Source organism: Leopardus geoffroyi, chromosome C1, assembly GCF_018350155.1.
Source record: "Leopardus geoffroyi isolate Oge1 chromosome C1, O.geoffroyi_Oge1_pat1.0, whole genome shotgun sequence".
In the NCBI taxonomy this organism is placed as follows: Eukaryota; Metazoa; Chordata; class Mammalia; order Carnivora; family Felidae; genus Leopardus; species Leopardus geoffroyi.
In genome coordinates, this window is record NC_059328.1 from 200,792,312 (window position 1) to 201,364,035 (window position 571,724).

Consider the following 571,724-nt stretch of genomic DNA (forward strand, 5'->3'; position numbering starts at 1 on the left):
ACCATGGTCAATATGTCCACTGTGGTTTCCTGGGTGGCCTTCCACCTTTAAGGAAGCATAAATACTTTATTGTTTACTGCAAGAATATCCATTAAACAGGATATCCATCAATTCCTGATGTGCAAATTACAGAGATTTTCCTCTGGTGCACATTAAAATAAATAGCTTTTAATGTGGAAATCCCCATTCATCTACCACCTTAAATCACTGTACATACATAGATGAACATTTGAGAAGTACCACACTGGCCAACAGGGAGACATTTCAACAGTAGGAAAACCCTCCAGCCACCTGCACATCTGTGGATCTGGGTCCTGCTGAACACCGTGTAACTTCTGGAACGCTACCTCAGTCACCCTTGAGCCTGTCATGTACTTCGATGTCCCCTAGACTTGAGCACAGATCTGCCCCCTTGAATGACTTTAGGATGAGGGAAGGTCCTTAAATCCATTTGCCTATCAGTTTCTTTACCCTTTAATTTAAAGGGATTATGGGAAGAATTATCTGTTCCTTATTTCTTGGAACTATAACACACATCCAACTGAAAAGTAAACGGAAAAACTTTTTAATTCCTTCCAAGGAAAATTTCCTGGATAACTCCATGTTTTTTATAATCATAGGTACATTCTCATCCTTACTCATTCATTACCAAAAACAAAGACAATGATGACAATTTATTCTTCATAGATGCAAACATCTCATCAAAAAAAGCAGAAGGGCAAAACACAAATTATGAAGACAGAAATGAAAACAATACAATTTTCAAAGATTTTTGTTCATTTTTGTTTTTATTTGTTTATTTCACTGTTTATATGTTTATCTCGCGAGAGCCTACAGAAGTGAGGGAAATTATCTGCAGGCTAATTTTAAACAACACAAGAGAGAGATTAAGCATTAAATATAAAAAATAAAACTTTTAGCTTACTTGCTAAACTAGAAAGAATCTTCCTGAAACATGTCAGTTAATCTGGTCTACATTGCATTAATAGATGGAGAACGTGTGTCTCCTCTAACAGATACTTCAAACATTGTGTCCACTACTGAAAGAGCTAATCAGAAAGTTTTCAAGTCATGATCCCCTGGACAGACTAATTCAAGTTCCTTTTCACCTGAAGTTAGAAGAGCAAAGTCTGTAAAAGTAAAAATATCGCCGTTGTTCTCAGCAATCTATGGGTAAATCCTACAGGTTCTGAAAGTCTTTTCAATAACATGAACCATGATTTCCTGGCAACCTCCTTGCTTAAGGGGCAAGTAACTTTTGAGGCTGGACTTCTCAGTCTGTGGCTAGAAGCAAGCTGTAATTCAGCACTGCTCCATCTTGGAAATCCTCTTCTGAATGGAAAAAAGTACAGCAATGACCTTCTTCCGTGCAATACTGCCTGCAGACGCAGAGACACGAGTCTGTGCTAAAGGTCACTGGGCAGGTACAACTCTCAGCCAAGACGCCAGAAACAGATTAAAGAGAAGAGAAGGAAGTGGAGGTCAAACATTCCAGTGTACCGATGCTATTCCAGATAAAATATCAAGGGCTTGGGGTCTAGAAATGGATAGTATGCAAAAATGAGGTAACCAGGTATTGCTAATATTTAGAATTTAAGACGCGTGTCCCACAACTGAAGACAGAGCTGAAGGAAGCTCTGCCTGGGATCGATCTATTTGGAACTCCCTTCTGAGCAGCGCTCTTAGATATTCCCATCATCTACCGTATCTAAACCTCTGAATACATAACTCATATTCAAAATGATGCCTCTGACACCTCCAAGGTCCTGGAGGATCTTCCAAATCCAAGAAAGGTCGCATAATGCCTGGCGTTATTTTGGCATTAGCCTATATTATATAATAATTATTTAAAATTCAGTACTCCATATTTGGGTTCAACAATAGCTCTATCAATCTTATTGTTTTCCTAACTAGAACACCCCATTCCCCCAATAGGCTTAGTGACAAGAGTTTATTACACAACCAAAACCCAAATGGGGACAGTGGGCTCTTGAAATCCAATCCCCCATGAGGAAATATCACCCTAACTCCCTGATGCAAGATCACCAGGCTGTTTCAATGCAACCTGAACTTTTCCTACAATGGCATCCTCATGAAGACCAGATATCCAAACCCCTAGTTTTTTATAGGATTTAGAATCATTTTTCACTTAACTGGCCCTCCACGTGCTTACGGTCTCCTGTACGCATTTGTCCCACTTGGGCTGGCTGTTGTGTCCCCGTGGGGGAATCCCAGCTCTGCCTCCCAGCCTCTCCTTTAGGGACTTGGAAATGGAAGGTAGTGCAGTTCTTTCTGGCCATCTGCCAGGTTTGGGACCCCAGGTTTCTTGGGATAAGTTCGACTGGCAATTTTAAAGAACTCTTCTGCTGCATCAAGAGCAATAAGACGGTCCTGCCAAAGATTTAAAAATACAAATGTTGTCAAGATGGGAACGAAGCCACGTCAATGGGAAAACAATCTAAACACGACGATACACCCAGCCTAGAAATAATCATGGGCAAGGAAAACACATCTTACATTTTTCTCAACAAATTTAGAGATATCCCTTCACCCTTTGCTTACATTATTCAAGAAACACTCTACATTCTTAGCGCTCTTTCAAACCCTTTGTTAATCTTAGGTTATGTAAACAATGTTTCTTGAATCTCTTTGACCTACAAGTGATTCAAAAAGCTGACTACGTAGCAGAATTAGCTGGAAAGTACAGATTCTTTTTTTTTTTTTTTTTTAATTTTTTAACGTTTATTCATTTTAGAGAGACAGAGACAGAACCTGAGCAGGGTAGAGGCAGAGAGAGAGACACACACACACAGAATTAGAAGCAGGCTCCAGGCTCTGAACGGTCAGCACAGAGCCCGACGTGGGGACCAAACCCACAAACCGTGAGATCACGACCTGAGCCAAAGTCAGACGCTCAACTGACTGAGCCACCCAGGTGCCCCTAGAAAGTACAGATTCTTGAGCCACAACCGAGCCTTAATACGTCTGAGTGCAATCCAGAAATCTGCACGTGTAAAGCCCTTCCTGTGGTTCTGATGTAGCTAGACCCTGGAAACCCGTTCACGACACGGCAGCCTCATCTGCCAGCTCAAACTGGGTATTGCCGGCAGTGCTGGAATAAAAAATTTAGAAAAACACATAAAATAACAAAATAAAAATAAAAAATAAAATAAAATAAAATGCATAAAAATAAAATTAAAATTAAAAAATACACATAAAAAAATCACACCCACTTGGGGCTCCTGGGCAGCTAAGTTGGTTAAGCGTCCGACTTCAGCCAAAGACATGGTCTCACCCTTCCCGAGTTCGAGCCCCGCGTCGGGTTCTGTGCTGACAGCTCAGAGCCTGGAGCCTGTTTCGGATTCTGTGTCTCCCTCTCTCTCTCTGCCCCTTCCCCACTCACACTCTCTCTCTCTCTCAAAAATAAACATTAATTTTTTTTTTTTTTAATCACATCCACTTGGGATGCCTGGGTGGCTCACTTGATTGAGTGTCCGACTCTTCATTTTGGCTCGGGTCATGATCTCAAGGTTCAGTTTCTAGGATGGAGCCCCAAGTCAGGCTCCGTGCTGACAGCTGAATCCCTGCTTAAGATTCTTTCTCTCTGCCTCTCTCTCTGCCCCTTCCCTGCTCACATTCTCTCTCTCAAAATAAATAAACTTTAATATATATATATATATATATATATATATATATATATATGCACTTACCACAACAAAGAGATATCTCTCCGAGAGCTCCCAACTTGCTGGAAAAATATTGGTTTCCTCAGCCAATCTTAACAATATCTCCCGAGCTTTCCTTGTGTTTTTGGAATCACTGATGGTGCTGAGTTTTGTCACTGACAACAAGGAGTCTGCTTCCTTTTGAAAACCTGTGGGGAAAAAAAACTTATCCCTCGTGTAAAAGCAGTCACAGAACACGGTGGTCCTGCAGGAGATTAAGAAGGCACCCAAATGTGGGTTCCAAACACACAGCGGAAGCCAAGGCACCTCTCCATGTGCTACTTTCCAGGTCAGTATGATCAGCGGGGTCTTTAATTAAAGCTCATTTGAGGTTTCTTCTTGTTTAATTTTCTTCCTTAGCTTTTGCCTCAGAGGTAAGCCTCAGTTTGCTTGCTGCCTTTTTTTTAATTCTTATTTTGTGATTGAAATCCTCCCTCCCAGTCCCTGCTCTGCACTCACCTGCCTTCACAGTTTGGGAGCTACAAAGTGGCCCCCACCTCCAGGCCTCCTCTTCCCCAAGTCCTGATTCCCTTCCCCGGGGCAATAGGGTTGCCTGGTTAAAATTACTCACCCAAAATATGAAAGACTCAGTAATTTATACCCTCCTGGAGTAACTAAAAAGGAGACAATTAACTCCCAATAATATTGGGTCAATTAAGAGGGCTAGAGGTCCAGCCCATCCCACTATATCCCAATAAAGCAATAGGGTAAGCAACTGGGTACACCATGCGCCAAAGTGAGTGTCATGGTGTCTTTCAAGGCAGAAGGATTAGGGACTTCAAAACTGATAAATTCACTTTTATTTTTTAAAGTTGATTTATTTTGGGGGGAGGGGAGGCAGAGAGAGACACATGTTTACAGGATCACGACCCTGGCAGAATTAACAAAATCAATACCCAACATCAGCTCTGATGCCACAGGTGTTTATCTGAACTCTGAAGATTTTCTACCTTTTAGTCCTTCTGTAAGTCTACACTGAGTTTTGCTGTCTCTCCTGCAAACAATATTTCTTCCCACCTGCCTCGTCTTACAAAGCTACTACTAATCGCGCAACCACGCTCATCTAATTCAATGACATAATCTAATCTAATCGTAGTCATAATCTAACGCCAAAAACATACAATGACTTCTTTTTTTTTCTTTTTTTAAATTTTTTTTTCAACGTTTATTTTATTTTTGGGACAGAGAGAGACAGAGCATGAACGGGGGAGGGGCAGAGAGAGGGAGACACAGAATCGGAAACAGGCTCCAGGCTCTGAGCCATCAGCCCAGAGCCCGACGCGGGGCTCGAACTCACGGACCGCGAGATCGTGACCTGGCTGAAGTCGGACGCTTAACCGACTGCGCCACCCAGGCGCCCCCAATGACTTCTAATTCAATGACACAATCTAATCTAATCATGATCCTAATCTAATGCCACAAACATTCAGTGGTAGTGCCCACACGACTGCCCTGTCCTATGATACTCCATTCTGAGGACAGATGGCATAACGCATGGCAAAACTATGTCCTCAGGACATCGGTTGGTGTAACAGAAACATCAGATGTTTATGCTTGAGGATACGAGGTGGATAGGACTGGGAAAATAATTAGTACACAGTAGCTTTAACCAGCCAGTTATCAATATGACTTTTATAAAAACCATGCAGAAGAAAGGGAAGAGGAATGATCACCGCTAGGTATTTGTACCATGTCATAATCACTTCCGGACTCACCTAAATCTTCTAAAATGCGTTTCCACCTATTCCTCACTTCCCTTCGAATCTGTCGCAGGGTGTAGATATCATAGTTGAGTTTTTGCCACTCCTGTAGGAAAATAAAAATTCAGTTTTATTTTTACCCTTTGGCCTACACTGCTATCTAATTCCCAAACATACGCTAGAGACATGTGTGGCTCTCCTCTTCACTAAGCATCAAAACCTTTCTTGTTTTTCTTTAATTTTTTAAGTGTATTTACTTATTTTGAGAGAGAGAGACAGAGAAAGCGATAAGGGGAGGGGCAGAGAGAGAGAATCCCAAGCAGGCTGACAGCATGGAGCCCCACACGGGGCTCGAACTCACAAACCGAGAGATCATGACCTGAACCAAAACCAAGAATCGGACGCTTAACGGACCGAGCCACCCTTTCTAAAAGGAGAAAGGTGCTCCTTCAAAACCGTTCTAAAAGGAGAAAAGGACACGGGTGAGAAGAGAGTCAAGAGGAATCCGTCAGCTACCAATTCTGGGGAATGTGCTGTAGTGGGTGATATGACATACAGTATACATATTTGATCCTAATTAAATTCCTCACATTGCCTGGTCTCTCCGTTGCAGTGATCTTGCCTGTGAAGTGGGGATAACAATAGTGATGATTTCATTCAAGACTTATAAGATTAAAGGTATGTAAAAGCACAATGTCTGCACACAGTGAGCACCCAATAAAATCTCTGTATGACTAGAGCCATTTTGTACATGAACAAACTAAGGCCCGTGAGTTGGTACTTGAATCCAGGTCTGACTCCAAAGTTCATGAGAAACATGACACATGCAAAGAATTTATTTCTTCCTTTATTATCAGAATAAAGTAGACCCGGGAATCCCAGGCTTCTTGATTGCCAGCCAATGTTTTTTTCACCGTATCTCAGCATTGCTCTCTTTCCCTTACATTCCATGACAGGGTGGATCTTTCAAGCATTCAGCAGAATGATTAAAAAGCTCTCATTCTGAAAACTTCCATCTTATGGGCAGTGGGCCAGCATGTTGGTCCCAAAACAGAACTTGAATCTTTCAGGAGTATTAGAATCTTTATTAAGCTAAGTGTTTCTTTTAAATATCATGGAAATTTATTTTTAAGGAGCCTTATCGATACAGAACAGTCATCTTATAGCGTATACCTTTTCCTTTTAGCAAAAACATTAACCACACAGCTATTCTAACCACAGCTTAAAAGAACATCATTCTTAATGTTCAATTTAAGACTCAAGTATGTGATATTCTGACTCGTCTAACTGCACATTTCAATGATGCCACTATTTCCCTACCACGTTCCCTTCAAGGCTGGCCTTGCTCATTGCTAATCAACTTTCTTGACTGGTTAAGATAAATTGATTTAGCTGCCATTCCCAAATATTTATAGATACCACTTTGAAAATGAAAAGCCAGCAAAATAAAGAGTGTTTTGTGATGACTGCATCTTAGATCTTGTAGCTAGGGATATGCCAACAAAAGGGCATAGGATTTCAGCTATCCCCTACTGGAAACAGTAAGGGGTGAATTTGAGTACTTTTTCCTGGCCCCCTTCTATTTTTTTTTTTTTTTTTTTGACTGAAGGAGTGTATGTACATATGTGGGCAAGACTCTGTGGCAACTGGGGTCAGGGATAAAGTCTGTGACCCTAGAAGAAAGCAAGGTTAACTGGGTCATCTCAGAAATATGAAACCCTCACCTCACCTTTAGAATCATGTTAAATCCCATGATATACATAATCCCTACAGAGTAGAGTGTATAAATTGGGGGGGAGGGGGAACTCAAGTATTGTCCTTTTCATTAGATGGGCCTCAATGTACCAAAGTGGCCATTCGGTATATAGCATCTTGGAAAAGAACATGGGTGCTGGAGCCATACTGCCCAGGTTTGGGTCCCAGCTCCATTATTTATTAACAGCCCGACTCTGGGCAAATTCAAAACCACGTCTAATGGCCTTGTATGCATAGAGGGATAATAATGCTACCTACCTCATAGGCTTATTCTGAGGATCCAATGTGTTAAATGCAAGACCTAAAGGTGGCGTTCGGTGCCCGTTCTCCTCCAAATCAAATTAAGAAACAATCCTCCAGGACTCAGGATGACTTCTTTTGTGAGGATCAAGGATACACACATTCTATTGTACGGTATCTCATTTGTGAGGACCTCCAGAAGTAAAATTTCTCTGCTCTTAGCAGCAGGTACAGCTTTACTTTTCCTGAAAACTGTTGCATCATTCTGGACATTGTGAATTTTATAACTCATCAGTCTCCAATGGGTGAAAATACAGAGTCCTTTTGTGGAAAATTGATAGGATTTCATATGCATTTTTGAATGACCGAAATTTCGAGCTACTCTCTGTCTTTATTCATGTTTTGGTTTTTATCCCTCATTTTCTGGTCTGTGCTCCCTCACTGTCTTTTCATGTGAGTTGCTTAGGTCCTTTCTGATGGAAAGAAGACCGTAAATAAATAAACTATTACACAGAGCAGTGTCGCACTGATTCTCAAGGAAACGGACCCTCCTTCAATGGAAAGTGATGAGATTCTCAGTCACACTTGACTGGCGAGACCCTACATGATGGATCCTCAGACCTCAAATTATGAATCAAACCACTAGGTGGCTTCATTAACTTGTGATTCAAGGTCTCAGAGGCGTTTTCTCATCCTAGGCTGATGCCTTAGAACTTGTTTCCTCAACTCGATGTGGCCAGATCTTTGTTTTCAGAGACCCAGCATCACGGGGTCATCCAAGCTTCAGACTTTTTTTTTTTAATATTTTTATTTATTTTTGAGACAGAGACAGAGCATGAGCAGGGGAGGGGCAGAGAGAGAGGGAGACACAGAATCCGAAGCAGGCTCCAGGCTCTGAGCTGTCAGTACAGAGCCCGACGCGGGGCTCGAACTCACAGACTGAGGTCATGACCTGAGCTGAAGTCGGATGCTTAACCAACTGAGCCACCCAGGCGCCCGCAGACTTTTTTTTTTTTTAACTTTTCTCTTCTTGCTGTCCATCTGTCAACTATTTTGCTATTCCTGAATGCCAACACTTAATGTCACACGAATTCATTCTGTTTCAGCGTCTGTTACTCTGATAAGTGTTTGATGGAGAAGCAACACTGACATTGAAATATCTGCTAAGGACGGATCCACACACGATGCATCAACTGACTTGCGCATGGTAGGTGCTTGTGAAGATTAATGGAATGAAACCCTGCATTTCATATATATGTATTATTACTGCCTTCTTTTGACAGAAGAGTCATGGATAATCACATACGAAAGTATCTGGAAGTTCTGTGCAAAATTTAAAGTTCTAAAACCAGTAGAAGCATGGGTAGGGTTTTATCTAAGAATTGGCTTTTGATAAAATAAATGATAAGAGAGGAATTTGAATTTGTCTTTAACATATGAACCCAGGGGCTCCTGGGTGGCTCAGTCTGTTAAGCATCTGACTCTTGATTTCAGCTCAATTCATTATCTCAAAATTCATGAGATTGAGCCCCGCTTGGGGCTCCCTGATGGCAGCTCAGAGCCTGCCTGCTTGGGATTCTCTCTCTCCCTCTCACTCTGTCCCTGTCCCACTCACAATCTCTCTCTCTCAAAATAAACAAACTTGAAAAAAAATATATGACTCCAAAATACAGAATCTAAATCTAAATGCTACAAATGGTGATACACAAAATCTTACTCACAACTAAAAAAACTCACCAACTCCCTGGTACTAGAGATAAGCAAGTCTCATTGTGTCTGTCTACAATTTTAACTCGTCACAATGTGTTTTGAGATAAATAACTCAAAATTAACAAAGATCAATTAAATCATCTTCACAAGTGAGCTGAAATTCAAATCCACTAGACATCAAAAGTTGAAGTCTTATTTTCTAAAATAATCTTTTGTTTGTCTTCTCATAAAATCGGATGTGATATGTTGTGCTCGTCGGTGGTCAGAAACTTTAACAATAAGTAAATTAGCGAAGGCGTAATAAGAGAAATAGCATAGGATGGATTTCATAAGACACTTGGGAGCCAAGTCCAAGTGAAAGACATGTGATTGAAGCGAGTAACTGAAGGTGCTCAAAGCAGATTCTTGATGAGTCTCTCCTCTCTGGTTGTTGGCCCATCAGATTCGAGCCAGATAAGAAGGCTGAGGCAGAACAAAGGTCAGTCTCCTGCAGCCATCAACAGCCAGCACACCTCCAGATTTCACTCCCATGAGCTCGGCCTGACCTTGAGTTCTGACAGAAGCTCTCAGGGTCATTTCCTCATGCACAAAACAAAAACCGTTCATTCTCATCCGTACCACATTACTGTGAGGTTGTGGACGAATGGGACAGTTTAAAAGTATTTCACATTTCTTTCTAAAAAAAGGTGATTTATACATGTAGAGAAATGTACTCTAATAAGAGGTTACATATATTTTAAGTCATCTTAAAGTCGGGCACAATTTCAAAAGTATCAACTTATTTTTTTAATGTTTATTTATTTATTTTGAGAAAGAGAGAGAGAAGCGAGAGCATGTGTGAATGGGAGAGAGGCAGAGAGAGGGGGAGAGGGAAAATCCCAAGCAGGCTCCACGCTGTCAGCACAGAGCCCAATGTAAGGGCTGGATCCCATGAACCATGAGATCATGACCTGAGCTGAGATCAAGTCAGACACTCAACTGACTGAGCCATTCAAGCACTCCAGCTTATATTTAGTTATAAAAAGAACAGAACACGTAGAAGTAAAAACTCAAAGAGGGGCACCTTGGTGGCTCAGTCAGTTAAGCGTCCGACTTTGGCTCAGGTCATGATCTCGCGGTTCGTGAGTTCAAGCCCCGCATCGGGCTCAGCTGGCAGCATGAGAGCCCGGAGCCTGCTTCTGATTCTGTGTCTCCCTCTCTCTCTGCCCCTCCCCTACCCATGCTCTATCTCTCTCTCAAAAATAAATAAGCATTAAAAAAAAGAAAGAAAGAATCAAAAACTCAAAGAGGACATAACGGTCTAAAATGAAAACTAAAAGTTTTCTTTCCCATCCTGTTTCTTGTCTATGCCTCAGTAACCACTTCTTCCTCCTCCTTCCCCTCCCCCTTCCTGTTCTCCTTCCTCTTCCTACTCCTCCTCTTCATCTCCTACTCTGGTAGCTACCTCCATAACTCCCAATATTAGGCTTACATTTTCAATTTCTCATGTATAAACTTTAAACTTTCTTTGTACTGCCTGCTATAGACAATGAGTAATTTAGTTTCTACATCTCTCTCTCTCTCTCTCTCTTTCCTTCCAGATCATTCTCTAACTTGACTTTTTGACCATCTGGTATAGACAAACACAAAATTATAATAGGTATATATATATTTGTTTTACTGAAAATGGGCCCCTAAGCATTTACAGTATTTTGTAATGCTGTATTGCATTAATCCAAATACTGATCAAAAAGAAGTGATAATCTCTGTCCTCTGCACAGAACTACTGGGGAAATGCCTAAAGAGGCATTTTGTCAAACGGCGGCACAGCCAGGAGAGTAACCAAGACGAGATGAGGTGAGGTGCTTGGAAACCAAATCGTGGTGGCCTGGCTGACTGATCTGCAAACTAGGGGGCTTTGGGAGTATGTGATAGCATCCTTCAAGCTTAAGCAGTTGCTGTAAGGTAGAAAGATTCCTTTTCTTTTCTCTATATACACTCAAAATGCAGGACTAAGACTAACAGGTAGAAGCCCCAAGAAGGAAGATCAAAGTAAGAAGAAACTTTCTATTCAGAATGAAGTCTTTGTAAGATAATGAGCCCTTCATCATGGGACCTCTAAGGGATAATTTCTATAAGAAATAGACCACCGGTGACACTTGAACAGCTCAGGGATTAGGAGTGCCAACCTCCTCAGCAGTCAAAAATCCATGTATCACTTTGATTCCCCCAAAACTGACCTACTAATAGCTTCCTACTGACTAGAAGCCTTACTGATAAGATAAACCATCGATTACCACAAACTTCGCATGTTATATGTATTAGGTAGTGCATTCTTATAATAAAGTAAGCCAGAGAAAAGAAAATATTATTAAAATAGAAGAAAATACATTTACAGTACTGCACTGCATTTATTGAAAAAATCCCTTAGATAAGTGGACCTGTGCAATTCAAACTCATGTTGTCCCTGGGCCAACTGTATATAATTTTAAATTTCTAGAAATAGAATTCCTATAGGCTCTTTTGATGTAATATGTTTTCCTATATCAACTGACAAAATCCAAAAGGATTTGAAGGCATTTATAAAAAAACAGAGATAGATAGATAGATAGATAGATAGATAAGTAGATAGATAGAATGTTTATAGAGCACTTACTCCTTTCCAGGCATTACTCTAAGCTCTTTACACGGTTTACTCAGGTAATTCTCATCACATGTGTTACTCTGGGCAATGCATATTATTATACATCTCAAGAATGAGGAAACTGAGGTAACTTGCCCGAGTGCGTACTAGTAAGGGAAACCTGGGACTTCACATCCCGGCTTGTGGCTGTGGGGCCAATGCACTTAGCCACTGTCCACACTACCCTCTAAAACAGGAAGGGAGGGCTGGGTGGCCAGGTGGGAAGGGAGCGAAGGAAGTAGAGGAAGAGAACAAAAGAACAGCTGATAAGAGAAGAAACCAACCTGAAGCCACAGCAGCTGTGCCTGAGGAGGAACCAAGAAAACACAATCGAAGTCTTGGGAGAGAACTTTTCTACAGACAAAGTTTTCCCAGGTCCTAGCCAAGAAGGCTACCAAACCCAAGAACATCTTTTCCAAGGGTTGGCTTCCTGGGACTTAATGCTCTGGTCCTTCTTTGGGGGACTTCAGTTCTGTCTCCTGTCCGGAGAACAAGCGGAAAGGAGCTCAACCCCCTGCCACTTTCCCCCACCCTTTCTTCCCCACACTCCCTCCTGTCCCTCCCCCCCCCCCCCCCCCCCCCCCCGTTCCCATGTCCTCTCTGAGGAGGGAGACAAAGACAAAATCGTCCCCTCCAAGGCACGTGGAGGAGACTGGTGAGGGAGGGGTAGCCCAAGCTGCAAAGGTTTGAGATTCTGAGGACCAAGGAGAAAAGGTCAATATTTTGGCCTGAACGGTGTCTGTCTGCAACAGAGAGCCGTGAAACTCCCCATACTTTTCTGAAACTATGCTTCAGGCTCCAAGACTGAGGAAAACCCTAAGTGTCTCAGACTGACCAGAGGTACTTCCCCTGCTCCTCTCCCTTGCTGCCCCACCTCTCAGCCTGAAAGGAAGCCAGCCACATTATCCCCGCTTCCTTGGAAAAGTCCCTGGAGAGCATGCAGCCCTCTTCTGCCACACTTGCAGGATTACAGGGTTACAAGGATGCCTGATTCAGAATCCCAGCCACGTCCTCCCCAGAGCTCACATGACAGACAGCTGGTTCAACGCACTCATGTGATGGGCTTCCTCCTCCCAGAGTTAACCAGCAGGCAGCTTTAAACAGACACCCAAAAGCTTGGCCTCATGTGCCACATCCAGGAAAAAGGATTTTAGAAGGAACTGGCTCACTCTTCTTAAAAGGACAGCTGAGTCACTGACGCAAGCAGCCCCTGTACCCCGCTGGCTTCCTCAAACTCCATCCCATTCCCCAGGCCCCTCCCTCACTGCCAGATGGCTCGGTCCCGGGGAGCTTCCACTTGCTGTTGTCACTTCCTCATCCCCCACCCACTCACCAGCCCCGGGCAGTCGGCCCCCGTCAGACCCATTACCCACAGAAAGTGCTAAGGTGTTTTCCCCACCTTCTCATCTCACTAGTGACCAGTCAGGGGTGGCTCTTGTCCCCTCCCGTGGCCTTCGCCCTACCTAAAGCATGGATTCCTGATGGCCATCCCCTTGTAACATGCCTCTCCGGAGAAAGGGAAGAAGGAACGCACCTCTGAGAAGTGCCCACTCAGTGCAGGAGGCATGGACTCATCCACCAGCCTCCATCCTGATATTATCAAAGGTCCGGTATCTCCCTGGAGTCTGCAGCAGCAGGTCCGAGATTTGGGGTCTGCTGCCTCTAGAGTGCACCCCCCAGCTGATCTCCCTCCCCCCGCCCCCCTCCCTTTCCTTGGCAGCCTCCTCTTCTCCCTTTGCCTCTTCCTCCCTTGCCATTCTGCACCAAGGCTCTGTCTTGGGCCTTCTTCTCATCTCCATCTGCCCGGATGATTTCCCCAGCGCCTCAGCTCTGTAGGTTACTCCCAGTCTCCTACTTTTTCCTGACCCCAAGCCTCAGCTTCAAGTCTCTCCTGGCCCCTCCTCGGGCTGTCTGTCTACAGAACCCACGAGACTCCCTGCCAGCCTCCCCGAGGCAGCGCCCTCCCTCCGGTGCGCCAAGCCTGGTTCTCTGCTGCCCGCTCCCCTTCAGGCCAGCCCTCCCAATCCAAACCAGTCATCTGCTCCTGCTGATTTGCCCTCTGCCACACGATTCCCACCTCGTCAGCCTTAACTGGCCTGCATAGCTGCAAACTCACTGGTCCCTCTGCTTCCAGAAGCTAATGTCTCCCAACCAGCTGTCTTCAAGCGCTCTGCTCAAAAGCTTTGGTGGTGCCCCACCTCTTATTGAATAAAGCTGCGATCCAGATCAGGCTCGCCATGCTCTGACTATCCAGTCTCCTTTGGCCACATCCTGCCACACGTGTGAGCCCCTGCCACACGGGACCACCAGTCTATTCTTGAGCACACCTTGGACCTGTGTGCCTTTGACCACGTTCACTCACCTGCTCACCAAGCCATCTAAATCCTATTTACTCTTCAAGGTTTGGCTCCAATATCCCCACCTTCAGAAGCCTTTGCCTTTCTAACCAATCGAAAGTAATTGTTTTATCTTTTGAAATTCCTCGGCCCCTTTATGAAAACTGTTGTAGAGATATTTATGGTATAGACATTGGTGTAAAGGTACTTGCGATGTCCCCTTTGCTACTAGATTGTAGGGTCCTTGGGTACAGGAACCTGCATTCATCCCTATCTTACACAATTTTCTGTACACAGCAGTGCCCCATGGGGCTTCTGAATTCAAAGAAAGATGACAAATCACATCCAAACTAAATTCTGCCAGTGACTCAGTGCCTATTTTAATCTAGAAACCGACACTAAATCTTATCAGAAAAAGTCACTTGGGTTCTCATCCATGCCTTTTGTGGACAAGGCTGGATTATATAACCAAGATATGTTGATTTCCCTATTTTAGGGAAATGATAAATTCAAGAAAGGTGGAATTAAACAAAATAATCCAGTCACCTCTTCCATTCTGTGCCTGATCAAGCATTTGATATTTGAAAAGTTGTTTTCACGTATGTCTGTTTACATGATAACAGCTGTTGAGGCTGCCCTGATGTCAGGCTCCCTCCCAGGGACTCTCCGGGTGTTGTTCCGTCATCATCAAGTCCAGGGACAGTTTTATGGGGCCCTTTCTAGCCACATGTTAAGAGAGGCTCTGGGAGTTTAGGTAACTCAGTTGAGATCCCACAGCTCTTAGGAGGAGAACCTAACATTTAAACTCAAGTCTGTCTGACTCTATAACCCATGCTCCTCCTGGTATCCTATGCTGCCACTCAATTAGGCCCAAGTTTAGCCAGCTATATTGTCCTTTCCGGTCACCAGTATGGCAACTGGGGCACAAAGAAAGAAATGGAACATAACATGCAGAGACTTCCATTCCAAACATGGCTTTCGGCATGGCCGCCCAAGTCCAGGATACACAGAGGCCGCCTCCTCTGTCTCAGTCTACCACTTGTTGACACACTCCTCGATGCCCTGCAGCCAGAGGAAAGATCACGCGACCAGATCCCAGGGCAAGGGTCAGGCTCAGGAGACCTGGGCAGGAAGGGAGGCCACGGTCGATTATACAGAGGAGCTTCCTTTAAACACAGCTGGTTCTGGACCGTGTCAAGGCCACCCACCCAGGAGGGGCATCCTATTTCAGGACTATAAAAGCCTATTTTCTCCACCCGCCAGATATGGTGTGTAAGTGAGAAAGATAGGATTGTATTTCACTGTTCCTAGACATCCAGGCCGCTCATTAGCCCTCTGCCTCCACCTCGGCCCAAATGGCACAGGATCAAATGACAGAGCAGAGAAACTCAGCATAATAGAGGATAAACAACAGATGAGATGAACCTTGGAGGATGGGGTAGTAAAGGGTGGTGGCCAAGGAGGGCGCAGGGACCTGGCACTTAGGGCCTTGGGGGCTCCAGGGCCTGGAGGGGCCTCCAACGGCTCCCAACAGTGGCTGGCTTTATCGCTTCAGCCTGGACATCTCAACAGTCTGGAGCACTCACTCCAGGAAAGGTCTATTTGTACCTAGAGTCTACAGAAATGAGCCTTTTCAGCTGGGGAGGTCAGGGTCCCGTGCTATTATCTCTCTCCACCTCAGACCCACCTCTTTAGTGACATAAGAACAAAACTCTTGGTTTGTTACAGATTTGCATCTAGCTCTCCTCCCTACTGACCTTCCAGAGCTATCTACTTGCCCTTCTTCTGAATCCCAGGGAAAGCTGGGCCTCAGTGGGGTTCACAATACCCCCAGTCTAGGACCAGCCTGCTGGGCTGACCACTAGGCCCGGAGGCCACACCCCAGATGCTCTGATACTTAAAAGATAGTAAAGCAAACCTTTTCTAAGGTCTGGCAGTTTGGGCAGCCTGACTCTATATACCACTCAGAGTCTCAAACCCCTAACACCCATCCTGGAGTTACTGCTTGGAGCACCTTGGAAAGGGACATCCTTACCCTGGTTGCTAATGCTGTCCAACTGCAATGCTCATGTGTTTTGACCCAGAACTAAAACTAGAATTTTGACCTAGAACAAGTCACACGTAAATGCCAAGCAATGCCTTTCCAACTCTCCCTGTTTATTTTTATGCCACAGCTCCACTGGAGTTCTGGAATCAGACTGCTTTGCAGCCAGAGGCCCCTGACCTAATTCTTTATCTGGTTTTAACCAGATTAAGCCAAAGGCTAGCTCACAGCTCCTGCTGCCAAAGTCTGCCAGCAAAGCCATGAAACAAACTGGACTTCTGAGCAATGAGATTGCAAGTCAGTTTTGTCTAATTTGGGGGGTTCCAGCCCACTTCCGGCTTCAGAGTTAGGAGAAGGGCCAAACTCTGGATGTGATTTGGCTGATGCTGCAGGTGGGAAGAATCCGAGCATGGAGTTTGCATGTGATATTGTTATTCCTAATCAACTAGCTGGAACCAGCTCAGCGTTCTGCTGCTCTCATCACCGCAGGGGGGGACCATTAGTTGCCGTCACCAAAAGCAAAGAATAATAAGTCTAAATTCCTGTTCATGGAGAGGAAAGGAGGACTTAAATTTCTGGCAAGGCAGAAATAACTAAATCATTCAATGACGTTAAGCAGTGTACCCTTGAGGAAGGCTGCGTCTTCCAGAGTACGGAGGCAAGGTTAGATTTAAGGATGGGTTGTCTGAATCCAGAGTCTAGAAGACACGCGCGATCCAGCTACCTTCAGCATCCAGCCCTGTGCTGTCCAATTCGGCAGCCAGCTGCCCCACATGGCTAGTAAGCACTCTGAGAGCAGCTGGTCCAAATCGAGGGGCTAGTCTGTTCCTATTATTGCTAGCGTGTCTTTCAGTTTAACAAAGTGCTTTCCACCCACAATCTCAGTTAACTGATACCTACACCTACACAAATGTCCTATTACTTCTTAAGTACCTCCAAGACAACAGAAAAGTATATCATTTGACTAAATAAGACCCCAAAACTTTTACACAGCGAGGAAAGAAAATAATAACACAGAGGTAAGCAACATGCTGGGGAAGTGTTTGATACAAATAATAGCTAGGGGTTAACATAAGAAGAAAAATCACACTAGTGAACAAAGACTCATCAAGAGAGAATTCACAGAAGGATCAATTGGGGAATAACACCTGCACTTTAAGAATTCTCAGTACAATAATGAGTTTGGTGTTTCTGCTGTTGTCTAGCTAAATTATCCATTAAACATAAAACGAGAATGTCCAAGGCTGGGAAGGGTGTGAAGAAAGGGGCTCTTTCATTAAATTGAGAGTTACAGGGGCACCTGGGAGGCTCAGGTTGAGCTTCCAACCTCGGCTCAGGTCATGATCTCGCGGTTCATGAGTTCCAGCCCTGCATCGGGCTCTGCGCTGACAGTTCACAGCCTGGAACTTGCTTCGGATTCTGTGTCTCCCTCTCTCTCTCTGCCCCTCCCCTGCTCGCTCTCTGTCTCTCTCTCTCTCTAAAATAAATAAACATTAAAAAAAAAGGTTTTTTTAATTGAAAGTTATAAAATTGGTGTCATTTTATTTTTTTCACAAACAGTGACAACTATTTGGCAATATGTTTCAATATATATATAAATGGGTAAAATATTTAATCTAAGAATTGCAGTTACAAGAGTCTGTCCTGAGGAAATAATCTCAAATACAAAAAATATCAATGCAAATAATGTCCATGAAAGCACTAACTGGAAATGCAAAAAGGTGAAGACAAAAGACCTAAGATACATGAGTCATCGGTGTTAAGGCAGAATATTTATTTATTATAATATATATTTTCTAGACAATTATATACATAATGTATGTATATTGTACATTTGTATATACATGCACATATATGTGTGTTGTATAAATATATGTATGTATATATATACATATAGTGTGTGTGTGTATGTGTGTGTGTATATATATGTATATATACACACACACACACATACATTGTTGTCTCAAAAAAAAGAAGAAAAATGCAATAAAATAGTATACTAATATTTATCTCGGGGTAGAATTATGTATAGGTGATTTTTTTCTCCTATGTTTTCCAAATTTTCCACAATGGTTACATACTTCTTTTATAATCAGAACAGAGACTTTAAAATACCTAAGGAAGACTATTTTTACAGTTTCCTTTGTTAACCCCACCTAATTCTACTTACCTCCCAAAATGAAAAAGTCTAGTTATGGGTACTACTCTCATTTGAATTTATTTAGAGAAGTATTTACTATGTTCTGGATGACAACTGACAGACTCTACACAACTCATATGACTTCAAATGAATGCTGTCAAATTGAAAATCCTGTGGATAAATTTGCAAGCTCCTGTGTGTATGTGCGTGTTGTGATACTTAGCTGAAAACACTTGCTCCTGTGGGGCATTGACTCTGGGTTGCAGGATCTCTGCCAGCTTTCAAGAGGAGGAGGGAGACAGAAAGCAGGGGAACAGAGTGAGGACAAGGGCAGGTGTGTTGACAAAGAAGCCCCAGCAGAGTTGAGATGACCTGGGGGTGGCAGGCAGTCAGAGGAGCCAGGTAGAAACACAAGGAAGAGAAAGGAATGGAAGAGAGAAATCAGGAAGTTATAATTCTTTTTTAAAAAGAAAAAGCAAATCCAAATGTTTCTCATTTTTTTAACCCAAACATTTCTTATTGTAGGGGTAACTTTTTATAATTATTCTTCCTGCATACCTTATCACAAAGGACCCTACTAATAATTGTTCTTTATTTATTTGAAAGCTGTCAGCTTGTTTATTTCTCCCTGGCACTGAAACTTACTAGTCCTTTCCATCTTCACCACCCCCAGAAGGAAGGGTTTTAGTTCTCCCTGGCACTGAAACTTATCAGTCCTTTCCATCTTCAACCCCCCACCACCACCCCCCCACAGAAGGAAGGGTTTAAAGCAGGTGGCCAGTGATCCGTTCACTCATTTGGGTGTGTGTGTGTGTGTGTGTGTGTGTGCGTGTGTGTGTGTTTTGGAGGAGAGGTATGCCCCCCCAAAAAAGAAAAGAAGACTAGGGACCCTGGCAGGTGTCCCTAATTTCTTTATCAACCGAATTTCCTGGTAACTAGAGGTATGATATCTGCTAGGAGGAAGAAACTGTATCTATAGAATGCCCTTAGCAGTATATCTCTGGCCAAAGCATTTCTTAGACTCAAGACACCCAACATCTTTGGGGTATTGCTCCCTGGAGCCATAAGCTACAAAATAATGAAGGGGTATAAAATGGAGCCCTTTTGCAACTTAAATGCTTTCCACTATGTGAGGTAACCCAGTGAACCTCATTTACACACATCTAGTACTGAGTCAGAGGTGCATGTCCTGTGGGGGAAGGGCATCCTAGGGTGACCTTCTCAATGAACCAGAATGCTCTCTGCTTCATCCGAACCTCTGGATTGCCTACGTCTTTGAAAGTATTAGCAAACCTCGATACTGGCTGGGTAAGATCTATGATCCACGTGACTCTGATTTGACAATCTATGATTTGTTCACCCCACCTCTCCCCCATCACTTGACTCGAAAGTTCTAATTTCTCCATATGTTCATTGTATACTCTAGACCTCTAAGTTATTGATATCCTTTTTAAGACCTGGAACTGCAAACTAAACTACTGCCCTAATCACACCAAGCAGGTCTCCAGTATATTAGAGCCCCATGAACACAACCCGAGTCCTACCGACCCTTCCACAAGAGGAAAAAGATGCTTACTCCCTTTGTCACCTGTCAGTGACAACACAGCCCCAGCAACACCTAGGAATTGTTATTCCAGTCCAAGCCTTACACAACTTTTTTCCTTACAATTGCAGCCTCCCATTCACCATTCACTGCCCTCTTCTTATACCTCTCTAACCTTCAGCTTTGTCTCCAGGGCTGGCTCCCCAACTCAAGCGTTTGGGGGCTACTCTGACAAAGCCTCATGCATGATGCGATGCCACAGCCTGAAGGCAAAATAATGGCTCAGGCAGAAGCAGTCCTGTAATTGCCTGGAAACAAACTGGCTAACACTTTTGTTTATAATTATCCCAGTCTTTCCTGGCTATTACAGACACAGGGATGACCCTGTGCCAAGCCAATTAGGAAGCTGCCTCGTGAATCCTCAACTCGGCAGCCATTTCCAGTTGTCAAGACCTTGCCTTCTCAATATCTGCTTGGTTCGTCATCAACATGGCAGGCGTTAGTTAACTCAAGCAAAGCCCCTGACACGACTCCTGTGCAGTGGAAATCCCAGCATGGGAAGGGAAAACGGTGGTGTGCCATTAATCTACTACACATTCAATGTGTTTGGAAATTACAGTGTATTTTTTTAAATTGTGACTGATCTTACAGACAGGTCATTGTATAGTCATTTTCAAAAGGAAAAGAAAATCATCGGTAAATGAAAAATGTCTTGCACCCATAAATGAAAAGGCTAGAAGAGTCTTTCCGTTTCTAAAGAGGATCTCTTGCAAAGTATCACAACGCAGGGCAGGGTCGGGGATGTCACAGGAAGTCTTCCTCAAAGGAGTTGGTTGTGTGCCCTTCATGTATGAAAAATTAAATCCACACAGGGGTGTCTGAGTGGCTCAGTCAGTGAAGCATCTGACTTTGGCTCAGGTCATGATCTCACGGTTCATGAATTCCAGCCCCGTGTTGGAATTCTCTCTCTCCCTCTCTCTCCCTCTCCCCTGCTCTCTCAATCTCTCTCAAAAATAAATAAACTTAAAAAAAAAAGAAAAAGTAAATTCACACAATCACTTGAGCAAAGTCTACCGAGTGCTGAAACCAATGGCAAACTTTGCATGATCTCAGGACGGGGGTAAATGTTTTAGTGTTTACAAGACATGAGGCCTCTGCCACAACTAACTCAACTTGGTCAATGTAGCGCTAAGGCAGCCAAAGACAATATGCAAACAAATGGACATGTTTGTGTTCTGATAAGCCTGGATTTGGCAAAACAAAGCAAAAAAACCTGGATTTGGCCTGTGAGCCACAGTTTGCCTGAAATGTAGAGAAAAATGTGGCACGGAGAATCAAATCGCCCAGTTTTACTCTCTGAAATGTCCAACCCCCTCAGGTCATGATCTCACGGTTCGTGGGTTCAAGCCCCGCGTTGGGCTCTGTGCTGGCAGCATGGAGCCTGCTTGGGATTTTCTCTCTCCCTCTTTCTCTTAATCTATGCCTCCCCGCTCCTAAAAATAAATAAACTTAAAAAAAAGAAAGAAAAGGAAAGGAAAGGAAAGGAAAGGAAAGGAAAGGAAAGAAAAGAAAAGAAAAGAAAAGAAAAGAAAAGAAAAGAAAAGTCCAAAGCCCATTGCAAGCACAGTGCATGTATCTTGCTCAAAGGACATAAATGAAGTCTAGCTCCGTAAGACACAGGAGTAGGGGAATGCAACACTTAATGTTTCTTGGGCTAAAAGCCAAGTCACTGATCCATAGTTCACAGGCCTTTAAATATGGGGACTTTGAGATCCTGTCCTTCATACCTCCCACTGATAGACGAAAAAAAAAAAAACTACAACAACAAAAAAAAAACAGGCCCAGAGAGGTTGTGTGGTCTGCCAAAGGTCACACAGCAAATGAGCAGTTCAGTCAGGAGACAGAGTTGGGCCTGAATCCCAGGAATCCTTTCTGTAGCACCACCCTCCTCTTCCTGCCCTATGAAATAAACATCTGCTTTCCTTTTTCACAACCGTTGCCAAAGCCCGGAGGTGACAGGGTAAAGTGGATGAGCTCTCAAATTTGTTCCGGCAGGGGAGTCTTTTTCCAAATGATAGCTCACATAGAACCCCAGTATAAAACATGTGAGAGTAAAGGTGCCTCTCTCCCTCTGCCTGGTCAGAGCTCATGGGGCACCCTGAAGGGATTGTGAGGATCAAGGAAACCAAGTAAAGACCAAGCAAAGAAGGAAAATCCTTTCCACACTAGGACGGAGGGATGGCAAAAGAGCGAGTGTCAGGAAGGGCAGTTCAAATGTGATTTTATTTATCGCCTGCCACCCTCTCCATACTTCCAGTTTCCAGCACTCTCTCTGCTACTTTTCAGTCCTGCCCGGATGCCCAGGGCCAACCACGGTAGTGCCTCTCTCTCTCAACCTCCCCCTCCATATCCCGCAATTGTTAGTCCTGGGTTCCATTCCTTTGAAAAAGTAATTTGGGCTGACCCTTTAATGATACTAATGACACGTAAATTAATTTTTGCTAAGACATAAAGCAATCAGTCTCTGATAAGAATTAATGTATTATTGCTTCCAGAGACCAGATTTGAGGGGTTTTTTAAAGTTTATTTATTTATTTTGAGAGAGAGAGAAAGCACGAGTGGGGGAGGGTCAGAGAGAGAGGACAGAGCAAGAATCCCAAAGCAGGCTCCACGCTGTCAGAGCAGAGCCTGATGCAGGGCTCGAACCCACGAACCATGAGATCATGACCTGAGCCAAGGTTGGACACTCAACCGACTAAGCCACTCAGGCACCCCCAGATTTGAGTTTTAAAGGGCTTTTGCAGTAGCACAACACAGTATTTTTGATATTATGTGGGGTGACTTTTCCAAAGATGCCTGGGCAGGAGCCGGGGAGGCTGCCTGAGGTAAGGAAATCTTCACCCAGAAAGGTCTTAACTTCATCAGTTTTCTGGTAGATTTCATTGGCGGGTGGGGAAGAGTTCCAACTCTATTTTAAGAAGTTTAGAAACCACAGACAAGACACCAAAGCATTGGCCCATGGTCAAGTTCTCAGCCTTGATGCCAACACAGAAGCTATTCTAAGGGCGTCAAGAACTGCGAGGCATCTGAGATTTGACTCCCTTACAAGGTAACAAGTTCTCCTGCCACAGTTTCATGAGATATGGCAAGAAAAAACCCCAAGAGATTCCTGGTAAGAGACAAAGAACCCAGCAATAGCGGGTCGGCACTTTTTATGGTCGTTTCTCCGAGCTCCAATTCCAAAGCAGGAATGGGAAGGGGGTCAAATAATCCATGCACACACAGTAGGCTGTTTTATAGGAAAGGAACCCTGAACTGAGGGAAACTGAATTATTTTGTTTTAATTTTTTTTAATGTTTTTTTTTTTATCCTTGAGAGAGAGAGACAGAGAGACAGAGCATGAGTGGGGGAGGGGCAGAGAGAGAGGGAGACACAGAATCAGAAGCAGGCTCCAGGCTCCGAGCTGTCAGCACAGAGCCCTACATGGGGTTCGCTCTCACGAACTGCAAGATCACGACCTGAGCACCCCCTGAATCTTTCATAATGAACAGTAAGCCTGCCTGCCCTTTGCTCCAGAGAGACGGCTACCCACATCTCCCAGGTTGTTCACTATGTAAACTTGAAAAGACAGTCCAGCACGAAAGGCAGGCAGTGCCTCCTGTCACAACGCGTGCAGAAATCAAGAGACCGGTGGAGAATTCTCTCCCAACGTTCAAGGCCAGGCCTGCTTAGGACTCCCAAGGAATGCGAGCTTCCCAGATTGGGAATAATAGGTCCATAGGAAAAGAACATATTTGCACAGGGCAAATGAGCATTTTTTTACTTGTTTAGTTTAGAAAATGCTCCCCATTCCTCTTAGAATAAAATTCAAAATCCTCGCCATACCCCAGCAGGCAATCCTGGTCTGGCCCTTTCTGGCTTCCCAGTACCACACCACAGAGCCCCTTCTCTGTGTCCCTCTGCTGCAGCCACACGGGTCTTGCTGTTCCTGGCACACACCACGCTCCTTCCTGCCTCCGAGCCTTAGAGTCTGCCATTCCCTCTGCCTGGAATATTCTCCATGAGGCTCACTCTCTCACCACACTCAGGCCTCCCCTCCCCCACCCAGAGTCACTTTCTGTCTCCTCAGATTGTCTTATCTTTCTTCAAAGTGCTCATCACAACCTACTTTTTCTGTATCTGTTGTCAGTCTCCCCTCAGTACAACCTGAGCTCCCCCTGAGGGCAGACCCTTTGTTCACTACTTGCCCACAGACGCTACATCTGACCAGCAAAAGAAACAACTATTCGCAATCCTATCAATGGCATACCTACCGTTATGGGTTGAATTGCAAATTCCTATATTGGAGTACCTAACCCCCAGTACCTCAGACTGTGACCCTATTTGGAGATCGTGTCTTTAGAGAGGTAATCAAGTTAAAATGAGGTCATTAGGGTGGGCCCTAATCCAGTACAACTGGTGTCCTCGTAAGAAGGGGACATTTGCCGTGATTGGTTAAAAAAACGTCAACTGCTATCCACCCTTGGAGGGAGGAATTCAGTACAAAATCATCGCTCTGAAAACACGTCGGTGTGTGCTCTTTCTAGTTTCTACATACCCAAAGGTGCTTTCTGTTCCCTGAATGTCACTTTAAAACAGGTAAAAAGATAAATACTATGTCATGGATTAAAATGTTAAGGTGAACGGGCACCTAGGTGGCTGAGTCAGTTAAGCGTCCGACTCTTGATTTTGCCTCAGGTCATGATCTCACGGTTCATGAGTTCCAGCCTGCGTGGGACTCTGCACTGACAGCTCAGAGCCTGTTTAGGATTCTCTATCTCCCCTACTCTCTACCCCTCTACCCCGAAATAAATAAGTAAATGTTTAAAAAATTTAAAGATAAAAAATAAAATGAAACGTTAAGGTGAGAACGGAGGCCTCCACGAAATGCTACATGTTTCTGGATGCGCAGCCATCAAAAGCCTGGATCCACCAGGGGCTGAGCCAGTTCCTCTCAAGGACCAGAACCTCACCTAGATCAGCTGACATATTTACATAACAACAGGCCACAGCCGGCAAGCAAAAGGAATAGAGGGATGGATGAGACCCACAGCGGTCTGCTTGTTTCCCTTCCCAGTGGTTTTGCATAGACCTGCTCTAGGCTTCCGGTGGCCGGAAACAGAGTCGGAGGGGATCGGAAGCAGGAGAAACAAGAGAAGAAAACACCTTTCAAAACTAGGGCGGAAGAACAGGTGGAGCGAGTGGTATGAAGGGCAGTTAGTGTTTCAACACCAGCCAAGGATCTGCCAGCTAGACGGGAGATTGTTTCTCAGATGTCCCTGCCTTACCCAACACCAATGGGACAGCAAGGACACCCCGGCACCCCCAGGTAGTTACCCAACATTCTTGTGCAACTCACAGATGTGTTCCATGCTGCCTGCCAGCTCACACCAGGGTTCACCCCTCTAACAAGTCAGCCCCTGGGCCCCACAAAATCCTTGGGACATGAAGCCATCTGGCTCCTCTGGTGCCTTGGCCTCCATCCCTGGGGTCCTCATGCAGGACCTGTCCCTACCCCAGAGATCCTGCATTTCAAGGCACGGAGCAGCACTGCCAACGTGGTGAGGCTGTTCCAACCCCAGTTCCGGAAAGACCACAGACCACAGTGACAATGTGCACGGATGTGTTTGGAAGCCCCGCAAAAAAGCACTGAGTGGAGCTTCCTCATCTTCACAAGTTGTGATGAGTTTGGCTTCCCAAGTTCCTCCTTCAAATCATTCACACTCTCCACTGAAATCCTCTGGCTTTCTCCTAACACCTGCTTCTTACTAACTTCTAACTGAGCTGAGCCTACACAGAGTAAATGGATGTTTAACTGGGTGGGAAGAAGGGAGAAAAAAAAAAGGGAGAAGGAATGGGATACTCAGCAGGGGAGCGCCTGGCCTGGTGGGGAGCTAATCCCAGGGGGCACAGCCAGAGGGTAACATGAAAATCCTAGAGGGGCCTCTGGAAGTAAAGAGGGTCCCAGAGGGCAGGGAAGGTTTGGCATGTGAAGGCTGCCCGTTCTGCTGGTCACAAATACACCCCTGGAGTAATCCCTGTCAAAATAACACCAGCATTCTTCACAGAGCTAGAACAAACAATCCTAAAATTTGTATGGAACCACAAAAGACCCCAAATAGCCAAAGTAATCCAGAAAAACAAAACCAAAGCTGGAGGCATCACAATCCCAGACTTCAAGATGTACTACAAAGCTGTAATCATCAAGCAGTATGGTACTGTCATAGAAACAGACACTCAGATCAGTGAAACAGAAGAGAGAACCCAGAAATGGACCCACGAACATATGGCCAACTAATCTTTGACAAAGCAGGAAAGAATATCCAATGGAAAAAAGACAGTCTCTTCAGCAAGTGGTGCTGGGAAAACTGGACAGCAACACGCAGAAAAATGAATCTGGACCACTTCCTTACACCATACACAAAAATAAACTCAAAATGGATGAAAGTCCTCAATGTAAGACAGGAAGCCATCAAAATCCTAGAGGAAAAAGCAGGCAAAAACCTCTTTGACCTCAGCCGCAGCAATTTCTTACTCAACACGTCTCCGGAGGCAAGGGAAACAAAAGCAAAAACGAACTATTGGGACCACATCAAAATAAAAAGTTTCTGCACCACAAAGGAAATAATCAGCGAAACTAAAAGGCAACTGACAGAATGGGAAAAGATATTTGCAAATGATATATCAGATAAAGGGTTAGTATCCAAAGTCTATAAAGAACTTATCAAACTCAACACCCAAAAAGCAAATAATCCAGTGAAGAAATGGGCAAAAAACGTGAATAGACACTTTTCCAAAGAAGACATCCAGATGGCCAACAGACACATGAAAAAATGCTCAACATCACTCATCATCAGGGAAATACAAATCAAAACCACAATGAGATACCACCTCACACTTGTCAGAATGGCTAAAATTAACAACTGAGGCAACGACAGATGTTGGCGAGGATGTGGAGAAAGAGGATCTCTTTTGCATTGCTGGTGGGAATGCAATCTGGTGCAGCCACTCTGGAAAAGAGTATGGAGGTTCCTCAAAAAATTAAAAATAGGTCTACCCTACGACCCAGCAATTGCACTACTAGGTATTTATCCAAGGGATACAAGTATGCTGTTTACTAGGTATTTATCCAAGGGATACAAGTATGCTGAAGGGGCTCATGCACCCCAATGTTTCTAGCAGCACTATCAACAATAGCCAAAGTATGGAAAGAGCCCAAATGTCCATCAACGGATGAATGGATAAAGAAGATGTGGTATATGTATGCAATAGAGTATTACTTGGCAATCAAAAAGAATGAAATCTTGCGATTTGTAACTACGTGGATGGAACTAGAGGGTATTATGCTAAGCAAAATTAGTAAGAGAAGGACAAATATCATACGACTTCACTCATATGAGAAATTTAAGATACAAAACAGATGAACCTAAGGGAAGGGAAGCAAAAATAATATAAAAACAGGGAAAGGGACAGAATAGAAGAGACTCATAAATATGGAGAACAAACTGAGGGTTACTGGAGGGGTTGTGGGACGGAGGATGGGCTACATGGGTAAGGGACATTAAGGAACCTACTCCTGAAATCATTGTTGCACTAGATGCTAACCAACTTGGATGTAAATTTAAAAATTAAAAAAAAAATTTTAATAAACAAATAAAACTTGATGCTGAGCTATGTCAAATAAATAAATAAAAACAAATTCACCCCTGGACATTTTAGTCCCACTTCCTATGGTCCACTTCATCCTGACACATTACCCATCCCCTCCAGACTTCAGCCTGGAGAAGCAAAGGGTTTAACAGCTTAAGGGTATGTACTTTAGTCATTTCCCATTAGAAAAAACCCTGAAACCTTACTGCCTTTAGACAGGTCACAGCATCCATGATATAAGAAGAGGGCATTTTAGAATTAATTTTTGGAGACTGCCATGGTTGGGTTGAAGGACCCATGGTCAACCCCGCTCGAGCATTCCTTGGTTCAAAGGTCTCTCTCTCCTTACAAGCTGTTGCCATTCCTGCTTCTACCTCCCTGAGAGCACCCGCAGACTGTAAGTAATAGTTGGGAAAGGGGCCAGGGCTAATGGGTAAGAGGTCATAGTCATGGAGCATGGTCTATGTTTAGTAACACCTCAACTGGCAATGGATTTTTATCACCACCACTTTATACTTGGTTTCAAAACTTTCTGGTAAATTCACCAAAGCTGACAAAAAAGAGAAGAGGAAAATCAGCTCAGACAGACTGGAGTGCGTTCAGCTGTACAACTGAACAAAAATATTCTGGTTATGGGGCGCCTGGGTGGCGCAGTCGGTTAAGCGTCCGACTTCAGCCAGGTCACGATCTCGCGGTCCGCGAGTTCGAGCCCCGCGTCGGGCTCTGGGCTGACGGCTCAGAGCCTGGAGCCTGTTTCCGATTCTGTGTCTCCCTCTCTCTCTGCCCCTCCCCCGTTCATGCTCTGTCTCTCTCTGTCCCAAAAATAAAATTAAAAAACGTTGAAAAAAAAATACTTATAAAAAAATATTCTGGTTATGCTTTAAACGACTCCCTCATCACTTGCGCAGTATCTGGGCCTGGCTAATCAGCAAGAGCACCTGATCTTCTGGTTCTTGGTTTGAAAAACTTGATTCCACAGCCAAGAATGGCAACACTGTGGCCCCAAAATACATTTCCCACCTGCTGGCGGCCTCCCTCCTACTGCAAAATATTATTTGCTGAAGAAGGAACGAGGTTAATTTTGACTCAGGTCTATTGAAATTTGCTCCAAGTTAAGTTTTGCAATAATAACAAAGACAACAACAATGTGATGTAAGAGCTTGGGCATGGCTTTACCTCACCTAATTTGTAATTAAACATGACAAGTATTTCAAGAGGGTGTATACCCAGTTTCTCTTCATGAGCCATGCGGCCTGCCTCTTATTGCAAAACCATGCACACAGCTCACTCCTGCACTGTAAGCAGCACGATCCTGTGGAACCAGGTAGCCAGGGCTAGGGCACCCAAATGGAAGAGTGGTTTTATAACAAGAAAAAGATGTTTCCTTCCAGAACACTTCAGGGATTTTAAGTCTGAGAAGCAGCAGATCTGGGCCCCCACCAGAACGCCATCGAGTTCAATCAAAACCAGAAAGCAAGCCAAGCTGTTCTTACAGAAAACTCTTCGGGAGCCTTCCCGAAATCCCCCAGCCGAGCACATTCACATCATGAAGTCCCCGCGTGCCAGGATCCAGGACTCACACAGGCGCTGTGCAATTAAGAGCCATTTTCGGTTATTCCACCATGAATGAAACCAACCAAAGGAAGGGGTGGGGTGGGGGTAGGGGGTTGAGGGGGAAGCGGGAGGTGAAGAAGCCAAAAATAAAGCCCTGTTAATTACCAACTGCACCAGGCAGTTGGAGGGGAAGGAGCTTCAGAGAAACAGCCCAATTTAGCAGAAGAATGTGACAATGTTGAAAAGATAAATACTGATTGCTTCACGCACTGTCTGCCTCAGTCCATTTCAGCAGAGTTCCTCAAAGTTTGCTCCAGCTCCTCGTAAATTAACTCTCATTCTGTCTCCCCACCACCACCACCCTCCCCTTCCCCTTTTTCCAGCACACCCTCAGTACAACACACAAAACAGTTTGGAAAGACCCAGCGAAACAGCCACCATAAAGGGTGCTATGAAATAATTATTGTACATGAGGTGTATATATATATATATATATATATATATATATGAAATAATACATGCATATGATCTAAAACTGTTTTCAGGCAGTACATGTTTCCCTGAAGTTAAAGGAAAGTAGAAGTCCCCCCTCCCTGAACCCACTCCTCCTCCCCAGGGGTCACCATGACTAACAAGCTTACAGGTAATCTTCCAGAAATTTCACTACTATGTATTAGCATTTAGCTTTTATACAAACAGGATGACATTATGCATATCCACTTAGCAATAGATCCTAACTACCTTTCCAAGTCAGTACCTATAAATCCTATCTCATGATTTTTTTAACTAGCACTTTCATTGGATATTTTATTTCCAACTTTTTACTTTTTTTTTCCAAAACAATCCTGCAAAGAACATGTATCTGTTTAACCGCGTGAGAATATCCATAGGATGGATTGCCAACAGAAAAACTGCCGAGCACACTGATTTCATTTAGATTCAATATTTAGGCTACTCCACCTTAAAAAGACTTTCAACCTGGTGAAATGTAGCCAAAATGACAAATGAGGAAGCAGAGGCGCTATTTTGATCACAAGGGATACCATTCTGGGGCAACAGCTTCCCACGGGCTCTCTCGTTTCTCAGCCAAGAGAAAAATGTAGGTCTTTACTGAATGCTGCCGCAGGCTGCTTGGGCAAAGATTCCTCAAAGCTCAACAGTCCCATTGCTTTCTGTGCCCTCAGGCCAGCTTTATGTATTAAATAATAAACCAAGAAAATGAGTTAAGACTTCCATTGCAGAGTGTGACTAACTATGGGCAGCAGGGACGGTATCAGTACTTGGTTGAGAAAACAGTCAAGAGGTCTCCTGGGAGAAAACGAGCTACAGTAGGACTCGCGGAGCCTTGGCGGTGCCTTAAGGTCTATTTGTAATCATCTGTGTGCTTCACTTGGACTACAATGTCTAAAGATCCCTCCTTTCTATTCTTAATCTGCTGACTCTGTGTGGGTATTTGCCTAGCCTCTTCACCAAGTTGAGCCTTTATTTGAAATACTTCTCTTGCTCTCAGCCCCAGATTCATCCACTATTACATTAGTCCAGATTTCTCTTGATTCCACATTCTGCTGCCTGCCGTCCTAAATCCATGCCTGTGTCCAGTGCCTGAGGCTACTGTTCACCTAGGGGTGATGTTCAGAAATATCTATCTACTACCATCAAGGGGCAAGGTGTCTAACCAAATTACATGAATAACTTTATACTGGAGATGAAAGCATCAGGTTATCATTATCACATCTGGAGGACAATGGTAGTGAGCCTAGTATATGAAACATACTTAGAGCAGCACCTGGTACACAGTAAGTGCTTCATAAATGTCACTTGCCATGATTCCTTTTCACCAAGCTACCTTCTGGTCTGGTCACTGATTTCCATTACAGATTTCATTATAGAGGAGAGACTGCACTGACCAATCAAGTTTATGGCCCACTAAACAGTTATATATATTTGGGTTTATACAGCAGTCTCTTGTGAATTTGGTTACCGTGAGTAAAACCCCCTGGGATGGTTAATTAGATGTCAACTTGTCTGGGCCACAGTACCCAGGTATTTGGTCAAACATTATTGTGGATGTTTCTGGGAAGGTATTTTGGGGATGAGATTAATATTTTAATTGGTATCCTCTGAGTAAAAAAGATTACCCTTCATAATATGGATGGACCCTAACCAAACACTTGAAGGCTTTAATAGAACGAAGGGTAATCTTCATGCAAGAAGGCAAACTGCCTTTGGACTTGAACTGCAATTCTTCCCTGATTCTCCAGCCTGCCAGCCTCCCTCATGAGATTTTGGATTCACCAAGCCTTCACAACTGTGAGCCATTTCCTTAAATAAATATCTTTCAATATCTATAGATAGATAATAGATACATGGTAGATAGGTAGGCAGACAGATGATAGATAGATAGATAGATAGATAGATAGATAGATAGATAGATAGACAGATGATAGATACATGGTAGATAGGTAGATAGACAGTAGATAGATAGATAGATAGATAGATAGATAGATAGACAGATGATAGATACATGGTAGATAGGTAGATAGATAGACAGTAGATAGATAGATAGATAGATAGATAGATAGATAGATAGATAGATGATAGATACATGGTAGATAGGTAGATAGATAGACAGATAGTAGATAGATAGATAGATAGATAGACAGATCCTGTCGTTTTTTTTCTCCGAAGAACTCTAACACCCTCTCTGTGTGCGTATAGCTCTATGTGCCCTGAAAAATTCAAGTTGAAAATTTGCAAAGCTGATCACCAGATGTTGGGCAGAAATGACACCACATGCAGTACTGAAAGCCTGTGAGCTTCGCATGAACAACCGACCAGCTTCCCTCACATACACACCCATCACACTCACCTAAGAATAGCCGTGAACCTGGATGTGGGTCTTTTTATGAGGAAAGTAGAAACTCTAACTTAATGGAAGTTATCAATCAACCAGTTAGTTCTCATACTGAGTTGAGAGGTGGGGATATAGAAGGACAGAAAAGAATTTTCCTACATTGTTGACACTAAATTAACATCAAGACTAAAAAACAATTAGCCTTTCAGGTATGTGAAAAAACAGACAAGACTTTAACTCTAAATCAAACCTACTTGATTCATCGTTAGACATGTAATTTTTTAAATGTTCATTTTTAGAGAGACAGACAGACAGATAGAATGAGAGAGGGAAGGATGGGCAGAGAAAGAGGTAGAGAGAAAATCCCAAGCAGGCTCCATGCTGTCAGCACAGAACTGGACGTGGGGCTCACACCCATGAACGACAAGATCATGAGCTGACTGAAATCAAAAGTGGGATGCTTAACCAACTGAGCTACCCAGGCACCTCTAAACACATCATTTTTAACAAAATTAACCAATAAATAAACACAACAGGCAGAATTTGAGCTTCTGTTGAAACAAATCATGTATATCAACTTTGAAAAAATAATCACACATTGGAGTTTCCTTAAGAGGGAAATAAGTTGGACAGGGTCTTATACTTTTTCTCCAAAGTTCTATACCTATCCATTTATTCGAACACCTGTTTATTACTGGTCACATTTATTTTTTAATTTTTTAAAATGTTTATTATTTGTTTTTTGAGAGAAAGAGACAGACCATGAGCAGGGGAGGGGCAGAGAGAGAGGGAGACACAGAATCCTCAACAGGCTCCGGGCTCCGAGCTGTCAGCACAGAGCCCGATGCAGGGCTCGAACTCACAACTATGAGATCATGACCTGAGCCAAAGTCGGACACTTAACCGACTGAGCCACCCAGGCACACCTAATCACATTTAAAATAAAAGATAAAGAATGGGGCACCTGGGTGGCTCAGTCAGTTGAGTGTGTCCAACTCTTTATTTCAGCTCCTAAATCTCTCCCCTCTCTCTGCCCCTCCCCTGCTCATGCTTGTTCTCTGTCTCTCTCAAAATAAATAAAACATTAAATAAATAAATAAATAAATAAATAAATGGCAAAGAAAATCATTTATCTATCTACCCTACACCTTCAGAACCTGATGGTTTTCCTTCTCCACTCCACAGTCAAGGGTAGTGAATGCTGAGTCAGAAACTCATTTCTGTTTGGACACCACCAAGAAAAGTCACTGAACCTCGTTTTAATAAATACCCTGTCCACATCAACAGACTGTGGTAAGAAGGCAGGTAATGCATGAGAGGGCACTGCAACTGTATGACCAGCAGGCACCTCTGATGATCTCATGTGTCCTAGCAAAAAACAAAGTTACTGGAGGCTTAACCTGGTATTAATCCCGGGTGTTTCAAATTTATAAGCGGTCAACTGTAATTTGTAGACATTACAACGTTGAGGCACTTACATGTTTACAGCTTCTTCTCAGACTCAATTGGTTTGTGTGAGTTGTAAAAAAAAATAAAAAACTAATGGAAAAATACAATTGCTATCAATGAAGCATCCTGCACCTGCTTGCCAATAAATATGTGGCCTTCCTTCTGGAAATCTCCACCTCACGAGCACACTAACTCCGGAAACACGGACATGCAGCCACCGGTTACCGGAACAGTGAAGTTCTGGATGTGGAGGAAGCTGGACTGCTTCCTGCCCATCCCCCTACTGCATTTTCCTGGAGATCCCCAAGTCCACGTCCCTCCTCTGTTTCATTGACTCATCAGTGCTCTCAAGGTGCATTATCTACTGGCTTGCATGTATCTCTCCGGGGCCTAGAAGAAAGAGGCCCAGAAGGATGGAGTCTAAGGAACAGCGAAAGAAAGAGGCCTGGCTATTCCAGTGTAGTATAGGGATGCCCAGAAAAATAGAGCAGAATTTAGGCACGACAAGAAAGCTCCCCCACCCTGCCCTAGTCTTCTGTCCTCTCTACTTCCTTTCCACAACCAAGCAGCTCAGAGGGAGGGTCCACCAGACATCAACCTCTTCTGAGTTTACGGCCCTAATGCGGACACTTAGCAGCAATGACCGGCCACAACTGAACCCACTCTATGTGGATGGGGAAACTGATCAATCTGGAGCCATCAGCTGTTCTGTTGATCAATCTGGAGGTTAAGAAAGGTGACCGAAATAACAACTGTTAGCAAGGATATGGAGACATTGGAACCCTTCGGCAATGATTTAAATGAGGATCCAAAATGGTGCAGCCTCTGTGGAAAACAGTATGGTGGTTCCCCTAAAATATTAAATACAGACATTCCATATGATAAAGCAATTGTACTTCGGGGCAAATACCCAAAAGAATTAAAAGCAAGAACTTACATAAATATTTGTACACCTGTGTTCACGGCAGTATTCCTCAGGAAGCAGGTCAAGTGCCCGTCAACGAATAAATGGGTAAACTGTGGTTTGTACACATAGTGGAATATTATTCAGCTTTAAAAAGGAAGGAAATGCTGACACCTGCTACAACGTGAATGAACCTTGAGGACATTATGCTAAGTGAAGTGAGCCAGTCACCAAACGTCCAGTCTTGTACAATTCCACTAGTATGAGCTACCTAGTCAGATTACTAAAGACACAAAGGAGAATGGTAGTTACCAGGAGCTAGTGGGGAGGAGTAATGGAGACTTCTTGTTTAACGGGTATAGAGTTTCGTTTGGGAAGATAAAAATGTCCTGAAGATGCATCAAGGGGAAGGTACTCAGGCCACTGAACTGACACTTAAAAATGGTGAAAATGGTACATTTTCTATTTTATGTTATGTACATTTTACAATTAAAAAAAGAAAGGTGATCCTATGACCCAGCTTGTCTAGGGCAGCCCCAGTTTGTATCTTTGGCCTGGCATACTTCATATTAGCACCTCCTTTTCTTTACTTAAGACTTGTGACCGTCCCAAACTGGGCTGCAACTAGCACGACAATTCTAATGTTAAATCACCATTCAGTGTCTCCCATCCAAGGACTAACCAGGCCCGACCCCGCTTAGCTTCCGAGATCAGACGAGATCGGGCGGGTTCAGGGTGGTATGGCCGTAGACACTATTCAGGGTCTCTAGCTGAAACATGGGATGGGTATAACTCCCACCCCCAAATCTATCTACCTCCAAAGCCCGTGCTTTCTACCAGCTCACACCCTAATCAATATCTAAGGATTTTCCCTGTCTACATCAAGCTTTCTAATATTTATTATTTCAACTCTGCTGGCTTACATAGACCTTTGATGTGCTACCTACTTCATAAAAAAACATTACCTTAATGCTAATCTCCAGAAACGGGCATATATATGTGTGTGTGTATATATATATACGTGTATATATATATATACATATATATATATATATATATATATATGATGTTTTATGTCTATTTGCTTACTTTGAGAGAGAGAGAGAGAGTGCAAGGGGAGAGGGGTAGAGACAGAGGAGAGAGAGAATCCCAAGCAGGCTCTGCACTGTGAGTGCGGAGTCTGGCGCAGGCTCAATCCTATGAACCTCAAGATCATGACCTGAGCCAAAATCAAGAGTTGAACACTCAACCGACTGAGCCACCCAGGTGCCCTTACTTATATATATATATTTTTTTTTAAGTGGGTGGGCAAGAATAGAAAGGAACATCACAGACCAACAGAATGCCTTCTGGTGTGGTCCAGTGGACTTCTGAACATGGAATGGTTCCTTGGGTGTTAAAAAGTCCCAAAGCAACAGCATCTGGAGGATGTTACACGCAGTGGCCCATACAGGTTGACATGAAACACTACGGAATCACTCTGTGACTCCACTGATACAGTGTGTGTGATGTCAACAAACACAAAGACCAGAGCATCTACTTGAGGCAGGAAGTCAGCATCTGTTTGGTAAGTTCCTCTTTGACCAAAAAGATTCCACTGAGGCTATCTTCTAAGCTCACTAGAGAGATGGGAGCAGTGTTTCCCTACTGGCTTCTGGGTCATCCAGATTGAGCTGGGATCCCAATTTCGCCACTCATTTCCTCCAGCACCGTGCACAGATGACTCAAAGTCTCTAATCTTATGTGTCAAAATGCCTCCTTCGTGGGGTTACTGTGAGAATTCAGTATTCGCCTGTAGAGTATGCTGCATGCTGCTTAGCACACAGCTAATACTGCCACCTAGAAACCAGAGGGTAAGACCACTTGATTCTCAGATCCTCATAAGCATTTTTATTCTCTCCCCTGCTAACCCAAATATTCACCAGCACTAGCAAAGTAAGGGAAAGAATGGCTGCATTCAACAATCCAGATGATCTGGGTTCCCAAAGAAAAAGGCCTTTGGGAGAACCCAGAGTTATCTGGAGAATTGCCTCAGTGTTCCCCTATTCTACTCTCCATGCTCGGCATAAAGCTTGCAGTCCTTTCTCCAACAGTAGCCAACATTCACCCACTTCCAGCACAGGTCCTGTCCCACGTGTGGGGACCTGTGCAGACAGTCACGCAGAGCCCAGCTGGACTATCCCGGTCCTCGAGGGCTCTGAAGTTCTGTGGCTGGTACATGATCCTCTCCACCCTCCCTCTCATTGCCTCACATCCTCCAACCAGATACTCCACTCACCTCTGGCTCTGTCTTTCTTTCCCTTCAGTACCAGGAATATGACAGGTTAAGTGTATCATCCAGACACTGCCAACAGCCCCTGGGAAGGTCTGTTGCTAATTTAAACGTTTTATAGGACCTGTTTACAAAGCCTGCCAACACTCTTCAAAGCAGAATCCCAACACACAGGAAGAGCAAACAAACTGTAAACCAGGAACATTTTATGTTTTTGCTTCTGTGGTCTTAAAAAACATAATACCACGTGTGTAGCTGCTCCCCAGGGTCCAGCAAAGTGGGGCTTTTATGGGATCACTCCAGCTACACAAGCATCTAATGTTCACAGGGATCCTGCTGCTGGTGTATAAATACTGCCTTGCTCAGTGACAGGGAGGCAGGCATTGGTCATGAGAACAACATACATTTCTGAGCACGTGATGACTTAAGGGCTTTAAAATAGGCATAGAGTGGCACCTGGGTGGCTCAGTCAGCTAAGCGTCTGAGTTTGGCTCAGATCATGATGTCGTGGCTTGTGAGTTCGAGCCCAGCTTCCGGCTCTGTGCTGAGCCTGCTTCAGATTCGCTGTCTCCACTGCTCCCTGCCCCTCCCCCGCACTCTCTCTCTCTCTCTCTGTCTCTCTCTCTCTCAAAAATGAATAAATGTTAAAAAAATTTTTTTAAATAGGCATAGAATTTCTATCACTGATTACACCAAATACACATTACCAATGTTGCACCAAATAGTGCTTAAAAGTGTTCGGAAGAACGATCTGGTTTTTAGCATTTATTGTCATAAAGAAACAGGTATAAAAAAGTCTTTTTTAGCGGAATAAAAATGTTGACTGCTACTGAACCCTCAGAAGAGACACCAAATAACCTAAGTCAGAGAACACCAAACAAAGTGGAGAAGGGATGGAAGGGAACAAGAGAAACCATCTTGGAGCCATTAAAGCAGAAGCCCGGGATAGGAGCCTTAACTACTGCCATCAGCATGGATTAGCACCTCCCCCGCTCCCCTGAAAGGTCTGCTATGTCACAACCAAGTAAGTCAGGATCCTCAGACTCAACATAGCTCTTGTCCCACGGATCTGAGAATGCTGTTCACTCCTCTGGCATCAAAACAAGTCACAGAGAGAGACTTGGGCCAGACGTGGCTCACCCATATTGACATCTACCTCGAATTGCAGACAGTGTCTATTCCTCTCTCGCGATTTCAATCGTGGTGCTCTTTACAAAGGACCTCTCTGGATTCACAAAGCCAAGACTCAAATCTCAGCTTCACACTTTTCGGCTGTGTGGCCCCGGGCAGGCGGCTTCCAAAAGAAACAGCAACGGGTACCTGCCTCACTGAGTTGCTGTGCAGAGGACACGGTTAGTATATGTAAAGTGGTTGAACAGTGCCTGGCACTGTTTTCATTATTATTAATATCTTGGAGGACAAGACCACAATGATTAAAATTATTTATACAAATAAATAAAAAAGAGGCACTGAAATTTCATAAGCCATCATTAAGCTCCCTAGAACTGGGTGCACTATGTGAAATACGATTAGTTTAACGAGAATGAGCTAACGACACTGAGTTAGTGGCACTACTTATTCGCAAACAGAAAGTATTTTACAGCATCATTCAAAGTCAAGAGCAGTTACGTTTTCCACTGCTTGGAGGTCTGTAGATGGATCATTTCTTCTACCGAAAGTCTGTTTCCAATGAGCTTTTGAAGCTTTTGCAAATGAAAGTGCATTCTATTCGACTGCAATAAATGTTACTTTTACATTTTCTGTCAGTGCAAGTCACTCTAAGTTCACGCTTTTGCTTCGTGATTTACTCTGCATATACTTCTTTTCTGATTTTTTTTTTTTTTTTCATTTTGGGAAAAGGCTGCCAATTTAGCCTTCACTATCTGCAGCATTTCCTCAACTAGGGGAATGGAGATAGTACACACACTGTTTTGAATTTATTTTTCATTTTTCGGAGACTTCCGAATACGGACGTTCTCGGCATGCTACTGCTACTCAAGGGAAAACATAACGTTCAGTTTCGCTGAATACCTTGTTTGAGCTTCTGAATGGTACCATGCAGGCATCTCTAGGGTTTCTTATACCTTAGTAGGTAGAATTTGTTTTCCTTTAGGGGCACCTGGGTGACTCAGTGGGAGAAGCATCTGACTCTTGATTTAGGCTCAGGTCATGATCTCACAGTTCAGGAGTTTGAGTCCCACATTGGGCTCTGCACTAACAGCACAGAGCCTACTTGGGATTCTCTCTCTCTCTCTCTCTCTCTCTCTCTCTCTCTTTCCCTCCCTCTCTGCCCCTCCCCTGCTTGCACATTCTCTCTCTCATTCTCTCTCTCAAAATAAATAAATAAACTTAAGAAAATGTTGTTTTTCTTTCAGAACTAAAATCTTCTGTTTTATTTACATTGTACTAGTTTTATCCTTTGTGAAAAAGAAAATGAGCAACAGTAATAAACAAGGAACTTATTCAAAACTTAAAACACAAGCCCACGGGCTTCCCACTTCTACCTACTTAATCAATGGTGGATTCATTTTTCACTCATACTAGACAACATAACAATAACAATACATAGTAGTCACCCTTGTTGTAAATGTTCCCTAAGCATTTGCAGCCCATACACACATTTTGTTAGCTGACACGTTTTTTATCTAAAAATCTGGACATTTTATACGTAAATCTGGATTTTCAGCTTCCCTTAAGAATCAAAAGCTCTGATCTGCCCCTCCCCCGTTCATGCTCTGTCTCTCTCTGTCCCAAAAATAAATAAACGTTGAAAAAAAAAATTAAAAAAAAAAAAAAGGGGCGCCTGGGTGGCGCAGTCGGTTAAGCGTCCGGCTTCAGCCAGGTCACGATCTCGCGGTCCGTGAGTTCGAGCCCCGCATCAGGCTCTGGGCTGATGGCTCAGAGCCTGGAGCCTGTTTCCGATTCTGTGTCTCCCTCTCTCTCTGCCCCTCCCCCGTTCATGCTCTGTCTCTCTCTGTCCCAAAAATAAATAAACATTGAAAAAAAGAATCAAAAGCTCTGGGACTTCCAGATCCACATTTTCAGCCAGGCCACCAGCTCTCTGGAGCCCAGCAGCTGCGCCCCTTACACACCGTGTGAGGCTCCAATACTCTTCAATTTTGCAGCCCCCACTGCCTTCTCCTACGTTCCTCCAAGTGGGGGCGCCGTGGCCATTCCAGCATCCTCTTTGACCCAGCAGTTCTACTCCCGAAAAATCTACCAAAGGTCACGTGAGTCTATACGGATATCCACAGCAGCACTGCCTCACTACACCCGAATCCACATGAACATTCGTAGGGCCTGCTTGAATAAACGATGGCAAACCCAGGTAAGAGAATACTAGGGACCCCTCCCCCAAAGCAATGACATAAATCTAGAGCATCCTGAAATGGATCTATGTCTAAAACATATTACTGAGTAGAAAAAAGCAAGGTGAGGAACAGTAGGTAATGTGGGGGAAAAGAATACGTATATTAATATATGCTTTTCTTTTTTTTTTTTTTTAATTTTTTTTTTCAACGTTTATTTATTTTTGGGACAGAGAGAGACAGAGCATGAACGGGGGAGGGGCAGAGAGAGAGGGAGACACAGAATCGGAAACAGGCTCCAGGCTCTGAGCCGTCAGCCCAGAGCCCGACACGGGGCTCGAACTCCCGGACCGCGAGATGGTGACCTGGCTGAAGTCGGACGCTTAACTGACTGCGCCACCCAGGCGCCCCTGTATGCTTTTCTATACATTTCAAATTTCTGGAAGAAAATATGAGAAACCTTTTTTAACCATGCGTACATATTACATAGACATATATAATATATAATAATACCTACACATATAATAGGATTACATACAAAATATATACAATATATATAATATAATATATATATAATATATACCTTGTGTATATATACATATATATTTTATACTTAGAAAAAGGAGGGGCGCGTGGGTGGCGCAGTCGGTTAAGCATCCGACTTCAGCCAGGTCACGATCTCGCGGTCCGTGAGTTCGAGCCCCGCGTCGGGCTCTGGGCTGACGGCTCAGAGCCTGGAGCCTGTTTCCGATTCTGTGTCTCCCTCTCTCTCTGCCCCTCCCCCGTTCATGCTCTGTCTCTCTCTGTCCCAAAAATAAATAAACGTTGAAAAAAAAATTTTTTTTTTAAAAAAGAAAAAGGAAAGACCATGAGCAGAGATATGTGTTTATTATATTTTATGTATTTATTATATATATATAATATATACGCCTTGTGTGTGTATATATACATATTTTACACTTAAAAAAGAAAGTACCATGAGCACAGATATGCGTATACTTTATAAATAATATATATACTCTGTGTGTGTATGTATATATATTTCACACTTAAAAAAGGAAGTACCATGAGCACAGATAGGCGTATACTTCATATATATATATATTATATATATATAATATATATATACCTTGTGTACATATATATATTTTGCAGGTAAAAAAAGGAAGCACCGTGAGCAGAGATATTTCAAATCACTTCACGTGTGGTTATCATCAATCTGTGTATTATTTACTTGACTGCCGTCTCAGTTACAGAGTACCTGCAAAGCTGAGCCTGACTCCAGTTCTCAGGCAAGGGGAAGAAAAGGCCTCCCGCGTGGCCCTCCACCCAGGCCCAAGAGCAGAACAGAGATGACTCAACAGGCCACTTGGGAAGCTGTGCTTTTCCACAGTATTTCACAGCTTGAATTGTCTTCTGCACTGGCTTTCCAACAGGAAGGACAAACGGGAGCAGAGAGGCAGGAGCTCCTCCAGGGAGAGCTGCCGGGCTCAGCTCCAAACACCCCTTCCGGCCCCTTCCACACTTACTTGGGGCCTTGGAGAGAAGGGTGTGCCGTATATTAACGGCCCTGTTGCTGTTACCCGAGTTGGGCATGGTGGGGGCATGGAGTCTATTCTCATCAGCAGAAAGAAACCCTAGCTGGTCAGCCCAGTTCAGCGGAGTAAGGGGTTGGCTCTTCTCACCGAGGGAAAGCAAGGTGACGCATTCCTGTCCGTATGCTCCAGGAGGGCGGCCAGGCGGCAGTGCTCGGCCCCAGTGGCTTTAGGATGTGCTTTCGGTGTTACTAGGAGAGAAGCGAATTGTGCCAGGGACAGGGGATGCCAGGGACAGCCAGGAACACAGCCACTCGCAGGATGCTAGGCCCCTGAGTTAAACCCTGTGACAAATGTCCAGCAGAGCTGTCCTCTCGGCACTCCATACCCAAAAAAGGACTCTCATCAACAGCCCCTGTGGACTTTCCAAGCCCGCCCTCCCCCCAGGCGTCAAAAACCAGAGGCAACTTTCAGCCCTGCCCCCACCCTGCGATGCCCCCCTCCACACTCACTTCTAACCCCCAAAAGTATCCAAGCCGCACCAGAATAAAAGGACATATGGAACTTCTAAAAGTTATCACTTCCTGCTAATGCAGGTTTGGGGGTGGGGGTGGGGAATAGTTAGCAATTAATTAGCAAAAATAAAGAAACCTAGATAAGGAACAGATGACTACGTCCCCCCATCCCCCACCACCTGCCCCCAACAACACACATACACCCTCTCTGGTACTTGATTTCAGAGCCAGCGCCTGGGGTTTGCAATGTCCCTACTCTTAGTTCCTATAAGATACAAAGTAAAACATGCAGGTCTATAGTTAATACAGATATCTACTCAGAACTAACTGATGAACGCAGAATTTAGAGAAAACCTAGGTAGTAGTATGTGGAAAATTACACCCACAATACTATATTATATTGTATTTATATATAGTACTATAATAAGAAAATAAAACATGACCCCATTCCTAACTTATTAGAGTTCTCTCCTTTTCAATATTCTAGTGTTCCTGTACCAGTAACTTGGGGGTAAGAGTTCATTAGGAGTGTTTCCAGCACCTGCCATTATCCATTTATCAAAACCCTTAGAACATATGCTACAAAGAGTGAACCCTGATATACCGTGGACTTTAGCTAGTAATAATGTATCAATCCTGGCTGTAACAAATGTAAGTCACTGCCTTAGTGCAAGACGTTAATAATGAGGGAAACTGTGGCCCCTGGAAGGAGTGGCTGAACTTTTCTGCTCTATTTCTCTAAAACCCTAAAACTGCTCTGAAAAAGTAATAATTTTAAAAATTGCTACTAACAAAAAAAAAAAAAAGATGGATTTCATGCCTCATCACAAAAGTTATGATACACTGCCATTTAATCAAGAGGCACAATTTAACAAGCGATAAACAGGAAAAAGAAATAAAACGAATTCAGGCTCCACTGATTCACAATTAGTGATAACACAAAATATCCTTCAACGTCAGTCTGAATCTTCTAACTGTGGCTTGCTACACAACCGGAAAAATTACAGAAGCACCGGTTAAGCCATGCAAGATGATCAACTGTCCTCACCACCTTCGGCAACACTGCTTTGCTGTTTCTGTAACCCTTGCATAACTGAGGTAATAACTGGAAGTCAGTCTTCTCTGTTTATCGAGCCGGTCTACCAGGACCAGCTATAATTAGCAACCACAGGCTGCTAAAATACCTGCCCTCATTCCAAACATCTCCCCTTTCCTTCTTTTCTTTATTCCCAGCTGGCCTCCTCACTCACCGCTATGTGTTATTGGCCATTGTCATCGGCACACAGCAAGATCTCAAAAGGGGCTTGCTTACCTCTGAATCCTTGGCCTGCTGATTTCGAACGACTATCAAATTGTACAGGATTCGGTCGTCGTCTGCCTCTGTGTGGGACGCATCGTGAGGCATGCTCCACAAATTCTTTTCATCATCTCTCACCAGCGTTGCTCCAAATGAAGAATATGGATTGCTATCACTGTGGTGTTTAAGAAAAAAAGGGTATAAGCATTTCATAATGTATGTAATATGTATAATATATGCATCCCATGTATGTAACATATGATAACAATAAAAGGTACACTATATACCCTATAATATAAAACATAATATATAAATACATACATTTCTAATGACGAGGTATGAATTATTGTCTCCGATAATTAAGCATAGCACAATAGAACAATTTTAAAAATCACTTTGAAACTGGCAGAGAACAAAGCCTGGGTGGCTCAGCCGGTTAAGCGTCAGACTCTTTGACTTCAGCTCAGGTCATGATCTCACGGTTCATGAGTTTGAGCCCCAAGTTGGGCTCCTCACTGACAGCACAGAGACTGCTTGGGATTCTTTCTCTCTCTCTCTCTTTCTCTCTCTCTCTCTCTGCCCCTCCGCCACACATGCAATAAATAAACAAATAAAAATAAATAAGTAACTTTGAAAAAGGCAGAGAACAGACCAGACACCTGGGCAGAGGTAATTTTACTATGTTAAACATGAAATTTAGCACTACATATCCCAGCAACAAAAACAAGAAGGAAAATCCAATGGGAGAATAAAATTCTCGTGAGATTAAAAGAAGAAAACAATTCACAGGAAGAGGTGAACCTTTCACTGGCTCTGAATTCAAGGAAGCACCATAAATTTAGAGCACAATGGCACGGAATAGCCACCAAACTCCTTACCAGAAAATGGAGTGATAAAAATGCGCGCATCCAAATACTTCCAGTAAACAATGTGGATGTTGAGTAAGAATTTCAGTAGCCCCCTTCTTGAATGTTTGCTTAATGATTTACCCTTCACAAGGTGGTACCCGTGCTTGGGCTTATGGAGGAGGTGAGCAGCAAAGTGTCATACTCAGGACGTGCTTGTACATGGCCCTGGTCAGCTTCTGTGGGACGCACAGGGCGGGTCATGCCGAGGCTACTTCCTTCATCTAATTATATGTATGAAGCACTGACTTCATGTTAATCACAGGGCTCAGTAAAACTGAGTGAAACAGACATGATGCCGGTCTTTGGACCTCACTTAAGGCGCAGGGAGGGGAACACATTAATGATCAGGTGACTATATAATGAAAAATGGGGTAAGTGCTATAAAGGGGGAGTTCAGGGAGCCTTGAGAGCCAGTGGGAGAAAGCATCAGGTAGACACCATAAAGAAGGGGTGCTTGAGCTTTAAGTTGAAAGAACTATGTTCTAGGCAAAATGAAACAACACATTCAAAGGCCCTGGGGTGGGAGGGAGCAGGGTGTAGGAATTGGAAGAAAGAAAACATTGGTGACAAAGTGATTTGGCCACAGTGTTTTCTAACATTGACTAGAAATGTGGTCTTTATTCCTAAAAGCAAGGTAAGATGTAAAAGGGCTTCAAACAGGATGTGATATGACATGCATAGAATTACATCTTCAAAGCCCTTTCTGGTTAAAGTGTGGAGAATGCTTTAGAAGGCCAAGAGTGGATCTGGGAAATTCATTAACATGCAAGAGAGGTAACTCGGGTGAGACACGACAGGTATGAGGATTAGAACAGTGGTGTAGAGAAAAGCACACCATTCGGGAACGTGGACAAGATAGGAGCTCTCCGGCTTGTTCATCTGGATGGTGAGGGCTGTCATTTTCTGGAGCAGAGCTCTAGAATGTCCCGTGATCGTGGGGTGGCCAACACACCTGCAGATGTGACGTGAGACAATGACAAAGGAGGACCAGAAGAAGACTCCCAGATAAGCAGACAACCCCTGGGAAGGAGGGATAGGAGTAGCTGACAGACGGGCTGGAGGTCAATATTGAGATTTAAACAGAAGCTAGCACTGGGGAAATCTTGTAATAGGAAGCAAAGTACTAGTCAGCAAAATGGGGTTCAGCAGCAGCAGGGGTGTGGGGGTCAGGCTACCAATCAGAGACTCAGACTTAGGAGAGCTGGCCAGGACCCACTTGTAGAAACTGGAGGAAAGGTGGGGATGGGGTTTTCGCACCAAGGCCATCAGGAGGCCAGCTATCTACATCAGACAGAGGGCTGAGACACCAGATCCTCAAATCCCTCAAGCTGCATGGTGGAGTGTAAGGGCTGGGACTGGACGAAGAGGTCAGAGCATTCCAGAAAGGGGCCCCCTGTGGGGAAGCAGACACAGCACAGCCACACTGTTATCAGAGCCTCCCTGCCTCCACATAGGCTGCCCGACATGCAAAGGCTGAAACGCAGAAAGCCCTTCTTCTTAAGAGTGGTGAGCCAATGAAAGAAGACGCAAATGAGGCCTCAGTGCCCTGGCCACCCAAGCTTTAACGAGCGTGTCAGATTCCTTCCTTCCTTCCTTCCTTCCTTCCTTCCTTCCTTCCTTCCTTCAGTTGTTTATTCCATGAACACGGAATGGATGCCTGCTGCATACTGGGCACTAGGCTGGGTGTTTCAGGGGAACTTGAAACCAAAGAGGACATTGCCCCTGCCCTTAGCGTAACTATAATGTAATGAGAAAGTGAAGTTTTAAAAAGTTAAGTATAAACAGAATGTCGTAGGAGCAGAGAAGGAGTGACAACCTGTGCGTAGATAGGAGTTCAAGAAAGGTTTCATGAAGGTGACATCTAACCCAGACCTGATGAAGGCACAGCCTGTCGGCAGGAAGAGAAGCCCAGGGAAAGGAATTCTTGCAGAGGGAACAGCAGGAGCAGCACACAGAGGCTTGAGGGGCCCCCGGGGCTGGGGAATTTCCAGTGTCCCTGAGTGGTTCCACCACGCGGGGCACGCACACAAGGAAACGGAGGGGTGGGAAGAAGAAAAGGTCATTTGGGGTCAGACTGATGGCAGTGCTGGGGCTCGGGCTTTAGTCTCTGAACTGTGAAAAAGTGAAGGGGGTTTTGAGCCTTGTCGGGTCCGGGTTTCAGAAATAACTCTGGAGAAGAAGGAACAAGGACAAGGCTTAGGAGGCTTAGGAGACGGTAGGTGTGGTGTTCACGGCCTGAACTTTGAGGTCCTATGTCAGGGGCCCGGGAGCGGCTGTGGGGGTGGAGTGCAGCAGGGGATGGGCAGGGCTCCCCTGGCAGAGAAAGAAAGAAGCCCACAAACCAGCCACAACAAGAACGGCCGCTCAATTTAAATCTCATTTGCTGGGGTTACAAGGAAGGTTTCTTTGGGGAGGTGGAGTTCTGCTAATAAAAACATATGTCCCCATCATGTGAGATACTGGTTGGGGTGAGCACGTACGACGGTGTGGCTGGGGAAACGGGGCGGGGACGGTCATGAGAGGCCGCGCCGCAGTGCAGTGAGGCAGGCAATGGCAGTGCTAGTGCCCTGTGGCACGCAGCCCGGAGGTGCGAGGAGAGAGTCAAAGCGGATGTGGGCCAGGGATGCCTTTAACTGGGACGGCGCAGAGGAGGGAGGCCAAGGCTGACCTTGAGCTCACAGGGCAGTCAGAGAGGGGTCAGGATCTGGGTTTGGGAACAAGGACGGGGCCGGACATGTAGACTAGGGAGAAATGCACCTGCGTTTCTATCGCCTCGACAGCCTGGGGAGTAAGGAAAGGTCTCACGGGGATAGCTAGACTTAAAAAGCAGGGATAGTGGGGTGATTGGAAAGAGCAGGTGAGAGCCGAGGAAGACAGAAAGCTGGGCCAAGAGGAATACCAAAGGGCAGGCAGACACCGGAGAGGTGCCCGTGACGCGAAGGGTACCGTCGTCACTTGCTTTCTGCCTGACACACCATCTCTGCACCACACAGCGCTTTGCACAAGGGCTTCCACGTCCCATCCTTCCTGTTACACAACCATCGGAGGTCAGAGGAGTAAGTAACACTATCCTGCTTTGCAGACAGGGACCAGCCTTCGGAGTTGCTTGACTTTCGTTGCTTAGGCGGCCAGCTGACAGCGTCCTCCCGGCGTGAGGTCCCCCGTGGGGTGGCTCCAAGCAGTACATGTCACAGACGTGACCTCCAAATGCCGTGACGGGGATACACTCACGAATGGAGCGGCTCAGATAACAGCTACCCATGTGAAGCGCTCCCTGCACAAACCGGCAAGTTCCCCCGGGGTGTCCCCTCCTGGCATCCAGACCCCAGGGGGCACACAGAAGCTGCAGCCATGGCTGCTGATGCCATGGTACACGTCCCTCTCGGGCCACGAAACCCTAGTACTTTCCTGAAGCCACTCTTTTATTTGTCCCCGAATCTGTTTCATTTGTGTAAGTCTTGACTCTTCAATGAGCTGGTGAGTTCCTCTAGGGCAGAGACTGTACCCTGGACCTTCTGACATTCCACATGACCTGGCAGGGTCGGGCACAAAGAAGGTGCTTCAAAAGTACTTGTCAAAAAAGTAAGTAAATAAAAAAAAAACAAATAAAAGTACTTGTTGAAAGCAGCAAAGTGACCTATTAAAGGAAATCTCAGACATAATTCATTGTCGTCACCTTTTTAAAGCTTCCCAAAAGCAGGTTTAGAAATTAGCCAGAATCCACCTGCATAATCGATAACTGACAACATTTGACCATGAATACTCTAGCCACTTTTCTAGCAATCCACAATTTCTTTGCATGTTTTGAGATTATGACAGGTGCCTCCCTGGCAAGCCCCCTGCCTCTAACAACCAACCTCTCTCTCCCTCCCTCTTTGTCTCTCTCTCTTCTCTTTCACCCAACACACACACACTCACATGTGAACATGAGTGGCTCCGGCCAACGCAAAACACAGCCTCTCCTGCTTAATCTGCACACCTAAAGGACGCTCTACAGGACAGCCAACACCAGGCCCGTTTAGAAGGGCTCGTGTCTCCAGACAGGGGCTGCCTCCAGAGTTCTCTCCATGTCTCGCCCTTCCCTAATTGTGAGCAGCATTGCCCTGGCATCCTATGAGTGTCAGACTGCCTGGTCACTGACACCTGGGGGGACATACAACAGGAAAGAGAATCGAGAGCTTCTGCCTCTGGGTGAGCAATAACTCTGACCCGTGGTGTTTTCTTGTGGCTCCCTCCGTCCTCCTGAGTGTGGAATCTGACCTGTGCATCTGGTCAACCAAACGCTGGTCAAGGTGAAGGTGAAGGAGGGTGTGTGTTCATGCAGAAGGTTCTGTCAGACCTCCCCCCACCCCAAACTGGCTCACTGGATCCCGGATTCTGTGCTCTGGCATGCTAGTCCCTGCTCCTTTTATCCTGTACTGCTACTTACCCACGGCATTAATCCACTTTATTTTAAAATTGTAAACCCTTGGAGTGGAGATACAAGAAGAAAGAAATGTCTAAAGCAAACAACTAGAGAGCTTGGGAACCTCTGTGTGCCAGAGACTGTGAAGGGAATTTTACTGTGTAAAGAGAATTCAGTGCAAAGGCCCTGAGGTCTGAGCCCAGGTAGCCCAGGGAGGACAGAAGGCAGGGAGGGAGGGCAGGTTGAGTCAGGAACTTCATTTTCTCTCCCTCCCCCCTATAATGTTTCTAAAAGGTTCTAAAGAAAATGAGAGCAGCTGTTTTGCCCCCGGCCACCATCTGCTGATGATAAATATTTTATTAACCTCGGGTATTTGAGAGGTGGCTCTGAAGTTACATTAGAAGCAGAAGCAGCTTTCACTCCCAAAATGTAGGATGATTCTACCCCTAACCCCACCGGGGAGCACAAGACTGAATCACTCCAGAGTCTCTCCTTTCCACCCATCTACAGCTCACAGGAGACTCAAGACCTAGCAACACTGGACTCCCCCCCTGGGGACTGCAGGTGCAAAGTGCCTGTGGGCATTAAGGCTGCTTACCAAGAGTTTCCAGAACTTTCCATGAGTCTTCACTACCAACCATGTGTAAAAGATTTTGGAAGTCCCCACAGCATACCAGGCTGGCTGCTGATGCCCACAGCTGCAGTGACTTTACTGTTCTCCCCACAGACAGGCTGTGTGTCCGTGTTCTCCGGTTTAAGACTGAAGGCCTGGGTGGCACAGTCACTAAGTGTCCAACTCTTGATCCCAGCTCAAGTCATGAGCTCATGGTTTGTGAGTTTGAGGCCCATGTTGGGCTCTGCATTGATCATACAGAGCCTGCTTGGGATTCTCTCTCTCTCCCTCTCTCTCTCTCCAAATAAACTAAAAAAAAAAAAAAGAAAAAGAAAAAGAAAAAAGATTGAAATCCCCAAAACAGTGAAGACACAAAATCTCCAGTAAACAGCAACCAAAGGTCTCAAAAGGCAGAACCCGAAGGCTGCCTGGTGGCACCCCCTTGACTACTTAAGGACTCCTCAACCGATTTCCCACCAAGAACTGAATTGCCTATGGAGCCCCTGGTTTCCAGAACTTTCCCTTCCTCTCTAAGGAAACCTATACTCTGGATCTTTCTCAAAGCTTACAAGATCCATTATTAAACCTCAGTGTAAACATGGCTCCACAGATCTGGGAGTTCTCCTCAGCACGTCCCACCGAAGTCCATGACTTCCTTCAATGCCAGAGTCACAACCCGCCTCAGCGTGAAGGATGACAAGCAGCGACGCGAGGCCTGTGCTGTGGCCCTGCTGCCTGTCCTGTGCTCCTGGGCTCCCTGCCTTCCATGGCCATTGTGTCTCATGCCTTTGTACGGTGCCGTCAGGCCTGCAGATGGCCCGGACAGAAACCGTGTGAGGCGGGCAGGGAGGCTGAGGAGACGCCAGGGCTCGGGAGAACGAGACCCAGTCCTTGGTCCCTCCTCTGCTCGCACTCATCCTGGTCACCTCACCCAGTTTCAGGGGTTCAAATACCACCTACGTGAGGAAGGCTCCTGAGTCTATACCTGTGTCCGCAGGCTCCTACGCCTCCTGCCTCTTCCCCATTTCTGTGGATGTGTGATAGAGGGCTCGAGCACATCGTGGTCAAAGCCAAGAGCCTGGTCCTCCCACGGGCCTCCCCACCAGCAGGCTCTGCTTGGAAAATGGAACCTGCATGCTTCCAACCGTTCAGGCCAAAATCTTTGACGTCATCCTCGGCTCTCTCGTCCCCTACCTCCAGTCCATCAGAAAGTTCTATTGGCTCTACGTGAAAAAAAATTTCCACCTCTGCCCCTGCGACCCCGAGCCAAGGATAAAAGGAATAGGCACTAACACACCACAGCACGGAGTCTGGGATCGGGTGAGCCAGGGTGGGACGGTACATCTTATATAAGAATCCCTCCAATTATTTTTTCTGCTGGTCTACCTCTTGCTACCATTGCCTCCCACCAATTTCATCCCTAATACAACAGCCAAAGCGATCCCTTTACGACGTAAATCAGACCGCGTCACCCCTCCCTCAAAACCCATTCGGTCTAGAATATAAGGCAAAGTCATCCAGTGTTCTGTGAGGCCCCATATGACACCCCAGGCACTCTGGCCTCTTCGCTGTTCCCTGAACCCCTCAGTCACACTCGCTGATCCTTCTACCTAGAATGCTTTCCCCCAGGTATCCACACACCTCACTCTCTCCCCTTCAAATTTTTATTTACACATCAGCTCCTCGGGGCGCCTGGGTGGCTCGGTTGGTTAAGCATCCAACGTCAGGTCATGATCTTGCGGTTCATGAGTTCGAGCCCTGTATCGGGCTCTGTGTTGACAGCTTGGAGCCTGGAACCTGCTTCGGATTCTGTGTCTCCCTCTCTCTCTCTGCCCCTCCCCTGCTTGCACTCTGTCTCTCTCTCTCAAAAATAAATAAACATTAAGAGTAAATTTTTAATAAGTAAATAAATAAAATAAACACCAGCTCCTCAATGAAGCCTGCCCTGAATAATCTACTTAAAATGGCAAGCGTGCTCCCCTGCCCATGCTCTGCCTTTTCTTTTTCCTGTGCACTTACCTTCCACTTTACCTATTACGTTTGCTGCTTCCTCTCTCACTAGAATAAAAGCCTCATGGGGACAGGATCACTACCTACTTTGCTCAGTGATATACTGCAAATGCTTAGAACACCACCCGGCTTGTGGAAGATGCTCAAAAAATATTTGCTGAATGATGAATTGTTGTTTCCCGAGTTCACAGGGCTCTGAATGGCAGAAATGAGTCTAGAATCCTTGTGTCCAGACTCACAGGCCAATTAACATTTTTTAGTTATTTAAGCTTATAAAAGTAGGCTCACAGTCTTGTGGGAAGAAGCAGACAGTTATGTCAGGTGACACTCAGTGCTCTGAAGCCCTTTATTCACATGGTGGATGAGGGACAGAGAGAGGGCATGGGGGGCACTGTTTTTTTTTTTTTAATTTTTTTTTTCAACGTTTATTTATTTTTGGGACAGAGAGAGACAGAGCATGAACGGGGGAGGGGCAGAGAAAGAGGGAGACACAGAATCGGAAGCAGGCTCCAGGCTCCGAGCCGTCAGCCCAGAGCCTGACGCGGGGCTCGAACTCCCGGACCGCGAGATCGTGACCTGGCTGAAGTCGGACGCTTAACCGACTGCGCCACCCAGGCGGGGGGGCACTGTTTTAAAAAGGGTTGTGAGGGAAGCACTTTATGACAAAATGATTTCGAGCACTGACTTGAATAAAGTGAGGGAGTTACGCATACAGGTAAGTGGAGGAAGAACATTCTAAGTGGGCAGGGCAGGAAGTTCAAAGGCCCTGAGGCAGCAGCGTGCTTGGTATATCTGAGGCCAGTATGGCTGAAAGATGAACAGTTTTACCTTATGTGCTGACTCTAAAATCGAAACCTTGTGTAATAGCCCTAATGTGGAAACCACCCAAAAGTTTGCCAACAGAACAGATGAGCAAAACGGATGCCCTATAAAACAATGAGAATCACAAACCAAGCTATATATAGCAACTTGGATGGCTCTCACACAGTTTGGTCTCACTTAGGTAAAGTTTAAAAGCAGGCAAAAATGAAAATACACTTTTAAGGTGCACACATATGTGGGAGAGCTATAAAGAAAAGCCAGGAAATGACTATCACAAAGGTCTAGATACAATCAGGAGTGGGGGGATACAGGATGAAAGGCAGCTATCTCTTGCCCTGGAAGGTGGTTACAAGAATATTCACTTCATAGGTGTTGTTTATACTGTACATATTTTTATATGTTTTTAATTTCTAATATTATACATATAAACCTGAGTTTTTAAAAGCTAGGAAAAAAATAATAAGAGGCAATACAGTAAACTCTTACCACCTTTCAGGCAGTACAAGGGAATGATAGATACACACTGTCTCACCAAAATTATTCTCTAAAAAAAGCACAGAAGAACAGAGTGCACAGCATACAGTTGGTACAAAACTAGTATTTATTAACCAGACTAAAAAGGATTTCCATCACTAACTGCAAAAAACACACACACACACACACACACACCTATTTTACCCAACATTTAAGCAGAATTTACTTTTTAAACAAAGGTGGAGTGATAAGATCACTTCAAGAGATCTAGAGAATGAAAAGTTCCAGGAAACCTAGATCATGCGATGCCTAAGGGAAAGAAATTTCATCTTCTCAGGAACTTCCAATGTCACTGAGATTGACTTATGCAACTCACGAATGGGGAAGAGGGACACTGGAGGTGGCCTGGGAAGAAAACCTTTAAAAGTCATCCTTAGACCAACCATGAGGGGCTGACTTCTTGGTAAAGCATTTACCTCCTACTCATTGGACGTGAGGCCCTGTTCTGGGAACTGTGCCCTTGACCTCCACCCCTCTTCTCTTTTAAGAAAGTAAATGTACAGGCTTTGCAACAGATCCTTCCAGCCCCTTCCTGCAGCAGGAATCTTTTGTGCCTCTCTAGGCGCTTCCTGTGAATCACCGTCTGGCCCAGGGCTCCAGGCAGTACCTGCCAGTTCTGCAGGAAGTCATGGGTGAGCTGTGTTAGCTCGGAGAAGCCTGCCACACATAATGGGAAGAGAGTCAGGCCATCTGGGCCCCGGGCTGAGAGATCTCACTGACACGAACACTTCAGCCAACATTTTTTAAAGCCCTTCCGAGGGGAGAAGACAATTTATTCAACTCAGAGGTCACGGCAGCCCACGCCGCGAAAGGAAAAACTGCACACATGTGAAGAAAGGATTATTGTCCTTCTTGAGCTGGTGGTGACTGCCTTCCAAATAACTTAAACCCACCACTTTCCTTTCCCACAGGCACCTGCTTTCACCAGCCTGAATCAGAAAATCGGGTCCAGTGGCTCTCGATCCCAGGTTGTAAGGATTCAGGGCAAGTCTCATCCGTCAAACACAGTTTCTAGCACACAGCCCATAAGCCGCTAGCTACACCCCTCCCTGCATACTAGGTGGCCCCTGCTATTTCTACGGCACTAGAATAGAATAGGAGTTGATTCCCAGCTCAGGCAGCTATGTCTCTGGGCTAGCTACAGAAGCTCTTGTGCCTCAGTTTCTTCAACTGTCAGGTGGGGATTATAGACCCAATGACAGTTGAGACTCCTCATTACCATATCTGTACCTTTTCCCACGTACTGAAATTTATCTGTCCTCCGAAATCAAATCACCGATGCTGGCAGCCCCCGAGGGAGGGGCACGTCCCCAGCTGAGGTCCAACAAGGCAATGCTCTGCCTCTTTGTTTCAGCTGTCATCCTGTACACGAGTGGGCTTTTCGTCGTGTATTTAATGCCGCGTCATTTGCATTTTTGTGCTATTTATTGGTGATTCTGCTGTTTAGAACGGCCCCCCAGCATGGTGCGGCAGAACTAAAATATGTGTGTTCGACGAGCCTCACTCAGACATCAGTCACAGTGCCGCTGGCCCTGAGTGCAATGTCAATGAATCAACAATATACTAAAAATAAGGTGTCTTTACGCAGAAGCACACAGAAAACAAGATACGTGTGGACCAGCTGACAAGTCGACTCGCAGGAAAACAACCCTGGATTTTCCCCTCGGAGCAATGAGTACTTTCAGTCACCATCTGCGGGGACCACAGCACATAGCCACAAAGAATAACGAGAATCGGGTGTATCTCACAGGGTTACGGCAAAGATTTAAGTAACAGGCATACAGACAGCACCCGGTACACAGGGAACGCTAAGCACGACCTATGAAAGGTCAGGAGAGCTGAGCGGGGAAGGCTCCCGTCCCCACCTCAGTCCTCACCCCCGCCTGCATACCCAAGCAGGAGCCGCAGAAGGAACGTTCCTCGATGGTCCGGGAAGTTCCATTCTGTTGCCCACACTCACACGCCCTGTTCCAGGCCTTCTCAGAACCGCATGAAACAACCATCAAAGAGCAAACTGAGGTTTTATTTTATTTTTCTCTACTGGGGACTCCAGGCACTGCAGAAAAAGGAAACCCCGACGGCTGTAAATTCTGAGAGATACGTCCGTAAATTCTGCTATCCGGCGCCGAGGCTGTGGACGGGCATGGAGGAGAGCAGGGAGCCAAAGAGATGTGGAAGCTCATTACGTGGTTCACGTAGGTGGCTGGAGGGAGAGCCACAAACGAAAACTCAGCCGTGGTTGTAATTCTTCCCCTTTCTTCCTTAGCTTTTCAACAAGTGGACGGTCATGGTGCTTATCGGTTATCGACAGCCAACAGAAATTAGAGCTTAGAGTAAGTAACATTTAGAGAGTAAGAATTGTACTTCTCTGCAAAACTTCAGTGACCCTCGTGAGATATGCTTTAGTGTCATTCCGTGGCAGGCTCTTCCAGGCCCCCCATGCTCGTCTGTATTGGATGTCATATGGCAGTAAACTCTGGTGCCAGAGGGCCTGGACATCGCTCTGCTTAAAGGCTGTGCTGACTGCAGCTGCGCCTCTAGAATCATATCATTTCAAGGGTCACAACTCACGCTCATGGGGGATTTTTATATGGCAAGAGTATGCTTTCATCGCCGATGGAAGAAAGCCATGCTATAAAAGTGAAATAAAAACCAATGCATTAAGCTCACTGAGCTCAAACATTTTCCCAAAAGTACCCCGTAGTGGGTTGAATAGCATCCCCTAAAAAGATACGTCCAAGTCCCAACCCCCGGTTCCTGTGAACGTGACCTTATGGAAATAGGGGCTTTGCAGGTGTGATTAAGTTAAGGATCTTGAGACATGATTAACCTGGATTTACAATGGACCCTACATCCAATGACTGGTGCCCTGGCAGGAGCAAAGAGATAGGCATTTGCGACAGAGGAGAGAGAACAGGGAAGAAGACAGAGGCAAAGTCTGCAACTGAGCTGCCAGAAGCCAATGACACCAGGAGCCACCAAAAGCTGAACCCTGCAAGAAGCCATTCTCCCTAGAGTCTTTCTGGCTTCCAGAACTGTGAACGAATACATTTCTGTTGGTTTAGGCTACCAAATTCATGGTAGTTTGTTGCGCCAGTCCTAGGAAACTAACGATACGCACCCCATATGTTCCTTTTAATTAGTAACATGAAACCTCGAGCCAAAAAGTCATTCACTGTTTTACAGACAAGTGACCAATGAGCTCGCCATCCCCCAAAAATCCATTTGTCCTCCATGCACGTTGGTTCGTTGTGGTTTTGATCACTATTTACATTAGGGAAAGGAATTAGTGCAGGGAAGAATGGCATGCAGAACCTCCGACCTTCCACGGTGATCGAAAACAGGAGTCTTCTAGGATTCCGTCCTAAAATCGGAGTCTAGGGCAGAAAACCGTGAAACTGAACAAAACCTCTGCTTTTCTTTGGGCCTGGAGCCTGGTGTCAAGGTCAGGCCACGTGTCCTTTCTCCAGACCTACTCTCAAGCTTCCTGGCATTAGAGATGACTGGTCACCTATTCGCTGGTGAAGCAGCCCCGGGCGGCTAAGGAGTTGGGCAATCTGGCTGGGGTGGCAGCACCCACCTTCGAACTGTAATAAGCACAGGTGAGTGACCGAGGGATGAAAAGGAAGTAAAGAGAAACCATCACAACCTGGGGAAACTTTCCAAGGCTTCATCACAAAGCTGGAAACTGACATGGGCCTTAAGAAGAGTAGACTCTTGAGAAGTAGGACAGAAAAACAAAAAGTGAGGCCCCTGGGTGGCTCGGTCGGTTAAGCGTCCGACTTTGGCTCAGGTCGTGATCTCACAGTTCATGATTTCAAGCCCCGCTCTGGGCTCTGTGCTGACAGTTCAGAGCTTGGAGCCTGCTTCAGATTCCATGTCTCCCTCTCTCTCTCTCTCTCTCTCTCTCTCTGCTTGTCCCCCGACCATGCTTAGTCTCTGTCTCTCCAAAATAAATAAACGTTAAAAAAAAATTTATAAAAAGAAAAAAACAAAAAGATGTTTAGCGAACAAATGTGACATGGGCAAAGACACCAGGAGGGAAAGCAGTGTGACTGCACCTGTCACAAGCAGAAACTAGAGAAAGCAAAATCAGAGAATCCGGGGAAAGAGGAAGCACGAAAGAAGGCGCGGATGGCCAGCACAGAACTGTGTCCTGCACACTGAGAATACAACATCACATTTCTTTCTCTTGTAACCTTCAAGAGAGCAGTGTTCATGTAGTCAGGCAGGGGGCAGAAACCAGATTTCACGGTGGATGGGTGCTAAAGAAGACAGGGAGGGGGGCACAGTGAACAACTCTTTCAAGACATTTGTGCCAGCCACAAAGGAAAGCAAAGGATGGCAATTAAAGGGCTTGGCCCTATCAGGATGAATTTTCAGTCAGGGGAGGCCTCAGCATATTTCTAGAACAAGGGGAAAGAAAGAACCAGTGGAACAGAGAGAAATACAGATTGCAAACCAGACAAGGGACAGGCTTTTCCCTTCAGGTACACGGTTCCAGAAAAGGCAAAAAGAATGAGGTCGAAACATAAAAGGCATGATCAGACCGGCAAAGGAGGAGAGACTAAGAGCCGGTTTTCAGGAAAGAACAAGAATCCCTAGTGCATTCTGGAACAGGATTGCAGGTGACCATGCAGACAAAAGACAAGTGTCATTTCCCCAACCACACCTCTTCCAGGCACCGTTACCTAAGGGCATGAAACAAAACTTGAAAACCATTACTTTACCATCAAGGACTTAGCTGAGAGGAGGGCATCTATACAAAACCTTTCTTTATAAATGAAAGGAAAAAAGGAAAAAAGATGATGTAAAGAATGAAGTTCTCCATAAAATTAAAATTAAGGCCATCTGGCCACATGATTTCACCACATCAAGATTTCAAACCAGTCACTCTGGAAAACAATCTGGCAGTCTGTCAAAAAGTTAAATGTAGAATTACTATACGACCCAGCCATTCCACTCCTAAGCATATACCCATGATCATTGAAAACACACATCTGCTCAAAAACTTGTACACAAACGTTCACAGCCCAAAAGCAGAAACAACCTAAATGCCCATCGGTTGATGAATGGATAAGAGATATGTAAATCTTACATCATGGATGAACCCCAAAAACACGATGCTGAGTGAAAGAAGCCAGACGCCAAGGCCACATATGTATGATTCCATTTATACCAAATTTCCAGAATAGCAAATCTATGAAGACAGAAAGCAGATTAGTCGCTGCAGGAGAAGGGGCCGGGCAAGGAAGGGAGAGTGGCAAGTGACTGCTTAATGGGTGTGGTGTTTCTTTCAGTAGTGATGAAAATGTTCTATATTAGAGAGTGGTGATGATTGCACAACTTTGTGAATATACAAAGAAAAAAAAAAAACCACTGAACTTCTCACTTTAAGAATAAATAAACAAACAAAAAGGATTTCAAACCAGACCTCCTGATGACGTGAGTAGGAAAAAACATACAGGTACCCACACACACACCTATCACTGCCCCACACATCAATCACTAAGGGGCTCTTCCCATACCTTGCTACCCTGAAATGATGCCAGAATTGACACTAAACCACAAAAGACCAGTCCACTCATATTCACATGCTCAGAAGAATAACAATGATAATTAACAACAACTAGAATTTATTGAGTGTTTACTATGTGTCAGACATTCTACTAAACACTTACAGGGATTAGCTCATTTCATTGCTCATGGGAACCCTTTGAGGTACACATTGTTCTCATCCCCATTTTATAGATGAGGAAATTAAGGCACAAATAAGTTCCATAATTTGTGCCCAGTCACCCAGTTGGAATTTTCACCCCAAACAATCTGACTCGTGAGGACTATACATACTGTTCTGTCCCCCATTGGCTGCATCCTCCTAGAAATCACTTGCAAAATGTACTGACTTACAGTAAACCAGGGCAGGTCAAGATTTTTAACTCCAATAGCAATCTTGGATGGAAGACTGGAAAGACCCAAGGCACTGAGAAGGAGTGCTGTATTTCTAGTGACAGTGAATATTGACAAGTTGGATGTACAAGCCAAGCATGAAATTCTAGGTTGTTACCCACTTCATTTGGGACCAAGGGAACTTCACCAGATGTCTCCGTGCCCATGTTGACCCAACAATCTAAGTGGGAAACCATCAGCAAGGGCACACAAAAACATTGTGTATTGTGTGTAGAATTGTTTATATATAACAGAACGTGACCTGTATGTTTACATACATGTGCGCTCACTAAGCAGTGAGGGGCAGATGGTAAATCCCAAACCCTAAATCATAGGAGTGAGAGATGAATAAGCAGAAAGCAATCCAAGAAGACTGCTTGGGGGCGGGGGTGGGGGAGGGTGTTGAGAACCAGCATTTAGGAAGCGTGGGAAAGATAAAGGTCACTCCTTGAGGCAATCGTGAGGGGAATAAGAAGGCTGGATTGTTCCTAGAGCGGCCAGGATGCGGCTGGTTAAATCAAGGACTCCGCAGTATTTAATATGCTGGAAAATAAAGAGTGGGCAGGCAGTAAGGGGATACATAAGACCTCACAAGTCAAGGGAAGTGTTTGGACCTGACAGAGTAAGAAAAGGTAAATCATGCTTTGGAAAAGTAACGAAAGCTTTATCTTGTCAACTGCACATTGCATAAAAAAACACTGGCTTCAATATTTGCTTACCAAACCCTTGACTTTCACTTCACGTACTGTTCCCTAATTTCATGTTAAATCTTTCGTTTCTATCCTGTCTACCTCCAAGGCATGCCCTTGTGGAACCTTCGTTTCATCAAAGCGGAGGAACAAAATAATTGCTTAAAATGACAGCCCCGAACAAAACTGTGTCGTACGGCCCTTCAACAAAGCCACGCCAAATGTGCATCCAATTTCCTCACGCTTCCTAACTTCACCTGTAATGAGACCACATCCCAGTGAACAGGATGCCCCTTCAGAAAGTAGGCATTTTTTTAAATGTGAAAAATATCCCCTGTGCTCAGTCACTTAAATTGTCTGTCTTTGGTAATAAACTTGAATGCAAAGTATCCAACTTGTTTTTTTTCCCCCTGGGTGAAACAGAAACTCACAGGCATCCGTTTCACTGAAATACGCCTATCCGTAGGCAGTCGGTCACAGCAAAGGACCCAAATCGAGCCCCTTTGCAAACTTCTCTCCGGTCCCTCCCTTGGCGCGGATTTCCACACGCATCCACCCGGGTCTCCGGCGTCTCCGGGGATCTGTGGCGGCGGGCAGAAGTCTCACCCAGGGGGCAGGGTCTCCAGGAAGGGACCAAGGGGCGCCTCAGGGGACACCGCGAAGCCCAGCCCGCCTCCCCAGCTCGGACCAGCGCGCAGGCACCAGGCTCCGCGCGGCCGGCCGCGCACCCACCTGACCAGGGGCTCCTTCTCGGGCACGGCGGGCCCCTCCAGGCACCTGCACGGGCAGCAGCAGCACACGGTCCTCAGCCAGTCCCGCGGCCCCATGGGGAGCGAGGTGCCCCACGGCGCCGGCACTCTGGGAGACGGCCGCGGCGGCGGCGGCGGCGGCGAGCGAGCGCGGCTGGGGCGCGGCCACCCGGCCGGCGTCCAGGTGCGGGGACAGTCGCGGGGCCGGGCGTCGCGGGCCAGTCCGTGCGCATCACGCCGCGGCCGGGGACGCGGGCGAGGCCGGGACGCCTGCACGGCCCAGGTCTGCGCGGCCGCGCGCTTTCCTGCACTTAGGTTTTGTTTGGGGCGCGTGTTGCGCTGGGGCTTTTTCCCCTCTCTTTTCTTTTAATTCCCCGGGCGCAAATTGGGACGCATGCGTCCCCGACACGCTCTGCTGCTGCCCTCTAAGGAGGAAGCAGGGACTCCAGGCGGAGGGCAGCACCGACGACGGGCAGCCCCGGCTGGGGGGAAGGCGGGGCAGGCCCCCAGTCGCCGAGCACGAGGTTGGCCTGAATCTATTCATACTTTTTATTGGCTTCACTCCCGGAGGAAATAAAAGGTCCTCCTTCCTACTCCCGTGCCTTCAGAGCAGTGCTTAGGGCGGATTTTTACCGCGTCAGCCCCACACAGAGTAGAAGCTACCAGAAGAGCACGCATTGACACATTACAGAAGTGGGTTTCTGGGGGTTTTTTAAGATCTTTTATTTTTAAGTCATCTCCACACCCAACGTGGGGCTCAAACGCCCGAGAGCAAGAGCCCCACGGCCCCCAACTGAGCCAGCCAGGCGCTTCCAGAAGTAGGTTTTTTAAAAGTACTATATCGCGATGATTTTTTAAGTTGTTTTCAGGGTCACTGGTCCTTAAATAACTCCCTTAGAAAAGGAGGGGGGGGGGGAGTGTGTGGGCAACCTCTATCATTAGTTCCCTGCAATTTTCCAGCGCTATTTATACTCTTATTTATGCTTGTAGGAACTTGCAAGTATATGTACTTACACCCCCCCCCCTCCTTTTTTCACCCAAAGGGTGACATACTCCACATATTTCTGCCCTGGCTTGTTCCACTCAGTACGTCATGTAGACTGTTCCACATCAAGCCGTGTGTTTCTTCCTTTATCACTTTTAACAGTTATATATTGTGGAGTCATACTGATGCCCGTATATGATTCAACCGGACCCCCTATTCAGGGACGTTTAAGTTCATTCCAACTTTTTGTCACTAAAATAATGCTGCAGGGCACTGGGTGGCTCAGTCTGTTAAGCTAGGACTCTTGATTTAGGCTTAGGTTACCATCTCAGGGATGGTTCCTGTGATCCAGGCGCGCTCTCTCTCTCTCTCTCTCTGCTCCAAATAAATAAACTTAAAAACAACAACAACACATATATCTATTGAGTAAATGCTTGGCAGCTAAATGCTGGGTCATAGGTAAGATGCCTTTTTACATTTTGATGGATCTTGTGATTGCTCTCCAAGGAGGCAATTCCAATTTGTACTCCGACGGCAACATGTGAAAGCATCTATTCCCGTACGCCCCCACCAGTCAAGCTACCATCTAATTTTTCATCTTTGCCAGTCTGATTTACTCAGCAAATACTTTATAAGCATCTGTTATGTGCCAGACTTGTACCAGGCGCTAGGGATACAGCAGCGAACAAAAGAAACAAAAATCCCTATTCTCTTGGAGCAAACATTCTAGGCAGAGAGTTAGACAAACAAAACAAGTGTGTTCTTTAGTGTGTTAGTAGGTAATGTGGGCTATGGAGGAAAATAAGGCACAAGAAGTGCCAGGAAGGGGTGTGTGTGTGTGTGTGTGTGTGTGTGTGTGTGTGTGTAGTGGGGAGAGGGATGTTGTCCGTAGTTTTATATAGGGTGGTCACAGAAAGCCTCCTAATATGGTGACGTTTAAGCCAAGACTTAAAGATGAGCAAGCCAGCTATGATATCACAGGGAAGAGCATTTCAGGGAGAGTGAGACTATGTGCAAAATCCCAGAGGAGAGAGAATAAACTATAGGATGCATGAGAAAGAGAATTCTAGGGGCCCTGGAGAGGTGTGGGCCAGTAGGAAGAGTAAAAGGAAATGATGGAATCAGGGACCACGTAGGACTGTGCAAGGATGCTGGATTTTGCCGAGCTAAGCTCCGAGTTGGAGGGTTTTGAGTAGAGGGAGTGATATGGTCTGCCTGGGTGGTTAACAGGATCCTTTGGCTGCTATCTTGAGAAGAAACTGGCTGCAAAGGGCTGTTTAGGGAGATACAAATGGAGGCCATTCTAATGATCCAGGTGATGTACCATGGAGATAGCAGGTGAGGTGGTATGGACTCTGGATAGAATTTGTTGTTTCCTGTTATTGTTGTTGTTTTAATTTTTATTTATTTTTGAGAGACAGAGCGCGAGCAGGGAGGACAGAGAAAGAGGGAGACACAGAATCCGAAGCAGGCTCCAGGCTCCGAGCTGTCTGCACAGAGCCCGACGTGGGACTCGAACTCACGAACAGTGAGATCATGACCTGAGCCGAAGCCAGACGCTTAACTGACTGAGCCACCCAGGCACCCCATGGACGGAATTTGAAGGTAGAGCCAACAAGAGTTGCTAAAGGATTGGAAATAGGGTGCGAAAAAAGAAAGAAGTGACTCTAGGTGAGGGCTGACCAGCTACAAAGGTTGAATTGCCATTGATTGAGATAGAGAAGAGTGTAGGGGGAGCAGGTTTGCAGGGGTGAGGAGGAAGAGCAAGAGTTTATTTTCAGAAGTGTCGATTCTCATGGGCAGTGGATTAATTTTTTAAATGTGTTGCTACACATAAGCATGTCCTGTTGTGGCTACATTATAAGGCCTAGGGAGTTTATCAAGTGTGTGTTTGTTGACAGGCTGGCTACCGAAGGATAGGAAGCAGAAAAGGAGGTTCCTATGACTCTGACTTAGCTGGGGAGACTGGATGTGGACCCATCATGAAAAACTAACGTGACAAAAGTAGCAGCTACTGGCAGGCAGCACGGGGCTGTGGTATCCAGCCCGGCACCAGGCCATTTATCACTTGCATCTGTGGCAGGACGGAGGCTGAGTGTTGCCCTGGACAGCAAACTTCCCACTAGCTGGAAATCCCCTTGGGTGAATGCACTAGGTTCTAAAACTGGTTTTTGAATGTACATCAACCCACTTAGATTCAAGCAGAAAGTCGGTAGAGAGGCCTGTCAAAATGTGAACTCAGCCAGCAAAAAGATGAACTCTCGGGTCTGGCAGCTACTATTAACTACGGGGGTTGAATTTATCGAGTGGATGAATTACAGAAGGCTTTCAGCTCTTGGAAGATGTAGGTGCCCTGCCCCTTTACTGGCTTTGATCTTAGACAAGTCATTTTTCTGAACCGCAGTTTTCCAATCTGTGAAATGGAGACGATGAATCTGGCCCTACTGAACTAGATACGCTGTGAGATTCAAATGAAAGGGTTTAAAAACCATAAAGCACCTTAGAAATATCAAAGTTCAACACTATTTGTTGGGGTTATTACGGAGGATGGCGAGATTATACATAATGCTTGGCTAGCTAAAATGTAACACGGAGATCTTGGTGGGGGCATGGGAACAGAAGGGGGGTCCCCCCATTCGGGTGGAGGCAGCGGGAAGCTACCTACATTCCCAATGGCTTGAGGAGTCCTTTTCACCTCTTTCTCAGGACAGAGAGGTAAAGTAACAGCCTCCCCGAGGCCCTTACCCGGAGGAAGGGATGCATCAGGAAGAACATCCACGTGTGAAGGAGCCAAAGCTGCTCGCACTGACCCTCGTGTTGTTAGGGCAGAAAGAGGGAACTTATAACCCTGCTCATGCTTCCGTTTCAGATTGGCACCCACACGTTGCCAGACGTCGACATCCAGAGTGCCGTTTTTGGGAAGCCATGGGTTAATATCTAAGGCAACCCGAAGCATATGCTGTAATTGTTTCTCATTTCTATCTGCCCCATTGACTTCAAGTCACTGCTTTAGGACCTTGATATATCGCCTTTGTTCAGAGCATGAGGCTGCCCCACGTAGAAAGTCTTAATAACGCACGAGAGTAAAGAGAAAAGGAAAACAAAACCCAGGCCTGAAAAGTTCCAGAACTCGGCTGTTCTCGGAAGAGAAGCCGACGACTTACTGCGCAGACTTTCATTTTCGAGCGTCCCTTCGGGTCGGTCTCAAGCGCTCACACGGGGCACCACTTGCCAGGAATGAATGGCAAACACTGTGCTCACGGAGGAAAGATTACTCCACACTTTGCTAGGAGAGACAGGAGAAGGCCTGGGGGTCAAAGTTTGCAGACGAAGACCCCGTTCGCCTCACTCGTATTCTCGTTTATTGTGGTGTCAGGTTAATCATAAATCTTAGTGGGCTTGTGCACAGAGGGCGTATGACATTCCAGGCGTGCAGGAACAAAGGGCACACGACTTAAAGGTGAACAAGCACAAGAGACTAATAAAATCAGAGGTGGGCAGCAAGGGCCTACGTGTCTTACTGTTCTGCTAAACTGAGAATACAATGTAGAGATAACAGAGTTCCCCAAGGACTGCAGAAACACTTGTCAGGGCTGCCTAGGCATTCTGCAGGCAGGGGGGCTATGCAGGCCTGGGCATTCCAAGGTGCCCGCACCCCCGCCCCCCAAGCTTAACTGCAGCCCACCAGAGATCTCCGTATTACATTTTAGCTAGCCAAGCATTGTGCATAATCTCATCATCCTCAGTAATCATCCCAACAGCTATTGTTTTTTAATGCTTATTTAGTTTTGAAAGAGAGAGAGAGAGTACAAGCAAGGGAGGGGCTCGTCGAAGCAGGCTCATTGCTGACTGCAGAGAGCCCCACATGGGGCTTGAACTCACCAACTGCAAGACCATGACCTAAGCTGAAGTCTGACGCTTACCTGACTGAGCCACCCACAACACTATTGATTAAATCCAGTATAGGCCTGTTGGGCAAATGTGGATTCCAAAGTTATTGGGCTTACCTATGACAATACTTCTTTTCATGTTTGTAACTCTGCCTTGCGTGAGCATCTTTTACGTGGTCTGTTTCAGACATGATATTCTAGAAAGCCAAGGAACCACATCTACTTAACGAACGTGATCAGGAGGTTAATGTCCTGTGCCTTACGAAGAATCATGTATACTGTTGGCCTGCTCTAACAATTATTAACCTGTTTCTTTTAAAATTAATTTGAAGTTTTAAAACTTATAAATGAAACGTTCCTCTAAAAAAGTTGAAATATTACAGGGTAAGTTCCTTCTGACCATGACCCACAGTCCTGTTCACTTTCCATCCTGTCCAGGGTAACCTTATTATCAGTATGGTACCAACCTGTTTCTGGACAGACACGCACTTACGTGCCCCTGTGTTGTCTAATAACATCACTGTGTGTGTCATTATTTTTGGTAGTGTTTTGTTTGAATAGAAAAGGCACACATTAATCTGCCAGCTTTTTCCACCTAATAATAGGTCTTAGATGTCTATCCAATTAATGCATATAATAGTACCCCATTCGTTTTAAGTGATGTGACTCTTCTATTTATCAGTTTTTAAAGGATTGTTATATCTGTGTTTTTGTAGTGCTTCTCTTCCCAGAAGTTAAATACCTGTATGATTTCCCTTCTTTTTGGTAAATTGGGCCTTGGTTAGGAATAATGGTGTCACCAGACCCTCGGCTTTCAGACCCATTTCAGACCCGTTTCCTGTTTCAGACCTCATTCGCAGGAGAGTAGCAACCGTTCCTTTTTTTAGAGTGATGCTAGATTGTTCCTACTGCCAAGTTGACACCAACACCACCCACCACAAACAGTAGCATCTGACATTTACCAAGAGCTCTTGGGCACCTGATGTCGGTGACTAGGCAGTCCCCTGGGGCAAATGGTGACTCACAGACCCATCAGCTGCTTGTGTTCAAGGCCGAACTGCTGGCCCATGTTGTCAGATTTCTCTGTGGCAGGAAAAACTCTAGAATCTTCTTTGCAAACAACTAGTATACTTTAAAAATTTATTGACAATTCTTGAGAGTTGGAGGCAAAGGCACATGCAGGGCAGGAAAAATGAGAAAACCAAAATACTTAAGCTACAACAGCACATCATGAGTGCATTCCACAGGAAAGATCTGCTTGTAACAATGTAGGTCAAGCTGATGTCATTCATATAATCGTTCAACAAGTGTTTATTGAGCCAGGTACTGGGCATACAATGATGAACTAGAATGTGGGTTTTATCCATGAAGACAAGAACTTTGTTTTGTTCTTTGCACTATCTACAACAGTGCAGATCCATGGTAGGGACTCAATATAGAAGGATATTCTGTATCACAACATCTAGAACAGTGCAGACACATAGTAGGCACTTAACAAATATGTTGACTAAATACATGAAAACAGAAAAAGAGCTGTTTAGTGAACCCAGAGTTTGCACGAAGTTATGTTTAATTTCTGAAGAGCCTATTCACGAGCTACCCAAATGCAATAGAGACCTGAAGGGCACTGTCTTCCTTTTAGAAAACAGACAAGTTCTGAAACAAGCCAGTATCTCGAGCCAACCTCAGCATTATCAGTTACCCTAAGTGACCCAGGATGGACAGCTAACATGCCTCCCATCTCTGGAGAAGTCACATCAGGGAGTAAAATGAGTGGATGTCACCAAGGTTTAGCAGGGAGCACCCATGGAGTCAGCACCTGTGGAAGAGAAGGGGAAGAAAGAGAGCAGGACCAAACCTCAGCCCTATAGAGACTTCACAGGGAAGTATGAGAGGGTGGTTTACACCCTCATGATGATCATCCTCTGGATGAGGGCCACCGAGGAAGAGAACATGACCTTGGCTGAGGCCACTGTCGTTGGTTGAGGTTGTCCAGGAAGGGGGCTGACAGCTGAGGGCTGTCTGCTGCCAGCATTTCCAGAAGCTGTCTGATAACACCTTTCTTCCGGAGGGAGGACCATAATATCCAATGCCTCGCAACCCCTATACCTAAATCCATCCCTGTGGGTTGTTTTGTAAGCTCAGAATCTCCTCCTTCTGGACATGCCAGGAATTCTTTTATCAGATTACTTGATAAAATATGTAGATTTATTTTTTAATTGTGGTAAAATAATAAAGACTCCCAGGCATCATCACTAAAGCCTACTATGCTTAGAAGGGAACATTCTAGAAATATGGTTCAAGGAACTGTATTCACCAGTGGAGGCAATCCCATCCATATTAAACATATTAGAAATCCAAGCTACGATGTGGATGAACTACAAAAACATTATGGTAGGTGAAAAACAGGCAGACACGAAAGGTCACGTATTGTGTGATTAATTTACATGATATGTCCAAAATAGGTAAATCCAAAGAGGCTGAAGCTCATCTGGTTGTTGCCAGGGCTGAGAGGAAGGGAAATGAGGAACGACTGCTTAATGGATATGGAGTTTCCTTTGGGGAATGTTTTGGAACTGGACAGAGGTGGAGGTTGTGAATATACTAAATGCCACTGAACTGTTTATTTAAAATTGTTAATGGTAAGTCGATTTCACCTGGATTTTTTTATTTTATTAAAAAAAAATTTTTTAGTGTTTATTTTGGGGGGGGGGTAGGGACAGAGAGAGAGGGAGACACAGAATCCAAAGCAGGCTGCAGGCTCTGAGCTGTCAGCACAGAGCCCAATGTGGGGCTCAAACTCACGAACTGTGAGATCATGACCTGAGCCGAAGTCGGACACCTAATTGACTGAGCCACCCAGGTGCCCCTCACCTGAATTTTTTAAAATGGGTTAAAAAGACCTCTTTCCTGGGGCACCGGGGTGGCTCAGGAGGTTAAGTCTCTGACTCTCAATTTCAGTCAGGTCATGATCTTTCAGTGGTTGTGAGATTGAGCCCCGCATCAGGCTCTGAGCTGAGTGTGGAGCCTGCTTGGGATTTTCTCTCCCTCTCCTTCTGCCCCTCTCCCCCGCTTGTGCTGTCTCATTCTCTCTCTCAGAATAAATAAACATAAAAGAAAGAAAACTTAAAAAAAAAAAAAAAAGGCCTCTTCCCTGGATGCGTCCGTTATATTAAAATTAACCCTCTACTGTAGAAGGCTTCACTTTTGAGTAGCTGGATATTATTAAAACGTTGTTACTCTGTCCTCAGGCTAAATTCATTTTCTACAAGGTGAGTCAAACTATTTATATTTAAAAATCTATGTTCCTGTTCAAGTAGTAGACGCTGAATAGGTACAAAATTATGTACAACAATAAGCAACTCCTTTAAACATAGAAGATAACTTCTGTTTGTAAGAGTATTTTTCTTCAAAAGGAGTTTAGAGTTGTGTGATTCACACACCATTAAAGGTATGTTGAAATAAAAATAATGCTCAGAGATTTCAGGGTCTCCAAAATGATTATCTATTTGGAAAGGGACACTCCAAACAAACTTTTATTTAAAAATACCTAATAAAAACCATTCCTCTTTTATTGCTAAAATGTGAAGAATTGCATCTGAATATTTTGCTTTAATGTGTCTGGTATTTGGTGACAGAAAGAATAACAGTGCAAATATATTTGTTTGAAGCTAAAATTTCTGTGAATTAAAGGATATTTATAAACAAATAAGATCCTTTCGGCCCCACCGCCTCTCCACCACAATTAGCCAGCATAGTCTGGAGTTCTCAAAGAGAAATAGAACTTGGAAGCAAAGAGAATAGTCCAAAAACCATGAAATAGTTAAGATACCAGAACCTTCAAAGAAGGAAAGAAAAAGAGTCAGTTTAAAATATGCCTTCGTGGGGCACTTGAGTGGCTCAGTTGGTTGGTTAAGTGTCCGACTTCAGCTCAGGTCATGATCTCACGGTTCGTGAGTTTGAACCCCGCATCGGGCTCTGTGCTGACAGCTTGGAGCCTGGGACCTGCTTCGGGTTCTGTTTCTCCCTCTCTCTCTGTTTCTCCCCTGCTCGCACTCTGTCTCTCTCTCTCTCTCAAAAATAAACAAAGATTAAAAAAATAAATAAAATAAAATATGCCTTTGTATTCTGTGTGTCCAAAAGACTCCCATGTCATACCAAAATTCTCAAGTGTACCGACATTTTACATTCTTGTTTTTAAAGATAAAACATAGGGGTGCCTGGGTGGCTCAGTCGGCTGAGTGTCCAACTTCAGCTCAGGTCATGATCTCACGGTCCGTGAGTTCGAGCCCTTCGTCGGGCTCTGTGCTGACAGCTCAGAGCCTGGAGCCTGCTTTGGAGTCTGTGTCTCCCTCTCTCTCTGCCCCTCCCCGACTCATGCTCTGTCTTTCTCTGTCAAAAATAAATAAGTTGTCTAGAACTTATATATATAGATATATATAGAACTTATATATAAAGATAAAATATAAAAACTCTTCTTTTTTGATGTTTATCAAGACATTCCGTCCTTAGGTTTAAATCAAGCTCTATTTAAATTTGAAAAAAAAAAAATTCCAGTTTTGATTTTAAAAATAATAATAAAAACAAAAAATAAAATAAAATAAAATATGCCTAATAGCAACGTGCCTAGGTGGCCCGGGGGATTGAGCAGTGGTCTTGATCTCAGGGTCCTGATCTCGGCATGTGCGCTGGGCTCTGCACTGGGCATGAAGCCTACTTAAAAAAAAAAAATCATGAGATAAGATAAGATGAGATAAGATAAAATGCCTAAGAGCAAAACTTCCTCTTCTAGACAACTAGGAGTTAAATCACTATCCCCCTTCCCCCCCTCTGATAAAAGAGCCATTTATAAATGTCATTATTTTTCTAAAGCATTCCAAATTTGAGAATAATGTATAAAATGCCTTCTAAATTTCAAAACACATTTAAAAGTTATTATATAATGAAATTTAAATTTTTAATGTTTACCTTTTTCTTCAAGAATGCAATTTTCTCAGGGTGCCTGGGTGGCTCAGTTGGTTAAGCCTCTGACTCTTGGTTTCGGCTCAGATCATGACCTCACAATTTGGGAGTTCAAGTCCCATATCCGGCTCCGTGCTGACAGTGCAGAGCCTGCTTGGGATTTTCTCTGCTTCTCTCTCTGCCCCTCCCCCACTCATTCTCTCTGTCTCTCTCAAAAATAAATAACCTTAAAAAATGTTAATCTCTTTATTTAAAAAAAGAATGCAATTTTCTTTTTTTCCCTCTTCAGTAGTTACTTCAGACTGAAAAACTTTTAAATTTGAGGCCCAGCATTTCGAATTTCATACAAGAATTTGGATTTCTGAGCCAAAAAATAAATACCTGAAGCTTTGTGTAAATGTGATCTAAAACAGTACTTTAAATGGAAATAAACCACATTTGAAGTGTGTGGTGTTTGTAAAACAAAGATCTATTTTATAAATTGTCTCCAAAAAAATCCCTAGATCATCCAAAAATATATACAAATCAACAGAAGAGTTTCCACTTGATCTTTCTAGACAGTGCCTAAATGTGTAATATCAGGCATTCATTGTGTATTAATTTAATTCTATTGTATCTTGATATACTGTGGATGTTTTTCAAGCATACTTGGATTTTGGAAATTTAATTTTTGGATAGCATGAACATAATGTCTATTTGAATTTATCTTCAGTTATTTTAGCAAGTGGTATTCTGCCTTGGGGTAGACTTAATGAATGAATGAGGGATCATAAATAAATAAGGACCATACACCTAAAAATAGTTACAATGGAAATTTTAAATTATACATATTTTGCCACATTAAAGAAAGAAGCAAAAAAGTAAGAACCCATCTATGAGAGAGAGAGGGAGAGAGGCAGGTGTTTCTGATTATTTTCCCCATAGAAACATAGAACTAAGTGTAGACCACTCAAAATATATAATGCTGTGATCAGAACATTTACAAATAGCAATTCCAATAAAAATACTAGTACAGGGGTGCCTCGGTGGCTCAATCGGTTAAGCGTCTGACTTCAGCTCAGGTCATGATCTCACAGTTCGTGGGTTCGAGCCCCATGTCCGGCTCTATGCTGCCAGCTCAGAGCCTGGAACCTGCATAGGATTCTGTGTCTCCCTCTCTCTCTCTGCCCCTCCCCACTCGTGCTCTGTCTCTGTGTCTCTCAAAAATAAACATTTAAAAAAATACTAGTACAATCAAAAAGACATGTTATATTCTTAATAAATAAGTTACCTTTAAAATAAAAGGATGAAGGTAGCTTCATGGGGATTTGAGGATTGAGCTGCTGAGTTAGGGCAGCAAAGGCAAATGGGGAAGACCACGCAGAAAGTAGAATCAGCACTTCCCACGGCCTGGAGGCTGGCATTCGGGCTGGCATGTCTAAAACCTCAAACTTACTATTCCTCTCTTGAGAGTCCTCAAATTCAAGGATGCTGAGTCATGCTCCTAAACTCACTAGGAATTGAAGTACGTGGTGTAGACTTACACAACACTCTCGCAGTGGCTAAACATTTCAATGGACCAGAGCAGCCCATTAATTCCCCTCAGGCAAAGCTGCACAGAAAAATCCAATTGTTAGACTTCTTTTTGGACGTGGATTCAGAGGGAAAGGAGTTGGTTTCATGAATTTGGTTCTGAGAGTCTGATGCATCTTTCTCCAAAACAGGTACTGTACATGCCAAGCAAAGCACACATTTGTAGCCCGTGGGTGGGGCTTGTGTGTCTTATGACCAGTGATAGGTGGGAGCTGTTGGTGGTGGCCACGTGGGCTTTTCTTACATTGCCATGGTGATCACTCTCCCACTTTGGAGAGTTGCATGTTTTTCTGTTCACATTAATATTTCAAATCAAAATTAATTCTTGATGTGAAATGACAGGAAATTTGGAATTTACTCTAAGATACTTAGAAATCAAGTAGGAGAGAGAGATGAACAAATTTGAGAAAATATAGATCATTATTAAAGCTGGGTATTGGCTTTTATTATACTCTTCTCTTTAGCATGTGTTTAAATAGTTCCATTTAAAAAAAATTTTTTTAACGTTTATTTATTATTGAGAAACAGAGAGAGACAGAGCATGAGCATGGGAGGGGCAGAGAGAGGGGGAGACACAGAATCTGAAGCAGGCTCCAGGCTCTGAGCTGTCAGCTCAAACTCACAAACCTCGAGATCATGACCTGAGCCGAAGTCGGACACTCAACTGATTGAGCTACCCAGGCACCCCTAAATTTTTTTTTTTTTTTTTAATCTCTTGATGCCTTGGTGCTAGTCTGTCTCTCTCAGTATGTCGTGTTAGTCACCAGCTCTACAGGTAGACCGTTTTCATTCAAATCCCACTTCTGCCATTTGCTAAGTGAGATCTTGGCCTGTTTGTGCCAATTTTCCCCACTATAAAAATACTGGTAGTGGAGAAATCTACCCCACGTGGTTTTTGTAAGGTTAGGATGGCATCATTCATGGAAGGCGTTTGGCAGAATGTGGCATATAGTAATCACTCAATAAATGATAACTATTGTTCTCTACCATATAGTGATTCTACAGCCCTGTGGGCAATATATTTCTACTCTCCAGTTTGAACTCTCAAGACAACCACAAGGACCATTTCTACAAACACACACACACGCATACACACTTTGCTTGCTCATCAAAATGTTTTCTTCTGTATCTCCCTGAATGCTCCTCAGGTTCATTCCTCTAGGTAAAATGTAAGAATGAATTAGAATCCAATAAAGTTACCCATCCTCCCCAATTCCCCTACTCTCCACCCCAACAATATAGAAGAGAAGGGTTGCTTAGTCCCCTGTCCCTCCCTGCCACAGTCAATCTCACCAACCCCCAATCCAGACTCAATGCCTCACATGTGAATCTTTCCCCAGGAAGAAATAGACTTGTCCTCTCTTTTTGGTTCATCTGAAAACAAGAAGCCAAAGAAATCTAACAAAATAAGCTTTGGTACCCACAGCCTTGACTTCAGAAGATCAAAATTACAAGGTAAGAAATTCTGATTGACAATTACTGTGAATCACCCATAGCAATGACTCCTTTTTTGAAAAGGAGTTTGTGATAACTATTTAAGTTTAAACTATTTAAGTTTGTGATAAGTATTACATTTGAAATAAAAGGTAATTCTGTGGAGTCATACTTAAAACTACAAACTTTAACTGAATTTGTGACTCAATCTATACATATGAAAACAGAAGCTTAATGGTCCAAATAGTCAAGAGAATCAAGGAATATTGTTTTTACTTTGCTTATTTGAGTTCTTCCAAATTTACCAAATGGATATCATTTCCCTATTCGAGCATATGAACTCAGGAATATCAATGTTACTGAAATAAATGGACTATTGTCCATATCTTTCAAACCTACATGTTTACTCAATCAGCTTGTGCTGGAGCTGACTAACTGATAATGTTAACTAACCAGTGTGGGAGGCTGGCCAGGAGCACATAGGTTATGCCCACTGCCCACAGGGCAGAATTCAGGTTAAGAGGCAAATAGCTTTGTACCACCAAAACATATTCTGTTTGGAACCTGGTCTTTCACTACGTTTGCCACATCCATGTACCCCCATGAACCACTGTTTGTCAAGTGCAAACTCTCTCCTGTTTCTCCCAAATAACCTTTATTTACAGCCAACTAATTCTTCCCCTTGTTACCCTATATCCAAGTTATGAATGAGACCATTTTCATTTTGCAATTTTTTTTTTATTTTAGGAAGTTCCAAACTTACCCAAAGGTAGAGAGAAGAGTAGAATTAACCATCTAATGTATAATGTATCTATCTCTGGCCTAAATAATTATCACCATGCTTCCAATCTCGTTTCACCAGCTCCCCTCCCTTCCCCAATTCGTCTTTAAACTGGAGTATTTAAAAGCGAATCCCAAATATAATTTCTTCCCGTTCTAGGTAAGGACGTTTTTTAAAAAAGTAACTGCCCTGCTATTATCACACTGAATGACCAGTAATTCTTTAATAGTATCTACTCATCCCCAATCCATATTCAAATCTCTCCATTGTCTCAGAGCTGTGACAGGAATGAGTAAGCGGTGGAAGCTGGGAATCGAACCTAGGCCGTTGGACTCAGTGGACTCTAACAGCATAACTCGTGGAAGGCGAGAGTCCACCAAGAGCTCTGCAGGGACAGACAGAAAAGGGCAAAATAAGCAGGGGGATAGGATGCACGAGTGTAGTAAGCAGAAAGGTTGTTAGTAACCTCAGCGAAGTGGTCTCAGTCAGAAGGGGTTTTCAAGGTTTCCTTTCAGGGAACTGACAAGCCCTAGGACAGCAAGTTTGGAAGCTACAGATGGAAACAAGGGAGAGAACCTCGCTAGATAGGAAGAGCAAGGAAACCCTGGGGGCGCAGCACTGAAACTGACTAACAGCTTTAGGACTTGCAGGTCCCCAGCATCTGACTCCCACTGGGGACGTAGTGTAGATTTGCCACTGGCTCCATGGGAGAGCAGAAAAGGAAAGGGTGGAACGGCTGGGTGAAAGTAGACACTGGCCAACAGGGGGCTCTGCTTACCACGCAAATCACAAATAGCATTGTCTGCAAGATTCAAAATATCCCTTTGGATAACTGGAGATTTAACTATCCTTTTGGATAACTGTCATAAAACAAGGGCTAGATAATGCCTAGCTTTTAATCTCACACCTTTCTGGGATGCAGTTTCAAACCTTCCTGCCGGTTGATCAAATTTCAACAGGCAGCTGCTTCCGTGAAGTGAACCCCTTGTAAACGAGGGGTGCGGAAGACTTACGAAGAAAAGAACCTAAAGTGCAAGCGGAAGCTTTGCAGCCAGGTCTTGGCTTCCTAAGAAGGGAAGGCACTGTCCGTCCAGACAGGCTGGTGTTCCACAATTAACCACAAGGGGACACTTTTTTGAGCCAAGCCCTGGAATAGTGGTGAAAATTAAAGGGGCAAATGGTAACTAACTGTTTTACAGCCATCCGATGTAGGCATGTGGCAGCTATGAAATACACCATTAGGCCTTGGGGACCATAGTTAATTGCCATCTCAGCCCTAGTAGGACATTATTAGCTACTCATTGTATCTGCTATTGCCGTATTCTTTTTTTTTTTTTTTTTTAAGTAATCTCTGCGCCCAATGTGGGGCTCCAACTCACAACCCTGAGATCGAGAGTTGCACAGTCTACCAACTGATCCAGCCAGATGCCCCATTCCCATGTTCTTTACAGTTCTCCTTACTTCCTACTAGCCAATCTCTCAATCTCTCACTACCCCCCCCCCCTTCCCTGTGATAGCTAATAATGTTTTAAATTTTTTTTTTCAACGTTTATTTATTTTTGGGACAGAGAGAGACAGAGCATGAACGGGGGAGGGGCAGAGAGAGAGGGAGACACAGAATCGGAAACAGGCTCCAGGCTCTGAGCCATCAGCCCAGAGCCTGATGCGGGGCTCGAACTCACGGACCGCGAGATCGTGACCTGGCTGAAGTCGGACGCTTAACCGACTGCGCCACCCAGGCGCCCCACTAATAATGTTTTATATTAAATTTTCCATGCTCAAGTGACCATATGGTCCTCATAGTGACAAATGCCTACTCCCAAGTTAAGAGTTTGCCTTTTCTGTGAGTGAGCGGGGACTGAGATACTACCACTCTAGATGCTTATACAAATCCTGATCCATAACCATCGAATCCCACACAACAGCATCCAACCAGGTGACCCACATCCCAGTAAAATGAACGAGAGTGGGTCCCTGATCATGCAACCATTGATTGTATCACACACCATGCTTCCAGAAGCAACCAGCCTCACAGAGGGCTAGAACAACCAATGCACAGCTGAAGTGCCAGCAACCTTCTGATAGGAGGGAGAACCATCTTTCAGGACGCATGTCCCCAAAGGCGTTGGGAACGTTTCTGGGAACCAATGAGTGGAAGAGGGAGTGGGCCTACTTACTATCACTTCCAAAGATCCACTGTGGGACTTTGTGCTTCCCATCCATTTCTGGGCTCTGCAGCACTGGAAGTCATGGTCCCAAAGGAGGCAACTCTTGCCAGGGGACACAGTAAGGTCCCCCTGAACTACAAACTCGGGCTGATTCCAGGGCACATTAGCGTGCCTGTGCTCAGGCAGTAGCTGGTGAAAAAGGAGCCACCCTCACCAGCAGGAGGAGCAGAGCTACTGATATATAGTAAGGACAGGGTGTTCACATGTGGAACCTAGGTAATTCTCCTGGAACCCCCTTGCTCATGAGTGTCTCCTGGAACCTCCTGGCTCACATGCAGCAAGCCTGGCCTAAAAAAGTTTCTCTTTGATGCAAGCTGAGATGCTTCCTGCCCCACTGCCTTTGTCCCCTCCTTACAAGGTGGGGAAGCAAGGTGTCAGACTTGCTCTACAGCCTGAAGGCTGTTGCTGTCTTCCTGCTCTTTATCCTCCCTGGGCATGTTCCCCAAGTCTCACGCACATCTCATTCTGTGTTGGCATCTGCTTCCCAGAAGACCCGAACTAACACAAGCCATGAAACAAAAGAGCAGTGGGGGGGGGGGAGGGGGGCGGGGGGTGGAGGAGATAATGTCAACAAGGGTCATCTTAATCAACAAAGTCTTTTAACATGATTAATAATTTGAGTTGCTTTTTTTCCCCACTAGATGTCTTTTTCTTCCTGTGCCTTTTTCTTCCGGTGCCTTTAGCACCATGACCTTACCCTTTATGGCACTTAGAACACTTGGCGGGGGCGGGGGGGAGGAGGGGTTAAATTTGTATGTGGCTTGATTAATGTTTCTCTCTTTCTCTCTCTTGCCCTTGTAAGCTCCCTTGAGACAAAGTCCATGTGGTTTTTGTTTTTTTTTTCCAGTACTGCACACCCAATTCCTACTGTAATGCTTAGCACATAGTAGGGGCTCGAAATTATTGAGCGAATTATTACTGAGTGATGAAACTTACTAAGGAATATTTAGTCTATAGCAAAATTTACTAAGTGTAGTAGCAAAAGAATATTATTGACAGGACACTATCACAAAGTGTACAAAGTCCTGGGGAATAGACTTATGATTCTAGAATACTGATAATGGTCAGCTGCCCAATAATAGGTCTAACAAGAAGATCTAATAAGGAGTTGTAGCTAAGTCTCATGCTATGTGGGGTGACCTCCGTTCCTTAAGCAGAAATAAACAAGTGTCAATACCGTGGGGCTTTATGGGATTGTTTGCAGGCATCAGCATGAGGTAATTTGAAAAGCAAGCCCTGCCTCTTCCATCTTCCACACCAACCTGTGTTAGGGCTAGCCTGCCCTCTAGCCTGGCTTGTAATTCTTAGCAACTATGATATTATCATGTCCAGAAGGCCATTTTAAAGTATTATCTATTAGGAAAAGATTTCTGATCTTTCCACATTAATAACATGGACACAAAATGTATGGCTGTGCTCGCTCTCAGGGGCGACCCTGCACTTGAGTAAATGCAAGAGTGAGCACCTCCTTAAATGCTGCACTCTAGGCATCTCATTGGTCTCCCCCTGGTCCTGACCCTTCATGGGAGCCTAAGAAAATGGCAGATTCAGGGGCCCCTTCCCAGAGCTTGGTAAATTACATACAACTGTCGTCAACTTAACGATGGTTTGACTTACGATTTTTCAACTTTATGACAGTGTGAAAGTGATATGCTTTCAGCAGAATCTGTACTTCGAACTTTGAATTTATCCCGGGCTGGTGATATGCAATACCTATTCTCTTCTGATGTTAGGCAGTGGCAGACCGCCATAGCTCCGAGTCAGCCATTTGAGAGGAAACCAACCAATACAACCGTTCTGTACCCACACACCCTTTCTGGTTTTCACTTTCAGCACAGTACTCAATAAACTGCATAAGATAGTCAACACTTTATTGCAAGACAGGCCTCGTGTTAGACGATTTTGCCAAATGTTGGCTAATATAAGTGCTCTGGGCATGTTTAAAGGAGACTAGCCTAAGCTATGATGTTCAGTTAAGCTAGGTGTATTAAATGCATTTGTGACTTAATGATATTATCAACTAACAGTGGGTTTATCAGGATGTAACCCCTTTGTAAGTCAAGGAGGATCTGTACTTTGAACTGAGAATTACTGATAGAGGGAAATATCTACTTGACTTCAAGAGGGAATAAATCAATTGGAAGAGGTTTAATTAAGACAAAAAATGAATGTGCATAATTTATAAGTGGCATTTCCGAAATCAGTTTGCCAGAAAAAATCAAGTGAAGGCAGAATGATGAACCCTAACACATTTGTATCACATTTAATTAAAATGTTTGTGTTGTCAATGGAGTACTACGTGGCAATGAGAAAGAATGAATATGGCCCTTTGTAGCAACGTGGATGGAACTGGAGAGTGTTATGCTAAGTGAAATAAGCCATACTGAGAAAGACAGATACCATATGTTTTCACTTTTATGTGGATCCTGAGAAACTTAATAGAAACCCATGGGGGAGGGGAAGGAAAAAAAAAAGAGGTTACAGTGGGAGAGAGCCAAAGCATAAGAGACTCGTAAAAACTGAGAACAAACTGAGGGTTGATGGGGGGTGGGAGGGAGGGGAGGGTGGGTGATGGGTATTGAGGAGGGCACCTTTTGGGATGAGCACTGGGTGTTGTATGGAAACCAATTTGACAATAAATTTCATATATTGGAAAAAAATAAAAATAAAATAAAATGTTTGTGTTGTATACAAAAGGAGAAACATGAAGAAAAGGGAATACTTTGGATAGGAAATCAAGACACAAATCAAGTACTGCAAAGAAATACTATGTATAACTTTATTTTTCTTTTGAATTAAGAAGGCTTATACAAATTTGACTTCATGAACAAAACAAATCACATGTTGATAATCACCAATAAGGCTTTACTGATCCAAAAATATTTGCCATAAGAAATGAGTCACTGTGTATCTCTCGTTTTAAGAATCACAACACTGTCACAATTTAAATTTATTGCCCACCTTTCCAATTAAATAGCAAAATCTTTTGGGAGATGATGATACCTCCATTTTTAATTTGAAATTATTGCATTTTTCAAATATTTTTTCTTAGAAATAAAAAGTAAATCATAAAGTGTGTTAAGTCCATTCCTCAAAAAATCTTTAATCACAGGCTCAACCGTATTGGTTGGGACTTAAAAATGCTTTAATTTCAGGAATAGTTTTTGTACAGGCATGATTGATAACATTAAAAAGGCAGAAAGCAATTGTTCCATGCAAATTATTAGCTCTTATAAAGTACCAAAGTGTATTCTTGAGATGTTAAGGCATCTGGGGACAAAAGACACCTCTAGTTTCCTTGGCTTAGAGCTTGGATTTATTCTTGATAGATTCCTTCATCCTTTTGACAACAGAAATGTCCCCTGGTCCCTCAGGCCAGTTGTCATGATCTGTTAAGTAAGTAGAAAACCTCGCGTCCAACACAAATCTATGAACCTCATTAATCCTCTTGGTTTCCAATAAACCCTCCTATTTTCCCTGGTTCACCCCTCTTCTCAGCGGGAAAAAGAAATCATTAGGACAAATGGCAAAAGTCCTGAGAAAAACCTGCTTTGGAATCCCAGGTCTTCCCTGGACTAGCTCTCTAGCTCTTCCAAATGTGGAGAAGTTACTCTTCCTGAACCTGTTTCCTCATCAATTATCGGGGGGTGTAACAACATCTGTTTTTTAAAGTCATGAAAATTAGGGGCGCCTAGGTGGCTCAGTCAGTGGAGCATCCAACTCTTGATCTTGGCTCAGGTCATGATCTCACAGTTCGTGGGATAGAGCCCCACGTCGGGCTCTGGCTGACAGCATGGAACTTGTTTGGGATTCTCTCTCTCTCTCTCTCTCTCTCTCTCTCTGTCTCTCTCTCTCTCCACCCCTCCCCCCCAAAATAAACAAATAAACTTAAAAACAAATAAATAAAGTGAAAATTAAATGTGACAGCCTGTATATAACACTTGGCATACTGCAGACATTCAAAAAATCCTACTTCCTTAATAACCAGGATGACTTTAAAACCATGCCCTTACTTTGCACTGGGCACATATAGCTGCCTTTCCAGCATCCAGTCCTTCACCCTGTTTCCAGTAACCTCCACTTCCACTTGGGAATCCATGAGGTTCTGGGGAAGTGGCCCCACCTAGGTTACTGACTGAGCTAAGTCAAACAGTGCACTCCATTCCCCTGGCTGTGGTTATTGGTTGAGGATGGCCATTCCCATAAGCTGGTCCAAAACAGAGGGGGTCTCAGAACTCTGCTAGAAATGCTGTAACCAAGTCATTTCCCTCCTCTCTCTCTCTGTCCAGATGGCTGTGAACAAAGAATCATGGCCTGTTAGGGGTCACAGGCAGCCTTCCTGTAACCAGGAGAGTCAATCTTAAGATAAAGCCAATACTGCATTAGCAAAAACAAAGGGAAAAGAAGAAATTTATTGTCCTTGATGAGATCTATGAGCATATGATTCAAGTCCGGCTTGCTTTTCAGTTATTCAGGCCAATAAATTCCTCTACTAGTTAGGTTTGAGCTGCAGCCAAAAGCATCCTGAACCAGGGCTTTCAATGTGCATTATCTAATATAATGCTCCCAACCGTTTATTCAATGAATGCTATAAGTGACTCCACTTTACAGGAAAGAAAGTGGAGGCCTACAGAAATTAATTTTCCCCAAGGCCACACAGCTAATAAGGGCCTAGCCAAGTCTCCATCCCAGGCCTTGTCACACCAGGGCTGGCAATCTTGGTAGGTTGTTTGTTTTTCTGTTTTTTTAATTTTTATTTATTTTTGAAAGAGAGAAAGCACACAAGCTGGGGAGGGGCAGAGAGAGTGAGAGGAAGACAGAGGATCTGAAGCAGGTTCTACACTGTCACTGTAGATTCTGATGCAGGGCTCAAACTCATGAACCATGACATCATGACCTGACCGATGTCTGACACTTAACTGACTAAGCCACCCGGATGCCCCTAGGCTGACAATCTTAAAGAAAAGACTGGACACAAATGCTCAACATTCCCATTCATTATTTGGGGCAAGTATATTCTCGAAAAATAGATGTGGCTGATTTCTCCCAAAATTTCTTTCCCTTTATAAAGGAAAAATGAAAAATACTCTCAACTCCACTGGTGAGGAAAGTGGAGAGCTTCCCTCCCACCCTGACCACTTTAAATACTTTCAGAACACAGAACTGCAAAATGTAGGCATTTCTGTCTTTCCAACCAAGATCCATCCTTAAAACCGTGGTATCTTATGCACATCACCACATTGATGTTATTAGTAAGGAAATGCAGATAGGGGAGGGGAAAATAATAAGTAAGACTGAAGTCCCATATTAATCATTTATTAATGCAAAGAAGGTCTTATGTCTTGATTAGACTGTCAGTATACAGAAGAGTAAGGTGAATGAACCCAGGTCCCAGATATGAAATTGAAATACACATGCATTACATCGATCACGTTTTTTTAAGTTTATTTATTTTGAGAGAGAGAGAGGGAGGGAGAGAGAGAGAACCAGTGGGGGAGGGGCAGAGAGAGAAGGAGAGAAAGAGAGAATCCCAAGCAGGCTCCACACTGTCAGCATGAAGCCCAATGTGGGACTGGAACCCATGAACCCTGAGATCACGACCTAAGCCGAAGTCAGACACTTAACTGACTGAGCCACTCAGGTGTCCTTACATCGATCACATTGCAGTTGCTCGTAGCCACTTACTCAACACTCTTCAGCAACAGTGCAAATATGTCTGCATTTTATATTTGTGTGCAACATCTATATTTGGTTGAGCCGTATAAAACTACTGCTTTTGTATATTAAGAATGGTTGAATACAGCAAATTCATATGGTTTTGCTCGGTCTATATCCCAAAGCTAATGGAAAATAATACCATACCACCCCCCCCCCAACCCCAGCCTACCAGGTCTGATTCTTCTGTTCAGATACACAAGCCGCTTATTAGAGGAACAGAGAAATTAAATCTTAAAAATATGGCAAATATGGCAACCTCTTGCCCCTTTTCTCTCTCCTCCTTATAAATGTATACTCATATATAGTTTTCATGACTAAAATTCCACCAACCTATGCACACACAGGCAACTTTTTAAATAGATAAAGTTGTGTGCTATAATAAAAATATTTAGATATTTTCTTTGACTGGGATCATTTCCTTTAAAGATCACATCAGGAATATAAATATTTTGTACATTTTTGATGTTCCATAAGAGAAAACCCTAATCCCTTTTGTTTTTTTAAAATTTTTTTTAATGTTTATTTATTTTTGAGAGAGAGAGAGACAGAGCATGAGCAGGGGAGGAGCAGAGAGAGGGAGACACAGAATCCAAGGCAAGCTCCAGGCTCTGAGCTGTCAGCACAGAGCCCAATGCGGGGCTCGAACACACAAACTGCGAGATCATGACCTGAGCCAACCAGGCGCCCCTCCCTAAACCCTTTTGTAAGTGCTTAAGAAATTTTGAAAACTTGAACATGAAAAGGCATAAAGTCAGTGACTGCTCATTTCTTGAGTGCTCACCTGGTACATCAAATATTCGCGTATATAGAGACTGGCCCCCGTCCACCTCCACCAACTGTCCAGTGATAAAGGAAGCTGCTGGAGACAGCAGGAAGCAGACTATCGGGGAGATCTGGAAACAGACGAACACACATACAGAAAAGTGGATACAACCCATTTGGGGCTGTTTCCATACCCAAGGAAACATATCTCGAAACCCATGACTGTAACATGAATTCTACAGTCCGTGTGCACCATACTCTGACAGAACAGACAACCACCTTTTTCTATTTGAGCACCATTGAAAACAAAGTGACTAGTGCAGCAAGATAGGAAAGAATCTAGACAGTGTCAAACAAGCTACACGATGTGAATAAGCTGAAAGTGATCACTGTGCTTAATCTTTCCCAAACAACTCCGTTCCTTCCACACCTTTCATTGCCCGCCATAACCCCACTTTTCTTCCTCTTCTTTTTTTCTTTTAATGTTTATTTATTTTTAGGAGAGAGAGAGAGACAGAGCATGAGCTGGGGAGGGGCAGAGACAGACAGGGAGACACAGAATCCGAAGCAGGCTACAGGCTCCGAGCTGTCAGCGCTGAGCCTGACGCGGGGCTCGAACTCACGGAGCGTGAGATCATGACCTGAGCCGAAGTCGGATGCGCAACCGACTGAGCCACCCAGATGCCCCATAACTCCATTTTTCAATGTCATCATATGCCTTTTATAATTTTGTCCCTGAAATAGCCAATGCGTCTATATAACAATAAATTGGCATTGTAGCTTGCTCAGTCAATGGTCTTGCAGGCTGCAAGGCCAGGAACTCAGACTACAGGAGCTTCCTACAAGGGGGACTTCAAGACCCCACTGCATCCCCTAAAAATTCAGAGGTAGATGATGAGTACAGAAACATCTACTCCCAAAACCAAAAAGAAAGAGGACTTATTTCACTGGACATAAAGGAACTCTCTATGAGGCTATTGGCACAGGAGGAGTTTCTCAAAGGGAGATCCCAAACACCTGCATTAGAATCCTTGGGTCCCTACCTGAGACCTTCTAAATTGTAAGCTCTGGGGTTGGAGACCCAGAATCTGCTACTTTATGAAGCTCTCTAGCAGAAGTGAGACAAGGGGGAGGCTAATGGTGCTTAGGGTGCAGTATTTAAGGAGGCACTCACTCTCAGGGCAGACCCTGCCCTTGTGTGACCCTGAGAGTGAGGCACATCCCAAGTTTTATGTCCATGCCTTGCTTTCCTCACCCCAGTCAGGGCTGTGTACCTAGAGTGTTCTCTTACATAGCTATGCCTCTTTGAGACTGTGAGACCCTGGAGGGCAGGCATAGCCTTCTCTCCATCCTTGTGTCCCCAGAAGCACTGGCCACATGACACAGCCCACTTTCCATATGGCTAGTCTGAACTGAGATGTGCTCTACGTGTAAAATACACTCTAGATTTTGAAGACTTGGTCTGGAGAGAAGAGGCAAAATCTATAGAAGAATGTAAAATGATGTTTTAGATACATTGGGTTGAATAAAATTTTATTAATAATATTTAATTAAATTCTTATATATTACATATTGGTTATAACAATATTAATTTTATATTTTTTTACTCTTTTTTTTTAAGTTTATTTGTTTTGAGAGAGAGAGTACGCATGCATGAGAGTGGCAGAGGGGCAGAGAGAGGGGGAGAGAGAGAATTCCAAGCAGGCTCGACACCTAGCGAGGAGCCCAACACAGGGCTCAATCTCACAAACCGAAGGTCATGACCTGAGCCCAAATCAGGAGTCGGATACTCATCCGATTGAGCCACCCAGGTGCCCCTTTACTTTTCTTAATGTGGCTGGTGGTCAGCTTAAAATTACACATGTCACTATTACGGTATTTCTATTGGACAACACTCGTATAGAGAATTAATCATTGAAAAGTTTCCACGTCCCTGAGAAAGGGGAGAGAGTTCTGACCTATGATCAAAAGAAACCACCAGAGCTTGCATTAACCTGTGTTGTCAATCAACAACATCTCACCCGGTGAGTCAGGAAGACTCCACTCCAGTATGCTCCTTCCTGAATGCCAGCCAAACAAAAACCCTCTCTCCCGGGTAATCATGCCCTCCAGAAGTCTGCAAATCCCTAAAACCACACTTGCCCCAGGAAAACAGAAAGAGCCATAGTCTGCTCTGTTCAGAGAGACTGTGCCCGACTAGTAATAAATGTGGCTTCGTGCTGAATTTTGTTTGAAATATTTACTGATGGCCTCATGTGTTTCGTATCAAATAAGCACTTAATAAACAGAATGAAAGCTCTATATGCATCCCTTGCCTAAAACGAAGGGAAGTTACATCACCCAGCTCCTGCTACAGTGTTTTGCCCAGAGACCAGGCACCACTAAATGATACTGAATTGAATTGAAGCTATCTGTTAGGTAAAAGACAGATAAATATTCATAGCTCATGGTTTACTTTAGGAGCTCAACGTGGAGCTAAACTGAACTAATACAATTTTTATAATCACCAAATTAACTAGGCACTATTGTAATATCTTCCAATAGACTCTTCTAAACTTTGATTTTAACAAAATCCATTTGATGGATGGGTTTGAGGAACCAAGCCATTCACAAGAGTTTTATCAATCAGTAAACACTATTAAAAACCAGCAGCCGAGGGCACCTGGATGGCTCAGTCGGTTAAGCGTCCGATTTTGGTTCAGGTCATGATCTCGCGGTCTGTGAGTTCGAGCCCCGCGTCAGGCTCTGTGCCGACAGATCAGAGCCTGGAGCCTGCTTTGGATTGTGTGTCTCCCTCTCTCTACCCTTCCCCATTGCACTCTCTCTGCCTCTCTCTCTGTCTCTCTCTCTCTCTCAAAAGTAAACATTAAAGACTGGCGGCTTGTCTCCACTTCATCTATGTGGGTAACGCCTCTTTTAGCACAGTTACCTCTTAACTTTCTGCTCTGTTTATTAAAGACCCCGGGGATTTTAAATATGCAAGCTGGGGGTTGAATCCCAGTACCATGAGCCATGTATGACCATAGATAAGTTATCGCACCTCACTGGCCCTTAGTTTCTTAATTTCATAAAATGAGAAGGCTCTGCCAAGTGCTGCATTCCTTCCCCCAGAATGTGGAAGGACACCCTAGGAATTCTAGGCCATTCCTTTTAAAAGTACAGCTAGGTTCTGACCCTCCTGACTCTGCTCCAGCGACTGTCACTTAAAAGCCAGCAACTCATTGAAAGCAGTTCAGTTAATGGCCTAGTGTGAACGTTCTGCCCCAGGGAGGATTCGCTGGGGTGATCAGAGTATCTTGGAAACGCGACCTGACCGAGGGATGCCAGGACAATCAGGTAGAGGCACCCCCTTGTTCTGCATCTCCCGGAAGCTCCCACCCTCCCTCCTTCCCCTTCACATCTAAACTATTTGAAGGTTTCACCTACATTAGTCAAAGTATGGTCAGCAAAACCCTGGGCATACCTAAGACCTTTTCAGGTGCTTTGCAAGGACAAAACTGTTTTTGTTATAACACTAACTTTTCATTTGTCTTTTTCACTGTGTTGACATATGCATTAATGACGCCAAAGCAGTGGTGGGAAAAACTCCTGGAGCCTCAGCTCAGAAATCAGCAAATCATGGGAGGAATACAAAGAGGAACCAGGTCCCTAGGCTAGTAGTGGTCATTATATTCTTCACCAGCAAGTACACATGGGGGGAAAGGCCTGTTTCACTTTAGAATATCTTTGATGAAGCAGCAGAATTTATTCATCATATGAATCTCAACCAGTGGGTACACGCCTTCTTAATATCCTGTGTTATAACGTGGGAATTACTCATTAAGCTTCTCTACTGCAGTGGAAGTAGAAGAGTTGTGATCTGAACTAGTCACTCTCTTCATGAAATACAATTTTTCACTGGGATAAATGACTAACATGCTACGGTAATTCCCGCTGGGGTATTTGGCAGCCTTTTTTTTTTTCCCCCCAAAAATGAACAAAGTGAGAATGTCTCTTCAAAGGAAGACAACGTTGTTTTTTCGTGTTTGTTGTCAACAATAAGATCTGAGCTTTCCAGTGAAAATGAGGATTTTGGAAAACTTGCACGTGTCAACATGAGCTTGACAATTTCCTAACACTTCAAGATTTTTCTGAAGAGATCAGTGGTGATATTAACAAACGTGATCTTTTGTGTAAGGGATTTTTTTGATATAATGGATTGCGTGTCGACATCCAGAAGATCTCCATAACTCAGTGAACCAGTTTTTTACCAAAACTGATGCCAATAACTGATGTTATAAAAATCGTGTGTGGCTGAAAGTCCCAAAGTGCAAGAAAGACTAATGGATTTTAATGTAACAGAGCATAAAAGATTCACTCACATGGTTTGAGATTGGTGGCACATTGCAACCTATCTTTAAGAAACAGACACTTGTCAAACATCAAAGAAGAATAGCCACAATTATCTGAAAAGTCCATTAAAATGCTCCTTCCTGGGGCACCTGGGTGGCTCAGTCGGTTGAGCTTCCGACTTTGGCTCGGGTCACGATCTCATGGTTCTTGAGTTCGAGCCCCATGTCGGGCTCTATGCTGACTGCTCGGAGCCTGGAGCCTGCTTTGGATTCTGTGTCTCCCTCTCTCTGTTTCTGCTCCTCCCCCACTCATGCGCGCGCGCTCTCTCTCTCTCTCTCTCTCAGAAATGGATAAACATTAAAAAAAAATAATAAATAAAATAAAATAAAATAAAATAAAATGCTCCTTCCTTTTCCAACTGTACATGTACATGAAGTTGGATTTTCTTCATAGGCTTTAAACAAAACAACATATTGCCAACATATCAAATGCACGTGCAGATAAGAGCCCAGTTGTATTCTATGAGGCCATACATTAAAGAAATTTGTAAAAGTGTAAAGCAAATACAAAAAATGGTTTTCCTTTGCTTTTTAAAATACAGCAATTTTTCATTAAAAATATCATTCATGTTAACACGTAATGCCTTTATTATTTTAAATGAACTGATCAATATTTCTTAAACTTCTCAATTTTGATTTCTGTGCAGTAAATATAGATAATATAGTTCATATAAGTGCAGGGAAATGTTCTGTCCAATGAAAATTTAATCATATCATCTCCTTTGTTAAAATCCTTAAACCCCTCTTAGTTTTCAGAATAGAAATACGAACACCTTGTTTACAACGGCTAATGAAATGTCTGATTTAACAGTACCTCCCAAAAACTTAATATGCAAAACTATTTTACTTCAGGAATTCTAGAAAAGTTACTTCTCACATAAGAGTGCATGTGTGTGTTTAAGGATGTTCACTGAAGAATTACCACAATGCTGAAAATATAAATGGAATCTAAATGTGCAAGAATGGAGACTAATTAAATATATCATGATCTATCCTTAGCAAGCTGCAGAAAAACACACACAGTAGAATCCTATTTGGTAAAAAAAAAAAAGTCAATAAATACAGGTATTTTTGTGTATGCATAGTAAACTTCTGAAAAAATATACATCAAAACGACAATGAAAGCTAGTTTAGGAATTAGAAAACACTTTCTTTTAAGGGTTTTATGGTTTTACTTTCATATTTAGCGTTTTAATATATCTGAAAATGATTTTGTATGTGATACAAGATAGGAGGCCTAATATATATATATTTTTTTAATGTTTCTTTATTTTGAGAGAGGGAGAGAGAGCACACATGCACACATGCAAGTGCAGCAGGGGCAGAAAGAGAGAATCACAAGTCGGCTGCAGCCTCAGCACAGAGCCCTACGTGGGCTTGATCCTCCTGACCATGGGATCAGGACCTGAGCCAAAATCAAGAGTCAGACCCTTAATGGACAGAGCCACTCAGGCACCCCAGCCTAATTTATTTCTAGTTAAACAGCCAGTTGCTGCAAAACTCCTGCTAAATGGTCAATCCTTTCCTCACGGATGTGCAATGTTACTTTCTCCTTATAAACTCCTCGTGTATACATGGTACTGATGTAAGAGTGCATTCTGTGCCACTAACTTTATTTATTTATTATTTTTTTTAACGTTTATTTATTTTTGAGACAGAGAGAGAGCATGAACGGGGGAGGGGCAGAGAGAGAGGGAGACAGAATCGGAAGCAGGCTCCAGGCTCCGAGCCATCAGCCCAGAGCCTGACGCGGGGCTCGAACTCACGGACCGCGAGATCGTGACCTGAGCTGAAGTCGGACGCTTAACCGACTGAGCCACCCAGGCGCCCCATAAGAGTGCATTCTGCTCCACTAACTTCAATCTGTTCCCGTGCCAATACCAGATATTGTATATAAGTATAGCATTATAGTATGTTTTGACATTGGGAAGGTCAAATCCCCTCCATTATTTTTTTCAAAACATTTTTTGGCTGTTTTTGCATAAATATTTTTCTAGACAAACTTTAGAATCGGTGTGTTGAATTCTGAAACTACATTAAACTTATACATTAATTTAGGGAAGCTTGATTTTATTTACTTTTGTTTTTTTACCATTATTTTTTTAAATTGAAGTACAGGAGCGCCTAGGTGGCTCAGTCAGTTAAGCAACCGACTCTCGGTTTTGGCTCAGGTCATGATCTCACGGTTCTTAAGTTTGAGTCTCGCATCAGGCCCCATGCTGACTGTGCAGAGCCTGCTTGAGATTCTCTTTCTCCCTCTCTCTGCCCGTCCTCCACTAGTACTCGCGTGCTCTCTCTCTCCCTCTCTCAAAATAAATAAACTTAAAAAAAAGTGAAGTAGAGTTGACACACAATGTTACATTAGTTTCAGGCGTATGACCTTGTATTTGGCAATTCTGTCTGCTATGCTACGTTCACTGCAAGTGTAGCTACCGTCGGTCAACATACAAAGGGAAACCTGATTTTAATAAAATTGATTCTCTCCATTGAGGAATAGGACATGTCTCTGTTTATTCATTTTTTTTCTGTTTTTTAGTAATACATTTCTTTTTGTTTAGAGCTAAGTTTACACCAGGTATTTCTGTTTTTCCTATTATTGCAGGAAAGGCATCCTTTTTTTCACTATATTTTAAGACTGTGTTTTTAAGACTATATTTTGAGATATTGCTGGCCTTTAATAAGTCTACTGATTTCTACATACTTAAATATGGCCCTTAGAGAAAGCACGTATGGAACTTCACATAGCCATAATCATCTGACTTTGCTTAGGGTCCTGGGTACCAACAAAGGCCATGTGATAAAATAATATAGCTGAAAAGTACAATGAAACATTAAGACCATGCTGTTCTTAATTCACACTGCGTTCAATCCTGAATAAAGATCAGGATCTTTATTCTGTGGGCGTGCAAAGCAGGGAGCCAGAAGATAACAGGGAAAATGGTCTGGTAGCAATGGGAGCACTCATGTCTATCAGCCAACCAGACCGTGTAAAAAAGACACCGAATGTTACAAATTTCCAAAGTATAAAAGAAAGTAATAGGGGGTTGGCTGGCTGGCTCAGTCGGTGGATCATGCAACTCTTGATCTTAGGGTTGTAAGTTCGAGCCCTATGTTGGGTAAAGAGATCACTTAAAAAAAAAAGTAATTAGAATCAATATTATTAGAAATATACATTACCTCCTCAGGAATTCCAATTCGCTTAGCTGGGATTCTCTCAAAGTACGCGGCAAAAATGTCTTCGCCTAAAGGACCATAGTTGTCAACAGCAGTCGGGGAATAAATGATGCCCTATGTTTAAGAATAAAATGAGACAAAATAAAGCACATAAAACTAAATTTTAATCTCAAAGACATCAAGGCAGTCTATTGCCCAATGCCAAAAAGTAAGTGGGTTAATTTTTACAGAAAAGTCAACATTTCTAATATTAATTTTTCTCAATGTTGTCAAAGAAGTGCAGCTACCATGTTACAAATGGATTATCTGAATACTCACTTTGTGACCTCCTCTCCCTTAATAACCAGACGAGCCCTAGATTTTTTCTGAAAAGACTTGCTTTCTAAAAACATAACTGTGTGAATAGATCAGACAGGCACTTAACTAGGAACAGCGGGACAGGGGAGTCTATCTTCTGCTAAACTTCTCTGTTTTATAACAGAAGCCTAGGCTATGGTTATGTGAGACTTAGAAAATGCAGTATTTTCATGGGTTTCCTCTACAGTGAAATCACAAATAAAATATGTGAATCCAGTATAAATAAACCAAAATTTTAATTTTTTTGGAATTCTTTCATTCAGCTTTCAAGGGTTTATAAAGCCAAGAAAATTACTCAAAAACTGTATAACACACAATAAAGCTATTGGTTATGAATCCATCACTACAGCAGAGGTTACAGGAGTGAGTGAGGGAGGAAACCAAAGGGTTTTGGTGGTATTCATTACTCCAAATGATAATGGGGCACTGTACTGGTTTCCAATGACACAATTTGGAACTTTTATTTAAAGAGGATGAAACCTTCTAGAAGTATTAAGGTTTAGACATTTAACCTAAAAACATCTTCTGGAGATATATGTGACTTTGTAACACTAACATACTATTAAATGTTTTCAAGAAATGCACTTCTGGGGGCCAGTATTCGAAGATACCAACACGAAGAATGAAACTGTAATGAATTTTTTCCTACAAATACTTGAGTGTAATACGGGTAAGGTGATGTCAGCTGTGAAGGACTGAAGAGATATGAAATTTCTGGCTAGGAGCCTGCAATTTGTTAAAGATGAGATTTCTCTACTCACTTCAAGTCAGTTCTTGCTTAGTTCCTACCCAGTAGCATGGATAACAATATCTATAAATATAGGGACAGGTCTGTGGATATTATAACCACAGATGTTATAGTTTCGTATATAGGGATGATTACTATCTTAGAAAAAAAACAAGAGACATCACAGAGAAGTGGATTTAGGCTGAGTTTTGCCGGATGAGTGAGATATTTCACATGATCTCTCTCTTGAAGTACATAGCCGGTATGTAATACCCAGGGAAGCTTAAGCTATATCTTATTTCACACACAAAAAAAATGAAATTGAACATATTGTGATTTGAACATAGAGTGATTCCCCCCCCTATAATTTACAGTATGTTGCTGAGAAATTTTCTCTCGACTTCTAAACAATCTTTAACTTGAATTAGACTTCAGATTTTTCTCTCTCTCCTTGTGACGAATTAATGATATACCAAGAAATAACAAAATAATCTGGCAAAATTTGTTCTTTAAAGCCGTGGTTCTCAATCTTCACTGTGCATTTGAATTTCCTAGGTGGCTTTTAAAAATACCAATGCCTGGATTCCATAGTTTGGAGTCAAGTGTACATATTGCTAGTTTTTCAACATTTCATAGATAATTCTAATATATGTCAAGAATGAGAATCATTGGCTTAATTTAACCTTCTTGACAATCTGGTTGTAGATCAAAGAACGCTTCTTTCTGATTTTATCTATTTAAAAAAAAAATTTTTTTTTTAATGTTTATTTATTTTTGAAGGAGAGAGAGACAGAGCATGAGCTGGGAAGGGGAAGAGAGAGACAGGAGACACAGAATCCAAAGCAGGCTCCAGGCTCTGAGCTGTCAGCACAGAGCCCGACGCGAGGCTCAAACTCACAGCCGTGAGATCCTGATCCGAGCCGAAGTCAGATGCTTAACTGACTGAGCCACCCAGGTGCCCCTGATTTTACGTATTTTTAAAAACCAATCTTTTCTAGTATACATGAGTATTAACAAATACCTCTATCAACAACACAAATGGAATCAGAAGAGAACAAGTTGTCAATAGCTTTCATATGGAACGTTTACCTACAGGGGCAACACAGTTGATCCTTATTCCACTGCTGGCCCATTCCACAGCTAAGGTTTTGGTGAGGTTATAAACACCTTCTCTGGCAGCTCCACTGTGCCTTTAGAAGACAAAACATAAAAATTATAACCAGCTTCTGCTGTTTCTCTTGTTAACTGACGGATGTGCCAATGACCTGTCAGAGCCCCGCAGATATATTCTTGTTGAGTCTGTCTTTTTGATCCTTTTTCTGAACACGGGGAAGGGGGGGGGTCCTTCAATGTTAAAGCCAAAACACAGTTATCTGATGGTCAAACAAATCTTACATTATAGGCACACATAACATCCTCCAAAACACCATGACCGTAAAAGAAATATTTTGAAGATCTTTTTATTACATAGAAAAACTAACAAATTGGTAATTTTAAGGGTTACAAATGTGTGGGTTTTGTTTTTTTCTTTTTTTTTTTTTTTTTTTTTTCGAAAGAGAGAGAGAGAGAGAGAGTGTACTCAAGCAGGGGAAAAGGACAGAGGGAGACAGAGAGAGAATCTCAAGCAGGCTCCAGGCTCAGTGCAGAGCCTGATGCAGGGTTTGATCCCATGACCCTGGGATCATGACCTGAGCCAAATTCAAGAGTTGGACACTCAACCAACTGAGCCACCCAGGCACCCCACAAATGTGGTTATTTTTTAAATCAATTTTAGACGATTAGGGATAAGAAATTCATACATTGAGCTAGAAATAGTATCAATAGGCTTTCTAGACACCCCAAAATTTAAATAAATTTTAATATATTTCCAGAAAGTAAGTGCAAAATACTTAGGCCTGCATCCATATGGGATCTCATGCATAAAGTACAGATATAATGTTGCTTAGAATTTCTAATTACAAGGTCCTCAGAACCAAGCGTGTGAAACCCGGGGGTATATCCACTTCTCACTAAAGACCTACAGAGCCCAACCTTCTTGAAGAAAACCTATCTCTGTTCCAGTGTTGTCCGCAGCAACCCTGGCGGGACCCCATGCAGAAGCCAACTTACTTGGTCAAAATCACCCAAGTGATCCCACAACCACCCAACGGGGCCACCACTTCTGTTGCTACTGAATCCAGCAGTCCAGGGTGGATCTACAGAACACGTTCCCGTGTCCTGTCTACTGCCACCAGTGCGAGGAGGGGCTCAATTGCAACACTCAGCTGGGACAGATAATTGAAATTGAAAACACCAGGAGCAAGAAACAGGGTCAGGAAGAGACATGCTTCTATAGAAGCACAACCGAGTCCTGACTCTTTCCTTTGAGGAGGACTAGAGGTGTTTGTCCCCTTGCACTCAGCCCCCTCATCACCAGGGTCACCACGTGAGGTGACCTCCTCATAGAAAAAGGTTCAGCAGTTACAGTGAGCCCCTGAAGAAACAAGTGGCAGATGTTCAGACACTGGTAGGCGCCCGGAGCACCTGGGTGGCTCAGTCAGCTAAGCATCTGACTTCAGCTCAGGTCATGATCTCATAGGTCGTGAGTTCAAGCCCCATGTTGGGCTCTGTGCTGACGGCTTCAGAGCCAGGAGCCTGCTTTGGATTCTGTGTCTCCCTCTCTCTCTGCCCCTCCCCCGCTCATGCTCTGTCTCTCTCTCTCAAAAATAAATAAACATTTAAACAATTTTTTTTAAAAAGAAAGAAAGAAACTGGTAGGTGCCCAAGAGAGAAAGCCGCTAGAATGAGAGACAGAGGTGGAAAATCAGAGACAGATATTAGTGAATCCCCATCAGGACAGAACAGATGCTGGACAATTCAGCTTTGGAGTGATGACTATGTCACAAGAAGTGCTGTTCCAGTCACTCTTCTGCTAAAGGAAACACCGAGAGGCACTGGCATTTATCTGAACTAGGAGTTGAGTAAAATTATATTTTACCATTTCCATGACAAGCTCACATCCTCTTTCAATGACCAATTTCTGTATCAGGTAATATCTGAAACCTCTTGCAGTCTGTGTGAGAACAGATTACAAGTAATAAACTGCCTTGAAGGCTGTCACGTTGCTTCATTTTCTTCCTGTCATTTATAAATAGGAGGCAGGATGATGTACAACTGTCAGTGAATAGAGCACTAACAAATGTTTCAAATGCTTCTGCAACTTACACACATAAAACCATACAGTATGTGCTCTTTTTCACTTGGCTTCTTTCACTCAGAATAATTATTTTGAGATTCCTCCATGTTGTTGCCTGAGCTAATAGCTCATTTGCTCTTATTTCCAAGTAGTAGTCTGTTACATAGATAGACTACAATTGGTGGATTCATTCACCCGCAGATGGGCATCTGGGCTACAAACTGTCTATCCATGCGAAATGGGAGTTAGTTTTTTTGGCTAATCTTTTGCCCTTGTAATCATGAACAATCACCCAAAAGATCAGCAGGTCAGGCTAAACTCCCCCACATAGATGTAACAGAAAAAATGTAACGTCTTAGGCAACATTAAGAAAAATGTGCCAAGGAGCAACGCAGTTCAAACACACACACAAGATATCCAGATAGCCTTTCAACAAATCAAAAGGTGCTCCATTGAGAAGATCATTTCTTGCCTATCAGAGTTGTCCGGAAGTTGTTAACACACATTTTGGGTGAGGCTCTAGGGAACATGCACACTCATATTTTGCTGGTGGGAGTGCAAACTGGAAAGAAATTTGGAAATACCTAGGAGTTTTGTTTTTCTTTTTAAGTTTTTTAAATGTTTTATTTTTGAGAGAGAGAGAGAGAGAGAATGGGGGAGGGGCAGAGAGAGGGAGACACAGAATCGAAAGCAGGCTCCAGGCTCTGAGCTGTCAGCACAGAGCCCAACTCAGGGCTTGAACCCAGGAACAACAAGATCATGACCTAAGCTGAAGTCGGACACTTAACCGACTGAGCCACCCAGGAGCCCCTGGAAATACCTAAAAGCATTTACCTTTCACCTTCACCCAGCAATCCATCTTCCAGAATGTATGGTAAACATATAACTCCACAAATATGAAACAAATATGTACAGTGTTATTCAGTGCAGAATTATTTATAATAGCGAAATGTAGAAACAATATAAATTTCTATTAACTTTGAGATAATATGTGCATTTGGAAAGAGGAATTTGAAAATAAGTCCATAAGTCCATAGTGGTATACCAAAAAAATTTAATGATAATAATGATAATTGTAATAAATATACAGATAAGGAAGGAATGGCTATTGCAAAGAAGTCTTTTTATGAATTACCAGCTAATAAATATAGAAGCAATTATGAAATCAGAAAAATTAACATTGCCCCACCATTAACGTAATAAGTGATTCAGGTAAGAATCACCAGTGGTTGCAAAAATCATGATGGAAAACAGAATATTCCCGCAATACCAAAATATCACCCTATAGATTACAGATGATGGACTAATAATAAAGGAATTCAGATCACTGTCTTACTTAGTTAAAAGGTTTTTTTCTGGGATGAGAAAGGATAGAGCATTCAACTTTGTACCTTATGCAGTTTTGTATATATATAAAAACTAGCATGCATGTTTTTATAACACTAAGACCTATTTCATAAAACATTCTATGTTGGAAAATAAAATTTTTTTCATAAAAAAATGGAAGGAATCAGAACTTATAAAAGACATGAAGGAAATCAGCAAAACGAATTTTTTTCTAAACCAGACTTTTTACCTGCTAAACGTGTGGTCTTCAAGTAGCTTCCTGGCACATTGTTTTTCTCTTTGTTCTATGTGGATGTCCTTTTAGATTATTATGAAAGAATCTACTGAGCCAGTACAGGAAATTAGTTCATTGATGGACTTTAAAAAAAAAATCAGTTTCCAACATAATATTTTACCAAAATCAGAATAAGAGTGAAATATGTCAAATTCCACTATGGAGTAACAATTCAGCAGTTCTGTCTAAAAATGAGTAGGCATATTCACAGTATTCTAATCTAAATTAGCCTAGATTAGTTTTATTTCCACACGTTAACAAAAAAAGATATCTCCAGAAAATGATGACAAGTTTAGCGACATCTGGATAAGGATTACTGGATAAAATATAGAACATTCCGTTAAATTTGAATTTCAGATAAATAACAACAACAACAACAACAACAAAACTTTAGCATAAAGATGCCCCATGCAATATTTGGGACAGACTTATAATAAAAAATGTAATGGAGCATCTGTTTTTCTTTTCTTGGTAAATCTGGCAAGTCTCATATGGATGGAAATTTTTTGGAAGTACATTTTCAACATTCAAATAAAGGGAATAGCTAAGTATTGAGATTGAAACTTATTAAAGGATTAAGGATCGTGACTTATGACGTTTTCTCCACCCTACTCCCCCCTATTCAGAAGACAAAACCCAAAGATATAGAAAAATATACATGTATGTATGTGTGTGCTTACCCAAATCCCGGGAATCCATTCCTAGTAAGGACAGTGATGTTGACAATAGACCCTCCATGTTCTTTCATCCACGAGCTGTAAACTGCAGGAAAAAGACCAGTGACAAACCTGTGACTCTCATCCCCTGTCCCAGCATGTTGCTTTTTATTTTAAAATTTTTAATTTCCATTTCCTTTTTATAAAAAGCCTGATTGGGCATAATGTAGGGATCACAAAATTCATCCACTTCATGTGTACAACTTCAAGACTTTTAATAAATATACAGAGTCATGGAAGCACCATCACAATCCAATTTTAGAATATTTCCATTACCCCCCAAAAGTTCCTTGGTACCTTTCTGCAGTTCAAGCCATCACCAAGCAAACCCTCATCTACTTTCTGTTTATATAAATTTGCCTTTTCTGAACATTATGTATAAAGTAAAACACACAATATGTGGTCTTTTGTGTCTGGCTTCTCTCACTTAGAATAATGTTTGTGAGCTTCATCCAGGCTGTAACATATGTCAAGAGTTAACTTTTCTTGCCGAATAGTATTCCATTGAATGGATATGCCATATTTCATTTATCCATTCACCAGCTGATGAACGTTTGGATTGTTTCCACTTTGAGGTGATTATGAATACAAACCTTTATGTGGACATATGTTTTTATTTCTCTTGGGTGGAAGTGCTGGGTCATATCATATGGTAACTGTAGGTTTAACTTTTTAAGAAACTGCCAGACTATTTTCCAGTGTCTCCACCATTTTACATTCCTACCAGAAATACATGAGGGTTCCAGTTTCCGCACACTGTTATTGTCTAACTTTCTGATTACAGCCATTCTAATGGGTATGAAAGGATATTTCACTGAGATTTTTTTTTAATGCTTTTATTTATTTCTGAGAGAGAGAGAGAGAGACAGAGACAGAGACAGAGCAAAAGTGGAGGAGGGGCAGAGAGAGAGAGAGAGAGAGGGAGACCCAGAATCTGAAGAAGGCACCAGGCTCTGAGCTGTCAGCACAGAGCACGATGCGGGGCTGGAACCCATAACCACGAGATCATGACCTGAGCCGAAGTAACGCACTTAACCAACGGAGCCGCCCAGGTGCCCTTCACTGAGCTTTTGACTGGCATTTCCCTAATGACTAATGGTGTTGAGAATCTTCTGATGTACTTGTTCATCATTTATATATATTCTTTGGTGAAATACCTATTTAAATCTTTTGCACATTTTTTAATTGGTTTGTTTTCTTAACATTGAATTATAAGAATTCTTTTTACATTCTGGATACAAGTTCTTTATCAGATATGTGATTTGAAATCTCTTCTCCCAGTTTATGGCTTATCTTTTCATTTTCTTAATGTTATCTTTTGAAGCACACACGTGTAATTCTGATTAAGTCCAGCTCATCAGTTTTTTTACCTTATGCATGGTATTTTGGGTGGCGTATCTCAGGACTCATTGCCTAAGCCAAGGTCATAAAGATTTTGTCCTTTGTTTGCTTCTAAAAGTTACAAAATTTTACTTTTTGCTTTTAGGCCCACGGTCCATTTTGCACTTTGGGTTTGCTTTCACTTATGGTGTGAAGTAAGGGTCTTTTTCTTGTATGTGCATATCCGACTGTCCAAGCACCATCTGTTGAAAAGACTATCATTTCCCCAAACAAATGCCTCGGTCCCTTTGGCAAAAATCGTAAATATAACGGTTTGACCACAAATATAAGGATTTATTTCTGGACTGTCAAATCTGTCCCAATGATCTATGCATCTGTCCTTATGCTAGTACCACCCTGTCTTGAAACCAAGAAGTAGAAGTCCTCCAACTTTCCTCTGTTGCAAAACCGTTATTTCTGAAAAATTTCGAAAATTTCTAAAAATTTTGTTATTTCTGGCTATTCTGAGTCCTTTGCACTTCCATGTGTATTTTAGGATCTGTTTGTCAATTTCTGCAAAAATAATAGAGACTGCACTGAACCTACAGATCAACTTGGGAAAAACTACCATCTTAACAATATTGTATTTTCTAATTCACAACCATCAAATGTTTTCCCATTTATTTTCATTTTCTTTCATTTCTGGCAGCAATGTTTTGTAGTTTTTAGATACGAGTCATATCCTTTTCTATTCTATCCTTTAACTTCATTCTTTAAGTATTTTACCTTTTTGAAGCCCCATTTGATATTTAGCCATCAAGTCCATTCATATAAATCAAGACAACGCCAGAGATGTTCCCTCAAGACTAGCTTTAACAGAAACCTAATTTTTAATGATATTTATTTATTTTTTTAAATGTTTATTTATTTTTGAGGGAGAGAGAGAGAGAGAGGCAGAGTACAAGCGGGGAGGGCAGAGAGAGAGAGAGAGAGGGTGGCACAGAATCTGAAGCAGCTCCAAGCTCTGAGTTGTCAGCACAGACCCTGACATGGGGCTTGAACTTAGGAACCCCAAGATCATGATCTGAACTGAAGTTGGACACTTAACCGACTGAGCCACCCAAGTGCCCCAGAAATCTAATTTTTAGAATGTAAAGGCCAGAGAACAATTCAAGACCCTCCTACTAAAAGTTCAGGCAAAAATAAGAGTGCCTTCCAATTATTACTTAATGCTTTCTAGTGAGTTCTGACCAATTCATAGAGTATGACAGAAAAAGCAGGTAAAGCCACTAGAAAAGAAGATATCAAATACAGTATTTTAAAATTCTAAGACAATTCTTTCATATTATTTTCACATTATTAATTTTTTTAGATTTTATTTTTAAGTACTCTCATCACCCAACATGGGGCTCGAACTCATAATCCTGAGATTAAGAGTCACGTGCTCTACTGACTGAGCCAGCTAGGTGCCCCTATTTTCACATTTTTCAAACTGGGATATGTCTTACAGTTGGTAGCTTCTTAAGATACACAAGGCACTGTTTGTACTTTCTTAGTGATATACAAAATGGTGCATTTCTGAATTGACTATATCTTTGACTCAATGAAATACAGTATTTATTTTTAGACAACATGATTGTACGTCTAAAACACCCAAAAGACTAATTAAAAAAAAAACTGTTAAAGCTACAAATTGCTAGATAAAGTTACAAGCTCAGCTTGAAAAAATAATTCTTCTATAAACCAACAATAATCCAGTTGAAAAATAATTGGGAAACAGCCCATTCAAAATAGCAAGAGTCATCAAAAATACCTAAGCATAACTTTAATTTAAAAAAATATATGAGTTCTATATGACAAAAACCACAAATCTTTGCCAAAAAATATAAAATAAGTATCTATTAATAGAAAGACATGCCATTATGATATATTCATTACTTAGGGTAATAATTTCACAGGTAGACACATTTGTCAAAGCTGATTACATTACACTTTAAATGTTAATTTAATATTTTTACCTCAATAAAGTTGTAAAATGTGAAAAAAAAAAAAGGAAGACATGCCATTATGGAAAGACAATATTTAAACATGGTAACTATTTTCAAATTATTGACAAATTTAACACAATTCCAATCAAATTCCCCACCAGGATTTTTGAGGAAAAAACCTGAATATAAAATTCGTCTGAAAGAATAAAAGGTCATGAATAGCCAAGAAAAAGTTTGAAAATGAAAACAAATAAAGCACTGCGTGCCATACTGAATATCTAAAAAACTTATTAAGAAAAAAAAAGAAAGGGGAATAAGTTTATTTAAATGACCCTAACACAGTCTTTCTGCTTCTGTTAGCACTCTGACATCATTTTTGTTTTTCCCCTGACAATTTTCCTGGGTATTACAGGAATATTTCTTCACGCTATTTGAGAGAATCAGACGCCAATCACAAGTGCAGCTTATTTCCCTGTGCTTCAGACCAACTGGCTATAAATCAGAAGTTCCTATGAGCTCTTCCTTGGATTTGACTAATCTGCTCTTGAACTCAGGAAACTAGTTCACTCACTAAATTACCCATTTGTTACAAAGCATATTAAGGGATATGAACCACAGGCAGATGAAGAAATACACAGGGCAACGTCCTGAACAAAGAAGCTTCCGTTCTGTGGAGTTTGAGCCTGGTATGGTGTCACATGTTCTGATTACCAACCCTATCCTTTGATTTTTCAGAGTTGTGACTAATTAAATCTTTGGCCACTGGTCACTGATTTGACCTTCACCCCTCTGCTGCCCAGAAATCAGTGTTGGTTCCCTACCAACCAGCTCGTACCCCATCTTTAGGGAATTTCCCAAAGTCACCTCATTAACATACTCAGTTGTGGTTGAACAGGGCTTGTTATGAATAACAGACACTCATTTCACCCTTAAGGTCCTAAAGCCATTTCAGGTACTGAAGACAAGAAGACCAAGTGTTATATAACAAAAGACTCTCCCATTGTTCTTAATGCTCAGGAAATTCCAAGGGCCAATGGGAGCTATGAACCAGGAACTGGAGACACTCACCACAACACATGACTTTCATGTGTATCCATATATTATAAATACTGCCAAATTACTATCCAGAAAGGGAACAATTTACATCCCTGTGTTGTATGGGAGTGAACCAGGGCAGTAAATGTTGATGATATGGAGTTTCTGCGCCTCTAACAATTCTCTTTCAAGATTTTCTATAATCTTTAAATAAGGACACTTTGACTTTTTTGGGTTACTGATCATACTTGCCTGCTTTGCACATGTAGAAAGTGCCCGTCAAGTTGGTTTCGATCACAGCATGCCATCCCTTTGCACTGATGTGTTCTGTAGGAGACATGAACTGGCCTCCTCCATTGTTGACCAAAAAATTGATCTTACCATAAATATCTAAGGTGGATTTGATCAAACTGTTCACCTGAAGAAAAATGTTAAGAGTAAGCTGGTTAATAACCTAACTTGCTACTTGGACTGATAGCTTGCTCTAGAGAGAAAACTTGCAGTCTGTAACGGGAAATGGTAACTCTGAGTACCATAATACCCACAGATCAGAAAACTAAATTGGTAATTCTGATGACAAGATTTAGCCAAGAGCCTGGATCACTTCTGAATACAAGCCTCCTGAATACAAGCACTTCTGAATTTGTAAGCTGTAAACCCAGAATAATGAATAGTACTAAAATAGGTTAATGTCAACATTAAGAAATGACTTAAAAGGGGTGCCTGGATGGCTCAGTTGGTAGGGCATGTGACTCTTGATCTCAGGGTTGTGACGTCGAGCCCGATGTTGGGTGTAGAAATTAATGATTACTTATAAACAAAACTTTAAAAAATTAAAAAAAATTTTTTTTTAAAGAAATGACTTAAAGGGCAAAGGGCACAAAAGGTAATCTCACTGAGACCACATCCTTTCTTTGCTTCCTGATCTTGTTTCTCTCCATCTCCTTCTCTGGACATAATTCACTCAGTAAATCATGGCAAAAGAATCTCTTTCATAGGCTCTGCTTTTAGTTAACCTCATCTAAGACAGTTACCACAGGAACATCTGTAGCACAGGTTTAGAAGCTACTACTATAAATTAAAATAAATGAATAAATGATATAGACATATTTGTATTACCTCCTCTTCTTTGCGAATGTTGCATTTTATGGGAGTGACCTGAGCCTGGTTGGTGTGGGGCAGGCTGGCTTTCAGTTCTTTTGCAGTCGATTTTAATCTATCAAAGTTACGAGATGCAATGACCACATTACACTCTGAAAAGAAAACAGAGAACAAGTAAATATGCTTTCACTGGTTGTCTAAATTTTTTTTAACTTTTTTTCAATGTTTATTTATTTTTGAGAGAGAGAGACAGAGCATGAGTGGGGAAGGAGCAGAGAGAGAGGGAGACCCAGAATCAGAAGCAGGCTCCAGGCTCTGAGCTGTCAGCACAGAGCCCGACGTGGGGCTCGAACCCACGAACCATGAGATCATGACCTGAGGTGAAGTCAGACACTTAACCGACTGACCCACTCAAGTGCCCCATTGATTGTCTAAATTAAAAAAAATATATATTAATGTTTAGGAAATATTTCACGTGTTCCCATAAAAAAGATTAAAAAAAAAAAGATGGGTCGGGACTTCTGCTTCTGGTTACAACGGAGCATCAATAACCAAGTTTACCCTCCAGACCGAAACAACTGAAGAACTAGACAAAGTATATACAACAATGGTTTTCAGGCACAGGACACGGGTACCATGACGCAGCGATCTCAGAGAGTGGAAACAAACACTGTGAGTCCTATGATCATTCCAGCTTACTGCCTGGAGACAGTGTCCAAGGTACAGCACAGGGAGGAGGAGGAAACCATTCAGAGCCCAGGAAGAGACGAAGATGGGAGTCCAAGAGGCCAAAACTAGGTTACATAGGGCAGAGAGAGAAGATAAGTCACAGAGCAATAACTCCAGAGATCTGCAGAGTTCCCTCAAATATTCAGCTGAGCATTGAACAGCGCATTGAGTGAAAAAAACTATCCAAGGCTGGGGAAAGAACCAGCCCAAAGGAGCAGAAACAACAGACCCTGACATTCACACAGCACTGAGAATAGTGTTCCCACCAGGCAAACCTTTCAGGGGCCAATGGGAAAAATACGCAGAAGAGTATGGCCTCAGTAGTGAAGCAAAATTAGCCCTAGGTTAAAGGCCATTCAGGTCAACACTTAACATACAACAAGCCTCTCCTAAGATATCAAACTGTTTCCAAGCAACTTAAGTGCATCTTAAAACAAAACTCAAGAATATACAAATAACCAGCATTGAACAAGGTAAAATTCAAATGTCTATCATCCAGCAAAAATTTTACCAGTCATGCAAAGAAGCAGATAAATAGAACCCATAATGAGGAGAAAAGTCAATTAATAAAAACAGAACCAGAAATGGCACTGACAACAAAATTAAACAAATTCGTGATAAAGAGAAAAATATTAAAAGCAGTCAGAGAAAAAGAACAGAACAAAAAGACAAGGAAGACAGAAGACTTCTTTTTCAGAAATATTGCAAGCCAGAAGACAGTGGAAATGGCTCGAAAGTACTGGGGAGGGGCAGAGGGTGGGCATTTGGGAACCCAGAAATCTTGACCCAGTGAAAACAGTTTTCAGAAATAATGACAACATGAAGACCTGTTCACACATATAACAGCTGGAAGAGTTCATTAAAGCAGACCTGTATTACTTAAAAGAGTAAAGGAAGTCTTTCAGATGGAAGGACAATGATACAGATGGAAATCTAAATTACCAGAAACGCCAATTATGTGAGTAAATACAAAGACTTTTCTTCTTTCTATTCAAGTCTCTTTACTTTTTTTTTTTTTTTAATGTTTATTTATTTTGATGGGGCAGAGAGAGAGAGTATCCCAAGCAGGCTTTGCACTGTGAGTGCAGGGCCCGATGAAGGGCTTGGATCCCATGAATCGTGAGCTCATGACCTGAGCTGAAATCAAGAGCCAGATGCTTAACTGACTCAGCCACCCAGGTACCCCTATTCAAATCTCTTTAAAAGGTGGAGATTGTTTAAAGTAAAAATGGTAACAATGCACTGTAGGATTTATAACCTATGTAAAAATAAATGTGTGGGAACAACAGTGTGATGGGCAAAAAAGGTGAAATAGCAGTACAGGCAGTCCTTCTTTTGCTCAGCTCTAACACGCACGAATTTCAATTGTGTAAGCTTAGTTGAACAACATAAATCCCTCAGCAACATGGTTCAAACTTCAGTTACCATGACATATTAACGGTGAGTAATTGTATAAAATACAAGCTGTTCCGTCCACAAATCACCATTGAATAACAGATGCACATCATGATCAGTGACTAATCATGTCACTTCTTTCAATGTCTGGCCATGATTGGGCACCATGCATGCTTTCTTCAATTCACACACAGACAGCAAAGAAATACAGTTGTGTTGTGTCCGGGTCTCCCAGTGATAAGCCTATGATTCAAAGAGGGCTGGTCCAAAAAGATGAAAATACAACAAAGAAATAAAATTGGTAACACTGGAAGTGAAATTAGAATTGAATGGAAAGGGAGTTATAAGAGGAATAGTCATTCAGGGGTATACTGACACTGCCATCAGTGTTTTCCTGAAGTACAAATTCTAAGCTATGACATACTGGAATATCTATTCACCTTACTGAGTGAAAATGAACCTTAGTGTCCACTGTCGCCTGATGTCTTAGCTCCTCCTAAAGAGAATGCTTCCCTTTTTTCATAGACAAATATATAAATGTATCAGAAATACTGGCCAAGGCAGCCTCAGAGCACATAGAGCGAGAAGCCTTGCCAACTCTGGACTTCTCAGAGGTACACAGATTTTAATTAAACTATACTGATAATTACAACTATATTGATAACTCTCCTCTTTCTCCCTCACCAAGCCGAGGCTGGTAGTCCCTTCTACATGCTACTATACCCCTGTCCTCACCCTAACACAGTATTTAAGCCCGTGTTACATTGTAATGACCTGTTCTTAAGAGTCTCCCCCACACGCTGGCTGTCACCCCCAGAGGATAGGGACCTGTTGTTACCATAATCGTTACACTAGCACAAAGTCCACATTCAATATACACATGTGGAATAAATGGAGTTTATAAAGGTAAACAGTAAGAAGGGTCTCCACGTGACCACAATTATTTTAGTTGTATGGGATGAGCGAGCTTCTGCATATCAAAAGAAGGCACTTAAAGAAAACTATTTTTCAAGTTCACGTTGTAATTTAGTAATCTCCAATAGAGACAACTTTTGGAAATTCTGATGGGCATTCTGAAAGCTTTACAAAGCAAACACTGAAAAGATTCACCATGGGTTCCTAGTAAAACAAGACTAACTTTAAAACAGAATTAAATTTATCAAAATACAAATACTTCCACAGCATGTTCCCAAAGGTGTCCTTATTCCCCACTTTGGGCAATGTATCTTTGATTCTAACGGTTCCCTTTAGCTTACAAACAATGGTTTCATTACTCAACGTTTCCCCACAATTTCTTAGGAAGGACTCTCTTCTTGCCCTCCCCCGCCCCCGCTCTGGTTTCAAGTTCACCCACGTCTCCAGCTTCTTTGCTTAGCAAGTCCAGGTCTCTGGGCGGTGCCTAGTAGCTCCAGGCACCCCGACCCCAGGTTATGCCAGGGTATCTCTGCGTTGTCTGGCCCAGGGGCTTGCTCACGTACCCAGGTTCAGGAGCTCGGTGGCGATGGCCTTTCCGATACCCGTGGCCCCGCCGGTGACGATTGCCAATCGGTCCTTCAGCAAGCCGGCCGCCAAGCAGCTCTTGCCCCCTCCCGAAACGCCCATCTCCATGGCGCGTCCGAGTCCCAGGAGCACTAAGGTCCCTCAGCCTGGGAGGTAAGCGGGGCCTTTAGTTACTGGTCAGCCCTGGCCCCGCCCCCGTGGCCCCGCCCCCGTGGCCCCGCCCCGTGGCCCCGCCCCGTGGCCCCGCCCCGTGGCCCCACCCGCACGCCGAGGCAGGTCCCCAGCCTCCCAGCGGATGGCTGCTCCCGGGAGGCGGCTTCCTGACTCCGTCTGGGTCCTCCGCCAGACTTTGTCCCAGGCACGTGTAGGTGAGACTGCTTGTTCGTTGCTTTTTCTTTCTTTCTTTTTTTTTTTTATTTCGATGCCATTGTGGGGACCGGAGGAAGGGAAGCAGACAAAAAGCGGGCGTGTGCTCCTCGAAAAATTCAATTCTCAGTGCTGTAGCTCTCGTGGTTAATTAAGATGAAATAAATCTCCAGGGCATCTGGGGAAAGAGAGGCTGCAGCTCGGGGGAGCCCTGCTGCGCCCGCCTGCCTCCGACGTTCATGGATGCTCTGGCTCCAGTGGCTGTGGACCTCTGCTGGGAAGGAAAGAGGCAGGATTAGCCGCGGGGGAAGAAATCTGGCCTCCAGATCCTTTCACCCTTTGGAAGAGACCCCGAGGAGGGGGTGGGGGGAGGGAGTGAAGGGTGCCGTTGCAGTAATCCACAGAACCAAGATACTAAATGATTTTAAAAAATAAACTAGAACCCACCTCCAACTCGTCTCCCTTTCCCCGCCCAACAATGAACAGAAGAGGCAACATTTACCAGGTTTGAGATCTAATCCCTTTCAGCCAGGCAGCATAAATTGATGAGTCTGCGTGCTGCCTGCAAGAACGCATCTGTAGGTGTGTGAGATCCTATCCTCCAGTTCATTCCTTAGGGAAGCGAGCATCCTGAGGATGGGGGAAATTTCTTACCGGCGGTTTGATACCCAGTAACGGTGAGTTATTATTATTCAGATCCTCCTCCATATCGTCTAGCTTCATGCTGTCAACCCACCAGAGTGAGCTTATACCTGGACTGGCCTAGTGAGACGTGGCCTAAGAATTTGGCAAATCTGGGGGATGTGTGTGGTGCTGTGGTCTTCACAATCCAGGCAAGATGCTATTTCTAAGTCTGCAGTCAGAGTACTGTATTTTCCCCTGCAAGGTACTGAGATGTTGTAAAAGCAAACAAATGCCATCATTCTTTTGTTGGGCCCACCCATCAGCTGGTTATTCACAAAGCTAATTAGAAATGGGGTTTGTTGAAAGTGGAATCAGATATCACTTCCTCTCTGGCCCTCCATCCCCCTGCCCTTCTCTGACCTCCTTTAAGAAATACTTGCCCGTCTGTCTTTGCAGATGACAGCTTCCAATCTACACTCATTAAAGAAGGGAAGAAATCTCTTTATCCTCCCATTTGCTAGATAGTGATTTGATTCCAGTGACAAAGTATTTTTCTTAAACAGGAAGAGAAACAGTGAGTCAATTCTGAGGGCTTTCCTATTCCAGAAAATTCCATGCTTTCTTTCTTGGGAGCAAAGAGCACCTTAAATTTCTTTTAAAGATAATTTTATCAAAGATATAATTTAATGTGGTTTGAGACATGGTTTGGACCTGTGGATTCACAGAGCTCTGGCTGCCCAGGTGGGTCAGTGTGTGCCTGGCTGTGCTGCACCTTTGCGCGGCAGTTGGGCTGGGGGCAGGGAATTGAGGGATTCTGCAGTCCTCCAGTGAGAAGGTGACTGCACTAGCTTTAAGCCAGTTTTGCCTCTTGAGGATGACAAGGAGCCATTCCTTGGGTGCAAGGAAGTTGCAGTCTGAACAGTCAGAAAGCTCTATTTTCACAGTCCAAAGAGAATCAGTGATTACGAGAGATGTGGGGTCTCTTTTGAGAGATCCTCTGTTAAAATGAAAGGGCCTGTGCTCTTTGCCGCTGCGTCTCACTTCACTGAGGGTTTGAAAGTCTGATTAACCCCCAAAGGCCTGGAAGTACAGAAACAGCTGCCTCTTGGAGGCTCTTTGCTTCCAGATTTTAATTCTGGCTCCTGCGTGAGCCATCTCCTCTGTGGGCATCTACGCCAGGCTCCACTGACATTCCTTTGGCCGAATCGAATGCTGCCCTGTGCTCTGCATCACTGCCCCCTTTGTCCTAGGGAAAAAGGCATCTCCAGGGCCATGATCCTTGCACACTCCCCCTCTGTCATACCCTATTAGCACTGACTATTGACTCCCTTCATCTTCTGAGATGCTCACGCATCTTTCCACCCCTGCCCCCCCGCCCCTCCCGTCTGCCTGGTGACTTCCTTTTCTCCTGCCTCAAAGCAGCTGCTGGCTCCTACTGACTGAGGCCTGTGAGACTCTCAGCATTCAGAGAATCTCGGTGCTAAAAGAATGTCAGTGAGGCATCTCGTCACTTCCCACCTAGAAGAAAGAGCAGGCCTGAACCAACACCTAAATAAGATTCTTAACCAGCTTTTTCTTAACCAGTATTTTGCCAATATTTATTGAGTATCTGCCACATGCTGGGTACTGTTTAGGTGTGAATCATACGGTACGGGGGACAGTACAGTTAGGTGTCCCGGCCTTTGGAGAGCTTTTTTTTTTTTTTTTTTTTTTACTGTTTATTTATTTATTCATTTGAGAGAGAGAGAGAGAGAGACCAAGAGAGAGTGCGAGTGGGGGAGGGGCAGAGAGAGAGGGAGACAGAGAATCCCAAGCAGGCTCTGAGCTGTCAGCACAGAGCTCGATGCGAGGCTTGAACTCACAAGTTGTGAGATTGTGACCTGAGCCGAAACCGAGAGTTGGATGCTCAACAGACTAAGCCACCCAGGCGCCCCTTGCCTTTGTAGAGTTTTTATTCTAGTAAATGTGTGTGACGGCAGTGGGAATGGAAGGGTAGAAGGGGTATATGTGTCATGGGAGGTAGGACAATAAACAAATAAAAGATTAGACAGTGAAAATCCAGTTTTACAGCTCTTCACGGTAAGATGTGCAAGCTCCTTGTAACCCACTACCATCACTAACAGGAACTCTTTCCTCTGTTGACAGTCAGATGCCTCTGGATGATGAACCAGCCACAGTGTGAAGGCTTTTCAGGACAGGTAGGTTGAGCAATGACAAGAGAAATACTGCTCCCAGGACCATGAAGGAACAGGGTATAATCTAACTCACAGCCAGTTTGCAGCAACTGGCAAGAAGTTGGGAGGTTGGCAGGTCCTGTCGCCTCATTGTTCCGATCGATTGTCATCAGTCTGAGCTAAATTCCCTTCCACCTTTACATTGGTGCGGCTGTCTTCTTGGCAGGGGCCAGTGGTAATTTTCAGTGGTAAAATAGTTAACATTTTTTTTTTCCTAGCCGGCCTATTGCATCTCACGGCGGTAAAACCACAATGCTACTGGCAGAGTATGGAGACTCCAGACAGGTGATAAGTGGCCCTTTGGGTGACAGATACAGGAATCAGAGAAGAATTGAAAGCAGTAAGGCTGGAGCAAGGCACAGTTCACTGCAGTAATAGTAGAAATTAACTTGAAAATGATCATGCTCTACCCTTCCAGCCCCAGTTCAGGTTCCTTGGAAGAGGGAGATGTGTCCATATGGGAAAGGTACAATAAAACAACTCCTGGGGGGTGGGGAATAAAAGAAAACCAACCAACCAACCAAACAAAGCAAACAAATAAAACTCCTGATTGTTCTTAAATCAATGGCACAGGGCACCCTGATTTGGAAACTGTATAAACCAAAGGTGGCAGAATAGCAGACCATTTATGTTCTGTTTTGGTTATTTGTGTGGTAATTTATTTAAATTTGGACTAATCATGACAATAAAATCAGGAACTTTCACACGAAATTCCAGACAACCCATACCAAATGGGCCTGCATTTCTCTGTGAAAGCACTTGGTTGAATAGTGGGCTTGGTGGGTTGAAGAGAGGGAAACGATAACTTCCTATTTCAGACAAGACCTGAACTCTTATGCTTACCATAGCCCCCACCACTCCTTATTGTAGCCAGATGTTGAACCTTGTTGTCATTGCCATTTATTAGCTTTTTTCCAGCCATAATTCATCCATGTGAGTTACTTTCCTTCCTGCAATTAATTGCACATAAGGGCAGAGGCTTCAAAGCTTCCTGGTTTCTCCCCCCACCAAATCCCCAAGTTCTGCAGGGTATCTGGATGGGTTTGGAGAAGGCACTGGATCACGTTTGCTCCCGTGACCATCTGGGAGCAGAGAACTGTGAGCAGACTCCAGGAAATTATGCCTAATAGCGAGAGGTCCTTGAACCAGCAGTGGAACACCACTCTGGAGGTGTGTGTTTTGAGCAGGGCTGGGGGCAATTAGTGACTGAGTGATTGGAGGGGGACTGGCCAGCAGGAAGCCAAGAACTAGAGTCCTTTGTGATGACTCAGCCCTACAAAGGCATTATAGCTCGATAGGGATGCTCATTTTGTGGTGTTGTGAGTCTTTGGGCTTTTACTGAATGCCTAAGAGCTGTTGGTTTTCTTTTAATAAAACTGCTTTGGGGACACATTGGCTAGCTTACTAAAGCAGAGAACACTATCTGTCTTAGTCTGTCCAAGCTGCTATAATAAAAATACCATATAATACCATATACTGGGTGGCTTAAATAACAAATATATTTTTCTTATAATTCTGGATGCTGGAAAATCCAAGATCAAGGTACTGGCAGATCCAGTGTCTGGTAAGAGCCTGATTCCTAGATGGCCATTTTGTTGCTGTGTTTTCACAGGGTAGAAAGAGCAAGAGAGTTCCCTGAGGTCTCTTGTATAAGGACACCAATCTCATTTGTGAAGGCTCTACACTCATAACCTAATCACCCCCCAAAGACCCCCACCTCCTCATACTGTCACTTTGGGGGTTAAGATTTCAACACATGAGTTTTGGAGGGCCACAAACATTCAGTCCATAATAGCATATAGTATATGGACTTCTAGTGGGTTTTTGGTGGGGCTGAGCCAACATCAATGTGACATCCTTTGTACTCGACGGCTGAGTTGTTTTTTTTTTTTTTTTTTTGAGGGGGGTGTAGGGACAGAGGGGGAGAGAGGGAGAGAGGGAGAGAGAGAGAGAGAGAGAGAGAGAGAGAGAGAGAGAATCATAAGCAGGTTCCATGCCCAGCACAGAGCCTGATGTGGGGTTCAATTTCACAACTGAATGAGATCATGACCTGAACCAAAATCAAGAGTTGGACACCTAATGGACTGAGCTAAGCTTTAGAATTTCTGGCCCACCTGGGAAAATAAAAACTGCTTAAACCAGCCATTACCAGGTATGATGTCATTTTATGCTCTAACTTTGAAATGTGTATCCAGATCTGCCTATGCATCAGGGCCGACAAATTAGAACACAGCAAAGAGATTAAGACATAAAATAACTTCTTGGACAATCCTAGTATATTAGGTAGGAGTTTTGTATAGCTGCCTTAAGAGACCAAAATAATCCTGGATTAAAACACGGAAAATACTTTTCTCTCATATTACAACCCAGAGGAAGAGAGTTTATGGCTGTCCCAGTGACTTTGATTCTTTCCATCTCAGTCCACTGTCATCCTTAAGGGGTTGCTTTTGTCTCCATGGCTGAAAATGGCTCATCAAGTTCACATTCCAGCTCTCAAGAAGGTGAAAAGAGGAAGGAGAGGGCCACACAGGGAAGTTGCACACATCACATCTAATCACATCTTTTGGCCAGAGACTAGTCCTACGACCACACCTAGCCTCAAGGGATGCTGGGACATGTTATCTTTAGGAGGGAAGTAATGCGACCAGCTGAAACCTCCATTATTGGAGGAGAAAGTGGATACAGGAGAACCACTTATCAACTGTACCATAACGGGGCTTATTAAGCACAGAGGAACTGTTTAATGTCTCTTTATTAGACTTTTCTTCAGCGTCAGTTTTTGACAAAATCAGGCTAATCTTTAATTGCTACCACTTTATACTGCCCCTCCCAACCCAAATCCTTAATCCAGTCACTTAAAATTTTTTTATTGAACACCTTTCGATGGCCTACTTATACAATACCATTTCCTAGACCCTATAGTCCTGTAGAGGAGATAAACAATGAACAAGTAAAATAACAAGTAAAAGTTACAGATGTTGATAAGTCTTGTACATGAAATAGGCTGTTGTGAGAAAGAATAATGAATAGCAGGATGGGAGCCTAGTTGAAGGTTTGGTGTTGGGAAAGCTTTGGAGAAGGTGACAAGTGAACTGAGACTTGGGAGATAGAATGATGGTGGCCATGTGACAGGACGAGATTGGAGCAGATACCAGGCGAGGCACACAGTATTTAAGGCCTCAGGTGCTCCTGAGGAATACATAGGCAGCCGAAGTGATTGTAGTATAGGAGGTATGTATGAAGGAGGTGGTATATTGCATAGGATGGCACGGTGGGGAGGGGCCTCATCACACAAGTCCTTAGGCCACCAGAAAAAGTTTGGATTTTATTTTATACCAATGAGAAATCACTGGAGGTTTTAAGCAAAAAACAGCATGATTTTATTTGTTTTCAAAAGATATTTCTTACTGCTGAGTGGACAATTGATTGGAAAACAGCAGGAGTAGGAGCCAGAAGACAAGAAGCATTTTTTAGTACCACAGATGAGAAAGGATGGCCCCTTAGACAAGAATGGTAGCAATAGAGATGGGAAAAAGTGATGGATGAATTTAAGAATGCTCTGGAGAATTTCCATCAAGAGTGACTTAAAACCAGTTATTTTATGCATATGAGTCTAAGCATCCTCTTTAAAACCTAGTTTTCCCTTGGGATGACTGAGAATCCAGAGTTAGTGGTTGATTGAGGTTAATATCCTGCTGTACAATATTTGTTAATCATTGGACTGTGCCATAAGTGGAGAATATGCAAGGCCTGCCTTCCAGAGAAAAGAGCAAAGCCCTGTCTCTCCTCTGAATTCTATTGATTATGAAGCCTTGGAAACAGGGGAAATGTGTTTCACTCTCTCTTTTATGGAATCTAGAAGGAAGGAGAAATGTTCAGAACCTGCTTCTCAGATCAAATATTAATGGAATAAAAATGATATTAACCACATAATAAAGTGGACAAAAATGGGGAAGATAACTAAACCTTCCTTTCTTAACAGTTATATCCTATTTCTGAATAGACGTTTTCCTTTCTGCTCTGTCCTATCAGATCAAAAGGACATAGTGTCTACTATGTGTCCAGTCACAGGGTCTTACCATGGGAGGTGAAGAAGCATAAGACAGTTCCTGATTTCTAAAATTTTATAATCTCCCTGGGAAGAAGAATGAAAACTAATGAGGTCATTCATACTCAATACAAGATGATATGTAATGCTACATAATTAAGCACTGAGAGAGCATAGTACCAATAGCAGAGGCTACTGAAATACAGAGTAGGAGAAGGCAAAAGAAAGGGATTAGAAACTAACATTAGGGAAGTATCAATCCATCCTAGGCATTTGACCCTTGAACACTTAGTCCATTGTCCCCACTGTTCTGCAACAACAGGACTGGGGTGGGGAGAGATGGGTGTGCTGGGGTAGTCACAGAAGGGGACACCAGTAATTGAGTCTGTCTTGCCCCAGGCTTGAAAGGGGTGGAGCAAAGTGAAGATGGTGTTAAAAGCAACATAAGTAGATATGTCACTAGTCATGCTGTGGGGAAGGGGAAAAATTGCTACTGAATCCAAAGGTGGGGCATGAATTGGAGAACCTCAAACACCAAGCAGACCCTTTAGATATATTTTAGTCCAGAATGGCAAGATAGTGATGATTACTGGACAACATAAAAATGATGTTTTGTTCTGTTAATCAGCATTTAAAATGGTTGATGAAGAATTCTGGAATGAGAGGCTGAGAAACCAGCTTGGAGGAAGTAGTAGGAGAGCTGTGCTCCAGTGTGAGGTGGGGTGGAGGAGTAGAGATTCAAAGGGAGAGATGAACAAAGAGATTTCCTGGGAATGATTGGCAGGACTTAGAGACGGATTACTATTAGAGACGTGGGAATATATCCCTAATATGCGAAACAGACTCATGAAAGACAACTCTAGGGGTTTAAGTATAGAATCTTGGGTAAATGTTGGCAGGCAGCATGGCCCAATGAATAGAACATGGGCTTTGAAACTAGCAAACCTGGGTTCAAGTCCCAGCCTCATCACCATGTCACCTTGAGCAAATTACTCCTCTAAATGGGGATAATAATAATACCTATTAAAAAAAAATAGTACCTACTTGATTGGTTTGCTGTAACAATTAAACAGTATGATTACACCAAGGAGTTCTGGTTTTTACTGATTTTAAGTCCAAATGTCCTCACTTGTAAAGCAGTATTTGTTTTATAAGATTGTTGTGCCTGAGACAATTGTATAATATCTGGCACATAGTATTGTCCAAAAAATATTAAAATATAATTAAATAGGAAAATGCATATATAAGCAATTAACACAGAACCTAACAAATTATACAGTCAGTAAATGTTATCTTTTATGAATAGGAACAGTGTAAATGCTGTAGGGTTTCCTTCTTCATCCCTTTCTCCTTTCCCTTCTCTGTTTTCCTATCCTCTTGGTAATCAAAGAGGTTAAGTCTGCTAGAAATAAAAATGATGAGTTTGGTTTGAACATGCTCAGCCAGACATGGCAAGATATTTAAGTGGAGAATATCTAGATATATTAATTCTATATAATTAATTCTATATTTGGGCATTCTTGGCATAGAGGTATCGATAGTCAGGAAGGCTGCATATTTCAACAGGAAGAAGAAAATGTGCTGTTGAGAATAGAGGGAAGTCAGTTGAAAATTGAGTCTCAAAAGCACTGGCTATTACAGTTGAAGGAGACAAATAAGGGAGTAGAGGCAGACTGAGGGCATGAGAAGTAGCAAGAGAATGATGGGAGAAAGTCAAAGGAAGGGGGCGCCTCAGTTGGTTAAGCAGCTGACTCTTGATTTCGGCTCAGGTCATGATTCATGAGTTAAAGTTGTGAGCTCAGAGCCTGTTTCAGATCCTCTAGCTCTCTCTCTCTGCCTGTCTCCCACTTGTGCTCACTCTCTCTCTCAAAAATAAATAAACATTAAAAAAAGGAAAGAAAGAAAGTCAAAGGAGGTAAGGGAAGGTTCAAGAATGACTTGTAAATAAGGAGAATCAGATGGTAAAATGATCACTGCGGTCACACTGGTGACTTTCAAAGCTGTATTCCACCTAGAAAAGAGTGGCTCTATCACCAAAGGCAAGAGGAATGAGGTTGAGATAGCAAAAAGTGAAAAAACAAACACAAATCAAACCAAGAAAACAGAAATACAAACTCATCAGCTGTCTACTGCAACCACCACTAACACTTGACTTCTAAATCTTGGTTGGGAAATTCTGGGCTTTGAAGTTATGCAAATGCTTATATTCAAGTTATCATACTTCTTTATATAATGGTGAGCTTGTTGAGATGTGGAAATGAGGTAACGTGTAAAAAACTTACCTTACAGCCTGGCACATAAGGCTTGGTAAATGCTCATTTCCTGGCCTGTTCCTTATCTCTCCAAATGACTTACCTGTGTGTGTGTGTGTGTGTGTGTGTGTTGGAAAGGAGTTTGGGACTAGGGAGAAAAAGATGGTAAAGGGAACAGGACATTGGGAGGAAAACTGGTAATGAGTGACTATAGATTATTTGATGAAGAAGCTTAGTTGTGAAAGGGAGAAACAGGACATCATATAGAATAAGTGGCAAAGTGAAACCAGTTTTTCTAGGCAGGGAATTCTGGGATTGTTTGTAGTTAAAACCGAACCAGTGAAGGGGAGAAGTTGGAAGTATTAGAGAGGGAGAAAATCAAGGATGTGGAAGAGGTAGGATCAAGAGTACGGTTGAGGGGCGCCTGATTGGCTCAGTCAGAAAAGCATGTGACTCTTGGTCTTGGGGTCGTGAGTTTGAGCCCCATATTGGGTACAGAGATTGCTGAAAAAATAAATAAACTTAAAAAAAAAAGTACAGGGGCGCCTGGGTGGCGCAGTCGGTTAAGCGTCCAACTTCAGCCAGGTCACGATCTCGCGGTCCGTGAGTTCGAGCCCTGCGTCGGGCTCTGGGCTGATGGCTCAGAGCCTGGAGCCTGTTTCCGATTCTGTGTCTCCCTCTCTCTCTGCCCTTCCCCCGTTCATGCTCTGTCTCTCTCTGTCCCAAAAATAAATAAACGTTGAAAAAAAAAATTAAAAAAAAAAAAAAAAGTACAGTTAAAGTAGTCAAGAAGAAAATCTGCTCCCAGATCACTCACTCTGGGGGAAACGAGACACTGTTGTGAGGAGACTCATACAGGCCATGGAGAGGCCCAGGAGGAACTGAGTCAGCACCATGTGAGTATGCCATCTTGGAAGCAGATCCTCTAATCCCATCCAAGCCTTCAGATGACTGCTGCCCTGCCATCTTCAGAGACCTTGAGACAGAACCATCCATCTAAGGCACTCTCACATTTCTGACCCACAAAAGCTATTCACGGGAGAGCCACAAAGTTATTAAGAGAATTAAATTGACAGAATACTAAAGGGTTCAGAAACTGTCCAAAAGAAAAAAAGGCCTTTGGATCCCCAAATTCTTTAGGTAGAAAGCAGACTAAGCAGACTAAGAAGCCACCACTCAGCTGAGACACTCCCAGATTCCCGACACACAACTGTGTAGGATATAACACGGTTGTTTTTTTTTAAATCTCTAAATTTGGGGTAATTTGTTACATGACAATCGATAACTAGTATACTTTGCTCTGAGACACATCTGATCAAATGAGATCAGCAAGCAAATAGAATTAAAAAGTTCCCACAAATTTAGGAAAAACCTTGATAACAAGTAATCACCAGAAGTAGTTTTAAACCTGTTTGATCAACAACTGCCTATGTGAATATGCTTTTGGATATTCCCAAAAAGCATGGCCCACCCATCAGTGAAAGCCCCAGTCGGCCAGTCAGGGGCAAATTCACTAACCTCACTGACTTTTAGAAATGAGATACTGACTCTAACGGGCTGGTTTCCAAAAGCATCACTACTGAGGGAAGTTGTTGTTGATCAATTGAACTGCTTTACAACTCGTTCTGATGGCTACTTTTTACCACAGCTACAGAGTCATCTTTTCCTAAGTTGGTGGAACCATTTAGTACTCTCAAGCTCCAAGCGTGCATTTATTTTGCCCTACCACATCCCCCTAGGTGCCACCCTGTCAACAATGAGAGAGAACAAGTTGAACAAGAAAAATGGGGTTTGCAAGTTGGCCTTCTCTCCTCTAGTCTTTGGAATTCTTGTCTCCCTCTAAACATGTTAGTACATCTTAAAAGAAGAGGAAAGGGGTATAGAAGTGAACCAAAATGGTGAAGCACCTTCTTCCCGCTCTGGGGAAGCTTTGGTCCTTAGAAGATACCTTTCCTCAGCCTGAGATGTGCTTGAGGGCTCCACCCCTAGTTTAAAAACTCCCACTGTGTAGAAGGGTCAGGGAAGGCCCTTCGCAGGCTGCCTGGGAAACTACAGAGGAAAATAGAAGCTCTAAGTTGGAAAACACTGGATTATACTAGCCTCCTGTCAACCTTAAAAATAGAATATCTAGTTATATTACCAGCAGAATGAGTTTATGCAGGAATGGCAAAGGAATCGCAACTCAGGACAAGCAAGCTACGATGAACCATAGACAAGTCCCAAGAGACAAAGGGAAGGTCCGCTTTTACTAGGTTTTAGGAGGAAATTGGGGAGGGTTGTTTTGAACAAGTTCATTGAAAAACAAGAGTTCAAGGCTGTGGCAGTTTCTCATTGACTGCAAGCAGTGGTTAGTGAATTGTTGCTGGGGCAGAAAAAGATCCGCCTTCCTTTTCATAAAAGCAGGAGATAAAATTCCAAGTGAAAAATGGCCTTAAGATAATTGTCCAGCTAGGGCGCCAGGGTGGTTCAGTTGGTTAAGTGGCTGACTTCAGCTCAGGTCATGATCTCCCAGTTTGTGGGTTCGAGCCCCACATTGGGCTCCATGCTGACAGTTCAGAGACTGGAACCTGCTTCGGATTCTGTGTCTCTCTGTCTCTCCAAAATAAATGAACATTAAAAAAAAAAAAAAGATAGCTGTCCAGATAATTCTTAATTTTCTCTCTCTGCTGTTTGCACAGGTTGCACAGGTTGAGTGATACCTGCGTGACAGTTCTCCTGTTAGGGCTTCTGGACTCCATTTTATTTTATTTTTATTATTTTTTTTTTTAATTTTTTTTTTTCAACGTTTATTTATTTTTGGGACAGAGAGAGACACAGCATGAACGGGGGAGGGGCAGAGAGAGAGGGAGACACAGAACCGGAAACAGGCTCCAGGCTCTGAGCCATCAGCCCAGAGCCCGACGCGGGGCTCGAACTCACGGACCGCGAGATCGTGACCTGGCTGAAGTCGGACGCTTAACCGACTGCGCCACCCAGGCGCCCCTGGACTCCATTTTAAATGAAGTTTCTTTTATTTATTTTTATACTCTCAAGCTCTGAGATTTGTACGTTAGGGTAAATATAAAGTGTTGTGCTCAGAGGTCACCCACATCCTAGAATTACCTTGGTATTGATGGGGTTTGAAGTGTTGGGGTTCCAAGCTGATGACCGAGAAAGAATTCTTGAGACGTCTTCGGTGTAAAAAGGTAGTTTTATTAAAGCACCAGGATGGGACCCGCGGGCAGAAAGAGCTGCCCCAGGATTGTGAGGAGTGACTGACTATACGCTTCGGAGTTGGGGGACATAAAGGCAAGGGAAGTTACACGTGTGGGCCTTCCAAAGGCAAGGGCATATGCCAAAAGAAGACTCACAGGATTCTGGAGGCCTGGCTGTTGTCAGGCTAAGGTTGTGTTTCCCTCTAGCAAAGCGTTAACATTAAGACAGTTAGGAGTTCTTGAAAGAAATGTTATACTCTGCTTGCACTGAGTCTTTGTCTATGGGCTGCAGGTTATAAGGAAATTTAATTTTATCTACCATTTCCTTCTGCCTTTGTTTCACACATCAGCATGACTTACCGAGCATCAGTTTTACTAGAGGACTTGCACCAGGGAAAACATTTTTATATTAAATACAGACTCTTAGAAAGTAGAATTCAAAATTCACAAACATTTTTATTTTTTATTTATTTTTTTCAAAGTTTATTTCTGACAGAGAGAGAGAGAGAGAGAGCTAGGGAGAGGCAGAGAGAGAGAGAGGGAGACATAGAATCCGAAGCAGGCTCCAGGCTCTGAACTGTCAGCACAGAGCCCAACGCGGGGCTCGAACTCAGGAACCGTGAGATCATGACCTGGGCTGAAGTGGGACGCTTAACCAACTGAGCCACCCAGGCGCCCCCACAAACATTTTTAATAACAAACCTCTAGCCTTAGGGAAAGCTACAGCCTAACCTTCCAGTCCTTTCTGGCTGGATGTCTACTCTCTTCTGCACTGGGGCTACTTTGGTAGGAGAGCACTGTTTGAGCTTCTTGATACCATTAAGGCAAACATAAATACTCCTTAAGGTAACGTCAATATTCTAGTGATTGTGTTCTTTGTCTTCTAAATCTGTTTATTTCAGGAAGCCTTTGTGTCCTGGATCTCTCTGTTCTTAGGTGTGTAATCTAAGATGTCTTTCAGTCTGGCCACTTGCATGTGTAAGATTGTGAAGATAATGAAGCTCTTTCTGTTTAAACAGCCTCCCCTTCCCCAGGCAATGTCAGGCTGTGAGGACTTCCCATAACGTTCCACTTACATCTGTGGGCATCTTCAGTTCTGTCACTTAGCACCTTCTTTGTCCCAATTCCTGGGCAATGTGTTCCAGATACCTGCAAGGTGATTAGGACTAAGTACCTGCAATCCAGTGGAGAGACTGAGAAGAAAATTAACAACTGGAGGACAAAGGAGAACCTGGGCGAGAGGGCAGTAAGCCAGAGCTACTTGCTGGGAAGGTAGTTCAGCCTTTCGGGGGGGAAAAGTCGTTCCATTGGTCTTAAGATGCATCCAAATTTTAGAAACATTAAGATGAGGAAAAAAATGTGTGTTTTGGCATTTGAAGAAATATGATATAGAGTCGGCCTTGTCACATGATAATATCAAAGATGCATAATTTTAATACAGGAGCTTTGCTTCAATTTGAGTAGCGCTTAGAGCCTAGTTAGATTTTTTGGTCTGTTATTTTTGCCCCCCTGGCAGAGCCAGCCCACTAAACATTAGGACCATTTAATACAAATGAGAGGAGAAGCCTTGTTACTGAGCATAAAGAGAAACCAAGGAGTGTGCATGTGGGATTGAAAGAGAGGAAAAACTCAGAGGCCACTGAAAGAAAATGAAGACTTGGAAATTGAGAACAAAAATAACAGAAAACTGTCAACCTGGAGTCATAGAGAGTGGCCAGTGTCCAGGATTCTGGGGTGGCAGGGTTATGAGTAGAATCTAACAATTCTCAATGAGTTGTTTGTGAACCGGGGAATTTGCTAAATAGTTTTTACCAAGTATAAACAGGTATTTATTTGGTAAATAGTTTAGAAATTTTTCATATTGATAGAAGTTGTTGTTGTAGTCAGATATTTTCCCAGTATAATTACCAATAATATTGGATAACAACAAGGCTGTTTGCCTCCTCTACCCAGTTTAAAACTGGGTTTGTTAAAAGTGCATGTGAGGGGGGCACCTGGGTGGCTCAGTTGGTTAAACATCTGACTCTTGATTTAGGCTCAGGTCATGGTCTCACAGTTGGTGAGTTCAAGCCCCACATTAGGCTCTGTGCTGTTGGTTCAGAGCTTCCTTGGGATTCTCTCTCCTCTCTCTGCTCCTCCCCTGCTCTTTCTCTCAAAAATAAATAAATAAACTTAAAAATTTTGGGGGGCACCTGGATTGCTCAGCCGGTTAAGCTTCTGGCTTTGGCTCAGGTCATGATCTTGTGGTCCGTGAATTCGAGCCCCGCATCAGGCTCTGGGCTGACAGCTCAGAGCCTGGAGCCTGCCTTGTATTCTATGTCTTCCTCTCTCTCTCTGCCCCTCCCTGTTCGCACTCTATCTCCCTCTTTCTCTCTCAAAAATAAACGTTAAAAAAATAAAGTGCATATGAGTATTCTGGTTAGTAAAGGAAGAAGAAATAAGATAAATGGAATACCACTATTTTGTAACTCCTGATGAATTGATGGGTCTAGACAGTGATCATCAATGGGTACCAATTTCACAAGAAATGGCCAAATTGCCATTAGGTGCCTTCACATGGTAGTACAAAATGCCCTCTATAACACTGTCTGGCCAAAACAACCAGCCAAAAACATTCTAACATGAATCTGATCAAGCCTATCTAGCTACCAATTTAGAGGAAATACATGGTTCAGAGGAACACCCTACAGGAATGAGATTAGCAAAATCTAGGTCATGGCAATCTGCAGGATAAATGACCCACCTTCTTTAACAAGGAAATGGGAAAGGAAAAAATTGGAGGGTGAGCATATAGACCTGCACTGTCCAATAGAGTAGTCAGTAGCCACAGGCGGCTATTTTTAAATTGGTGAGAATTCAATTAAAAAAAAAAAAAAAGCAATTCCCCAGTTTATGAGTATCATTTCTAGTGCAATGCAGAAATTCTAATGGACAGCATTGCTATAGACAAACAATTATAGGATCTGTGTGCATTGCATAGACCTTATTTGGATCCCAATTCTAGAAAATAGACTTTAAATTGTTAAACAGAGAAATTTTAAGTGACTGGATATTTGATGACATTAAAGAATTGTTTTTATTTTTTAAATATTTAAATATTTATTTATTTGTTTGTTTGTTTGTTTATTTATTTATTTAGAGTGGGGGGAGGGACAGTGAGAGAGGGAGAAAGAATCCTAAGCAGGCTCCACGCTGTCAGCACAGAGTCTAACGCAGGGCTCAATCCCACTAACTGTGAGATCATGACCTGACCAGGAATCAAGAGTTGGATGCTCAATCGACTGAACTACCCAGCTGCCTCAAGAATCGTTTTTAAAAAATGAGGTGTGATGGGGTGCCTCGGTGGCTCAGCTGGTTAAGCGTCTAACTCTTGATTTTGGCTCAGGTCATGATCCCACAGGTTCATGAATCTGGGATGAAGCTCTGGGCTGTCAGTGCAGAGCCTGCTTGGGATTCTTTCTCTCCTGTCTCTCTGCCCTTTCCCCTGTGTGTGCTCTCTCTCTCAAAATAAATAAACTCTACAAAGAAGCTCTTTTTAAGAAATGAGGTGTGATGATGATATTGTGGCTTTTTTTTTTTTTTTTAAGAGAGAGAGAAAGCATGCACGCATGCAAGCTCAGGAGAAGCAGAGACAGAACATTAAGCAGGCTCCAGGCTCAGTGCAGAACCTGACTCGGGGCTTGATCCCATGAGCCTGGGATCATGACCTGAGCTGAAATCAAGAGTCAGACACTCAACCGACTGAGCCACCCAGGCACCCCTGTGGTCATCTTTTTTTTAAAAAAAGAGTCCTTGTATGTAAGAGGTACATACTGAAATAGTTAGATAAAATGGTGTCTGAGATTTGCTTTTAAATAAATTGGCTATGAATATTTTGATTACTGTTGAAACTGGGTGAAAGGGACAATGAAATTTCATTAAAATTGTTCTCACTTTTGTACAGGTTTGCCTCTTTCTAGAATAAAAAGGTTCTCCATTTACATATGTTTGAAACTGTTCATAATGACATATTTTTGAGTTTCTGTTTTTGTTTGTTGTTGTTGTTTTTAAAAGCATATGAGCAGCTAGCTGCCTCAATATGACTAACTGGGAATTTGCTAATTTCCCCCTCTTTAGTAGCAGCACTGAAAACATTTCTCTCCTCTTAATGGTTCAGTGTACCCAAAACACAGGCCAATCAGTGTCTTCTTTAAAAGACGTTATACAGACTTTCCTCTGTCCCTACCTCTCTTTACCTGGAGGACAGAAAGAGGAGAGAGAATGTTAAAAGCGGAAAAGTATACATCCTCTCTACTGGTCTCCCAGAATGTGATAGGACAGATATCAGGAATTTTCTGGGATCTTGGGCCAACAAGAAGCCAGGAGATGGGTGCCCTTCATAGAATAACACCATAGTAGACATGGTTGGTGATGTTGTGCCATCTTTGGGGAGCTTACTGAAAGTTGCTTTCATCCACTTGAGTGTAGTTGTAACGCAGGTCTTGGCAGCCAGAAGCCTGAAGTACTGGTCCCCGCCATCCAAATCGCCATGTTTGGTGGGAGTGACAATAGTTTTTAACTCCCATTTATCTATAGGGCTTCCTCACCCAACTTCCTTTTACTCAGCATCTGGCTAAACTGAGGAGTTTTGCATGACATTACAAGGTTCTGTAAATGACAACATATTATTGCAACACACATACCATTTTATTCACAGGAATCCAATTTTGTGAGAGTATTTCCACAGCCCTCCCAAAATACAGTGTTATGAGACGCAAAGGGAGGAGAAGGCTTCTGCCAAGGTGAGAATCATTTCCCAGACCCCTTTCCATCTCACCCTACTTGCTTCCTGTTGATGGCTTTGCTTTCGTATTTTATGTGGAACTTATTGGTGGAACATCTTTGCATAGCCCCATCCAGGAAGAAGCTCTGTGATGTGTGGGTCGTGAGTTTGCTCAAGCAAGTCAGACACTTCACAAGGAATAGCGAGACGTGAGGACTGGGATGGAAGAGCTGGCACCAGTAGAAGTCCAGGGACAGCTCCCAAGCCCCCACCAGGGCTCTCTGAGGAAGGCCATGGCCGCTGCCCTCGCCCTGGATGGGGAATCCACTATGGGTCGCCGGAAAAAGAAGAGGAAAGAGTCCCGCCCAGAATCTATCATCATCTACCGGTCAGAAAATGAGAAACTGGATGAGGAGCCTGGGGAATCAGAAGGTGGAGACCGACCTAAAGAAGAGGAGGGGGATGATTTCCTAGACTATCCTGCAGATGATGGTAAGTCTCTGGGGCCACTTACTTAAAGCCACAGGAAGGAATGAGGATTCTCCAGAAGACAGACAGGGATTCCCTCAATGACCTATTTCTTCTTGTTGATACAGTTCTTCTCACAATGTTGCAGTCTTCATTCAACAAAGGGACAGTATTTATTAAGCATTTACTATGTTCTCTTCTCAGTGATATGGAGACCTCTGTCCTTTCTGAACTCCTAGTGTAATAGAAGAGACTGACTTATACACAGAAATTAGTAACACAAGGAGATTATGCTAATTATTTAGTACACATAAGATAAAGAAGCTGATAGTTGACTTTTACAAGAATCGGGAAAATGCAAATTATAACAGCAAGAAGTTATGATACCCCTTTACACATAAGTTGGCCAAAAGTTGGGTAAAATATGATAACATCAATCTGAGAAAATGGATATACTCTCATATACCTCAAGGAGAAATGGAATCTGCTTTACCCACTTTGTAGGGAAGTTTATCAGTATTTATTAAATTCCAAATATGCATATCTTATCGTCTAGAAATTCTTAGTATCTACCCCATGAAACTTATGCCCATAGGCATAAGGATGCATGAATAAGAATGTCTGTTGCTGCTAATGAAGCCGTGGACTGTCTGGATTAAGCATCACCACGCAGCAGTAGACAGATGAGGTATATCTATTTGTGTAGATGCTCTACTCTCTAAGACATAGGCCCACAGTGGACAAGGCAAGCAATGTCCCTGTTCTCATGCAGTTTACCTCCTAGTCAAGAGAAGACACACAGTGAACAAGTCAGTAAATAAAAGGTAGTTTCAGAGAGTGATATGAGTTGCAAAGACAATCAACCATGGCGATGGTGGAGGGCATGGGGAGAGAGATTGCATGGCTGTGCAAGGGCCTCTGAGAAGTGACATTTGAGCTGATATTAAGGAGCTAGCTATGAAATGGTCTTGGGCAGAGCTTGTAGAGGAGGGGGAGCGGCAGGGGCAAAGACCCTACGATGGGAGCACCACTGGCCTATTCAGAGAATGGAGCTATTTCTGTGTAGGGAGTATAGGGAACTGTGGGAGGATGGGCAGAGGTGTTTAAGAGGATTATGCTGGGCCTTGCAATCATAGTAAAGAGTTGGGGATTGGTTAAAAGTGTAAGGGGAAGTCAGTGGAGGGCTTTTAAGCAAAGGAGAGACACCATCCCATTTATATTTCTAAACAACCACTCTGGCTTCTCTATAAAGAGTGGATTATAAAGGGTAAGAGTGGAAGCTGATGAGAGACTGTCGTATCACTGCAGCCACAACGGCACTAACATAGAGGCCAGGACAGGTGATAGCGGGAGAGACAGCTAGGGAAGAGAGGCAATGTGGAACTTGTTAACGGATCAGAGGCAGGTAGCGAGAGACGGGGAAGAATCAGCAATGACTCCACAGAGAAGTAGGTGGTGGTGTCATTTACTGAGATGTGGGAGATTGTGAAATCCTTAGGTTCTGGGGGAGCAGTACAACTCTTCTATCTGAATAGTCAGAGTCCCGGCCACTCTCCCAGGACCTACTCTTTAGGCGGGTGCATTCGGTCCCTCTTGCAGTCAGGGAGTGAGAAGTCCTGCCCATACTCTCCCCCACCTCCACTCAGAGACTACTTTCACATATGAAGGACCACAGACCTCCCTGTTTCAGTATCTCCAGCCTCACTCCAGGATGGATGGCCGAAGGATGGCCATTTAATGGTGGTGGTGGTATGTGGGTGTGCGCATGTGGAGGGGGGGCATTTGTGATACGGGTGGTGTATGTGTGGTGTGTGTGTGTGTGTGTGTGTACAGAGCTTGGGTATGAGGGCTGAGATGCCCCCAGGCATGTGAGGAAGCCTTTTCTCATGGAAGCACAGAGACAGGGCTGAGAAGGGAAGGGGAGCAGGGTGTCCGTCAGTCTGTACACACACGGTGCCATCTTCACACACGCTAGTAGACGCTCCCAAGCAGTATTTTCACAGCACTTATACACTAGAAATAAGATCATTCTAAAGCAGTGTCTGTGGCGAAGTCCCTCACACCTCTTCACATCACAGAGACTGTGCCAAGATTGAGGCCCAGAGAAGTGGGGAGACAACACTCTCCTGCTTCGCCATTTTCTCAGGGCCCACCTGTGTGGAGGGAGAGTTCACTGGGGGAGTCATAAGACCAGCACCTTCCTGAGGGAGGTCCACTCAGTCCATCACTGAATCACTGACTCTAGGACTGGGCCAGGTGCTATGACAACAGGAACTCTTGTACCCAGCCCCCAGCTCAGGGGATGACACTGTGATGAAATGCCCACTCTTCTGACCTTGGCTTCACCTCCTTAATGCCCTGCAGGTATGTGGAACATGCCTTTGGACAGCCGCTATGTCACACTAACCGGGACCATTACTCGAGGGAAGAAAAAGGGCCAGATGGTGGACATCCACGTCACATTGACGGAGAAGGAGCTGCAAGAATTGACGAAGCCAAAAGGGTCATCAGGAGAAGTAACACCTGAAGACAGAAAGGCCTGCCAAATGGGAGTTGACCGTGGGCCCCACGTGGTCCTTTGGACGCTGGTCTGCCTGCCTGTAGTCTTTATCCTCTCTTTTGTTGTCTCGTTCTACTATGGCACGATCACCTGGTACAACATCTTCCTCGTGTACAACGAGGAGAGGACCTTCTGGCACAAGATCTCATGTTGCCCCTGCCTCATTCTCTTCTATCCAGTGCTCATCATGGCCATGGCCTCTTCCCTGGGCCTCTATGCTGCTGTGGTCCAGCTCTCATGGTCCTGGGGAGCATGGTGGCAAGCTGCCCGGGACATGGAGAAAGGCTTCTGTGGCTGGCTCTGCAGCAAGCTGGGCCTGGAGGACTGTTCTCCCTACAGCATCGTAGAGTTGCTTGAATCTGACAATATCTCAGGCACTCTCTCCAACAAGGACTCCGCCCAGGAAGTAGAAACTTCCACTGTCTAAACTTCCAAGAACTTATTTCCTTCTGTGGTCCCAATAGCCTAGATATCATCTTCCAATTCCAGAAGATTTGTTCTTTACATTAGCCCCCTACCCGTCTCAGTTCTGGAAAATTCTAGCCCACACTCTTCTGTCCTACCATCTTGATGGTTCCAGGAGAGCAGGGAACAGAAAAGCAATTTATGCCAAAGCAATACAGCCATGGGTAAATTCTTCTCATTCCTTGCTCTAAAATGACCATTTATCTGGGACAGGAAGCTTAGTTGTGTGTAAGTTCAGGAGCTTGAAGATACTGGTGCCTGGAACCCAGGGGAGTATGTGACTAAAGGTGACAGGGTGAAAAGGGAGGCGCCAGGGAGACCAAGTTCACCAAAAAGAAGTAGGATGGAGAGAAACAGGAAGCAGGGCTACCACAGCGTAGTAGGGATAGTGTAGTAAAGATCTGTGTGTATCACTTAGATTTTGATTTAGTGGCATATGATTAAAACCCTAAAATATCCGTAGTTCAAATAAGATGGAAGGTTCTTTATTTCTTGTGCAGAAGTCTGGAGGCAGACCACCAGGGGACCTGATGAAGTCATCCAAATCCTAGGCTTTATTCCCCTACCATTAGTAGGAGGTAGCCCTCTTTGTCCTTGTCTTCAACACCTCTGTGCTGACTCCAGCTCCGGCCATCACACCCACCTTTCTGGCAGGGCAGAGGAAAGGGCAAAGTGCCTATCTTCCCTGTTTAAGGAGACTTCCCAGAAGTGTCACTCAACAGTTCTTGGATCTTATTGGCCAGACCTTAGTCACATGACCTCACAAGCGCAAGAGACTGGGAAATGTCTTTTGGTTGGGCAGCTATATTCTAGGCTAAATTTTTGGGTTCTGCTAATTTAAGCAAAAAAAGAAACATGGCTATTTCGGCAGGCATGAAAGAATCTCTGCCTCATAGTAATTACTTAAATATATCCAGATCCCAACGTGCTAATATAGTTTTATTTATTTATTTATTTATTTAGGCCTGAATGTTACACAGAGAATTTATACATAGATACTAGCTATATATACTATGTATATGCTATAAATAGATATTAGCAGCTCATGTACTTTGCAATTAGTCTGTAATGTCATGTGGTTTCAGGGTTTTTAGGAAGGAAGAGTGAACAGTTGAATGCAATTGGTAGCCTAACTTTTTTCCTGGTAGTGAAGGCAGGACTGGGCAGTGATATTTAATCTAATCTACATATTAACGATTGTGTAGGGAGGGATTGAAAACTTCCCCCAACAGGGATCAGTAGCCCTAAGCACGTAGAAGACAGAGTTAGCTTTCTGTCTTTTGGCAAGACCTCACTTACAGCCTCACTCACTCAGACCTTTCTGGAGTTTAAGGAACAGTGGCTTTCCACTGTGAAGCTTGTGTCTTCCTGGCCACTAGGGGGTGTAAGCCAGATGAATACAGTTTGATAGAATCTGAACCTTTTTTTCCTTTTTTTAAGTTTATTTATTTATTTTGAGAGAGAGAGAGAGAGGGAGAGAGAGAGGGAGTGCATGGGAGGGGCAGAGCCAGAGGGAGAGAGAGAGAATCCCAAGCAGGCTCTGCATTGTCAGCACAGAGCCCAAGCACTGGGGGCTTGGACCCACGAACCTTGAGATAATGACCAGAGCCAAAATCAAGAGTTGGACGCTCAACCAACTGAGCTACCCAGGTGCCCCAAACTTTTTTTTTTTTCCTTTTTAAATTTATTCTTGAGGGTGTCTTTCTAATTTCAAAGAATTGAATCCCAAGAGGTCAAGCAGATTTTGGAGGTTTGGATCCTCACAAGAACAGCTGGTGCCCATTTCTTGTTCATGTCTCAGGAAGAAACTGTGGAAAGACCTGCCGTGAATCAAACCAGATGAGTCAGTAGTGCCCTCTCACGGAAGGCCCGGGGCGTTTGCCTAATGTATGGCGAATGCCACCTTCAGAAGAACCCCTTTTGAAAACAACAACAAAAACTTAGCTTCACACGAAACGAAACAAAACTTTGTCCAGCATTTTTGAAAATAAACTTGGTGCTCTCTGGTGCTTTTGCAGAAATGTAAAAAATTGAAACGAAGACAAAGAAAATAAAAATAAACTCTAATTAACATTTGTTCACATAGCCTTTGAATGTCTCTAAAATGGCTTTGAGTGCTTCAGCCTGCAGAAAACGGATGAGCGTGGTAGCTGTCCTATATATGTATAACCATCTTCATATGGATCCTTATATCTTGAATCTTTCCACTAATTTAAGGGGATTTACCTAAGCCTCCATTAGGAAGTTGCAACCACACTTGTCACATTTTTCTGGGACGAGGGAAACCAATGGCCAAGGCCAAACATAATCATGATTAGGACTAGGGTATAGTGGCCATGGTGGCATGGAGGAGGATGGGGTGAAGGTGAGGTTCAAGGGATTCTTAGATGAAGAGGACATGGCCTTCATCCTAGTTAGGCTCACAACCTAGTGGAAGAAATGGGCTTATAAACTGAAATCATTCAAAAAGGGCTCTAACAAGGTTTGTAAAAGCCTAGACTAGAGACAGGAAAACTTAAACAGATCTAAAGCGATCTCATCTTTGCTGTCAGCAAATACCTAGAGAATAAATACCATACAGGAACATTCTGTTAGCTCATAGTTATTCAATCTTCATGGTGAATATCAGGAAGGAAGACTATGCTTTCCAACTGCTTTGCAGCCATAATACGCTGAGCTGGGTAAACTATAATTGATCCAGCATGATGATATTGCTATTTCTAAACCATCTTGTCTATTGACATTAAGCAACACTTTCATGTCAGTTCAAGTCCAAGGGGGCATAAAACCCTTATTCTGCAGGATTTTCATTTTTTTAAATTTATTTATTCATTTTGAGAGAGAGAGAGAGGGAGAGAGAGAGAATGAGTAGTGGAGGGGCAGAAAGTGAGGGAAAGAATCCCACATAGGCTCTGCACTGTTAGCACAGAGCCTGAGGCAGGGCTCAGACTCAACAAACCATGAGATCATGACCTGAGCCGAAACCAAGAGTTGCATGCTTAACTGACTGAGCCACCCAGGCACCCCTCCAGGATTTTCAATATAACAAGATGCTAACTTTTAAAAAGTGTAGATGACCTAAAAGTTTCCTTGTGCCCTTGATGGCCATCCGTTGCAACAGCTTCGTGGATGACATAATTCCCCCTCCCGCCCCCCCCCCCCCCCACCTTTTAAGATGCAAACAAGCAGAAGTACTAGAACCTCTTATTCCTCCCCGGAAAGGAACCTGTACTGGAGAATGTGTGGGTGTGAGAGAGTGGGGAAGAGGGAGGAAGAGGAAGAGAAAAGAGAAGAACTAGAAACGACATGCAAGACAAAAGCACAGACATTGTTGACACAAAATGAACAAACCTTTTAGAATCTCTAAAAGTAAGAAAGACTTTTATTCAAGCCCAAGTGATGACAGCTGCCCAGGAAACATGCTCTTTGGAGAATGAAGTTTTTACAGGGTTATGTACTGTAAGGCACGAATCACCAGCTTAAACGCAAAGGGATGCAGGGAGTACGAGTATTGATCGATAACTCAAGGACAAGATGGGTTCCGTCATCCACAAAGCAGATGTATGATGTACATGTGGCAGCCCATACATCAGGTTATGTACAGTCATGCTGACTTAGTAAGAAACCTAGAATGGCTTTCTTTGTCTATCAGGCCTTTCGAGAGTTTTTCTCTCATCAACATGAAGGTTACAAATTTCCTTCACCATAGTGAATTTCCAGTAATTCTATCTACTTGTTACATAGAAAAAAATTTTTAAATAATATTTGAGTTTTAAAAGAACCCCTTGGGTTTGAATCAAAAGCTTGAAGTGATGTGACATGGGCTGTGAGCACATGATCAACATTTTTTTAATTAAAAAATGTTTTTATTTTTTTCATTAAAAAACGTTTTTATTAAAACACAAGGACCAGATGTGTGGGCAGAAAAAGCTTGGGATGGTGAGGAGCAATTGGTTATATACTTTTAAGTTGGGGGGTAGGTGGGTGAAGACAAAGAAGATTCTAAAATGGATTTTCATATATTAAAGATGACTTATAGGATCTTAGAGGTCTGACTATTGTCAAGCTACAGTTGCTTTTTGCCTCTATCACAGCATTGACATTAAGGCAGTTGTGAGTTCCTTGAGGAATGTCATCCTCTGCCTGTCTCAAGGATTTGTTAATGGCCTGCAAGTTGTAAAGAAATTTAATTTTACTTACATCTTTTTTGCCTTTGTTCTCCTCATCATGAAGAGCCTCCCCAGTTCTATGAGCACGCTCTGAAAATGTCTGACTCTACTGGCACCAGTGGATAATACTGTCTCCCTCCAGGCCCCTCCTTCCTCATGGTATCCTTATCTTTTCAGCTTCAGTTTCTGCTTATCCCAGGCTCATCTGCAAGAGGGAGAGAATCTGGTTGGATTTGATTCCCCGGTTTGGACATAAGTTTGCAGCTACTGTGCAGATTGCGGGACCCTTCGTGCAATCACCTCTCAGCTAGTTGGTCATTCGGTATAGAAGATCGCTGTTTCTGTGCAAGGCTAAAGCAAGCTGGGCACTTTCTTTTGAAAGGGGCAGTGAGCATGTCAGGCACTGTGACTGATAGCCCCCAGATCTAGAACACCTCCCTAGGTTTGCTTTTGGAATTAAACCTCACCTCTTCCCTTCCAAGCCAGCAACACTTCAGACTATTGGGAAATCCTTAGCGGGTGCTATGTCCTGCTTCCTGGCCTGTGCACGTCCCATTTCCTCTGCAAAGAAAGGAATCAATCCCACTCCTGATTGCCTGGAAATCTTCCTTCAGTAGTTGGTTCCAAAGTCATCGCATCTGTTTACTCTTTCTTTTTTTTTTTTGTTTTTTAATTTTTTTTTTCAACGTTTATTTATTTTTGGGACAGAGAGAGACAGAACATGAACGGGGGAGGGGCAGAGAGAGAGGGAGACACAGAATCGGAAACAGGCTCCAGGCTCTGAGCCATCAGCCCAGAGCCTGACGCGGGGCTCGAACTCACGGACCGCGAGATCGTGACCTGGCTGAAGTCGGACGCTTAACCGACTGCGCCACCCAGGCGCCCCTGTTTACTCTTTCATTAGCCCCTTTTTGAAAAACAAAACAAAACAAAAACAAAAACAGAAACGCCCACAACAGGCTTTTAGAGAAGCTAGGTGATTTTCTGGATTCATACTCCTACCCAAAGAACTCGAACTCCAGAACTCTGACACTAACTGCTGCAGGGATTACTCTCAATAACGGGAAAGGGAAGCGAATCTTTGAGAGCAGCGATTCATCTTTACCTAATTCTAAAGACCTGAGCAGCTCCAGGTCCGCAAGCGCCTCACCAAGGCAGGAGGCAAAGTATCTGCGCATGCTCTGAGCGTCAGCGCACAGTTTCCCCGCCTCTTCCAGGCTCCTTGAGTTGCGGCCCTTTTTACGACGCCCTGCCTCCGATTCCGCCGGACCTTTGCAGCGGTGCGCGGGGTTCCTGCCCGGAAGAGGCGGCTGAGGCACCCGCGCGCGGACAACATGGCGCGGTCCAGGAGTAAGGTAGACAGAGCGTGGCGTTGGGTTTTCCTGGTGCAGGGCATCCGGAGAGGGTGGTTCGGAAGCAGGAATCATGGGATCACCGCGGTGCCAAGGATGGGGGAAAGAAGAGGTGATCGCGGCGGCCCGTGGCCGGATCCCGAGGGTCGGCCCGGAGGCTGCGCTAAGAAAAACTGGGGATTTGGAGTCAGAAGACCTGAATTTGAGCCTCGTCTACTCCCCCCTCACTCCGCCTCCTCGGCCCTCCCATCCTCTGACTTCCGCCTCATCACCTCCTTGTCCCACCTCTTCCCCACCCTCTTTCTTTCTTAGTCCAACCTCTTCTCCTCCATCACTTCTTCCAACTCCTCCATTTCTGAGCCTTAGTTTTTATAAAATCTATACGAGAATGAAAGGTTTGATAAGCACCTGCCCACAGACTTGGAGAAGTTCAGAGAGGGTCTGTGAGTAAAATACGTAACTTAAAACGTAAAGTGCCATGTTATTACCTCTGTAACAATCTTTCACATTTATCGAAAATTTACCCTGTAAGGCACTGATGTAAATGCTTTATTCTTATCCCATGTAATCTCCACAACAAACCCATGAGGTGAGAACTGTTATTCCCAGTTTACAGTTGAGAAAACTGGGGCATAAAGAAAGTGAAATGATTAGCCCAAGGTTATCCAGTCCGTAAGAGGTGGAATTCATACGTGACCCCAGGCTGTCAGGTTTCAGAGCCCTATCTGTTGCTAGGAGCCTGTGACCCTCATTGTCCCACATTAATAATAGACATTATGATGGAATTTTTAAATGACTTTTTTCAATATAGGCAGAGAGTGGTGGTTGTCTCTGAATGATCACTAGAGGGAGATGTGTTCCAGGGAATTGTTTGTTCATCCATCCAACCATCCAAAGGCTAGGCCCTTTACTAGGCATCCCATATACAGATAAACAAGATAGGAATTTCAACAACGATCCCTAGTCCCCTCAAGTCCCCATTGGGAAATGTGGATTAAAGCGATTATGAGCATTCGATGCCACTTACCTTTTTGTCCTCCCTTTCAGTTGCTTAAAATACTGCAGCTCTAGTGGAACAACTGTTTATGGCAGGTGGACTTGCAGCAAAATTCTCACAGTCTGTATTGTTTCCGTGTGTTAATAAAGAGTTACTATGTTGCTCAGTTTCCCTTCCCTGGTTTTCTTATTCCTTGCCAGAAAGGAAGTTGGAAGTGTTACACAGACCATTCTTTTGGTTCCGGAAAGAAGTTGCATATTTTGAACACCCTTGATGCCATTTTTTGGATACTTGATTCCTACTAAAAGATTTTTAGTCCTCTTAGAGTTTTCTGGTTTAAAAATAGCTTTTATGAATGTGTATTAGATAAATGCAGCAACATATTTTGGGACTCTTAAATTTTTTAAAGATTCTTATACTCAGGGCATTGAAACTATGGGGTGTAAATTTTGTTGTTCTCAAGGGAAGTTTGTAGTTTATTACCAACCTTTCTTCAAACGTACTGTCTTTACTCTAGAAATCTCTTCATATTAGTGCATTTATGTTCAGTGCTTTTTAAACTAGGGAAAAACTTAAGTTTCCACGTGTTGCCTGAGATATAACCAAACTTAGAAATCATCTGTAACTTCTCTGATAGGAACTCCTCTAGATTTTTCTGACACTCCTAGGATCAGGAGATCACTGCTTCAGAAAACAGTGGTTTTTTATTGATCACTTCTTGATGTTATTTTTCCTCTTTTCATCGAGTCAAACTAGTCTTCCTGTAACTTCCATATGTTGATCCTATTCTTGCTTATTCTCTCTGGCCAATTCTTTTATAACACAGGTGCCAAATATTTGGGCGGAACTATCATGTTCTCCTAAATCTTCTCATCTGGCTCAGATATCTAGTTTTTTCAAATAGTTCCTCACATCACATTTTCTCTAGATCCTTCTCTAATCTGCTTATTTCATGTTCTGTTGTAATTAGTATTTCTCCTAAGATAGGGTGCTCAGGACAGCTCACAGTTTGTCAAATGTGGTCTGATCAGTACAAAGCACAGGTGAGGCTGTCATTGCCTTAACTCTGGAAAAGGCCTTGGATCTCATCTAGTTCAACAACTGCTTCCTGCCTCTGAATTAACAGTGAGGTTTTATGTGACATTCCCAAGGACTCAGAGCTAATTTGTAATGAAGGTGGGACCTGATGGTCTCCGGTTTGCTAATCTAGTCGTTTTTCACCAGAAGAACTTTGTTTTCCTTCTTTGAATTCAGTACACTGTTGATACAACCTAAAATATTTTGGAGAATGGAATGAGATTGGTGTGGGAGATGTAGTGCTGTAGCCATGTCATATTGGTGACTCATTTGTATAATCCACACTGAAATTGTGAGTTGCTATTTGTTCAGATCTCTTTCAGCTCATATTCAGTTGAATTCTGGATCTCAGACATAGAACTTTACATGTAACCATTTTATTTTAGTTTATTTCCCCTATTTCCTTAGTCCTCTATGTATGTGATTGCTATCTAATGACTAGGTGTCTTTATTTATGTGGTTCCTCTACCTGTAACTCTCCTTATTCACGTGATTAACTCCTAAACATTCTTTAAGACTCACCCAAAAACCACATCCAGAAACCTCTTCTGCCTCCTTACTCCTCCTCTATCCCTTCTACCAGTCTTGGATAGATGATCCTCCTGTGTATTTTAGTGCCCACTGCCCACATCTGTCATGGAATATTGTGTTGGTATTATTTGTTTATGTGTCTATGTCCCCTACCAGAATAGATTTGGTGTCTTAGTCTTCATTCTAGATCCCCAGTTCCCAAACTGATTTAAATTGCTGGGGTGTATCATTTTAGTACATAAAGATTGTAGCAGTCTCCTGTTGCCACAAAAATGCTTCATAACAAGCAAGCTATCCCCAAATCAGTAACTTACAGAATAAGCATCTGTTCTCATGCTTGTGGTTCTACAAATCAGCTGCAGTATGTCTGATGTATTTTGGGCTCAGATGGGCTGGATTTAGCTCTGGCCTATGGGTTTTCAGATTTGCTTCCCATTAGTTTATTCTTGGGCTCAGGCCAAAGGAGCAGCAGCTTCCTGGAGCATGCTCCTATCCTGGCTTTCTATTTTTTTTTTTAAGTAGGCTCCATACCCAGTGTGGAGCCCAATACGGGGCTTGAACTCACAACCCTGAGGTCAAGACTTGAGCTGAGATGAAAAATTGGACGTTTAACCAACTGAGCCAGCCATGTGCCCCCTGGCTTTCTAAATAGGCTCCATGCCCAATGTGGGGCTTGAACTCATGACCCCTAGATTAGAAGTCGTGTGATCTACTGACTGAACTAGCCAGGTGCCCCACTTGCTTTCTATCTTTTAGAAAATATTAGGGCGATTTTAAAGTTTCTCTGTAGTGGGGAGCCTGGGTAGCTCATCAGTTGAGCATCTGATTTCAGCTCAGGTCATGATCTCATGGTCTGTGAGTTCAAGCCTTGCTCTGTGCTAATAGCTCAGAGCCTGGATCCTACTTCAGATTCTGTATCTCCGTCTCTCTCTCTCCCCCTCCTCTGCTCATGCTCTGTCTCTCTCTCTCTCAAAAATAAACATTAAAAAAAAAAAAAGTAAAGTTTCTCTGTAGTAAACATTTACATGTCTTACATACACTAGGCGGAACACCACCCCCCCCCCCCTTTTGCCATGCGTCCCCTAAGTTCCCTAAAGTACAGGTTCTGTGGGTGAAATAAGAAAAGGACATATCTGTTTTCTTTTTTTATGACCATTAACATTTTCTCTCTTTGGAACTTTGTTTCTAGGCAGCTATTGTGCTCTGTATGGATGTGGGGTCTGCCATGAGTAACTCCCTTCCTGGCGAAGAATCTCCATTTGAACTAGCGAAGAAGTTGATGACCATGTTTGTGCAGCGACAGGTAAGTTTCAGCCTGGCCTTGAGCAGGTAACTCATGTTTTAACTGGTTGTTGTCTCCACTTAGTAACACAAGATACCAGCCTGCTTATGATGTCTGGCCCCAGTGTTTGTGGGAATCTGAGGAGGTTTTTTACATATACTTACGTGTAAGTCCAACTACCACTAGAGCCTGACATTTTTTTCTTCCTTTCTTCTGGCCTCTACAGTAGAAATTACAGTTTTCATGAGAAACAAGACAATGTAATAATCTCTGGAGCCAGGTGGCCTGGGTTTGAATCTTTGCTCTGCCGTGTCATTTATTAACCTGGTAATCTTGAACAAATCCTATTCCAGTTACCTTTTGTTGGTAACATACTATCCCAAAACTTCATGTCTTAAATGATTTTTTTTTTTTTTTTTTTTTTAAATCAGTTCTCATGGTTTGGGGATGACTGGGTGGCTCAGCTGGGCCTCTGTGGCCTCTTGTGTAGGTCCACTCAGATGGTGGCTGGGCTGAATTATTTGAGGGCTAAACTGAGCCAGACGTCTCACATGGCTCACTCCCATGGCTAGTAGTCATGTCTTCTGGTGGTTTTGAACTCAGCTGGGGCTATCCATCAGAACTCTTACATGTGGTTGTTCCATGGAGCTTGGGATTCTCACAGTGTGGCAGCTGGGCCCAAGAGGGAAAGTCCGAAGGAGGAAAAATTTTTTTTCTTCAATTTAAATTTCAGTTAACATACAGTGCAATATTAGTCACAGGAGTAGACTTCAGTGATTCATCACTTCCATACAACACCCAGTGCTCATCCCCAGTGCCCTCCTTAGTACCCGTCACCCATGTAGCCCATCCCCCATCTATCACTATCAGCCCTCAGTTTGTTTTCTGTCGTTGACAGTCTCTTGTGATTTGTTTTTCCTCCTTATTTTTTCCCCTTCCCGTATGTTCATCTGTTTTGTTTCTTAAATTCCACGTTTGAGTGAAATGATGTGGTATTCGTCTGTGTCTGATTGACTTATTTCCCTTAGTATAATACATTCTGGCTCTATCCATGTCATTGCAAATGGCAAGGTTTGATTCTTTTTGATGGCTGAGTAAATATTTCATTGTAGATATATATCACATCTTCTTTATCCACTCATCAGTCAATAGACATTTGGGCTCTCTTCGTAGTTTGGCTATTGTTGATGATGCTGCTATAAATGTTGGGGTGCATGTACCCTTTCAAATCTGTATTTTGTATCCTTTGGGTAAAGACCTTATAGTACAATTGCTGGATCATAGGGTAGTTCAGTTTTTAGTTTTTTGAGAAACTCTGTACAGCTCTCCAGTGTGGCCGCACCAGTTTTCATTCCCACCAACATTGCAAGAGGGTTCCTAAGAGTGACCCGTCTATGTGGCTTTTTATGACCTAGCTTTAGAAATCCCAGAAAGTCATTTCTGCTGTTGTTAGTCTAGCAAGTCACTAAGACCCACTCACATTCAGCGGGGCGGGGATGGGAGGTGGGTGGTAAATGACATTCCTCTCTTGATTTCTGTCCCTTCTACCTGGTACGAGTGCTACTTTTGCTAAGTCCACGAAATTCTTCATTCACTGGCAACCGCTATTCCTCCTGGACACCGGTTTGCTCTGGGTGTTGCCCTTTTCACTGTGACACTGACACCCTACCTGTCATCCTAGATTTTAACAAATTCTGATGACCTGGATTCCTTAATGTGTCAAGAAGAGAATGTTCTAACTCCATTCCTGGTTATAGTAATTTGTATTAGTTGTGTTTCAGTAATGCTGCCATGTACCCCAGTGCATAGATTTTTTTTTTTTTTTTAAGAAACTGTGCTTTCAGTTTTTATTTTTGGCTCTGCCTATTCCGTGGCAGTGTGGATCTGGAAGGCTAGGAGACGATACCTGATGCCAGTCTCATGCTGCACTCAGAATTGCCTTCCCTCTCCTGGCTGAAGTTTTGTTGTTGAGCAGGATTACCTGGCTTTAATATGAATCCTTGCCCAGGATGCAAATAGAGTTCTAGCTGGCCTGCCCCATGGTGTGCTGGACATGTTTGAAGCCCAGCAGCTGGAATTTTTTTCTCCAGGTGCAACCGGGGATGTATTTGCAATTCTTAACACACTGGGGAACTTAACAGACCAAACCCGAATGAGGAAAGACACAATTCCATCCTCTGTCTACACAGCACTCTTCCCACTGGTGGAGAGGGCTACGGTTAAGTAGGTGGGAACAAGACTGTGTTTTTGTTAGATCCTGTTTTTTGTTTTTGCATTTTATTATGAAATGTTTCAGGAAGGAGGCAAATACAGAGAATACTGTGATGCAAAGCTATTTTCCCATTGTCTAGCACTATACAGTACTCAAGTTTTAACCATATTTGATTTCTTTTTCTTCTTTTAAATGTTTGAGAGAGAGAGCGAACGCACATGCGGGGGAGGGGCAGAGGGAGAGGGAGAGAATCTCAACCATGCTCAGCACAAAGCCCAAGTGGAATTCAATCCCACAACCATGAGATAATGACCAGAGCTGAAACCAAGAGTCAGATGCTCATCCAACTGAACCACCCAGATGCCCGTCTTTTTCTTTTTTGCTTAAAAAATAATAATAATAATAATTACTGATAAACTTGCGAGTCCCTGTGTATCCCTTCCCGATCCTCTTTTTTCCTTTTTCTTTCTCTCTTTACTTCAGGATTTTCATAGTCCTTACCATGTATATTTAATACTTTAGGACATAAGTATATTCATAAATATTTACTATTGTATGAAGCTTTCAAAACATGTAATGTTATAATATGGTACATATAATTCTGCAACTTATTTTTTCTCAACCATAATTATAAGATTTATTCATACTGAAAAACATGCACAAATTATTCATTTTTTTTTTTTACTGGGGTATAATATTGTATAAATATTCTGCAATGTGTTTTTGCATCCTGTGGATGGATGGTCAGTTTCTACTTTTTCTCTGTTATAAACAGTGCTGAAGTGAACTCTCTTGTCCTTGTCTTCTTGAGTACATGAGCAAGAATTTCTCTATGGTATATATACCTATGAATGAAATTGCTGGGTTAGAGGATATGAACCAGTAATTTTTTTTTTAGTCCTCTGGAAAATACTTCCAAAAAGAGTAAAAGCTTTTCAAATTATCCATAATTAGTTTTCATTGAGAATTAGAGTCTGATTGGGCTGGAAGTTATCAAGAGTAGTTAACCACTCTCCCATTCTCCCACCTGTAATTCTGTTGAAATGAGAGATGGGACCTATAGTCAACGGAAAAGTCTTCTTAGAACCTGTGAATTGTCATTGTCCCATGGGCCATCTAGCCCAGTATTCTGTTGTTGACAGTGGACCCAGGAACATGCCATAGGGAGGTATGGTTGTATTGCTCCTTGAAGGTTAGGTATCTACTGCCTTTCAGGTGGTAGTTTATGATTCTTAACCTTTGCACGTTCTTCTCTAGGTGTTTGCTGAGAGCAAGGATGAAATTGCATTAGTCCTTTTTGGTACAGATGGTACTGAGAATGCCCTTGCTGGTAAGGATCAGTATCAGAACATCACAGTCCACAGACACCTGATGCTACCAGATTTTGACCTGCTGGAGGACATCGAAAGCAAAATCCAACCAGGCTCTCAACAAGCTGACTGTATCCTTTTTCAGCCAGAGAAGACTCTTCAGAAATTTCCTTTAATCTGAGGAATCATAATCCAGTTTGGTGAGGCTCACTAGAAGCCCACCTCTGAGTATATGGGCATTTTTTGGCTCTGAAGACATGGAGATGATGCTGTGTGTTGGGATTTATTCAGGTTGGGTTGGATATCTGCACTCCTGACCCTCTAGCCACTTGCCCCTTCTCTGCACTAGTGATACTGAGTGGTTCGGAGGCACCATAAGGGAAAGATACCAGTGGGTATATTTCTGTATTGTTATGTGCAGAAGGTTTAGTGGTGGTGATGGCTGGAAATGTTTGCATGTAAAGAACATATTTGTAGAAGAAAGTAGCATTAGCATTCCCTATGCTTTCCTGGATGGAGGGTATTTTTGTGTCCAAAATCAGACCGATATCTAAACTGAGATTTCCAATTTCTTCCACATGTACTATGATTTTAAGTGGTTACTCGTACTTTTCTAAACCGTAATGTTCTCCCTGATCACTGGGAGGTGCTGCTGTGCTAAGAGTGACTTACAAATGCCACATTATGGCTCAGGTCATATTTAAGAGTGGACTCTAATCACGAAAAATGGATTCTAGATATTGTAAAATGACATCATAATTTTTGTTTCGATGCATGGGAATGTGTTAGATTACCTTGGGCTTATTTTATTTTTTCCTGATTATATGTTTCAGGATATATACTGTGATATGTGATTACAGCATATGTGATTATGTGTTAGTGAAATAAATGTTGGAAAAAGCACTCTTTGGCAAGTGCTTTTAAATCCTCACAGAGTCAGCCCAGAGTTCATGGTTTCAAGCACTGTGGACTTCACTGGAAAAAAGTTGCATGATCTTGGGATAAAGGGACTGTTTAGTGATATTTTCTGCCCTTAACTAGCTGAGTCCTGGATGCACTCGTTGTGTGCATGGATGTGATTCAACAAGAAACTGTGTAAGTGTCTTCAATTGAAGAGAGGTGGAAATGAGTCATTCTGCAGAAATTGTATGTGTTGCTGTATTCTGTACATGTGTGATTCATTGCTAATCAAGCAGCATGTTTGTGTGGCTAAAGAACCATTTGATAGAATTCAATGGTTCAGTTCAGCCTCTCTTTTTTAAGTTTAAAAAGAGCAAGGGCTATAGTTTGTGGGAATTTCTCTGGGAGAAATACATGTTTGGCTTATTTCAACTTCCTTCCTATTTGACTTGATTACCAGGAACTTTAAAAACTTCTATATGGTATTGTTCATAATCTGACTGAAATTAAATGTGTGAAACTAATATAGCACCATATGTTAACTAACTGGAATTACAATAACTAAAAAAATAAAATTAAAAAAAATAAAATTGTAGTATTAAAAAAAAGAAAAAGAAAATGCCTAGCTCTGACCAGCCACCTGATTCATTATTTAATTATTTTGCCTTTAAAATATGGGTCTTTGAATCTATTTACACCCACCCGTTCCTTGACTGTTAGGAAAAACATTAGTACTAAAATCTCAGGCCTCAATTTGTATTTTCATTTCTCAATCTCTGTACATTTTGTGTAAAATCCTGCCAGTAGCCCTGTGAGTGGAACTGAGCCAGCATGTTTGGAAAGTGAACCCTCAGGAGACCGAAGTTGTAGTTACTGGGAGAGTTCCTTGTTTATACTCTGCCTAAGTGGAGGCTGGGAAGGGATCCTTTTCTTTTAAAAAAAAAAAAAAAATTTTTTTTAACATTTATTTATTTTTGAGAGACAGACACAGAGCACAAGCAGGGGAGGAGCAGAGAGAGAGGGAGACACAGAATCCAAAGCAGGCTCCAGGCTCTGAGCTCTCAGCACAGGGCCCGATGCGGGACTCGAACCCATGAACCGCAAGATCATGACCTAAGCTGAAGTCAGCTGTCCAACCAACTGTGCCACGCAGGCACCCAAGGGATCCTTTCTAATCCCAGTGACCATATATTTAACTGAAGTTAAAGTTGGGAGATCAGGGATTTAATATCCACAATGCTCAAAAATTTTGCCCAAGATGCTAAAAAGTATGAATTGTAACCAGGCTGACTATATGTTTAGTAGAACTTAACTGAGCATCAGTGATATGTGGGGCTCTAGAATGTAATCACATTTCTTAACTGTATTGAGATTCATTTCTTAGCCTGTCTCTAAGTCCAGTGACCAAGTGCATTTGAGTTTGTAAGCGATAATTCGGGAGAATGATTTCTTATTGTGATAACTTTCTCTTTTAGCGGAAAGAAGTTTGGAAAGAGGCATATTGAAGTGTTCACTGACCTCAGCAGCCCATTCAGCCAAGATCAGCTGGATATTATAATCCATAACTTGGAGAAATCTGGCATCTCCCTGCAGTTCTTGTAAGATCATGAGAATAACGTCTGAAGACCAATCCTGTGCTCTCATAACGCAGGGAGTAGGGCCCCTTTCTAAAGCTCTTGGTTCCCACAAGTCTTCTCTTTGCGCTCACAGTTGAAATATGTTAGATGACTGACCTCAGCAAACATTCACTGAGTACCCTTAATTCCAGGAACTCTGAGTTTTAATGGTAAGGGGATGAAAGTCACAGTGACACAGAATTTAGCTCAGTAGTAGATGGTATGTTCATGCTTCTTGGACTCAAAGAATTCAGGAATCTTTGGAGGATATTCAGTTTATTTCTTGCTTGCATAGAAGACTTTATCCAAACAATTACCAGATTGATGGTTTCTTTTCTTCAGCAGTTCCAGAGTACTGTTATGCGAGCAGTAGATGTTTTTAAGGTAGAGAGGAATGCCAACCTGAGAATTATTTTAAACCTGTAGAATGCTTATTTTTTAACTTTTAAATCTAAAGGATACACACACGTACATAAGATGTAATTTGCTTGTGTGTATTTAGGCATGGGGTATGCAGATTCTGAGCAAAAATGTTCACAAAATATCTCATAATTTGTTGCAAGGCAGAGTCCCTCCTTCCCCAGGCATTTACTTTCTTTATCTTCAATCCCTAACAAGAAAGTTCTTTTTCACCACACTAATCCTTCCTGTTGCATTTGAAACCTGTTTTTCTTGTTTTATTTTTGGTGAAAGCAGAGTGATAATATAGGATGTTGACTTACCAGTCTTCTGAGTACACTCATTTTTCAGACTGAGAGCTATACCAGGAAGCCTCCAGCTCAGAATGGTAAGCCTTCGGCTTCTTTGAAATGCCTGCCGTTGGAAATTAAGAACCTCTCTTGCATGTATGTACCTCTTAAGACTGCTGAGGGGCAGCTCCTTTCTGTAGAACTGTAGAGAAATAGTTCAGAATAACCCATCAGTCTGATACTTGTTAAGATAGTACTTCAGAGAAATTAAGTGCTTTTTAAGTGACACTTTTCGTCTTATTGAATTGAGGCTTTCTAAGTACTTCAAAAGCTCTGCCTGGCTTCTGTTCCCTGTTCATAATTTCAGGATGCCTTTACAGGGTTGAAGCATCCTGCACTTCTGTCAATGTCATTGGAAAGGGCTACTTTTTTGTCTGAGCAATACTGCAGAGCGTGTTGAAGAGGGAATGTAGCCTTACCACTACCTGCTTATTTGGCTGTTTTTTTCTTGTATTTGTGCTTGTGCTACAGATCTCTGGCATACAAAGTAGAGTTTCTGGTTTTATTGTTTGGTGTATCCCGTGGATGATTGTTGTAATTGGAGTAAACAGAATACCAGCAGGTCTAAGAACCACTGTGTTCTGAGTAGGCTCATTCCTTGGACCTCATTTTTAGTTTGTTCTGTTGGCTACTGAGAAAGTTTATATCTGGTGGAAAGCAGGGTAGAAAGAACTGTTACTGTAACTTCTTTTTCCAGGATAACTTCCTGACTCTTCATGTTCATGTCACTTTTCCCATCTTCCAGGTCTGTTTTTTTGTTTTGTTTTTTTGGTGCAAAAGGGTGTTTTTATTATAGCACCAGGACAGGACCTGTGGGCAGAAAGAGCTGCATCTCTCTTCTAGGTTGTTAATGGAAGCAGCCACAGCCTGATGTGAACCCTGTGTCCCATGCCCTGCTCTGTAGAAGCTCTTTATCTGATAGGTCATGCAGGATGTGCGTATCTGTCATGCTGGGTATACGTCGACAAAATTAAACAGGAAGCTTTATTTTAGTTATAGCAGATGAAATGGTAAAGAAATCACCTTAAAATAACCAGCCACACAGAGTTGACCAGTAGGTGATGTTGAGGGAACTGAAAAGGTTGCTCTTTGGGTTTCTAGGGGCAGTGCTGTGACACACTGCGGGTGCTCCTGCACCTTGCCCTCTCAGGTGACCGAGTCCTCGCTGCATCGCTCACTGGCTGTGGCTCGGCCGGATTTTGCCATGCAGCTTCAGCTTCTTTTTAGGAAATGGAGGTAGAAATTTTTATCCACCTAATGTGTAGGATTAAACGAGGTTGTTTACATGAAAACATTTATGAAGTATCATGTAGAGAATTATCATAAAATGCGCTTGGTTGGTTGATTTTTCAATTTGTATATTGATTATTGAATATCTCCATGACTGGTAACCCCATCTAGTAGTTTTGGTCTCATTTCAAACAGAATGAAACACGTGAAAGAATTGGTTTTACCTATTTCCAGCAATTCACTGATGTCTGTCTGGGAATTCTAAATGTACAGTAATAAAGATAACATTATTTAAGTATATTATACACATTCTGCCATTTAATCCTTAAAATAACATTGAGGGATTATTAAAGGTGTTTATTTTATTTATTTTATTTTTTATTCTTCTTCTTTTTGGCTGCCTAGAATATCACCTGCCTTTTTCTAGGAAGCAGTCCTTCCTGCACTTTAACCTCCTGGCTCGAATGAGAGCGAGCATCTTCTAGATCTGGTCCCCAGGTTATCACTGATCCCTGGCTTTTTTGAATTGAGAGTCGAGCATTAAACACGTAGTCCATTCCTCTTTGGTAGCAGAACCAGCAGTGTGTGCTTGAAAGAGCTCATGGGTGACGCGGAGGGAGCCAGTGAGAGAGTGGAGCCAGCACAGGGGCACATGGAGATGAAATGGACAGTGAGAGGGTTGGGGTGGTCCTTGAGGCATGTGAGACTGCGTCCAGTCATCCGAAGGTCACGTGCCACCCTGCACTTTGAATTATTTGGCTATGTAAACCAAGAAATTCCACTCTTTTAACCAAACCAGAAAGGCTTTGGTCACTCGAAACTGATAGGATATTGACTAAAGGTGATAAGTGCCATTTGAGAGAGGAGGGATTGAAAGCTCAGGTGAGTGGCATGCCCATTTTCTCATAAGCCAGCGAGTGACAGTCACAGGAGGGGAACCCAGTTTATTATTTGGCTTCAGAGCTTGTCTTATGAACAACTGCCGATCTTTTCCTGATAGTTTGCCATTCCCTGTTGGCAAGGAGGATGGAACTGGGGACAGAGGAGATGGTAACTCCTGCTTGGACCAGCATGGACCCTCCTTTCCTCTAAAAGGAATTACTGAGCAGCAGAAAGAAGGTATTCGGATGGTGAAAAAGGTGATGATGTCTTTAGAAGGTGAAGATGGGCTGGATGAAATTTATTCCTTCAGGTAAGAAGTGAAAACATTGATTCTAACTTTCAGTCATAGCCATATAAATTTCTCTTTTGGTCAGAGGGCTCCCTAATTAGCCACTCTTGAATTAGCAGTTATTCTGTAAGAAATATTCTGATTTTTATGGACGAAATGGTGTACCAATCCCTGATCCTCTTTAAGTTTTTTGAGTAGTTAAGGGTGTATATGCTCTAATTTGTTTTCCTCAATCACAATTTTAAAATATTTCTTGTGAAATATAATTGACAAACAGTACGTATTGATTTTCTAAATATAGACACCCTTGAAATATTGTAGGTAATAGAATTTTAGAAATTGAATGATAGTTTCCCAAGGGGTTGGCAAAGGAATCAGTGAGGAATCCTGTAAAGTGACGTTTCCTGTCATAACGTGTATTCTTACTGTAGCATGTGCAAATATATATTCCTAAGTTGTTTATTTCAAATTTGGACATGGCTTGCTCTAATGCGAGAATATGTCTTAAGTTAACATATTCACCATGGTATCATAAATAAAAATTGTAAGCCAATACAAATTAATGTTAAAAAAGTTTATTTTCCTGTATCATGGCAGGGAGGGAAATTACTGTCTGTGTATGTGATGACACTCACAGTTGGAAGCTACTTTGGTGTTGGCTCTTCTGTGAAGATGTGGACCAGAACTTTGCCATCTGATACAGTAGCCGTTATCCACATGTGGCTATTTAAATTTAAATTCATTAAAATTAAATAAAATTAAAAATTCAGTCAGTCACACTAGCCACCTTCCAAGAGCTTGCTTAATAGCCCATTGGATTGGCACGGTTAGAAATAGAACATTTCTATCATTGCAGAAAGTTGTATGGGAGAGCACTGGGCTAGACTTGTTCTCATCTAGACTTCTACTTGGGGAGATTTAAATCTACTGCAAAAATGTTCCACTTGTTCTCAGATGTTATGTATTAGATGCTAGTCTTTAGAACTTGCCCTGGGACCGAATTCAGACCTCATGGTGATTTTAATGTCACTCAAACTAGTGAGGTCCTATGGACAGGTTAGACCTGGTTCAGACCCATTCATCCCCCAACAAATCCAAAGCCAAGGAGTATCATAAACTTTGCAAACAGGGCAGCAAGTAGAATATCTACTGTTCATTATAGACTATTTCTGAAAGTTGGAGCCTCTTGAAACCTTTTTGTCCATAACTCTGAATGATGTCAGATAATTCTCTTTACCTTTTTGTAGATCTGTTTTTCATCTGTACTAGGAGGATTGATCATAGTCTGGATTATGTGCTTTGAGTGTTTGGTCATTGATTCCTTTCTCAGTGAATACCACAAATTCCACTTATCTCCTCTAATCTTCTCTGCTGTGTTTGATTAGGGACCAGATAAAAATAGAATTGATCTTGACTTCTGTTCAAATGAAGTAGCACTCTACGTTGTGTTGGTTCTTCCCAATTCTCCATCCCCATCTATAAAAAGCCTAGAGTTATCCGCTTTACCTTAAGACTAAATATGGACTAAATTCCTTTATCCCCTGGAGAATATTTAATACTCTCTACTATGTGCATATATATGTGCTTTTTATTTAAGGGTGATTGGAATTAAGTAATAAATTATAGAGTTATGAACAGTGATGTTAAAGGATGGTACCTACCCTTTGATATTCTGGAGCAGGGGTTCTTATCCCCAGGGTGATGGTTTTCAGGGAGTTGGTGAACCCTTTAAATTGTGGGCAAACTCTTATGGGTGTGCTTTTATCATATCCTCAAAATATTCTTGGTCCTGAAAAAAATGTTAACCACTGGCCAAGTTGAAAGAGAAGATTGAGTAGGAGAATAAAGAGATGCTCTTTTTTTTTTACCTGTCAGTAATGTAATTCAACTTCTTCGTAAGCCAAATCAGTTGTATTCTGGCTGTCTCCTCACTTGGGGTTGTCATTTTCCTGCTGTCCCCTGCTGTTCCTCCTTATCGTCAACGACAACTCCGTTCTCATTCTGGAAAACTTGAGTGCATCATCCAGTGCAAGTTAATGTTTTAAAATTGTTGCTTTTGGTGTGTGTGTGTGTATATAATTTTTTTTTTTTTTTTTTTTTTTTTTGGTGAAGTGAGAGTCTGAGACAACTGTGTGTCTTTAAGAAAACTGAGAGGTATTCCGTCCCTTGGCTCTGCACACTGACCATTGGCTCCAATTTGGCTATAAAAATTGTGGCTTACAAAGCGGTGAGTGATACATTCACATTTTTTAAATTTTATTTTTTTAACGTTTGTTTATTTTTGAGAGAGGTAGTGTGAGCGGGGAGGGGCAGAGAGAAGAGGAGACACAGAATCCAAAGCAGGCTCCAGGCTCCGAGCTGTCGGCACAGAGCCCAACGTGGGGTTTGAATGAACGGTGAGATCATGACCTGAGCCAAAGTTGGACACTCAACCGACTGAGCTACCCAGGTGCCCCCATACATGTTTTTTCAAGCAATGTGCCAGGCAGGCAAATATGCTTATTTAAGGAACTGACAATTCGTGTGTGGGTTATTCAGTACCATAATTACTGCTTCTCTAACTGCTCTCCTTGTTCCTCCCATCTCTATTTAGCTTTTATGTAAAAAGGCATATTAGGAGAGGAAGTTTTAAGAATTGTCTATAATCCAGGTTAATTCCCTCCTGTCTCTTTTTCGTTTCTTTCTTTTTTTTTTTTTTTTTTTGAAGGAAAGAAAATGGAACACATCAAGTCATGTCAGCGTAGTATCATAGCAGAACTATAGATATACACTAAAGAAGTCCAGAGTTTTGGACACTCAGTCTCACCCAATCCAGTTATTAATGATCTGGTAGTAACAGCATCCATTACGTATCAAAAAATACTGATTTGTCGGGGCACCAGGCTGGCTCAGTCAGTGGAGCATGCAACTCTTGATCTTGGGGTTGTGAGTTCAAGCCCCATGTTAGGTGGACATTACTTAAAATCTTAAAAAACATAGTGACTTGTTACTCAGAAATTGCCTTTTGTTATATATGCATGTTTGTACATAAGAGCACGCTTTTAGAAATAAGGTGCATTTGGTAGTTATTTGATGGGATTCCAGTTTCAGTATGAGTCTGTGTTCCATGTTTTCCTGTGACTCTGCTTGCCTTTTTTTCTTAAATGTACAAACTAAATACATAAAAAGATTTAAGTATAGAAAATATACAAAAACATATGTTTATATATTCAGATGTTTTTGTATATTCTGAGACTTAATCCCAAAACACATGCTACACCTGTGAAAACCTTGGATGCACTTCTTTGTTTCAGCTGCCGTCAAGGCCTAGAATAGAATGCAGTCTCGTCCCGTTCTTTTTTCGAGTTTCCTTTTCAGATTTCCTTACGGATTTCTGGCTCCTGATGGATGGCTCTCCCTTTCTTCTTTATTGGAAAACTGTAGTAACAAATTGTATGGTCCTATTTTATTAGCCTGCAGGTTTTGTATAAAAAGTATTTATGTACATACAAATACTAATAGGTATCTGGCAGTTACCTTGGGGGGAAAATGAAACGTAGAGAGAGTTATGAAATAAACTTAAAATTTCCACAATAGGCAAGAGCAAATCAGCTAGAGTAACTGTTCTGAATTTTTTTCCTGGAGAGAGTAGATTTGATTTTCATTTTTTATTGATTAAAATCATGGCTTTCTTTGTTTTCCCTTTATTTTTCTTTTTGGAAATAAGATTATGCAGGAGAAAGTTAAAAAGTCTTGGACAGTTGTGGATGCAAGAACCCTAAAAAAAGAAGATATACAAAAAGAAACAGTTTATTGCTTACAGGACGACGACGAAACGGAGGTTCCAAAAGAGGACACTATTCAAGGTACACCAGCAAGAGTTTTCACTTGTGTCTAAAAGAGGTTTTCGAAGGCCAATGTGAGGCCGATGAGGATCTCTATTGTTATTTTTTGTAGATATTTTTCTGAGTACTAGATACACAACTATCGGCGGGATCGGTGAGATGCTAGGTCCTAACTAAATGTAGCTCATCTGTCGGGACCTAGGCAGGACCGTTCCCAGGAGGGCACCCGGGCACTCCATCTGAGTTTGAAACGCCCTCAAGGGACAGGAGTTAATACTTGGTTTTATTTATTTATTTATTTTTTTTTTTTTTTTAGTTTTTTTAAAGGTTTATTTATTTTTGAGAGAGAGAGAGTGAGTGCACGTGCGAGCTGAGCTGGTGGGACAGATGATCTGAAGTGGGCTCTGCACGGACAGCAGAGAGTCTGACGTGGGGCTTGAACTCACAAACCGTGAGATCATGACCTACGCCGAAGTCGGACGCTTAACTGACTGAGCCACCCAGACACCCCTACTTGGTTTTATTTTAAAGTTGGAAACATACTAGCTAGGAGAATACTTCTATTAATGTGACTGAAGCAAGTTGTTTTGTTTATTTTACTTTTTATTCCTATGGTGATTAGTCCTCTGAGTGCCAGTTTCAGGCATCCTGGATCTTGCCAGCTTTCTCCTTTAAGGGGATCTGGAACATTTGTGTTCATTATATGGCTTTATGTTTGCTGGATGTTTAAAGTTGTACTTCATACATTATATCCATTTGATCTGTATGGCGTGTCTAGACAGCAGCTCTATCCAGAGGGCTTAGGAACTAGCTGAGAGTGTCTGAGTTTTCAAGAGCTAAAACGGCAAGATACCAAATGATGGGTTAAGGTAGAAACTAGAATTTTTAGATAAATTAATTGCCAGGCTTTGTGATGCCCAGTATAGTTTTAATTTGCAAAGCACTAATATGCTTGTGTATATTTATATGTGTGGTGGGGGAGAGTGGTTAAGGTGATGGAGATTGCGATTCCTTTCTTCTGGTTACTTATGGGTAGAAAATGTAATTATAGGATCCTGCAGTCCCTACTAATTCAGTTTTGTAGTGTGGTTAAGAACTCGAGTTTTGGAGTCAGACCCGAGTTAGAATTATGGCCCCCTCACTTGCTAATCTTATGATCCTCATATAATGACTGAAAAGGAAGCATGGTTAAGTGGAGGACTTCTCAGTGATAACAAGTAATAGGGTTGATGTGTTGGTCATACACAGTTTAGTACTTGGCAGTGATAGCTAATAGCCTGAATTTTCTCTTTTAATCACCACAACAGCCTAATGAAGCAGGCATCCCACTCTTGTTAATGCCATTTTACAGATGAAAGAATTGAGGCTGAAAGACATTCATTAACATATTCAAAGTCATGCAGCTAGCCACTAGCAGAATCTGAACCCAGGACTGTCCTACTTCAGAGTCTGTTTCTATGTACTCTTCTGAATTAGGAAGGGCTTTTTGAATGACAGGCGGACTAGTTGATGCTTCATTTTGAAATCAACCTGGGGCCGTTTATAGTTTTGAGGCACAGAGTGTCACTGAGGCTGTGTGTTAGGAAGATTAATATGACAGAGACAAGCACCGGTTCTTTTGGATGCAGCAAAAACACCAGCTCTGTTTAGGCAAAAAGGAAATGTATTGGCAGAGCAATGGAGAGGGAAGGGTTAAGCATTGTTTGAGTGCAGAGAGCACAGTGAAGCTTTTGTCTCGTACCTTTGTGTGGTTACCACGTACTTCCTTTTCTTGCCCTCCCCTTTCTACCCCTAATGTGTAGACAGAGGTACTAGCATACATATGCGTGCAAAGGAACATGGTTACATGATGCAGTCTATTCTATATGTCTTGCCATGTACAAAACTTATATACTGATTTGCTCTTTCAGTAAATGAACCAGAAAATACAAGGCAGTTTTAATTAGACTTTTCAAGTTAAAAAATTCAAGTAAGAAAATGTCTGATGACAGAAAAGGGTTATGAAAAACATTTGGCTTAGGCACCACTCTTAATCATGTACCATACATTCCCTTGATAATTTTTTGTTGGGATTTTTGTTTTCATCACCAGCTTTTTTTAAAGACATATACGAAAACACAAGTGTGTTTCTTTTTCATTAAATGCATGGCATCAGCAGATTGACAGGAACAGATAAATACAGGATCATAGAATCTACCCCAAACACACAAATTTGTTTCTTGGAGTAAAGATACATGTGCTTTTCTTTCCATTTACCCAAGGCCAGAATCCTTTCATTTTGATGATCCTTCTGTCTCCCAAACATAGGAGACTGTATATTGAAAGGGCATGACCTTCCCTAGAACAGAGGCCCTGGAACAGCATAGGAGTTATTTTTAAGAAACCGAGAGCCTATATTTGTATGAATAACTGAAGTAATTAAAAAGAAAAATATAATCCCAGAAATGAAGTAAATTTAAATACAGAGAAATAGCCAACTTATCAATTGAATGTTCCTAAATAGAAGAATTTTGGCTTCTTCTATTAGGTATTTGTATGTCTCCAGCATGCATTTTTGAGAACATTTTATTCTGAAAATTTCCTTTGGGCATTTTTCTCTTCAGGTCTCTAGGTTTCCGAATAAATGTGTTCTTGTTATTATGTTTACAAATCCTACTTGTACTTTAGTCAACCATAGTTTATCTTTGGAGGATAACTAGTACATTACATTTGCTACATTCTTCTGGGCTGGATAATCATTAAGGTAACTAGATTGCAGAAGATGCTGCTTAAAGAATGTAATTAGATTTTAATCGTCTCTGTATCATATATGGTGTTTGTGTATCTGCTGCTGCTTTCCCCCACTGGTCACAAGGGGCAGTGATTTGATTCCTGGGAACAGTATAGGGAGGCTTGATCTGGAGCATGCTTGTATTGCTAATGTGTGCGTCAGGCTAATTTCAGCTTGTAGAAAATGAGGCCCCATATGCTTAACAGATGCTCTTCTCTTGTTCTCCAGGGTTCCGCTATGGAAGTGATATAGTTCCTTTCTCTAAAGTGGATGAAGAACAAATGAAATATAAATCAGAGGGGAAGTGCTTCTCTGTTTTGGGATTTTGTAGATCTTCTCAGGTATAGTACTTATCCTACTCACTGTAAACAAAGTAGATGAACGTTTTTCTTACTATTGTTTGAGATGGTTTGCTTTTGGTTGGTCCTTTTATTTACAATGTGTATTCATTTCACTTTTAGGTTTTTGCAATGTAATCTGGGGATTAGTGTTAACTATCTGCAATTTTTGAGTAGAGGAACCAAGATGTAGAAAAGTTGAGAAATCTTGGGATGAATCAGAGTAGGTTCCATTAAAAGTCACTTCTTAGCTTTGCTGTGGATCACAGCTCACAGTAGCTTTAAAGAATCATCATAGTTCTTTGCTCTTGTGTTGCTTTCTCTAAACTGACTTATAATAGAGTATTTTAGAGCAGTGAAGGTCTACTCGGGTTTTGGATGACCCCAGGCCTCTTAATGTATCATTACTTTATGCCAGTCGCCCTTGTCAACATCCAGCAAAGAGGTGTAGGATCTGAAATCCGTCCTTCAGTCATATGTCTTTAGACCACGGTGCAGAGATACTCAGAACACACAGGGGGAAATGCAGTAATCCACGGAGGGCCATGTGATAGCATATACTGTCCTAGAAAGGGTTTTTAAAGGTTCCTGGATTTCTTAGCTTAAATGTTCTTAAGGTCGGCAACCAGAGAAAATGAAGAAGTGTGTCTTACAGTGTGCCTTTTAGGCTCTCTGGGGATAAAACGATGCTTGTTGGTTCTAGAAAAACTCAAGTGAGGGGCACCTGGATGGCTCAGTCAGCTGAGCGTCCGACTTTGGCTCAGGTCATATCTCACAGCTCGTGAGTTCGAGCCCCGCGTCGGGCTCTGTGCAGACAGCTCAGAGCCTGGAACCTGCTTCAGATTCTGTATCTCCCTCTCTCTCTCTCTGCCCCTCCCCCACTCGTGCCATGTCTCTGTCTCTCAAAAATAAACATTAAAAATTAAAAAAACAAAACAGAAAACCAAAAAATTCAAGTGAGAATTGTAATGGAAATAAATATTACCCAGTGTACTGGATTTGAGCTTTTTCATGTTGCCCTGGGATAGAGTCTCTGAGTACTCTGAGTCCCTGAGTGTTAGAATAATTCAGCGAGGGTGGGGAGATGTTTTTCATGATATACCCGAACTGTTGGATACGTTTTTAAACTTCATAAGTTGAAAATTGGGAGTACTTACTGAAAGTTGATAAGATTTTCATGGTGAAAATAAATACCTTTTGGAAGTTGAGAGTTTCTAACGAACAATTCTCTAACAAATTACACTAAATATGCATTTCTTAAAAATAAAAGCATTCACTTTGGGGGCTCTACAAGCTTAAAATTTATGGTTGTTAATGGCAGTGCCCGGAAGTCTTTCCATGAAGTGGAACCTTCCTTCAGATCTGTGTGTAAAAACTGGCTTGTTGGGAAGTGGGTCTGCCTGATTCTAGGTAGCTAGAAAAGACCTATCCAGAACACCAACCCAATATTCATGACCCAAGAAATTGAAGTCACCTGGGCCAGGGTGGGACTGGGAGGCCTATTTAGTTAAATGACAAAGCGAAAAAGAGTGGGCTAAACAAAAAGTACCCTTTTCCATTTTAAAAGACTTACTTACTACCTTAAAATTTTAAGTCATGGCATGTCCTCTAAATCAAACTTGTGTTGTTTTTAAGCCCTAAATTATTTCTATCTTAAGTACAGTCTCAAATGGTACATTGAAGATAATCATAATAGCCACCATTTATTTGAGTGGTTATAATATTCCATTTAATATACTATGTATTTTATGTAAATTCCCATTTAATTCTATGTACAACCCTCCTAGATAGGTGTCAGGATAATATATTTTATACATTTGAAAATTGAGTATGTAATTGGCCCAAGGTCACAGCTGGAAGGTGGTAGAAACTGGTTTTGAATGAGGTCTCTCTGACTTCAGAGCCTATGTCATTAGTCAGTCGTAATCTGACCACCACCAGATGGACAAGCTGATTTTTTGAATATTTTTCATCCCTGCTTTCATCTATTATTTTAACAAATGCATACACACCCTCTTAAGAGCAAGATGTTTTGGGGCACCTGAGTAGCTCAGTTGGTTAAGCATCTGACCTCAGCTAAGGTCATGATCTCACAGTTCATGAGTTCGAGCCCCACATCGGGCTCTGTGCTGACAGCTCGGAGCCTGCTTCAGATTCTGTGTCTCCCTCTCTCTCTGCCCCTCCCTTGTTCATGCTCTGTGTCTGTCTCTCAAAAATAAATAATAAACATTAAAACATTAAAAAAAAAAAAAAAGAACAAGGTGTTTTCCATAGCAACTAAGTATGTACCTTTTAACAGACTAATAATTATTTTTAATAAGATCACGTATTTTTCCGTATTCCCTTAACATAAGGGAAACTAATGTTTCTGGATTGAATTGAGGTGAACATTTTAATTATATAAAATAGGTTTTTGGCCTTGGCATTTTTTGGTGTTCTTTTTTTTTCTTTGCAATTGTGAAGTTGCAAATTAACTCTTCTCTCTTTTTTTTAAAAAGTTTATTTATTTATTTTGAGAGAGTAGGGGAGAGGCAGAGAGTGAGGGAGAGAGAGAGAATCCCAAGCAGGCTCCTTGCTATCATTGCAGAGCCTGATGCAGGGCTCAATCTCACAACCTGGAGATCGTGACCTGAGCCAAAATCAAGAGTTGGGTACTTAACTGACTGAGCCACCCAGGTGCCCTGCAAATTACTGTTCTCTTAAATTTTCAGTTTATCTTCCCCCACATTGTCAGTGTTCTGGGTATCTATATAATGGGTAAGAATTTTTTTTTATTTAAAAAAGAAAAAATTTTTTTTTTAACGTTTATTTATTTTTGAGACAGAGAGAGACAGAGCATGAATGGGGGAGGGGCAGAGAGAGGGAGACACAGAATCTGAAACAGGCTCCAAGCTCTGAGCTGTCAGCACAGAGCCCAACGCGGGGCCCGAACTCACGGACCGCCGAGATCGTGATCTGAGCCGAAGTCGTTCGCTCAACCGACTGAGCCACCCAGGCGCCCCTTTAATGGGTAAGAATTTAATGAGAACTTCCCCCACATGTCTGGTTGTCCTTTGAGAAGTCATTTAAGTGCCTTAGGAAAAGATATCATTAACTGTTCTTTAATCAAGAAGCATTACAGATTTTTTTTTTTTAAGTTTATTTATTTACTTTGAGAGAAAGAGAGTGAGCAAGCAGGGAAGGGGCAGAGAGGGACAGAAGGAGAGACTCCTAAGCAGGCTCCATGTTGTCAGCACAGAGCCCTACGTGGGGCTTGAACTCATGAACCATGAGATCATGAACTGAGCCAAAAACGAGAGTTGGATGCTTAACCAACTAAGCCACCCAGGCGCCCCTATTACAGATTCTAATAAGAGGGCAAATCTATATGAACGTAGCAAACTTTTTAGTTTTAAGATAGGATTATTCCTTTATTTCTTTAAATAATGGTTTTCAAATGGAGACTAGAAGCGGAGATGGAGGGTGTTTGAATTCTGTGGGCAAAACCCTCACACCTTTGAGACTCCATCTTCTCGAGCTGCTGTTATTGTAAAAGCGTTCAGGTTCTTGGCTTCAGAGGCAGGAGGGCAGAAGAACATTTGAGAAGCACTGCCTTGTATGGCACAGGGCACGTTCTTACAGATAAGCTCCAGGCTCGAGATTACATAGAGGAGAGAGAAACTGATCTTGGTCAGTAGATACAAGTGGTTGGTTATGATAGTAGGCACTCTTCAGTATTTGTTTCCTAATCAGGTATTGGTACAGCTGCTTTGACCCATCTGATACTCTGCCAGAGAAGTAATTGAACTTAAAGGGGGACAAAAGGACATGCAGTACTTATTTTTGGTTTCACTAGTTTCCCTTCCCAGTGCGGCTCCTGCCTCTCTAACTAGTTCTTCACTCTGGTCTCTTTGCAGTTTATCAGGTGCCTCATCATTGTTCTTGGGATGAAGTCTAAACCACTTAACTCTGCAAATAAGAGACTTCTTTGATCTTTCCTAATCTTGCTAATGTAATCTTTCACCTCTCTTCTTGCACCGGGGCACTGCCCTACAGAGGCAGTTCCTCAAATATGTTACATTTTTATGTCATTCCAGACTTATTCACACTAGTATCCCTGCCCAAGATGCTTGCGCTAGATTTTTCTCTGAGTTCCTGCGCATCCTTTAAGTCCTGACCTCAGTGTCACCATTTGCAGAAGCCTGCTCTGACCCTTCATGACCAAGTTAGATGCTCCATTCATGTGCCTTTGTGGCCCTGAGTTATAATACTGTATTCTTGTGCTTGTGTAGTGCTGGAGCATAGCACTGCATTGCAGTTAATTTCACATTTGTCTGAGCTCCTTCAGACAAGACTACATCCTGATCAGTACTGTGTTCACAGTGCTCAGAACAGTGTTTGACATATGCTTAGAATTCACATATTGATTGTGTTGAATTGGACCTCAAGCAATAAGTTTGTTCTAGCCCCTGTGAATGTTTTTTACTAAGAGCACTTAGAATAGAATTTCTTAATAACTGTGGCATTATGGCTATATGTGTTACTTACTTTGGATCAAAACCAGTTGTTTTCCTTACTTAATTCTTGTAGGTCCACAGAAGATATTTTGTGGGAAATCAAGTCCTAAAGGTCTTTGCAGCAAAAGATGATGAGGTAAGTTGACAGTAAGCCTTTGAGGTAGTGCCACAGAATTGAATTGTCATTTTAAGTGAGTTGTGTGGGGCTATTTGTGGTTTAAAATGACGTTAATTCTTGCAACAGCAGTGGGAAAGTTCACTGACCTTTAACTCTGAAAATGGAGACATGATAAATGAATTTGTCATAGCATGAGCACAAGGCCTGAGAACATAGTCCTTCAGTTGGAGACCAGGTGAGTATTAGGAACGAAAACATTTGAACAAATGCATTTAGGTATGGGAGTCTCACGGTCAGATGTTCAGGAGGCTTGGGGTCAGGTTGCCATTTTCATTGTCCTATACACTGGACACTTAGCGCTGGCTTTAGCATTCTGGAGCTGAGCTTCCGGGATTCACTGGACCACCTCCCTCTCTGAGAAATTCATCTGTGCACCCTTTGCTCTTTCTTTGTGCTCTTTTCCCACCTCTCCAAGAGATTCTGTTTTCAAGCTGGTCTGCGCCCAGCTAACAACTCATGACTCTTGCATCCTACTGTCACCTCTGCCCTCTCTGTAAATGGTTTCTACTCAGCCTCCAGGTTGGAACGTGTCATTTGGAGGTGTGATCTTGACTGGAATATTGCAGTCTAGTGTCCATTTAAGGCTACTTAAACAGGTATTGGAGTTCCAGAAGTATTTGCATTTGATGTTAGTCATCTGGATGTAGAAGGCTTGTTTGGGGTATGGGGAGGGCAGTGGTATAAGTACTTGATCTAGCCTCTTGGGCCCTTTTCTGCGTCCTCCTCGCTTCTGAGGGTTACCTGGCTGTTGACCTGGTGAGTAGGCATGCCATTCTCAGACACTGAATGGGTTTGTTGTTAGAGCACAGTAGGCATATGTCAATTCTGGTTTACTTGAGAATCCAAGTTTATGGGTTTTTCCTGAATCAGATCCTCTTGGGAATTATGTGTGTCTAGCATATATTGTTGTCATAGCTTAACAACATTTTTAACTTCTGAATTTTAACTCCAACTGAGCATCCCTTCACACAGACAAAATTCTGATCACTTCATGTGATTGCCGGTATGCAGTGAAGACTGTTGACAACAGCTTTGTGGTACGGCCTACGTGATTATCTTGACTTGCTAGCTGAGGGGAGCCTTGTGTCATGTATAATTCCAGTCATGTATAATTCCAGTCCAACCTCACACAGACCCCGTATCCTTGGGTTACTTTGAGTCACTCAAAGGAAAAAAAAATCCTCTTCTAATGGCAAAGGGCCACTCTGTGGTGTAAGTTCTTGATGTCCCAGTCAAAGAAGAGTATTAACTAGTTGGAGCTTCTGAGATGAGCAGAGGAGGAAGGGACATACAATTATGTCATGATGACTTCCAATAAAAGGTTGTATGGAAAAAACTTCCATAGGTGGGTAGGGAAGTAGGAGGGATGACAGACATGAGAGCCTTCTTCCATGCATTAGAGGGTTGTTATGTGGAATGGAAAATAAACTAGGTTTCCTGCCAACAAGTGGTGGTTTTGTTCAAAATGAAGAATTACTTTGTCAACAAGGATTACTACCTCCAAGTGGATTGGTTTCTTGTGAGATGGTTGGATCTCCATTCCTGAATGTTTCCCAGCAGAGTCTTTTTTTCCACCAGCCAGATTTTGGGGAGGGAGTTTTGTCAGCATGTGGGTTGTTAAACTAGATGAATGCTGTTGTTTTCCAACTCAAATATTCTGTGATTCCGTGAATAATTCCTTTTAAAAATATGTTTTCTCTGGTCATGAACATATAATTATTTTTGTGTATGGAGAATCTACACTTGTACGTGATTTGTACTGTGTGTGGAGGAGAAAGGGAAGAGGAAGAGAAGGAAATGGAGCTTTAGTTGAGTTTCCCACAGGTGTAGCATTGTGTTTACAATGTCACAGTCATCCCTGACCCCATCCTTCCTTCAATATCCCAGTTGGTTCTTTCAAAGACACCCAGATAGAAATTTGCAAACAAATTAGAAGTAATCTCTTCCTCAGACTCCCATTGTGTTTACCGGTGTATTGGGACTTATTAGACTATACAAGTTCTGTATTTGGTACGTATGTCACTTCCTGTTAGTAAAGAATGTATTAGCTCAGTGAGATCAGGGACTCTTCCTTGTTTTTTTACAGGACCTAAGACATTGTGTAGCAAAGAGTAGGCACTAAGTAAATATTCCTTGAATTGAACTAAAAAGGTAATGAATCTGTCACGAAACCTATAGAGGATTTTGATGAAAAGGTATTGAGGTTACAGGTTTTTAGTGGAGGAAATGAGAATCTACATAGCTAACTTTCGTAAAGGTTAACTTTAACATTGAGAAAAGTACAGACAATGTGTTTGGGAGTTATGGAGAGGGAGAGTGAAGCAAATCTAAAATGGAGAGGGTGTCACGTTACTGGGCCGTGAAAATCGGTTAGGAGCTCAGGAGACAGATGTGGAGAGGGCATTCTAGCTAGGAGGAAACTATAAGAAAGCCACAGAGGACGGAAAGTGCAAGGCTAGTCCAGGAGTAATGGACAGACCCCTGAGGCTAGAGGAGTGGGACCTTTGGAGATTCTTAGGGAAGGGACTGACATGATCAGCTCTGAACTGGAGAGGCAGCAATGGAAAAGAAGATAGATTTGAGAGACAGTGCAGAAGTAGAATTGGCTGAGTTTGCTGAACATGTGAAGGTGAGAGATGAGTCAGGTGGTATTACTAAAAACTTTGAGGCTTCTTGTTTGGTTGATTGGGAGATGGAGCTCGTGAAGTAGGGAGCACTGGAGGAGAATGGGGGAAAGATAGTAGTTCATTGTTGGTCATGAACAGTTTGCAATACCTGTGGTCTAACCGTATGAGCTATCTACCGGCTAGTAGGCAATAGAATCCTGGATTTTAAAGTCTGGATTCAGTTTTAAAGCTGAATATACAGATTCTGATTCATCAACTCATGGGACTGGATAAAATAATCCCCAAGTAGAGTTTCAGAGTGAGAGAAAGAGAGAAAAGCCAAGAACAGAATTTCACGATTAGTGGAAGAACTGAAGAGTTAGGGGAGGGATGGCCCACAGAGAAGAGTACTGTTTCTGAAGCCAAAGAAGGAGAAAGTAGAGAAAAGGGGATGGTTAAGTGCTCCTGAAAGGTCAAATAGAATGGGAACAAAGGATTGACAATTAGAAGGTCATGGGTGACTTTGGAGAATAATTTCAGTAAGGAAGGTGAGGTTAGTAGCTGGATTAGACGGAAGAATAATTGTGTTGTAAGCAGCGAAAACACCAAGACTATTATTTCATGACATTTAGAGGTGAAGGGAATGATCTAGATAGTAATTTATGGAGAGAGGGGGAGAAAAAGAAATATTTTGTTTAGGAAGACTGAGAGGGGAGTTTATTTGGAGGATAAGGGTATGAATTCAGAGAAGAGGGAAGATGAACATAAGATACAATAAGAGAGGATCCACATAATGAAGTGAAGTTTCAGAAGAGGTTACAATATGTCTGACCAAATCAGATGTGTACAGTGTGGCCTTGAAGTGGGTACAGGGGCGCTTAAAAAAATCTGGGGGCACCTGGGTGGCTCAGTCAAGTTAAGCGTCGGACTCTTGATTTCGTCTCAGGTCGTGATCCCAGGGTTGTGCTGGGCATGGAGCCTACTTGAGCCTGCTTGAAACTGGCTCGCGCTCTCTCTCTTTGTCTCTCTCTCTCCCCGCTCCTTCCCTCTCCCTCCCCCTTCCCCCTTCCTCCCTCTCTCCCCTCCCCCTCCCTCTTCCTTTCCCCCTTTCCCCACTCTCTTGCTCTCTCTCGAAAAAAAAAATATTAAATTAAAAAATCTGAAATAGGAATAAAGTGGATAACAGTCTTTTTTTTTTAGACCTAGTATAGTTCTTTATTTTTCTTTACTGCATATTCCTGTGGACATCATAGCGTAGTTCAGTCAAGAAATGGTATTCCATTATATACATCTGAATTTATCTGACCAAACTATGAAAAAAAATTAAGGATAAATCAATACATGATCAATATATATTGAAGAGACTCAAAAGCAATGTGAGCCAGGCACAAATGGTGTTCTAGGACCACTGTTTTAAATATGTTCATTCTGGTAACAACTGAGAAGAGTTAACAGAACCTTTTTAATTTCTGGCATGAAGAAGATGCAGAAAAAAGAGGTTAATGTTTTCTATCATATTATCAGTTCCAAATTATAATAATAGTAATTCCTACTCAGGCTTTAGAAACACTAGAAATACTCTGTATGTTTTCTGTTCAGTCTATATGTTTGATCTAGTTATCAGCTATAGGGTCCCAGAGTGAATTTTTATAAGCACAAAACTTAATCAAAACTCAAATTCTAAATAAAAACGTTACAGCGTTAGAGCTCAGAAGTTTGCTGAATTGGATAATGTGTAACTGCCAACAAATAATTTCATTTTTAGTAACATTGCTAATAAAGGTGTGCTATCTGCCAGCTAATAATATAGGTTGTAAGCATGGTGGAAACAATGTATAATTTAAAGACAAAAGGACTTTCTTTCTTTTTTTTTTTTTTAATTTTTTTAATGTGTATTTATCTTTGACAGAGAGAGACAGAGCATGAGCAGGAGAGGGGCAGAGAGAGAGGGAGAGACAGAATCCGAAGCAGGCTCCAGGCTCTGAGCTGTCAGGACAGAGCCCGACACGGGGCTCAAACTTATGGACCACGAGATCATGACCTGAGCTGAAGTCGGACGCTTAACTGACTGAGCCACCCAGGCACCCCTCTTTTTTTTTTTTATGTTTATTTATTTTTTTGAGACAGAGAGAGATGGAACATGAATGGGGGAGGGGCAGAGAGAGAGAGAAGGAGACACAGAATCCAAAGCAGGCTCCAGGCTCTGAGCTCTTAGTACAGAGCCCGACGCGGGGCTCAAAGTTACAAACCGCAAGATCATGACCTGAGCCAAAGTTGGACGCTCAACCTACTGAGCCACCCAGACGCCCCAGGAATTTCTTTTTCTTAAGTGGATAGCAATCTTCCAAGTACAGTTGAACTTTGGACACTGGAGAGGAGTGGAGAGTTAGGGTGCTGGTACCCCATGCAGTCAAAAATCCCATGTAACTTTTGACTCCCTGAAAACTTAACTACTAATAGCCTACTGTCTACCGAAAGTCTTACCAATAACAGCAGTTAATATGTATTTTATATGCTATGTGTATTATATGGTGTATTACAGTGAAGTGAGCTAGGGAAAAGAAAATGTTATTAGGAAAATCATAAGGAAAAGAAAATGCATTTACAGTACTATGCTATAAAAATCTGTGCAGGGACGCCTGGGTGGCTCAGTCAGTTGAACGTTCGACTTCATCTCAGGTCATGATCTCACAGTTCGTGGGTTCAAACCCCAAGTAGAGCTCTGTGCTAACAGCTCAGAACCTGGAACCTGCTTCTGATTCTGTGTCTCCCTCTCTCTCTGCCCCTCCTCTGCTTGTGCTATGTCTCTCTCTCTCTCTGTCTCAAAAATAAACATTAAAAAAAAAGTCAGCATATAAGTGGACTCGTGCATTCCTGCCCACATGTTCAAGGGTCAGCTGGATTGAGTTCCGCTGGGAAAGTACACACATGTTGGCTTGGTTAACGCAGTGTCTTTCTCCCTAGGCAGCAGCAGTGGCACTTTCCTCCCTGATTCATGCTTTGGATGAATTAGACATGGTGGCTGTGGTTCGATATGCTTATGCCGGAAGAACTAATCCTCAAGTTGGCATGGCTTTTCCTTATATCAAGGATGCCTATGAGGTACAACCCACAGGTCTTTCAAGTTAATTATTTTCCCTCAGTTCCTTTATTCCAAACAGTGCTTCTCAGCTATTACTGTGCATGGGAATTACTTGGTGATCTGATAGTGTAGGTCTGGGGAGGTGGTTGAGACTGTGCGTTTCTCACAAATTCCCAAGTAATGCTGATGCTGTTGGTGTGTGAACCACACCTTCAGTTGCAGTGAAAAAAACATAAATTGTAGAAGTAGGTAAGGAACTTAGGATTAAATCAAATCGATGAAAGTTAACAGTAAACCTTCTGTTTGCCCAATCCAGTGACCTCTCGGTTCTTACCCTTCTTGATTTTTCAGAACCTAATGGGGAGAGAGAGTACCCTCATTTTTACAAATGAAGACTATGAATAAAGGTCGAGGATATGATTTTGTTGTGATCCTTGAAAAACTCAGTTCAGACTCTTAGAGAACAAACAGGCTTGACAGAGGGAGATGGGGAAGGGAGGGTCTGTACTAAGGAGGGCACTTGTTGTGATGTGGTTGTTGTATGATAAGTGATGGATTGCTGAATTCTACTCCCAAAACCAGTATTGCCCTGTATGTTAACCAACTAGAATTTAAATAAAATTTGGAAGAGAAAAATTCCATTTATTTAGGGTTCTTCTGTTCAAAATATAGGCCCAGATTCTTTACCACATACTATTTCTCAGAGAACTTTTCTGTGGTAGAAAAGAGAAACTGGAAAAGAGAAGGCAGAAGTCATGAGTTCACGCTCAACCTTCTAGACACCACACCCTTCTGATTTGTTGTATTGGTCATGCATTTTGCAGATACTCTTTGATAGTCTTTCTTTTAAGTATTTCTCTTATGTTCGATATTCTTTGTGCTGTTAACTTACAGTTGTGTACAACTGATAACAAATCAAAACACTTTACTTACCATGTACCAGACTTGAGTTGTCTGACTTTTGAAATACTTCAGCTGTGCCACCTTCATGGTGTTTGAGACCAGTTTTATATTTTTTCCATTAATTTGGTTGTTTCTGCTTTTACTTCATTTGTTTCTCATTAGTGTTTAATGTACGTGCAGCTGCCTTTTATGGAAGACTTGCGACAATATATGTTTTCATCCTTGAAAAATAGTAAGAAATGCACTCCCACAGGTGAGTTTATTTCCATTTGCTCATTAATTGCCTCTAAACACAGACTGTTCTTGGGAAATCACCTGTCTGCAGTCATGGTTGGGACTAGGGAATTTCACAGAGTGGAATTGCTTGGATTCCAGTCACGCTCATACACAGTGATGATGAAAGTGGGGCATGATGAAAGTAGGTATAGGTTTGCCCTGGACTCTCCAAACACTGTCTGGTTTCCCATTTCTGACTTAGAGTTTGTATCTAGGGAGCAACTTGTGGGAAATGGATGTTCATTCTCTGGTTGTGAACCAGTTTGCCCTCTGCTGAAGTGAACTGATGTATAGTGTCAAAGCTGTGACTTCAGTGTCCCACGTGAAATACGATGTAACTGTCTTTGAACTGAAAAGTAACGGTGCTGGAGATTAACTTTTCTCTTTGCCTTTTCTTTGTAGTTTACAGTAACTGTTCCAGTCTCCTTGTTCCTTGTTTCTAGGAGTTAACTTTGGGCTTGATGAGAAAAGGACTTTATTAAGCACCTGGCTACAAATGTCAGGGTGCCACACAGAATGATGCTCACAGATACTGTCTTTGAGAGAGCTCACAGTTTAAGGCAGTTGCGTAAGATATCATAGTGGGCCAAATGTGATGAATATACCAAAAAGAACACACAAAAAATGAGTAGATGTTTTAGTTTGAAAGTTTAAATCTGTGTGTCATTGTAGGATTAGGGGGTTGTGAGATGAGTCTCAGAAGTGGGTTCTTTCTGTTTTTTTGGTTAGATCTGTTAGGATCTGTGTGCAGTAGAAAAGCCACGAACCAAAGGGGGCCTAGCACTGTGTCTTTACCTTCTAGAAATGAGTCCCTGTGCATCATGGCGGAGCCAGGCATGGACTTGAATGTATAGAAGCCTGCACTGTGTTTACAGTATCATTTCTCTACATCTTGATAATTTCAAATGTTAAATGCATAGACATTTAAAAAAGAGAGCTTTGTTGAAAAATTATCATATAGACATATATACCATTTACTCAGGATCTAAAATATTCAGTATCTTTCTGCCTTGCTTTATTTCCTTTGTGTTTGTGTATTATTATTTGCATTTTCTCCATTGCAAAATGGATCATTAAACCTGTTTGGCACGTGTCCCAAGTAGATGCTTATGTAGAGGTATGCAATTCCAATTATGTAGAGGTCTTGATAGTAGCTTGAAGTAGCAAGTAACAGCCACTGAACGTTCCCACACACAGGTGCAACCTCCTCCCTATTGCCAGTGGACCCTGCAGTAGTCAGCTTAAGGTGGTGCCAGGTGGTAAGGTCTGAAAGCTCCCCCTGGAAAGTCTGAAACTGGGATAGAAACGTATCGTGATAAGTATCTATAAGCTCTTTCTTTTTGTAGTAAAAGGGATACTTGAGAAGGTGAAGAATAGAAGCCTAGTAGGCTTTTTAGGAGCTGCTTATTCTCTTCCACCTTTTGCCGACTGGCTGTGAATGGTCCAAAAATAGCACTTCAGCTTTTAACAGCTGAGCTGCTGTGTGAATCAGCAGAATGGAAGTTACACACGGTAGTTTAGGTAGAAGCGTCTTGGAGAGTGTTGCCTTTCATCCGCGTTGCTCTGGACTGTGCCATTTTTGTTGAGTCGGTAGATTTTTATTTAAGAGCAGTTGCTTTCTGTTAGGTATTGGGAGGAAGGTAATGAAGAAGTTGTCATGTTTCTGCTCTCAAGGGTCTTACAGTTTGGATAGAGTGGGGTAAGACGTGTGCACAGGTGTGCATACAGGCCATATGGTTTGGGAGAGGAGAGAGCTCATTCTGACTTGTGGAGATTGAGGAGTCTACTCCCTCTGGTCTACCAGTGTCTTCCCTTTGGGTTTTTCTGTCTTCCTATCAAGTCAGTCTGATACAAGTTGTAGGAAATCCTGGTAAAGCTTATGCCTTCTCACCAAAGGTATTTTCTTTTCCGTGTTTTTCTCCTTCAGATAATTACTAATTTTTTGAACATACTAACTCATTGAATACTGAATATTTTGAGTCACCATATGGAAGATGGGTTTTGTATGGCTGTGGTGCTTCCTTTGGAACAAACTTTTGCTTTCGATATGGTATTACACTGTGAAAGTTGACCACATGGTATAGCTAGATAGGACCTAAGAGACCAGCTACTCTAAATAGCTCTTTTTACAAAAGAGAAAACCAAGACTCAGTTTAGTTAAATGACTTGCATGACTAGAGACTATTTTGGCCAGGCCTGGACTGTGTAACTTGCCAGTATTTCTGTATCTGTGAATGGAAAGCATTTTGTTTTAGTGTAGAACAGTGGACGTAATCATTTTTCCTTGGCACTGCTCTGTTTATCCTTGTTTTAGAGGCTCAGTTGAGTGCTGTTGATGCTTTGATTGACTCCATGAGCTTGGTAAAGAAAGATGAAAAGGAAGACACCATTGAAGACTTGTTTCCAACCACCAAAATCCCAAACCCTCAACATCAGAGGTTGTATCAGGTAAGAGAGGGAAGATGAACCAGTCTTTTTTTTTTTTTTTTTTTTTTTTTAATGAGTGAAAAATTTTTTAAATGAGTGGGTGAAAAGAGTGTAATTGGCCACAAGCATTTTTGTCCTCTGAGGGCTTCAGTTGCTTTATTTAATGAAAGAGTAATACCTTCCTCTTCTACTGAAAAACATAAAAATACTTTGAGCTGTTGGAGAGAAAGAAGTAAAGTTAAGATACTTGAAAAATTCTTTTTTCTGTAGGAAGGCTAGTTTGTTGGGTTTTTTTTTTTTTTTTTTCCAATGTATGAAATTTATTGTCAAATTGGTTTCCATACAACACCCAGTGCTCATCCCAAAAGGTGCCCTCCTCAGTGCCCATCACCCACCCTCCCCTCCCTCCCACCCCCCATCAACCCTCAGTTTGTTCTCAGTTTTTAACAGTCTCTTATGCTTTGGCTGTCTCCCACTCTAACCTCTTTTTTTTTCCCTTCCCCTCCCCCATGGGTTTCTGTTAAGTTTCTCAGGATCCACATAAGAGTGAAACCATATGGTATCTGTCTTTCTCTGTATGGCTTATTTCACTTAGCATCACACTCTCCAGTTCCATCCATGTTGCTACAAAGGGCCATATTTCGTTCTTTCTCATTGCCACGTAGTACTCCATTGTGTATATAAACCACAATTTCTTTATCCATTCATCAGTTGATGGACATTTAGGCTCTTTCCATAATTTGGCTATTGTTGAGAGTGCTGCTATGAACATTGGGGTACAAGTGCCCCTATGCATCAGTACTCCTGTATCCCTTGGGTAAATTCCTAGCAGTGCTATTGCTGGGTCATAGGGTAAATCTATTTTTAATTTTCTGAGGAACCTCCACACTGCTTTCCAGAGTGGCTGCACCAGTTTGCATTCCCACCAACAGTGCAAGAGGGTTCCCGTTTCTCCACATCCTCTCCAGCATCTATAGTCTTGTTGGGTTTTCTTAAGCCTAGTTTTTTCATAAAGAGCAGATTCTTCTTCATGCCTTTTCTAGGCTTTTCTCCTCTATTTTATGTGAATGAGACTTTTCTTTGTTTTTTATATGCAAATAGTAGGAGAGTTTTTTGTGACCTTATAATAACATTAGAGAAGTGTTCCAGTACCACATTTATCAAAAATTTCATAATTAAAGGTAGCATAGAGGTCGCATAAGGAGGGTTAGTGTTAAATTATTAAAGAGTGACTAAAACACAAAAAAACGTAAAATAGGTATTTCTGCATCTTGGACCAAAGTAATTGGAAGGTGGCGACTGGATTAAGGGCAGCTGGGAAGGCTGATAGGCAGACTGACTTGTGCTGAGATAGGGAATGGATGGACTGAAGGAATGTTCCAGTCCCGGATGAAGTTGCTGGCAGTAGGACAGAGCCCTGTCTGAACCCCACAGAGCTGACAAACATCACAAGCAGCTTTTTCAGGCGAGGTCTTCCTCACTGAGGAGTGGAGGACCTGCTCTTGCAGGGGCAGCGGCAGGGGCAGGGGCAGGGGCAGGTAGACATGTGGGGAGGTGAGGGAGAGACAACTCCTTGTCCCTTTTGACTCCTTTCTCAAAGTGACTGACTCAAGTCCATATCGGGTCCTTATGTAATTTTGAGAGATCTTCTACTCAAAAGGAACTGCCTGTTTTTTTAATGCTTGTGATTCCTTAAGTAGTGAAAACAAATCTTTTCTTCAAAATTAGAATATAAAGCTTAAAAACTTACCTGGCAGGAGAGATACCTGATCGCGAAGGTGGTTTCCCCAGGATGAGGTTTATCTATTGCACTTTGGATGTGCTGACCCCTGTGATTTCCCCAAATGTGGGAAACTCAACTGCATAACTTGTGGTAGTGGGGGACTGTGTTAGCACTTTGCCCTGGTTTAAAAAAAAAAAAAAATGAGAGAGTATAAAGCTTAACATGTAAAGCGCTGACTCGGTGAATACTCTAGTTTTCTAAGTGCAGTCAAGTACATGTTACTTGTGTAAACTTCTTTCGTGTTTTTGACAAGTGGACTTCAAGACCTGAAGCCCTCTGTCATTTGCAGGGAAGGGAGGAGCAGACCAGTTGGTGTGGAAAGCTTGCAAAAACATTTGATCACCGTGGTGGGAAATAGAAACTTCTAATACTTGGCAGATTTATCTAGGGTGTATTCCATCTGCCTTCAGTAAATGTTTATTGGGTTGATGAACAGATAACAAGCCATAAGCACAGGTATTGTTACCTTTCAAAGTTGCAAACACTGGCAGCTTTGATTTTCACAGTTTACCAACCTTGCTTTCTTTTGTGGGGGAGAGTTTCTAATATGGTTTGTCTGTATAAAGAAATACTATTGCTATGGCGTTTATAAATTGAATTTACTTTTTTTTAACACGTATTTATTAAGTACTAACGTTGTGCCGTGAGCTAAAGATACAATAAGCTCACTGCTTAAAGCACCCCCCCCTCCCCGCCCAGAGGAGTAGAGACATAAAACCAATAGGTACAACAGTGGTGGGCACAAAACCATATGGGGAAAAGAGAGATTCTTGCACGTGGGTGACTTAAGGAACGCTTCACTGAGGAAATGTGAAGACACACCAGGCAAAAGAAGTAGCTTGTGCAGAAGCACGGAAACAGGAAGAAGGGTGCTGGATTTGGGAGTCTCCAGATCATTCCATTTGGCTGGAGAAGAGGCTGTGTGGGGACACGATGGAAAAGAGGGCAGGGCAGCTCAATAGCAGGCAGGTCGTGAAGAGCCAGTCGCTTGCATGTTGCCCTGTAGGCAGTGGGAAATCACCACAGGATTTTGTCTGCAGGTGGGTGACAGATTTTTAGAAAATAGCTCTCTGGTGGTGACATGGAGGTGCAGCAGAGACCAGTTGGGAAACCTGCAGTGGCCCCCATGAAGGCCTGAGTTCAAGCAGTGACAGGAAAGCGGAGAGGGAAAATGTAAAGGCAGAGGAGACAGGACTGGAGGGGCTGGGTGTGGTTGAGGAATGGGAATTAAAGATAACAGGATCCTAGCTTGGGTGCCTGAGGGACGGCATCACTGTTAATTGTGATGGGGAATATAGAATGAACAGACTGAAAAGGTAGTTCATGTGTTTTTGCAGGTGTTAAATTTGAGCTGTCGGTTGGCTATCCCAGTACACACACCCAGTGGGAAGTTGGAAATAGGGATGCAGAGCCCCAGGAGAGAAGTCAGGACTAAGTATATGGATTTGGGAGTCCTCCCCATTTGGGTAATAGAAGTGAAGAAGATCACCTAGGGAAAGCGTTGCGTGAGAAGAAAAGAAAACAAAGTCCTGCACACCAACGTGTGAGTGAATAATTAGAAACAGCCAGAAGAAGAAGGGTTGTTAAAAGACAAAGGAACCGTTCTTATTCTCCCCTTCTCCAAAAAAAAAAGAGAGAGAGGTAGAAAGAGCTAGGAGAAGCTGGTGCCTTGGAAGGCACAGGGAGTGATCCGTGTCTGGAAAGAAAAAGCAAGTTTGATGCTGCTCACTGGTGAGTGATGGTGAGCGAGCATGGCGAAGGGCCTTTAGTGTCTGCATGAAGTCTCTGCTGACATTGAGGGCCCAGTGGCGGTGGAATAGTGGGGTGGGAGCAGGAGAAAGCTCTACTGATGGAGGGAAGGAGAGAGGATACAGGAAGCTAAGTAGGATGGGGGACCCAGGAAGACTTCCTTAACCTCCTTTATAAATGAAACATTCATAGCTGAGAGTGACTCAGCTGGGAGTAGGGGGCAGAAGGAAGGAGAGGTTACCCATCAGTTTGTTGATGAGGTTAATTTAATTCTAGTTTTACAAAGAAATGCTGAAGGGGTGCCTAGGTAGCTCAGTCAGTTGAGCATCTGACCTTGATTTTAGCTCCGGTCATGATCTCACAGTTTGTGAGCTCGAGCCCTGCGTCAGGTTCTACCTCTGCGCTGGCAGTATGGAGCCTGCTTGGCATTTTCAGTCTCTCTCCCTTTCTTTCTGCCCCTCTCCTGCTTGTACATGCTCTCTCTGTCTCTCTCTCTCAAAATAAATAAATAAGCATTTTTTAAAAAAAGAAATGCTGAAAGATACACTTCTTGTGTAGAGTTACAACTGGCTTTTAAACCATTGATGCAGGGTTGTTAAAATCAACATGCTCGTAACATCAACATGCTCGTAACTTACGAGCTAATCATGTGGCCTGCAGGGTTTTTTTCTAGTCTTTTCCAAATTACAAAAATCACATCAAGGAGTAACAGTTGCTTAAAAGACAAATTAATAGGTTTAAGAGTGTAATGTCAACTTCTCTGCTATTAAAAAATATTGCATTACTTTCTCATTACCTCAGTTTTTTTAATGAATTGAGATTTTTTTGAGTGAATGAATTTGATAAGTATCGCACTTAGTTTTATCTAAAGTACGACCTTTGAAAAAGTAGGAGTAGTTGATGCTTTAGCACATCTGTAGATTATTACCGACTTGCGGGTGATGACACTGTTTGAAAGAACTGTCTAGAGTTCCTACTGGAGTGATTTTCTGTGGGGAGGTTGTGTAGGGTATTTGTCCATTTGTTCTAGTTGTTGTCTCAGAGATGTTGAGTATCAGCGAGTCTTCCAGAGTATGTGAAAGGTCGTCTGCTGTGTTGCGTGTTGGGTTACAGCTTACGTCCTGAGGGCTTTCTAAGCTTTGCAGATAATTTAATGACCTGAGGGAGAGTACTGTGAACTAAGAACTGTGCACAAGAAGGTTGGGGGTAGATTCACAGGGTTTGGAGTCACTTCAGTTTCCCCTTTTGCTTCACATTAAATGAGCTAATGTTGCTGGTGCTCAGGGGAAAGTGGAGTGATTAGGAAAGAGGAAAACAGACTCTGAGACGGATTAATATACTGTGGAGAAGGACGAGTGTGGTCACTGTGTTGAGAGGAGATGACGGAGCAGCACATCAGAGTTCTAGAAGCCGTCAACTCAGGTGATATTTACTATCTAAGTTTCAGCTTTTTGTTTTTGTTTGTTTGGTCTTTTTAGAATGGAGACTTCCAGCCTAACGTTTCCTACAGGGGAGGAAAACAGTTCATGAGGTGCTATAAACCCTATACCTTGTGATATGAAACAGTCTTTTGAACTGTAAGAACTTTTCAGCTCCCTGGATTTTTTTCTTTAAAATTACCAGTGTGCAAATCGTTTAAAGGTGGGAATAGTAGGACTCGTGTTCTCCAGCCTAACTTTGGGATGATTCTCTAGCAAAAGGAAAGGAGAGGTCTGTGATAGTTGCATTTTGCTCACCTTCCTGTACCCCTTTTCGGAGTATTCACTTTTCTGGGCAGACACCAGCACCGCTACAGGGGGCTGAGCAGACTGAAAGTGGTACGAGTGACCGAACGGAGGAGGCTTGCTGTCCGGATTTCCACTCATGTGCGCCGCGCAGAACCTGGCCTGGACCCTGGCCCCGCTCTTGGTGCTGCTTCCCGACACTTGTGTTAACAGGTGGAGTCTCGGGAAGGAGTACTTTAGTCCTTCGGCCAATACCTGTTAGGTGCTTATTTAGTGTGTCAGGCACGGCTTTTAGTACCTGGAATTCAGCACTAAACAAGGCAAACAAGATCTCTTCTTTTAAGAGGGAAGGTTAAATAGTAAGTAAACTACAAAATTGATCATTTTAGATACTGACAAATGCTATGAAAACTGTAAAACAGGGGTAATGATAGAAAATAGCTGGGTGGCAGGCTGGGCGTGGAGGGGTTCCTTCACAGTGTCCAGGTAGGCCTCTCTGAGGAGATCATAGTTGGGCAAAGAACAGAAGGATTAAAAAAAGGCTCAACTCTGTTGAGATCTAGGGGAAGGCCGGTGAGGCAGAGAGAGCGATAAACTCAGGACCCAAAGGCTAGCATGAGCCTGGCACCTGAGGGAAACAGGCAGGGCCCAGTGTAGCTGGGTTGTGACGAGCGAGGAGGAAGGTGGCAGATGAGGGAGGCGTGCAGGAGCCGTGGTGTGCGTGACTTCTTAGGGTCACAGTAAGGGCTTGTTTCAAGATGGCCTTGGCTATACAGAATACTGAAAGTAGATTTGGGGAGACCAGTTAGAAGGTGACTGGTGGCCCACGCGAGGGGGGATGGCCCCCGGACAAGAGTGCTGGGAGAGGAGATGGACAGAAGTGGGTAGACCGGTGAGAGGAGCCCAAACTGAGCACTCTGGGGAGGTTTGGGACAGACCAGCATTCTCATCTCTCTCGCAGATTTCTTCCTGGGACTCACCGAGCATAGTGGCTCTGTTTTAGCCCCGTTTCATCTACCACACGTCATTTTCTAAGATTATGCAAGGGGGAAAGCAGTCTTCTGAAGGGAGGTAAAAGGATTTGAGGCCCTTGGAATTAATGTGTTTTAGAGAACCCCACATATTGTCCAGGTGGTGGAAGCAGCAGCCTCAGTTTATAAGATGAGCCTCTCTTCTAGGAGGCCTCCCGCTGATGGTGCCGCTCGGCTGAGATCCGGTTGTAGACACTGCTGGTGTCCTGCAAACCAAGGTGGTTCCGAGGCCACCCTCTTTGTTCTCTTTTACATGTGGTAGGAATCCTGTAGCCCTCCCAAACCAAAGATCGAGGGTCTCTGACCAGAAAAGTATAAAGAAATTGTACATGGTGTCTGCATCTGTGTTTTAAAACCCTTCTACTTTTTCCACAGTGTCTGGCGCACAGAGCTTTACATCCCCAAGAGCCTCTGCCCCCAATTCAGCAGCATATTTTGAATATGCTGGATCCCCCTGCTGAGGTGACAGCTAAATGTCAGATTCCTCTCTCTAAAATAAAGACCGTTTTCCCTCTGACTGAAGCCACCAAGAAAAAGGATCAAGTGCCTGCTCAGAACATTTTCCCAGACAAGTAAGTACTCAGTGCAGTTGCACTGGACTTTGGAGTACTTAAGACTGGTGGTAGTCTTAGAGGAGCTCTGGAATTGAGCGTTGCATATGGGTTTGTGGAACCATAAAGGTGGAAGGAAGAAACCTTTTGATGTTTGACCCTTGCATTGAAAACACTGGTTTCTCCTCTGTCTCCATTGTAGATAGATTTTATCCCTACTGTTCACCTGGAATTTAGAGCTACCTCCTGGGTTGTTGATGTTTTGATCGGCCTCACATTCTTGGTGGTTTATGTTTAATGGGAAGGCTAAACAGTTTTTGAACATCCAAGACTAACTTTTACTGTTTTTCTTTCTTTCTTTTTTTTTTTTTTTTTTAGGGATCTAACATTATTTTTTTTTTAATGAAATTTATTGTCAAATTGGTTTCCATATAACACCCAGTGCTCATCCCAAAAGGTGCCCTCCTCAATACCCATCACCCACCCTCCCCTCCCTCCCACCCCCCATCAACCCTCAGTTTATTCTCAGTTTTTAAGAGTCTCTTATGGTTTGGCTCCCTCCCTCTCTTTTTTTTTCCCCCTTCCCCTCCCCCATGGTCTTCTGTTAAGTTTCTCAGAATCCACATAAGAGTGAAAACATATGCTATCTGTCTTTCTCTGTATGACTTATTTCACTTAGCATCACACTCTCCAGTTCCATCCGCATTGCTACAAAAGGCCAGATTTCATTCTTTCTCATTGCCAAGTAGTATTCCATTGTGTATGTAAACCACAACTTCTCTATCCATTCATCAGTTGATAGACATTTAGGCTCTTTCCATCATTTGGCTATTGTTGAAAGTGCTGCTGTAAACATTGGGGTACAAGTGCCCCTCTGCATCAGCACTCCTGTATCCCTTGGGTAAATTCCTAGCAGTGCTATTGCTGGGTCATAGGGTAGATCTATTTAAAAATTTTTGAGGAACCTCCACACTATTTTCCAGAGTGGCACTTCTACTGTTTTTGAAGTAGAGTGCTGGGGATGAGAGGGCAGGGTGAAGGTCATAAGTTTTTTCAGTCAGAGGTTGGTATCAGAGAATAGCAGTGAGATTTTTGGAGGAAAAGTGGGAGGGAGGATGAAAACCTGGCTCTTCTTTAGCTTGTCTATCAGGGATGTACTTGGTTACACCAATAGGAAGGGATTTATAGTTTAAGGACTGCAGAATGCTTTTCCTATGATCAAGCTTTCAGGTAGCTAGTATGTTTTCTCCCTCATCAGATTCTGTTCAGAATCCGTATCAGTTTCCATTCAAAGCAAAACAAAAACCGTAAGAAGTTGTTCTTGATTATCTGGAATCATTTGGGTGGATAACATTGATTTTACCAGGTGTGGCTTTGGTTATTGGTGACTTTTCTCCCCAAATCAAAATGATCTATCCATTTCTTTACATTGCCTTCTAAGATTCAGTTTTAGACCTTAATTTTTTTTCCTTTAATTTCCTTCCCACAGCTGTATATTGACAAAGTAAAGCATATTGTTTGTAAATACCCCATTGGAGAAGTATGGAATAATTTTCAGAAACTTTCACAGGGTTCTATAAATTGTTAATTTAGTGAATTATCTTCCAAGTTGAATGGAAAGCTTTGCGTGTACTGTGACCTTTTAGAGGTTAATACCCCAAGCTTTGCCAGAACTGGAAGAAAAAAAAAAAAAAAAAAAAAAAAGAATCATGGGATTGGTATAGTGTACCATATGCATTCCTAACACATGCTGGAGAGTTTTATGGTTTTTGTAGTCTGTCATGCCGCCTTCTGCATAGAAAGACTCACTAAAAAACCACTTTCCCTATGCTTTCCTCATCCACCTGTATCCCTCTGGGTTAGGATTGAAGAACAGCTCAATACAATTCTGAGTCCTTTTCTTCCCTTGACAGCCTTGCCGTAGCTTCACGGCAGTCATGTGGCTGTTCTCTCTCTGTATTAAAGCTCCAGTTCATGATCTTGATTACCTTCTGGTGTTGTGGGAAAGAAATGGGCCATTCTCCCCTCCTCCCGTTGATTAAAATGTAAATTAGCTGGTTAAAAAACACACCACATAGGCCCAAAAGACTGTTGTTCTGTGATTTTGATCCCCGCGGTGATTACACCTTCATCCCTGCTCCTCATGCTCACTCTTTCAGGAAGCCCGAGTGTACGGGCTTCTTGTTCTTTGCTCCCACAGTGGTTTGCGACATAGCCAAGTAACCAGCCCGGGAATTATCTCGGTCACACACACCTACTCACACTCCTATTCTCTATCCTTTCTTCTCGGAAGTCTTACGGGTTTTTAAGAGCTGCAGAAATGACGCATTGAACAAATATTTATTGAGGCCCGTAGGTGGGAACTCTTGTATTCAAGAGGAATGACTCCCTTCTGCAGAGATCTTAAAACCCCTCAATTTTAATGACAAGGCTTCAATCAGCTTTAGAGGTGGTCTCCCAAAGGGGGAAAAATTGCTAACAACTGGCTATGTTTTTGTGTATTTTCAGTATCTCCATGTCCCAGGTACATATTTCCGTCATAGAGGTGAGAGGCAAATATCTGTTCAGGAAGTGTCAGAGGCCAAAACAAGAGTCTTGAACTAGAAATCATCAGTTTTTATCCCAGCTATGTCACTCTTGATCTGATTTTGGTTAAGTAATCTCACCTTTAGGAGAATTTCTCCATCTAAAAACAGCCTCATCTCAAGAGATATTATAACAGTGAAATCACAGATATTGAAGCAGTTTGAAGGCAGTAGTCAGAACCCAAAGCAATAACAGTATCATTATCCATTAAAATATGGACTGTTTGAGAAGATCTAGTATTCACGCTGGACCTGTTGAATCCCGAATATCAGGAGTGATTTCTTCATTTGAAGAAGATAAGAGCACCTTGTGATATTGCAGTCCAAAAATGTATTCATGCCCTTATCGTCTACAGCATTGTTTCCCTTAATGTTGCTGCATACCCCTGAAATGAAAATGTCATCTCTTGGACAGGGAACTTAAACGTGAGAATTAGGACATTGGAGGTCTAATCCTGTTTGTGCAACTAAACTCATATGTGCCCCTGATGGCCTTTTTGTCTCTATGCTCAATAGTCTAAACTTTTCTATTCAAGTCTGCTAAGACTCCTCCCCACTTACCTCCGCGACCAGCCGCACCTGGTTACTGGTTTAGACTCTAGAGTCAGACATGTGAGTTGGTCCCCTCACTCTGCAGTGTGACCTTAGGCCCAACTTGCTTATCCGCCCTCAGCTCCAGTTTCCTGGTGGGTGACCAGGGATACTAGGAATAGCTCTCATGGAGTTGTCACGCGGGTTCATTGAGTAAGACATGCCGTTGGCAGTTGTGTGTCTAGAACCCGACGCAGTGCCTAACACATAGTAAGCGTACAGTGTTGGTGCGGAACCGATTTACAAACTGCTCATCACGTCCTGGGCACATCTGTGGCAACTACGGCGGTGATGAAGATGGTGATAATGGTGTCGTGGGGAAGATCGAGGCCCGGTAGGTGGGGATGCCTCAGTTTTCTGGCCCATCTCCCATATACCTGTTTTGCATCTGCCTTCACTTCCTCTTTCCTGTCTCAGTGGAATGGGGTACATCATCCTGCCTGAAGTCAGACTTTTGCCTGTGTCCTAAGATGCCGTCTTCTGTCTCATCTGGTACCTTCATCCACTAATAATTTCTTCATTCTGTATTTTTATCTTCTCCGTCCATACCAGCTCCTTTGTCCTCACATGTTAACATCGTATTTCTTTTCTCTAAAACAAAATACAGTCATCCCCTCAGCTTTCTCCCTCAGACTGCTCCCTGTTTCCATCTTCTTTCCTTCCGTGAGCTAGGCTTATTGGAACAATAGTCCACACTGCTGCTTTTCCCAGCTACCACCACTTCCCTGAAACCTTCGGGAAGGTTTAACTTCCACATCTCAAGATTTTCCTTTCTAAGCCTTTGCAGCTTCATCTCAGATTCCTCTGGGGTCTGCTTTCTTCCCCCCACCAACCTTAAATGTTGTTCTGTTCTGAAGGACTCCTCAGAAAGAGCTGACATGTATCGGACACGGGTACGTGCCGAGTGCTCCACATGCGTTACCCGTGTCGGCTGTCTTGACCGTCCTGTGGAGTAGATTCTTCTGTTAACCTCCTCTTAAAGCCGAGGACACCGAGGCTTAGAGAAGATAAGACACTTGCCCAAGACCACAGCGGGTTAGGTGTTGGAGAAAGGATTTCCATGCACACAGCCTGACTCCAGAGCTTGCCTTCTCAATCATTATGCCTTATCGCCTTAGCAGTGCGTGTCCTAAGACCTTTTATTATTTTATGTACATGTCTTCAAGAACTACTAAATATTTGCCCACTCTAATAGGTTTCCATCCTGTTTTCTGGACCTCTGAGGTGTCTATAGATCCCTCAAGTTCAGTGTGTCCAGAAATGACTTCATCATCTTCCATCTCCTCCCGTGCTGCCTTCAAAGCCCTGTTCATGCTGTTCTTCTCTGTTTCGGTGACTGACACCTAATTTCCAGGGAGTCAAACCTTTCTTTTACTTTCCATGTCTGATTGGTTTACCAAGTTATGTTAAATTTACCTCAAATCTCCTCCTTTCGCCTCAGGTTAGTATAGTGGCTGATGGCATTGATTTTGCAGTCAGGTAGCGATGGATCAAAATCGAAGTATTTCCTTTCAGTGGTGGTTAAAATTGGCAAGCTGCTCAGTGTTGAGTGGCAGTAACAAATACCCACCTTTCAGGAGGCTGTATAGGAGAAGGACTGGGAGTACAGAATTAATTGTGGACCCCCTTAACTAATGTGTGCTTCTAGACAAGGTCAGGCCCTTTTGAACCTTGGTTTGTTCATTTGTAAAAGGTCAATAATAATAGATAATTCATAGTATCATTGTGAAATTTAACTGAGGCTTTTTTTTTTAATTAAGAAAAATTTTTTTTAAGTTTATTTTGAGAGAGAGAGGGAGAGAGCATGTGTGCACACGCACAAGTTGGGGAGGGGCAGAGAGAAGGAGAGACCGAATTCCAAGCAGGCTCCATGCCATCAGCACAGAGCCTAATATGGGGCTCAAAATCATAAACTGTGAGATCGTGACCTGAGCTGAGATCAAGAGTCAGACAATTAACCGACTGTGCCACCCAGGCGCCCCTGAGGTATTTTAAATATGCTTAGCATAGTGACTGGCAAGTGGCAAAAGTTAAAACAAAACAAAAAAAAGTTAGCTCTTGTTAGCATCTCAAATTGCCACTGCTCTTCTGTAGGCCTCAGTTTAGCCTGCTTTCTGAGATGACCCCTTGACTGATTTCCCTCATTCAAGTCTTACCTGTTTCTAATCCATTCTGCATTTGCTATCTGAGTGATTTTCAAAAAAACAAATCTGATCACATTCCTTCTTTGCTTAAAATTCTTTAATGCAGTGTTCCTTAATCTTTGTGTGTGTGTGTGTATGTGTGTGTGATGGACCCACTTGTTAATCTGGTAAAAACTATGAACCCTCTCTTCAGGAAAATGCCCTAACAAACTAAATTTTGCATGTAATTTCAGGTAGTTCACAAATTCTTGTCACTATCCTTGGACCCCTGAGTAAAAACTTGCTTTAGTGGCTTTCCATTAGCATCAGCTTAAGATCAAACTCTGTTACACAAGTGAGAAAAGCTAGATAAGCAGGCAGAAAAGAAACAACTATCCATAATCCAGCTCTCTAGAGAACCCCTTTCTTTCCTCACAATGTCTGTGTCTATGATTTAGGTACAGTAGTCCCACTTTACCCACAGGGGGACGTTTCAAGACCCCCCAGCAGGTGCCTGAAACCATGAATAGTACTGAACACTATACATACTGTGTTTCTTTTCCTGTACACACATATATCTGTAAGAGATTAACAACAATAACTAATAATCAGCTAGAACAGTTATAGCAGTATACTGTAATAAAAGTTCTGTGAATGTGGTCTTTCTCCTTCTCTTTCTCAGAATGTCTTGTTACACCGTACTCACCTTTCTAGTGATGATGTGAGGTGATAAAATGCCTATGTGATGAGATGAAGTGAGGTGAAGGATGTAGCTATAGTGACATAGTATTAGGCTACTGTTGACCTTCTCACCATAAGCCATCTGCTTTCAGACCACAGTTGATGGCGGGTAACTGAAACTGTAAAGCAAAACCATGGATAAGGGGGGACTACTGTATTTCCCCGCCTCCTATCTCACTACTTCCCAACCTGCCCCTTCTGCCTCAGCCCAGGACAGCAGCTGGCTATTCTCTTGAGGATATGCTGCTTGCCACAGTAGTTTGTTAATTGCCTGTTTACATATTTATCTTTTTTATTTGGCTGAATTTCCTAAAGTGTTGATTACATATTAATTTTTGTACATTTACGATAGAGCTTAGCGGCCAGCACATAGTATTAGGTAAATGTCTGACCAAAAAAAATGAGTTAAAAAAATGTATACAGATTTACCAAAGACAGTAAGAAAATGAGAAAGTACAATAAATTATCCATGGTTCCGATATCCACATGCAGTAGCTGTTGACATTTGTATGTCTGCTGGAGTCTTGCGTAGATAATTTCTGTCCTCCAGAGCTCGGCTTCTTCATAGGTAATTTTGGGATGAGAGTCTTTGCCCTTTCCCACCACCGAGAGACATGATTAGTTTAATATTTGTAAAATTCCTAATCATGCTATTAAATGGTTCAATCTTGAGAATATTAACCGTATTCAAATTTTTACTACTTTCTGCTTATTGCCTTTACCTGCCTAGTCCTGGAGGATTGATATATATGTCTCTTTGTCCTTCCTTCCCTAGAACCTTATTTTGGAGGGTTTAAGAAATTCTTCATGCAATTCAACCTTGCATTCTCACAGAACTTAGCATAGCACTTTGGATATCTCATACTTCTTTTCACCACAGTCTAAGTTAGTTTGTGTTTTTGGAAGACAGTAGATGAGTAGTTGATATGCTCATGGTACTTTTCATTATAGTGTTTTTCTAAGGAGCAAACAGAAGACCAGAGACAGGAGTCACTTACTAGACTTTAAACTCTATGTATAAAAAAATTAATATACCTTCAAAATCAATTCCTTCAAGAAGGTGTAAGAGTCCAGGGTTAGTCAGTGGGAAAAGTGAGACTGGGATCCAGGAGCACCATGTTTTCTGTCCCTTGGGAAGAACTGGCAAAGGTGAACTGAATGGCTGTGACTTTTTCTTTAACAGACTCAAATTCTGATGCAATTTCATGCTCCCTTGGGCTTGTGCATTTTTCCTCCATTTTTGCCATCAAGGTTTTGTGTTTATTTCTTATTCTACGTGGTGGAAAGAACTCTGGATGACTCACCCCTTTTAATGTTTCCTCGTCCCCATCCTTTTGTCTTCTTTTCTTTACTTCTCAAAGGGAAAAAGGCAAGTGGCCAATGGGAAAGATGTCAAGTAATAAAAAGTTTCAGTTCTTGTTTGTGAGGCTGTAACGATTGCTTCGGTCCTTTTATCCCACTGGAAGAGGAGACTCATTATTGAAATATCATTGAATAAGCCAGCTCATACCTCATTTTTCTTTGTTTTTAGAATAACCTCTTCTTCAAGACTCATTCTCTGAAGTTAGGGCTTTTGAACGAAAACACCTCACGCTTAGAAATACTAGATCTTAGTTACTAACGTCCCTCCTCCTTTAGCCATTTCTTCACAGCTACTTTTGGCCCAGATTGATTATTTGTCTGGGAGAAAAGTCTTCATATCTCTATATGTTCATCAGCTTATGGGAGGTTATGGGCAGAGTCTTTGAATTTGATTTCTTCTCCTTTGCAATTAATTTGTCCTCCTCTTGACTTTAAGGCAGGCTGTTGAAGCCAGCCGGTTACTTGAGACAAGATGTTTGATATAAATCCTTGGAATCCTCTTTCCCTTACCACACAGATGCTGGTAGACTGTTAGCATATTGCCCAAAACAGAATTAGGTTTATAAAAGAACAAATTAAAAGGCTTTTTTTGAAAGTGGTTTTTTATAGTTTAAGACTTCTCTAAGAATAAGGTCTTACATATTTAATTAGGGATTGTCTAGTAAGTTTTGACAGCTGTGAGTAGAAGCTTACAAAGCTCTCACATCCATGATGGAGAAGATGGGATAGTAGACCCAAAGGTCGTCTGTGTCCGTGGAAAGCTAATAGCTATCGATTCCGGGACAGAAACTAGCAAATACTTTCTGAAGGGCAAACGGATCTCTTCGTGAAACGCTGCATTGCCTCTCCCTGTGCTTGCGGTTCATCCTTGGCGGGGGCCGCGTGACGCGGCTGTGGATTATGACTTCTCTGGCTCCGTGAGGCACAGCCAAGGCTGCTCTGCTCCCGCCAGGCCGGCAGGAGTCCTGGGGCCGCAAGAAGGAGGCAGGTTCTTCTTTAAAGAGGGAGTAAGTGCGGCTGTTCATTTTTGACATGTGAAAAAGAAATGTATACTTTACACGTCAGCCAAGTCTGGGTTTCCTGTTGTTTATTCTGTTTTGGGGCGGGGGGACAAAACCCATTTATTTCTTTTCCAGCCATGAAGAGGGACCCGCCTCTAAAAAACTGAAGACTCAGGAAGGGGAAGCATGCTTTAGCGTCTCCAGCCTGGCTGAAGGCAGTGTCACCAGAGTAAGCAGAACTTTTCCAGGGCCTTTTGGGAAGGTTGGGACTTGGGACAGATCGCATCAGTGTTTGTTAGTCCTTTAGTAAATCACTTTCTCTGGTCCTTTCGGTATATGAACCATACACGCCCTTCCCACACTGCTTCCTTTATTGTCAGGGAGTTTCCTGTAGAATTCTCTATATGCCATGTAGTACTTAGAGCACCGTATAATATGTAGCACATGGAACAGCTTAAGTGGTAGCCCTTTTTGTGGAGCTATTTTGGTTGGCTTTATTTTGCAGCTTTCTGTTTAGTTAAAATGATAGGATAAGTGGAGGTTGATGGTATGGGTCTTAGGCTCCAAATACATAAAATTTAAGAGCGTAACTCCTCTATTTCTTTTCTAATGTACAACTTCAGAACAGGTCTTATAAGCTTAAGACTTCCCGAACCAAGTATCCTTTGACACTGAGACCTTTTTTTAATGGAAGATTTTGGAACTTGGATACATTATGTTGTGGCATTATTTTTCATCAGTGATTCTTTTTTTTTAAATTTTTTTAATGTTTATTTTTGAGAGCGAGAGGAGAGACAGACAGACAGAGCATGAGTGGGGAACGGGCAGAGAGAGAGGGAGACACGGAACCCGAAGCAGGCTCCAGGCTCTGAATTGTCAGCACAGGGCCCCATGCGGGGCTGGAACTCACGAACCACAAGATCATGACCTGAGCCGAAGTCAGATGCTTAACCGACTGAGCCACCCAGGCACCCCTATAATCAGTGATTCTTAAAAGTTGTCCCTCACTAGTCAAATACACTAGGCAGGATAGATAGCATTAGGGCATGCCTTTTTCCAACCTCAAAAAGAAATGCTCTCAGGAAAACTAAACATCTGAAAATTACTTGGATTTTATTTCAGTGTTTTATAGTAAAGGGAAAAAATCATGACCTTATTTGTTCTGAGAGCTTTTCTGACTGCTAGCCCAGAGCAAACTGGAAACTTCAGTACATTTTGTACCAAAGTTTACCAACCATAATAGAACCCTGTTGTCTTCTCCCCTGTGAACTGAGGGAAACATCGGGCCTATTAAGGTTGGCAGTGGAAGGTTAAAGACCCACATGTGATCGGGAAGTGCCATCTAGTGTGGCAGAGCGTTTCATCTTTGAGACTTCCCCACATAGCACTGTAGTAAATCTTTACACAACATCTGCTTTTACTTTGGGGGCACACGTTCAGCTTGGGCATGTTTGTATGTTCTACCAAAACTTCAGTGCCAAGGAGTCAGCAAACCGAGCAACCGGCTGCTGTTTCTCATGTCATCTGCAGCGGGGCACATCTATTCTGAACTGACCCCGCACTGCAGAATCCTCCCCTTCCTAATTGGCTGGGTGTCTGGACGTACCAGCACTGTGTCACATAAAGCTTCTAGCTGAGTTGGCTGGTGACTTGGGTTGTAATACTGCCGACCTCTCTGGAAAGAAGTCATCTTGGTTCAAGAGAGGTGAGTACAAGTATAGACAGCGGCTCTTTGGCCACAGGAATCTGCTTGCTTTTCACAGAAGCCTGGAACTAGAAATGAATAGAAAGGGCCTTGTCTTTGTCTTTGGGTTTATTTTATAAAAGCACACTTACCACATTAAGCCATCTTGTGTTGCCTGGGGTGCTGCCAGAAACAGAAGCGATCTTCAGGTTTATTGTCTGTGCCTGTATTCTAGGTCGGAAGTGTGAATCCTGCTGAGAACTTCCGTGTTCTAGTGAGGCAGAAGAAAGCCAGCTTTGAGGAAGGTGAGTGATATGCCACTGGTTATGCATTTAAGAGAGATAATCAGGGTAATGGCTTTATACTCTGGATTGGGAAGTGTAGTCCTTTGTTGGTATCCTTTCTATGTAGCAACTTTCTTTCCTGGTGGACCTTTGTGACTCTCCGTTACTGGGGAGCTCACCGAAGCAACATTCTGAGCACTGAAGCAACACAGGTCTGCCCCAGCAGGAAAAGAACTAACTTGTAGATCTTTCTGTTAAGAAAACTGTTGGCCAGAGCCTTAGAGCTTATGGTTCCACTTCACTGAAGTTCTTTGGGGTCTTGTGAATGAGCTTGGAATAAAACAGTTTTGTCATATCTTCCTATTTTCAGTGACCCATAGTTCTTATTCGAAGCCTAAGGGTTTGAGCTTCTTTATAGAAGTCCCAGGTTACCTTGCTGCTACCCCTAGATTTGATCTTTCTGAAATCGCCTACATCCTCACAGTCTTCTTTTGATGAATTGTAACCTAGAATTCCATTTAGGCTGGGACTAATATTAAAAGTTTCCTGGAATGGACAGAGGGTCCGGGACCAACATTCATTCACTTGGTGGTGGTCAAGTTCTTGTTCATTAACTCTTTAAGGAGTAGCAGCTGGCAGTTGTAACCCTGCTGGTTTGTGTCTGCAACAGCATTGTATTCATTGTTGCCTTTCAGAGGCAGACCTGTCTGTGAGCTGCCTTTCTGCGTGTTTACGCTAATGTGTGCACAGAACCTCTTTTCCTACTTCTTGGCCTTTTAGGGGCAAAATGACTCCTAAATGTTAGAAAACTTTATACAGTCTAGTTTAATCGTCTGCAGTGCCTAGCATAGGTGTAGGTTACTTCTTAAGGGTCTGAGGATCCTAGCAAGCTGCCTGGATGTGCTGTGCTCCTGCCCAAAAGCATTCGTAACCAGCTGAGCCCCAGAGCGTGCAGCCTACTAGACCACATATTGTTGGCAGGAACGTCAGAAGGCCAGCTCAAGAGAATTTCCAGAGGAAGAGGAGCTTCGTGGTCATGATAATCTATGTATGTCTTGTGTTTTGAGATGGGGAAAGAGCTTTTTGCCCTGTTAAGAACTGCTATATAGGAGAAAATTCGCTTTTGAGTTTAATACAAAGCAGAACTACATCTAAATAGAAGAAGGAAATTAAAGTTAAAGTGGCAGCTTTGTGGAAGGCTTGGTGGAAACTTCTACTTTTGGGATTTCTCTCCTTCATACAGGGGACGATCAAAGGAAGCATTCACAACATCTTACCAGTGCTGTGTTCTGCTTGGCTGCTTGGCTGTTGTGACTGTGTTTGGAAGAATGCAGTGACAAGTCAGCCATCGCCTATCATGATTATGTTTTTGCAGAAAGATGGAGGCCTTCTTAGCTTTTGATTATAAGTTGTCAGTTACCTTGGCCAAAGTCAAAGGACCTCCCTTTAGAAGTGACTGGTCTTTCTGGCTGGTATAGGCGTGGTCTCTTCAGGGACTAAATCTGGCATCATCACAATCGTAAAGGCAGCCACTAGTGTCTGCTGTGTTCAAGTCATTGTGCTAGCATATTCTATATATAATAGCATATGCTGAGCTATTATATTATTTGTCTCATTTACCCCCATAGCAATCTTGCAGTCATGTGAGCAAACGGAGAAGATGGTAGAGCTTTAACGGCTGGTGCCAGAATTTTCTAAGAAAAATAATTTTTTTAATTGGGAAAAATACCTTGATAACTGCTTAGGGTAGAGGCTGAGTCTCTGTCCCCAGGCTTTGGTGGTTGGCCAGTCAGGCTTCAGAGGAGAGGGAAGCTACTAACATCATAGAAGTAGAAAAACTGGAGCTAGTTCAGGACAGGAGGGGATGATCCGAAAGCGGAAGAGAGGAAGTGGAATGGGTATATAAGGACACAGCATTCTACGTTGTGTTCCCAGCTCACGACTGCACATACTCGGTGTCAGTAAAACTCAGGAATCCTTGGTTTGAGTGTTCTATTTGGGGAAGCTGGTGAAGAGGCAGAAGTTTGGTCTGGAATTACTTCAGGTAGAGCAGAGAAAGGACCTCAGGGCATTAGAGACCAGAGCCTGAAGAGGTCAGGAGAGAGTAAATTGCTAAGAATTTGCTCGCGTATCAGGAAAACCATGTTTCGCAGGCCATGGGATTGGGGATTCGAAGCAGTCTTGTGAAAATAACAAGGGCAAGTGACCTCTAGATGACATACAAGTTACAATAGGTATCATTCTCCCCACTTTACAGATTGAAAACTATAAAACTAGAAGAGATGAACTTCCCTCCAGAGCAGTCAGGGATTCGAATCCCTATCGTTTTCAAATACTGGATTTGTCTACTTAGCTGACTTTGTCCTGATTGCTAATGCCCTCCTTTCCTACGCATTTTTGTTGTTGTTCAGACATAATAAGGTCATGTATTTTAAACCTTTGCTCCTTTTATGTTGAATGTGACTGAGTCCTGGTGAGCTGCTGGTGTGATGGTGGGGTCCCTCTGTTCCTCTGGCTAGGACTCGGTCAGTGAGAGCTCTGCAGTGACCTCACAAAGGCAGACTTTCTGCAGGGTTCTGGGAAAATGGGACTGCACACTTGTCAGCACCGGTTCTGTTTTGTGGTCCTAACCTGGCTTCCCTTTTGTCCTTCTGTCCTTGCTTCACTCTCCAGACATTTTGTTTGTTCATTACTTTTCCTACCTTTGTTCTACATGATCTACCTTTGTTCCACATCTCTACTAAGCCCCTTTGTGAGTGAAGACTCACTTCCCTTGAAGCCGAAAGTCATCCTCCAGACTTGAAGCTACCTTTCTGGTATTGACCTCCTCCGTCCCTCCCAAGGATCTGTGCCAAGGGTCAGGGAGAGAGAAGCTCTTCTCTTTCCTCCAGTAGATTTACTTTTTAAATTCAGTTGCCAAAAGCGTGATCAGTAGTAAATGGTAAGGTTGTTTCACCCTTAGAACTTGACCTGTTCATCTATTAAACTAAAATGTGGGTATTTCTTTCCATCTAGCCTAATAGTGTGGTCAGCGTGAGTATTGTGACCCTGTCACTTTGACACCAACAGTCTGCAGTAGGCATCTACACATTTTCATATCTTCTGGCTTTCCGTGTGAGGGATATTTCTTGTTCTAAGCTTATTGGCATAGAGATGACACTGAACCCCCGGAATGTGTTCTTTCCGGCTGCTGATACTTCTGTAAGCTGTCTTTGATTCTCAGGTGCCCTTCTTTTTCTGGTTCCTTTCCTTCTCCACCCCACCCCACCCCACCATTCTGTCACTACAGTTTTACAATAGAAAATTTCTTGACCACCATTGTATACATGATAATCGTTTCTCAAAGGTGAAAGTAGTTTCCCCTCACACAGTTCCTAAGTGCATCAGTGCTGTCATCCGTGGTGTCTTTTATCTGTTAATTGTGGGTTAGTGGAAGAACCTGAGAGCACAGAGTCCTCAGAGACTCCTCGAATCCGGGTTATCCACTTAGGTGAACACCCACCTCCACCAACTCTTGGAGGAGCACCATGGATTTCGAACTCCCTGACCCTTCCCTGCTTTTACTTAGGAAGAGTGCTAAAGTGGCCAAAAGATAGACCGCAGATTAGAGGAGGAAAAACCTCATTACTTAGGCCTCCAAATAATTTCTTCGTGCTTGAGATATGTCTAAATTTAGACGTTCCTACTGAATATGAGATACTATGTCAAGTAGCTTGAATGTACCTGGTGTATCAAAAACAGGTTCTCTGAGGACCTTATGAGTCAGAAAAGATGGATCTGTGGAGACAGATAAAAGGATGGAATGTAACTGTGTTCCGTGGACCCTGTTTTTGCCCCTTCGATCATAGGTTTTATGTTCGGCTTCTGAGGAGTGACAGGGTGGTGTAGCTCTGATCCACCCAGTGGAGTTCACAGGCCATGGTTGTTGTAAAAAACAAACCTGTCAAGAGGAGCCATTCTGAGCAGAAATGGTGGACATTTAACATTGCATCTATGTACAGTAGATGTGCACATACCCATTTGATTAGGTGATTGACTAGAATCACTGTATTCTCTGGCGGTGGAGGCCTTTCGTTTTTCTCCTGTTTCCTCTCACTTTGAACCACTTTTCATCCTCAAGCATTCTTGCCTTTGTTCTTACTTCATTCTCCTTTAGCAAATAGTATCCTTTCAGTTTGAAAGGGTGTTTCTTAAAATTTGTCAACACTCGTTAGAATGTGGTAACAATTGGTGGCAAAATTACGGCATTCATAAAAGCCAAAGAGACAGTTGTTTTCAGTTCCAGTTTTGTATGGGATAGCACCACCCGTGTGCACAGCAGGTTACTTACGTGTGTCATCTATCATGAAGCAAGCCCTGAATTCTGGATTCCCAGGAGTTGAGATCTGGGAGAAGTTTCCTGGGTGTGTGTGTGTGTGTGTGTGTGTGTGTGTTGTAATGGGTCTGATTTATGTAATCTTGGGTATGGATTATGTAACTTATAGCTCTTTCCAGATAAACATAGGAAGATAAAAATATAGCCTTTTTTTGTTGTTTTACACAGAGCTGGTAAATTTAAGGAAAATAACTTCTGTTGGATACTCTGAATGTCTTGAAAGAAGGATACTAAATACAAACAGTAACTAAAATTGTAAACATCTTCAACCCTATAAAAGTTTTCTTTTTTTTTTTTTTAACAATGTGACATACTTTCTTAGTCCTTTCCCAGAACAACAGTGACGCATCTACTCAGGAGAGAAAACACGTGATTGTGGGTTCTGGAGGGGTCCGTACTTTATATTTTTTATTCAATAAGACACTTGTTCCTCACTGGGTTCCCTTGTGACTTGTTTAGTTTTAAATTGTTAAACCCCAGAACTAGACTGTCTGGGGTTATTTTATGTCCCATTTATCGATAAGAAGAAGTCTTACTTGAAAACAAATATCCATATATTTGGAAGTGGAAAGGGGATTCGCCATAAGGGTATGTTGATATTTGACATGGTAATTATATAATATCAGTGACCTGGGAGTGTCTCCTGTATCTTCCTGTGGGCCAACTGAGGCCCAGAGTAGTTGACTTTCCACAGATGATTGCAAATGTGTGGAAGACCCTGGATCTTGTGGCTTAAACTTCCTCATTGGCTGCATACATTTCATTAGACGGCAAAGCTCTGCCCCGGAGTTTACATTTAATATAGAATTCATCAGCGAAATAATTAAAACCAAAATCTTGAAGACTAAAAGAAAAAAGAAAAAAATACATGGCACACAAAGCAAAGACCGTCGTGGACACATAACCACTTGGAAAGTGTTTTGGCTTTTCATGAACTCTCCCTAAAAGGCTTCTAGCCATTCTTCCTCAGCTTTCTAAATTCTTCCAAGTTCTTGTCCATCTGTGGATCAGACGATGTCTAATGACAGGGTATGGTTCTTGTAAAATGTAGCCTGGCTCTCCATTAAGAAAGAGAGCAGTGGGTAGCATAAAAAGAACAGGCTGTTTGCTGGGGGTGTGTTCTCGGTGAGCACTGGGACTTCTTCCTGAGGGCGTTAAAGGGGGTCTACGTGTGCTATACGACAGCGTCCCTACTCTCAGCATTTTGTTCTGTCCTGTGAGGCAGAAGGTGCATGCCTTAAGCCTGCTGAGCATTTTTTCTCCTTTTTATGTCAAACAAGGAAAGGGTATTTTTCCCTCTGGCTGGAAATGTGGAACCCACATAGACGCTTTGCCCTCGTCAGAACAAGCAGATGAGGGGCGCCTGGGTGGCTCAGTCGGTTAAGCGTCCGACTTCGGCTCAGGTCATGATCTCACGGTTGGTGAGTTCAAGCCCCGCGTCGGGCCCTGTGCTGACAGCTCGGAGCCTGGAGCCTGTTTCAGATTCTGTGTCTCCCTCTCTCTGACCCTCCCCCGTTCATGCTCTGTCTCTCTCTGTCTCAAAAATAAATAAACGTTAGGGGCGCCTGGGTGGCGCAGTCGGTTAAGCGTCCGACTTCAGCCAGGTCACGATCTCGCGGTCCGTGAGTTCGAGCCCTGCGTCAGGCTCTGGGCTGATGGCTCAGAGCCTGGAGCCTGTTTCCGATTCTGTGTCTCCCTCTCTCTCTGCCCCTCCCCCGTTCATGCTCTGTCTCTGTCTGTCCCAAAACTAAATAAACGTTGAAAAAAAAAAAAAATTAAAAATAAATAAATAAATAAATAAATAAATAAATAAATAAATAAATAAATAAATAAATAAAAAACGTTAAAAAGAACAAGCAGACGAGCAGAGTCTGGTCTGAGGCCTGCATTTAACGCAGGAAGCTGCTGCATTTGACCCCGGGGGCTGTCCTCACGGTAGCCTGGCTCTGCTGGAAGGACTCAGAATTAGTGAGGAATTAGTGACGGGTGCTTCGGAGAAAGCTTGCCGTCGGAGTCCACCCTTGCAGTGAATGCTAATGGGAATGATTTGTGAGGCAGAGAGCAGTTGAAGGATTTACTCAAGGCACCTCAGTTCTTTCTCTCAACCTCCTATAAATCCTGCGCTTCTCGCTTGCATGGTGGATGATCGTCACGTGGGGCATTGCACTTGCCTCTCCTTGAATTGGGCCGTCCTCAAGATTGCTTCCTAAGCCCAGCTGGTTGAAGAAGAAAACTGATTTCAGATTGTGCTGATGTGCAAACTGCTTTAATCAATGACTTAAAGTGACTGCTCGTGGCAAACAACAGAAGCTCTTAACCAATTAAGATGTTTAGGGAAGGATGTTAGGCTTTTGTTAAAATAGTCACTAATCAGCTGAAATGTGTTAAGAGGAGCCTAGAAACAGCTTGGAGTCCCACTTAAACGCAATAAAAGTGTTTTGGCCCTCCCCTTTCAAATTGCAAGCCCGAGGCAAAAAATATGCTGATGCAGAAAGAAGTGGCAAGTATAATTTGATACAGTTAGTCCTGTCTGTTATGCACGTCTACATAAAACTTTTAAAAATGGCGTGCTTGTTGTTTTTTAGGCTAGAGAAGGGGGGGAATTTGGTTCAGATGTGGAGCACAGTTTCAGTGGGGCTTGAGAATATCATCAGCATAGGTGCCTTTGGACAAAGGAGAAAAGTGAACTTCTTTTTTTTTTTTTTTTTTTTGCAGTCTCTTATGACATGACGGAGAAAAATCTTTAGTTAATAGTTCTGATTAAAGGCCCGTTTGTAGCCTGAACTGTGCCTCCCCAAATTTATATGCTAAAGCCCTAACCTTTAACGTGCTGGGATTTGGGTACAGGGCCTTTGGGAGGCCACTAGTTTCAGATGAAGTCATGAGGGTGGAGCCCTCATCATGGGATTGGTGCCCTTAGAAGAAGAGACACCAGTTTGTGCTTTTTCTTCTCTCTTCTCTTCCTGTCTTTTCTCTCTGCCATCTGAGAGTACAGTGAGAAGGTGAATGTCTGCAAGCCAGGAAGAGAGCCCTCACCAGAAGCTGACCATGTTAGCATCAGCCCCAAGAACCGTGAGAAAATAAATTTCTGATGTTAAAGCCGCCTAGCCCTTGGTATTTTGTTATGGCAGCCTGCACTGACTAATACAGGCCCATTTTCATTTCCTTTGTCAGATAAAACTGCTGAAATCTGGTACTTCATCTCTTTGTGTCTTTCGGAGGTAATGAGAAGTGCTGAAACACTCAGGATAGCCCCTGTGGGCCATTAGAGTCAGGAGCCCTTTCTCACAGGAGAACCATCTTTTTGATAGCTCCCTTGCGTTTGGAATCTAGCAGTGTTTCCTTGGGGGCACTGAGGATAAAATCTGCTCTCTGAGCTTTAGCAGTTACTCTATTGTGGAAACTTAGTGTCAGCATCCCCTCTGTCTGTGGTAGATCTCCACAGATCTCCTAGCTAAATTGTACTTACTTTTGGTCGCTATTTTAATAGTGTATTGAAGTGTAATTTCTTACCATAAGATGTACTAATTCTGAGTGCAACTCAGTGATCTTTTTGTAAATTTCGAGTTGTATGATCATCACCACAAACCAGTTAGAAAGTTTTCCCTCCTCCCAGAAAGGTCCCCCTGACTATTTGTAGTCAATTCTTTTCTCCTACCACCACCCCAAGTAACCACGTTCTGTTTCTAAAGATTTACCTTTTCTGGAAATTTCACATAAATAGAATCACTCAATATGCAGTCTTTTGCATGTGGCTTCTTTTAGTTAGCATAACAGGGTGTTTTTTTTGTCTTTTTTTTTTTTATGTTTATTTTTGAGAGAGAGTGAGAGTGAGCACGTACAAGTGGGAGAGGGGCAGAGAGAGAGGGAGACACGGAATCCAAAGCAGGTTCTAGGCTCTGAGCTGTCAGTACAGAGCCGGAGGTGGGGCTCAAACCCACAAGCCATGAGATCATGACCTGAGCCCAAGTCGGACACTTAACCAGCTGAGCCACCCAGGCACCCCAGCATAACGTTTTTGAAGTTTTTCATGTAGTAGCATATATCAGCAATTGATTTCTTATTGCTGAATAATATTCCATTTTATGGATATGCCACGTTTATCCATTCATCAATGGATGGATATATTCGGATAGTTTCCAGTTTTTACCTATTATAAATAACGCGATGAACACTTGTATACAAGTCTTTGTATTTTTTCAGGGTGCCTGGGTGGCTCAGTCGGTTAAGCGTCCCACTGTTGATCTTGGCTCAGGTCATGATCTCACGGTTGGTGAGGTTGAACCCCATGTCGGGCTCTGGTGTGGAGCCTGCTTGGGAGTCTCATCTCTCTCTGCCCTACCCCCACTTGCACATGTGCACTTTCTCTCTCAAAATAAATAAGTAAACTTTAAAAGAAAAACAAGTCTTTGTGTTTTTCATTTTTCTTGAGCAAGAGTAGAATTGCTGGGAAGTTTGTATTTAACTTTTTAGAAATAGCCAAACTCCTTTCAGAGCAGCTTACCATTGAACCCTTCGCCAACAGTGAAGGAGGGTTCCACGTTCTCCACATCTTTGGTGACACTTGTGTTGTCTTTTCAGTTATCGCTATTCTAGTGGCAATGTGTTGATATCTCTGTGGTTTCAGTTTGCAGTTCCCACACTAATGATGCTGTCCTTTTTTCAAGTGGGCATTGGCCGTTCATATATCTCATTTTCTTTGGTGAAATGTCTATCAAATCTCTTCCCATTTTTTAATTCAGTTAGCTTATCAAGATGTAAAGAATTCTGTATATGTTTATCAGAGAGTGATTTGCACAGTCTGGTTTGTCTTTTTAATGGTGTTGTTCGAAGTGTAAAATTTTTAATTTCGATTTTCTAATATATCATTTTTTTTTCTTTTAGGAACTGTCCTTTCGCAGTCTTACATAAGAAATCTTTGCCTAGCCAAGTCACAAAATTTTTCTTCTGAAAGCTTTAGGTCTATAATCTATTTTGAGTTGATTTTTGTAAATGGTTATGAGGTGAGTATCTAGATTGATTGTTTTTCATAGGGTAACCAATTATCCCAGCACCATTTATTTGGAAGACTATTCTTTCCCCATCCAGGTGCCTTGGCACGTTGTTGAAAAGCAACTGACCATACATGTGAGAGTTTATTTCTATACTCCTCAATTCTTGTCTGTCCTTCATCGATACATTGTTACCCTTATAGTAAGTTTTGAAATACTATGTCTTTTTTTTTTTTTATTAATTTTTTTTTTTTTTCAACGTTTATTTATTTTTGGGACAGAGAGAGACAGAGCATGAACGGGGGAGGGGCAGAGAGAGAGGGAGACACAGAATCGGAAACAGGCTCCAGGCTCTGAGCCATCAGCCCAGAGCCCGACGCGGGGCTCGAACTCACGGACCGTGAGATCGTGACCTGGCTGAAGTCGGACGCTTAACCGACTGCGCCACCCAGGCGCCCCTACTATGTCTTTTAATTTTGTTTTTTTGTAAAATAGTTTTGACTAATCTAGATCCTTTGCATTTCCATATAAATTTTAGAATCAGCTTTTCAATTTTCTGGAAAAAGCCTGCTGGGATGTTGACAGGGATTGCATTGAGTATATAGAATAATTAAGGGAGGATTTCCATCTTAACAATATTGATTTTTTTTAAATCCATGAACATAGGATATTTTTCCATTTATTTAGGTCTTACTTTCTCTCCATAGTGTTTTATAGTTTTTAGTGTTCAAGTCCTGTACTTCTTTTGTTAAATTTTTACAAGTATTTAATTCTTGTCAACGCTAATGTGAATGGATTTTTTTTTTTTTTTAGTTATTTTTTGGCTTGTTTGTTGCCAGTATAAAGAGATAATGATTTTGTTTATTGATCTTATATCCTGCAACCTTATTAAATTTCTAATAGTTGTTTTTATATACTCTGGATTTTCTGCATGCAGGATGATGTTGTCTGCAAATACAGGCAGTTTTATTTCCTCTTTTCTGATTTGTAGGCCTTAAGTTTCTTTTTCTTGATTTTACTGGCTAGAACATGCAATACAATGTTAAAATAGAATGATGCAAGTGAATATCCTTGTTCTTAAAGTCAAGAGGAAAGCTTTAAGTCTTCTTAGTATGATGTTCTGATTTTTCTGATTCATTTTATCAACTTGAAGAAAGAAGTCTTTCTCATTCCTAGTTGGTTGAGAGTTTTTATGATGAATGGATGTTGACTTTTGACAGATGCATTTTCTATATAGAAATGATTCTATGGGTTTGATTCTTTACTTAATATGCTATATTAATATTAGTTGATTTTCAGTGTTTTTTAAATAATTTTTTTAATGTTTATTTATTTTTAAGAGAGAGAGAGAGAGAGACAGTGCAAGTGAGGGAGGGACAGAAAGAGAGAGGGAGACACAGAATCCAAAACAGGCTTCAGGCTCAGCTTCCGAGCTGTCTGCACAGAGCCTGATGTGGGGCTCGAACCCACGAACTGTAAGATCATGACCTGAGCCAAAGTCAGATGTGTAACTAACTGAGCCACCCAGGTGCCCCATTGATTTTCCGTTGTTAAACCAGGCTCGCCTGCAGGGATAAATTCCAATCAATCATGGTATATAATTCTTTTGTATGTTTCTGAAGTCATTTCACCGATACTTTGTTAGGATTTTTATTTATATGCCCATAAGGGATACTTTTCTATAGTTTTCCTTTCTTGTGATGTTTTTGGCTTTGATATCAGGGAAGTACAGGCCTGATAGAATGAGTTGAGAAGAATTCTTTCTTCCCTGTCAAGATTAGTACTTATTTCTTTTTTAAGTATTTGATAGAATTTGCCAGTGAAACCTCCTAGGCCAGGGTTCTTTGTGGGAAGCTTTCTAACACTGCATTATTTTACATATTATAGGCTCAATCAGATTTTCCATTTCTGCTTGAGTTTGATGTAGTAATTTGTGTCCTTATAAGAATTTGTCAATTTCATCTAAATTGTTTAATTTATTGGTCTAACGTTATTCATCTTATTTTTCTCTTAAGTTCTGTGGGTTGATAGTGATGTCTGCTCCTTAATTCTTGATTTTGGTATCTTGTATCTTCTCTTTTTCTTGGTCAGTCTAAGAAAAGATTTATGAGTTTCACTTATCTTTTATAGAAGACCCTAACTTGTGCTTTTATTGATTTTTTTCCATTATTTTTTTTTATTTCATTGATTTTTTTTTTTTTTTTTTTTTTTTTTTTGCTCTTTCATGGTCTTTATTATTACCTTCCTTTTGCTCACTTTGGATTTAATTTGGTCTCCTTTTTCTGGTTTCTTAAAAGCTTAGAATTTTTATTTGAAAGCTCATTCCTTCTCTAACATAGGTATTGAAAGCTGTGCATTTCCTTCAGCAGGTTGTTTAGCTGCACACCTTAAATTGTGATGTATTGTTTTTATTTTCATTCAGTTCACATGCTTTCTAATTTCTTTTGTGATTACCTCTTAGACCCTTGGATTATTTAGAAGAGTGTCTAATTTGCAGACATTGGAGACTCCCAGATTTCTTCTGTTGTTGATCTTTATCTTAATTCCATTGTAGAACATATTTTGAATGGTTTCAACCCCTTTAAATTTATTGAGACTTGTTTCGTGGCTTACACTGTAGTCTGTTCTGACACGTGTTCCGCATGCCCTTTAATGTACATTCTGTTGTTAGGTCAAGGGTTCTGTAAATGTCAGGTAGGTCAGTTTGGATGATAGTTTGTTCAAATCTATATCCCTGTTGATTTTCTGTCTAGTTGTTCTCCATGATGTTCTGAGTATTGGAAGTTATTTCCCTTGAGATTTTGTGGACTAGTGAGACCTTTATAATTTTTGCCTCACCTAGCTAAACAAAAATCTGGAGACCCAAGCGAATCTCTGCAGAGTACCAGTGAAGAAAACTTGTCAATTCAAGTAATACTATTTTAAATAAAAGTCTTTAGGTATTGGAGTTTTTTTAAAAAATAAGCTTAGATACAGGTACCACAAGATTATGTTTGTGTTTCATAACCCTCTGCTTCATGAAAGGAATTCATTTACTTTACTAATGACCGACTTACTCAGTACAGGAAGAATTGTGTAGATTGAAGAACTTGTTAGAACACAGGGACGATTAGTTCTAAGTAATGAAAGCCAATTTACATTTTAGTGACAAGAGGTACTATAGTATATAAGTATATATGATATGTAAGTATTAGGTCAGCATTTATAGATTTGGAAGGTTTATAGGTTCATTATTTCCTCCTGTCATTTGTTTCTTTTTGGTGCCATTTTCTCAAACATGGATTTATTTTGTTTGATTCTTTATTCGTTTCATACATTGAGAATAAAATATATGGAATAACTGAGGTTGGATTATCTCCTCATTATCTCCATTTTTAATAACTTGTAGATGGACTATAATGAAGTCAACAAGACTTATACATTGAAATTTTAAATGTATGGGATGATAGGGAGGGTTGAATATACACACCAAAGGTAAGATTTGCCTGCAGCGTGGGGGCTTAGGTGGCTCAGTCAGCTGAGCTGAGTGTCTGACTCTTGATTTTGGCTCAGATTATGATCCCAGGGTCATGGGATTGAGCCCCACGTTGGGTGCCACACTGAGCATAGAGCCTGCTTGAGATTCCCTCTCTTTCTCCCTCTGCCCCTCTTCCCTGCTTGTGTGCGCGCTCTCTCTCTCTCTCAAATAAAATAAAAAATAAAATAAAAATTAAAAAGAAGAATTGCCTCCAGCAAATCTGGTTAGTCTTTCCTGAGTACAGTAGGTAAAATTAAATAATTTGAAGGCCCTTTATTATACAACCTTCTAAGTACATGAATATAAACAGAAAGAAGAAGATGCTGTAAAAAATAAAAAAGAAAGAGATTGTGAAATAGTATTCTGAGTTTCACTATCAGCAAATGCCAATCTATGAAAAATGTCTATGCATTTAGGACCCACTAGAAACAGGACCCATTGTTTATTGCTCCCTAGATGTCTCCTCATTAAAAAATAAGTACATGCTCAATTGGAAAAAATTAAATCGTAATGTAGTAGTACATAAAGTTAAGAAAGTCTCCTCCTTCATCTTCCCCCCTCTCTTCCAATCTCTCTCCAAACCCACGTCTGTGTTACTTTGTCACTCTCTCCTCAAAGGAGTAACCCTGCTAATCCCTGTTAATGTTGTAGTCAAGATGGTTAATATTTTAGGGTATGGTAAATTGGGGTTATAGTCATAGATAGTACATTTTGGAGAACACCCCCCCCCCCCCCGCCCATTCCTAGTGAGATCAAGCAGCATGATTTAAGAGGAGAAAAAAAGAGCTCACAGCAAAATGGGATGGTGTTAAGTCATAGTAAGTGACAACAACAGAGATGCCTGCATGCATACGGTCAGGGCAGTGTGGGAAATGGTCTCTTCTCCACCCGCACCTGCATGCATCTCTTAGCCTGTTGCTCTTTGTGTATTTCCCCTCTCCGTAGAGCTTTATTTTAGTCATTTTTGTCTCTAAAAGTGAAGGGTGGTGATAAAAAAAGTTCTAGACTGGGGCGCCTGGGTGGCGCAGTCGGTTAAGCGTCCGACTTCAGCCAGGTCACGATCTCGCGGTCCGTGAGTTCGAGCCCCGCGTCAGGCTCTGAGCTGATGGCTCAGAGCCTGGAGCCTGTTTCCAATTCTGTGTCTCCCTCTCTCTCTGCCCTTCCCCCGTTCATGCTGTGTCTCTCTCTGTCCCAAAAATAAATAAACGTTGAAAAAAAAAAAATTAAAAAAAAAAAAAAAAGTTCTAGACTGTCCATTCCTCTTAGTGATAACTGGTTCTAAAAATGCGGTGTGTGGGTTTAAATTGAAGGAATGCAAGAAGGGGCACCTGGGTTTGCTCTGCGCTGACAGTGTGGAGCTTGCTTGGGATTCTCTGTCTCCCTCTCTGTCTGCCCCTCCCAATCTGTCTCTCAAAAATAAGTAAATAAACATTAAAAAAAAATTAAATAAAAAAAGGAACGCAAGAAGACATCTTTATTCTTTAGAGGATTTAGAGGAGTAAACCAGTGAGGCTGAGGCCATTTGTTCATCCATGTAGCAAATGGCCGGTGGCCTACTGTGCACTAATCATTGTGGCGTAACACAGACTGGAAACAAATACACGTCAAGTGGTGATAAGCACTTGTGTTACTTTCCAAGGGCTCTGTGACAAAGCACCGCATACTGGCTGGCTTAAAACTACAGAAGTTTATTTTCTCATAATTCTGGAGGCTGGATATCCAAAGTGGAGGTGCCAGGAAGGGAAGGTTGGTTCCATCTGAGGGCTCTGAGGGGAATCTGTTCCATGCCCCTCTCCTACCTCATGGGGACAGCTGGCAGTCCTTCATGGTCCTGGGCTTGTAGATGGGCCACTCCGGTCTCTGCCTCCTCCTCTTCACAGGGAGCTCTCTCACTATGTGTGTCCACATTTGCCTCTTCTTATAAGGGCATCGGTCATACTGGATTAGGACCCATCCTTATGACCTCATTCTAATTTGATTACATCTACAAGGACCCTGTTTCCAAATAAGGTCCTATTCTGAGCTTTCAGAAAGGACATGGATTTTCAGAGAATGGTATTCAACTCATGACAGCACTATAGAAAAAAATCAAAATGGAATCGTGGAATGGTGAGTGCTGCGGTGAGATGGGCTTGTGACTTTATGTAGAAAACAAGGACGGGTCACTTTTGGGGTGTCATTTGAACAGAGAATTGAGAAAGGTGAGGACAGAGCCTGCTAGGTATCTCTCCGGAGAACTTGGTAGACCAAAGCAGCAGTATTTTCCCCGGGAGTAGGAGCCTGTTTGGCTTCCTCTAGGAGCACCAGGGAGGCCAGCGTGGCTGGAAGAAATAGGAGATGAGATCAGGGGGGTGGCTGGGGTACATGTCACATAGGGCCTCCTAGACCTTTTGTGTTTACTCTGAGTGAGGTAGGAAACCACTGAGGAGTTCTAGGTAGAGGTGGATCTGATTGACTTGTCTTAAAAGTGCCCGGGCCATGCTGAGACCGGCAAGGTGGAGGTAGGCAGGGGAGGTGGAAGGTTGCCGTAGTGCTGCGAGTGAGAAGGAGTAAGAACTTCAATTCCTGTTAGGCTCTAAAAGTAGAATTGGTGGGTTTTACTGACCGTTTAAGTATAGGATGTGAGAGAAGGAAGCAAGTCGAGGATGACTCCCAGGCTTTTGGCCTGAGCACCTGGAAGGAATTGCAGTTTACTGAGAGGGGAAATACATGCTACGTTGCTTATGCAGGTGTGGAGTGTGGACTTCGGAAAAGAGGCCTGGGTTGTAAACCTGAATCTGCAGAAGTCACTAGAGATGTTCTCTGGAGTCATGAGACTGGATGAGTTCCCTGAGTGGGGGAGGGGTGTGGCACAGGTGGAAGGGGTCACTTTGATGCGCAAATAGTTCATCCAAGGCAATAGGACACAAGGCACGGTGTGGGTACAGATGCAGGTGGGTGACCGATTTGAGGAAGAATTCATAGCTAGTTTGGCGTAACCTGAGCCAGAAAAGGCCGGACAGGAGAGAGCCCAAAGCAAGGCATCTCAGGTGATGCAGCGACCTGTGGGTGCTAATAGGACTTCCCCAGAAATAAGGCTTTTCTGATGCTGTTATTTTGCCTCTTGAGTTTACTGTTGATGAGCATTTCTGACCACTTGGTACCCATTTCTAATTCTCTTCTAATTTCTAATCATTTTCTGGATCTGTCTCTCCTTTCCATCCTAACTACCACTGTCATAATTCAGGCTTTCATTACTTCACCATTGGACAGTTATAGCATCCTATATTAATTTATTTTTAAGTAATCTCTACATCCGACGTGGAGTTCAAACTTAAACCCTGAGATCAAGAGTCACGCGCTCCACTGACTGAGCCAGCCAGGCACCCCCAGATTTAGCTTCTTATGAAAGCACAAGATTTGATTAAGTGTCAGCCCTTTTTAATCATTCCTCATGTCGTTAAAAGTAGTCCCCCATCTCAAGGCTGCCCACAACCTGGTTCCACTCTGCCATCCCAGACCAGTCTTCTGTAGGTCCCCTCTGCGAACTCTGTTCTCAAACCAAACAGTATTCCTGTTAATATGCTTGTGATACTGGTTTTCCTGCCTCTGTATATTTGCTCATGATACCCCTTCCACAAAGAATGTCCATTCTTTTTTGTCACCCCCAAATCCCACTCTTAAGAGATGCTCCTGATTTAAGAGCCAATATATCCTGGGATACCTGCGCCCAGGAGTAGTTTTATTACAGTATGACACATCATCAAAGGTGCCTCTGTTAGTCTACTGTCAGTGGAACAGATAACCTCCCTCTGTTTTTATGTTCTCTAAGTGCTGCTGACTAAGTAATATTTTTGTTTCCGTTGTTGACTTTAATGAAGCAGTGCTTGGGAATAATAACAATTTTGAGTTTTTGAATTACAGCATAAGTAATTCTCAAAGTTCTTTGGACCGATTCATAAATCTTAGCCCCATCAAAGAAGTAGAGAAAAATAGTATCTGTGTATTTTCAGCTGTGGAACATTATACACCTTTCTTCACAAAATCAGAAAGAGAGGGGGGAAAAATGAAAAAAAAAAAAAAAAAAAAAAAAGGATCTAAGTGGCCCTTAAGAAAAGATAGCATATAAACACAGGGCATCATCATTTATCAGTTTTTAGGAGGATATATCACATGAAATACTGTTTTAAAATTTCTGGTCCTTGGTGTGTCCTTTTAAGAGTGACTCAAATTCTTGAGGCATCATAAAACGTCGTGGGCCATCCCCCTCCATTGTCCACAAAAGCACATTCAAGCAGACTGCCTGCTTCTCTCCTTTCTGAGGAGTCTGACTCACCACTCACTGTATCTCTTCAACTGATACATGAATTTCAGTTCCATTCAATTACCAACTTTTAATTGGATCCCATTGCCAGATTGGTCTCCTGTTCCAGAGTGTTTCCTCTTGGCTGCACTGTTACTATGGCTACTTGGTTCCTTCCACTTATTTCCTGCATTAGGGTCATGACATCCACTCTGGTATGAAGCTAGACAGATACTGTGAAATTGCTACGGCACCAAACACCGTCATCTTGCATTCTGCCTCCCTCCTACTGCCCATCTGGAATGGGATCAAGTCTACATGGTAAGGTTATCAGTTCTTCTGTATCCCTTTTATTTTAGTCAGCATCACCAAGTTTTAGAGTTCTAGAACTTTGGAAAGTTGTGGAGACCCTCTTTCTCTGCCTTCTCCACTTCCTAGCCCCACCCTAACACGCACTTCCAAGCATATGGCCTATATGTTTCATAAAGGAGCCAAAGACATCACTTCATGCAAAGGTCGATGCAAAGGTCTTCCATGAGCTTTTTTCCTATGTTAGCATCATGTCCCAGTTTTGGACTCTAAGTGCGCTCCATTCTGGAATTGGTGAAATGAGTTACGCTAAAAAGTGGACATTCTTTGGTGTTCAGCAGACTGCTGTATGCCCTGTAAACTTGTGAATATTAATTGACAATCTTCAGGTTTCGTGGGATATGTTCAGTGAGTCTTTAATGGTTAAGTTGAATGTTGTTAATAAAAAATAAAAAGACCATAGAATGCTATGGAACCCCTCCCTTTTGACCAGGAAACTTAAAAATTTTGCAGCTGACTTGGACATAGACCTGCTCTTACACCCAAGTTATTTAAGATGAGAAATATTATTCATCCAGAATGAAAAAGATGTGTCATAATGTTCTCTTACATAAAGGGAGCTTACCACCTGTGGGCTTGCTGGAACCACTTTTCTAGTTTCTCATTAGCTCACACCAACACCTTTTTTCTAGAGGGAACTAAGTAAGACCAAGAGACCTTCAGTGTTAGTCGTCCTGTGGCTATAAAGTGGGACTCAGAGTTAGCTCAAATAAAAACAAAAATAAAATGAGAGAGATCTCCTAGTCTGCAGGAATGGATTCTTGACAATACAGACTTTGCATTTACTCTGCTCCTTGTGCCTGGGGTTTTAATTTAACACATCAATGAAAAGCCAGCATTTAAAGGGGGGAGGGAACCCAGCAGGAATTACTTTTATTAGTGCAATTTGTAAGAAATTACTGCATTTAATGAGAAAATCGTTAAGCGTGAAAAAATGGGCTGTGACTGAACTTGCGGAGCTTAAATGGTGAGGTTTTAATTGAGTTTTTTAGTTATTGGTAAGAAAATAGTAATAATAAAAAAATCCGCCAAGGCTGTGTCTATGCTGTGGAGGTGGTCAGCATTTTATATACCTTCATTCAATTTCTTGTGCCACTGGTCATGCATAATACTGTGGCTGTCGTGGTCTCTGTGTCGGGTCCACCGACTGCTTCTGCTCTTAAAACGGAGGCAGGCAACTTCTTCTGCCTGCTCCGTGAGGAATGCTGGGGCCAACAGTCTGGTCGAACAGTTTCTAACATGGGGAAGGACAGGGAGGAGGCAAAGAGCAGTACAGAGCTGTGTCTACTCCACAGCCCAGCTGCTTAAAAATAAGACCTTTGAGAGGCGCCTGGGTGGCTCAGTCAGTTAAGCATCTGACTCTTCATTTCGGCTCAGGTTATGCTCTCATGGTTCGTGGGACTGAGCCCTGAGTCCAACTGGTGCTGTTCAGCACAGAGCCTGCTTGAGATTCTCTCTCTCTCTCTCTCTCTCTCTCTCTCTCTCTCTCTCTCTGCCCCTCCCACCCTCAAAAATAAGTGAACATTAAAAAAAAATAGACATTTGAAAGTCATTTTCAGGTTCATAAAGCTTATACTTTTTTCCTAGTTTTCAGTTTCTTTTGTTGCCACTCAGTGATTTCATTCTCCCCACCAAAAATACTTCATTAGAACACCGGGGTGGCTCAGTTGAGTGTCCAACTCTTGATTTCAGCTCCAGTCACGATCCTGGGATTGTGAGATCGACGATGGTCATGATCCCAACGTCGTGGGATCGAGCCCCGTGTTGGGCTCTATGCTGAGCAGGGAACCTGTTTGAGATTCTCTCCCTCTTTGTCTCTATACCTCTCTCTCTCTTTCTCTCTCAAAAAAAAAGAAAAAAAGAAAGACCACAAAACTAAAAACAGGAATGCCAGACCTAACATAAATATTCAGAGCAAATTCTGCCTGGGGTCTTAGATCCAATCTCTTTTAGAAATAAAGGCAGAGAGGACATTTAAGAAATAAATCAGCGTATCTTTTGTCATTTAGAGGAAAAATGTTTAGGATTCCTTTTTTTGTACTTTTCAGAAGTGCGTTTGACTTCTGTGAAAGGACAGAGACAAGGGAGGGTTTGTCACTACCTGTTCCTCTGGTTTGTCGTCACAGGCCACACAGCTGTGTGGAGCTTTTTGCTGTGTTTCACCGTGTTAAACCTGAAGTACAAGGAAATGTATGTAGCTCTAAAGATGTTTCAAGTAGAAGTGAAAATCTGTTTTTGTGTGTGTATGTATAATTTTTTGTAGAAATATGCTTTATATGTATATATATACATATATATATGTATATATACACACACACACACATATATATGTATGGATTGGGAAAAGCTTTAAATATACTTAGGAACTTTTTCAATAACTTTCAATTGAATTTCATTGTATCCTCTCTCACTAGAAAGAAGGAAAGAAAAAAAGCCTGTACGTTTTACCTTCCTTTATTATTTAAAGAATACTGTATTAATTTTGTGTCTCCAGGAAACATCCAGTGCATAATTGGGGCATCCTCCTCTATGGGTTCATAGTAACCCTGTGTCAGATGGCCCCTAGACCCACTCCTCATCCTTCCCCTGTGCGCACAAGATCTGGGAGTTGGGGGGACAGAGCCAGCCCCTCGCAGGTTGCCTTTCCCAGCTTCCATGTCCACTGACTTCCTACAAGGTTCAGCCAATAGGAGACCCTGGTGGGAAATTGGTGGGAAGCAAGGCGGGAGAGAGAAACCGGGGTATTTCTCCCTGTGTTGGGCAGCATGGCCAGTCCTTGGCTTCACCTCCCATAGGACAGGCTTCTAAGATTTACTTGTTACACCCCTGTCTTCTCTTTTCTTCCTGCCACCCAGCACTACCACGGGTGCTAAGGGCTCCTTGCTGTTACTGATTTCTGGGTTACAGCACCATTCGCAGCTGGCTTTACAGCTTCTGGTCACCTGTGTAACAGTTGCCGGCCTTAAATTTCCTTTGTGAAGTATCCAGTGATGTCTCTTCTTCTGGCTGGACCCTGACAGACACAATGACCAATTTGTATCCTATAGTAAAGAGACAAAAGGAAGCCTGTTGGTGGTCCGTTTCAGTTTCAGTTGCCTGTATTAAAACACAGACTCCTTTTCATATCAGGCAAATGTTTCTTGCAAGTTTCTGGCTTAAAATGGTGATTGTATTTATGTGTGGGTTTAATTGGCAACAGACTGGACTACTTGCTTGGAGTTTTATTTGCTGATAGATTCATTCTTTTATTCTCTTAATTACTGACCTGATCATATACGTACTTAAGTGCTTCATTTGTATTACTTTTTAAATTTTGTTTTATAAAGATGCCACTGTCATTGACTGTGTAAATCTGTTCTCAGCATTTAAAAATAAATTAACTGGGGCGCCTGGGTGGCGCAGTCGGTTAAGCGTCCGACTTCAGCCAGGTCACGATCTCGCGGTCCGTGAGTTCGAGCCCCGCGTCGGGCTCTGGGCTGATGGCTCAGAGCCTGGAGCCTGTTTCCGATTCTGTGTCTCCCTCTCTCTCTGCCCCTCCCCCGTTCATGCTCTGTCTCTCTCTGTCCCAAAAATAAATAAACGTTGAAAAAAATAAATAAATAAAAATAAATTAACTGCCGACTTCTGTAAAATGTGCACCCCTTCAATAAGTAAAATTCATATGAGGCATTGAGATAGTAAGGATTGAATTGAGAAACATCCTGAATGATGCCTGGGTTGAGCAAAATCATTTGAGATGGTTTTACAGTCCTTTATATATAATGTGTGACAGATGAGTGATCCTACTGCTTTTTTAGCTCTGTCCGGTGAAGGGGAAAAAATCCACAATAAATGACTTTCTTTCACTCTGTGGGAAACATCTTTATAGAGAATAGAGGTAGTAAGCAGATGTCAAGTCAGGGGCTGACAAGCACGTGGCCCTGGGTATTTGGGCCCATGTGACTGTACATTAAGAAGGGAGGTGATTCAATTTCGGGGATTTGGGGTCGTGTTGAATATTTTCTCTGGAGAAGGAGAACATACGTTTCAGATTTAAAAAAAAAAAAAAACAACAAAACTGGTTTTTTTTTCCCCATATGTAACACTTTTGTATCTGGATTGCATTTTTAATGTAACAGTGAAGTATTATTGAGACTAATTTTGTGGATCATCAGTCTGTACTTATGTAAGATGCTGGCTTAATATATAATGCCCATGTTTAAACCTCAGAATCTAGAACATTTTGATTTGAGTACTCCTTGAAATAAATGACGACCTTTGCCTAAGATGGATGGCCCTTTCAATGGCCATCCTTTATATTGGCTACTAATGAGTATTATTGAGCCTCTGACTAATTCTGGAAAGCATTTTGGTGAATTAAATTGGGGCTCTGATTTCCTGAGTATGAAGACTGACAGGCCATTCCATACCCTGTAATTGATGTAAAAGCAGAGAGGAGCACCCTAATGATCCACATTTTCCTTATGTGGTGCAGGGAGCACAGGAACTTCAAAATTGTCATCTAGCCAAAATAGAATTATTTTTGTCAGCCATTTCTGCATTCTATTAAAAATGGTAGGAAAATGTGAAGTGCCACCAAACTTTGGAAGGGGAGTGAATCTCTTGTCCAATGATGTCCCCATCCTGTTCTCATACTCAGTATGTTAAAGCATCATCCAGCGCAGCTATTTGCTGGTGTTAAATGGTTCATTATAGTCAGTGAACCACAAAATGGTCTGGATAGAAGGAAAGAATTCGTAATCATGGGCCAGATGCACAGGCCATGGAACTGATGATGCCTCGAAGGGCAAAATCTGATTCTTTGTATTCACTGGATTTATTGCAAGTTTGGGTATGTTTATCTCCTTGTGTTCCTGAAGTTCCTGGAGGAAAAGGCAGAACAGTCTAACATGTAAATAAGAAAACCCAATCCAAATAGGCCCACAAGTACATTAAGAACTTCATTCTTAAATAGAAACTAGGTATTGAGACTCCTACTTCCTTTTCTTTATATCCCTTCTTTCCTGTATCGTTACTGCAAATGGATTGTTGGCTTTTGCTTTTGCTTTATTTTAGTCTCTTGAATACTTTTTTCTATAAGATGGCAACTCTGTGTATGCGTGTTCCATCTTATGTCAAGATAAAATGGGTCAAGAAGCTGTGTTTTTTGCAAAGCAGTTCAGTCCATATTTAGTTGATACATGGACTCCCGGGTTTAAGGACTCCCTAAGCTTCAGTACCTAATCCCTTGTGCTTTATATACTCTTTTTCTTGCAGTCTTTATAGAATAAGTTTGGACATGGCAGACAGCTCTCCTCTTTAATCTCTTAGCATCTGTGACACCGTACCCTCCTGGTTTTCACTGTCTCCCTCACCACTCCTTAGCCTCCTCTGTCAGCTCCCTTTCCTCTCTCCGAGCTCTAAATGTTGCAGCTCCTTAAAGGCTTGGTCTTGAACTCTTCTCCCCTACACTTGTTACAGACTCAAGCACTGTCCTGCCTCAGGACCCTCACATGTACTTTTGTCTTGGACCACCTACCCTCCAACCTTCCCCTAGCTGATTCTTCCTCCTTTTTCTTCCCCTCTTCCTGTCTGGACTCCATGTGTTGGACCATTTCCTTCTCTTCAGACATACCCTATGCTTTCCCACCTCTCTTCGTACTTGGGCTCATTCTGTTTTCTGCTGTATCATGGCCAAATTCTGCTTTTCATTGCCCACCAAAAAAGCCATCTCACTTCATGAAAGTTTCTTTTAATTAGTCACCAAATATTTTTAAAAATTCACATCAGCTGATATATTTCCATACCAGTCATAGTCCTCTTCACATTTACCTCCTATTATTTTTATATATGTGTTGTGTCCCCATTAGACTGTAGAGTCCTCAAAGGCAAGGACTTTATCTTCAATTTGATTGTGTCTTCCACAGAACACACTCTAGAGTGTTACCTGTAACACTTATACAGTAAATATATATTAGGTTAAATTAATGAAAATAATTCCTACATCAGGCAGAGAAACATTTACATCATAGCTCGCTAAGGCCCCTGTTCCTCATTTCAGAAGAAATGAGAGACATTGAGTCTCTGAGGATTGCTACCTCTGGCCTGTGAAGGCTCTTATTTGTGCCTAGATACGTAACTCTGAGTGAACTTTATGTCATTTTTATCAGAGCAAGCAGACTGCTGTAAATGGTATAGGGACTATCAAACACTTCTGTTACTTTGCCTTTCCAGGCTGAAAAAGGAGATAACTTGTGTTGTTTTGAGCTGCTTGTTGGTTTTCTGCTCTATTAATCAGGGCTGTATTATTTACCTTGTTCAAAAAGACCCATCCAAACATCCTTTTGCTCCTTTGAATTGTTGGGTATTAATCCACTGCTGTGGGATACATTGGTGAAGATTTCAGAAATTGCAGAGAAGTGTTTCTCTAATCCCTCAAGTTTGTTAAGTACTTTATTATAATAGAGATCATAATCTCCTAGTTGGTGGAAGAGGTGAAATGGTTACTGGGAATATTTTTCTCTTGTTGCATAATTATTGTATCAGGAAACACTTTGTCCATTTTTTTAATCCTTTCCATATGCTGTAGGTCCCTTAGGAAATACATTGATGGCACTGAGTTTCATGTCTTTCATAGGGCATGGAGCAGTGCTCTGGTCACTGTAATTCAGTTAGTGACCTCAAGCCTTCATAGGCAAGCCTTGAAAGCACGCTCTCATTAGTGTTTGTGTACATAGCCGTTCACAACTCTTGTTGCTCACAGTTGTGAGGCTGTGATTGTGGCGGCGTGCAGTCTCAGAGCACCTTGACCGTTCAGCATAAATTGCCAGCCCAGCCCGCCAGTGAGTGGTTTCAGGGCACAAGTGAGAGTGAGCCTTTGTGCCATCACTGTGTACTTCTTGGTTTGTTCTACGCCAGCCACCAGTCATAAGATGCCATTTGAGTCTGCTCGGCGACTTATATCCCCTGATGACTTTATGTTTCTGTTTACCTCTGTTTTTTTTTTTTTCATATTAAAAAATGTTTGTTTGTTTGTGAGAAAGCCTCAAGTTGCAGCCTGTCTGACAAACGGTAACATTGTTAACGTATTTCCTCTTTCTGTAAAATTTATGACTTGCTTGCTGACAGTTACTGTTTATCAAGTATTCATGGCTTGTAGGATGCTGAGCAACAGAGAATATTCAAGTTCGGCTAAGGGCAGAAGATAACATAGCAGGGATTTCTCATTCTAAAGGGATATTATTAAATTAAGACGAGGGCTGATCTTTTCTAATTTGACTTGCAACTGGTGGAAGACGAGGCGTCCCTGGCTCATTACTCTTCACTGTCTGGCACTGTTTGACATTTATCGTGGGTGGAATTGGGGGAGGGACTGGAGGGTCTAGGTTCTATGAACATACCAGGAAAGACAGCTTGGAACTGCCCAAAAGGCCCCTAAATTCAGGGGTGGGGGGGGGGGGTGGTAAAAAGCAACAATTAAAAAAAATTTAGTGTTTGTACCATAAGAACATTTAGCTGTAATTCTAAGCATTTTAGAAATTAAATTTTATTTCTTGACAGATATCATTAAGTATTACCCAGACTTTGAAATGCAGACTTTCAGAATCAGCATTCTGCATCTCCTCTCCCCCATCCCATCCACCCTCTCTCGAAGAATAGCTTTTGTGCATACTGGCCATGAGGCCCTGGAGCCATAATACGTACTTACAGGCACTCTCTCTAACAAGCATTGCTCAAAATGAGGAAAATGAATTTATTGTCTTATGTTTTAGCGAGTCGCCAGCTAATAAATCAGATCGAGCAGTTTTTGGATACTAATGAAACACCGTATTTTATGAAGAGCATGGACTGCATCACAGTGTTCCGGGAAGAAGCCATTCAGGTAACGCTGTCCTCACCTGTCTTCCTCTTCCTAAACAGTTGGCCACCATCACAGGGGACACAGTGCCCCACAAGCAAGCACGGGCTTTTGGAAATAACTATCCTCACTGAGAATAGCAGTGTTTGCCAAGAGATGCAGAAATAACTGAGTCATTTTACTCTGGCCGTCATTTCTGAGGGGGCACAAAGATGGGTGTGGTGAATGGGATGCTTAGTCCCTGAGAATTAGCTTTTTATTCCGGTGAAGTCCATGCTGCATGACTCCTATTTAGGGAACCAGGGAAATTTCCACTGTAACCTCTCGTGGCCCACTCATTAAAGGACCAGTTAACTATTTTAAAGAAACTGATGGAAAATATATATTGGTAGGATTATTGAGAAGGATTTTATGAAGACAGGAGTAGGGATCTGGAATGCCAAGAAAAATGAAAAACACTGAAAGTTAATTCACTTAGCAGCACACCCCACTTTTTGTGTGGGTTTTTTTTGTTTGTTTTATTAGGAATTTTGAAAAACCATTGTAAAAATTTTCCAAATTGTTTCTAGGCTTTTATACAGAAACTCTAGGCAAGAGTGAGCAAGTTCAAATTAGAAAGTGTATTTTTAAAATAGATGTAGTTGCAGTGTATATGAGTGCTTATATGGATGCTTATTAAATATTTGCTGAGTGAGTGAACAGATTAATTCCTGAATTGTTTAGGTACTTAACAAAGAATGATACGAAAATGAGAAAATTGTTAAAATTAGAAGATTCAGGAGTAGGTGATCCAGTGCCCTACAGATAAAAGACAAAATTAGGGCAAAGTGGAGTCCATATGAGACTAAGGCTGCCCCAGGTGGAGGAGGGTCTGGTAACATGGGAAAAGGTGATGAAAACATTGCTTTCCTGGCACTGCCCCCAGGCAGGCGGAGCACCCAGTAACACTTCTGAGCACCTTTGTCACTACACACCCTTGAAAGTACCAGGTCACTGGTTTTCTTTCTTAAGAAATAAAAGATTGTTTTTTTAAAGTGAGGGAGAGATGAAGGAGCATCCAAAGAGACTCAGAGACCTATCAGCCACTCTTAATGTAAAGACCTTTTTTAGCTGCAGAACTGCAAAATACACAGACACACTAAAGGAAAAAAGGTTTTAGGGCGCCCGGGTGGCTCAGTCGGTTAAGCGGCCGACTTCGGCTCAGGTCATGATCTCGCAGTCCATGAGTTCGAGCCCCGCGTCGGGCTCTGTGCTGACAGCTCAGACCCTGGAGCCTGCTTCGGATTCTGTGTCTCCCTCTCTCTCTCTGACCTTCCCCCATTCGTGCTCTGTCTCTCTCTGTCTCAAAAATGAACAAACGTTAATAAAAAAAAAAATTAAAAAAAAGAAAAAAGGTTTTATAAATGGGAAGATATGACTACTGACTGGTTATTTACTCCTAATTTTTCGGTATTTTTTTAAAAAAGAGTCCCTCTCTATATTTTAGATACCGCATACAGAAATATTTATAGATGATGTAATATGCTTGACGTTTGCTTCCAAACAACCCCTGGGTTGAAGGAGAAGGTAGGAGTACAGATGGGACAAGATTGGCTAAGTCGACAGGTGTTGAGGCTGAGTGATGGTTATATGAGCATTGATGACATCATCCTATTTTTGTTTGAATTTGTCTATACGAAAGGTCAAAAAGCAAAGTACCAGGCCACCAAAAAACCTGTGTGGCCCTACGGAGTTCTGTACCGTCCACAGATGGAAAGATTCCTGGTTCCCAGTGAACAAAGCTGAAATTTGAAATGCCATACCCCATTTCCCATTTCACCAAAGAAGAACATGACATACTTTTCTTATAAATAATGGTGGTTTCAGTATATATAGCACTTTGTCCTGGGAAGGACTTGTCTCCATGTTTGCTCCAACCTGATGCCCCTCTACCCCCCCATGCCTCCAGGTTTCGGAAGAGCAGTGCTTTAACAATTTCCTGAAAGCCCTTCGAGAGAAAGTGGAAATTAAACAATTAAAGCATTTCTGGGACATTGTCGTTCAGGGTAAGGTGTCTTTTGTCATTTGCTCCAAACATTTATGCTGTTTTTTCTAAATATAAATGTAAATTACATTGTCTGATGTGTTATGTGGCAACCTGATGACTTTCCATGTGGATTTGGGAAATGCTCAGTATCCAGTGAATGAAAAACCTTGCTTAATAAGCATAAATAAAAAGTGATAAATAATAAGTCAACACGCAAGTCCTGTCTTCAGCTGTGTGCAGCATGGCCCATTTCTCAGATGGTACCTTGCTGTTTGTTGGAAGAAACCATGTGGGCAAACACTGCCCCCTTTCTCAGATGCTTAGACCCTTTCGTCCTGTCCATCCTGCCGGATCCACAGCACTCTCATTGACCTCACCCACAGTTTGCTCTCCTGTGGCCTTTCATTAACATGTTCTTGGGCTTTCTACTCCAGCAGACCAGCATCTTCATGCACCACAGCCGCTCCCTCACATTGGACTGGTGCAGACTAATCTCAGAAAGAAGACAGCACACACTCTTCCAGTGTTAGGCCTGATGTTTGATTTCCTTCGTGCACTTTGCCCTTTTTTTTTTTAACCTGACTTGATTTTCTTTCAGAACTTGATTTTCTTTTCAGGTAGTATAAGATATTACCTGTTAAAAATATCTGTTATGAAAACAATCGTGTTGAAAATTATGAAACTTTCCACTTGAAGTAGGGCCCTTGGATGTGTTTCAACCTGTGTTTCTGTGCAGATTCTGTGAAAAGGAGTTGCGGATCTATCTATCCAGCTTCAAATGGCAGCTTCTCATCACTCAGGAACTATCTTCCTGACAGTTCATTTTTCAGCCCTTTAGCTTCTAGACTGGGGAGCAGAAGCCATTAGAATAGGTGGTGAATGGGGCTTACTCAGATCACTTTGGTGTCTCTGCTGCTGACCTGCTAGATGAAAGAGATTGTTTTTGGTATTTATTGATTGCCTCCAGCATATTGTTTACTGAACAGAAACTTATAGGACATACACAGGGTACATATTTACTGAGAGCTTATCTCCTGTTGAGAGAATACACATGACCTGTGCCATTCCTAGGTACAAATGGATGTTAAATGGGCTTTTCTTTCTTTTTTATTTAAAAACAATTTTTTAATGTTTATTTATTTTTGAGAGAGAGTGAGAGATTGAGTCAGAGCACGAGTGAGGGAGGGACAGAGAGAGGGAGACACAGAATCCAAGTCTGGCTCCAGGCTCCAGGCTCTGAGCTGTCAGCACAGAGCCCAATGTGGGGCTTGAACTCACGAGCCATGAGATCAGGACCTGAGCTGAAGTCAGACACTTAACTGACTGAGCCACCCAGGCACCCCATGTATGTGCTTTTCTGAAAGTGTATCAAGCATCAACTCTTTGAGGCAGGATAAAATCTTACGAAGAAGAGAAAACCGAAGGGTAGATTTTCTATTCTTGATTTGCTCTCACTGAGCTAAAATTGATGTACGTGCTAAGTGGCAGACATGACCATTATAAGAACATGTTTCCTCCCGACCTTGGGCCTCTTGCTGTTCCGTCAGTAGCCAGTAACATTACTAGAAGTCAAAATGTCTGCAGATTCTCATATTGGATACCTAATGGATTTGGGCCAAAGTATAGTTAATTAGGTTATTTATTTACTGAACTTACACCATGCACAACATTGAGGGGAATATAAAGGTGAATAAAACCCTGTCCCTGCCCTGGAGAAAAGTGTGGTCCTTTAGGAGAGAGAAAATATGTACACATAGTTACACAAGGTAAGATGTGATGGGAGCCATTTCAAAGGTGTAAACAAAGCGATGTGAAAATTCTCAAGGAGAGATTTAATCAAGGAAGGCATCATAAGGCAGGCGGCATCCACAAGCAAAGTAGGAGAAAGGATAGGATGCAAGGAACAACAGTTTTGCATTTCCTACAGAGAAGTGCACCTGTATAGTTTTAAAAATCTCCCATGCAAAGATGGGAGCAGCATGGTAGAAAGGAAGGTATGATTGGGATTGATTCTTTAGACTTGGATTTCACTCTGTGAATTACTTTTTAGATGGAATTACTCTGATCACCAAAGATGAAGCCCCCGGAAGTTCCATCACAGCTGAAGAAGCCAAAAAGGTATTGAGGAATAATACCCTGTCTGTAGATGAATTATTGTAATGGATATTTTCTGGATGTGCATTCTTCCTTGAAGATTTTAAATTTTAAGGGTAACTAAATTAGGGTCCCCATTCTTTATACAACCAGTCGGCAGATTCCTCCAACTGCCCCATCTTTGTGGCTGATACTGTAAACTCGTTCAGTTTTCCATAGACTGCAGTAATGCTTCTAGAATTCACTTGGAACCGCAGCTTTATTGACTCTAGAGCTCCTAAAGTCCCTAGTGCATACCAAGCTTATTCTGGGCGTTGGTAAAGGCTCTGAAATCCAGGTCATCCAGTGATTCCCACCATGGCCACACATTAGTCACCAAGGGAACTGTTATTTAAGAAATTTGAAGGGGGCACCTGGGTGGCGTAGTTGGTTGAATGTCTGACTCTTGATTTTGGCTCAGGTCATAACCTCAGGGTCATGAAATTGAGCCCCGTGTGGGGCTCTGTGCTAAGCTTGGGGGCTGCTTAAGATTCTCTCTCTTGGGGCACCTGGGTCCCTGAGTCAGTTGAGCATCTGACTTTGGCTCAGGTCATGATCTCGTGGTTCATGAGTTTGAGCCCCATATTGGGCTTGCTGCTGTCAGCACAGAGCCTGCTTCGGATCCTCTGTCCTCTCTCTGCCCCTCCCCCACATGTGTTCTCTCTCTCTCTCTCTCTCTCTCTCTGTCTCTGTCTCTTTGTCTCAAATATAAATATTAAAAAAAAAAGATTCTTTCTCTCCCCCTCTACTGCTCACACACTCTCTCTCAAAAAAAATTAAAAAATTAAAAATATTTTTAAAAAACCCAAGAACTAATGACCACGCCCCACCCCCAAAGATTCTGTTAGTCTGAAATTGAGGTCCTGGGCAGGGTTTGAGTTCTTAAACCCCTCAGGTGATTGTGGTACATAGACAGTAGAGAAACCCTAGTATTCCAGAGTAAGACAAAGTATTCCAAAGGTGTTTTTAAATAAAAGACCCCATGTATTGACACAAATAGACCAGGGTCTCCCTGTTTGTATCTGATTCAGCCATGAATCAGATATATTGACTGTTGAGTTTAGTAATCTTTCATTATACCTCAGGTCTGTGGTGAAATTTTTTTTAAGGTTTTTTTTTCTTTTTTAATTTTTTATTTGAGTGTGGGAGAGAGCACGAGTCACGGAGAGGGACAGAGGGAGGGAAGGAGGGGGGAAGGGAGAGAGAGAGAGAGAGAGAGAGAGAGAGAGAGAGAGAGAATGAATCTTAAGCAGGCTCCACGCCGAGCGTGGATCCCACGGCCCTGGGATCATGACCTGAGCCAAAATCAAAAGTCAGATACTTAAGTGACTGAGCCACCCAGGTGCCCCATGAAATTTTAATATATTTTAATAAAATTAAATAGGGTTTCTCACAAGTATGTGTTTCATAACATTAACTTCAGTTGCAGTACCTGACTGATCCAGCCCTGCTGGCACAACACCCAGCAGCTGTCAGTTACTGTGCCTGGCCCCTGTCATCTGCTGGGCACTGTGCTAGATAAGACAGCACCCTGCCCTTAAACCATCAGTTACAGGGTTGCAGAGGAAGATAGTAGAGATTCAAAAAACTAACAACACACGCTGAGAGAGAGCTTGATCTGGGCTAGCAGACAGGAATCTGTTAAGAGAATGGCAGGAACAAGGCTGGAAGTTTTCATCTTATGGCTAAATTCAGGCCAAATTTAAAAATGCCTTAGATTTTCAACTCAATAAAGGCATTTGGCAGAAACCATAGTATTTTTTGGGGGGGAAAGAAGTTAGAATCTGTTAGAATCTGTATTAAGCACTTTGCCTGGCAAAAGCATTTTGTTAAAGAACATATCCGGTCCCTGCTTTCAGGAAGTAAGATCCTGAAATTTTAGAAGCATACCCTAAGATGCTGATTTTTGTCTCAAAAGAGGCTCCACAGGGTCTGTACCCTCTTCCACCACAGTCAATACTGTGACTATGTCCGTACTCAAGAGTATGTCACCTAACTGCTTGGTTTTATTTCTGTTTGTTACTTTATACAATGGCATGATATTTCCCCCTTGAACTAGAGCGTATCATTCAGTGGTCTCCAGAGAGAGCAAACCAATAGAATATATATATGGGTGTGGGGGGTGGAGGGGGTTGGGGAAAGATTTATTTTGAAGAATTGGCTCATGAAATTGTGGGGACTGGCCAATCTGAAATTTGTCAGGCAGGCCAGCAGGCTAGAAATTCAGGCAGGATTTCTGTGTTACACTCTTGAGGCAGAATTCCTTCAATTGATTGGATGAGGCCTCCTAGTATTACCAAGGGTAATCTTTATTTCAAGGCAGCTGATTGTAAATGTTAATCACCTTCACAACAACATCTAGACTAGTGTTTTGCACACCGTAGCTGGGCACTGTGGCCTAGCCAGTTGACACAAAAAATTAGCCATCACTTAGCATGGAGGCTTATCAGTCAGCTTTTGCTAAACAAGTAAAGTAAGTCAAGACAAATCATTGCATTAAAAAAAAAAAAAAAAAAAATCTGTCATCCAGGTGAGAGTTGAGTACGTATTGCTGTTAACGAAGAAAGCAGAGAAGCACAGATCTGAAAAGGGAGTGTTTCCCTCCCAGCAGTGCATCTTAAGCCAAGGTGTCCTGGCTCAGTGAGTCCAGAATAGTAGGGAGGAAAGAAGTCTAAGAAGGGATGGTGTGCTTCTTGCAAGTTGTCTGAGGCTTGTTCTGTGCTGCAAATGCAGTATCTTCTTTGGAACTTAAAGGCACAGAGCCTGACCGTGGGGAATCTCAATGTCTGATCATTAAGGTGCAGAGAGGAATTTCAGTTAATGAGTAGGTGTGGGGCGCTGTCTGTCCTTACATGGTTCCAGTGTCAGCAGAGCTGATTGCAGTTGGTTGTGAGTTACGACAACTCTGAAAACTTCCCATCTTTTTGTTCCCAAAACATTCATTTTGTTTGTCAGGGGGAAAACTTAATCCTTGTATTAAAAAAAAATTTTTTTTAAGTTTTTTTATTTATTTTTTGAGAAGAGAGAATCCCAAGCAGGCTCTGCACAGCCAGTGCAGAGCCCGATGCAGGGCTCGAACTCACGAACCCGTGAGATCATGACCTGAGCCGAAACCAAGAGCCAGCCGTCTAACTGACCGAGCCCCCCAGGTGCTCCTGTGTTAAAGATGTTGTTAAATGGCACTTGTTGATTGTGGGAGAGACGTGTGGGAGAGAGAATGCACATACAGAGGATACTGGGGAGAATCACTGAGGAAGGGCCTGGCTCAGGGAAACTGGCTTTTTGTGGTTTCCAAGACCTACTACAGCAGGGCAGGGAGGGGGAGCCTCTTCTGACTATGCACTGCAGAATTTATATTGCCTACAGAGGGAGTATTAAGTTTGGACACTTCCCAAATAATCATTTAAGGAAGCTGGACTATAAGAGGTTGAAGGGCAGTCCTCACAGTCCATTTCCAGTCTGCCAAGTTACTTACCATAAGTCACTTAAAGTTAGAAAGCTGTCAAATTATTATTAAATGTTATGATTTGCATGGGATGTCTGTTTGAAATGAAAATTAAATCCTAACTTTACACTTGCACATCTTAAGGAGAGCCATTTCCCTCTGGTATATTCTCGAAAAGTGTAGATTTTAAGACTCTTTGAGAAATCTAGGTAAGTCAGTCCTGCTCCAGAAATAGAAAGTTCTTCCATGATGTAAGTTTAGATAGTCACTCTCTTTTAAATTCACTCATAGTTCTCATTTCATTTTGAAGCCTAGACTATAAACATGATGCCTCTTTCCCCCCAACATTTGCTTTTATTGTCACTATAATTTGCCAGGTCTTTCACTTAACTTTTTCTGTTTCCTTTTGTTACTGTCAGACATACATTCTCATTTGATGTTTGGTAGAGCCTTCAGATAGCTCTCATGTCCACCCCTCAAGGCGTGGCTCTGTGGGGGGTGGCGTGCAGCTTACGCCCGGCATGTTCCAGGAGCATTGGGAGGTTGTTTGCCCTGGGACCGCTGGTAGTAACACACCTGGACTTGTGGAAGGTTAGGATAGGCTGACTCTTCATTTGAAGTTTGTCTTCTTTATCAAAGACTTCCTTTTTTTTTTTTTTTTTTTAATACGTTTCTTCTTGCTAACCTATGTTAGAGTTAGAACAGTGGTTCTCAACCAGGAATGATTTTGCTCCCCAGGAGACATTTGGTATTGTCTGGAGTCATTTTGGTGGTTACAATGGTGGGTATGGGTGCTACTGACTCCTAGTGAGCAGAAGCCAGGGATGCTGGGAAACATCCTGTGGTTCACAGGAGAGCCCTCTAACTTAAAATAATTATCTGAGGGCTCCTGGGTGGCTCAGTCGGTTGAGCAGCCGAGTCTTGATCTCCGTTCAAGTCATGATCCCAAGGTCATGGGATTAAGCCCTGCCTGCATCACGCTCCATACTGAGTGTGGAGCCCGCTTAGGATTCTCCTTCTCTCCCTCTGCCCTTCTCCCCTGCTCGCTCTCGCTCGCTCTCTCTCTCTCTCTCTCTCTCTCTCTCAAATAAAAAAAAAAAAAAAAAAAATTCTCTGGCCCAAAATGTTGAATAATGATGTCGGGAAGCCCTGGGTTAGAAGAATTAAAACAAGCCAGATCCTTAACTAAGGCAGAGGAAGTTGGCTTACGTTGTGTATAATTTCATTCAGCTGGAAAGAATTCTAATGATCTTCTAATGGAGTTTTTATTTTTGAAACGTAACGCTTACAGGGAAACCTAATACATAAAACAGAGAAGGGTGGTGCCTCTCAGTTGGTGGACAATGAGTGTGGCAGTTTGGGATTACCCGTGCACGGGGGACTCAGAAGAACACGCAGGACCTCAAGGAACAGAACCTGAAAAATACTGATCCAGTCTAACGTCCTTATTTCATAGATGAAGAAACATAGGGCCCCAAGAAGTAAAATAACATGGCTGAGATCTCTTCGTAAGTCCCTGGCCGAGAGTCCAGTTCTAGGACTGGCCCCCAGTCCTTCATTCTTTTTACTCCATACTAAGAGCACGGAGGGGAAAGAGGATTTCTCCCCATGGCTTTGCTGTATTATTTTTCACAGATACCAGGGGGCTGAGAGCTATGTCTAAATAATCATTTGATGGGAACTCTGTGGGGGGATAATCATCTTTTTAGTACTTGTTTTCCTTGTAGCCGCCTAATCTAGCCTTCTCTTTTGTTGTTGACATTTACTGATTTTCTACTTTAGCATCATAGACGATAGGAGTTTAGCAATCTGGTCATTTTACAGACTCCATCTAGAGAGGTGACATTGACTTGCTTAGTGTCTCCTAGCAAGTTCATGGCTAGCAGAACTGAGTAGAATCTAGAGCCCCGGAAACCATTATGGTCATCTTCCCACCACACCATGGCGCCACCGCTCCATGCCTCCAGCCACATCTACGTACAGGAAAGATGCTCGTGTCCCCTCTTGCAAGAGTACACCCAGTTTTCTGTGTGTGAGTTTGTGAGAGATTTCCAAACTTGTGAAGGATTATAAGATAAAATATGTGAATCATTTCTTGAGAACAGTTTTCTTTAACTGCTGTCCCCTGTTGGCCCCATGACAATTTTTCCTTTGCTCTTTTCCACTTTTCTTTTCTGCCTTAAATCTCTGGTGTAGTTGTTTCGTATGCTAATTCAAAGAAAAGCAGTAAGGAAAATACTACAGTTTTATCTTATATTTGTTTAGAGCTTGATACTTTTAGTATAAAGTTTTAAAATTTTTATTGAAGTGGAACACACATATAATAAGTGCACAAAGCTTAAATATGCAACCTGATGAATTCTTACATATTCACATATATGGGTACCCACCACTCAGATCAAAATATAGAACATTTACATTACCCCAGAAGCCTGTTTGTACTCTTTGCATTCAGAAACCCCTGGTCCCCGGGGTAACCACTATTCTGACACCTGTCACTTGAGCATAGCTTTGCCTGTCCTTAACCTTTATGATTCATCCATGATGTTAGAGTGGTTCATCCTTTGTTATAGCTATGCTCCCTTTTACGGTTATACCATCATTTATTTATCCATTCCCCTCATGTGGGCATTTGATTGTTTCCAGACTTTGGCACTTATGAATAAAAATGCTATGGCTCTTGTACATACACGTCATTTGGTGGACATATATCAGGTACACTCCTAGGAACTGAACATAAAAGCTACATATGACAAGGTAGGTTTGCATACTTTTTTCCATCTGAGGCCCACCACAACCCATGAGATAGAGCGAGCACTAGTATTCCCTTTTGGTTTTGGGGGGAAATGAATTATAGAAAGGTCAAGCGGCTTGCCCATGAGGCTGAGGTTAGCTAGGGTTACGGTTATGTTCTCCCATAGCGGGTTGCCAGATTTCTCTGCTGTGCAATATGGCCTTTGGAGCACGATGTAAGATACACAGGGTATAAACTCACATGTATGTCCTTTTAGACAAAATACATGCAAACAGACTTGTTCTTCCTGATGCTTTTATACATCTGGATTATGGGTGGACCGGAGAGTATTGGAGTCAGCCCGCTGGAAGCCATGTGAGTTTAATTCAGGACTGGTCAGGGTCTGAGCACAAGCTGATGATTAGTTGTTAGTCTTATGGAGGGGTTAGACTGCTTGTTTCCATACAGACGTTACTGACTCCATTTCCCTGCTGTGGCCAGGATTGTATTTCGGTGTGCTTGCAAAGCAACAGTTTGTCCATTTCACAAAGCTCTTCAAGTAAGGACACTCTTTCTTGGTAACCCCAAGTGAATCCTGGTGGTTTGAGGAAGGAGGAGTGTGTCACACAAGTATCCTTTCTATTTATTCTCAACCTGGCAGCATTGCAGAGGGAAAGAACACGCGAGAAGATGAGAGTTGGCTCCTGCCCCTTCCTGCTGCGTTCAGAGAATCTGTTGCTTTTATTGAGAAAGCAGGCCAGTCATCGAGTTCTCTGCTATATCTCCAGCTTCCCGTCACACTGCACAGCCTGCAAATTACTTGCAGTTAAAAACTCTGATGAAGAGGAGTGATATGTGTAAGGGATCAGCCTTGCCTGGGGCTTTGGGGAGATAATGGATGGCAGCCCGGCTTTTAGCCATCATTCGCTTGTGCAGAAGTATGAAGCAGATTTGTCAGGAGAATCACTTGCAGGTGCTTAGCACGTGATGGAAATGAGAGTTTGCTTGCTGGTGCTCCTCTCTTCCTAGGAGGTCGGCCTGGTCTCAGCGATGGGCCGTTTGTGTTTAATTGTATGCACTGCAGTCGTACTGTGTAGACAGCCCTGCCTTCATCTATCTGGTAATTGCACCGTAAAAAGGGGGTGTGCAGGTGAGGAGGGATGGAGTTTGGAGCTCTTAGAGGCTATGTGCCAGAAAATGTTAGGGGTTTTCTAGACTGGCAAGTACCTACCACATATCCGGTCCCTCAGGGTGATAAAGGGTATGGTGGACTATGGAACTGCCGGGCCCTGGGAGCGTGTCTGTGTCCGGCAGGTGCTGCTGATGTGTGGCCCCCCCAGAGGTTTCTGGAAGAACACAGCTCTGCTCTTAACCCTCTTCACCCAAACTGGGCAAGTCTTTTAGCCATGCATTCCTAATGTAAGAACTATCATGCAGCTAAGTGGTAATGCATAGGAGAGGCAAGGAACAAAGTAAAAACCATTTTTAATGACGGTAATTAGAATCATAATCTAAGGTATCTAGGATATCCTAGACCTCTTAGAATCTAGGATAGAGCAGAGTTTAATCTTTAGACATACACCATATGCAGATACACGTGTGGTGGTCATTTATCTGTACTTGGCCCTCAGGTATCTTAATAATCAACTAGAATAAATAAAAAAGAATTAATGGTACAGAAGCTCCATTATAGTTCTACTTCAGACTGTATCCCCCTTTGCTAGCATTTCCCATCTCTTATACCATTGATGCCCAGCACTGAACATGGTCCAGTTTCAGGTCAACAAAGGGCCATGGAAAGATCCATGAGTGTCCTGAGAAGGAATAAATTCCTGAGTCTCTCAGTCAAAACTGAAGTTAATGAGTGGTGAGTGGTTTTGACTGAGGAAAAAAAGTCCAGGACAGAGGCTGAGTCAAAAGCAAACTGTCATGGCCATGCCATCATGGTGCCAGTTCTGCAGATACAGTGTCCACCGATGCCGTCTTATGACCCGTGTGTGTGAGTTTCTGCACTCGAGGGATGGCAGGACGTGCAGCACTGGCTTCCTGACACTTGCTGCACATAGCTTAATATTTCAGGGTGACTTTGGCCTTGTGCTCCATGCACACTGGCCCTGAGGAGTGCAGGCGGGAGAGGGAGGCCCCACCTTTAAAAACGCTCCTCTGGGTTTGGCTCTGCGGCCATTTCAGGGACTTAGGGTACCAGGAGATGGAGCACCCTCTGGGGTTAGATAAGTGGATGACAAACCCCAGCTCTCAGACCCAGTTACTGCCTGCCTGGAAGAGAAGAGACCCCACTGCTCTCTCCTAGAGGGACGGGGAGAGAGCAGGAGTGTTCAGATGATTTTCAAGGGCACCCAGCACTCTTTTAAAATCTGAATTTCATCCCTAGATCCTTGCAGACTTCGATTCAGGGCACTTGCTTTTCTGTGCATCTGCCTTTCAGAAGCTCCAGGTCTAGAATACTAATGCTGAACAGAAGTATGCATTAGAAGCTTTCTCCTCCACCTTTGTTTTTCAGACATTTTCTAACCAATTGAAGGATTTCCAGGAAAGGAATTGCACAGCCTCCCAAGCTCACCCATTTTTGTGTTTCACATCATTTACAGGAAGTCCTTCCTTTTGTCCTCCATAGAGTTGAGGAATGAGATTCTAATTGTTGAGTTCACACACTTGATTCTTATGCTCCTTTCAAAAGAGACCAAAACGTAATCGTTCCGGGAGTTTAGTTCTTTTCCTTATTTTAGAGAGAGATAGAGGGACAGCACAAACAGGGGAGAGGGGCAGAGAGAGAGAGAGAGTGAGAGAGAGAGAGAGAGAGGGACAGAGAGAATCTTAAGCAGGCTCCAAGCTCAGTCATAGCTTGATCCCATGACCCTGGGATCATGACCTGAGCTGAAATCAAGAGTTGGACACTTAACCGACTGGCCCGAGGAGCCCCAGGTTTGGTTCTTTTCTTACCTCTAATGAGCACAAAAATCCCCTGGGGAAGCAGAAATGGAAATGTCCGCAAGGCCTGACACGGGGCCCTCTGGTGGGGTCACTGCCTTGGCAAACCATGTCGTTTTCTCCCTCTTCACAAGAACTTTCTCTTGGTGACTAATTAACGTGAGCTATTCAACTTAAAAATTGGTGCTCTTGTCCAGGGCCAAATGAAGGAGTATGCATCAAGATGATGCTGCTTTGAGGCCACTGCAGTGAGACTTTGCTAAGCAAGCCTTCTTAGGTCTGCCTGTGACACTGCCAGCAGACTGTCCCCTCCATCCAAAGAGGCAAAAATGTCATTTTGGTGTCATGCCTGGCTTTGTATTCACAGTTTCTGGCCCCTAGAGAAAATCCAAATGAAGACGCAGCAGCCATATTTGCAGAAGGTGGTGACGTGGATGATTTAGTAAGTGCTTTTCATCTCTTCCAGGTGTTCTCCAGATCGGACTGGTCCGAATGTAAATACAGCCACAGTGCTGCCTATCATAGGCCTGTTTCTTATTTGAGTTTTAATTGCTGACACACCAGAAGCTCCCTACACTATTATTTATTGCCGTTATAAATTTGATCAGATAGGTAATTTCATAAGGAAATTCCCGTGCTCTCTGGTTTCACTTATGTTGTTCATTCAGTTTAATCCTTTCTCGTGAAGGACTGAAAAAGAGCTGGTGAGGCCATTCCTTTAGTAGCAAAATGTCATAATTTACTGAAATTGCTCTCAACCAAAATAAGCAATACAGCATGCAATTTGTGTGGGTTGACAAATAAAAACAGCCTTTTAAAAGCCTAATTCTTGAATATTGTCAATTAACTTAATGTAAACAAAATCAGCTGAGAGGCATCTGGGGGATTTCTGGACCTCCTCACGCCTTGTCTGGTTGCCTGGGAGGCTGTGTCAGTCTTGCCTTTGTATCCATCCTTCATGTGGGGAAACTTCCCACCTTTTAGCCTCACACGACAGCTAATTCCAGTACAAACTTTCAGTCTGTTTGTGGAGAAGTCTTCAGTGTTGTGACCACTTACTGGGTCTTTAACTCCTGAAACAGCACTGAGTTAGTACATATATGCCACCAGTGAAGAGAGCCATTGTCATTAAACTCCTTCTCACCAGGGAAGCAGCGGTCCGTGGTTGGCCTGGCTCCTTTCTAAAAGTGTTCTTCTCATTCACAGCTGGACTTGATATAGGTCGTGGCTGTGTGGGGAATCTGCGAGAATTGTCACCGCTCTCACGCTGGGAGTTCTGTCCAGAGGAGGCCATTCAAGGGAACTGGAAGCTCTGGGGATGGTCTCTGGAGGTTCTGCGGAAGAGAATCTCCTAATTCTCTGGAATGAGTAGATACAACTATAAGGGGTCATTTAGAGCCTATACATGTTTATAAAGAATCGTTGTTTTCTGATCAGTGTATTATTTCTTTTGTGGTCTTTATGATCTCGGTATATTTATGCATGTGCTTTGAAGTTTTTGGAAAACCGATTTCTTCCTGACCTGGTATATTGGTAAGGATCGCAGGCCTCGTGGAGCTTCACCTCATGTCATTGGTGACCTTCTGAGTCCTGTCCTGGAGGTGCAGCCCACTGTCCGACCCCCCCAACAGCTTATGCTGGTCATAGAGTGGCGTTAGTTCCTTACCGCCAGAAAGGTGGGTTTGGGAACTCGTGGCTAAGGGCTGACTCTTTGTGTTTTTATTTAAGCCTTTCATCCCCACATTACGTCAGCTGTATGTGTAGGTGGTTTTCCTTGAGCAGGGTGGGAGTGGGGCACAGCTTCCCTGCTCACGAAGCTATGGTGGTGATCTCATGAAGAAATGCTCTTCTGGTCCAGCCTCTGACAGATCCGCCAACCCTGAAACAAAACAACGGGGAAATTAACCCCCTGTAATTAGGATTTTATCGTTTTATTACTGCCCACCTACAGGTCTCACAAAGTGTGTGTTCAAACACTTCCTTAATTTCCCATTCTTTTCCAGAGTCTCCTTTCCTCTCTCTCTGGGTGACGTTTCCTTTCCCTAAACGAGAAAATAGCAAAACCCTTACTTTTCCAGACCTCATTCCTTTCCTGAGTTCTAACTCCTCCTCCCTTGGTGTCACAAACCTTGTGACGCCCAGTCTCCCCATACCCTCAGCACTCCGTAAACGGTCACTGTTTCATTTCATTCTGCAAAGGTGGTATTGAAGGCATAAATGACTCACCCCTCCCGTGGCTTGCCACTCACTGTGAATTATCTGCAAAAGAATTTTTCAGTGCCAAGCGGGGAATTAGAGACCCTCTGTGCATTGCTTGAAGACGGATCTCCCAGCCAGCTGAGGTGAGTAAGTAGTGTTTCCTCTAGGCCTCTGGGCCATCCCCTCAGTACTCTGCACACCTTAGTTAATCTTGACATCCAGGAACCCATTTGAAGCAAGCCCAGTGAAGGATGCCGTCCGTACCTTCCTGTCTAGTTGGATGGTTGCAGCCCGGGGCACGTCTGTGACTTGGACATAACTGAGACGTGTCATATCCAGAGGGGAAGCTTTGTACTCTCAATTCTACCCCTTATTCTCATCAGACCCTCCTGGCGGTATGAATCAGTTCAGGTGTCGGGCCTGATAAGAATCCCTCATCTTTGGCAGTTTGGGGAGTTCCTCTTGGAGATAGTCCTTCTGTCAAACCAGGAGAAGTTCGGATCAAGTTAGTTCTTTAGATCTGCTGGTACTTTCTGATCTGTGTTGTACATGGTGGGATTATTTGTGCTTCTCTAACCTCACTTTTACCTAAATTGTCTGAATATGTGAAGAAAGAAAGAAATTAATTTAACAGGCTAGGGAGGGAAAGGACTAAATTAGTCACGCGGTTACTAAATCCACCTCCTGTAGGCACAGAATGCATGCTGTGTAGACTTGGTCAGAACATACTCTTTTGAGTGAGGGCACGCATGATGTTTTGGACAAACACACCAAGATCCCATTTCCCTGAAACGAGTTTTGCAGGTCTGTAGAACCCCCAGGTTTTACACCAGCTGTGGCCTGGAAGAGCGGCAAGCAGCACATCATGGTCTGCGAGCCCGGGCTATAAGCCTCAGATGCCTAACAGTCCCGCGAATGATAGGCTTGTTTGCGAATCAGCGGTCAGGGACTATCATCCTTGTCACCTTTGATCTTCAGTGTCACTAACATTTGTTGACTTCTAGAGGGAGGAGTTAAGGTGGCCAGAGAGTAGGGGGACCAGGATTTCCCTTGTCCCTCAAACACAGCTGTATCAAGGTCAGATCCCTTGGAACACCCAGGAAATCAAGCTGCAGAGTGGCGGAAGGATCTCCACAGGTGGAGGGAGACAGCTTGTTGACTTACAGAGGAAGTAGAGGTAAAGGGGGGGGGGGCTCCCCTTCACCCCTCAGTCACAACCCAAATGCCCCCTCAAGAGTACATACTGCCCCCCTGTTAAGAACTACCTTTAAACGTTAGAGTTTGATTCTTTGCCAATTAATTTACATATAAAGTTAGACTCTTCGGAAATTATTTAGAAAACCATGTTGGGAATAGGCAGTTTTTTAATCTAGTTCCTGGTGGTTTTAAAAATAAATGCACACATACATATTTCTGTTTTGAATATGTACAGGGGTAATGACTGTCTTTGTAGCTGATTTGATTCAAGCAACAGATAATCTTTTTGGTCCATGGTCTCAGCATGGGTAGGGGAAGGACGCTAGACCATTACAGATCCTGAAATCAGGTTCTGCCTCTGCTGCTTGCCGTGTGGCCTTTGTCAGTGTGCGAACCTATTACCTGCCTTCCAGGCTTATTAAGGACAACGTGCCTGCGAATGTACTCTGTAAACTACAAAATGCTTTAAAGAAATAAAGCACCGTGGTATTAGGAAAACCCAAAATAGGGGCCATGGGCAGGACCTTTGAATAGGTCTGCTTTCCTGTCTTTGTCTTTTTCTTTTAGAACCCTGAGTATACCAGTGCTTACTTTCATAATTACCTACTGCTATTGGACTTAGGCTTTCTTTCTAGTTATTACATGAAAATTAAGGTCTCTATGTGATCAAGGTAGGGGGTTAGGACCCAGGGAAGTGTTGATGGTTTTGATAAGGTGACCACGCATCCCAGTTTACTTGGGAGTTATTGTCCTGGCATAATGGCTTCCTGATAGGAATTATAGATTATATTGTTCCCCTAGATTTTGACCATACTAAGTTAGTATCAAACCCAACTCATTCCGAGGAATGACCATATCCTGCCTTGCCAAACACCTCTTTCCTGTTAATGCCCTGCTGGAGCTAAACACACAAAGAGCAAACAGCAAAATGGAAACCATCATAAGGAGAGCAGCTTGGGGCTTCAGTTTATAGCCTGCTTCCTACATCTAGATCTTGTCACCAGCTGGCTGTCAAGCCTAGGACAGAGTAAGAGCATCTTGTGGGGACTACTCAGAATAGGCTTTGGTTTTCTTGTCTGTCTGGCATCATACAGCAGAAGTAGAAATACCTGTGGAGGTTAGTATATGTATAAGCTATTAAGGGTTTAAATGACCCTGAGTAGACACGGCTCAGTCACCAGTCACATTTGTGAGTCCTCCCTCCCTCCCTCCCTCTAGCAGGCAGGAGAGAATCAGGAGGGGGATAGGGAGGGGGGGCTTCTTCCAGTCTATACTTTGACCGCCATATAGGTCAGTCCACCTAATCAGCAGTTACAATCCCTACCTAGGTATTGTTGGCTTTCTGTGGTCACCTTGGAGAGGAAGGAAACACCCCTTTTCTCCATCTGAACCTAACTCTGGACTAGATTTCCTTCTATTCTTTAGGAAGACATAATGGCATTGTGCTTCAGAGTGTCCCTGGATGTTCGATACTCAAGTGCTTATTAATCCTCATGTCAGTAACACTTGACAGCTCTGTGGCCTTAGCAAGTCCCTTAACCTCTGTAAACAACAGAATAGCGAAGTCACTTGTATTTCATCTGTGGGAAGGGTGGCCCGGGAGAAGACAGGTCAGGACCTGACTGAGATCCTCTCATTCATAGGGGGGATTTATATCTATGGCTTTGCAGGGATGGCTTGAATATTAGGAACACATGTTGCCTGGGGTAGAGACAGGCAACCCAGGTGCAAGCCCCATTCCCAGCCTTACATGTTACATGTCCCAGGCCCATCCACCTCTGCAGCATCGTAGATGGGTAAGGGCTCTGACAGGCCCTGGAAGATGTGTCTTGTATCATGTCTTAGCTTGGGTGAGTCTCTGGTTTTCTCTACGCCTTCTTAACCATTTCATGCTGGGAATTATAGTAGCCCTCGCAGGGCCAGGGTGAGGACCCAGGAGCAGATAGTGGGACGGCAGGATGGGGAGAGGCCTGTAGGAGGAAGATGACACCACTGAGGAAGCTTGAGGAACAAGAGAGGTGATGGTGGTAGTGTTCTTGCTAATTGCCACCCTTTCTTTTGATGAACGTTATGTTGTAAGTGAGGGGAGAGTTTTAGAGGCAGAGGTGGGTGAAGAGAAAGATTGCCCACCTAGCAGGGAAGGGGAACTTCAGGGATTAGGAAAACACAGGTGTGTATAGAGCATTTTATTCTTAGTTCCATCCTGTGTGGGTGTCCCCTCCAAACACTCAGTGAAATACTTCTCACTAATGTGTTTGGAGTTGGTTATTTTAGAAGTTTCACATGTGCTGTGAACTGTGTGCTTCAGGGATGGTAAGGGTGAAACAGGATGGCCATGGGGAGTGTAGTCATCTCTGGATTACATTGATTCCTTAAAGTGTAAACCTGAAATCAGTCAAATGTAGGTGACCATGAACTCAGCTGCTGCTTAGGTAACAACATGACCCCCGTGCCTTGATTTTATGGCCCAAATCAAACATCTGTAGCTCCCCTTTCAGAAGCAAGAACAAAGATGAACTCTGTTCTTCAAAGTAACTGTAGATAACAGCTTGGCAAGGAAAGCACTAAAGGGTAGCATGTGTGGCACATCTGTCATTGCTCACAATTCTAAAGTCGCATTCCAAGCTGTTGGGTTTGACTTGATTTAAATGGGGGAAATAGGGGCAAGATCATACACCTCATCAAAGATGCATACACACATTCCCTGTAGTCGTGTGGCTTTTGTTCATCTCACAGGATGCTGTGTCTGTTCTGGTGTTAAGACTTTTTACACTCTATGGAAAGATCTCCAGGGATTTTGAAAACAGGAAAGAGATTCCTTTCCCCTCTCTGCTGGTCTGCCTGCTTGGATTAGAAACAGTCTTGCTCAGAGGCAGAGGGAAGGGCACGGTAAATTCCTGGAAAATCCAGACAATCTTCGGGAATATATACATGACTTTGCTCTATCTCAGTCCTAGCAAGAATAAAAGGTTGGAAAGTATGTCCCATCTCTTACCAGTTTGCATCCACAGCATTTGGCAGAGGGCGGGGGTAAAAGGGAGTCGTAGGGCATTTCTGATGCCAGGTGGTATAAAGCCCCAGCCTTATCTGGGAATGTCTGATAGGGGTTGGAAAAAACCGGCAGAAGTTGCCCTGAGAGGGACCTGTCATTTCTGCAGATTTGGCAACACCCAAGAACATCTTTGTCAACCCTGTGTCCCAATGTTTGCCAGATGAGATGAGGAGAACAGAATGTACTCACCTCTCAGGAGAGGAGAGTCTATTTGGAGCAAAAGGCTGAGGCATGAGCAATAATATAGAAATTCTGGCTTTTTTTTTCTTTTTCTTTGCTATACTTTAGTTTCTTTTTCTATACTTCTGTCTTTTTTTTTCTTTTCCTTTTTTTTTTCTTTTTTCTTTTTCTTTTTTTTTTTTTTTTTTTCTTTTTCTTTTTTTTTTTTTTTTACTGCAAGAGGAAAAATAATTCCAAGCCAACATCTCACAAGTAGACAGGGCTGTGGGGCATGTGTGGTGGGTGAAAGGAGGCCTCCGGCCATTTGGAACGCTGCTTGCAGGTTGTCCAAACCCACTGGTGGTGGGCATGGGACTTAGAAACAAGACAAAAAGGGCTAGAGCTCTGGTGTTCTTCAAAGTAGTCTTGGGAGGCGACGCGTTTGGTTTAGTCATCTCCTTGGAGCAAACCATCTGCATTGTTTTGATCATTATTCACACGGTTTGGCCAGAGGTGACCTCCCACTGTTTTCAGACATCAAATATATTCTTAAAAGTTGGAGGCCACTGCAGGTATCCAAAAGGATGTATCAGAGGCTCAAAGACAATTTGAGAAAAAGTTTTGTCACTAGCAGCATAAATATTTTAGCATAAGCGTCTTGAGTTTTCATTTCAAATGTACCTTGTTGTCAAAGCAGCAGGAGGGTTTTCAGACTCTCCACTTTGGACAAACAAGAGGCAATGGGAACAAGGAGATCTTTGGAGAGCCCAGAAACCTGATGGGTCTTTCTCGCAGTCCGTTTCCTGGGATCTTTTCAAATACAGTATTTCTTCCAATCCAAAATACCAGTAATTATGTTAAGAAAGGGGGAAATAAACAAACACGGTAGGCTTTTTAGTCTGTATCCCGATTTTTACAATATTAAAATATTACACAGTCTTTTCCCCGGAAGTGATGAACTCAAGTACCTGGCCCTCGCTGCCCTCGCCAATGTCGCAGTACAGATGTGAACCTCAGGACAGTCCAGAGAGCTTCGGGCTGTAAATGATGGGAATACCAGCTAACACTGGCTTCAACAAAATCAGGCTTTGTTTTCTCGGTGTGCCGAGAAGTCTGGCTCCGACAGCTGTCTGGGATTCGGTGGCTCAGTGACATCAGGGGGAGGCTGCAGTTCTTGACGCCTTTTCCTCCTGTTCCCATACAAAGACTGAAAGGCGGCAAGGGCAGCACCAGCTGTGACTGCCTCTTTATCAGGAAAAACGGGAGTGATGTAGACCACAGTCTTTGGGCAGAAATTTTGAAATCTGTCACGTGTCTAACCCTCAGGGCAGGGAAGGCTGGCGGAACCACAGGGCATGTTATTCCAGCCAACCCGTAGGAGACCATTCAGGTAGGCGGGGCAGAGAATGGATATCCGGTTTGCCACTCGGAAGTCTCTTCCACGCAGTTCCTTCACTTACTAACTCTGTAAATCCAGACTAAGTCTTCAAACCGAGACTTCCATTCTGCGGGATGTATGGTAATTAGTGGCTTTGAGATTTAAAATCCATTCGTTGAAGTAACACTGTCTACTGAGGAAGCCAGTGCCGGCTGGTCCCTTTCAGCCTCCCACCCATCCCCCTACATCCTATGTGATTGCCAGAGATTCTTGCAGAAGCCTCTGGATAGAGCTGCAGCGGGTTCTGCTGTCTGCCATGACGCCCGGGCCTCTCGTGGACCTCCATCCTCAGGGCCTGCTTACGAGGCACGTCACGCCTCTCACAGCCCTTGGCCCTCGTTATGCTAGAATTTGGGTGAGCGCTGTGAGCGTGCGCAGCTGTCCTGCCCGCCCTGACCACTGTTCCCAGGAGGGCACGTGGGAGCTGGAGGGGTACCCAGGAAGGAGTATGGGCACGGAATTTGAATTTTGAAGCCAGGGCTTCATGCATCTGCAGAGTCTGGGCATTTGGTGAGTTCACACCTTTTCTACCCCTCTTTCCTAGAACTTAATTTCCACTGAATGTCATGAATAATTCAGACCTGAGCCTGGAATCAGACAGCCTACATTTCAAAGCTTGCCACTACCATTTCCTGGTCTTACCTTGGCCAGGTTACTCGCCCCTTCCTAGCTCTGGTTTCTGCAACTGTCAGACAGGGTTTGTGTTACTAGCACACATTGCTAGTACGGAGGAGGATGACCCACAAAAATGCTTTGCACATAATAAGTGCACAGTAAATATTCCCCATTATCAGCTTCTCCGGTTTCCATTCCTCCTCTATACCAGCATCTGTCTGCCCTGCTCTTCCTCTACGAGTGGACATCCCAGTCCTACATGGATTAGCTCAACATTCGGAGGAACAATTCCATCTCTGTCCTTACCTTGCTCTGTGATCCAGGGTGTATCACCCAGCACAGCATCTGTTTTCTCCTACAAAACGGAGAGCTGCCTTTTGAGTGTTGAAGCAGGAAACGAGGAATAGGAAGCTCTCTAATAGAAAAGGCAGCTTGAGTTCTAGATGGGCAGAGACGTGTGTGCGCATGTGTGCGCGTGTGTGTGCATGTGTGTGTGTGTTGTGCATTTCAAGTCTTAGATCCTCAGCAGGTTGGTCACATTGCAATGTGTCACTTGTCTCCTTTGCTTAAAGATTCCCCTCCCCAACTTCTAGCTCTATGGGCCCTGCATACTCCCAACAGCTTCAGGGTTAGATGCCTTTTATGGGCTACTTTGATTAGTGTCCTAATAAGGATTTAATCACACTCTTAAACTGCCATGGGCCCACTGGCAAAGGCAGGCAGGGGAGTGCCTGACATTTATTAATAGTCTAGACCAAGAAGATACTCAGAGTTTCAGGGCTGAAAGGTATTTTGTGTGTGTGCGTGCGTGCGTGTGCAAGCACACATGCGTGAAGCAAAAATAGCTCCTTGACTTCACAGGCACAATATATGTGTGCACACAGACTCACACATACATACTCACACACATACACTCACTACACATGCAGGTACATTCCTGTACCTAGTGTATCCACATACTTGCACACATTCCCTTGCTGGGCCACTATATTCGTTCATGAGAACATCTTTTTATAAGGAGCCAGTCACTGGATTAGGAGACCACCATACTTCAGTGGAACCTCATCTTAACCACACCAGCAGCAACTCTATTTCCAAATAAGGTCACTTTCTGAGGTACTAGGAGTTGGACTTTAACCTCGCTTTTGTGGGAGACCCAAACCAACCCATAACAGCCACTAAGATTGGGTATCATGTTTGCAGGGAGCAAACAGGTAGAGTCACGAGAAAGAGCGGTGTGGTACAGGGAGGAGGTGGATTGAGTTGGACACACAGACACCTGTGAGCAGGCCTTTGGGGAGTATGTTTGTGTGTTTATCAGATACCTAGAACGACACCTGAAATATGGAAGGGGCTGAATCATTTCAGTCTCTCCTTTCTGTATATTACAAAATGCAGCCGGGGGGGGGGGGGGCACCTGGGTGGCTCAGTCAGTTGAATGTCTGACTCTTGGTTCTGGCTCAGGTCGTGATCTTGCAGTTTGTACGTTTGAGCCCCGCATCGGGCTCTGCACAGACAGTGCAGGCCTGCTTAGGATTATCTCTCTCTCTCCCCCTTTCTCTCTGCACTCTCCCCTCACTTGTGCACTCTAAATAGATAAACTTAACAAAGTTCTTTAAAGGTGTGCATGCATACACATGTACACACACACACACACACACACACACGTTAGATGTTCTCGCTCGATGGAGAGGTAGCAAGTATATATCTCAGGTGAGTGGAAAGGGTCAGACTGCGGAATTGTGAAGTGTCTGCAATCGTGAAGTATTTATTGAGAATGTGAACGCGAAACAAAGTGTAAAATATTCTACAAATGTTGACTGTTATTGCTACGTCTGTGTCTTTGTGTCCTTGTATCCATGAATTCTTACACGAGAGAGACCACATGCTCACCATCTAGTCCCAGCCCTGTCCTTTTATGTTTGCTCTAATGGGCATTATGTGGGACAATGGGATCTTTTATCCAGGACCATGTCTGGCAAGAAGGGTCTCTTGTCTCGATATTCCAGCTACCCTACAAGTAGGTCCACATGCACACTTATTCGCGACCTGTGTCCCAGGTTCCTAGTCCATAAAATTCCATTTAGTGAACATGCACTGGGCACCTGCTGTATCCAAAACACCACTGGGCACTCCAGAAGGTCAGAGTGGGAGAGCATACTGCCAGTCCTCCAAGTTCACAAAAAGCCCAAATCCACAAGGTAGGAAAGGCTCCAAAAGGGACCCAAGAAGAGCTTGAAGGGACTGAAGTCGACATGAATTTCAGTCTTGGTAAGCAAGGACGCTTTCTGGAGTTGGTGACATTTCAGACAGACCATGAATAGAACAGAATCTAGTAAACAGGAGCGGGGCAGCATTCAGGCCAAGTTCAGGGAGGTTTGGTCTGGCTGGAGGGTGATGGAAAATGATGGGCAGCTGTGGGCAAACCCTGTTTTTGAAAAGAAATGCAGCCAGATGGGCCCTTCAGCAAGGTTATGCTGGCAGGCACGTGCAGCAGGGATGGAGAGGGTGCAGGGAGAGCTGTTGGAAAGTCACTGAAAGACTGGGGAGAGAGTGAGGGTCCGAACCAGCCAGCCCCCAAGGAAGCAGGGAGGACAGTGGCCGAGAGGTGACCCCACCAGCAGCCATTAGGTGGTGGAAGTCCGTCTCTCCCCTCCCTCTAGGTTCCTGAGATTCCTGGGAAACCGAGGCCTGGTGTCGAGGGCACGTACCCAACTGCCCCCTTCTGGGCACTTGCCAGGCTGAGTTAGCTTGCCCCCCAGCCTGTTCCCTCTCCTCCTCTCAGCAAGCCACCTGGCTGCTCACTGTTCCACCTTGACACACCCGTCCCTCTCCCTCCTGCCTCAGCCACAACCCTCTCTGACCTTTCCCCGCCTTTCAGGAAAGTGCTCACAACCTGCCACCTCCTGTTTTCTGCGGCCTCCTGCAAAGCTCTGGTCTGTGTCACCTTTGGCCACCTTTACCTGTGGTCTGTGGAGCAGAATAAGCACAGGGCTGGCCCCGCCTTTGTGCACTCTGTCCTGTCTGGGGTCCTGTCCCCTGGGGCCCACACTTGGTGAGAAGTAGGGTAGGAACCACACAGCTGCTCAGTGGGGAGGCTTCAGGTAGGGCTACGCATCCCTGCCCTCCCTGCAGTGGTTTCCAAACTTTGCTCTACATTAGAAACACCCAACAAGTTTTAAGAACTCCCTTGGGGTGAATCCAAATTCAGGAACCAGGCATCATAGTGTATAAAGATCTCCTGCTGATTGCACATGTGGCCAAGTTTGGGCACCATCTCCTGGTGTTTCCCTCCTACTCTTGGCGGTATTTGCCTCTAAACATCTGCCTGAAGGACACTGGCAGGAAGGTTGTCTCGCTACTCCTTCCTATGTAGCTTGGAGGTCTTTGGCCTTGTGCATCTCAGAGCTGGAGGGCATGAGATAGGGACTCTTTGGCTCTTTCCCTCCTCACCTGTCCCTTTCTCTTCCCTTTCTCCCACCAAATTAAATCCTGGTCAGTGAGGCAAGAGCATTCTCCCCACCGCACAGAATGAAACAAGCCCCTAAAGAAAGCAGAGGGGAGAGTACACGTCGAGTCCCTGCCTTGGGTATGTCTGTTCTGACTTATTCAGAGTCATATAATAAAGGGAGGTTGAGGTTCCCCCCACCAAGCCAACCTCTACTTCAATATTCTCTTCCTCTTCCAGTCCCCCAGCAATGGTTTTCTTTCTTAAGCATTATAACCCTTCCCTCAAATGAAAGCCTAGGCAGAAGCTTCACACATGTGACAGGTAGCGGTGGGGCTGTTCTGGATGAGAAGAGTTGGGGGGGGGGATGGGTGGTCAGGCAGGGTACCCCAGGCCCATCCACTGGGCAGTCTGGTAGCCTCAATGTAGTGGGGAGATCATTGGATGAGGAGAGGGACACCTGGGCCTGGGGGTAGCTCCACAAGTCACACAGTCCCTGTTGGCCCCACGTTTCTTATCTGTAAACTCAGAATGGGAGGTGGGTGAGGGAACTCGCCCTCCATACACACACACACACACACACACACACTTGAACCAGAGGAGCTCCCTCTCTGTTTTCTTTACTGCGGATACATGTAAGATATTGTCTGATCATAGAGCTCCATGACTTTAAAAAGTTCATAAACACTGGACTACCTGAAGGCTTGAAGGATACTTCCTGGTTGATTTCATTCCTTTCTTCCACAAATACATACGGAGAATTCCTTACCAAGTGCCAGGCACTGTTCTAGGCACATTGGGAAATAAAACTGACAAATCTCAAAGATGAAGCACACCCACCATTCTCAGGGAGCCACATGAAATTTTCCTGATTGTCACCCCATTTCCATACAATAAGAAGTCACAGGGCCATGTAAAAGGTACAGATGCAGAGAGCTAGGGACTTTTCCTTATAATCTCACAGTGAATCTGTAAGGCAGGCAAAGCTGAAACTCTGAAGCCATCTCCTGGTGTAAGTCAAAGTGTCTCACAAGGATAACCCCATCTTCCTGCCCTCCTTTAGCTATACTCACTCCTTGTCTCTCAGCCATGTCCTTTTCATGCCATGGTACCAAAAAGCACAAACACCTACAGGAAGCAACTGAGTAGAGAGTTCAAGGGCATTTCTAGGACATCTCCATCTTTGTTCCTTTGAAGTCTCACACGACAGGCCATCCAGAGGAGGAACCCTGCAACCCCCCTTCTTCCTTACAATATTATGGCGAAATGATGCTAACTCCCATTAGGGTAGTGGTGAGGACACAGAGAAACAGAGGGGCCTAATGTGTTTTCTAGAATGAATGTTCACTCCTGGGAGGCTTAAAAGACTCCAAGCGTTCCTCCCTCCATTCATTGGCTCCTTTTCTGAAAGTACACCTATCTCCTCCTAGCTCAAGGCTTTGGTCCTTGTTAAAATGGAGATGCTCCTAATAAAGGTAATAGTTTAAACTGTTATCAGCTATTTATACCTTGGTGTGAATGAAAGATCCAAAGTATATTTTGTTTCAGGGATTGTAGAACAGTGGGAGCTCAGATGTGGGGGAAGAACTGATACAGAAACAGACACAGAATTTTTGTAGACCAAAGGCAACAGGTTGCTCTATGTTGTGAGGATGCAAATTGGTACCTACTATGGCTTCATTCAAGTGAGAAGCCCAAATTGGATCTCATTCTGATATTCTAGGACCTGTGGGCTACACAAAAAAGACAGAATTTTCGTGTCTCTGCCCCAGAAACAGTGGGGTTCCTTCTTGGAGTCTGAGACTTACCTTGTCTGGATTCTGACATAGAGATAAGCAAACCATTATCACAGGTAGTCGGGGACCAGAGTAGTAGTGTCACTTATGACCAGGAAAGCACCAACACCCCCCCCCCCCCCAACGCACACACACAAATGCAGGGCTTCTGGTGCCATGGGCTGAAGAGCTGTGCTTGGTCCTGAGGCCTTACTTCACAGTAGCTGGCAGAACCGAGAGTGATAAGATCATCCCTGGATGCAGATGGAAAATGGGGAGTTCACTGTCCCTGAGCACAGGGGTCAAGAAAGGAGAAGGTGAAACCCTCTTTCAAACTCCTAACACGCTCTGCTCCTGGGAGGAGAAGAAAAATCCACTTCTCAGGAAACGGTCCCCCTGCCCCACCTGGGGAATTTGAGGATCAGATGCCTCTGCTTAATTAGAGTGGGCTTCTGGGGACGGAGGCTCCACAGGGAACATAAAGCAGAGGAAAGTGATGGGACTGACCCACGAAGACCCTGCTCTCTTTCAGGCATCGGTCAGAAATGAAGGGCTGGAAGACGCTCCAGCTAATTGCTTTCCGGCCCTGAGATGACACCTCCCTCCCCAGTCAAAGTTTTCATTAATCATGCCACCAGATGGGCTGTCATGGGCCCCAGCAGCCAGGGTAATGAACTCATTTATTATCGGGCTCCGTCAGCAGGAGGCCATCCAGGCTTCTGGGAAAAGAAGAGAAGCCCTTGACGTCAGAGCCCACAACGCAGTTGGGGGGAAATGTCTGGAAATGCTTTGGTTGCAGACCATCCGCTGGCCCTTAAGAAGGAAGGAAAAGGGTAGCATGGACAGGGATTGTGTCTCTGGCTGGAGCCAAAGGCCTGGGGAGCATGGTGCTTTAGGTGGCCCGAAAGGTGAGCCTGGTCCTCAGGTGCCCCCTCCACCCACCTGACTCATGAAGTTAGCTTGCCATGGGATAGCTATGGCATGTCTGTTTAAGCAGGGGCATGACAAGATGCTTTGACATAGCAGTTCTCAGAGATCCAGGGTCATGTCCTGGAGACGACTTGCTGGATTTTACGTTCTGGGTTGTCTTACTCATTCTCCCTCGTGCCCATGCTGTGTTATGTGGGGCAAGTGTTTAATGGTATTGAATTAACGGAAGGATGGATTAATGAATACACAAGTATGGAGAGCCCAGCATGGAAGCTACCACTATGGAAGAAAAGCTTCTCTTGAGCCCCATTCAGGTCCGGGATTTGAAGAGGTGCCTCATTCAGAGCCTGGATCTTATAGATCCAGCCCATGGCGAGTTTGGGAGATAACAGCGTACCTCTGACAGGACTGAGGTGGACAGAACACACAAGTGTGGCCACGAGGCCAAGGAATGGGCACAGAGTGTCACAGCCAGAAGGAACAGTAGAGGACACCTGGTCTGTCCCCTCCCTGGCTGAGGAGCCTGAGAAGGGTGGAGGGTTTGCCTGACTGAGGTCACTCAGGTAGTTGGTGGCACTGGTGTGCCTGGACCCAGGTCCCCAGGCTTCCTGAACGCTCTCTGCAACCTGCTCACCAGGGCCCAGTTGACCTTGGTCACTTACTACACTCATCCTGCCCTTTGTGTTGGCATTTGTGTTTTGTCTGCAGAGCAGAATCCCTCTTTTCTCCTTCTAGAGTTTGTGTGTGGGAGAACACCCTTGCCCAGCCCCTCCTTCCCTGATGTCCCTGAACTGTGAGGGTGCAGTTAGGCAGGGAGCCAGGCCACTGCCTTGCGCATGTCTGCACATGGGAACAGGCTCGGGCCTTGTCATTTGTGCAAAGGGTCTGGGTGTCTCTGTACTCAGGGGTACACATCTCACTCTTTGTTAAGCACTACAGGGAGGAAACAGGGACTGTTTTGTTGGGTCTGTTTCCTTGCTGATTATCATGAATATTTAGTGGTGTGGAAAGGCAATGAAGTGCCTTAGTCCCTGCTATGAAATCAAAGTCTCTAAAATAAGTCTTTGGGGCACCTGGGTGGCTAAGTTGGCTAAGCATCTGACTCATGGTTTTGGCTCAGGTCATGATCTCACAGTTTGGCGGGATCAAGTCCCACATCGGGCTCTCGTGCTGACCGTGTGGAGCCTGTTTGGGATTCTCCCTGTCTCTGCCCCTCCCCTGCTTGCATGCTATCTCTCTCTCTCTCTCTTTCTCTCTCTCTCTCAAAATAAATAAATAAACTCAAAAATAAATAGCTAGATAGAGAAATAAATAAATAAAAATAAAAGAAGCCTTTCCCGGAGTCGGCGTCTGTGGCGGTGGTGCTAACAGAGAAGACAATAAGGATTTTGCCACACTCCTGTGTGGCAGTCAGATGAAATGGTACAGCGGTGTGACCTGCTGGGAAGCTGGTCTGCATTGTCAGTGCTGGCACCCACCAACCCCAGCTGCACCAGGTACTGATGGAAGCACCTGTATGCTTCAGTATTCCCACATGGGAGGATGAGGCGCAGGGACACCATGTTCACACAGGTAGTGAGGGGTGGAAGCCAGGTTTGGTTCGGGTAGCCTGGCTCCCAACTCTGTGCTCTCAGCCCCTTCACTGCATGGTCTTCTTAGGAAGACAACTCGATGAGGCAGTGCGGGTGTTTCCCCAGCTCCCAGCAAAGGAGAAACGGGCCACTGTGGTTTTTAAGGTCAGCCTCCTCAGCAGTGTGTTCACATACTCAAATTGCATCGCTGGAGAACAGAGCAAATGCTCAGTATTTCGAAGACTGGCAAGAAGCTTGGGTTTCGCAGGTTCTGCAGGGATGGATGCTTGAATCGACCCTGGCACATCACCTTTGGAGAGGAGAGTGGCTGTGTGTGTGGCTGAAGGGCTAGACGCTGGGACCAGGCAGGTGTTGCAAGGTGCTGGGGTGGGGTGGGGGGGCGGGTAAAAGGGTAAAACTGTAAGTCTTGGGAAACACACAACCTGCCCGTGTGTGGTCTGGCTTGCAGGGACATGGATACAGACAGAAGGAGAGGTCTCCACAGTCAGAGCGATGGCAAACGTGTGATGATAAATGAAAACTCTAATCTTCTTCAGGGCCAGGGATTGGTGGTGGGAGGGAGTGGTGACGACGGTGGCCAATGATGGCACATGCCCCTTCTGAAAGGGACAGCTGCTACTCAGCGATAGTCATGTGGGAATATGGACTGTCATATTTTTTTCTGAGACAAACTAGAAATCTAGGGTTTTGTGTGAAAAGTTTTCAATGTGATTTTTTAACTGTGGGCTCAAAAGTTTGAAATTTTTAAGTTCACATGCTGCCCCTGAGCTTGGCTTCAAAAATCCACAGTGGAGGATGGTGTCCTGTGGTGTTCGCTCGGGTCAGCTTCAGTGTGAACCAACCACTGGGAGAGGCCCAGCGCTCCACCAGGCCCTGCATGGCACACAGGGGTGGCTGTGGAGCCAGGAACATGTTCTTTTAGAACTCCGTAAGTCACAGGGACCAAGAGGACCCCAAAAGGCTGACACTGAATTGCAGCCTATTAGCTTATGGTGGCTTTAATCTAAATTGGAGGAATCAAAGGGCATTGACTGTTCTTGGTATCATGAGTGAGAGAGAGCAAGCGATTCTTACCACTTTCAATAGTTTTCTTTTATCCCTCACAATGGCCCTGAGAGCTAAAGGCAACCACATGCTGTTAACAGATTCAGATGGGCTAACTGTCCCAAAGGGACACAGTAAATGAAATAGTAAATACATGCCCAAGTACATGGAGTCAGAGGGACCAGGTTCCTTGGCTCAGCACTCAGGAGCCACATGGTTTGGAGCAACTTATAGTTTCTGGGCCTCCATTTCATCGTCTCTGTGACGCAGTACCTATGAGCTGTGTTGTAGGATGGAATTATTTAGTGCGTGGGAGGTACTTAGTCCCATGTCTGTCTCCTAACAAGAACCCAATGAATGTTAGCCACAACTCTTTCCAAGTGCAAGTCTTCAGTGTCAAAGCCTATGTGGCCATCATCTGAGGTGTGCCACAAGAGTAATACACCTACTGGATTTCAAGTGTCAGGATGAAAATGAGAACATAAAATATCTCATTAGTACTTTGTATATTGATTACATGTTGAAAGGATAATACCTTGGCTCTAGTGAGTTAACTAAAACATATCATTAAAATTAATTTTACCTGTTTCCTCTCTTTTCATGTGGCTACTAGAAAGTTTAAAATTACTTATGTGCCAAGGGAAACAAAAGCAAAAAAATGAAAGATTGGGACTTCATCAAGATGAAAAGCTTTGCACAGCAAAGGAAACAATCAACAGAACTAAAAGGCAACTGACGGAATGGGAAAAGATACTTGCAAATGCCGTATCAGATAAAGGGTTAGTATCAAAAATCTATGAAGAATTTATCAAACTCAATGCCCAAAAAATAAATTATCCAATGAAGAAATGGGCAGAAGACATGAATAGAGACTTTTCCAAAGAAGACATCCAGATGACCAACAGACGCATGAAAAGATGCTCAACCTCACTCATCATCAGGGAAATACACATCAAAACTGCAATGAGATACCACGTCACACCTGTCAGAATGGCTAAAATTAACAACTCAGGAAAAAAACAGATGTTGGTGAGGGTGTGGAGGAAGGAGAACACTTGTGCACTGTTGGTGGGAATGCAAACTGGTGCAGCCACTCTAGAAAACAGTGTGGAGATTCCTCAAAAAATTAAAAGTAGAACTACCCCACGACCCAACAATTGCACTACTAGATATTTATCCAAAGGATACAAAAATGTTGATTTGAAGGGGCACATGCACCCCAATGTTAATAGCAGCACTATCAATAATAGCCAAATTATGAAAAGAACTCAAATGTCCATCAACTGATGAATAGATAAAGAAGATGTAGTATGTATATACAAAGGAGTATTACTCAGCAATCAAAGAGAATGAAATCTTGCCATTTGCATCAATGTGGATGGAACTAGAGTGTATTACGCTAGGTGAAATAAGTCAGAGAAAGACAAATATATGATCTCACTCATCTGTAGAATTTAAGAAACAAAACAGATGAACATAATGGGAAGGAAAGGAAAAATAAGATGAAAACAGAAAGGGAAACAGACCACAAGAGACTCTTAAATAACAGAGAACAAACTGAGGGTTGCTGAGAGGGAGTGGGTGGGAGAATGGACTAAATGGGTGATGGGCATTAAAGAGGGCACTTGCTGGGATGAGCACTAGGTGTTATATGGAAGTGATGAATCACTGGGTTCTACTCCTGAAACCAATGCTACATGGTATGTTAGCTAACCTGAATTTAAATACATAAATTTTTAAAAAATAGAATAAAATTACATATATGGCTCACATTAAATTTCTGCTGCATAGCATCAGTCTGGAGCCTAGAAAAATGTCTGACTCAGAGTAGGCCCTCAAGAAATGTGTGTCAAATGGATGAATGAACAAATGATTTCTGCAGATTTCTCAGCTGTCATTCATCATTAGGCCCTCCCACTCCCACACCCCATGCAACAGGCAACAAGGCACCAAGGAATGGAGGGCCTTGAGAAGAACACACACCCAGTAAATGGCAGAGCAGAGTGTGGAACCAGAATGGGCATTTAAACACTACCTTTTTGGCCAGTGAACCCCTGGGTCTTTTTAAGCATGTCTTCATAAAGGCAAGTGGAAATTCTCAGGATGAGGCAGAATAAGTGGTTACATGGATACTGTCAAAAAAATGAGCCCTCAGAAGACCATGCCATCCCTTCCTCTGAATCCGTGACCACAAATTAAGGTCAGGCCTACCCCAGCCATTCACCCCTCTAAGAAGCATTGAGCTTACAGGCCTTGAAGACAGAAATCAACAGTACTCTCACTTGGGGCATTTTGTCATGTCTTTAAGTAAAAAGGCCTTAGGGTGTCCTTGTAATAGTGATAATGGTACTGAAAAAAGCCAAAAGAGTTGGCAGTAGCTCCTCGGAAGTCTCTGAAATCGTTAATATTATTGATCCAGAGAGGCTGCCAGTTGGCATTTGCTGGATTGTTTCTTTGTAATACACACACACACACACACACACACACACACACACACCACACATAATGCACCACCACTGCCACCACTCCCACCACTACCACCATCACCACCAAAGTGCAGAGTCAGGGCCCAGGGAGCCATGTGCTAGTCAGTAAAAGATTTTTAACAATACACTGAGAGTCAATTAAATTCAAATGTGAAGTGGTTCTATGATGTCATAAATACTTGCAGAGAGAAAGGCCGAGAAAGGCAAGTGGCAGAGCCAAATTAGGACCAGGGTATACAAGAATGATGGAAATCTATGAAAAATGTAAGGCAGGATTTTTTTTTTTCCGTGTAACTCAGTTTCTGAAATGACCATGAGTCTCTCTGTCCTATTTCTTCTTAAGATCTCAGAGCTCTTCACCAGTCACATGCACTGTACTCAAGCCCTGGAAGGGCATGTGGGTGACCAGAAGCTGGTCTTTCCATTGAGGAGACAGGGTCAATGCTGGCCTGAGAACTCAGAGCACAGCTAGAGGAGAACTAGAAACCAGGCCTTGTGAAGTCACAGACACCAACACCACTGAATCACAGGTCTCTATGCCCGCTCTTCTCCAGACTCTTGGAGATGCGAAAGGAGGGTAGGTGCTTCTTCCTCACTCTTGAGGATGTGAGAGTTGGTGAAAATGACAGAACAGAAACACCTCATATGCAAGGGAACTCAGACCAAAGCAAGTCAACAACTAACCACAACTGGACAGAAGGCAGAAAGTAACAGGGACAGCTGGAAACGTGGCTTCTAGCAGGAAGTATACCTGGGTTTTCAAGGTGGGAGAGGATGTTTTTTTGACTGTTGTTTGACTAGAAAGAAGATGGATGGGGTGCCTGGGTGGCGCAGTCGGTTAAGCGTCCGACTTTGGCTCAGGTCATGATCTCACGGTCCATGAGTTCGAGCCCCGCGTCAGGCTCTGTGCTGACAGCTCAGAGCCTGGAGCCTGTTTCCGATTCTGTGTCTCCCTCTCTCTCTGCCCCTCCCCCGTTCATGCTCTGTCTCTCTCTGTCCCAAAAATAAATAAACATTGAAAAAAAAAAAAAAAAAAGAAGATGGAGCCTTTTCATTTGGGGGGAGGCACTTGAGGCCTAGAGACCCCACGTCCCAGCTGATTGTCCTTGCCGGGACCAAACAGAGCACCTGGATGGGGAATGTCTTTGAAGTTGCTTTTTAGACTTAGTTTTATGCAAAATGGTAACAGAGGTTGGAAAGATGGAGGTAGATTGGAGTAGAAATCATCCTTTTGCTCATGGCTGTTATTGGGGGACTTGTCATCTTGCTTACTCAGCGATGTTTTTAAAAACAAACAAACGTGGGGCGCCTGGGTGGCTCAGTCGGTTGAGCGGCCGACTTCGGCTCAGGTCGTGATCTCACGGTCCATGAGTTCGAGCCCCGTGTCGGACTCTGTGCTGACAGCGCAGAGCCTGGAGCCTGTTTCAGATTCTGTGTCTGTCTCTCTCTCTGACCCTCCCCCCATTCATGCTCTGTCTCTGTCTGTCTCAAAAATAAATAAACGTTAAAAAAAATTAAAAACAAACAAACAAACAAACTGAATCTACTGTTCTCAGGGCCCCCATCACCATGTTTTCCCGGAGCCAGGAGGTGGGGGGTGGGGTGATCAGCTGTGGAAGGTGGATTTGGCCTGCTCCCTGAAAACGTCTACCTGCTGAGAGCTCCAGTTGTCTCCCTGCCATCATGATGAACGTGACACAGACAGCAAAAGTGGGGCAAGTGGAAGAATGGATGGAAATAAATGCACTGAAGCAACCTGTGAGAAGCCAGCAAACAAGACTACATCAGCAGTGAAAGTCAATGAGGCGAACGCCATCTGGCCCTGAAAATGAATGGAGCGAAGAAGGATGGACTCGCCTCCTGGGGGATTCGTGCTTCAGCCGAGAGTGGAGTCGCATGCCCACCTGCCTAGACTAGCCTGGGGTGGGGGGCAAGTGTTCACGAGTTTCCACAGAGCAGAACACTGGGGAGAGACTTTTTCTCCATGGTAATATATCAGGGCATATTTTCACCTAATAGAGACCGTTCAGTGGGAAGGAATTAGAGATGGAAGGAATTCCATCTCCACACGGAGCAGAATTCAGGGATTTGAAGACAGTGGAGCTGTCCGTGAGAGAGGGACAGCTGGCTTGCACCTGACTGCTTATGTTCGCTCATTGGTTCCTACATTCATCCACCCTTCCATTCATTCATCCCTCTTTTCCTCTCCTTTTCCACCCGCCCTTGGTACATCACTTAGTACGTCACGCCCGACCGCCAGGGCCTCCTCTCCGGCCTGCCTCTGCTGCGCTCTCCTGCAAGTGGCGGCCAGAGCCTCTTCGCGAGCCCCGGTCTGCTCTGATACCCCCTGATCTTCCGTCACTCCCCATTGCTCACATGAGGCACCCTCATGAGGGAACTGCTGCCACCCAGCTGACCTCACCTCCTGCTACCTCTCCCTCCCCACACCCCAGCTGACGCTGCATTCATGCCCAACTGGCACAGACCACTGATGAGCCGCACTGTTTCATCCTTTGGTGTCTTTGCTTGAGCAGATCCATCATCCTGGAGCATTCTCCCTTTTGTCTTCTCCCACATTTCCTCACTCTATGCCTGCTGACACTTAAATATAAAGAAAATGTGTCAGTCATGTGTCCTGTGGCAGGGAGCATGACTGAAATGCCCCCTGCAGCCGCCCTCCTGGGTCTGCTACCACATTCATGCCAAGGCCATGATTCCTATGGGCTGCTCCCAGCCAATGGCTGGGCACGGTGGGTCACCAAAGCAGCCCCATCCAACGAGATACGAGATTCCTCCAGTGGTCTGGCCAAACCTTTCTTGGAACTACCCAGAAGGAGACTCTTTCTACTCTTTCCTCCTTTTTCCACGGGTGCTAAGCCTGCACCGTGGTCTGAGGGCTCTTCCTCAGACCTTCCTCTGTTCCCTGCACCAATGAATCCTGTGACTCTCTAACCCTCTTTTTGCATGGACCTGAACTAACGTACCAAGTTAGTATCTCCTCTCTTCTTGAAGACTTTCCTAACCTCACTCAGGTAGTATTGAGCCTTCTCTCCCTCACACCCTCCTCTCCATTTTGTACACACTTTTCGTGGTTGCACCAATAACTCTTCACTATAATTATTTCTTACGTGGCTGTCTTCTCCTCCCAGACCGGGACTCCAGGAGGCCAATGGGTTCACTGTCTTATTTGTCTTGTTAACATCACTGCCTAGTACAATGCCTGTTACGTTCAGAGGCACCATAAAGGTCTATGAAATGAATAAATGATTGATCTATCTATTCAATGATCAGTTCCCATTGTCCTACAGCACGCAGAAGGTGCTGAGGGTAGAGAGATTAATGCATCAGAATCCCTGCCTTTAAGGCACTCTCAGGGTGGCTGATGGGATTAGCATTCAGATCACTGTTTTCTAAGCAAGAATGGAGTAGCTGCTATCAGAATGGTACACACAAAATGAAATAAGAACCCAGAGGATGCCATGGTTGATTCTCATGGGTGGGAAAGGAAAGCAGAGGCAGCAGGAGAGGCTTCCTACAGAAAGCAGCATTCGGCCTGGGCCATGTGCGATCTGTAGGAATCATGCCCAAAGAGTATGAGAGGAAGGGCCTTCCAGGCCAGAGAGACTGTATAAATCAAAGGCACAGAAGGGTGCTGTGATGAGGGCTATTTTTTTAATTATGAAAATTTTATAATTTTATTATGAAAATGTTCAACTACATACAAAATGAACATGCCTCATTTGTTGCGTCTCCCCTTCTTGGTGGTGTTGCTGCTGGAGAACTCTTTGTTTATTTGATGTTTGTTGGTTTTCTCTGCCTGATTCCCTAGGGTCTCCATCTGCCTCAGACCCCAGGAAGCAGCCCTTACCTGGTTTGTTTCCAGTTTCTCCACATTGTCAGTCTCCTTGACTGACTTTCCCAAGTCACATCTGGCAGGCTCTGAGGCCAGGACTGGCACCCGGGAGGCTTTAGGCATTTGGCTGGACAGGTGGGAGCCTTCTGTGACGATCCCCAGCTGACATGTCTCCAGGGCAGAGGACTGGCTGGCTCCTGTTAACAGAGCCCAGTGGCTCCCAAGGGCTGGAACCTGGAGTGGGCATGAAAAAGGGGCTCTGGCATCATACATTCTGTCCGCCATCATGTGCTATTAGAGGGCATAGTTTGGCTGCTTCTTGAAAACTCTTGGCTGGGGAGGATTTGGAAGGTGGGAATAGAGAAGTAGGAGAGAGAAAGGGAAAGAACCAACCACCAACAGCCTGGATGATGCTGGTTCTGCTGGCCAGCTTTGTCTGCAGCTTCGTTTGGGCACACATGGCTAGGCCGGCAGGAGGCCACTCTCCAAGTCGCCTGGCTAGATGCACTCAGTGCCTCTCAGCCAGGCAGGCTCTTCTCACGCGTGTGTGCTGGCAGTAAGGGCTCAAGACCTCTGGGAGCTGCAGAGGCCTCTCCAGAAAACCTCTGGTCTGGAGGCCCATGGCCAAAGTGAGGTTGGGGGAGGCCACTCCTGAACTCAGCTTGAGATCCTCCTTCCTTCCCTTGGCCTCCATTGGATCAATAAATAAACTCTCAATTGCAAATTTCCTTGCTCTCAGACTTTCCTTATCATAGAACCATAGAAACACAGAAACTTGGAAGCCCCAGGGACTCCTCTACCCCACACCCCTGCAGGGGCAGCCCCTCCTCCAAAGCAAAGTTCTCAGGAAAGACAAGCAAGAATTTCCTCCAATGACAAGGCACCTGTTTTCTAGAAGCTTCCAATCTTTGTTTTCAGTGGTTACTTGAAATTTCACAATGTGTACCATAAGTTAAAAAATTACACAAGTATTACATGAACTCATCCCTATTATAAAAATGGGAACAACACAAATGGAGGGAAAGTTTGCTCTTCACGTTCCCCAGCCTCATCCTCTCCCACAAACAAATGACTCTAATCAGTTTGGTGGCATCCCTTCCATACTCTTTTGGAATATGGCATTTTTAAATTGAAATAAGGGTGATGTTCTTTTTTTGGTTCATCTACACATATGTGATTGTTGTATCTGTCGCCTTGCAGATTATATTTTCTGGTTAACAACATGGCTTTGGACTCTGTCCCTGTCAGTCCTTCAAGGTCTATGACATTCTCTCTGATGCAGCTGGAGTATCTCACACTCCATCACTCCCATATTGATAGACATTTAGTTTTTTTTCTGATTTGTTTCATTATTACAATGATATAACTCTGATCCTCATTTCCCAAGCTCCTTGAGAAGGCAACATCTGCTACTCTCTAGGAGAATTCCAAAGAAATAGAATCCCTGGGTTGAAGGGTATGTGCATTTAAAATTCAATAGAATACTACCAAATGGCCCTCCAAGGCAGCACACTAATTTATCTGCTTATCCACAGGGTGGGACAGATCACTTTCCCAGCTTCTCCTGCAGCTAAGAGTAACTATATGATACATTTCTGTCCAGTACACACACACACACACACACACACACACACACACACACGCACATGCACACGCATACACGCACTTACAGAAGCATCCAGGGGTAGAAACATGGTTCTGTGAAAGCTTTTGCTTTCCTGATGTGAAGAAAGGATGTGACCAGGGACACCCCTTCTCCCTTCTTTATTGCTTTGAGCTATAGTCACCCACTTGAGACTGTGAGGTTACAGCCATGGGTGACAAATAAACATGCTAATGATGCCAGAGCAGAAAGAGCCTGGGTCACTTGTGGCATCACTGAGCAGCTGGACTGATGCCAGCAGCCACCTACTCTGGACATCTCATTACAGGAGAGAAATAAACGTCTAATTGTTTTAAGCTCCTGCTATTGGGTATCTGTTATTTATAGTTGAATGAAAACTGAAATGAGACACAGTGTTGGTGACAGCACTCATTTTTGCTTTGATTTAACCTTGCTTCTTATACATTATATTAATGGTACGACTTTCCTATTACTCCGTTGAACAATAAAATGATGATAGCAATAATTTTTTCACTGCCAATTTTATATGCATTATCCCTGATATTACAAAGACCCTGAGAGACAAATTATGTCTATTTTTTAAATGGAGAAACAAGAGACCAGAAAAGCTAAGTTACTTGCCCATGAGGCAAGGGATTCTGACCTGGGTCTGGTTGCTTCTGTGGGTCCCCACTCATAAAGTCCAGAAGCAGGGTGTTCTTAATCCAGTAAGAGCAGTAGCAGTAAGGAGGCACATATGGGAGGGCCATGGCATCTACATGGTCAATGCCAAGGATAATGGGATACCCTTTGGCTTTGGCCAGTGGGTCAAGATCTTGTTGCCAGCTTTGCCTCCTACCTTCTGCTATAAATCCTGGTACCCGGGCTCTGTCCTGCAGCCTCATACTGGGTCCTTCCCATTTCTAAGCCCTTATGTCAGAGTTCTGATTAAGGACTGCTTGCTTTTCTTTTTAGGTCCTTTCACTGTCTCCCCCAAAACAATCTTAACAGAATTTTTAAAAGATACTGTTTAAGAGAACACTTTCTGCAAGCATGTCTGTGCATATTATCTTCTTATTTAATCATCGCATAACCTTGAACAGATTCATAAAGATAATTAGGGGAGAATAATAGGAGCAAATGCTGTCATAATGCAAACTTGGATTGCTAATCAAAAGGAAAGGGAGGCAACCCATTCTTGTCCCTTTGGCCCCTCAATCAATGTGCCATGGATTTAACCCAAACTTTGTCATGGGATATATGGAAATCTTTGTATTCATGGTGGATTTTTTTTTTTGCTTGCAAGTGACATAAATGCAGCTTAGACTAATATAAACAAAAATCAAGTTTATCGGCAAATGTCCTAGGAAATCTAGTCAAAGAGCAGGCGCAGTCATGGATCCAGGGGTCAGGATGTTTTCTGTCCTTCTCTTTGTATTGTATGTCTCTGCTTGACCTTTCTCTGAAGATTAAGTGCTTTCCCTGTGACAGAAAGTGGGGTCTTTCCATTTTTCCAGGCTCCCAGGTTCCTAACGACCATGGTGGAGGGAAATGATATCTCCCACTAGCTCTGATAGAAAAATCCCAAAGACTTGGATTGGCTTTGAGCACATGCCCATTTCTGAACCAATCCCCATGGTTAGAGAAATAAGATACTTCGGTCATCCAAGCCTGAGTCACAGTCTCACTGCTATGGCTGGAGAGGTATTAGGGGTTCAGCCCTACTAAAACAGCATGGTAATGTGGAAAGGAGGTTTCTGGGTACAGGATGGACAAAAGAAACAAGTGTCCACCAAAATGATTTGAGGAGTGATAGACGACATGTGTTAATGCCTCAGCCTTGAGACTTTTGAGGGAGGGACTAGGCCTTCCAATAATGCCACCATGATTCACTAGGCTGGTGTAGGCTCTCAGCATGCCCAGCGGAGTGGCAACTCCAGAATTTTTACATCCCTTTTTCGGAAAGATACAGTAGCCTGTGTTGGAGGGTGCAGAGGGTCCCATTCTCAACAAATCACCCTTTGGAATGGCCACTGGCTGGAACAGGGAGGTGATATACCAAATCCAGCCTCTACACAAAAAGGTTGCTCAAACCAAGTGACGTACCAGAGCTCAGAGGGCCTGATAGAGACCTTCCTCTCCTGTTCATCTCCACCTGTTACCTGGGTGTCAGTCCTCCTGAGGAAATCCAAAGGGTGGCTCAGTCAACAGGCCTTGACTCTGTGTTACGTTTTAGAGAATGCGTTTGTCATACACTCTGTATTTCTGTCTTTCTGCATATGTGTCTTTGTGTCAAATGCACAGACATGGCTATGATCCACTTGGCTAAAAGAACGCAACACAACCCTTCACCTGCTCAGTGCAAATTGAAATTCCACCACTTACAGAATTATTCCTCTTGCTTAAAAACAATCTCCTCTCAAGGGCGCCTGGGTGGCTCAGTTGGTTAAGAATTCGACTCTTGGGGCGCCTGGGTGGCGCAGTCGGTTAAGCGTCCGACTTCAGCCAGGTCACGATCTCGCGGTCCGTGAGTTCGAGCCCCGCGTCAGGCTCTGGGCTGATGGCTCAGAGCCTGGAGCCTGTTTCCGATTCTGTGTCTCCCTCTCTCTCTGCCCCTCCCCCGTTCATGCTCTGTCTCTCTCTGTCCAAAAAATAAATAAACGCTGAAAAAAAAAATTTTAAAAAAGAATTCGACTCTTGATCTTGGCTCAGGTCATGATCTCACAGTTCATGAAGTCGGGCTCAATACTGACAGTGTGGAGCCTGCTTAGGATTCTCTCTCCCTCTTTCTCTGCCCCTCCTGTGCGCTCTCTCTCTCTCTCAGGAATAAATAAGTAAACTTTAAAAAATTATCTCCTCTTAAAAATGCTAATTCCCCAGGAAATGGAATGTTGTTAATTTACTTATTTACAGTTAGTAAGAGTAAGCTTGTCAGGTGCTCTTTCATGAGGAAAGCTTTTGATGAGAAATTCTGAGTTAGAGTCTAGTAACTAGATAGTGAGATCCTTAAATATAGTTGTATCTGATTGATATTTGAGATGTCCACCTAGTACGAACCTTCCATATAGCAAGTTCTCGCTACAGGTTTTTTCTATGACTAATCTTCAAGTTACCTTCAAATTCCCAGTAAAGCTGGGAATATACACAACTAAAAGTGGTAATATCTTGGGTGGGGGGAAGAACCAAGGAGGGGTAATCATGTCCGATATTTGGGCTGGGCTTAACCTAGGGTTTCAGTGAAGAAGTCTAGGATGGAATAGAAACTCCGAATTCAGGAGATTCTGGAAATTGGAATAGGAGGCCGCGGGAACAAATTTTATGATCCAAGTTACTAAAATTCCTGATGAGGGCATCAACCTTCCAATAGGTTGGGGCATGGAGTCCTTTGAGCTGGCATTAGCTGACTTTGGGGGCACGTGACACGGATGGCATCTGGGCTACACCCAGCTGGCATAGAGCTCATTCATTTTCCTTCAATGCCACTCAAATCAGGATAAACCTTTTAACTTTTTTTAATGTTTATTTATTTTTGAGAGACAGAGAGTGAGCAGGGGAGAAGCAGAGAGAGAGGGAGACATAGACTCCAAAGCAGGCTCCAGGCTCTGATCTGTCAGCACAGGGCCCAATGCAGGGCTCGAACTCACGAACCATGAGATCATGACCTGAGCCAAAGTCAGACACTCACCCGACTGAGCCATCAGGCACCCCGACCTTTTAAATTTGTTTAAGTTTATTTACTTTTGAAAGAGAGAGAAATACAGAGACAGAGTGTGAGCAGGGGAGGGGTAGACACCGAATCTAAAGCAGGCTCCAAGGTCTGAGCTGTCAGCACAGAGCCTGATGCGGGGCTCGAACTCACGAACCACGAGACCATGACCTGAGCTGAAGTCGGATGCTTAACTGACTGAGCCACCCAGGCACCCCCAGATAAACCTTTTAAATGCATTTCCTGAGAGGCAGTATAATGTGGTGATTAGCAGCCCAAAGCACGGCACCAGACTGCTGAGGTATAAATTCCAGTGTGGCTGTGTATGGCTACATGACCTTGGGCAATGCACTGAACTTCTCTGTGCCTCAGTTTTCTCACCTGAAAAATGGGTGTAATAGCAGTTCTCAATGTGTAGGGTGGGTTTTGAGGAATTAAATTAGTTAAAATACATAAAAAGTTGAAGATGAGTCTTGACATATGGAAAGTACTACATGTTTAGCTCTTTTTCCTATTTCCCCAAAGTGATTGGGGGAAAAGGACAGTATTATCATAAGCAGAACCCAAGTATCTGCTCCCTTATTTAACAGATCCAGAAGCAGATGATTCCCTCTGCATCAGAGAGGACCCCCCCCCCCCGAGGAGCATGAACACCCTGGGGGTGCCATGCTGCTAACTGTCCCAGGTCCCATGCCTTTCCTTGCCAGCAGGGCCTCATGTGGACACAGCACCAGTCTTGGACCAGCACATTGATGGTGCTGTATTTTCAGGACTTTCCCCTCTCAAATGAAGACGTCATGAGCACAGGGTAGACGTGCTTTTCTTTCCTTCCAGAAACTCCCTGACCATGGCTCCTCCTCTTCCCTGATTATCTACTGATACTTTGGGACAAAATTGAGTGTGACAGGGAGGTGTTTTGGTACTTAATTACAGGTTACCTATTTCAAGAGAAGGGCCTGTCCCAGTGACCAGTGGCCAGGGGCAGGGAGAGTACTGAGGGCTGCAGTTCTCATTGGGTTGGGGCTTGGACAGGAAGAAAGCCTTCACCCCGGGGACTCTTATTCCCATGGTGGGCTGGGTGAGGAGTAGATAGGAGATACTGAGGAAGAAGAGGCCACATGAAGAAGGACCTGTGGTTCACTGTGGTACCACCAGTGCTTAGCTAACCAGCTGGCCACCAATCCAGGGCAGCCCACACTCTGGACCCACATTACTTAGACTCATCTTGGAGTGTCATCCAATTTCCACGGCTCCCCAAGCACTTCCCAGTTCCCACGTGCCATTATGCCAATAAGGGTAGACGGAGATGGGGCGAGAGGAGGTTTTAGGACCATTGCATCACTGCTATAATAGCATCGGACCCTAAGAGGTAAAATCACCCTTGATTGCTTCTTACTAGGGAATAGGGTAATTGAGAAAAGGTGACAAGGAATAATGCAAAATGTGTTTCTCCCCTGCCTCCTAGGCTTCTCACATCCACAATATAATGAATTCTGCTTATAAAGCACATCATTACTCTTAGGAATTGGTTATTGTTGTAGGCAAGCCATGCCCCTACCCTCTGCTAGGAGTCCTTGGATCCAGTGGGCAAAACATCAAAATAGCAGCAAATTATCTCCTAGAGGCTAAAAAATTCTGTGATTTTCTGTGCTCTAAGATAGTGACAGATTTGATTTTTGACAGACAGGGACAAGACCTCATAATTGTGGGGTCCTTCTAAATTTTGTGACTATGATTAGAGCCCCCAATCTGTCACTTTGCACCACTCATTTGGAACCAGAACCAAAAGCCTAGTCCCCAGATAGGATAATTTTTTACTTTTTTTTTTTTTCTTTCCTAGAAAGAGAGTACTCTGTGATCTTTTTTTGGCTCTTTGTCCATAAAATTGTGGTTGAATTATGTCCATTGTCCTTTCAGAATTCCCCAGCATCCAGATATGGCCAACTTTCTATTACACAGGCTTCCATGCAGCCAGGATATTATGTGGACAACATCAAATATCGATTGTTACTTACACTCAGGTTTATCAGGTTTTGTTTGGTTGGTTGGCTTTTGGTAGGGAACAGAAATAGTTTATATTTATTTATGCCCCGTTTCCCCAACCTCCAAATTTTTTTTTATATACCTCCACCATGATGACCTCCCTGCACTGGGCTGAACCAGATTTCCCTTAAATTGGTGTCAGCTGTCCTGCAGGAGTAGCATAAAGTGGATTGCCTGGGACTGGATTCTGTCTAATCATGGCCTAGTTACTTAACCTCATTGCCTCAGTGTCCACATCTGTAAAATGAAGATAATAATGGCATCTACTTTGCCAGTTGCTGGAGTACTAAGTATGTTGATACATACACAGCAGTTAATTTGGTGCCTGTCACATACTGAGAACATTAGGCATTAGCTAGTATCTTGTCCCATGCATGGGGCCATACTTGCAGATGATATGCAAGTGAATTCTCTGAAATCTAGACATTTGTCTCGTGGTATGAAGGATGGTTTGCACATTGGAAAGGGGACAATGGTCACTGGTTATCAGGGTGCATTTCTCCTCACTCCCCAAGGATATATATGAAAAATAAAAACCCAATTCGTTCATTTTTGTACCCATAAGTACAGGCACAGGGAATTCCAAGGCACAGGGAATTTACCACCCCATTGGGTAGAGAATTCAGAAGCTGAGATTTCTTTTCTGCTCTGTGACTGACCTTGAGAGTTACCATGTAAGCTGAGGGAGTAGGAGGCTGGTTTCCTGCATGCCGAAGACACTCCCATACTCTTTCAAGAGTGTTTTACTCATTCGGAATATTTATTAAACACCTACTGTGTGCCAGGTACTACTGTAGGTCCTGGATGTGAGGCAGTAAACAAGACAGACAAGGTCTTTGCTCTTTTGAAGCTTGTATCGTCAAGACCCAACAAACTCCAGAATGCTATTAGAACTTCAGTAATCACCTCTTATTCAGTACCGCAGATTCTGAATGACCCCGAATGACCATAAGATTCTGAAGTGTCCTGTGAATCACCCAAAAAGGATGATATGACAGCCACTATAGTTTTGATGATATGCCTATTTTGTTGCATTCTAGTATTTTTGGGAAATAATCTAACACATCTACATTTTCCATAAATACTGAATTAAACTGAATGGCCCATTCCTAGAACCCGTAGAAAAATAGACACCTTTACTTGTACCATTTTGTCAGTTTTCACTTGTTTTCTTTTAAATTTTGTAAATTTTTTTTTTTTGAAAGAGAGTGAGACAGACTGTGAGTGGGGAAGGGGCAGAGAGAGAGGAAGACACAGAATTGGAAGCAGGCTCCAGGCTCTGAGCTGTCAGCCCAGAGCCTGACATGGGGCTCGAACTCACGAACTGTGAGATCATGACCTGAGCCAAAGTCAGACACTTAACTGACTGAGCCACCCAGGCGCCCTGGTTTCACTTGTTTTGTATGTTTTCCTTGTATGTGGGCTTTGGCCTCTCACCAATTATTATTTCCTTTCTGAGCTGCTGGACTGTAAGCTCCACCAGGGGAGGAACCTTCCTAAGCCTGTGCATTTCCCACTGAGGAAGGACATTGCCTGGCCTGTTTCTGACCTGAGTCAGAAGGGCCTGGGAAAATTGAAGGGAGGAAGGGTCTTATCTGCTGCCTGGTGATATATGCAAGCCCTCTCTCAGAGCCCTGCCCCGGGAGCTTTTTTTCTGATGTTTGACAGAAAACTTTCATGGGAATGAGGTCCTAACACATTCCTTGGCCTGTGTTTCTCTCAGCTTCTCTGAAATGACCCGATGGGGTAAAATTTCTCCACATTTCTTCCAGCACTAATGATCTCTGCTTCTAGGAGTCCTGGGCAGAAATTTAAAGAGAGTTTGTGAGTTGTTCCTCTTTTTAATCTTGAAAGAATCCATCTTACAGGAAGCCAGAAAGAAGACACTAGGGGTGGAACAGACAAAAGAGAGAGAGAGAAAGAGAGAGAAGGGAAGGCAAGATTATGCCACAGAGGGAGAGCTGGGCAGAAGAAGGGAAAACTCACATATAGAAAAGGACACTAATGATAGGGAAAGAAATTTTATTTTCAAGCTTTTAAGAGAATAATACAAACAACAGAGAGTTTTAAAAAACCCTAAAAACTAGTTTAAAAAAGTACTTGACAGTGTCCCTTTAATACCCATGGATGGCGCGGCCATTGTGCATTGACAATGAGAAACTGTGCAGGTGACCACCCCAGTGGCCTTGCTGGCAAGGCCCCAGGAGCCAGCAGTCTGGGCTGGAGGGACAGTGCTCCCTGACAGGGTCCCTGGGCCCCGCCTCGCTGCATGGGAGGGACCGGGGAGTATGTAGCACTGAGGGATTACACCCTCGGGTGAGGGTCCCAAGTTGCAAGGAATACTTAGATTGGTCTCCACTCCACTCCTTGGGACACATCCAGCCAATTTCTTCCCATCTGCTACAACAGCTATCCTGGGGGGCCCGTGGGTGGGAGGTGCTCTGCCCTAGGGGGCCCTGGGTCTCTGCATGCGCCAAAGCAGGAGAAGGCATGACATTGAGCATGTCCTGGCCATGGGCAGGGTTGGGTAGTTGGGAAAGTCGCTCCTGGATTGACAGCTTTGAAGGCTGAAGCCACAGCAGCAGGACTGTGCTTGAGATACCCACAGGAAATCTGTACTTTTCTCTAGTTGTGTGTGTGTGTGTTTCTTGTAAACATCTTTGAGCCAAACCACCAGAAAATAAAGTAACAAGGGCACAAAAAGACACCCATCTCCAAACCTAAACCCTCTTTGAGCCCATCTGAAACTGGGAGTTCCCGGTTTGGAAGGAAGCCGAAATCTCCCTCCCTCTGGGGGCTCACACCAACATCTCCCTCCCTGCACCTTGCCCCAGAGCCCCTAAAGCCATCTGAGTCAGGAATCCTGCCCACCCAGACGAGCCCAGGAGCCACAAATGCCATCTGTCATCCTTGCCAGCCCACACCCATCCCTCTCCCTCCCCACCACTGCCCCCAAAACAGCCCAGGGAGAAACAAACAAACTCAAGGGGAAAACAAGGCAGGCTACAGTGCTTTTCCTTTGCACACTCTTTGCCCCTTTGCATTTTTTCTCCCACCACTTGCGCACACAGGGACGCCACCGCCGCCACCTCACCATCGCCCTTCCCAAGCCTCCTTTTCTCCCAGGTGCCCTCACCCGAGGGCAGTAATCCCAGGTGGATGGGCACATCTGGGATTTTTGTCCTTGTGTTTTGTTACGTTCAAGCTGTATTGCGCTTCCTTGTTGAGTTTGTACTGGTTCTTCTTGCTCTTGTTGGAGGATGGGGGTTGACCGATTAGAATCACGAAAAGCGCCCTGGACACCCGACTCACTCGCTCCAGCTCTGACCCTGCCTCCAGGGCCCCCACGAGGCCCACCACCTTCTGCCTGCCCTCTGCTCCGGCCCCTGGGATGCCACTTTGCCTCCCCACACCTGCTCCCCAGACTGTGGCCTGCCAGGCCTTGGCCCCTTCCTGGCCCAGCCTCCCCATCTCTGTGCATGGTCACGGCCTCCTTTCCAGGTCTCTCCCCTCACACTGTCGTGACCCTCATGACAAGCTCCCGGCTCCCGCCCTGGGGGCCCCGCTGTTCATGAGGTCGTAAGTGACTCAAGATGTGCAGGATGGTGTAAGCACAGTGGTGATCGGACAGAGGGCCTGAGGGGTGGCTGGCCGCCCTGGCAGGGCCTTCCTCAGGGCCGGGGGCACCCACAGCCTCCTCTTCGGAGGAGGGGACATCGGCCTGGGTGGATGAGGAGGTCCGGGGGTTTGTCCTGCCTCCTGACTTTTGATCTTCCAGGTCTTTCGTCCTGTCATAGTTCAGCACTTTCCACTGCTGGTTGACAGCCTGCCACCGTTTAAAGATGCGGTACACAGAGGGTCCCTCGTGCACGATGAGACCTGGAGGGGCAGGGAGGGAGAGAGAAAAGGACAAGAAAGAGACAGGACATCACTGCTGGAAAAATGGTCTCCCTATGCTTACACACAGATGTACACATTGGGGCAAGCTGGATTTGTATCGGTTTGATTTGTTCTTTTCAAACCTCCCTTTCAGATCTGAGCCCCTGTATACCTAGGCTTCACGAGTCTTCAGAAATAGAAGGTGGAAGGCTACCACACGAGTTCAGGAAATGGTCCAGTGCCTACATGCAACGCGTTTGCCCACCTCTCCTCCACCCCTCCCACTTCTTGGTTTGACAAAACCCCAAGTCATCATCTGTTGAGGCATAATATAAATATATTTTCCTCCCTCTACCATGTAGCCATGGCACCAGGCATTGAGCAGATGTTGAATGAACTGTGTTCTTTCAAAGGCACCATGAAAGATACCAAGGGTCATTCCATACCTGCTAGATGATGTCTGGAATTACATTGGTTAACTCTTTGCTATTTAACAAATAGTCGAATTCTCTTGAAACACACCCCTGGGAAGGAGAGCTTTGATACAGTTCTACTGGCCAGAAGCAGTGTAGAGTCAGAAAGAAGCCATACCAGACAACCGGAAGATAAATATTATGTGCCTACTATGTGCCAAGCACTAGTAGTGCAGTGAGCAGGACAGGCAGAGTCCTGGGCTCACTAGTAGTGCAGTGAGCAGGACAGGCAGAGTCCTGCCCTCCAAGAGCTTATATTCTAGCAGAGAGACAATAGCAGGCACACAACCAAACTAATAAGACTATTTCAGGTGATGGCAAATGCTATGAGGAAGATGAAATAGGGTTAAATAGCCACTGGCTGCAGATACTGAGGGTCCTGCTTTATGGAAAGGATGGTGAATAAGGAGGTGGTGTTTACATTGAGACATAAATGATGAGAAGGGGGGGACCATGCAAAGATCTGGAGAGAGAGCATGTTGGTGGTAGGAAGTGCTAGTGCAAAGGCCAGGAGGTGGGAATGGAATGCACGTGCGTCAGAAAGAAAGTCAACGTGGCCAGGGTGCAGTGATGAGCGGGAAGTACAAGGAGATAAGGGGGCACAGAGGGGCACAATATGATGAGGCCTTATAAGCCATGGCAAGGGATTTCTGTTTTGTCCTGAGTATAATGGGAAGCCATTGAAGGGTTTTAAGGGAGGGGTGAGGGGTGATGTGATCTAGTTTACCCTGCAGAAAGTTCATTCTGGCTCCTGTGAAACCATAAACTGATGAGGGAGAACAGTAGGAGCAGGCGACCAAGCAGGAAGTGATGTAGTGATTCAAGCAGGAACGGATGGTGATCTCTACCAGGGTTATAGCAGTGGGTTGCATGAAAAATTGTGTGGTCAGGACGTATGTAGAGGCAGAGCTCACAGGCTTGCTGACAGATAAGTTGTGAGTCAAGTGAAAAATCTGGACAGCCCAGGAGCTTTTGGCCAACAATACACTAGTGGTGTGCCATTTACTGAGATGTGGATAGCATGAGGGCGGGGGCAGGGGGGTGGGGGAGGATTTATGTGGTGGTGGCCATGACTATATTAGTTTCCTACTGTTGTTGTAACAAATGACCACACACTCAGTGGCTTAAAACACACAAGTGTTCTCTTATAGTTCTGGAGACAGAAGTCTATAGTGAAGGTATCAGAGGGCTGGTTCTTTCTGGTGGCTTTGAGAGGAGAATCCATCTTCTTGCCTTTAAGCTTCTAGAAGACACCTGCATTCCCTGTCTCTTTCCTACATCACTCCACCTCTTTGTTCCAATGTCACATCTCCTACCCTTCTGTCATTGTCTCTTTCTGCATCTCTAAGAACCTTGTGATTACAAGTCCACCCAGATGACCCAGAATACCCTCCCCATTTCAAGAGTCTTAAATTAGTCATGTCTGCAAGTCCCTTTTGCCATAAAAGGTAACATTAACAGGCTCCAGGGATTAGGACCTGGATCTTTGGGGGGTCATTATTCAGCCTACCACAGTGATTAATGGTTATATTTTGATTATGGTAAATTTAAGATGTCTGTTAGAAATGTCACTGGAAGGGCCAGGTATACAGTTGAACATATGAGTCTGAAGGTTAGAGAGAGGTCTGGCCTGGAGGTAGAAGTCATCAGTGTAGAGGTAGAATCTGAAGTCTCAGGAATGGCCCAGGAAGGCAGACAGATTAGAAAAGAGGGACAATGACAGATTCCTGGGCCTTCTGATATATAGAATTTTGGCGGAGGTAGAGCCAGCAAAGGAGGTCCTGAATGAGCAATAAATGGCATAGAAGCAAGACCAGCACGTGTAAAGACCCAGAAATCTAGAGAAGGACACATTTCAATAAAAAGAGTGTGCTAACTCTTAAATTCTGTTGAGAAAACAGCTCATGTGGAATGAGGGGTGGCCACTGCCTTGGTGGGCACAGGTGGAAGGAGGTTGGTAGAAAATCAAGTAGTTCTCATCCAAGCGTCTTTTTCTTCTATGATTCATCAGTTAAGATGGAAGGGATACAGGAGGAAGTGTTGAAGATTATTGGGGAGAAGAAAAAGGGGGAAATGATTATCTTAGAAAAGTGGGAGACTGAATTTACAAAGGAGATATGGTAGAATTGTCTGACACTGCTCAGCAACCATTTGAGGTTTGTGGCCACAAATTTGAGGTGAGTTGTATAGTTTTTCTCCATAACTTCAACTGCTGGCTAGGTGCACCTATGGAGTAAGAAAGTTGGGTTTCATTAGTGTAGACTTTTTCTGTGAAAGAAAGACAAGTAAGAGAAGACATAAGATTTATGGATGTTGGCAAGGGAGGGATTATTAAACTGACCCATGGAGTCTGAGCTGGAGAGGAGGAAAGGGATATACAAAAGTGATAAAGAATAATGAAAAAAGGAAAAATGGAAAGTAATAGGGTCAATGCCAAGAGTTCTCTTTGAAGTTATAGAATTGCTAGAGTCAGTGAGCTACAAGGATAGGGGTGTGGAGTGATGGGCAGAGTGGGATGTTTAAATCCAGATTTTGGAAGTGGTATTGTTCTTGGTGATAATGAGGTCTAGGGAATGTCCACTTGAGCAGAGGCTGAGGTGGGCTAGAGGAAAAGGCTTGTGGAGTAAAGAGATAACCAAAGAGTTGGACAGGTTATCTGTATCAGCCATCCTCAGTGCTATTAGGACAAATGTCCCCTTTTTATAATAGGTATAGTTTAATATTCCCTTTCCTATCCTGAAGTGAAATTCATAAGGTAATATAAGCTACTATGGTTTCTTTTTTAAAAATAAATTAATATAATGCACTGACAAATAATGTAAATAAGAACAAAGGAGACATCATTTAGACCAGACAATATAAGTTTCAGCATAAATTCTAGGGCACAACTACATTAGAAAACAAAAACCGCAAACATTTCTGAAATGCCCCCCTAGGAGATGGTACCACCTCCACTGAGAGGCACTGATCATAGAGATGCTGAAGACAAGAATAGTGGGAGGGAGTGCATGAACCAGCTGCACCCAGGAATGGGAGGAGTGAGTAGGCAGCCAACAGCCAACAGCATCAACAAGGGGAAAGGGACAATCAAATATGATGATATGCACTTCAAAGGGGCTGGGGCTTCTGAAGGATAAAGAAAGAGAGGTGGTTTGGAAGGGGTGATGGAGAACAAGAAGGATGTGGACCTCACCTCCAGTCCCCGTATAATACAGCATATGGGGAAAAAAGCAGCTACCACTTGAGAAAGCAAGAAACAGTGTCCTCAGAAGCAGCTGTTTCCATGAAAGGAACACTCAGAGAAGTTGCTGGTGACAGGCCATGACATCCAGAGGAAGGGCTGTGAAGATGAAGCCAGCTAAGGGATGGGCAGAATAGGAAAGTGATGATTGTCCATATTGTGAGAGTGGTGCAGGAAGCTGGGCCCTGTGATGGGGAGTGAGATGACTCGGGATTCACCCTGCAGCAACTGTCAGTGTAGGGATGGCTGCTGGCCTGGCCTCTGGAGGGAAGAGCTGACTCACAGGAGCAAACAGTGATGAGTCACTCCAGCATCCTCAATGTCAAGCAAAGAGACCAGATGGAAACCTCTCAGTGCTCCTCCAACCTTGAACACACTGCGATTCTAGGAGACAAGATAGCCACCCACCACCGCTCCTTCTTGTAGTATGACAATAGTTCCTGAGATTGCACTCTGGCCACATGTTTTCAAAAGTTTGTTGGAGAGACCATCTCCCTGTGACCCAGTTGTTCCTAATCTTTTGGGTCACATGCCCCTTTGAGGATCTGATGAAGGCTAAGGACCATCTCCCTGGAACACAAACCAGACGTAAGAATTTAGGATTCATATATCTTCTGAAGACCATCTATGGATCCCTATTTGTGGCCTGATTCTAGACAAGGAGACCTCCTCTCTGCCCCTTGTCTCATCACTCTCTCCCAGTGTACTGACCCTCATCACTTCCTTCAACCTTGTGAATATGAGTCCTGTGGCACTGCTTCATTCATATGTTGATTAGTTCCACAAGCTCTTTTCCCTGTGCGGTAAGCCCCTCGAGGACTGAGTCCAGGAATGGTTGAGGCCTGGGCAGTCAACACAGTAACAGGAGTTTAATGAAGCCTTGGTGATGATGGAGGAGATAGGGGCCTCAGGGAGAGAGAAGCAGAATCTTTTGAAGCCCCAAACTAACTCTTTCCAATAAGAGCCATACACTTGATTCTTAATTAGCTTCTTGATCACACAATTTTACCCTGATTGAAGAGGGTGGCTTAAATTTTTGGTCTGAATGCTGCCTTCTAATTATCTAACTGTCTAGTGATCAGGAAGTAATTAAACCACTTTAATGGATAGGAGGCTGAAGGGGGGAAAGTGCACCTGTTTTTGTAGATAACGCTTGTTTGGCAAAAGTGGGAAAAGCACAAACTACCTTATTTGCATCCACTCCCCTTAGTTCTTCCTCTGCTTCCCGCTCTACAAATTACTTATTGATTCCTTGGCTTGTGGAGTAAAAAAAAAAAAAAAAAAAAATGGAGGAAGATGGGTGGGGCTCATCTAATTGGGACAGGTGAAAATAGGCAAGTTGAAGAGTTGGGAGAGAAGGAAGATGAGTTGGAAATGGCAGTGGATGGAGAGAGAGGATGAAATTAGAAAAGGAGGGAAAGAAGTTATTGGTGAAGGGAGGCAGAGAAATAGTGAAAGAGGATGGAACATTATAATGCATGACAATACCAGCAACTCAGTAAGTTTTGATTCACTGGGTGCTTCTCTCGAGTTGTTTTCTTTTTCTTTTCTTTTTTTTAAGTTTATTTATTTATTTAGAGAGAGAGCTTAGGAGGGGCAGAGAGAGAGAGGGAGAGTGAGAATCCCAAGCAGGCTCCGTGTTGTCAGTGCAGGGCCCGACGTGGGGCTTGATCTCACAAACTGTGAGATCATGACCTGAGCCGAAATCAAGAGTCAGATGCTTAACCAATTGAGCCACTTAGGCGCCCCTCTGGGGTTGTTTTCTATTTAATTTAATAGTTACCTTGTAACCACCCACAAGGTGCCCCACCCTGGGCTGTATTGTTGGGACATCCAGTCCCAGAAGAATTGCCACCTTCATCTCCCTAATGTCTCTCCACCTTTGGGGGCAACTCTTCCTCATAGAGCTGGAGGATCCTTAAGTGTCAGAACCCTTTGCTTGTCATCATATCTCTCCCCTGAGCCTCCAGCTGAAGCGGCCCTTTGGTTAGCCCATGAGGAGCGAAGGAAAGTGGCCATTGTGAGTGGGTGGTCCTGTCTGCTTGGCTCCCTCTGCCCCTAAGTCGCTGATGACACAGCTTTGTCAGGGAGTCCTCAATCCTTGGTTGGGATTGGCCTCCCAATCATGGCCTGCTGAATTTTGGCCATTGGCTCTTGCTGTGTCCCAAGCAGTGAGATACAATTTAATTCTATTTAGGTAATATTTCCTGAGTACCTACTATGTGCTTCTTTGAACACCTGTGATAGGACAAAAAAACTTGTTCTTATTATATACGGAGGTAACAGGCCAAGGTTAACTGAGAAGCCTGCAGAGAAGCCTCTGGCCCCTCAGCAATGCCAAAATCCCTTCTTCCCACCCCCTATTTCCTGTTACTATCCTGATCTAAGTGGCAAAAAAGTTGCAGACAATTCTACAACAGCGCTTCTCAAACTTTAGCATGCATCAAAATCATCCAGGGACCTTGTTAGAACCCAGATTTGTGGGCTCTGGCCCAAGAGTCTGAATCAGTAGGTCTTGGTTGAGGCCTACAAATTTGCATTTCTAAGATGCTCTTGAGTGACACTGATCCTGCCTGTGTGTAGAGCACACTTGAGTGACACTGCCTAGAACATGATCCTTGTCGTGGCCTACTGCCTCATGGAAGGCTCGAGATTTTGATCAAATAAAGAGCTGTGGGTAATTTTTAAAATATCTCTGGTTCCCGATGCAGTAGACATGAAGATGTGAGGCAACTAAAGAAATGGATGCTTCTTCTTCTGGACCCAAAGAACTTTGGGTCCCATGTTTTAGAGGCAACTTGCCAGTAAACGTGCATCGGACATGCAGAGTATCTACCACTTTCTAGCCTTGTGGATTTAGGTAAGTCACTTCTTCTGAGCCTCAGTATTTCTGTCAGTAAATTGGGACTGATACCACCTTTCTTATAGGGTTGTTATGAGATTAGATGAGGTAATGAGTCATATGTGCTGATGCCTGGCACTGTGCCTGGCCACATGATATTGAGTATTGGGGGGTGGGGTGTGGATGGAGATGACAAAAGAGGAAAAGCTCACTCATATCTTTTCCTCCTTCGCCAACCCTGTTCCCACGCACAAGCACCTGTTCTTCGTCTCCTAATTGTCCTTCCCAATCCTCAGTCTGAGTCATTGTTTACAGATGAACAAGATGCTGGAGCCAAAAGGAGCTCTGGATGCCAGCTGATCCTGCAGATGTGGTGACAAGCCTCCACTCCTGCCTCCTCTCCCCCTGCCAGGAGCCTTCAGCAGTGCCAGTGGGGGAATGCTCCCTGCCTGCAGGGCCGTCCACTGTCACACAGCTGTGGGCCAGGACTTACACGGAAGGCCACCACTGCCAAACTCCTCTTCCAGACATTACCCCTCGAGAGCCCAGCCCTGTCAGAATCTGCACTAAAGAACCTGTTGGGCAAGTGTGGGAAAGATCAGTCTAACCAGCTAGGGTTTTGTTTTTTGTTTTTTTTGTTTTTTTTTTTTTTGCAGGGGAGTGGGGTGGTTAGGAAGTGGCATTGTGAGGTGACATTGGCAGTGCCTCCACCTCCCCAGTATTCATGGTGACAGCGTTGTGCTTCTCAGAAGTGTAACCAGAATGTTCTTCTGGGAGTCTCCCTATGGATGATGAGATGTGGATCCAGGGGCCTCATTTGGGCAGGCTCCCCTTGACTCAAATGCTTTGGGTCCTGGTTTGGCCTACTCTTTCAGCAATAAAGACCCAAAGGACAGAAGATACTGAAAGCCTTCAATGAGGGTGAAGCAAAATCACCTTCCCCTTCCGTTTCCATCCTGTTGATGCCTTGTCAGTGTCCGGGGAGAGGCTGTCCCCTTGGCAGTGACTTCTATTACAGTTCCCTTCCTAGCAGGGTCCTTGCTGGACTGGTTGACCTTGGTCACGCCGTACAGAATGTGTCTAAACCCATCAGGGCCAGAACCTTGCTGGTCCCTCTGCCCACCCAGGGCATTGCAGAGACCTGTGAGAAGACCTCAGCTAGAAAATCATGAAGAGCACTGACGCTCCTTGAAATGAATGTGCTTAACTCGGTAGGACTGGGCAGGGAAGAGAGATATCCTCGGAGCCCCAAATATCCCTGCATTGGTATATGTGAGGGGTCCATGCCTGCAACTGTGTGTGTGAAGCTGATTCCCAAGATACTGTAGCTTTTGCCTATGAGACTTCTCTGCAAAGCTCAGGGCTCTCACTATCTGGACTGAAACTGCCAGAATTGCATTGCTCAGTCACTCTAGGTGATGGTGATGAAGGTCACAGTGACGATGCTGATGATGGCAATGGTGACAATAGCAAGTACTTATGGAATGCTTGCTATGTTCTGTCACTCCAGCAGGGCTTTGCAAAAAATACAAATAAATAAATAAATAGGCTTTGCAAATCTAGTGTACCTCTCACAGAAAGCCCATAACGTAGGTGGTATTATCTGCACTTGACAGAAGAGGAAACTGAGCTTGGAGAGGCTTAGCATCCTGCCCACAGACACACAGCTTGTCCATGTTGGGGGAACGTACACTCAAGTTCATCTGAAACAGAACAGTGCGGTGTGCCTGGGCTGCTGCTGCCTCCATGCTGCAGGTCATGTGCTCCCCCAGAGACAGCAGGTATGGAGATCTTTTTTTATAATAATCTGTAGGTATGAGTATACAATTTCTACTTGAATTTCTAATAAGCTGTCTTTTGTACTTTGTGTTTTGATGTATATGTGTTACATTGTTATAACAGAGTAGTTAAGGATATGGGCTTTGAAATCAGATGAAACCAGGTTCTACTTGTATGGCCTTGGGTGATTTACCTCTTAGTCTCAATTTTTCTTATCAGGAAAATGGGCATTTTAATAGTAACTACATCATAAGGTTATAGGGAATAAATAAGATAATGCACTAAAGTACTTTTTAGTGTTTGGTACATAATGAAGAATAAATTTTGGTTCTTATTTTATAAGCATTATTACGAAGTAAGTTTCACACGGCTTCATCTCAAAGGAGTTATGTTAAAGTTACAAAAGTAGTTTATTTAAGCAAATATGCCCAAATTCTAAAAAGTGTTGTCTTTTAAAATCCCGGGATTTTAGGGGCGCTTGGGTGGCTCAGTCCGTTGAGCGTCTGACTTTGGCTCAGGTCATGATCTCACGGTTCATGAGCTCAAACCTCACATTGGGCTTGCTGCTCACAGCATGGAGCCTGCTCTGTATTCTCTCTCTCTCTCTCTCTCTCTCTCTCTCTCAAAAATAATAATTAAACATTAAAAAATGTTAAAATAAAATAAAATAAAATAGAATAAAATAGAATAAAATAGAATCCTGGGATTTTAATTTTTGTTTTACAACTTTTTTTAGTAGAGTCACACCGAATGTGGGGCTTGAACTCATACTCATGACCCTGAGATCAAGAGTCACAGGCTCTACCGACTGAGCCAGCCAGGTGCCCCTAAAATCCTGGCATTTTAAAAGATTACCCTGGCAAACTGGGACACTCTCTCTTAGGCTATCCTAGTTCAGAGCATTTCTGGAAATTTCTCAATGACATAGCCTGTGACAGACATGACTAACTGTCCACCAAAAACCCACTCTTCTCTTTCTCAGTAGAGAGCCGCCACTGAGAAGGAATTACATTTTTAGCACTTTGCATCCACGGGGAGCCAGGTGACCAGCATTTCATGTGAACATGAATCAGGCCAAGGTTAAAGAATGGGTATGAGGGGGAAAGTGTGTGTGTGTGTGTGTGTGTGTGTGTGTGTGTGTGCGCGCGCGCGCCTTATCCGTGCTCACTTTTATTTTCTATTAGCTGGAGATAAAAGACTCAAGAGCCTAGGGGACTGTGGCCACAAAATGGAAGAAGCCTATGTCCCTGAATCTGTGTGAAGGAGAATCTCCCACTGATCAGGAGCTTCCTACTGCATTAAATCACTGAAATTATATACACTTATTATATGTGTAATTTGCTGGGGTTACACTAACTAAGATACCTTCAGCGCCAGGGTGGGGGCCATAAGAGAAAAGCAGATTTTGGCTCAGTGGCATATTTCATGTCACCCCTAAAATCTATAATTGGCTCAAGCAGCTACCTGATTTACCAGATTGGGGCTTTTTCTAGCCATAGACCCACTGTCAATGGACAGACACGCCATTGCCTGCAGACATGGCTGCAGGCATTTAAGACAGTTCCCAAGAGGTGTTCCTAAAATATTTTGAGCCCTGTCAGCACACTGCAATAAATGAATTGCCTCCCCAGGGGTCTTCTTTGAGGGGGACAGTGCTCACTTAGCGTGTCTGCTTCTAAATCCGTCATCTTTATTTTCGGAGCATCTAACAGCTCAGCGGTGGAGAGAGGTAGCCTTGCATAGGATGCCCTGGGTGGGGGGGAGGCAGAGAGTGGGTAGACTAGGAGCTAACAGTTAATCTGGAAAGTTGGAGAAGCCACATGCATTTAATGGAACATGCATTGAAACATCATCTTGCCCATTTATGTGGCTGGCACTTATCAGTTGTTTGGTCTGGCCAAACATTATTGGGAATCCCCCCACAAAGCCACAGTTGTCAACCTCTGAGAATTATCACATCTTCTCACAATGGAAGGGACTTCAGAATCCTAGAATGTCAGATCTAGAAGGACTTGCAAGTTATCCGGCTCAACCCTCTCATTTTATAAATGAGTTAACCGAGCTATAAAAAAAAAAAAAAAAAAAAAAAAAACAAAAAAAAACATGAAATAACTTACCCAAGGTCATCAAGGTTGTTAGTGGCTAATCTAGTCTTCAGACCTAAATTTCCTATTTCCCAGTCTCTCTAGGGCACCAGGCTGCCTTCTCCATATTTTCAGTTTCCTAATCAGGGAATTAAAAGGTTTGACAGATGGGGTCATTTCTAGCCTGAGGGAAGGAAGACAGGAAGGAATCTTTGTGCCATGTATGTGTTTTTAGTTAATGTGAATTAAAATTAAGCTTGAAAAATAATGTTTTTCTTCTCCTGCTTCTCCCCACCTTTGCCCACTTCCTATAAATCAGAATTTGAGTTCCTTTATCTCAGAGGGCAGGCACCAGTTATCTCTAAATTATAGGAAAGGACCTCAAGGAACAGCACACAGAGGAAGCTTTAACAAAAGATTTCCTATAATTTTGCTAATTACCATAGTCCACTGTTTTAAAGGTTTGGAACAATCTCAGAAATGTTGTTTTCCTTCCTTTCCTTGACCACATCCTACTCACAAGTAAAAAAACAAACAAACAAACATGATAAGCGTGAGGTCCGCATTTTTGCAGATTTGACTTTTGGGTGGTCAATCTCTTGAGTCTGTAGAGTGAAAAAAAAATGTTTTTGGTGCCAAAGACCTTAATTAATTTGCTCTTGTTAAATCCTAATAACTTGACCCACTGGAGCACAGACTGGCCCATTTGTTTGCTGTGAGATTCTGTCAAGCTTCTCTGCTGGGGCAGACAGCGTCATTAGAGATGACGGAAGAGGAGGCAGGTGTCATGAAGACATTCAGTGTAATCAGATCTTCTCATTGAGAGGACACGGGTGAGGAAACCAAAAACCTTCCAGAAGAGGCACTGCTCCAAATAACAGCAGACTCTCAATTATATGAGGACATGAGGTCTGGCTCTCTAGGCTGTGATGGGCTTCTGGTTTTAACAGTGCCAGCAAACCTTTACAGAGTGAGGAATAAACCTTTATTCCTAGGGGAATCTACCTGACCAAGTGCTACCCAGCCAGGTCGCTGATTTTTATGAACTCCTGCTCCTTTATGTATGCCGTCTTTTCAACACTCTCAACAACCCTTGGAGGGTGGTATTGCTATCTCATTTCTCAGATGAGAAAAGGAAAGCAGAGAGTGGTTATGCAAATCGCTTGAGGTCCCAAGGTTAGTAAGAAACTGAGCAATATGTTGCCTGACCATTATGCAGCATGCTCCCACCGCTCCTTCCAGAAACTTGCCACTCTGGGTTTTACGACTCATCCCCTCCTGTTTTCCTCATTCTCTGTCTTCATCCATCTTTTACGTGTTTAATACTCCCCAGGTCTCCATCCTTAGCCACCCACTCTTTGAAAGCTCCTCCTAAGTTATCTTGTCAAAACCCACAGCTTTACCCACCTTCTTGTTGACCCCCAAACCCATGCTCAAGTTTTATTATCCAACTACCTACAGAAATCTTTCTTTACCTCCGCCCTTCTCTTTAGTCACCAATCCTCATCAGAACTGGTCCAGTGCCCTCAAATCCTTCCTCTATGAACAAGAGGCCATAAAAGGCCCTTTCCTTCTTTCTACCCCTGCAAGGAGACTCTTTCCTGGCATAGCCTTCTCTTTGCAGCCCAAAATGCACTCCATGTGTCTTGCTTCTCTTCTACTGCAAACTCTTCACTTAGGAACTACCTCTTACCGCCTAGGTTTTAGGCTCACAGTGGTCCTTTTGTTTGGTGCTTTTGCCAAAGATACACCTTTGGTTCACCTTGGCTTCACCCAATTGCCAGCCCCACTCTCATGCTCAGCTATGGCATCCAGTCTCCACTCAAGCCAGAGCCCTGGGGTTTCTGCTTGCTTCAAAGTTCATACAGCCCTATCTCATCCACATCCTTAGTGCTTCCCAAAGTCATCCCATACACTTCTTCCCCACTGCACTTTTTCACATTTCTGTTCTTTTTGTTCAGACTATGACAAGCATTTTCCAACTGGCCCCTCCCTGCCTCTCTAGTCTGTCCAGCTCTTGGCCATCCTCCCCATAGTTGCCAAAGTTATCTCTTTAAAACACACATACATCTGGCCATACTTCTTTCCTATATAAAAGATTGAAAAGAAAGATTGCTTATCAGTGCCACTCTATCACAACAGCGTAAAGTCTGAACTCCTTAGCACATGATTCCTGACACTGTGGGATTTGGCTCCACCAACCTCCATATCCTTATGGCCCATCACCCACCTTCTTACTCTGGCTCTTGACACTGAGCCATCCATACAAGCATGCTCCAAGTTTCCCAAGTGTACCTGGTTCTCTCAAGTCTCTGTGCTTCTACACATGCTAGTCCCTCTGCCTAGAATGTTCTTTCCCACTCTTCTGGACACACTTCAACCTATCTTTCAAAACTAGCTGAAGGATAGGGTTCCTTCCTTCATAAAGCTTTCCTGGACTCCTCCAAGAGAGAGGTAATTGCTCTCTGTTTTGTTCCCCCTTTCTCTACATCTTATCCCGGCTCCCACTGTGCTATGATTTATTTGTAGAGTATGAGCTCCTTGAGGGCAAAGATTCTTGTCTCATTCACTATTTTTCAGGAACAAAACCAGACAGCCAGGAGATGCTACTGAATAAACAGATATGACCCTTCTGAGCCCCTTCTAACTTAGTCATCTTCTGTGTTCACTTATCTCTGTGTCCCAGCTCTTATTATTGACATAAATGATTAACTTGTCTACTACCCCAGTGAAATGTAAGATCCTTGAGAGCAAGTGACTCTCTTATTGGGAGTGCCCTTTCAATAAATATTTTTTCATCAATGAATGGATTCCCTAAGTTCATGTTGACCAGGGGATTTAGCTTCCCCTGCCCAAATTCCCTTCACCAGAGGAGAGATAAACCACCCAAATTTCATCTCAACTTCTAAAGCCACTCTCTCAGTTGGTATCAGAATAGCACTGATCAAAAGGGAAGTGTAACAATGGCTAACTCCCAAGACCCTGAATACAGGACAGGAGCAGCTAGCGCTCACTAAATTTCTTATTGCTCAGCTATTACCCTATGGGTGAAGGTATTACTGGACCAATCTCCCCTCAAGCTGCCTCCCCATCTGAGCTCTGCATTTGCAATTCCACAGAGCAATCAGAGATAAAAAATAGGCAGTAGTTGGGGCGCCTGGGTGGCGCAGTCGGTTAAGCGTCCGACTTCAGCCAGGTCACGATCTCGCGGTCCGTGAGTTCGAGCCCCGCGTCGGGCTCTGGGCTGATGGCTCAGAGCCTGGAGCCTGTTTCCGATTCTGTGTCTCCCTCTCTCTGCCCCTCCCCCGTTCATGCTCTGTCTCTCTCTGTCCCAAAAATAAATAAACGTTGAAAAAAAAAAAAATAGGCAGTAGAAGTCACCCTGGAATTGGAGCCCAAGGTTCTTGGTCCAATTCTCAGCTCTGCTATTTGTTTAGCTATGTGTCCTGGAGCACAATTACTTTAAAGCTTTTCTCACTTGTTAAATATGGATCATAATACTTACCCTGCTTCTGTTTTAGGGTTATTGTGCCCTTTCGCAGTTCTTCTCTGCCTTTTAGGGATTTGGTGCTTTGCTCTGTCCACAGCAACTTAGTTTTGGTTTTTCACAGTGGCATGGATTGGTCTAGGAAGTTAGGACTCTAAGCCAAGAGATGTTTAATCTGTAGGGGTGGTTTGTATCCAAGAATGTACAACCTTTTCATATAACTAAGTCTAGAGCTATTGTCCACAACCCTGGGTCCATGCTGCATCCAACAGAGAATGCAGACCTTCCTGGCACCCATTTCAGGCAAAATCTTTTGGTGAAAACCAAAGACTTTTCCCTGGAGACCAACCAGGTGGACATAGGCATGGATGGGGCTGATGTGGCTTCGTGGCAACAAGATGACCATGTCCCAGACTCTGCATCTTCTTAGCTTCATGGCAGAGAATATCTGCTGAGCTGGTGTTGGTGACCAATGGGGTGTCTCTTTGTGTCCTTCCCACCCTTAGGAGTTTTACCTCAGAGTGCTGCTCTGATAACAAAAGTAAATCTATTTTTAAGTATTAATTAAAGCTATATATTTTATGTTTACTCAGATTCTTTACTATCTGAGGCCATTTAACAGTCTTACAGAATAGAAAATTTTTTCTTGGTGTCTGAAAACCAGCGAAAGTCCAAAGACTCATCTTAACAGATGGTCTTATTCCTTTCTTACTTAGCCTTTTGAGCTAACACGTGGATAGACTCATTTTCCTTCTTCTGATGATAGATTTTTATCAGGGACTGGGTTGCTCCATCCATCCAAGGAGCTTGGGTCTATGGATATGGATACTTTTTTTTTTTTTCAACGTTTATTTATTTGTGGGAGAGAGAGAGACAGAGCATGAACGGGGGAGGGGCAGAGAGAGAGGGAGACACAGAATTGGAAACAGGCTCCAGGCTCTGAGCCATCAGCCCAGAGCCTGACGCGGGGCTCGAGCTCACGGACCGCAAGATCGTGACCTGGCTGAAGTCGGATGCTTAACCGACTGTGCCACCCAGGCGCCCCTGGATATGGATACTTTTATGTGACATCTTTTTTCAGTCAACATTTCTTGAGAACACTCACATTTCCCATTATCACTTCTACCTACTTTCCAGTAAGGAATCATCTCTTCCTCTGCCCACTCTTTCAGATCATTTTCTTCCACTTTCTTAGGACTTTTGGAAGGGAAACTTCCACCTTCCCATGGGAATAAGTAAGTGACCAAGTTTTGAAACAGATGACCACCTTAATAGTAATATAGGTGCCACCCTGTAGCTCTCTTATCCATGTTGTCCATTTTTGTGCAGTAAGAAGATCACATATGTCTCATTCTGGCTCACCTAGCCAGGTCTCTGTTCCCTTTTCCAGCTCCTCTTCCTCTCATTGGTTCAGTGAAACAGGTTTGTGTGGCCAGGAGTCCAGATTCATGGATAGAGATAGGAGGTGGTAGGACAGAGGTGATGGCATACTTCCTCCTTCTCTCAAAACAAACTAGACCCTGGGTTGGCATTCTGTCTTGTTTGCCCTGGAAATCTGATAAGGTTAGTGTCAGCTGTGTTACAACATTCCTTGGGTTGGAAGTAACCCCTGACTGGTGGGTGCTTCACTGTGAATATCTGGTGAGAGTCTGTAGCTTTAGGCTTCCCAGAGTACAGTGACGCTTGTAACTGTGCATGACTCTTGTGGGGAAACTATGTCAAGGTGGACCCTGCACCCCTCATTGTGGGTCTCCTCTCCTTCTTTCTAAGCTATTATGTTGGGGCTGAGAGACTAGCCCTACACTAGGATATGGAGTGCAGCAAGGACCCACCTGCAGAGAGGGTAAGCTGGACCTGCCTGTGGAGGCTGTGGTTCCTGTCCTAAATTCCTCTAAGTGAGTCTAGTGCTAGCTGTGCTGTCTGGTAGTTCTGTGAGTCTAAATGCCTAGTTGAGGCTAAAAATAAATATACCCCTAGAGACACTGCAGGTTCCACCTGATTGCCTCTTTCAGAGAGTCCCTAAAAGGCTGATACTTTACAACCACTTACGCAGTACTGGGTGCTTTCCCTCAACTGGCCAGAACACTACAGAAGAGAAGTGACCAGTACCTGAACTTCACCCTTAAAACCACCATCATCACCACTGATTATCATCACCATCATCAAAATCACCATCATTTCAACCACCACAAGAATTTGTGCATTTCAACTACTATCCATTGCCTTCCACTCTCTTGTTTAGGTCACATATTACTCTCTTTCTGATTTTGTCTCCTAGCATTTTCTTCTATGGACAACCTATCTTAGAAAAAAAAATGCTGAACTGAGAGTCCTCCTCTGCTGCCTGAGTCAGCCTAAGACAAATCCTTTAGTATAAGTTTCACCATCTGAAAAATGGAAAGAAAGTTATTGGCCCTGGGAAAATGCACTCAAATGGAATTAGCTCCCATTATAATCAACAAAATGATAGAACAGTCTAAACTCTTTAAAGGTGAGCTAGTCTAAATATAAATATATCTGACCACTTTTGGACAGCACCAAAAGCAATTACAGTTCCTATGCATTCCCCTCTTGTCCGATGGCTGTCTCCAAGCAGTCACTGGCTTGTCAGAGCAGAATGGATAGATCATGGTGTGGCTTTGCACTCTGGGAAATTATATTCCTAAAAGCTTAGAAGGAATGAAAGCAATATTAAAACTCTCAATATTTAGCTTGTTGTGCTGCTTCCAGAAATCGGGTGACTGATGTATGTATGTACATAAGAGAGAGAATTTCAGAGATAGAAGTGGGCTGGGGGGAGGCAGATGGAGAGGAGCCAAGAAAGAGACAGAGGACATGACGGTTCTGTGGAGGCCTACTCAGTGGGAGACACTATGACAGGAGAAACCAGAGTGCCAGGAAGGCCCAAGCAGGAAGGGGTGCTGGGTGCTGGGTGGCTCAGAGCCACAAGGAGCAGGACTATTTGTGATGGCTCTTCCTACAACTGGGTCCAGGTGCACTCAAAGTCGGAGGTGGCATCTGCACATGTCCCATAAGAGATACTGAAGACTCCTGCTGTCTGATGCAAGAGGATAATGGAAAGAGCACTGGACCACTAATCAAGAGATCTTGCTTCAAATCACAGCTGAGCAATCTTGAGCATATCACTTCCCTTCTCTGGGCCCCACTTCTCTCAACTTCAAAACAGGAGTTGTACAGGTTGAGCACATGTTCTTTTCTATGTTCACTTCTCTTGGTCTTCAAGTCTGTGGTCCCCTGAATGGTAGGTGGTATCTATGCTCCTCTTTGACTCCCATGCTCCCTCCAGGGGAGGAGCAGTATGCTTCCCTGGCCCACCCCCCAACCCCCCACCTCTGATCTTGGGTTCGTTGATGACTTGCATTGGACCATAGGTTGTGGGCAGAAGACACAGTGTGCCAGTCCTCTTGTGCTTCTGCACCTGCCTAGAAGAGCACACTCAGCAGTCCCTACCTCTCCAGCCTGGGCCCCAGCATGAAGAGACACTCAGAGCAGGCTGGAACCCAATGCACAGTCAGAAGCTAAGCCGAGCCAAGCCCAGCTGAGCCACAGGCACCATGCAGACCCATGAATGGGAAATCAATGCTTGTTGTTGTGAGGCACTGCAATTCTGGAGTTGCTTGTTACCATAGCCAAAGCTGACTAATACACCACGTGTTGGGAAAGCATGTCTCGCAGAAGCTCACATCAGGGACCAGTCAAAAGCCTGCCTGAAGGAGAATGAAGGGCAGCTGGAGAAGCTCCTACAGGCTCTCCACTGCTGCCCCCCTCATGCCAGAGCCATACACCTCCATATGGAGACACCCCTGGCTTCTGGCAGCAACAACCCACGCCTCAGCAGGGTGGGAGGGGATTGCGGTGGAGGGGGAACTAAATTAAAATGCTCAAAGTCAAATTCCTCCTTATTCACAGTCCTCTCTCTTCCACGGTCCTCCAAAACTGGGCAGTCTGTTTCTTTCACTGTCTAGGTGCCATAAAAGGCCGCCTTAAAAAAGGCTCTGGAACTTAGGGTTGATGTATTGGTTTAGTGAGCAGGGAGAGGCAGCAAAAAGCTTAGACAAGTATCCAAGCACCAGCATCACTAGTCTCTGGCTGCTGTAATCAGCATGCAAGTCTCCAGGCCTCTCTGATTCCTAATTTAAAGAACTCCAAAGAAATCCACATAGCATCCTCCTAGCCAAATCCTAGCTAATAGATGTTTTCTTGCCAAACAGAGCAGTGTAGCATAATTGATATAATATACAAAGTAAAGCACAGTGAAGACCACTGTGGAACTTTAGTGCTGTCAGCATCATGGCCTAGGGGACAACCTGAGAGTTCCAAGTAGGATGTATGACTAGGGCTTAACCATGCTTCATGTCATTCAGAGAAAACCAGGACCTCAGTCATTTGAATGAAGACTCCATAGTTGAAAACCATAAGCATGTTGGGGGGAAAACAGAAAGACTCAGCCCTCCACCAACCAACCTAACCTACTAAAAGAGGAAGGAACATAGACTTGGGGATGGTGTGAAGGAACAGGCAGGAATTAGAGTGGTGGGTTTCCAACTTTTTTCTGAAACATCGAAGACTTTAAAACAAAGTCTCACTTAGAAGAGAAACATATGTAAACGGATAAAAGTGTAAAAACTAAGGGTGAAGCAAGGGTGAAGATTCAGAGCCTCTCTGTGTTGCATTCCACTGCCCACTCCCAAAACTGGCTTCCTTGAAGCTGTGAGTGGAACGCCAGGACTACATACAGTTTGAAAAACACTAGACTAGAGAAATCCGGGGTATTGTGATAGGCTCGTGGAAAGCTGAGAAGGGGGGCAAGGGGCAGGTATCATCATGGCTGTTTCTGGGCATTTTTCTGTGAAGAGGATGGAACTAAATGTATAATCGTCCCTTGTTATGGCTTGGCAGCCATGGAGTACGCAACAGAGAAGAGGGCTTGCACATCCTGTCTGAGGCAGATAGTCTGACCAACTGACCTCTCTCAAGTCTTCTTAGAGGCGAGCCTCCTTATCCTTATCTTCAACTAGGCAAGAACAGATTTGCTCGGGAAAGATTTAGACCTTCCTTCTCTGGCCTACCTCCTCCCCCATCCCATCTACCCCTCAAGTCTAAGATGTTGGCTCCTCCTGAGCTTGCAGGTCTCAAGCCTGGTGCTTTGGCCTTTAAGAGGGAGGGATCCTGAGAGATTGGTCTAACTCACCGCCATGTGGCTCTCCACTTCCCATAGAGACAAGCCCCAGACCCACCTATGCACACCACGTCCATGAATCCGTACATCCCATAGCAGATCTGGAAGAGGAGGTCTTGGCGCTGCCATTTTGCCGAGGGACTGAAGGTCGACCAGATGAGCCAAGAGATACTGGCAATGAGGAAGAGGGAACCCAAGATGGCGGCTGCAATCTGCACCTTCTCAATGACTGTCAGAGAGATGGCCTGCCACTGCAAAGAAGAGAAGGGCGGGTTAGCTGTTGCTGGGACACCCTTACTCCATTTCCATTCCATTCCCATGCCTCTTGCTTCTGCTGCCTCGACCTCTCACCTCTGGTTCAGGATTTAATACAGGGCTTTTCAATTTGTAGTACAATGGCTATTTTTACAAGTTTCTGAGTTTTATACTGCACTTTTAATATGGAGGAAACCTATAGCACACCAAATGATCAGAAATTATTGTAGGGAGTGAGTTCCGGGCAGCCATCACAGAGAAGGAAGGCCTGTATAACTGATTATGATACAGACAGAGAAATGGGAAGCAGAAAGTAAAAATGCAAAGCCAGTGTGGGTGGTATTCTAGGGCCCAGAATATTCTTTCCGGAGCAACATTGTTTATTTTCACACTAATAGGTGTTTTTCACACTAATAGGACACAGGCCTTTCTTTTGCTTATTTTCTACAACAACACCTGGCGTGTCATTTAATATAAGTGCTAGGGATTACCAATTTAACAGACAAGGCGAAGACATGGGATGTGGGGGAGAGATAAGAAAAACAGTATAATTTACTGACTACATATAAACACTGAGATTTCATTTTTTAACAGAAAAAGCACCATGCTAATAGCAGTATTGATGGATGGAGTGAAAACTGAGGTGTGGGTGGGCTTCGACTCTGAAATTCTGTGATTCTATGGCTGGCCTAGGTAGCACAGGCGTAAGTGGACCTGGAGTTGGATTTTAGTTTGGGATTTATTCATGCTCTCACTCAACAAATATGCACTCTGCTAGGTGCTGGAGATAAAGCAGTAAGCAAAAACACGTAAGATTTCCATCCTCGTGGAATTTAAAGTCTAGAGAACACAGATGATCAAATAAATTTATTTACAGCTGCAATTTATCAGGCATAAGAGAAGAACGTACACGGAACTGTGAGAGCCTTTGATGGGGGATTTGACTTGTCAGAAGAAGCAATGCTTGAGCTGGGTGGGAGTTTAGGCAAAGGGAGGAGGGAATAGTGCTCTAGGCACAGGAGAAGGCATGTGCAAAGGTCCTGTGGCAGAAAAAGCATAGTGAACATGAAAACCTGGAAGAAGGCCAGAGTGGGTGGAACAGAGAAAGCAAAAGGGAGTGTGGGGTGAGACAGCTGGGAAAATAAGAGAAGATCATGTGGAATCTTGAAGAATATGCACAGAATTTTGGCTTTGTCCTAAGAGTAAACATGCTGCTATTGAACACTTTTAACCAGGGAAGTGACAGGATCAGATGTGGGAAGGTAGAGGGCAGGACAGTCTTCTGATTGTAAGGATTTGTGTAAAGCCCTGCAGAGGACACCCCCAGCAGGCTTTTCAGCCTGAACGCCCCAGGAAAAGCAGACAACCTTCCATCAGCCAGTAGTGAGTCCTCGCTATGCATTAAATGGCCTGGATGGAAGCACTGATTCTGGCTCAGGAAGACTGACCAGTGGCCCCGAAGGAATTGTAACCATTGGAATACATTTCACTTGCTAGTGTAGATGTAGGACATCAGCCTTTACATTTAATTGTACAGATAGCATTCCATTACAGGTAATTGGGCCTTTAAATTTTCCACTGCTTCCCCTAGCCTAGGGTTACACAAAACAAGGGAATTTTCCAGAAGATGGCCTGATCTTACAGACTCCTCTCAAACACTCTACCACAAATGTTTTTTCCAGTTTCTGCCTCTCTGTGAAGAGGGTCCTTAACTGAGCTTTTTGTTTTGACCAATGGGTCATCATCAACCTTCACTTTCTCCTGCTCCAGACTTTAAAACCCCCCAAATGTAGTGGGGTAGAAAGGTCCCCTTAATCCCAAGAGTCACCCTAACCCCTGATCCCCCAAGCTGGCTGTAGAACATAAGCAGGGCCCCTGACTACTGTTTGAAGCATGATGCACAAGGAACAGGGTGGGGTGCTGTGGCTGGGCTCTTCTGTCTGTCCCATGTGAGCCCCCACGAGAGGTGTGGGGAACAGAGCAGCAAAGAGCAAGCAGAGAACAAGAGAGCTCTGAAATCTCAAAGGGAAAGTTGGTAAGGGGAGAAGGGTTCCAGAGCTACCAGGCTCTGCTACCCTCAACACTCAGGGATTCGTTCCAAACGAGGTTCTGATCATGGTATCATGAGACCCTCCCCGTCCTGGCCTCCTGTGCCACAGCACCAGTGAACGGAAGAGCCTGAGGACTGGATGTTTCCTTTCGCACCAGGAAGGGTCCCTGAGCAAGGAGTCGGGACCCGGTTCTGGCAGACCTCTGCCCCAGCCTATGCAGTGTGGCCTCACAGAAGTCAGTAAGTCACAAGGACTGTCAGTTTTCCCTTTCATAAAAAATGGAAATAATTGGTCCTGCCCATGTCCTAGAGTATTGTGAGGGCTGAGTGAAATAGCTCTTCAATCAGAGCTTTGAACGGGACGAGCTGCCATCATCTCCACTCTTCATTATGTTTCAGCAAAAACACAGTGATGCACGTCAAGGTGGGGGACTCCTAAACGCACCCAGCCAAGTCTTCGCCTGCACACTGGAGGTGAGAGGAGTCAGACCCTTGTATGCAAGCCTGCCCCATCAGGGCAACCCTGGGTAAATTGTGCCTCCACTGTTTCATCTGTAAATTGGGAATAACAATGCCCACTGCACTGGGTTGGTTTCAGTTTTAAATGACATAATATGTGTGAATACTTAGTGAGACTGCCCCCCCTCCCGCCCCGCAAGCACTAACTAAACACTTATTAATGTAACTGCAGTTCAGGTGGCTCCCTCGGTTAAGCACCGACCCTTGATCTTGGCTCAGGTCACGGTCTCATGGTTCATGAGATCAAGCCTCGTGTCAGGCTCTGTGCTGAGAGTGTGGAGCCTGCTTGGGATTCTCTCTCTCTCTCCCTCTCTCTCTGCCCCTTCCCTGCCTATGCTCTGTCTCTGTCTCTCTCTCTAAATAAATAAACTTTTAAAAAAATTGTTTAAAATTTTAAAAATATATAACTGCAGTTCAGTTGTAGCAGAGAGGGCCCCGGGACCACCCTAAAAATCCTTTCTCAGTGCTTCTTCTGGCACAAACAGAATCTTGCAGAGTATCTCTGGCATAATGTGCCATCACAACCACTGTCTCTCACAACTTTGTATGGGGCATGGACCGTGAGGTGCGTACCCCGAGACCTGGGAGAAATCTCCCCACTCTGACCGCAGAGGTATCCTGCCTGCTCCGTCCTGTCCTGCAGGTGGCTCAGCTGGGCTGTGGAAGCAGAAGTCAGCGCCACTGTGGCTGTCTCACCCCTGGCTGGGTCCGAGAAGCCCAGGGACACAAGCGGGATAATCTGGGCCACAGCCACACAACACCGCCGCTAGGCCAAACTACTTCCTCTTTCTGGTGCAATCTGGAAAAGTGCAGTGGCATTTACTGAGCACACACCATGTATTTCCAGGAGCAACAGAATCCAAGGGAGTCAGTCCCCAGTGTTCAGAAACTCACGGTGAAAGACGTATTAGTAACTTAAATTAATACATCAGTATCGTCAATGCTGCCATTTGCTCACCATACTTAAAAAGATTAGAATAACCTTTTCTTTCTTTCTTTTTTCCTCCCAGGAAAAAATTATCCCTGAATGGTTTTTCATTCTATGAGTCAAGCTCCAATGTCTGTTTATGAGCCAAGGGGACACTGTGGGGTAGTCACCCCGTGGGGTGACCCTTTTCTAAGGCTTGAGTGAGCTGAGAAGGAAGAAGAGAGTTAATACACCCCAGAGGGCATGGAATCAGCAGTCTCATGACACTGCTATTTTAAGACACTTCAAGATTTGAAATGAATGATTAAAGATGGAACCAGCACAGCGAGAGGCCTCTCTTATTCTGACCCCTCCATATACCATCAGGATGGCTGAGGTGCCTGGGAGTCTTAGGGCCTCCTTCCAGAAACGATGCCCCCTGCTGGCCCACATGGATGCAGTAGCTCACACGCACGCACGCACACGCACGCACGCACGCACGCACACTCATTCCTGGCAGTGCCTCATGTACGACTACATTGTGTTTAAAATAAAACGCGCCAGACACTGCAGCTCCAGGTTTGTGGCTCACCCTCCCTGCAAAGACCCCACCCCCACAGTCACACGGAACCACCGCCCTCCTGGGCTCGCAGAATCGACTCTGCCCCCTCTCCCTGAGAAAGGAGAAAGGAAACAGCTATGTCGGGCCCCTGAAGCTCCCTTCCTCACTGGCATGCTGGATGATTGTGTGGCAGCTTCATTGGCTGACCATGCACATGTAGAGGTATTTCCAGAAGCAAAGTGCTCTCTGTGCATGGGGATGCGCCTCGCAGGGACCGCTGTTGGGTTTGGAGGACTTTCGAGGCAGGGCAGGGCCCGCCAGCAGCTCCGGACAGGGCAGGAGGATGGGAGACAACAGGGTGCGGGTGCGGCCCTGTCCGAATCCCTGCGGCGGGCCCCACCCGGCCTGGCCCTCTCTGCCCCTCAGGGTCGCCCCTTCCCAGTCCTCCCTTTTCCTTTTTCCTTCCATTCTGTTTCTCGCCACCTCCCTCTCCTGTCTCTTCTCCATTTCCCCCTGTCCCTTGTCACTAGGAGTGTGGTGGTCCGTGGACCAGCGGCATCAGCATCACCCCTGGGTTTTTAGACATGCAGAATCTCGGGCTCCGTCCCAGACTCCTGAGTCACAGTCTGCTTTTTTTTTTTTTTTTTTTTTTTTTTTTTTTTTTTTTTTTTTTTAATATATGAAATTTATTGTCAACAGTCTGCTTTTTAAACAAGACTCTGGGTGAACTGAGTGCACATTAAAGTCTGGGCAGTGGCCCTGAGTCTCCTCCCTCCTCATTTCTTCTTTCCCCGCCCTTAGCTTTCCTTCAGTCTTCCTCCTCACACCCCTCACCCTCTGTCCTTTTTCCATTCTGCTATCATCTGACCTCTGGTCTGTCCCTCTTGCCTTTCTTTTCCTCCCTGCCTCCCCTCTGTCGTTTCTTTCTTTCCTTTCCCCTTCCATCCAGCCAGCCAGCCAGCCAGCCATCTCTCCCTCCTTCCCTCCCTCCCTTGGCTCACTGATCCTGTCTACCATCTCACGCTCACACTTCTTTCTAAATCTTTCCTTTCCCTTGGCCCCATCCCTTTCCCTTCTTACTGAGGCCGAGGAGAAAACATGAGTTCTCTCATCCCCTCTGCCCACAGGCCACCGCCATCTTGCCCACGCGGCCCGTCTCATTCCTTTTCTCCAGACTGGTCTGGACTCTAAGGGGTGACCATCCTCGCTCCCGGTCATACCTGCAGAGGATTCTTTGTGCTTATGGCGATGACATGATACTTGTAGTAGCACAGCTCACAGCTCCAGCAGCCCCTCTCGCTGATCCACTTGATGAGGCAGGGCTGGTGCGTGCACTTGACCGAGCCATCACAGCGGCATGGGCTCAGCAGCTCCCCCTGCAGGGAGAGAGGCAGAGGGCGGTGAGGTCCCCGCCTGGCGTGTGGAGCGACGGTTGGGGCCACCCAGGGATGGCCGACCACACCACTGAAGCCAGGTCACGGGCTTTGTCGGGAAGCACCAGAAGTCCATGGGGGACAGGGGAGCCAGGCAGCCTCAGTGAATTCAACTAACAGTTCAGAGCCTCAGCACCCACTGGGTGCCGCCCAAGGCCTAGGGTGCCTGTAAAAATGAGCGGGTCGGTGTCTATGGAAGCCCCTTGCTGTCCAAAGAGGGTGCCAGCCTGGCGGACTTCTCTGTGAAGGGGGTCTCAAGCTCTAATGCCCTCAGAGCCAGGCAGACCATGCAAGTGACACAGGCAGCCAGCTGGTAGGGACACGGGCCAATCTAAGGTCCAGACCCCAAGTTAAAGAAAGGGAAAGCCACTGTCAGCGCCGGCCCATTCTGCACGTGGGAATCTAGGGAGCGATTTTTATGTAAAGTCTCCCAATAGTGAGATGTCCACAACAAAGGCAAGTCTTCTAAACATATCGTGAGCGTCATTTTGCCCGAGTTTGGAGCTCTGGTCTGAAGCCTTTGCACTCCCCGCAGACCAGCACGTGGAGACTCAGGTCCCTCTGTGAAGCCTCCCTCCCCGGGTCCCTGAGTGACTAAACCTTGGCAGGTGGGGGCAGGCCTGAATCCCAAGGACCTAAGAGGTGTGTATCCATCCCTCCAGGCATGTCCTTTGGGCCTGGCTGGGAGTGGCCACGAAGCCTAGTCTAGGGTAGGCCTGGAAGCAGGGAGGCAGAGGACCTGGCCCAGCGAGATGGTGGCAGGATCTGAAGACCCTTGTGAGTAGACTGCAGAGATGGGCTTAGCCTCCAGAACACCCTGTGACGACATGTCAATGACCGTGACTGAAGCTGGCGTGTATCTGCTTCCTGCCAGGCCTGACGTGGTGGCCCCAAAGTGCCTCTGTGAGCCTCCCTGACTCTTTTTCCCTCTCTCTCCCCTCCCCGTTCCCTCCTTCCCCTTCTGGCTTGTCTTTCTCCCTCCCAGCTCAGGGTCCATGGTTTCTACTTGCTAAATCCCACCACCCCCAAGTCCCTCATTTACTTTCTTAAGGACTTGACAGTTGGGCCACCCCCCTTCCCCAGCCTGTGCCTTCTTCTGACCTACCCCAGGTTCTCTTTCTCCTTACTCCCTAGGCCTTCCCTTCCCATTCCAACTCGTTTATTGTGGACCCAGCCCTTCCACCTCACTCCTATCAAAGGACCCAGAAGATGTCCCTGTGCCCCACACTGGTGTGTTTGCGATTTGGCCACGTAAGCCACGTCCCTGCTAACTTGGAGATCCCACCATTCAGGAAACCACATCTTGTTCCCCATTTTGAACAAGCAAGCACAGGAGCACCTGACCTGTAAGATACACATTTAACCCATGGTCTTTGCTGTTGACTGTAGAACCAGCTGTTCCCTCCAAAGATGCACAGAATCATCTTTCCCTTCCAATTCAACCCCTATCACTCAAAGACCACACCTTGGCCTGGATGAGGTCTACAATGTTCTTTTGTACCTGGTCTACCTGTCACACTGCTTCTCTATCTTCACGATAGTTCCAATACCACCTCCTACAGGGAGTCACCCCTGACTTTTCCAGGTTGAGCTCAGTTCTTTGATCTCTGAGTGCCTTGTGCGAGCACCTTGGGCAGATCCCTGTTAGAGCACTGAGTACCTCCTTATAAGGATCTGTGAGTATGCCTGTCTACTTGTCAGAGAAGCCCTGGAAGGCAGGGATGAGGGGTTGTTCACTCCTTTCCCCCAATGCCTAGCCCTCCTCCCCAAAGGCCCTCAACAACATTTGTGTTTGAGTAAATGAAAAAGTTAATTAAGTGTCTGTTCAGGTTCCCTGCACTGTCCCGAGGAACAGGGATGAGACTGCCCAGTCCAGGAGAATAGGGACCATGTCCACTTGTGGACCTCTGGACCCCAGCACCTTGCCCAGTGCCCAGCACTCATTGTATGTATGCGCCATGAATGAACTTGGTGGTAGAGATTCTCAAAGTACCTGGTCCCCATACAACCCTTCCTGGTTCCCCACGCTGCTCCTCCAGTATTGACGGGCCCCCTTCACTGTGGCTCCCGCCCTTCCCATACCCTCTGTTGCAGCACTTCCCCCATTTGTCTCTAGGTTACTACACTGTGATCCCTTACAGGGACAATATTTTTTCCATCTTTGCATCCTTAACACCTAATATAGTGCGTGAAACAGACTCTCCATCCAATATTGGTGGCAAAATGCATTCATATCTGTTTGATGAACAAGTTTTGCTCCCCTTGAACATGGCCAGCTCTGGCTCCAGGTGGGCAGCTGTGGTGCCTGGGAGAGTAGAAGAGGCAGGAGATGGCCACACTGCTGGATGCCCACCACACCTTTCCAGGTCCAAGGGCCCTTGGTAGTGAGTCGTTGCTGTGTGGCTCTCAGAAAGAAGCAGGAGGGAGAGAGTGGGGAGAGGTGTTGGGGGAGGGGCAAAAGCCCTCATCATTCATGGCAGCATTTCCCAGGCTCATTAATTCTAACAGGATGAGCTGGGTTTGATTAATCGGGTTGTTAAGCAGCCACGTCAAATTGCCAGTGGAGTAAGAGACATGACTTCCCGTCCCTGGCAACGTTGCCAAGTGGCAGAGAAGTCTACACTCCTTGCTTCCAAGCAGCAGCCAGGAGACAGGGCAGGAAGAGTTGCTGGCCAGGCACAACTGGTCACAAGACCTGGACTCTCCATCGAGGCTGTAGATGTGCAACCACCAGGGCTCGCAGGAGTCTCTGTGCCTCAATATACTTATCTGGGGAAAGGGAGAGCATGACCTGGCCTGGCTGGCCCCAGCGCCTGGTTAATAGGCCAAAGGTGTGCTGTTTGCCCAGGGGCTCCTGGTCCCCCACGCTTTCCCTGGAAACCAGACAATCCCGAAAGGCAGACTACGAACTTGCTTCAGGTGCTACAAAGATTAGAAAGTAAGGACACCAAAACTGTTAGAAAGGTTTAACTTGATAAAGGAAGCAATCTAGGATTTTAGCAAAAATAATAATGATGATGATGATGATGATAATAATAATAATAAATCTGGAAAGATGTTATTTTAACCTTAGCATTTACATAAGTTTTGTATGTGATGATTTAGTATATTTTTATGTACATTTGGGAGAAGGGCCATAATCTTTGTCATGTTTAAGGCTTCTAAGAGGCCGCTTTACCACCTTTGACTGGTCAGGCCTATGCTTCTTCAAGAGCAGAAGAGATGGAAATGAGCCGGTAGCCAGACGAACTCAGGTTAGCCTTAAGATGATCTGTGCAGTAAACTCTGTTAAAAGCTGAAGTGTTGGAGCAGGAAGTGGTAAATGCCTCTGAGTGTAAGAACGACCCTTATTGAAGAGAGAGGTTGAATGACCAGCTCAGAGTCACTCAGCCAGCCGGTGGCATGGCCAGAACCTAGTGCCAGGTCTTTGTGACACCAGCCTCCAAGCTTCTCAGCACCCCGCTCTGTTCATCCCTCCTGTGGACTCTGTCCCCACTGTCCCTCCCACACCTGTGCCCAAGGTCTCTTCTCTGTCTCTCCTCCAGCCTCCTTGCCCAGCTGGTACCCCTCTGCCAAGTGTCTCCAGACTGCTAGCTACAGACCTGTCTCCTCTCCCCATGCTGCCACCCACAGTTGAGTGGTTCTTCTCTGTGTCTTCCAGGATTGGAGCTGTTCCTGTGTGCCCCATAGAACTCAGCACATTACAGGTGCACAGTAAGGGGCATTTGCTGACTGGATGGGCACCAGGTGTAGAAGAGGATGAGCCCCTCTGGTCCAGCTCCTGAGACACCAGCCCTCGGGCTGGGGGGATTGTTATGATCTTGTCTGCAGAGCTCAGCAAACTCCACGGATCAAAGGGGCTCATTAAATGCAAAGGGCCCTAAACACTCCTTGATGTTCTACTTGAAGCTTTGGGGCCCAGGGAATGACTAAGGCAAGACAAATCAAGTCTTCCCGAAAACCCTGGCCCCCAAGGGACATGGTGTCGGGGAGGCATGAAGAGCATGTTTTTCAGAGATTGGCTCCTTAGGTTTTGAATGCCTCTTCACGCTTAGCAGCTGTGCAAACTTGGGCAGGCTGCTCAACCTCTCTGAGGCTTCTTTATCTTTCTGTTGCAAGCAACTCTTACCTCCTCCAAGGGTGGCATGATGTCATGCCCACAAAGTGCTAGATACAGTGCCTGGCACAAGTAAGTCCTCTTGTGCAAGTATTGCAATTGTAACTCGTGTTTCCATGAGGACTTTAATTTCATAGTTTTTTTCTACTATAGCTCTATTCTGTTCTCCTACTAGCAAATAAGGAAGGAGCCATGCCTTAGGTAAAGGGTCCGTCGAGCCCCTGTGGGAGGGTGAGATTAAAGAACTATCTAAGACAGTCTGCCCTTGTGAGATGGATGAGGGATCAGAATATAGATCCTGCCGAATTCCGGTCCAGGACTGTCCTCTGTGTTACCACGGGGATGCTGAGAGCATTTGGGGGGCTCTCCTTCCCTGGGGATGTTGCACAGAAGAGCACGACCCTCCTGGATGGGTTAAGTGGGGTCATGCTAGAGGCAAGAGGCGGGACGGGTTGATCTGCAGCCTTTGGCTGTGGCTGAGCTGGTGGGCGGGGAGGAGAACTGGGTGGATCCTCCTCACTGCCAATGACAAGGCAAGCTGCAGGTGTGAGACTCCAGTCGTTTCTCCATTCACAGATTTCTTTCTGTTTATTTTCAGTTTTCTTCCATTCTTTCTCCTCTCCATCTGAAAGGACTTGCTTCTGGAGTCCTTAGGTTACCTGGTTGCCATGACAGTGGCAGGTAAGCCAAGACTTCCCATTCCACCCACACAGGCACCAGGCATCCCTGCCACAGAAAGACACAAATACAGTCTAGTGACGCAAAGACAGCCCCAGCCCTGCTGCAACGTGCAGCTCCAGAAGATCAGAAAAAAGGAGACAACAGAAGCCCTAGCCTTGGGGTGCAGTTTAGGTACATCATCCATTACCGACACTAATGTGGTGGTTAAGAGCTCGGACTCTAATCCTAGGAAGTCTCAGGTATATCCAGGCTCTTACAATCTGTGTGACCCTGGGAAAGTTGCTTAACCTCTCTGGGCCTCATTCAGTCATTCCTGTATTCATCAAGCATTCATCTAGTATGTTCCAGGTTCTGTTCTAGGTGACAAGGATACAATGGCAAGTAGAACTAACCAAATTCTCTAGTAGACAGAGGAAGACAATAAAAAATATAAACAAATAAACTATAAGTACCTAAGATGCTGTCATGTGCTATGGAGAAAAATGAGCAGGGAAAAGGAAAATAGAGGAGTAGAGAGTAGGAAGGTTGGTATCTAAATAGGGTGGCTGACAGGCTTCACCAAACAGGGACATTTGAGTGAAGACTTGGGGAAGGTCAAGAGGCACACCATGCAGATACCTGGGAGCTGAACATTTCAGGCAGTGGGAACATCATGTGCAAAGGCCCTGAGGCAGAAGCATGCCTGGCATGTTTTGGGGACACCAAAGAGACTAGTGTGTCTGGGGTAGAGTGAATGAGGGGAAGGGGAGTAGGAGATGAGGTCAGAGATATAAGGGGGAGGAAGAATGAGAGACAAATCAGGAGACAGCCACTTTAAAAACTTGGCACTCACTATGAATGAGAAAAGAGAGTTTTGAGGAGAGGAGAGTGATATGATCTGACCATGTTTGACAGGATCACTCTGGCTGCTGTACTGAAAACAGACCAGACAGAAGTAAGGGCCAAGTAGAAAGACAAGGCTGTTGCAGTAATCCAGGCGGTTGATGATGCTGTTTTGGACCCTTATGGAAGCAGTGGGAGTTCTGAGAAGCAGTCAGCTTCTAGATCTGTTTTGAAGACACTGATAATAAGATTTGCTGATGGCCTGGATGGGTGGATGAAAGGAGAGAAATCGAGGATGACGCTGATTCTGACCTGAGCCATGAGACGGGTGGGGAGTTGCTTTCATTTGAGATGGGAAAGACTCAGGGAAGGACAGGTTTTGGAGGGCAGATCGGGAGCTCAGTTTTGGACGTGTCAATGTTGAGATGCCTATTACATAGGCACCAAACAGAGACCCTTCCCAGCCAGACCGGCCAGCTTCTCGTTTCCCGTCTCAGTGTTGCCAAGGCCAGACCTTGGCTCCTGGAGACTAACAGTGTGTCAACCCTGGCACAAAGAAATAAGGAGTTGTTGCAAGGTAATTTGATTTTAAAAAGAAAGAACTCTATTACCAAGTAGGAAAAAAAAAAAAAAAAGATTTAAGGCCTTAATGAGCTATAGTTATCCACACTAAATCCAATTAGCCACATAATTATTTCTAGTTCTGCTCTCATACTAGCAGCTTACTTTCACAAACACACACACAAAACACACGCGTATAATCTCCCTCCCTCTTCATGGAAAAATCTCCAGCCTCGCTGCTCATCAGTTCAGAAAAAAAGAATACAGAAAGACACAAGGAACACCAACACACAGACCCAAACCCAGCCCTCCAAACCATGGGCTTTCATTTTCATGATAATTATTTTATTCCTGCAATGCTTTTCCCCTTATAATTTAACCGGTATAAGACAAATGTACCTATTTCCTCTAACTGCCTCTAAATTTACTCAACTGGTACTAGAAAGAAGAACTTAACCTCACAATAATTGAAGTTAAATAACATCTAATTCCATACAGTCAAACACAGGCTGCATAATAAATAAACGAAGCTATATGAGGGGCTGGAGGAAAGAAAGAAGGTCATGTCTTATGCGTATATTCATAATCCTATCTGTATTCCTAATGACCTAAATGGGCAATATCCTGTCCGTTTGTCTTTCTCTGTAACTCATCACGGTCCTTGCCATCGTTACCAAAGAGCTCAAATTAAAGGCTGTTCTGCCCTCAGTCCTTTGCCTGACTCAATAGAAAAATGTAATTTCGACAAACCTCCGCTGGCCAGAATCGGGCGATGTGCGTACGGCAGAGGGCTGGGCTTGTTTCCAGGGCTCCAGGCCGCCAGGGTGAAAGTGCAGAAATTCCAGGTCACAACGTCCTCTTTCTTCCCCTCAAAGGTGGCCAAAGCAGGGGCACAAGTCAATGGCATGTTAATAAGGGGCGAATACTGAACTGCCCCCTGGGGTCGGCCCTCCACACTTCCTGTACATTGGCAGAGGGATGCCCGGTTCCAGTTGTGCAAAACCTTTGTATTCTTTGAAGGGGTGGTGGTGCAATTCTGCAAAAATTCATTTTCAGCCACTGTAATGAGCACATCACTCGGTGTGTAGAGGGGATACAGCAGATGTTACAAGTGTAAATGAACGATGATGATGCGCCACCCTTGATGAACGTCTCAAAAAACACAACCCTAGGCACTCAGAACCTTCTCTGTGGCTGACTCCTACAAAGCAGGACAGCTGGGTCTCTCCTGGGTGCCCACACCAGCGCTGCCAACCTCTGGCTGGTGAGCTTGGCTTTACGCCATCTAGGCCTTGAGTCCTTGGTTCTCAGAATTCAGCATACGTAAGAACCACTTGGAAGCTTGTTACGAGGCTACCCAGGCTTTGCTCCAGAGATTCTGATTCCATGTGGACCCACTCTTCCTCTCTTTGAAGCAAGGTTGGCTGAGACTCATTTTGCAAAGCCCTGGACCAGATACTTTTCAGCAAACCTTCTGCCTCCTACATCACTCTAAGACTCTTATGCATGCAAAGATAAAAACAAATACCAATAGCTAACACATATTGAATGCTTACTATGTACTGAGCCCTGTGTGCCAGCTTTGACTGCTGAGTTCAAATCCTGGTTCTTCCACTCAGTGGTGAAGGGCACCGAGCAGGTTACTTACCCACACTGAGCCGCAGGCCCATCATGCCCATCTGTACGGTTTTAGAAACGCTGCCACTGCTATGGCTGACTCTCTTACTAGCTCACACTCACTGAGCATGCCCTGGGGGCGGCTGTTGTTCTGAGCACTTGCCACGCATGAGGTATAGCATGGCTACTAGGGCCGGTGGATGCAGACTGGCTGGTTTGAATCCTTGCTCTGTCATTTATTACCTGTGTGACTGTGGTAAGTCTGCTCAGAGGTAAAGTGGGACCAAAGATGCTTCCCCTGCCTCCCCAGCGTCTCCCGGAGATTCAACGAAATAATACACAACGACAAGTACTTAGAACCCAGCTGGCACATAGTGGGTGCTCGTTGTAGATCATTCCTCATTGTCTCTCACGTACCCATCAGGTCTTACGGAGTGTCTCCACATCCTAACGAAAGGAGGCAGGCAGGAGGGTATGCTCTCTAGCACTGCGGCCGAGGGGTCTCTGCAGTTGCCTACCTCACCAAGGACTTCACTTGACCACCTTGTAGACGAAGCTCCTCGGTCTGAAACCAGTGACCACTTAAGCTGCCTGGGAGCCTGGATAATGAGTGTCAGGTAATAACAGTGTGTGGAAGGCCAGGGGCCTCCAGCTGCTGCTAACTACCCTGGTATTTCGGGGGAGGGAAGAACAAACCAGATACCCCAGCTCCCGTTCACCTGCTGGCCTCGGCCTCTCCTGGGAGCCCTCCCTGCGCTTTCTCCCTCACATGCTAGTGCTCCTTCCTCCCATGACGGGGTAAACGACAAGGCATTAAGCTGCGAGTGTTTGCAGCCATCACTCCACTCTCCCCTTGCCCTTTCAGGCAAGGCTGTGAAAATGTGTCCCCAGGGCCGACCGACGACTTGGTGATGCCCTTATGAGGGGCAGTGAAAGCAGAGCAGAGAGGCTAATCTGTGTCACAAGGAGTTTAGCGAGAGAAGAGAAGTGCGAGAGGGAAAAGAGATTTTTGCCCTATAATGTGCCCTGCCTGCTTTACAAAGAGTAAACACCGACGTGCTTTTCAGTTCTTTCTCGGCATGGGACTCCCATTTCTTCTTCGTGACAAGCTTCGTTCAGATTATCCTCCGTTCAGAGGGCAAAGCCTGAAGCCCAGAGAGGGCGGGGGACTTCCCCAGGGTGGCATGGAGGGGTGCTCTCCCACCGTGGGCTCAGGGCTTCCTCCCCTGCCGGACTGACGCCTCTCACAGGGCCATTCCCATTCCAGACTCTGCCGCAAGCTCAGCCCAGTTCTTTTCACACCTCTCAAGGAAGCATACTATTCCTGAAGTCTTGGCTGTGCTTCCCTGTCAGGAATAAGCTCGCTAAGTAGAATTGGAATTACTATGGCGTGTGAATAGACTCCGGTCTGTTGACTCCAAGCTTCTGTTAAGCTGCTCCGAGCAGCTTCTGTCATGTTGGCAATTTTACTTTTTGTTTGAGAGAATTCTATATTCCTTACTTCTGGGGCTGGGAAGGGGGTGGTCTTCAAAGGCCCTTCTCTTTATCCCCCAAGCCTCTGGTCAGAGGGCCTGCCCCCAACCCTGAAGTATGGAGTGGTCCTGTATAGAGATTATGCCGGGAAAGGGGGTCCCAGAGGTTCCCATGTTCACCAGTGCCCTCCAGTTTTCCCTTTTGGATGCATATACGAGAAACACCATAGAACAAGTCCAAAGTTCATAGAACAGCCCAGGCTTCTGTACTCAAGGAAGAGGGTGTGGGTATTTATGGACTGGCAGTGTTTCCCTCCAAAAGACTGAGACTATAGCCCACAGTCTCCTTCTTTAAGGAGCCATTCAGGGGCCTTGGTTGAGCATTGGCTCTGGGCCCTCGTGCAGAGACCACAAGATGGTGCCTGCCCAGGACACACACACACACTGGGACGTGTTTTCTCAAACCCATCTGGATTCTCAGCTTTTGCCATGGTTTTTAGGCCTGTGCTTCGTTTAATCAGTGGGCTGGTAAGCATAATATCACTTCCTTTTATTTGTCTTTAACCTTTTTCAGATGGCGAGGTGGTCAGGCAGACAATCAAGACTTTTCTGGGACTTTAGTCATTTTCTGGGATTTGGTGAGCCTCATCCACACTGCTCCTCCCCTTAGATGTCGTGATTGTGTAAAACTACATTCGTCTCCCCCCTAGCAGCCATCCATCAGCAAAAAGTTTTAGCTTTAGATCCCGTTCTCATGTCACGCATCATTTCAGCCACTTTCTTCTGGTTCTTCACCAATTGCTTGGGTTTTTAAGGTAAGTTTTCCTACTACATCTCAGACAGCCAAGGATCCTCGTGTCCAAAGGCTGGGACAGACAAAATCACATAAAAACATGGAGAGATGTATTATATATCAAAATTTTCCTTATAACTATGCCCCTCCCCCCCACAGACACATAATTTCCCCCAAATCAGAAACATAATATTCAGTCTATTTTTAACTTGTATCTTTCCATTCACACTATGTCATGAAAATCTTCTCATGGTGAGGGCGCCTGGATGGTTCAATCAGTTAAGCATCCAACTGTTGATCTCAGCTCAGGTCTTGATCTCAGGGTTGTGAGTTCGAGCCCTGTGTTGAGCTCCACGCTCAGGGTGGAGCCTACTTAAAAAAAAAAAAAAAAAAGAAAGAAAATTTTCTCATGGTGACCCATGATTTCACGGTTCATATCCATGATTATTTCTTTAAAAGACAGTCCTGGAATGGAATTCCTAATTCAAAGGGCATTAGCATTTGTAAGGCTGTTGGTGCACATTACCAAATTGTCATCTTCTGCAAGATGACCCGTTTTCCATCCCTATCATTACCGTGTGTCATTACCTCCTGTTATTGCTTCATATTCAAGATCTTGTCCTTTCTCCACATTCTCATGGGCATCTGTCAGTAATACCACAGCTGTGACCCTGAGAAAAAAGGCTCAGAAAACAGGCGGTCTATTCCTTTCTACCTTTGTTTCCACTGTGGGGGATGAGCAGGAGGTGACCACAGGATTGGGGCAGAATTAAGTCCAGAATTTTCAGCAAGATAACTGAGGCAATCTTGGGGGAGAGTCTCAGCCATAAAGGAGAAACAGGGAGTACGTAGCCCACTGGAAGCTGCAGAATCTTACCCTGGGTGCTGGGGGCAAGGGGGGGATTTTTTTCTCCAAGGACCTGATATATGATGACAGGAATGACTCAGTGTTTTTATCAAGAGCCAGGAGAGCTCAGTCTCTGGGATGGTGACCTACAAAGCTAAGACACCTGGGGCTAACGGGTTCCACATTTAAGACCCTTCACCTGGATAACTGCCCTCTAAGACAGCTAGGTATGAATACGTCCACTCACTGCATGCAGCAATACTCCTATGTGACTGGGCGACTTTGCTGTTAAAGGTATCATCTAGCCTTATTGTCCCTGCTACAATTTCAGTCTTTTCCTAGATTTTCATGATGAATGGACAATGCTTTAAGATCAAACAACTTCTAGCCCTGCTGTTTGCTAGCCGTGTCAGTTAGTTTTAGCTGCTAACTATGCTCCTGCATATGCACCCCAAAATTAATGGCATAAAATTACGACCACTTATTATTTTTCACAAGTCTACAAGTTGGCTGAGTCGTACTGCTCTGGTTTGGCTGGGCTTGACTGGGCTTGGCCGGGCTCGTTCTTGCATATGTGAGTTGGCTAGAGGCTGCTGATCAGGGATGAGCCCCCCACTGCTCACATGTCTCTTATCATCCAATAGGACTGCCTGGGCTTGTTCACATAATGCCGGAAGAGTTCCTGCCAGTAAGAGAGGGTAAGCCCAGATGTGCAAGCTCTTTTCGAGCCTTTGCTTATATCAAGTTTGCTAATGTCCTGTTGGCAAGTCATGTGGCCTACTCCAGACTCAATGTGAGGAGGCATTACCAAAAGGAAGGGACTATAGGGAAGCATAAAGATCTAAGGCCATTAGTACAATCAATCTATCACATTAGCTCTATGACCTTGGACAATTTCCTTAACTTCTCTGAGTCTTGCTTCCGTCATCTGTTCAAATGCAGAGCTTCGTAGGATTCCTTGCTATAATATATGTACAATGTCTGTAAATGCAGTAAACACTCCATATGTGTTAATTTCCTTCTCTTCTCCTTTTCTGTCGTTTGGACTTTTCTCTTTTTTCCCTTAAATGCATTATTTCTATGCATTACCTTCTTCATTTAAAGCTTCCACATAATAACACTAAACATTATGCCTATGGCTTCTGTTGAATCCCCAACTCCTAGCCTGTGGCTAACACACTGTGTAGGCCCTCAATTCATTCCAATGAGCTGGAATTTGGATAGTAAGGGAATCTGGGGGTTTCTCCTCCCTGTGTTCCTCGACTGCCCAGTTGAGAGATGACATCTTGGCTTTCTGATCCAGCTCCAATATCAAGAATGAAAAAGAAAGGGTTAACACATTTGCATTAACTGATGACTCAGAATAGAGGCAACAAGATGGGGAACCTCCATTTCCTAATTTATAGGTGGCCTTGGGGGTAGGATAAGTATCCTGGCCTCTCCTTAGCTAATCAGGCTCCAGAAGAGACATTAATTGCAGCCAGTCCAACCTGCTGGGGAGACCCAAGGCTGCCAGCTCCCTTGCTGGGAATGGAATAGAATTTTAATTGGCTGTGAAAGCATCATGGCAGGAGGTGCATGAAAGAGTTGATCCACTCCCCCAAAGCAGGTGAAAGAAGCTCTAGGGGAAAGGCCCTGAAGAGGTGCATGGCAGCAAAGGCCAGCCACATTCAGGGCTCATCCCAGCGGCCACACCACTGGTCCAGTTCCAGGGCTGGACTCCAACCAGGGTCAAGGACTCACACATTATGCTTGGTGTGTGTGGTCAGCACAGGAGCACTAAACCTGTAAACCTGCTCAGCTCTGTCAGCACCCCACCCTGGACTTTCATGACAGAAGCACTACATACTGTCACTTGCATGGCCAAGAAAGTCAGCATCCTCTGTCTCAGAGAATTCTCCAAATATAAGCTCCATCCCCCAGTGTGTGTGTGTGTGTGCGCGCGTGCACGCGGGTATATCCATTTGTCCATTCGTATAGTTAGAATTGGTGGCACAGCATTGCTGTACTGTTGTTTCACAGCAATGTTAAATTTTTTTTTCACTCAAGTAAATTAATGTGATAAGGTTTGGGAAAGATGTGTCCTTGTGGCAACATGTGTATTTTCTGCCAACGCATTTCCTGGCACATGTAGAACATGGGATCATGTGTAGGTCAGTGGATGTACCTATGAAAACGAGTGGAAATAAACATGTTCATGTAAGCATACAGTGATGCATGTTGTTGTGGTTTTCAGAGACTCCTGGGCAAGTTATTTAACATCCTCGTGGCTTAGCTTCATTATCAATAAAATGAGGGCAATAGTAGTACTTATCTAATAAAACTGTTGGAAAGAATAAGATGTAAAGAGCTTAAAATAATGGAGAGACTCAATGAATGTGTTTTCAGGATTACGTCTAGTGAAGGGGAGAGTCAGGGAGCTCACCGTGCTCTGTTGACCTAGTGGTATAATGAACCTGCAGGCAAAAAAGTAAAGCAGAAAACCAAAAAATATACAAGCAAAATCAGCGCTTTCAGAAAGCTGTTTTGTAAGATGAGAGCTTAATAAAAATTCAGAATTTTCAAGGAAACTACTCCATTAATCTTTAAAACTTAAGGCAATAAAACATCATTTATAACTACTGAACAGTTTTATTTTTATTGTGTATTTAGATTTTTATTATCAAGTTTTTATTAAAGATTTATCAAAAATTCAGTTAAGATAGAAAATATGCATTGAAGCACACCATTAAAAATGGAATTTTATGGGGCACCTGGGTGGCTCAGTAGGTTAGGCATCCAATTCTTGATTTCAGCTCAGGTCATAATTTCATAGTTCATGAGATCCGTGTTGGGCTCTGCACTGATAGTGTGGAATCTGCTTGAGATTTTCTCTTTCCCTCTCTCTCGGCCCCTCCTTTGCTCATGCTCTCCCTCTCTCAAAATAAATAAATAAACATTTTTTAAATGGAATTTTATAATTTGTAGAGATAGGAAGACAAGCTTCTAAAACCAAAGCCTAAACCAAAACCCCATTTCCGTTTCCACTCTCACTGCACTCCTCCCATTCATGCCTCTTGTCTCCTTAATGGGGAACAAGACACTTTTCTGGTTTAAGCTGAGAATATAGAAATGAAAATAGCCAGGATAAAAGAAATGACTGATAGAGAGCATCTTCTTTGAAATGGTGAGGACTTCATCTCCCAAAAAAAGCAGATGGAAGTTCTTGACCTTTGGGACAAAGAACCCAAGGAAGGTCACGTCAATTCATGCCCTTGAAGACAGAATAGCCCTCTCATACTGGAAACAGCTCTTTCCCCTCCAAACCTGGTCCCTAGATCACAGCTGGGTATACAAGCTCCTGTGCCTAACTTATTCCAATTGTACCATCAATGTTGGGGGAGGACAGCCATTTAAAGAAGTAATTGGTTGCACAAATCAGATCACCCCTTCCGAGGATGATCTTTCTCACATTTCCTGCATCTGTAATGGATTAACAGCGTCAGTGGAGGCAGACCTTGTTGTTTTTCCACCATTCAAGAGACTGAACAACATGGCTGGGCCACGTGATTAGGGGTGAGGCTGCAGGTGTCAAAGTTCGCCTCAGAGAGTACAGCTGCCCACAGGGGATGCATCCCTGACGGTGTAAGGGATGACTGAGCTCTGGGAGTAGATTAGATGAAAGCTTGGCTTTGAGTCCTGGCCACTCCTCTTGCCCCTTGGGTGTGTCTGTTTCTTTTTTCTTTTCCTAGGCCTCTCTCTTTTCTTTATTGAAATGGGGATATGGGGTTAAACAATCCCTCCCAGTGTCTGATAGTTTCTGACTTTTTAAGATTCTATAATTTATACAAAGGCTCTATAGATGCAAAACATGAGATTCCAGGAGTTGCTTGAAGGTGAACTAGGCTGAAGGCAGAGCAGCAGGAGCTCTTTGTGACTGAGGTAAGCACACTGCATGGGCAGAGGAGAAGGTCATTTGGAGTGGCACCATCAACCACTGGAAGCCCCCTCCCTGCCCATCCCAGAGCCCTGGAGCAGGGGATCCAGAGAGAGTGACTTAGGGTTGTGCATCCATGGTACAGCAGAGGGAGAAGCATGTAGTCGTGGGAGTCCTCAGGGTCCTAGAGACAGCTGTTCCCTATTGCTTGCCCCAAATTATTTTTATTATTTATTTTGAGAGAAAGAGAACATGAGCAGGGGAGGGGCAGAGAGAGAGGGAGAGAGAGAATCCCAAGCAGACTCCACACCATCAGTGCAGAGTCCTACTTGGGGCTCAAACTCCTGAACTGTGAGATCATGACCAGAGCCAAAACCAAGAATCAGGCACTCAACGGACAGGTGCCTCACCCCAAATTATTTTTAAAGAGCATATGACTCACTTCCTCATGCCCCCATGTCACCTAACAAGCTTTTTATCTTTTGTTTGGCTGCTCAGCTATATGAGATCCTAGAATGAGCTCCTTGGACATAGGCACATGATCATTCTAGGTATTGAAAAGCAGTGTCTTCCGCTATAAACATAAATCAGTTTTCTGGTCTCTATCTTGGTTTCTCACATGTTTTCTTGGCCCAAATAGGTCTTTTCAAAATACGACCAGATACTGACCAAATCTTTTACCCTGACCAGAATAAAAGGTCATTAAATCAAGGTTCCAGACTTCCCTCAGCACAACCTTGCAGGGAAGTTGAGGACAAAACTCCTCTTTAAGTTGTTGTTCATTCCCGTCCATTCCTCCTGCTCCCTGCACCCCCATGCAGCAAAGGAGATGAATTACTCCTGACAGGTACATGATGTAAAGTCATACCATCTATTTAAGTTTTTATTCTGTTGTTTGGTCTTTGCTCTTTAAATTCCCAGGGGCGCCTGGGTGGCTTGGTCGGTTAAGCATCCGACTTTGGCTCAGGTCATGATCTCATGGTCCGTGGGTTCGAGCCCCGCGTCGGGCTCTGTGCTGACCACTCAGAGCCTGGAGCCTGTTTCAGATTCTGTGTCTCCCTCTCTCTCTGCCCCTCCCCTGTTCATGCTCTGTCTCTCTCTGTCTCAAACATAAATAAACGTTAAAATTTTTAAAAATAAATAAATAAATAAATAAATTCCCATAAGTCAAGTCTGTCTTAAACCCTAGGACAGTGTGAAAAACATTCACAGACCCTATGGAAACCAATCAACTCAGCATGCAAGCATCCCTGTGTTATTCTTAATGATTCACCAGCTTCTCAGTGACAGGGAGCTCACTTAAAGGCTACCCATTGTATTTTTAAATAGTTCCAACCAGTGAATGCTTGCTGGAGAAACGATAAATACTCAATTGCAAGCTGCAGGAAGACAGGGCTTTGTGCAAGCCATGGTGAAGAGGCATTGCAAAAGATTGGACAATGATCATGATATATGGCATGTGCGTCTGGATTAGTGTGTGGAGAAGAAAAGGAGATAGGCAGGTATAAGTTCAAGGTTGTGTACTATGTGTGTGAACGTTCAGGTGGTCCTGGTACATGGCCTGAGTGCCCTTTCCCATCACCTCTGCAACAATTTCCCCCATCCTGTGTCCTACTTCCCTCATCTGGAATAAATACTTATCTCTACTCACCCAGAGCATCACCTTTTTTGTCTGGGCTCTAATCCTCAGACAAAAATGCCAGAGGCAAGAAGAACGCAAGAGAGGCAGAGGAGGGGAACATGAGTCAAAAGAGCCAATGTGGGGTACTTAGGAGTTGCCAAAAGACTCAACAAGAAAAGTAGTGGAATGGATGGGCAGGGCGCTCATGGCCCCAGTGAAGCTGGCAGACAACCACATGTAAATACTCAGACGCTATGGCAAAGAGCTCCAGTTCCATGAATTTTTGGCTTCCTGCCTCTCATCCCAGAGTTATCGTAGGCCCATGAGGGAACTGAATAACCTGTGCCAGGGTCTGTTCTGGGTGGTTTGGTCATGTGGAAGGAATCAAGGGCTGGTCTTCACCAGCCATCTCCTATATCCATTGTTGTGCTGTTACCCGAGCCCTTCAGAGTAATTACACAGCATAAACCTAAAGAATAAAGAGGCAAGAGACCACACACGCCCTATCCTAGCATGCCTTCTATCTAAACACTCCTTTTTGGTCAAGACATCCCAACACATCTACCTAACCACCCCACACCCACTTTCATCTAAACATTTTTCATGATGGTTGTCATCATCATCATTAGGGTTGAGATTGCTTCAGTTTCACCATTTGTACTCCAAGGACATTTGATTCTGTGTTTACAAGTGCAAAGTTTTAATAGGAATTATATATGCATCAATACACTCTCCTTGAGAATGTATTTCGCAAAAAGAATCCCATCAAGTCAACTTAATTTTTGATCAACCTTTTTTAATATAGAGCAGCTAAACGATCTCTATTTCTCATTTAATGTTATTGAAACTTTCCATTGGGGTAATTCATTTTATATGAAAAAAATGTGTGTTAACCACTTGATCAGTTGATCTGGTTTGGGTCCATGTTAAAATTCACTCATTATGGCTTCCATCATTGAAAGTTTTATTTTGTGGCCTTTAAAATCCTTCCAAATTTAATTTTTTCTGGATCAAAGTTTGCCAGTCTGAATTTTCTCAAGAAGCTGTGATCTTGTGCCAGATTTTAATAAATTATAAATTTCACTGAGGGCAGTTTTGGCCACTGACAGTTTTCTTGTAGTGTTTCTAAACACCATCAAGATGCCCTCCCACGGAAGAGCAAGGGTGCTTTGTTAACTGCCAAGTACATGTGGGCGTCAAATAAATATGACCTCATTTAAGCCTACAACAGTGGTGAGAGGCAAGTATTATTATCCCCATTTTATAGATCAGTGAAGTCAAAAGAAGTGAGGTCATCTGCGCAATGTTATACAGCAGTTATATGATGAAGCTGGGAATTGAAAACTAAGCTTTTGAGTCTTAAAAGTTTTCATTGTTTCTACTGTATCACACTAGCTTTGTCTTCATTTATAATTGTACTGTGTTCACTGGCTGCACATACTCTCATGGAATCTTCTGCCTTGCTCTTGCTATTTCCTGTTCTCTACCTGTCACACACACACGCTTACACGCACCCCTTGTGCTTCTAACAAAGCACACCAGACTGCCGTTGTGCTCTAGGCCTCACCCCCAGGAGCAACGTGACTCATTTTCTCCTCCCTCTCCAGAAGAGAAAGACCTGGGAGGAGCTCCTGGTGACAGCACCTTAGGTGGGTCCTCACATGTTCACATCCATGTATGCCACCGAGTTCAAGGTCCAGCTGGAAACCTGAATGAGGTGGCACTGGTGGTGGTGGTGGTGGTGTGTGTGAGTGTGTGAGTGTATGTGTCAGTAAATGGGCCCCACCCAGGGCAGGGGAGCAGGCTGCCGCACAGAAGCCCGGGCTCCACAGCCCTGCCACTGACAGTGACACACAGAGTCTTGACCACCAGGCTGGGGGGTACATCAGCCTGTTGTTTTATTTAGTCAGGAAGAGCTTGTCTTTTCAGTGGAGCACATCCAGACAGTTTCCTTTTTTACAACAAATTACAGGGGGGATGGGAAGGAAAGGAAATGGAGGGAGGGAGGGAGGGAGGGAGGGAGGGAGGGAGAGGGGCTTCTATTTTTAAACCCTTGCCAGGCATTAGTTCTATGGAGGTTTCTGTGAGGAAAAGAGAAGGGAAGAAAAGATGGGAAGCAGCAAGGGATAGCTGACTGGAAGGGCAAGGTCTAGGATAGTGGTCTTCAAACATACTTCTTTTCTCAAACATACTTTTTTTTTTTTTAAGTAGCCGGAAACTTTTCTTCCAATGTATCCTATGAGGAATGCCAATGTTTAAAATAAATAAAAGGAGGGGCGCCTGGGTGGCGCAGTCGGTTAAGCGTCCGACTTCAGCCAGGTCACAATCTCGCGGTCCGTGAGTTCGAGCCCCGCGTCGGGCTCTGGGCTGATGGCTCAGAGCCTGGAGCCTGTTTCCGATTCTGTGTCTCCCTCTCTCTCTGCCCCTCCCCCGTTCATGCTCTGTCTCTCTCTGTCCCAAAAATAAATAAACGTTGAAAAAAAAATTTTAAAAAAATAAAATAAAATAAATAAAAGGAGCGTTGTTTTAATTGACGAGACAGTGGGAGATTCCAGATCCCCACCCACTTGGTCTTGCCCCTGAGAACACATGGCTCTTGTGATAGCTCTACTGAAAGCGGGTCTCAAGGAACGTGGTATAAGAAGAGGCGCACCTTTCCACGGGTTCACTCACTTGGCCACTCACGAAATTCTTGTTGATGCGTATTATGCGCCAAGTGCCATGCTAGGTGCTAGGGCATATTGCAGCAAATAAAACACACCTGGCTCCTGCTAATGGTCTAGCACAGGAGACAAACATTTGTGAAATAACCACACAAACGAACGTAAAACTGCTGCTTTGATAAGTGCTGTGTAAAAGGACATGGCGTCACCCAGCAGGAGGCTGCCCTGAGGGAGCCATGTGCAGGCCGAGGGCGAAGACAGGCACTAACTACATGAAGAGGGGAGGAAAGGGCCTTCCAGAGAGAGAGGACCGCAAATTCTGAGGTCCTGTGGCAGCAGAGAGCATGGCAAGGGTTCCTATTATGAATTCCTACCTAGGAATCCATCCCAAACCTCAGCGGCTTAGAGCAACCACAATTTTCCCCCATCTCACAACTTTGTGGGTCAGAAATGTGGACAATGCTTGGCTGGGCACTTCTGCTGCTTCATGTGACATTGACTGAGGCCACTCAGCGATATTCAGTTGGCAAATGGGCTGGTCTGAAGGGCCCAAGATGGCTTCCCTCACACGCCTGGGACTTTGGTGAGGATGACTGGAAGCTAGACTCAGTTGAGACCGTTAGCCTACATGTGGTCACTCCAACATGGCAGTTTCAGAGTAGTTGGACTACGCACATGGAAATCTCGGGCTCCCAGAAAGAGTACTGCAAGAGGCAGGAAGTGAAAGCCCCTGGTTGCTTAAGGTCTAGACCAGACACCAAGCCCCATGTTACTTTTACTGTATTCTATTATCCAAAGCAGTTTCAAAGCCACTTCAAGAAGCGGGAACATGGACCCATCTCTCAATGAGAGACTGTAAAAGAGTTTGTGGCCATCTTTATTCCACCACAGCAAATATATGGGATTGAAAGAGAACCAGTGGAGCTAGTGTGTAGAGTGAAGAACAGCGTAGAAAGGGGGAAAGGGGAGGGGCCAGACCTCACAGGCAGGGTTGAGGCACATATTTGTGTAGGTTGTACACAGCACAATTCTGGAAGGCACCATTCCACAACCTACATGGCCACGCTGACTCCAGGAGCCAAACTGCCCCCACGAACCACTTGAGACTGTTGAAAGGCTTTGCTGATTGACTCTCAGAGCTTTTCTATCCCACAGAGATGATATACAGGCAGCTGCAACTTAAAGAGTAGTTGGCTTAAAATTTAGAGTTTGTGTCATTGCCATTTGGAAGCTGCTATACGCTGAATGTTTGTGTCCCACCCCCAAATTCATGTGTTGCAGCCTAACACCCAAGGTGGTGGTATTCAGGAGGTGGCACCACTGGGAGGTGATTAGGTCATGAGAGTGGAGCCCTCAAGAATGGGATTAGTGCTCTTATGGAAAAGATCCCAGAGAGGTCCCTCACCCCTTCCACCATGTGAGGACACATCTATGCACCAGGAGGCAGGGCTTCACCAGACACTGGATCTGCTGGCCCCTTGATCATGGACTTCCCAGGCTCTAGAACCGTGAGCAATAAATGCTTATTGTTTATAGTTCACCCAGTCAATGGTATTCCCTTATGGAATCCTGAACTAAGTCTGGACTGAGACAGAAGCCATACCTACATACATTATCAAAGGTTACATTAGCTCCCTTTTAAAAGCAGGCATGCCTTCCCCCAAGCTCACCCCAGGTGCTGTGGGCAAAGGGCTTGTCTTTTCTCAACCACCCTTTCAAGCCAATGGCAAAGGCATCCTGCCCAGCCTACTCTGCTGTGTCCCTCAGGTGCCAAGCCCTTCCTTATCTGTCCCAATTTGCCTACTGGACTTTCACAAGGACTCTCTGGCCCTCACCAGGCTCTTCCTGGACAGCCTTCCCTTTTGGGCTCAGCAATTACATTAGTTCTTCCTGACACACTGTGGCTCAGCTTTGACCTGGTGCACTCCTGACCAAGCCCCTGAGATTGGCCCGCACCCCAGCACTGGATGGGGACTTAGCAGAACACAGTTACCAATGGGTTCAAGCTGTTACATAACAGCAGTAATTTGAACACTTCATTGCAGTAGAATGTTGCACTGTGTGAATACATCATAATGATGATACAGTTTGGGATTGTTTCTAGTTTGGAATTACTGTGAACATTCTTGTACAGGTCTCAGTAAGAAGGACAGCCTCATGAGGAAGGGGCACCAAAGGAGGCAAGGTCTCCTTCACTGGCCTAATGAAAGCTCCAGACCCTCCAGCAGCCATACTCTCAGCCCAGCTGACTCTCCTCTGCCAGGAGCACCCCCCACATACAGTGTGCCACATATAGCCCTTCCCATGTGGCTTCAGGCTTGATCAGAGTCAGAAGACTCACTTCCAAATATGGCCCCAACTGTTAATGGTTAACTGCAATTCTGCACCTTGCAAGTCTTGAAAATATTTGACCAGCCAAAAGATGGGATCAGAGGCTCTCCGAAGAGTTCCCACAAGGATTTCAGCCTTGCTCTCTGCCCTCGGAATTAACCTGGAATCAATATGTGTGGCCCTAGTTACTGTGCTTTGTCTTCTTGTCAACTATTCCCAGTCTTGGCTTTAAATTTGTCTCTGGACTTCCAGAGCTACTTGGTAGCTATTTTGCTTGTCTAGCCCTGACTCCCAACTAGTGGGAAAGAGCCTACTTTTATTTCACAGACAAAGTTTTGGCCTCTTCTCCACATCATCCTGAGACCCCAGCATATTGTCCTATAATGAATGCCATGTGATCCTGGGCAGGTCATCCAACCCCTGTAAACCTCTTAGTTCCCTTGTCTGTGGGCTGGAGATAGCAATTAGCCCTTGTTCAGCTTTAGCATAATTGTTAAAAACCTAGGTCTTAGAGGTAGGCTCCCCAGGGTTCAAACCTGAGCTCCAGCACTTACTAGCTGCCTTAGTCCGTTCAAGCTGCTATAACAGAATGTCCTAGATTGGGTGGCTTATAAACAACAAACATTTATTTCTTATGGTTCCAGGAAGCTAAGTAGCTCAAGATTAAGGCATCATCAGATTCAGTGTCTGGTAAGATCCTAGTTCCTGGTTTATAGAAGGGTATGTTCTCACTGTGTCCTCACATAGTGGAAGGGATGAAGAAACTCCCTGGGCTCTTTTAAGAGCACCAATCCCAGTCATGAGGGCTCCATTCTCATGACCTAATGACCCCCAAAGGCTCCACCTCCTAATACCATCACACTGAGGTTAGGACTTAAACATATGAATTTGGGGCAGGGGGACACAGACATTCAGTTGATAGCACTAGCAATGTGACATTCCTCTGTACAAGTCACTGAAATTCTCAGTTCCACAGTGTCCTTACCTGCAAAATGAATAGTACCTATCTCATGGGGTTGTGGTGAGGATTGCATGAGTTGATACACAGAAGGCACTAACAGCACTTGGCGCACAGCCATTTATAAATAAGCATTCGCTAGTATCATTGATACTTTGTCCCACATGATGTTGACCGGATAAAAGGAGGTAACAGTTGCAGGGAGCCATCATCCATGCCATGTGGCAAAGTGTTTCTATAAGTCCTAAGGAAACAGGTTGGCCCATGACCCTCCGGATGGGAGTGCATAGTCTTCAGAGTCTAAAGGACCTTGGTTTCAATCCCACTCTGCCATGGCTGGGTGCCCTTGAACAAGTTCCTTAAGTGAGAGTTTTGTTGTCTGCCTGGGGGGCTGATGATGAAAATTAAAAGAGAAGTAGGTGGCCTGCCTGGCACCAGTTGGAACTGAGTTCAGGTCAGTTTTCTGCCCCACCACGTGGCGCTGCTCCGGCCTGGGCAGTGCCTGGGCACGCTGCCTGATGGAGTTCTACCTGCTCACAGAGAGGTTTGCTGGCTTGCAGACAAGGCAGGACTTACAGGAAGGTTCAGCCTCGAGCGTAGATGTGAAGCATGCAGGTGCCAATGACAGTTTGGGAGCTGCTCTGCCCAGAGACATCACGGGTGCCTTGTTATGTGACCTGTCAATGTCTGTCTCCTGAGTGGAAGGCCTTTAATGCTATTTCCAGAGAAAGATGTTTGTAAGCAATTAATAAGGACTAATAATGAACTGAATAAATTGCCATTGGGGTGGAGAGCTAATACCATTCCTGGGCAGAAATGGGCCAGGATTAACAAGGAGGCAACAAAGGATGAAATGACTCTGAGCAACTGCCAACAGGAAGGCTGGGGCCACATGAGAAGGTCCTACCATCGCGGTGCCTGGAGCCCATTCTCACTGTGCTAGCCTTGCTCTTCAGAGCCTGGGGTCTCTCCAGGGGTGACCCAAAGCCCCTGAGTACTCCATCTCCTCCCTAACCTTCACCTGGAGTAGATATACTTTAATCTACTTTATGTATTGTGTTTCCATGAATTTAATTTAAAAATTAAGTTTTGCCGGGGCACCTGGGTGTTGAGTGTCTGACTTCAGCCCAGGTGATGATCTTGCAGTTCGTGAGTTCGAGCCCCACATCGGGTTCTGCGCTGACAGCTCGGAGCCTGAAGCCTGCTTAGGATTCTGTGTCTCCCTCTCTCTCTGCCCCTCCCCCAACTTGCACTCTGTCTCTCAAAAATGAATAAACATTAAAAAAAATTAAAAAATAAAAATAAAATAAAAGTAAGTTTTGCTGATTGAAAAAAATCTGAGAACTATTACATTAGTTAATCACAGAAGCTTGGTTTTTTAAAGATGCTAATTTCGCTTTAGCCCCCACTTTGAGCTTTTCTGTTACAAAAGAGAATGATTTAAAAGTATGTAAATGAATAAAATAATAGCAATGCTTCCTTACACTTTCATATCATATTCCAGTTTGCACTGTGCAATCATATTTCTTATTGGATTTTCACAGTAGCCCAGTTAGCTATTCACCAGGGCCTCTTCCTCATTTTTAGATGAGGAGAATGGGGCTAGGGACCCTAGAATTTTCCAAGACAGATGAACACCTGTTTGGGAACAAGTCTAACACTCTCTGGATGGTGATGTGAATGATGATGCTAATCATAGAGCAAAGAGTTTTTAGGTGCTTATTTTTGTCAGTTCCTGTGCTAAGAACTTTAGATATTATCTCTCTTGGTTCTCATAACGACCCTATGAAGTATGTAATGTTATCAGTGAATTGAGGCTCTGTGTCATTGAGCAACTTGCTAAAGGTCACACTGCTAAGAATTCATGGATTTAACTTGAATCTAATCAGGTGGAAATGATCAAATAAATCCAAAATGAGAAACAGTCAACAAACCAATGGGTCTGGACCCTTCACTCTCCAAAAATGTCAATGTTCTGACCATAGACAAAGTTGGGAGCTAGGTAGAAAAAAGTCAGCTTAAAGGACATTATAAGTACGATCAGGGATATTTGAAGACAAATTTTATATTATCTCTTAGCATTGTATCAATTCTAAATTCTTGGATGTAATGACTATATTGTGTTTTTATAGGAGAGTATGCTCTTAGGAGATTTATGAAGATGTATGTAGGGGTAAAGTATTATGAAGTGTGCAACTTAATCTCACATGGTTTAGGGAAAAGTTTTTGATAGATATACATACATATTCACATATGTATACATGTGCATGCATATATACATACACATACCCTATATAGATATATAGATCTCCTACATATATATATACCATATCTATCTATATCTCTTTACAGATTATCTATCATCTATCTATCATCTCAATACCTAAATATCTATCTACCTATCTAGATATCTATATCTACCTATCTATCCACCTAGAGAGAGTGTACAATGTGTCAAAATGAATCTGGATAAAAGCTATATGAGTGTTCATTGGACTATTCTTTCAATTTTTTCTATGTATTTGAATCTTTTTAAAATTAAAAGTTGGAGAAGACATTTGGTTTTGAAGAGGTAAAGCCAGACATATGGAGCTCCTATCCTGGACTCCAGACCTACTCCCTTCAACAGCAATGGACACTAGTTTCCTGTGTCAGCCACCCTGCTGGCTGATGATGGGCCCATGCAACCAGGTAAGCAGATTGTATGGGAGAGCCCTACAGTGTGCCCAGGCTTCCCTAAAGTGTGACTTGTGAGCCCAGCCTGCACTTTGCTCCCTGAAGCCTGTGTTATGACCCTCCCACTAAGCAGTGTGCTTCCCAGCATTTGTCCCTGACAGTCCCCAGAAAGAAGTGTTGCAGGTTGACAGTGGAGCCCAGACTGTGACGTCCGCACACTGCCCAGACAGTTATACATCATTCATAGCTCATTAACCTGAGCTAAAAAAAAGGAAAGCCACTCAACACAGCCAGCTGCTAATCCTTGGGGCGCTCATCCTGGTTGGGTTTGGATTATACAACCTGTTTAGCTACTCCTGAGCCCCTGTTCTCACCCTCTATTCCTTTCAGAGAAGGGTAACATTCAAATCTATCATGATTGTTCTTTGTGTTTACTTCTCATGAATGGCAGAGGCATAGTATTTGAAGAGGAAAAAGAATGGCTATCATGGTCACGATGAAGTCTCAGTGCTATTTGCAAACTTCAATTTCCTTGCCTTTTGATGCAGCCTCACCTCCATCCCTGATAAGCATAAAAAATAAAGAGTTGATTCCAATGGCAACATATCTTTACAAAGCATCTGGTTCTGAAGATCCTATGGCACTTTACAGATGGTTTCTGGAAAACCTAATTAATCCTCACGGTGTGTCTGTGAGGAAAGAGGTTTTGATCTAAATCTACCCTGAAGATGGGACAGAATAAGATGGGTGGAAATTATAGCAGAAGGAATTCAAGCTAGAAGAGAGGTAGAATTACCAGATGGTAAGGACAGGAAATAGATTTCTGTGGCATCTGGTACGTCTCCTTTTCCAAAATAGTTTTAAAATAAGAGAGAACTCCTCATAGTGGACACAGGACACTTGCCTTTCCATTTCCGGCTCAACCCACACGGTCCATGTAAGGCTGATTTGCCCCCACCACACCCAGGTTCCTGGTGTGTGTATGTCGCCCAGACTAACCAATCAGTAGACAACTACCCTGGGACACAGCGATTGGTTCAGAAATGATTCACATGACCCAAACCATCTAAGGAAGTCTTCCTAAAGAATCTACTTAAGTTTTGGAGAAAGACACTGTCTTGGTCTGAGATCCTGAGCTCTAAGTACATCTTACCTCCACATGAAGAGACCTGTATGGTGGTGATGCAAACAGATTTCACTACATGAACTGAAGAATGGAAATTCAAATTGGATTCCCCTGTCATTTAAATGATTTGCATCAGCCTATAAATACCATGGAAATTAGAAAAAAATTACTGGTATTAAAATTTTAAAACTAATTGAAAGTGAAATTGCTAGGGATAAAAACCCTTGGCTCCAGGCACGGTTCACTCAGCTCCATTCACTTTGGCTTCCTTGGTTTGTTTGTTTTGTTTTTTTTTTTTCCTGGTAATACACTATTTTGCTTAATACAGTTTCAGTTGGTTCTCTGTTACTTACAACCAAGAGTGCTGATATAGCTCCATTTCCCATCTTCAAACCCCATTCCATCCCATCCCCAAGCATACACCGCTCATCTCAAATGGCTTTGATGCCTTCATACTTGGAACAGAGGAACTAGCAGAGAGAAAGGGGAATGATGTCTCCAGGACTCTCCTCCCCATTTTGCGATGGGCAAAGCACAGAATCCTCAGCCTGGATGAGACCCTGAAGGGTAGCTAACCAGTACAACCACTCAAGTGATGCCAGAATTCTCTCAATGTTGCCACCACGTGGTCACCCAGCCTTGCCCCTAGCAGTGAGGCTCCCTCCTCACAAGGCTCCCTTTTTACTTTGGGACAGTTCCAATCATTACACAGTTCTTATAGTGAACCCAAGTCTAGTTGTTTGCTATTTCCAGCCATGGATCTTGCTTTCTGAGGTGACACAGAGGCGTTTACTCTCTTTGATCCATGATAACCTTCAGGTACATTTAGACAGCCAGACTGGCCTCCTGCCCCTGCCCCTATACCTAGCCATTTTTCATGTCACTTGGTTTTAAGACCTTTCATCATTCCGCCCTTTTATTAACCCAGTTCCATAGGTATATGCTCTTAAAGGCTGACAAGAGAGGTATATACGAGAGCTCTTACTTCTCTTTTCTAGATTGGATACATCAGTGAATGTAGCCCAAGACCACATTGTCATCACCAAGGAAGGGGAAGGGAGAGGAGGAGGGAAGACTCCTTTTAAATTAAAAAGTGGGACGCCTGGGTGGTTCGGTCAGATAAGCGTTGGACTCTTGATTTCAGCCCAGGTCATGCGTGATCTCACAGTCATGAGATCAAGCTCCACATCGGGCTCCATGTTGGGCATGGGGCCTGCTTAAGATTCCCTCTCTCTCTCTCTCTCTCTCTCTCTCTCATCTACCCCTCCCCCACTCACTCGCATACTCTCCTTCTCAAAAAAATAAATAAAAATAAAATCCATTTTTTAAAAAAGTAATATAATGGATTATAAAGAATTTGGGAAATAGTAAGAAGGAAACAAAAGATTTCCTTTAATTCTACCACCTAGAGTTAAGCACTGTCACTACTTTATTATTTCTCTTCTAATTGTTTTCCTAAAAAATATAAATTAAAAATAAAATCTGGAATTAAACTCTGGATAATTATTAGATTGAGGAATATATCCAATGTAATTAATTAACATTATTGTTAATGATTCCAGAATAGCCCATACTGTAGCTGAACCATGTCCTCACTGTCAAATATTTTGGTTTTCTCACACTTTCACTTCAATAAGTAAACACATGATATAAGCATTTTAGTAGAAGATACCATTGTATAAGTAAGATTAGAAGCCAGTAGATTATGGACGGTTGTAAGGCTCTTGCTTCTTTTTGGAAAATTCCATTCCAGAAACACTGTATCCATTTATTCTCCACTCGCAGTTTATGAAGCATTTGTCTTACCACATTCTGCTCAGCATTATGTATAATTTCCTGTATTGCAATGAATTTATTAGGAGCAAATGGTATCTAGCTGTGGTTCCAAGTTGTATCTTCTGATTATTTGTAAAGTTGAAAATGTCTTAAGTTTAATAAAACAATTGTTAAATGGAGTAAAATTGGTTCCTCTTTTGTGACTTCCATTTTTTCAGAGGTAAATAGTATCTGCTCCCTTAAGTTTCATTTCTTCGATTATTAGTAAAGTTGAACATTCTTAGGTTCATTACGACAGTTTTTAAATAAAGTAAAACCAGTTCTTTTGGCTTCTTCCATTATTTTATGCCTGGTGTATTACTTTCATAAATTAGATAAACTTTACTGATAACAAATTTTAAATACTAAAAGTTATGGCCTCCTTAGGCCAGATCATAGCTACTCCACTGGTCAGTTTTCTTCCTTTCCTTTCCTTTCCTTTCCTTTCCTTTCCTTTCCTTTTTTCTTTTTTTTCCCTTTTCCTCTTTCTTTCTTTCTTTCCTTCCTTCCTTCCTTCCTTCTTTCTTTATTTTAATTACATGCCATTTGCTCCTTGAAAACTGCACAGGTCAGTCTTAAAGGAGCAAATGACATGTGGCATGAGATAACACTTCAAAATTTTATTTATTTTTTTAAATTTTTTTTAATGTTTTTATTTATTTTTGAGACAGAGAGAGACAGAACATGAATGGGGGAGGCTCAGAGAGAGGGAGACACAGAATCTGAAACAGGCTCCAGGCTCTGAGCTGTCAGCACAGAGCCCAACGCGGGGCTTGAACTCACGGACCGCGAGATCATGACCTGAGCCGAAGTCGGCCGCTCAACCGACTGAGCCACCCAGGCGCCCCTAACACTTCAAAATTTTAAAAGCACATGTGAAGGGGCACTGTCACCTTCCTCCCACTGGCTGGCTCTGACTACCTCCCCATCTCTCTCATCTTCATTCAAAATGTTCGATATGATCCCTAGATTTGGAAAGAATGTAGAGAAGTCTAGTTTCTGAGGGTTATGGAGGGAAAGAGATTTTTCTGGGCTCCCAAAGACTGATGTGGATATTGTGTGAAACACATCAAAGATATCTGATGCCCTGCCATTTACATTATTTGAATCAGTCATTAAATACCATTATTTAAGGATCCACTCTTGGCTGAGCCCTGAAATAAACACTATGAGAAGCACTTAAGGACTAGGCAATAATGGAGAAATGGAAGTCATTGTAGAGAGAGGAGACGACGGGATTAGAGAGCCATGATAATGAGAGCCATTGATTCTCTCCCCCTCCTGCTTCCTAGGTTTTACTTCTGATTTCCAAGTGAAACGGGGATTATAAGAACCAATCTGCATTAGAGTTGTGCATTGTAATCACAAGATACTATTTAGGGACACTTAAATTAGATCTCTAGTTTAAACATTATACCAAAATAAATTCTAGATGAATTTAACACTCAACAACTTTTAACAAATGTCTTTCGTGTATCTAGGTTAGACACCAGGTTAGGTGCTGGGAATACAAAACAGACATTTCTGCCCTCCATAGAGTCTACAGTCTAGTTGCAAATATTGAGTAAGTAGACAAGTAAAATATGGAACTGTGATTCTTGACACAGCTCATGAAAGAAAACAATAGAGTGCTAAGAGAAGGAAAAACAGGAGACCGGAAAATCTTTTTTAGATTCCATAACAAAATAAAGAAAAGCTTCTCTGAGATGATATTTACTCTGAGTCTTGAGGAATGGGAAGGCGCCACCCAGTTGCAGAGTGGAGAAAGATCACTCCAGGCAGAGGATAGCTGCCAAAAGACCGTAAGAGTTGAGAGAGCTAAAACACACAAGAAGAAAATACAGATAAATATTTTTATAACCATGGAATATAGACACCCTTTCTACACGTGGTTCCAAAAAAGCTGGAAACACAGAAGTTTAACAACATCAGAATGCTTAACTTCTTCATGGCAGAAAGCACATAAAGACCAATGGTAAATGAGGCAAAATGGCTGTAACTTATATGACGGTTACTATCTTTACTGTTTAGAAAATCCTTAAATCCAAATATGAGAAAGGTTAATGCTCCCAAGGAGGGGGCAAAGGTCAAGGGAGATCACAAAACAAGAAACACAAATGGCCAATACACAGAGGAAAAACTGTTAAACTCCTCTACTCAGTAGAAAAATACACACAAAAACAATAGTCAGGTACCATTTTTTCACTCACGAAATGGGCAAAGACTGAGAGCTGTAATCCCCAGAATTAAGGGGAGTAAAAAGAAGCAGTTCTCATATCCCCTGCTGGGGGGATGTAAATCGCTCCAACCCTTCTAGAGGACAGGGAGCAGAAGTCTGAAGGACACGCACATGCAATTCTAGCTCTAGGAATTTATCGTAAGGAAATATCCTCAGTTCCTTAGGAAGATTTATCAATGAAGCTGTTCATTGAATCATGCTAGAAGTATGTTCTGCTATCATGTATACATGATAGAAGTATATTCTACCATATTTAAACGTCAGAGGCAACCTCCAGAGATTCATTCATACAATGGATACAGTGAAATCATTAAGAATGATTTTATAATGGGGGCGCCTGGGTGGCTCAGTCGGTTGAGCGTCCGACTTCAGCTCAGGTCATGATCTCGCGGTCCGTAGGTTCGAGCCCCGTGTCGCGCTCCATGCTGTCAGTTCAGAGCCTGGAGCCTGCTTCGGATTCTGTGTCTCCCTCTCTCTCTGCCCCTCCCCCACTCGCACTCTGTGTCTATCAAAAAATGAATTAACGTTAAAAAAATTTTTTTAAATAAATTTTAAAAATTAAAAAAAAAGAATGATTTTATAATAATTTCAAAATTTATATTTTGGACATGGAACTGTGTTCAAGATGTTAAGTGAAAGATGCAAGGTTTGTGTTAAACAATATATGTGCATCGAAGTGTCCTTAAAATATTAACAATGGTTATCTCTGACTGATGGGATTCCAGCTAGTTTTTACTTTCTTTGTTATACCTTTGTATATTGTATGGTAATTTTAGAACAACCGTGCATTACTATTTGTCACAAGAAAAAAAAAGTAAAGCTGTTTTTATATTGGGGTGGGTAAGAAGTGAATCATCACAGCCCCTTGAACCAGAAAGGGCTGGAAGACGATCCCATTTCACTTCTTAGGAGCAGGTCTGTTTGATCAGCATTACCCGAGCCTCGGGAACAGGACTAATCCTCCGGGAAGGCAATATCCTCCTCCAATCCCTTTCTATCCCTGGTTTAGACACAGTCATCCCATCCACATAAGCCCCCTGCTCAATGTTTTCTCTTTTCCTGGGAAACAAAGCCCTTTGCGTGCTCTGATTCATTGCCCGGTTGGAAGCTAAGTCACCAGAGCCTCAGACGCAGGTGTCTGGGGTGACACAGCGCGACACAACGCCTCCGGAATAAGGGCAGACCTTCCGCCTTCGAGGCTGTGAAATGTCAGGCGTGATTAGAAAGGTCACTTGTCCTGACAGCTCTCTGTGCTTCCCGGAGAGCAGCCTTCCTGCTGGGAATGTTCTTAATTGTACTCCCCGTTGTGGGGTCCCTGCCTGCTAACTCCCTTATAATAAAGGAGGCCCTAATCTCCCCAAGTCCTTTCTGAACATGAAGAAGGAAAAAAAAAAAAAAAAAAACGCCAAAGAGTGCAAAACCTTGCAAAACAGAGCAGCATTCTGATTCAATATCTGGATGAAAGGTGAATTTCTAGGAAAGAGTGTTGCATGGTTGAAGAAGGAAACCTCATTCTTGAAAAAAGAAATATGCAGTCCTGGAGAGTGTGTAGGGAGGTGGGGGGCAAAGGGGCCAGAGGAACAGAGAAAAGAACAGACACAACCAAAAACCATGTCTTTAGAGCAAGGAAGGAAGAAAAGTCCATGACACTACAAAGCACAGACTCCAAAGCTGAGGCGGAAGCCCTGTTACAGCTGTGTGCTCCTGGCCCCAGCCCTGCAAGTCAGGGGTGCCCCTCAGAAATCTGCGTTTTAGAAAAGCAGCCCGTCTGTGCACCCCACTTTAGGAATCCCAGCACAGCGGCTAAGGATGGACATGTTGAGAGACTAGTTGCTCAGCACATCAGAGATATCCAAGGTGGGTAGCGAGTGAAGGATGGGATGAGGTGAGAGGAAGACTGCCTGAAAGGAAGGATAAGAATGATAGCTGCATACCTCTCTAGCAACTGGAGCCCCAACTGACCCAGGAGTGGCTTCTGACCCTGTTAAATACATACCTGATACGAGTGTTCCCCCGCCAACCCATAGTCTCTAACTGGTGTCCTTCTACAGGACCTGTACTCTGGTAAAGCACTGTCTGGACACTTGCCCTATAGCAGAGTTTCCAATGTATGTACAATTGGCCAGAGGATCCCATTCGAATGCAGATTCTGACTCAGTAGGTCTGGGGTGGGGTCGGCGATTCTGATTTCTAGCAAGGTCCCAGACAGTGGTTCTTGGTTCAGGCTGCCTGGGGCAATCAGCCGAGGAGCTTTGGGAAAGGCAATGTCTGAGTCCCACCGCCAGAGATTTGGATGGAATTGGTCTAAGGCATCAGGATATTTAAAGCTCTCCACTAAAGCTGACCTCCACTGCTCAGAGAACCCCAAGGAGGGTCAGGCAGAGGACTAGAGGCGGCTGTCAGGCTTATATTCCTTCTTCTTCAATAAGTACTAATTAGGCAGATGAATGTGGAAACTCTAGATGTACATCCAGATGCAGACTCAGACCCCTGCGCTTAAACATGGCTTCAACCATATTTTAAATTTCAATCACTATGACAATAATTGTTGTAAATATCTTGCAAAGTTCTCTCCCATACATTATATATTAATTAATCTTCATAATACCTCTGTGAGGTAAGACATATTATGCACATTTTATAGGAGGTAAAACAGGATTCACAAGAATACTGAGCATCAGGTATCAGCTTCCACCTCAGACCTGCTCTATCAGATTCTGCATTTTAACCAGATCCATAATTTGTTTACATACACATTAACATTGGAGAAACACTGCATGCCACATGTCTCCAATCTCTGGCTGGCTCCTGAAGGGTTGAAGAAAATGCTCTTAGGTCACCTGATGGTCGTTTCAAAAATGCAGTCTTAGCTCTTTTAATATTGCCTAATTATGGGGCGCCTGGGTGGCTCGTCGGTTAAGTGTCAGACTTTGGTTCAGGTCATGATCTCACGGTTCGAGAGTTCGAGCTGCTCCTCAGCTCTGTCCTGACAGCTCAGAGCCTGGAGCCTGTTTCAGATTCTGTGCCTTCCTCTCTCTCTGCCCCTCCCCCGCTCGTGCTCTGTCTGTCATAAATAAACATTAAAAAAATTTATAAATATTGTCTAATTATCCTTAAAGAATCTTGGGATAATGTCTGAATTAAGAGATATGTTTGAGAGCATTTAGTTCAGTTTTTGGCAAAATGTGGCCTGTAGAAAACCACCTCCACTGAAATCACCTAGACCTGCCCAGACCTCCTGAAACAGTATCTTGGGGGTGGAACCAGGAATCTGCATTTTGACTGGCTCCCCAGATGGTCCTTACACTTAGGCTGAGAACTACTACCCTAGTCGTGTAAAGGGAAAGATATCACCAATATTAAACTGCTATTTTAGGGAGTGGATGACATTTTTATTCCCTGTGTTATTGGCTCTAAATTATCCATGTTAATAGGATGGCCTGGGGGTGGGGTGCAGATATGATGTATGGGGGATATTTTCCTTTCATTTCCATTTCATTTCCACCTTCTGGCTGCTTCCTCCCTACTGTGGTTGCCCCTTGGCTCGTGACTCTGCTGAAAGATGAAAGGGGGGTTGAGACAACTAGAAAGGTGATAACATCAACCAAAATGAAGTTTCAGGGATCATCTATGGGTTTTAATATGTCTGTTTGCCCCATTGGTTGGCGGTGTTATTTTCTCATCTCTTGGGGTTTCCAGGATAATGGGAGTGTTTTGTGTGTATTTAGCTTTTATCATGTCTTGCCAAGGAAATGCAGCTGGGACGCTAAGCTCAAAAACATCAAATCCAATTCTCGTGGTCACTCAACACCCCCCACCATGAGGAGCCAGTTTGGGCTCTGATGTACATCAGCTTCCTGTTCCTTTTAAAGCAAACTCTTTTTACACTCCTCCATGGGCAGAGAAGGGAGAGAAAAGATACGACCAGCTCATGTGGTGATGGTGTGGAAGATACAAATGGAAGAGGGAACAATGGACGCATTGACTCTCCAGAGAATTCTGCAACTGCAAGGTAGTCAGTGGTGATGGAAGACGTGGGGAAAATCTCAGCCATTGCTCCGGCTGTCTGACACTGAGTAGGTAAAGGAAGCATGTGTTAAAATTGCCAAAAAGAACTAAAACTTACCGATGAAAGAAATTAAAGAAGGCACAAACAAGTGGAAAGCTGTACTATTAATAGATGAGAAGACTGAATAGTGTTACAATGTCCGTACTACTCAAAGCAATCTACAGATTCAGGGCAATCTCTATCCAAATCCCAATGGCATATTTTTACAGAAATAGGAAAGGTTATCTTAAATTTCATACGGAACCACAAAAGATCCTGAAAATCCGAAGAAATCTTGAGAAAGAAGAACAACTCCTTCTGATGGAGGCACCAACTTCCTGATCTCAAGATATTTTGCAAAGCCACAGTAATTAAAACAATATGGCACTGGCATAAACACATATATACAGATCAACAGAGCACAGTAGAGAGCCCAGAAATCAACTCATGAGTATATGGTCATCTTCAACAAGGATGACAAGAATACACAATGAGGAAAGGATAGTGTCTTTAACAAGTAGTGCTGGGCAGGGTGGGGGGATGCCTGGGTGTCTCAGTTGGTTGTCTGACTCTTGATTTTTTGGCTCAGGTCATGATCTCACAGTTCGTGAGTTCGAGGTCCATGTCAGGCTCTACACTGACAGCATGGAGCCTGCTTGAGATTCTCTCTTTGCTCCTCCCCTGCTCATGATCTCTCTCTCTCTCAAAATAAATAAACTTAAAAAAAAACAAAGTAGTGCTGGGAAAACTGGATATCCACAATGCAAAAGAATGAAATTGAACCCTCATCTTAAACCATACACAAAAAAATCAACTTAAAATGGTTTAAAGATTTAAATATAACACCAGAAACTACAAAACATCTAGAAGAAAACATAGGGGTAAATCTTCATGAGATTGGGCTGGCAGTGATTTCTTGGATGTGACACCAAGAGCCCAGGAAAGAGAAACAAAATTAGACAAGTGGGACTACATCAAACTAAAAAGCTTCTGCACAGCAAAGAAATAATCGACAGAGTGAAAAGGCAACCTATAGAATGGGAGAAAATATTTGCAAACCATATGTCTTAGAAGGGGTTAATATCCGAAATATATGAGAAACTCCCATGGCTCAACTGGGAAGAAAAATAACAACAACAACAACAACAACAACAACCTGATTGAAAACTGGGCAAAGCACTTGAACAGACATTTTTCCAAACAATACATACAAATGGCCAACTGGTATGTAAAAAGATGCCACACATCATTAATCATCAGGGAAGTGCAAATCAAAACCACAACAAGGGGCACCTGGGTGGCTCAGTCGGTTCAGCATCTGACTTCAGCTTAGGTCATGATCCCTTCGTTCATGAATTTGAGTCTCACATCAGGCTCTCTGCTCTCAGAATGGAGCCCACCTCAAATATTCTATCTCTCTCTCTCTCTGCCTCACCCCCTGCGTGCTCTCTCTCTCTCTCAAAAATAAATAAACATTAAAAAAAATTACGGGGGCGCCTGGGTGGCGCAGTCGGTTAGGCGTCCGACTTCAGCCAGGTCACGATCTCGCGGTCCGTGAGTTCGAGCCCCGCGTCAGGCTCTGGGCTGATGGCTCAGAGCCTGGAGCCTGTTTCCGATTCTGTGTCTCCCTCTCTCTCTGCCCCTCCCCCGTTCATGCTCTGTCTCTCTCTGTCCCAAAAATAAATAAAAACGTTGAAAAGAAGAAAAAAAAATTAAAAAAAAATTACAAAGCCACAGTGAGATACCACCTCACACCTGTTATAATGGCTATTATGAAAAAGACAAATAAGAAAAATTGGAAACTTTGTACATTGTTGGTGGGAATGTAAAATGGTGCTGCTCCTATGGAGAACAATATGGAGTTTCCTACCATAGATTCAGCAATCCTACTTTTGGGCTTATATCCAAAAGAACTGAAACCAGGAATTCAAAAAGAGATCTGTATTCACATGTTCACTGCAGCATTATTCACAATAGCTGAGATATGGAAACAATCTAAATGGCCACCAGTGGATGATCCTACTGAGAAAGTGTGGTATATACATATGGTGAAATATTATTCAACCTTAAAAAAAAAGGAAATCTTGGCATATTACAACTGGATGAACCACAAGGACATAATTCTAAGTGAAATAAGTCAGACAAATACTGGCACTGGGAAAAGAGGGAAATGGGGAGCTGCTGTTTAAATGGATATAGTTTCAGTAATGCAAGACTGTAAGTTCTAGAAGATCTGCTGTACAACATAGAACATATAGTTAAGATACTGTATTGTGCACTTAAAAGTTTAAGAGGGTAGATATCATGTCTAGTGCTCTTACTACAATAATAAAGAAAAAAGGTTACCAGGGAGAAGAAGGTTTTGCCAAGCAAATACGACCAGCCCTTGTCAACTGACTTGGGATGTGAGCTGCAGAAATGACAGGGTGTGGCTCATTGGATCATCTCCCCTTCTTGCAGCAGGAAGCTCACTACAAGTAGCTGTAGGCAGCAGAGTAGTCTCTGTGTTTTTCATCTCCAGACTCTGCAAGTTAGTGCTTACGTTTGAGCAGTTCATCACTAAAAGAATGTGACACTGAGGAAGACGGGTAGTTCCTCCCCACCTGCATTGAGCAAAATGTAAGGAGTAGGGAGCCAAAGCAGAAGCATCATTCAGAAGTCAGGTGTGTATCTGTCAGGCCAGCCACAGCTCTAGGTGTCAGGGAGACATCAGTGAAGAAACCAAGCAGTACCCTTGTTGTCTGGTGATTCAGTTCAATGCGAAGGACGACCACAAATTACTACTTTAAAATACATATGTCAGGTGTCATAAATGCTGTGAAGATCATTACATCAGGATAAAGGGATGGAGAGTAATCAAGGAAGGCCTCTGGAAGGAGATGAAATTTAAGCAGCAACAGAAACAAGTGAGGGAATGAACTATGTGAATATCGAGGGGAACTGTGCTCCAGACAGAGGAGTGCAAGTTCCCACGTGCTGAGGGAGAAGCAGTCTGGGGTGAGCAAAGAACCCCATGAAGGCCTCCATGAATAGAAGAACAGCACAAAATGACATCAGAGAGGTGGTCAGGGCCTTGTTGGTCATGGGTGGAAATTTGAATTAGCTACTGGGAAGTGCTTACAACTTAAGAGATTTTCTCCCCCAAACTTTAGTGATGTGACTAAGAAAAATCATCAAAACTACTTCTTTAGAGATTGTGAAAAACAAAGGCATTAGAAAATGAAAGTAATCATGTTAGGGCGGTGGGATTATGGAATGTTTTTTTAAATTTGTGATTGCTGCAATGCTTGCAGAATATATCATGTCTTTTCCTGGAGAAGAATCAGCCACCTCAGGGGCAGAATGGTGCATCCCTAGTCTTGGAGTTGCACGCAAATGCATGTCTCTCATAGATGCTCATGGACTCAGTGACCCTCTTGAGATGGGTTACATGTTCTGTCTGGAGCAGGAGAATAAGAAATGCCTCAGGCCTTTCCCAAATAGGTCAATATAATCTGAGCTTCTGTACTTCATCCTCAGGGTCTCAAATAGCCATGCCTGTAGAAAGCTCGATAGCTAGAAAAGTACACTATGATTTTGAGCAAAGAGGCTACAGACCTACTGGCCTTCTGAGAAACACAACAAGTTTGCTGCCTGGTGCCCCCACCATCCTCATCCAACCTGGAAGCCCCTATGATTGTGAAAGTTCCCAGTACTTTGGTTAAGTTCTTCTTCATCTCCCTAGTGTGCTGGGCTGTGTCAAAGGGAAAGTGAAAAATCTGCTTATACCCTAGGACCATTGTGAGACATAAAGGCAGATTCAGAGAACACAAAGGACTCAATGTTAAACAAATCCATGAATTATGCTAGCTATTAAGGTATTCTTCCTGTGATGTTTTCTGGAAAATAAATAATAAAGGTACATGTCACATTTTAGCCTTTTGTGGCCCAGTTCCTATAGGTGCTTAATTCTCTACCTCTCTTATGAGCATCCAATTTAGTTAATAACAAAAATGTCCACTGATTGCCTACTATGGTCAGGTTCTCCGAAAAGCATATCACTTAACTCATTTATCCTTGTAATAACTTAACTCATTTATCCTTGTAATCCTACAAGGAAGACAGTATTACCTCATTTTGCACATCAAAGTAACTGAGACTAAGACACATTAAACCATTTGCTCAAAATCACACAGCCAGCAAGTGTACAACCTAGGTTTAAAACCTAGCTCTACCAGATTTCCAAAGCCCATGATTTTAACCACCACACTGGATAGCCTCTTAGGGCCTATAAGGGTGTATAGCATAGCCTCCTTTCCTTTAAGTCAGGTATTGAAAAATTTGGCTGAAGTTGGGTAAGAGCAAAGAAGAATGATGATGTTAAAATGCCACAGCTGTAATACACAAATAGAAGTTCAAAATAGAAAATGGGGTATGACAAGAGGGTCATTTAGTCTAGGAAATAGACTTCCTAGTGTTTGTATGAGGACCTTAACACCCCAGTCAAAACTCCAAGGCTTCCCACAACCTGGACTAAGTACTTCCCATTCATTCATCCATTCAAACAAACCTTTAACACCTACCATGTGCCAGGCAACAAAGATACAACGGTAAACACAAACAGAATGATCTCCACTCTCATGGAGCATATGTCTATATACAATAATATCCCAAATAATATAAAATTGTAATGGTGGTAAGTCCAATGCAAGAGAGCTATGCGGTGCTAGAAAAACATATATGAGGGGGTTGGTCTGTCCTTGAAAAAGTGATGCTTGAGCCAAGATGTGACTGATGGCTAGGAGTTAAGGAGGTAAAAAAGAAGGAAAAATGCTAATAGAATTATCCAGCCATTCTCAGGCTCTCTTCTTCTCAGTTTGCCATGGCAGAAATCTGAATCCTGTGAAATGGAGATGGTATTCTATAGGAAATGGATCCATCAGGTCTCATTTTTCCAAGCGAATGTAGCCCTGGGAACACTGAAAGTTTTATTCATTAAGGAGAAAGAAAAGATCAGGTGACTTGGTGATACAAAACCAGAATGGGGATGTTGGTATTTTATCCTCTGGTATATCAGTCTTCTGGACTCCTTGGTAACACTGCTAATCAGGCAGGACAGCCATTGTCTCACACACTGCGTTTGTCTGAGCTAGAAAAAGACACCCATTCCTCCAAGGAAGACCCAACTCAGGCCAAGACATCTGGCTTGAGGAGTAAAGCATGGTCTAGATTTCTACTCCCATGACCAGTTCCCTCAACCCAAATCAGACACTCTTGTCCAGTGAACAACTGTCACATCTGTAGATGGTGGACCTGTGGGCAGATCTCTGTTACACAAGTCTCTGTAGCTGAGACAGGTATGAAACAAGGACTAGGGGTGCCTAGGTGCCTCAGTTGGTTAAGGGTCCAACTCTTGGTCTTGGCTCAGGTCACGATCTCGAGGTTCATGAGTTCAAGACCCATGTCAGGCTCTGCGCTGACAGTGCAGAGCCTGCTTGGGATTCTCTCTCACTCTCTCTCCACTGCCCCCTGTTCATGCTCTCCCTCTCTCTCTAAATAAATAAACAAACTTTAAAAAAAGACAAGGACTAGATGATAAAGGGTTGTGTACAATGATGCACACGTGTGTGTGTGTGTGTGTGTGTGTCCTGGTGAATAAACACAGGTCATCAAAGATAACTAGAGAAGTCCAAGGGGAGTAACAAGAATGAGGACCCGCAAAAACAGCTTGGCCTGGAATGTATGTACCAGAACCAGTAATAAGGAGAAATGTATTTACTGTAGACAAGGAAAAAGCAAGAGGTGAACAGGAAGCCATTAGGAGAGAAGAAAACCAACACCAGATGACTGGCGACAGGTGATAAGGTGCCTGTAATAATCAGAGAAGTTGAAGGTTGGTTTGGTCCCTGGAACTTGGCCCCATTTTGATTGAGAGCAAAGGTTTTAAGCTTTGGCTCCATGAATGAGCTTCAGGGGATCTCTGAGCTTCCTGAAATTGTAGTATTATTTTGCACATAAGTGTGCATGAACATTTTTTTTTTTTCTGTGTGTATGGTTCTTAGCATCAGATGTTCACATGAACAACCACTGGTCTCAGGATATTCAGATGACCTCCCTGAGTAGGTCAGAGCATTCTCTGTAAAGACAGAAACATCTTAGTCTCTGGGGTACCTGGGTGGCTCAGTCAGTTAAGCAGCCAACTTTGGCTCTCAGGCCATGATCTCTTGGTTTGTGAGTTTGAGCCCTGCGTTGGGCTCTGTGCTGATAGCTCAGAGGAGCTTGGAGCCTGCTTCAGATTCTGTGTCTCCCTTTCTCTCCATCCCTCCTCCACTCACGCTCTGTCTCTCTCTGTCTCTTAAAACTTACGTTAAAAATTTAAAAAAACAACAACAAACATCTTGTCATGAGATGTCCTGACAATGAAGTCATAACTATCCTTGAAAACAGAGCTACCAATGCTTCAAAGTGCCCTTTCCCTCTTGTGTGGAATTTGACTGCCCTGCCCATAAGAACACAATGGTAATTCCAAGTGGCTTGGGTTTTCTGAATGAGTATTCCAAAATTTGAGTAAGCAAAGTGTGTTCATTAACAGATGTTTACATTGGTACTTCAGTAAGTTACATTCACATCATCTTCCTCCTCAAACTTATAGCAATTAATTTTCTCCTTCTTTGTAATCATCCAAATGATTAGAACACAGAATAGAACAGATGAGGATCTAGGTAGGCACTGGAGTCCTTCAATGTGGAGTTCAAGACTTGTCTCTTCCACTTACCAGCTGGAGAAATTGGTAGGTTATTTCATCACCCTGAACTTCAATTTCAATACCTGGCAAATTGGGGATAATTGCAGTACCTACCTTGGAAGGTATTGTGAGGATAAAATAATTTAATTTACCCCATGCCCCCTTTTTAAAATTCTGTTTTCACTGTGTGCTTTTTAAAATTGAATATAATTTATATAAAGTGGGAATCTCAGATTCTGAGTGGAAAGTTTAATAAGTTTTGACAAACCCATGCGTCTTTTTGACAATCAAAGGTGGCATGCTTTTTCTGTTGTCTATTTAGTGAAACTTTTTGCTTCCCAAATGTTGAGTTATATCACAATATATAATTTATCTATAAAAAATCTCCACCTTCTCTCCCTCCAACATACAGTTTCTAAAATAGCTCCTCCCCACCCCCAGACCAATTTAAAACCTGGAAGGAACTTGGTGCAGTCATTTCGTCCTTCCCCTGCATTCAGGAGAGGCTGTGCATAAATCTGCTTTATTTTTAGATCTCAAGGGAAAGTATTTCTACAACCGCCCTCAGTCACCTGTTTCAGCACAGGGCAACACTTAACACTAGAAAACTCCATCCCTGTGCGTCTCTGAAAATGAGTAGTAACAACTAATATTGAGAATGCCTTAGCAAGGTCCAATGAGCAAAAAACAGGCAGAGATGTGTAAAGTCAGCAACACGAGTGCACATGGGAATGTTTTGAGAATTGGGGGCAGAGGGTAGGGTACAGAGAGTGAACACTGCTCAGCTCCAGCCCTCTGGTCACATGTGGGAAGCCAGGTCTACATGTGGGTGCTACATGTTTAGATTTTTTTCCACAAGGAAAGGCAGAAATCCTTATTTTTATGTGAAATATAATTTTTTAGTGTTGCCTTGGTTGAAAAAAACAGAGCACTCTGTAGGCCAAATATTGATCTATCTGTCTATATCTATATCTAATCTAGATATACCTATATCTATATCCATCTAATCTATCTAGATATATCTATATCTATATCTATCTAATCTATCTAGATATATCTATATCTATATCTAATCTATCTAGATATATCTATATCTTTTTTTTTTTAATTTTTTTTCAACGTTTATTTATTTTTGGGACAGAGAGAGACAGAGCATGAACGGGGGAGGGGCAGAGAGAGAGGGAGACACAGAATCAGAAACAGGCTCCAGGCTCTGAGCCATCAGCCCAGAGCCTGACGTGGGGCTCGAACTCACGGACAGCGAGATCGTGACCTGGCTGAAGTCGGACGCTTAACCGACTGCGCCACCCAGGCGCCCCTATCTATATCTATATCTATCTAATATATCTATATCTATCTATATCTATCTATATCTATATTTATATCTATATCTATATCTATATCTATATCTATATCTATGTCTATATCTATATATCTGCTACCTGTGTGCAGGGCGTGGGTCAGTTTACAATCTCTGTTTTAGAATTTATACAGTGTTTTCACATTTGCTGTCTCATTTAACCTTAAATATACCTGTAAGACCGGTAAGGCCAACAGGTATACAATCTGGTTTTTAAGAGATGAAGAAACTGAGGCTCAGAAATGATAAATGAGTTGTTTAGTCTACGTAGCCAGCAGAGCCCAGGTCTTATGGTTCTGTTTCACGGTTTCTCCTGCTATGTCCCAGCTTTGATTCAGGGGCAGAGTCCTCGTCCACATCTCAGTGGACAGACTACCACCCACAGCCTATCAGTTGTTTGCAGCAAATGCAGGAAGAAATGAGGAGCAACTCAAAGAGTAAATATGTGCATAAATAAAATGGAATACTGACTGCACAAGACAATAACAATGATATTTTATGGGGTTTTAAATATTTGTAGGATTTAAATTCATGATAAAAATAAAAATGGCCAGAAACAATTGCAATGGACTGAATGTTTGTGCCCCTCCCAAACTCATATGTTGAAATTTTAACCCCCCGTATGATGGTATTGGAAGATGGTAATCAGATGATGAGGGTGCAGCCCTTATGACTGGAATTAGTGTCTTAGGAGAGGGACCCCAGAGAACTCTCTGGCCCTCTGTCTGCTGTGTAAGGTACAAGAAGATCACAGCAGTCCATAACCTGCAAGACAGTTCTCACCAGAAGCCCACCATGCTGGTGCCCAATCTCAGACTCTCAGCCTCCAGAAATGTGAGGAATAAGCCATCCAGGTGACAATACTTTGTTCCAGCAGCCCAAACTTACTAAGATTGTCGTTAAGAGGTTTAAATGTTCTAAGGTTTGATAATCCTTAACAATGTCTGAAAAATGGGTAAAGTACCAACTTATATCAGACTATAGTAAGTAAAGTTGACCACTTGAAAAAGAAAAGAATATATAATTAAAAAGCTAAAACAGAGGGGAGTTACTGGATAAATACCAATGAAGACAAGAAAAGAGAGGGGAAAATCATAACTCATGTAGGACAAACAAAGCAATGGACAGATGGTAGGTATAAACCCACCTATATAAGTCACTATATTAAATATAAATTGACTAAATACTTTAGTTAAAATATAAATTTTATCAGGGGTACCAGGCTGGCTGAGTTGTAGAGTATGAGACTCTTGATCTTGGGGCTGTGAGTTTGAGCCCCACGTGGGGTGTAGAGATTACATAGAAAGAAAATATTTAGGGGCACCTGGGTGGCTCAGTTGGTTAAGCATCCGACTTCAGCTCAGTCATGATCTCACAGTTTGTGAGTTTAAGCCCCACATCAGTCTCCGTACTAACAGCTCAGAGCCTGGAGCTTGCTTCGGAATCTGTGTCTCCCTCCCTCTCTGACCCTCCCCTGCTCACGTCTGTCTTTCTCTCTCAAAAATAAATAAACATTTAAAAAAATTGTTTTAAAAGAAAATATTTAGGGGTGGCTGGGTGGCTTAGTCAGTTGAACATTGGCTCTTGACTTTGGCTCAGGTAATGATCCCAAGGTTGTGGGACGGAGCCTGCTTAAGATTCTCTCTCTCTCTCTCTCTCTCTTTGCCCTTCTCCCACACTCACACTTGCTTTCTTGCTCTTTCTAAAATAAAAAAGAAAAGAAAATCTTTAAAATATATATATATATATAAATTATCAGGCTGGATTAAAAAATAAAAACCTAATTATATGTTCCTTAAATATAACGACATAAAAGATTGAAAGTAAAGGATGAAAAGTGATAGAATGTAAACACTGACCAAAAGAAAACTGTAGACAAAGTAGATTTTACAGCATGAAGCACTACTGGAGACATTTTATAATGATAATGTGGTCAGTCTATCAGGAATATATAACAATTCTTAATTTATAGATAACTTACATGTAACTCAATATATAAAAAACAAAAATGGGCAGAACTTTAATAAGGAGAAATAAAGCCACAACCACAAAGGAAACCCTTAACACATCTCCCTTAATAACAGATAGAATAATCAGACCAAAAAAATCAGTAAGGGTATGAAAGATCTGAAAAACAAAATTGACAAACAAATCTGAACTACAGATACAGGTAAAACACTGCTCACACTGATGACAACATGTGCATTCTTATCAAGTGCACATGAAACATTTTCCAAATTTGAACATATATTGTGCTAAAAGGCAAATTCTAAGAAAACTCTAAGAACTGAAATTACTCAGTTTTCTCTGAGCATCTCCAATAAACAAGAAATCAAGAACAAAAAATGACTAGAATATCACCAAATGTTTAGAGATTAAGTAATAAACTTCTACCTAATTCATGGGTCCAAGAAGAAATCACATGGAAATTTCCATTATTAATAATAGAAATGTAACATATCAAAAAGATGTGATACAACCAAAACTTTACTTGGAGGCTTATACATTTATATTGGAAAACAGAAAGACTAAAAAAAATCAGTAATCTAAGCATTCAACTGAACAATTTAGAAATAGAACAGAAAATTAAACCCAAAGTAAGTAGAAGAAAGGGAATCATAAAAATAAGATCAGAGGTTAATGAAGCAGAAAATAAATGCACATTAGAGAAGTCCAACAAAGCCAAAAATTGGGTCTTTGAGAAGAATAATAAAATGGATGGATCTCTGGCAAGACGCATCAAGACCAAAAAAAAAAAACCCAAAAAAAACCCAAATCATACGTATCAGGAATTAAGTTCACCACAGACCTTTAAGACATTAAAAAGTTAATAGAACATTATAAATTTCTATGCCAAAAGTTTTACAAAATTTAAGTGAAATAAATAACTTTCTAGAAAAGTACAGCTTACAAAACTAATATAAAAGCAATAGGAAATCTAATATTTCTGTATCTACTAAATAAATGTTTAACTAAACATCTTCCCACAGAGAAAACTCTAGGCCCAAATGTCTCCACTGGTGAATTAGCCTAAATATTTAATAATTAAACAATATCAATATTACATAAACTAAAAGGAAGGAAGGAAGGAAGGAAGGAAGGAAGGAAGGAAGGAAGGAAGGGTGCCTGGTTGGCTCAGTTGGTTAAAGGTCTGACTTCAGCTCAGGTCATGATCTCACAGCTTGTGGGTTTGAGCCCGGCTTCAGTCTCTTTGCTAACAGCCTAGAGCCTGAAGCCTGCCTCAGATCCTGTGTCTCCCTCTCTCTCTGTCCCTCCCCAACTTGTTCTCTCTCTCTCTCTCTCTCTCAAAAATAAATAAACATTAAAAAAATTTTTTAATTAAAAAAAAAGGAAGGAAGGAAAGGAGAGAAGGAGGAAGGAAGGGAGGGAAGAAGAAAGGATAAAGAAAAGAGAATATTACATCCAAAGCCAGTATAAGTTTGATACTAAAATCTGACATTAAAAGGAAAGAAAAGGGGTTCTTGGGTGGTTCAGTCAGTTAAGCATCTGGCTCATGATGTCAGCTTGGGTCATGATCTCATGGCTCATGAGTTCCAGCCTCGCAAAATGAGTTCGAGTCCTTTGAGTTTGGTCGGTGAGTTCAAGCCCCACTGTGCTGACAGTGCAGAACCTGCTTGAGATTCTGTCTCTCCCTCTCTCTGCTCCTTCCCTGTGGGCACTCTCTCTCTCTCTCTCTCTCTCTCAAAATAAACAAATGAACTTTAGAAAGAGAGAGAGAGAGAGAGAGAGGAAAGAAAGGAAAGGAAAGGAAAGGAAAGGAAAGGAAAGGGAAGGGAAGGAAAGAAAAGTAAAAATTAAATTTCTGGCCAATCTGTTTCATGAACATGACACAAAAATCCCCAACAAAATGCATATCAGCAAATTGAACCCAGTGACACATAAAAAGAACAACACACAAGGACCAAGTGGACTTATTCAGAAATGCAGGGACTGTTTAACAAGTGAAAGCCAGTCAATGTAGTTCATTTCATACACATAATAAACATGTTTATTTGTTTATAAAGGAAAAAAGTCACATAGCCATCTCACTAGATGAAGAAAAAAAAAATTAATAGAACTTAACACCCATTAATGATTAAAGTTCCTAGTGATTTAGGACTAAAAGAGAATTTCCAAATCTTTTATAGAATATCTACAAGAATTTTAATGCAAAAATATTACTCAATGGAGAACTATTAAAAGATTTTCCTCTGAAATCAGAAATGAGACAAAAATGCTCACTACCTTTATTTCTATTCAAACTCTCCTGGAAGTCTTAACCACCTCAGTAAATGAAGAAAAGACATAAACTTATATAAAAATTGGAAAGAAAGAAGTAAAGTTGCCATCATTTGTAGTCAATATGATCATGCACATAGGAAAAAATAATCTATATGTTATTATAGTTAAAAATGATCTGGCAAAAGTTCTTGATTTTTAGGGCCAATAGAAAAATTGGAAATCAATGCGTATATCAGTGATAAACAGAAAGTAAAACGTTTAGAATATTATTTAAAATAGCGTCAAGAATATTGAATACTTGAAAATAAATCTTGTGAAAGATACGCAAGAACCTTATACTGATAACTACAAAAGTTTGCTGAGAAAAACTTAGTAAAATATAAAGATGTTTATCTCCCTAAGCACATCTGTGGATTCAATGCAATACCAATCAAAATCCCTTCTTTTCTGTGGAAATTGACATGTGGATTCTAAAATGTATGTGGAAATGCAAAGGGCCGAAAATAACCAATACAATCTCCAAGAACAGAGTTGTTTGCAATTACCAGGCTTTAAGACTAATGACAGGGCCACAGTAATTAATTCAGCATGGTATTGAACTAATTCAAAGAGACTAGTGGAAAGGTGTCACAAACAGGACAAATCCATGATTACTTGACTTATGGCAAATGTGAAATTGCAGGACCAAGGCGGGCAGACCTGTCTTCTCAATAAATGGTGCCATGCCAGTAGCATATCCATATGGGGAAAAAAAGGGAATCTGGAACCCACATCATCTCCTACACAAACATTAGGTCTAGATGGATTGCAGTGCTAAATGTGAAAGTAAAATCTATAAAGCTTCTAGAAGAAAACAAAGAAGAAAATTTTCATGATCTTTGGGATGGGTGAAGTTTTCTTACATTGCACACAAAGAGCATCACCCATGGTGTGGGGAGCATTTGGTCAACTTAAGAACTTTAGTTTGTCCAAAGACTTAATTTAGGAAGGAAAGAGGCAACTCCCAGAATAGGAGAAGATTATTTGCAAAACACAGGTATGACAGATGCCTTAAATCCAGAACCTATAAAGAAGTCTGACAAATCAAAAGAAAGAGGCAGATAGCTCAGGAGAGCAGGAGGCAAAAGGCTAGAACAGGTCCTTCACAAGAAGTTGGCCAACGGGCCAGTAAGTTTATTAAGGAAAAAAAAAAAGTGCTCAGCTACAGTAATCATGAAAAAAAATAAGTTTAAAGCCACAATGACATACTACGCAACCCCACTGGTTTGGCTAAAATTAAGACACATGAAAGAGGAGTGTGGAGCATTCTCTTTGATGGGGCGGGGGCGGGGGCGGGGGCTGGGGCGGGGAGGGGGGAGGGGAGTACTAATTGCTACAATAAATATGGACACTGTTTGGCAGTCTCTACTCAAAGGGAACGTGCATACCCCTTGTCGCAGCAAATGCCACGTACGTGAATCAAATTCAGCCCCTCGGTTGCTCCCGCTTTACACATTCCTCTCTGCTCTAAAATGATTGACCCCAGTTTCTCTAAAATGCTCCAGCTTTCTTCTCGCCTATTTCCCCTCCATTCTGCTATATTTCGCTTGACCGGCCTCTGGGAGACACCTGTCCCTGGGCCGTCGTTCCTGCTTATTGCCAACAGGGCCCTGGGCACCCTCAGGTACAGACTACACCTGAAGTCACTTCCACCCAGGATTTGGGTGTGTCGTGTTTTTGTAACACAGTGCCAAAGCAACCGTTGGTCCCCTATCCCACGCTCTACATCTAGGCCTGAAATAAGCCTAGCTGAGGTGATTCTCTTTTTTAACCACAATAGCTAATGTGGGCGTGGTAGGCAGCTATGGCCCCCCAAAGACATCCATATCTTAAACTGGGGAGCCTGTGAATATGTTATATTACATCACAAAAGGGAGTTAGGGTTTCTCGTCAGCTGACCTAAAATTAGAGAGATTAGCCTAGATCAGCCAGGTGGACCCGGTCTCATCATACCAGCCTTCCAAGTGGAAAAGGAAGGCCAAGCATAGGTCATATAAGGTCATGGGGAGTACTAACCGTTGTTGCTGGCTTGAAGATGAAGAAAGGGTCCCACGAGCTGAGGAAGGTGCTGGCCTGTAATTGCTGGGAGGGTCCTCAGTGTAAGCAAGCAAGAGAGGGTCCTCAGTCTCAGCCAGCAAGAGAGCAGGGCATTCAGTCCTGTCATCACAAGGAATTGACTTCTGCCAACAACCCAAAAGAACAGAAACAAATTGTCTCCAAAGGCCTCCAGAAACAAACGCAACCTGCCAACATCTTCATTTTAGTCTGGTGAGACAGACCCATACTGGACTTGGAAACCACAGGACTGTAAGAGAATAAGTGTGTGCTATTTATAGCTACAACGATTGTAGCAATTTGTTACAGCAGCAACAGAAAACTAATATAGTTGGCAAGGATGCAAGGAGATGGGACTTTTGCAAGGAAACAGGCTGTTTTATCAGAAAAGAATTCACTAAAACACACACTTTGCAAATAGCCAGTTAGCCCAATAAATCGGCAAACTGACTGGATCCTCCCAAAGGTAAGCTGTGGCTTCTGCAGTACTGTGGGGACAGAACCTTCAGAGCTGCTCCCACTATCAAATGGCTATGTGCTATTTCTAGTAATGATGTATGACTTACATGTTGGAAAAAAATAAACGGGAATATCCGCTTGGTAGCAGTTTGCAGAAAATCTATATAGTTCACAATTCAAGACAAAATTGGTCAAAACACGAAAAAGAAGATACCAATGACAGAGCGGAATCACTAAATCTGCTATCCGTGCACCATAAATATGAAATTGCTAACAACAGAGCCAAACGTTCATTGGCCCCAAATCTTATAAACACCAGAAGATGGGCTAAGAGAGAAAAAGACAGAAACAATTGCATCCATTAATTTCAGAAATTCAAAATTAAAGCTGATGTCATTTGAGGAGGTGATGAAAGAATGCCCCCAAACGACTAAAAATTGGAAAACGAGAGAATGGCAGGCACAGGTGTCCAAAACAATCTTATCACAGGGGCAATGCCAAAATGTGAAAATTTAACTGCTAGGAATGTATTAAGGCTGATACACAATTTGGGGAATTAGCTAATGAATGCTAAAAATGCATACAGTTGAAAACCTTTAAAAGATATTCCCCAGATTGCTAAAGAAATCAGAGGGCACAGTCCCATCCAACAGGAAGTCTTGAGACGTGGGTTTCTAACAAGGAGTCATTGGAATGCGATGGCTTGGTAGAAGTTTGTGGAAGGCTAGACGTGAGAGGGCAAGCAGCAGAAAAAAAGAGAACAAGAATCCAGAAGAGAATGGACAGTGTGACCAGTGCCTCAAATATGACAGACATTAGCCATCAATATACAATGACTGAGGAGAGAGAATAAATTGGTTACCGATCCTAAAAATGCTGGACAATTTTAAGCCAGCAGGGGAACTAAGAAGTGACTAGTACCCATATCATATATTAAATTTTGTTTACTAATTGCTAGAAATCAATCAAAGAACCATTGAGAAATGAGCTGATGTCTCATAAAAACGTCAAAAGTGTAGCAACAGAGAGTGATGTAAAAAGGAATTCAAAAGAAATCAGTAAAAACAGGAAGATTCCTACTTACAGTCCCAGCAACATAGTTTCTAATGGGGAAATATACTTTTTTGATTATTAAAGATACACCTGGGGCACCTGGCTGGCTCAGTTGGTGGAACATATGATGCTTGATCTCCGGGTCATGAGTTCAAGCCCCATGTTGGGTATAGAGATTACTCAAAAATAAAATCTTAAGAATAAATAAATAAATAAAAATTTAAAAATACTCTCAAAAAAGCACATCATTTCAACAAACTGAGCAATTTTTTTTGGTGTTTGTTTATTTTGAGATAGAGAGGGAGTGAGCAAGCAGGGAGAGGGGCAGAGAGAGGGGAAAGACAGAATCCTAAGCAGGGCATGGAGCCTGACAGGGGACTTGATCCCACAAACTGTGAGATCATGGCCTGAGCTGAAATCAAGAGTCGGATGCTCAACCCACTGAGCCACCCAGGTGTCCCCAGACCTGCTGCAGTAGGGACAAAATGAGACCAGTCCACTCACACATGATGACAATCTCCATGGCACAGGAAAACCTTCTTGTGCAATAGAAATTGCTTTGCAACAATGTTAATAAGTGTACTTATTACATTATTTATTCTGTTAATAGATCATTTAATCAGTTGGCTTTGACTTGCCCTGTCTATCTATCTATCTATCTATCTATCTATCTATCTATCTATCTTTCGACCTACCTATCTATCTATCATCTTCTTAACTGGTCATTTTGTAAATGGGTCATTTGATTAATTGATTTTGACAAAATAACATTAGGTCAATTCAGTGTTGGTAAGTTTACCTACCTTAATGGTAGGTTTACCATTTCCTCTACATTTTACCATTTACCTACCATGGTAAGTTTACCATTTCCTCTACAACACATAGGAACGCGAAGAATTTAAAAAAGGAAAACAACTTTCTAGAAAGCAATTCGGCAATGCCCATTAAAAGCTATAAAAATGTGAATGTGCTTTGACCATTACCCTGAAGTAATAATGACAATGTGCAAACGGATTAGGCTGTATGGACTTCCTCATAGGATTTTCTAGTACAGTAAAATATTAAAGACAAGCCAAAACTTCAATAAGAGAGGGTGGGTTAAATGAATCAAATGAATGTGTACAGCAGACTGTTTGTCATGATGCTTTATAATTTGTGCTGTAATAGAGTATGTAATATCTTGGAAAGTTGCTCAAGCATTATTGTTAAGTTTTAAAAAGTAGGTTGCAAAACAGATTGATACTACTCTCAGTAGAAAAAAAATGCCATATGTGTATGACTGAGTGGATAAACTCCAAAATATTTACTGTGATTATTTTGGGGGCTTAGCATTATGCATAATTTTTATTTTCTTTGTTTTGCTTACCTGACTTTTCTAAATGTTCCACAGTTAACATGTGTTATTTTTTTATAAAGAGAAAAAAGTAAAAAAACATTTTTTTTTTTTGAGAGAGAGAGAGAAAGCACGCGCACCCAAGCAGGGGAGTAGGCAAAGGGAGAGGGAGCATCTTAAGCAGGCTCCACGTTGAGCGTGGAGCCTGATGTGGGGCTCAATCTCACAACCCTGAGATCATGACCTGAGCTGAACAATCCAGTGAAGAAATGGTCAAAAGACGTGAATAGACACTTCTCCAAAGAAGACATCCAGATGGCTAACAGACACATGAAAAAATGCTCAACGTCACTCGTTATCAGGGAAATACAAATTAAAACCACAATGAGATGCCACCTCATGCCTGTCAGAATGGTTCACATTAACAACTCAGGCCACAACAGATGTTGGCGAGGATGCGGAAAGAGAGGATCTCTTTTGCGTTGTTGGTGGGAATGCAAGCTGGTGCAGCCACTCTGGAAAACAGTATGGACGTTCCTTAAAAAATTAAAAATACAGGGGCGCCTGGGTGGTTCAGTCGGTTGGGCATCCGACTTCGGCTCAGGTCATGATCTTGCAATCTGTGAGTTCTAGCCCCAAGTCAGGCTCTGTGCTGACAGCTCAGAGCCTGGAGCCTGTTTCACATTCTGTGTGTGTGTGTGTGTGTGTGTGTCTCTCTGACCCTCCCCCATTCATGCTCTGTCTCTCTCTGTCTCAAAAATAAATAAATGTTAAAAAATTGTTTTTTTAATTAAAAATAGAACTACCCTACAGCCCAGCAATTGCACTACTAGGTATTTATCCAAGGGATACGGTGTGCTGTTTTGAAGGGGCACATGCACCCCAATGTTTATAGCAGCACTATTGACAATAGCCAAAGTATGGAAAGAGTCCAACTGTCCATCAATGGATGAATCGATAAAGAAGATGTGGTATATATATATAATGGAGTATTACTCAGCAATCAAAAAGAATGAAATTTTGCCATTTGCAACAACGTGGATGGAACTAGAGGGTATCATGCTAAGCAAACTTAGTCAGAGAAAGACAAATAGCATATGACTTCACTCATATGAGGAATTTAAGATACAAAACAGATGAACATAAGGGAAGGGAAGCAAAAAAAATATAAAAACAAGGAGGGGGACAAAACATAAGAGACTCTTAAATACAAAGAACAAACTGAGGGTTGCTGGAGGGGTTGTGGGTGGGGGCATGGGCTAAATGGGGAAGGGGCATTAAGGAAGACACTTGTTGGGATGAGCACTGGGTGTTATACATAGAGGGTGAATCACTGAAATCTACTCCTGAAACCATCATTGCACTATATACTAACTTACATGGATGTAAATTGAAAAATAAAAGAGTTGGATGCTTAACCAAAGGAGCCACCCAGGCCCCCCAAAAGTTAGATTTTTTAATCACCTACTAGCTTAAAAGCCCGAAAATCTGGCAGCCCTCACTACGTGTGTGACCTTGAATAAGCCCCTGTGTCTTTCTCCAACATTTCATACCTCCCATCTTCCTTGAACTTCACGCTTCTCTTCTTGTCTTTTCTTTCCCCCCACTAAAATTCCATTAGTGACGCACTACTCCTAGAAATGCATATCCCATGAACTCCAGCATTGCTTAGAGAATGTTTTGAACCGTTACATGTTGTGTGTGGACCTGCAAAGCTTCCATCCAATAACTACTGAATGACAGGCCCTTCCGGAGCAACAGCTGCCAAGCAGAGGAAGTCACTCCTCGCAGCTCATCCTCTAGTGGCAGAGACAGATACCTGATCCCACAAGGCACTGCAGTGTGATAGAGGCTCTACTGAAAGTATGAGCAAGGTGGTGTAAGGTCATAGAGATCAGCAGTGACTTCCAGAAGACCATAGGAGCTGGTACCAGAAAGGAGGAGTAGATTGAATGTGCCATCATTGAATACTTGGTAGGACCAATGTGGGCTTTTTCAGCCCCAGCCCATGGGAGCCACACAACAGCTACACCACATCAGTCATCAGGCATCCTCTCCCTTCCCCCACTTTTTCTTAAGCAGTTTAAGACACTAAGCTGTAAGAGGGTAAGTCATGTGTCCCACATCCCCGTGTGGGTCACTCCTTGCCTTGCCCCGTTCTGCTCTATGTCACAGTACACTAACCCCTGTAAACTACACTTCTGAGTCTCCATTGCCAACTGGTTCAGCCAAGTGGGAAGTTGGAGGGTGGGAGTTAGGGAGGAGCCAGGGTGGTTCTTTGTTCCCTCCAAGTTTTGGGTACCCCATACAACCGCTCCTCCTGGATCCCACCAGGAAGCCTCCAGTAACCTGCCTCCTCCCTCTGTCCCTCCAGCTTAGGGACGGTACCACCTTACTACATTGCTTCTCTGCTCTGTCTCAAGGTCTCCTGCTGACTTACAGCTCCACCAACAGCACCATAACTAGTCCCCTCCTGAACTGACTAACCTGGGCTCTTGTTTCCTAAACAGACACTGATCTAGCCAGTCACACAGCTACTCATTGCCTGAGCTAAGACACTCATGGCCCTTGGACTCCAAAGCCTTCAAAGATGGCAGTCCACATCTACTGCACACTTAACTATGTGTCAAGGTCCTTAAATGGATCACCTGTTTACAAGAGCCCTCTGAAGTGAGTGCTATCGTTATCTCCCACTTATAATACAAGAAGCGGAGGCCCAGAAAACAAAGTAACTTTCCCCAAAGACACTGCCAGCAAGCGGGGTAAGGAGGAGTTTGAGGACCCAGGCAGTCTGAGTCCAGGGCCTGTGTCTCCAACCACTGCGCAGTCCTCAGATTGGACAGCAGGGAGCGGGGCGGTGGGAGAGGGTCTCAAGTCCGGTGAGAGCGAAGCACAAAGAACACAAGAGTGACCTTGGACCAGTCCCTTGACCTTTAGAACTGCAGTTCCTGAGCAATAGTTGAAAGGATAAACCTGGTCACCAAGACCCCTCCTTGGTGCTCCCCAGCTGCAGAGCCATCATACTGGCATCTGTGAGAAGAGAGTGCTTGGCGGGTCACAGGAGATGCCAAGATGTTAAATGACCTTGCCCTTCTGGGCACCTCCTCAGTTCCTCACCCCACCCTCCCCCACCTTCTGCAGTCCTGGATCCTCAATTGGGAAAAGCCCATGATCCATCCTTGGAAAATCCACCCATCCTTCCGGCTCGCCTCCCTTGGCATTTGCACATCACAGGGAATGCAGGTTGCTCTGACTCGAATTAGCAGGTGCTAAGCAGCTTCCACATTTCCTAGTAAATATGTCAAAATACAAAATCCATTCATTCTTTCACCCCCTCTCCCCGCCCTTCCTGCTTTAAGACATGCTTTACTCTCTTAGCTGCTCAGCAGAGAAGTGTTCTCCTTCAGCAAGAGCGAAAGTGGCATTAACACCGTGAGTCTGGCTGGCAGTTTTACAATCCTTTTCAAATCCTCATCCGCCTTCCTGGTCATTCATCCCTCTGCTCATTCGTCCATTCATTTGCCCACTCTGGGGCAGACAGAGTCTGGCTTTGGCTTTTATTGGGGCTTTGGCTTTTATCGGGGTGTCTCAAGAATAAAGCTGGCATCACGAGGGAGCCCATGGAGACCCTCCTGGAGGCCCCATTATCGTCCAGGACTCCGCCGGGCCACAGGGTACCAGGGAGCCTGCGTGGGCCGGGGGGGGGGGGGGGGGGGTGGCGCACTTAATTTCCACCAGCACCCTGGGCCTCCCGCTGGGGTGATTTGAAAACAAGTCGGTACATCCAGCGGCGGCCGTGGCTCCGCCCGCAGCGCCCGCCCCCTCGGAGTCCCGGGTGGAGACGCCCAATTTGCAGCCGCCCTCCCGCGCACCGCTCTCCAGCGCCCGGCTCCGGACCCCGCGCCCCAGACAAAGGAAACAGGAAGTGGAGCGAGTGGGGCCGGCTGCTCAGCCCGTCCCTCCCGGAGCATCTCCGCAAAGGCGGCTGCCGGATCGGTTTTACAGCCTGGGTTCTGGATGCCAGGCTGAGATTTCATGACCAAAATGAGGGACCTCTGGGTGGTCCTGGGGAGGGGGGACCTTTCCCATCTGCGTGTTGTTGTTGTTGTTGTTTGAATATAGGGTAGCACGGGAATATAAAACCCAGAATGATTTTGAAGGGCCGGCGGTGCAGTTCCAGCCAGGAGCTCGCTCACACGTGATGCCCTCCACCCCCCTTCCCCTGGCAGCTTTCACCCGGACAGCATCTGTGGGGGAGGAAAGGAAGAGGCAGACGAGGCTTCCCGGTCTGAGCCTCGGTGGGAATGTAATGAATCCCCCACCACCACCCCCGGCCGGTCAAAGCCAGCGGTGTCCTAATCTGACCCCACCCTTCCTTTGTAAGTAGCCCGCCGGGCTACTGCCTTCAACAGCCTTAGCCACCCGCAAGGCTGCCCCTGTGTCCTTCATTCCATCACTCCAGCCGACCCCACACCTTCCATGCCCTTAGAGCCTCATGATCAAAAAGAGAAAGGAGATGATTCTTGGCTTTGAGGACAGCTCCCAGCTGTGGAAGACAGATACATCAGCCAAATAATTTCAACGGAGGAAATGGGGGTGGGGAAGTGCATGAAAAAGTATTCCGGGGGCCATAGAATATCGAGGCTGACTGGGACTTGCAAACTCCACTAGCAACTCTATATGGTGACATGAAAACCAAGGCCCAGAGAGGTGAGGCAACTTGCCCAAGGTCACCCAGCTGGCCAGGAGCAGCACAGGACTCACATGGAAGCCTCATGGGTTCTCAGATTGCACATGTGCACGTTTCTGTCCAGGTTGTGAAAGGCTCCATGGCTGTCAGTCCCCCTCTCGCCCCCCACATTCTAATGACACTCCCTTCTGCTACCAAATCCTCAAGTTTTTGGCCTCTCAGAGTGCCTGGCCCCCAAGTGCTTGGGCCCCCGGAAAGCAGTTGCTAGAACCATTCCAAGAAGGCAGGCAGGCAGCGAGAAGCACCAGAAGAATCATTTTCATTAATTTATACTATTTTGCAGTTCCTCCAATCTGCGTGCTCCCTGCTGGTCCTTCTATGTCCTGACTGAGATTGCTGTTCTGTTTGTTTCTATTGTCTGAGAAATAAAATGGTTTTGATTACACCCACGGTCTCTCGTGCATGACTACGTTTTGGCTGCCCACAAGGCAGAAGGCTCCGTCTGTATTCCTCTGCCACTGGCTTCTGGAAGAGGCCTGCCTGCTGCTCAGGAGTGGTGGGCCCAAGGACACCATCGGACTGAACCCAGCCCACCTCCCCGGAAATTGGGTGTTGGGAGGGAATTCTGGGTAATTGCCTAGTAAAAGGGCAAGATCCAGGATGACCCAGTTTCCCGGTAGCTTTGAAAGTAGGGGAGGGTAAGGAAAAGAGTGGGCTACAAAGAAAAGCATAGGCCCAAAATGGCATCACTTAAGCCAAGTGACCAAACTGGGGCTTCATACCTAATCTAACTGCAATTTCAACCTCCCCCAGAATGTAAGTCTTAACCAGTCAGTCAGGAGTTTCCTGATCAGCACCAGTGAGGTTATGTGTCACATGCACCCTCTCAACCACAGCCTCCCCAAATGCGATAACCCACCTGACAAGAACCCCTGCCCTTCCCCAAAGGGAAGGTGACCTTTACTTTTCTTTTGCTAATAACTTCCTTGCCCCGGCCCCCTTCCTATAAACACCTTCCATTTTGTACAGCTCCCTGGAGCTCCCCTCTACCTGCTGGATGGGATGCTGCCTGATTCATGAGCTGCTTAGTAAAGCCAGTTGGATCTTCAAATTTACTCGGTTGAACTTTTGTTCTTTAACAAGGGGAAATAACATTTTTGAGAAGACGAGGCAGAGTCAATCCATCAGCCAGTCAACAAGCAACACCTACTGTGTGTTGGGTCCTCTTGTCAAGGCTGGGGACTCAGAGGTGAACGTGGGACACAGGTTCTAGTACATCTGGGCGGTGATGTTGTTCAAAATGTTTAAGGACTGGACCTGCACAGCCACCAACCAATCAGCTCTCTGTAGCCCTGCCTGAGGGTCCCAGAGGCACCCTACTATGCTGGGCACTAACCCTTTAGTCGCTGGATCCTGGTGGAGCTCAGGCAGCGCGAATCCCAATTGGGACGGTGGCGCTTCAGACGGCAGTCGCTCCCTAGCTGGTGCTCAAAAATTGCAGTATTTCAACGATATTAACATCAGTCATTGGGGCACCTGGGTGACTCAGCCCGTTAAGGATCTGACTCTTGATTTCGGCTCAGGTCATGATCTCAGTTTCATGAGATTCAGCCTCTCGTTGGGCTCTGGGCTGAGAGTGTGGAGCCTGCTTGGGATTCTCTCTCCCCCTCTCTCTGCCCCTCCCCAGTTCACTCGCTTGTGTGTGCTCTCTCTCTCTCTCTCTCTCTCTGTCTCGCTCTTGCTCTCTCTCTCTCTCCCCCTTTCAAAACAAATAATTAAACTATATATATATGTATATATATATGTATATATATATAGAGAGAGAGAGAGAAAGAGAGAGAGAGAGAGAGGGTCAGATCAGGGAGGTGTGGAAGGACTATAGCTAACTGTCTGTAGTTAGAGGTAACCACTACTTAGTGATGGCCCATAACTGGGAAGAAAAGACCCAATCTAACAATTTCAAGGGGAGTCACTTCTAGGGTGTATGTGTATGATTTTTATAATAAATAAATTATATACCTAACCCCAGTCAAAGAAAATATACCTTTACCCACACACCTCCAGAGAGCCCCAAGTTTGAGCCCTGTGGCCTTGTGCTACCAGGAACTGGGCTGGGCTTTACAGGCTATAACTACAGTTAATCTTCACAACCACCGTCCAGCTAACAGATGAGAAGAACCAAGGATCAGTTATCTATGGGGGACAGGAGTCACAAGGGCGTCTGTCCGGTACAAGAGAGGGCAGCTAGTTGAACCCAGGGCTGCCCGTCTCTAGGAGGAGAAAGGACCCCCTCTGGTGCACAGATGTTCTGGTGTTCCAGTCGGCACCTGTCTTGTGGATGAGATGGGCTACTGAGGGCAGATGTGCAGAAGGACCAGCAAGGGAGCTGAGGTGGCCGTGACTGGCCTAGGATGCTATACTGTAGGAGCAGCAGGGAAGGGGGGGCACAAATCTCTCTGTAGAAGTGAGAATGGGGAGTAGAAGTTACAAAAACTCTGGAGCTTATTCCAGTCAGAGGAATGAGTGAATTTAGGTCACGGTGGGGGCTGGGAGGTAGGCAGGGAGCCCGCACAGAGGGTTGAGGAGTAGACTGATGTTTTATCTTCCACATCCCTGCGGAAAGATCCACAGGCCACCTTCGTCTCTGCACTGGGCCGTGGGAGCTGGTTCCCATGTGCAGCAGTGCACCTGGCCTCTAAGACACCTGCAGCATCTGGGCTCGAACCCAATCAGCTTCCACGGTCTCCAGTGGGACCACCAGTGGGTGGGAAGGCTCTTGTGTTCCCCTTCTGCAAGACTGTACTGGAACGCCAGTGACAGGGGACAGGTGGAACTTAGGGGAGGGACCAGTTGAACACAAGGAACTGCCAGGAAAAGAGCATGAAGACAGGAACCTGCAGGTCTGTGACAGGAATGGTGGCCAGTCCCACTGTCCAAAAAAAACAGGGACTAGTAGAAAACAAAGGTTTAAATGGAAGGCTCTGACCAAGTTGAAGAACTCTCTTAGGGGACTAGGACCAGAATTGAGGTATTTTATTCAGTAGGTGAAAGGGAGCCATAGAAGGTTTGATAGCAGGGTGCCTGGTGAATTAGGAGACTGGCAGCTAACAGCTGAGTTCCTAACTTGTGCCAGACTCTTTATAGTCCTTCATCCAGCTTTATATATATTCTTTATATAGCTTTCAATGAATCCTGAGAACAGTCCTGTGGGAAAAGTATTTGCAGGTAATGATATTGAAACTCAGAAATATCAAACAACAACTCTGAGGTCATACAGCTCACAAATGACAGTTTGGGATTGTAACTGCACTGGGGAGGGGGTGCTTCACAAAACTGGAGGTGGGGAGAGTAGCTAGAAGTCTATTGAAATATCCTAGGTATGAATAGAAAGATCTCAGACTGCAGCGGAAGCAAGGGGAAATGCAGGGGAGGGGGTGGATGCTGAAGTCTTTGGAGTGGGCCCTGGTGACTGATTCGGTGCCACGGAGGTGTGCAGGGAGGGAGAAGAAGAGGGAGAAGTCGTAGGATGCAGGATGCGGGCATGGGAACCCTAGAGAGAACGTCAGCAGCGTACAGGGAATTTGGCAGGAGGGCTCAGTTCTCAGAAGAGAGTCTTCCTGTGATTTCAGAAATGTTGCAGAGGTGTGGGAATGTCGTTTTCATTTCCCAGTTTGGCAGTACAGAAAGACAAAGTAGAACAGAAGCTTCTTAACTTTTTTTTTTTAACTAATCTGCAGCGAAAATATACATTTAACAATACTTACCCTTCCTACGTGTAATGTACTTGAATTTCATCCTATCCTATTCCGGTCTATCTCATGGGAGGGCAGAGGGTAGGGAAAGAGAATGCGGACTACAACACAATCGTACAGTTGACTTCATGACTCATGCGCCAGGACGGCCCGCAGTTGGGATCAGTCTTCACCAGAAGCCGGGCGGGAGGGACGAGGAGCAGTCAGTCCTCATGTGCATGGCACACAAACATTAACAAAGACAGACCCCGGAGAGGGAAGCCTAGAGGCACGGAGGGAAGACTTGAGGGTGTCTAATGGGCAGAGGAACCACTGAGGGACCACTTCTAAGAGGCCGTTGGGTTTTAGAATTAGGTCATCAGGGACCTTCCAGGGAACATTTTCAGACAGTAGTGGAGGTAGAAACCAGACTGCACAACAGAAGAGCACATGAGGGAATGAAAGAGTGTTACACCTTCAAGGGACATTAAAGACCTAAGCGCACCTGCTTGCCAGTGAGTGGGGCCAGCATGGACGACATGATTGGAATGTCCGAGAGCATGTGTGCTGGCGAAGGCAGCAATGGATGATTCGAAGTCCCAGTGGAGATAGAAGATGCTGGGGCGAGCCAGCACAAAGGGCGCTGGTATCGTCATTTGGGGAAGGAGGCAGACAGCAGCGAGAGGGAGACACTAGGTAATGGCACATTTGCAGAAGTGAAGAGGCAAGTAGAAGTGGGGAGATGATGGAATGTGAATGGCTGACCTCAAACTTCTCAGTGAAGTAGGAGGCAAGCTCGTCTGTCGAGAAGGAGATGGGCAATTTGATGAGCATGAGCAGTGTTTGGAACAGCTGCTAGGAAGCATTAGCAAGCAAGGAAACAAGAGAAATTCAGAAGAGTTGGAAGAGCATCGTAGAGGAATTGTCTGTGGAACTTGTTGGTATCGGTTTCAGAAGACCTCTGCCCTCTCCTATCGGCTGCTTTCAGAGCAGGGCACCTTCTCTCCAGGGTCGTGCACTGGGCTCCATCACCCTGGGAGTTCAAAGAATGTTGTTGATTCCCAGCTAAATGGCCAAAGAATACAAACCATCATGCCCTGGTTGTTTTTTTTTTTTTTTTTTTTTAAGAATCTTGCCTCTAGGCTTTCCAAAATAAGCTCCCTCTTTTAGATTCCTGACTCTACTTCCAATAAATCACTTGACAGCACAGCCTATAGCCCATCTGGACCAATCAATCAGCCCTTATCATCCGCAGTATTTTTCTCTCTTTCCCCTCTTCGGGATTTGCAACCCTGTCTGCACATTGGAATCACCCGGGAAGAGTTAAAAATACTGATGCCTGTTCCCACCCTACAGACTGACTTAATTAGTCTGGGTTTATGACTGGGCAGCTATCGAGTCCCCCCAGATAATTCTAATATGCCAGCTAAGAGTGAGAACCACGGAGCCCCTTGCACTCAAAGTGTGCTCTGTGGACCAGAAGTCTCAGCATTGACCTGGGAATCTAAAGAAATGCAGGAACTGGGGCTCTACCCCAGGCACGCAGAATCAGATGCTGCAATTCAATTGGGACTCCCTACAGTTCATATGTATTTTAAAGTCTGAGAAGCTCTGTGCTAGAGATCTAACTTATGGTCTCCCCCCTGCACTGTGTAAGATCTAATAGGAGGGTCTCAGAGATCACACCTCCTTGACTCTAAGCAGCCTGGCAGACAACTGATGGCTGCTTTCTCCTAGAGTGTGAAAACAGGTATCTATCAGCCAAGCAACAAGTGCTTCTGGACATACAGCAAGCAGACACTGAGTATCCGAGGTGTTGTCCCTGGAAGGAGCAGTCTACAGCGCAGTTAGCTGGAGTGTTGTTGTAGGGTGACCAATGGTCCAGGGCCATCTGGGACTATTCCAGGTTTAGCATTGAAATTCTGCATTGTGGGAAATTCATTAGTTCTCCAGGAAGCTGGAATGATTGATGGTTGGCCACCCTGATAATTCACCCTGATAATGTCATGTAACATTTGGAACTGATTTTTCCCCACTCTACACACACACACACACACACACACACACACAGAGAGTTGGGGAATGTGATCAAAAAAAGGTAAGCATCGGTTGACCTGTGAGCTGGACCCGGGCACTCAGAGGCCCTCCTTCACCTTCCCTGTCCTTGGAATGTCGTTTCACTTGCTTTCCTCACTCTCAGAGGCTGCTCTGAGGACAGAGCCTTGAGATGGTGATGTGGTGTTGAAAACACTTGCAAGGTATACATGGCTGAGCCCAGTTAGGGCCTCTTCACAAGCTTTTAAGATTTGGACTTGCTGCTGCCCAAGACAAGCCTCCTATGTAAGTTCCCTTTGCTATTGTTAAAATTGCCATCTACGAACACGGAGGGACCTGCCTCTTTCTTTAGTCTCTCCTTGCCGTCTGTGTACAAGGCCAGTTTCAGATGATACCAGGAAAGCTCAGGAGACTATTGTGAGTCTACACACACACATGCACATCCTCACACATATGTGTCAAAGGTAAGATCTGTTTCTTTGGTACCCACCACCCCCTCATGAACACACATAACTTGGAGGTATTGTTTAGATGCATAAAGCTAATGTTTAGAAATGAGCTATTGCTCATTCCTTCAGCAATAATTCACTGAGTGTGTTCAGTGTATCGACCTTTGTGCAAGATGCTGGAAAGCAATAAGACCCAAGTAGATACAACTGCCCTCACGGGGCTTACAGTCTAAGAAGGAATACAAGAGCAACGACAGTGCAGTGGGGTGGGTGCTGTGATTGGTAGAGTGAGTGCAGGGATCCGCAGAGCTTATAGGAGGAGTGCCCAACCCATATAGAGACTAGGGACTTCCGAAGGATGAGAGATGCCAATCAGGTGAGGGGAGAAATGCATATGTGAGGGGGCAGAGAGCTTCCTTATCAGAGAGAATGGGGGTTTGCATGGGAGCTCCTCTGAATTGGAAAGAAGGATAAGGAAGGTGGGAGGGGAGGGGAGGCAACCAAAGAATCTGGACAGGTAGGCAAAGGCTGGCTGCCCTTGTAAAGCAGGACAAGGAGCTGGGCTATGGTCCAGAGAGAAAGGGATCCATAGACTCATTTTAAGCTAATTTTAAGAACCCTATATGGGTGAAGGGTCACTGCAATTCTGTAGAGAGCAGACATGGAGTAAAACAGGAGTGAAAGCAGAGGCTTAGGAACCTGAGAGAGAAATGGGTGCAGCTCTGACTGAGAAGTGGCTGTCTAGGTCCAGAGAAGCGGATGGATTGGAGAGGTCTTTTGGAAGCAAAAGCAATGGAAGAATATGTTCACTGAAAAACACCCATGATGGAGAAAAGGTAGAATAAAAGAGGAGAACTGAAGCTTGTGCTCAGGTTGCTTTTTGTTCCCTTTAAGTTTTTATTTATAATGACTTTTAGACTTACAGAAAAGTTGCAAAAATAGTAGTTTCTGTATATCCCTCTTTGAGTCTCTCCCAATGCTGACATCGTACATATTCACCCTACAACTATGAGAACCAGAAATTACGGTAAATACCATCACAAATGAAAGAGCCCACTCAAACTTCACTACTTTTCCCAAGAGCATGTCTGGTTTGGGTTCCAGGCTCCCACACGGCATTTCGTGTTTATCTCTGGTCTCCTGCCATCTGGGACAGGCCCTCAGCCTTTTCTGTGTTTCAGGATCTTAAAATCCCTGAAGACTAGTTGTTTTGCTAATTGTCGCTCAATTCCACCTGTGTAGTGTCCTGGGGTTTCTGCCTCTGACAGTGAGAAGACAAGCTCCTTATGGGCAGAGGCATGTATGATTGCTCGCTGACTGACTCCCAGTCTCAGAAGCAGTACTGAGTGTGTTGAAGGAACGATAGGGAGGGTGATGTGCCAGCCACTGAGATGGTTAAAAACATTCTTCATAGATCTCCCCTCCCCCACGGTATTTGTCTGCTCAGCAGCCATAACGAAATATCACAGATTGGTGACTTAAACAACAGGCATTTGTTTCTTACGGTTCTGGAAGATAGAAGTCCAAGATTGGGGTTCCTGCACAGCTGGATTCTGGAGAGAGAGAGCCCTGGCTGGCAGACAGCCACCTTCTTGCCGTGTCCTCACTGTGGTAGAGACAGAGCCAGAAATTCTCTGGTATCTCTTCTTATAAGGGCACTAATCCCTTCATGATGGCCCCACCCTCATGACCTCACCTAATCCTTTTACCCCCCTAAATCCCCATCTCCACATATCATCACATAGAGCCTTGGGGGTTCAACATGTGAATTTGAGAGAGCAATAATTCAGTCCACAGCACCCATATTAGCAGAAAGGGGAAAATGTTGGTTAGGAAAAAAAAAAATGCTTTTCTTGAGTGGATCCACGAAAATATTCAAATACCTACTTGGCTTAGATTCTGTACATTAAATTGCCTTTTTGAGCCCCTATGACTGTTAGGCACAGCGAGTGATACAAAGGTGAATATGCATGTGGAACAAGCTCTCTTGAGCTCACCTTCCACTGGGAAAGGAAATGGAGGTAACTGGTGCTAACAGGGCAGGCAGCCTGTGGTAAGTGCTATGGGAGCACAGCCAGGGTAAGATAAAATACAGCAGGGAGATCTCCTGGAGAAGGTAACAAGTGAGGTAGGGATTGGAGGTGGTTAGGGTTTGAGCTGGTGAAGGAAAAAGGGAAAGATGTCCCTAGTGAAACAAAGCCTTTGAATGGGAATCAAAAGGCAGAGAGCCAAGGGATGTGTTCAGGGAATGGAAAATGGAAGGCTAAGTAAGGATGGGCTAGAGAGGCTGATAGGATGTAGGGGTGCTGAGGCTGGAGGCTGGAGGCTGGAGGCTGGAAGGAAAGATTAGGTCCAAATCCCAATAGTTGTCACCAAACTGAAGGCATTTAGCTTTTTTCCATGTCAGTAAGAAGCAGGAGAGTGAACTGCTCGGAACTCATTCTGTGGAGTCAGGGTCTGGTCTGGATGTTTCCTCACCACCTTACTGCAAGGAGTTGCTTTAGTGGAGCTAACACCCTGGACATGCTCAAGGGCCTCTGGTCCTTGCCCTCCTGTCTCCTGATGCTCCTCGTGTGAACCACGACCACCACACCGTGCCACACCACCTCACTTTTCAGGTGCCAGGTTGCCCCTTCCCCTGCAGGTCTCTGGTGAACTCTTGCCCATTCCCCTAGCACCAGCTGGAGGTTCTTGTCTGTGAGGCCACCCACCTGATTCACTCAGGCAGAACTGACCCTTCCCTCTTTTCTTCCTACGTTGTAACTAGAATATCTCTCCATCATTGTTATTGCGACAATTCCCTCACATACTTATCCCTCTGAAAGGCCACTAACAGAAGAAGCCACATTTCTTTCTCTACGTTCCTAAGGTTGGCAGCATGTGCCTGGCACATCATAGCTGCTTAACAAATAACTGCTGGATTTAATTATTTTTAATTAAATAGTGGAATGAGCACTGGACTAGGAGCCAGGAGCCCAGAATCTAAACTCCAGCCCTACAAACCAACATAGATACAAGACCTTTCTGAGTCTGCCTGCACATCCATAAGGGGAGCAAAGGATGGTAATCTCTATTTCATAGTTTTGTCCCGAGAGACTCTAGTATGTTCCTGGAATATAACAACTGAAGTTCCGTCGTCACACTTACCTCACCTTTAATTGTTTGCTCAGAGTTTGGAGAGTTTACAGAGCAACAATAGGCATAAAACAGAGATTGCTGCTACCCCTGGCAGTTCTGCTTCATGCCAGACATTGCCAAATGCAAAAAAAAAAAAAAAAAAAAAAAAAAAAACCAAAAAACAAAAAACGTGCATATTTGAAGCAGAAATGCAGTGGGGAAGAGACTAGAAAGTTGATCAAGACATTTGCATTATCCAGACATTTGCTGACGAAGGCCTGTCAGCAGAGGGAAGGCAAGAGCTATAAACAGAACTGTGCCAAAAGAAGCTAGAGCGTTTGCCCAGGATGGCCAGGGCCTACCAGGACCACTAGCATGACCAGGGGCCTATAATTCCACCAGACTTCACCTCTAGACTGCAGGTTCTATGAGAGTTGAGGCCTTGTCTGTTTTGTTCGTGGCTATACTACCTACGCCTGGCTCAGTGTGTGTACAGAACAGTAGCAAAGAAACATCTTTGTAACCTCTTTGGACGTTGATTCCTTTGATCTCAAAATTGACAGGACTTCCCTTTCTCCCAACATACTCTTCTACAAGCAACAAAACCTATTCACATTTTGTAGCATGTACATAGGTAGCAATAATGCTGATGACAACTGGGGAATGACAATTTAAAAAGGAAAAAAGAGGGACACCTGGGTGACTCAGTAAGTTAAGTGTCCAACTCTTGATTTCAGCTCAGGTCATGATCTCTTGGTTCATGCGATCATGTCTGGAGTCAGGCCCCACACTGGGTGTGGAGCCAGCTTAAGATTCTCTCTCCTTCTGCCTCTCCCCCAGTCATGTGAACACGTGCACTCTCTCTCTCTCTCAAAAAAATAATTACTTGGGGCGCCTGGGTGGCGCAGTCGGTTAAGCGTCCGACTTCAGCCAGGTCACGATCTCGCGGTCCGTGAGTTCGAGCCCCGCGTCGGGCTCTGGGCTGATGGCTCAGAGCCTGGAGCCTGTTTCCTGTTTCCGATTCTGTGTCTCCCTCTCTCTCTGCCCCTCCCCCGTTCATGCTCTGTCTCTCTCTGTCCCCAAAATAAATAAACGTTGAAAAAAAAATCAAAAAAAAAAAATAATAATTACTTAAAAAGGAAAAAAGATAGGCAAACATAGTACCCTGGTTCTGTGTCTCCCTGATCTCCACAGATATGAGCAAGCACAGAGAAATGGGAGAGCCAGAGATACTGAAGGTCTGGAAAACTAAGGGGCCGGGCTATATCAATGACATTTTTTTTGACTCTCTGGCCAAAAATGGCCTGTAGGTTAGAAGGCTAAGAGGTAAATGTGCCTGGACCCTGAAAGAGACACTGTCTACCAACCACAGTGAAACACAGACCTCCACATGTTTGTAGTTCTTGGGCTCTACACCCCTTTTGTCAACCTGCTGCACTCTCCAGCAACCTGAAGTGGTGGTTGCCATGGTGGCCACCCACGATGGGGGGACCCCTGTGTCCTCCTCCTCAAGTGGGCTAAGTGAGGCAGCTTCCTGGTGGGAGCCAGGCTGGACTAGGCCAGGACGGGTACAGATAAGTCAAGCTAAGCAAGATTCACAGTTTCTGCAGTCAATGTCCATGGAAGGCAGACCCAACCTCACCACCCAGAGGGTGCAAAGAAAGGAAGATGAGTGAATGTTTATGTCTTGAAGACAACTGGGCTTTTCCATTCCTCCTGGGGGTGGCACTCCTTTCCACCCTCCAAGTTTTTGGAAAACCTCCTACTTCTGCTTGGAATGCCCTATTCTTGCCCATGCTCCCTCCCTGATCTTTTCCATACTCCAAATGTTCTGGTAAATTAACACTTTAATGCAATAGAAGAGTGTGTTAGGAAGTGAATGAATAAATACTTTTATGGCTGAAAGAGGCTCTAAGATATTTACTGGTATTTCCCAGTCTGAAAAGAGGAGACTCCAGCTTAAGGATTTGCCTTCCATCTTGAACACAACACCTCACCTCTCTGGATCCTAGTTTCTCAATTCTAAAAATTAGAAAAATATTGTCTGCTTGTCCCTCCTTACCACAGGAATATGAGCTAGTGCCTCTGCATGTGTTATAGGATAAGGAAGCTCCTGGACCCCAAGAGTCCTTCCAGACTCTCCTGAAGCTTCCCAGATAAAAACTGAGCTCAATTAACCATGCAAATTTCTGGGGCATTACTATTCCCAGGCAGGTGGCTCCCAAGCACCGCCAGACCACAAGGCTCTTATTACAGAAAGGTCATTAGAACCAAGCCCAGAGAAGCCAGCATTGAGAGTAATTGCTACAGAGGAGTAAAGTCGCCCCTCCCCTCTCTGCACCCTGCCCACACTTTAATCTGCCCAGCTCTCTGAGGAAAGCTATACTGGGTCTTAAAACATAGCAGGGCAATTTGAAAAGCAATGAGAGGGAGAGAGGATGAGGCCAAGTGGAAAGGAATCTGTTTCTAATGAGGAGAATGAGGTAGGTCTTGTATTGCTATACTTTGTCATACACTTCCACTGGGAGAATTCTTCCTTCTCATCCCTATTTGGCCACTTGAAGATTAGCATGTCTGGCAGTGCTTGTCCAGTTTTCTCAGGCATCACTAGTCACCTGTCCTATGCAGTCATTCAGCAAGCACAATGGATGCAACCCTGGGTCGAGGAAATCATCATGTCATCTTGTGACATCTCCTAGACTCTGAGCTCCCCATCTTATCTCCACATTCCAGCACCTGGCACCCAGCTGTGTTCAGTCACTGTCTGCTGAGTCAATGGTCACACTGATCCTTTTGCTGCCACCAGACCAGGTGGACCAGAAAGGAAATGGACATCAGGACATTTCCATCTTCAAATCATGACCTTTGGGGATGGAAGACCCCTTAAGATGTCATCAAATTTATTCCACCTCAATGAGCAAGACTAATGAAGTGCCCAGTAGGAGACACTCAAGTTCTATCTGTGACTTGGGTCCCCAGCATTATTGTGCCCAAAGCTATCTTGTCTATCCTCAGGTAACTTCATCTCCTCTTTTGTAAAACTTTTTAAAAATTGTCTTTTTAAGGGCACCTGGGTGGTTCAGTTAGTTGAGCATCTGACTCTTGATTTTGGCTCAGGTCATGATCTCAAGGGCATGGGATTAAGCCTTGTGTCAGGCTCTGTGCTAATAGCACAGAGCCTGCTTGGAATTCTCTCTCTCCCTCTCTCTCTGCCACTCTCTTTAAAATAAATAAAAATAAAAATAATTGTCTTTTGGGGGTGCCTGGGTAGCTCAACTGGTTAAGCATCTGGCTTTACCTCAGGTCATGATCTCGTGGTTCATGGGTTCAAACCCTGCGTTGAGCTCTGTGCTGACACCTCAGAGCCTGCAGCCTATTTTGAATTCTGTGTCTCCCTCTCTCTCTGCCTCTCCCTTGCTTGTGCTCTCTCTCTGTCTCTCTCAAAAATAAACATTAAAATTTTTTACGTAAAAAATTAAAAAATTGTCTTTTTATAGCAAATAATATGTCAATTTTTTATTATAGAAAGTTTCAATCACACATAAAAGTAGAGAAAATATATAAAATATACATAATTATAATACACATAAATGTAAACAAAATATAATGTAATGAAAAAGCTTTAAGTAGAGAAAATAGTAGAATGAACCCATCACCCAATTTCAGCACTTCTAAACATATGATCAGTCTTTTATCATCTATAGTCACTGGATTTTTTGGAAACAAATTCCAGTTATCATGTCAGATAAACACTTTTTTACTTCCTTTACATTCATAGGAAAGACGAAAATTAATTTAAATCATGAAGAACCTCTATGTGGTTTTTTTTTGGGGGGGGGTGGAGAGGAAGAACCTTTGAAATTGTATTATATACTTGTCCAAAGTCCCAAACTAATTTTTTTTTTTCTAGGAAGCACTTAATGGGTGTTCAAAGCAAGAGACAAGGCAGTGTGTATTATGTAAAACGTCACCATTGACTTTGCAAAGACTAGACACTCTGGGCTCTCTCTGGAGCAAAGGTGTGCGAAAGGCTGGAAGAGCCAAAGGATCAACACCTTCAAATGTCTTTTTCTTCTGAATTAGTTGTATTCCACGTGCACACACACCCGCACTCCCTCCCCTCCTTGTTGTTCTCACTCACTCCCACAAACATGCACCCAACAGGAGTGGACACCTTTGCACTCCCACGCACACCTGCTCTCATTCACCTGCAGCTGCCTGGTTTGGGCAGCTGTTTTCTAAACACATTGGATAACTCAGCGCCCCAGTACTAGAAAGCTTTCCTTTACAAAGTAGCACATTGCTACATGGAGGCTTAATTCTTCAGCTCCTGGAGGGATCGCCACAGGATGTATCAAAATATACAACCCACACTCACTCAATGTGCCAAAGAGCTCCTTTTGGGGTGTTAGGTTAAAAACTGCCAAAGAACACTGCATAATGGCCAACGCTGTTTTTGCTGATGGTTATTAACTCTGTTTATATGCTTAACATCCCATATTGGGAAAACTTCATTGCCCACTCAACACTTTCACAGCTCAGGCATCACCTTGTCAATCTCAAAGCACTTAGCACACAGTACTTATAACCAGGAAAATGTGCAAGGCATGTTTATCATCCTCCCTGGATAGAGGTGGAAGGAGAGACCAGACAGAGAGCACGTGTTTATGGGGAGCCCCTTCATGCACTGCGGTAAGTGTTGTCTACTCAAATTCTTGCAGCAGTGCTATGAAGTATTTCTTTTATTTGCTCCATGGTACAGACAGAAGACACTGAAGTTCAAAGGATCTTAATGATTTGCCTGAAATCCACAGCTAGGAAGTTCTAGAGCCCAAATTCTAAACGAGGTTTTTGTAACCCATGGTCTTTTTTCGGTACAAGTAATTCCCAGTTTTTCCACGTATGAGTAACCATCTCCATTTAAATTATTTTTATGTTTTAACTTTTTATTTTGCAATAATTTCAGATTAATCTAAGAACTTGTCAAAACACCACAAAGAGTTCCCATTGACCCTTCAACCAGCTTCCCCGAAGGTTAACATGTATCATAGTACAATGACCAAAACGAGGAACTTAATGTTGATACAATACTGCTTACTGGTTTACACACTTTATTCAAGTGTCACCACCTGTCCCACTAATGTCCTTTAACTGGTACAGAATCTAATTCGAATCACACATTGTATTTAAATATCATTATCTTCTTAGACTCCTCTAATCTGGGACATTTCCCTCATTGTTCTTCATTCCTCATAACCTTGACACTTTTGGAAATTACTGGCTGGTTGTTTTGTAGAATATCCCTCAATTTAGATCCATTTTAATGCTTAAAGTTTCACAAGCCCTCAAGTGACCAGAATTGTAGTTTGAGTATCTACTGATGGAGAATATACTTATTGACAAGACGCTACACTAAAGTGAAGGATGCTTTTGATTTTGTTCATCACAATGGCTTCCACACATTTGGGGGGAAAGTATGTATATCTGTGAGATAATTTTTACTTAGTTTACCAGCAGTGCTTTGGTATATTTAGCTTCATCTACCCCTATGATGTCTTGGAAGCATCTCCTGAGATCAGCAGCCACAGGCAGACACACACACACACACACACACACACACACACACGCCAAGGCAGAAATTCTCAAAGAAAGTTTGAAGAAGACAATAGAGAGTCAGTGAGATCAGATAACAACATCAAGAGCTAATGTTTATTGGACATTTTTAAATTTATCGTATGTTTTCATTCCACACTGTGCCAAGAGTTTCACATGTGTTATAGCATTTGAGCCTCACAGCAATCTCTAAACAGATACTGTTATTATCATTCCCATTCTATAGCAGAGGAAATGAAGATTCTGGGCCTGTAAATGATTTGCTCAAGGTCACACAGCGACTGCACAGCAACATTGAGATTTGAAAGATGTTCTGCTTGGCTATGTAGATGCCATGTTCTTATCCACCCTGCCAATTTTCTGCAAAAGCATCTCTGATTCCTTGCTTCCATTGTTCCTATGCCTGGAACAGTCTTCATTCTCCTATTTTCCAAATTCTTTCCCTGATTGGGTCTTTAAGTTCCAGTTCTAAGTTCATTCTTCTAGGCAGACGGCTATTGGTGGTGGGGAAATTGGTATGCCAGCCCCAGGTACAGCTCCCCTACCTGATATGGCATGAAGAGAACAGCAGAACTAGTAGGGGCTTGGATATTTCTGGGCACAATTTCCTCCTTGTAGAACTGAGAAGATGATAATAAAACTACTAGCATTTCCTGAGTGCTTACTGTGGGTCAAGCCGTGTTCTGCATGCTTTCATTTACCTTTCATATTCTTTCACATGTTTATGGGGAGCCCCTTCATGCACTGCAGTAAGTGTTGTCTACTCAAATTCTTGCAGCCGTGTTATGAAGTATTTCTTTTATTTGCTCCATGGTACAGACAGAAGACTTTCTTTCATTTACCTTTCATTCTTTCATTTACCTTTCTCACAACCCTAAGAGGGAGGTACTAATACTGTTGAGGGGGACTTCTAGAGCTCACTACATCTGAACTTCCTCTCTTTACAGGCACCCAGGAGGATGACAGTCCCCATCCCTACTGCTATTAGGTAGAGTCATGTTTCTAGACCCAGCCAATGAGCTATAGGCAAAAGTGACGTGTTATTCGTGAACTGACGCATGTCGTTGTGGGGACTCAGTGAGCTATGGGGCGACAAGCTGTGCACTTTCTATTGCCTTGCTTTGAGACCCTCGGACTTCCCTACGGAGTCCCCTGATTTGACTTGACTCAGGAATACTCTCTGAACATAATTCAGAAGTAGGAATTAATGGTTGTTATCAGCCAGGGAATTTAACATTAGCTGGGCAGCAGACAAAGCTCTGAGTCTCAGCATCTTAACACAATCAAAGTTTCCATCTCCCTCGTGTTACAATCCCATGTGGGTTAGTGTTTCCATCTTGTGTCTATCCCGTCTGAAACATATAGCTCTCAGATGAAGGAAGCAGGGAAAGAGAGAGACGCAAGATATATCCCTTCCTGCCTCTGCCCTGAGTGACACATGTCATTTCCTTCTTGATCACGTGGCCCTGTGCCCTCCCTGCCCCTCCAGTGCCCAGCTCCTTGCTCCTTGTATGTCTTAGAACCTCAGGTCTGCTGGAAGTTATCTCTCCTTCCCATTTTATTGCCCCTCCAAACTGCTGCCTAACACACAGTATTCCTGAATCACCTACTTTAGAATTGTCAAAAACAGCTGTTGAAAATGCAGATTCCAGGATGCCATGGAATGTGCATGACCCAACTCTGCATTTTCCCCCTTCTTGAAGCACTTCTTGGTATCCACAAATGTTTCGGAACTATTATAAAGTGTACCTCCCAGAACCGTATCACATAAACTTCAGTTGCATACACTTTTTAACATATGCATGTACCATCTATCCTATTATTTACTTCATACTTAACATTTTTCTCTGTCTTACATTTTTACTTCAATAAATTTATTTCCAAAAAAGACTTTTGTCACTACCATAAATAAAAAACTGATGTCATTTACCCAAGAAGGAATAGACAAGCTGTGTCTCTACGATAGAATATTATTCAGTGCTAAAAAAATAATGCACTATCGGGGTACAAAAAGACATGGAGGAACTGTAAATGCATATTACTAAGTGAAAGGAGCCAGTCATAAAAGGCTACACATTGTATAATTCCAACTACATGACATTCTGGAAGAGGCCAGGCTATATTGTCAGGAATCCGAGGGTGGGAGGAAAAAGATGAATGGGTGAAGCACAGGGGATTTTTAAGTCAGTAAAACTATAATGATAGGGTAGATACATGCCACTATCCATTTGTCAAAACCCTTCAAACCTACGACACCAAGACTGAAGCCCGATGTAAACTATGAACCTTGAGTGATAATGATGTGTCAGTGTTAGTTCATCCATTATAACGAATCACCAGTCTAATACAAGATGAGGTTGGGTTGGGGGGTTCACAAGGAGGGAGTACATGAGAACTCTGTACTTGCAGCCCAGTTTTGCTTCAAACCTAGAACTGCTTTTCAAAATAGTCGATTAATAAAAAACAGAACAGATGCACACAACTGCAAACAAAACAAGATTAACAAATTCTAGCTAGATATTACTGTATGTCCAAGGACTCTAAGGCTGATGACTTATCTTCGTTTGCAAAGAAGACTGACAAGTGTTAAAAAGGTGTTAAAGACATATTATCACTCCAGTGAGATTTTCTCCTAGACATAATCATAAGGCATGAAAACAAACTGAAAAGAGAACAACATTCTCGCTTGACGACCAACATTATTTAACATTGTGTCTGTCGGGGGTACCATCTCATCCCAGGCTTTCAGAAACACTAGTCTAAGGATGACCCTGAAGGCAAACACCATTCTGTCACACGTTGGGCAAGCATTTCTTCTGCCACTTCCTCTACATGCGAGTCTGCTCCTGGCCTCTCGGGACTCAGAGTCCAGGAAAGTGTCTTTCTGCACGGTTCCTGCCAAGAAGAGAGTACTGCTTAATAAAGATCTGTCAGGAACATAGTGGTGATGGAGATAGATAAAGACAACTATGTTGGGGATGAGAGACCTGAGCAGGAGAGCAGAGGGGTTGAACTGAGTGAGGCAATACAGAGGCAAAAAGTCAGCTAAACAGGCACACTGGATCTGGACACTGATCTGAACTGGATCCCTGATGTCAGGCACAAAAACAGCTGGGGGTTTACTGTGTGGTCAAAGTACAGCTTTACTTACAGCATCTGATTTTTTAAGGCTGTAGTAAGAGAGAGTAGTAGGAAAGGCAACAGTGTGATCTTGGGGCCCCACTCCAGGTCTCTGAGCCACATTGACAGAATGGAGGTATAGATGGCTCCCATTTAATGAACAGCTGCTATGTTCCTAAAATTTTAATACAGCATGGCCACTATTTATGATGAGTATTCAAGTTGAGTATTGTATTCCTGCTTTATAAACGATGAAAGCAAAGTCCAGGGAGGTTAAGTAAGTTGCCCAAGATCACTCAGCTGGGTAGGGTCGAAACTGGTATTTAAATTCATGTCTTTCTGACTTCAAAGCCTGTGTTCCTCTCATCATTCAGCAATAGGATAAGAAAAGGTCTGCTCCTGGCCAAGTGGACTCAAGCCAGGACAGTGATCACTATGATTACTAGAAAAAGAATCATCACTATTTGTCATTATAGAATCTGAAAAGGAGATTGGATGGGGTGGAGGGGGTCTCAAGACAGCATCCATATCCCTTTTGCCTGGCATTTTAACTTGCATACAGTCACATACACATATGTGCACATGTACACACACACACACACACAAAGACAAATATACCTTCTACCATGCATACACTAGGGACCAAAGATAGCACTATGAATCTGGAATGAACATGTGCCAGGAAAGAGACCAAGGGATCAACAAATATTGAGCTCCTACTGCATGCATAGTCATACAGGCCACTATGGGTGGCTATGAGAGGCTTCTTTTGCAGAAACTGATGTTGATTCACTTCCACCACATCCAAAGTGACCATTCCATAAAGAAGGAAACTAATTTGATCTGTCCACCTCAACATCTCTGAGCAGGAACCTGGGGAAATCCTCATGAGAGCAATGAGCTAGGTCCAAAACTGGGACCTGTGTATCCCCCCTCGAGGGCTTGAATCATGGAGTTAGAGCCTATATTTGTGAATCCTCTTTTTCTCTGACAGTTTGCATCTACCGGAACTCAAATTGTAACTAATTCAATTTTGCCTATTTTGTTATGAGGTAGCCAGTCCCATGTGCACCCCATTTTTACTTTTAACATATGCAGAGGGAGGTATCAAATGTGTACTATAGGCAATATGCACACTTAGACTGCATCTTACATTGATACACTCGGTAGGGGGATGGTGTGCAACTCAGGCCACACAGTATTCACTTGCCAGCTCCTTTACATCCGGGCTCACTTCCAACTTGGCTTCCTTCCCAGCAAACAAGAAGAAGCTCGCTCATTCCCATACTCTTTTGAGTAGCCCCTCCCCCTTTGAACCAGCTCCCCCTCCCCCAACTCACAGGCCACAGCTGGGCTTCTCCAACATACCAGCTGGAAAAGAGGATGGCGGTGGTTGGGGGGTGGGGAGGAGAGAGAGAAAGAGAGTTCCAGTATCTGGCCTTTCTCCTCCCAGGCTCTTTAGAAATCCTTATTTTACTCCTGCCCTGCCAGCTTTATTAAGTATATTTCCGGTGGGGAGGGGCTCAGCTAGAAACCCCACCCAATAAATTAACCAACCCATCACAAGCAGAGGCAGGCTGGCAAGTGAGGAAGCATGACTCTAAAGTGAACACCAGGTAAAGGATCTACAGACAATTGAGGTGAGAATCACTCCACACCTGTCAAGACACCAGGTGCCTCCTTCCCTCCAATCCCTAATTCTTCCTGTGAAGGTGAGACAGGTGCACTTAGTGCTTTATTCCCATGCATGTGTGTGCATGTATGTGTATGTAAAAACAATAGATAGCTAAATTTGGAAAGCAGCCAGGGATGTGATGGTGGAGGTTGAGCATCCTTACATCATCTCCTAGTAAAGAATGAGAGTGCACTGGTGAGAACCCTGGGTGGGTCCTTAGAGCTTTCAGTTTAAACAGGACCAAGACTAGCCGAAGTAGGAATGGAAAAACTACCATGGAAGATCCAAGATGGAAAAATGAAAACAGCCCTCTCATGACTCTGGGAAGGGGTTAACTGGGCTTCCCCTTTTCTGGGATGGTGCTGCATCCTTAGCTCCATGTTGGCATCTGTTGCCTATCATTCACGACATGCTGCTTTCCTACTGTGATATGTGCCAGGTATAAATTCATGATCGCCAACAACTTGGGATTTCCATGAACACAGGATAGAGACTATTCTTTGTGATCTTTGCTGAAGGCACATCTGTACATGCCATGTACACTAGCATTAGATATGGGGACAAGATGACCCCTTGAATTGAAAAAGGATGCAAGTTCATCTCTCTCCACTTAGATTAAAATGTTTCTGGGAGGGGTGCCTGGGTGGCTCAGTAGGTTAAACTTCAACTTTGGCTTAGGTCATGATCTCGAGATTCTTGAGTTAGAGCCCTGTTTGGGGCTCTGAGTTGATAGCTCAGGGCCTGGACCTGCTTCGGATTCTGTGTCTCCCTCTCTCTGCCCCTTCCTCACTCACACTTTGTCTCTCTCTCTAAACAATAAATAAACATTTAAAAAATTTTAAAAAATGTTTCTGGGCCCTCAAGCAATCTCATTGTAATGAACCTCAACTTTCAAGCCCAGGAAGGATCTTGAGGGTCACTAGTTCCAGTCCCCCACTTGAGCCCCTTTCTAAGGCAGCCTATACTATCTTGGGACAGCTTTGATAGAAAGTTCTTTCTAATATTAAGCCCAAGTTGGCTTCCCTGAAGATTTCATCACTGGCCAAGGCACTGCCGTTTGTGATTCCACAGAACAGTTCTGCCCTTTCTGCATAGCACACATTCAGCACCTGATGCCAGCAAATATTTTTCTCCTTGATAGTCTCTTCTCCCCAGTCCCCCTTCCTGTGGAGCTGCCCACTGGATGAGCTCTAGAAACTCATTCATTCAACAAAAGTTTACTGAGTGTGAAACAGGTGCCAGGCAGTAGTTTGGGAGCTGATGACCCAATGATGAGAAAACACACACAAGTCGCTGCTTCCAGGGGTCTTACAATCCCTTTGCAGTGCTTCTCCTAGACCCAGGCAAGAGGGTCCCTTGCTATAGAAGTCCCCACTCTGGCCCTTTTTCAGCTGCAACCTTTGCATAGGAAGTCTGTGAGGTCAAGGAGCTATACCCTTCTTCTAGAATATGCTCCAATTACCTGGAACCCTGGAATCCCTGTGTATTCAGACATGAGCCTGCTTCCAGAGCATTCAGGTTTCTCTTCCTCAGGTTCAAAAGGAGAGGGGCAAGGGAAAACTGTTTAGGGTTAGGATGGACAGAGCTTGGGTAAGCCACCTGGAGAGTCCACGCATGTGTGACAAAAGCTGATCCTGGTGCAAGATGTAGCCAGCAGAGGAAAGAGAATCCAAGTGGCCTGTAGACCAAGGGCCAGGTACCCCCATTTGGCTAGCACAGAATTCTAAGGAATCCAATAATTCTAAATTCAAAGCTGTCTTCCAGGTTTTTTTGACATTTTATTTGCCAAGATAGGAAGATAAAATTCATTTTATTTAACAGTTTGTTAGCTGGACTTATGACTTTTAAATACTTTGGCTTATGGTATGTGAGCCCCCACCTATACTATTGCTCTACAGTCAATAAATGTTAGGGATAGGCCTATTCTCTGTGGAGACTGATACTAATTAAATAATCATACACACACACACACACACACACACACACACACACACACACAGAGTGTAAAATCGAACCAGAACACTAAGAAAAATAATATACTCTATGGGTCTCTCCTAAAATTCTCTCCTTGATCTCCATTCCCAAGGTTCTTAATGCATCTTTGGGTCTCCAGTTTCCCCTGAGCACTGCAAACCTCTTCTCTTACTACCCCAGGACCTAAAACACTGACTGAAATATTTCACACTACTCTTGCCCCTTCTCAATGTGGAGCTCTAGGGAAGCCAACCCCAGGAAGAATAAGGGAGGCAGGCCAAGCAGGTTAATCTCTTCCAGACTCATTTCTACTTTTCCATTAGGTCCAAAGCAGGTGCCCCCCCCCCCCCACGACTGCCATGATGGATTTCATCCTTGTAGCAACCTCTAGGTGTTCCACAGCTGACTCCACCTAGGAGATGGTTTCACCTCTTTGTCGAGGTATCCACGTGTCTCACAGCTTTTCTGCTTCCAGCTGTCTGAACTCATCCTACATCTATTTCTTCTCACTTGGTCTTCAGCAGAAACAGAGAAGCCTTCTCTGACTAATTGGGGGAAAGGTAGCACATTCCTCCACTTGTCTCTCTGAAAAGGCACCCCACACACTAGCCACTTTTAAGCACACATCTCTTTCTTGTATCCAATATTACTATAATTCCCCTGTGACCCACTGTCTGTGTTCTTGATCCCTATCAGCTTCTGTGATGTCTGGGTTAGATTGTGAAACTCCCGGAGGGCAGGGCCACATCTGCCCTGTGTCTCCAGACACTGCTTGGCAGAGCAGCAGGCATAGGTAGGCACTTACCTAATAGAGACTTTTGATGATGGAAATAGAGAAGCAACACTCTGAACCTAGAGGATTGTGAGTGCACAGGAAGCAATCTACTATCACACCAGACCACAATCACAGCAGTCCTGCTAGGGACTAGACTGGGAAACGGGGCACACTTTTCCTTTTAAATGAGGCAGAAGGAGCACTGTCTTGCCTCTGACATAATAACAACAAAACACTGTGACAGCATGGCTCTGTGTTGACTGATCTGATGCTCAGGATGACCACCAATTGAGGACTATCATTATTATCCCTGTTTTACAGAGGAAGAACCTGAAGTGGAGAGAGGCTGTCCTACTTGTTCATGCCTTGAACTGGGGCCATCTGGCTTCAGAGATCTCAGCTGATCCACCATGGTCCATCGAAGTGAACCAGTGCAGTTTCAGTCAGAAACAGAGAGTAAAGAGCTGCCAGCTGGGCTCTTGTCCCACACTTCCATGTATCCTTGACCCTTGTCCAACCTAAATGAATGGCTGGGAAGAGGAGGGTGGCTACTCAGTCAGCTTGTGAGCATGGAGCCAAGTTGGCTTTCAAAGCATTTGTTCACACACACCCTCCATCTGCCTCCTCCTGTCCTCTCTTCTGGTTCTCAAACATGCTAAGCTTGTTCACACTCAGGTCTTTGAACTTGCTATTTCCTCCACCTTGAGTGCTTTTCCCCCAAGCCTATGCATCAGTGGCTCCTTCTCATCATGTAGGGCCAGCTCGGATGGCACATTCTTGGGAAGGCTGTATCTGATCACTCTTTCTAATGTTGATGCTTCTTTCTCAAACCCTCCCTTTCATTTTTGTCTAAGTCATTCTCCTATTTGACTTTCACCATAGTACTCAACACCATCTGAAATAGCTTTATTTATCTACCAGGTTACTGGTCTATTCCTGCATCTCCACTAGAATGTCACCTTTAGAAGAGAAGAGACCTCACCTATTTTGTTCATGCCTGGATACTCAGTGCCTGGAACAGCATCTGGCACAATGTAGGTTCCCAACAAACATTTTTTAGGTAAAAGAATGCATGAACAAATGAGTGTAAAGTCCATTATAGGTATGTGCAAAAGTAGAACTGGCTGGCTCCTCCAGTCGCCCCTTACCCCATACATTACAAACCCTTATCAGGAAGAGACCAAATCTTCATTTAGGGCAGTCTTTTAGCCCTTGGAGTAGTGGCAAATGACCAGGGAGCTCTTTGGTTCCTTTGTTTGGGCAAAGACCAAGACATTCAGCCACTGAGATTGCAGACTGCCCTCCCCTTACAGCCACATGTGGACAGTTGCTGGATAGCTTGCTTCCTGAACAGAAAATGAAATACCGACAGCTCTTTACTTTCTGTCTTTTTCTCTTCCTACTCTAAAGAGTTTTCCCCATCTCCCCTTTGTCGCTCTTCCTCACTGATATCCTGTGAAGAAAAACAAGTAAAAGTGGGAAAATGTGTTCATATCTAACACATGCTCCTCTTATTACTATGAGAGCACAATTTCATTAAAATCTCTTGGCCCTTGCACAAATAATGCAAACCCCAAAATATCATCATCGTCTGCAGGAAGTGCTTGACTGAATCCAGTCTTAATGTGCTAACATGACCCCCCCCCATTCCTTGCACATAATAATAGAGCTCATTCCTTTATTGTGTTAGTGTTTTAATTCAATGCTTTATTTATGACACACCATAAAAATAATGAAGAAGAAAGGAAACTCCTAACCTCTGCCTAGACCCTGTATCACGTGAGGGTATTTCACAATAGCCCTAATGATCCTTTTCTTCTTCTTTCTTCAACAAAATACTGCTTTCCCATGATCAAAATACCTGCCATTATATTTTAATCCTTCTCAAGATGTTTTCAGGCTCATTATCTTCTGAATCCTCCTAACAGACTTATAAGGAAAAAAGGAGGACAGAGAAAGGTGCCTCTAAATCACAGAAGTTGGAAAAGGGGCCCCGAGGCATAAAGCAATTTGAGGAAGTTCACACAGCAGGTGAAATATCATCCAGAAAAGGCTCCAAGTCCTGCCGGTTTCTAGAGACAAGGGTGTTTTTGCCAGAAGCCACACTTCCAGCAGCCTCGGTGACATGTAGACCTAAGCCAACCCATATGGGAGAAGAAAGAAACAGCTTAAGGAGTTAGGAACCTAAATAATTCTTCCTTTTGGAAAAGATGAGGCTCCTGATTGGGGCAGAATGCTGAACAGGAGCATCCCACAGTAAGGCCCATTCTTGCTGCCAGCCAAGCCCCTCCACTCTGTGCCTCTGCTGGAGGCCCACCAATGGAAGTGGAGAGAAGGGCTGGAAGAAAGGCACTGAGCAGGCACCCTGGACCTTCTCACCTAACAGAGTCCTCAGCTCTGGGCAGGACTTCATTGGGGACTCCAGGCAAGCCTCGTCACAAGAAGAAGGAACCCAACCCTCAGCCCCTTAGAAACATTTATTCACTGAGATCCTCATCACCTCCTTTCATAATGCCCAAGTAGGGACCCCGTCATCATCTGTCCCAGAAGTGTGTTGCCCATTCAGAGCAAAGGTGAAATGAATGAAATTGTCAGCTAAGCCTGTCTCTCAGAGAGCAAGCCTTCAGAAAGAGCCAGGGCCACTCAGGATCACTGACATGGCATCCTGATGCTCTGCCTCTTGCTCAGGAAACACCCAGAAGTCTTCCCTCCACTTCTGGGAAACTACTGAAAAAGTGGCTGAGCAACCACACAACACTGACCAAGGTGCGACTGAATGTTCCTTCTCCAGCATCACTAACTAGGTCAAATTTTCAGGTGAGTCTTTTCCATCTGGGATTCTGTGGTAAGTGTTGTCACAATTCACGACTCTGGGAGAATGTCCACCTGCTATCTCCAGCCTCTAGAAAACACTAGATTGGAAGTGGAGCTGGAAGGGCTGGCATGAGTCTGTCTGAAAATTTGAGTGAATGGGGTGGGAAGGACCTTCAGACTTAGCAAGATTGGCTCATGATTATAGTTGGCATCCCCTATCCTGGATGGGGAGAGTTTAAGGGACATTCTAAGTTGATGTGCTTCAGGCCTGAGAAAAGGAGTAGGTATGACAAGGTTCCCTTTCTTCCTTCTCCATATCCCTTCAACTCACTCTCAACCTGCTTACCTATTTGCTTTCAAACTAGGAAAACCTTGAGTCTGCCAAGAAGTGTCTTAGCAAATTGTAGAGTCTTCTTGGACCTAGAATCTCTCTCCATTTCCTCCTCAGTGGCTAAAACATACTGCTGAGGGTGTCAATGTAATATGGGAGGGGGGAGTTCAAAGTGAAAGAATAGGGTCAGGCTTGTTGTGTTTCAGTCTGTAAGAATAGGGGAAAGAGGACAAGATGTCTGCACATGTCCCTCCAAAGAGAGAAGAAGTTTAAATCTGGGACTGAAAACGGGATGGGGGGAATGTCAGCAAACAACAAATCAGATAAAAAGATATCTCGGCTACAAGCATGAATGTACCACCACATTGCTTCATTTCATCACTTTTGACTTCTGAATCGTCTATTCTGAGGATGGTTATGGGGTTTTGGGATGGAATTGGAGACACTAGCATTGGAAGGAAAAGGCAAAAACTGGGGTACAACTCAGCCACCAAACAGACTCTGCTGGGAACCAGACACCTTTTGGACAAACTTAACCAAAAGAAACATCACTGAGGAGCCCTTAGAGACGGCACAATCGTTCCTGAGGGCAAGCAGGTGAGTACTTATCTGCAAGACCTGAGGACACCATAAGGCAGCAGGAAAAGGGAAAAGGGGTCTCACCTGTTCCGGCCCCTGGAAGCAGATGCGGCAGAGCGGGGTCCTCATGCCACTGTCCAGGCTGCTGCCCAGTGAGTAGCAATCCTCAGCCTTCCCCTTACAGAAGTCATCTGAGGAGGCACTGCTGAGCAGCGAGGCGGGTGGCTCTGTGGCTGGGCCACCCCAGTCATCTTCCACAGAAGAAGGTGGCAAAGGTGGTGGAGGTGGCAGAGGAGTGGTCTCCCTGCCCACCCCTTCTCGAGGGCCCCTCCAGCCTGCCCACCCCCCGGCACCTAGAGCCGGAAGGGTGTTGTTGTTGGCCGCCAAGCTGGGGGGCTGGGGGTCTCCGTGCATGGGCAGGGGCGCTGGAGGGGGGCGCCGCAGTAGGAAAACCTTCAGGTCATTGAAGAGCATGCGGCAGCGGCACTTGAGGAGACCCTGGTGGCGCAACATCTGGGGAGCCGGGGCGCACAATCCACAGCAGGAGCGGGCACAGCAGCAGCACCACCACCAGAAGAGTCCACTCAGGGGCATCAGCATGTGCCCAGAGGAAGCAGAGAGCCCGGGAGGGGCAGCTGGAGTCTTTTCAGAGGAAGATAGTAGAATGGTTTGGGGTGGGGGTGGGGGGTCCACAGCAAAGCTGTGTTATGGGGGGGGGATCTGCTTTCTCACTGGCTCCTCTTACACCCCCTCCAAGTAGCAAATCAATTGCCCCCAGGACTTAGAACTGTGAGTCACTGATTTTGAACTCTCCCTGGAAAGCCCGACAACAACAAAAAAGGTTTTCTTTCCTCCCTCCCACCAGCCTTAGCTTTGCTCAGGGTGTCTCCTTTTTGCCTGTGACTGGGGCACTGGGAGGGGAAGGGGGGTTTTAAAAAATGTTGAGGAAGGGCTGTTTGGGCCTTGAGATCAAGGTCTAGTTGTTAGAAAGTTTCCCAGGAGAAGATTGTTAGGTTCTTCTCAAATTCCTAGGCAATGGGAAATCTCTTTTCTTTTGTATAAAAGGGTGGGGAAGATTATAAATCAAATTTAGAGTGGACTGAGCTGGGCTTAGGGCAAACCAGCCCAGTGAAAAATTGAGTACTGCATGTGCAGAGAGAAATAGTTTTCCTCAGGTAGCAGGTGATCGGTTGTGGGGGGTGGGGGGAGTGTAAGGTGGGGAGGGAGAGGAGGTTGGGAGAAGTTTTAATTCTCCTGGGCAGAAAACTGGGGCAATTAATCCCCAGAAGCACCAGAGTTGCTTTTAAGAGAGCAGTTGGATGGGGGGTGTGAGGGGGCGGGGAGGAGGGATTGCAGGTGAAATTGGGCAAGGGGCTTGTGCTTTGCCTCCGCAGCCAAAGGGTTGCGCAAAAGAGGGAAAAGCCAATTAGGAGAATAGAAGTGGGAACATAATGGGCTGGGGAGGGGGAAAGAAATGGGGGGGGGGAGGAAAGATCGTTTAACCCTTGCAGATCCGCTTCCTTCCTGAGCATGAAGATCCTGGCTAGAGGAAGGGTGTGTGTGTAGGGGACGGGAGGCAGTGGAGCAGAGAGAAGGGGTAGAGAAAAGGGGCGTGTGGGAAGAGACAGGAGGAAGGAGTAGTTACATGATCTCAGCCCCCAGCCCACCCCTGCGGTAGTCTGTAAATCTGCGGCCCCTTCCCCTTGGCTCCATCAAAGGTCCCTTCGGGCGAGGGGCAAGGGCCGGGAGAAGGGCAGATCCGGGAGGATGAGTGGCCTCGCCTTCTCTTCCTCTTCCTCTTCTGGGCCGTTGTCGCCCTCCTCCTCTTGCTCCGAGTCTGCCCGCGGCCGCTGATGCTGCTGTGGCGGCGGCAGTGAACGCTGGTCGGCGTCCCGGTGTCTCCGGGGCGGGGGCTGCTCTGGCTCGTCCTCTGGCTGCTGCTCGCCGTCCGGCGCGGCCGCGACTCCCGGCTTCATGATCCTCCTCCTCCTCCTCCTCCTTCCCTGGGGGCCGGCTCTGAGCCCCCGCGCCCGGGCAGCGCTGCCATGCAACCGGAGGCGAGGCAGGCGTTGGGGTGGGGGCGGCTGGGGAGTGAGGAGGGGGGGCAATAAAAAATGAAATAAAACTAGTGGAAGAATAACAATTCGGTTCTCAATCAGGCAAGAGTGCTTCTGGAGGGGTGGGGGTGGAGGAGGGCGGCTGCCGGGTCTTCACGGCAGCTCTGCCCCCACTAACCCCCCCCCAAAAGGGCGGCCTCGGCCGGCTCTCTGTCCCCCCCCCACGCCCCTCCCTCCTCTCCGCTGCCTCCGGCTGGTTGGGCTCGCTGTTGCTACCTCCTCGCAGATGCAACGAGGTAAGGCTTGTTTGCGGTGCCAGTTGCAGGTGGGGAGGGGGAAACGAAGCCGTGTGGCCGAGGTGGGAGACAGCCAGCACTTGGCTCCGGCTTGGTCCTCGCGACTCCTCAAAACCGTATATAAATATATCTCTTATAAAAGGCGAGAGGAAGCAAATCAGATTCCAGGCTGCTGCCAGGTGTTGTCTCGTCTTCCGCCGTTGCTCAGCACCCGCCGCCGCGACTGCTGCCCCCCTGGCTCAATTCCCAAAGGGGTGGTGCTGGAAGGGAGGTGGCGGGGCGGTGAGCTGACCGTCCGAGGAATGGAAACAAGATTCCTGGAGCGGAGAAGGCTCTCAGCTGTCTCCGCTGCCGCCGCCGCCGCCGCCGCCGCTGCTGCTGCATTCAGCACCCCAGGCAAGTGGACAGCTCCCACCCAGACCCCGCGCGTCACGCAAGTAGGGGCCTGACGCAGACGCCGCGGAGGGATGGAGGAGGGAAAGGGGCCAAGAGGAAAAGAGGCTAGGGAGAGAGGGGAGGGAGGGAGAAAGAGAGAGAGGGAGAGAGAGAGAAGGAGAGAACTGTTCGAAGGAAGGGGGTGGGGAGGGACCAAGGGAAAGGGAAGGAAGGAGGCGAGGGAGGGATTTAGGAAGGAAGGGAGGAGGGAGCAAAGTGGAGGAAGAGGGAGAAAGGCAAGTGGAGTGGAAGGGAGCAATTCAGGTACATTTTCCCCCAGCTCGAAAGTATCAGTGTGGAGAGTTCGGTTGTAGAATTTCTTCCCAATGGACACTATCACCAGCCCTCTCAACGCGCATACACAGAGCCTTCTATGTCGCAACCAGAGTCCATTTCCCTGCTTATATAAACATTTTAAGCAGATATCAGTCTGCCAGCTTTGGGAAAGATAAAGTTTTGTGATTCTTGCACTAACACTGAGACTTGGTGGAGACTAAGTCCCTCATGACTAGGAACTCATGAGAAGAAAATGCTTCGAAGAAGGAGGAGATACCAGCACCATTTCTGCCAGTTGCTTCTAGCATTCAAGCTACAAAGGGCAGGGTTTGTTTGTCTGTTGCTGTTGTTTTGGTCCATTTTGATCATATGTGCATAGGTCAGTGGTGGCATGCAGTGAGTGCCCAATACATATTTGTTGAATGGACTGTGACCACCATCGCTACCACCAAAGTCATCATTACTCCAAGCCATAGACCTCTTTCAATTGTGGATCATAAGAATCCAGAACAGTATTATGGCTGCATCTTAACCAATATCTCCAACATGCCCTGATTCAAGCTTTTCATTGAGTTGCTGACAAGAGGTAATTTGAAATGGATTTTAATTTCCTCTTTCATTTGTTTCTGACTCATGTCACCCTACCGCATCCTTCTCAAGGAGTTCCTAATGAGTAGAAAGAAAGAGAAAACTTAAGGTGGTCTGTACAAATGCTCAGTACTTACAGCTGTAGATTTCAGTCATTTAAAACTTAGGCTTGCTTTCTTGCCTTTCTTCATAACCTCCCTCCCTCTCCCTCTGAACACTCACACACACCTCCAGGGTCATGGACTTGGACAAGCTATCCCAATGAGTCATCTACACAGCTGTGGTAATGCCTTTAGAAATATTGGAGCCATAGACAGAGAGCATGCAAAATCTCTGCACCAAAATATCACTGGCATGAAGTTGAGCCCTATGAATCATAAGAAAATACCCCTTTGCTGCCATCTCCTTGAATGTTTTATTCTTACAAGTGCTAAGGAGCAAGGACCTAAGTCTGGGTCTTGATTAAGCCAGGGTGGCTGCTTGTATGAATCATGTCTCAGCACCCACCATGGAGGCTGACACCTGGCCCAAGGTGAATGGTTAGAAGAGGATACTACAAAAATGACTACAAAATCAACTACAAAATAATATGTATGTTATGGATATCAGCACACCCACTCTGCTGCAAAAGAGAATTTCTTTGTTACAAAAATCCATCTGCTCTCAAAGAAAATTCTCTGTGTGCCACATCGCCCTGTGCCTGATTCTGACATTGTGCAAATCACACTCTATAATAATGATCTCATCATATATTCATCTCCTTTTACAAGACACAGAACTCCTTGAAGGCAGGGACCGGTTTTATATTTGTATCATCAGCACATAACATAGTGCCTAAAGCCCAATGTGTGATAGAGAAAACAAACATGAAATGAAAGATCTTTTTGTTTTAGTGAAGCTTACCCTATTTCTCCCCTTCAACCTAAACACATTCATGTGAGTGCTCTCATACATGGCTGAATATCTGCTTTACCTAAAGTTGGATTTCAGGGTCTTGTAAAATACAAATACTCACAAAATACTGGTTACAAGTACGTCGTGCAAGTGAGTCAGGGCAGGAAATAAAGGAGCCATATGAAGCCTATATTCAGAGTTACAGAAAGGGGTGTTATCCATAAGACTGTCTTTCCCAACCCTTCCACTGAAAGGAAAAGCATTTCCAGAAACAGAAAACTGCTAAGGATGTGGAGCAAGGACAAGGCTGTCTGCAGAAAGACTGGAAGGCTTGAGAGTTCTGTTTTGAATATAATGTAAATCCTGAAAAGCACCTCACTGAGTTACATTCTCCTTATGCTGATAATGAAACAATGGTTGTGAACCCCAAGAGTAAAAGCCACAGTAAAGAAAATGTCAAATCAATGGGTCTCCATTAAAGTATTCAAAATATTTATCGAACACCAATCATAGCCAAGGCATCGTACTGGAAGATGAAAACACAAAAATGGATTGGTTGGGATTGCTTCCTCAAGGGTCTAGTACTGTAAATATGTCCATAATCATAATATAAGATATAAAATAATAAATTCTATAAAGGTATAAAACGTTTGGGGCATGTTTAAAATAAGGAGGTAACTATGTTTATGGCTTGGCAACAATTAGGATAGGTAGGGAGAGGTGGAGACATCAGAGCTCCAAGAAAGTCTTTTTCAAAAAGTGACACTTGAACTGAGTTAAAATATGTAGAGTTCAGAGGAAGGAAGCATATTTCTGGCAGTGGGGATGTTGAATACTTTAGTTCTTCCATTTGTCTGGAGTAGTTGGTGCTTGAAATTAAGTAGCCGGAAGGAAAGTTTGAAAGGTAGGCTGGAGCCAGATCACAGAAGGCCCTGAACGCCAATCTGAGAGATTTATTCATTGACCAGTTACTTGTTTTAATGGTTTTAAAGATTTGGAGCTGAAGGTGAAGGGCAGAAATAAACTTTATCTCTGAGCAGGTTAATTAACTGGATGGGATTTCATTGCTAACAGGTGAGAAGCAATCAATATTTTTCATTTCATGCCAGAAAGTTCTCAGTTCCCTAATAGATTTATTCTTTTAAGTGAGGTTGTTTTTCAGATATATTTCATTACATACAGAGATACCGGGGTCATATGAATTAAAAAAGTAACAGAGAGGCTCCAAGGAATAGTCTTCTGGAACAAATGTTAGGAGGTGAAGATTTCAGAAAAGACTATTACAGAAGCTATTACACTTACTTCTCCAACCAGGGGAGCCCTAAAGTGATCCCATGCTAACTGCTGTTGTTTCTTCTTTATCTAGACAGAGAGTACTCAGGCTAGAAGGCATTTTTACAGGGGCTGTGGGGGGGGTGGGAAAGAAGTCTGGAAGGATTAGGTGGCTCTGTTCCCAAGATCCTGTAGCAAAGTAAGTGTCAGACAAGGACTCAAACTTCCACATCTTCTAATTGTCATTACAGTTTGCTTTCTACTATATCACAGTTGGTTCTCTTCAAACTTAGAGTTTCTCGAGAGTAATTGAGGAATTACTGTTATACAAACTGTTAATAACTACCATTTACTGAGCCACACACCTTTTTTGTATGTACTGAGAAATGCCTGTGCATTTATTAAAAATATAAATCCTTAAGTGCCACCCAAGTCTACTGAGTAAGAACTTCTTGGAGAGAACCTGGGAATGTGAATCTTAACAAGTGCCTTCCCCAAGTGACTTTTTATTTTCAAAACTCCTTAGGTAGTAGGTATTTTCCACATTTTTGGGGTCAGAAAACTGAGGTTCAGAGAAACTAAGTCTAAGATTATAAAGTTGGTGAACACCAAAGCTGAGATTCTAACACCAAAGCTGACAGGCCTCTCTCACCCTAAAGTCTATGCTCTTCTTATGATGCAGCAGTGACTTTTAAATTAAATTTCCTGGTGCCAGTAGAGTCCCCACACAGCTATTATCTGTCTGCCATACTGTGTCCCATTTCAAATGATAACTCAAAACTCAGGCTGAGGAAGCTTCTAAAAGAGTTCACAATGATCCCCATTTCCTGGTAGTCAAGCTCTTATGTAATCTCCTCCTTTTGAGTGTGGGTTGAACCTAGTGACTTGCTTCTGGTAAATAGAATGCAGCAAAAGTGATGGCATATCACTTCAGAGATCAGGTTACAAAAGACTGATTTCCATATTGCTCTCACTCTCTCTTGGCTCTCCTCACTTGCCCATTCTGATAGATACCAGGTGCCATGTTGTGAGCTGCACTATGGAGAGGCCTACGTGGCAGGTAACTGAAGATAGCCTCAACTATGTAGCCATCCAACAGCCAGTGAGGAACCAAGGCCCTTAGTCCAACAGCCCATGAAGAACCAAATCTTGCCAACAATGATATGAGTGAGCTTGGAAATGAATCCTTCCCCAGTTGAGCCTTGAGATGACTGTAGCCCTGGCCAACATTTTGACTGCAGTCTCATGAAAGAAGCTGAGCCAGAGGACCCAGCTAAGATGTGCCTGAATTCCTGACCTACAGAAACTTCGAGATAAATGTAGTTGTTTTAAGCCCTCTGTACACTGTCAAATCCCCCACCCCAACACACATACACAGAGACATCCACCTCTCCACCTGAGTCCATTTCCCTGCATTTAAGGATATACATGAGTATTTGAGTAGATATCCATCTGCAAATGCTGGAAGAGATAAAGTTTTGGGAATCCCTCATTGAACCTGGGAACTTTATGGAGACTAAGACCCTCATGACCAAGAACTCATAAGAAAGAAATGCTTCACATAAGAAGAGAGACACTAGCATCATTTCCTCTTCTAGAAGTTAAGGTCTGTGGGGGCAGGGATCTTTTTTTTCTTGGTCAATTTGAATCCCATGTGCCTAGGTCATGATGGCATGTAGTAGGCACTCAATACTCACTTGTTAAATGGACTATAACCATCATCACTATCAGCAAAGTCATTACTCCAAGCCATAGACCTCTTTCAATTGTGGATCACAAGAATCCAGAGCAATATTACAGCCTCATCTTAACCAATAGCCCAGGTTCCTCCTTATCTAAAACTTTCACTGAGCCACTGATAAGGGGCATTTGAAATGGATTTTAATTTCCTCTTCTATTTCTGCCCCGACACATATCTCCCTACCCCATCCTTCTCAAGGAGTTTCTAATGAGCAAAAAAGTGTCCCAAATGTGAGAAAAATACAAGTTTTGGGGTCATTTCTTACACAGCAATTGATAACTCATACATAAGGGCACTGAGAACATTAGTCATTGTGCCCATGCTTTCTGTGCCCCAACACACACCACTCTGATGTCAAACAGAGTCTGATAATTCACAAGATAATCCAAGTATCAATGTGAGAAGTCACCAGGAAAAAAACAAAAGTATTTTGTATGCTTAATTGATGGACTGAACTTAACATCTAAGAGAGCTCCTCTGAAGCCTAACTGTGCCTCTAAGATGACCTGTGGTACTTGTTAAAAGTGCATGTTGCCCAGTAGACTCTCACCTCCAGAGATTCTGACTTCTTTGTCAAGTATAGACTTGGGATATGTGTTTTCTACTAGATCCTTTGGAAACTCTGAAACAGGTGGTACTTGAGCTCCACTGTGGAGAACACTGACTTAGAAGAGAAAGCTCAAAGTCAAGCCCTACTCCCTAGTTACCAGCCACCACATGAGCAGGGTGGCCATTCCCCTGCTATAAGTTGATATTCTTCTCCAGATATGAGTGAGGAAAGAGCAAGTTCCAAATCAATATCCAAAAGAGGCAACATAAAGATATGGAAAAGGTGCTGAGCACAGATTTGTGCATTCACCCCTCAAGTCCTGGACCATTCTTAGTGATGGGGATACAGTAGGAAGAAAGATAGATGAAGGCCTTACTCTTACAAAGTTCCCATCCTAGTGTGGAAAACAGAGAGCTAGGGAAATAAATTAATTTCATATGGGGGTAAGTGCTAGAAAGAAACTAAACAGGGTAGTGTGATGGAGAGTGACCCACTAGCCTGTGTACTGACTGGTGGGAAATAGATAGCAAGGACAGGGAAGGCTTCCTGAATTTAGACCTAAGACATGAAGAGGAACTAATGATGTGAAGATCTGAGGCAGTGTTCCTGTTAGAGAAGGGAGCAATCACAGAGTTTGAGGGAGGAATGATGTAGCTTTTCAGGGTGACAATGAGAAGCCCAAAGTAACGGGAGACCAAGGAATGAGAAGAGGTGATGGAAGATGAAACTGGAGAGAAGGACAAAATTATATCAAGTAGATACTGTAATAATAGAGAAATTGCATTTAATTCTAAATGAGCTGGGAAGCCACTAAAGGATTTTAGGTAATAGATTTTTATTTTTAAAAGGTCACTCTGGTTGCTGAGTAGGAAAAGAACTAGAGGTCTACCATTTCTTGAACACTTACAGTATGCCAGACACTATGCCAAGCACTTTTTGTGCTTTATCGCATTTAATTCTGCACCAAAAACCTTATGGATTAGATACTACTGTTTTCCCCATTTTATAGAAGATGGAACAGACTCAGAGAATTAAACAACTTGCCAAAGATCAAACAGCTGATAAGTGACTAGGATCGTTAATACCCATGGTCACCAATAGTTCTGATCTTCTTCCCCTTCCTGGATACATGGAAAACTATATTTCCCACCTCTCCTTGCAATTGGGGAGGGTTTTGTGACTAGTGTTCTCAATGGGTTGTGACTTCAAGTGACAAGGTATTCCTGGGCTGACACATTTCAGAGCTGGCATGTGATCTTCAGTCTTAATTCCTCTGCCTCCAGGAGTCACAGGAGCATGTGATGAGATGGGATGCCATAGCATTAAAAAAAAGCTTGGACTAATGAGCACTACATGAAGGCAAGTTGCCCTGCCGAGTCACTCAGACCTGCCTGCACTGACTTGGGAGAGGCAAAATAAACTTTTGTTATGTTAAGAAACTGGAAACCTGGTATTGTTTGTTACTGCAGCATAACCTAACCATTCCACGGACTCTTGGGTTATAGAAACTGCTTGGCCAATCATCAGCTGGGTGACTTCAGGGATTGGTTGTACTCTGGGTCTCAGTTTTCCAGTCTGTAAAACGCTTGCTTGGGACCAGAAGAGTGATGTGGTTCATTCTACCTTCACCATTCAGTGAAATACACTGCAGTAGCCTGGATTTGAGCCAAGCTCTTACGCGTTACTGGAAAATAAGTCTCTGGTTTCCCTCTCACCACATACCATGGTCACGTGATACCAGCTCAGCACTTCCTCTTCCTCTCTAAGCCTCCTGACTGGTGCCTGAACCCACCAGCCTGGCCTCCTTTCCCTGCCACATCCTTAGCTCAGAGCCATCTGTTGGGGTTTTCAGTTTGAGGATGCTCAGAGAGAGGAATGCCTGGCCAGCTTGTTCCATGTCATCACTGCCCTACTACTCACCACTTGTACCAATGACTGCTCAGGCTTCTCCAGGCTCTGTTTCTGGAAAGGCAAATTGTATTATTAAATACTCAAGAAAGCCAGTAATGAGACAGTGGACACGAAAGATGGAATCTACTCCTCAGTTATGCTGAGAGGGCAGTTGCCTGCCCAGAGCCATCCTAGGGCAAAGAAAGAGGTGGTCTCAGCTGAAGATTCCCCAGGCTCCTCTGGATATACCTTTGATATGTCCACTGCACACCTGGTCCAGAACGTGAAGGCCTTTTGTGCTTCATGGGGACAAAGCACTTCACCAACCAACCCTTTTGGGGAACATATTATCTTATTCCAGTGACGTGTGACTATGCATGGAATTACAGGTACCTGAGATGTACACAAACATATGTAATCCTAAACAGAAATATAATCTATATTTGTACCACAAACTACCCCTAGTTCACACATGTAAAATGATACCCACACCCTGCAAACTTTAACCATGTGCATATAACCCATTTTAACAGAGAACTCACTGAATGCAACGTGGCTTTAAAAAGAGTCTGTTTTAAATGGCTGCCTGAGTTGCACATGTAGATCGATAGCCAGACAGATAGAAACATTGATTTTTAGATACATACATAGCAATAATAAGACCTTGAATTTATATACCCTCCTTCTCCTGGGGAATTCACAGGATATGTCGTCTCCCCTATGTGGAGAGCACAAAAGTTTATCTGTGCATGAGATGTGAAACAGAGTTAATATAAACCAAAGAAAGCCCCTTAGCATCCTGATTTATGCCACCTTGGACCTCATACATCCCGAATGTCTGGATTCATATACCCTCCAAAACAGGGAAGACTTGAGCTCTATAAATTATACTGAGAAGATGTATGTAATGCCATCCATGTGCATGCTATATCACTATATTCTAAACAATATTACCCAGAAATTTTAAAATTGTACCTTCACTTCCTACAATATTTATCATCTCTACCTTTCCAGATTAGATATAGCTATGAATATAGAGAGCTGTTACATGAGTATTTAATTGTGTAAAAACCCACTAAGCTAGCCACTTAAGATTTGTGCCCTTTACTGTGTATAAGTAAATACCCCAATATAAAAACGTAAGACAACACACATTTGCCTCTTGAAATCCAGGATGCATCTGCATAAACTAGAGTCAGGATAATAAAGGGTACTTAGGGTATGGGCGTGTCTTAAAATTCAGTTAGTGCAGATAAGGTGGGCCACGAATCTGAATCTGATAGTTCATGGTTGTGTGACCTTGGCCACCTTACTTAACCCTTCCGTGCCTGACTCTTCATCTGCACACTAAATAGAACCAACATGATATAAAGATTAAATGAGAAAATTAATGTAAAACACTTCACATGGTATCTGGCACAGTGAACTGTCAGTAACAGTTGGCTATTTCTATTATGATTGTAGTGACCCCTAATTCCTTGTGCTGACACAGCCAGAGGCCAATCAATGCATAGCACAGTTTACATGCACGACTTCTGCCTCCACCCTACCAAAAGCATCTGCAAAAGCAAAAGGATTAAATTTAATCAGAAACCTAACTGATGATTTTTAAATGTGCTGGTTGTTCAATCCCATCCATAAGAGCCAAATGAATAAATTTTGGTCTTTCAAATTTCCAGCTGGGCATCATGTTTTCTGAAGACATCAGTGAGCAACACAATCTTTTCCCATCACCAGCTCCCCAACATTAACATACTGTCACACCTTTGCTCTGCTTTTCTAACCTTGAGAATTTACCTCCTGGTCCTCTCCCAGCAATTTCCCTTTATATACACCCCTACAGTTATACGCTCCAGAAAAAACAGCCCAGCCAACATTCTCTTCCAATTCACTTATGTAGCAAACATATGTGTGAGCAGTGTGTGTGTAAAGAATGAACAAAGCATGGGCTTTTTGGTAAGAAAGGCCTCGATGCTGATCCTAGGCATGTCTCTCAGTCCAAGTCACTTGACCTCTCTGAGCCTTAGTCTCCTTATCTAGAAAATGGGACCATTGATCCTTACCTCAGAGGGTGTGATGAGAATGGATAAGAACACACATACCAAGTAAGTGCCGAGCACAGTGCTCAGCACTAACACCACTGACGAGAAGCAGAGATTACTGCTAAGGAGGAGGGAGCTTGCTGCAAATCCCTTGCTTAGGAGACAGTTTGCAGTTTTGTTGGACAGGATAACTGTTTATTAGCTGGAAAAAAAATTGTGTGCCTTCTTAAGAATTACCTTCTCTGAGCTTTTTCATTGAGAGCTATCCTAGCTAAGACTGGCAAGATTTGTGCAATTCACACATACTTGTGAAATTCAAGCACATTATCTCTTACTGACAAACCATAATGTCTGTAATAAACAAGGAAGCCTCTGTTCTAATAAACAAGTAATTATAGTTGACAATAAATGTGTAAACATGATGCTAATTAGCACATCTTCTCATAGCTGCTCCCAGTTTGGGGATCCATGCACACATGCTTGGGAATATGGGGAAGTCCATGTTCTTATCCATAGGTATATGAATATGTGGGCAATTGGTGCCATCTTCTTTGCCAATCCTTGTTTCCCCACAATAGAATTATCTTCTTCAGTGGAAAAAACGAGGTCATTTTAGCCTCTTGGTTTCCAATGTAATCCCTTTAAACTCAGGTTTCCTAGTAACCTTAGGGGACTGTGATTTATTACACAAAGTGCCTTTAGATATGGGGACACTGGCCTCATTACCTGGGTTCTTTCCAAACTTAGATACAAAGACATGGCCTGTCAATCTTGGGATTTGGGAATGGCAGGTAAAAGAAGGCTGAAAGGAGAAGGTGGATGAGTGTTGTAAAGAGTCTTAAAACAACAAATTATTTTTATTGAACCAAGAAAAAGAAAAGCCACACAGGGAGGCAGTGACAGGATAGAGGTTCTATCCTGTTTGCAGGCAGAGGGCTATAGCTTTCAGCTTCTCTTCCAAAGCAGAGACCATTCCCATTTATGCTTCCCTAGAGATGAGCCACAAAATCATTTTCAATGAGGAGCAGCCACAATTAATTCCCTGACCATATGCAAAAATCCCAGAGGCCCTACTTATAAAAATTTTTCTAAGGAATCCTCTTTTTCTTTATTATTTTTTATTGATATAATGACCAAAGGAAGGACAGGCATGATTTTCTACTAATCTCTTTCCTAACTCTTTTAATCCTCTAGTAAGAGAGCTTCTGAGTATCACATTTCTTTCTTATGTCTGCTTTTTCTTATCTTTCCAAGGTGACAACTTCCAAGATGTCTTCTTGGGTAAAGATACAGAGAGAAGCAGTATTGCCCAGTAGTTTAGGACACTGAGTTTTGGTTCAAAAAGACTTATATTTGATACCAGCTCCTCCACTCTTTCAGTCAGCATAGGTTAGATTATGCTGCAGTAACAGATAGCACCATACTTCTAGTGTCTTAACACACAATAAAAGTTTATTTTGCCTTTCCACCAAGTCAGTGCAGGCAGGTCTGAGTGACTCTGCAGGACAGCTGCCTTCATGTAATGCTTAGCAGTCCAGGCTACTTTAATGTTATCCCATCTCAACACATGCTATCACGACTGCAGAGGCAGAGGAATCAGGATCGAGTATCACATGCCAGCTCTGAAATACATCATCCCAGAAGTACCTTGTCAATTGAAGTCACAACCCATTCAGAACACTATTCACAAGATCTTCCCCACTTGCAAAGAAGGATGGGAAATATAGTTTCCCATGTATCCAGGAAAGGGAAGATAATCAGAAATATTGGTGACCACTGGTATTAATGACCATATTTACCAGCTGTTTTCTCCTATTGCTTAACTGTCAGAGCCTCAGTTCTCTCAGCTATAAAACAGGAAAAATAATAGCACCTAACCCAAAAGTTTTTTGGGCAAATTAAATTAGGTAAAGCATATAAATTGTTTGGCAGAGTGTCTGGCACCTTATAAGTGTTCAAGAAATAGTATGTAGCATTTTCAAATATAGCATTATTAGCCCACTTTATACTTGCTTAGACAATAGGGTATAAATGTTCTAGAAGTGGAGAGGGATAATAACTCTCAAATCCATAATTTTAACTATTAGGCTTCCCAAGAAGGCTAGGTCCTAAAGAATATGTGTGAGTTCATATGTGGAATTTAAGAAAAAAAAAAAAAAAACAGAATAGGGGCACCTGGGTGGCTCAGTCATTTAAACATCTGACTCTTGATTCTGGCTCAGGTCGTGATCTCATGATTCATGACATAGCACAGAGCCTGCTTGGGATTCTCTCTATCTCTCTTTCTCCATCTGCCCCTCCCCTGCTCTCTCCCAATCTCTCTCTCTCTCTCTCTCAAAATAAATAAACATTAAAAAAAGAAAGAAAGAAACAAAACAGATGAACATAGATGAAAGAGAGAGAGAGGTAATCCAGGAAACAGACTCTTAACTACACAGAACAGACTTAGGGTTACTGGAGGGGAGGTGGGTAGGGGTGTGGGTTAAATAGGTGATGGGTATTAAGGAGGGCACTTGTTGTGATGAGCACTGGGTATTGTATGTAAGTGATGAATCACTAAATTCTACACCTGAAACTAATATTAAACTATATGTTAACTATCTAGAATTTAAATAAAAATTTGGAGATGGGGCACCTGGGTGGGTCAATTGGTTGAGCATCTGACTTCGGCTCAGGTCATGATCTCACTGTTTGTGAGTTTGAGCCCCATGTCGGGCTCTGTGCTGACAGCTCAGAGCCTGGAGCCTGCTTCAGATTCTGTGTCTCCCTCTCTTTCTCTGCCCCTCCCCCCACTGTCTCTCTCTCTCTCTCTCTCTCTTTCTCTCTCTCTTTCAAAAATAAATAAACATTAAAAAAATTTTTTTAATTGGAGAAAGAGAAAAAAAAAGAACAGGTTATGGGGGACTATTCTTTAGACTTCTAGAATATTAGGTATGATCAAGGAATTTGATACCTGGTATGACAGTGTGGCTGAGTGGATCCTGTACCTGTCAAATGCCTGTTATATCAGTTCGGATTCTTAGAGGAACCCGACAACATACTCAGAGACTTTCCATCGAAAGTATTATATACAGATGTGTAGGTAAGAATAAAGGAACCAATAGGAAGTATTGAGTCACTCAAGAAGGTAACCTCGGGGAGTTAATGCCATCTTTAGACCTGAAGGAGCAAAGGGAGGAAGTGGTATTATGGAGTCTAAATGAAAGAAGCATCATGTTGGGGCGCCTGGGTGGCGCAGTCGGTTAAGCGTCCGACTTCAGCCAGGTCACGATCTCGCGGTCCGTGAGTTCGAGCCCCGCGTCGGGCTCTGGGCTGATGGCTCAGAGCCTGGAGCCTGTTTCCGATTCTGTGTCTCCCTCTCTCTCTGCCCCTCCCCCGTTCATGCTCTGTCTCTCTCTGTCCCAAAAATAAATAAATGTTGAAAAAAAAATTTAAAAAAAAAAAAAAAAAAAAAGAAAGAAGCATCATGAAAAGAGTACAACTCGACAGAAGGTGGTAATGGAATGTGGCCACTGTAAGAACCATGACAGCAGGGAAGAATCAGGAGTAATAAATATCCAAATCTCCTCTCCCTCCCTTTCATCTCCTGGTGATGCCAACCATTGACCAAACCCAACCATAAGGCAGAAGACAAATGGTCCTGGGTGATGCAGTCCCATAGCGTTCAGTTCCAGGGCAGAGAAGTCATTTGAGATTAGGGACACAGCACACCTGTGCCCCAGCTCTCACTTTCTCTGAACACTTCTTAGCTGCCACCTCCTCCACTCCCTCCCCCTTCTCTGCCTCTTCTGCTCTCACTTTTCCAGGCTGACTGAGCACCTCCTTAGGTGAAAAGTGCTGCCTTCATGGAGGTAATTAAAGCCCCAGGACATCTACCTACCGAGCGCAATGAAAAATTCACTGGCGCCAGCCCAGAGTCTTCCTAGACAGTCCCATTGACCTCCCACTGCTGTTGCTGCTATTTTGAGTCCAAATACAAACACAGTTCTTGCCTCTGTAGTCTCTTGATGAGAGGAGTGTGGGTGGTGGGCATCTGTTGTTTTTGCTGCCCAGCATCTATTCACCTCATCTTGATTACCATCCCCAACTCTCTCTGGGGTATCATGCTTTCTCCCCTTACTCTCAGCTTCAGGTAGGGTTGTCTCATCCCTGCTCAGACACGGAACATGTGACCTAGGGTTAAACCAGTCATAGCTCCTCATTCTGCTATACACAGTAATTGGTTCAGGGATGGATGTTATAGTTATATTTGCTAGAAATGCTGGGACAAAGACTGTTGTTTTACAGATAGAACATTTAGAAGTCATTATGATTGACTCTTCACTAACCATTCCATGCTAGGTCTAAACCAAGTTTTTTCAGTCTCAGCACTACCGACATATTGAACCATAGTTCTTTGTTGTGAGGGCTGTCCTGTGCAGTGTAGGATGCTTAGCATCATCCCTGTTCTTTACCCACTAGATTTCTACTACATTTATGACAACCAAAAGTGTTTTTGGATATTGTCAAATGGCCCCTGTGGAACATCTTCCTTGGTTGAAAACCATTGGTCTAAGCTAACATGATAATTGTATTCCACTTGTCCATGGTTGGTTGAAAAATGAGCAAGGGGGCAATTCTACCCCATAAGACATGAGAAGTCCTCTAGGACATTCTGGGGACCATTTATTTTTCCTGAAGAAAAAGCTGGAGGAAGAGGTAGTTATCCTTCTTTTCCCGTGCATTATAATGTCTGGGTACAACACTTGGAATTCCAACAGCCATTTATGTGACCACAAGGGAAGCCATTCTGAGAGAAAAAATTGATACTGAAAATAACGGAGGAGAAAAACTTGGCTCCTTGATGACATTGTTGAGGCACTTAATTAACCCATCTGGATCTCACAACATCTTTGGATTTCTTGTTGTGTAAGGTGAAAATTTTCCTTATTGATTAAGCTAATTTGAGCCAGGTTTTCTGTGGTTTGCAGCTCAAATTATCCCAGTCAACAAAAACTTTAATATGGATGTACACGACCCTGGGGATTTCTAAATGTTCTCTTGTGATCACAAAGAGATCCTACATACAACTTGAGAAAATACAGAGGATGTAGAGCTGAGAGGAGAAAAGAAACGTATTTTACTGAGAATGGTTCGGACATGAGACAATACATTTTCCTTGCTTGGTTTAGTCCATTAGAGTTGGGTTTTCTGTCCCTTACAGTAAACATGATCTAACTGATGCAGATGCAAGTAGAGCCTCCAGCATCAGAAAGTCACCTCAGAGAAATAAAGAGATGTGAGTACTTAGGATATCAGTCCACCCAAATTAATCTGGCTCTTTTGGCTGTGTATATACAAGCAAGTTAAGTAGAATAAGGTACTTACCAACCTCCCCAGCCCACTTTTCTGAAGTATAACAAAATACTCCTACCTAAAATATTAATAAAACTAAGGAAAGTTTGGCCCCAAATGTGGACAACTTCTCACAATTTCAAATTCCACTGACTTACTGTAGATTTTGCCTGGATGTTCCATGTAGATATTTGATCAAAGTGAATGATATTGGATCCATAGAAGGAAAAAGTTGACAGTAAACTTAGATACATCCTATCTGACTTTTTCATTTTTGTTCAGGAGGAAACTGAGGCTCTGAGAGGGGAAATGATTACCAAGGTCACACTGTTCCTGAGCGGCAGAGCCAGGACCAGAAGCCATGTCTCTTGACCCCTCCATCCCTATGCATTCTCCCTCACTTCGCCTACCAGATACTGGGTCTCATTTTCTGAAACGCTTCCTGCAGAGCCTCAGAGCTTGGCTGGGCTTTCCTGAGTGCTAGAAACCATTCTCCCAACATCCAAATAGTCTGTCGGTAGAACCCCTGAGAATACACGCTTTAGTATCTTTGTCCTGGAGCAGCTGTGTCAGCAGCCCTGGGAAGCCCTAGGACCAGCGGGGCCCTCACCCTCAGCTAGGACAGAAGGCCTGTCTGGTGAAGCTGGTCCAACTGCCTGCTCTCCTTCAGGCTGAATCGGAGCCAGCTGGGTGCTAGAGGGTTGGATAACTGGAGACAGCAGAGTGGGAGAATGGGCCCTCCCTGTGGCAGGAGGCACAGAATCTTTTGTGCCACCAAAAATTCAATCCAAGTTTAAAGCTGACACAGGTGGAGTGGGCGGGCCTCTGTGATTTGATGGGTTCTCTGAGGTTCTGGCTGCCTAAAAATATCTCCTCTACCCACCTGCCTATGACACCCTCCCTTCTTATCGGGCCTGCAATTCCTGCCATTAGAGTCTCCAAGGTTTAGATGACAAAGGATGGAGGATGTTTCCCAGCAGGTCACCGTTAAAGCAGGTTTCCTGGGAGTGGAAGGGAGGCCCTTGTGTCTGCTCCTTTTAGCACAAAGAGCTAACATTGCCAGGAGCTCAGAGAAGACGAGAGTGGCCTACTTTACAATTTTGGCTCCTACTGAGACACCAGTCACTCAATTCATTCATGCCCATATGACCAGAGCTTTGAAGAAATTAGGAAGCAGGCTTTAATAAAAATAAGGTGAAGAAACTGACAAGCAAAGTATCATATTCTGCCTCTCCTTTGGGTTCCTACTTAGTTTTTTTCCTCTGTGGGAATCTGGGTCCAAGTTGGAGAACTTTTCCATGTGCCTGTGGCAGCCAGATATCAGAATGCTTCCAGAGTTGTGCAGGGCTCCCAATTACTGCTGTTCTTGTTTTCCCCTATATCCTTTCCCATTTCCTCTTGTCATCACTTCCTTTTGGCCAATCCCAGAAGGAAATTTAAAATCCTGGCATGCTCCTGAGAGGCAGAGGGATGAAATGGTGGAGGGCAGGGAGGGGCAGTGGAGGAGATTCATAATCCTGCTGATTGATTTTGCCCACCCCATTTCGACAGGTGTGAGCTTCCACTCTGCTCTGCAGAAGCTGGGGCGAGGGAGAAAGATCGACAGGAAGGATCAGAGGGAATGGTTGCTGACAGAAAGGGCCTGGCAGGTAGCAAAGTGATTAATGGTCTTGGGCTTGGGGAATAGACAGTGGCCACAGGAGGGGAGGACAGTGTTGACGGGGTTGAGGGTTATGCTAAGAATTTATAAGCTCTGGTGTGAAGGGGAAACTCTCTGAATACTTAAGAAGATGCTTGGTATAGGGCTGATTGGTGGGGCTCAAGGTGGGTACCTTGATTTGGATCAGATAATTCGTGCATTCATTTATAAGGTGCACGTGGGTAAGACTGGAGAACCCAATTGAAGGAATGGATTAATGCCAGACAATTTTTCTGTCTTATCTGGGCTGGACACACTCTGGTGGCAGAGTGGGGGAGGTGGGGGATGGCTTGCCCTTGAAGCAGATGGATACTCCCATTGTCAATCATCCTGGCAAGAACTTAATCAGTTGTTAGCTATAAGAATATAAGGGGGAAGGACCTACACTGGGAAGAAAAATAGCGTATTTGTTCTCCCCAAAGTAAGATATCTCTTCAGCTGCTGCCTCAAGGCCAAGAACAGCCCCAGGATATTTCTGGTGTGAGTACATTTTGGGGCAGGTTGTCAATGGAGGCCAACCAGGAGCCAAGCAAGGAAACTGATTTAAAGGATGAGCCTGATATGGGAGCCAGAGTTTTTGATAATTCTCAGTTTTCATAATTTCCTTTCATTAACCCTGGACTTGAAGAAAATCTCCTTAAGATATATTACCTGGTCTCAGTGATGCTATCATAGCTGAAGGGAGCAGCTGACACCTGCTTAGGACGCAGCAGCAGAGCAGTGAGCAGCATCCCCTTCCTTGAAACCAGAGAAGTAGCAACAGTGGCAGTCACGGGTAGTTGTACCCAATAGGAATGTCATGAAAGTCACTGGCTGAGGCGGTGGCTTGCAGATAAGGCAGAATGAAAGAATATTATGGACTTTTTCCTGAACAATGGGTAAGGCAGCACTCTGGGAAGTCCTCAGAATGGTCTGATAGGACTAGGTCTCAGCTCAGGACACTAATTTTCTGCACTTTCTTTTATAGTATCAAACATTTCCTGAGGGGCCTGGCATTGTATCAGGCTCTAGGGATACAGGGATGAAATGGACATGATCCCTCCCTGAGGGCCCTTCCTGACTAAGTGACTTTACTGCATCCCTGCAGGTGTCTGGAAACAGAGGGCCTTGGATAGAAAAGGCACTTTAAATCCTGGGCTCAGAGGGACCACACCACTTATTTTCCTTTGCCTTGTCCATGTTTCCAGGCCGGTGGCTTAATTTAGGAACCACAGGTTTGTAAGATCTGGAAAAAAGGTTGGAGGATATCTGGCTCATCTCTCTGATTTTACAGACTTAGGAACATCTATATGGTAGGATATAGGGGGTAGAGAATCTGATAGGATCTGATGTCCAGAACTGTCCCTTTGCAAAGCGTCTCTCTCTGCAAGTTGATATCAGAGCATCACCCTGGAAATGATGTCAGCCCTGTGGCCAAGCATCCTGACTCAGACACAAGGATTTAAATCCTAGTTCCAGCTCTGTGACCATAGGTATATTACTGAACCTCTAGAAGCCTCATTTCCTTGTCTATAAAATGGGGACAATAACTGGCCGCTACTCACAGGGAGTCCATTGGGGATTAAATGAAAAAAAAAATCTGTGTCAAGAACTTAGCGCTGTGTATAGTACATTAAAAATGTTCTACAGATTTTAATTATTTAAGGAAAGGTTTTTCTCAAAATATGCTCAAGTTGGGATTGATTTGCCTTTTTTTCTGCCTCACAGTACATGGCATCTGTAAACCTTGCTACTTTTAAGATCATCAGTCATTACCAATTGATGAAAATAACCCTTGTTGAAGCTCTTGACTCTCATTTCCCTGCAGCTCTTTCCCTAATGCTTCTTCTTACATTTCACACATTCTGTAATAATACTCTAGGTAAGAGGTAATGTTCCAGCTATCTACTTTTGCATAACAAACTGCCCTACAACATACTGTGTTAAAAAACAACTGTATATGTTATATCTCATGAGTTTATAGGTCAAGAACGTGGGCAGGGCTTGGCTGGGTGGTTCCTTTGCTCCATTTAGTGTTGAAAGAGGTTATTCGGTGATATTGAGTTTGCCCTGGTGCAAATGGCTAGAATTCTGGGCTCAGCTGGGATGGTCAAGTGCTTACCCATCACGTCTCCAGCAAGTCTGGCTTTTAAGGTAGTCAGACTTCTTACTCGGAGACTCGGGATTTTATGAGCCTGTGCAGCAAGGGGATAACCTTGCTTCCGAAATCCCAGGACATCAGTGCTACCATATTCTGTGGTCAATCAAGTCACTAAAGCCTGATTCAAGAGGAAAAGAATTAGACTCCAATTCCTAGAGGTAAGAGCAAAGGATATGCAGCCATATTCAGTCTACCAGAAGTACTGAGAGCATACAGATCAACTTATTTATTTATTTATTTATTTATTTATTTATTTATTTATTTTAGAGAGAGAGCAGGGGAGAGGAATAGAGGGAAAGAGAGAGAATCTCGAGCAGGCTCTACATTCAGTGCAGAGCCTGACATGGGGCTCAATCCCATGACCCTAGGATCATGACCTGAGCTGAATTCAAGAGTCAGATGTTCAACCAACTTAGCCACCCTGGTGTCCCAGATCAACATTTTTGTTGTCCCAGATCAGACACCCTGGTGTCCCAGATCAACATAGAAACCATTGGGGGAACAAAACAAAAGGAAATATACATGATTGTTTGTCCCCTCTATGGATAGGAAAACCCTAAGCATAAGAGGATAAGAAACCAGAGACACAAATTTTGATAGAGTTCAAACTTTTGTATTTCAGAAGGACTATAAACAAAACAGAAAATAACACTCAAGCTGTAAAACAATAGCTACAACATAAAATAGGTTAACGTTTCTAAGGTAGAAAACTAATACAAATAAATAAGAACAAATAAATCTAATAGCAAATTAGGTAAAGTAAATTCATAGACAATTCTCCAAAACAAGAAATGCATATGACCAATAAACATGTGGAAACACTTCAATCTCAGTCAAAAAATAGAAATTAAACCAATTATAAGGTATTTTATAATCTCGTTGACTTTGGCTGACCAAAAATATTTGACTGGATACTGGTAAAGATGGTGGGGCAACAGAAATTCTTAACAAACTTCCTGAAAATCAACTTGATAAAATATATCGAAAGCTTTTAAAATGTCATATTCTTTGAACCACTAATTCTGCTTCCAGGAATTTACCCTAAGGAAATAATTATCAGTGTGCACAAAGATTTAGCAATAAAGATATTCATTGCAGTATTGTACAAAATAACAAAAAAATGGGAAGAAATCTAACAATAAGAGATCACTTAAATAAATTATGATATGTTTGCACAGGGTAATTCTATGCCGCCATTGAAAACAAGGTAAAATATGCTATGGACATGAGAACATTTTCACAATATATTGTTGACAGAAAAATGTGCAGTATGATTCCATTTTTGCAATAAAAAAGTATATTTACATAGAAAACAACATTGGCACCAGACAAATGTTATTGCTTCCACCACAGCCGTTTGAAGGTGCAAATATACGCTCTCAATATGACTATCATGGTTGAATTGTGTTTTCTCCAAAGATATCGAAGTCCTAAGTTCCAGTATCTGTGAATATGACCTTATTTGGAAATAGAATCTTTGGAGATGACCAAATTCAGATGAGGTCATTAAGGTGGACCCTAATCCAATAGGACTGTGTTCTCATGGAAGGGGAAATTTGGATACAAACATAAACCCACAAGGCGAGTGCTGTGAGAAAATGAAGGCTGAGATGGGGGTGATATAGCAGAAGTCAAGGAATGCCAAAGATCCCAGCAAACCACGAGAAGTTAGGGAAGAGGCATGGTACAAATCATCCATCAAAGCCCTCAGAAGGAACCAACTTTACTAATATCTTGACCTTGGACTTCTGGCCTGCAGAACCATGAGACAAGGAATTTCTGTTGGTTAGGCCACCCAGTGTATGGTCCTTTGTTATGGCAGCCCTAGGAAACTAATAGAGATTTGCGACCCTGTCTACCAGATGAAGCTTCCTGACCTAAGCTGGGAGAGTTTTCTTGGCACGTGGAATTGGGACAATGAAAGATTGAGCCAGTGAGATGGAAAAATCATAGAAGCCCCAGAACAGAGAGAGGACCACATGTGAACTAATGAGTGGGTGAAGGAGAGTGGTCTTTGGAGACAGAAGATTGAAGCAGGGGGACAGATGAAGCAGAGATGCCCTGGGAAGGAGGTCATAAGGCCCCTCGGAGCCAGAGAGAGCAGCTTTGGTGTCTGTTGGAGTTTAGTTCCCTTGAGGTCCAGAGATACTTTGTGCCCTGTGGGTTTCTCTGGAGTCCACTGCAGACTTTGATAAATACTCCTGTGTTTGGGCCAACCAGAGTGGATTTAACTGCTGACAGCTTAGAAGGCATTGAAGAGAACAATCAGGATGGATCCACAGTGAATGCCGGCACTAGGTATTTCCAGATGGTAGTCCTTATTCATTCTTAAGGCTTATCATAGTTTCTAATTTTTCTACAAGGAACCCATATAATGTGTTTCATTTTAAATTAACTAGATTAATCCATTTATTCGTTCACTTAACACGTAGTTGTTGAAAACTCCTTGTGGGCTAGGCACTGCTCTAGACCCTAAGGATGCAAGCACACAAGAATCCTTATCCTTGTGGAGCTAAAGATAAGGAAGATGGATCAATAAAACATAAGTGGTGATGAGGGTTGTGGAAAAAAATAAAGGGGAGGGAGAAGGTATTGCCAGAGGGAAAGAGTTTTAATTTTAAATACAGTGTCCGGGCTAGGTTTCACTGAGAAGGTAAGTTTTGAACCAAGACTTGAAGGAGGTGGGAGAGCAAGTCACTGAGTGGAAGAAAAGTGACTCCAGCAGAGAAACCCACAAATGCAGAGTGTCTGAGGCTGCAGCCGGCCTGGGGACTGCTCAGCATAGGCACCTCTTCATGTGGGGCTGCCTGGGTGTCCTCATGACACACAGAGACTGGTCATCCCTCCCCACAACCCCAGGGAGTGAGCCCATACAGAGCAGGTGACAGCCGCAAGGTCTTCTATGACCTGGCCTTGGGAGGTACATTCCATACCCAATATTTTGCAACATTTTACTGGTTACAAAGACCAGACCCATTCAATATGAGAATGTGAATACCAAGCAGCTTTTTTGGAGGCTGGCTACCACAGCTATTCTATTTAAATGATCATTTCTAAGGGGCACCTGGGTGGCTCAGTTGGTTAAGCCTCTGACTTCGGCTCAGGTCTGATCTCAGGGTTTGTGGGTTTCAGCCCTGCATGGGGCTCTTCACCCTCAGTGCAGAGCCTGCTTCGGATCCTCTGTCTCCCTCTCTCTCTGCCCCTTCCCTGCTTGTGTGCGTGCTCTCTCTCTCTCTCTCTCTCTCTCTCTCTCTCTCTCTCTGTCAAATATAAATAAACATTTAAAATATAAATAAATTGTAATTTCCAATATTTGCAATATTTGTCAAGTTCCACCTAACACCCCCTGTTGGGTTTATCTAAATAAAACTAAGTTGTAGAACTTGGTAACTGTCTGGTTCTGATTTCCAAGGGACCCGATCTATGGAAGCAGATTTTCAATCTGTTAATCTCCTGATATGTCATTTGTCCCCAGAAAGAAAGAATCTTTAACAGACATCAACTTAAAAAATTTTTTTTAATGTTTATTTATTTTTGAGAGAGACAGAGAGACAGAGACAGAGTGCAAGCAGGGGAGGTGCAGAGAGAGAGACACACACACACACACACACACAGAATCTGAGCTGTAAGCACAGAGCCTGATGTGGGGCTCAAACTCGTGAACCAGGAGATCATGACCTGAACTGAAGTTGGACACTTAACCGACTGAGCCACCCAGGTGCCCCTAGAGCAGGAAACTGATCTTTAAAATGCAATGTTGTTTTCCATATAAACAAAAGGACTTTTTAAAATGGTTTTTCATGTATGCTAAGTATACACTAAGAATGGAACTGGCAGGAAAAGCACAGGAAGATGACACTTTATTTTGCGCAGCGCTTCACCAGGAATTGTCCACTGTTTTTGGAAAGTCTCATCACCGATGGCAATGCTGTCTGTGGGAACTGAGTCTCCAACATACCTACCGGTACTAGCCTCCATTCGGATCTGTCCCATTTGTCTGTTTCATTGTCTTCTGGGGCTGGGCTCTCTGTAAGTGTTTGTCAGCCCCTTCTGTTATGCCCAAACCAGACACACAGTCTCCAGCTGCCTTTCCCTGAGGGTGATGTCCCGACATCCAGGGTGGAGGGGGTTGGGACAAGAGTTGAGCAGGGATCTCCTGAGCTTCCTGACATTCAGGGGCCAAGGAATGCCCCTGTGGGCCACAACAGGAGGAGAGCCAGTTGGGGGCTCACTGAGGAAGAAACATTTTGCTGCCTCACTCCTGTCCCCATTGCCACCACCACAGCTGCCCCCATCATTACCACCCACCTATCTTTATAACGAAACCCTAAGGCACGGGCTCCAGAGTCAACTTCTACTTCCCAGGTGCCTCCACTGTGCCTCCATTGTGCCAGGCATCTCCTAAGCATTGACACAGGCATTATTGTCCTCAGTTTACAGGTGGGGAAACTGAGACCCAGTTTCCACTGTATGGCAAAGACCCTGAGAAGTTCTCCTAGAACCCTCACTGCTTTCAGGAAGGGCTGAGCAGTCCTTTCCAAGTTCAGGCAGAGACAGGCCTTCTCTCTCTCATCATTCTCTCTCTCTCTCTCTCTTTTTAAATGTTTATTTATTTTTGAGAAAGAGAGAGAAGGAGGGTGAGTGAAGGAGGGGCAGAGAGAGGGGGAGACAGGGAATCCGAAACAGGCTCCAGGCTCTGAGCTATCAGCATAGAGCCCCAGGCGGGGCTCGAACACCTGGACTGTGAGATCATGACCTGAGCCTAAGTTGGATGCTTAATGGACTGAGCCACCCAGGCGCCTGTCTGTTCTTTCTCTTTATCCCTTTTCATTCCTGTGCAGGCTTAGAGGAAAAAGGGGGCCAGGAGTTCTGGCCAGATGGCAGGGTAATAAATGACTCTGATTTAATAATCTGTTGCTCTCCTCTTAATTAAGAGGCTTTTCCCTAAATGACCTGCTGATCACACTAGAGAGCATACTGCTTGGGTGAGGTTTGGGGGGCCAAGGGAAAGCTAGATGTGGAGGAGAAGGAGCTGGATAAGGAGGTGCCAGATGGACAAGAGAAACCCACCCTAAACATGCTGGTGGGCCAGCTTCAAGGGATCCCCTTTAGGTCTCAAACATAGTTGATCTAATCACAGGGCAGTGAGGAACTGCTTCGTCTTTGCTGTGTTGGGCTGGAAGCCGAGGTAGCCACAGGGCTTTTGAACTTCTGGAATAGAGCGTTTTTTTTTTTTTTTTTTAATTTTTTTTTTCAACATTTATTTATTTTTGGGACAGAGAGAGACAGAGCATGAATGGGGGAGGGGCAGAGAGAGAGGGAGACACAGAATCGGAAACAGGCTCCAGGCTCTGAGCCATCAGCCCAGAGCCCGACGTGGGGCTCGAACTCACGGACCGCGAGATCGTGACCTGGCTGAAGTCGGACGCTTAACCGACCGCGCCACCCAGGCGCCCCTGGAATAGAGTGTTTTATCTAACACATACCTTGGCACTCAAGTCCCCAAAGCCCTATTGGGCCTTGGGGAGTGGTTAGATGGCCTATGGACCATTCTGCATATGTAGTGTTACTTATACCCTTGATACACAGGGGCAGTGGTGGGAGGAGGGCTACAGGTGCCCATTGTTCTGGGCATTGTCAAGATCGGTAGTTGCAATCAGATGATACTATTTAATAAACCCCCTATTTCATCCATGCAGTGACACTGTGTAAGTCCTTGTGACTAAAAAAATCATGGCAATTAGCATGCAGCAGCATATTTTCAAAGCCTCATCTGTAATTAGAACATGGTATTGATAAAGTGTTAGCTAAAGATTTAGACTTTGAGTTTGTTCGTGAGGGACTGGTGTAGTTAATATTGGTACTACCCCCCCTCCCCTCATCACCACTTAAATTGTAGTTGGGAGTTAGATTGAGATGTCAAATGCAATCAAAGTCTACATTAACACCCCCACTGAGGGACTCCTGTCCCTCCCTTATTGGCTCAGACTTGTTCAAAGGACCCCAAAGGTCATGTCATTCCAGAAAACAACCTGTCACTCAGTAACTCTCTCTTTTAAACATATTTCATTTAATCAACCAAACTTTGCTCAGCCTTTGTGATTTTGTAGGATTGGGTCATCCTTGTAACTACTATTTTTTCCCTTATTTCTGGATGTCAAATCCCTACTTATTCTTCAAAGGCCAGTTGAGACAACACTGCTTCCTTAGCCTTCTTGGCTCTGCACTAGGAGCCCACCAGGTAAATGATCTCCTCACCGGTCCCTGCAGCAGTTTGTTCTTTTTGTATTGCATTTTTTGACACCCAGCTTCTCCCTTCCTCTAGACTTGAAGCTCCTTGGGCCAAACTTTCCTTTCAGTGCTTGTTTTCCACCCACAGACAACAGGCATCTTGCACACAAATAATACGAAGTCGCAGATCATCTGCCTGTTACTATGTTATCAGTACCACACTGTTTCCATTATTGTAGCTTTATAGTGTATTTTAAATAGTAACAATAGATTCATAACTTGCTCCCATTGACCATTTACTGTGTCCCAGGAAATGGGCTACGTGCTTTACATTCTCATTTAATCCTGGCTGGAAGTCTCTGGGATGGCTACAATTATTTCCATTTTATAGAGGAGGAAACCAAAATGCAAAGAAATTAACTGACTTCAAAACAAATGCAATAAGCAAAGTGTAGAACAGTGTAAATAGCATGTTACCATGTATATGAAAGGAAGGGGGGGATAAATATGTTTTTACTTAAATGTGCATAAAGTATAACCAGAAAAATATGTAAGAAACTGCTGATGCCATTAGGAAGGGAATGAGATGGCTAAGAGACAGGAAGGGGGGCAAGTTTTGGAGGCACTGAAGCTCATACACTTTGGGGGACAGGGAAACCTTTAAAGAAAAAATAATACAGGATCATGAATACAGAATTAGCTACAGGACCTTAGAAGAGGCCTATGCAGATGAGGGTCCCTGAAGCTGAAGCTTACATAGCTTCACATTAAATCTGCCTCCCGCCAGAAGAAAAACATTTCTCCGTGGGTACTCTTGCATGTGTATTGAGTTTGAATCATGCAATTGTATTGGCTATTCAAAAAGTATATAGTTATTTTAATTAATATTTTAAAATGCCATATCTCCAACTGGCAGCGTGAAACAGGCCTTTTAATTTTTTTGAAGGGCAAATAACTAAGTTGCATTTATTTACAAGCAGAGAAGGGTGTGCTCAGAACAAGCTGGAGGGGGCACAGAGAAGGAATTCTGGAGCTGCCTGTAGAATGGAAGGGGGGTTTACTTTCATCATTTAGAAGCAGAGGTTTGTGCCCAAGGTCTAAAAGCTTTGAGCGTGGAATGCATACTAGACGACACATCATTTGCTATACAAGGAGGGTTAAGAAGAGAGTCCCTGATCTTTCAGAAGCTTACAAGAGAGAGAGAAAAAAAAACAACCTAGAATAATATTGAACTGATTGCCAAGAGAGAGCTGATTTCCTGGAAACAAGTGCTGGAGGACCAAGGAGGTGAGTGGACTGGATGCTAATGCTCTTTCCCAAATGGATCTGATGGCCAGTGGTTTTCTCTTATTGCATCCAGGAGTAGGAGGTCCTTACTGTAAACTACCTAGAAAGCATTCATTCTCTTAACCACTCAATTAGGGTAATTCACCCCCATGATGAATGGGACTGTTCCTTCTCTTGGATTTGGTCTGTGCGGTGGGGGGGGGGGGGGGTCATTGATGCAGATGTAGATGGTTCTGTTTGCAGCAGATGGCCAACCCCTCCCCCACCCCCACCCCCCACACCGCCCCTTCCCCCCACCCTGTCCTCACTACCCTGATGCCTGAACTTGCAGCTTGCAGCTTGGAAGGGAATGGTCACAAGCCCCTCAGGCCCAAACAGAACATAAGATAGCTAGCAGCTCCCTCCATTTGTCTTTCTCCTGCCGACAGAACAAATCTGAACTTGCGGAGAATTTGGAGAGGATGCCTGAGAGAATCTTCTGACTGTAAAAACTGAAATACATAGGGGCGCCTGGGTGGCGCAGTCGGTTAAGCGTCCGACTTCAGCCAGGTCACGATCTCGTGGTCCGTGAGTTCGAGCCCCGCGTCGGGCTCTGGGCTGATGGCTCAGAGCCTGGAGCCTGTTTCCGATTCTGTGTCTCCCTCTCTCTCTGCCCCTCCCCCGTTCATGCTCTGTCTCTCTCTGTCCCAAAAATAAATAAACGTTGAAAAAAAAAAATTAAAAAAAAAAACTGAAATACTGGAGTAAGGGAAGGAAGTCTTCTTGGTTACAGTGGAGACAGGATGCAGCCCCCAAGGCCACTTAAATTTTCCCCTACTCTTGAACTTCCTTAACAGTTGAATGACCTTTTATTTGTGTGAAGTTTTATTTGGGTCATGATGTGTCCCTTCCTTTTTCCATTGAAGGCGAGGAGGCAATTGATGACCACAAAAGTAAAACTGAAACAAATGAGAGTGGGGGAAGGCTAGGGGAGAGAAGTAGAAAGTGCTTCACTTACATCTTTGAGAGCTGAAAGCCAGGAAGCAATCCAACACATACAACAAATAAAAATAACCTTTTGTTCCGTGATGTGGGCAGTCTGGATAAGGGGTCAGAGAAGCAGAAATAAAAAAGAGAAGAACTAAAAGTAAATAAGTATAATATAAAACGAAAAGGAAAGACATAAGAAGACACATATAAACACGGAGAACTAAGAGGTATAAAGAGGGACCCAGACAGAGGGGACAGGTCATAGTGACATGGCCGGCCAGCTTTCAGGCACTATTATTCGCCCCCCTGTGGCCCTCATGGATATTGCACCAAGCCAATGACAATCCGTCGTGAAATTTGCACATCTGTAGAAACAAATGGGGCGTCACCATGTGAGCAATTTCCCACCGGAGAGATGACATTATATCAAGAGTAGAATATCGAACAAAGTCAGGTGGCTGTGCTCTCACTGTAGGGTCCATGGAGGAGCATAGTAAAGGGGGAGTAAGAAGTAGGCCATCTGAGATGGAGCTTGGGCTCCGTGTTACTTCCATCCTTGAGGAAACGACTTAGCTCCTCTTTGCCCCCATTTTCCACGAACAATCATGAAAAAACGTAATTGTTCCAGTTCATACTTTGGCAAGGAAGCTGCAGAAAAAATGACAGTCCATTAGAGAGTTCCACGTAGGACCCTGACTTTCTACGCCAATTTCACGTCTATTACTGCCAATGGAAGATGAGCCATGGAGCTAGGAGGGTGGGTGTGTGCCGGCCTCAGACATTCAGGCTCCTTGAGAAGGAGCAATGGTGCTGGAGTCTCCCTCCAGGCAGCTTTCCAAAATGAGCATCCAGCCAGGCCTGCATCATTTCTTCTCTGGCCTCCTGCCATGGCTTGCAAAAAGCCCTTCTCGCTGGCTCTCTTGCCTTCCTCCAGGGCATGCTCCACTCTCCTGCAGGGAGCAAGCTTCTTAAGACACACGTCAGATCACACCATTCCAGAGTGAATCCTTCAGTGGCTTCCTACCGGTATCAGAACAAAATCCGAACTCCTCATCGTGGCCTGCAGGACCCTGAGGCTCTCTCTCCCACTTGCCTCTCCGGCCCTCTACTCCTCTAACACTGCCCTGCAGCCACACAGGCATTCATGCAGCTCTGCAAACACACCCAGCCCTTCCTCGTCTGCCTGCAGTGGCGCTGGCCTCTTCCTCTGCTTCAGAACCCTCCTTGCTCTGACGTCTCAGAGCTGCTCCCCTCCACCTTTAGGCCTCAAGGTTAATGCCTGCCCCCCAACCCTCGGGAGGCCTTCCCTGATCACTCTGAAATAGCTGCTTCTTCAGTCTCTATGTGAACCTTCTGCATGGGTCCTTCAGGCACTTGTTTTATTTTTTTGTTTCCTTTTCTTTTTTTTTTCCTGCTGCCCCAAATAGACCGTAAGCTTTATGGAAAAAGGGTAACATTTTCCGGTTCTTATTCACTATTGCAATCCCAGTCCCTTTGCACTGTATGTGGCCCACAGGAGGTCCTCGAATGGTTGTTATATGAATATATGAATGGATGGATGGATAAAGTGAAATTTGTGATTTTAGAGGAACACAAAAAGTGAAATTTTACAGGTCTAAAAAAACTGGATGAGGGTGTTGGGGGGGATGCTTTTGGCAAAGGATACACAAAGCTATGCTGGGCAGAGTATGTGCCAGATTTGAGAGAGAAGCTTGGGAAGTAACCACAGGCACCAAGAGCAAACAGAGAAATGAAGATGCTTGGAGAATACTCACCAAAGTATGGAACGCACCGTGTGAAAAAAATCCTGGAGTTTCTCTGTCTTTATAATACATTTAGAGTTTGCAGGGAGAGGAGAGCTAGGGAAAGGCAGACCCAGGAGGGAGAAAAACTGAACTGTCAGACTCAGAGCAATTAAGTCCATCAGAACGGAACAACCGCTAAGGAAGGTGAATTTCTTGGCTTATAAACCTTCACACAGCTCCTCCGTGCTTTGGATATGTAAATGCCTTTGCCGACTGGCAGCACCGGAGGAGGGAACAGCCTCCTTTTCCATCCAAAGTTTTGCATCTGCTCCAGAATCTTATCACAGCGCTCTAGGTGTAATTAACTTGAGCAATGACATGCCCTTGAGGAGGCTGTCAAAAGCTCTCTCCCCAAAGAACTGTCAAGCCCTCTCTGGGGGATCAGAAACAGAGAGAAGTGGGAAGCCCACCACCTACATCACTAGCATGTAAGCTCCAGGGGGAGGGATCTTAATCTGTTGTAGTTTTCCAGACATACTATCAGGCAAGGGCAAGCATGCAACAACCATTTAATTAGTGTCTAGAAAGAGCCCCACACTGGGACTGAGATTCCCTGTTCCAGCCTGGTCTCTGCCTGGTCTGTGACATCAGGCAAGCTGACTTCCCTGGGTGCATTTTTACAGCACACCCAGGCTGATCTGGCCTCTATTTCCTCACCTAGGAAACTATATAGGCTCTGAAGTCCCTTCTAGCTTTAAAATCCAACATATCAATATATCTGTAAATCTCGTATATATCAATGTATATTTGCTCGCAGCTCAGCTAAGCCTAACTAATAACATGAGTGAACTGTCGTTATGTTGTCCGATAAAGTATAAGACACCCAGTTACATTTGAATTTCGGATAAACCACAAATGCTTTTTTCAGTATGAGTAGTCCTAAGCAACATTTGAGACAAATATTTAGGGCCTTTGACAAATCTGATCATTTTAACTATTTGTTTTCTATCTTCCAGATACAGTAAAACTTTTGCAGAGACAGTATAGATCTGACACATCTTTGGCATCCCTTACTGTTGTGTCTGCCAGATTTTTGGATTTCACAGACTAAACATTATTGGATTTTCTTGGAGGGGAAAACAATTTATTTATTCTGGTAAATAAAAGTATTTATAACCATCATTGCTGTGCTAAAGAAAACCAGTTAAACGTGAAAAACTCTGATACCGGGGCGCCTGGGTGGCTCAGTCAATTAAGCATCCAACTTCCGCTCAGGTCATGATCTCGTGGTTCATGAGATTGAGCCTGGGCCAGGCTGTGTGTGATAGATCAGAGCCCGGAGCTTGCTTCGGATTCTGTGGCTCCCTCTCTCTCTGACCTCCCTGGCTCTCACTCTGTCTCTTGCTCTCTCAAAAATAAATAAACATTAAAAAAAAATTTTTTTTAAACTGACATAAACTCTCTTTTTATATAACTATAGATTTATAATTTACATTTATATACATATCCATATATATTTATAATTATACCTATAATTATATGTAATTCTATTAATCATTTAAAAATGTTAACTTTACAGAATACTCACTACACTGTCCTTTCGTTTGCGGGTTTCTAAGGCAACCGGGTGACGCTTCAGATCACTATAGCAGTGGCTAGTTGCCCTGTGTTTGTAAGCTTCAGCTGTGTGGTCCTGGCACCGCAACACCCCCCCCTTTTTTTTTTTTTTTTTTTTTTTTTTTTTTTTTTTTTTGCTTTAGCTGCCAGAAAGGTCCGAGTTCAACTGGAGCTCAACTGCTGTATCTTCTCTTCTCCCTCCATTTCTTGGCTTATGTGCTCTCCTCCAGGTCTTTAAACCCTTTAATGAATGAACTTTCACTATAAGATGCCTCAAGAACTTCAGAAGTATGGGGGGGGGGCGGGGCGGGGGTACGCCTTGCATATAGTGAGGCCTCAACAAATGATGCTATTGGCAAAACAGATGTGAATATTAAGTGGCATCTGATTATATTACTTGCTGAAGATGATTTTTTTTTTTAGGGAATTCTTATTTTTAATATGGCATTCTTAGAATTTTAGTGAGTGAGAGCTAAAAAGGTAATTGCAAATTCTAATCCAATTCCAGACCCACCAGGTTGGGGATAAGATCCACAAATGTACAGGAAATGTAGGATCCAAACTGCACTGGTCCACATACCCTCTTAGTACATGTCAAAGGGCACTATGTGGTTTTACAGGTTTTATGTGAGCACAACAGAATAAACTCGCTGTTATATAAATAGGGGGCAGACACGGTGAAAAGCACAGCACCCAACTTTCTTAGCAAATTAACAGACTCTGTTGGAGGACAGGGAGGGCAGGTAAAGGTGTTCATTAATTTCTGTTCGTCTGTATAGTAGAAAGTTCTTGCTGGGTGAAGAGAAATGAAAGACCAAGAAGATTTACCTCAAATAATAGCAATATCCATCTGGAATCTGTTCTGGGATTTCACAGTTCACTAAGCACTTCTCTTGTCTTGCTTTGATCCTCACCACAACAAGGAGATTTAGCAAGGTGATATTGTTTTCGATACCAGATGAGAAAATGGAGACACAGTTGCTGTGCTTGTGTGGCCATAAAAGAGGTAGAGTGAGATCTGCACGCTTTCTGGTACTAAATGTCTCTGACGTTGGCTAAGACAGGCCAATATCTTTGTCAGTTAAAAAAAAAATGATTTACATGTTTCAAAATTGATTCTGTGTTTCAAAAGTCACACAAGTTCTATAGTATTATTATAAGAAAATCCAAATAATTCAGAAAAATATATAGATTGAAAAGAAAAGTGTGTTCCATCCTATTCTGGTCCTGAGCAGTTTGGTGAGTTTTGGGGTTTCCTTTCTAAACCTTTTTAAATGAGTTTACATGCATTTAGAGGTAAGGCTTTTTTCTTTCCTTCTTCCTTTTTTAACGGATCAATCTATACACACTGCTGTGCTTTGTTTTTCTTAACATTATATCTTGGCCATTTTTCCAAATCCTTAAGTAGAGATCTACCTCTTTGTTTTTAAGTCAGCCATGTTTGAAAACAGAATAGAAACCTTTGTGTATACTGAGACAGAAATATTACCATCAATATGTAATAACTGAGTTGATCGTGTAAGGAAAGGGGTACTGATGCTCAGAAATGGGGCAAACTGACTCTGAGAGTGTCAGATAGTTTAGAGATTTTCCCTGAAGAACTGGGACTTCGGATTCAGAATCACAAATAGTCTAACAAAGCCTTGAAAAGCTAATAGCTGTCTCAGTCTTCCCATCTATAGAGTAGGGATACGAATAACACATGTTCCATTAGATTATCGTGGAGATTAAATAAGATAATTCACACTAAATGCCCAGCACAAGAACGATGAAGACGATGATGACCACGACGCCAATTCTTTTTAGTCCCTGAAGGTCAGGTAGGAGTTGGAACAAAGGGCGGGGGTTAGATTCCGAGGTTATCGACACCTAGAATGGATGCTCCAGGGGATACTTTTTATTAAGAGCTACCAAATCAATCCGCTGTCTGGGATTCCCCTGGAGACAAGCTGAGACCGCGAGACTCTAGTTTTGAGAACTTCTGGTTTCGGAAAGTTCTCGTTTTGGAAACTTTAAGACCTGGTGTTTGGCTAAACCTTTGTGGGAACGGAGGACTACAATTCCCAGGCTGCATCGCTCCAGTCCCGCCCCGCCCACGTCGGTGCGTGTCCTCTAATTCCCGCCAGGCTCGTGGCCCAAACTACAGGTCCCGGAAGACCTTGCGGCACCGGTCCCCATCACCCACTTCATCACTCCCACTTTATGAAGCGTAACTGCGGCCGCGTTGTCTGCTGGGAAGCGAAGTTCTGCGGTGACCTCTCACCCTCCAGGCCCAAGCGCGGCAGTAAGGTGGGCAAACTGGCGGCGCTGGAATACCCGCTCTTAGCCGCCCACCGGAAAGGGTACTCTAGCTCGAGAGGGATCTGGAGAAACCCCTGGGTTCGGGGAGGCCTCAAACGTGGCTCGTGTTCAGTGCCTCTACGGGTGAGAAGGCGGACGAGACCAAATGCCAGCCTGGAAGAGGGAGTCGGCCACGGGGAAGGGTAGATCCAAGTGGAGATAATAGGGGTGGGAGTGGGGCGTGGCGCTCTGCTATTGCCCGGCGGCGGGAGGCGCGCCCACAGAATGGGGTGGAGCAGGGGGCCCCAGCCGAGGTGCGGCGGGGTGTGAGTGTGGGAGGGTGGGGATGGCTTCAGGACTTGGGGGCTGTTTAGTGGGGTTTCTTCGTCCCCTGGCCTAGCCTCCCGTGGCTAGTGAAGGCAGTCAGCGCACCCGGCTTGGGCCTGGAGATCTTGGGGGTGCAGGAGAGCCCTGGTTGGAAAGTTAGGAGCGTGTTACCCAGGGAGCCTGAGGGCTTCAGCTCTGACCTGGGAACAAAGCCTTTGCCATATCCTTCCTAACTGCTGGTGGTTAGAGGAAGTGAAAGGTCTTGGGGGGTACCATGGAAACTCCATGTGATGCAGAGCTGTGCCCAGGAGAGTCTTAGCAGCAAGGAAAGCTTTAAACCCCTTCAGAGGCGGAACAGCGCTGCTGGATTCCATCCTCAGGTCGTCATTGTAAACACTCGTGGTTGGAGGTCTGGTCTGAACCAAGCCAGAGAAATTGGTGTCCAGCTCCTTGGTTCTAGAATACTGTAAAAGATTGTATTGTTCATAGAAAAATGTCCAAGTAAATAAATTGAAAAAGAAAACCAGGACACGAAACAGTGTATGTAATGATCCTTTTCTGTAATACATAAATGTTTCTCCTGAATATGTGGCATGCATCTACGGATAGGAATAGAAAAAATCACTCTAAGGTACTCTAAACCACTAACACTGCTTATTGATGGGTGGTGAGATTACAGACTAATTTTACTCTTTTCTGTACATCTTTTTGTAGCATTTGAGTTTGTACAAGGAGCCTGCATTACTTTTTTTTTTTTTTTTTTTGCTGATTTTTCCAAGCGTCATGGTTGCTCTAACGAGGGCCAACTACTTGTGGCTTTCACCTGGCCACCTGCAGATTGGTTTGCCAGGAAGGATGACAGGATTGAATTCAAGGGGGTGAGTTTAGTGTGCAGTCTATATGAGGCTAATCCTGCCTTCCTTCTTTATTTCTTCCAGATTGGCCAGAGTCTGTGTTCACAAGTGACACACCATGGTATGTGGCTGTTTTGGTCTATGTCAGTCTAATCCATGATCACTTCTGGTTTGAAATGTCACCCTTTTCATTATCTGAAAGATCTGGGTTGCACTGCATAACTTCCTTGGGATCTGATAACTCACATTGGCTGGGGGAGATGAGAGGGAGAAAAATATTGCAGCAAAATTACTATTTTAGCTTTGGATTCGATCTTACCTTGCTTTTTGCTTTTTTGTCAGGATCTTTGTTTTAGTGTATGCTACCCACTCTCCCTGTGTGTGCTGTGTGTGTGTGTGTGTGTGTGTGTGTGTGTGTGTGTGTGTTTAATTATAAAAGAAACTTTAACATATCCCTTGATTGTACTCCTTGTGCATTTCCTGGGACAAAAGCTTGTGAAAATAAAGGTAGGAGCGTGGCAAATATGTTTGATGTTTATTTCAATATTGTTTTTCCTTCCTCAGCTTTTGCCAAGTTTCTGATTGAAGAGTGACAATCCTTGCATAAGCATTTCCCTGTTAAAATGTCCTTGCCTCTCACAGAGGAGCAGAGGAAAAAAATTGAAGAGAATCGACAGAAGGCTCTGGCCCGTAGAGCTGAGAAATTATTAGCGGAACAGCATCAGCGCGCAGGCTCCGGCTCCTCCATTGCCACCAACTCTTCCCAGTCCAAGCAGGGTCTGCCCCCCAATCTCCCCAGGGAGCCTCCTAAGCCGGTGAGCCATGGTGTCCTTTTCAAACAACAGAATCTCAGCAGTTCATCCACTGGTGACCAAAGACCTCCTAATCCCCACCATTTTCATCTAAGCACTCCACAGCAGGCAAAGGGGAGCGGGAAGATACAAGAAGATGTGCCCACAGCCTGCCTGAGCCACAGCCCACCGAGTCAAATGACTGCCGCCAGGGTCTCTCCTCCCTTGGCAAAAAGTCCTCCAGGGGCCCCCACTCAACAGCTGTTGTGTTATCAGTCAGGTCAGGCTTCACACGAGACCAAATCCACACCCTTTGCTAACACAGCTCGTGAGCCTTTGGCCAAAGCAAAGAGTTTCCAGAAGACACCGGCTTCTTCCTTTGGACAGCCACACAGGGACCCTGGATTAGACGCCAAGGCAGAGAGGCCCTCCACCTCGGGGCAGAACATTTCTGACAGCCGCTGTGGTTCAGGGAGTGCGACAGCCAGGCCAGAAGGAAGGCTCCCACAGAAATCGGGGGCCTCGTTCCACAAAGCATTAAGCTCGCAGCAGGGAACATGCATAAGGAGTGGGGATCGTTTCCAGGTGAAGATCGGGTATAATGCACACCTCATTGCAGTCTTTAAGAGTCTGCCCAGCAGAAGTTACGGTAATGAGCCTTCGGTCTTGTTCTTCTGATGTTTTTTCCTATTTTTAGAGTCTCTTTTAATCTGACAGGTTCTCATAAATATGAAGAGAGCGCATTGGCACATTCTGTCCGTCCAGTTGTTAAAAATTTTTGTTTTTGTTCATGTTTCCTTTTGTAATAGACATCCCTCCAAACAGCTGTCAAACTTGGGGGCTGCCACAGGGCCGAATGGAGAATGGATGAATATTCACTGAGAGGCCAGGTCCCCTGCTGGGTACTTTATTTGTGCTGTAGCACTTAAGCATAACAACCATTTTTTGCGATAGATGAATGTTATTTCCATTTTAAAGGCCATAGAACTGGCTCAGTAAGGGGAAGTAACATGCTGGCATTGGTTCTTCTGGAAGGGCAGAGCCGGGATGTGGTTGGTGCTGCAGCAGCCCAGAGAGCATGCTCCTTCTCACTGTGCTCTGCCTGACTCTACTGGGTCTCGGAGAACTTGGCTTCTAGTTCCACCTCTGTCCTTCTCCCTCTTAGGTGAGGCCATAATGTGCCAGGGCCTGACTTGAGTTCCTCTATAGAGAGTAGAAACACTGTCCGCGCTTGTGTTTGCTTTTGGTCCTCTGCAGGGATTTTGTACATCGGTGGGGGCTCTCACTCAACTGTTTTGAACTCAGCACTCATTCATTCGTTCAGCAAGCTTTTACTGAATGTCTGAGTACAACTTATAACGACAGTCATCAACGTCCTTGTGAGCAAACCAAGTACTTCTGTTTCCTTTCAGATCCTGCCACCAAGATGTGGAACTTCAGCATGACCGACTACAGTGCCCTAAGTAAGTGGGCGTGTCATTGCCTGGCATGCAGGGAGAGACTGGCACTAAACAGCTCCCAGAGCAGCAGATGTGGTCCAGCTCATGGTCCAGATGGCATTTAGGACACTCCCGCAGTGTTCTTCTGCCTTCTCACTAACGGCCGGCCTCGGGTGAAGGTCCCCATATGCACAAAAGCTAGCATTTAAAGGAGCTGCTACACAGCAGGTTTTTCTAAGCTTCCTATACAGGCATACCTCGGAGATTTTGCAGGTTTGGTTCCAGACCGCTGCAGTAAAGCAAATGTCACAATAAAGTGACTCAGGCGAAGGTTTTGGTTTCCCAGTGCATATAAAAGTTATGTTTACACCATACCGCAGTCTGTTAAGTACGTAGTGGCATGTCTAAAAACAACAATGTACAAACCTTAATTAAAAAATACTTTATTGCTGGGCGCCTGGGTGGCTCAGTCACTTCAGCATCTATCAGACCCTTGATTTCGGCTCAGGTCATGATCTCACAGTTAGTGAGATCGAGCCCCATGTTGGGCTGTATGCTGGCAGCTTGGAGTCTGCTTGGGATTCTCTCTCTCCCTCCCTCTCTTCCCCGGCTTGTGCGTTTGCTCTCCCTCTCTCTCTCAAAATAAATAAGTCAGTGTAAAAAAATACTTTGTTGCTAAAAAATGGTAATTATCATCTGAGCTTTCAGCAAGTTGTAATCACTGGTCACAAATCCCTATAACAAATATAATAATAATGAAAGAGTTTGAAATATTGCAAGAATTCCCAAAACGTGACAAAGAGGGAGTGAGCAAATTACTGTTGGAACGATGGCGCTGACAGCTTTGCTCGATGCGGGGTCGCCACAAAGCTTCAACTTCTAAAAACGATATTTGTGAAGTACAGTAAAGCAAAGAGCAATAAAACGAGGTATGCCTGTATACACCGCGTCTTCTGTTTCTCATAACAACCATTTTACAGGTATCTGGGAAAACTGAGACCTAGAGAGGATAAATAACTAAAATAGGATCACACAGCCAGTGAGTTGTGCAACTGGGATTCAGACCCACACAGTCTGACTTCAGAGTGCACGTTCCCACTGGAGTGCTGGCTCCAGCTACGACAGGAAGCTGGCTGCCCCGAGAGTAACGGCTCGGCAAACAGCACCCATCCTCACAATGCTACGTGGCTAGTTAACCTGAGCGCTCAGGCTCCAGCGGATACCGTTAACCCAGCCTGGCCCGTTGTCAGAGTCCCCGGATGCCCCACTCTGTCTTCTCACATTTTATTGATTCTTACACCAAGGTTTTCATCACCTTGGTGCCCGGAGCCTACATCTCTGCCTACGCGTCAGCCCTGGAGGTTCTGGTCTCCCATTTTCGTCCTCTCTTTTCTCAGCCATTTCTATGCTCCCTCTTTCCCCACCCGGCTCAAATAGGGAAAAGGTGAGGCCTGTCGAGGTCACTTCTCTGCGGGTTTGGGGCATGAGGTAGAATTGTCTGGAGCCACCAGTCGTTTCTGGGCGTGAGGGGTGATGGGACGGCCCCCTGCAGAATTTCCTGTGTCTCTCTTTGGAGTCCCACCTCTTTAAATGTTTGGCGTCAGGTGATATCCCTTTCTTTGGTAGCTGCTGGTGATGTTTTTTGGGGGGAGGGCTCACTTCTACTGTTATTTTAATCCATTTGTTAGGTCTTGGGAGGGGGAGAGCCAGTACTCTGGGTTAAGATTGCAGGTTTCAACACCTGGTTTTCTCATTTTTGCTCAGTTTAGATCAGTGAGTTCCACTGTCATGGGTTTGTTTTACTGTCTTTTTACTCCTCTCTCACAACGCATGGTGACTTGGATGACTTCTGCTTTTGCAAATTCATTTCGGTTTTCTGTGTGATATGGTTGCTTTTTGTAACGCCCCACATCTTTTTTAAAAACTGGTTATTGGGTGGCACCTGGGTGGCTCAGTTGATTGAGAATCCCGCTTCGGCTCAGGTCATGATCTCGCAGTTTGTGGGATCGAGCCCTGCATCGGGCTCTGTGCTGACAGCTGAGCCTGGAGCCTGTTTCGGATTCTCTCTCTCCCCCTCTCTCGGCCCCTGTCCCGCGCACTGTCTCTCTCAAAATAAATAAATAAGCTTAAAAAAGAAACGGATTATTGGGCACAAAATTCTCCCTATTGCTTTTAGATGACTTTTACTGCTTATGAATAACTTCGCTCCTCTCTACATCCTTACCAGTGTTTTGCCCAATTGACCCGCTGTCTGCTGAGATAGCCCTTGAACACTCGCGCAGTGACCGTGGACTTGTGTGTTCATCCTTGCTCTTTTTCCTCTCTGTTGAAGTACAGTTGACACGCAGCGTTACATCAGTTTCAGGTATACAGCATGGAGACTCAGCTCTGTGTTACGCGGTGCTCAGCACGAGGACAGCCACCATCTGCCCTTGGTCTTTATTTTTCAGATAGGTTTATGATGTGTCTTCACAGTGGCTTATGCTTTTTATCAGTGTCGTGTGTAAAGACTGTCGGTCTTGCTGCCGACTTGCTCTAGGCGGACCTGTGGATTTTGTCTTTTTAACCCTACCACATCTGCGTCGTAGAACGCATAGGAAGTATATCATCGTGCAAGGAACAACTATTCCCCCATAGTCTCCCCACTCAGTTAACCACTATTAGCATTTTGGTTCTGTGCCTTCCAGCCTTTTTTCTAGGCGTTAAAACATACACACTTTATTTTTGTATTAACGGTGAACGTTAACCACTAACTGAGCTATGAAGAGGCAGGTGTCCATTACCAGACCACTCTGACCTCTAAAAAAAAGATTTCATTCGGTTAAACTTAATATTGGCTTTTTGTATGTCTGTCTTTTCTAAAATTTCTTACTAAAAACAATTAATGGTCATATAACATTCCGTGGTATAAATGTGTCACAAGTTGCTTAAATCATTTCCTTTTTATTTCATTTGTATCCGCTCTGGGTTTTTCCAGTGTTAAAGCTGTAAGAAATACCTGTATCCGTTAACCTCTGTATTTTCAGTTGTCAGTTTGGATAGATTCCTGGAAGTGGAATCATTATCAGTGTTTAGGACTCTTCCTAGATAATACCAAACTGTTTTCCAAAAGGTTTTATTCCCAACTAGCAATGCAGATATCTGTTTGTGTGTTTTTTTAAGTTTATTTATTTTGAGAGAGAGAGCACGAGAGCCGGGGAGGGGCAGAGAGAGAGAGAGAGAGAGAGAGAGAGAATCCCAAACAGTGTGGAGCCGGATGCAGGGCTTGAACCACAAATTGCGAGATCATGACCTGAGCTGAAATCAAGATGCTCAACCTTCTGAGCCACCCAGGAGCTTTTTTTTTTTTTTTAATCTTGCAAATTTGATGAGTAAAAATGGCTTTTTATTTCTCTGATTATATGTGACGTCGAACACTTCTCCAGATGTTAGTCATTTCTCCCCTCTTTTGAGTTCGTTAGTGAGCTCTACTCACATTTCTTGCAAAAATCTTTATTTGGTAGTTTTGCCTTTCAATTCCATTTGGTTTTTTCGACAGTTTAGTTTTATATAGTCAAATCTGTTAATCTATAAGATGCATCCGTAACACATAAAATAAGGCTTGCAACTGCGTTTTGGGACTGATGGTTCTGTGTCTCTTTCCCTGGTTCTCCAAGCGGTAGCAGAGCAGTGACCTGGGGGTCGGGTGATAGGGGTGATTTCTGGGTGTTGACCTCAGTGGCTTCTGTGACACAGCAACAGAAGTTCTCTAATAAGGTCACACATCTTGGTGAGATCCCTCCTCCCCCTGTTCATTTGTGCGTTTTTTAATTTGAACACTTAAGGAGCAGAAGTTCCATTCAGTAACCCTGCAGTTCCCAACGCCGCAGTGAAAGCACACTCGCAAGCCTTCCTAATCTAACCAGGCTTTTTCTCGAGTCCCACCCCTGCCCTTCTCCTTTGCCTGTCCGAGCACCCCCAGGGTACTGTGAAAGTCATCCACCTTGTCACATATGTCCTTTTCTTCCGCAGTGAAAGCAGCCCAGAGCCTCCCCTCTGTCACCCTGCAGCCTTTGGAAGAGGCCGAGGACAGCAGGGAGTTGCCCTCTGCTGGTGGTGTAGCCCAGGCCTGCCTGCCTTCAGCTCCCTCCCTTGCCTTTGTCAAAGGGCGATGCGTGCTCATCTCCCGGGCCCGCTTTGAGGCAGACATCGGCTACTCTGAACATCTGACTGCACTGTTTAAGCAGATGGATTCCAAAAATTATGGCAAGTACTTGGCTTCCGCCTGATTCCCAGGATGCATGGTGGTCCGTGTTCTCACACAGGTTGTTTTTCTCTGTTTGAATATTCAGAAGTGATTTTTGTTCCTAGGAGAGCTCAAAAAATAGGCATAGGCCATAAAAATAAATGCCCTGGGGTAGACGGAGTCAGTGGTTGTCCAACTTGAGCGTGCATCCAAACCACCTGGGGGGCTTGGTGACACAGATTGCCAGGCCCCGCTCCCAGAATAAACACTGATGCCTGGTTCCCAGCTGCAGATACTGATTTAACTGTTGCGAGGTGGGGCCTGGGCATTGGTATTTTGTAAAAGTCTAATAATCAGCCAGAATTGAACACTGCTGGCCAAAGCAGAGCATTTGTGCTTTAGTTTTTGTGAAGCTCTTCAAAAGGTGCTCCATGAGAACACGGGGCAGAAGTTAGTTTTAAGAATTCTGCACTACTGGGTTTCATTCTCAGCTTGGGCTTTTATGTGGCTGTTATGGATCAATATTTCCCATCCTTGATACGGTTTTAGTCTTTTCCGTAGGTGAGTAAGAAAGCAAACCTTTGAAACCTCATGCCTTTGAGACATCATGTTTAGGCAATCTTATGGAAGAAGCCTCTATAGAATTACTTGCTCAGTGAGCTTTCATCAGGGTTTGGGGCTCCTTCCGGAGAAGGGTGATGCCAGCCATTACTGTTTTATTCCTTGGGTGGATCGAGTTTTAACTCACAAGGGCCGCCTGCTGAGTGGGATTTGGGTGAGATGTGCCGGGGCCTGTCCTGAGGCCAGATGAGCCACGGACACGAGGGCCAGGGTTCTTTGCCTTCCGGGCTCCCTTGGATTTTCGACTTCAGTTTGGAGTAGGCTGCCCTTAAAAGGCCGGTACAGAAGGCCTATGTGTATTCCACAAAGAGTGACCTTTGAAATCACACCAAATAGATACGGTCTGCTGTTCCGGAAATGTGAACAGCTAAAATATTGGCACCCAGTCCTGCCCACGCTCAGACATCTAGAAACCGTGAGTGGATTTTTTTTTTTTTTTTTTTTTTTTTTTTTTTTGCCGTCACTGCTATTCACAGACTTCCCCGTTTGCTGCTCTGCCAGTGTCCGGGTCAAGCTGTTGTCACGAAGAGTGTCCTGTACTATTCCCACAGCGGGAGTAGCCTGTCTGCCTTTGGTCTGTCAGATTACACCGGGGCCACCTTGCTTTTTGTTCAGAAACTGACTCACTATGTTTATGCAGCTTGTTCCCTAACCACCTTGCTTTCTCCCTTGGTCATACAGAGAAGAGTTCATGTCTGCCGTCCAGAAGGCATTTATCTGCAACTATGTAGCTTTCATGATTTTCTCAGAAGGTAGCTCGGTAGGGGAGCCTCTCTAAGAACTTAGCTACAGTTGGGTAGTGAGACACTCCCCTTCTTGGTTAGTACTGTGTGTGGTGTGTACTATGCCAATCAGTGGATGGCATCATACTAATAACAATAATAATAATTTATAGTTGCTAGCTTTCTTTTGAGTGCTTATTGTTTGCCAGGCACAGTTTCATGAGCATTTAGTACCTAAATCTCATATAATCCTCCTGAGAATCCTGTGAGGCAGGAGCTGTAGTGTCCTCATTTTTCAGGTGCAGAAACTGAGGCACAGCGGTGTTACATAATTTTCCCAAGGTCACACAGCTAGGAAGCGGCAGAACTGGGATTTGAACTGGTGTTTGACCACTCTGACCCCGGTACCCAGCTTATAGGGTAGTGAGGAGCATGTGAACCTCTTGATACTATGCCTGGCTTAAAGTAAGCACCGGATAAGTGTAAGCTACTGTAATTATCCCCATCTTGGAAATTCAGGGCCTTTCTGACCTGTCAGGCCATGCCCGGTCACGTATCACCATAGGACCCTTTATCACCCCCTTAACAACGCAGTATTATTGCCACATCGGTTTGTCTTTCCTCCCTGAATTCTGTGAAAGCCACGAGGGCAGGTGCTCCTAGCCTCTGTGTCCCCACTGGCGGGCACAGGACCAGCCACCTCATCCTGGCTTCCTGGAGATTTATGAAACCAGGGAATGAACGAATAAGTGTAATGACGTCGCAGAAGGGCAGGCTGTCACGTTGGCTTTGTGTTTCTTGTCATTGCAGATGCCAAGACCAGGAGGTGGAGCTTTCTCTTGGAAGAGCACAATAAATTAAGTGAGATGCCTGCCTTGCTTGTTTCGTATCATGCTGTTGTTAAGCTTTAATTATCTGCCTTAAGTTTAACATATTTTTAAAGAGCACCACCCCCCCACCCCCCATCCCCTGCCTGTGGTAAGTTCACCTGCTTGTGCCCAGGACATGTGAAGGTGAAGATGGTCCCAGGCAGCCACACCCTGTCTGCTGAGATGGTGGCTTTGGGGCAGCTCGGGCAAACACAGGACCTCTTCTTCCACCCGAGTGTGGCCGTGCTAGTCAAGTTCCTGAGGCCCGTGCAACTTCCTACTCATCATAGAAGTGTTAGATGTGGACTTTGGGAATCAGTTGAGCTGGATTTGCTTTGTGTAGATGGAAGCCACTGTAGATTCCCTCTAAGAAAGGCTCTCGGTTTGCTACGAGAACCAGATGGTCAATGAAGGTTGCAGGGTCTAGGTGGCTGTGGGCTTTGTAGCACGTGTAGCATTTAATAAGCCCTTGGAAACTGACTAAGGGAAGGGATGTGTGTACAGCTATCAGTATAAGAAGGAGAAGCCAGTTGGGCTTACCATTTTTCCTCTCTGTGCTCTGCATGGGTTGGGCGTTGGGCAGTAAATTCTAGTGTGCCTGAGAGAGGGGGGACATGGACATAGCTCAGCCTGCCCTGGAACGCCCATCTGTCACCCATCTTCCAAGCTGCACACTCCTGCAGTGGGTCTGTGGCTGGCGCCACTTAGGTTCCTCCTGCTTGGCCCCCTGAGGACTTGCTGGGCCTCCGAGCCAGTGCTGGTCCCAGTCAGGCCAGGAGAGACATGATCCAGGGGGCAGCTCTGAGTCATTGGCCATCTTGCCCACCAGCCCAGGACTTGCAGCAAGAGGGAAAAGCTGGGTTTCTTCTCTCTGTCTCCTCCTCAAGTGACTGACTCGGTGACATCAGGTAGAGAATTCAACATTCTGAGTCTCCTCTGTCCTTTCAGTGAAAAAAAGGGGTCTTTACTCTGTTTCTATCCTACTGACAGAAGTTAAATAGGAGAGAAGTGTTTCTGATTCCTTGTGGAAGGACTTGCAGCAAACCCAAGGTTAAGTGTGACTGTGACGGGGTCCTTATTTAGCACCAGCAAACACTGGCTGACATGGCGAGGGTGACCGACGTTGAGCTGAGGCCCTGTGGCTGCAGCTTTCTGGAACTTGTGGTTCAGAGTGAACTATTTGGCCAAAGCTAAATTTTTGATAAGCAGTAGGAGTGAGTGTTTCCCTCTTGCCCCTTTGTTTTTCAACCGCAGGAAGGCATATAATTATGTTAGCTATAAAGGCTTTGATTTTTACGGACCAACACGAAGCAGGAAATGTACGGCCTTAGCGGAAGAATGTAATGAAAAACCATGTCTTGTGACTCCTGTAACATTATGTAATGGTTCCAAATCTTGTGTGTGCCGTAGACTCTTTGAAATACCTGAGGGACACGATGGATTCTTCACCCAGAAAAATGCACATCCTGGCCACATGTGAAATTTTGCATTTCACGTTAATAATTCCGCAGATCTTAAGAATTCTAGTGTTAGGGCTCAGATTGCTGTGTTACATGCTATCTTGTCATTACAGCGACTGGTGGAAGAGAAGACTGATTCTACACATTTCATAGATTGCAAAAATCTTGGACCCAGAGAAAGGAGGAAACAGTTGTCTTCCTCATTGGGAGCGTTGTAGGCTTACAATCAGGCCAGTGACAGAAGTCAGACCAGGCTGGTGATCTTGAGGTTGTAGCGTGACCTGTTTGGAAATGTAGATGCCAGCACCGTGAATAAGAGGCTGAGGAGACAAGGCTCTCCAGAATACCCCAGTTTAGCTCCCATTTTGTTGACAGACTGCAGACCTGGGGCCTCTCCTCCACCCCCAGCCCTCGTTCCTCCTGTGTGAAGTTAGGTTCCTGGCCCTGAGCTACCGAGCGTGTGCATTTGAAACTCATTAAGAAATGACAGTAAGACCTCCTGAGTGCATGAATGCTTATTGATGACATGGTGACAGTTATTTTCTCCAGATAACGGTGAATCTAAGAGCTTTCCTTCTCCCTCTTTTCTAAGTGACTTGAGGCCTTTCGCCCACGGTGAAATTGGCATAAGGCCTTTTGTTTTCGCCCGGCTGTCACAGTCCAGAAGGGCTCTGCATCCCCCTCACTGATCTTGTCTTGTCAGCTGCTATTTGAAAACACTAACATCTCTCTGCTCTGTGGCTCAGTAGCATTCTGCCGGAGAGCAATTTTACAGAAACGATTTCTAGATGACTCATGAAGCCAGACAGCACATTCCTGTCATCTTCTAGCACCTGGAAAGGACATTAGTGACTTGGGGGGCTGTCTCAGAAACTTACCCACTTGGCTGAACCAGCAGCGTAGGACCACGGAGGCAGTAGCTGGTGGGAGACCGAGTGGAGGTTGCTTTTTCCTCTTGAACGGCTGGGAGAACATAATGCTTACAAAGCACCACATTTCACACCGGCCGGGTCGTCATCCTTTTCTTAGCTTCCATCAGGTATTTGAGCACCGGCGGTCACCAGGATTAAAATAAAAATGGTTTCTGAAAGCACACGGAGTGCTCAGTCTCCTGAAGTGTGCACAAATCAGCATGTGCAGATTTAATTTGGAGGCATAAAATGTATTTCTCTGTCAGTAGGGGAAGTCTCTTTTATATTAAAGCCATCAACCTTACCTAATTTCTTATCATGGTGATTCTGTTCACGCAAACGGTTTCCAGAAATAACTGGTACGTACATTTAGTGAGAGATGGAAATGGATTTAAATATATTGAGACTACAGAGCAATTTAAGGTAGCAGTCAGATGGCTCAGCCCTCCATCTTGAGATCAATACTGACAATGGTAGCCATTTGATGATGTGGCAAAAGACTTGGAATACCTCGTGAGGATATTAAGAAAAGACGTGACCATGTGGCACACAGAACCAACGACCTTAGAATTTCCAGTACTACTGGGTAGAAATGAAATACACCCAGTTTCTTATTTGGTTCCGTTTACCAGGTTCCTGAAGACAGTTAGTCCCTTGGTGGGTTACTGTGACTCCCAAGGTGCCCGTGAGAAGGGAAAAGACAAAGAGCAACAGAAGATCCACAGACAGGAGTTACTCTTCTAATTAGATTTTTCAAAGGACAATGATAAAAGGGAAGGCCATCTCGAAAGCCTCAACCCATAGGACAGCAGGCTGTGATTAGTAGATTGCTGATAATTGCTCCACCAGTGACGTCTAGGTCTATCATCTTTGGTGTTTAACTTGTCTCTCTCCCACCCCCAGAATTATCTGTTTTGTTTGTACCCCTGGTTTATTCTTTTTCAGTTTCTCTCTTAAATAAAGGAGCTTTTTTTTTCTTCCCTCTTAATTTTAAAATCGGGTGAGGCTAAACTCTTTCAAAAAGCAAAACCATTGAAATTAATTTCCTTTCATTTCTTGTAGGTCCCAAGTAATTTTTCCCACTTGGGGTAATGGCTCTGACTGGAAGGAGAGATTTCCCTGTCCGTTATATAGGGGTCTGGAACCAGCACACTTGGAAGGAAAGTAAAGACCCCTAAATATAAGCTTTAATTGAAAGAGTCAGAGTAATGGTCACTCTTAGGAACGGTTTAGACTCTGAACTTGGCAGAGGTTGGTAAACTTTTTTTGTAAAGGGCCAGATAGTAAGTATTTTAGGCTTTGTGGGCTATATGGTCTCCCATCTACTTGATTTTGTCATTGTGGCAAGCAGGCAGATAGTTGTCATGGCTGTGTTCCAGTAACACTTTATCTACAAAAGCAGACAGTAGGCTGGTTTGGCCCGCAGGTCTAAGCTTGCCAACCTACTTTAGAGGTGCTCTCAGGTCACCTCCAAACCAAGGAACTTGGTCGTCTGCTTCACCATTGACGTCACTGCTGTAAAGCTCACCTCTCTCAAGGGGAGATCGGTATTCTGTCTTACGGAAAGGGTCTCAAGTGTGCAGGGCCATTTGTATTTTTATAAGTTGGTGGACTCAGCGTGACTCTGCCCTTTGTCATTGCTATTGTTTTTGTTTATAAATAGCCCTACTGTCCTCCTGATCTTCCTTGGAAACACCTAACAGCTTCTCTGCACAGAGCACAGTGCTTCCTTGCCTATCAACAGCAGATAACTTAGAGTTCTCAATTTCTCAAACATCAAAACCCAAATAAAACAAGAAGAGGGGTGCCTGGGTGGCTCAGTCAGTTAAGCATCCGACTCTTGATTTCGACTTAGGTCATGATCTCACAGTTCATGAGTTTGAGCCTTGCGTCAGGCTCTGCCCTAACAGAGTGGAGCCTACTTGGAATTCTCTCTGTCTCTCTGTCTCTGTCTCTCTGCCCATCCCCTGCTCTCGCACTTTCTCTCTCTAGATAAATAAGTAAACTTTAAAAAAAATGAAGAGAATGGAAATGACAAGATTTATTCATTCTATATCTTGCTTTTTCATGGGTCTTTCTGGGCTGATTTTTAAGAATGTGGGTCCTTGTTTATTTGAGTGGGAATACTGAGAGAATTGTTTTAAATTAGGTTAAAAAAAAAAGTCACAGAAACATTTGCAATTCTTCCGAGTGTCCGTGTAGTGTAGAAAATCAATTTGGCATTAGTGACTGCCCTCTTATTTGCAGAAACTAAGGGATAGAGAGGGAAAACCAGTTCTCTAGCCTTATGGACTTGCTCAGGATGTGACCGTCATCCCTCGGGTTTCTCTCCAGTTACGTTTTTGAGAAAACGGCATGTGCCAGAATTCCAGCCACCGAGCTCTGTATTTTGAGGCGCCCTCCCTGTCCTTAGCTCTCGTGGGCATTAGCACTTCCATTCATACCCTTCTGTGCTCCTTTCTAGTTGCACAAGTGCGCTGCCTTCCACAAGTTCAGCTGGATCCTCTGCCCAAGACGCTCACCCTGGCTTTCGCTTCACAGCTGGAGAAGACGTCTCCATGTGTCCCAGAAACCATCCCTGAGGCAGACCTTTCTGGAGTGGACTCCAAGCTCGTGTCCAGTCTGATGCCCTTCCAGAGAGTGGGAGTCAAGTAGGTTCTTGGTCTCCGTCTTGCTTGGACTCCATCACTTAGTACAAATGGGGTTCAGATGCTTCTTCTCTTAGGAACGCTCATCTTTCATGGACATCTAGGAGCAGCTAGGCATTAAACAGCCAGGTGTGCGGTCAGCAAAGCCTGATTATAACCATTGATTGCAAATTCTATGAGTTGATCAGGACTCTGGATCGCAGGTGTGCAGATACCCAACGAGGAGAGAGATTTCTCAGTGCGTGGAGTAGACAACCAAGGGCCTCCAAAGATCCCATCACACCTCCCTGTCTCACTCTCGGCTCGGCTCTCTCCTCAGTTTGCTTTGTTCTCAGCCAGGTGCTCCTCAGGTGTGGTGGCCAGGGCTGCCTCGCACTTCTGGCTTGCACCCGTCAGCTCAGCAACCCAGCGGAAGCACCTCTTTTCTGGTGGGCCTGACACTGAAGGGCCTGAAATCCGGTGCTGATGCCAGGACCAGTCGCTGTGCCCTGGGGGCTGGGGAGTCTTGTTGGTGAGAATGGATGACAGGCCCTGGAGCCAGCTGGTAGGGCCTGCCCCACCTGAGTTACTTGGATTGAGCGGAAGGTGGTGGTTTTCCAAAAGAAAGTCAGGGTGTTCTTATTATAGACAGAAAAAAAAGATAAGCCCACATCGTGACCTGTCCTGTGTTCTAGAGCTGCTTGGGAGGACCAAATGGCAGGTTTGAACTTGTCTTCTAGTGAAGAGAATGGAGGTCATAGAGAGGAAAAAGGCAGTCCTCATGGCCATCCAGAAGACAGCAGGAGCTACCTCTGCCATTCGGTGGTGTGGCTGGGGATATAGCCCCGTGCAGGGGAAGAGAGGAAATCGTGGCGCTGGCAAACAGGACGGCCTGTCCACACGCAGTCCACTCGTGAGGTTTTGGCAAACGCGTGGCCACTGTCTCTGACGGGATTTTGGTCTGTGATTTGGGCCCAGTCCCGCCTCCCTGCATTCCCACGGCCCCAGCTCTGCTCACACCCTTTTCCTCGTTTTTCCCTCCAGTTCCATCTGTCACGGATAACATGCTCTGCACAGCTCCGTCTTGCTTGAGAGCCTGCCCACCCCCACCCCTGGGCAGCATCTGTCTTCAGTATCCCAGTTCTCCTGGGCTCCGTTAGAGATCGGGGCCCACGTGGCACCTGCCGGCCCGGCCAGTTAACCTCGTCACCGCCGAGGGGTGTGACGTGCCTGAACGGGAGCCTGGCCAGCAGCTTCCACCTTTTTCACTATGGCTCTGAAACTGCTAAACCGAAAGGCTAATGAAACTGCTAAAGCTGCACTTGCAGCCTTTCTTCAGAGCTCCCCAGTTAAATCCAGATTTTAACTTGCATTCTCTGAAGAGGAGGAATTTGGTGTTGAGGGAACAGGGCTGTCGGTTCCATGTTGTTTTGTAAGAACTACAGTGAGAGCTCCCTTAATCGTATGGAGCAAAGTCTCCTAGATAGGTACCAGCTTCCTCTAATATCTAAATGGTCCCTTTTAACAGATGAGGGAGTCGAGACCCAGCAAGTCATGTGCCCGAGGTCACTCAGCTTCCAAGAGAGGACTCGGGGCTGACACCCATGTTTTGTGACGACGTCGTGGCATGTTTTCTGTTAGGCTGCGCTCCTGTTGTGGCCGCAGCACAAGGCCCTCCGTGCTTTGTTGCTCACCTGCCCCTGTCCGCCCTGGCCATCGGTTGTGTAAATCAAAAAGTAAGGGAGAAAATGAGTCTTTTCACACTTACCTCCCCACCTGGTCCGTGTGGAGAGTTGATCCTGGAAACAGTCTAGAAGATTTCTCTAAGGCCAGTGTGCCAAGGAGAGGCTGGGTCTGTTGGACAAGTGAGGCGGCAGTGTGCTGGGCTCCCTTCCTTGTCACTGAAGGTATATGGTGGTCACGGCCCTGGGGATGAAGGGGGGTGCACCCCCCCCCCCCCCCCCCGCCCCGGCTGGGCCGCTGTGGCCTCTGGGCGATGAGGACAGTGCCGTCACATGCCATGAGTAGTAGTCCACCCAGCTCGCCCCCTGCGGATGCGCTGCTCGCTTCTCTGTCTTTGCTGAGCACTGGCTTCCCCAGGGCAGCAACTCTACTTTCTGGCAACTCAAAAGGCCCCTTGCCAGCCATACCTGCTGCTGACCACGGGGGCTACACGCTGCCTTGGCTGTGAGAAGGAAAGAAAAAGAGCTAGTTGATGGGCTTATTATCAGGTTTCTGAGCAAGTGATCAGTTTTCCAGGAATTCACAGGAAAGAGGGCTGCTGTTTGGAGCAGGAGACCAGACATCTGGCACTTGGGATCCGTTTCGCTTTTCACTGATTCATCTTGTGAGCCAAGCAAGTCATTTTTCTTCTGTTCGTCTTGATTATTTTTCCCTTTTTGAGGAGTAGCAGTTACAAGAGAAACACTTCCTCAGCACTTAGGATGGATGGTGGCAGGCACTGTTTTCAGTGCTTTAGACAGTAGCTCTGTCAAAGCCCGGCAACGGCCTCTGGGGTGGGTCCTTTCATGCCCGTCTCACGGCTGAGGCATGAGGAGATTGGGTAACTGGCGTGAAGGTACCCAGCTGCGAAGCGGTGGAACCGGGCGGCCCCCCAGGCCAGTCTGGCCCCCCGGACGCTGGAACGCGCCCCGATGCACACAGCGTCAGCAGCGGTTGTCACACTGGAGGGCGGAGGGGCTGCGGCGGCTCCTGGTGGACGAGCTGCTGAGGCTGCTGCTCCCTGATAGACACCCCGGCTCCATCCTCCCCACGGCCTGTCCTCCTCTTCTCCAGTGTCCTGTCTCGGCCGGCTCCTTCCCTTTGCCCCTGTGCATAAACGTCCTCTCTGACCTTGAGAAAGCCTAATTTCAATGCCATCGTCTCTTCTTCCTTTCCCTTCTAGGCAGACCTGTCATGTGAGAGGCGTCCCTCCTGGCCCCTCTTTAGGGGCTGGTTCCCAGGGTCCTCCTGACCACTCCCCCAGGTCTCACCTGCACTGGGCTGAGGGGCCGCCTGTCCTGGAAATTTTCTCCCTTGGCTTCCATGATGCGCTTATCCTCTAGAGCCCCTCCCTGCCTTTTGACCCCCATTTCACATTTTCCCTATTTTGACTCTTCAGTGTTATCGTTGATTATACTGTCCCCTAATTGGCTCCCGCCTTCCCTGTCCAGGGAGCAGGTCTGTAGCGAGCAGGGCCCGTGTTCCCTCGTGCGGTGGCCCAGACCGGGTGGTGCACGTCCCATTACGTGGTTAGCTAACAGCCCTGACACTAACAGTGACACTAACAGTGCCACACCACTGTCCTTCCCGCATCTGCTTTCAGTTTTGCCATAGCGAAAAGAGGCCGCCTGCTGCTTGCTGACGACATGGGCCTGGGGAAGACCATCCAAGCCATCTGTATCGCGGCCTTCTATCGGAAGGAGTGGCCGCTCCTGGTGGTGGTGCCGTCTTCGGTGCGCTTCACGTGGGAGCAGGTCAGTTCCCTTTGTGTTGTGATTCTAACACCGAAGCGTCCTCGGTGTTAAAGCAGTCGAGTGACAGTTGGGGACAGGGCCCGGGAGCTTTCAAGATCCTGTCTCCGCTGAGGGAGGAAGGGAGAGGAGATGGCCTTCTGAGGCCAGGCTTATGATTTTTCTGAATTAGAATCAGGTTGTACCTTTCCAAAGCTAGCCAAGGAGCCGTGAGCTCAGACGTGGACGCGTTGCCTCAGTCTGGCAGCAGACTCTTCCCCAGTACGTCCTGTGCCCCTGCCAGTAACACCTTTCACCTGCACCACACTTCGGCTCAAAATGGTTACCTCCTCATCCCAAGGCAGCCGTGTGCAGTGGACACAGTAGATGTCAACCCCGTTTATGGATGACAAAACTGAATCTCAGTGAGGTGAAGCAGCGTGCTCACTGGTGATGGGAGCATTACAGGACCTTGAAGCCGCGTCTCCTGAGGTCAGAGTTCTTGCACCCTGCCGAAGGTGATGTGAGCAGGATGTCTGTGTCGACCAGGTACCATTATAGCCGAAGGAGCCGACACGAGCTTGTCTTCCATAAATCTAGGGATCAGAGTGCTTCCAGTAAAGGAATAAACACCCAGACAAGCAAACTTGGTGGAGAATGAAGAGCTCATTGATCATCAGTGGCTTTTCCCAGCTCTCTGCTACTCATGGCAGCTGTCAGCCTCGTCACACGCCGGCTTCTGACTCAGCCCCACCGTGAGCCGCTTGTGGAGAAGAGGCGACTCTGCCCGTAGCGCTCAGCCCGGTGCACAGACGTGCCCTTCCAGCTGAAGAGAAAGCAAAACTTTAAAAATGTGCATCGAAACAATACCTTTTTATCCCTGTCTCTATGACCTGAATCTGCCGCTGCCTCTAGAAACTAACAATTCAACACATATTTATTTGGTGCGTGTTAGATTCCCACAGCACCCTCAGAAATGCTGAAAGAAAGAACCAGGTGGTCACTTGGTTATGAGCAGAAGCGAAAGTAGAGAAAGAAGCAGCACTTGACATCACAGCAGTGTCAGCCCCGGGATGCCAGGGGAGCTCCCAGACACCAGCCGCTGACACGGAGGCTGTTGGGGGCCTCCCATTGGTTGCAGGCAGTGGCTTTGGCTAGAGATGGCAAGATTTCTGGAGAGAGCAGGTGATAAGTATTTTTGTCATTATCGGTGTCTTTGGTATATACCAGCATCTGGTAAGACTTCCTTTATAAAATTCCTCATTGAAAGAGTCACATTCTTTCCCTGCAGAACCCTGCCATCTAGTTAGAGATTGAAGGGATGGAATCCGCAGACCGCATAGTGACTGCTAATGATATTTGCATACTAAGGAAGGCAGTGTCCCGTTAGTAGAAAGTGAAGGAGTGGATGGGTAAGAGGGCAGCGGAGGTGTTTGCTGTTTATGGGCCCAAGGGTGCCAGCAAATGCAGAAGGGTGTGGAGAGAAAGGCACTGAGTTTGTTTCTCGGGGAGCGTTAACATTGTCCCTTGAGGGGGTGCTGTTGATGGGTTGGCTGGGGCCTCAGCTGACTGCTGCCGGCCAGGTCTCCCAGGCTCCATTCTCCCCTCTCATCCCCAGGCCTTCCTTCGGTGGCTGCCGTCTCTGAGCCCAGACCGCATCAATGTCGTGGTGACCGGCAAGGACCGCCTGACAGCTGGCTTGGTCAACATTGTCAGCTTTGACCTTCTGAGCAAGTTAGAAAAACAGCTAAAAACCCCTTTTAAAGTTGTCATCATCGTAAGTGACTTGGCAAAGTCTTTAAGTACTTTCTCTCTGGGGAAACTTTCTCTTAAAAGCTCCAAGAACTTTGATGCCTGTGTTCTACGGGAGCCTCCCTCTGTTTCCAAGAGAATAGAAATCACTGTCTTTATTTTGTGGGAAACTGACATTTTATTCATCTCAAATAGCAGTCCTCAACCCTAGCTGCATATTAGAATCTCCTGGGGCGCTTTTTGAAAAGTGTCATTTACTAGGCCTGAATTGGGGGTTTGCAGCCCATCTCTCCAACACGAAGTCATGGGCAGGGGCTGCTGGTGCGGACAACAAGGGCGTGTACCTTCACGTGGCGGCCTCTTGTCCGGGTGGCTTAGGCACATGGTCCAAACAGCTAATAAGGTTTTTTCCAGCCAGTATAAAGACCCTCCCTCCCCCACCTCAAAAAGTACAGCTGACCCTTGAACCACATGGGTTTGAATGCATGGACCCACTTATGGGCACATTTTTTTTGATAAGTTCAGTCCAGTACTGTCTTTTCTCTTCCTTATGATTTCCTTAATACTTTTTCTCTAGATTACTTTGTTGTAAGAATTCATCATATAATCCTGTACCATACTAAGTATGTGCTAATCGACTGTATGTTATCGGTAAGACTTCCGGATGAGTAAAGGTTTGGGGGAGTCCAAAGTAAACACTGACTTTTGACTTTACGAGGCGGGGGGCGGGAGGGGGCGGGGGCGGTTAGTGCCCCTAATCCCTGTGTTGTTCGAGGGCCACCTATACTTTTTCCTCAGGTTTGTTGTTTTTTGAGTAGGCTTTACTCAAATTCTGTGCACAGATGTGACAGCACATCTTTCAGTCACTGGCTTTCCTTGTTTACATGCTTCACGTACTCCGTAAGGAAAGTCTAGAGAGACCTGGTGCCAGCTACCTGTCAGAACCCCGTGTGTTCACATGGCTCACAACTGAAGATTATGAAAAGGTGTGCAGTCCCCACCCCCCATCCAGGTAGCCACTAACAGACATGCAGGGCCGAAGACCGCAGCGGATGGTTTTCAATGGAAGCTTACCCTTGTTTATCCTCTTGGTGAAAGAGGGACACCCAGTGCCTCGGGACGATATGAAAGAGCCTTCTTTATTCAGACGTGTGAATTTTAAAGCCAGTGGTATTTTCCTGAATTCTCTGACAGTGGCTTCCCAAATCTTGATGCTCAAAATGTGTAGTGCATATCTCATCTAGAAGGAGAGAAAGGGATGAGTTTTTAGGAGGCCCAGAAAAGTCCGCAAATTGCAGTAGAGCCTGTGGGTTTCTCGACATGGGGCTGGCTGTCATGGGAGGCCTGTTCGTCCGCATGTCCAGCCAACAGCTGAGCACCAGCTCCACGGCCTGCACGGTGCTGTGCCCTGGGGGTGTGGAGGGAGGAGAGTCAGCCCCATTCTCTAAGATACCATAGTCCAGTAGGACAGACAGACACATAGCACACGGATCATGATAGTACATTTTAGTGCTTTCATAGATGTGTGAGCCAAGTATTGTGGGAACTCAGAGAAGAGAAGAAGAAGGCATAGTTGCTGACCTCGGGCATCTATTATCATGATTTGGGCGTGAGAACCATACTATGGCCTTAGCTCAAGCAAACTTAAATGGTTATATCTTTTTGCAAAAGCTTATTTATTTATTTTGAGACAGAGCAAGACAGTGTGCAATCAGGGGAGGGACAGAGGGGGAGAGAGAAGCTGTCAGCACAGAGCCTGACGTGGGGCTCAATCTCACAAACCGTGAGATCATGACCTGAGCTGATCAAGAGTTGGATGCTTAATGCACTGAGCCACCCAAGTGCCCCAAATGTTTATATCTTCTCATAGCTGTCAGGGCAATGAGTCTTCGAGGGAGTCATTTCTGGTTTGGCACAAATTTGGGTGTGGCTTTGAAAAAATGGTAGCATACCTGTAAAATGAAAACATGAAGTATCCCAGGATGATGGTGACGGTTCTACAATGTGTAGGAAGAATAATGCCTTCATCTCCTGAGGGTTACCCTGTGTCAGGTACTTTATGTGTAACTGCCGATCTTCCCGGTGGCTCCTAAGGCAGATGTTCTCTCCATTTCAGCCCTAATGGAACCGACAGTGAAAGTGGTTACATGATTTGCCCACAGGCATGAAGCCAGCAAGATGGGGCGTCATTGATCAAAGCTGGACTGCATCTGGCTTTAGAATTCATGTTTTTCTGCTTCTGGCTCAACACTTAGCCTGCCATATGGTTTTTGGCAAGCCACTTACCACCAGTGTTGGTTTGTCTTCCGTTAGTTAAGAGCCCTGTCTTCTGATTTCAGAGAAACGTTGTAAGAGGGAATAAAGTGTCAACTCTAAGATGTTACGCTTCTTTGGAGAGTTCAGATAGAAGCCATTCCTTGGGGTTAGAGTGGTGGTACATGTTAGCCCACTGCTTAAAGGGTCTTTTCCTTCCCTGTCCTCTGTACTTTCTGCTGTTTCTCTCTATAAATCCCTTTTTCTTGGCTGTCATATGCATTCGTCATCACACAGTATGAATATTACAGCCCAGCTTTCTAGGAACAGATACTGTGACATTTGTGGGTTCACCTTACTTATACTCCCCTCCATTGTGCTTTTGAGGTCCATTTCGGTTTATCATAGCTGAAATGGAACAGGAGGTTTCTCACATCACCTCTAGAGATAGAGCCAGGATCCCCCCCACCGTGTCCCCATCATAGTGTGGCCAACAACCACCGAGTGCTTACTAAGTTAGCTGGCAGGACTGTTCTGTGTGTCAGCTCATTAAGACTTACAGCAACCTGATAAGTTAGGTAGTGGTATTTTACCCATTTTATTGATAGAGAAACTATAGAGAGGTCTGTTGGTTGCTCAGGTACATAGCAAGTGATTTGAATATGAACCAAAATAGAAACTTCCCCTCAAAATACTAAGAATATATTAGTTACAAATTTGGGTTTAGAAAATATGACAGGGACTCATGATCGGTTATGGTTGAACAAGAAACCGCTAGGGGAGGCATCCTCAGTGCAACACCATGCCAGGTCAAGCTTAATGTGAGCCCTGTCTCCATCCGCTCAGCATTTGGCTGTTTCTTTTCAGGATGAATCTCACTTCCTCAAGAACATTAAGACAGCCCGCTGTCGCGCAGCTATGCCCATCCTCAAGGTGAGTCTGCTGAGAATAGACTTGAGGCTGGAGCCCACCCAGCGCAGAGGTCCTGCTGTATCTTGCTCAGGCTTGCAGGGGGGTCCAAGGAGAGCAGGGGCTGTAAGTCCAGGGCCAGGGGCTCTGGGCCGTGGACGTGACTTAGGTTGACCAAAGCTATCACCGTGTAGGGCTTCAGTGCCAGACTCGGTGTTCTTCCTGACGTCCTGCTAAGGAACTGACGCCTGGTGCAGTCACCTCTGTCTCTCAGAGATGAAGGCCTGTTGAAGGTCACAGGCTGGATGGGGACTGCATTTTGGGTCCTCCTCGGGCTCCCGGACAAGGCAGAGGGGAGCTGCCAGCATCGTGTCCTCCGAACAGCTCAGGAGAAGCTTCCTGTCTTCTAAGCCACTTGTGGGGGCCCGGCTCTCATGGTGCTAGGAACCAAGGGAGAGGAGTCATACAGACTTGGAACCGGGCCATCAGGGATCAGCAGGAAGCATTGGCAAACCCGAGTCATGCCCAGAAGCTGGTGCTCTTTCCTGGGGTCACCCTAAGCCTTTTTTGTTAGCGAGACGGGCAGCCATGTGCACCCCTTTCTGTGGTCTACACGGGGGCCTGAGTGCTTTGGCTGGTTGAGCCTTGGCTTCAGAGCAGGTGGGGGTGTGGATTTAGTGGAGCTTCGGGTCGTTACCTGGATGTGTTCTATTCTGACATGAATTCAACCTGTGCCATGTTTCACCTGGCACACACTTCCGTGTCTGTGGTTTGTGTCCACACTCTCCCGACCCCAGACGGTGGCAAGGCCCCCAAATTTTCTTCCTTCTTTTTCTGGAGAGCTTTTTCGTAATATTGGGGGACAATACCACAATTAAGAAAGTAGCTTTTTCCTCTCCTAAGGTAGAAATCTCTCACAGATGACTTTGGGAGAATCTACTTTGGTTTATGTAGACTGAGCAGACAAAAGTACATGTTTATCTGTGCTTTATTAAAGCAGCCTTGGTGTTGTGCCAGCACATTAAACCTGCAGCTTTCATTGCTTAAAAGAAGCTTTAAGTTGTACCTAAACTAGGGAAAACAAATATGCTAAGTGTTGCTGGGGCTTATTAACATTTGAAAATTCACTTAATTTTTTCAACTTCCCCTGAAGCACAGCCGTCTACTCATTTCAAATTTTATTTTGCTTTCTTTTGTTTTAGGAATAATAAATAATATGATACATCTTCCAAAGCAGGATTATGTCATATGCTCCAAACTTAAAATAAAAGTCCTTTACTTAAAAACCTTGATCCTCTGCTCATGTTACCTATAAATATTTATGGACACACTTAAATGAAACATTTTTCCCAGAGTGGTGACCCTTCTTTTAGGAGGCTTTGATATGTTCTCTTTTGCAAAATGTTACCAGATCTTCGTACTGTGGTTCCAATATTATAGCCATACCTAAAAGTAAATGTGTACCCTTGATTGTTTAGGCCAAAGAAACGGCACAGTAGATCGGGTATATCATTAAAGGTATAGTTGGGGAGCTTCTGAGCAGCCATCTTGTTAATGCAGTCATTGCCCAGCCGGGAAAGCTGGACCGCATCCTTGTTTCCGAAATATATGCTTCTGAGCCAGACCTTTTAAAGCAGCATTTATATCTTTAATATCGTGGGTATATTTCAAATTGATATATTTGAGACAAATCTTTTAGCAGTTAACTAGCATAGATTACTCTGCACTTGCTGTACAACCTGGATGTGTTAACACTTTAAGACAGGACCCACGAACATAGCCTGCTGCTTATGAAGGTGTCCTGAATCCACTCTCGTACATAACATTGAGTTCACAGGGTTCCGGACCTGTGAGTGGAGGTGGGGTTGAGGCATTCTGCCTCAAACCTTTCATCTCTCCGCTGTGTTTTCATCTAGATCAGAGTTTCTCAGCCTTGGCACCATTGACACTGTGGGCTGGATCGTTCTTTGTTGTGCAGGGCTGTCCTGTGTGCTGTAGGAAGTGTAGCACCATCCCTGGCCTCTACCCACTAAGTGTCAGTAGTACCCCCCAGTGGTGACAACCAAAATTGTCTCCAGATATTGCCAAACGTGCTCTGGGGGGCAAATCACTCCTCCCCATCTCTGTTGAGAACCACTGATCTAGGTACTCCAAGGAGATGAATCTAAATATTTTTGGAACAAGAGGAGAGTTGGGAGAAGTAAAATATGCCCTTGAAAAGCCATGTCAGGGCCTAATTTGGTACCACTTGGTTGTTCCTCCAACTTGTGCACCTCCTAGAACTATATTCTGATGATTTCAAGACATGTTCAGCAAATGTGCATGGTGGGGTGATAGGTTATGCCATCCAGTCTGTGAGATGGCCAGGCCAGATCACATCCTGGAAATGCAGGTTTCATAAATGGTGATGGCAGACACAGGGCACGTGTGGTTGAGGTTGTAGGAAACTGGTGTCGTCCCCTGGGAAGTGTGACGTCTTTCTTCTCCTACAGCACTATTTGTTTGGGCTACTAAAGAAAGATAGTTCTGTTTTTATGGATACATGCATGAAAGTAGGCAAGACAGAAAGCTATGAAGAACAAAATTCAGATCCCCTTTATTCCTTCCAATGGAGAAAACCACCAGTAACAGCTTGGTCATTTTTCCAACATGGCAGTTGGAGAGCAGGGTCATCATTTTTAATGGCTCTAGAGCATCATGTTGCGTGGACGCGTCCCGTAATTTAACCCTTAGTGTTGGATGTTGTTTTGCTATTATGAATAATTTTGCAAGCGAGCACCATCCACGTCTTTGCAGCTTGCACACCTCGACCCCATTAGGACAGATGTCTACACACAGAATTGCTGGGTCAGAATTTCACCTTTTGATAGATGCCTCTGATGTCCCATGTGGCCAAGCATGACTGTCTCTACTCCCACTCAGCCTGAACCGCACAGTCTTTCCCATAAGACTCTGGCCCTCATGGGTGTCAGTCTCTTTCTTTTGTGCAACGAGGTACGTGTTTGAGTCTTCCTTAGTGGTGTTGGGTTTATAGTGCTTCTTACTGTCAAACCAGTGTTAGATGATTTCAGTAGAGAGAAAAAGCCCTCAGAATCCCCACCATCCTTTCCTAATAAATACCTGTTTTTCTTTTTGTGTGAATAGAGCCTCTTTTACAAATCACTGTTGATTGGTTAGATGAAATGAGAGTAGTGGTCTAAAATGTATGAGCCTTTTCTTTTTCCATCCTCATTAATTGAGTGTAAATAAATGATATATTCAAAAGGGTATACAGTGAAAAATGACTCTGTCCCCCCTCTGGGCCCCTGACCCCTTGATCTGTGTCTGCAAGGCAGCCCAGGTTACCAGATTCTCACGTTTACTTCTAAAATGTAGTCTGTGCCCTGTGAGTATGTGCATCCGGGTTTTCTTCTTTCCTTCTTAGAGTGTTCTACAACCACTCCTTTGCCCCTGCCTTTTTTCTCTTAATAGTGTACCTCAGAAACTGTCCCACCTCACTTCAGATGACACAAGCTCATTGTTACAAATACTGTTTTTGGTTGTACGACTCTACCATAATACATGTCATCTGTTCCATTTTGATGGGGTTGTAGCCAGGCTTTGGCCATCTTTTCATACGGTATACAAGCAGGTGGTAGAAAACCCAGTCCCGCCACATTGACAAGAGACGGCTCTTCGCCCCTCTCAGCCCGAAGGGAGAGTGGTGTCAGTTGGAGGGTCTGCTGTCCCAGTTGAAGAGGCTGCAGGAGGAGGAGTCCCTTGTGGTCCTGCCGTTCTGGTATGAATTCTCTCAATTGCAGCACAGAATCAGAAATTAAATTATTGGAATCTAGTACGTAAGGTAAAATAGACTTTTTTCCGGAGGAAAAAAACATGCTTAGTATTTAATTTGAGCATGTGTGTTATATTAGTGATACCTATACCCATGCATGCCTTGAAGGTCAAAACAACAGAACTTTAATTAGCTATAATTATAACATTTAATGTTTTCTTGTACATTTTGGTGTTTTTGAACTGCTGTAGTCATGTTCTTCCTTGTTTCTGTTCTTACCTCAGAATGAGTTGCCTTTTACATGGCATCAGAATTTTATTAATATCGAAGCAGTGATACTCGCCTGCCTTGAAAGCTCTTTGGTTGTCATGCAGATCAGTTTAGTGTTGGTGGTGGTGTTCAGACTTGTGACTGGAGCTTTGTCTCTTTGGGGGAAGAGGCTAAAACCTAGAAGGGAACCATTTTATATGAAATATGCTGACCCGACCAGAGACTGAGGCCATTTACGAGGCATCACTAAGTGGTAGGGATCACTGCTGATCCCTGGGGTGGCCCTTGGTCAACAGGGGCGTAATTATGCTATTTGTCTTGGTTTGGCCTTGCGTGTCATGGAGAGCAGGGGGACGAACAGAACCTCGATCTGCTCGGATTCCAGTCACTGGATTTCTCCTGAAGATTGGGGTTTCCCTCTTGTTCTCAGGATTTAGATTTAACTACAGATGTTGACTCTTCGGTTGTTTCTTGGGTAGTGACAATGATCCTGCGTTTGTTCTTGATCTGTGTACTTTTGGTCACGTGTCCCCAAACTGTGTTGGCCTCTCTCCTTATTTTTGAAGATTCTATAATGACTTCTACACTCGTGACAGCATAACTCCAGTGTCCGTGCCACATAGAGCTTGTGTGTAACAGGACACTTGGGTAGCGTGGGCTTGACCTGCTTTTGGATGTCACCAGCCTTCTCATGTTGTACTTCTAAATCTCAGGGGACTCTGCCTATGGCCTCAACTTTATTTAGAGTACCATCAGGAATAACACTTGGCAAGAACTTTGGGCTTTGGGAAGCATGACTTTTTCCCCAGTCTGGAGCCTTGGTGAAGTGTGCTTTAACCGGTCAGAATAATTCAGTAAAGCAAGTTATTAGCTCAGTTGGAAAAAAAAAAAAAAAAAAAGAGGTAATGATGGAGAGTGAGGAAGAATTCCCAGGCTGCGTCTTGTATGAACTTACAATTTTGGTTCTTTTCTTTGCAACGTAACATTCTCTTAGCTCATATTTAAAAATCTATGTGAAAAAAGAAACCTGTGTGTAGGTTATGCACTGTGAGTCAGATTGGGTTCTCCTTGGCAAATTACATATATTAACTTGTCCTGCCAGCATCCTGTTCCACAGGGCTGACCTGATGACCTTGACCCATGAGGAAACTAAACCTGCCTTTGAAGGTCATCTGCCTCCCCCCTACCCCCAAGCATCTGTTCCTGTGAATCACATGATCTCTTGCGGGTACCACATAGAAATTATCTTTTTACACCGCTCCCTTGCGGATTTCTTGGGTACTGCTTTCTGTGCTTAGCCACAGGGGTTGACTGTAAAGTATTCAGCTTAGTGTTGATGGATGTAATTTTATACATTTATATTTTCTTAAGTTGGAAGTTCTCCGAGGTGGACGGTGACCTACAAATCATGTACAGCTGGGCAGGATGACAGGCTGCATGGGTGACAGTCATGATGGCACCACCGTGTTGGGGCTGAGCAGGGAGCAGGCTAAATCATTCCAGAAAAGATAAGACGCTGTTCTGGCTTCTTTTCAGAGCTGGTCTTTTTCTTTTTCTTTTTCCATAATGCTGCCTCTGCTTTTTAAACACCCACAAACGTCCATTTTCAGCGGTTTCATCAGCCCTAGTCAAGGCAGCGTATGGGATAACGGGCTCCAGATTAACACTGTCCTGGAGTGATTTTCCATCACCTGGTTTGTGAGCTGCCCCTCCCCAGGCACCAACAGCGACATGGGGAATAGGTTTAGGATGATAGGCTGATTTTCTCTTCTTGATAAGGCTTCTCATTTTCCCTGTTTCATTGAAATGGTCTTGAGCCAAGGCAAGCAGTGCTACAGACGTCATTCAAGAAGCTCATTGTTATTTTAATGAGTCTGCATTAAACCGCGCAGGAAATTAGAAGGCTGGGTAATTGAACTGTGGAAAATTATAGCTGGAGAAATTCATAGCTCTCCTGTCATAATGGAATTAGGTATTGGCGGTCGCTGAGAGGGCAGAAGTGCATCTTGAGAGTTGTATATATTGTATATTTATAAAGAAACATTTTTCTTCCCTCTGTTGCACCTTTATTTATTTATTTTTATGAGGCAGCATATCCATTTGAAAACCTAATTTCCTCTCCTAGGTGATTTACTGCGTGCGATTGCCTTACACTCCTGTTGTTAACTCAAGGTTACAGTGGTTAACAAGGTGTTTCTAGACAACTGAGCTCCGTGGTAGGCTTCCTTCCCAGAGCTGAAATGGATTTTACCTCCAGTAATTTTTGGCCATTTCCTCCCCTAATATAGCAGCGAGTGTCTCCTTTTCTGTTCTCCCCTCTTTCCCGTCTTAATACGACGTGGTACATTTCGGTTTGATCACCTTCAGGTCAGGTTGGTGTCAGGATGGTGGGGAACTTGGAGCTCATCGTTGGCGTAGACCATTTATTTCTGTCCTACCCACTGCCAAGCAGGCTGCTGCAGACATGGGCTGGGTTTAGGGTCAATGGACCCAGGTCCCACTTTTTAAAGTCCTTTTTAACTGAAAAATAGGCTAAATCGGGGCTCTCTGGGCTCAAGGCATTGTGTCGCTGGGTTAGCGCCAGCCTTTTTTTCCTCCAAAGAAAATCAGTTAGAGGCTTACGCACAGGCCACCCCTGACTCTTCCTCCTGTCCTCAGTGTCATTATCTGATCAGAAGTTCAACTTGGATGTCAGAGATCAGAGATCCCCTCTGGAAAAAGGTCAGACCTGGTGGTCTCTCCCCAGCTTCCACTTCCAATACTGAATTCTTTGAGTTTCTTCTGTCTTCCCTTGGTTACTGGTTAGCTGAATATTTTTCAGCATGCATCGAGTATTTATAGATCACTTGCTTTGTGCCAGGTACTGTGCAACAGAAGATAAAGGTGGACACAGCCCTGATCTTAAGATGCTTGCAATCTAGTGAGGGAGACAGAAGAGGTAGAATTCAGGATAATGTGCTAGGTCCTGATACAGGGGGACAGGGCTGTCCCAAAGGCAGCCCAGGAAGTGGCATCCAGCTGCTTCCGTGGGTCACACCGTGAGGCTTGTGGAACTTGTGTGTTCTTCTTCTCTGGCCACGGTACCTTTGCTTCGAGTTCCCAGGTGTAGGCCAGCCTGCAGTGTCTTCAGAATCCAGATCTCCTTGGGTTCTGAGAGCAGTAAACTGGATAACTGCCGCAATCAGAGTGCCCAGGAAGTGAGAAATGCTCCCGCTACATTCCAGGGGATTTTGCTGTCTCTGGGGCATCCAGCTCCTATCCCAGTGGGGCATTTGGGATATTCCCTATGTGCTCCTCTGTGCACTCTCAATCCCTCTGGCTGTTTGTTTTCTAGGTTGCCAAGAGGGTGATCCTGCTGTCCGGCACACCAGCCATGTCCCGGCCCGCAGAGCTCTATACCCAGATCATTGGGGTCAGGCCAACTTTCTTCCCTCAGTTTCATGCATTTGGACTTCGCTACTGTGATGCCAAGCAGGTATTTATTCTCCCCTCCCCTCTCCCCCACCCATTCCTTACCCTGATTTTGAGACCTCCTTTGTGTTCCTTCTCTTTGGCCATGGTTATGATCAGAGGCACACTGGCCAGGGAGCCGGACCCAGATTTTAGTCCTGCTTTGCCCCTAACTCTGACCTTCGAGTGTCCTCAAGGATAAGATAAGAACAGTCCCTCCTAGTTGTAATGCTTGTGATTCCAGGGTGGTGTTTCCCAATAAAGGGACTGGTGGCTGATGCGTAAGTGCACAGAACTCTGAGAAGGGCACCTAGGCGAGCTAGGGGTGAGGCCGGGGCCCATATACTCTGTGCAAAATAGACCACAGAGACATCGAAACGGGTGGAGTGGAGAGTGTGATCTGGTGCTGCCTTGGTGGGCTCTCGTCAGTCAAAATGTTGACTCATGACAGTGAATTGTGCCTGCTCAGGAGGCTAGAAGCCTCTGAGCTACAGATTCTCTATGAACACAGTGCCAGTGGAGCAGGTTCCTCTGGAGCTACAATCTGCACAGCTTCAGTCTCCAAACGTGTCAGAGAGAGCCTTGTGAACACGAATGCCATTGCAATCAAAGTCTTGATTTTTTGTTTTAGGTTTATTTATTTTGAGAGAGAAAGAGCTCATGCACACACCTGTGTGCATGGGGGAGGGGCAGAGAGTGAGGGAGAGAGAGAATCCCAAGGAGGTAGTGCACTGTCACCGCGGAGCCCGATGCAGGACTTGAACTCACGAACCATGAGATCATGACCTAAGCCAAAACCAAGAGTCAGACACTCAACCGACTGAGCCACCGAGGCACCCCAAAATCTTGATTTCTAAAACCTCAATTTTTTTTTTAAACTGGAAAAAAAAATGTCTATTTAATGACATGGGGAAATACAAGAGTGGGGAAAAAAGTAGGATGCAAAATTTTCCCCATAATTCATTCATTCATTTGAATTCATTCATTCATTCATTCATCCCTCTCTTTATCCCTGTCTCTCCCCTCCCCTCTCCCCTGCACCTCTCTTTCCTATATGATTGGAAGATAACGTACACGAAATAATGTACAAGAAATGGATTACTTTTGTAAACGAGAAAATTGGCATTTTTAAAATGTTTACATGATTTACCAATCCTGCATTCCTCCTGATGGGCCGTTGAATCCCTCAGTGTGCATCAGTCTGATCAATCCAGCTGAGCACAGGACACTGTCCTCAGCAGAGGAGGCTCCTAACTGAGCCTTGTTTCTCTCCTTGTCTACAGCTGTGCCTCCCTCTACGGTGGGCTCAGCATGTTTCCTGAGCTGGGGGGGCCTCTCAGTGTCAGGCAGCCATAACCAGCTTGGCCAAAGCCTGGGCACGTTTCCCATATTCTTCCCCAAAAATAACCCAAGAAGGGATGACCCAGAAAATCAGCCTCTGGTTTGCTTAGGTGTTCATTTTTTTCCTTATGCACTTAGCTGTTTTCTTCTGGGTTTGGGCTCCTCCTTCTTGGCTCTGGTGCCTTCTTCACCCTCTCCAGACCCCCCCATGGGATGCAGCTCCTCTGTTAGCTCGCGTGCCATGGCCTTGGTTGGCCGCGGGGGATGGAAGCGGAAGTCCCGGCCGGCGACCTCTCTGGCCGTTGGGATGGGAGTGGGGCTGGCTGGCGTCTTCTTCTTGCTCCCCTAGTAGCTCCCTCTCATCCAGGCTCCGGAACTTCCACAATCTGAAAACCAGAGGGAAGATTCATCAATTTTTCCTTCTAATCTCTGTTTTTGACACTGTGGCCAGGGCAATGAATTTATCCTTCAGCAGCAATCCTTCATCTGGCAAAGTCAGACTCCTCAACTCCTCACCTCTGTTCCCACGAGGGTCCACACGGCCCTGAATGAGAATGGCAGACTCAGGTCCCCTCTCTCAACTGTAGGTCACTTCTCCTTTCCCCCAGCTGTTCTGCTGTAACTTTGTAACTTCGTGAACCTTGAAGCCACATCCTGAACCTCCCCTGACTTCTTTCTTGGGGGTGGGGCCCCTGCTGCAAAGGCTCCAACCGGTCTCTAGGACCTCATTGTTTCAGACCTTAAGGATTCCTGTTTTGTGGTCAAATGACAACTATACTGAGCCACTATTTGCATCGAAGATGCTGACACATTGGAGAAATGGCTGCAGCTTACTCCTTCTGCGTGCATGCCTCATGCCGTCTTGAGAAAAAGCCTTGCTATGCAAGTTTGTGATGTAAATAAGACTGTCTGCCTTATTTTTTAAATGCTCTTTCAAAAAACTTTTCAAGTACTTTAAAAATACCCACTTACGTTCAAACACAGTGCTTATAATGTAAATTGTAGTGCTTTGCAAAGTTAATTGCAAACCATTTTTAGCTGCTTATTGAGGCAGGAAATTTCTGTTATTGAATGTATTTAAAGCGATACACTTCTTTAACGAAATCTGTAATGCATTTTCCCCAGGATCAATGCAGATTAGATTCCACACAGTTGTCGTGGTCCCACAAAACTCTTCACGAGTGATTTGTACTTCTGTCCTATTTGTAAATGACCCACTTTCTGAGAAGGACCTTCGCTTCCTCGGCCATCTGGGCCCATAGTGGAATGTTTACCTAGTGATGATAGGGGCTGAAGACAGAATCCATTGCCTTTGCCCCCAAACTGCCCCTTCCTGTGTCCCCAGTCTCTGTCCACCATCTCCCCAGTCTTCGTGCCATCCTCATTCATCCTTTCTCTCTTCATTGCACCCCCCACCTCCACCACCACCAGTCAAGAAAACAAACATAGACAGTGCCTTTCCTTCCTTCCACCTAGCCCAGTGCCTGCTACATGGTAACTTTTCAATAAAAGCTTGTTGGATTGTGAATATTCTAAATTTTAAACCTTTAGTATTATTGGGTTTTAACCTATAAGATTAAAAGCTGACATAGTAGCACTTAGGAGCATGATATCCAGATTAATTATGGTATCCACTTGTGTCAGCATGATGTTTATTTAATGCAGCCAGTAGGCCAGAGCTGTTTTGTTGTTGTTGTGGCCAGCTTCTTACATTGAGAGAAGCCACTGAAGAGAATGCCCCATGCTGAGCTCATTTTTGACCCTATGCATAGCGTGAAGGCATTTGCTGAAACTTCCAGTTGATTTCAGGATATTTTTTGAAAGAAGACGCAGTTTTTGATCATTTTACTTTGCCTTTGACCATCTCTTCCTATTCTCTATGTAGCATAGGTTTATAGGACACCTGCCATATCCCCACGATGAGAGACTAGGTCCACTAGCCCTCAAGAATGAACAAGCCTAGCTTCTACTCGAGGTGGTTCATGACCCTGGGGAGGCTGAGACAGGAGAAGAGATAAGCAGCTGGAAACATAAGGCAGCAAACACCCTGGTTCCCTGATTTTCTACAGGACTATAGACATCAGTTCTTATTTCGAGTAAGATTGTTAGTGAAGAATAAGGTTTTCATTGTAGCATCTTACCTAGCTATGTGACAGGGAATAGATATTCTTGCTCATTGCTTCTCATGAGCTGCTAAGTGAAGAAACCGATTTTATGAAGGACTGCCTGTGAACCCTAAAACCCACCTCTGGTTTCAGCCACACTGGTACAATCCTGTGCTCTGGGTTCCTTCCTTCAATTCCTACCAGCAGCAGCAACACCCTGCGTTCATGTCACTGCACTTGGTTGTGTTGGTGTAGCCCATACTAAGGAACAACAGCTTCTTAAATCCCAGTGCATCCCATCAAATAAAGGTATTACTGATAATATGATTTGTTATGTTGTGCAGTGAACTCTAGGAGAAGCCCTAGGGAAGATGATTTGTTTATTTAGAATATGGGAATAGTTTGACAAGCTGGGTGTCTTATTTGTCTTTTAATGCAATAGATACCGGACCTCTTGGCGTCTTGCATTTGCTGCTAGAAAGTTTAGCATGTAGAACACCAGGATATATGTTTTTAGTTCACTTCATTCCTTACTGTTTCTCTTTTCATTCCTAGTTCCCATTTGTATTATATTACGTTTTATTCATCTTTTAGAGCCACTTGAAGTTCTCTGAACAAAGCCATAGGAAGAGAAAGCTGTGAGAATGTTGAGGTCACAGCCTGGTTAACTTGGCCCTGGGAGAACCTAACTGGATGTATGTTTCTCTCCACAGCAGCCCTGGGGATGGGATTATTCAGGTTCCTCCAACCTCGGAGAGCTAAAGCTCTTGTTGGAAGAGGCGGTCATGCTGCGACGCCTCAAGAGTGATGTCCTTGCCCAGCTCCCAGCCAAGCAGCGCAAGATGGTAGTCATTGCCCCAGGCCGGATCAGCACCAAGGCCAGAGCTGCCCTGGATGCCGCGGCCAAGGAAATGACCACCAAGGAGAAAACTGTGAGTCTGGGGCTGCAGACAGGGATTCAGGGGTTGATGTGTCCACAGCTGTTCCTTCCTGGGAGGGGCTCTACGGGGGGTACCCAGAGTTCTCTGAGCTTGCCTTTCCATGATCTCTTCCCACCCCTCTGGACAAGGACAGTGAGCCCATGTCATTTCTCAGCCTACCTAGTCTGCTTCTAAAACCTCTTAACTGATTTGCTGTTTTATGCATGTGTAGATCACTGTTGACAGATGGTCATAAAAATAAACCCCATGGTAACTGCAGAATGGTGATATATATTCTGAATCCCTCAAAGAAAGTTGGAATTTATGTTTAGTGTATTTTGAGAATGCCTTAGTCTAGTAACTGTTACTCAGTCTAGTAACAGTTAAGAAATTAGTCCTAAGCGTATCTGATACATATGTGTTAACACTCTGACAATACATGTTATTTTAGTCAAAATAACAAATTGACATTTATATAACCAAGTGGAGTTTTCAAACCCTCTTAACCCTTAATCCTTATTACAGTCATTTATGGTTGGCAAGAAGTTGGCATCCCCACTTTACAGGAAGGGAAACGAAGGCTCACAGAGATTGTGATTTGGCCAAAGACTTATGGCTGCTCTGTGGCAGAGCTGAGGCTATAACCAAGCCTGTTACCCCTATATTTTAAGGTCTTTCCACTATGGTGGTTTCATCTTTTCAAAACACTTTCGTATCTGTCTTTAGTGTCATACTGTGCTAAGTGCTATAAAGTAATTTACACCAGCTCCATCTCTGTCCTTTTGAGATAAAACCTTGCAGTTTTCATTGCCAAGAAAATAACAGTTATTGACATTTTTTGACATTATCATAAAGCATTATCTGGGCTTGTTATTACCTTGTATAAAGAAACTTAGATCCAGATGAGATCCCAGCCTTCTGGGAGAGCACAAAATAAATAAGAATGACGAGAGACAGAATGCATGGGGTTTTTTTTATGTTATTTTACCATGTTATGAGCAAGACCAGCAGGTAACTTTTAAGAAACAGAGTCTAGGTTGGAAGAGGCACTGTAAGCTATCAAGCTGTATTTAATTTATGCTGTAGTGCATCTAATAATCTGGGTGGTCTGGAGGAAGTGAGTGGGCATAACGTCTTTGCTGTGGGGTTTTCCAGCAAAGTTCCCCTATACCAATGTGGACACACAGACCAGCCATTCTCAAATTGTATTTCAGTGGAACCATGAGCAGAAGCAGGTGTTCTGTTACTAAAATCAGCGTTGGTGGTCTTTTTCTGATGTCTAGAGATTAAAATTCGATGAATGGAAATTCTTTTTCTCAGTTTAAGCTTTTTCTTATAATTTTCTTAAATCTTTAATGTTTACTAACGGTTGCCCACTAGTGAACTCCGTCAAGAAAGCCAATGCCCAAGTACAACAAATATAGTATTAATGGGAAAAATTCAGATGTATGATAGTTTTAGATGCAAAGATCCGAATGTGTATAAACATTCTATTATTTTAGTTCCTTGTGTGTACAGAAGTAAGCCTATCGGTATTTCATGGAATTCCCTAGAAAACCCCCTCGCCTGTACCTGGCCCCCTCCCAAACCGGGCAGAGAACAGCAGTCAGTGGGCATTTGAATTGAGGAGGAACATCACATTGAGTGTGGCCAAGTGGCAACTGTAAATTGTGCAATATCGCTAAAAAGGAAAAGAAATAAATAGAAGTATGGGAATTTTTAACTTTTAGTGCAGCAAGATTTGAAAGCATTTTTAAAATTTTTCACCAGCTTATATAGTTCTTCACATTAGGTGAGGGGGCTCTTTCCAAAGATGATTTCAGATGTAACCTGAAAGTTTGAGCTCTGAGTTTACGGGGATAATGTAAAATTGACTAGGTTAAACCATGGAAATCAGGAATGTTGGGTATTTTTATAACTTCCGGTGGCCATATAAATCCCCTAAATTCTTTGGCATATTTTGATATTTTCTTACCTAAAAAGGGGAGCCAGTACTGGTCTCCTAGACCTCATGCAGGAAAAGTGCCTAAGGACAGTGTCAGTGGCTCTGAGTCCCTCCTGTTGTGTGATTGTCGTCTCCCTGCCCTTCTTCCCAGGGTCGTAAACACTGGTTTTGCAGATTATGAAAGCCTAAATTGCAGCATAATTCAAGAATCCAACAGAGAAGGAGCCCAGCGCTCTTCTCAGTCCATTGCTTAGAGTTGCCATGTTTCCTTGGCATCTCAGAAAAATTAAGTTTGTCCCTAAAAGAGAGAAATTGAGTTGGTACAGATTACCTCCAGCATTATGCTGAAGCTGGTTACTACATTCTTTCCGATAACAAGACAAATCCCTGAAAAATTGCTTCCCTTTTGTGTTTTTTAATGTCAATTCATTTTTATAATGGAAAATCCAAGTAGAACATGAATTCATGAGCTTTGCCCTTTGGACCGCCAGAACTTGTCTTACTCCAGAGCCACGGATGTGGTGCATCTGTCCACTGTGGATCTGATCGGAAGCTGCACCCTCACTTAATTCAGGAAGGGGAGCCAGAAGTGGGACCAGATGGCTTTTGACCTCCCTTCCAAACCCTGGCTGGCTGTGAAAGCTTGAGTTGAATAAAATAAAATGTTCGGGGATCGTGGTTTTATGGTTTTAGTCAAGTGAGGAAGCCCTGTGAATCTGCAGAAAGGTGCCCTCCCATTTTGATAGTTACCTTGTAGCCCCAAGTTTCCCTGCAGTGTTGTGCGTTCCACTGCTAACCTGTCAAGAAGTGATTCTTTGTTCCCTCACACCTTCCTATCTGGAGGAAGTGGCCCATTTATGAAATATAATGCACGACGAAAGCTTTGTCTTATTTTCAGCTGAAATAATAGATATCTTTTCACAGGCTAAGAAAAGCTGACTCTAATTCTGATCAGCTTTTGTCTATAGTAATTTTTTTGATCAGCAGGACTAGGCAGAAAAATGGAACAAGTCCGTGCAGACTTCCTGGTGACAGTGTTACTTCACCCTTCTGCTGTTTGACGATGCATTCAAATTCCAACCTAAAAAAATAATTCAAAACCCCAGTGGATCTAATTTAGTACAAGTCAAGGACACAAGAACAGAGAATACAGGTTATTTAAAATTTCCTGGCCCACAGCTGGCAAACGAAGTGAGATCATTAATGGACCAGTATTATGTCTACTTCGTGTGGGGAAGGTCGGTGTTTTGTTTGTTTTTTTTAAGATAAAACTATTGGTTTCTCCTACATTAAAAATACAGTAGCTATCTATTGCCTAGAATCTGAAAAATAAAAGTACTTATAAGAAACACTTATTGTTTCTTATACTATAAAAAAGAGTCACCCATCTTTTAAAAATATCATATAATTTTGGCATATATCATTTGGGTAGTTTTTTATCAAACGTGTATATTTTGCTTTAAAATATGTATAATATAGAGATATGGGTAACATTTTATATATAGTTTTTTAAGTTTATTTTTATTTATTTATTTATTTAGAGGGTTGGGGAGAGGGGCAGAGAGAGAGAGAAAGAGACAGAATTCCAAGCAGGCTCCAGGCTCTGAGCCATCAGCGCAGAGCCCGACGCGGGGCTTGAACTCATGAACCACGAGATCATGACCTAAGCCGAAGTCAAACTCTTAACCATCTTAACCACCCAGGTGCCCCAAATGAATAACATATTTTAAAAGCAAAATGGATACCCTGTAACCATCCATCAGCCAGCGAAGAATACAGGTTACAAAACCGCATTGTGAACACTTTCCTATGTTGTTAAATGTTCCTTTAAAATTTCCCCCATGCCCATGTTATAATTTTGCTAATAACTTTGAGTCAGACATTTGAGTTATTTCAGCTCACTATTCTAAGTAATAGCAGCTTACATAGGAATTGGTGAATGTGGACTATATGGTGAGTGTAGATTTGAAGGAGAAAGTCACCGCGACTCAGGGATGTGCGTACTTTGAAGGCTTTGGTGCACATCACAGGTGCCCAGTGAACTTGGGTGTTTGTTCCCCACACCTCATCAGCTCTCGGCAAATCTGACATGGGCAAGGTCTCCCAGAGTGCTTCCCTCCACTTGTCCATCGTTTCCTCTCCCTGTCTTGTTAGCCAGTGCGGAGTGAGCGAGTGTGGGTGGGAGGGAAGGACCTGACGAGAGCGGTGGTGGTGTCCAAAGGGCGTGGGAGTGAATGTCAGGAGCAAGGACGACCGGGGGCCTGTGGCCCTCCTGCTGCAGGTGCGGTCAGTACCTGGAAGCCTGGCTCTGTCCCCTTGGTGTATCCTGTGAGGAACCGTGTTATGTGAGAGGGCCTGGCCTGCTGCAAGGACCCGGTGAGGGGACATGAATGGACTTCAGGACGTCTGTGAGCTCACTGGCCAGAAGTGAGCTAGCTCCATCCGAGTCTAAACAGGGTCTGTAGCTGAGAAAGAGTTTAAGACACTGTCACGGGGTCGCGTCTCCAATAAGAGTTCCCGGGAAGTTTGAATTGTTCAATGGGGCCTCGGTCACAACATAGGAGGGATGGTGGTTCCGCTGCACTGTCAGTGGCCCCCTGGCTTCCTGTGGTTCCGGGTTATCTTTCTTCCTTCTCATCAAGTCCTAGAGGAAAGATGCTGTTAAGAGCCGGGGAGCCTCCTCCGTTGTGGTGCCCGTTGTTTAAGGTATCATTTGGTAGTGTTTCTATAAAACGTGTGTGTATTTTGCTTTAAAACATGTATTACATACATGTACAGTTATATAGAGATATACATAATGTATGTAATGAGTAACATTTTACTTATTCTTGTAAGTTTATTTATTTTTATTTAGTTAGAGAAATAGAGAGCAAGCGGGGGAGGGGCAGAGAGCGAGGGAGACACGGTCCCAAGCAGGCTCCACAGCCTGGCTGTGGCTGCTTTCCTGAGTTATCCACAAGTTCAGGGCCATATGTGTTATTACTGTGGGGTCACTTCTTTGTTCCGTGAAGACTCTATTGTGTCCGTGACCGGCCTCACAGGGCCCAGGCACAGAAAAACTGAGGGCATCTGTAATCCCACCCTTGCTAGTGGGAGGAGAGGGCCACCCTAGTGAAGATGGTAAGAGTGTCCTCCCTGGGGGCCCAGAGTGATAGAAAATGTTATCTTGTGACATTGTGAAGCTATGTGTGCATCTCCTGTGTTAGCATTCTCAATTAGTATTTATTTAGATGCAAACTATAAAGAAAATATGGTTTCTACTCCTAGGAGGTCAATCACCTTATGTGGGAGCCAGGCCAAAACACGTGAATAAGGGTTTTGAGATGATACTAGAATAAGCTAATTGGTGCCAGTTGGAATCAATTGAGTAAGCCTTGGATAGAATTAAACTTAGTTAGGGGCGCCTGGGTGGCTCAGTCAGTTAAACATCCGACTTTGGCTCAGGTCATGTTCTCACGGCTCATGAGTTCGAGCCCCATGTTGGGCTCTGTGCTGACAGCTCGGAGCCTGGAGTCTACCGAGGATTCTGTGTCTCCCTCTCTCTCTGCCCCTCCCCTGCTTATGCTTGGTCTCTCTCTCTCTCAAAAATAAAAATAAACATTAAAAAAAATTTAAAAGAAAAGCCTTAAAAAAAAAAAAAAGAAGTAAACTGAGGCATGGACACGATGTGGCAGAAGAGAAAGGGGGAGGCAAGAACAGCACGGGCCACTGGCGCATGGAAGTCGCCGGCTGTAGTAAATGGCTTAAATAGCTGAGCAAGACTGCATTTCAGCCGCTCACGTGAGCTCGGCACAGACGGCAGGTGAAGCCCCATTCCAGGGGCTTTTGTACTCACAACAGTTCTTGGGAGATGACCGGGTCCCTGTAATGTCACGTTTCCAATGACACGGTAGAGTCTATACAGTTCCTATGGCTTGGCTAAAGTCAGGGCCTCCTGGCTCTGATAACTGGCATTCGAGTCTGTAAAGCTCAGAGTGGTGATGATTATGTCAGCTTCTCCCAGGGTTCCCGGAGTGGGAGACTTTAAACCTAGTCTTCTGTTTCCACAGAACCGGCAGCAAAAAGAAGCCCTCCTCCTCTTCTTCAGTAGAACAGCTGAAGCGAAAATCCCGTGTGTCATGTGAGTGGCCCCCACACGCTGACTTCTCTCTCCCACCCTCTGTCTCTCCCTCATCTTTCGAAAGATAACACCTATTACCTTAGTCCGCCAGAATGGTTTTATTGCTCTTTTTGAAATGATCAGGCATTAGAATTATTGCTGCTTCCGTACAAGGCTTAGGGCAGCATGGCTCATCACCACAGGGCAGAAGCGGGCCTGTCCCGGGAGCAGTGCCAGTATGAGTTTGGGGTCCTTGAGAGGTCCTGTCTTGACCACTCATCAGTGGAGCTGCTGCACTTACAAGGAGGGTAGGGGTTGACCAAACACTAAGGGGAGCTTTTTCCTTATTAGGAAAACTATGGTCACTTGCCTGTAGAAAAACATTAGGGGTTTCATGGAAGACCGAGAAGGTTCCCTCATATGGGGATTCTCTGGGGTTCTCCAAAGACAGAAGTTTCAGCTGTTCTTTACCTACACAGAAAGGCTGTCATACAAACTGTCCAAGCTTGCTCAAAAGATACAGGCAAGTGACCACTGTCACACTGAGTTTTCCTTCTGCCTTATAAACTAAGGCTGAAGTCATAACTCCTACTCTTAAATGTATTCACTGACTTGAAAAATTGTCTGCTTTTCTTAAAGAAAGGAAAAACCCACTCATGTTCAAATATTCACTGTGGTAGAAACTTGAGGCAATTCTCATGACGTGCGTTTGCCTAATTTTTTATTGTTTAACATTCATGTGAGGCTCTGGCAGGATAATGGTCCAAGTGATTTAATTACAATGAAAATGAACTTAGTGTGGGCTGAGCGGTGCCAGCTTGGCTGTGGGGACCAAGATCTGTGGATAAATTGAGACACAGACAGCCTACCTCACCCTCTCACTCAGCCTCCAGATACCCCAGCGTCTCCAGCCTCTCCCTCTGCACCCCTAAATGCGGCAAGGGAGTGAGTTCACTGCATTATTCAAATCTAAGTTTCTGCACAAAAAGACTGCTGAATGTTGGCCAGCTCTCCTTCAGCCTCTGGGCACTGCCCTTTTCATTTATGATCCTGTTAGGAAACTAATGAACTCCAGATGTGGTTTTACAACCTGGAAACTTATCTCTCAGAAACTAATCTGAATTGCCCCCACCACCCCATCTCTCACGAGCTGCTGAATAACAGATGGCAAGGGTGTGATCCTTTCCCTCAGTCTCTCAGCTCGGGACCTACAAAATCAAGGGTCTCTTGAGTGCTAGCCACAGAACCAGCCATTTTTCTTAGAAAGTTTAAATCTAGCCATTCAGCCACCTCATAAATAAACTTTGGTAATATCTGGTCTTCATCCGTTTAGGCTGCCATAACAAAAATGCCATAGATTGGGTGGCTTGAACAACAGAGATGTATTTCTCGCATTTCTAGAAGCTGAGAAGTCCAAGGTCAAGGCACCGGCACATGAGGTGCCTGGTAAGGGCTGTCTTCCTGGCTCCCAGACAGCTGTCTTCTCGCTGTGTCCTCACGTGACAGAAGGAGTGAGGATGCTCTCTGGGGTCTCTTTGATAAGATCATTAATTTCATTCATGAGGGCTCTATCCTTATGACCTTATCACTTCCCAAAGGTCTCATCTCACAGTAACATCACCTTGGGGGTTATCATTCACCATGATTTGGTGAGGGAGGGGCACAGACATCCAGTCTATTACCTGCCTTGTACATACTTTCTCAAAATTCCACGGTAACTTGGGTAGTGCTTTATTGTTTCCAGCCAGTTTTGACATCTGTTAACTCCTTGCACACTTGGACCCTCTTTGTGAGATCAGTCAAATAAGTGAAACTGGCCCCATTTTCGAAATGCAGAAACTAAGTAAATTTCATGTATATCTCGGAGCCTCAGAGTCCTACAACTAGTAAGTGGAAATGAGATTATAAATCTTAAAACCCCAATTTCCTCTGCTAATGGTTTTTCTTCCCTTTTTTGCTGTTGTTTGTCTGTTTTCATTTTAATGGGCATCTTTTGATACAAAAGCCAATGGTATTGTGGTAGGCAGATATTTCCAGACTGGCAATTTAGGGACTTGGGAAGGGTAGAAATACAAAGCCGTGTCTGAGATGCAGAGGAGAGAGAGGAATTAGGAAAACTGACACCTATAGTTGTTAATGAGCTGTCCAGCTTGATTGTATGGCTTTGTGACTTTTTGATGCTGTAGCAATAAACTTTCTTGCTTATATCATGGCAAATTTTATGTCTCTCAAACTAATTAAAGTAGATTCTATTAGTACCAACTATTCACAGATTAAACTCAAATCCATTCCCTGGTTGCCCAGTGTTGCTTGAAAATAATTCTTAGATGCTTAGAGGAAGCCTTTGAGATTTGTCCTTCTCCATGGAGGGCAATGTCTGTTCTGTGCCCAGACACACCCACGTGTGAGGAAGGCCTCAGGCAGAGTGAGTCCTGTTTGTGTCCGAGGAGGCTCACCTTCCAGTTGCCCTTGTGGGAACAGTGACCTGTCCTGGGATTGTGAACCCTCCGCAGGGCATTAATCCCAGGGAAGCCATAAGAGTTTGTTGACTGGGTGATACACCACCCCCACCCTACAGCTCCCCAGGGTAGCTGCCTTCCTTCGGGGCCATGGCTAAAGATGGGCGTGGGAAGTCAAGAAAAAACACAGTTGTGGAAGAGAGAAGTAAATCAAGGGGAGAATAAAGAGCATGCAAATATGGTTCTTCACTCCCTCTTCCTTTGCCTCAGACAAAAAATTCCCTTACCACTGACTTAACTGTTGGCTTTGCAGCTTGCCGTCTAATGTGCGAGGGAACTAGGGAGCTTTTCCCGACCGTCTCTTCAGTACTAATACTTACGTTTCAATATTGCACTTCCAGAAATTTGATTACTGTCAAGAATCCCTTAATCCCCCGCTTAGGCATTTTCAGATCTTAGACGACATTGCAATTTGTATTGAAAACACATTACAACAATAGTAGAGCAGAAAAAGTGAAACTGTTAATTGTCTTCTGTGATCCCAGATAGTAAGAAAGTTTCAGCAACATCATCAGAGACACATAAAACATAACAGTATTTTGATTTATTAGTGTGCGGGAGATGACGTAAAAGTAAGGAGTAACTCTTTCAGCACATGGCAGAAGGTGGCTTCCCTGCAGCTCCTAATTTTGCTTCTTCTGTTCAGGTGACCTGTTGTGAGCAGTAGAGCTGAGAGGTCAGCTCCCAGAGAAAGGGAGGGAAAGGGCTGGGGAGAGAGCAGGTGCCTCAAAGGTGTCTGCTAAAAATGCAGTGAAGTCATTTCAACTGGATAAGTATATGTTTACTTCATTGTGCTGTCATTGTCAAATGCAGTGAATACGTCCTGGACCTACTGGAAAGTGGAAGAGAGAAGTTTCTAGTGTTTGCACACCATAAGGTGGTTCTGGATGCACTTACTAAAGAGCTTGAGAGAAAGGTGAGCCCCCTTCGAAATTCAACACAGGATATGCTTAAGAAATCGTTTCCTTTTTAAGGTCATAAGTATTTTCTCCTGCAATTATTTTTTTTCTGAAAATTTTAGAGGTGGTTCATTAATCCATCTGGGTTTGAATTTTGTATATGATGTGATGTAGGAAGCCAGGTAGTAGAATTAAAAGCCATAGTAGAATTAAAAGCCTTTCCTTGGAAAGGAACAGCCTTAAGCCTTAAGTAGAATTAAAAGCCTTTCCTTGGAAAGGAAAAATCAGAGCTGTCAGTATATTCAGGAGACTCAAGCGAACTAATTGGAAAATTATTAGAATGCACGAGAGTTTAGGAGAGTGCCTAGATTCCAAATAAATACACTAAATAAATTGATTTTTTGTGTACCAGCTATAACTAATTAGTAAATATTCAAGTTCACAGCACAAAAAAGCATAAAGTACCTAAAAGTAATCTCACCAAGAAGAGTGTAGAAACCAATGAAGAGTTGGAGAGATTTGGGCCATGCTCTATTGAAAAAGCACAAGGCTGTAAAAAACTGGTCCTTCCCAAATGAATTTGTAGGTTTAACTCAATCCTAATAAAAATTCCAGTTGGGTATTTTAAGGGAACTTTATATTATTGTGCTAAAAGAGTCTCAAAAAATAAGGAGGAGAGATAGCTAAGATAATGTTGAAAAAGAACAATGTTAATAGACTTGTGTCTCCAAATATTAAAATCTGTTATAAAACTCATGCTTGTCCCAGAACTGGTGTTCAGATGGCTGGAATAGAATGGAGAGCCCTCTTTAGTGTTAAGAACTCTTTAGTTAAGTAGCCCTTTAGTATTAAAAAAAAAAAAAAAAAAATAGTGTACTATCAAGGAGTCATCAAAAATTTGGCTTAATTTATTCAACAGATCAGGTTTGGATAATTGGCTAAGTAATTGGATGGAACACTTAAATGAAACTCAACTTCACTGTTTATTAAATTCCAGACAAATCAAAGCTCATTAAAGCCATGAAGCATTAGAAGAAACTATAGATGAATGTATAGCTAATCATTGGATGGAGAATGACCTTCTAAACGTAAAAACAATGAAAGAAATCACAAAGGAAAGAATTGATTTAAATTACCTAAAAATATGGATCTGTTTTGTCACACATATACACTGTGGTTAAACCAAGGGCTTTTTTTTTTTTTTTTTTTTTTTTTTTTTTTGTACATTTGGTACCTTTTGGCGGGACAATTTGGCAATAACTTAATGCACACTCGAATTTTTCCCAGCTTCTCTTCTAGGAATTTATCCTAAGGAAATAATCAAACTGGTCAGATTTATGTATAAGATTTCAAAGATGTATGCATAATATTTGTGATATTATTTATAATATCAAATAGAGACCTAAATGTTCTTCAATAGGCATACTGCTAAATGATAGTCCGTTCAACTATAAAAAATAATAGTGTAGATCTGTGCTTCTTAACTTTGTGGAGATCAGAGGACCGTTTAAAAAGAACCTGAGATATGAAAAAATTCAACTCCACTCATAATCAAAGAAATGAAAACCAATCACATCAGCAGAGGTTTTAAAAACGTGTAGTGCTCAGGGTGTCTGAGTGGCTCAGTCGGTTAAGCGTCCGACTATGGCTCAGGTCATGATCTCACGGCTCGTGAGTTCCAGCCCCGCGTCGGGTTCTGGGCTGACAGCTCAGAGCCTGGAGCCCGCTTCAGATTCTGTGTCTCCCTCTGTCTGCCCCTCCTCTGCTTGCACTCTGTCTCTCGCATTGTCTCAAAAATAAATAAGCATTAAAAAAAAAATTTTTTTTTAAACATGCAGCGCTCACTTTTGATAGCGGTGCAGTGAGCTGGACATCCTCATTCATTACTTACTGGAAAGCGATTCTGCGATAATATCAGGATCCTTAAACTAAATCTCTCCCTTTTGCCCAAGTACTTTGATTTTCAGTAGTACAGTCTAAGGAAATAACCAAATATGGGCAAAGAACCATGAACAGATTTATTTTAACCCATCCTTTAAAAATGTTTTAGAGATTTTTATTAGAAATTCTATTAGAAAATTTTATATTAGAAATAGCCTTATAGAGCTATAACTGATGTGGAATAAACTACATGTAAAGTGTGCAGCTTGGTAAGAATCAAGATAGTCAATGTGTCTGTTGGCCCCAGGAATTTCCTTGTGCCCTTGGTCATCTCTCCTGTTTCTCCCTGCCCTCCTGTATCCAGGCCACCACAGGGCTGCTCTCTGTCACTGTAAATTAATTTGCATTTTTAGGGCATGATATAAATGTGGAATAATACAGTGTGCACTCTGTTTCTTTTAATTTGATTTCTCTCAACATATTTTGAGATTCCTGTCTGGTATTACGGGTATGAGCAGTTCATTCCTTCTTATTGCTGAGTAATATTCCATCATATGCATATACCATGGTTATTATCCATTCACCTGTTGTCAGTGGGCATTCGCCGACCCATCCTTTTTTTAGTAAAAATTAAGAATCCGCCAAATGTGAAGGAACACACGAACAGATAAATTATACTGTTGCCACGTGACAAAATATGGACATTATAAGTTGTGTTTTAGAAAACTTTAATAGTTTATTTACAATATAATGTTTATTAGAAAAAAGCAGGATATAAAACGTTGTGTTTAAAAGATTATCATACACGTTGAGAAAAGAGTGACTGGAAAAAATAGGTCGGTAATAGGACTGATATCTGAATTTTTTTGTAATGTTTATCGTTAGAAAAAAATAAATGCCCCTTAAAAGCCAGTAAAGCTAAACTGGACAAGCAAGGACCGTGGGGCCCAGCGGTTGGCCCCTGGGCACTTAACCTCAGAGGAGCGAAAGCGCGTGTGTTCACGGAAACACGTGTGCAGGTGTTCACGGCACACGAACACACAGGTGTAGTAGCCCCACACTGGAGCCGACCCAGGTTCCGTCCAGAGGTGAATGGCAAAACTGGCACGTCCACACTACGGAGTAGGACTCAGTAATAAAACAGGAAAGAGCTACCACCACCTGCAACACGCTGGATGATCTTAGGGGTGATGCCAGTGAAAAGAGCCCGCCCTGCTCCCCGCCCCTGTCCCTGCAGCACGTGCAGCACATCCGCATCGACGGCTCCACCTCCTCAGCAGACCGGGACGACCTGTGCCAGCAGTTCCAGCTGTTCGAGAGTCACGCCGTGGCCGTGCTGTCCATCACTGCCGCCAGCATGGGCCTCACCTTCTCCTCGGCTGACCTGGTGGTGTTCGCCGAGCTGTTCTGGAATCCAGGGGTAAGGGACGCGCGCGACCTGAGCTCCCCGGGCGCGCTCATGGCCGTGAGGCAGCAGGAGCGAGCGTCAGTCTGGGCAGACAAGGTTCCCTGTAGCTGTCAGCTGTCCCTAGCGCCAGTTACTCTTCCGTCTGTCCCTGTGGGGCCTCGTAGACACATTTCTACTTCCCACACATCCATCGTAAAAGGAACGAAGACTCTCACATCGATTGGCTTGTTAGGTCTTCACGACAGCCTCGTAAGGACTAGGATTATCTACTCCGTCTTGCCAATGGGAATATGGAAGTTTTAGAAAGCTAGAAGGAACCTTAGCATACACCCCTCTGTGAGGAAATTGGGGCACAGGTAGCTCAGGTGCATAGCTCTACCCGAACGGGGTCCTGTGGCGGCAGCAGCCGCAGCCCAGGCCTCTGGCTTTCCAGCCTGGGTCCCTTCTATTAACCATCACTGTGAGCTGCTTAGCCGATGGGGCCACGACAGGCGACCGGTGTGAGTGTTCCCTGAGCATGGTCCTTGTGCCCACTGGCCTTATCTGATCAGCTGAGAGCTGTGACAGCAGATATGGGTCACTGGCCACACGGAGGGCCCTGCTTCATGATGGATGGGCTTCGAGGCTGAGGCCTTGTATAATAGAAAGAATGCTCTTGGGTTTTGTTATTTATTGTAGTGCTTACCACCATATTAAAAAAATCGCCCTACCCCTAATCATATATGGCCTCTCCCTTGGTTGCGATGTGTTCGTTTATTTAGAAGGTAATGGTTTCTTTCACTGCGAGAAGAATGCAAGTGTGCCAGGCTTCCTTCATGTGCCCTTCAGTGCGGCCTCGTTCTCACTGCTCGTTCCCTCGTGGCACCTAGTGCTGTGCCCGGTACCAGAGGTCCGTTCGCAGCTGTCCGGCCACAGATTCTAGTTCTCCCAGCCAGCATTTTTGTTTGGTTTTCTCTTTAGTTGGATGACAGCTTGTTTGAAGGTAGAGGCTCTCTGGCCTGCTGCCTTGGGTCACGGAGTGAAGTCCTTTGAGGAGGAAGGGTGTGGTGGGCTCGGGGGCAGGGGGCCGCCCGCTTCCGTCCTCATCCCCGGGTCTCACAGGTGCTGCTCCAAGCTGAGGACCGGGTGCACCGAATCGGACAGTCCAGCTCCGTGAGCATCCATTACCTCGTGGCGAAAGGCACAGCTGACGACTACCTCTGGTATGGCCAGCCCCTGGGGTTGAGTGGGGCTGATAGCAATGATGTATTTTCCTTCCTAACTGCCCCTGCTCTTGCTGGTGTCTTCAGGGACCCGTGCAGAAGGCCCAGGAACGATGCCCTCCCGCTTCCACCATAACTATGCCGGGCCTCCTTCTCAGCCTTCACTCACGGCTTGCTGGGTGCATGAGGAATAAGGCGATGTGGCTCCTTTCCCACTGGCCTGACCAAGGTGGGGGGAGCCGATTGTGATGAAGTGTAGGTGTAGGTTTCCCAGCCATGAAAGCACTGCTGAGACACACAGTGATATCCCCCTGTGCCCCTTTACGCCACGTGTTGGTACAGTAAGGCCATCTTCCAGCGGTGCTGCTGACCATCGGAGAGAGTGGCTCACTCTGGGCCAGGAGGTGCTTTCTCAGCAGAGCTGGGGTAAAATTCACAACGCTGGGGCTCAGGTCTGTTAACCAAGCAAAAAATCCCGAAATGCTCCTTCCCAATGCCATTTACCCCTGCCAAATGCTAACTTTTTTGATTATCTTGTTAGTTTCTACTACTCTGTTTCCAGCCTTATGACTACAGAGTCTTACCTTTGCCATACGTGTAGGCGGTCCCTGCTTCCCAATTCTTTGGATTTGTGGATTTATTAACTGGGCATCTCATAAGAGCACCAGGTTCAGAATTTTGTTTTAAATTTTTTTTTTTAATGTTTATTTCTCAAGAGAGAGAGACAGAGCACAAAAGGGGGAGGAGCAGAGAGAGAAAGAGACACAGAATCTGAAGCAGGCTCCAGGCTCTGAGCTGTCAGCACAGAGCCTGATGTGGGGCTCGAACTGACAAACTGCGAGATCATGACCTGAGCTGAAGTTGGACGCTTAACCAACTGAGTCACCCAGGTGCCCCCAGAATTTTGTTTTAATGAGACATTTATTTCCTCTACATCTTCCAATAGAACTTTGAACCTCATGATATGAGCCCTAAATTGGTTCACAGCTGAGAGGAGGGAAGTATTTTTGGATGGGTATTTGTGCCTTGAGGGCTGCAAAGAAGTGAAACAGCATGCCTCAGTCCTATAAAATCAAGGAGGGTGGTCTCCTTTTAATCAGTCTGCTGGTTCTGTGCAGCTTGTAGTCACTGCAGCTCATTTCTCCCCAATAGGCCCATGATTCAAGAGAAGATTAAAGTTCTGGGTGAAGCCGGACTTTCTCAGACCAATTTTTCAGAAATGGCAGAAGCCACTGATTATTTCCACAAGGTAACACCAGCACATGACTCCTTGCCACTGGGGCGGGGGGGGGGGGGGGGGGGTGCATTAAGTTGTCTGCTCAGCCCTTGGGTCCTGAGAGAGAAGGTGTGGATGCCTCCCGGGGATTTCCCCCAGCCTCGTGCAGATAGGCGGCCTTATGGTAGCTCAGTAGCTCATCTGGAAACCTCTGTGTCCTCTCCTTCTCATGGAACTGCCCAGAATCAGAAGGGGAGTTAAATCAGCAAAATCTTTGAGTGACAGGAAGACTAGAGAGTCTGAGGATTTGATCTTTCATTTACATTCATTTAGCAACTAAAGGCTTCCTTTCAAATGTAATTATTGAGATAAATAATACTCAGATCATTTTTTACTTTTTTTTTTTGAGAGAGGGCACAAGTGAGTGAGGGGCAGAGAGGGAGGGAGAGAGAGAAAGAGAATCCCACGAGAGACAGTAGGAGCGAGAGAGAGGGAGAGAGGGAGAGAGAGAGAAGCGGGGCTTACCTGAAGCAGGAAACCCCGAGATCATGACCCGCACTTAAGTCGGATGCTTAACCAGACTGAGCCACCCAGGTGCCCCACAGAGATCATGTTTTTAAATGTAGAGTATAAATTATCCTTATAGATAGAAACAGTTAATAAACTAATTTTAAAACAGCCTTACTTTTGGGGTGCCTGGGTGGCTCAGTTGGTTAAGCATCCAACTTTGGCTCAGGTCATAATCTCACTGTAAGTGGGTTCAACCCCCGCATCGGGCTCTGTGCTGTCAGCTCAGAGCCAGGGGCCTGCTTCAAATACTGTGTCTCTTTCTCTTTGTCCCTCTCCTGCTCACACTCTTTCTCTCTCAAAAATAAATTAAAAATCATTAAAAAAATAATAAGTCGAAAATTTCAAACACCTAATTTAAAAACAAAAAAATAAGACAAACTTACTTTTGAGCTTTTTAAAGAACTCTCAAATTCAGTTGGATGGTAAATATTTTAACAGAGCCTTGGTTATCATATGCCCTTTGAAAAGAAGGAGGCTTATTTTTAAAGGATTCTGAATCGGTGCGAATGAATTTATTTAGAACTCATTTATCATACTGCCCTTACCGTCACTTACTCTGAATTAGTGAAGAATTTCTGCCTATGGTACAAGTGCGAGATAATATAAATGCAGTTTATCAATATTTGTTTTGATTGATAATTATATCTATTTTTTTAATTAAAAGAGGGCTGAAAATTTCATCAACTAGTAGGAAAAGAAGACGTTGCCTCCTAGTAGGAGGTAAAAGCAAAACAGTTTATGTCTTGCTGAGATAGCCTGCCTTCCGAGAGGGGAAGTGGAATACTAATCTGATCTTGGAACTTCCTTCCATTAATCATGCATGCTCCGAATTAGCTCACGGTCTTGCCACCATCATAATCAAATGCAGGCTAACAGTTGTTTTACTTGGAACAGGCTGCCTTGTGGGGCAGCATTTCTTTGACCTTGCAGTTCCTTCAGACAGAGGCCGATGAGACTGTTTCTGGAGGAAGACAGGTGGATCACATGAGGCTGACCTTAATGACCTTTAATATCACTCCTCCTGGGGAAGGCTGGGGTCCTGAAAGGCAAGGGAATGTTGGATGCAGGTTGATTGGATAATCTGGACCTCTTTGATCAGGTTTCAAGGACTTAGCGTCACCAGTGCCGAGGGCTTTCTGGCAAGGAACAGTGAGGAAATAGAGGCCAGCTAGGTTGAGACCTGATTAGAAAGGGGCTGAAAAACCAGGGAAGCTACTTTAGCATCAGTGAGGTAGACACGGGGACCCCAGGATGTGACAAGAAGATCCTGTTCAAGGGCAGCCTGGGGCAGAAGTCAGCCTGGCAGAGACCTGCCAGGGATTGAAATGGGAAGAGGCCTACAGGGGATCCATTGCAAATCCGTGCAGGTGCCCGGTGCCACGGTCTGAGTGAAGGGTGTGCCTGTGGAGCATCGTGGAGGGAACAGACAGGAGAAGCAGACTGGCTGCCCGTTTGACATAGGACATTCACGGTCGGGACACCCTGGTGATTGCAAGCCAGGGAGACGAGAAAAATGGTGGGGAACCATGAAAACTGGGCTTTTCAGAAAGAGCTGCTGGTGGGAGGATGTTGGATTGAGAGGAGAGATGGTTTTGGTTTAAACAGCTTTAGTTTAATGGGACCAGGATGTCTGCGGAGATCCTGAAAATGTCCCTCTGGATGGAAAGATGGTCAGGGTCAGGAATTCACACTTGCGACAGGACAGCAGAGGGGTAACAGCGAGCCCGTCGCTGTTGTCGCGAGCCTTTCGCTGTGGTTGTAACTGCCGGGCATGACGTGACACTGTATCGTTGCCGACTGCGTACCCGTGGAGTTGGTGGGCGTGTGAAACAAGTGTGGGAATCTGCTCATTGGCGTGTCAAGTATGTGTCTGTTTTATTAGTCACTCTGAAAATTAGGGGTAAGCCGTGGCTGAGCACACTGCTTTGGCGTTGAATTACAACTTAACTTTTAGCCCTTGGTGGAGAACGGCTTTGCGGGAAGTGAGAGCTTGGGAGCAATTTCAATACCGATTTGGAAAGCTAGAAGGCAGAAAACGTTTCCAACAAATACTATAGTTTGAGAGTGCATTCTTCAGTTGCTCTCACACTGTTTCTTCCTTTTCCTTCTTTCCTTTTTTTTTTCTTTTCCTTTACCCCACGAGTAGCAGAGAAGAAAAGATGTCAGGCGGTAAGGCCACCTGGGGCTGCACCGGCCATCGTGAGGCACTGGACGACGTAAAACGTGCAGCCCCCACCTCTGTGTCTCCCTCCCAGAGGAGGAGGTGGTGGCGGGGGTGGGGGCAGTGCTGGAGCCCGCACTCTTCCGCTCATCGCTTGTTTTCTCTGTCTGATGAAGGACCCAAAGCAGCAGCAGATCTACGACTTCTTCCAGAAGTCCTTTGAGGAAGACGGAAGTGACAGGGAGCTCCTGGAGGCTGCAGAATCCTTTGACCCTGGAAGTAGTTTCCAGGACCTGGGAGGCATGCTGGACGAAAGCACGTTGACGGACAGCCCCCTGAAGAAAAGGAGATTTGAATTTTTTGATAATTTTGACAGCTTTACCTCTCCCCTATAGCGGGGGGGGGGGGGGGGGAGGCATTTAAAAATCATGGAATTCATTAAAATAAAGTGTTTTGTTTTTAAAGCTTGCGTTCCTCTTGACATAACAGCAGTGCTGGCGTCTGTCTTCAGCCCAGCACGTGACCAGGCCAACGGTCAGCATTTTCTTTCTGGCCTTTCTGTGTGGATCTGCTTGGGTCTTAAGCTTGGCTTTTCTGGCTGAGAAATAGAGACAGCAGACTGTAGTTGTGATACTTCATGTTCTTTGAGTAACGAGCCGTGTCCCACACAACCCCTGAAATCTGGATTTCTAAATGTATCGATTCACCAAGTGTTTATAGAGCACCTACTATGTGCCGGCAGCGTTCTAGGTGCCAGCAATAACTCACCAAACAAAAGAGAGAAAGTTCGTGCCTTTGCAGAGGTGATATCACAGGAGGGGTAATAGTTCCTCATCCTACAAAGAAAAGGAAGGAGGTAAGGGCAGAGAGCAGGAGTTGACAAGCTTTTTCTGTAAATAGATAGTGAATAGTTCTGGCTTTATGGGCCAGGTTGTCTCCGTTGGAATGACTCACCTGTGCTGCTGTAGGTCAGAACAACCAGCAGTAATCCAGAAACAAGTGATTATGCCTTTCTTCCAGTAAAACTTTGTCATGGGCACTGAAATTCGAATTCATATGGTTTTCATATGTCATGAATTATTCTTTTTATTTAAGTTTACTTATTTTGAGAGAGAAAGAAAGCACAAGTGGGGAAGGGGCAGAGGGAGAGATAGAGAGAGAGAGAGAGAGAGAGAGAGAGAGAGAGAGAGAACTCCAAGCAGACTCTTCACTGTCAGTGTGGACCCCCACTTGGGGCTCGATCCCACGAACCATGAGATCATGACCTGAGCTGAAATCGGATGCTTAACCAACTGAGCCACCCAGGCGCCCCATGAATTATTATTCTTTTGATTTATTTTTAGCCATTTAAAAACATGAAAAGATGTGCTTAGCCCACAGGCCATATGAAAGCAGGCGGTGGGCCGGACTTGGCCCTCGGAGCAGTTTGCTAACTCCTAGTCTAGAGATGCACAACCCAGTAGAAATATAACACAAGCCACAGACATGATTATAATTATCTGAAAGTGTTTTAAAAAATAAAGAAGGATCAAATTAGTAATATTTTCTTTAACTTGATATATTTGAAATATTGTCAGTTCACCATTTATAATCACTATTAAAAACTTACTGAGAAGGGCGCCTGGGTGGCTCAGTCGGTTGAACATCCATCCGACTTCGGCTCAGGTCATGATCTCGCGGTCTGTGAGTTCGAGCCCCGCGTCGGGCTCTGTGCTAACAGCTCAGAGCCTGGAGCCTGTTTTGGATTCTGTGTCTCCTTCTCTGTCTACCCATCCCCCGCTTGTGCTCTGTCTCTTAAAAATAAATGTAAAAAAAAAATTTAAAAAAAAACCTTAACTGAGAAACTTTCTATTACCTTTTTTTCTTTTTTTTGTAATGCTCAGTCTTCAAGGCTGGGTGTGTATTTGACACCATCCCAGTCTGGACTGGCCACGTTTCAAGTGCTCATTTCCAGCGGACTTGGGGCTGGTAGCTCCTGTGTTGGGCAGCACAGGTTTAGAAAGTGGTGAGGGGTCTCACGTGGGCAGAGTAATAGGTGATGTCAGTGTAGACACAGACAGAAGCCAGTGATGTGGAGCCCCTGTGTCGGGTAAGAAACGGGATTCAATTTTGAACGTGAAACCACTGACTGGTTTTGAGCAGGGATAGGAGGCGATCTGATTATGTTTTTAAAAGATCCCTCCAGTTTGTGGATAGAAAATCGTTGAGGAAGAACGGGCAACGGAAGAGTTTGAGAGGAGGCTGGTGGACTGTGGCAGCCGACCCAGGGTGTGTCGTGCAAAGCAGAGGAGTGAAGGAAGCGAGAAGTGCTTGGATCAGACACATTTTGACTGTAGAGCTGAAAGAATTTGAGCTGGATTGACGGACAGGCATTGGAGGAAGGAGGAGTCAGTACTTAGACTTAGGATTTTGCCTGTGCAAAGCTGTCGTGCCACTGACGGAGATAAAGATGGGGAAGGGTAGGCCGGGGGAGGGGCAGGGCAAAGTCAAGGGTTTGGTCATGGACTTGTTGAGTTTGAGATGGAGACGCCTTCCAGGAGGGAAGCTTGCTGCCTAGCTCCAACGAGCACGACTAGCCTGCACCAGGCCACAGTTTCTGGTTGGTGCTGGTCCACAGAAAGCCACTTTGTCTGAGGTTACACCCTTCCTAGGGCACCCAGCATCGGTGACTGAACAAGGTGGGCACGAACACTGGGCCCCTTGGACATCTCTGGTTAGTAGTATTCGCTGCAGAACTGCCCACTGGGCACTGGGCTGTCTGAGGCTCCAGTTCACCTCCTTCTGGCCACACTGTTTCCTCCCCTTCCTTTCACAGACACTGATCTCTAATAAATACGCTGTACCCCAAACTCTGTGTGTTCCTGGAAAACGCAACTTGGGGCAAGATCCAAGTGGTGATGTTCCGTAGGCTGTAGGATTTGAGTCTCCAGCAGGGGAAAGTTACAACAAGAGCTGTGAATTCTGCCCTCACCAGATTTAGTGGTGTTTATTATAGTCTTGGGGCTGGATGAGACCACCAAGCAGGTAAGGTGGCTTCAGGAAAAAAGCATATCTGACTGACCCCAGAGCACTCCAACATTTAGGGTTGGGAAGAAGATAAAGGAGACCAAGCAGCAAAGAGAGGGACAAAGAAAATTGGTGTCCAGGAAGGGATTTTAAAAAATGTTTAAGTGGCACCTGGGGGGCTCAGTTGGTGAAGCATCTGACTTCGGCTCAAGTCATGATCTCACCGTTCGTGAGTTTGAGCCCCACCTCAGGATCTCCACTGTCAGCACAGAGCCCTCTTCGGATCCTCTGTCCCCACCTCCCACCACCTCCCCTCTCTACCCCTCCCCAGCTTGTGCTCTCTCTCAAATAAACAAACAAACAAACATTTTTTTTTTTTTAAGTGCTTCAGGAGCGGCTGGGTGGTTCAATCGGTTGAACGTCCAACCTCGGCTCAGGTTATGATCTCACAGTTCGTGGGTTTGAGCCCCATGTCTGGCTTTGTGCTGATAGTGCAGAGCCTGCTTTGGATTCTCTGTCTCCATTTCTCTCTGCCCTCCCCAACTCCTGTACACGCTCTCTCTCTCGCTCGCTCTCTCAAAAATAAATAAATATTAAGAAAAAATGCTTCAAAAAGGAAGGAGTTGGGCTTTAATCAGTATTACTGAAGGACAGTGGGCCAGATTTAAGTGAAGTTTAGAGTTAGCCCAATTTTCTTAGCAGCAATGCCAGATGCCTAAGGTGTTCCAGCTCAGTTGTGCGTGCATTTGTTCATTGGACTTGGACTGTTTTCGCTTCTGTGCTGTTGGCTAGGTGCCAGGCGCTGGGCCGAACACGACACATTTTGACACAGTGAACCCCATCTTGGAGGAAGGTAGTTATATTTTCATTGTGCAGATGCAGAAACCAAGCCAAGGGAGTCCCAGCTAGGGAGAGGCAGGGCAGGACCCCCCGCCAGCCCACCCCCTCCAGAGCCCACCCTAGGGCAGGGGCCAGGCTCATACAGCCAGAGCCTCAGTGGTGCTCTGGAGGGTCTGTGAGCAGTTTACTGAGTGGCTCCCTTCCTGCGGGGCTCTGCCCTGGCTGTGAACCTGAGCTGGCCTCTGTGGGTTCCCAGCTAACTCTGCTCAAACTAGAAACTGGAATGCACCACTTTCTTGTGCCTTTCAACCCCTTTCCTGGGTTTCTAGACAGCTCCAATTGAGAGAGGGAGCTCTGAGAGCCGCCCAAGCCCCTTCGCTGCTGTCCAGGGGCAGTCAGGCATACTGACCTGTCAATACCATCGGGACCGTGGGGCCATGTCCCGTGTAAGGCTCTGGCCTTGGGAAATAATGGGGAGGATACTGACTTTCTGCCTTCCTCGGTCAAACCTGGCATTTGATGACTGAGCCTCCTATTAATTATTGTGTTGATCTCTGGCTGTGAGCTTCTCTGCCGGGTCAGAGCTCCTCAGGAAATCCAGCCCGAACATCTGTGTCTAAGGGGCCTGAGTTGCTTCTCCGGTCTTTCTGAGGACTGTGGAGATTAGCTGCATTCCACCGGCTTCTCCTGCCATGAGGAGCCCTGTGGTGGTGCCACATCTCCATAGATAATTAGGCCTTTGGTTTCCTCCTTACTTCCTGAAACAAGAACGACCCAGTGTTATCTAGAGAAAATCCAGAGTCAGAGGCCTGAGAGAGGATGCTTGTCCGGGCTCTCATCTAGGCCACTTGAAGTGGTCTTTTACTATCTCACTTCCAGCTCTCTGTTTTATTTTTAAGTTTTGTTAGCTGTACCAGTTTTTCTATAATAGTGACGGTGACCTGTTGGAAGCTTACAGAGGATAAGTATTGGGTCTATCTAAAGTTTACTCTTTGTCCCAAATATATATATATATATATCTATATATATATATATATATATATATATATATAGATATATAGATATATAGATATATAGATATATAGATATCTATATCTATATATATGTGTGTATATATACACACATATATATAGATACAGATATATAGATATATGTATGTATATATATATATGCAGTGTTGTTTAGAATTCCCGAGCATTGTTAAATTAATAAATCCCTGTTTTGTTCACCTCGTGGCCTGGTGGCCCTCGAGATGCTGCAAAAGGTGTCAGAGCAATGCCTGCTATTGGGAGGGTTTGCCCTTGGTCCTTACAACTTGGTGTGCATGTTTGAAACCACCATTTCTCCATCATCTTAACAAATATGGCCTGTTGAGCCTCCATTAGAAGCCCCTAGTTAAATCTCCGTTTCAGCCGCTCTGCAGAAGAACTGTCTCTGAGATGCCCCTGAGGACCTCCAAAGCAAATTCTATTGACACCATGAAGCCTGTATATTCTAAGTTATACCATCCCAAAGGTGCCTCTAAACTTTGTTGAGGACAGTTCAGCCATTACTGTGTGGTTCAGAAAAGACACTTAGACTTACTCATGGAGACTGGATGCCTTTGGGTTCAAGGAAGGATTTCCACACTAATTCCTTTTCCTCCTTTGCTTCACAGCTCAGTCCAAACACACCTGCCACCATCCACTGTGTTTTCTGGAAATGTCAGCTGTAATAAAAAAATCTGGGCCCATCTCATCCCACTTCCTGCCCCTGCCATCGGTGGTGCCCTCAGGGCCCCCTAGGCCCCCTGGAATAGGCTCTGCCTCCCCTCACCAGGGCCATTATTCCCTGAGTGACCCTGGTTAATTTCTGCCTCCGGGCTGGCATCAGGAAGACTAGAGGGAGCGAGGGATCCTGTGAGCCTTGATCCATTTGTATTTGAATTGTTGGGTCTTTTCCTTCTTGGCTTCCCACGGGCCTTTTTCTAGGTCAGAGGGAGAGCTAAGAAACCCAGCTGGCGGCGCCTTCCCGTCACCGCTGACTCTTAGGTTTTGCCTTGTCTGTGCATTCTTGTCTATTGGAATCCTGACCCTTTCTGAAGCTCTTTTTAGGTGACATTTAAACTGTAAGAGGGAGGAGCATCTGGCTGGCTCAGTCGATTAAGCATCCTATTCTTGATCTCGGCTCAGGTCATGATCTCACGGTTCATGAGTTCAAGCCCCACGATGGGCTCTGGGCTGACAGTGCAGAGCCTGTTTGAGGTTCTCTCCCTCGCTCTCAAAATAAAAGCAACTTTAAACTATAAAAGGGATGGAAAGAAGTCCAACCTTATTCCCTAGCCTATCCTCTCACTTCTTACCAACACAGGATTACAAAGTTAAAAACAAATGGCACGGAAGCTTAAAGAGAGTTTGTTGGAGTACTCTCTCATACCTAGGTGTTATTTTGGTTTTGTGTTTTCCTGTGAGGTCCCAGTGAAGGAAATGGATTCCTAATCACAGCAGAAAACACCGAGAAGCCTGTGAGTCACAGTATTTGGGATATTATGACGGCCAACAGTTACTTGGTTTTACAACACCCTCTGCCCCCACATTCTCCCCCCCCCCCATTCACATGATTTATTGAATGCCACGGACTCTTCCTCTTGGTTCTTAATCCTCCCCCCTTTTGGGGTGAAATATACACAAAAGAGCTCGTAAATTTACAGCTTAACAAAATATTACAAAATAAACCCTCATGTAACCATAACCCCAAGGTTGTGAATATAGTATGTTCTAGAAGCTTTATTTATTTATTTATTTTGCTCTTAATGCTTAGATCTACAATCCAATTGCAGTTTATTTTTGTGCATGGAGCAAGGTAAGGTCGGGATTAATTTTTTTCCACATGAATATGCAGTTTCTCGGTGTCACATTTTGCTTCTAAGTTTATGTATTTATTTTGAGAGAGAGAGAGCCCACGAGCAGGGCAGGGGCAGAGAGAGAGGGAGAGAGACAATTCCAAGCAGGCTCCACACCGTGAGCCCTGACGCAGAGCTCGAACTCATGAACTGTGGAGGTCATGACCTGTGGAGGTCATGACCCAAGCAGAAACCAAGAGTCAGACGCTTAACCAACTGAGCCAGTCAGACGCCCCTCAAAATCACTTATTGAAAAGACTGTCCCTTCATTCAGTGTCTGCACTGCCTTCTTTTCACTGTTATAAATTTGATATAAAAATTAATCTAAAAATATGTAAGTAAAAAAATGAAAGCCCTCCATTCTCATTCCTCCTATTCCTAGCCCTACTTCCTACAGGTAGTAACCAATATAAACAATTTGGGATAGAGCCTTTGGTAATTTATTCCCTATGCATATAAATATATGAATATACATAGAATTGTTTTCACAAAAATTGTATCAAACATTTCGTACTAAAAATGGCTCATTTCACATAATATATTTGGCCATTGTTTCATACTGATTGACCTTATCTCTTTCAAAAGTCGCCAAGTAACTCCCATCCTGATGGATGCATTACCTGTGTCAACGCCCCGTGAAATGTCCATTTAAAACAAAAAGCAAACAACTAGGGGTGCTGGGCTGGCTCAGTTGTGGAGAATGCAACTCTTGATCTTAAGGTTGTGAGTTTGAGCCCCATATTGAGTGTAGAGATTACTTTAAAAATTTAAAAAAAAAAAAAAAAAGCAAACAACTAGGATGATGTTTGTGGAAAGAAGAGAGGAGGGAATGGATCCACATGCTGAATCCATTTTGGACACCTGGTTCTTTTTAGGTGTTAAGGACTTGACCTTGGCAGGGCTCACCTTCCCCTTGCTGAATCCCCTGCCTGGTGTAGAGGTTGACCCACAGGGCTCTTGACATTGTGTGCAGACTTGTCTCTTGTCCGTGGCCACCAGGCACTTCAGTGAAGGGCAAGCAAGAGCTCTTTAGACACGAAGTGAAGGAACAGCATGGAGCCTGGGACTCCAGGATAAACCCTTCTGGTCTCCAGCATGAGATAAACTGGGGATGACGCTTGAACCCCAGATTTCTTTCAACAATAAAAGGTTCCATATGCCCCAAAGAGAACTGGTTGGCTCAACAGCTAAAAGAACTCTCCTCTAGAGGCAACTTTTAACTTCCTTTTCTAAAGGCCAGAGTGAATTTTGATTGTTCCTGAGGAGCAGGGGTGACTCAGCAGAGATTTTTACTGAGACTTTTATGGGTACATATTAATCTCTACACCTGATGGTCATCTGAGGGGAATGGAGATTTATTAGCCCACAGATAAGACAAATTGAGACTTTGTGCACAGTTCTCTGAAGCCACTTAGACCTGATTTCACGAGAGCCTTATTTGCACACCCTCAAGCTTGCTATTTAGAGAATTGTTCAGTTTTAACAAAATTGCTCTGGGCATGAACAATTTCCTCCTACTATGGAGTGTCTCATTTTCAGCCACTCTATCGCATTCTTACCCATGCATTCTGTCTTCTCTTGCTCTCTCTCAGACCCCCTGAAGGCCAGAGTCTAGGCAGCTACACAGGGGATGGCGTGGGAAGATGGTCAGTTTGCTAAATGATGATCTGAACTAAGCTATCGAGCCAGCCCGGGAGGGCTCACCTCAGTGTGGGCCGCTCCCGGGCAAGGCTGGCCCTGCTTATACCTCACCCAGGGCCAGCCTGCAGGCACAGACAGGAAGAGACGGACCATTGCAGTGTTTGTTTCTCAACCCTTCTTCCACCAGTCCCATTTGTTTGCACCACTAGGAATGTATTTTTGCTTTAATTTATAGTTTTCTAGAAGCAGGGCATAGTTTCGTGGAGGTTTCCAGAAATCATCCCCCAAATGCAGTGCATTTCTCTCCTGAGGGAGGAGAGACTTGCTCCCTCAGCCCCTCGAGATTCTTCCACCAAAAGGGGTAGAGGGTACATGGAGCCTGTGGTGGAACGGGGAGATTTTGAGCACATCCTATTTCCCCAGTGGGCCTCAGGTAGCAGTAGCCATGACTAGAATAGTTTCATGGTGCCCAAGCTAAAAAAAAAAAAAAAAAAAAAAAAAAAAAGGAAAAAAGAGATGCACATATTTTTAAGGGAAAGTAGAAAGCAGATATTGTTGACCCCTGAACAGAAAATAGGATTGAAAAAGCAGCCAAGGAAACAGCTTGAAGCTTGTGATATAGTAGACAGAACATTGATCTGGAAGTCTTTTATTGGGCAAGTCATATGACCTCTCTGGGCCTCAGTGTCCAGTTTGGAGATCATCAAGTCCAGTACCTCATTGTAGAGTTGGTCACTGCTGAGAGGCAGGGAGGTGGTTCTTCAGGCCATGTAGGGACTGTGGCTAACCAAAAGTGTCATCGCACAAGGTAGTCGCAGAGTCTGGTTTGGACCAAATGCCAGAAACCTAATTACAAGTTAAGTACATTTTCTGTTATGAGTTTTCAGTGCACTGAATATTATGACTTGGAGTGATACATGCTAATAATTAAGAGAACTGACTGGAGGATCAGGCAGACCTGGATTTGAGTTCTAGTTTCACTGCCTATTGCTATGTGACCTTGGGCAAGTTACTTAACTTCTCTGAATCTTAGTTTCTTCACCTGGAATAATAATAGTAATAGTTACAACTGTATAGTGTTTGGTATGTTGTAGGCACTGTGGCAAACACTTGTCATGCATTTAATTCACTGACTCTTCACAACAACTTCTAAGGTAGGTATTATAATTATCCAGATGGTACACTTGAAGAAACTGATGAAGAAAAAGCAAAATAATTTGTCAAGAGTTCCCATAAGGGTTAAGTAGCAGAGTCCTGCTTTGAACCCAGACCTATGTTTCTAACCATTACACAAGATATCCTCTCTTTATCCTACTAATGCAGAAAACGACTGTTCTGATTTCAAAAGGATCATAGGAAAAACCTCCTTCAGAGCTATCGTCAGTTTGCAATTTTATGACTGGTGAATGTGGTCCCATGACCGTCTCCTGGCTGGGCTGAAATTCTGAGAATGGAGTCTCGTTATTCCCCACTTTGCCAGCCACCTGCACGGGGCCCGCGATTTTTAGAAGGTATAACGTAGAAAGCAGTAAGACTTGGAATCATAAGCTTTAAGCACTTCTGTAAGCCAAATGCCAGCGAGCAAGTCACTTAAAATCGGAACCTTCCCTTGTCCGTACAATGGAGGAAATCGTACCTGCCTTGCAGGACTTTGTAACATACGTGTAAGATAACGTGGATGTGTGAAGCGTGCTTCGTTTGTTGCCACAATCTGCGAATCAGGGCAACCCTGGTGGCTAGAAGACGTCTTGCCACACTCCCCCGGAGGCTTCCGGGGCGAGGAAACCTCCGGAGCATAGAGTTCAGTTCCTAGCTGGGCCTCCCATTCGCCACTTCCGCCCGCTCGCCTAAAACCGCGCTTGCGCAGTGAGTCTCTTCCTCTCTGGGCTCGGGCCTAGTTTGCGGCGACATGGTGAGTGTTGGTGCCGCTGAGGCCTGGAGTTGTATCCGCCCGCATCTGACCTTTTCTTGGTTTCTTCGTCCTAGCTCGGCCTCTGCTTACCCGCCCTGCCCCGCGTCGTCCTTGGCTTCCGTGCCTTCGCCGCCCCGCTGGGACGCCGACCGGGGCGGAGGGGCGGGGGCGACTTGGTGGCGCCTGGCCACTCCGGGCCGGGTTAACAGAGTGCCGTGGGAGCATCGGGCCCGCTCTGGGCCCTGGTTTTGCGGGGATGGAATGGGGGGGAGCTAGGTCACAGGAGGAGGCTGGGTGATTGGAGGAAAGGGGTTTGGCGGGGGCAAGGTCTCCGTCCCGGGTCCTAATGTGGCTGGTTTCTCTCTCAACTCCTAACAGGCTAAACGCACCAAGAAGGTCGGAATTGTCGGTAAATACGGGACCCGTTATGGTGCCTCCCTCAGGAAAATGGTGAAGAAGATTGAAATAAGCCAGCACGCCAAGTACACTTGCTCCTTCTGTGGCAAGGTAAGGCGGTCGGTGTATGGTGGGGGGAGGGAGGGGAAGGCTTTCTTCCGAAGTGAGCCCTCTCCTGAAGGAAGTTTGTAAACCGTGTGCCGATTCTGAGTTGCTGAGCAGTTAGATTTGCACATGCTGACGTTTGCTGATCAGTTACGGGACGTTAGGGTATTGTTGATAACCTGTGGATTTTGCAAAATGCTTTTTGAGAACCAAAGGGTAAAACTTGACACGGAGCCCCAGCCCACGCCAGACCTGCGTTGGGGGAAATGATTGTGTCCGTTTTGTCTACTGGGGTTCCGTAAAATTTTGTGGGGTGCAGAAGTACTGTTTTGGGAGGAGATGGAGGGGGTCTGTCACATCACTGGCCATAAGGCACCATGAGGAATGCAAATTTTGCATTAGTGAACTTAAGGGTATTAGAAACACGTAATCTCATACAGTGCATCAGCTTGGATTTCCTAATGTAAATCAGACACCTGGATGTGTGCGAGATAAAAGACTTTTCATTGGTTCACAGGGAAAATTGATTCTCTTTTACAGACCAAGATGAAAAGACGAGCTGTGGGGATCTGGCATTGTGGTTCCTGCATGAAAACCGTAGCGGGTGGTGCCTGGACCTACAAGTGAGTCCATTTCTTTGTGGCATTTGCAAGTGTGTGGGTCACGGCAGAATTCAGGTTTGAGGCCGAATGGGCTAGTTTTAACTCTAGGAGACTGAGAAAGTGAGCGTGCTTTTGTGTCTTCCACGACTCCTTGAGAGCTGTGGTTTATGTTTAGTTGTTTAAGGTATAGAAACAAAACTACTGAAATAAAGTCTGACTTTAGAATTGTATAGGGTCCTAAGGGTCCTCACTAAGCGCTATGATACTGTAAGCCCATTGGCAAGACTGGGTACATGCTGAAGCTTGACTTGTGATGCAAGCTGTTTTTATAAAAATTAGATCACTTAGCTCGTCACTGTATCTGGAATCATGAGGCCTCCTGCACCACTACGCCTTTGCCGTCCTAAACAGAATTGGTTGGACTCTGACAAGTGCCCCGTGATACTGCTGAGATAAATCTGTCTTTGCTGGTTATTGATTGAGTGGATTCGAGTTAATCCATTTCTGGGAATTGAAGCCGCCGTCGAAGGCCTCTAATCTTGAAATGCATTGCCTTCCCTGAAGGCTGAGGTGTTATTCCTTTAGCCAGTACGTAGACGCGAGATGTCAATACACTAGCCGCCTACATATAAAATGATAAGACTAGTGTGGTTGAGGAACCGATTTTTTTTTAAGTTTTTTTTTTTTTTTAATGTTTATTTCTGAGAGAGAGAGAGAGAGAGAGAGAGAGACAGATTCTGAAGCAGGCTCCAGGCTCAGCTGTCAGCTCAGAGCCCGATGCAGGGCTTGAACCCACAAACCGCGAGATCATGACCTGAGCTGAAGTCGGACGCTCAACTGACTGAGCCACCCAGGCGCCCCAAAGAATTGAATTTTTAACTTTATGTTGATTTAAAACAATGGTGTGTGGGTGCATAGGTGGCTCAGTCAGTTAAGCTTCTGACTCTTGATTTCAGGGTTGTTGACTTCAAGCCTTGCGCTGGGCTTGGAGCTTACTTAAAAACGAAAAGCAAAAATTGCAAAATTGCAGCAGTGTAAAATACTGAAAAGTGTTGAAATGATAGTTTTTATATATGTGTCTTGTGGTGATTTTATGAGGGCAAGAAGGAAAGTAGAGGCTAGGGTGCTGTCTTGGTTGTGATGATAAAGTTCCTGTGCCCACTGTATGTGATGGTTATAGGTTTTCCAGATAAAGTTCCTGAATCTTTAGGTGTAACTTTTGTAGTCATTTTAATAGCTGCCTTTCCAAAATATACTTTATTCTACCTATTTTGACATTGTTTTCTTGATATTTCTAATGTATTATACCATCTTAACAGTTTATTAGTTTCTTCTGGCATTCTGTCCATTCCCTTTTACTGAGTTTAGGTCAGCCTCTTGCAACCATTCATTCCTCCCTGTTCCTTTTTTATGCTGCTTGATAAATGAGATGCATGAAATTAAATTGCCTGTCTAATCCTGCAAGAGCCTGAAGACAAGACTCATTGTTCAAGGATGCCATCGTCGTTAAGATTGTACTGTTAAAAGGCAGGATTTACTCATGCCATTTCACATGTTAGTGTAGCTGTATTGGAACCAACTTCTGTTTTTCTTTCCAGCACCACTTCTGCTGTCACAGTAAAGTCGGCCATCAGAAGACTGAAGGAGTTGAAAGACCAGTAGAAGCTTCACCATTTGAAACATTGCTAGCCTATAATAAATGGGTTAATTTATATAACAAAATTACTTTGGCGTATTGTTAAATTTATTAATTAGATGTTCCAATTAGTGTTGCATTAATTTTGCTTTCTCAGAAGACTTGGAAATTAAAAATCCTAATTTTCTTGGAAAAGGGTGCTGAGGTGGGTTATCATCATAGCGCATTTTTCTGTAGTCAGATGACATGTGACAAAAATATGAGCCTTAGAGGTTAGGTATGCATCTTCCCTTTCTATGCATGTATCCTTGCCAGTTCAACTTCTTTGAGGTACATTAGTTCAAGTTGTGCAGACTTTTGTCTTTAGATCAGTTCTTTGTTTTGTTTTGTTTTGTTTTGTTTTGTTTTGTTTTGTTTCTAAAGATAGGATGGTATGTATTGCCTCCTGACTTCTGGGTGTTTTGTCTTACCACACTTTGTATCAGCATCTGCAGAAAATAACTCGGAACAGTTTTAGAGCAAATTTTGCAAAATTCCACACCATTCTCCATTTTTCAGTTTGCGTAGAAGATTGACAGGATTGAAGCGCTCAAGCTGATCCAGATGGTCCGTCTCACTAATAAACAATGAAGTTCCAAGAGTTGTGAATAGGTCATGATTATGATGTAACCTTTTTTCCCCTTTACTCGAGAGTTATGTAGTTCTCTGCCGGTTTTGCCAGTTTGCATTTTCTCAGCCCTGTAAGCTGCCATGTGTGGTAAGGATTCCTTTGCCTCCTAACAGGTATGTCTGTGTACACTTCAAAGACAGTGATTCTTTGGGAACCCAAATCTGATGTGATAAAAATACGGATTCCCTCTGTCCTTGGACAGAGTACAAATCTCTGTGGATCTTCATGGACTGCCCTTAACTCTCCTTGGCCCATTACTAAATATCTTAAGTTCTCTGTAACACCTGTGCGCAGATTTTTTTCCCTCCACTTCAGCATTGGCTCTGGCACGAATGTTACCTCAGGGCAATAATGCACTGTGTCAAGCTCCTGTTTGACCCATAGCGCTAACTATAGGTTTGTGTTACTGTTGCCCCCAACAGTTTTGTTCATTATTGTATCCCGGTTACCTAGTATAATTCCTTGCACATAGCAGGCTTAAGTATTTGATGAGTAAATGTGTGGCTCTCATTTTTGTGACAATGGTGCCTATAACTGAGGTGATTTTGTATTCTGAAACGGAGTACTCTGGGCCAGTACAGATAGGACCAAGATTGATAAATCAGGATTTTTAGACCTGGAAACGTTTGGCACAGGTCTTCAGAATCCCCTGATTGTGCATCGTAGGGAGTTGAACAAACATGAGGTGCCTGGGGTTAATAGGCACCATACTCCGCCAAACTGCTCTGGTGGTTATGTGATCTAGGTTACTTAACCTGTGCTTCAGTTTCCTGTACAACTCCTGGTAGCAGAATGGAGTAGGTGATGGGAGCTAGGGCTGCTGATTCAGGATCTCATTTGAAGACTTTCTGTGTTGTTACTTTGGGAATTTGGATGTGATTCTGGACGTAGTAGAGAACCATTAGAATTTTGTAAGCAGTGAGGTAATGTTTAACATTAGTCAGGCTTGAGTAGTCCTAGGTACTGTGTATCATTTAATCCCACGACAACTTTAGGAAAAGTAGGTAATATCCCCATTTACACATGAGAAAGTTACGTAACTTGTAAATGGTGGAGCTGAGATTTGAACACTCGCTTTGCTGGCTACAGAGTTGATAATCCTGGAACTTTTTTATTACTTTCAACATGGTTTTTATGATAGTTGAAGAGTAGATTGGGGACATAGAGGCCAGTTAGGAGGCTGTTGAAATAGTATATATTTTGTGGATAAGGAAATAGTTTGATAAGGTTACAGTAGGTGGCGGAGGTAGGGCTGAAAATTAGGTTTCTGACTTCTTAGTCCATGTTTTTCCCACTTGATTACACTGGCTTATGAGCTCAAAAGTATGTTTCTTCTTAATCTGCCTCTTCATAGATTAAAGATCTCCACCTTCATTTTACTCTTAACAGAGCAACTCTACCCCCTGGCTCTCTTTCAGAACTTTTGATCTATGGGTTTGTACCTCACATTATTGCATTGATTCACGCCACGAAATGACACCTCTGTGTACAAGTGCACGATGTCCGCGAACGTACAGCGATGCTCCATGTTCCCATCTAGCAGCTTGCTGAAACTTACAACCAGACTGACACTGCATCTGATGTATACTCCCAAGTAAACCGGTAAATGATTACCGTGAGCAGGGGCAGGACTGGATGCTTCCAGAGCTTTACTTCTTGTATCAGTAATCCTGATTTTATATATGATGAGGCCCATCACCCCCATACCTAACTACGTCTCCTGGTAAATTTGGGTATAGTAGGACGTCTTAAGTGACCCAAACATTTTTCATAAGGCTTTGAAACATCTCAGCGCAGGACCCCCAGTCCAGGCTGCCCCAATTTGCACAGTGACTCCCAGAACTGATTTCAAGTCGTTTGCCTGCATAAGGATGTAAAGGTGAATAAGGCAGGTGTTCCTCACTAAACTTACAGGCTAACTCGTATCGTAAATATTTTTGTGTGCTGTGATAAATGCACAGGTAGCCAGAAAGCCAAAATAGCACATCTAATTGAAAGTTTTGTTTTGGGCTTACAGATGAGGGATGGGAACTACTTAAGAATAGGCCTAGAGACCAAATCCTGGAGCTGAGATCTGGGGCTGAGAACAGATTTTAGGAGGGCCCAGCTACGATTGGGAATAACAGCAGCAGCAGTTTTGAAATGTAGAAACCAGAACCTAGCTGTCCATACAAAGTTAGAAGTTTTTCCGTATTTACAGTCTTGGGAAAACCAAAAGCCATTTTGTAGTTGATAGCACTTAGGGCCAAAACTGAAAACAGGGCAGGGAAACTTACGTGTTCTGGGATGTATCAGTCAAAACAAGTCGGGTCAAATGCATGTGCCATGGTCAACCCTGTAGGTCAGAGAGCCCTGAGAGCAGTGTCAGGACGGGGTAGTACGCCTGACACGGAGAAGACCCACAGATATTCTTGTGGTTCAGCCAATGCAGAAGCTGGGAGGGAGAGGGGGGCAGTGGTTAGTTAGAGGGTGGAGACCATTAGATCAGCGTGTATTAACCATTCCCTGAAATAGGGAAGAGACAGGATTGCCAGTGACCCTGCTCACTAGCAGGGGTGAAACAACGTGCCTCATTACACTTAAAACTTATTGGTGTGGAAAACCAAGAGTGTTTCAAAGTTACATGTAGTGAGTACGTGTCTGTGTGCATATGTGTATGGCAATTCCAGTCAAAATGAATTTTTCTAAAGAGCTCTACAAAATGTTTCTAAATTTTATTTGGAAACAACTAGAAAGGATAAAAAGAAGAAAGTCCATATAGCTTAGTGGTTAAGAACATGGACTAGGGTCAGAAGTAGTTTATATTTCTTATTAGGTACTGACCTTGGGCAAATTTACCCCCTTTTTGAACTTGTTTCCTCATCTGTAAAATCGATCTAATGGCATTTCCTTCAAACAACAAATGAGGTAATTTTGGTTCCAGATACTGTCCATGTTAAGGTCCAGGAACCCAGGGTAGGTGGGGCCCCAGATCTTGGAGAGGAGTCCTTGGGACACTGGTGCTGTTTGAATGAGGGTGTCAGGGCAGAGGCCAGAGGGAAACTGCCTGTGTTAGAAGAGTTAAGATGTGAGGTTCAGGCTGAGGAATCTCTTCTTTTTTAAAAAAAATTTTTTTAGTTGTTTATTTATTTTTGAGAGAGGGAGACACAGAATCGGAAGCAGGCTCCAGGCTCTGAGCTGTCAGCACAGAGCCCGATGCGGGGCTCGAACCCACAAACTGTGAGATCATAACCTGAGCTGAAGTCGGACGCTCAACCAACTGAGCCACCCAGGCGCCCCTGAGGAATCTCTTGTACAGTTTTGGTTCAGGAGGAAAGAGGGGACTAAAACAAGACCTTTGAAAATAGGAAGCCAGTGTCACACTGTGTGCGTGCACGTATGCCCCCGTGATGTGTACATGGCCATGTGACATGCCAGTAATATGGAGCACTCTTATGGTTAAATTTTTGGAGGCTCTTGTGATATTCTCTGTAGGGGGGAGGGTTTATTTTGCTCTTTTGTCTTCAATCCACATATGGTGTCCCTGTGAACTTGTCATGGTTTAAGTTGTAGCACATTTGTGATAAGTTTCCAGCAATATCTTTTCCAGGTGCTTTCCATGGGTATTTTAGTCTAATTGTAGATGACTTAGTCACTTGTCAGCTTACTCCAGCCTGTGGGGAAAACAAGTTCAGGAGTGACTGCATTTGTGTAAGAACCATAAAAGGATTGCCCCAACCACTGTGGGAAAAGGGATGGACAACTGATAGAGTAAATGGAACCAGTCAACTCTCTTCAGAGAGTTTGAGTCAAATGAAACAGGAGCTGAGTTAACACTAAGGCAAAGCACTAAGCTTCTAGAAAAGTTCATGGGCTCCCTGCTGCCAGGATCACAGGGCTGCCCCAATTCCCACTTGTTTCAGCTAGAGTTCTTTAGATGTGTGCATCCAGACTGACTCAGGCTAATGGAAGCAGAAGAGAGATTACTGGAGGATAATAGAGTGCGTCAGAATAGAAGAAAAAGGCCCAAGTTTGTAAGGGAAAGAAACCAGGGCATCTTTTCTTCAGTTATCAATGGGAGATGCTGAGAAACCATCCCTTTAAGGAGTCCCCTGTGGGAGGATCAGATCTGTGTTTTGTCTTTTTGACAGTATTTAGGAGTGAAAAACCTGAAGAAAGCATCTAATTGGCCTAATTGGGGTTATATTTCCATCCCCTAGCACCTTAGTAGACAGTCTCACCAAGACCACACAACAGCAAAACTCAAAAAGGGAATCAGATTGGCTATAATTTTAGGAGGGAAGGTGTCTTTAACATCAAACTTCAATTGTCATTTGAATTGTGTTCTTCCTAAACCATCTAATTTGAAAGTAACATTGGAATTCTGTCTTTCAAACCACCTTGCAAATCACAACTCCTGGAAGAGCACTACAACATTGGCCACGGTCAGAGAAGGAGCTTTTGGAGGTCAGATGATAGATCATGTCTTGGATTGAGTGGTCAGTGGGTAATGGAATGATGACTCCATTCTGTGGTTTTTACCCCCTTCTCAGGATGTAGTATGGGACTAGATAGACTTAGTAAACGGTGAAGTCTTTTCAACTGTCCCTTGGCCAGTGGAGGAAGGGTTTGGAAATTGTCAAATGCTATAAACCTTTAGAAATTTTGCTTTCTCCCTGCCCCCAACACATAACACCAAGATAGTAAAATAAAGAATCCCCGGGGAATCACAGATTAATGTTACCACCAAACAACTGAAATTGTCACAAGCAATGGTCTCATTATCATAACCAATTTCAGTTATGATTCTGAATGCAGTTCTATATTGGAGAAAATCAACATGTCTGGCCCTGACATACTGTTAACCTAGCTGATGTTTTCCCATCATGCCTATCAGCAATGTAATCAAAATTAGTTTGCCGTCATGTTACATGGATGGCAGTATACTTTTATTGTTTTACTTCAGAGTTATCAAGTCACATGTTCTCTGTCCTAATCCTGCAGAATCTTGATCATGTTGATCCATTACACTAGTGACACAATAATTGGACTGAGAGGTCAGGATGTATTGTGATCCTTATATGGCTTAGAAGACATGTATATAGTGATGTAGGTCATCTTTGGAATAGTTTCTGAAGTGATAGACAAATTGTTTCTGAAGTGGTAGACAAATTTCTTCACCTTAGACATCCCCAACTGAGAGGGGCATAATGTTGGATCTCTTTGGATTTCAGAGGCAGAACACGTTTAGATGTGCTTCTCTGTCCCGTTTGTGGAGCAACCTGTAAGGCTATCGGTTTTGAGAGAGAGTGGAGAAAGAAAGGACTTTGGGGCAGGTCCACGTCACTTTGTTACTTAGTCTATGACCTATCAAATTCGAATAGACTGGAAGTATTAGTGGAAGAGATGTTTTAGGATGCTCCAAAAGAAGAATCATAGTACACTGGAGGTTTGGGATTAGTGACTTCTGTTAACATCTATTATCCATTTGAAAGGTGTCTCTTGTTTGCTAGTGGGCCCTGGCAGAATGCCTGAAAATACATCATAGATAATTCTGTGCAACTGAAACTACCCATTATAAACTTGATGTTTACATAGATAACAGATATAGATACAGATATATAGATATATAGATATATGGATATAGATATAGATAGAATCAGCTGTGTGCAGTAGCGTTCTATTCTCAAATGGAATCTTTGGATTTGCTAGGTCTTAGAGACTAAGTAGCAGAACAACTTGGGCCACAACTTAAACCTGTTCCAGAGTCTTTTCTTTCTCCAGGCAGTGGGCTTAGACAATGGCCAGCTAGTCAGAGAGGTGGGAAGAACAGGAATCAAAGATTGGTGACAAGGATGTTAGTTAAAGGGAAAGATACGCCGATAGAATTTTTAGAATGAATAGAGTTGATGATGTTTTATCCCATGTAAATGCCCACCAGAAAATATCTACTATGCATATTGCTCTCACTAGCTAGATAAATAAGAACGCTTTCTGTGGTTGTCTGTCATCTGTTTTCCCCAGCCACTACCTTGATGCTTGTTCAGTAGGCACCGGAACAAAACAATCATGATAGCAGAGATTGAGCCTGCATATGAGCTCAAAAGGATAGATTTCCCCTGGCCAACAGTGACCTGGCTGTTGCCTCTGCTGAGTGGCAAACTGCGACAAGGGAGGCCAGTGCTAAGTCCTAATATGGCCCCATTCCTTAAGGGTACCATTTAGCAAGTGATGACGTTAGATACCTTCCAAATCAGCCATTTGTCTTCTTAGGGAAGACGTGTATTATGGGCGAGGATTTTGTTGCCTCTTATGTTATATATTAAGATTTTTCTTTGTTGCCTACAGTAGGTCTGCTAGCATCACCCTTCGTGGACTTGGCAGAATGCCTTATCCATCACTGTATCCCATACAGTATGACAGAGAAGGAAGTGAAGAAATTACACCAACTGGCTCATACTTACGGAAATAATTTTTACCATACACCCCGTTATCCAGAGACAGCTTGCTTAGTAGGCTTAGGTCTGCCAAAGGCTTAGCTATGGAACCAGCTGGGGGTTAACTCATTATGAAGCTAGATACCATCCTAAAAGACACAGTATATGATGCTTCCCACCCCCATGGTCAGGATGCATGGATCAAGTGGGACTCCATTGAGAATTGTGCCAGCTGACCCATCGAAGGCATTTTTGCTTCCTTTGCTTGCGACCTTGAGTTTGGAGATTGTAGTGCCTAAGGAAGTAATGTTTCTTCCAGGGAACGTAACCTTAGTTCTATTTAAATTGAAATCTTGAATTACTTTGGGCTCTTTATGCCACTGTACCAGTAAGCTAGAAAGGAGTTTCTCCAGATACATCACTTTTACTGCCCAGCTCTGTGCTCCAGGAGATTCTCTGCCCTATGTGGGCTATAGTAGTGGGTTCCCTTGTTCTCTGGCTTCTGGGTAGGTCCAGTAAAAGGAGACACTGGCAGAAGATTTGGCAGGTGAGAAGAAAGTAGTCACGAAATTTATTTCCCCTGCTCCTCCTTGCAGAGCTGCTTCAGGTTATAGTGGCCTGAAGAGTCAGCCGTTAGGTGGCTTTTTGCTTATGTCTACAGATTCTCTTTCTGAGATTTAGCACCACTCTTCTCCCCTTAATCCTGCAGGCCTAAAGTGGTAATGTCTCCCCATTGTTACTGGTCCTGGAGGGCTTCCTCCATTATTGATTTCTCTTAACCCTGCCCACAAGGTTGACCTTAGTCCCTTTATTCAGCTCTGCTCAATTACTCCACTTGAACATCCCATCTGTCTTGTGCCAGGACCCTGACCAAATCAGGTGTTTCACAATGACCTGTTTTGACATTTCTGGAGCTGAAATCATATTCTCCTCCAAATTTGTTCCTTATCCTGTGTCCTCTATTATTCTTCCCTCTTACGTTATATATTAAGACATATTATTTTTGTTTCCCAAAATCTCATTTTTTTTAGCAACTTACCTCCTCCATTCTGTTGGTTATAGCAGGGTTACCAATAGCAGGATCCTTTCCCTTGGCCACAGAAGGATGTCACATGATACAAACTGGTATAACTGACCAAATTATTTCTGGGAATTTCTAAATTGTGCAGTGTCACACACACAGATGGCCAGTTGGAATTGAGTCTTTTAGTGGAAGACCATGAATTGCTGCCTCTAAGACTTCCTGAAGTTGCCCCAGTTCTTGCCTTGGTAGTAGCTCTTCCTTTAATTTGGTAAGATCCCACTGTGGAGGGGCGCCTGGGTGGCGCAGTCGGTTAAGCGTCCGACTTCAGCCAGGTCACGATCTCACGGTCCGTGAGTTCGAGCCCCGCGTCGGGCTCTGGGCTGATGGCTCGGAGCCTGGAGCCTGTTTCCGATTCTGTGTCTCCCTCTCTCTCTGCCCCTCCCCCGTTCATGCTCTGTCTCTCTGTCCCAAAAATAAATAAACGTTGAAAAAAAAAAAAAGATCCCACTGTGGAGTAGGACTCCAGTGGTTACACCCTGAGAGAAGTGAACAAGAAATAAGCCCTTACAAGGATTGAAGATGACTTCCAAATCACATAATGGTTGGATTTAGTTAATTTAGAATTACTAGTGCCTTATCTGCCTACAAGAAGCAAATGTAGATCCTCGCTGGGAAAAGAAAAGATACCCTAAACTTCAAGGTATCTCTACACTTTTTTATATATGAAGTCTGGCACCCAAGTAGAAGTAACCAAGTATACACGGAGACAAGAGAGTTTAAAAAACCAAGAGAGGAACTTGGCTGACTCATTTGGGAGAGCATGCAGCTGTTGATTGTGGGGTCTTGAGTTTGAGCCCCATGTTGGGTGTAGAGATTACTAAAAAAATAAAAAACAAATAAGAAAACAAAAAAACAAGAGAAACAATAGACAACTGAGAAAGACCCACAGGGTATCCAAATAATAGAGTTGTTAGACACTGATTTAAAAATAACCGCTTAATATAGACAAGGAAATAAAAGGCAAGACTAAGAATTTCATTACAAAAAAAGGACTATTCTTGGGATGCCTGGGTGGCTCAGTTGGTTCAGTGTCTGATTCTTGATTTCAGCTCAGGTCATGATCTCATGGTTCGTGAGTTCGAATCCCACATCAGGTTTGTGCTGGCAGCGTGGAGCCTGCTTGGGATTCTCTCTGTCTCTCTCTGCCCCTCCTCTGCTCATGCTCTCTCTCCAAAATGAATAAATAAACATAACAAGACTATTCTTATACTGAAAGATTTAATAACTAAAATTAGAACTCCACGGATGGACTTAACGGCGAATGAGATGCAGATTAAGAGATAATCAGTGACTAGAAGATAAATCAAAAGAAAATATCCAGAAAGGAGCACAAAAAAACAAAGGAAAGGAACAAATAAGTGTAAGAGACAAAGGAGATACAATGAAGAGTTCTAATACATGTGTAATTGGAGGCCAGAAGGAGAAAAAGAGGAGGGGTGATAATGGCTAAGAATTTTCCAAAACCAATTACAAAAATAGAAAGCTGCAGATTTAAGGATCCCTGTAAGCTTTTATGCAAAATAAATACAAAAAAAAAATCACACCTAAGAATATCACAGTATTATAAATATCAAAGACAAAAGGAACATCTTAAAAGAAGCTAGGAGAGAAAAAGCACTAAGGCAGTAGACTTTTTAAAAAGAAATCTCTACACCCAACGTGGGGCTCAAATCCTCAACCTCAAGATCAAGAGTTGCATGTTCCACTAGCCGAGCCAACCAGGTGCTTCTAAGGCAGGTGATTTCTTAACAATAGACCCTACAAGGTAATAGATATATATCTATAAAGTTTGTCAAATTCTGTATCCAGTCACCATATCCTTAAAATATGAAGGCAAAGTACAATTTCAAACAAACCACTGAGAGCTTTTATTACTGCAAAGCCACCGATTGGACAGAGAGTAACTAATCTGAGGAGACTTGAAGATGGAGGAAAGATTGAAAGTCAACAAAAAAGAAAACTAAGTAAATACAAGTGACTGTAGACTATACATAATAATAATTTGGGGGGTAATATTAAAATGTATTAAAGCAACAGCATATATTATAGGTCAAGAAAGAGGGTAAATAGTGTTAAAATGTTATAAGGCTCTTGCATTGTTCAGGAAGAGGTCAAACTACAAATCAAATACATGTTGTAATCTCTAGTAATCATTAAAAGAATAGAAAATAATGTATAACAGTACAGTGGAAATAGAATTAACAAGCACTCAGAGGGGATAAGAAAGAACAAGTAAGACAAATGGTACGTGGTAAGGTGGTAGATTAACTCTCTCTCTCTCTCTCTCTCCATATATATATGTATACACACACACACACACACAAACAGACTAAATGCTTCAATCAAAAGATAGTCAAGTTAGGTTACATACACAAAGTATCAAGGTTAAGGAAAGACAGACCTAAAGAATAGGGAATTATAAATGATATAAGGATCCAGATACACAAAAACTAAAGATACAGAAGGGTTTAAAGTAAAAGAATGAAAAGAGATATAAGCTGCAAATACTAATCCATGAAATAAAAGCTACATTAATATTTGACAAAGTGGATTTTAATGCAGGAAAGGATTTCTAGAGACAAAGAAGGACCTGTATACAGTAGGGGGATACTTTCCAAGAACCGCCCCCCACCCCCCAGTAGGTGCCTGAAACTGGGTAATGCTGAATCCTATATAAACTGTTTTTTCCTAAACATATGTACCTGTGATTCAGTTTAATTGACAAATTAGGCACAATAAGAGGTTAACAACAATGTAATAAAGTAGAACAATTATGACAATATACCGTAATAAAAATCGTGTGAATTTGGTGACTGTACTCACTCTTCTTGTGATGATGTGAGATGATAAACTGTCTACCCAATGAGGTGAAGTGAGGTGAGGACGTAGACATTGTGACCTAGCGTTAGCCTACTACTGATCTTCTGACCATACACCTGGAGAAGGATCATCTGCTTCCAGACCACAGTTGACTGTGGGTAACAAGCTGGGAAGCCGGACTTCAGACAAGGGGAGACTACGGCATCCTAAAACATACAGAAAAAAAATGTGCACATTTTTTCCAGCATTTCTGGGCAATTGAGGAAGGTATAAAACACTACATACGTAGGTGATGTAGGTGACGATGCTCTGAACTTCTTGAGGAACAGATTGAAGAATTACTTGAAGAACTTAGGGAAACACCAACTAGAGAAAATTAAGGAGAACTGATAAAGTCTACAAAGTCAATGCCAGTTGACCAAGAAGATCCAGCAAGTTGGAATCAATATAAGCTAGAAAACATAGGAATTAGTTAATTTCTAAATAATAGATATTTCTATGAAGTGAAAACTTAAAATAACAAATGTTTCAGAGCTCAAGACATAATAGATGCTAATTATTAAGAAAAAAAATCTTTCAATCTGAACTAGAGCCCCCTCATGTCTATGTTTTGTTCTCTGTTACTAAAGCCTGCCACTCCATTTGTTTTCTGCTTTGGCATTAAACATGGAAGTATCCCTAAAAATGTCAACAAGGGGAAAACAATAATCACTTGGCACGTATATCACTCTATTCACTGTTTTGTGTATTGACCAGAAAACAATCTTTGTAAGGTGTCACATACAGTCACTAGTTCTTTAGATATTTTTGAAGGTTTATATAATGTACTTTGGCATTAGAACCCAATGGATTTACATATATTCTTTGGGAATCTAACCTGTAAATCAGAACAGTACTCATCTACAGATGATATTTATTCCTTCCACAAAGCAGAGAAATTGGTCAGCATGTATTGGCTGCAGAACATCATACGTAACGCTAGGGGGTGATACAGCGTATTAGAAGAAAGTAACATACATGGACAAGTAAGGTTTGGGAGATTCATCTTGAGGGCATATATAAAATAGTGAAGAGCTTGTGCAAAATTACAGTTAAGTAAGTACCAAGTTATTTTTAAATTTCCAGAATGGCATGATGTGACCAAGCCAAAAGTAAAAAATTAAAAAAAAAAATGAGAGAGACCAAAAGGAGTTGTTAATGAAAGGTCTTTTGAGACAAACAACCCACTAATATAATATATAATTAAGACGGACTTGGGTATATTTTCTAGGATCTTCTAGTTTGAAGGGAAAATATTAGTATTTCCATTTTGTTAATAATATTAAAAATAGTTTTTACCAGTTGTAAAAACAAAACTTCATTGGTAATGCATCGTCAAAATACATTGAATTGAATTGAATTGAATTGAATTGAATTGAATTGAATTGAATAAGATTTTATTTATCAAGCACTTCTCAATCTGGGGTGTGCAGGGCCCTAACCACAGTTTCAGAGTCAAGAATTTTTTTTTTCCTTTAAAAAGGTCAGTAAAGGAGGAAAGTATTAAATACACTGTCATAAAACACTGGGCTTTGTAATTGAGTAACTAGAGCACTGAGGACATGAACCAATGGGGGAAGCTAAGTGAGAGCGCGGCCCCCCAAAAAGTGGGTCAAAAGGTTACACTGATGCAGGGAGACACCCTGATGGTGCCACCACTGGGCAGAGCCAATGGGATGCTCAGCAGAAGTATGACTTGGACAGGAGCCAGTGGGAGAGAGACTTCCCTCTGGAGAGGGAGCTGTGTGTGTGTGTGTGTGTGTGTGTGTGCATGTGTGCATGTGCACACACTAAATGGTGTGATTTGCTAAGATGCAAAGGCTGGTATTATACAGATGACATGAGGGTCTTCTCTTTCCTGATGTTCCTTTTTTCTAAGCCTTTTAAATCTTTCCCTCCCAAGCATCTGTTTTTTAACTCATCAACTCAAGGCTGTTCTCATAAATTTCCCTGCTTTAGTTTCTAAGTCATGATTAACAGTGGGAAGGTTTTCTTAGGAATACGTAAGCATGCACCTTGCTGTGAGCCTGGCTGTGTTCTAAGGGGCTTGACCTGTATAGACACAGTCAGTCCTCACCACAGCCCTGCACTGTGCAGCTGTGGGACCATATTTTATGAGGCTCTTCATGACTTGACTCCTGATTACCTTTCCAACCTTGTCTGTGGTGACGTCCTGTTTCCTCTGTAAGCACCAGCCATGCTGAGTTTCTTCCAGTTACTTGAAGACACCATGCTTTAAGATCATAGCAAGTGTTGACCGTGTTCTTTCTAGTGCCAATTCTCCTTTCCTCCCTCATTGCTTCCCCTTCTTCTCACACCAAACTCATGGGGTTAGAATGATTGTTTCCCCTTCTTACAGATGAGGAAAAAGAAGCTTAGAGAACTTGAGTGTTGTGTCTAAGGTCACACACATCAGAGGGGGGACACTAATGGGGAAGAAGGATGAGCTTTGGACCCAGAAGTTGTGTTATCCAACTTCCCTCTGCTTTGGACCCAGAAGTTGTGTTATCCAACTTCCCTCTGTCATTTACTGGCTTAAACTTCAGAGAATGTTTATTCTTTCTTTCTTTCTTTCTTTCTTTCTTTCTTTCTTTCTTTCTTTCTTTCTTTCTTTCTTTCTTTCTTTCTTCCTTTCTTTCTTCCTTCCTTCCTTCCTTCCTTCCTTCCTTCCTTCCTTCCTTCCTTCCTTCCTTCCTTCTTCTTTCTTTCTTTCTTTCTTTCTTTCTTTCTTTCTTTCTTTCTTTGTTTCACAGACAAAGAGACTGAGGTTCTCTGAGAGTAGCATGTTGTAAAGGATTTTGGTGACAGGAGGGCCAACCCAGGCATGAGACAAAGGCATAAAATTAGGGGAAATATGAAGTATGACAGAAAGGAAAGGAAAGAATGTTTTCAAGAGATAATGTTAGCAAAGTACAAACAGGACCACACTGATGAATTCAGGGCCCCTGCATGCTCCGTGCCCCAGACTGAGGAACCCAGGCAGGTCAGGTTTCACAGAGGATGGTGAGTATGGAGAGTGGACGGCAGAGGGAGCCCTAGACGGGTTTTGCTCCAGACTGGAGTTCGGAGAATGAGAAAGTGACATGTCCCTCATGCTATCTCACCATGAGCTCTTGCTTTTCTTTGCTCAGGACCTACCTAGCGCTTCCCTAACAGAAAAACAGGCCTTGGGAAGTGCTGCCTGACTCCTCTTCTCCAGAGCAGGAAACCAAGCCTCAGAAGGATTGGGTCACGGCCCCCATTCCAGTTACACAACTAGTAAGTTGTTGAGGCAGGATTCCAGTTCTTAGGGCTCTGGGACTCTCAAGTGCAGCCTCCTCACCCATAGTCATGTTCTGCACCCCTCAACCTCTCATGGGCCTGCATTCCCTCTCTGTCAGTGCAATCCTGGGTACCAACGGAGTTCAAGGTCACTCCCAAAGTAACATGGTCTGTTCGTTTTAGCAGGGACATTTCAAAAACAATGCTTTAACTCAGAGTTAAGAATTTTTCTTAAAAAAACACTCAGCAAGGAGAGGACTGTGGGCTGGTGGCAACAACAGTACCCAGGCCATGGGTTTGGGGGCTTTAAAATCCCCCCATAATTTCCATTTGCTTCCTCTCTCTCTTTCTTCTGAACAACTGGCATCATCTTAATCTTCCTTTCAAAGTTTTGGAAACACAGCTTCAAAACCCTACCCTGGCTGCCCCCTTCCAACCTTCCCCAAACCTCCACCGTGGCAGCTTTGACCATCAGTCCCCAAACCCTGCTCCTGGGTGCGAGGGTGGGTTGTACGCGTGGGTACCCCCAAAAGGAAAGAGCTCCAGCTTCACATCTTTAGTTGCAACAAAATAAAGACTCTTGTCTTCTCCCCTTCCTCCTCTGGGACCCCACTGTGCAGGTCGGCGTGGGACCAAGTCCCAGGGTGGGGGGTGCTCAGCGAAGACTCGGTGACAGACTGATTGATGGGTTCCCGCCTCTGCTTGCCCTTCCGTCCACTCTTGCAAGGCTCTGGCCCGGGTCCACCATCCGGCTGCCTGAGGGGTCTGCTTTTCTTTGTTGACTCAGCACCAGTGAGTCAGGGCCAAGATCAGATGGGGGTTCTGGGGAGCACTGCAGGGCACTGGGGAGGGAATACGAATTTAGTGGCCCAAAGGAAGGCATGGCAAGGAGCGTCTGAGCGGAGGGCACTGGGGTTGTGGTCTGAGGGGCCTGAGCAAGGAGCTCACCTGTTGATGTTATTGACCATCAGCCGTTGGTGAATCACTTTCTTGTAGAAAAACATGGGAGGTTGCTCAAATCGTAGTGCCTTTAGGGCCCTAAACATTCCCAGTCTCGTCCCTCTTGCACTCTTACTCTTTTAGAGATGCCAAAATGGAGCCAAGTCCCCATGAACTCAGCTGGTGGAAGATGAGGAGAAAGCAGGTGAGTGCAATTCTCAGATATACCCCAACGGCGATTCAGCCATGTCTTTTTGCCAGAGCTGCTGAGGGTAAAAACAAAGTGGCTGATGACATTTGGTGGCATCCTTGCATGCTTGTCCACCCACACATAGGTCGTATATGCTGGTAGCGGGGCAGGAGGAGAGTTGGGTGTGGCTAGGCAGGGGGACAGAAGCTAAGGAGACATCAGCCTTCCAATAACACTCAGGAAGGAGGGAGAGGAGGGGAAGAGGTAAACCAGTGACGCTATTCTTGCTCATTCAGGTAAGACAGTTATGCCAATGCCCTCAGAACCACGGACATCGTGGCATCCTGGAATCGTAATGCTGGAGGTGAACTTAGAGGCTGTCTCCTCCAACCCCATCATTTTCAAGAGTGGGAGACGAAGACCCAGAGAAGTGTCGTGACCTGTCACCGTCATACAGCCGGATGACAACAGAGCCAGAAGCCGTAATCGGGGCTCTTTCCATGACGAGAACCCGGGATCAGATCCGCAACAGGCTTTGGTGGAGTTCAGCATTGTTTTGGCCACAGATTTGCAGATGAGCGATTCATTACTGCCCGGGGGCTGAGACACTCTAGAGGCCCTTGGTTCGACATATCTGTTCCTCTGAAAGAAGTAGTCTCTATTCAGGTCAGTTGAACTCTTGAAATTTTTTCGCTCTCAAAAGCCAGGTCATCAGGAGAAAGGGCCCTGGAGAGTAAAAATGCCTTATCAGAAAAGCTTTCTGCCTACCAGAAGGGAGATGATGCAGGAGGGTCTGTTTCTCGCGAGGTCTACGTGGGCATAAGATATGGCGAGTCCGTGGATATTCTACCAGTGCCATTCTGGGAAAATAGTAGGCCTTCCATTCTCGGGAAAACTCTTATCCCTTGTACCTTTCTCAGGGGGCTGAGATGTGCCTGTCGTGAGGGTTAGTACGATACAATGAACAAAATTCCCTGCGACAAGAGACTGCATACCTGCACCCAGAGCCGCGTGATGAGGCCACCCCACCCCACCCCGGCCTCCTCAAGAGACCCCCCCCTCCCTGGCCACCGCTTCTCTGGCAAGCGATTTTCATCTATTTATAGAAATCTCCTAGCAAGAGCAGAAAGGCTTTCTGCTTTGGTGGCACATTTCTCCCACAGCAAGGCAGCGGCTTTGGAGAGGACAGTGGCCCGAATGGACGTCCCGCACCCAGGAGGACGCTCATCGTCCTCTGTGGACTGGGGCATCCACTCCATTTCCCCGGTGCTTTCCTCCAACATGCTTGGAGCACAGCGCAAACGATTTTCTTAACCCTACAAGATCCAGGCCGTGGTGAAAAACAGGTCTCGGCTTCAAAATTCGAGACCTAGGGTGGCCATTTTTACATGCTACCGTATGACAATGCCACAGACTCTTAGCAGGTCCAGATGGACGGGATCTTAGGGTTGACCCCACAGATGTGGCACAGAGGTGAAGAGACTGGGCTGTCGTATTAGACCACTCACATTACATCACTAATTATTCTTGGTATCTTTACTTCCTTGGGCAGTTTCCCAAGCTCTCCAGGGCTCCCGATCCCTTGTCTATAAATGAGGACAAAGACAATACCAATACCCACCTCCTAGGTTTGTTGTAAGGACAAAATGAGATGCTTTTTCTAAAGTTCTCAGCCTGACACATGATAAGCATTCAATTAATGTTGTATATTGTTATTATTATGTTATTACTTTTCCCCTCACTTTACAGAAACTGAGGTCCGTAGAGGTATATTTTAGGAAATGTATTTTCCTCTCTTAAAGTCACAAAAGCAGCTTAGTTGTGTGTTCACATTTTCATTGATTAAAAAAAGGGGTCATGTGGGCATCTGGCCATGAGCCAGGAAAGGCCAGGTTATGTGGCAGTCACAACTCCCTAATGCCGGGGCTTACAGCAGAAATGTTCATTTCTTGTTCGTACTCTTTGTCCATCGTGGGCTGGCTTGGGGCTCTGGTCCTATTGTCATCCTTGTCCTGGGGCCTGGGCATTTGGAGCACAAACCTACTCTTACGGCCTCCATCTGGAAGGGATTCTGATCATTTCTGCCCGTTTCTGGTCAGAGCAAGCCCACATGGCCATATGGCATTTCAGCAGTGTGTGTAAGCATGACCCCTTACGGGAGGCAAGCAGGTGCTGGTGAAGAGTGCTGCCATCTATGGTGATCCTGCTACACAAACGCATGTAATCTTAGTGGGACTGACCCTCTGACGAGAAACAGTTGAGACACCTGCCCTCAGATGTCAAAACTGATGAGAAAAGTGAAAAGACCCTTCATGTAACATTAAAAGGAGCATCAATTGATGCCCACTCCTTGAAATAATTCCTCAGAACCCCCAAACCATGGTCAAGATAAAAATCTCCATTCCTTGAAAACCAACCACACACAGTCATTGTTGCTCATCCTAGAATGAGAGGGTCCTTGTACTAGGATGTCACAGAGTTCGCTTTGCTGTCCCACCCCAAAGTGTTTACCACCCATCCCATCCCACTGCTTACCCTTTGTGGTTCATTCATTAACCACTGCTGATTTAGTGGTGATCACCGGCCCAGATGGTGGAAACACAAAATAGGGAGGGACACAGCCCTTGTCCTCAGGAAAAGGGGTAAACTTCCTCCGAGTGGGGGAAGACTAGAAGTAGAGTCAACAAAGAGAATGTAAGATAAGGGCTGGTATGGTCTGGGTGCCGTAGACCCACAAAGGAAGGTTACTTACTCTAGTCTGGGGGTGTCAGAAAAACTCAAGTTGGGAAGGCTGATATTGTGGAAATTTTATTCTTAAGGAGGGGAGGGAACAGTGCAGTAGTGCATCGATATTGGGGACAAAGTATTCTGTTCTTTAGAAGTAACTGTTCAGGGGGCGCCTGGGTGGCTCAGTCAGTTGAACGTCCGACTTCAGCTCAGGTCATGATCTCCCACTCTGAGTTCGAGCCCCGCGTCAGGCTCTGTGCTGACAGCTCAGAGCCCGGGGCCTGCTTCCAATTCTGTGTCTCTCTCTTTCTCTGCCCCTCCCCTGCTCATGCTCTATGTCTCAAAAATAAATAAAAACATTAAAAAAAAAAAAAGAAGTAACTGTTCAGCCTTGTAGGTATTTCTCATTCATTAGCAAGTATCTTCTGAGTGTTGGACACTGGCAATACAGCAGGCAGTTAAATGACATAAACTGTGCCCTTTGGGACTTAACTGAAACCAGGGTGCTGAAAGAATGGGTCTGGGGTCATCCACAGTTGCAGATTTGTGGGGCCCACACCAGAGTCTCTACGTATAGAACCCAGAAACTGGCATCTTAAACAAATGCCTATGATATTTTTATCACACTCGAAATTTGGGGGTTACTGCTTAAAAGGCAGCCATAATATTGATAAACGTGGAGAGGACCCGGGGAAAACGGGGTGCGTATATTGAATTAAGAAATACGTTGGAGTAAAAAATATTTGTGCTACCTGTGGGTCAGGGGCCAATGCCCGGTGAAGTGCGGTACAAAGGTTAGAGACTTTGGCATTTCTTTGTCAAGCCTGCTGTTGGCTTCAGTGCACTACCGGCTTTCCAAGCCAGCTCTCCTACGCTAATGATCTGCTTTGTTTTTAAATTTGTGTTGTCTTTTTATCTCTCCCAATAAAAAAATTTAATGGCAGAATCGGATACTCACTTTGTGTATAACAACCAGTGAGGGGTAAAGATGATTAGTGCCTGGGGAATAATGACATCTCTCAATTGGCTTGGAGTTTACAAAGAACTTAGAGTGCCTCCGTGGATCTTCACCCAATCAGTGGAGTTAGGTCTTCTACTAGCCTTATTTTGCAGTTGAAGAAACTGAACTTGGAGAGCATAGACAATCTGCCCAAGGTCACGTAAGGTAGCTGGTTAGCTAGCTGTGCCTGAATTGGTGAACTTCTTTGAGATTTTAGCCTTTGGGATTATTCCTTTGACGCTAAGGATCTGGGTGAAGAGTTTGCCTCATTTGCAGCCAGGCTACCTCTGACAGAATTGGCTCCTTCAAGAAAGCCCCATGAGCCTCACCCTGATCATGTGATCCTCCTCTTGAATCCTGGCGTCCTCTAACACTGCTGGATCAACAAGAATGAGGTGGTCCAGGTGAGAGTGAGGGACAGAAAGCAGAAGAGAGAATCAAAGAAAATGTCGGAAGATGGAGGCCGCCTCTCCCACTTCCTAAATGCAGAGTGCTGTCTACAGCGTGCTGGACCAACCTTGGCAAAACATAAAGAAGTTGTATGTGGCCTGCAGTCCTCCTCCCCTCCCCTCCGCTGTCTCCCTCACTCCTGTCCACTACCTAACTTTTAGCTCGGTGGTCTCCTTTCCTTCCTAAAGAGACTGTGAACTTCCTCAAGATGAAAGAGTTAGGGGGCCGATTACGTTACTCTCCCCAGGGGCATGCTGGTGCTTTGAGCATAAGGCCATATTGGGAGCTGCAAGACCTAAAGGAACGATGATTAACAAGCGCTGGGAAGGAATGGTCGTTGTTGGCCGTTATGGGTAATCCCAGATAGCTGTTTTCCGACCTCTGGTGAGAGAACAAGCCATAGAACCAAGGACCCTGGAGAGTCTCCTTCCCTTCCTTGTGATGACCCTGACATACCAGCAATAGCAGATGGCTTTGGCTTTAGAAAGCTGGGCTAGAATTCCAACTGCACCAAATGCTCGCAGTGACCTTTGACAAGTCTCTTCACCCCCGTGATGCTCAATATCCCCATGTGTTGAGTAAGGATAGAAAGGCCTGCCCCACCCTCCTCATAGGGCGGGCACGAAACTCAAAGGAGAGAATGTACACAGCTAAGTTAGTGCCAGCTGTGTGGTACCAAAATGCCACGGGGAGCAGTAGCAAGTGAGAATGGAGCTGGGGAGTCCCTGAGGACAGGTGCTTTGTGAATGACCACTCTGAGTCCGGTGGAGGACTCTCCTTTCATCCTATGATGGGCATGAACACGGGTCACCGGCGAACTTGTAACGGCAATCAAAAGTCCATCAAAAGTCAAGTGGAAAGGACTGGTTCAGAGGAGGAGCTTAACCCCACTCTCTAGGTTTCTATGACTCTGGCTCTCCCAGCTGTGTGATTCTGGGGAGGTATTCAATTTCTCCAGGCCTCAGTTTCCCCATCTGTGAAATGGAGATAATAAGGATCCCTATCTCAGTGAGTGGCTCTAAGATTTCCAATGAGACAAGAGTGGAGCATTCAGCAAAATGCCCAGCACCAGAGAGAAGCCGCAAGCATTAGCTGTTATTATCAGTGTTATATTTGACTGGTATATATATATATATGGCCTTAACTACAGCTGCTCACCAGGAGTGTGCTGGACAAGTGTGAGAGACACAGGCTAAGCATGTAACAAGTACAAGAATTCGTTGCGTATTGACACTGGTACACAGCGCGGCTGGTACAAATGCATAGCGAATTGGGTGGCTCTGTGTCCCTTGTGCTCTCTGAGACGTAGGAGTAAGAGTGGCCACACAGCAGCCCTGTGCAGCCACATCCCGTACAACAGGCGGCATCACGCCCTTTGTCTGGCCTCACGGTCTTCCATTGGGTCCCTAAAGGGAAAGAGAAGCGTGACTCTCTGGGAAGCTCTTAATCCCGGCCATCTGGCTGCTTCCAGCCCTGCCTCACCTTCCTCTGCGAGTATATGAGTCTACGGGAGCCGCCAGCCCGGAAGCCCCTCCAAAGAGCTCTCCCTTCGCCAGCCCCCCACCTCACATGGAAATGAAGATGAGGCTGCAGGAGAGGCTCGAGCTCCTGGAGGGAAGACAAAGGCCCGGCCGGCACCAGCGTGCAGTCCCCAGCTTGCACTCTCAATTTCTTCCTACTTCTGCCTTTAAGAAGCACCCCCCTCCCCCCATTTGTTTTACTGAAAGCTGATCCCTTCTGGAAACCTTGCAGGGGAGTTTTGTGCAGTCTTGCTGATTTATGGAGTCAATGGGAGGCTGGGTGGGAGGCGCCGAAAGAGGGAAGGCCAGCCCCTTTCACAACGGGGTGTTTCAGAGGTGGTGGGGTGGGGCTGGGTGGGGGACTGGAGGCCCTGGGCTCCATCGCCTCCATAAATAAACGGCATCAGTGTGGGTGGAAGGGTCTGACAGTGCCCATGCTGGGGGGCGGGGTTGGGAGGGGAGGCCGGCAGCGATTGGCGATTGGCGATTGGCGGAGATTGGCCATCTCAAGGGCAGTGGTTTGGGAGGAAGTGAGTGTGGGTTCCTACCGCCCAGGCCACCAACTCACAGTGCCTTAAGAGCGTTGCAGGAGGAAGAAAAATTCTAAGTCTTGAAACAAAAAAGATAGCAAGAGGAAACTGCATGACCAAAGTGAATACATGTTTAATTAAAACTTCTCCTTGTGACACCTTCGTTAGCTAGTAAACATAACATGTACAAATTTTCTATGAGAACAGCTCTTCGTTGAGGTTTTCATATTTTGCAGGAATCCCAGGGAACACAGCTATTAACACCCCACAATCGTAAGCAACCATAAATTTAGTAAGTTACTAATAGTCAAACCACTCCAAAAGCAAAATTAAAAATCCGCTTTCGAGATTGCACGGACAAAATTTATTCCGTGTGGATGCACTCGGACATGCTTGATGTGATATGGAGCCTCCAGAAGCTCAAGTGTCCAGGGCCCAGGAGCTGTCAGTCTGCCAACAAGCCTAGACAAGTTGCTCTCCTTCCCTGACGCTTTCTTTTTGTTTGGTGAGGTCCCCAAGTTAGAAGCTCCCTCAGTGTCTTCTCCATCTAAAAATCTGGGAATAATTCTGTGGTTTTTTTCTTCTTTTATTACTTTATTTCTCAGCCCAGAAGATCTAAAGGGTGATTAGTAATCAGTCAATCATTGGGCACCGGACTGGGGCTCTCCTGCGAGGGAGGCAGTTGAATGAGGCTGGTGATATTTTTCTACACTCTGCATAGAACCTTTATGACTTTCATCATATTCACATAGCATCTCACAAGTATTCAAGTTAATCATTTTCTGTAAACCATCTCACTTTGTTTTTTTCCAGTTTATTCAAAAATAAAGCAACAGGAACAGAAAAACAGAATTCTTCCACCTGCCTTACCCCCATCACCCCGCATCCGCTCTCCTCTCGTTGCCAACAGATGGATTTCTAGTATAACCTTCCTAGGGCTTTTTATGCACATGTGACAAAATGCAAATCTACTTATACCCCCATGTTTTTTCTTTAAATATTTTATTTTTTTTATTATTTTTTTATTTATTTTGAGAGAGAGAGAGCATGCACAAGCAGGGGGGAGGGGCAGAGGGAGAGATAATACATTTTTTAATGTTGATTTATTTTTGAGAGATAGAGAGAGAGGAGGGGCAGAGAAAGAGGGAGACAGAATGCAAAGCAGGCTCCACGCTGTCAGCACAAAGCTCGACCTGGGACTCAAACCCCATGATCCATGAGATCACGACCTGAACCAAAATCAGGCATTGGACGCTTAACCCACTGAGCCACCCAGGCCCACCTATCAGATTTTGTTTAAACCAGACATCCTATGGATGAATCTTTGGTTTTCTTTGCTATTACAATAGTGTCATCATGGATATATCTCTGTCTAAAATCTATGAGTATCTTCCTGTTTTTCCTTCTTGTATCACTTTATTTTCCAGACCTCGAGATTTAACATATATCATTTGGTTTGTACAAAAGTATTATGGACTGAATGTTTGTGTCTGCCCAGAATTCAAATGTTGTAGACAGGGCCTGTGAGGAGGTGATAAAGGTTAACTGAGACCGTGCCCTGATCCGATAGAGCAAGTGGCCTTGTAAGAGGAGGAAGGGACCTGTGAGGATGTGGCGAGAGGGCAGCCATCTTTGTCAACTTTCTTCACTGTAAAGTTACTCTTTTTCCCCATTTCTATACCGTGCGCTTTGGAAGGAAGTCGCTACGCCCAACCCACACTTGTAGAGTGGGGGGTTATGCTCCCCTCTTCTTGAGAAAGGATTATCTATACAAATCATTTGGAATTCTTCTATAAGAGAGATTTTTCTCTTCTTCCCATTTATGTATTTATTCATATATTTATATCTGTGTGGATTCCTGACTACTTTACACTTTGGGTTAGAAATCATTGCTGCTTTACTTTGTTGCACAGATTTTTCCAGCTTTGTCCATTGAGAGCCCTTTTAGTTGGTTCCTGTGTCCCTTTGACACACTCCTATTAATGTAGGTTTAAAAAGTTGCTTTTAATATTTTTTGAGCACTTCCCTACTTTTTGGCATTGTAAGATGTTCCAGGTTCATAATGCGTGTGTGTGTGTGTATGTGTGTGTGTGTGTGTGTTTGTGTGTGAGTATTTTTTTTGTCCTGCAGTCCTAGAATCAGCCACTTCTCCAAAGAACCCTGGTTCCTTGTATTGGAGAATGATATTAGAAATCAAGATCTGGATGCTGGGTGTACATGTAGCCACTTGAGTGTCAAGTCACATTTTGAATTCACTGAAAGCATTCAGGACGCCCATATTTTCCGTCTCTTCTTCTTAACCCCCCTGATGATGCCCATCTAAGTCAACTGGCGACCTCACTGTTTCCTCAAAAGGCCTTGGGATCTCCCTCCCTCTTCCTTCCTCCTTTCCTCCCTTTCTTTCTTCATTTATTAATTTTTCTAAGATTTTATTTTTAAGTAATCTCTACACCTAACGTGTGGCTCGAACTCACGACCCCAAGGTCAAGAGTCACATGCTCTACTGACTGAGGCAGCCAGGCGCCCTTCTTTCTTCATTTAAATTGTGGCCCGCACTTTGCCTAAATCCTACCCATCCTCAGGTCTCAGTCCTCCCTCTACCACCTACCCTCACACCGGCTTCCTTTTCAACATTCCTTCCTGTCTTGTTTCTTGCTGCAGGAGGCTCCAAAACCTCAAATTCAACAGAGGCCCAAGTTATTCCTGGAAAGAAAATTCCACAAAACCCAAGCAGAATGGAATTAGGAAGGGAAGACACCGCCTAACCAACATGTTTAGTCTCTGTTCTTTTATTAAAATGAGTTTTGTGGTTGAACCCATATAGCTCAACTATCTGAGTTTTATTAGGGGTTTTCTGTCTCTCTACACTCCTGATACAGGCATCAGGGTTGAGTTTTATGATTCAGAGTCAGAGCTGAACAATGCAGTAGGTGCAGCATCTGTGAAGAAGCGATGAGGGTGATTGGTACTTTGAGATCAGTCCATCCAGCTTCTCCACTGGAGTTTTACAGATGGGGAAACTGAGTCCCAGGGAGGGGGGTGTGGGGAATCTCACCCAGGGCTATTTGGCTCATTAAAATGCAGAGCTGGGTCTAGAAGAATTTTTTTTAAGTTTATTTACTTATTTTGAAAGAGACAGAGAGAGAGAGCTGAAGAGGCAGAGAGAGAAAAACCCAAGCAGGCTCTGCACCGTCAGCACAAAGCCCGATTCGGAGCTCAAACTCATGAACCTGAGATCATGACCTGAACTGAAATCAAGAGTCAGACAGTTAACCGAGTCACCCAGGCGCCCCCCAGAAGAATTTTTGATCGCTGTCCAATGCTGTTTCTGCTACTGTGTGAAAGGGCTCAATTAAGATTTTTCTTCTCAAGAAATTTGTCTAAACATCCCCATCCTGCCTCCAGCGAGGCACCCGACTACATTCTGGCTGGGGGCCGGAGTGGGCAGCCCCGTTCTTTGAAGATACACGGGTTTTGGAACCAGTGAGACCTGCACTGAAAGCCTAGCTTCACCTCTTTACAGCCATTTAATCTCAAGCAACTTCTCAGAGTCTGTTTCCTTACCTGAAAATGGGTTTAAGGATGCTTGGGCCACAGGAGCGTTTTTCGGTTTAAGTAAAAGCCTGGATATGAAAGCACCTGGAGCGTGCCAAATATGTAACTGGCACTCGGCATTTGTCCAAGGAATCTGAATCTGCTGGGATTGTTCTGTAACTTCTCACCTGGTGCATTTGGTATCGTGAAACCAATAGAAAGCTTCTCTGTTACTTTTATTTCCTTTGTGTCTCTACAGAGCTGGACACACAGCGCTCAAAAATTCTTGCTGAAAGAAGGAATGCCATAAAGAGCAAAATCCGCTCTTTGGAACTCACCCCACAGGGGGGCCAGTGGAAGCGCAAAGGGTGTCATGGAATTTCCCGGGGCCTTTAAGCCATCTAAAGGGGGCCTGCCTTCTGCGGGTGTGCGGGAGCAGGTGAGAGAGCAGTCACACTGCCCTCTCATTTTACAGATGAGGAGACTGAGGCTCGGGTCAGGAGGGAATTGCCTGAGGCCCCCCAGGGAGGGCTCTGCCAAGTGGGCCTCTGCCAGCTGGCCAGGGTGGAAGGCTGATAGAGCATATCCTGGGGACTGGGGCCCCTGTGCTTTCATCCAGCCCGGCCTGCCTGTCGCTGCTTGGGGCCCGGGCATGTTCACGGCTGAACAAGATGTGGCAGGAAACCATGAATCAAGGCGGGGGAGGGGGTGAAGGCATTAATGAAGTCGAGCTGACTTCTGGGTCTAAATCCCTTTCCCTCTCCTCCAAGCTTGCTCTGGCCTGTCCCTGCCTGGAGGAGTCTAGAGGCTGCCCTCAGCTCTGCCTTTCAGATCGTGCCAGGAGCCAGGTGACAGCCGAGAGAAGCCAGGGAGAAGCCAGGGCTGGCTCAGTGTGTGTAGGGAAAGTCAATCCGAGACCAAGCTTGTCAGGTGGAAGGATGGGTGCCTTTCCTTTTATGGGTGCAGACTTTTAGGAAAGGGAAGTTTCCTTTGCAGGAAGTTTATCTGTAGGAGGCGGCATGGCATTGAGCCAGAGTCGGCAAACTTTTTCTGTAAAGGCCAGATAGTAAATAGTTTAGGCTTTGAGGGCCAGACAATCTCTCCTGAAGATATTCCAGCTCTTATAGTACCAAAGCAGCCAAGCGATACATACACGAACGGATGTAGCTGTGTCCTAATAAAGCTTTACTTACACACGCTGAAATCTGAATTTCGTGTAATTTTTGCATGTCAAAATATTAGTCTCCTTTTGATTTCTTCCCCCAATTACATTTATTATTTATTTATCTTTAAAGTTTATTTATTTATTTTGAGAGAGGTAGAGAGTTCAAGTGGGGGAAGGGTAGAGAAAGAGAGGCAGAGAGAATCCCAAGCAGGCTCTGCCCTGTCAGTCTGGAGCCCGATGCAGGGCTTGAACCCATGAACCGGGAGATCATGACCTGAGCCAAAGTCACCGCTTAACCAAATGAGCCACCCACGTGTCCTCCCCCAACTATTTAAAAGTCTAAAAGCCCTTCCTGCCTTGATGGCCGTACAGAAACAGGCACCGGGGCAGACGGTGAGGGCGTTTTCAGAGTCCTGGCATAGACAACACGGACTTGGGAGTCAGACAAGCCTTAGGTTCAAAGCCCAGCTCTGCCACACACTTGACATCTGACCTTTGGCAGATGACAGTCTCTCTGAGCCTCAGTTTCCCAATCTGTAAATAGGGATAATCACGTCTACCTCATAGGGTTTTCGTAAGCATGAAGTAAGATTGTAGTGTAAAGAAACTGACGTGCACTATCTGACCTCGACAGAGCTTTTATCATCCATAAGAGAGCTAGTAACGGGGCGACAGAACCTCTGAGGCCTGTTTGAAAAGGCAGTCACCATGGTTACAAACGCTGTAACCCTCTGCCCTTGGCTGCACTGACATCTTGTTTGCGTCCAGTATGCTTCCACTGAACGCATGGTCACCAGGTCTGTGCGGGGCTTAGGGTGTAGTGGATGTGGAAAGATGAACTTGGCCTAGTTCCTACAACAAGATAGGTATCTCCTTAGGAGGGGTGATAAGACGTAAACCCCAAACAACCATAAATCAAAACAGCATGCAGACTAAGACCTCCCGGGGAGGCCCATGCCTCGCGTTTACCGAGTGCCAGGTGCTGTGCTAAATTCTTAATGTTCATATGTTGATCTCATTTACGCAGCCCCATGAGGGTTAGGGTTATGGTTATCCTCATTTGATGAGCGGGGAAATGGAGACAAGGAGACTGTTAAGGTACTTGTACGGAGATTCCCACCCAGGCCTGGCTGGCGTGGGAGCCGGGATTTAGCCACGGGCCCAAGGTGCCGCTGGAGCCCAGAAAGTCCATTCTGACTGTGAGGGTTGGGGTTGTTTCACAGAGCGGGCGGCTCTCAGGCTGCCCCCTTGAGGCTGGGGAGGGTTTCTCCACGTGCGGAGGGGGAAGCAAGGGTAGGGGTGGGGCAGGACTCAGGCAGAGGGAACAGAGAGAGCAAATGTCTGTTGGCTGGCGGGGATGTGGAAGGCTCTAGGCCTGTTTGGGGAACGGCAAGCGGCCTGTTTGGCCCAAGGATAGTGCGTTTTGTACAAGCGTCCTGTACAAGTGATGTCCCTATGACTTCAAGCAGGGGTGGGGAGAGATGGGGCCTGGTGACTGCATTAGACTCTCCTAAATAAGAACCTGCTTGCAACAAAAGAACACATTGTAAAACATCTGCCATGCAACGTATTCAACTCTTCAACTTGTTTTTTTCTTCCATAATTCCCCTCCCAACCTGCAGACATGACTTTCCTGGGGTGAAGACGAGGCCATAGGGTAGAGTGACTAGAGGGCTGGCACGGATGCGGGTGTCGCAGCAGACGCCGTGTGACCCTGGGTTGGTCACATCCCTGTTCTTGCCTCAATCCCCTCAAACGTAAAATCAGGGGTCAGGTGACCTCTAGGTCCTGTCCAGATCTAACCTTCCAAATTACGGCATGCTATCCCTGTTGCAGTAAGAGAGGCATCCTGCACTGTGGGGTGAGTGTAGGCCAGGCTTCTGCGAGGCAACGTTGGATGACTGACAGCAGCGTCGTTCCTGGGCAGCTGGGGCGGGGATTAGAACTCCTGGCCCTCAAGCTGTCCGTGTGCTGCTTAGATCGCCTAACCCCTACTGATAACACGTGTCGCCCCTTCTGCACTTCTGGTGATTTCCGTATCTGTGTTCTCCACCCACCCATCCATCCATCCATCCATCCAATACTATATCAACTTTTTAATTAGTTCATTTATTTATTCACAGCTAGCCTCTGGAGCCAGAGTCAGAATCCCCGATCTACCAGCTCCCAGACCGTGGGCTATTTACAGAACCTCCCTGTGCCTCAGTGTCCTCCTCTGTGAGGTGGAGACAATCAGGGAGTTTGCCATACAGGGCTGTGAGGGATTAGATTTGTCCTGTACGTGAAGGGCTTAAAATCATCCTAAGTATTCACCGTTACGATTTTTTTTTTTCAACGTTTATTTATTTTTGGGACAGAGAGAGACAGAGCATGAACGGGGGAGGGGCAGAGAGAGAGGGAGACACAGAATCGGAAACAGGCTCCAGGCTCTGAGCCATCAGCCCAGAGCCTGACACGGGGCTCGAACTCCCGGACCGCGAGATCGTGACCTGGCTGAAGTCGGACGCTTAACGGACTGTGCCACCCAGGCGCCCCCCCCCGTTACGATTTTTTAAGTAAACTCTACGCCCAGCTTGGGGCTTGAACTCACGACCCTGAGATTAAGAGCGGCACGCTCTACCCACCGAGCCAGCCGGTGCCCCCGCTGTTAGTTACCGTTGTTGAAAGCATTTCTTGAGTGGTTATTATGTGCCAGGCACTGTGTTAGGAGCTCTTCCTGTGTAACACGTTCACCCTCCCCGCAGCCCTACAAGGCCGGCTTTTCGTAGGAAGAAGAAACTAAGGTTTAGAGAGTACGTGCCCTGCCCCAGATGGGCTACTGCCCCCATGGGCTGCAGAGGACACGTCAGCAGGCCCGAGAAGGAGCGGGCTGGGAAGGGCGGGCAGGCCCCCTCCTGCCCGTGTCATTGAGCATCGCCTCACGTCGCCTCCCCACTGCACTGTTCGCTTCTCTCTCAGACCGGGACTGGGGCCGCTGTCTTGTCTTGAACTGCAGAACCTGTCAACACATGAGAATCATTCGCAGCGACCGGGGAAAAATGTGATTTAGGAGCGGGTTAGAGAAGCTCTCGGGGAGACGGAAGCCTGCAGCTCCGTCGTTCATTTTGGAGCCGCCTGTCGGCCAGACCAAACGGGAAACATCCTGTTCGGGAATAATCAGGACGTCAGGACTTAGATAAGTGAAGACACACATGTCTCAGCTGATATCCCAGGCGTATCGGACCGATTAGGCTGCGTAGAGCAATTTCCTCTCCGGTCTGACTTCCTTGGCCCGACATCGTGCAGATGGTGTGCTCTGCTTACTGGAAGTGTGGAGATGATAAAATAGAAATATGAGACATTTGGATATCACTCGAGCTGAAACTTGACACTATAGGTCTGATTGAAAATCCAGCAGGCCCCTCTCCTGACCCTTCATCCCTGCTCCCCCTTCCCCGCGGAAGGCGCTTGAGGAATCCCCCCTGGTCTCTCCAAATCTTGCCGGTGTTAGCTCTGGCTGCATTAGCCCTACTCCGCCCAGGAGATGTTTGAGCAGGTAACCCCCCCCCCCCCCACCATGAAAGTGCCAGGACTCACGTGTACGTGCACACACACACACACACACACCACGGGCTGCCCAGGGCTCCCCTCCTGGTGTTCAACTCTTCACTGAGGGCTTCCTGCCTGCTGTCCACTGAACCTTCTAGAGTTTCTCTCTCACACTTGCCATGGGAAAAAGCATCTTCCTCTGTCCTCTGAGGTCTATTTCCTTCCTCCCTCAGAGCCCAGCTCCCAGAGCGCCTCCTCCAGAACGCCCTCTTCATCTCAGATCCCCATCTTTGGCTGGCCTTCTCTTTGTCCTAGTAGCCTGTACCTATTTCAAAGTCTGCCCTCAACCCAGAAATCCCCCTTTCTTTACGCTTCAGGATGTCTCCCCTGCACCCCCTGTCTCCAGACCCCACAGTCTTATAACCTGGAGCCCTCAGCCCTCTGTACTTCTGGTGATTTCCATATTGACTGCAGATTCTAGGGTGACTTGGGTCACCCTACATAAGGGGCTGACTAGAACCCTCAAAACCCCCTTTCCCACCCTAATCTCTAACTAGACCAATTCTGATTACCCAAACCTCAAGACTATATTTTTGCCTTTTTCTTTAAAGATTTTGTTTCTTTTAGGTAATTTCATAAGTAATTTTAAGTAACTTTGTGGGGCTTGAACCCACGACCCCGAGGTCAAGAGTCACATGCTTTACTGACTGTGCCAGCCAGGTGCCCCGTTGCTTTTTTTCCTTAATGATGAACTTGCTTTGAGGAGTCCCAGAGCCCAGACAATAGTGACGACAGACCCAGTTACTGACCCGTCCTGATGATTTCTTTCACGAGTGTGTCCTCGGGGCTCTGGTGCATTTCATGTGAGAACACGACTTCCTTTTGGGCATCAGTTTTCCTTCTCAAACCAGGTAGAAATACCGATCTGCCCCCGTTGACCTCACGTCTCGTAGAGGTCTGTCCAAGAAAGCCTCTAGAGTGGAAAGATTATGATGGCTTTGCTTTGTTTTAGGCCTTGTGTTTTAAGCTCTTTAAACCCCAGTTTGTGATCCACTGACTTCCAGTCCTGATCTTGTGAAGGAAGAAACCACCGTCCCCCTCAGAACTTAGGATGCCGGAGCGTCCTCGGGTTCCCCACAGCCAAGGACAAGGCAGAGGTGGTTAGCTCCTCTGTGTGGGCACCACATGCTCCTCACAGACCTGATGCTCCTGGTTTCTCTGAGGCCCTCCTGGGCCACCGACCCCTGAAGTAGTCTCTCCGGGCCGCTGTGACAAATATGATACACCGAGGGGCTCAATCAACAGGCTGTACCTGCTGGCTGTCAGCTCTGGAGGGCAGAAGCCTAAGATCAAAGGGTTGATAGAGTTGGTTTCTTCTGAGGACTCTTTGGGCTTCTCCCTGTGTCTTCATATGGTCCCCCCTCTGCACCCATCTGCACCCGAATTTTCTCTTATTAGGACCCAGTCACGTTGGATTAGGACCCACCCTAATGACCTCATTTTACCTTAATCACTTCCTGAAAGACTGTCTCCAAATACGGCCACATCCTGAAGTACCAGGGGTTAGGGAGTCGGCATACTAACTTGGGGGGACGTGATTCAGCCCCCAATACTTGCCACTTTTTAAATATACGCTGCCTGGCTGTAGGGCCCCCTGGACCTCTCATTTAGGCTCCCAAGAAGACATCTCCTCCTCTGTGACATGGGATCAGTAAGGATACCGCTCTCTTGATGTTCTTGTGAAGGTTAAGTGCCGGTGAGGCTCCATGGGGCCTGGCTTACAGTAGGTGCTTAGTAAATGCTAGAACCATTTAAATAAATAAAGATGATGATGATGCTAATAACACACTGCTATTAGCAGATGTCTTGGTCCTAACAGATCCTTTTTTTTTTTTTATAGCGCCTGATAATCATTTTTGCGTGTGTCACTTTCGTTTTGCTCATTTCTTTCCCAAGGAGGCTGCCCCGTGGCTGGCCAGCACCCCAAGATTCAGGCCAAAGCCACTCTCCACCCCCACTGTGAGGACTCTGAGGTGCCCCGGCAGGAGGAGGCCCGGGGCCTGCCCGCCTCTCCCATCGCATCCTGGGAACCAGCAGGCCCAGGATCTGCTTTTGACCTTGGCACCTTCCCCTCAGCTGTGCCAGGTGCCTGGGGGCCTGCCAGCTCTCCCCACCTGCCAAGCTGACTCTCTTCCATCACTCAAGTGACCTGGGAAATCCCATCTCCCCTCCAGCAACCCAGCGAGATCCATCACAGGAAAGGTCCTCCCGTGCGCGTGCTCCCCCCCCCACCTCCCCTGCACACACGGGGCTCTGCTCACACTCAAAGCCCCTGCTGATAAAGGCTTTCTGCTCCAGACTTTCTGTTTATGTGCATCCAAGTGTCCATCTCTGTCAACAGTTTTTAAAATCTGACATCGTAGGGCTGGGTCTAATCCCACCCTCTGTCCTGTATATTCCGCGTGCGTCAACACGCCCGGGAGAGAGGCTGGGCCCCCACGGTTTGCAAAGCAGTTACGCATGAGCACTTTATTCCTCTCTCCACCCTGCTTCTTCCTCCTGTGCTTTAGTCTCCGCTGTTTCCCCTTTGCCTGGAAGCACGCCCTCTGCCTCGTCCCCTGGTGAATGCCCGTCCTCAGTCAGGCCCGGGGCCCGGCCTTTGGAGGTGCGCTGCTGACCCTCCCCAGTTGAACTGATGCCCCTACTTGGTGGCTCCACTGGACCTCTGGTGGCATCTCGGCCATACTTACCATCCTGTACCGTGACGGTCTGTTTGTATAGCCTCCCCGGCTGGACTGGGAGCTCCTGGAGGGCAGGCGTGACAGTGCATTTAACTTTGCATCCCCAGGGCCCAGCACAGGGCCTGGCTGCAGATGAATGAAGGCTGTGAGGAGGGTTCTGGGCCCTGGCCGTGCTGGGCAGTGCCTTCCATGGCATTTTCCGTTTGCCCTCACCTCTTCCTTTGTCCTGTTTTTAGCCTAATTCCTTTCAAGGAGCTGGCATGGGACTCTGAGCTCATTTTCATGATTGCTTTAAATATTTGGGGCTGTTGGCATGCCAACACAAGGACCCACGCTAAGGAGGAGAGGAATTCTCTAGCTCTCTGGGTCCTGCCCAAACACAAGGAATGTGCCAGAGACAGGGGAGGTTCTGAGAAAGTGCCAGATTGGGTCGAACTAAACCGCTTTTCTACCTGGCTTAGGGAGCCAGGAATTTGCGCAGCAGACAAAAAAGTGAGAGGACACGGAGGCCTGGAGTGGAGGGGGGTGGGTGGGGGGATCGCGGAGAGGGGCTCGAGTGGGGGCAGGGCAGGAAGAGCCCCGGATGGAAGTGAAAGGGTTAACCCTGCCCACCTGGAAGTGTTGTGTCCCTGCCCAGAAACAAGAGGGGCCCCTGGAGCAAACGCCCCGGACAGGACTGTCCCCCGAGCCAGTTTTGGAAACCAGATAGATGGGAGGAGACTCTGAAAGTCTTGTCACGGGAGAACTTGAAAGCCACGAAAAGAAGCCCGTGAGCATCTGCGCGAGGAGGGGCCTCAGATCACCCCACGCGGCTCCCATCACACTGTAGATCAGGAAATGGAAGCTCAGAGAGGAAGGAGGTCACCAAGAGCAGTTTGTGGCCGTAGCGCCAGGACCGGATCTCCTTGTTCTCTTGCCAAGGCTCCTGGCTGCTCAAGGGCTGGAGAGGAGCTAGAATTGGGTTCTTCACGTTTTCCCCAATAATTGTTATAAATCAACGAGAAAGCCGAACTTCTGCCTAGTGAGCTCTTGTTCCCTGCCAGGCACAGTGCTAAGCGGTTCACATGTTTTATCAGAGCAGCCTTATAGGCATAGCCCCATAGTCCCGTTTTAAGGATGGGGAAACTGGATTCAGAGGCTAAAGGATTTGCTTAGATCAACCAGCTACTGAGCATTGAAGTCCAGATTCTAACCCAGAGACTGCCTGATTCTGAGCTCGTGCTTTTATTTTATTTTATTTTTTAAATTTCTTTTTAACGTTCATTTATTTTTGAGACAGAGACAGAGCATGAACGGGGGAGGGTCAGAGAGAGAGGGAGACACAGAATCTGAAACAGGCTCCAGGCTCTGAGCTGTCCGCACAGAGCCCGATGCAGGGCTCAAACTTACGGACCGCGACATCATGACCTGAGCCGAAGTCGGACGCTTAACCGACTGAGCCACCCAGGTGCTCCTGGAGCTCATGCTTTTAACAACTACTTTCTAAAATGTTTCCTGTCTGACCTTGACAGATCTCAAGAGACTGGGTCAAAGGAAAGCTAGCACAGAGCTCCTGGATGAAAAATGCAACATCTCAGCCCTCTTGGCAGTGAGATTTGCCGTCCATAGGCATAGGCATCCGAAAGAGTCTTTCCTAAAGATTCTCCAGTCCAAATGGAATATTCTGTAGACATAAAAAAAAAAGGATGGGATCTTGCCCTTTAGGACAACATGGATGGACCTAGAGAGTATTACACTAAGTGAAATGAGTCAGACAGAGAAAGACAAGTACCATATGAGTTCACTTAAATGTGGGACTTACAAAAAAACAAAACAAATGAATAAACAAAAAGCAGAATCATACTTTTCAATACAGAAGACAAACCGATGGTTGCCTGAGAGGAGGTGAGTGAGGGATGGGCAAAATGGATGAAGGGGAGTGGGAGATACAGGCTCCTAGTTACGGAATGAATGAATCATGGGAATGCATTCATGGGAATAAAAGGTATAGCATAGGGAATACAGTGAATGGTATTATAATAGTGTGGTCTGGTGACAGACAAGCTGTACTTGTGAACGTGGCGTAGCATACGGACCTGTTGAATTCCTATGTGGTGGTGCGCCTAAAACTACTGTAACCTTGTGTCAATGACACTCAAATAAAAACTTTTTTTAAAAAAAGAAAGAAAACCAAAACAAACAAACCGGTCCGAAAGAGGTCTGGGGCCATGAGGGTAGAGATGGACAGACAACACCCGGTGGGGCTGCGGATCCAAGAGTGGGTTGTGAGATGAGGGAGCCCAAAAGAGCCGGTGAGTGGAAGGAGACCGATTCTTGACTCACTTCCGGAGCTGGCTGCTGACTCTAGGGGCTCTCTTGCCTGTGAGAGTGTTTGTAAAAGAGGACAACAGCCCTCCGGAGTTCGCATACTTCACATCTATAGAGCATCTCCAAGCTCATGAGGGGCTCCCTCACACATTCTCGTTGGATTCTTACAAGAAGGCAGGGTGACTATTCCCACTTTCAAGATGAGCACACTGGCCCAGAGAATTTAAGTGACTGGTTCAGAATCACCAGCTAGCTAACAGCAGTGTGCAGATCAGAACCCAGGTCTTTTGAAGCCTACGTGGAAATCCTTTATTTTGATATCACTGCCAGTGGACAAAGAGCCCGCAGAGGTGCTGCCGGAAAGCGCACTGTTGTCTTGGAGAATGATGACCTCGCTCCCAGCGCTGTGCTTGCCCTGATGGGGCTACAGAAAATCCTATTTCCTTTGCCATCAGTTGGTTCAAGGAAGGCCATGCGACACAGTTCTAGCTAACGAGGCAGGAATGCCGGGCGGCGGATGGGAAAACTTGTCTTGCTCCTGCAGAGACACAGGAAGGGGCAGTCTCTCTACTCCTCTGGTTGCTGCTGTGACATGATGGCTGGGACTGCTGCAGCCAACATACTGCTTTGAAGAAGCCAGCGCATGGAAGAAGGATGAGCAAAGAGACAAGAGAGTCTGGGTCCTTGATGACATTATTCGATCAACACTGAGGTCCGTCTGCCTCCGGCTGCACATCCCAGACAAAAAGACTTCAGACGTGGCACAGTCGAGAAAATGAGAGTCAAGAAATTTTGTGTCTCCTTCTTAAGAGTTAGAACAATCTCCCCAGGAGGCCCCTGGCAGACTTCCCTCATGACTTTTTCACAAGTGCCCTTGGAATGCCATGATTGTCTTATTAGGTGGGGTAAAAATAGCAAGCCCTCCATAATATAATTTTTATTATGGACCAGGCACTCTCATAAGTGCTGTATCATAATGCTCTAGAAGAGATACTATTAATATTCTCATTTTATACAGGAGAAATGGAAATAAACAGTTTAAATGATTTACGCAGGGACCACACAGCTAGGAAGTAGCAGAACTACATTTTAAACTCAGACTCCAGCACCTGGGTCCTTAGTCACCACTTACTCAAGTGAAGAATGAGGTCAGCCTCCCTGGAGCACATGGCTGTGTGAAGGAGAGGTGGGGACTGGAACAACATTGAAGTTTTGTTGGGAAAGAGAGAGAGACAAATATTGGTTAGCAATAGTGTTTGCTACAGTTGACCTCATTGGCTACTCTACCTATAGATTTCCTTTGATGGAAGCCAGCAAATATCCTTGTGGGCGAAACCAGTTCAAGTGTTTCTGAAACCATTACCTGTAGTGCTAGCAGTCCTAACTAAAATGGTTGCAGGCCAGAATGGTCAGAAAAGCCTTCAGGGAAGAGAATGATTTGAGGATGGATAGAATTTAGAGCAAATGAACATTCCAGGCAAAGAGAGTTGCAATAGAAAGCGACACACCTGGAAATCTAGGGTAGAGTCAAGTCTTTGAAGTCCTTGAATGCCAAGTGGAGGAGTGTGGACTTTATTCAGGCAATGAGAGGATCCTTGAGCAGGGGGGTGACTGGGCATCCTGAGATCCGTTGTAAAGTCGAGCAAAGGAAGGCGTGTGCAGGAGGAGAGAGCTGGAAGACACGAGGATCTGTCTTATGATTAAAGTTTGAATAAGGGAGAAAGTGTTGGAAATGGCAAGGGGGAGACACCCTACAAAGCTATTAAGAAAAAATTATGGATTGGTCTGATGACCAAGGATGAGGAGGAAGAATCCAAGGTGTCTTTGACATTTCAAGCTTTGGTGACATGAAAATAGAAACAAGGAGCTTGCCTGGCAGAGGTGGAGGAGAGGAAGCAGGATATGGCAGATTTGGCATCAGGCTTGAAGATTTGAGATGATGGACACCCACGTGGAGATGTGGGATTGGGACATTCATGACAAATGAGAACTAGACATGTCAATTAGCAAACCAAGGGCGTGGGTGGAAGGGGATGAGGCCTCCAAGAAAGAGCATTTGGAAAATGGAGAGGAGACCACTGACACCTGGACCTGAGGTAACATCCAGGATTGCCTGGTCCCAGGAGTGTGCACCCAACAAGAGACGTGGAGGAAGATCGGAGACATTGATGGAGAACCCAGAGAACATGGGGACAGAACCCGGGGACTCGAGGGCTTCAGGAAAGAGAGGTCAGTAGTCCTAAATCCCACAGCTACAGAGAAGTCCAGGTTGGTGAAAGCAAACATCTTGGGTATTTTAAAAGAAGAGATTTGGAAGACTGTGGACAACCCAACATCTTTACAAGCTGCTTGTGGGTTTGGCATAATCCTTCAGAAGGGCGGTGGGCAATATGTTTCCAAGGCCTGAAAATATATATAAAATTGCTGATCCAGAAACTCTTCTTCAAGGAATATAACCCCAAAGACATAATACTTAAAGCTTGAGTACTTTCTCAACCAACGACACAGTGTCAAGGGTGACATTGTTTCAAGTACTTTATATTCACAAATTACCAGGTCAACCTTGTAAGGTAAGTATTATTAATACTTTTCCCAAGCAAATCATCATTTTACAAATAAAGAAAATGAGGCCAAGAGAGGTTATGTCATTTGAGGTAAGGGATTGAGATCTGGGGACGACAGCTGCAAGGCCCCTGATTTTAACCACCCGGCCATCCTGCTTCTTGACCCAATTAGAAATGAACACAACGTTGTACCCCTGAGGGTCTTCATTTCAGCGTTATAATAACAGGAAACAATCTAAATGCCTAACAGCTGGAGGTTGGCTAAATAAAGTCTGACTTCCAAATGAGAGCATGATGCTATATAGATGTTAAAAAATCATGTTCTAAAAGAATACTCAGTGACATGGGAAAATGTTGATGATACATTTTTAAGTGAGAAAAGCTGTTTTCAAAACAGTAAGATCTCTCAAAATATGAAGAAAGAGAGATATTTGTTATGACTCCCATGTGTGTCCCCTGGCAGACTGATCTGGCTTCTGTACTGGATTGCCTGTGCCAGCACCAGGTACCCGCTTCTATCCACCCTGCCTGGCACAAGGGCCCATCCCCAAGCCCCAGTCAGTGGGTGGTGGTCATCCTACTGACTTTGGACTGAAGTGCTGTGTGTTTTAACAAAGATAAGCAGGACGCGTGGCAGAGTCAGTGCCCAAGATGTCATTGTTTCCCCTCAGGTCACTCCTGGAATACTTTCTTGATGAGGCAGGATTCTCAGGAACTGTTGACTAATGGAAATCGTTGGGGGGAACTCGCAGGAGGAATATTTCAGATATATGGTACCACTTAAGAACAGGTGTAGAGGAGAGGATGCGTCCCTCCAATGTAGGGGATCCTGGAAAGCACCTGAAACTAGGGTGTCCTGATCCTCGGACCAAGGAAGGTAGGCCAGTCTCCCACCCCTGGGGTCACCAGCTTTATGTTGCAAGCCGCCGAGGTCCAAGATGATTCAGAAGGCCCACTCACAATCCTTTTGGCTTTCTGTCCTGTGCTTCACCCCAGCTCCGCAGAGCCATGTTCAGGCAAAGCCCAGAACTGACTGCTTAGAAAAATATTTAATTGAGATTCCTCCTCCAGTGCTTATTTCTGTCTCAATAAGGCCTTGGCATGCCATGGGTAGCTAAATATATTGGCTGTTTCCTCTCCAATGCCAACCTAGTTTTTTAAATGTTCCCAAGTACATCTGCCCAGTTTTCCCTCAGAGAGAATTTACAGCATTAGCCCTCCGTAACCCAGAAGGGGGGGAAAAACGTGAAGGAGGTTAACTTACTTAGAGAAGAAAAACCAGGGGATTATGTCTGTCCTCATTCAGAAGTGTCTTCATTCATTCATTCATTCAGAAGTGTCTTCATTCATTCATTCATTCATTCAGGAGCCATCTATCGTGCTTCTCATGAGTTATTGGCATTGTGCTTAATGTGGAGACTACAGAGACTTATGGAATTAGACCCTGTCCCTGCCCTCAGAGTGTTCATAGTCTAGATTGACCAGTGATACAGAGTGTTAATGATGGAGGATGGACAAAGCAGAGCTGAAGGAAAGACCTACAGAGCCCTAGAGTGAGGATGCACAGAGGACATTTCCTAAATAGCACCTCTACCTGTCCTAGAAGTACTTAGGAATCAGAAAGGAGAGTGCTCAGCAAAAATATAAGGCTACACAGGGATTCCTGTGCATGTCATGTTAGTTTGGGCTCAACAGCACGGGCACTTTTCTCAATAGAATTCTTCCCTTGGGTTTGGTATTTGATCCTAAAGGAGTCTTGATTACAATTAATTTTTCCTCCCTAAACTTTGGTTTCTTTATCTATAAAATGTATTATTGCAAGCAGATGGTTTATAAACATAATTTAGAAGGACACGACCCATTTTGTAAATAAAAGCATATATGGAACCCCAGTATATAAGACCAGTAACATAACTTCTGTGGTTGAGGCAGGGGTAGGGGACTGAAAACTAATCCTCAGCTACCCCTGTTCCCCATCGAAACACCTCAGCGAGACTCCAGAGTTCCCTAGGCTGCGGTTCAAACGCAAGAGTTAAGATGATGTTTCAGGCTTTTCTGGCTCTAAGCCAGTCCTCAGTGTTCTTTCTTCACCTCCATGTGGGCCCGTGGCTGGTCCCTGCCTCCAGGAGGGGTCTGCATCTGCCATGTGGGAGCTCTGATGGAGACTGGTGGGAAATGGTCTTGGAGGGCTTGGGATCACCAAGTTCTGGGAGTGGTCCGGTCATGGTTCATTTGGTGAAGGAAGTAAGTTATCATCTGCAAGCAGGAAGAGTGTTGGCAGCTGCAAGGATGAGCAGTCTGGGAGCTCGTTACAGATGGTGCTGGCCCCACTTACTCATCCAGGGCTTCTGGAAGAGGACCTGGGGGCGAAGCGTCCTTTCGACATGTCAAGGTCTTTAGCATCTAAAACGGGCTTTACTCTTTGTGACATCAATAACGCAAGGTAGAGAGTGGTTTCCCCATATTATGGATGAGGAAACAGAGGCTAGTGTGGTTGTCTTCTCCGTGAAAGAACACCGAGACGCCCTTTCGAGAGTATGGTCTGTATGTCATACCCTCTCAGACTCCTGGCTGTTCCTTCTGTTCTCCAGCTTTCATTCATTTCCTCAATGTGCCTTACTTCCCCTGCATTTATCTGTTTCCTTCTAGTTCAGAACAATCTGAAGTTTGATTTTTTTTTTTCTTAACTTTTCTTGACATTGCATAGAAAGCAATGGAAGTGTTAGGGGGTCTTGAATGAATGACCTACAAGGGTGATGGCGGATTTCCTTCTCGGTTCGTGGAACACTGCTTTGGTGATCTTGGCAGGAGGCTGGAGGGTGGACATGAGAATTTGAGGGTGAGGGTGATTTCAATCCTGGGGAGTCTGTAATGCCTCAGATCTTCCTAACATAGGGGCTGAATACCAGACGTTCCTTTGGGCCTGCGTGCCGATGCTCTCAGCCTTTCCTAGCAGCCTTTCTCCACCGGTCTGGAACCTTTTAGGGCATTCCAAGCCCCCGCACCTCTCCCCCCGCCCCGGGGCTGGCCTGCAGTCAAGCATCTTCACACTCTGCTGCTTCCATCTGGAACTCTCTTCCTCGATTCCTTAATGCTGGCGGCCTCCAGGCCTGCTTGCTGTTCTGGTGCCCGGAATCCCACACAGCAATGCTGGCCCAAGTCATGGTCAACCACAGCAGTAGATAAGGGTGGGCTTCCCTGGAGGCAGAATGCATGGGCAAGAGAATCCATCCAAGGTACCTCTGAGCATTCATCAAAGGGCACCTAACAGAAAGAGACACGACAAATTACCAACAGGGAGGAGATGTCTGGAATACACATGACTGAGGAAGGATATTATCAAGGGCACATAAAAGAACATCTCCAGGTTACCTTAGGATTCTAAGATTCTCTACAGCATTTGGCTCTCCCTAAGACATGAGAATCTCTGATATGGAGTCAAATCCTTTCCAGAAACTCTTATTTTTCTGCTGCAAAAAGGTGAGGGAGTCTGAACAGTTTTACGGGACCACTAGCTGACTATTTCAGGGACTCAACTGAGACTTGGGAAACACAGGTGTGAAACACGCCTCTGGCTTCCTCCGGACAGCTTGAATAACTTCCTGCCTCCATCCAGGCAGACCTAGTTATGAATCCCGTTGAGGTTTTAAGGAACATGATGCTGGAGTAAAGGGAGGGGAGGGGATGGAATTAAATAGAAGTGGAACCAGGCCCTGCCTTTCAGGGGCATGCACTCCCCGGAGACATGCACACAGAGGGCCCTTGTTCAGCTACCTCACCATAAACTTGTCCAAAATTGACCAAATGGTTTTCTTCTTCAGTCAACCCCCTTTTCTAACCCCTGAGTCCCTGGGATGCTCCATATACTTCCCTTGTTATCATGACTCAGACCAGAGGTCATCCCGATTCCTCTTTGCCTTTATCCCCCACATCTGAGCCATTGGTGGACCTCCCCCTTCCCTCCTTTGTTCACGATTTTCTCACTCCCTCCTCCTGCCTCTTGTCTGGGGAGGGAGGAGGCTGTTAGCATTTCATTTCATAAAACTCTGATCTCATGATATCAGAACCTGCAATTAACCTCATTTCCGATGAAATCATGCCCACCTGATTCCGCCTGGCTGCTCAATGCCCCCACCCCATGCCCCTGCACCTTCTCTGCCATACCATTTTGTGTGGCTCCCCTCTGTGGCCTCTCTTCCCTGGTCTGGTTCGTCTTGTCTTCTACTCCCTCATACATATCTTCCACTTGATTCCTCCCTTCACACCCGGGCCGGAACTGATGCCTCCTCTCTGCTCCAAGCTGCCCGTCCTTCACAACACATCTTTTCTGTGAGGTGTTCCCAGTTGGGCCATCCCCTTTATGACGTCACCTGTTATGTGTTGATCATTTCCAATCTCCTACCAACTTGGCAGTTTATTATACGTTACTAAGTGTTGTCTTTTCGACAAGGTTGTAATCTTCCTGGTGGTAAGGATGTGGCCATACGTGTTTGAATGATCTCTCTACTGCATCCAAAGCAAGGATGTGGGAATGAGGGAGATTAACATTTATCCAAGGCTGTATGACATTATCTCATTGAATCCTTTCAACCCTAAGAGTTGGATATTTTTTGTCTCCATTTTGTAGATGAGGAAACTGGAGCTCAGAGAAGGATTTTTACATCTACAGCTGGTAAGTGGCTGAGTCCACCTTTGATATAAAGTCCTTGATAACAAAGCATTTTTTACTATTCCCTGTCTTTATTCTAAGGTGGGGCATAGGGCACTTACAAACGCACTGAGTCAGAAAGACAATTTAACACATAAAGCTGATGTGCATTTAGAGTCATTGTTAGCATTGGACATCATACATGTATTTCTTTTAATCCCAACCTGAAAACCTGAATCCCAGATCGATCTACTCCAAAGCTTTTTTATATTATTATTATTATTATTCTTTCAAAGAAGCTAAGAGCAAGTTTTATGAGTGATGTTTTTAAAAATAGCATATTTATTTTTCTGGAAGCATGCTTCTTCTAAGACTTTTGCTTGGTAAGAAATGGCCTGGGGATGTATGATGTGTCCTCTGAACTGAAAAACCAGGGAGGAGGTTCTGATCGCTGGTAGTATGTCTCTCTCCAGGCTATTGTCACAGCAGAAGGTGTTCCTGCACTTGTGTGCGATTAGATTATAATCAAAGGAATGGGGTCGTGAAGCACATTCTTGAGACAGAACTCGTACAAATACATACACTTTGGCTGCATTCCCAGATGTCAGAAATGCCCCCATGAGCGCCCCCGCCCCAAATATGCCATTGAATTAGATTGTGAAGAAAAGGGAGAGGGGGAGAAGGGGAAGGGGGAAGGGGGAGAGAAAGAGAGAGAGAGCAATAGGGAGAGAGGGAGAGGGAGAGATAGAGAGAGAGAGAGCACATTCAAATACAGAGGAGGAAGATAAAGACAACAAACAAAGAAAGCTTGGTGGAAGGCTTTCTCTATGAAGTGGATAGAGCACACATCGTGAATCTTCAGAATTGAAAGGGAAACCAATTTTTGTATTAAGTAGCAATCTTCCCCCCAACAGGATGGAGACAAGGCTTGGTGCTTTGGGATTAAGGCCGAGTTAAAGCAACTTGGCTTCAACCTGTGCTTTCTGCCTGTGATGCTGGAACTTTCTGACTAGATAGGTCAAGGCCTGGGCTCCACCTGGCCATCCTCTGTGCGTCTCTGGCCTGTCCCTTCTTTCTTCCACAGTAGGGAGAAGAGAGGAAGTGTATGATTGACTAATCCCATCTCAGTTATTCTGTGGTTCCCTGACCTTGATTCTCAAGAACCTTCACTACAGAAAGCAAAGGTTTCTGGAGCATTACCATAGAATCGACGTAGAGCTCTCTGCATTTCTAAAAATGGCACCATGCTCTCTGCTTCTCTGATTCTGCCCCTCTGTTCTCCTCATTTACCGTCTCACTCTTCCTTTGTTCCCAAAAAGAAGGGATTCAAAGGCCCAGGGACCTGGAGGAGATGAGGGTATAGGCCCACCAGAGAGTCCTCTTTCTGTTCTGGCTCCTGGGCCTCTCGTGGCTGCACAAACCATAGCCCTTCCAGAGCCTTGGGGACAGGGGTCAGTGCACAGGTAAGAGTGAGTCTCTGCTGTCTGCATTTGTCCAAGCTGATGCCCAAAGGGCAGGTATTTACCACTGTGTGTCCAATGTTCAGACAGTGAGTCAATGTGTCCCATGCCACAACTGCTTAGACAAAAGTGTCTCTGTTCTTGAAAGGGGAAAGCCTATTTCGCAGAAGGCGACATGCCGTAGCAGAAACAGAATGGGCTGTGGAATCATATGTTCCTGGGTTCAAATCCCAATTTCACCGCTGCATGTTGTGTGATCTGGTAACTTCCGTGAGTCTCCGTGTGCTTGGAGATGCTGGACCCACGGTCAATACTAAACAAGTGCCTGTTACAGCTTCTCCCTTTCAGGCTCTGTTCCGGTGCAGAGAGAGCAGGGGCCCTTCGTCACCTCTCCAGATTCATTTCCCTCTCCTCTTTCCTATACACAGGCCACTCCAGCCTCGACCTCCAGACCCTCCCCGCTCACGGGGTATGCACTTGACCCCTGCTCGCCTTGGCTCGTGCTGCCACCAGATCTCTTTGTGGCTCCTTTCCCCCACTCAGGTCTCTCCCCACACATCACGTCCTCAAAGAGATCTTTCCAGATCAGGGTGTGCAATGCTGCTCTTCCAGCCCTCTCCAGCCCATCTCTACTTTCCTGTCCTCAATAGCACTCACCACCCCCATGCATTACATTGTCTCCTCCATGAGATCAGTACCTTCACAGGGGCAGGGATTTCATTTGCCTGGTTTTTCACTCTATTCCCAGTGTCTGTAACAGTTCCAGGCACATACCTGATATTAGATAAATGTTTGTTAAATGATCGTCCCCCGGAAATGTTGGGAGGGCGGTTCTGCTTCCCGGTGGGGAAGGGTGAGGGGCAGGGGGTCCCGGCTGCCTGCAGGGCATGCCTGGGCAAGTTGGCCCCACGCAGAATGTCAGCGCTCACTTGCCCCTTCATCCGGGTGCCCCAAGGCAGGTTATGACTTGCACAGGCGTGTGGGGAGACCTGGCCGCTTGGGGAAGAACTCTAACGCTCCCGGCTCTTGTGCCCAGATACCTGGGTGCAGGTGCCGAATCTCCCCGAGCACTGCAGGCCACCGTACATGGGTGAGGTGCTGGACCCACCCCCCACCCCCGCCCTGGGGCTGTGCTTCTGGCCCTGGGCAAGGGGGGCGCAGGCCGGTGTGTGTGCGAGATGAGCTCCTGTGTGTGTAAGGACCTCACTCACAGCGGAAGCTCCATAGATAGGAAACAACAAATGCGCCCTAAGAGGTGGCCTGGAACAGGGGCCGCTGGACTTGGAGTCAGGAGAACTGGGCTCGAGGCTCTGCTCTGCCGGGCCGGCTTCTTCCCTGCTCTGAGCCTCAGTGTCCTCCGAGGATGAGGGGCTGGACCCCGTCTGTGAGGTCCTTTCTCAGTGGCTTCGGGAGTCACCATCAGGGCAGTCCCACGGAGCTGCACACTGACTGGACAAAGCACAGCTGGCTCCCTCTTCCCTTTCATTATTCGCCCGGAGAGAAGTGGCCTGATTCTTCTGTCACCCGGCTTCTAGAGCTGGTTCTGAGGAGTCACACAACATTCCCTTTGCTCACACAGGCCTTTGCCCTGAGGATCATCAGGGACGGGAGGTGGTTCAGAATTGTCAGGGACAGAGGGGATGGGAGAGGATTGCCCAGGGGCTGGAGGGATCCATTCTGTGGGAGCTGGGGAGGTGGGCCAGAGAGAGAGAGTGGGCTTTCCTTTTCCAGGCCAGAGCTCCCTGCTTCTTGACGGATGTGGTGTGATGTTGTTCATTCGACAAACTTCTCATCCCATCCGTCCTTCGTGAGGGCCATGTGGCTTGGCCAAGAAGAGGTCTTGTCTGTGTCTGTCTGTGGCACTTTGGAACCGTGGCCTCCAAATCCTTTGATCCCCTTCCCCTTGACAGGTGGGATGTCTCCCTTGCCCTTAAATCTGGCCTTGTGACCATTGGACAAATGAACGGAGTACACGAGGTACCGTGCCAATATCTGGGCCCCAGCCTTCAGAAGCTGGCAGCTTCCACTTCCTGTCTCTTGGGATGCTTGCTTGCCCTTGGAACCTGGCCACCATGCTGAGAAGAAGCCAAAGCAGCCCGTGGGGAGGAGAAGCCCGCGTGGAGAGGAACCGAGGCTCCCAGCCCTTGGCCCTGGCGGAGCGCCCGGTGCCAGCGTGCCAGCCCCGTGAGTGAGCCATCCTGAAGCCCCCAGTCCAGCTGCCCAGCCTACAGCATGTGGAGCAGAGGCACGCGGCCCCCGGCAAACCCTGCCCAGATTATAGGTACACGATCACCGCAAATACGTGGTGCTCCTAGAAGCCACTAAGTCACACAGCTGCTTGGCACAGGACAAGAGAGGACGGGGGAGCTGGGGCTAGTGAGCAAGGGCCCTCAAGTCCTTCCAGACAGTTGCTTGTATTGTTCTTAAAACAGCAGCCGGCCCGCCGGCCCACAGACTCTAATTTCTCTGGCAGAGACTCTCTCTGAATGAAGACGACGATTGGTAAGAACTGTATTCCCAGAAGTCCATTCCCTCCCTTGTCATTTCACGTCTCCCTCTTCTCTCCAGCAGATACATTCTTCTCAGTCCCCGCAATGCCCCCAGGGGACTGAACCGCACGCCTTGGTGAAATCTCAGGGTGTGCTGTGTGTGCACAGGTGAATGCACGTGTGAGCGTGTGTGTTCGTGCACGTGTGTACGTGCATGTGTGTGTGCAGGTGTGTGCAGAGGACAGTGTTGCAGACATTGGGGGTGGGTATCGGGTAGTAGAGGAACAGACCCTTTTGATTGCCGAGGTTCCCGGTGAGCCCGTTGGAAACCAACCATTCTTTTTCGAAAACATTTTAAAAGTAAAATCAACCTTTTCTGCTTCTACCATGCCGCATTTTCCAAATTTTCTACAATGGACATGGATTGCTTTTGTAATGAAGAAAAGAAAACTCACGTCCAATTCCAACGGTCAGGATTGACCAGAATTCCCATTCTGGTGAGCTTCCTTCCAGCCATTCCTCTGTACTCAAACATCTATTGGATATGTGGAGATCATGCCATAAATATGGTTCTGTGTCTTGACTTTTTCACCGTATTTTATATTTTAAGACTCTTTCTATTATCCCAAGCCCAATTTTTTATTTTTTTTAATGTTTATTTATTTTTGAGAGAGAGAGAGAGAGTGTGGAGAAGGGGCAGAGAGAGAGGGAGACAGAGGACCCAAAGGGGGCTCCACACTGAGAGCTGAGATCCTGACACGGGGCTCGAGCTCACAAACTGTGAGATCATGACTTGAGCCTAAGTTGGGCGCTCAACTGACTGAGCCACCCAGGCGCTTCTAAACCTAATTTTTTAATGGCCTGATAGTGGTCTAGCATAAATAAATAAATATGTATTTAATTATTTCACTATTTGTTAAACTTGTTCAGCGTTGTTTATTTGACATTCAGGTTGTGATATGTATGTTATTATATAATAGTATATATGATTATATTTTAATATATAATTATATATAAAAATATATAATATCACAACCTATATCATTATAACATATACTATGTATGATATGTGCATCAAATATATGTATGTGTATCTCATATCCTTGTACTTTTTTTTAAAAGTAGGCTCCACCCCAGCACAGAGCCCAACAAGAGGCTTGAACTCATGACACTGAGATCAAGAGCCTGACACCCAATCAATTGAACCACCCAGACATACCTTATCCTTGTGTCTTTAATCTTCCTAGAGGCGGACGTTTCATGTTAAACACAGAACGCTGGGAGGCTCCTAATACGAAGGAGGTACAAAATGGCAGAAAACCCCTTCTGAAATACCTGTGTGGCTTCAGGAACCATCTCCTGACTGTCTAGGCGTCGCTCACCCTTTCATTCCTGGGGGAGAATCAGAGATAGGGAAGCCAAGGGAAGAAAACCCAGGTGAAGATGTGTAAGAAAGTCTGTAGTTGGCAGAAAACACTCCTAAACTAATCGTATGCAAATTTGAACGGCTTGGGAGATCGTTTTTGTTTCCTTGTCCAGCTTAATATGATGAAGGAAGAGAAGGCCACTAACGATGGTCACATGGGTCTATGCCTTGCATTCATTACCTCATCTAATCCCTGTAAGGACTCTGTGTTGCCATTATTCTTATCTTACGGTTGGGGAAATGGCTCTGAGAGGTTCGATTACCCATCCAGAGTCGGACAGCTGGTAAGAGGAAGCACCCAGACATGAACCCCGCCCGGGCTGTCCAGCTCCAGAGCCAGCGGGATGAACTGCCATCTACATTTCCATAGCAACACAGGAGAAGGTGAATGAACTCTGGCCCTCCCCGGCCCTCCCTCTCTCCCTGTCCCAATTTGCTCTTTCTCCCTTTGAATAGGAGGGCCTGTGGGGAAGACTTAAGGAACACTTTTCCAACCGTCATAAGATATGGGACACCATCCCCCGCAAGTTATTGAGACTCTTTCCCTGCAAAATGTCTCCACGTTGCTTTCACGGCCTCCTACCTTGGACCCTGACTGGGTGACCTCTGGAGGACCGTGCCGGGCCGAGGATTTGGTGGGTTGCTGGGGAGCCCTCTGTGGCTGTTCTGACCTGCATTCTTCCAGCATGAGTTGTCTAGGAGCATAAGCCCCAAGCATGTGCAATGAGGGGAGGGAGGGCATCGCTGGCAGGGAAACCACAGGGAGTCCGGCAGATCAAGAAGTATTAATAATGTGGCCGCTGGCTACTGGGCCGGCCCTCTGAGTCTGTCGCAGGGGAGGGGCCAGGGGGCAGCAGAGGGCAGAGGGATGCGAAAGGCGCCTGAACCCTGTGTTTAAACCTCGGCATGCACCGAGAGGACTGCCCCTTAATCAGAGCTTTTGTCCAAACCCCCACTCTCCTAGCCACTAAATTGCATCTCTTACCCCTTCAGAGTTCCTTTGCGGGATCTGTCCTCTGGGGAGCCACCCAGATGGACCCCATGTGGCTCTGTTTAGATGCTTCATTCCATTTGGGTAGCTTCATCTGGAGGTGACATTCAAACGTTAAAAACAGTAAGAGTGAATTTAGTGCTAGATTATTTGTAACGGCCAACTCTGAGGGCGGGAGCAAGCTTCCAGAAGGCATCTGCTGGGGCCTGTGTTAGCTGTTCAGCTGCTGGACTTGGGGGAGGTGTAAAGGCGTCAGCAGAGAGACTGGGGTGGCAAGGGCACTCCTCGGGCTCAGGGAAGTGGCTATTTTCCAGGTGGTATGGATGTTTTCAGTGTCTGAAGAGCTGCTGGGCTATACCTGTATGTGCAGGGGTGGCTGGGCTCTCCCTACATCAGAAAAAAATGGAGCCCCGCCCTTGGTTTCTTAGGAGCATTGCAAATAAGTCTTTCTTGACCCTTCAAGAGATGTACCACAGGTCCCTCTCCTTCTAGATCTCCACACAGAACCCAACGTTGGTTTCTTGCTCAGTGTTCCTGAAGCTGCCTCGTTCCAGCTCAGCAGAGATGAGTTTAACATGACCCAAAGCCTATTCCTAGTTCCACACAGGAGGGGTTCTCTGTCTTCAGTCTCTCTCATGGCGAATGCACCCTCTGATGCCTCCCTCATGGCAGACGCCCGATCAAAGGTGGTTGAAAAAAGTTTGGTTTGTGGGCTAAATTTGAGAATTTAAGTTAAGACCTGTGGTTCTCAAGGGCAGGTGGCCAACCAGCAGTCTCTCTCCCCAGCAAATCTGACCATTCCTCTCTTCTCAGTGACAGGACAACTGGCCTGAGATTCCAGATGCTGGGCTTCTAGTCCTGGCTCTCCCACTACATGGGAGAAATCCCCTTGGGTGAGAATTTCCCTTCTCTGGGCTTCGTTTCCCTCCTCTACAAAACAGATCTGGAAAAGCTGATCTCTCAAGCCCATCTGGTTGATTGATTTTATTCCATGGTTCCCTTTACATCGCCACAGGGACAGAGCATACATTATGATTAACAAAGCACATTGGAGAACCAGATGGTCTGGGTTCAAATGCTGGTTCAGCCACTCTACCACAACTTTGTAATAATGGAAGGCTTGTAGTGTGGGCTAAATAATACTGATAGAGTATTTAGTTTAGGTCCTTAGTGAACTCTCAATAAACATCATCTGTTTTTGCTGCCTCTGGTTAACAGCAGGTTTCATATGAACCGATGCCTGTAGCTGCCATATTCTGATTCTTAGTGGAGTAACTGTGTGGAGCAGGTTAGCACAGGCTCTCTGTCCTCTATCAGAAGTAACAGAGTGAGCATCCATTGAGGTTTTACTCCGGGCCGATCGCCATGCCAGACATTTAACATACACTTTCTCATTGCAGCCTCATAGCAATGGCAAGCGGCAAGGATCACACCCCCTCCTTTCTCTCCTAAGGAAACGGAGGCCCAAAAAGGTGAAAGCCACACCACTAATAAGTGGCAGATCATGGAGTCAAACCTAAGTGTGTGGGGTCTCAAGCCTACACCAGGGTGAACAGAACAGAACAGAACAGAAAGACAATTCCATATCGGTCAGACTCTTTCTGGGGCGGAAGGCTGACACTTGCATGTAGAGAAGGAAGCCGTCCTGAGGACCAGATTTTTCCTCTAAAGCCACCTCCCTCTTCCTTCAGGTCAGGCCTAGAGATCCAAACCACAGAGGAAGATGAAAGAACCTTGTTGATGAAGTCTTCCACCCGGGGAAGAAGATAAAAGAGAAAGAGAGAGAGAGAGAGAGAGAGAGAGAGAAAGGAATAAAAGGAAGAAAAGAACAGAGGGAGGGGAAAGGAACAATCCTTGACAAATATTTTCTGTTAATAAATTCCATTTTGCCTCTAAAATGTTTGCCAACTATCTAAGCAGGAAAAATTTTTCACATACCAGGGCAAACCGTCGCCGAAACGCCTCTCCAGTTGGCCTGGCCACAGCCTCTGTTTCCATAACCTCCCAGGAGGCAGCCTGTCATGGACCTCTGTGGTCTTCCTCTAGGAAGACCTGCCTTTTCCATGAAAGAGATTGGGGGATTCAGGCACAGTCTCCACCAAGCGTGGGGAGAAGCAGCCCTCCTAAGCCCTGCACGTCTCCCTGTGTGCCCAGCTCTCCTCTCCCCTCCCTCTGTTTTTCTCTCCTCTCCTGCTCTCTCTCTCTCTCTCTCTGTCTTGCTGAACCACTGCCCTCCTGTTTCCCTCCCAGAGTCACCCAACTCCCTCCAGTCATGACCAAGTCTCTCCTACCCCATTTTCTCTTTGTCCTTCTTCTTCTCCTTCCTCCTCTCAAGCTTGGATGGTGTTATTGGGTTGGGAGGGAAGGAGTTCTCAAATCCTTGGTGTAATCTCTTTACACCTCTAACACTGTCTTCAGGCACTCATACATTCCAAAAATACCGAGGGCCTACTGGTAGCTTCCACTTTTGGAAAGTACATCAGGCCTCAATATTGGGTTTGGAGAAAATTCTAGTTAGTGCCAAGGACTTGTTCACTTTGTTTTATTGAATTTGCTTAGGAGTAAGACCTCTTAAAGATCCTCTGGGTATATTTTGTGCCAAAACATACCATTCAGAGACTCCTGAAGCCATCTGGGAAATATCTGGATGAAAAGGAAAGGCATCTATCAACATCATTCTGTCAAGCTGGAGAGCAAATGTGGATCTAGTTAAAATTAAAAGAAGAACAGAGGGTTGGTTATCTTTTCCCCTGGTGGACCATCTTTCTACCTCCAACTCAACTTTTCCCTTCCTGGAATAGAGAGATATTGGTTTCCACAGTATTGTTCTCACTCAGGTCAAGTAGGAGAATGGCATCTAATACAGCTCCTTGTCTTAGAAGGAGGCATGTGGCCGGACCTTAGGGTTGAGTTACTTTTATTTTTCCCTCTGGTGTACTTTGGAGACTTTTTGGAGGGCCTGATGATTTCTTATTCTATTAGCTCATGGAATCAGGGCCTTTGGGTGAGCACAGCTTCCTAAGAACCAGCCTTTATTTAGAATAATCCTTTCTGGATCACCTGGGTGGCTCAGTCGGTTGAATGTCTGACTCTTGATTTGGCTCAGGTCATGATCTCACCGTTAGTGGGTTTGAGCCCTACGTTGGGCTCCTCACTGTCAATGTGGGCTGGGATTCTCTCTCTCTCATCCCCTGCTCTCTCTCCCTCTCTCTCTCTCTCTCTCAAAATGTATTTATTAATACATTTAAAACTAAACAAACTCTTTTCAAAAGTAACGCTTTCTTTCTTCCTCCCTCTAGCCCCTATTTGTTGGCACTCTGTTCCGGGCATCGTGCTGGAGGGTGAGGATGTGATGATAAGTACGACAAATGAGCTTCTTGTCTTGCTGGAACTTAGTGCCTGGTGGGAGAGATAGAGTCGAGACATCAGTATGGGTGAGTCGGTGATGTAGCAAGAGCCATCTTTAATTTTTGGATATCATGTTTTGTCCCCTGCAATTAAAAGCTTCATTGCAGCATATCCTCTTTGACCTTGCAATTCTACTTCTGGAGTGTATTCTTATTTACCTGTGAACTAGCACTTGTGTGTGATTATTCATTATAGTGGTGTTGGTAATAGCGAATGGTTTGGAATGTCCCAAAAGTCCATCAATAGGTGATTGGTTAAATACATTATGGTATAGCTATATAATGGAATTCTATCTGGCTGTAAAAACCCCCAAAACGAGGAAGCTCTTTTTGTACACACATAACATAATCTCCAAGAGACATTGTTAAGAGAAAACAGCAAGGTAACTGGTAGGGACTTTGGCATGTTGTTGTGTTCGTAAAGATCAGGAAAAAGGAGTGTGTGTGTGTGTGTGTGTGTGTGTGTGTGTGTACTTGGTTGTTTACGTACAGAATACCTCTGGAAAGCTACAAGGGAGGCATAAGAGTTGCAAGACTGTTCACTGTATCCCCCGCTTGTAACTTCCATCTTCCAAATCAGTGGATATGGTACTTTTTCAAATATTTTAATTTCGTTTTAAAAAAGAAGAACAAGAACGTGGGAACACTGGCAAACCAAAGCACAGATGCACTTTTTAAGGCAGGCGATAGCTATGCAGTTTTATCCATTATTGGCGTGGGGATGGGGCGGCGGGGGGGAACTGCAGGCTTAATATTGCCAGATCTTCCATTTTTTTTTTCAAAATAAGTTGGAAAAAATAATACGCTTGAGGAATATTCTAATTTTAAATTGTTGGCTCGATTTTTAAAAAAAAAATCAGGCTAACTAAGGCATGTCTCTGAGTTATGTCCAGTCTCAGCCCATCACTGGGGGATCCTGTGGTCCCCCAGGACCCCTCAGGACTCCAGGATCCCTCAGTCCCCTGAGGGACTCCAGGATCCCTCAGGAAGCTACTGTCTACATTTGGGAGAGAGGTAATGGAGGCCACGTAGGTCAGGGGAACCTGAAGTTCAGGGTAGAAAGAGCAGCATCCGGTGACCATTAGATGTGGGGAGTGAGGGAGAAAAAGTGGATGAAGAACGAATTTTCAAGCTTGGCTGGTTTGTCAGATGGAGTGATTTGTAGGCAAAATGGTTTAAGAATGGCTCTGAAATCAGGGGGGGGCCTGGGATCTTACCCCTTCTCCACCATTTGAGGTAATATTTGGGTTTTCTTATCATTCAGTGGAAATAGGATTACCTCCCTCACAAGGTTGGCACTGAATAAAAGAATGCACTTCCAGTGTAGACTAACTAACTAGTTAACTAGTTAACTAGACTAACTAACACTCAAAGTGTTAGTTCTTCCGGACCTTTGCCATTCTGGGTCACTCTCATTCGTTCTCTCCGTTTCCTGCTTAGTGGCCCATTTTCCTTCCCGCCCACGTGGTCCTTGAGGAGCTGACTCCACCCCCAAGAGGGAGTAGCAGGAAGCTCAGATCTCAACAGTGGGTGAATCACGTCTCCCTGGCCTGGGAAACAGGGTGATCAGACGCCCCAGTCCAGACCAGTTAGAGCCAAGGAGGCCAGCCCGGCGCTTCCGTTGGAAGGGGATGGAGGCCAGCAGGGAGCCTGGGCCGCTGTGGCTGTCTTGCCACCACGGGGGAGCACATCCGTGGGATGGAGCCACCAGAGTGGGCGGAGCTGAGAGATGCGGCGAGGGGAACCAAGGCCCAGGCAGAGAATCAGTTTCCCGACATCATGCCTCAGCTCCACGCCCAGAGGCTCAGAGTATACCCGAGCCAGTACGTTCCCTTTTGTCTGAAACATATACGTTTGAACGAACAAACGAGCGAACAAAGTGTGTCCACGGACAGACCACGGGAAACTGCTAAGCAGGCCACTTGGTGTTTGGGGGCCTTGTGTCCAGGGACTCACCCGTTTCCTGAATCCGGGGTGGGAGGCAGCAGGATGGGGAATTGCTGAGAATTCACCGTTCCTGCCGGCAAGCGCCCCGGAACAGTGTCACAGAGGTTTCTGGACTGGTGAGAACTTAGACATAAGGTCAGGTGGGAGCCAGAGGTGAAACTTGGGAGCCAGAGCCAGGAGTGAGGGTGGGGGGGGGTGGTGGTAGGGGAGCCCCGAAGCTGCTTCTAGGCTCCTGCATCGGGGAGCTACGTGGAGAGGTGGGGGATTCCAGGGCACAGAAGTGCCCAGGCCACGAGCCCCGGGAGCGCTGAAACATCACCCCTCAAGATTTGGCACCTGCAGAGCAGCATCGCAGGGTTGAAGAGTTCAGGCAGGAAGAGGGGAGGCCTCCCCACGAGCCGGAAAGCACCCCCCACCACCCCCAGCAGGAGGATGATCTGGCAAGGGCCGCGTTAAGTGTGCGTGGGAAGGTCTGTCTTCCTGTCTACGGTAGGGTTGCGGGGGCAAGGCCTATTCTCAGTCGTCTGCAGAGGACCCCACGAGGCCAGGCACATAGAAAGACCTAGAAGAAAATATTTTATTTATTTATTTTTAAAGTTTTATTTGTTTATTTTGAGAGAGAGAGACAGAGAGAGAGAGAGAGAGAGAGAGAAAGCATGAGCAGGGAAGGGGCAGAGAGAAAGGGAGAGATCGAATGCCAGGCAGGCTCACAAGCTGTGAGATCATGACCTGAGCCCAAACCAAGTGTCAGACACTTAACCAACCGAGCCACCCAGGCATCTCTAGAGCAAAACATTCTACACAGAAATGAGCTAGAAGACTTTAACGCATGGCTTCCAGGAAGGGCAACCCCAAGTGAGTGGGCTAACCTGGTGTGAGGAAGGGAGTGTGGGTGGAGAGTCTGCTGGAACATTCTGTCTGCTGCGAGTGTCGACAGAGAATTGGGGCTAGTTCCCTTCACCCAGAGTCTCCTTGCCAAGCTTTGCTGGAATTGCAGGGACGAGGGGGCAGGCCTGCAAGTTTCAGGGTCATGTTTGCTGGAGGAAGGCAGGTACCGGCATCTCAGCCCAGCTTCCCTGCCTTCGAGGACCAGCAGTGAGGAACTCTTTGGAGATGGCCGAGCCCTTCGGGTCACTGCCAGGCAGCACTTTCCAATGATTCCCACACCGCAGCTTCTAAATGGTCTGCCCCCGTCTGCTTACACCCCCTCCCGGTGAGGTAGCTGGATGGCAATCCCTGTGTCTCAGCCCGATGAAGCGGGTGAGAAGGAATGAGTTGTTGTCCAGACCTCAGACGTCCTTTTGGCAAAGAAAAAAATTCTATCGGCCTCTGGAGGAATGGGAGGAAAGTGCCTGCTGGATCGGCAGGGTTGGAAGTCCGAGAGGCTCCTTGGGGTAATTCAGACCTCAGCTCTGGCCCTCATAGCATCATTGATTCGCAGGAGGCTCTTCGGCAAATCAACGTATCCATTCAGTCAACAAACACTGAGCAATTACTACACGTCAGGTACCGTGCTGCACGCTGGGGCGACAAAGCAGAACATCTTTCATCTTCCCAGACGACACGGGGAGAGAAACAAGCAGCCAAGGCTATTGCGTATATCGTAGAGTGGAACTTGGTGTGCCAAGAGGAACCCAGGAGCAGTGGGACCCCAGCAGAGGGGCCCCCTCCTGTGGGCTTGCTTCCGTGTCTGTGCTTTAAGCGGTGGGACCAGGTCACAAAAGGAAGAGAAGGTGCTTTTCACGTGCCTGCCACGGTCATACATCGAGGAGGAGCTCGAGCCCAGCGTGGGCTCCAAAGCAAGTGCTGAGTGGTGGTTCTCAAACTCCGACGTACATTAAAATTAGAACCCGATGGAGAGCTTATCTTAATAAGTAGTTTCCTGGGCCCAACCCGAGGAGATCTGCTTCAGTGGGTTTGGCATAGGGTCTCGTAATCTGCATTTTTTGGAAGTACCTTGGGTCGATTCTGGTGCAGATGGCCCACAGACCACCCCTTGAGAAAGGCTGCGTCTAATGTCCCTGACAAGTCTGACGTACCCAAGTTTCCATAACCGTATTTACTTGGAGTGAGTACGCGTGCCTGTTGATGGAGCCTGGGATTTGGGCTTCTCCTCTGAGGTACAGGCTTGCGCTTTTCTCCACGAGACGAGCTAGTCAAAATTGCCAGGATGTCTGTCTATGTGTCAGAAAGCATGTCTATTCACACAGTTATTCTTGATTTGGATGTTTTGGGAGAAACAGCATGAAACTGCAGCGTGGAGTCTAGTTTCTCTTACAAAAACACCGAAGTATCTAAATAAGAAACCAGCGAAGAGTAGTGAGAGCACAGGCCTCCAGTGTGCCTACACTTGGACTCCAAACTTCTTTACTTACCAGCCGCGAGACCTTGGGCAAGTTACTTTACTCTCTGGGCCCCAATTTCCTTATATGAAATGAGCCTGATAATAATATCTCAATCTCTGAAGGGGGGTTACAGGAGTTAAATGAGTTAGTATGGGTAAGCACTTAGCATGATGCCAGGTGCTTACACACTAGAAATGCTACCTGTTATTGACAAAGCTAAGTATACAAAAACTCTCCAGGAGTCAGAAACCAACAGGGAACTGAGAACTGGAAAAGTAATTGCATGGGCTGCCCTTTGCAGTTACCACGGGGGTGGACAAGTGGTGCTGATGTTAGAGCTGGTCTTATTCACACAGGGGTTTGAGTTTTTAATACCGTTCAGGGATAAGAAACAAGATGTTCAGTCCCTGGGAGGTGGAGTATTGGCACTGAGGCATCCACAGAAAGCCACGACCCTAGAAGGACAACATCGTTTAAAAAATTGTAGACCAGAAATAGTCAATCTGCAGCTTGGAAAAGTGGGAAGAGATCTTGTTTATCTTGAGCTGAGCTGTAGGTCTGGAGGGGAAAATGTCTCCCTTGAGAATTCAAAACCACTGGCATGAGCCTTTAGTGGCTTTGGGGTTTGAATAAATAGTTCCTGAACAGCCTAGAAACCCCTAGGCTAAGAAATAACATAAAATTTGGTCTGGACCAGTGGTCATCTGTTAGAAGCAAACGCTTTGATTATACTCGTTTCACTAGGTTAAGACCCTGTTGCAGATGAGCTCACAATCTGAAATCACACAAGACACTCATAGAAAAACACGAACAAGAGTCCACAGATCCAACAAACAATAGCACTAGATGTTCCAGAACCTTGGATTATAGAAGCATCCTAAGAGACTGTAAACATTGTGTTAAAATGACTAGTAGCACAAAATAAAGCTTCAAAAACATAAGTATCTGGAACATCAACAAAATCAGGCAGATTAAAGAAAAAGATTTCCCTTGACTTACGCTTGGGTTACGTCCCAATAAACCCCTTGTAAGTTGAAAATAGAAGTCAAAAATGCATTTAATACACCTAACCTACCGAGCATCCTATAGCCTAGCCCACCTTGAACATGCTCAGAACACTTACATGAACCAGCAATGGGGGGAAAACAGGAACACAAAGCCTATTTTACAAGGATGTGTTGACTATCTCATGTAATTTGTTGAATCCTGAAAGCAAAAAGCAGACCGGCTGTCTGGGTGCAGAATGGTTGTCATCGTGTAGGCTGTTCACCCTTGTGACCGTTCACCTTGTCAGCTGCACTTCCGGCTGCTACTCAGCATCAGGAGAGAGCATTGTGGCACATATTGCTGGGGGCAGATCCCAAACCCAAATTAGAAGTATGGTTTCTACTGAATGTGCATTGCTTTTGCACCATTGTAAAGTCAAAAAATCGTAAGTCGAACCATTGTAAGTCAGGGACCATCTGTAGTACTTTTTCTTAGAAAAAAAAAAAAAAAAAAGTACTCATTAAAATTTAAAACTCCAGGAACAGACTACGGAGTAGATGAGACACAGCCGAAAAAAGAATTTGTGAACTTGGAGGTAAATCGAGGAAATTATCCAGAAAGAGCCCAGAGATGGAAACTGAAAGAGATTCCAGAAGACACAGAGGATAAAATGAAAAATCTCACATTGAGCTAATAGACGTTCTGGAAGAGAAAAGAGAATGAGGTGAGGTGATGTTTGAAGGCAAGTTCCCTGAGAATTGATGATGAGAACGTTTAGATTCAGGAATTACAATGAACCCCAAACTAGAGAAATAAAACCAAGTGTTCTTTTAGAATCGCCATCGTGAAAGTGCAGAACGCCAAAGGCAGACAGACTCTAAAAGAAAGCAGAAAGACCAAAACCCATTACAGTTGAGAATGCCCTGGCCGAAGCCATGACGACCACGCAATTGGGAGTGTTCCCAGGACCCACATCTTAGCACACACTCCATGACATGCCGAATTGGAAAAGGGGCGGGGGGGCGCGGGTGGGTCAAGGCAGGGGCTGGGATCAAGGATGACTTCATTTTTTTTTCTTTGAAGAATGCCTGTTCTTTTTTTTTTTTTTTTTCAATATATGAAGTTTATTGTCAAATTGGTTTGCATACAACACCCAGTGCTCATCCCAAAAGGTGCCCTCCTCAATGCCCCTCACCCACCCTCCCCTCCCTCCCACCAAGTATGACTTCAAAAGCAGGAAAAGGATTTGCTCTTGGTGTCAAAAGATGCAAGAAGTTCTTGCACTGTTGCAAGGACCCAACAAGACATGTAAATAGGCTTGTTAACGAAAGAGCATTTTCCAAAGGCTTGTTTTGCAGTGACTGTGGTGTGGGAATGAAACTGTCCTGGGACTCTTTGTTCCCAAATCCAAACGGCTGTTTTGTTTCGTTTTTGTCTTTTTCTTTCTCTTTCTTTCTACCTTCCTTCCTCCCTCCTTCCCCCTTCTCTCTTTCTTTCATTCCTCCCTTCCTTCCTCCCTCCCTTCCTCCTCTCTCACTTCCTCCTTCCTTCCTTCCTTGCTCCCTCCCTTCTTCCCTTCCTTCCTTCCCTCTGTTCTTTCTTTCTTTCTTTCTTTCTTTCTTTTTTTCTTTCTTTATAGCACAGAGACGTTTGTAACAATGTGAGGTGTCTTAAGAAAACGTTAAATCAGCTTTGAACAAATGCTTGTTATTTCACTCTGGATTAACCATTCTGTGTGCAGTGTCGACATTTTCTGATGGAAAATGACATACATTACCTTATTTCCTCTCCCTTCTTTATAGTTTGATCAGATTAGATGGACCCTACTAGGAAAAATTCTGGCTTGGGCCAAACTAGGGTATGCTCTGGGCAGAGGAGATGTCCCTGAAAACGCTGACTTCACAGACAAGTTGGTGCTTCTCTGTGGCCTCCAGCCTCCCAGGTTGTTGTTGATAAATGCAAAATGGCTAGGCATTTGCCCAGGAAACCCCCTTCAGGAATCTTGCACAACCTGCTGAGAAATGTGAATGGATAAGGAAAGGCTGAGCCCAGGGAAATGAGGAGATAGGTGGGGTACCACTCAGCTCACCCCATCACCCACTCAGGAGCTTTTATTTCACTGGCCCGGTGACGTGAAGACACGGCTGGCCTAAGGAGAACTTGTTCTCTCGACACATTCTTACGGAGTGATGATTTTGTGACAGTCACTGCACTCAGTGGCCAGGACACTGCAGTGATCCAGACAAACCGCCTTCCCTCTCAGAGCTTAGAGTCTAGTGAGAGATGCAGATGAGTAACTATGATGTAGCTTGGGGAGTGTAATATGATGGAGGGGGTAGTCATGCCAGTGAGGATACTTAACAACCGAGACTTGAGAGGAATAAGTAAGAGTAGCTGAGAGAAGGAAAGAGCGAGATATAGTCAGAGAAGTTCACGTTGTTCGGCTTTTCTGGAGAATCAAAAATGAGAAGTGAACAGTGAGAAATATTGCTAGAAAGGCAGGCGGGAGTCCGCAGGAGTCTGTAAGCCCTGGTCAGAATAAGCCTTGACTTTGAGGAGCCTGGGGGCCATCACAGGATTTATGCAGGAAAGTAACCTGATTAGATTTTGTTCTTAGAAAGTTCAGTCTGGGGGCGCCTGGGTGGCTCAGTCGGTTAAGCTTCCGACTTCGGCTCAGGTCATGATCTCATGGTCCGTGAGTTCGAGCCCCACGTCGGGCTCTGTGCTGACAGCTCGGAGCCTGGAGCCTGTTTCAGATTCTGTGTCTCCCTCTCTCTGACCCTCCCCCATTCATGCTCTGTCTCTCTCTCTGTCTCAAAAATAAATAAACGTTAAAAAATGAAAGAAAGAAAGAAAGAAAGAAAGAAAGAAAGAAAGAAAGAAAGAAAGTTAGTTCAGTCTGGCTTCAGTCTGGGGATTCCAGTGGAAGGGAGACAGGGGAGCGGGGAACCCGTCAGGCGGCTATGGCAGTGGCTGCGGGCTGAACCGGGTGGCCGCAGGGGAGATGGGAAGGATGAGGATTCAAGAGGTGCTTCGCCGGAGAACTGACAGAGACTGGGATTGAACGTGGACTTTGAGGGGCAGCAATGATGCAGAGTCCTGGTTTGAATGTCAGGCAGAAGAAAGGAGGGGAGAGGGGCTAGGGAGCCAGAGGGTGGAGAAGGTGACAATCACTCTAGAGATGCCTCGGAAGGACCAGTGGGCCTCTTTGCCTTGGCTTGGGTCCCCTATGGTGACCCAAGGTGGGGAGTCATCAAGGACCCAGGCTCGTGGCAGCTTCTCCGTCGGATGTTGCTGGGACTTCAGGTGGACTTTGTCAGAGCTGCTGCTGAAATGTGATTTGCTTATGGGTGCTCAGCCCCTACCCTTTGCCCTGCTTTCAGCGTGCCCCTTTCAGAATTTAGGAGGCACACCTGTTCCAAATCTGCGGGAGAACAACCAAATAATTGTCATCATCACAAAAGGGACTCTAAGGGCACGTGGGGTGGCTCAGTTGGTTAAGCACCCGCCTTCAGCTCAGGTCATGATCTTGTAGTTCATGAACTCCAGCCCTGCATCGGGTTCTCTGCTGTCAGCATGGAGCTCGCTTCAGATCCTCTGTCCCCCTCCACCCTCTCTCTGCCCCTCCCCAACTGACACTCTCTCTCCCTCACTCTCTCTCAAAAATAAATAAATATTCAAAAAAGAGAAGAGGGGCAGCTGAGTGGCTCAGTCAGTTGAGCGTCAGACTTTGGCTCAGGTCATGATCTCATCATTTGTGAGTTTGTGGAGCCTGCCTGGGATTCTCTCTCTGCCTAGCTCTCTGCCCCTCCCCCACTCGTGTGTGTGAACTATTTCTCTCTCTCTCTCTCTCTCTCTCTCTCTCTCAAAATAATAAATTAACTTTAAAAATAAATAAATAAAAATAAATTAAAAAGAGAGGAGTCTTTAATACCATTCCTGCCACTCACTGTATGACTTTGACCAAGTTACTTCACCTCTCTGAGACTCTGTTGACCTTTGTGTAAAAGGACCATGGTGGAGAGAAACAAGTTAGGTGACTTTCCAAGAAAGCTACCATAGAATCTCCGTATGTAAAAAGATATAAGTGGAGTTGCTCTGTTTGAAGGTACAGAAAGGGAGGAGAGGGATATCCTATGGTCTCAAACCACCACTCACCTTTCCCCTTGACCCACTAGCTTCCTCCAAGCTCCAGAATTTCTAGAAACCTTAGGGTAACATGAAACACAATTCAAGGGGTGGCTGGGTGGCTTAGTCAATTGAACGTCTGACTTCGGCTCAGGTCATGATCTCACGGGTCGTGAGTTGGAGCCCCGAATCGTGCTCTGTGCTGACAGCTCAGAGCCTGGAGCCTGCTTCGGTTTCTGTCTCCCTCTCTCGCTGCCCCTCCCCCATTCACACCCTATCTCTCTCTCTCTCCCTCTCAAAAGTAAATACGCGTTAAAAGAAATTAAAAAATAAAAGAAACACAATTCAAAAATTTCTATCTGATGTGCCTTCTTCATTTCATAAACAAAAGGGCAAGAGACTTGTTCAAGGTCATACAAGGAGTCAATGGTCATGATGGAATTAGGACCCAGGTCCCCTGACCTCTAGTTCAGTGCTCTTTGTCCTCAGCATTTTGCCCCAATCCGGTTGTGGCCACTTTTTGTTTATTGAGTGGGAAACACCCTACCAGCCCAAACATGAGCTCTGCCCTCTGGAAATGGAAAAAACAGCCCACACACAAATCATTGCCACTGCCCGTGCCAGCAATATGATTCTGACTCTTGCAGGCTATTTGTACTTATAACTAAGTATGAGGTTCCTGGGGTCCCCAGAGCCTCTGATAATGATCTGTCAGGGATTTGGATGAGCCATTAGTTGAGTCTTAACCAACTTTAGCATTTGCTGTCCCAGCAAAACACTGAGTTATGCACAGTCTTGTATTCTTTTTTTTTTTTTAAATGTTTTATTTATTTTTGAGACAGAGAGAGACAAAGAATGAGCGGGGGAGGGACAGAGAGAGAGGGAGACACAGAATCCGAAGCAGGCTCCAGGCTCTGAGCTGCCAGCACAGAGTCCAACATGGGGCTCGAACTCACAGACCGCGAGATCGTGACCTGAGCCGAAGTCGGACGCTTAACCGACTGAGCCACCCAGGCGCCCCAGTCTTGTATTCTTAAAACCTACTTCTTTCATGAGTATTGATGCTCTACTCCATAGAGTAGATGCTCTACTCCATAAGAAGAGAGTTCCTCCATGCCCAGTTTAGTGTTCTGTATACAGTTGGTGCTTAGATAACAGTGCTTAGTCAATCATGCCTCTTCTCAAAGCCATGGGACTTGTTTCACCAAACATGAGGCTGGAACTCACGATCCTGAGATCAACAGTCACACGCTTCACCAACTGAGCCAGCCAGGTGCCTCACTGGACCTGTTTCTGTTCACAAACTGGGAAGGGGAACAGCATCAGAAGGGAGTTTCAGAGGCAGGCAAGCCTTTGAACCTCCCAGAAAGGACATGAGCCGCTTGGCACTGCACGGCATACGCGAGAAGGAGCTGAGCTGGCAGCCAATGAGAGCTTACCACCCATAGCAACTACCAGTCTGGAGCATTTACCACGTGACCGACAGGTGCTGTGCTGAAAACTGCAGAGGCATGACCTCCAGGAGTGGAAAAAACAACCTCTCATGGACTTCTTCCTACTTCATTAGAGAGCTGAGGCTCGGAGAGAGGAGGTGACTTAACTTCCAAACTACCCCTAGAACCCAGCTCTAGCTGACTCCAAAGCTCAAGTTCATAAACTCTAGATCAAGGTGACCAAGGGCAGCATACCTGAACTTTGAAAGATCCCGTAGGTGGCATGGAGAGCTTTTGTATCACATACTCTGATATCCGTCTGCTTGCTTTGGCCCCTCTGCTCACCTTGCTATCTTCCTTTTCTGCGGCCTCCCAGAGAATTTAGACAGGACAGCAGATGGAAACAGCTAGAGAATGTGGAGCCAGAGAGTTTGTAAACCAGACAGATTAACATGGTCCAGAGACCTCTGGGGACAGGGGAGGAGGGGCGCTGGCTGAGACATTAGCGTGGTCAGAGATGGGGTAATGAATACAGAAAATCTGCAAAGTTTATCCCAAAGGTCTTTAAATCGGGAACATTGTGATCCTACCGAGCAGTCCCTCAGAAGCAGACATAATGAACTAAAGTTTTTCCAAAGTCCGCTGGAGCTCTGAGAGCGTAGCGGGTAGTTAGTCAGTGATCTCAGAGTCAGACAGACCGGGGTTTCAATCCCAGATCTGATCCAGATCCTTCTCTTAATAGCCGAGGGATTTAGGGCAAGTTACTTACGCCTTTAAACTTCAGTTTTGCCAGCTGTATCTTGGGAATAATAATACGTACCTTAGAGTGTTGCGAAAATGGAGTTAGATTCCTATCGAGTACTTAGCATGGCCTCTGACATAGGCTAAGCATTCAGTAAAGAGTTATCATTATGGTGATTATGTATTAATAGTCTCCACATTCAGCTTCGCATCAAGTTTGATATAATTCTTTTGATAGCTGAAGTGACTAAACCTTCAAGTTCAGTCACACCCCTTAGGGTCACACACCCAAGCCGGTCCTTGGCTCAGACTCCAGGGCACCAATTAGCTCTTGTCCTCTGATTCACACTCCCTTTGCATTGTTTGCATATCTGGAGGCCAGCTTGAGGCCCCCTGGTAGAAAGATCATTCTGTAGGCTCTTTTCAAGAATGGTTTGGGTGGTAGCTCGGGAGGAAACTTGTCCAGATCCCAGAGTCTTTAACCTTCTTGAAATGATTGAAGCTGCCAGAACATCCAAAACCATAAAATCAGTTCTAAAGCTTCCATAGCCTTCCTGTGATTATAGACTCAAAATATTAGAGCTAGACTATTCTGTGGCAACTAAGAATTCATCTGCTCCAACCTCTTCATGTCACAGATCAAAACCCTGAGCCTTAGAAGGTGACACTTGGGCTGGGAGCACAGATGATTAGAATTGCAAGGCAATAAGCAGAACGTGAAAGGCTGAGAATGAGACCACGTCCAGAGTTTCTCTGGACGTGGTCCTCTCTGGACACCCTCCTGCCTCCAAGCCTGTGGCAATCTGACGACAGACGGTTCAGAAAGCCTCTGGACCCTCTCCTTGTCTTTCCACCTCTGACTCTCTTGGTGGACCCTTTTCTCTTGCGTGCGTGGTTGTATAACTGATTCTGGCAGGGACCCATGTTCAAAATAAAGCCAACCACTTTTCTGCCTTCTGCTCGTTGGGCTCAGCATCCCTGGAAAAGTTAAGTAGCTTCCTCAGGTAAAAACAAGGCCTCTTTCTTCCTACCGCCGTCCTCACGATTTTGTCAGAGGTAGGCACTAGGTACATGTTGAAGAAATAAAAGCAATGAGAGTCGGGAATGAGGAACCAGGGGCCCCGATCAAAGAGATGGGGACGGGTCTGTGAGGAAAGAAGGGACAGAGGCAAGGACCACATACATCTGCACTCTCCACTCTGGTACGTGCAGTGATCATATGTGATGCTCAGTGAATGTATACTCATCGAATAAATGAATGGGTGAATGAACTGAGAAGGGGAAAGAGGCAAAGAGGTCACTTGGAGCACCAGACCAGGAAAAGTAATCTGGTCCAGGGCCATTTAGGTGCAGGAAAGGTGAAAGTAACTGACATACATGGAACCTCCAGAATGTACCAGGCCCTGTGCTTGGTCCCTCCGTATGGCATATTGTAGAATCCTCATTACCACTTCATAACACAGGCATTGCCCATTTCACAGTCAGGAATACTGAGACTCAGAGAAATTCTTGTGTTTGGACTCTTTCTTGGAAAGAGTTCAGACTGACGAACTCTTCTCTGAACATACCTTGTGTGGCTGATAATTCTCCATTTGCCCCTATAACTCACTAGATGCAGCATCTGCCCTTCTCCAAGACTTTGGGGGGCTGACCTCTATGCACGACATCATCCGGGCTCCTTTGCCCTGGCCTTCTGTTTGGGTTTCACCAGTGGAGGTACTGATTAGATATTAGAAAGCAGGAAAAGAGAAAGACACATGGGGAGTTTATTGCCCTGCCCCATCCCTGCCTTGCAGTCCTCTCGGCAGACAGCCCTTCCTCCAGTACTTAAGCCTTTGTCTGGCCTCTGGCTGGGCTTTGGCAACAACATTCTCTCCCCTAACAGTGTGTCACTGCTTCCCCATCGTTGCTAAGCCCAGGGTTCTTCACTATTAGTCTTTTTGTGCTTCCTTTTGGTTCTTCTCCATTTCATTTCTAATTTCTGTTCAAAGAAATTCAGAATATAATTGTTCTAACACACCCTACCTCCTAAGGACCAACAAAAGGAAACAGATAAAGACCATGAAGACTTTCTGAGATGTTCATCAACTGATGGCCCATCTTCAGTCCAAGAGACAGAAGGATAGGGGGCCGACACGTACAATCGTGGCGTAGTTTGTGATTGTATTACTATTCCTTCATAGTGCCTAGTGCATTTTGTATATTCGAAGGATGTATTTTCTTCCCGGCTCACGCAACTCCTACCCTTACATTTAATTCATCAGTGTTGTCAAAAGCACTTCTATAGAGAACTTAAATTCAGGTGGGGCAGGGCAAAGAGAGTCTTACAGGCCTCGTCTCTTTCTCTAGGACAGTGGTTCTTAACAGGGGATGATTTTGCATCTCCCCCCCTTCCCCCCGCCCAGGGGATGCTTGTCAATGTTTGGAGCATTTTGCATTGTCATGATGGAAGAGAGGTGCTATTGGCATCTACTGGGTAGAAGCCAGGGATGCTTCTAAATACCCGATGCCGCACGGGACAGCCTCACAACAAGGAATTATCTGGTCCAAAATGTCAATAGCGGGGCTGTTGAGAAACCCTGCTCTAGGAGTTTACAATGATGACATCAGGGCTGGCCTCTTTTATGTTCAATGAAAACATTATTGCAGATTTCTATTTAAGAAAAATAGAACATCGTTGTGTGTGTGTGTGTGTGTGTGTGTGTGTGTGTGCGCGTGTGTGTGTTTACATTCAAATGTGTTTTAAAATATTTAGAAGAAAAGAGACGTGGGAACACATTTCTGGTATGGGTTATGTTATGAAATACATAGTTTAGAAGAGATTATTTTCCATAGTGATTAGGCATTCATTACGAAGGAGGGACAACTGAATAAGTTAGAATGCAATTGCCAGGTAAATATTTTCCTGACTCCAAAGAGATGTTATGAGGTTACTCAGGGATGGGATTATTCAGGCGAGCTACCATTTTTCCCTCCTTTTTCCTGATCCTGGTCTGGAGACAGATGGAGCTGCCAGTGATAGAGAATCAAGGTTTTCTGAGTCCCTTCCCCGTTATTAATAGGAAAGCAGCCTGCTCCCCAAAAGGGCCTTGACTGGCAGGTGGAGTGAGACAGGTCGAGGTCTGGACTGGTCAGTTCCTGAAGTATGTAGTTCAGGATTCTGTCTGCGATCTGCGTGCAGGAGAGTCTGGCCAGGTGACTTCTGTGGCCAGCAGTAGTTCTAATGGCAGCAAGCAAATAGCCTTGTCTTCACTGTGTGGGCCAAGGGACCCAAGCTTAGGGAATTTACATAACATACCTAACCACACATGGTTGGTAAGAACTGAAACCAGGCTCTGAGCCCAATCTTCTTCTCTCTGCTAGACTGGGTCACTTTTGTACTGACTTGGTATATTGGAAAGAGGCCTGAGTGGAAGTCAAACATGACACCCAGTCTTCTGTGGCTTTGGGCAAGGATTTAATACCTCTGGACCTCAGTTTTCTCTTCTGTAAGTTGGAAGAGCAAACGGGTGGCGTTACCATGGCCCTGTGCAGTTTCCAGATTCTTGTGGAATCTAGACCTCTCTCACTAGACTTCTGAGAATTCCAGTCTCTCCCATCCACACGGATGAGTAGTGGCCATGGGGGGAGACAAGGCCACTGCTGAGTGGATGGAGTGGATGGAGAGGGCAGCGGGGGCTGCTGCGTCCACTCACAATGTCTCAGCTCCATGGCAAAAAGGCTGAGGGCAGAGAGTGTGACAGGTGTGTGATGGACGTGGGCCGTGTAGGACTGTCCGTGGTCGGACCTCTGTAGCAGTAACAGCAGCAGAGTCAAGATAAAGAGATGCTGAACCGAGCAGAGTTCTTTCTGGAGAACATCTTCTTGACTTTTCTTTGGCAACGTGTCGTTCACTTGTTCATCCAGCCGGCCTTTGTCGAGTCCAAACTCTGTGCCAAGCACGTGGTAGAGAATAAAGGTTGACTAAGGCAGGGTGGATTCCTGCCCTTGGGAGATTTAAGAGGAGGTGAGGGTGTGGGCCTGGGCGCCAGCTACCTGGGCTTGCCTCCCAGCTGTGCCGCTTCCTTGGGCAAACTCTGTCTGTCTCTCTATCTGTCCAGTCGGAATAATAATAGTACCCACATTGAAGGGATACTCAGGGCATTAAATGACACAATTTAGAAAAAGCACAATTCCTGGCTACATATAAAATGAGTATCCCATAAATGTTTGCGATCCTCACGACTAGCAAGTGGTGATGGGACAGAGCTATAAACAGGAAATTGATGCTGTTCATGGAGCCCCAATAGATGATGCAGTTCTCTGAAGGAAGATGGAATATCAAGGTGGGAAATAGGTGTGCATGTGCACACCCACACCCACACACACACCCACACCCACACCCACACACACACAGGAAGGGTGGTCAGGGAGTAGAGAAGACCAAAGGAAAAAAGTCACTATGGCTGGTGTATCATTTTTTGTGATTGTTGTAGTTGTTATTTTACTTCTGCTTGGGTGTAGAAAAGTCTCCAAGAAAGGAGAATTCAGACACCACTAAAATGTAGAAAGTACTCACCCACAGCCCAGCAGGCACCCTTGTGATCATCTCGATCTTAGAACGAACCTGAGTTAGGTATCACCACCCGCATTAATTCCCGGGGCCTGCCATGATAAAGTACCACATGCTAAGTGGCTTAACCAACAGCAATGTACTTTCTCACAGTTTGGAAGCTGGAAGTTCAAGAACAATATGCCGGCCAGGTTGGTTTCTGCTGAGGCCTTTCTTCTTGACTTGCAGATGGCCGCCTTCTCACTGTGTCTTCGGCGGTCCTCCCTCTGGGCACACATGTGTACCTCATATGGACAGCAGTCCTATTGGGGCCCCATCCTAATAGCCTCATTTTAACTCAACCACCTCTTTACAAGCCTTATTTCTAAATGTGGCTGTATCCTGAGGTACTGGGGGTTAAGACTTCAGCATATGGGTTTTGAGAGGGCACAGGTCAGGCCATAACAGCAGAGATGTGCTCCCTCGGAGGCCCAAAGGGAGAATCTGCTCCTTGTCTCTCCCAGATTCTGGTGGCAGCCAGTATTCCTGGGCTTGTGGCAGCATCACTAATCTTCACCTCCTTGGTCACACTGCTCCCTCCTCTTTTGTCCGTGTAGTTTCCCTCTGTCATAGCATTTAGGGCCCACTTTTTAAGGGCATCTGTCATAGCATTTTAAGGGCATCTGTCATAGCATTTAGGGCCCACTCAACTAATCCAGGATAATCTCCCCATTTGAAGGTCCTTAATCACATCTGCAAAGACTCTTTTTTTTCCAAATAAGGTAACATTCGTAAATTCCAGGAATTGGGATAATGATATGTTTCCGGGGCCATTTTTCAGCCTACCATACCATTCCATTATACAGGTGGGGAAACTGAGGCTCTGCAAGGTGAGGCCACTTGCCCGACATGATAGGGAGAACAGAGGCAGAGGCATGTTTCCAAACACAGAGGCTTGAGCTCAATCTACTGCTCCAATCCAGCAAGCTGTGCCCCAGATGAAAGCAGGATGACAGAAGGAACGTGCTGATGGGTACAACCTCGCCAAGAGGCTACCTTCGGAGAGGAGGAGAACAGCGATTGAGCAAGGACCGTGTGGTGGGAGAACCCCGTTGTCTCTTGTCGTCTACCTGGATGAGACCAGAGACCTGCGTTTGTGGGCAGGCAGATTCCTAGAAGCAGGGAATGTGACACGCGCCTCAGATCCAGAGAAATTGCATTTATCTTGGAAAATATCTCGGGTGCAGAGGGTCAGGGCTGCTGGAGGAACTCTGTGGTGATTCTGTTCGGCAGGTCAAGGCTGGAGATGGTGTTTATTCTCGTCGGGAATGAAGCAGGGGTCACGGAAGAACTCGCCATGTCCCGTTCAAAGAGGCACCGGGAGGCAACCAGACTCACCAAGAATGGCTGCGGTCTGACCCTGGGCCCAGGAAGAGAGGTCGGGGTTGAGACTCTGGCAGGTGATTTTCTGTCTGAGGAAGTAGATGCTTGCTACAGGCACAAGAAGGGAGGGTGACAGGCCCATCCTGGTTTGCCAGGGACTCTCCCCATTTAAGCAGTGCAAGTTCTACATGCACGAAGCCTCTTGTTCCTGGGCAAACAGAGACAGCTGGTCACCCAGGCTGCAGCATTTGTATCATGAGCGCCCTTAAGGCCTTTAAAGGCATTTCAGGTGGCAAGAACAAGGCCACAGCTCTGTCTCCCTGGGGAAGGGAGAGAGCCTGTCTCTGCAGATTTCCCTCAAACAGGCAACATGAAAAGAGATGCATTTCCTGGGTCTGAGCTAGGCAGCTCTAACAGAGACTCCAAGCGAGCAACAGGAGTTATTTCTTTCCACTTAACAGGCTGGGTTCACACGGTGCGGAGCTAGCGTGCAGCTCCGAGGAATGGCGGGACCAGGTTCTTTCTGTCCTGCTATCTTTCCACCGTCACTGGCGTGTCGCCCTTGTTCACATGGGCCGCCATGTTCCTGTCCTTCACCACGCCCTGCCTGGCTTCTCCTCTCTCGTCCCTCATGTGAACAATTCCCTGTAGTATGTTCCTAATCTGGCTAAGTGTCTAGAGATGTTCCTGCTCCCTTGACTGGATGCTGACTAATACAGTCTGTGAGCTCAAAACGGTAAGAACCACAGGGAGACAGGGCAGGTGAATGCCACCGACAGCCCCATTGGAGGCATCTCAAGAAAGGAGACAAGATAGATGACGTAGGCATTTTGTGTGCAGATGGGAGGCGGGAGAAATGTGTCGCATGTGCAGTCAATGAGCAGGTAGTTTGGGCTCATGAAGCTGCAGAGATTCAACCTGGGCGGAGGCTGTGCCATCGGGCTCCTGAGTGGAGAATCCAAAGACAGGAGTGAACTCAAAGAGATGGGCAGGGCTAGAGGCGCCCACATGGTGCAGTTAAGCCAACTTCGGCTCAGGTCATGACCTTGTGGTCCGTGGGTTCGAGCCCCGTGTCATGCTCTGTGCTGAAAGCTCAGAGCCCTGGAGCCTGCTTCAGATTCTGTGTCTCCCTCTCTCTCTGCCTCTCCACCGCTCTCTCTCTCTCAAACAATAAATAAACATTAAAAAGAGAGAGAGAGAGAGAGATGGGCTAAGCTGGGGTAAGGAGGACAGATGGAACTCTGTAGGTTGGCTGGAGGAAGCAGGAATTGATTCCAGGAAGGATCAAAAAGGAGCAAGCAGTGGGGCAATCAGGAAACCCTGCCTGGATGTCCAGGACATTGGGAAGAAGAGGGAAGGTCGATAGAATCAGTAAAGGGAGGTGACAAGAAACTCCTGTATAATGAAGTAGGTCAGCAGGGGTCATTAATTAAAGAGTTATGGGCTGAACTGTGCGCCCCAAATTCATATGTTGAAGTGCTAACCCCCAATACTTCAGGATATGACTACATTTAAAGATAGGGTCTTTGGAGAGGTAGTTATGGGAAAATGAGATCATTTGGGTGGGCTCGAATCCAGTCTGACTGGTGTCCTTATAAGAGGAAATTAAGACACAGGCACGCACAGAGGGAAGACCGTTTGAGGACACAGGGAGGCAGCGGCGACCTGCAAACCAAAGAGCGTGGCCTCAGAGGAAACCAGACCTTTTGGCACCTTGATCTTGGACTTCCAGCCTCCACAACTGTGAGACAATAAATTTCTATTGGTTAAGCCACGCAGTCAATGGTATTTATTACAGCAGCTGTAGCAAACTGATACAGTCCCTGATTTACCAAAGCATTTTGATCCTTCCCTGCATCCGTATCTGGGAGCATTTTGCCTGATTGAGCTTCTTTTCTTCCTTTTCCCTTTTATTGTCTTTTACATTTAAGAAAACTCAAAAACACGTAAAAGTCTGAAGAACGCTACATAATCACACCCTCATGATGCAGAATTAACAACTGTAAAAGTATTTCCCTATTTCAAGCATTTTTTGGTAAAACAATTAAAATGTTAGGATTCTGGTGCAAGTCCCTTTGCCAACAACACTTTCCTCTTCCCTTCCTCAGAGGTGATCACTATTAAGGAGCCAATGTGAATTCTTTCAGTCCACGTGTCCTTGAAAAACATTTGGAGCTGCTTTGTGTGGGTTTCTAGTTTTTTGCAGTCATGCTACACGTTTTGTGAAACTTAGCTCCACTGCGTCCTAACCTCGTGTCTAGGCTCTCCCAGAGCGCGGCAGGCGAAGAAACGCACAAGAGTTCGTGGTCATGGTACAGGCACCGGCTGGACACAGGGTAACATTGAATGGGATCGTGACAAAATGATTTCCTGCAGATGAAGTCAAAGAGAAATCTCAGGGCGAGGCTGAGTCTTCAATCCTTGCTAATTTCCCTCTTTGCCAAAGAATAGGTACAAGCTCAGAGTGTTCAGCAAGCAAAAGTATCTGGCCAGATTTTCATACCATTGTTGTTTTCCACGAATTTACTTTACTTTTCTATTTAAGATGAGTGATGCTGGTCTTTCATTCTCGACAGTAGAATGAAGTTACCCTATAAAACAAAATGGGAGGGGCGTCTGGGTGGCTCAGTCAGTTGAGCGTCCGACTTCGGCTCAGGTCGTGATCTCACGGTTCGTGAATTCAAGCCCCGCATCTGCTGTCAGCACAGAGCCCCCCTCCTCTGTCCCCCTCTCTCTCCGCTCCTGCCCCTCTTGCGCTGTCTCTCTCAAAAATAAATTTAAAAAACCACTTGAAATAAAATTAAGTTAAATAACACTGGAAGTGTAGAAGAAGTAGATAGATTTAAATTTAAAAAAATATTAAGCCAATAATGGTACAGATAAGATGTAAAAACTGAAAACTGGTGACAGTGTTCATGAATAGAATTTTGGGAAAAGCCAGATACATCCGCTGGGCACACTAACATCTCCATTTATGGAGCATTCTGACTGCATCTGGCACCAGGGAACGTGTTCCATACATTATTTGTTGTGATCCCATAACAACCCTGAAGAAGAACCTTCACCCCTCTGAGGCCCAGCCAATATTTGAGCTGTCTGACTCCAGAACTCACGTATGTAAGCTATGCCTGGTGGAGTCTTGTCTTGGCCTGGAAAATAAGGCTTAAGACACCCAATCGGTTTGAGTCAAAGGGCTATCTAGAGGTCAGAACAAAGGCAAGGATGTGAACGTGCTTTGAAAACTGTCCCAGGCTGTCAGGACACTTCATGGGCACGTGACCCATGCAGGGAGGGTCCACGCTCGGTTTGATGTTCAGTTGTTGCCATCTGGAGCTTCCTAACACTTCCATCTTTGGTCGTGTAAGTCAAGTCCAGTGGGACCATGGAGCATGTGCAGGAGGCCTGGAGCCTCTGTTCACGTGGGGTCCACCCCCCCATTGCCTCTCTGGGCTGGGGTGGCCACAGCCTGCAGTCTGAATCCTGTTTCCCAGGCCCCGGATGGCCTCCTCTCTCCTCCCCCACCCCCTCCACCACGGCGGCCGCCCTTTGCCTGGCGCCATGACGGGCCATGTTCCATTGCTAACCTGCCCTGGCCTGGGTTCAGGTGCAGGGAGGGTTAGGGTCAGCGTGTGCCCCACAGTGTGTCATGTGGGGTGAGGTATGGCAGCCTCCCGGGTTTGCAGCTCCGCGGCTGATTCAATGCACACTTGAACATGGACCTCCCACGCATCCCCCATGCAGGGACCCAGGCAGGTGCCCCGCACCAAACTCGCAATCGCGTTCCCACCCTCTGCTGGGACCCACTTTTTCGATTTTGCCGTGGGCCCCACCAATTATGCAGCGAGCCTCCAGTCCTGTGGAAGCGTGAGGGAGTACGTGATGTGTGTGCCCATGCGGGAAAGCAAGAATCCAAAGGGAAAACCCGGGACGGAGGAGGAATGTTGAGGGAAGCCTCGAGGGGCAGAAAGATCCACGCAGATACGGCAGGGCACAAATAAGAGAGGCCCCAAGTGGAGCTCCCAGCTCACACCCATTAGCTCCACAAGACTGCATTTGCGGATCTGTGAAACGAGGGGGCTGGGCCAGGGGAGCCTCCTGGGAACAAAATGGGAATCTGTGGGGTCTCTTGCCCGCTACCCCGTTAGTGGCCAGACCCTTGACCACTTTGCATGAGACTTTGGAGCACCCCAGCTTCCCCAGAAGTGCATGGATGGACCCCAAGGAAAACACACAAAGGTTTGGAATTCCCGGACTGAAAGTTCTCTTAAACTCCTCCAGCACCTAAACCGGGCAGTACAGGGCACGCCGCCCCAGGAAGGCTAAGGGCGTGGGAGGCTGGCTGAAATCGGTGCTGAAAAGGGAAACTTTAAAAATGGACAAGAGAGAGCTGTGGAGAGGGCAGAGTGGGCGAAGCCTATTGACAGCCTCCTGGGAGACCAGGCAGCCCGTTTTAAAAAAGAAAAAAGACACAGGAGAGAGGGAAGGAACACAAAGAGAGTCCACGCTCCTCCAGTAGAAACTCGATGGCTTAGCAGATAAAGACATCCTTGAGGCGTCAGGAGCAGGAGCCGTCAGGAAATGGGAGGATTCCGCGAGGCAGAGCCGACTCTGGACACGTTTGCTCTAAAGGGCCTCCGGGGAACTTACCTAAATTCCACGGCGGGAGTGACAGCGGCCAGCCCGGTCTCTGATGGGCCCCTGATTGATTTCGGGGGCCAGCTGGCCCCCGCGCTGGAAAGAAAGAGTGGGTAGAGGCTGTCTCCAAAGAAAGCAACTCCAGGGCCTTGGGGAAAAGTAAAGAGGGAGGAGGAGAGCACACATTCGAAGCGAGCACAGCAGCAAGTGGGAAGGCAAAAATGCTTCTCAAGTTCCGAAAGGAAGAGCAGCCTGGGGAAAACGAGCAAAGGAACGGGGGCAGACAGCGGGGAGGTGGGGAAATCGCCGGAAGGGCAGAAACGAAAATGGGCATTTCTGACGTTCGTTGGTGAGATGTGAGAAATGGATGGTTTTGTTGGCAGGAGGAGATGTGACTCTTTTGAGTCACACATTTCATAATTTAATTGCACAATTTGTAAAAAAAAAAAAAAATTGTAAAAATTTGTAAAAAAAAGAAATGAACAACCTGCACAAAACCAGACCCAATGTTATTCCTGGACACCTGGGTCACAAAAAAAAAAAAAAAAAAAAAAAAAAAAAAAAAAAAAAAAGGCTCTGCGTGGCGTTGACGGGGCTGAACACATGGGTGGGATTTTTTTGGTTCCAGAGTGTGGGCCCCCTGAAAGCCAGAACCACAGGTCAAAAATGTGTGCTCTGCCACTTTTAGCTCTGTGATTTCAGTTATTTCAGGCCTTCAAATTGCAGTTTGATTATTCATCAAAGGAGAAAGTACTATTTGTCATGCCTGTGCGCGGGGTGGTTTACAGACTCTATGGAAAAAATGTGCACGTGACAGCTTTGCAAACTGTAAATGGCTGCAAATGGAAGACGCCACTTCTCTGCTCACTCACTTGTTTATTACCCGTCCAGGGACTCCATGATCCCAGCCGAACACGAAGTGTTTGCACAAAGTTAGACAAAGTCGAAGTGCTATCATAACTCAGTCCGCTTTGTCCTTCATTTTATCACCGTTATCAGTGACATGTGGGCTGGAATGGGGCCTTATCCGCCCGTCTTTCACTTCCTCCTTCCTTTGTTGGGTCTGGCATTCAGTCATTCATTCTGCCCGCGGTGGGTGAGACCACGCTGAGGGCCAGACATCTTGTAAGTCACCAAGGGACCAAATGTGATGATTTCTCCCTCGGGCAGCTCACAGGCTGGTGGGGGTTTTATGTCCCCACAGTGGAAGGGGAAGGAACTCCCCCCACCTTCCTTTACCTCCATTCCCGTTGGAACTCACCTGTGTTTACTTTTCGACAAGCCAACGCAGGTTCTAGAGATTAATTTGGCTTTTGCCCGGGCCACTGCTGGCTTTCCTGATTTTCATTTTCCTGAGACCCGGCTCAGTTTTCTGCATACTGTGTAAATTAACCCCATCCTTGGAAAGACCGCTTTTTTTCTCTCTTCAATTTGTCACAGCTATAGAATGTGACACCCTCTTCTTGAGCTTTAAATTCCTTGAGGACAAAAGCTCCTTTCTCCCAAATTAACTTAGACTCTAAATCTCCGGCTCAAAATATGTCCAAGTGCTGGCCATCCTGGCTCTGGGGGAAACAATACACAGGAAGGATGCGTTCACATTTCTCCTTAATCCTGCTCCTTCCTCTGGGCGACTTCCAAAGCCAGAGCTGGGAACATGAAAAGCCGAGTTGGAACCGTGGTCATGCCCTTTGGAGACTGGTCACGGCCAGATGGGGAAGTTCACAGGGGCTGTGGGAAGTCCAGCAAAGACGAGAGGGGAGGGACGGCATCTGTCCTTGCGAGACAGGGGTCGTGTCCCACGGGAGGGCCCCGAGGACTTCGGACAAACACACACCGTGGAGCACACAGGAGACAGCACTTCGTGGTCCAGTCTCGACGCCCGTTCCAAGCTTGGAACTATTGGCTTAAAAAAGGATCCGTGGGCAACATCTCCCACGCCAGCTACCCTCCCTACCCACCACCCCTCTCCTCCCCCACCAGCAACACCCCCACTCCTACCGCTTATCTCATCCCACTTAGCCCCCCACCCCCACCCCACACTGATCCCGAGCTGGCTCTTCCCCCTCTCTAATCCCTAAACCACAGGGATGTTTGGCTTTTTCTTTTTTCAAAGCAAAAACCCTTCTGCATCTGGTACCTTTTCCAAGCATGCTCAGCCCCATCTACACATCCGCTGACCCCAAACGCTCTCAGGTGCTTCTCTTCCCCTGATGACACCACTTTCCTCCCCTGAGACGGGGCGGCGGTGGGGGGGGGGGGGGGTGGCGGGCAGCTGGCTTCTGGCTTCTGGTTCCTCCGTGGTCTCAGTTCTGTATGATTATTCTGCTCCCACAAACTGAATGTCTTTTCTTTGTTGTTGTTTATTGTGGTAAAATACACATAATGTAAACTTTACCATTTTGCCTATTCTTTTTCATGGAGGTATAAGCGACATGCAACATTTCACTAGTTTCAGGTGTACAACACAATGATCTGATATTCATGTATATTGAGAAACGATTGCCACGATCAGCCTAGTTAACATCTGTCACCATGCAGTTACAGAAAGACTTCTTTTGTCTGATGAGAGCTTTGAAGATCTTTGCCTGTTTTTAATTGAGGTGTTTTTGTTGCATTATCATCCTTTATATAAACTAGATATTGGTCCCTTATTAATAATTCCTAATTATTCCTGGTAATAATTCCTAACAATTGCTTTTAATTTTTTTTTTATTTTTTTTTAACGTTTATTTATTCTTGAGACAGAGAGAAACAGAGCATGAACAGGGGAGGGTCAGAGAGAGGGAGACACAGAATCTGAAACAGGCTCCAGGCTCTGAGCTGTCAGCACAGAGCCCGACGCGGGGCTCGAACTCACAGACCATGAGATCATGACCTGAGCCGAAGTCGGCCACTTAACCGACTGAGCCACCCAGGCGCCCCAAACTGCTTTTAATTTTGATGAAATCTGATTTTTGTAGATTTTCTTTTGTTTCCTGTGCTTTTTTTAAAAAGTTTATTTATTTATTAACTTGATAGAGAGTGAGAGTGAGCAGGGGAGAAGGGGGGAGGGTGGGGGGAGAGAGAGTCTTAAGCAGGCTCTGTGCTCAGCACAGAGCCCAACACGGGGCTTGAACTCACAACCATGAGATTGTGACCCGAGCCGACATCAAGAGTCAGGTGCTTAACTGACCGAGCCACCCAGGTGCCCTGGTCTTGGATTTATTTTGAGTTCATGTTTGTATAGGGTGTAAAGTCAGGGTGCCACTTTATTCTTTCACATGTGGCTGACCGGTTTTCCCAGCACCCTTTGTTGAAAAGACTGCGCTTTCCCCATGAAATGGTCTTTGAGTGCTTGTTAAAAACCAACCATTCACACTAAATACCTCTTCTCTTGAAGTCTTGTCTCATCCACCTCTCCTGCCTCGGCCCTCTCATCACAGTACTAGCGTCAACCCGTTGTGGCAGCCTGGGGCCACTTTTGTTAGGAGACTTCTCGCGGTTTGCTGCTGCTCACTTAGGGTCCCTTTGCCAATGCAGACGACTCCCAGTCACCTCAGACAGTGCCTTCCCATATAACTGAAAGGTGGCCCCCAAAGATCCCAGACGTTACGTCGCAGTAGCCTTTAAACTTGGGTTAGTGGCTTGCTTACGCCACTAAGTGTCACAGAGACCAGAGGCAGGAGGCCAACGGGGTGCCTCCGGGACCGAAGGTCTCCCCACTCAGCAGGCAGACCGAGCTGACGCACCGCTTCCAAGCACGACTGTCATGTGATCCTCCATGGCTAACTCCTCGCTCTGTCCCCATCCCTAAGCCTCCCCCAACCCTGGGCAAGGGGCAGACCTACTAGACAGGAAGACTTGTATCTTCCTGTCATGCCTCCATAGTGCAGGAGGCTGTAGAAAAGACACGTGGGCTCCATGCTTGTTCTCAAAAGCCTGACCTTCATCTTCACGGTGTCCGACCAAACCCCTCACTCCTTAGGGCTGCATTACCTTAGGGCGAACATTTCCTCCACACTCCATCTCTGTGACATGCGCATGGATCATCTATCTGCTGTTTTGATCCAGGACGGGACCAGAGGGTGGTTTGTTGAAAGTGGGGAGTGGGCTTTAGCTCGCCCTCTGTGATCTCCGTCAAGAACTCCTCCTAATCTAAGAGAAAACATCGTTTACTTTGCAAAGGCAGCTGCGAGCCACATTCACGAGACCCCTTCCTACCAGACTGCCCCCACCTTCCTCCGTGAGAGCTCCAGAAGCACGGCTCCCCTGACGGCAAAGCCACACTGTCTCCTTCTACTTAAGGCGGGAACTTTGCTCCATTGTCACTTCCAGGCAGATGCCCCAGCTCTGACTATGCTCTGATTACATTTTCTTTACTCTCTTGCTTCCCTCCATCTGCTGAGTCGACCTTTCATAATCATTGGAATCTGTCCCAGGGGAAAACAGCCCAAGGCAGCAGTGGAACACGTGGGTTGTAATTCTGGCACTGAAATTCACTAGCCACGGCGAGGCCTCCAGATTCCCCCCTCTGTCCCTTTCAGCTCCTTTATCAGCTGAACGAGGGCAGTGGGACCAATAATCTATTTCCAGCCCTTTAGGTTCTCGGTGGTGTTCACTTTCATATCCTCATACCATGTCTGGAGGAAGCAACAACCAGCCCATTGGTGGGTCTCTGGGGCTTGGAATGTTTTCCATCCCCTGACTTTCCACTATGAAAGTGGAAAAAAGGGGAAAGTCTTTCTTGCCTATGCCTGGCCATAGCTCATCCTGACCATCTGTAGTCCCTGCTCTCACCTCTGTGTGTCTGGAATCTTTTTGGGTCCCAAGTTTTGCTTCGTTAGATCATTACAGATTCACACCCTTTACTCTGAGCTGACTCTCCAGTTGTTAAAACTCCTTTTATACGGGGGCGCCTGGGTGGCTCAGTCGGTCAAGCGTCTGACTGGGCTCAGGTCATGATCTCACCGTTCATGAGTTCGAACCCCGTGTCGGCCGGCCTCTGTGCTGACAGTTCAGAGCCTGGAGCCTGCTTCGGATTGTGTCTCCCTCTCTCTCTGCCTCTGCCCCACTCGCACTCTGTCTCTCTCTCAAAAATAAACAAAAATTAAAAAAAAAAAAGAACTCCCTTTACGTATCCCCGAAGAACCATTATTACACACCTCACCTGATTCTATTTCATTTTTTATCCACCGAAGTTCTTGTCTCTAGCAGATGCTTTTGGTGCTGGATCCGTATCTTCTCAGCTAGTATCCTTTCCAGGAATGCTTCCAACTGCCTGCACCTGGCTGCCAGAGCCTGCTATGCCCTCTCTTGCAATGTGCATGGCACTGTCCATCAGTGTGTCTGCAGGATGTACCCATTGGAAGCAGCCCTAAATCAATGACTGATGAGAGCTGGTGGATAAATTCTCTGGCTCCCTCACGTCTCTTGCAGGATAATTCTGAGGAGCGTGTTGCATGTGGGTTCCCAGAGTTCCCCACCAGATGAAGCCCCCACAGTGGTCCCTGGGCCGAGAGGGCATCCTTACTGCCTACCTTCCCCTCCCTTTCCCACCCACTTGCTCCTATACTGTGCTTCCGGGAACCAGCTCCCAAGCAAACTACTTGCCTCAGTCTGCTTCTGGGGACACCCAAACCCAAACATCCCCTTCTCTCCTCCACCTATCTTCCTCACAGCTGACAACCTAATACCGCTTTTACGGAAAACACTGAGGCCAGCTGAGTTTATGGCGACGTCTATATAAACTCATCCAACTGCCTCTATATCTAACCCATAAAACTTTCAAATATGTCCATATATCTGAGCTTTGGAAGTGAAGGGTGGAGGAAGGACCAGGCAAGCCCAGTCTACCTTTCCTTGGGAGCTCTTTCCTGCCTGTAGTCTTGCCCACTATTGTTCTTCTTGTCACGCCTTCCTTCCTTCTCTCTGCGGGCTTTTTCCTTTTTGTCTTTAACCTGGTCGGTGATAGATGAAACTTTCCTTGAACCTGTCCCTTAACCTATGGACCTTCCATTCACTCTGAAGCTTCTTGTGAGATTTGTAACGCTCTTCATTTCCATCTCGGCACTGCCGACCCCTTCCTCCCTGCTTGGTGACCTGGTTTGACCCTGGGGAGCGCCATTGCAAGGTCATCAATGGTGCCCTGTTTTCCAAATCACCTTTGCTCATCCTTATCATACTTTTCTTGACTACTCCGTCTTTTCCCAACTTTAACCTGTTTGTCATACTTGGCTCCGCGTAATGCCACAAAGGCCTGTTATGATCACATTACTCTCGTGCTCAAAATTCTTTAAGGATAAAAAGATAAAAACATGTCTCTCGATCTTGTATTTCAAGTACCACATGCCTGGACTCTACCTTTCCAGAGGATCTTTTGAGCCCCCCCGCTGCAGACACCTGATCTATCAATTAGCCTCAAAACACGTCCTTTCCTGTCCATCCTCACCTTCCAGAAGTCTCTCAGTCCAGGATGCCCTTATTCCCTTTTCTTCCGGGACCTGTTCCCCGAGTCCCCATCCAGGGCCGTTCCCTCTTTGTTTGGAAAGTCTTTCCCATTTTCTCCCAGCCCTGCCCCCAAACCTAAGCTCCCGTGGGCCTCGGTCTGTGCTTCCACACGGGGCTGTTTCTTTCAGGAGTGCGCCTTGTCTCTCCAATGAGGCAGGGACCGTGTCTAACCTAAAAGCCTGATAACATGGCATTGCAGGTACGTTTGCCGAAGTTTGCAAAGGTGAGATGGAATGTCCCAGTCTTGAAGAAATCATATACTTGCCATCCTGCCCCTCCCTGTCCGGCAGGTAGAAGACTGAGGACCCCTCTCGCATGTAGGTGGTGGCACACACCGGCAAGACTGTTCGTCCTCGGAGCCTCCTCCCTCTTCACTCCTTGGGCGTCTCTGCGGGCTCCTAGCCCGGGTTTATGCCAGCGGAGTCTGCTCTCAGCCTGTTTTCTATGTCGTTCCTCTGGAGACCTGTGGCAGGTGTGAGCCCTGTGTTATCGCTGGACAGATAAGGGCACAAAGGCCCCAAGAGGCAACGCGATTTATCCAAGGCTGCTGTGCTGATAAGTGACAGAGTTAGGAGGAGAATCCACGTCTCTCGGACATCCCCATCCGGGGTGGTTTCTTGCAGGCCCGGATGGAAATTCGACTTTATCTCAAACAGGAGGCGATGGGAGAGGCCGCACGGTCTCTAGAAAAAGACCACAGTTTTGAAGGCACTTGGTCTGTCACTTACTAACTCTTTGACCTTGGGCAAATAATTTAATTTTGTGAGCATCAGTTGCCTCATGTATAACAATGAGCAGAATAACGTCTCCCTCCAAGAGTTGCTCTGAGAATTAAACTAGATGACACATAGAATGTTACAGTGGGAGCAGATACGGCGTAGTGCTGAGAGCACAGGCTTGATTTTGAGCCCCGACTTGGGGAAACGATGGGTGGTATAGCCTAGGGGGTTACCTGCCCTCTGAGCTAAAGACCTCCGTCTCCCCATATGTCAAATTAAGACAATATGGTACTTTTTCCGTGGAATTGAAGGAGAATATGCCTATAAGGCACTCAGCATGTCGTCTGGCACGCACCAGACACCCAGGAACATTAGTTTCCTTCTTTCCTTCACAAGCAAACACTGTAAACACAATAATGGGAACCACGTTTTAACTATTAGAGGGAGAGAAACGTTTTCTGGAACTTCAGAACATTTTAGGCAACCGCTGTTCCTAATTACCAGCCCTGTTCCGTTCATTGCGTTTGCGTTTCTCTCCTGCACTAACCTGGGAGCAGCCCCAGGGTGGGGGTCATTTCAGTCTGTCTTTGTTTTCCCAGCGGGGAGGATAGTACTTACTGGGTACTTAGTAGGCGATCAGAGATGTTTGCTGAGTCATTGTCATAAATGGGCTCTTTAGGAGGAAAAAAAGCTGAAGGAGAACGTAATACAAAGTAGTGTGAATATTTACTTGATGGAACATAATGTAAGCGATAAAATCCTGGCGTGTGTCCTGTGTGTCAGGAACTGTTCCCAGTACACGATGTGCTTAGTACTTGCTACAAATCCTACGAAGCCCGTACTGTTATCATGCCCGTTTTATGGAGGAAGAAGTCGAGGCATGGAGAAGTTAAAAAGCTTACCGGAGGTCAGGGGCGCCTGGGTGGCTCAGCTGGTTAAGTCTCCAACTCTTGGTTTCGTCTCAGGTCATGATCTCACGGTTTGGGAGTTTGAGCCCCTCATTGGACTCCACGCTGACAGCATGGAGCCTGCTGGGAATTGTCTCTCTCCGTCCCTTTCTCTCTCTGCCCCTCCCTCGCTCTAAGTAAGTAAGTAAGTAAGTAAATAACTAAATAAATAAATAAGAGAAATTTACTGGAGGTCATATAACTGTCGAGTAGTAAACACCAGGATTGGAATCCAGGCAGTTTAGCTATAGAGGCTGGTCTTCTATCCACTGTATTATTCTCCCTTTCCCTCAGTTTATGCCTCCTGCAGGGGTGAAGATTAAGTGAAAGCACAATGCCCCCCACATAGCACACGGCGAAAGTATCAGCTTCTTACAAAAAGTTCCACCGACTCCCGGAGCTCAGTCCCTCAGAGATCTGCCCTTGGCAAGCCTGTAAGGCAAGAAAGATTACTTTTGTCAGAAGTGTTTGCAATAATAATAGAATTTCTTCTATTTATTTTTTAAATAATTTTTTAAATGTGTATTTGTTTTTGAGAGAGAGAGAGGGAGAGGGAGACAGAGCGTGAGCAGGAAGGGGCAGAGAGAGAGATACACACACACACACACACACACACACACACAGAATCCAAAGCAGGCTCCAGGCTCTGAGCGGTCAGCTCAGAGCCCGACACGGAGCTCAAACTCACAAACCATGAGATCACGACCTGAACTGAAGTCGGACCCTTCACCGACTGAGCCACCCAGGCGCCCCGAGAGTTTCCTTTAAAAAAGAGCATTTTGGGGGCGCCTGGGTGGCTTAGTCGGTTGAACGTCTGAATTCAGCTCAGGTCATGAGCTCAGGGTTTGTGAGTTCGACCCCCACGTGGGGCTCTGTGCTGACCACTCAGAGCCTGCAGCCTGCTTCGGATTCTGTGTCTCCCTCTCTCTCTGCCCCTCCCTGCTCACGCTCTGTCTCTCTCTCTCAAAAAGAAATACACATTTAAAAAAAATTTTAAAGAGCAATTTTGCTGACTAATTAACCGAACTCCCCTCACACCTAATACTTCCATCTTTAGCCTGTGACTCACACCGGGGGGGGGGGGGCTGGGGGAGGTGAGTCCTGTTCTTTGCAACAGTCTGCCTTTCCGACGGTCAGATGAGCTCCTGGAGAAGAGACCTGATCGTGCCTCAGTAATCTTTCCATTTCCTGCCGTGCCTAGGACAGTGCTTGGCACAGAGTAAGCGTTCCATAAATAGTTGTGGAGTTTTTGAACTAAATTAAATCTTCACAGTGGAAAAACAAGAATGAAATAGTCCATGAAAAGCGGAAAGTAATCTGTAACATCACAGTGCCAATGATTTATAAGATGTTATGCCTCCTTCCCACTAGGCAAATAATACATGTTCACAGTGGAAAAATGAAAAAATATAGATAAGCAAAGAGAAAAATGTTGAATTCGCCTATGGTTCCATGATTAACATTTTAATTTATTTCCTTCTGCTTCTCCTGTTTGCTTTGTCTCTGCCCAGTGCTGATCCTACAGACAATTTGCGTGCGATGATAAATGCACATGACCTATTTCCTGGCTGTTTTTCCCTTAACTCGATTTTGTATAGCTTCACTTTGCACTCACCTGTTTAATGGGGCATTTTTACTATTAATATTCATTGTAGAAAAAAATTTGGGAATAAAAATACAGAAATAAAACTTAATCCCCAGTACTCAGTTAATGTCTGGACCTCTCTGTCTCTCTCTCTCCTTCTTTGTCTCTCTCTCTTTCTCTCTCTCTCTCTCTCTCTCTCACACACACACACACACACACACACACACCAACGTTGAAATTATATATTGGTTTTGGGGCACCTGGGTGGTGCAGTTGTTTAAGCGGCTAAGGTCATGATTTTGCGGTTCATGAGTTCAAGTCCTGGGTCGGGCTCTGTGCTGACAGCTCAGAGCCTGGATCCTGCTTCAGATTCCGTGTCTCCCTCTCTCTCTGCCCCTCCCCTCCTTGCACTCTGTCTCCCTCTCTCAAAAGTAAATAAACATTTAAAAAAAGTTAAAAAAAAGAAATTATATACTGTTTTTTTTACCCTGCTTGTTTAGAAAAAACAACCTCTTACATTTATTCAGCAAATATTTATTTTCATATGTTTTCAAGTGTTCTGCAAAAGCAGGACTCTCCACGGTTGCTTTTCCATTAGTTGGATGTTACATGTATTTTTTAAGTGCTATAAGCTCTTTAGTGATAGGGAAACTCTTCAAAGCTCGAGGCTTAAAGGATGATTCCCTGTGAGCAAAAGTTTTTTTTCTTCATTAAACAATTTTATTGAAGTAGGGTTTACACACCATTCTGTTCACCCCTTAGTGCTTTGGGGGACTTTATAAATGTATGCAGTTGTGCAGCCATCACCACAATATAGTTTTCAAATAACTCCAGGTCCCCTACTGGGAAATATTAAGCACTTTAGTTTCAGATGGGCTTAATAGGAGAGAGGTCTGGGGACCAGAACCATCTTTCTGCAGTCCAAACCCCACAGACAGTTACCTCTCATCCCCAGCAGGGCAGGGTACGGGTGTGAAGACTGGGAGGCAGGAAACCTGGGTGGTCGGGTGTCCTTAGAAGTGACTCCATCACCTCTCTTCCTTCATCTTCCTGGGTCCCCATCAGGGAGGAGCACTTCCCTGCCCTGCTTTATCAGATACTTCTAATTTTTGCATCTGGCATTCATTTTTTTTTCCACCTCTCCTGTTGCTTGTCCTTTACCACTTCCCTCCCCGATCCCCCAAGGCAGCTCATCTCTCTGGCATCTCTGCACATCTTGTCACTTAGGCACCAGCTCCATTTTTTTTCCTCTCTTGCCTCCTTGCAGTCTGGTCTTTACTCTGCAACCAGAGGGATCCTGGTCCAAGCCTAATCAGAGCTGGTCTCTCCCCTGCTCAGCACCCTCCATGGCTCCCCATCACACTTGGAATAAAATGCAGACTCATCGGCTGGCCTTTAGGATACCTGCCCAGTTATCCAACCTCACCTAGCACGTTCTTCTCTGATTATGCTTCTCAGCCACATTGGTCTTACTGGCCCTAGAACACATCATACTTGTTTCTACCCCACGGCCTTTGCATTCGCTGCTCCCTCTTCCTCATTTCCTTACTTTCTCATTTCATCCCCCTGTTCAAATGCCACCTCCTTTGAGAGGCCTTCTCTGACTGCTTTATCCTAAAATAGCCTTGCCCTCCTCCCGGCATCACTCCCTACCCTTTTTGCTTATTGTGTTAGTCTTTGTAGTAGCGTGACCTACGAGTGCACACACCCATTGCGTGAATCAACGATGGGCTGGCACACAATTTGCTATGATTTGTGGAGACGTACTCATGAAGAGCATGATCTCGGGGATCTGGACGTGTGATGGAGTGTGTACGGAGTATTCTGCGAATCCTCGTGGGCAGAAGGTCGTCTCTGGTGTCTTACAGTCCGGCTCCAAATCCACCACCTGTTAGCTTTTTTCATCTGTAAGGGGCAGTTTTTTTTTTTTTTTATTTAAAAAACATTTTTAGTTCACTTATTTATTTTAAGAGACAGAGAGAGAGAAGAGGGGAGGAAAAGAGGGGCAGAGAGAGAGAGAGAGACAGAGAGAGAGAGAGAATCCCAAGCAGGCTCTCCACCGTCAGCACAGAGCCCAAAGCAGAGCTCAAAACCACGAACTGTGAGATCATGACCTGAGCCGAAACCAAGAGTCAAACACTCAACTGACTGAGCCACCCAGGTGCCCCGTTTAGGGGCTATTTATAATTCCTACCTCAGGGGCCCCAGCGCTGGTAAAATACCACATGCAGGACACATTTTAAGAAGTTAGCTATTATGTTTACTAACTTAACTTTCCTTCCCCCCCTTCCTTCCTTCCTTTCTTCCTTCCTTATTTTTAAGTAAGCTCTAGGCCCAACATGGGCTTGAACTCACGACCTTCAGATCAAGAGCCATCTGCTCTGCTTCCTGAGCCAGCCAGGCACCCCAGCTGTTAGCTTCTTCTTTATCATCATCATGATCTTTGAACTTGCCAAATGAAGGACCTAGAATCTTGAAAATGCCTCATGAGAAGCTGCTGTGGCGTCACGCAAAGCATCACTTGGGATGGAGGTGCTATTCGTATAGTGTAGAGCAGTGGTTCTCAAAGTATGTTCCCTGCATTGGCTGCATCAGCATCACCCAGGAGCTTGTTAGAAATGCAGCTTCTCAGGGGCGCCTGGCTGACTCAGTCTGTGGAGAGTACCACTCTCCATCTCGGGTGCTATTTCAAGCCCCAGGTTAGGCCTAGAGTTTACAAAGAAAGAAAGAAACAAGAAAGAAAGAAAGAAAGAAAGAAAGAAAGAAAGAAAGAAAGAAAGAGGAAAGGAAAGAAAGAAAGAGAAAGGAAAGGAAAGGAAAGGAAAGAAAGAAAGAAAGAAAGAAAGAAAGAAAGAAAGAAAGAAAAGACAAAGAAATGCAGTTCCTCAGTCCACAGTCCAGACGTCCGGACTCTAACTCTGGGGGGGAGCCCAGCAATCTGTGTTTCCACAAACCGTCTGGGAGACTTGGAAGCATGCTTAAGTTTGACAGCTGCTTGAATGAGGCAGAGAACCGGTACCTGCAGGCTGAGTCAGGCTTGCAGATGGTTTTGCTTGGCCTGCATGATGGTAGAATATTTTGGAATTAGGTGTCAGTATTTAAAAGTTTTTCACACAAACTCTCAGCTTTCCAGCTCTTCTGCGGGCAGGCGTGGCGTGGCGGCCGCCTTCTGGGACACCGCCAGGGTTCTCCCGCTTGCCCACCCCGTCCTACTCCTGGTCCTGTCACACCCAACAAGCTTTGCTCATTGCCTTCACCTGTCTGGACTCTGGAGCGCCGGTACCAGAACCGCCGTCCATAAAGGCTGTTAGACGGCATTCAGTAGCAGCCCCACGGAGGGGAGGTAGCGTGGGTGCCTACCATGACCGAGGCCAGAGCGCAAGGTGACTCTCAGATGGGTTTTCAGGGATGGCTGATGGCATTAGCGCCTGGGAGCCCCCTCATCCCGCCAACCGGTCCCGGACTCCAACGCTGAGCCACTAAGATGCTTTCAAGGGTCAGACTCTGGATGGTACACACCGCTTCCCTCTGCCTTGGGGCTGGGGTGTGAGGAGAGGGTCGGAGAGCCCTGGCGAAGGCCCGTGCGTCCGCGGCAGGACGGGGCTGGGGGTGGCAGGGACGCGCGCCCAGAAGGACGTCGGGCTTTGTCATGCAAAGCGCGCTTCCCGGGGCGCTGGCGGGGCTCTAGCCGGAGGAACAAAGCCGCCGGGCCGGGGGCTCCAGGAACGCCGGCTGCAGCCCCTCGGCAGAGTTCTGAGCCAGCCGGGTTACCTTCCCAAGCAGGAGAGAAGGAGGCGGGCGGGAGGTGTTGCAAGGCCAAAGGTGGCTCCCGGGCCCTCCAGGACGCCCTCCTTCTGCAGATCTGGGCGAGCCTGGAGGCGCCGGGCCGAGGTTTCCAGCCTTTCCGGCCCTTCTTTCACCCGCCCCACGGTCCCTTCTCCTCTCGAGCTTGCCTCGGCCCAGCACCCCTTTGACTCCCGACGGTTTCAGGGACACCGCCCCCCCCCCCGGTTTTCTTTACAGTTCTTTCTCTCTTTTCATCCTGCCTCGGGTTGAACCCCACTCGCCCGCAGAAGTGTCCCTGGACCCCTCCCTTCACTCCGCTGGGCTTCCATCAGTGTCCTTTCCAGGCCCCGGATTATACCCAGCCAAACCTCCCTCACCGCCCCTCCTCTCCTCAGGCCCCAGGGGCTGCCAATGTTTGCGGACGACCTGGCTGTCTTCCACCCATCGCGGCTCAAAGCACCCTTCCGGTGTCCTATGACGTTGGGGACCTGGGAGAGGAGGTCGGGGGCCGCTGAGGGATCAGGGAGGGAGAGGATGGTCTCAGGGATTCGGAGCAGGCAGGGAAGGGAAAGGAGGGGTGAATGCCTGCGAGCGGAAGAGAGTGAGTGGTGTTTGCGGGTTGGGAGGAGCAAGGGTGTTGAAAAGCATGAAGGGTAGAATTATATGAGCAATGATGATTTAACCTAAGACAGTGGTTTCGGATATTTTGCCCATGACCCACAGTACGAAACACATTTTCACACCACAACAAAGTGCACACACGCATTCACGCCCCGCCCCCCACAACCGAGACTCCACTTGCACAGAATACTTAACCCTCAGCACATGTGATGCCCTGATATTTTCTATCATTTTCCTTCTTTTTCCCAACATGCTTGTCTTTTCTTATGTAATTATCACAAATATTTATTTTAAACGTATAATAATATACTTGTTCAAGTGATTTCACTACCCACTAGTGGGTTTTTTTTTTTTTAATGTTTACTTATTTTTGAGAGAGACACAGAGTGCAAGCAGGGGAGGGGCAGAGAGAGCGAGGGAGACCCAGAATCTGAAGCAGGCTCCGGGCTCTGAGCTGTCAGTACAGAGCCCAATGCGAGGCTCGAACCCATGAACCATGAGATCATGAACTGAGCCGAGGTCAGACGGTTAACCAACTGAGCTACCCAGGCGTCCCCCACCCCCCGTCCAACTAGTGGTTTTTAGCCTGTAAATTAAAAGGCAATGACCTGAAGATAGGCAGGTGAGAGTGAATTTATTATTCGTTTCTAAGTCTATGAGGGGTGATTAACAAATACCGATAACGGGTAATGATAGCTAACAGGCACAGCCTTAAGCACGCTCACGGGCACGATCTTACTCAGCCTTGCAAATCTATGAAGTGCTGTTAGGGTTCCCATTTTGCAAATGAAGAAACAGACACGCTGAGCATTTATATAACTTCGTTCAAGGGGACCACTGCCAGCCTGGCAGCCTGACACCAGAACCGGGTTCCAATTCTCTGCCCCTCCCGCACGGGCTGACAGGTAAACGTGTGAGTCGTTTGTTCATAGATTTGAGTTTGGTGCTCCAGGGTTCCATGTGACGGGATGCAGCTCCTGCCGCTTCTTGGGGGCTGTCAGGGGTCACCAGACAGGAACCAGAGAAGTGCCAATGTGATAGACCAGGAGCAATCACAGAGCAGACGGGTAGAGCTTGGTGGGAACCCAAGAGCTCTGTGCAACTAAATCTGTTCTCTTCCCCCAACGGGGTCATGAGAAGCCGAGACAGGTGGACAAATATTGGTGATTGCCTTCTGGGGATTCTTGTGAGTGACATCATGAGTTTCCGGACAAGGGGGCATGTATGTGTCCAATTCTGCCCCGCTGTCCCCCAGCATCGAGCACCGGGCTGGGCACACTCTACATCTACTGTAGGTATTGCCTAGACCATCCATTTCCTCCTGTTCATCATGAGCTGCCTGGTTTCTCCACTCGTCTTTTCTAGCACTTGCCATTTACGTCTTGTGTCTTAGCTCATTTGCATTGCATTTTAATTATTTTTTTAATGTTTATTTATTTTTGAAGGAGAGAGAGACAGAGAGAGACAGAGTGTGAGCAGAGGAGGGGCAGAGAGAGAGACGGAGACACAGAATCCGAAGCAGCCTCCGGTTTCCGGGCTGTCAGGCTCCACAGGAGCCCTGAGATCATGACCTGAGCCAAAGGCGCCCGCTCATTGCATTTTAAATCCTCCAACCCACTGGAACCGTGAGCACCTGAAGAATGTGTCTGTTTAACTTACTACCCCACACTCAGTTGCTGTGGACTGTGCGTTTCTCATGAGCAGACGCTGGATAAAGGAATGAATAGACACTGGGGACCCAGCTGCAAGACAGGAGCCATATCCTCCACTTCCAGGCTGAAGCAAGCCTCCTTGGTTCCCGGCTCCGAGGCGCTCACAAATGTGCTCTCATCCCCGCTGCCTTAGCAGCACGCAGCAACTCCTGGCCTGTGGCTGGCCCAGGGATCAGGAGAGCGAGAGCAAGGACCTCAGAGCGATGACCCGATTGAGGCTCGGGGCTTCAGTTCAGCCTGCCGATAAAATGAGATCCCCATTTTCGGGCTTGGCAAATCTGGCCTTCCTGGGTCATTTAAAATAACCGCATATTTGGTTTTGGATCCTTTCTCTGCCCCTGCATTGCAGAGGCTCCTTTACCCTCTGGCTTCTGGGAGCTTTGGCTGATGGAAAGAACTGGTGGGTCACTGGAGGGTGGGAGGAGGGGAGAAGCCAGACCATTTTTCTTCCTTCCCTTGCCTTCACTTCCTGCCACAACCCCAGCAGCAGCTGTTCTGTCCCCTCTGTGCCCCCCCCCCCCCCCCCCCCCCCCCCCCCGCTCCTCCTGGGCAGCCCCCTGCGTCATTCGAGCTCCTGCTGGGTGTGGGGTGGCCAGATTGAATAAACAAAATACAGGGCACTGGTTAAATGTGAATTTCAGATAAACCGAATACAATTCCACGTTCGTTTTTTTCTATTATGGAAAAATACACACGATATCAAATTTACCGTTTTAATCATGTCGAAGTGTGTGATTCTGTGGCATTTCATACATTGTATAACCACATGCTTTATACCCCGAATTATTTATTTATCAGAAATTCGAATTGAACCAGCGTCTTGTGTTTGGGGCAGCAACCCTTGGTGGAGAATCTTCCTCGGCTCCTCCTCGTGCTTCCTCTGGCCCAAGGAGGCTTTCTCTCACCTCTGTAACCAATTTCCTCCTCTCAGGAATGAAGGACCCAGAGTGCCCCCCTCCCCGCCCTACTGATAGACTGAGAAATAGCCACTGCCCAGGCCCCAGGGGATCAAAGTGAGTTCCCGGGTGGGGGGGGGGGACAGGAGTTGAGCCCTTCTGAGTGTGCTCCCATCTCACCCAGTCCTGCTCTATCATCTGCTCCGTTTTCCTCAGCAGCTCTTAATCCTCCTCTGTTCCAGAAACTGCCAGGTGTTTTTTAATTCCCAGGTGCACCCCCACCCCACTGCCGGGGGTAATTGGTTCCATGTGTCTGTCCGCCTTTGTCACACGGCCCTTCTCCCCTCCCCTCCCCCCCCCCCCCCCCCCCCCCCCCCCCCCCCCCGCCATCAGCCCGCCTTCCGCCCACCTGCCTTCCTTCCTCACAGTCCTCGGCTGCTGAGCCCTTCCTGTTGCACGTCTGGCACGTCCCCTGCGTCTGCAGCCTCTCCTGCTCCCTCCCTGCCCCCTTTCAGGACAGGACAAAGGAAAGAAAAGGGTAGCTCTTGTTGCATTCACTACTTTTATTAATGAATGCATGAACAAAAACAGCTGGCCCTTGCAAACATTTCTGCTGAGCTGGGGTGTTGCAAAAAGAGATGGAATCCTAGCATTTTGGTCTGGGAAGGGACCTTTGGAGCTAACTGGTGTCACTCCTGTGCAACACAGGGGGCCTCTCCCTAAGTCACACACACCAGCCACACAGAGCCAAGTGTCTCACGAGTCCTTAATGCTGGGGTGAGCGGTGGAGGTTGACAGTTCGGCCTTTGGAATCCAGACAAGTGATTTTTTTTTTTTTTCTGCGCCCAGCTCGGTCTTTCACATCCTCAGCACATGAGTAAGTGTGTAATGGTGGGTTTGCTCTGCTCCACGCGTGTGTAGCCCCATGTTGCTCTGCGCCGTGAAGGGGTAGATGTAGAAACCGAGAGGAAGCGTCGGAAACTTTCAGAGCAATTTGCCATTGCTGCGCTATCCAAGCACGTGATCATTTTCCTAGTAATTCATTTTATTACTGTATTTTGCAAAAGCGTCAGTCTGCGAGGCAGTGGGGACAACGGGTCTTTCACCAGCAGTAACTTGAGAAGCACTATTTTAGAGTACAAACTCTGGAGCGGAGTCTGGGTTGGAAAAGGACCGCGTGCTCTAAGGCACCGGACTTAACCTTTGCATATGTATCTCAATTTCTCCTCCGTGATGTGGGTATTATAATGGCTCCTACCTCCTGAAACTGTTGGGGGAATTCTATGAGTGCCCCTTGGGGAGGGGCACGTGTAGTAACTGTTCCTCATTGTTGGATGCTTCTTGATTTGAGTGGACTAAACCACCAAGATCATCGTTCACCAACCCCCTTTCTGGAGATCTCCGAGGACCGACCTCTATCCCCACTCTTTGTTCGCTCTTGTAGTAATTACTGATCTTACAGTGCTTTTCCTAGATATGGGAGTATTTCCATCCCTATCTTAGATCACAGGATGACACGTGAAACCTGGGGTTTCAGGGTCAGATTCAAGCAGGCGGTCAGCAACTGGGAGACTGGGAACTTACACTTGCCTTCCCTGCAACTCCAAACCACTAGCCCACTAGCAGTTCCCACAGTGCCCTAAGCTGGGTCTACCTCCGTGCCTTTCCATGTACCATACCAATGACCCGGGCAGCTTTTCCCAATCCAACTGACTCTTATCTGTCGCTAGACTCAGTTCCTGAGTCTTAGCACCTCCAAGAAGCCCTTCCCGTGCCCTGCCATATTGCCCTGGTTATCTTTAGCATTGCCCCAACCCCCTCATCCTACAGAGCCTGCCTGCTTTGTTAGTGTGGCAGGACTTTGAGGACAAGAACTGCATGAGTCCAGTTCATTTTTATATGCCCAGAGCACAGTAGGGGCCTAATCAGTGCATGTTGAGCGAATGAATATGTGATTCTTAGGTCTTTAATTAGAAAGTGACTTTTGCAGCCCAGTCTAGCACTTTTCCAAAGAAAAGGTGAGTAGGTGATATGGAGCAGAGCTCTCATGCATGCAACTCTGTGAGTCCGGAGGGTTTCTGCTCAGCGTTTTCCTAGAGATAGACTTGGCTAGTGACTCACCTCGGCCCATCTCTTCTCCAGGATTTCACATTGCAGTGGCTTCTGTTTTTCATCTACAGGTGCAGTGACCGTGTGACCTGGGCTGTCTGAAGTCAGACCTTCTGTTTTGTCCCTACTGATGCAGGATCATAGAACCCAGTAGTCAAGAAGGAATTCTTGAGGCTGTTTATGGTGCGACAAAGTGTTTTTATTATAGCACAGGGACAGGACCCATGTATTTGGAAAAAGAATACGGTCTGGCGGCAACGTGGGGGACAAATTCAAGGCTGGGGAGACTTGTCATATGAAGTCAGTGAGAAGGAACATCCCCCTGCGTCTGTCTGTCCTCCTGTGCTCCCTCCCAGGGTCAGCCCCGCCAGGGCAAGGAGAGCCATCTATCTGCTTTGTTCACTGATGTATCTCAGAAATGAAAACCGTGCCTGGCACACAGCAGGTGCCCCCCAAATTCTTGAGCACCTCTCAACTTCCCAAGGGCTTCAGGCAGGTTTCTATCAATCATGCCTCCGTGGCTGGCCAAGGACGGCATCAGTCTTCTTGACTCATTTGACCCACTGGTCCTGGGGCTTAGCATGTGCTCACGCCTAGGAGACAAAAGATCCCATTGTCTCAAAGGAGAGAAAGAGGAATAATCAAGGAAATGGCTAAGGCAGGATAAGGAGGCCCTGGCTGTCTAGAGGACAGAATGATGAGTTTATCAAAAACGGATCTGTTGGAAGTGCCTGGACCAACGTCAGCAAAATCCCCTTTGGGGGCCTGCTTTCTTTATGACTTTGGACAAATAAATCACTTTAACCTCTCAGAGCCTCACTTTCCTTATCTGAAGAGTGGGGATAGTGAGAACAGCTTTGTATGATTGTTGTGAGAATTAAATAAGATGATTAAATGAGGGCGCCTGGGTGGCCCAGTAGGTTGAGCGTCCAACTTCGGTTCAGGTCATGATGTCATTATTCATGAGTTCGAGCCCCACGTCGGGCTTGGATTCTCTGTCTCCCTCTCTCTCTGTCCTGCTTGCTCGCTCTCTCTCTCTCTTGCTCAAAAATAAACATTAAAAAAAAGGGCGGGGGGTGCTCCTGGGTGGCTCCGTTGGTTAAGTGTCCGACTTCGGCTCAGGTCACCATCTCATGGTTCGTGACTTCAAGCCCCGTATCGGGCTCTGTGCTGACAGCTCAGAGCCTGGAGCCTGCTTCGGATTCTGTGTCTCCCTCTCTCTCTGCCCCTCCCCCACTCATGCTCTGTCTTTCTCTCTCTCTCTCTTTCTCTCTCTCGAAAATAAACATTAAAAATTAAATAAATAAATAAACATCAAAAAAAATTTTAAGACACTTAAATGAGGTTAGTTTTGGACGTCACTTCTCCAAGAGCCAGGCACGCAGCAGACCGCCCAGCTATGCCAAGGCTCTCCTCCTCCCCCTCCGTCCCTCTCCTGCCCCGGCCTCCTCCTCTCTGGTTGTTGTTATTAGCTCGCCAGCCTCGCTGTTGTCTCTCCAGAAAACCACGAACCGTGGTTAAATAATTCCATCCCTGCTTCTACTCCCTTGTAATTATACAGAGCTGCCCACATGACACGCAGCTCCACCGAGACTTGGAATGCACGTCCCCAGGACTTCTGGCTTGGGCTTTGTTTGAAACTGTGTTTGTGTTCTCTGTCCTCGGCGGCTTACCGTGTGCCTTGTGTCTCTCCTAGGCAGGTGTCACTCTGGCCTCCCATCGCACCCCCTGTGCAGCTGTGCCGGCCAATTGCTGCCTGCCCAGCCCACAGGGGTGCCCTCCCCTCTAGGCCACTTCAAAGGGAAGCTTGCATACCCCCTGTAACCTATATTTTAAGTCCAATCCTTTGATAAGCCCTCCGGACCTGGTGGAAAATCTCTCGAGGCATTTGTGTGTGTGTGTGTGTGTGTGTGTGTGTGTGTGTGTGTGACGTGGAAACAGAAAAGCTTGTTCTTCTAGAGAAGAGCACTCCGGGACCTCACAGTCTGTTGGAGAAGGCCTGGGTGGGCTTGGGATGTGTGCTGGAGAAGGGGCCTGCAGGGACAAGGGTCTAGGCTGTCAGCTTCCTGGAAGGCCACATGAAACTCCTGCCTGGCACTCCTCTCAGAGCAGGCGACAGCACACCTTCGGGGACAGGAGCAGACCCACTCCACCCCCCCTTCTGCATCCCCGCCAAGGCAGTCCAGGCGAGTTGCAGGACCCAATGCTGGTGATACGCACCCTCTCAGCTCACACGGTGACCCAGAGGGGATGGGAGCCCAACAGGGTGGGGGCTGCACTGTAAACAGCTCCACTGGCTACATGCCGCCGTGCTTATCTCCACAAATATTGACTCTGAAGGATCAAACAAGTGGCCCAAAAAACAATAATATTTTCCCCCAGGGAGAAGCTTCTGTTCCAGACACTCAGGACCTACTAGGGCGGACAGGCCGCGGCAGATGACAGTCCTGCGGGGTGAAGGTCTCCTGGGGGGGCCCTGCCTGGCCTGGTGGATCCCTTCGGAATCATCGAGTCCAGGGAATGAGAGATGGGGCTCAGGCGCTGACAGGCGGTGGTGAAGAATGCCAGGCACCCCATATTCTGGATCCGAGTTTGTAAAGTCTCAGAGGATGGCTCCAAGAGGCCAGAGCCCCTCAGAAAAGACCAGCTTGGGTTTGGCCGACAGTGAATAGAGCCTGCTCCTCGGACTGGCCGTCCTGCCAGGGGCCTTCACGAATGATTCCACTCGATCCTTGCAGAAACCCCGGGAGCTAGGTGTTCTTACCCCATTTTGCAGGTGAGGAAACTGAGGTTCCCAGCAGTTTGGTGACCTGAACAAAAACCACCCTGTGGATTACGTGGCAGGGCCAGCCCTGGGGCCCTCAACTAACAGCCTGTAAAGTATGTTGTGCCCGTTCTGGTTGTTCCAAGCTACGAAGTCGGTGGTGTTACGACTCAAATGCCCCTTTACACACTGAAGGTCCAGAGACCAGGATTCTGGACAAAGAACAGGAACTGAGGTCATTGACTTGGCCAAGCCTCCGGGTTGTTTACTATTTTGTAAAGATGTGGATGGAAATAATTATTGATTCTCCATTCTGGCTCATGGGCAGGAAGCACAATTTGGAAAGTATTGGCAAGGTGCCCGATGGGCTGCGCCCCAGCCACACGGGTGTGTGTGTGTGTGTGTGTGTGTGCACGCGCGCACAATGGTGGTAGAGTTTCTCTGTGACTCTAAACTCTCCCTTCTTCCCATACCCTAAACAATGTTACCTCAGAGTCCTGGCCACTGATTATCATTACAATATAGCAAAGTCTTTAGGACTTTTTCTATAGAAGGGAAGGGCTGGGTCACTGGAGGCCTCTAGCCGGTTTTGGGGGGGGGGGGTGCATAAGCATGAAAACGAATATCCTTAATGAAGACAACTGATGAAAAAGAGGCAGAAAACTCAGGAAGACAGAAAGAGACCCCAAGGTAAGCTACCGTGGAACAGAGAGCCAACAAAATAGGAGATAGAAATAGTTACACTGTGACAAGTTACAGAGAGAAGAAACACTTTACAGACAGGGAGGAAGATAAGTTTCCCCGGAGGCTGCAGCCGAAAAGATTTCCAGGGAAGGAGGTGCCCACGGGAGGCTGCAGGTAAGAGGAGAGGAGTTGGGGGGCGGGCCATGGAGGGGACTCAGAGCAGCAGAAGGTGCTAGCCCTGAAAGAGATCACAGAGACTCTGTGTTGCTGTGGACACTCAGAGGGCCCCGACGTCCTGACAACCATCAGCAGCCCCCGGAAAAGCAGTTTTTAACAGGTACCTGCTGTCCACGGCTAAAACCCAAGGGAACGTGGAGTTGAGATGGGGCAAAAGAAAAAAGGATTTCAGAAACATCCTCACAACCAAGGAGCCAGAACTGTGTTTCTTTTTTTTTTTTTTTTAATTTTTTTTTTATTAAGTTTATTTATTTTTGACAGAGACAGAGTGTGAGCATGAGCTGGGGAGGGGCAGAGAGAGGAGGAGACACAGAATCTGAAGCAGGCTCCAGGCTCCAAGCTGCCAGCACAGAGCCTGTCGCAGGGCTCGAACTCACGAACCATGAGATCATGACCTGGGCCGAAGTCGGACGCTTAACCGACTGAGCCACCCAGGCGCCCCCAGAACTGTGTTTCTAACACCACCTCCAGGAAGCCTTCCCAGCTCACTGGTTAGGCTGCAGAGCTCCCTCTGATATATCCAGAGGCTTGTTCTTCCCTTGCTTTACATTCTTGGCTCACTAGAATTACAATCAGGGCTATAATTCCCTATAGGTTCTTTTATTTGTGTTTTTCATGTGGGTGTGTATTGTTTCCTTTAACAGCCGGTACGTGTCTCTACTATTTCTGTTATATCTCTTTGCAGTATCTGGTGCAGGGCTCCTGTTCCTTTGAGTTATGTATGACACTGTTGCTCCTTCCTCTTTTAGCAATTTATACTTAAAAAAACCCAACTCCTATGCCTATTAAATTTTATGCCATTCTCCTGGCCATGTCTTCTATTAAACAACCCCTTCCTCCTTGATAGCTACTGATCTTGCCCTTGACCCTTCATAGGGTATTTATTATCTTGTGAAGGCGGAACAGGCATTTTTCTTCTCGTCTTACAGGTAAGGGGACGGATCCTCAGAGACTTGCCTAAAATATGTAACCTGGCCAAAAGATTCAAATACTTTCTATGTTTTGCCCCAACATATGGTATGCAAGCCAATTTTAGGTGGTATTCCAAGAAACATCTTTTATTTGACAAGTTACGTATTTCATCGTCATGTGTAAAGGAAAAAGCGTGTTTTAAACCTGTGTTTTTAGGCATATTCTTGCTTACAATCTTTTAGTTAAATAAAATGAGTTGACTTAAAGAGAACATTAAAAGCATCATAATCAAGGCAGTTCAAAGATATGGCAAAATTAGGAGCAGTTTCTCGAATGGCAGATATTTGGGAAGTGCTGCTTGGCAAAAGCTCTGTACACAATGGCACTCACTCGGGGGGTGGTTATTACCTGCCCATGGCCAGCATGAAGAGGTAGGAGTGCCTGGTGGAGTGACCAGTGCTTGGGCAGTGAAATCACATTCACCCAATGGCCTGTGCGAAGAGGAGCTTTGTTTCTTCAGGTCGCAATTCTTCCATTCACAGAGGCATCGCCAAGGCTGGCCACAGAAGGGCATGTAGGGAGAATGGGGTAATTAATCTCCATCTACTGTGGGCAAAGTCAAGCAGAAGGGGTATGGGGGTGGGGGGGGTGGGAGAGGGGTGCCCAGGAATCAGAGAAGACCAGTCCCTGCCCTCACCAAGCTTTTTGTGTCTTGGGAAACGGAAAGGATTGATGGGAGACCCAAAAAGAAACACAAAGTAATATAAACTAAGATCTTAGGACAGCTTGGATGGGGCTCCAGTCCTGAGTGGTGGTGTCAGGAGCAAGGGACGGGGACAGATGAGGTCTGCCTCACCTTCAGGAAGGTGCTCTATCAGGAGTGAAGCAAGAACCATATTCTAGAGAGCCTCCTTCTCTCAGGGGATTTCTTTCATCCTCCCCTGTAAAGAATCTTGGAACTTGTTGGGGGTGGGGGGGGGGTGAGGGAGGGTCTTTCTCTTCCCCGAGGGAATGATTCTTCGCTACCTCCACTCACACCCCACCCCCAAGGGTTTAGTTTCCAACCTGGATGATTTCATCATTCCCTCCCACACTCAAATCTCCCTCCCTTCCCCCTCAATCCCCGCGGAGCAGTCAGGCTGGCTTCTGATTGGAGGAGAGAGGCTGCAGCTTAATTACAGAGCAAAGGAGAACCAAGGCCTGCTTGTAAAATTGCAGTGTGCAGTCTCTACAGCCTTCTCCCAGGCGGGAAAGAGGTGGGGAGGCAGAGGGGTGCTGTTCCAACCCATTTTTCACCACTGCTCGGCAGCAATTTTGTAAGAGACCAAACGTGCCTACAGCAACTTCTTGCTTTCCCTGCCTCTCTGCTGAGGCAACAGATTTCCTGGAAAGGGGAGTTAGGGCCACGAAGTGTGTGTGTGTGTGATGTTGAAGGAAGGGAGTGAGAGGACTGGGGAGGGGGAGGTCTGTGTGCTCAGCTGGACACACAGACTCTGCAGCCTGCCTTGCGACACGCCTTTGCGGAGGACTTGGGTTTCATCTGTAGGAGGGGTTCAGCCTTTTTGTTGATCTGACTACGGGGGGGAGGGGTGGGGGGGGAGGCTGGTGCCCTGGGTTGGGGGGTGGGGGGTTGTAGAAGGCAAGCTGGGCCTATGCGCTTGTGATTTTACACCGCCAGGGCTCAGAAAAGCTGGCTGGGTCCCCTCCCAGCCTTTATTTATTTAGCTTTCCTTGCTCCTCCGTGGCCTCAAGGGGGTGAGGGTGGGGGTAATGGGGAGATGAGATAATTGTGGGGGCCTGAACAACTTTGCTCAGACAGTTTTGTGTGGCTGAGATCCACTGAATGAGAGAGAGAGAGAGAGAGAGAGAGAGAGAGACAGAGGACCCTGAAAGGAGGTGGGGGGGGGGTGGGGAGAAAAACCGAGTGTAACAATACTCAGAGTAAACGTGAAGACTCAAAACCAAGGGTCGAGGGGCCAGAGGTAGCAAGAGTGAGCAATCCTTCTCCCAGCCGAGGGCTGGGGAGTGGGGGTGGCAGGGATTTGCAGAGAGGGGAGGGGGTGCCCGCAGACAGATTTAGGATTAAGAAGTCTGCTGTGTTTCAGAAGCTCCCCCATTGGAATAAGATGGGCTGTTGTTTGCCAGGGCCTGAAAGGTTTACTTAACGATTCCAGATAGAGTATCGCTTGTTCCTCGAAAGAAGAGCTGAGCCGGTGGGGGGAGGGGGCAGGCCCATCTGATGGAGGCAGCGGCCCCGCTCACGTTTTCCGGAGACACTCACCCCGCTTGAAACCTTTTCAGGGAAGCCAGTTACCAGTTCTCCCCCATTCTGATCCGTGACATCTGCCTGGCCTCCCTGTGCCTCCTGGCCTGCCTTCCTTCTCCAAGAAGTGTCAGGGGGAGAGCCCTGTCCTCTCCGAGTCTCGTCCTGGTGACCAGGAGGGTCCGCTGGGGCCGGGCCAAATGCCAGATGGAGACTCTCATCTGGTGACGCTGGGGACCCGGGCACCTCCCTGTGGGCTTCTGGGAGGGAATGAGGATGGAGAGGAAAGCTGGGGGAGTGGGGACCCTTGTAAAGAATCCAGAATGTGATGTGTCTGCAGCTGGCCTTTCCAACAGGCATCCTGGGGGTCACATGTTGGGACACCACCATGCTGGTCACTTGAATTCAGGTTGGGAGTGATTCTGCGGGGTCTACGTTGTCTCCTAGGCCTGACGGTCTTTGAAAGCCTGCTCCCTATAAATAAGGAGGCCCTCGTGCAGGGGTTGGCGTACTGCAGACCTCGGGCCAGTTCTGGCCTCCATTTGTTCTTGTGAATAAAATGTTATTGGAACATAGCTCCTGTGTTTGACTGTCGTCCTTGGCTGCTTTGGGCCTGGAATGGTAGAGTTGAGTAGTTGTGACAGAGACCATCTGAAGCCCGCAAGGCCTAGAATATTCACTGGAGGGTCTTTTACTTTTGCCGACCCCCGATCTAGAGGGCTGAGGGATGCTTTGCTCAACACCCCTCCTTCCGATGCAATGGGCCCCGAGGTCTTGAACCCATCCAGACTTTCCACAACATGTGGACCCCAACAACCTCACAAAAGGAGAGGGGGAGAATTTGATTTGTTTAACGGCAGACCTCTGCCCGAAGCTTGGTCTGCAGCGGTCTTTGTGAAAGTGTGAGCTTCAGGAGCTGGGGAGCTGTGGGTGCCCCAGTGGAGGGAAGGGCGGTCATTGGTTTTATTCCTATCAGCGTGCCTCTGGAGAGCAGCGGGGAGGGGGTGGGGGAGGTGGGGGTTGGGGGGGGGGGGGTCCTCGTCTCCAGGGAGGCAGCGGCAGTTTGAGAAGCAGAGGGAGGTAGAGTGACAGCCTGCCTTCCATGCAGGTGTTCTCGTCAATGAGGAGGGGTGGGGGGCTGTGCCCCGTTATGCTTTCCAGAGATGACCTGAACAATGTCTTCGGTCCCACGTGCCAATTCTCCACCCCCTTGAAGACGAGATGGCCTGGCAGCTGTCTGACCGGCAGAATGAGGGGGCATGATGTGGTGGGACTTCTGGACATCAAGGAGCCTTGCAACTTCCACTCGGCTTCTCGGAACACTCACTCTTGGGACACTCTCTCGCGAAACCTAGCCTTGTCACCCTGAGAAACCCAAACCCCGTGGAGGAGCCAGAAGGGGGCGCTGTGGTTGACCACCTGGCTTAGCTGCCAACCAGGAGCCAGCACTAACTTCTGGCCAGGTGAAGGAGCTACCCTCTTGGATGTCCAGCCCCAGCCAGGCCTCCAGATGACCCAAGTCGCAGACACTGTGAATTACAACCCCATGAAAGAGCCTGTGTGCAAATCACCCAGCTGAGCCCTGCTAATCCACAGTGCTGCAAGAGATGATGCCAATGGTTGTTCCAAAACTTAAGTTTTGGGATGGTTTGTTACACAGCGAGAGGTAACTTACCAGAACAAGGCAATGGCAGTGTGGGCCAGGAGGGGCATGGGGGACAACTGTGGCCACACCCCTCGATCTTAGCAGATCTTGGATTAGAGTTTTGGTCCCCCGGGGTAGTGGAAAGGTGAGGGTTTGGCATCTGGCTCTATTAAATGCTATAGATCTTCCTTGACTTCCAGTGGGGTTATATCCTGATAAACCCACTGTAAGCTGAAAACATCGAGAGTTGAAAACGCGTGTGATACCCTAACCTGCTGAACATCACAGCTTAGCCTCGCCCAACTTAAACATGCTCCGGCCACTATGTTAGCCTACAGTTGGGCAAAACCATCCAGCACAAAGCCTATTCAATAAAATGTTGAGTATCTCCTGTAAATTACTGACTGCTGTACTGACAGTGAAAACCAGAACGTTTGTAGGGATCCGGGATGGTTGTGAGTGTGTTGGTCGTTGACTCTCACGATCGCTGGCTGACTAGGAGCCCCGGCTTCCTGCCACCGCCCAGCATCTGGAGAGAGGACCACCCCACACACCGCTAGCCCAGGAAAAGATCCAAATTCAAAATGCAAAGTATGGTTTCTACTGCAGACGTATCACTTCCTCAACCATCGCAAAGTCGAAAATTGTACGTTGAACCATCGTGAGTCAGGGACCGTCTGCAGCTGGATGACCAGGTCACTAGGTCACTTCACCTCTCTGGGCCTCATCTGGCACTTAAGGGAATTAAATGAAATAGCACCTGTGGGAGTGTTTGCACAGAGGCACTGCTGGGAGTTTCGTTCCTTTCTTCCTTTCGTCACTGCCCTCTGTTGCCTGTGGCTATGGTCATGCTGTTTTGCCACATCTTACAGAAAAGATAAGGTTCTGGATCCCAGACCACTTCCATGCCTTCTTCCGGGCTTCTGAGGGTTCACTGTGCTCTGATGTCTACTTATATTTCTTTCTTGGTACTCTTTTCTTTTTTTTTTAAGGTTATTTATTTATTTTGAGAGAGAGAGACTGTGCATGCACACAGGGGGAAGAGCAGAGAGAGAGAGAGAGAAAGAGAAAGAGAGAGAGAGAGGGAATCCCAAGCAGGCTCCATGCTGTCAGTGCAGAGCCTGACGCAGGGTTCGAACCCACAAACTGGGAGATCATGACCTGAGCTGAAATCAAGAGTCAGATGCTTAACCGACTGAGCCACCCAGGCACCCCACTTTTTTTTTTTTGTCTTTCTCGTTACTCTTCATTGTACTTCCTGGAAGCCATGTGCATCCAACTATCCCGTTCCTGCCACCCTGCACCCTGGGGGAACTACTCCCGCCCCTTCCCACCAAGCTTGGTGAGTTCCTCCTCCTGCAAACGTCTTCCCAGCTTTATTCGAAGGGGCCTGGTGCTTGCCTGGCCTCACACTGAGGAACTGTGAGGCTCATGCCCCATTCCTGTACTGTGCCGAAAGACATGGGCCCCTCCTCGTGAGCATAAGGTAATAATAACAGCACAACTATCTCCTGTCGAGGACTGTGTGCCAGGCATAGTGTTTCATTTCCTCTCTGCAGCAGCCCTTTGAAATAGGTGCTATTATCTCAGCCCCTTATTACAGATGAGGAAACTGAGACTGGGACAGATAAAGTAACTCGCCCCAAACGAAGCAGCCAGTGAGTGAAGGGGTTGGATGCGAATCCAGTCTGCCCCCAACCCTCTCTCTGAACTCTCCTGCCAGCCCTCAGTGCTCACGTTCTCATTCCGATTTTCTTTTGTGTCCTCTCCATTTGGTCACTTTACAGCCACTCAACCCAATTCAGTGCCTTCTAGAAATCAGGGCCATCCAGAAACCTAAGCCAGCATCAGGGTAGAGATGTCTGGTTAAGATGCTCTGAGGACAGAGACAATGATGGTGACAGGACCTGATTGTTGGCCTGGCACCTGTGGCTGGTCTGGGAAATCACCACAAAGCAGGCAGACCCGGCCGCTTACTTAACTCTGAGCACGTTTTTCGTTTCTCATCTTTTCCGCAGTCATGCTCCTCAGATTTTCATTATGGAGTTTCCAACCAAGGACTCAGATCAGAAAAGCCAGACGTCCTCATGCTTGTTTATTTGGCTTCAGGGCTCATCAGGAAGAGGTGCACGGGCCCCTGGCCATTCCCAGGGGTGTGGATGGAGTGGAGGACATTTCTTCTGCTCAAGCAACACTCTCACCCTTTTCCATCGCTTCTCTTCCACTCAAAACAACTGAAACGGAAACAAAATTTCCATAATAAAAACGTCTGCAACCCGTGTGGCCAAGATGATTTTAGATGTTACTCACGGTGTTTGATCATGATATGTGGGCATGACATGATATAATATTATGGAATATGATTCTCTCCCTTTTTTAAAGTTTAATTTATTTTATTAAATTTTTAAAATTAAATTTAATTTTTTAAAATTATTTAAATTTATTTTATTAAAAATTTAATTTATTTATTTTGAGAGAGAGAGAGAGGGGGGGAGAGAGAGAATCCCAAGCAGGCTCCTCACTGTCAGCCCAGAGCCTGATGCAGGGATCGAACTCACTAACCACGAGATCATGACTCGAGCCGAAATCAAGAGTCAGACGCTTAAACGACTGAACCACCAGACCCCCCTATAATTCTCTTTTTAAAATGCATCCCCTCCTATCATTTAAAAGGTGCTCACCTTCCTGGGTCATCTGGGAACTGCAAAGTAAAAACCACAATGAGCTGCAATTACACATCCACCAGAGCCCGTACATTGAGAAAAGATGGAATGTGTCAAGTGTTGGCAAGGATAGGAAGCAATAAACTGCTGATATACAGATTCATATACATATATATATATATATATATATATATATATACACATATATGCATATACATATGCATATGCATACACTGACTTCACAAAACTTTCTGCCTGTCCTGTGTCTACTCAGGCTGAACACATGCATACCCCATGACCCAGAAATTCCATATCGAGTGTGGTTGCAACAGAAATGTGTGCACATGCTCCACAAACAGCATGTTCTGGGAGGTTCACAGCAGCTGCGTTCAGAAGAGTCAAACACTGGACACTATCCAAATGTCCATCAACAGTAGAAAGGATGAGTAAATTGTGGTGCAGTCACAGCACGGAACACGACCCAACAAGATTGAACCCATAGCTACATACGAGAATATGGACAAAGTTGACCAGTGTTAGCTTTGAGAAAAATAAGCCAGAGACAGAAAGACTGTATATTGTATGTTTTCATTTATGTGAAATGCAAAAGCAGGCCAAACTCATCCAGGATAATGGGGTGCTGGAGGCAATCACTGGAAGGGGCATGGAGGAGGCTTTTGGGTGCTGTTAATGCTCTCTTTCTTCACCTGGGTACTGGTGATAAGGAATGGTCCATTTGTGAACATTTAGCAAGTTTGTGATATGTGTACTTTTTGTATGTATATTACATTTCAATGAAATGTTTATTTATTTTTTTAAATATTTTATTTTTAAGTAATCTCCATGCCCAGCCTAGGGCTCGAACTCACAGCCCCGAGATCAAGAGTTGCACACTCCACTGACTGAGCCAGCCAAGAGCCTCCTCAATAAAATGCTTAAAAAAAAATTCTCCTCCTTCTGATGACTTAATGGAGATAAATCTCAACTTGGGTCTGGCTGGCCTATAATTCTTCTCTTTAGACTGGCTCATCTTTTGTCAACCAGAGGAGTATGCCAGGCTCACAGGCTTCAGCAGGCAACTGTATCCAGCTTGAATTGAATAGCATTGTTTTGTTTTCATTGTGTTTATTTTTATGGTTGCTATCTATCTATGGCCATCAATCCTGGTATTTCGTTTATGGTAGTGATATAAAGTTTATTTTAAAAATAGCTTTTAGTTGCAAAAAAAAAAAAACAGTGAATTGACTTAATGTTAAAAAAAATCTTATGTAAATAAAAGTACAGGTGGTACTTGGTGAAGGTAAACTTATGGGGGTGGAGTTTGTGAAACACTTTTCAAATGGAAAAAGGCAGGGATTAGGGCGAGAGGAGAAAACCAGTTTCAGCCTGTCCCCATCTCTGGAAAAGTCCCCGATGCCGATGCGATGCCGATGCCGGGCACAGCCAGTGTCTCAGGACTAAGGACATATCCTTTGCCGAGGACTCTAGAGTAAGGTGTGCTCCAGGAACAGTGGGCACAGCAGGGACAAGTACAGACAGCCTGGGTTCGCTCAACAAACCTTTGTAGAGCCTCCTGGTCAAGCTCCTCTGCTTCTCCAGGCTTCGGTGGATGGCAGGTGGTCTGTGATGGAAGCTGTAGCAGCAGCAGCAGCCTGGAGTAGAACTCTGAACCGCACGGGGGTGTGGAAAGGACTTAAGGAGATAGGTTCAGTGGTGATGGGTACGGACGGAGCCCGACCGGGGCTTGAACTCACCAACCGCGAGATCATGACCAGAGCCGAAGTCAAGAGTCGGGATGCTCAACCGACTGAGCCACCCAGGAGCCCCGTAAAACTGACACTTAACCAGGAAACTAGGACAAAAGAACTGGGCTTTGGTCTTCAGGCTCATTCGAGAGAAATCTCAGGGAGTTTTTTGCTTTTGTCAAGTTAGTCTCACTTTGCTCATCTCCCCAGTTGTTGGCTAAGAGATTGAGAACTTTAAGCAGGGCTGGAATGGGGGTGCTTGGGTGGCTCAGTAGGTTGAACTTCCGACTCTTGATTTCGCCTCGGGTCATGAACCCCAGGGTGGTGGGATCGGGCCCATGTTAGGCTCCGTGCTGAGTGTGGAGCCGGCTTAAGATTCCTTCACTCCCTCTGTCCTTCTCACCCACTCACGTGCTCTCTCTCTCTAAA

At 44.9% G+C, this 571,724-nt stretch overlaps 7 protein-coding genes, 9 long non-coding RNA genes and 1 other non-coding gene across 32 annotated transcripts; 8 read left to right on the forward strand and 9 right to left on the reverse strand.

The window, feature by feature from the left end:
• Positions 1-767: 767 nt before the first annotated feature.
• On the reverse strand, positions 768-64,239 carry MREG (melanoregulin). 2 transcript variants are annotated; one of them, XM_045481161.1, is made up of 5 exons: positions 64,061-64,239; positions 43,248-43,407; positions 5,441-5,531; positions 3,711-3,874; positions 768-2,391 (listed from the first exon to the last, which is right to left on the reverse strand). In XM_045481161.1, the coding sequence occupies exons 2-5, from the start codon at positions 43,338-43,340 to the stop codon at positions 2,257-2,259; spliced, it is 483 nt and encodes a 160-aa protein (XP_045337117.1). In that variant the 5' UTR covers positions 43,341-43,407; positions 64,061-64,239; the 3' UTR covers positions 768-2,256. The 2 variants fall into 2 exon arrangements, with proteins under 2 accessions (XP_045337117.1, XP_045337115.1); XM_045481159.1 differs by lacking the exon at positions 64,061-64,239 and adding an exon at positions 59,895-60,378.
• Positions 64,240-78,515: 14,276 nt separating this feature from the next.
• On the reverse strand, positions 78,516-105,642 carry PECR (peroxisomal trans-2-enoyl-CoA reductase). 2 transcript variants are annotated; one of them, XM_045481167.1, is made up of 8 exons: positions 105,451-105,642; positions 101,867-102,000; positions 101,000-101,165; positions 96,369-96,450; positions 91,986-92,082; positions 89,812-89,922; positions 82,263-82,374; positions 78,516-79,152 (listed from the first exon to the last, which is right to left on the reverse strand). In XM_045481167.1, exons 1-8 carry the CDS (start codon positions 105,578-105,580, stop codon positions 79,067-79,069), a joined length of 918 nt encoding a protein of 305 aa, XP_045337123.1. In that variant the 5' UTR covers positions 105,581-105,642; the 3' UTR covers positions 78,516-79,066. The 2 variants fall into 2 exon arrangements, with proteins under 2 accessions (XP_045337123.1, XP_045337124.1); XM_045481168.1 differs by lacking the exon at positions 82,263-82,374 and having other exon boundaries at positions 105,451-105,639.
• Positions 105,643-105,711: 69 nt separating this feature from the next.
• TMEM169 (transmembrane protein 169) lies at positions 105,712-128,516 on the forward strand. 4 transcript variants are annotated; one of them, XM_045481170.1, is made up of 3 exons: positions 105,712-105,840; positions 123,080-123,444; positions 125,785-128,516. In XM_045481170.1, the coding sequence occupies exons 2-3, from the start codon at positions 123,174-123,176 to the stop codon at positions 126,405-126,407; spliced, it is 894 nt and encodes a 297-aa protein (XP_045337126.1). In that variant the 5' UTR covers positions 105,712-105,840; positions 123,080-123,173; the 3' UTR covers positions 126,408-128,516. The 4 variants fall into 4 exon arrangements, with proteins under 4 accessions (XP_045337126.1, XP_045337129.1, XP_045337127.1 ...); XM_045481173.1 differs by lacking the exon at positions 105,712-105,840 and adding an exon at positions 106,348-106,515; XM_045481171.1 differs by lacking the exon at positions 105,712-105,840 and adding an exon at positions 108,599-108,660.
• Positions 128,153-131,252, reverse strand: LOC123599434. Its single transcript, XR_006713146.1, has 3 exons — positions 131,082-131,252; positions 130,646-130,819; positions 128,153-128,265 (listed from the first exon to the last, which is right to left on the reverse strand). It is a non-coding gene; the product is annotated as an uncharacterized LOC123599434 (long non-coding RNA).
• A 527-nt stretch (positions 131,253-131,779) lies between these two features.
• On the forward strand, positions 131,780-264,930 carry XRCC5 (X-ray repair cross complementing 5). Of its 4 annotated transcripts, none has more exons than XM_045481162.1 (21): positions 131,780-131,969; positions 135,761-135,874; positions 139,323-139,506; positions 140,422-140,470; positions 141,751-141,873; positions 144,871-145,062; positions 147,154-147,268; positions 148,748-148,886; positions 151,864-151,976; positions 156,543-156,605; positions 162,218-162,355; positions 163,401-163,491; positions 165,829-165,962; positions 172,604-172,800; positions 181,318-181,411; positions 183,102-183,171; positions 208,436-208,545; positions 210,470-210,566; positions 212,598-212,665; positions 222,176-222,250; positions 223,015-223,241. In XM_045481162.1, the coding sequence occupies exons 1-21, from the start codon at positions 131,949-131,951 to the stop codon at positions 223,027-223,029; spliced, it is 2,202 nt and encodes a 733-aa protein (XP_045337118.1). In that variant the 5' UTR covers positions 131,780-131,948; the 3' UTR covers positions 223,030-223,241. The 4 variants fall into 4 exon arrangements, 3 of the variants coding, with proteins under 3 accessions (XP_045337118.1, XP_045337119.1, XP_045337120.1); XR_006713145.1 differs by lacking the exons at positions 222,176-222,250; positions 223,015-223,241 and adding exons at positions 263,253-263,401; positions 263,699-264,930 and having other exon boundaries at positions 131,813-131,969; XM_045481163.1 differs by lacking the exons at positions 222,176-222,250; positions 223,015-223,241 and adding an exon at positions 222,275-222,634 and having other exon boundaries at positions 131,813-131,969.
• On the reverse strand, positions 165,966-167,787 carry LOC123599437. The gene is made up of 2 exons (XR_006713149.1): positions 167,692-167,787; positions 165,966-166,128 (listed from the first exon to the last, which is right to left on the reverse strand). It is a non-coding gene; the product is annotated as an uncharacterized LOC123599437 (long non-coding RNA).
• On the forward strand, positions 167,684-167,846 carry LOC123600283. The gene has a single exon (XR_006713639.1). It is a non-coding gene; the product is annotated as a U1 spliceosomal RNA (small nuclear RNA).
• Positions 179,691-183,124, reverse strand: LOC123599435. The gene is made up of 3 exons (XR_006713147.1): positions 183,019-183,124; positions 180,124-180,278; positions 179,691-179,777 (listed from the first exon to the last, which is right to left on the reverse strand). It is a non-coding gene; the product is annotated as an uncharacterized LOC123599435 (long non-coding RNA).
• On the reverse strand, positions 254,957-364,755 carry MARCHF4 (membrane associated ring-CH-type finger 4). Of its 2 annotated transcripts, XM_045481165.1 has the most exons (4): positions 364,235-364,755; positions 281,447-281,602; positions 275,992-276,184; positions 254,957-256,827 (listed from the first exon to the last, which is right to left on the reverse strand). In XM_045481165.1, exons 1-4 carry the CDS (start codon positions 364,748-364,750, stop codon positions 256,460-256,462), a joined length of 1,233 nt encoding a protein of 410 aa, XP_045337121.1. In that variant the 5' UTR covers positions 364,751-364,755; the 3' UTR covers positions 254,957-256,459. The 2 variants fall into 2 exon arrangements, with proteins under 2 accessions (XP_045337121.1, XP_045337122.1); XM_045481166.1 differs by lacking the exon at positions 281,447-281,602.
• LOC123599436 lies at positions 278,289-278,713 on the forward strand. Its single transcript, XR_006713148.1, has 2 exons — positions 278,289-278,478; positions 278,638-278,713. It is a non-coding gene; the product is annotated as an uncharacterized LOC123599436 (long non-coding RNA).
• Positions 364,756-399,360: 34,605 nt separating the features above from the next.
• Positions 399,361-452,927, forward strand: SMARCAL1 (SWI/SNF related, matrix associated, actin dependent regulator of chromatin, subfamily a like 1). 6 transcript variants are annotated; one of them, XM_045481179.1, is made up of 18 exons: positions 399,361-399,502; positions 400,759-400,795; positions 401,239-402,114; positions 402,878-402,928; positions 406,916-407,149; positions 409,283-409,333; positions 414,177-414,363; positions 417,665-417,815; positions 419,410-419,568; positions 422,664-422,729; positions 430,082-430,222; positions 434,357-434,575; positions 440,558-440,628; positions 443,940-444,042; positions 447,144-447,326; positions 448,416-448,516; positions 449,669-449,765; positions 452,640-452,927. In XM_045481179.1, the coding sequence occupies exons 3-18, from the start codon at positions 401,298-401,300 to the stop codon at positions 452,856-452,858; spliced, it is 2,850 nt and encodes a 949-aa protein (XP_045337135.1). In that variant the 5' UTR covers positions 399,361-399,502; positions 400,759-400,795; positions 401,239-401,297; the 3' UTR covers positions 452,859-452,927. The 6 variants fall into 6 exon arrangements, with proteins under 6 accessions (XP_045337135.1, XP_045337132.1, XP_045337136.1 ...); XM_045481180.1 differs by having other exon boundaries at positions 399,440-399,555; XM_045481178.1 differs by having other exon boundaries at positions 399,445-399,637.
• LOC123599440 lies at positions 444,049-444,941 on the forward strand. The gene is made up of 2 exons (XR_006713150.1): positions 444,049-444,228; positions 444,280-444,941. It is a non-coding gene; the product is annotated as an uncharacterized LOC123599440 (long non-coding RNA).
• On the forward strand, positions 447,335-465,568 carry RPL37A (ribosomal protein L37a). Of its 2 annotated transcripts, none has more exons than XM_045481181.1 (4): positions 447,335-447,458; positions 463,122-463,250; positions 463,785-463,867; positions 465,445-465,568. In XM_045481181.1, the coding sequence occupies exons 1-4, from the start codon at positions 447,366-447,368 to the stop codon at positions 465,506-465,508; spliced, it is 369 nt and encodes a 122-aa protein (XP_045337137.1). In that variant the 5' UTR covers positions 447,335-447,365; the 3' UTR covers positions 465,509-465,568. The 2 variants fall into 2 exon arrangements, with proteins under 2 accessions (XP_045337137.1, XP_045337138.1); XM_045481182.1 differs by lacking the exon at positions 447,335-447,458 and adding an exon at positions 462,628-462,743.
• Positions 461,465-462,656, reverse strand: LOC123599441. Its single transcript, XR_006713151.1, has 2 exons — positions 462,468-462,656; positions 461,465-461,652 (listed from the first exon to the last, which is right to left on the reverse strand). It is a non-coding gene; the product is annotated as an uncharacterized LOC123599441 (long non-coding RNA).
• A 28,813-nt stretch (positions 465,569-494,381) lies between the features above and the next one.
• Positions 494,382-498,338, reverse strand: LOC123596920. Its single transcript, XR_006711882.1, has 3 exons — positions 498,106-498,338; positions 496,165-496,328; positions 494,382-494,825 (listed from the first exon to the last, which is right to left on the reverse strand). It is a non-coding gene; the product is annotated as an uncharacterized LOC123596920 (long non-coding RNA).
• Positions 498,339-504,782: 6,444 nt separating this feature from the next.
• Positions 504,783-507,610, reverse strand: LOC123599443. Its single transcript, XR_006713152.1, has 2 exons — positions 507,132-507,610; positions 504,783-506,231 (listed from the first exon to the last, which is right to left on the reverse strand). It is a non-coding gene; the product is annotated as an uncharacterized LOC123599443 (long non-coding RNA).
• A 20,429-nt stretch (positions 507,611-528,039) lies between these two features.
• On the forward strand, positions 528,040-529,923 carry LOC123599444. Its single transcript, XR_006713153.1, has 2 exons — positions 528,040-528,386; positions 529,608-529,923. It is a non-coding gene; the product is annotated as an uncharacterized LOC123599444 (long non-coding RNA).
• The last annotated feature ends 41,801 nt before the right edge of the window (positions 529,924-571,724 follow it).

Coding starts and splice junctions, on each gene's coding strand:
- MARCHF4 (XM_045481165.1), bottom strand. CDS start 364,750: ATGCTGATGCCCCTGAGTGGACTCTTCTGGTGGTGGTGCTGCTGCTGT. Junction 276,185..281,446: donor GCACAAAGAATCCTCTGCAG/GTATGACCGGGA, acceptor TCTTCTTTGCAG/TGGCAGGCCATCTCTCTGAC. Junction 256,828..275,991: donor CATGGACGTGGTGTGCATAG/GTGGGTCTGGGG, acceptor CTGCCCCTCCAG/GTCTCATCGTGCACGAGGGA.
- PECR (XM_045481167.1), bottom strand. CDS start 105,580: ATGGAGATGGGCGTTTCGGGAGGGGGCAAGAGCTGCTTGGCGGCCGGC. Junction 101,166..101,866: donor ACATTCGCAAAGAAGAGGAG/GTAATACAAATA, acceptor ATTTTTCTTCAG/GTGAACAGTTTGATCAAATC. Junction 89,923..91,985: donor GGATCAACTGTGTTGCCCCT/GTAGGTAAACGT, acceptor TCTTAAACATAG/GGCATCATTTATTCCCCGAC.
- XRCC5 (XM_045481162.1), top strand. CDS start 131,949: ATGGCGCGGTCCAGGAGTAAG. Junction 135,875..139,322: donor CCATGTTTGTGCAGCGACAG/GTAAGTTTCAGC, acceptor GTTCTTCTCTAG/GTGTTTGCTGAGAGCAAGGA. Junction 172,801..181,317: donor CAGAACATTTTCCCAGACAA/GTAAGTACTCAG, acceptor TTTCTTTTCCAG/CCATGAAGAGGGACCCGCCT.
- TMEM169 (XM_045481170.1), top strand. CDS start 123,174: ATGGAAGAGCTGGCACCAGTAGAAGTCCAGGGACAGCTCCCAAGCCCC. Junction 123,445..125,784: donor AGACTATCCTGCAGATGATG/GTAAGTCTCTGG, acceptor AATGCCCTGCAG/GTATGTGGAACATGCCTTTG.
- RPL37A (XM_045481181.1), top strand. CDS start 447,366: ATGGCCGTGAGGCAGCAGGAGCGAGCGTCAGTCTGGGCAGACAAGGTT. Junction 463,251..463,784: donor CTTGCTCCTTCTGTGGCAAG/GTAAGGCGGTCG, acceptor TCTCTTTTACAG/ACCAAGATGAAAAGACGAGC. Junction 463,868..465,444: donor GGTGGTGCCTGGACCTACAA/GTGAGTCCATTT, acceptor TTTTCTTTCCAG/CACCACTTCTGCTGTCACAG.
- SMARCAL1 (XM_045481179.1), top strand. CDS start 401,298: ATGTCCTTGCCTCTCACAGAGGAGCAGAGGAAAAAAATTGAAGAGAAT. Junction 434,576..440,557: donor TGACCACCAAGGAGAAAACT/GTGAGTCTGGGG, acceptor CTGTTTCCACAG/AACCGGCAGCAAAAAGAAGC. Junction 449,766..452,639: donor CCACTGATTATTTCCACAAG/GTAACACCAGCA, acceptor TGTCTGATGAAG/GACCCAAAGCAGCAGCAGAT.
- MREG (XM_045481159.1), bottom strand. CDS start 59,989: ATGGGGCCGCGGGACTGGCTGAGGACCGTGTGCTGCTGCTGCCCGTGC. Junction 5,532..43,247: donor AGCAGGCCAAGGATTCAGAG/GTAAGCAAGCCC, acceptor ATTTTCCTACAG/GAGTGGCAAAAACTCAACTA. Junction 2,392..3,710: donor AGAGATATCTCTTTGTTGTG/GTAAGTGCATAT, acceptor AATCTTTGGCAG/GACCGTCTTATTGCTCTTGA.